We start from the raw sequence: 576,716 nt of genomic DNA on the forward strand, positions 1-576,716 counted from the left end.
TCGCCTTGTTATCCTTTGCCCTGTTGGGTCTTCAGTGGATGGATATTTGATGCTTCCTGCCACCTTCTGCATTTCTGTGCATTTGAGTTTACAAACTAGGCCATGCTGCACCAGTCAGTATTCTTTCCATGGCACACCTGTCGAAGTTCAATTATATATTTGATATAACGCAAAATTCCCTCGGACTTCTTAGGAAGTGGAGAGGTTGGTGCACCTTCAGCACGGTTGCCTGGATACACTGGTTTCAGAAGAAGTTGTCCGATTTGTGAGTGCCCAGAAACTTGAAGATACTAACCTTTTCCACCACCCTCCTGCGAATGAAGGCAAGAGTGTGGTTCCTCCCTGTGCCTCCTCTACTAAAGTCCATGATTAAAAACCTTGGCATTGCTGACATTGAGAGCCAGATTGTTGTTCTGGCATCACCCAACCAGATTCTTGATCTCCATCTGTTAATCTGCTTGGCATTGCCCAATTATTCGCCCAACAACGATGGTGTCACCATCAAATTTATATAACATTGATACAGGCTATCTGTTTGAGCAGAAGAAAACAGAAATTATGAGTATTTAAGCAAAATAGTAAGATTGTGAAATGATGTTTATTAGTCCTTAAAAGCTAATGTTGCAGTACACAAATGGGAATAGTTTAAGAGGATTTGAGTGCAAGAGTGAATATATCTCATTATCCTTGGTGGGATGATGAGACCACACCTAGAATATTGGGTATAATGTCAGTCCCTTTACCTATAGAAGATAAATTTGTTATGGAGGGAGTTCAGCAATGATACTGGTTCATGAGTCGGCAGGTGCAGCTGATGACAAGACCCTGAGTAGTTCAGCCTCCATTCCCAAGAGTTTAAAATAGCAAGTGACCTCACTGAAATGAACAAAATACTAAGATGGCTCAACAGGGTTGATGCAGGGAGGGTGTACTTGAACCAGGGGGTCACAGATTCAAAATGCAGGGTAAAATATTTAGGGCTGAAATGAGGCCGAACTTCATGACAGAGGAAGCTAAATCTTTGGAACTCTTCATCCCAGAATCTCAGTCTTAGAGGTCAGTCAAGCATAAATTTATTGATTTCTGAATATTGGAGGAATCAAAGAATAAATCCTCGCTATAGGAGGTAGTGAACATGCTAAAGTGAGCAGGAGAAATGTGATCAGTCTCGGCTCTTTGCTGACTAAACAGAGCACATGAAAATGTTTCTGAAGCCAAAAGATTTTGTCGCAATTCCAGGAAGAACACAAAGATAGACTTGGTAAACCTGAAGGCGAACATTCAACTTCACATCCCCCTCTGCCATCCGATTTCCAAATGGACAATGAATCACAGACACTATCTCATTTTTTTCTCTTCTTTTGCACTAATTAATTGTTTTAAATTGTGTATTTACGGAAATGAAATTTATAGCAGTTTTTGAACCTGTAATGCACAGTGTTGTTGTGCAAAGCACCAAATTTTGTGACGCACGTTCATGGCAATAAACCTGAATCAGATTCTGGTTCTTGCAAAGCCATTGGTTCCATGACGATAGGCAAGATTTCTTCTGGAGGACATTTGCAGAAAATGGAATGAGACATTTTAATCTGGCATTTTCACCAATCTTTAAAAGTTCAGCCAGAGGCCAGAGGAAGCAGTTAGTGAATATTGGACCAGACAAAAAGTGCAAGGCCCAGATTTTGCAAATTGGATGTGGTGGGATTGTGGCAAAGTTAATCAACACTCCAATAAAGGGAGCATGCAGAGCAATTGGGAGAGGGTGCTTTAAACAGTAAGAAATTTCAGTCAGAGGATAGTATCAAGGTGACTATCAGGAAATGGCCCAATGTCTTTAGAAATAACAACCGGCAATATTATATAACTGTATTCACGATATCAAAAATTCTATCAAATATTACATATAATTCCAGCTCCTGCAGTAATTGATAAGTGTTACTTTCTTCGACAATGGAAAATACTTAGGAAATATTTAATGCATTGTATATATGATCGTGTCTTGTCATGAAGATAATTATCAACTTCATTTCAGGTCATGAGAGCAGATGCAGCCGATGGCCATCTGAGGAAGTGATCCCCTGGGATTACTGGTACCTGGGATATGAAGTACAATTTATGAGGGAAGAGCTTGTCAGTGAGAAAACTAAGAGACAAAGTATTTGCATGTTAGTTTTTCTAATTCTGCAAATAATCTGTTGATTCTATAAATTGATATACAGTGTGTATATAGTGAAACATGAAAGTCTGCAGATCCTATGATTGTAGTAAAAACACACAGAAATGCTGGATGAACTTGTAGCGTCCATCAAGATAAAGATTTATTACCTCCTATGGATGCCACGAGACTGGCTGACTTCCTCTAGCATTTCTGTGTGTTTTTAGTATGTATACAGTGAACAGATTTATGAATTTATCCCATTTTTAAGGTAAGCAGTGTCATATTTATGAAATGTGTGTTTTGTATGAGTTTTGCATAAATTTCAATGCATTGTTGTACCAGCCACTGCAGTTAAACGGTAGTTGATTGCCTTCATTAGAGGATGTTTTATTGGTCGCTACAGCTCTGTTATTTGCCTTAGTAAGCAACATCATCAAAGAGCCTGCACTCGCAACAATCACCAACACAATTTACAGAGCTATAAAGTTATACGGCAAATTGTTTCCTTTGCTTCTGTACAGTGTGACATTAGTTTGGTCAATAAAGAACAAAAGTTACAAGCTCCTGAACCCTCAGGCAAGTAATCAAAGACCCTTCAGTCCAATGAAGGAACGTGCGTCTTAGTGTCGCTCGGACATATCGCTCTGCCACACAGGAATGCTGTATCAGTAGCCTTGTATCCAAAATGTTTGCTTCTTAACCTAGGAGAGTACATTAAAAAATCTGGGAACCATATGGTCAGGTTGAAACGGTTTTTAGATATTTAAGTTCACAAAAATTGGCGCTGGATGGGACAAAGGAAGGCTGGGTTGCATTAAATAACATGAACTGACTATTTCCAATTTTAAAATGTATGAATTGGTGCAATGATTCACACTGCATTTCTCACTCATTTCCTTCTAAACATTGTAACAAACTCCTCAACCACTTTCCTGCATATTCTTCCTCTCTTTTCATTGCTAATGCCTGGAGTCTCGCTATTTGAAGAAAACACTTGAACTTATAGGGTGTTTTTATGCCAGGCCTCCACTTCGAGGCCGGCTTCAAACGCGAATAAAAATGTTAAACTTACCTGTTTATGTACTGTTCAAAATTCAAATTTTATTGTCACATCACATACAACCCTGAGATTCTTTTTCCTGCAGGCCAGATAGAATATCTCCATGGCGATAATTGTAGACTGTACTCAAGAAAAAAGATATATATACAAGAGAGAGGAATGTAAACTTTAGAATACACAACTTTAGAATGAATAAATTATACTTTAGAATGTGTTCTTACTATATTTTAGGGAATCATATGACTCATCATGTTCTCAACCAGATCCAACAAACAGTAAGGAGAAGAATGATGAATTTTAATTGATTTAGTAATGCTGGTTGTGGGATATGCAGGAGAACAGAAAGCATCATGGGTTAACACAGTAGATTGCACCTCTGAAAGGTAGCAACTCCTCAGGCCTGCTCTGTTAGCAAAAACTAGTTACCCAATTAACTATGCAATACTCAGCTCGGTGTTCCAACACAACCAACACGGATAAATATTCCTTACATACAATGTTTCCTCTAATTTTTAGTAGTCAATGTGTGCAAAAATCTTATGTTCTGCAAATTATTTTCCTGTGACTAAAGTATGTGCGCATTGAATGCTTGTGCAAATGTATACTTGAAATCATTTCAAGATCATTTTGGCACAGCTGATCTCTCATGGCAAATAAAACTGTATTGGCATGTTTTAATATAAGTATGATTGCATTCTATGAAGTAACGTATTGAGTTAAGATTTTATTCTATACTTTAAACTTCTTTGTGGGCACATTAATTTCCTTTGTGCATTGGTCGCAAAACGCCTGTGCGTGCGCACCCATGCACACAGCTTAGAGGGAACAGTGTCTACATACCAACTGCATTTTTATGAATATATTATATATTTTCATTCCTTCCTTAACTACATACCATTTTAAATAAATAAGAGATGAAAATCAATTTTTATTAAAAGTGAAGGTAAGAGGTTTCCATTCACATCCTTGACTTTATAGTGCTTGGTGTTTTAATATGCATTGTCAGTGAAACTAATTTTTTTTAAATTTAGCATGGTTAAAGGCCCTTCTGGCCACTGAACCTGTGCCACCTAAATACCCAAATTAAACTTTTTGAAAGGCGGGTGGAAACCGGAGCACTTGGAGGAACCTCTCACAAACACAGGGAGAACGTACAAGCTCCTTACAGACAGCGACAGATTCAAACCCCATTTGCTGGCACTGTAACAGCATGTACTAACCATGTAATAACAATATCATGTTAAATTTCAAATAGAACATAAAACATAGAACATCACTGCCTACCCCACAACAATCCAATCACCCAAATAACCCTTCATTTATCTTACATCATTTGACAGTTTACGAGTCTTTTGAATGTCCTCATTGTACAAGCCTCGACCACCCTGGCAACTACCTCTGTCTGAGCAAAACATTTAGAATATAGAACACTACAGCACAGTACAGACCCTTTGGCCCTCAATGATGTGCTGGCCCATATATTCCCAAAAAATAACTAAACCCTCCCTACCCCATTACCCTCCACTTTTCCTCCATCCATGTGGCATAAATGCCCTTAATGTTTCAGCTTCCACCACCATCCCTGGCAAGGCATTCCAGACACCCACAATTCTCTGTGTAAAAATCTTACCCCTGACATCTCCGCTAAACTTCCCTCCCTTCACCTTGTACAGATGTCCTCTGTTTTTTGCTGATCCTGCCCTGGGAAACAGGCACTGGCTGTTCACCCTATCTATGCCTCTCATAATCTTGTAGTCCTCTATTAAGTTTCCTCTCATCCTTCTACACTTCAAAGAGAAAAGTCCCAACTCTGCTAACCTTGAGTCATAAGACTTGTTTTCCAATCCTGGTCATTCTCCTCTGCACCTTCTCCATAGCTTCCACATTCTTCCTACAATCAGATGACCAGGACTGAACACAAAACTCTAAGTGTGGTCTTACGACAGATTTGTAGAGTTGCCACATGACGTCTCCACTCCTGAATTCAATCCTCCTATTAATGAAGCCCAGCATTCCGTAGGCCTTTTTAACAATCCTATCATTCTGTGCGGCGGGCTTGAGGAATATATGGATTTGAATCCCAAGGTCCCTCTGTTCATTAACACATTTAAGTAACCAACCATTAACCCTGTACTCAGCCTTCTGGTTTGTCCTTCCAAAATACATCACCTTACACATATCTGAATTGAACTCCATTTTCCACTTCTCCACCAATCCAAATGTCTTTCTAAAAACAAAGTAGACCACATCTACCTCTCCCCCACCCTCATCAATTTATTTTGTTAAATCCTCAAAACTTTCCCTTCACAAAGCCATGCTGACTATCCTTGAGTTGACTCTCCTTCTCTAAATGCTCATAGATCCTATCCTTAAGAATCCTCTCCATAAGTTTGCACACCACCGACACAAGACAAACCAGTCTGTGATTTCCAGGATTCTCCCTATTATATTTTTGAAACAAAGGAACTATATGTGCTATCTTCCAATCCTCCAGCACCTCCCCTGTAGCCAAAGAGGACTCAAAGATCATAGCTACTGCCCCAACTATCTCTTCTCTCACTTCCCACAGAAACTTGGGTTATATCACATCCAGCCCCGGGGACTTATCAATCTTGATGATTTTAAGAAGATCCAACACTTCCTTATCTCCATATTGTCCAGGGCGAAAAGGTAAAGGTTCCATAATTGTCACGTAATGCTACATACATGAAATTATTTAACTTTTGTCTACCATAAGGCAGACAGAGAGTCGCCACATTGTCCAGCACCCCTCAGAAACGTCCAGCACCCCTCAGAAACCTCCAGCACCTGGTGTTCCTTGCCCATCTCCCCTCCAAGTACTGACTAATCCTGTGGCTGCTTAGCTTCAGAGATCAGACAATTCCAGGCATATTCAGGCGGTTATGTACTGCAAGCCCATTCTATTCTGACCTTCCCCTGATCAAAGTCCTTTTCTCTTGTGATACTGAAGTGAAGTATTCATTTAAGACTTCCCCAACCTCCTCCGCCTCCAGGCACATGTTGCCTCCTTTATCCTTTTGCAGCCCCATCTTCATTCTCATCATCCTTCTGTTCTTCACTTATGCATAGAATGCCTTGGGGTTCTCCTTCATCAGACACACCAAGACCTTCTCATGCCCCCTTTGAGTTCTCCTTTCTTAAGTTTTTTCCTGGCTACCATTTACTTCTTATGAGCCCCTCCTATTTCCTGTTTCCTGTATCGAATATATGCTTCCTTCTTCCTTTGAACTAGTTGCCTCACCTGTTTCGTCAGCCACGGTTCCCTTTTCCTACCATCTTTTCCCTGTCCCAATGGGACAAACCAATCCTGAACCCAGCACAAGTGGTCCCTAAACTTCTTCCACATTACTTCTATGCTTTCACCCTTGAACTATTGTTTCCAATTTACCCTTACTAGTTCCTGCCTCATCCCTTCGTAATTAGCCTTTCCCCAATTAAACACTTTCCCATTTTCTCTGTTTATATTCTTTTCCATAGCTATGTTGAAGCTAAGGGAGTTATGGTCACTCTTACCAAAATGCTCCCCCACTGAGAGGTCCGCCACCTTACCCAGAACTAGATCCAGTACGGCCTCCCCTCTCATTGGCCAGTCGCGGTTTATCTCTGAAGCCTCCTCCAAACTTTCCTCTACTCATTTTACACTGATGTCCCCTGACATTTATTACCGTTGCCCCGGGAAAAAGGCGTTGGTTATCCACTTTATCTAAAGCTCTCATAATCTTATGTATCTCTATCCTCTCATCCTCTGTCACTCCAAAGAGAAAAGCTCTGTCAACTTTGCTTCATATGGCATGTTCTCCAATCCAGGTAAATACCTTTCCAGATAATAACAAACATTATTCAGCCGATGTTATCTATTTTCACTGACTCAGAATGTAGATTATCTAAAGTGCTGAATATGCTCTTAAAGTACACTTCAGACTGTATTTCTTTCTGTCAATCTCTGCATGTGAAATATTTTTAATATTACATCATATCACAAACTTATGAAATGAGGTGAGAGTTTATTGTCATATACATTAGTACATATGGCGAGCTCTCCACTGGCCACCGTGACAGAGGTGCACCAAAGAAAAGGTACAAGGACTGCCTAAAGAAATCTCTTGGTGCCTGCCACATTGACCACCGCCAGTGGGCTGATATCGCCTCAAACCGTGCATCTTGGCGCCTCACAGTTTGGCGGGCAGCAACCTCCTTTGAAGAAGACCGCAGAGCCCACCTCACTGACAAAAGGCAAAGGAGGAAAAACCCAACACCCAACCCCAACCAACCAATTTTCCCCTGCAACCGCTGCAATCGTGTCTGCCTGTCCCGCATCGGACTTGTCAGCCACAAACGAGCCTGCAGCTGACGTGGACTTTTTACCCCCTCCATAAATCTTCGTCTGCGAAGCCAAGCCAAAGAAAGAAAAACATTAGTACAAAATTCTTGCTTGCTGCAGCAACTGGGGTCATGTAAACACATTCACCAACACTAAGTATAAATTAAATTAACACAACTTGCCATGAGAAAAAGCTCATTATAATAAATGCAAAAGGATAAAGGAATAAATATTCCATATTGCAGTACTGCATAAAAGGTTTCAATCAATCATAGAGACAGATTTTTTTTGTGGTCCTAGTGTAGTGTTCTGGTTATGGTAGTATGGGAAGGTTCAGGAGGGCCTGGGGGGACCACGCTCCACCGACCATTGACGGCTCCATCACTGAAGTCATCAAGAATATCGAGTTCTTTGAAGTGCACATGGCAGAGAATCTCACCTGGTCCCTTCACACCAGCTCCATAGCCAAGAAAGCCCAGCAGCGCCTCTACTTCCTGCGAAGGCTAAGGAAAGTCCATCTCCACCCTCCGTCCTCATTACATTTCACAGAGGATGTATCGAGAGCATCCTGTGCAACTGCTTTGGAAGCTGTACCTCCTCGGACCACAAGTCCCCGGAGAGGAGAGTGAACTCAGCGGAAAAGATCGTTGGGGGCTCTCTTCCTACGGTGAGGGACATCTACAACACTCGATGCAGGTGAAAGGCAACAGTCATTATGAAGATCTCCACACATCCTGTATGTAACTGTTCTCCCTTCAGCCATCTGGTAGGAGCCACTCAGGTCATTAAGTCCAGATTGGGCAACAGTTTTTTCCCCCAGTCCATCAGGTGTTTGAATTCCCAGAGCACATGTGGATAGCTTTTCATGGACTTTTACAATATACATCTTAATATTTGAATATTTCAATGCGTATAACATCTATACTAACTTATATTTATCTAAATATGCTCTGTGGTCCTGGAGAAAGACTATCTCATCTTTTCGGTGCAAGCATGGGATGAACAATAAATAAAGGTGACTTGACTTGACTTGAAGAGCCTGTTAACAGTTGGAAAAAAATTGTTCTCAAATCCAGCAGTGCGGGATTTCAGACCTTCTGTATCCTCTGCCTGAATATAGCAACAAGAAACGAGTATGACCTGACATGTCCGAGGGTCCTTTACGATGCTGGCTCTATTCTTGAGGCAGTGATTCATGTGAATTCTGCTACTTACCCATGGTAAAAATAAAACCAATGAACAAGATGAATCACAAACAAGTATTGAATGGGGAGAACTGTAATTTAAAGTTACAGGATTTTAATTCCCCCAAATAAATCTGAAACCCTGCTTGTTCTCTTCCAATGAGCCACACTGAAGCATATACCAGCCTATATTTCATATTTTAGAATATCAGCTTTGCTGTAAACATGGAAACCTTTCTTAAGGTAGAGAATTTCCATGCTTTTTGAACACATCCCTCTTCCTCCAGACCAAATTCCAAATATCATTTGAAAACCAAGGCTCCCTGTATTTTCTCACATTTCCTTTAATTCTCACAGGGACATTCCGACTCTGTACCCTCAAAATTTCCCCTTTTAATATCCTCCATTTATCAGTTACATCCTTCCCTGAAAATAAATTCTCCCAATCCACCCCCTTTGAATCTCTTCGAAATTTTCCTTATTCCAATCAAGAATCTCAACCTTAGACCCTGCCTTATCCTTCTCCAGTATTAACCTAAAGCCAATAGTATTATGATCACTAGACCCAAAGTGTTCCCAAACACACACCTCTGTCACCTGACTTATCTCATTCCCTAATAGGAGATCCAATACAGCCCCCTTTCTCATGGTCCTTCTATACATTGATTTAGAAAAGTTTCCTGAACACATTTGACAAACTCCAACCCATCCAGCCTTTTTACAGTATGGGTGTCCCAGTCAATGTGTGGAAAGTTAAAATCTCACATAATCACCACCTTATGTTTATTACACATATATGCTATCTCCTTACAAATTTGCTCCTCTAATTCCCTTTGTCTATTAGGGGATCTATAAAACCCCATTAATGTTTTCATACCTTTCCCATTCCTCAATTCCACCCAAATCACCTCACTGGTCGAGCCCTCCAATCTATCCCACCATAGCACCACTGTAAAGTTTTCTCTAACAACCAATGTAGCTCCTCCACCTTTTATCACCCCTGTTCTATCACACCTTAAACAATGGAATCCTGGAATATTTAGCTGCCAAACATGCCCCTCCTGCAACCAAATTTCACTGATGGCGACAATATCATATTTCCATGAGTCAATCCATTTTCCAAGCTCATCGACCTTTCCTACAATGCTCCTTGCAATTAAATGTATACACTTGAGGGAATGTCCCCACATACACTCCTTTGATTACCATTTACTTTTACCACCTCCCCACTTCCTTCATTAATGTTAACATTCTGGTTCCTCTTTCCCTTCAAAAAATACCTTGAAGAAGGACTCAGGCCTGAAACATTAATTATATATCTTAACCTCTCATCAATACAGTATCGCCTGCTGAGTTCCTCATCACAGCGCCTGCAGACATTAGTGTTTCACTCCACTGAAGTGAAATTCTCTGCTTTAAGTAAGGTTGCCATGTAGACCAGCCATTCTCAACCTTTCTTTTGGCTGTGGGCCCCTCAGGACTCTGGTCAAAGTTTATGGGCCCCCTTCCCTGTGAAGCCGTCAAGTTTAGTTGGTTTCCTCTACTTCTGCTGACTACAAACATAAAAAAAATTTAAAATATTTAATGATTTCAGTCCATTTCCACCCCCCACCCCACCCCCGAATGTGCTGTGGACCCCTTTGTGAATGGCTGAGGTCTTCGATGAAGCTGATATTGTAAAGACTAAAATATAAGTTGGAGTGTGATTCAGGATGACTCATTGAAAGGTAAGTTGCAAGGATACAAATTTTCAGAGCACAATCCTGCTACCTGGGTCCTAACTTGGTCAATAATGGTACAGCCAATGTTGCTGTGTGTAACTCCTGAACATACCTGACTTCTTTGGAAGGTGTTCTTTTTCAAGGTCCAGGTGGCTTCTGAATGACACTCCAGATACTCCAACCAAGTCGTGTCCTGCAGCCTGTTCAGTAATCTAATACCTTAAGCAGGTCACTGCTGCTTTTGATGCTCTCACCAACTTGACGCATTATTGGGAGTAGAAATTCATCCTACTTGACATCAGATAAACTGTCACTTATGACACAAAAACTGAATAAACAGCAGGGAACGAGTTAGAAATGCTACTTGGTTATAGGTGACTTAGCTCTGAAATAGAAACATGGTAAAAAACCCCAAATGTCTTTAACTCCTGCCATGTTTAACACATTCACAGCTTATGGGTACAACTGGCCAAGAATTGATCATCCATCCCTTGCTGAGAAAGTGCTGATGGGCTTGGAAACAGGTTCTTCTCCCCAACTCATCAGCCAGTTTGCCTTCCTGAGCTAGTCCCATTTGCCTGCATATGACCCTTAACCACCCCCCTCAACTTTCCTTATTCATTTATCTGTCCAAATGCTGTTTAAACATGGTAAATCTACCTGCCACTACTGCTTCACCTAGCAGATCTTTCCACATACTCACCACCCGATGTGTGAAAACGTTTCCCCTCAGGTCCCTTGTAAATCTTTCCCCTCTGACTTTCAACCTATGCCATCTGGTTTTAACTCCAGTAGCCTAAGTGAAAGGCTGTGAGCATTCACCTCACTTTCGTTCTGAAATATCAGGAAAGCTGCAGATGCAATGAATCTGAAATCAAAGGAAAAAACGCTGGAATCACACGGCAGCAGGCAATACCTGCGGAAATAGAAACAGCTAACATTTCAGGCTGAAGGCCCCTCTTTAGACCTGTTATAAAACTGTGAGCATTTTACATTCTAGGGACGTTAAGTGTATTGAACAAAGTTATTCTGATACCCAACTCAAAACTTCCAACCCAAATACCCCAATTAATCTCCAGCACCCAAACGTTTTGAAGGGTGGGAGGGAAACAAAGTACCCGGAGGAATTCCATGCAGACACGGGGAGAACATACAAACTCCTCGCAGACAGCGCTGGATTCGAACCCAGGTCACTGGTGCTAGAATAGTGTTATGCTAATCATGCCTCTACGCTGTGTCATAGGTCAGAAGGTGCACCTAAGATCCCTGAAATTAGGTAATGTGGTGCAAGTTGCTATATTTTTCTCGGACCCATCCAATAGATGTAGCTTCCCCGGAAGATAGAATTTCACTCCACTGATTATATCACATTTCCTCACCATCTCAAACTTCAAATAGAAGAAAAAAAAAATCCATTGAACTTTACTTGAGGAATATATTTTTTTATAAGAAAATAAAGAAATAAATGTCTGACATGCACCTAAACTCAAATAGAATTCCAACATATGGAAACACAATCCATATGATGTTGGCGTTTGATATGAATGGTTTATTCTCTTGATATCAATCCAGACAAAGCTTTTATATTTTGCTTCTCGAGCAGATCAAAACAATATGCGTATTTTCTATGGAAATAATACCAGAAACATGCAGATGCTGAAATATGCAATTAGAACCAGCTTCATGCTGGAAAAACTCAGCGAGTCAAGCAACCTCTGTGGAGAGAGAGAGAAAAATAGAGACGCGTCGGTATTTCTGTTTCTCTCCACGAGGTTGTAATGGAGTTGGGGGTCAGAAAGGGTGTCTGGCTGTAAAGATCTCTGCCAATCCTTGTGATGCAGGTCTATGTGAACAACTGGGCCAGGAGGCTCCCCATTGTCCAACATCTCGACATAGCGGTTCGCACTGCCATGTCCTCTGGCGATGCCCATCAGCAATTCAACTTAGATGAGAAAAGCAAGGTGAGAAGCAGAAGCTTTCTTTTAAAGTTTTAAGGTCCCACCTGAAACAAAATTCTGATTGGAAGCTATTCTAAATTTCTCTTTCTTTGTTATTATTTTATGAGTCCAAGGATTAACGGATTGATGGATGAAACTTGATTTTTCTCACCTCAGGGTACAGATTTCATCCCCAGTGCTATAGTCCCATTATACTCTTCCTCCACAATTCATTCCATTAACTTCAATGAACCTTAATGTTGGAGGTAGAGGGCAAGATGCTGACCCTGCTGTACAGTCTATTTAGTACTACTGATGGGATGAATACCTAAACCATTGGATTGGCTCACTGGGTAACAAGCCAATGGACTTTGGAAATAATCTGGTAATGGATGGGAAATCAAGGGCTCTGTCAATGTAGACAGAGACAGCAAATGTTACACCTGATGAAGTATCCAGACCCAGAAGTTTAGTTACCCTTCATTTCCTGTAGATGCTGCTGAGTTTCTCCAGCAGGTTCGTGTCTTTAATTCAATCCTAGCATCTGCAGACTTTCTTGTTTAAGACCATTCATCTACAATGCCATCGGCAAATTTACACCTCAGCCATCGGTGGAATCACAGACAGCAGTGAGGAAGTGTATCGGAGTGAGATAGATCAGCTCTCTGAGTGGTGTCTCAACAACCTTGCTCTCAATGCTAGCAAAACAAACTGATTGTGCACTTCAGGAGGGGGAAACCAGGAGAACACAAGCCAGTCCTCATTGAGACGTCAGCAGTGGAAAGAGTGACGTCAACATCTCTGGAGATCTGTGCTGGAGCCTCCGTGCGGATGCAATCATGAAGAAGGCTCGCCAGCAGCTAGACTTTGTGAGGAGTTTGGGAAGATGCGCCGTGGGGAGCATTCTGACTGGTTGCATCGCTGTCTGGTATGGAGGTGCCAATGCACAGGACAGGAAAAGGCTAGAGAGAGTTGCGAACTCAGCCAATGCCATCATGGACAAGAGTCTTCACTCCATGGAGGACACTTAAAAGAAGCAGTGTCTCAAAAAAAGTAGCCTCCATCATCAAGGACCCTCACCACCCAGGCCATGCCCTCTTCATGGGAAGGAGGTACAGGAGCTTGAAGATGAACACCCAAAGTGGGATAAAAACAGTTTCTTCTCCTCCACCATCAGATCTCCAAATGGACAATGAACCACAGACACAACCTCTCACTTTCTCTTCTTTTTCCACTTGCTCATTTAATTTTAAAAATGTAATTTATATCAATATTTGTGACTGTAAATTTTGTGATATTCTTAACCATGATTTCAGAAGTAAAACACGAAAGTCTGCAGACACCCTGGTTGAAGTAAAAACACGATACCGGAGGAATTCAGCAGGTCAAACAGGGTCCTTTATTCTTTCTTTGGCTTGGCTTCGCGGACGAAGATTTATGGAGGGGGTAAAAGTCCACGTCAGCTGCAGGCTCGTTTGTGGCTGACAAGTCCGATGCGGGACAGGCAGACACGGTTGCAGCGGCTGCAGGGGAAAATTGGTTGGTTGGGGTTGGGTGTTGGGTTTTTCCTCCTTTGCCTTTTGTCAGTGAGGTGGGCTCTGCGATCTTCTTCAAAGGAGGTGGCTGCCCGCCAAACTGTGAGGCGCCAAGATGCACGGTTTGAGGCGATATCAGCCCACTGGCGGTGGTCAATGTGGCAGGCACCAAGAGATTTCTTTAGGCAGTCCTTGTACCTTTTCTTTGGTGCACCTCTATCACGGTGGCCAGTGGAGAGCTCGCCATATAACACGATCTTGGGAAGGCGATGGTCCTCCATTCTGGAGACGTGACCCATCCAGCGCAGCTGGATCTTCAGCAGCGTGGACTCGATGCTGTCGACCTCTGCCATCTCGAGTACTTCGACGTTAGGGATGAAAGCACTCCAATGGATGTTGAGGATGGAGCGGAGACAACGCTGGTGGAAGCGTTCTAGGAGCCGTAGGTGATGCCGGTAGAGGACCCATGATTCGGAGCCGAACAGGAGTGTGGGTATGACAACGGCTCTGTATACGCTTATCTTTGTGAGGTTTTTCAGTTGGTTGTTTTTCCAGACTCTTTTGTGTAGTCTTCCAAAGGCACTATTTGCCTTGGCGAGTCTGTTGTCTATCTCGGGTCCTTTATATAGCAACGGTAAAGATACAGAACTAATGTTTTGGGCTTGAGCCCTTCATCAAGGTACGGTCAAAATGTAGACAAAATGGTAGGGGGTGGAGCATATTCCCACAGGCAGGAGGTAATAGGTGGATAAGGGAGGGAGGGCACAGCAGTAAACAGGGGGAAGGGGATAGGTCTGTGAATGGAGGGGTTGGAGAGCTGGAGGAAAGGAGACAGAGGGATAGGGAAGAGAGAGGAGGAAGAATGGGGAGTGGGCTTTTGATCCTGCTAAAGTAGAGTATGGCATGACCAGTGCCTGCACCTCAATGGTGAATGATTATTTACAGCCATTTTTGGAATCTCAAAGATTTACAGCATGTCCTATATACAATATTTGGACAAGCTTAGACCAAACTGCTGGTCCAAATCCCTGCTGATTACAACTCTTCATTCGGATACTTTTTAAGTGTGCCAAAAGTTTCCTCCTACCTGGGTGTGAGTTCTAGACCCTACCCTCTGTAGTTGAAAGAACCAAAGACTTGTTGATGCAAACCAAGGCTTTTATTAGCTAGAAGACTGGAGCATATCACATGTAGGTTGACCAGTCCAGAATGACTTGGTCTGGCTAGGAGCAATCCTTTAACACCTGCCAATAAGTATGGCTACGCTCTCAGCCAATCACAGTCATCCTACACTACAATCTGTAAATTGGTGATAGAATCTGTACTATCACACCCTCCCATTAAATGAATAAAATGTTTCTCACCAGTGGCCAGGGTTCCAATCCTGTGCTGTCTGTAAGGAGTTTGTAGGTTCTCCCTGTGTCTGCGAGATTTCCCTCAGAGTGCTCCATTTTCCTCTCTCATTCCAAAGGTATGCAGGGTTGGTAAGTTAATTGGGTCGATTCAGGTGGTGTCGGCTTGTGGGCCGGAAGGGTCTGTAACCATGCTGTATCTTTAAATTTAAACAGTCATATTCTGAAAGGAACAGTGAAAATTCCTTCTGCTTTGAGGAAGGTGAAGGGAATCAGAAGACTAAGTCTTGAAAGCGAGATAACAAGGGGTGTGCTTTGAACAGGGACTGGTTGGAATACTATCATTCCAGGTTCAACAAGATTTAGTCTCATAACTTGGGAAAAATAGTTAGCATTTGATCCATTTTATAGGCAATAGTTTAAAGTAGAATAAGGAACAAATATCAGACTGTGTAGAGTCATTTCCCATGAATACGAGTCCTAGAGTGAAATTGAAACTCATTCTTAGATATGTTGGCTTAAATATAAATACTTATTCAATACACAGTTATTTTTAAGTTAATTTTTAAATTCAGACACGCAGCGTAGTAACAGGCCCTCTCAGCCCACGAGCCTACACTGCCCAAATCGACCCAATGAACTTACCAACCCTGCACCCAATTACACCCAATTAACCTGGCACGTTATTTTTGAAGGGTGAGATGAAACCGGAGCACCTAGAGGAAACTCACGCAAGCCAAGTCACCTTTATTTATTGCTCATGCCATGCTCACATGGTAAAGACGAGATGATGTTTCTCCAGGACCATGGAGCATATTTACAGAAGTATAAGTTAAATTAGAAGTTAAACACATTGAAATATTAAGCTGAAATATTCATGGCTTTGGGGTAAAAATGTTGCCCAATCGGACGCAAGGGCCCCAAGTGTTACAGTCCTCCTACCAGATGGCAGAAGGAGAACAGTTTACAAAAGGGGTGTATGTGTAGAGTCTTTCACAATATTTATTGCCTTTTTACCTGCATCAAGTGTTGTAGATGTCCTTCATGGTAGGACTTTACTATCCTTTGCAGGGTCTTGCAGTCAGAGGAGTGCAGTTTCCAAACCAGGCAGTGATGCAGTTGCACAGGATGCTCTCAATTTATCCTCTGTAGAATGCAGTGAGGACGGAGGGTGGGAGATGAACGTTCTTCAGCCTTCACAGGAAGTAGAGGCGCTGCTGGGTTTTCTTGGCTATGGAGCTGGTGTTAAGGGACCAGGTGAGATTCTCTGCAAAATGCACTCCAAGGAACATGATGCTCTTGACGACCTCAACGGTGGAGCCTTCACTGGTCAGTGGAGCCTGGTCCCCCTGGGCCCTCCTGAAGATAGCAACCATCTCTTTCATTTTATTAACATTCAGATACAGGTTGTTGGCTCTGCACCAGCCCATTAGCGACTGCACTTCATCTCTGTACCTGACTCCTCATTCTTACTGATCAGGCCTGCCACAGAAACACAAAGAAAACGTACTAAGTCATTATAGACAGCATGGGATTCGAACCCCAGTCCCAATCGTTAGTGCTGTAACAAGGTTGAACTAACCACCACCCTAACCATACCGCCCTTACACTATAACCATGCTGTCTTTTACACCTATCTATGAAAGATTCCCTGTTAACATTGTATCTTCAAGGTTTCTCTAACACTGCGACACACCATCAGTTCTAACATTAAAAAAAAGAAAATGCTTGAAATAGCCAGCAGGTCAATCAGCACCTGAGTGGCCAGAAGCAGAGTTTTCATATCGACAAACTTGACTTCCACCGGTGATGAGAATTTTGCACACATTTCCAAATCATCTTCGAACTAACAACCTTCCAAGAAAAGTGCCTTGCTCACCATCTCTGCAAGTGCATGCCAAGCTTCCATTCTTGGCTCCATTTTAGCCCGTGTGACAGCCATTCAGTGCAATTGCACCCTATGGTAAAAGGACAATTAAAGGGGGCTTTCCATCACGGGAACAGAACAAAAACTAAAGGGCACGGCGGGAGAGCTTCTTAAGATGATTAGCGTGGCAACGTGAGTGACTCTGCCTGAAGCTGGAACTCCAGGACATTTGGCAGTTCCCACATTTCAGGCAACAGGTCCCAGATTTTTAACCTGAATCTTGTATAAAAGCTGTCAATCATGCAAGCTCCCTTGGACTATGGACCATGCCACCTGAAACGAGGATAAGCATCAAAGCTGGCAGCTTGTGGATACACTGAGCAGAACTGTTAACTGTTCATCTTCCTTTAGCACTTTACAAGCCAACATTGGTGAACATTTTTTTTAAAACAAGGAATAACGTCATTGCTTCAAATTTTTGGGAAAAAGTTACTTTCCCACAGATGAGAAGACAGAAACCATATCTCAGTCTCAGCTGAAATACAGGAAATGTCATCTTGACTGATCATCATTGATAAGAATCCGTGGCAACCAACGACCAAGGTGTGTTGGATCCCATTCAAAACCTGCATCAAGCAGATGAAAGGAACAGAGATATTCTCACGTCAAGCACGGGTGCTGAAGGCTTACAGATAGGGGCCCTATTGTCTGCTGACACCATAAGCTGTGGGAAAAAGTTGATGCAAGAAGATGAATAGTGTAATATCTTATAGTCCAAGGTATTCACCGGACAACAGTGTAAAACCCCTAATCTGCATTCTTAATCCTCACCAAAAACACTGGACAACAAATTTATTCAAAATGTTTCCTTCCTGAAAAAATAATATTGGGGATCATGATAGATAGCTTCAAACTGAACACAAAGATAATTTCCGATTTGATGTATCACGTAGGAAGATGGAGAAACATTAAATTAACTTTTATTAAATTTAGCAAGTTTAATCACATAATGACGCTGACACATTGCATTCGTTCAACTGACTTAAAAATGTTTTACCACTGATTTTCGTTTGAACTCAGCATCTGATGCCTCTCGTGTCAGTGTCCAACAGTAGTTGGCTGGCATTGATGGATTCCAGTTGCCCTGATACCGCTTTTCCGTGGTCACAACATCCTGGTGAAACCTTCCACCGTGTTCGTCACTGACTGCGCCAAGATCAGCAGGGAAGACGTCCAAGTGCGGATGCAGAAAATGAATTTTCAATAATGCACTTCATCGTTTTGTATACTTGAAGTAGACTTACAATATGACAGGAAATCACAGAAATAGGTTATATCTAAAAAAAATCTGTGTGTGATAGGAAACTTTTAAGGTGATTTTCGTGACCAGCAGCCCATAATCCATAAAATGCACCCAAAAGTGTTCAGGAAGCAAAATCTTCATTGTCCATGATAATTAAAGCAGCTGCAGACCTCAGTGGACATCAGGTAGAAGATGGACAAGCTCCCTTTTACCCATATTGCCATGTGATGCAAGGGAAGATGCCATTCATCCCATCCAATTTGTGCCAGCTCTTGTCGCACTCCACCAATCCCATTTCCCACCACCCCCCTGCTGCATTCCATAGGCCCATGAGCACCCCTCCTTGATTTCCTCCACTGCCCACTTGAAAAGCAGGAGCAAGACATAGCATCTAATTAACCCCAGCTAGCTCATCATTGGGGTGAGGGAGGGCACCCAGAGATTGAGAGAAATCTGCACAGGGGAGAATTGGGAACTCCAGACAAGCAGCTCTGGAAATCAGGATCGAACTGCAAGCAGTGAGGCCACAGCACCACTAACAGTGCCTTTGTACTACCCTGGATCCCAAACCATTTTAAATTCCTTGATCTACACAGGATGATGGCTGAAAATGAAACGACCCCTCTACAAAGGGAAAAATGAAAGAACACCTGTCAAAACAAAGCATCAGTAAGATTTGCTGTGAACAATACGGCCTCTTACAGTCTACTTTGGCCAAGGATTCATTCGAATATAGAATATTACAGCAGAGTACAGGCCCATCAGCCCAAGCTGTTGTCCTGATCCACATGACAAAGACACTTTTTTTCCTTTTTTTGCCTGTGCTCCACATTTTTAAATTTGTAATCAAACAATTCAAATGTGATTAAAGTGCAAATTCCAGATTTTATTCAATGTTATTTCTATACATTTTGGTTTGATCATTTTAGAAATTATACCACATTTCAGGACACCATAATGCTTGAGGTATTTGACATCACAGGCATTTAATTTCTTCCTTGGTGCAGAGTTGGGCTTGCTTCTAAGTTTTTGATCATCTTTGGAGTCTGTTGCTGCTATTTTTCAATATGAGGACCAGAGTTTCTGCCGATGAAAGTCAAGGAAGCCATTATGAGGTGGTAAAACAGTGAGGGACATTGCCCAAGCCTTAGGATTACCAAAATCAACTGTTTGGAACATCATTAGGAAGCAAGAGCATAAAGGTGATCTCAGTAGATGCAAAGGGACTGGTCGGCCAAGGAAGGCCTCCACTGTTGATAACAGAAGAATTCTCATCATAATGAAGAAAAATCCCTGTCTGACAGATCAGAAATATTCTCCAGGAGGTAGGTGTGAAGATATCAATGACTACTGTCTGCAAAAGATTACATGAACAGAAATACAGAGGCTACGCTGCAAGATGGAAACCACTGGACACAAAAACAGGACGGCCAGATTACAGTTTTCCAAGTATTTAAAAGAGCCTGCAGAAATCTGGGAAAAGGTCTTGTGGGCAGATGAAACCAGTATTAACCTGTATCAGAGTGATGCCAAGAGCAAAGTGTGGAGGCATAAAGGAACTGCCCAAGCTCCAAAGCATACCACCTCATCTGTGAAACACAGTGGAGGGGATATTATGGCCTGAGCATGCCTGCTGTCACAGGTACTGATGCACTTATCTTCGTTGATGATGTAACTGCTGATGGCAGTAGCAAAATGAATTCCGAGGTGTATAGAAACATCTTATCTGCTCAATTTGGACAGGAAACTGAAGCCAAAGAAATAGAGACACGTTTAGCGCAATGCTATTACAGTGCCAGTGACTCAGGTTCAAATCTGGCGCTGTCTGTAAGGAGTTTAGTCATCCTTTCTACGTCTGCATGGGTTTCCTCCAGGTGCTCTGGTTTCCTGAGAAAATGTATGGGAGTTGCAGGTTAATTGAGGTATTTGGGTGGCACAGGCTCATCTAAATTTTAAATTTAAATTTTAAAAATTTAATGAGTATTAAAAGTTACAAAAAAAATACCAATTCAAATGTGATAATTTTTGCCCATTTTATTCAAGAAACTGTTGCATATAAAATAGAAACTTAGTACCTTGATGAAGGGCTCAAGTCCGAAACATTGGTTATGTATATTTATCTTTGCTGTGTTTCTCCAGCCTTGCGATTTTACTTCAACCACGGTGTCTGCAGACTTTCGTGTTTTACTTTCTTTTATTTTAAATAGAAACTCATTGTCCCCTGACAATGCGGTGTCTCTAAAGGTTGCAGGTTGTACAGGAATGCAGGAGGATCATATTCTTCCCTCTTGTCAGCTGGTAACTTGGCACAAGAGCAAGACTGTTTGACAGATCATCCTGAAGTATAATGAAGGATTTGTTGCAAAAGGTTTAATTAAAAATATTGAATCAAATCTACAAGCAAATGAGAAAGGGAAATTAAAGCTATTGTTATGGTTTTGTTCCCCAGGCAGCAGAGAGTTAAGATAAAGCTGATAGCTGTCGTGGAACAATTATCCACTGTGGATAGAATGTGTGGTTGCCTCGAACCACTGAGGAAGAAAACCACTGCTGTCTCCTTTCAACACTTGGTGATCAACTTAATGTCCAGCAAAGACCAACAGGAGACATTCCACTGCAAACAAAGAATCGCCACAGGAACTCAGCATGCCAGACAGCATCCATGGGTAGAAATGGTCAGTCACGTTTCGGGTATGGGCCCTCAATTAAGGCCAAGATAGAATAGGTGATGTTACCTACATTAAGGAGGAAAGAAGCTGGGGGAGAAGTCCAGAGGTGATAGAGGACAGAACGTGTGAGAGGTGGAGACACAAGTAGAGGGAAAACATATTTGGAAGGGGGGGGTGAAGAAAAGTCAGAGAGAAATAAAAATAAATACAGGAGGAAGTAAAGAGGAGATGGGATCAGTGGAATCAGATGGAGTGGGTGGAGGTTACCTAAAATTAGAGAAAACAATGTTCATGCTGTTGGAATCTTAAAATTTACACCTGCGGCAGGTGGGCCTGTGGGCCCGTGCCGCCTGATTACACCCAAATTGATCTACAATCCCTGGTACATTTTGAAGGGTGGGAGGAAACCAGAGCAGACACGGGTAGAACGTACAAACTCCTTACAGACATTCAAACCTTGGTCCCGATCGCTGATGCTGTAACAGCGTTGCGCTAACTGTGTTGCGGGTCAAAGGCTGTCCAGAAGGAATGTAATGTGCCCTTCCTTATGTTGAGCCTCGTCCCGATGGTGGATGTGGCGAAGGTCAGAGTGTCACTGTAGGAATGGTGTGGGGAATTAAAATGCTCAACTACAGGAAGCAAAATAAATGCTGCTCTACATTATTTATTTTTTTTCCGGTGTCTTGGGTGGGGGGGGATTCAGTTAATTTATTGTTCAGCAAATCAGAAGACACTGGAAATACTTAATGTGTCAGGCAGCATCTGTGGAAGGAGTCAAAACAACCAACGTTTGAAACCAATTCATGAAAGTAGATTGGGCAGCAAAGAAGCCACATAAATTCATGGACAACAAAGGATATATTCAGTAAATGCTCCTGTTGACACTGGCATCTGCAATCTGTGAACAAAGTTCCTCTTATTGTAAACCAGTATTCAAAGATATTGTCAGAACTCAGTACAAGGTGTTGCCTGGATGTCAAGGTTCAACAGTTAAAGCTGAATTGAAATGGGGACGTGCAGATTGTAAAGATAATTGTTACTTATCTCTAGGGTGCAAGGACCAGGGTTTGAGCCCTACTCCAAATTGAAGGATTCAAAACATCGAGGGTGGTGCCAGATGCAGGAACTTATCATTATTTGTCTTTTCTGGGATAAGGAGTTCCCAGCATTTGATGATCATTCCCAATTACGCAGGGAAAGTTGGTGGTAATCCCCCATCTCGAACCACAGCAGTCCTTCTGCGGAGTACCCTCTCACACTGCTCCCAAATGGTGAATCCGTGGGTTTGGATTCGAGTCAGGATGGAACATAATTCCAAGGGGAAGCCAGTGATGTTCTTGTCCTTCTTGACGGTTGGTGCTGTGGATTTTGGCAATCGATGAAATGCTGCGTTGTTGGAAGAACTGTAATGTGGACCCTGTTCTAACTTGGGGCTTTATCTGCTCCATTAGATAACAGTAAGCGATCCACAAAGCACCATTGCAAACACATTCAAGGTTATCTCCAGTATATTTTCCTTGGTCGATTTCACTTGTCAATATTTCATTATCATCCAATTGTAAAAGTAAAATTGGACAAAACAGCGTTCTTCGGTGTGAAAACATGCAAGCACGTATAGAGATAAAGCACATACATACTATACTGTGTTTACAAGTGCATATGCAGTAGATATTGAAAAATAAATAAATATTGTTAAATAATAGTTGAGTCTCAGAGGGATTGTATGTTCAGTTCAGCAGTCATTCAACATTCTCATTGCCCGTGGGAAGAAGCTGTTCCTCAGCCTGGTGGTGCTGGCTCTGATCCTCCTGTATCTCTTCCCCTAATAGGAGTAGCTGAAAGATGGTGTTTTCAGGGTGGTAGGGCTACTTCACGATTTCGCCAGCCCTCTTCAAACAATGATGGGGAGGGGCAAAGGAGACCCCAGTGATTCTCTTTGCCACTCTTGTGGTCCTGTGGGTTGACCTCTGATCCAATATTCTACAGCATCCATCCCACACTGTGATGCAGCCGGCCAGGACGCTCTTGATCGAGAACCTGTAGAAAGGTGACAAGAGGGGAGAGTATAGCAGGGGAGCATAAATGAAAAGAAAGTTAAAAGATATGGAATAGGATGTTTCCTCGTCATTTAACGTGGTCTCTCAGATTTCAGAAGGATGTCTTTCTTTCTACAACCACACAAGATGAAACACTGGATGGAAAATCAAATCATGAAACCACGCAGATGCTGGAAATCTGAGATCAAATCTGAGTCTTCAGGAATGTAGCGCAAGTGGAGGAACAGATGTAATTCACACTGTGGATCAGCTCCGTTTAAAGGTCAGCAACTTAAAACATTTATTCTGTTTCTCTCCCCATAGATGTTGACCGACTAGCTGAGCATTTCCAGAATTTATTATTATACCAGCTTGTCTCTACACCAGTGGTTCTCAACCTTTTATTTCCACTCACATACCACCTTAAGTAATCCCTTACTAACCACAGAGCACCTGTGGCACAGGATGCTCTGTGTTAGTCAGGGATTGCTTAAGGTGGCATCTGAATGGAAATAAAACATTGAGAACCATTGCTTTACACCATATTTTTAAATCCATGTATTCTTGAGAATCAGCAAATGACTTGTGAAATCAAGCATTTATATAATATGAGGCATTCATGTATTTTATTTTATTAGCAAAGCATGAAGAATTCTCCACAACAACGTCACCGTGAACATTCTGACCTCTGTCTCCTAATTATCTAAAAAAAATCCCTCGCTCTGTGAAAGAAAGAAAAATGACAATGGGCACCACAGTTAGCGCAGCGGTTAAAGGCAGTGCCGGATGCAACCCCGGGTTTGAATCCAGTGCTGTTTTTCAGGAGTTTGCACATTCTCCCCATGTTAGCTTTGCTAACGTTGATTGCAAGCTTGCTGATCAACTAGCTGATCTATCTCCTTCTTGTACTCAACCCAGGGACCACCTATAGAGCCACGGAGTTGTATTGGACTAACAGGTCTATGCTGACCAAGTTGTCAATCTGAGCTCATCCCAGCTACCTGCATTTGGCCCTAATCTAAACCTTGCCTATCAATGTCCCGGTCCAAATATTTTTTTAACAGTTGTAACTGTACCTACCACAACCATTTCCTCTGGCAGCTTGTTTCACATACCTCTGTCTGAAGCAATTACTCCTCAAGTTCTTTTTAAAATGTTCCCCACTTACCTTAAACCTATGCCCTCTTGTTCTCACTCCCACACCCCAGGAAAAAGACCGTGACCACTTACCTTATCAATATCCCTCATGGTTTTCTATATCTCGGTCACTACTGATTCTAATGGGAACAAGGATACAGAACATGTTCGAAGTATACACAGTGTCCTCAATAGGGATCGACACACAGTGTTCTTCATATCCCAAGTAAATGTGTAAATAATACATTCTGCCCACCTACAAATGTACTACTTGCAGCATTTTCCTTTCTCCAGTACAAAGCAAAACAGATGATCAAATTAGTTTTATATTTCAGAACTGTGTTGTAGTAGGAAAACCTTTGGTCAAAAATCAGATGCTTCAGTGTTGGAAACACAGAGTGAGAAAGAGGTTGGTGCAAGGAACTTCTCAGAATCTCCCATCTCTTTTTCTGCACAAGGCACACATATTAAACCAGTTCTCAACCTTTTTCTTTCCACTCACATCGGTGCTCTGTGATTAGTAAGGGATTACTTAAGGTGGTACGTGAGTGGAAAGAAAAAGATTGAGAACCACTGTATTAAACCTTGTGCATAATGACCCATAAGGAGTACACATCTGTCAACCACTTCCAGAATGTCTATTTGTGGGGGTGAAACCTTAAATCATTCATGAGATTGAAAACTGCCTGAATAGCGGAGATACAGGAAAGGTGGCCTGCACTTGGTCGCTGGCTGAGTTTAGAGATCAAGCCCTCCCTGTTCTCTCCTACATTTAAAGCGAGTTCAAAATTCTTGTTGGGGGTGGGGAGGCTGGAGAGGGGATGTTGGGATTACTGAGCAGCACCTAAGACTGTAAATAATCAAGTGCCTCTCTCTCTCACACACACACACCTTGCAGCTCAGACAGGAACACAATACAGAAAGTGAAACTAATGCAGTGACTACACTCGTTCAGGTCGGCAATGAGTTGTCCGATCCAAATGATAATCGTGTAATTAGCAAAGTGTCCCACTCCACTTAAACAAAAAGCTGTCTGTACATTGAAGCTATGGCACTGCGCCAGGTTTGTCAGACACAACACCATATTGCATGAAATAATTCACTGTCCAAAATCGGCCTCGGTTGCCAATTAGAATGGAAGTAGACAGCATCTCACATCTTGAGAAACAATGAGAATGTCTTATCATTCTGTAAAGTACTGCTTGAAACCCCTCGCATCCTCAATTTCTAATTATTGCTGCAGTTTACAATGGATGGCAGCATGACATTACAACAAAACGGACACTGTATTGGCCCACAATTCAATTGTCACAGGCAATGAATTAATTTTGTTTAATAAAATAGCCTCATTTGGAGAGTTATTTTTGTAGGAGGCAGCAGTGCTTCCTTTGGTTGAAGAGCCAGTGACCAGAAGACGCAGATTTAAGGTAATCGCCAAAAGAACCAGCTGCTCTGGTGTGGATAGGTGGGGTGGGGGTGGGGTTGGGGGGGGGGGGAGTGGGAATTCTATGAAGACATTGTAGCAGCCATGTAGTGGGCCAAGTGGGCGCACATTGGGGTATTGTGAACTGTCACCGGCACAGTTTTTCGGTGGGCGCACGGAGCCATAGGACAGACAGCTGGGTACTCACCCATTTAATGGACCGCACGCGCGTGGTGCTGTGTGCCAAGTAACGGCACATCGGTCTGCCGAGTCTCCTGCCGGAAGGCGTGGGACTCTCACTGTGCTTAATTTAAACCCGCAGTTCCCATGGATCGGCGGCAAACTCAAAATGATGTCACCACAGAGCCCGGGATGTGAGATATATAAAAGAAGCCTGTAAAGTCTAAATAAAACAGTCTAGTGTTGACTAACCTGGTGTGAGTGTATTGCTTTAGTAGCTCTACTGAAGTAGCTGCTACAACGTGAAAATTGTGGGTGAGCTGCTGGGATCTGGAATGGATAACAGAGATGCTCTCTTTCAGAAGGAACTGCATAAAACCTGGAGTGAGAGAGGAAAGATCCACAGAGCACACTTAACTAGTGACCTATCGTGGACACACAACATCTCCTCACTTGTCAAGAAGCCGCAACTGCACTTCCAGAGAAGACTAAAGCGGGCAAGGCTACCGGCCACCGTTATGTCAACATTAAAGAATTTCATGTATGTTACATCCTAAGTGTAGTATTATGTGACAATAATGGAATCTTTACCTTTCTTTTTACCTTTACAGGAGCACCATTGAGAGCGTCCTGGCTGGCTGCATCACAGTCTGGAAAAGTGGATGCAGAGAAATGGATCAGAAGTCAATCCACGGGGCCATAAGAGTGGCAGAGAGGATCACTGAGGTCTCCCTCCCCCCACCATCAACGTGATCTACTGGGATCGTTATCTGAAGAGGGCGCGCAAATTCATTGAGGACCCCTTCCACCCTGCACACAGAATCTTTCAGCTGCTCCCGTCAGGAAAGTGATACAGGAGGATCAGAGCCAGCACCATCATGCTGAGGGAACAGCTTCTTCCCACAGGTGCTGACCGACCAAACAGCTCACACTAACTACCCGAGACTCTCATATGTACAAAACAACATTTATTTAAATATTTGTACATGTTTATGAATGTCTGTCCTGCATATCTGTTGTTTGTCTGTGTGGGTGTGTGTGTGTGGATAATGTCGGATTGTGTATCTGAATGTTTTGCACTGAGGACCAGAGAACGCTGTTTTGTCGGGTTGTGCTTGAACAATCAGGTGACAATAGACTGAACTGCACCTCCTTGTATGAACTCATAAGGAGAAGAATTAGGATCAGGATCAGGAGACTCCAATAAGGTCATGGCTGATCTGATTGCAACCTTAACTCTGCAGCCCCACCAGCCTCCACTAACTGTTCTTCCCTTGGTAATTCAAACACTCAACTTCCATGCTCCTTGAGAGAGAGTGTTGCAGAGACACAAATCTGAGAGAAAAATTGAGACAAATGAGGCTGGAACTACTTTAGACAGCGTTGCCCCATCCATAATTATCCCACAAGAGGAATTGTGCTCTCCTTATCCTTGCCAGCATATAACATAGAACATTACAGAACAGTACAGACCCACAATGTTGTGCCGACCTATTCCACAACAGTCTAATCCTTCCCTACCTCACACCCATAACCCTCTATTTTTTTGACATCCATGTACCTATTCAAGAGCCTTTTGAATGTACCAGCCACCACCACCACCCCTGCATTCCAGGCACCCGTCACTCTCTGAATAAAAGCATTTACCTCTGATGTTTCCCTTGATCTTCCCTCCCTTCATCTTGTACAGATACCCTCTGGTGATTGCTATTCTCACCCTGGGGGAAACAAAAATACTGGCAGCCCACCCTATCTAAGCCCCTCATCATCTTTAGGATCTTTTGTTTCATTGAAGTCCCCCCTCACTCTTCTAAACTCTGGGAGATAAATGACTTTGTCTGCCAAATCATTTCCTTATCAGAAAATCCACCCATTCCTGCTCTCGACAGAATGGGTGGAGCAGGGAAGTGCCACGATGTGAAGAACTCCTTGATCGATTCATAATGGTCTGAGCAGCCTTGTAGAGTTACAGATCGAATCATAGTTACACAGGCCAATTGGGCCATCACACTCATTCCAACCATTAGCTTGCTTTCGTCCCATGTTTGACCCATAGCCTTGCAAGTGATTCAAAGGTTTGCCTGGATACTTCTTGTATGTTGTGGCTCAACTATCTCTTCAGGAAACACACTCCAAATTCCAGGTGCTCTCTGTGAGAAAACATTCCTGCTCCAATCCCCTCCAAACCCCCAACACACGGCAAGGTTAGCGCAACGTTATTACAGTGCCAGCGACCTGGGTTCGAATCCAGCGTTGTCTATAAGGAGTATGCATGTTCTTCCCATGACCTGTGTGAGTTTCCTCAAGGTGCTCTGGTTTCCTCCCATCCTTATCTGAGGAAGGACATCCTCGCCATGGAGGTGGTGCAGAGAAGGTTCACTAGACTGATACCAGGAATGGAAGGACTTGGATATAAATAAAGGTTGGATAGACTAGGCTTATATTCTCTGGAATTTAGAAGAGTGAGGGGGGATCTAACAGAAACATATAAAATTCTTAAGGATTTAGACATATGAGATGCAGGTAGGTTTTTTTCCAATGCTGGGAAAAACCAGAACCAGGGGTTACAGTTTAAGGATAAAGGGGAAGATTTTTAGGACTGAGATGAGGAAAAATTTCTTCTCTCAGAGGGTGGTGGATCTGTGGAATTCTTTGCCACAGGAAGTAATTGAGGCCGGTTCCTTGTCAATATTTAAGAGTAGGTTAGATTTGGCCCTTGTGGCTAAGGGGATCAAGGGGTATGGGGAGAAGGAAGGAACTGGGTACTGATCAGCCATGATCATATTGAATGGCGGTGTAGGCTTGAAGGGCCAAATAGCCTACTCCTGCACCAATTTTTCTGTTTCTGTGTTTCAAAACATATGGGGCTTGTTGGGAAATTGGGTGCTTTTTGGGAGCTAGGGCTCGTGGGCTGAAAGGGCCTGTTACCGTGCTGTATGTCTAAATTAATGGAACATTGTGTGGTCTTACTCCACAGGAAGAGGGAATTGATGCAAGGGGGAGAAATGAAAGTTGGGTCACTGGTGCGGAAATGGAATTGCGCTCACCGGTACGCTAACTGTGTCACCCAAAGCTGCCAAGAATTTGTTCAGTGAGAGTTTATTGTCATAGACAGAAATATAATGCACAGATCCAAAAATATTCTTCCTCGCTGCCGCCAAGATAAAGCCAACGATGAGGGCAAAAATTTAAATAACCACAAATGCAAGACAGATAAAGAAGTAATAAACATTGGAGGATAATTAGCTGCATTTCCAGATGGTGCAAGTTTGCGAAGCGCAAAGAGCCGGGATCAAACGTGAACTTGCGGATGGGAGTGTAACGGGAAAGTTTCCAGACACCATGGTTGAAGCAAGAACACTAATGCTAGAGAAACTCAGCTGGTCAAACCGTGTCCTTTATATGGCAAAGGATATTTTGGGCGTGAGCTAGCATTGCAGATGGTTGCTTAGGGAGGTTGGAAATAATGATTTCCAACCTGGCGGACTGTGTTCCACATGGTTAAGGGCACAAAGAAATAACTGCGGAAAGCAAATCCATGGCACCCACTCACTCCCTGGTCAACATTAGAAATGCAATCTAAGAAGGTTTGAAACAGAAAAGGCTTGAATTCCACAGTTCTGTCTGAATCTGCAAAGATAAAAGTTGTGAGGCTGAATGCTTTCTCGGAGCTCAGGATACATTTGCAGAACGGCCCCTCAAACTGCAAATCCATGTTAACCCGATGGTGCATAAATCATGAAGAATTATAGGAGTGGGAAGTGGGTACAGGGGTAATAAAGCTGATTGCCAACCAACTCCAATGACTGCAGTTTTATTTAAATCCCCCTCAAAAACGGTCTCAGTGTGTTTGGGTCCATTCAGAAACATGAGCACTAAGGTTAGAATGCTGCAGTAAAACTTCAAAAGGGCCAATATACTTGTTATACATTTTAATTGAGGTTTACAAGAAGCCAAGGATAAGGAATAGAGCGCCTCATTACCATTAGTGAGACTGGCAGTTACTTTTATTTGCAAGAATGCTGAATTGTGGCATTATATAATGAATAATAATGTAACTCGAGCACTTGTTCTACCCTCTGGTAATGTGACATGAGGTCTGCTCTGCCCCTTCTTCTGGTGTGCTCCTGCTGTCACCTAGTGGGGACCTTCAGTACTGCCGATCTGTCTTTGTTCTGAGTTCAGCTGGTCCACAATGACTCACCTTCATCAGGTAGATTACGGGATACCTTTAAAGCAGCTGAAAGTGTTTGGCATGCCTGCAATGACCTGAACTCAACAGCATGCCGCGCCTCATTCACCTGTATGCAAATACAACCTCGATTGCTTTTATCTGCCTGCCAACCCTAGGTAAAATATTGCAGCACCTTATCATTATTCAAGTAACAAAACACTGATTGTACTTGCTCTGGGTTAATTTTTCATGGAAATCTTCAAGCTGAGCTTGGTGAAAGGAATTATTTTCCTTTGGTCCTGGCATGAGCACTGCTTTGAAGAAACGAAAGATAACTGCCAGCATGTGCCCGCCAGGAGAGAAAACGAAACACACACCCTATGGAACACTTACAGTAAAACACCATCAGGATGAGTCTCAGTGCGAATCATTTGAGACAATGTCTCTCTAATCAAAATGAATATATAATTTCAAATTCCAACTCCAAGTCATGAAAACATTACAGTGTTTAATCTGATAAGAATAAACAGCCAGGATATTTTTTTTTACTTCTTAAAACTTGGTGCCAGCAATAAATGTCAGTCTCACAGCAGAACAATTTCATTCATTTTGCATTATAGGAGGGTGGCGCAAATCTGTTACAGCACCAGCGATCCAGGCTCCAATCCACCGCCGTTTGTACGTTCTCCCTGTGCCTGTGTGGGTTTCCACCAGTTGCTCTGGTTTCTTCCCACCCTCCAAACACAGAGGAGGTATGTAGGTTCATTGGTGCTTGTGAGCAGCACGGGCTCATGGGCCGGTTGGCCCTGTCACTGTGCTGTACCTCTAATTTTTTTAATGTAAAAACTTGACATCGTTTTAAAATCCTTCATGCATTGGATCAGTAGTGTGTCAGAGGTGTGACAGGCTGCAAGAGTAAAAACATTCTGATGTAGTTTCTTCCTCCTGAATTGGTAACTTGGTTCCTTTCTCCACAGACGCTCCCTGACCTACATAGGCTTTCTACCATTTTCTTCTTTCACTTCAGATTTCCAGCACTTCACCATCAAGATCAAGATTCCTTTTATCTTCATGTAATAATACAAAAAAATGTAATATTACATGAAATTTACCTTTGCTTGCCATCAGGCAGACAAAGATTTGCCATGAGCATTGCTCGGTGCTCCTAACAGTAAGAGAGACAATCGCCTCCAGCCCTCCCACAGCCTCTGCAGCCACACAGACTCCAATTCAAACCATCGGCCACCTGAGCTCCAGATCTAAAGCTCCAGTACCATCAGGAAGCCTTCAGGAGCCCTTCTTCCCCTCAGCAACCTCTCAAATCCCCGTTCCGATACCTGGTTCCCATGAGCCAGACTCCCGCAGCCCACAGCCTGTGTGAGTCCTTCGACCGCAAGCCTCCCGCAGCCCACAGCCTGTGTGAGTCCTTCGACCGCAAGTCACCAGCAGCCCACAGCCTGTCTGAGTCCTTCGACTGCAAGCTTCCCACAGCCCACAGCCTGTGTGAGTCCTTTGACCGCAAGTCACCAGCAGCCCACAGCCTGTCTGAGTCCTTCGACTGCAAGTCTCCAGTAGCCCACAGCCTCGGTGAGTCATTTTATTTATTATCCTACCATTATTGCCAATTTAATTTCACTTGAACTTCACAAAGACTAAAATTTGAAGTATCTTCCAAGCATAATTTTTCAATGCACTTATACCAACTTGCATTTAGCTTTAGCTTTACAGAGCTAAGAAGTGAGCAAGAATGGGGACAAAAGGCAATGATTGCATGAATTAAAATGAAGATTGAATTGAAATGTTTATGTTCTCATGTACCAAAATACAGTGAAAAGCGTGCTATCCAAGCATGTCAACCCATACTTAAGTATGACAGGTTGTGCATAATAAAAAATGTTAAGTAACCCTGAACAAGTCTGTAATTGCAATTATTGACAATTTCATTTCCCTTGAACTTCATAGAGACTAAAAATCAAGGCACCTTCTGAGCATAACTTTACCAAACACTTTCACCAAAAACTCAAAATTCTGATAGAACATGTCAAACTTCCCCAAAAATAAAAACTAAAAAAAAAAGTTCATGGTCATTAACAATTGGAAGCAAAGGGTTTACTCTTCCTGAAGGAGGGATACAAGAGATAGATGCCTTAGGAAAAGGGCAAAGAGTTGGGGCTGAGATATGATGACGGAACTCCTCTGAAGCTATGCAAGAAAGATGTGCACGTGAAAATCACTGTTTGTATCAGCCGTTGTTTTAAATAGCATTGAGTGATAGGAACAGAGAATTTTACATCAGAAAATCAGAGAACAATCAAACATAAAACAGTACACACAGGAACAATGTCTGTGCTGAACATGATGCCCAAATTGAACTAAATCTGCTGCTTTCACATGATCACACTAATCTCTGCATGTTCATGTATCTCCCTAGAACCCTCTTAAACTACCATCATACCACATATCTCTGGCAGCCCATTTCATGCACCTACCACTCTGCATACAGAAAACTTTCCCCACAGATTTTCTTTATGCCTCCCTACCCCAGTTCCAACTTAAATGCATGTCCTCAGGCATGTGATATTTTTACCCTGAGGAAAAGATTCTCACTCTCTCCCTTATCCATGGATGCTATGACTTTGTAAGCTTTGATCAGGTCTCCCCTCAGCCTCCAATACTCCAGAGAAAATAACCCAGGTTTGTCCAACCTCTCCCCTTAGTTCAAACCCTCTAATCCACGCAGCATCTCAGTAATGTACCCTTTCCAAAGCCTCCGCGATGAGGCAACGAGAATGACGCACTGGCAAATTCAGAGGAACTACATTTTATAATTCAGGAGCAGGCTCTTCCATGCAAGTCATTCTCATCAGTTGGCTTCTCCGTGAAGTACATCAATGCTATTCATGGCAACCATGGATCCCAGCAACAAGCCTTAGAAAGCAAGGAAGATGAAATGCAGAGATTGGATAATAGTATCCTAGAACGACACCATGTGTAAAGGTTAAAACCTTGTGTTTTTAACTCTGTTAATTTTGTGCCTGTCTCTTTAAGTGAGCTATTGTTTGCAGTGTTATCATAATGACCCAGACTAACGACTTGCTTATTATTTTACAAGATGTGAAGGAAGCGTGAGCATGAGAAAATTTTCTTTGAATTTTGTATCTCTTTAAAGTTTGTGTATCTCTTTTTAAAAAATTTATACCTCTATATATCTTTTATATCTCTATCAAACAGTAAATGTTTTGTTATTCATCATTATGAAAGTCTTAATGTGAAGCTAAGCAAAATGTTTATCTGTTCTATCAATGAATTAAAACTACATAAAGTAACAGCCACAGAGTTTGATTTGTTGGATTAAAGAGATAGAAATGTGGGATATTGTAGCTCATGCTTTGGAAGATGATACTTATTAGAATGTGACGTCTAACCATGCATAATGTATATTCTCTGGGATGAAGTCATTACTTCATTGACTAAAGTCTTTTGTGATATAGCTATCTGATAATAACTCATTAATGTCCATTATTGTTCATCCCATTTCCCCTGGCTAGGTCCAGGAGTACACCACTGAGGTGTACTGAGGTTAAGGAGAAATTTAGTCACCAAATGGGGGCTGAATCTTTGGAATTCTTCGCCCAGTATATTAAGGAGACTGACTGATAGGACTTTAGCTATTTAAGAGAATCAAGAGATCTGGGAAGAGTGTGAGGAATTAGCACTGAGGTTAAAAATAATTATCCATTCACTCTCTCTTGTCATGCCAAATCTATCATCCATTTTCAAATCTTTGAGCAGTGACTCCTTCATGAAGTGCTGCAGTGCTTCTGGTGAAGATACTGCTGCTGTGTCATCAACGATGACATTGTCATGTACGTTTTACTGTGCACACATGCAGCAAAATATCGACAGGTGCTTAAAATAAAAGACTACAGAGTTTGACTTAAATAGTTCAAGAGTGTGGATACTAACATTTTAATTCCAGATTGAATTCAAACTTATCGAGATGGATCAATATTCAAGCATATGCATTGACTTAACTGCTTTGGTAAAGTGCACTGAAGTCACCTGAGTAGGCTTTGATGCCACAACCTTCTGACTCAGAGGTAAGAGCACTATTCACTGAACACAATACACTGAATGGCTTACTATTGCCCCCAAAAAAACTCTCCCATTCTGGGTGATATGGTCAAAACACTAACCTTTGTTCATTAATAAAGCTTACAATTTTCCATTTGAAATATTTCACATAATGGAATTATAACGTCTCAATGGAACACATATCTGTGAGATACAAAGAACAATCAGTTCTCCAGCAGCTGAAGACCAGTGCCACAGCCCTCAAGGACAAAGTGAAATTCAATGTCACAGGAATCTCGACTATTTCAATAATTCACCCGAAGCAGCGTTTTTGAGCAATGCCAAATCTTTTAATGTTTTATGTGGCTTGTTTGGAGAAAAATAGCACCAAATATAATCCTTCAAAACATAAAATGTTCCCATGGTTGAAGGGTCGTTAATTTGCAATCTGGCAATCAGAAGTTAACACAGCAAGTTTCTTTCTGGGGGGATAGAAAGACTGTATCTCCATAACAAGGGCTAGGTTTTTGTGACTTAAGCTAACCTAAGCAGTCAGGTGAAACAGAGCTCTGCCATACATTTACCGTTCATCAAATTCGAGGTTTAAGACTGAATCTTAACAGTTTTCTCAAAAGGGAATATCCCTCGTGTGTTCTTTTTACCGGTTTCTGTATTTTCTGATGAATGAACTTTTAAACTGAGTAGAAACTTTCACCTGTCAATCAAGGTATTGTTCTGATTTCTTAACTCCTGGCTGTGAAGAGAAATCTTTGCTGGTGGGGTTAGTGTAGCGGTTAGCACAATGGTATTACAGCGCCAGAGACCAGGGTTTGAATCTAGCGCAGTCTGAAAGGAGTTTATATGTTTGCCCAGTGTCTGCATGGGTTTACTTTGGGTGCTCTGGTTTCCTCCCACCTTTAAGAACATACAGGGGTTGTTGGTTAATTGGTGTAATGTGGGGGGGGGGGGGGGGGTGGGGCCTTGACTCTTGAGCCAGAAAGGACTGTTACCGTGCTGTCAATCTAACACCAATTTAATTGAAAAATGGCCTCACCAACACCCGAAATCCGACAGGTGGCCAAGGGATGGTGTGCAGGAGACCAATTCAGTCAGGTGACTGTCTTCTTCTAAGGTCATTGGGTGGAAAAGGAGGAAGATGTAACCCAGGTTTGAATCTGGTGCATAAAGAGTTTGTATGTTCTCCCCGTGACGTGCGTGGGTTTTCTCCGCCTCCTCTGGTTTCCTCCCAACCCTCCAAAATGCATGGAATTGGTAGATTAATTTGGTGTAATTGGGCAACACAGGTTTCATGGGATGGAAGGGCCTTCCACCATGCTGTACCATTAAAAAAGAAATTAAATGGGCCAAGGATCAGGGAAATCCGAAGTAAAACATCAGTCAAGAAGATACAAGAGAACTGTGCAGGAGATCTTGTTCTAGAGGAATTTTGTTCTGGTGTTCACTGGTAGAAACAAAATCAATATGGGATTTTAAAAGGAAAGACAAGAAATTGTGGAGATGTTGTCAGGAGAAGATTGCTGACAGGTTGAATCGGCGAAGCTGCCTCTTTCCTTGCCAAGCTCAGACATTTGAATGATCAGGGAGCTAGGAAGTTTGGGCAAGAGACGTACAAAGCTGTGTGAGACCATGGTTCTCTCTGTGTGGCGTTCGCACATTCTCCTTGTGCGCTTCCTCTTGGTACTCCAGTTTCCGCGATCATCATAAAGGCTTGCTGGATTGTGGGCTAACTGGCCACTCTAAATTGCCTCCAGCAGAAATGGCTGAGAGCTTTCTATTTTCACTCAGACCTTGAGGAAGAACTCAGGCCCAAAACATTGGTAATACATCTTTATCTCTTGTGAGACCGGCTGAGTTCCTCCAGCGTCTCTGTGTTTTTGATTAGCTGAGAGGAGAATCCAATATGTGACCAAGAACGAGTTCGAGGGAATTATGCGGGTGAATGGGATTGCTCTGAGAGCCAGCGTAAACTACATTGGATGAACAGCCTCCTTCTGCATCACCAGAATGTGCGACACCGGACAGGGGTGCGATGCTAATTTTTTAGGTGCAGGAGCTCACCAAAAACGGCAACAAGGAGGTGCTGGAACGGCGTTCCAATTAGGTCAGGCAGCTATGGGCAGTTTCTGCTGATGGAGAATCTTTGTCTGCCTTACAGCAGACTAAATGCAATTTTGTGTAATATTACATGACTGTAAAGGAATCTTGAATCTTGAGAAAAGATTCGCCCTCGTCCCGGCACTTGGAGTCTTGATCCCTTCTACTCCTGGTCAATGGTCCCCCACCCCAATTCCTCAGCTAGTTTCCAACACAAACCACAACTTACCAAGAAGTGCACAATAGGTGCCCCACTGATGACCTTGGAACTCCGTAGCACTCACACTGCAGGTGCATCGCCCAATAACTGGCATGACTCTGGTTCCTTCCCCCGTACCACAGAGCTTGCAGATCAAGGCAGCTTTGCGGGAGCAGAATCTGCAGAATTAATGTTCCGAAGCGGGGCAGCAGATCGCGGCAAGCCCCTCCATCTTGGCGGCAGAATGTCAAGTCTGCGTGCCTGTTGGGAGAAAAAAAATTAAATTTCAATAGCACCTTGCACTTTTCAACGTGTCCCAAGGGGATTCACAGTCAGGGAAGTACTTTCAAAATGCAGATACTACTGAAATGGGAGAAAACCAACTAACTTATACACAACCATCAGTCAAACTATCCTCCTTTTGGTAATGATGTGTGAGTGACAATATTGGAGAGTAAATTGGGGTTAAATTCCTTTTTATTGCGTATGAAATCTTTTACAGCCACATGACAACGGTTAGTGTAGCAGATAGCGCAATACTATTACAGCGCCAGCGATCCGGATTTGAATCTGCTTGTCTGTAAGGAGTTTGTACGCTCTCCCCATGTTTGCATGGATTTCCTCCGGGTGCCCCAATTCCTCTCCTCTCCCCCCCTTTAAAAACGTACGAGGCTTTGTAGGTTAATTGGTGTGTTTGGAGGGTACAGGCTCATGGGCTGGAAGGACCTGTTACTGCGCTGGGTGTCTAAACCATTAAAAAATTTATGATTGCATATCTGTAAAGTACATGTACCTTCTCCCCCTGTGACCTATGTAGGCTCCCTCTGGATGCACCATTTCCGCCGCTGTACGAAGTTGGTTGGTTGATTGGTAACTGGGTGTATTTGGGTGGCACGAGCTTGTCGCCTGGAAGGGGCTGTTAAAGTGTTAATCATTTAAATTGAAATTTACAATAAAATTAAAACATCACAGCACACAGAGCCAACATTAAATACTTCACCCAAAGCACTGCGCCTCCAATTTCATCAGTATTACACTGCCTGGATTTTTGCGTTCAATTTTCCAGAGTAGGGATTCGAACCTGGAACTTGCTGCCTTGGAGGCAAGGCGGCTGCCTGAGCTCAGCTCTCCCTTTTTTACGGCTTGACAACTTAGCCCAGCAAAGGTCTCTGCTCAGTCCAACCATTAAGTTGCAAACACACCTGCACAGCAGGTGCACTGGAGTCATCTGACCAGGTTATGGATTAACAGCTGGGTCTCAAGGCAGCGATAACCTGCTGCAAAGACTAACACTGAGCAGGTGCTCCCTTTCCGAAGAAGCCAGAAGCACTGAATGAGGTTCCGATGACAAAAAGAGGTTTCATTAAGTGAAACATGATTAGAGCAGGGCAAGGCCGTTTCCTGTACAAGGGCTGAACTGTCTAAATGACAATTCATCTGTTTTATTCTGGCCTTCTGTTCGTCACTTTGATCTGAACTTCTTTGTGATCAGCACCTTTTCTCAAATAAGCTGAGAACCCCACTCTGCCAGTAGAAAGATTTAGAAGGATTTTTGATACCGGCTCTGCAAACCAAGGGTGCCAATTAACCAGGGCACATTACAAAGTGTGTTCAAATGCTCATTTTAATTCTCACATGAAAAGCAGTGTGGGTTCATGTGGTGAACAGAATACCTCATTCATTGATCAAATTCATACACGGTCTTTGTCTTTTGATCAGATGAGCAGTGTCCATATGGTATCGAAATTACTGGGTGAGAACCTCGGGTTACTTTTTGTGTTCAGGTCTCCTTTACTCAGCCAAAGTTTATTCACCACCACAAATGGCACATCTTTTTCCCAACCTCCCCAGCGCACAGCAGCGGATTGCCCTGCTCCCAGAGTCGTCAGACGTGCTCTTTGTCTCTGGCTGCATTCAAAATGCGCTCCTTGTGATGAATCGAGTAAGAATCGTCAGAAGCACCATCAGACTCCTCAATGAGAGACTCATTGACGCTTCCTTTTGCACTTCATTGATTTTTTAAAAAATTCTCTCTGTATTGCACAGTTTGTTTACATTTCTTTATTTGATTATGTGTTTGTTGTGTTCAGTTCTTTTTATCACATTACCGATGTGGCAATTCTGTCTTGCCCTCAGGGTTGTATGTGATGTTGTTTAGACATACAGCATGGTAACAGGCTATTTCGACCCACCAGCCGGAGTCACCCAGTTAACCTCCAACCCCCGGTATGTTTCGAACAGTGGGAGGAAACTGGACCCCCTGGGGAAAACCCACGCAGACACGGGGAGAATGTACAAACTCCTTACAGACAGCGCGGGATTGGAACCCCGGGACCGATCACTGGCGCTTTAACTGTGTTGCGTTAACTGCGACACCAACCACGTACTCTGACAATAATTCTGAAATCAAATCAAAAGGCAAGGAACATACCAGGGGTCGACGTGGCTGCTTTGGAAGCTATAGCTTCCAATACTGTGGCTGAAGCTTGTTGCGGCCATCAAAGTGTACACAGCTGCAGTCATCGCCCCTGTCAGTAAGCAACAGGTGAAGAGATAGGAAGCTGATAACAGCAGCAATAAAATCCACTGTAGGAAATTAGTCCTCTGAATGTTTATGTTTACACTGGTATGAAATCTTCAAAAGGCTGCCGTCGTCATACTTGTAAATTCTTCAATGCGCTATTAACTCCCAGCGCTGAATATACCATTTTTATGGGTTAATTTGCCTTGCATTTACTTTTTTTTTTAAAAAGTTCCAAAACACATTAGTTTCACCTTAACTATTTGGCAAGTTATAAATTAACTGGCATTCAGATAATGAGCTGTATTAGGCAAGCATTGGATTCCCTTAAATTACTGGTTGGGTAAATCAGATTAGAAGCCATCTTGGATCATGAAAATGGCTGATACTTAACCTGACTGGCTAAAAATTGGTGGTGAAAGGTTAATGATTTTATCTTGCACTGCAAATAGTTAATGTTGCAAAATAAATAATTTTATGGGTCAGTAAGATGTTGACTCCAAAGTAAAAGCGACTCACCTGGAACACTATAGGACGATTAGTTAGTGACGGCCAAGTTAGAGGCTAAGAGCTAACTTCAGCCCTCCCCAATGAAGTGGAAATCTAACGAACAGAGCATTGGAAGCAAGAAAGCCTAGGTCATCCACTGGTCATTAGTGTGGAAAACTTCATTCAGAAGAGAGATTTGGACAAAATCAGATTTGGGGGCCATTCTGGTCAAACAAGAGTGACTGTACAGATCAGCAGAGAGGCTGGGTGAAGACTGGGAGGTCGCTTCACTGAGCACCTTCTCTCTGTCCGCGTCAGTGACAGGGATCTCACAGTGGCCAACTACTTCAATTCTGCACTACCCTCCAACACCCACATATACTATGCTACCAAGACCACCTGTAAATTAGAGGAGCCACACTTGATTTTCTGTCTGGGCACTCTACTCTTCAACTGGATGGCATTAACATTGACCTCTCCAGTTTCTGCTAGCCTAATCTTCATTCTCGGCCCTTTCCCCATCCCTTTGTCCCCTTTCCTCCAGTTCTCCACCCACTTCCCTCTCCATTCACTGAGCCCTTATCCTCCCTTATCCACCTATTACCTCCTGTTTTTGGGGCTTGTGCTCCTCTCCCTCCCCCCCCCCCCAATTTATGTTCAGGTGCCAGCTTACATTGGTTATGTATCTTTATCTTTGCTACATAAAGTACACGGTTTGACCTGTTGAGTTTCTCCAGCATTACGTTTTTATTTGAAAGGTGGTCAGTTTTTCCTTCTGCCAGCTCCATCTGAGTAAACTGTTCCATAATATTGATACAAATATAAAAAATATAACAAAATAAATAGGTATGTGCTGCTTGAGAAACGTATTATATGGCCTGGAGCAATGTTGTTTCCTCTGGTTGTTTATGTACAGTCAGATGATAATGAACTTTCAAGCAGAGTTCCAGACCCTGATATGAGGCTTGATTGTTATGTACAATGTACATATTGCCAATGTACTGATGCAGCCACACAAGTACACAAGATACAGCATCAACAATAGTGTAAGTTAGATGATCATAAGACAGTAAAAGAGGTAATAAATATAGTAAAGGAGAGATAAATAGAAATCTTAATGCAGTTAATGCAAAAAAAAGTGATTTTTCAATCATGCAGTCAGACCTTATGGTGAACCCAGAATAGTTAGGGACGTTGGCCACCATCTTGCTGCCAATTAATTAAATCCCTTCATGCACCCGGTTTTTGACTGCAGTGCCAAGGTGGGTGGGGTTGGGGGTTGCCCTGGATCTCAATTATGTCTCCCCTTTTAAAGAAAACAAGGGTGCCACAGTTGGTGTTGGCATGGCATGGTTAATGCAATGCCGTTACAGCGCTTGCACCAGTGTTCAAATCCGGCGCTGTCGGAAAGAACTTTGTACATTCTCCCCGTGTCTGTGTGGGCTTCCTCCCACCGTTCAAAACATACCAGGGTTGAAAGTCAATTGAGTGTAATTGGGCAGCACTGGCTCGTAGGTCAAAAGGGTCTGTTACCGTGCTGCATGTCTGAATTTTTTAAATTATGCCATATTTCCTCACAGACAACAATTTTCAGTCCTGACAACATCCTTGTCAATCTCTGCACTCTCTCACGTGCCTTCCAATCGGCCCAGGAGTGCAAAATTCTGCTGACCACTCAGTTCAAGTACAAACTCTCCTCTGTATTGCATTTGGCTGATAAAGGATAGCATCCCACATGGTTTTTCAGCCCCCAATCAGCCTGTTCTCTTTTCAACAGCTCCTCTTCCTTAATACTGACATTTCCAGCTTATCAATGTATCTCCCCCCCCCCCCCTGACCTCGCATCCTTCTTGGTGAATAGTGATGAGAAGTATTTTCATCATCTGGCTCCACATATAGATTATACCTCATGTTCCCTCGGTGATGTGTTCTTTCCCTGGTCCCTGAGGAGAGGGTTAGGATTCACCTCAATCTGACATGCCAGATATTTCATCTCACTTCTTGCCCTTCTAATTTCACTCCCATGATCCTCTGTTGCATCACTCAATTCCAGCTGTCTATACTGTATATGCTTCCTTTTTTCCTAAACAAACCTTTACCCTTTGTCATCCAAAGTTCCCTAATCTTGCCTTTGTCTTTTATTTTAACTGGAATAGATTGGCTCTGAATTCTTGCCAACTTTCTTTTAAAGCTCTCCATCTGTCATCTCACCTGCAAGCCCCTTACTCCTAACCCACTGTGACCAGGCCCTGTCTAATGCCACAGAAATCAGCCTTCCACCAATTCAACATGTTGAGGACCAACCTTACTAAATTATGGTCATTGTTCCCCAAATGCTCCCCTACTGACAATATCCTCCAACTACCCAAGGTCTAGTATGGTCCTGTCTCTAGCAGGACTTGCACATCATTACAAAATAACTAACAAATTCCACCAATCTCAGCCCCTTACAGTGTCAATCCCAGTCAATACTGTGAAAATTGAAATCCCCAACTTTGTGATTTGTTTACATGTCAGTTCCTCTATATCCTGTCAGCAGACCAATAGCATAACCCCCAGCAAAGTGATCGCTCTTCACTTATTCCCAAATTCAGCCCACATGACCTGTTTGGATAATTCCTTAAGGATATCATGCAACATATGGCTGTTAGGTCAATAGTACAATGCTCCCCTTTTGTTTGCATCCCCTTCATTAGAGCTCAATTTGCTGTGGAACACCACCACCAGCTTCTTGCAGACTTCTCATTATGATTAAAAAAACCCATATTCTCTGCAATTTCAAAGACCACTTCCCCCACTCCCCTCCACTCCACACACAAATAACCTTCTGTACAATACCACTCAGCCATGTCGAAAGGCCACATGAATATTAAAGTGATCATGGAACCAGAGAAATGTTCCACACAAGAGGCCATTCAGCCCAGTTGGCCTATTCTGGCTAACAGTGCAATTCCACATCCCTGCTCCATCCACAAACCATTCTCACAAGTGCATTGTAAAGGCACAGAGTGAGTCCCATCACACCAGGTAGTGGTTTTGCAGACGGCAAGATCACATAGAATGATGAAAGAACTTGGGAATTTTGCCGATTACCTTCACTCAGTGAACTGCTCCACTTAGTTGTGACATCAGAGGGAAGTTCATTAAATGCTGAAGTCCATTTGGAGAAGGATGTTGATTGGATTTCCAACACTGACAAATTAAGAGCAAGAGAAACTGTTCTTTTTTTTTTTATTTTTTATTTTTCACACCATAAATCACATTAGCCATGATATACACTATTTCTTTTTCACACATATACAGTGACTTTTTCTCCCCCCCCATTTCCTCCCAAACCACCCCCCCACCCCCCCCCCACCTCATCCATTTTAGGTATACAATCTAGGTTGCATTAAGCCAGTCAGACAATGTTGTCATTCAACAAAATTACACCAGAAATTCTACTGAGTCCATTCTTTTCTTTCCTTCTCCTTCCATCAACTTAGGTAATGTTTGTCCCAGGTAGGTTTTCGCTATTGTATTTAATGTAAGGCTCCTATACTTGTTCGAATATTTCAATATTATTTCTTAACCTATATGTTATTTTTTCTAATGGAATACATTTATTCATTTAAATTTAGTAGTTTCTTCCTTTTAATTTGGTTATGTATTCCATTAATATTTAAAGACATATAGTTCAGCGTAGCCCTTTTATATTTTGTTTATCTTCTCTTTCCGTTTTTCCATCATTACCTTTCCTCCTTTTCCATTTCTGTTTTCTTATTTTCAACTCTTTATAAGACAACATTCCTACAACATCCAACATTTTCCTTATTCTCCTATTTCTATCTTATTTATCCCCAATCTCCCCTTCACCTCCTGAGTTGTCCTTTATCCCTTGTCGGACAACCACATCTCCCCTCTCCATTTGGATTTGCGAATCCACTCGCAAGCGTCAACTGATTTTGCAGTGACCGCTATTTCCCCCCACCCCGCCTCCCCCAGAAAAGATTTCACTTTTCATATGTCACAAAGGTCACTCTTTTAATTCCCTCCTTATTCTCTCTATTTCATTACCTTCCCCAGAGTACAGGGAAATAGAAGAAGAAAAGAAAGGCAAGGTAAAGGATATACTTGCTCTTATTAAAGGATACATGGAGTCATTTAAAGAATGGCAAACACAGGAATTTAAGGATTTAAGAAAAAGAATAAACAACACAGAAGAGAAAATAAATAAAATGGAGATGACCTTAACAGAAATGGGAAAGAAAATGGACAAGATGGAAGAGCGGGCAGTAGCAGCAGAAATGGAGGTAGAAGACTTAAAAAAGAAATTGGAGAAATCTAATAAAAAAACTAGAGACACAAGAACTACTAGCTCAAAAAATAGATACAATGGAAAACCATAACAGAAGAAATAACATAAAGATAGTGGGCCTTAAGGAAGATGAAGAAGGCAAGAATATGAGGGAGTTTATAAAAGAGTGGATCCCTAAGACCCTAGGATGTCCAGAACTACAGCAAGAAATGGAAATAGAAAGGGCACATAGAGTATTGGCCTCTAAACCACAACCACAACAAAAACCAAGATCTATTGTAGTAAATTTCCTAAGATATACTACAAGAGAAAAGGTACTGGAGAAGACAATGGAAAAAGTAAGAGAGGGCAACAAACCACTGGAGTATAAAGGGCAAAAAATCTTCATTTATCCAGATATAAGTTTTGAACTCCTAAAGAAGAGAAAAGAGTTCAATACAGCAAAGGCGATTTTATGGAAGAAAGGGTATAAATTTATACTAAAGCATCCAGCGGTATTGAAAATATTTATTCCAGGACAACAAAACAGACTATTCTCGGATCCAGAAGAAGCACGAAAATTTGCAGAACAATTACAAAAATAGACTGAGGGAGGAAGACGGGTAATGAGAGTTAAAATGATCACGATTGATATGTATGTGGGTAAAGACAAAAATAGACTGAGGGATGAAGACGGGTAATGAGAGTAAAAATGATCACGATTGATATGTATGCGGGTAAAGAGGTATAAGAATGAATAGAGACAATGAGCATACATGAATGTATCTGTACTTAGAGGAAAATATAGATAGTATAGACAAGAGAGACTGTTCTTGAGGCAAAGTATGCAGTTCTGGTTGCCCCACAACAAGAAGGATACCAGTAAGATGAAAAGGGCAGAGAGGAATTTCATCCGGACTCAGGTTAAAGGGAGAGGCTGGGTTTTTTTTGTTCAAGAGTGCAAGAGGCTGAGGGGTAACCTTGTAAGGATATAAATTCACAAGAGATACAGACAAAGTGAAGGTTCAAAGTCTTTATCCCCAGGGTGGATCATTCCAGAAAGAGAGGGCAAGAGTTTAATTTAGACATACAGCACGGTTACAGGCCCTTTCGGCCCATGCCACTCAATTACACCCAATTAACCTACAACACTCAGGGTGTTTTAAACAGTGGGAGGAAACTGTAGTCCCCGAAGGAAACCCACCCAGATATGGGGAGAACATACATATCCTTAAAAGCAGTGATGGTTTCAAACTCCAGTCGCTGGCGCTGTAACAGCGCTGAGCTAACCACTACGCTAATCGCGCCTCCCATTAAATGTAGACGTCCAGCACAGTTAACAGGCCCTTTTGGCCCACGAGCCCATGCTGTCAATTACATCCAATACCTCTAGAACATTTAAATAGTGGGAGGAAATGTCCCAATGCAGACACTGGGAGAGCATACAAACTCCTCACAGACAGCACCAGATTCAAACTCCAGTCGCTGATGCTGTAAGAGCGTTGCCCGAAGAGATTTAAGAAAGACCCCAAGGACAACGTTTTCCACTCAGACGGTAGTCTGGATATGGGATGAGGTGAAGGAGAATTACAACATTCAAAAGACATTTGGACAGATATATAGAGAGGCAAGATTTAGAAAGATTTGGACCAAAGGCAGGCAAATGGAACTAGCCCAGAATGCCCACTTGGTCAGCACAGGCAAGTTGGGCTGACAGGCCTGTTCCATTCTGAATGACTGGGGACTCCAAACGGTCTTACTCTGTTCAAGTCACTGAAGTGATCCAAGTTCCCTGAGGGCAGCAGCCAGTCAAGTTCAACTGGAAAAGGCCCCTTCTGCTCTGTTGTCTTTGTATTTCTACAACACCAACTAACATTTCAAATATATTGCAGCAGTTCTCAACCTTAAACCAAGTGCAGACAGAAAATGAACCAACAGAAATTTAAACCATTTCAAGTAAAGCTTTCACGAACTTGACAGATATTAATTAATCAAAACCACCCACAAGCAAGCACAACTATGAATTTAAGTGCATAGAACTCATTGTAAATCTAACTCTGTTGGTTGCCACAGTGTGCACTTTGAAATCATTCAGAGGATGATTGATGCATAGTGAAACAAGACGAGCCCCAGTGTGAATCAAGAGTAAATGCCGAAGCTTGTTTGCTCTTGATAGATTCACAAATGATCCTTTTTGAAAAACATACACTTCAAAGCTTACCAACTTCCAGTCTTCTAATGAGACGCTGAGACACATAGGAACAATGCCATCTATTGCTTACCCAGGGCAAGTACAGAAGCAAGTCTTTATTGTGTTTTCATTGGAAAAGAAATGGACATAGTAGACCATTCAGCCCTTCTGCTCTACAGTTCATAAAGAAACATAGCTGATCTCTGCAATGAAAGGAATATTCCCAGGACTGTTGGTCTGCAGCTCAGCCCTATCCCTGCTGTTCTCAAGTTCTACCACCACGTGATCACCCAAACCAACATCTACCATCACAAGCTCTTCCCATCTTCTTGCTTCCTCCATCTTCTTGTTCCACATGGTTTCCAGCTCCCTTAACCCATTCAGCACCTACCGCTTTTCTTATTGCAGTATGCATAATTACTTACATTTAAATATTAACTTGCCAATAGTACAAAAATGGACAGTCAAGAATAATACTGCAGGACAAGGTAGGTCTGGCACGTTGAGCAGAGAAAGCAGCAGGACTTCAAAAGTACTCGTGCATTTAGGTCCGTGCAGCAAGACAAAGGATGTACAATAAATCAGAGGATAGTGAAAGAGAGTGGTAGATAATGTGATTCAGATACACTTCACCAGTAGATGAACACAAGGGAGGTTTTGCCAGAAGTTCATACAGGACCATCTCAGCCATAGGAACTCGGCCAGTCACGCAGAACCTAAGGCAGTCATGTTTTGGGCCCAGAGTCCTCCTTCAGATATCAACCTGAAGTTGTCTACCTGAAGGTAGTCCCATTTGAAGGGCCCAGCCCCAAAACTACTACTGCCTATAGCCTTCCATTGATGCTGTGTGACCTACCAAGTTTCGAGCATTCGCACAGCACTCGTTCTCCATATAACCATTTACGGAGCGGAAACAGGCCATGTTGGCCTTTCGAGTCCGCACCAGTTCACTAATTTTGTGCGCCCTCTTCAGGCAATGGTCCCGATGGGTTTGGCCCTCGAATTCCAACCTCAGTGGCTGAATTCTTCCGTTATTCCACCTTGGCAAACTCCAAGAGTCTCGTTTGCAAAACCTACAAATTGGGAAGATAAAGAGGTCCACGAGCTCCTTACCCTCCAAGCTCCATCAAACTTCTCCTGATGCACTGAGGAAAGTATACTGTCTGATTGGATCATAGCCTGGTTTGATTTAATTTAAGTGCTTAGATATGCAGAAAGTTGTACAAGGTAGCACACAATGCCAGGTCCTCACATGTTCTGACCATTGCAGACATCAATGTAAGGCGCTGCCTCAAGAAGGCAGCCAACATCATAAAGGAATACCCATTGTCCTTTTCAGTGACCTCTTCTCATTGCTATCTTCAGGCAGAAGATACTCCAGCATTAACACTCCCCGTTTACAATCCGTTCAGCCACAGCTACAGTCAATTCCAGTCACATTTCAGGAAAGATGAAAATACACGAGAGGAAGTGATTGATATTTGCAAGTATGGTGCCTGGGCTGCAGTGAATAGGACTGGGCTTGAGTTCATTTAAGCAGACAGTACTGAGAATTAACGTTACAGGTATACACATACAGGTAGCCTCACTTTCTTCCCAGATGTTTTAAAAAAAATAAGATCAAGTGCAGAGGTTTAAAAGTGATAGGAGGAAATGCAAGAGGAACTGAGGAAAGATTTTCCTCCACAGGGTTGGATGGATCTGGAATTCTGCCTGAAATGGTCATGACAGGACCCACACCAATGATTTGGAAGTGCACTGGAAAGAAATATGACTCAGTGCTGGAAGGTAGAACACCACCAAAAATGGATGGAAGAGTTTGAATTCTTTTGAGGCAGTTTTAGAACAATGCAAATTGTTGCATATTAATGCCACAAATTGCTTTCTGCTTAAAAAAAAATCAAATTAATTTTTGAAAACACCCTGTCAGGGGAAGGAAATTTGAGGTAAATGGAACTTAAAAGTTTTGATCAAAATGATCACTTCAAAAGATAACCACTTGGCCCTTAATCTGTGTGCTAGCTCTTTGAAGGTTCAGGCTTGTGTCACATATACCCACAGGCGTGTGGCTGTCATGGTATTTATCTAGTTCTCATCTCAATTATTAAACAGCAAAGCTCAAGAGTGTTAAGGGATGGAGGTCCTCAAAATTGTTGCATCACACTCTCAAGTCATGTTCACGAGAAATTTTTGAGGAGTCACTTGTCACAGAATATCCCGCGTCTGACCCACTCCACTGTATCCAGAGAGTGGGCGGCATGGTTAGCTCAACACTGTTACAGCGCCAGTGATCTAGACCATGTTTCGAATCAGGCAGTATCTGTAAGGAGTTTGTACGTTCTCCCTGTGTCTGCGCAGGTTTTCCCTGGGGGCTCGTTTCCTCCCACCCTTCAAAACGTACAAGATCAGACCAAAAGGGCTTGTTACTGTGCTGTATGTCTAAATTTAAAAAAATAATTTAAACACTTACATTTAAAATGTAATTGAAATGGTTAATTCGGTCAAGTGTTTGGAAACCTTCAGGTTTTTGAGGGTTTTTTTTGTATGACACTGGCAAATGGCACCAACACAAACTCAAGATCCAATTAGAAAAATAGTTGCCTTTAATTCACATCATACAAAATATTTTTCTCTTGTGAACAAATTTAACCATGAGTCATTTCAAGTACTGTTTTTTCTTTTACATGATATCCATAGGTTTCAAGTCCAAAAGCACATATCTAGGATAATAGAGTATATTTGGTAAATGGCTTCAAACAATTTTATCACCAGATGAAAGTCACAAATAGTGAAAAATGTCATGACCCTTATCCAAAAGGTGAAATTGATAACAAGTGTGAATTAAGCACAGGTACATTCATACTCTGAAGAAGATTTATCAATGTGCTACAACTGTGTTTTATTCCCCCAAACATTTTCCAAACTTCTCCCATCTTTCAAGAGCAATACTTTTCCAAAAATGTCAGAACAAGGTACTGTCAGTATTAAAATATGGACTGAAAAAAAGTGTTTTAAAAAATGTTATTTAATAAAATAATTGTGCATTTATAAATGATACATTATACTAGGGGGAGGGAGAATGGGGGAGCAGTACTAATAGATGAGACAACTTGATTTATTCTTTTAGTTCTGGATAAGATAATTAAAGTAAGCAAATGGTTTGTGAAGGAAAGATGTGAGTCACTTCTACAAATCCCAGAAAAAGAAATCACAATTCCACCAAAGTGTTTTCATGCTGTGCAAAGACTAAATGGGTCCTTTAGGCAAATGGAGGTGTGGATGTTGTCTCAGTCTCTCCAATAATTCTTCCTCAGTTGGTTCCTCCAAGTCATTCCTACCATTTAAAAGAGATGGAATTAGACCAAAGCATCACGAATGCTGAAGTTTTCCCAAAGGTGATATCCTGCATTTTCCTTGCTACAACTGACAAATAGCAAACCTGGTCTCCCAGTGCTTCTGGGGAAATCAAGCTTACAAGCAAAATTAGCATTAGCCATCGGGGAGCATAACCACATGATGCAGCTCAACGTGATCATAGGCTGGAAAGGACCATTAAAATAAAGTTGGAGCTTAATCAGATCAGACAGCATCCACAGAAACCTCAGTCAATGACATCAACTGGAATAGAGACAAAACATGAACATGCTCTTTCCAAGAGATGCTATCTGACGAGTTTCCAGCATTTTATTGTTTTTGATTCAAATTCCCAACACCCAAGTTTTTTTTTGCTTTTGTACTATTGAAACCACCTTTTTCTACCTTCTTCACAAGACACTTCCTTCAGTGACTGGTACAGATTGGGTATTAAATATTTTAAAGACCTTTTTATTGGTAACAATTTTGCATCTTTCAAACAGTTGGTGGTTCATTCTCAGATCCCCAATTTTCCTAGAATCCCTGAGGTGACTGTACTTGACACTTTTTTGACCTACAATATTCCTTATTTATGATAATTTGGCTGATCTAAGACTAGCTACCCTCTTACCCCCCCACCCAAGTTAAAAATCAAGGATGCCTGGGAGCAGGATTTGAATCTTTCATTGTCCGATGAGGTTTGGGACTCCATTTTTAATTTGATTAACACTACTTCCTTTTGTGCACAGCATTGTTTACTGTAATTTAAAGTGGTCCCTTGAGCACATATGTCAAAAGTTAAATTGTCTAATTTCTATTCAGACATAAATCCTCTATGTGACAAATGTAAAATAGGTAAATCTTCTTTTAGTTCATATGTTCTGGACCTGCCCTGACTTTGAAGAATTCTGGAAAGATGTTTCTCAAGCACTGTCGGTAATTCTTAAGTTAAGATTGAAACCTTGCCCTTTAATTGCTCTTTTAGGATTAGTTCAAGACGTTGATGTATTATTGACTTCAATTCAAAGCTTACTTTCATCTTTTACTCACTGATGGCCAGATAATACTCCACCTACACATGCACAGTGGCTAAGGGATATAATGTCTTGTTTAACTCTAGAAAAAAAAACTAGATATGCTATCAAGGATTCAAAAGTTCAAAAGACATGGAGCCCATTTATGACCATTATCATAATCTTAAGATTTAAGGTTGTTCTGGAAGTTTGGCACTGTGTTGCCCCTTTCCAAGTTGATGTTACTGGATTCATACACATCAGTTTTCAATCTTGCTTCAAGGAAGGGGTTTTGAAATTTTTCTTTATGGGTTTTTTTGTTGTTAAATCTTATTTTGTTGTTATCATTGGGCTCTGAATTTCATTATTATGATAATATTGTATAATGGTTATTTTTTTTAATTTCTCGAATCTTGTATAATTGTACTGTTCATTTGTTCATATTGTAAAACATCGATAAAATATTTAAAAAGAAATAAAACCCTGGGTACAAGGAAAAACCAGAAGTTCCTGTCTCAGTGCCTTGATCAAATTCTAGGAGGGTTAAAAGGATACATGAAAAACAACAGGTCTCGGAGACTCACATCTTCATCTCACTCCTGCACTCTAAGGCTACCAAAAGGTGTTAAACCTAGTACCAGTCAGAGGCAAATTAACCCATTCATCTTTTTAATTGAACAAGCCTCACAGAAACTGATTTGTATATTTGGAACCAATTCTGGAGAAATACAGGAACAACTTGGAGAAGTCAGCAACTGTGAAAATACTTTCCATCTAAACAATGCTTTCGTTTCTGCCTTAATTGCAGTTCTCGGCCATGACCTGTATCTAGTTTACTTTGTCAAGCAAATGGACAATTAAAACTGGGTTGCCATCCCCTGCCCAGCGAGTTGCCTGTACTGCTTCTTTTTTACTCTTGCAAAGGGCAGATCTTTTTTTTTAAATGAACCAGGCAAAGAGGCAGATAACAGGTTCAGTGAGAGGATGGAAAGTTCAACCACACATGTGGACAGGTCAAGAAGGGTCTAAGTTCGACAGGAGCAAATACATACAGTTATATCCAACCACAAGGAAGAAAAAGGCACATACCTGAACATATCCTGCACACTCATCTGATACTCCGACTCCTGATCGGAGAAAGATGGATGGTAGCTTCGATCCCACTTGTGAATGAAGTTCTGTGTTTCATTAAACAGAAGGGTATAATAGATGATACAATCCATGACAAGCATAGCACTTTTTTTTTTAAATCTGGGTGCCCTCCAACATAGACCTCCAGTGTCCAATAAACCCCCACCTCCTTCTGTCACCTTTCCTCCAGCTCTCTTGTCCCTTCCCCCAACCTCACCCCCCCCCACCCCCCTTCAGAGCCAAAATCAATCTCACCTTTCCTCCTATATCCAATTAACATCTTTTGTTGGTCTGGACTCCTTTCCCTGGAATTCTTCAATCCTTAATCTGACTCCTTCCTGTTCTTTGATTATAATTTGAAGAAGGGCTCAACCCAAAACATTGGCAACAAATCTTTACCTCCCATGGATACTGCGAGACTAGCCAACTTCCTCCAGAATTTGTGTGCTTTTACATTTAACAAAAAATATCACCACAGAGCTGCAATGGAGTTCCAACATTCTTCTATGTGTTTAAAACAATTTTCATTTAAATTTAGATCTTGTCTGTGCAAACTAGTGGGAATAGAGTCACCAGCAACTGTGCACAATCCTCCTGGTAAATAGTTTAGATCAAAGCTGAACAAATGATTGGCACAAGTGGTCCACTGGGGGAGAAGGTAAAGAACATATATAGTAAGTAAAAAGGGAAAAGATGTTAAATAACTGGGAAGATTTAATTGCATAGAAAGGCGAAGGCTGTCCGTCTCTCCCAGGCACGCTTGCATTTTCAAAACTCACTTTGGGGGCAGGAAATAAGGTTTTAATTGAAAGCCTGGATTTTAAACAGGAACCCCCACCCCCCTTCAAGTGGCAGGTTGTCAACACACAGATGTATTTTGAAATGACCCAAACCCCATATTTACCTCAAGAATCAAAGCCACAAAGAGGTTAACCCAAATAACAGAGGAGACCAGCCACCAGGCTACAAAATAGAGCTTGGACCACCTGCAGGAGGAGAAGATTAATTTTATAAATTAAACAAGACACCATCAATGATTAAAAGTGGCCTTGAAGAATGACAAATTGCTAAATTAAAAGAAAAAATGTACGCAAATCACAGTTTCTTAACATTAATTGGTTCTTGGCAATGCTAGTAACCAATACAAAGTCTCCAAAGAAGTCACCAGATTTCTGTTTTCAATGACACAATGGACTCAGTAGCTACTTGTCGCAAAAGGATTGAACAACCCCAAAGTCCCATTGCAAACACTCCACACCCTCTGACTAAACATTAATTCAAGTTCAATTCTGATTGAATGGACAGCAGACCAACAAGCAATCTTCCAGAACAATAAATTTCCAACATGATAAATATCTAACATGACACCAATTCAACTGGGATTAAGTTATTTTATCCAATCCAAATTTAGATCCCTTTGTATTCACATGTGTCAATAGTCTGAGTAACAGAAAAGTTTCGATTCAAAATCGTAAAGTGTCAATAAATTGGGAATCTGCAAATGTAGTGGCTCTCTAGAAAGAGATGGAGATGGACAGAGATAAAGAAAGAACAGGAAACCTCAGGTTGATTCCCCAAAAGTAGTGTTGAAATACAGTGGTTCTCCACCTTTTTCTAAGGCCCACCTGGCTTCCTAACATGCTATGGTCTCCTAGTGGCAATGACTGAGCAATATTTTCAAGTCAAAGGCAGTTCTGTAAGAAACACATCTTTAACTAATTTAAAGTATTTTATTTAACATTTTTATAGACTATATGGAAACACACTATGGCCCACTGGTAGAGACCACTGCAGGTAGGAGGTATAAGAAAGTTAATGCAATTAATCCATGTCAACATTATTTTATGAAAGTGAAACACTATTTCCCCCTCCCACCCCGCAACAAAAAAAATTATTTGAGAACAGACTCAGCAGGATGGATTCAAGTGGACCCAGTAACACGTCTGGTTTCCTAAAAAAGGTATTTGATAAAGTCCTCAAGGCATTCATGGATTGGCTGATATAAAAACAGTCAGGTTTCATGGATCTCTTTCAGGTTGCAAGTTCAAACTAATAGGATTCCACAAGAGTGAGTCTCAACTATTTCTTTGACAAAGATGAAAGGAGAGGGAATTGCAGCCAAATCTGATGGTTGGTGGGAAAGTAACCAAATTGCTTTCCAGATTCCGAAATAAAAGCTCAACAGGCCAAAGTTGCATGTGTGGAAGGGAAAACCAGAAATGTTTCAGGAGCAGGACCCCTTGTAAGAACAGAAAAAGAGGGGAATACAAATTAGCCTTCAGCTGAAGGGAACGAATGGGAAGGATGTCAAGAACAAAGAAAATGTCTCCGATAAGACAAATCCAAATGGCTTTGTGGAGCACATTAAATTTGTTCATTTGTGCAATGTGCTGCAAATGGAAAGGCAGTGGGATATGCCCAGAAGGCTGGATTGTCTGAATTCATGGTAAAGCAGGATGCCAGTCTTCAAAAAGAGATTACAGACAGGACAAATTAAAGGACTCTAGATTGACAGGGAGTAATTTGTCGAGAAAAGCAAGGTAGGAAAAATATGTTTAAATGGGAGAAATTAAAGAATGCAGCTGGTAGAAGGAATTGGTTTCATGAAACAAAGTTAGCATGCAGATGCAAGTAATTAGACAAATTGAAAGCTAGTCCTTGTAAATGGGATGGAGTACAAGTTACTACAACTGGTGAGACCACATGTGACATACTGTGTACAGTTCTGGTTTGTGTTTAAGTAATATACAGCAGAACCCCTGGAATCTGGAATTCAAGCAACTGGCAGCCTCACTAGGTTTATTTTCCCCCAATACCTTCTTTACTTGTATGGTTAAAGCGCCAAGTCTGTAATCAATGTCCATCTCAAGCAACTAGTGGGAAAAAAAGGAAAATAAATGAAAAAAAATAAAATTCTAAATATTTCAGTGGATAAGGCAACCTTCAGATAAGACGAGACTCCAATTTCACGGTTTTAGCTCATATTGGGGGCATAAGACGACCCCTATTCTATACAGGCAGTCCGCTGGTTACGAACTAGATCTGTTCCCAAGTCTGTTTTTACATCAATTTGTAGGCAAGTCAGAACTGTTTTTATTCAGCGTCAGTCATAGAATATAGTACAGACACTTACTATATATTTTATCTTACAATGCAAAAAAAATCATGATTAAAAGTTCTGACTCTTGATGTCTTGCATATCGGAAAGGGCATTCATGAGGTAACAAGAGTAATGGATTTTAGTGCAAAATAAAAATTGTGTACACTACAGTATTTTTTAAAAAAATATACCTGTAGCTGAAAAATTTGTAATAGGGTGGGGTCTGGGTGGGTTATAGAACCAATCAAGTGGTATTTTGAGAAGAATTTTAAGGTCACCTGTTTTTGTATCTGACTTATAGGACGACCCCTTTTTTTGGGTGATTCAAGTGTCATCTTACCCGCTATGATATGCTGTAAATAACAAAATAATAGGTAAAACCAAGCGATTAAATTTGAAAAAGTAAATGTTCTCTGAAGTAACACAAATTTTTAGTGAAAATGGGAGCAAACATTCAGCCAGTGGAATGCCTTGGTTGATCACAGCAGTTGCTTGAATAAAGTTGTGTGAAACAGCCATGGTGTCGTCCAGGATGAAGAGCTGGTTGATGTCACTTGCTGCTGGGTGACTCTCTTGAGTGTCTACTTCTCCCTGCTTAGTAAGAGTCGCCCCAGTTAAAGGCTTTATCTGTAAACTTGGAGGGGGGGGGGGCTTATTAATTATCTACAATGTTATTGTTTGTATTTCAGACGGCTCCGCGGAGGGGGGAGGACAGTTAAAAGTTTTCAAAGAAAGTGACTGAAAATAAAGTAAACTGCTTTAAGGTTTATATATTCATACAAGTGAAGTTTATACAGTGCAAGTACAGCCTGGTATTTTTTTATTTCAAACTGTTTATTCTCAATGCAGGTAAATTAGTTTGGCACTGTGAAAGTCTCAAGCAACTGGAAAATACATTTTATCCAGCATCTACCAATCCTCATAGGTGCCAGCTACCAGGGTTATAGTCTACTTACATTGGAGGCAATTTAGAAATGGTTGATTTCTGGGTCAAAGGATTTCTTTCATGAAGAAAGGATCAGTTTCATGAAGGATCAAGTAGGTTGGTCTAATGTTTACTAGGATCTTACAAGAATGAGGGGAGATTTACAACCAAAGATTGTACGATGTGTGAGTGGGTTGACTTCTCCTCAGGGAGCACAGTTTCAGAACATGAGACCAAAGGAGAAATTCATTACTCTTTATAGGGTCATAAGCCATTGGAATTAACCATCCAAGAAAATGAAGGCAGAATCATTAAATGCATTCTCAGATGCAGCAGACAGATTTTTGATCTATTGGGAAAGCACAAGTAGATAAAGGAGAAAAGTGAACCCTGGTGAAGAATAATGTCACATTTTAATGAATGGTGAAGCAGATTCAGGGGACAATATTGATCAGTCTTATGGAAACATGTCAAAGAGTTCAGAGTGAGAAAAAGACATTTATCCAAATGTGCCATCAACAAGATATTAGCAGTTTGGAAAAAATCTCCTTAGGAAGTATTATAAATATTTTATCAAAGCAAAATATGCTTATTCATGAAAGATTTGATTCTAAAAAAATGAATACTGGAAGATACAAAGATGCATTTTATATTATGTGTATTTATGACATTGAGGCATGTTTGCAACAATTACTCAACTAGTGATCAGTACAAGCTCAAATCACATCAAAATAATTTTACAGCACAGAAAGATTTGTCCATGCTAAACAAGTCAGGGAATTCAATCATTCAGGAATGAAGGAGAGCAGATGCAACCATCAGGATCCACACCACCCAAGACATGCTCTGCTCTTGCTGCTACCACCAGGAAAGAGGTCAAGGTGCCATAAGACTCATACCACTAGGTTCAGGAACAGTTGCTACCCCTCCACCATCAGACTTCTCAACAGAAAATTCAGACTCATTTAAGGAATCTAACTTTGCACATTTATTATTGAATATTTATTTTCTGCATTGCAGTAATTTTATTTGCATTTAGTTTACATTTTTGTACATACATCGTTTTTTTGTAATTCTTTATTTATTGCACTATGAACCATATCAACCAAAATATTTAGATGCATCTTTTTAAATATTCACAGTGACATTTTCTCTTTTTTTCCCCGCATCATTCCCTTCCCCTTCCCACCCCCTCCAAAAACAGTAAATTTTGAACATTTAAAATACAATAAAACAATATCTTTATACAAAAGGAATACAAACAAAAAAAGACGTATCATCTACTTATACACATTAAATCTAATCATGTTTATCTTATCATTTTAGGTGGTGGTGGTCCGAGGCCTGCTCTTTCTGTTATGTTCCATATATGGTTCCCACGTTTTTTCAAACATTGTAACTTTGTCTTTTAAATTATATGTGATATTTTTTTCCAGTGGGATACAAATAAACTTGGTTATATATTCCGTTAATGTTTATAGTCATATAGTCCAACGTGGCCATCTTATATCTTTATTTTCACTTCATTTCCATCTCTTCACCACCTCCATCCCCTTTTTTCCATTACTGATCTTTTAAGTTTTTTTTTAATCTCAATATATGACAACGCACTTAAGACATGAAATACCCCGACAATCCCCACAAGCAATAACCCTTTAACCCCAAATGCACCTCCCCTCCTTGGATTGCCCCTTGTCGGCAACCACAACTCCCCTTTCCATTCGGTTTGCGAAATTACTCGCAAGCATCAACCGATTTCGCAGTGACCCTTATTCTCCCACCCCCAGTACCCCCAGAGAACACTATTTACTTATAACAAAGCTCTCTTTTTCCCTTCTTCCCCTCTCTTATCCATCTTTAAATCTTTATATATACATTATCTTTATATTTTTACATATTTTTGTATATTTTCTTGCCAGTCTTCCACCTTGTCACTCTTCCTCCTCTCTTCTCCTGTCCTGCAAATGTTCAGCAAATTCTTGGGCTTTCTTTGGGTCAGAGAATAGTCTATTCCATTCCCCAGGAATGAATACTTTGAGTACCGCTGGATTTCTTAATATAAAGTTATACCCTTTCTTCCATAAGATTGTTTTCACCGTGTTGAATTCCTTCCTCTTCTTTAAAAGTTCGAAGCTTATGTCCAGGTAAAAAAATATTTTTTGTCCCTTATATTCTAATGGCTTATTGTCTTCTCTAACCTTCTTTCTTGCCTGCTCCAGTATGTTTTCTCTTGTCGTATATCTTAGAAATTTTACCGATATGGATCTCGGTTTTTGATGTGGTGGCAGTTTCAGTACTAGTGCTCTATGCACCCTTTCGATTTCTATTTCTTCATGTAAATCTGTCGTTCCTAGCACCTTCGGGATCCATCCTTTTATAAATTCCTTTATATCTGACCCTTCTTTCAGGCCCACTATTTTTATGTTGTTTCGCCTACTGTAGTTTTCCAATACGTCAATTTTTTGTGACAATAAATCTTGTGTCTCTTTAAAAAAAAATCTGCTCTCTTCCAACTCCCTCTTAAATCATTTATCTCCATTTCTACAACAGCTTCTCATTCCTCCACATTTTCTCTTTTCCCTATTTCAGTCATGACCAACTCTAAGCTTTGCATTCTGTCTTCAGCTCTTTTCATTTTTCTTTTGATTGAACTAAATTCTAATGATGGCCATTCTTTTAATGACCTCATTTGTTCTTCAAAAAAGGCTTTAACTAAATTTTGTCCTTCTATTTTACCACCTTCTTTCCTTTGAAATTCTTGTTTTTCTTCCTCCTCTTCTTCTGTGTCTGTATCTATGTCTGTGTCATCTTCTTCTCTGTATCTGTGCATCTTCATCCTTCTCTGATGAGCTGCTTCTGTATCCTTGCTGGGCCTGACCCGTTGCCACTCACCCTCTTCCAGCCCTTCATTCTCTTTCTCACCACTCTTCTTCTTTCTTGCTCACTTCCCCCAGCTGAATGGCCCATACTGGGCGTCTCTCAGCTGGCTGCTCCGCAGTGGAGTCCCCTTCCCTCCAGCATTAACCTTTTCTTTTACTTGCGCACATGCATCTCTCCGCTCGGTTGCGCACCTCTTCTTGGCTCTGAGAGCCATTTTTGAAGTCTACTGGTCAGGGGACTCACCAACATTGGAGATCGGCTGCTCCTCTCCACAGTGGCTCTCTGCACCGACGTGCAGGTAAGGCCTTCTTTCTTTTCCAGAGATTTTTCTTCTTCCCTTTTCTCTGTTATTCTTACTTTGTCTCTTTTGGGTGCCATCTTCTGTCTCTTCTCTGTAACTTTGTCTTTCTCTTCCTGCATTTTATGTTTATTGAGCTCTGTTTTTTCAAACTTTTTTTTCTTTTCTCTGGAGACGACTGGTTCCACTCGACCAGCCACCACTCCATCACGTGACTCTCTCCTACATACATCTTTTCTTGAGTACAGTTTGTGATATAGAGAATTTAGGTTAAAAAGACTTAAGTTAAAATGTGATGATTAATCATAAACAGGGAAGCCAGAACGGACAGAGAGTTTACTAGCAGTCAAGGACAGAAGGAGCTGCTGAATATGTTTTTTTAAACCTATCTTTTCATGGTCATAGTGAGAGACATGCAGGAGACAAAGGATTGATAAGAAGTGTGAGAAACAGAATTCAGTGAATGTAGAGTTCACAGCGTACGTAACGAACGTGATAATTAATAATGCAGTTATACTTAGAATGTTTTTGTAATACTAACCAATTAAAACAGTATTAATAAGAAGGGGAAGGGCAAATAATAAAGGTATAAAAATCAATGCACTGTATGTATCGGGGCTTAACTGGTGAGAAACCAGTTGAGTCCAACTCTGCAGACTTGTAAATAAAGCTTGTCGTGTCATCAGTTTTAAAGAGACTCATGTGTGAGAAGTTTTATTTCTGACACAGTTTTTTTATGCTGGACTAAGGAGTAGAAATTCTGCCTGCCTGCTGGAAGAAACTCAGAGCTGTATGCGATGTCATGCACGTACTCTGACAACAAATATAAACTTTGGATAAAGAGTTGGTATCAGTACAATAAACATTAAAAAAAATCCTGTTGCTCACTTTTCAGCTCTATTTACGGTGGTCTATTTGTGCCTGTCGTTAACGGAATGTGAATGATTTTCAACCAGGCAGAAACTTCCTTTTGCCTTCAATAACTTCTGTTGACTCAACCCACTTTCTCCAGATCAAATGAGTAGCAATGAGTACCTGCATAGGTCCCAGCAATGCCTGAATTTTTTCTTTTGTTGGCATTGTGGAGTAATCCATGCTGCAAGCCTTCACAGACAAGGTTCCTCAACTCTTCCTTTGCTGCACTGATGGCAACATTTGTGCTGCCTCCTGTACCCATGATAAGCTTGTCAACTTTATTCACTTTGCTGCCAACTTTCATCCTGACCTCAAATTCACTTGGTCCATCTCTGGCAACTGTCTCCCCCTTTCTTGATCTCTGTAGAAAGTTTGTCTCCTGAAAAAGAGACAAACACTTTTTTAAAAAACAAACCTACCAACTCCCACAACTTTGCACCCAGTCCCCTGTAAGGATCCTATTCCATTCCCTCGATGTATTTTTATTATCTTTGCTCTACAAAGTACGCTGTTTGGCCTGCTAAGCTTCACCAACATTTTGTTCTTACTTTCTTTGTAACTGCTGGGTCTAAAGCTAAGAACTGCAACAGAACCATGGAAGCACCTCCCCCACAATCCTTGAAGAATACACTGTTTGTATCCCAAGAAGTAAAACAATTCTAGCTGCAAAGCTTGGCTCAACTTCCACAAATCAAACTATTACACCCATTGTTGCAAGTCCTTTATTAGTTTGGCCACTCGGTGGCGCTTCATGACAGCACAGCACAACTTTGGTCACATCAAGAGATGTCGCAAGCCTGATGACCACCAATGGAGTTCATAAGTCCAAGATACACAAAATGATTACAAGCAAAACGTCAGATAAACCAACTAGAAAACACCTAGCATATTCAGTTGGTCATATTTCATAGCAGCTTTCAAACGATTTAATTGCTAGGATAACATTATTTAAAACTGTTACAGAATAAAGGCAAAGCTTCCATTACTGTCATATAATACTACATTTAGAACAGGCATGAAATTCTTTAATTTTGTCTACATAAGACAGTCTCCACTTTTTCAAGCACCTCTCACAGAAATGAGGTCCCAACAAGCAACAATTTACAAGACCAGTGCTCTAACCATTGAGATATCAGAGCCCCTTATGTTATTATTAATATCAATAATAATATATCTCTTGGTGCCTGCCACATTGACCACCGCCAGTGGGCTGATATTGCCTCAAACCGTGCATCTTGGCGCTTCACAGTTTGGCAGGCAGCAACCTCCTTTGAAGAAGACCGCAGAGCCCACCTCACTGACAAAAGGCAAAGGAGGAAAAACCCAACACCCAACCCCAACCAACCAATTTTCCCCTGCAACCGCTGCAATCGTGTCTGCCTGTCCCGCATCGGACTTGTCAGCCACAAACGAGCCTGCAGCTGACGTGGACTTTTTACCCCCTCCATAAATCTTCGTCCGCGAAGCCAAGCCAAAGAAAAAGAATAATATTATTAATATTTAGTTTATAAATGTACTATTCTTAATAAAGGGACTTGGTGGGTTGAATACGGGGACACACACAAAGACACTTTGTGTCTGCTATGGCCAGCTGTAAGTAGAGCAATAAAAACAGGAATAATTGCCCATTGAAATATTGAAGAGAATGAATAATTGCTCAAAGAGACAGATGGACTGCTACTTAAGAGCATTAAGCAGTTTTTGATTATTGTTATCCATTGAAACCCAAGACAATGATGTTTACTTGGAAAGACACCCAGTCAAACAAGCAGCCATTTTGCTTGATGGCTGAACCGACAAATCAGAGGCATTTATTTGCTCAAACTTTTGGAAGAGAGGAACTTCAAACAAAATCAGTGATGATGTCATGTCATGTGATTGGGACACTTCAAGAAGGCATCCTTAATATTGAACCATGCTTCATCTGAAGTCAGAGAGATGCAAATCTCCAATTAGAGAGGAGCTGTTGTGCATTTTCCCTTTGATAGTGAAGAAACAGAATCAGAGGCTTGGAAGGAAAGGGCACTTCAACCGTCTCTTTGTCGAGAGGGCAGTTCGACATGTCCATTTGTAATGATCATTTCATTTTAACCTTGTCTGGGTTGGAGAAATCATCATGTGAAACCAAAGCTCTGAAACCTCCATGCAAGAGAGGAGAATTTGTGAAAAGTCATTAGTATGATGAAATATTTCTCTGAAAGCAAATCTAAAGAATTTGTGAGTTTGAGAACTTTTGAACACTAGTATAAAGACCAAGTTTCAACACAAAATATGTTTAAGATTGAACTTTAAATCTGAATCATCATTTCAGAGATGTGCCTAAACTAATGGTTTGGAATCTGCCACCTACACAGTCCACTGTTTAGAGTTAAGTAAGATTTTATATTATTAATAAAAATTATTGTTTTGAAGATTCCATTGGCTTGGTGAATTTCTATTGCTGCTGGTCTATGTCGGAACGGGCTGATTGTGTGATCCCTGTTTGCATAAGAGGTTGAAGAATGATGCACAAGTTGATTGGTTTTGATGACTACCCCATTCACAAAAGAAAGAAAATTGCTTTAAAAAGTAGTATCACAGTGCATTCATGGGAGCTGCTCTGTTCAAGATCACATGAAGCTGAAGAAGGTGTCAATTGTAGCTCAGAGCATCAAATAAGCTTCCTTCCCCTCCACAGGCTCCATCAGACATCTCCCTAGGTAAGGCAACCAACATACTGAAGATTCCATCTCATCCCAGACACATTCTCTCTCCCATGAGGGGGAAGACTAGAGGGTGAAATCACTCACCAACAGGTCTAAAGACAGTTTCTTCCCTGCAGCCATCAGTCTCCAGAATAAAACCCACAACAGAATTTACATGTTGCCCTTGCTTCGTACCAATCGATTCTCTCCCCTCCCTCCCCAAACCCCCATTGTAACTCTAAACTCTTATTATGCTCTCGTCCTTATACTTTGTATGGCTATGTGCAAGAGTGCTGACCTGCAAAACCTGCCATTCCCAATGGAGGCAATATGGCCTCCACATCAGGGGCCACAGCACATTCAAGGACAACCACAGACTGAAATTAGAACTTTTTTTTAAAGGTAGTGGGTAGAAGAGAAACATGGATGAAACCAACTGAACTTGACTGCTTCACAAAGAAGGGGGCCCATAACCTTTGAGCAGGGTTTCAAGGGGGCCATAGCCAAAAAAAGGTTGAAATGTCTGCATTAGACTGCTACGTCACTGTACCAAGTACAAAGTGACATTCAAGAGAGAAATATTCATTTAGGAATTGCTGTTACCAGGGTGCTGAAAACCAACAGAGAAATCAATAACTACTTTTTTCATACAATTCCATTCCGTTCCATTGACAGCACAAGAGGGGGTGGGGGTCAGCCCCACCACAGAAGGGTTAAATGCCAATCTCCCAGAACTGCCAATAGAAACAAACCAAAAATCAAAAAAATTTTTAAAATGTACTCACGGGCTTGCATATGTTGCAAAAACATCCAGGAAAACCTGCCAGTTGTTTACCACCATGAGATCCCATAGGGTAACCAAAGCAGCCTATCACAAATAGAAACAATTACAGCTATTCTTTACATCATCTCTGCAATAAACATGCAGTTATATCAGAAGTCGGGTTTCATTGCAGAAGCGACTTTAGTTTCTGACAGAATTTGGCAACTTACAGCAAAGTCATTGAAATTGTTGGGCCAATAATCCAGCTGTTGATAAGTACCACAACGAAATGTTGCGTTCTCTGATGAAGTATCTGCATTCAGACTAAGAGCAAGAACACAAAATAGCACCAACTTCAATTGTTTTTTTTTAAACTTTATTTATTCGTTCAAAAAACAAATAGTATATGACATACAACAATTAACCATAAACATGAACGTTATTTTTTAATATATAGGAAAAAAAAACCCTCCCCCTTCAGCCAACTCTCCTAAGGAGAGCCATAAAGAAAGAAAAGAAAAAAAAAATTGAAAAAAAATTAAATATACATATTAAGATCTAATCAATGTAAATTGAAATGTAAATATTCTGAATATAACAACCACTTATTAATTAAAAAAATTATAATTAGCACGCGAAACATACATAATTTTTTTCCATTATTAAACAATATCTCATCTCATTATGCCATCTATTAATATCAATCCTATTTGTATCTTTCCATGTACTAGCAATATTTTTTCGCTACGGATAAAGCTAAATATACAAAAGCAAGCTGAAACTTATCTAATCCCAAACCTTCAGAGGTTGCAAACTACCCAATCAAAATACTGTCGGATCTAAAAGTATTTTAATCTTATACAGGTATTCTAAAAACAATTGAATTTTCTTCCAAAAAGATTGTATATGTATACATGACCAAACAGCATGAAAAAAAGTTCCAATTCTATTACCACATCTAAAACACAAATCTGATTCATGAAAACCATACTTTTTTTAATTTTTCAGGTGTCAAGTATAATTGATGTTAAAAAATTGTAATTAATCATTGCATAACGTGCATTTATCAATCTAGTTAAACTATCATAACAAATATCTAACCAATCATCCTCGGAAAAAATAAAACCAGTATCCGCTTCCCATTTACTTTTAGATCTATCCCAACCCTTTTTATCCATACCATCCTGTAGTATTTGATACATAAATGAAATATCACCCTTCTCTGGTACCTTCATACGAAAAGTCTCAAATTTAGTCATTTCAGGTAAAATCATATCTCTACCAAACATACGTTTTACCAAAGATCAAATTTGATAATAGAGAAACTTCAAATTGTTGAACACATTAACCTGATGAAAAGAGCCTTTTATAATTCAAAAGGTCAAAGAACTCCAAGTTTATTCAAATTACAAAGGAGAAAAAACAAATAATGTTTCCTTAACCTTATTTATTTCTGGATTGCTGCAAGTTTTATTCACCTTGGCTGCAAGCTTTGAATGTGCCTTTCCAAATAAAAATTCACTCTTTACAAGGATAGCTGTACAAATGAGGAATATTCTACAGAAGTGAAAGTAAAGTCACCTTGACTGGCCTCTGCCTCATGACTCAAAGAGAATGCTCCCATCCTAATCTTTAGTCATTGACTTCAGTTGGATGAACTTGTGCATGGTCATTACAAGAACAAAACAGCAAAATTTGCCTACTATTCAATATGATCATGGCTGATCTAGAACAGCCTCAACTCTTCCTCTGTGCCAATTCCACTTAGCTCTCAATTCTGAGCTTACAAATATGCATCCAGTTCCACCACAAATACATCAGGTCCCACTATTCTCTGAAGTGGGGAATTCCAAGGATTCAGTACCCTCAGAGAAGTTTCTTCACAGCTCAGTTTTAAATGACTGGCTCCTTATTTTGAAGTTTTGCGCCACTGTTCATGAGTCTCTTGCAGCAGGAAACATCTCAACAAGTCCCACTTAGGATAATGCATTTGATTAAGGTCACCCCTCAAATGTCCAAACTTCAAGAAATACAAGCACAAACCAATCTCTAGCCTCTGTCTGGTTGATCTCTACGCTGCCTCCAATGTTGCATGTGAGGTTTCTTTTTAAAAAAGGCAAGGAACACAAAACTGCACAGCATTCCAGTTGCGGCCTCACTAATACCTTGAAAAACCATAACAAAAATCTCCCTATTCTTAAACTCCAATGCAATGAATACCATTCATCTTATCAGTTGCTAGATGTGCCAAACTTTGATGCACAAGATCCCTCTGAAGTTCACTCACTTGCAGATCACTATCCACCTGCTGATTCCTCTTTACCGAAGCCCACAACGTTGCACCTCATCACATGTCCAGGTTTTCTCCTGTTCAATATCACAACTGCATCCAGACAAAAACCACATCATTTGTGCTAAAATTCACTTACAGCATATTTGTCCCAGAGGAAATAAACAGTCAGACCCAACCAATCCCTTTCCAACAAAAAAAAAATGCAGGTTGGGGGGTAAAAAAAGCTATTGTGTACTTAAACCAGAAGCTCAAAACAACGAGAAAATAAGATTTGCATTCAGACTCAAACTTGCCTTGAATTTGTAGAGTTACTGGGAGCTGGTATTTTATCTTTAAAAAGAACTACACCAACAATTGCAAACACATAATATGCTACCTGTAACAGAAAGACAATGAGTATTAGTTGTTTAATTTCTACATTACATAAAAAAGAAATGCAATATTGCTTCAGAAAGCAACTGCAACATTTGACAACACATTTTATCTTCAGTGGTAGCTTCCTATTACATGGCACAAATGGATAGACAGAAATGCACAGCAACATTTCTAAAAGTTTTTTTTGTGGGGAGGAGTGTAGTGTGAATACTACTCCAACACAACTCAAAAACTTGAAATGTGAAGGGAACTGGACATTTTATGCTCCAGTTTACAGGGTCGCAGAGGAAAGCCTGCAATTCATTGATTCGGAAGATCTCACTAACAGAATGAACCACAAAGTGGGGGAAAGAAATAACCTCAAAAAAAAAAAAGCAGATGCTTAAATTAACAACCAAAATATTATTAAAGAAAAAATAGAACTAAGGAAATTCAGAGAAAGAGAAATGATCACTGGATCCGAATGGGAGTGAATTCAATAAAAGAGGGGACAGTGAAAGATTTTATTCACAAGTGGAATGTTAATAACAAAAAAGACATATAGCCCTTCAATACATATGATTAGAATATAGCAAGAAATAAATAAGTGTATTGGGGGGGAAAAAGGCACATCATTAAGAAAACTTATGTAAAAATGAGTTGCTGCCTAGGAATCTGGGTAACAAAATATTGAATTCATGGTATGACAAATGAATAAAATATACTGATGACTCTTATGTGGAGGAATCTCTGATGTCTTCTGAACAATTAAGAAATAAATATGGAGTAGCTAATGGGACACTCTTATTTTCTGCAGCCAAGATTGTCCTAAGAGAAAGATGGGGTCAAACTTGGCCTCACCTGAAATTAGTGAAATGGAATGAATGATTTGGCTGGGGATACACCTAAATTTATAACCAAGATGTACTATGCTCTTCCAGAGAAGTGCAAAACCAGGTGTAGAGATCTAGAAAGAAATGGGAGTCAGATCTAGGTGTTGCAATAATGAAAAGATGTTAATCTGATGGTTGTTTGGATAGCATGACATCAATTATAAATGCAAGATATTGATTAGTGCAATATAATTTTCTACACCAATTATATCTCACACTACACAAGTTGCATAAATCAAAATCAGAACTATCGGAGCTGTGTTTTAGGTGTGGGATAGAACTAGGAATGTTTTTACATGCTACGTGGTCGAGTGTGAAGGTGAGAAATTTCTGGCAGGATATTACTGAAATATTAACAAGGATAACAGGTGGCCTTCATGGGCGACTCGGAGCTTTCTCTTTAAAAAAGTTTACTGAAATAACTATATTTCAAATTTCATTTGTTAAAATAGCTTTAGCAGTAACTCAGAAATGTATTGCAACTACTTGGAAACCTGATTCCCCTCTACATAGAGCGCAATGGACTACGGAGATGAATAGTTACAAACATATGGAAAAAATTACATACAACTTAAAGAACAAATATGACATTTATCAAGATACAGCAGCCATATTTGGATCATCTAGGAGCCCATTTATAATTACAACTACTGTGATTAAAAGGACAATAATAGATGCTGCTGTAGTATAAATGCAAGTATTTCTGGTCAACATAAATGTGACCCCTGACAGTGTGTGGATTTATATTGTGAAGGGCGTTTGTTTTGTTTTTAAGAAAACGTTTTTTATATATACCTTGTACCTTGATATTGGAGTTTATTATGTATATTTATGGAAAAAAATACAAAAAATGGTCACAAAAAGGTGAAATTACAGAAAAGATTGCAAAATAAAACATTTTAAAAAATGATTTGTCTGGACCAAGAGGTGGACTATGAGAATTTTTTCAGCTCAAGGCTATTGTCAGCCATCATCATTAAAATTATTTATTCCACAGCATCCATCCAAACCATTAGGATTCAAAGAAAAATTGCTCTATTTGTTACTGATTTAAAAGGCATTATTTTCTTAATCATTGACATTTCAATTAAAGCTTCACCACTTACCACGAGAATTCCAGCAAAAGCTCGCAAGTTCTTAATCAGATCTAGAAGACTCCCAGCAACTAAAGCCATCAACTAAAAAATGTAAACAATAAAATGCATCATAGTTTCAGCACCATCAATCAGGCAATTTCTATAAAAAGAAAAACACTTTTGACCTGATGAGAACATCTCCAATACTGCAGGAACAAATTTTATTTAGATCTTCTAGCTATCCATCCACAGGATGATGGCTCCTTTCAGTCAGTTTGTGGGGTTTGAATACTCCACTCCTCAAAAAGGAACAGCATGTATGAATGGATTTAGGGGAGGAGGGAATTGCACAGGTCCAGAATCACCCTCTTGACATCTCCTCCCAGTTCCAGCAGTATGGTGAGGTCCAAGACTGCTGGGGAAAACTCTGTGGCAGTGAATTGTCAGACCAAGCTTCAATACAAGGGATGCCCTTTCTGCACTTCACAGCACGTGTTTGCCAAACGACCGTTGACCCTACAAGAGGGTTTATCCGCCTTTTGACAGATCGATTTTCAACCTGCAGAGTGTCTAGCCACCCTCCGCACCAGGCAAGTCTGGTGGGGAAGCTGGTTTAGCCGCTGACCACCCAACAGTTACATAGTACCAGTAGCACTTAGACAAGTGACCTGAGACTGTTTAAATACACTCTTGGAAATTAAGATAGTCTTTAAAACAACATTGTATTCTTGAGAATGGAGTCTGCCTGTAAACAGGTTTTCTCATCAAGCGCGCATTGATTTGTGAAGTAAGACCGCGCTGTTTGTAGAAAGTGTTATTTTTGCATGCAGCTTGCATGTTGACATGCCTTTGGATGAGGCATTAATTTTGCAAGCAAAGATACATGTGCACTTGATGAGAAAACCTGTTTACAGGCAGACTCCATTCTCAAGAATACAATTAAAATAAAAGACTTGGCGGAACTTGGCAGGTCAAGCAGCATCTGCAAGGGTGGAAGGAATTGCCAACAGCTCCTCACAGTAGAGTATTTCAGAAGCTTGAGTAACGTGGCAAAAATAATTAAATTAAAATCAAACTTTCCCAATAAATCCAGCTGCTTTAAAGGCTTCTATTAATTTGCACAGCTGATCAAGGAACACTGACCACCTTACATTGTACAGCTGCATCATACAGACAGGCCCTTCTGCCCAACTCATTCAGACCAACCAAGTTGGAATTCCAGGCTTGTCCCATTTGCTCCCTTCCTATCCCTGTATCTGTCCAAATGCCCTTTTGGCATCATAATTGCACCAATGCCCATAGCTTCCTTTGGCTTCTCATTCCAGATAGAGACCACCCTCCCAGAAAAAAACATTGGTCTGAAGGTCCCTCTTAAATCTATACTCTTCAGTTAAAGGATCATCTCCCTTGGGAAGGGCTGGAGTGAAATAAAGTCTGAGCATTCACTTGATTTGTGCCCTTCATGATTTTATATACCTCCACATGGTCATGCCTCGGCCTCCTGCACTCAAGGGAATAAAGACCCAACCTTTTTATAAATCAAGTCCTCCATCCCAGCAGCATTCTGATGAATCTCTGTACAAATTATGCAAGATCGATTTCCAAAAAGCTAATTATGTCATGTTATGAAATACACCTTGTATGTAAATTATTGCATAATGCATCAGCCTAATAGCCCAAATATGCCTGAGATTGTCTGATCTCAGAAGCTTAGCAGGCTCAGGCCTGATCAGTACTTGGAGGAGAGACTGCCTAGATACTGTCAGTTTCTGTGAGGGGCACTAGACAAGTAGTAACTCTCTGTCTGCCTTATGGGAGACAAAAGTTAAAGAATTTCATACATTTTACATTCTAAATGTAGTATTACATGACAATAATGGAACCTTTACTTTTTAAATTCATATTGCAACAAACCTTTTCAATACATTCATGAATTCAATAAAAGGAACACAGAAGTTTTAAAAAGGTACTCTTCAATAGAAGATGCTAACGTACCAAAACTTTAAATAATCACACAAAAGTTACTTCCCTTTAAAAAGTTACAACTGCATTGGGTTCATTTTAATACAAAACTCACCTTGATTTTGGGGATTATCCGAAGGAATCGGAAAACAATGAGCATATTCGCCAGCTGAACAGTTTCCCAGAGAGTAAGCAATCCATGTATACCCGGATTCCTGGAGGAATCAAAAAGCAGGTGCCACATTTGATCAATTATTTCTGACAAACTGTAGAAAGCAGTGGCAAAAAGAACACATGCTGGGCTTCTCCACCAGTGATGTCAACAATCCAGCCCATTGGAACAGCTTTCATTTGTTATTTTGAAACACCAAGATCTGCTGTTTTTATTTAATATAACACACTAACCAGTCTTAAAATTAGTGTTAATACAGAGAGAAAGAGCAGAACACATTCAAGCTCAACCACCCAATCCCTGGTCAGCAACCTCAACCAGAATTACGAAGTGTGCTATATCGCAATGCTGAATGAAGATTTTAAAAATCAAATGTATTCTGCACACAAGTGACATGATTAAATTATACTTCATATTCCAATGGACCACTATCTTCAGAATTCTTAATTTAAACAATATTTCTTCAGACTACAAATCTAATCAGAATGCATGTCTGAGGTTCAGCAGTCCTGGATACAATTTAAATCTCCTGAAAGAAATCATCGTCTTTGAAATGATGGGAAACACAATGGCACAAATGCCATGAGGAAATCAATAACTTTTGAGATCGGTTTCTTTCCCATCAGAAAAGTAAAAGACCACACATTTACACTCCTCTGGAGAACAGCACTTCTAAAAGCTAAGGTCTCACTGGTCTAAAAATATGCTCTTACAAGAATACTGGATGTTGCAGGATCGAAGAGAGTGGCAAATTCTGTACATTTTCTGGAGCATGGTTTGGAAAAGGTTTTCAATTGATCATAAATTCAAATAAAAGGAAAAGCATACCATCCTGGATGAGGAAAGCCATATTGTGCAAGAGATGACAGCTGTAGAACCTAGAAGGTTGAAAAGAATTACTCAGAGTCACTCTTTTCAGAATTTTAGAAATGATGCTTCAAAGCCAATTAGAAGCACAATTTCCCTTTTCCATAGACAACAAATGAGCAATTTATTCACAATAAATTTACCCAAAAAGTTCCAAGGCTCTTCACACTCTTAGTATCATATTCATTATTTCCATCACTGTACATTGTTACATTCACTTTATACTTTAAATTTAGTTTTTGTTTTAATTTAAATTTAGACAAATGGCACCATAACAGCCCATGAGCCCCTGCTGCCCAAATACCCCCACTTAACCTACAACCCCTGTACACTGAAGGGCAAGGGGAAACCAGAGCACCCAGAGAAAACACACACACAAGCACTGGGAGAATGCACAAACTCCTGGCAGACAGCCCCAGATTTGGACGCGGGTCACTGGTGCTGTAATAGCATTGCGCTGACTTCCATTCTTTTGCCACCACCATGGCACCGTGTCAATGCTCCCCCTCTGTTGCTCTCCTCAGTGGCAGTCCCTCAAAGCCCAGTAATGGAAGGTCTCTAGACTGTGGTCCATCCCCCATAGTGCCCTCGTATTGGCTGCACCAAGCCTCAGTGCATCCCTCAGAATGTGGAAGTAGGCAGCATTCCATTATAGAAATCCCCAAATGATGAAAGACCAATATTACCCCAGCATCAAGCAATGGAAGCTAAATACATTATTGGCACAAGTCCCAACATTAATCACAGCACCATATTCACGATCACACACCTTCAAGCCATTTAGTGAACCATTTCCTCGGTCAAAGTAAAGCCAGAGTTTCATGCACAAATCTCTTCCAGCAAATAATACAAGCTCATTTGCATCTTAATCTATCAGCAATAATGTCCAAGGTTACCCATTTTAATTCACGAGCATCAGGAAGACAGATATTTGGGCAATTTACGTTGAAGAAAAAATACTTACCAAAAGAATGAGAGTTAGCAATCCATCAAACAGATTGCTTTTGTATGAGCAATAACCTTTAATGCTGAGTGCAAAGATTTTCAGTGCCATTTCCAATAGATAGTACAGGACAAAGGTACAGTTCACAACCTAAAAAAATTAAAAAAACATTAGGCACACAAAGGAGTCTGCAGACGCTGGGAAACTGGAGCAACACAAAATATTGGAAGAACACAGCAGGTCAGGCAGAATCTATAGAAGGAAAGAGAGTCAACAATTCGGGTCAAAACCCCATCATCAGGACCTGAACATTAGAATCAAAATTTATTGTCGCGAACATGCCACAAAATTTGTTGTTTTGCAGTCGCATCACAGTGCAAACATTGATCAAACCAACTTACAAAAATAAATAAAAATTAGTTCACAAAATGTCAAAGTGAGGCAGTGTCTGTGGTTCATTGATCATTCAGGAATCTGATGGCAGTGGGGAAGAAGCTGTCCTTGTGCCGCTGAGGGCTTGTCTTTAGGCTCCTGTACCTTTTTCCAGATGAGAGTGAAGACAGCATGGCCTGGGTGGTGGGGATCCTTGAGGATAGAGGCTGCTTTCTGAAGACACCATCTTTTGTAAATATCCTCAATGGAGTGAAGACTGGTGCCCATGATGTTGCAGAATGAGTTAACAACCCTCTGGAGTATTTTTTCCTGTCCTGAGCGTTGGCCCTTCCATACCAGAGAGTGATGCAACCAGACAGAATGCTCTCCACAGTACACTTGGAAAGGTTTTTGAGTCTTTGGTTGGTACCTTACCAAATCTCAAACTCCCAACAAAGTCTAGCTGCTGGCAAATCTTCGTAATTGCATTGACATGGAGGTTCCAGGATAGATCCTCAGAGATGTTGACACCCAGAAATTTGAAGTTCTTTAACCTCTCCACTGCTGACCTCTCAATGAGGACTGGTTCTTGTTCACCTGCTGTCCTCCTGAAGACCACAATCATCTCTTTGGTTTTGCTAATGTTGAGTGCAAGGTTCTTGTTGTGACATCACTCAAGCTATTGATCTATCTCCCTCCTGGACACTTCATCATTATCGTCTGATTCTGTTAAAAACTGAACAAAGCAAAGCTAAAATTTCAAAACATGTTTCAAAAGACTTACCCCAGAAAAGAACCCGTCCCGCTCCGAAATAGGCTGGTCTGCATCAAGAACCAGTGCAACCTACGAAAATACAGCAACTCAATACCAGAATTCTCATTTGCAATTCAGCTTCCACTACAAGATTTCTACTCCATCTCTTGGATGCTCCAATGCAACATTCAGCTGAATAAGGATCTGTAGCCCAAGCTGCATTTATTTTTGCAGCAGTTAAAGAGGTTAATGAAGAGAATACACCAAATATGCTATATTGATTTACAATAGGTCATCAAGTCCCATGCAAAGGGCACATTAGTAAAATTGAAACCCACAGATTTGAAGGGCCAACAGCAACAAGGATGAGAAATTGGCTGAACAGACAATACAGAAAGGACATAACTGATAATAATCTAACCACATTAATTTGAATCCATGTGTTTCAACTTCTACTAAGCACACAAGACACCTTACGCTTAATTTTATGATGCAAAACATTTGTTGACACACACATCACCTTTTCCTTGAAGCAGATAGAAATATTACTTACAAATAAACAAGTCAAGTGCACAGTAACCATTAGGTTTCCAAAATAATCAGCGAAGCGATGACATAGCAGAGTTTGTACTTTTTGTAAGAACGCTGATCGGTAAACTGGCTTTAATGGGCGCTGAAAGGAAGTAATGTTATGAACAAATATTTAGTCAATCAATTTCAAATAGAAAAATTGTCAGACACTTGAACTAGTTCTGATAAGCCCAGATATGACCATAAGACCTCAGAGCAGAAATTGGCTCTTCTGCCCATTTAACCATGGGCTGATCCATTTTTCCTGCTCAGTCCCACTGCCTGGCCTTCTCCCCATAATCTTTGATGCCATAGTGAATCAAGAACCATCAATCTCTGCCTTAAATACACCTAATGGCTTGCCTCCACATCTACCCGTGGCAACAAATTCCACAGATTCAGCACACTCTGGCAAAAGATATTCCTCCGCATCTCTGCTCTAAGAAGACGCCCTTCAATCCTTAAGTTGTGCCCCCTTATCCTAACCATGCCTTTCAACATTCAATGAGAGCACCCACCCACCCCATTCTCCTAAATTCCAATGAGTTCAGGCCGAGAGCTATCAAATGCTCCTCATATAACCCTTACATTCCCAGAATTATCTTTGTGAACCTCCTCTGAATCTTCTCCAACGTCAGCACATCCTTTCTGAAATGAGAAACCCAAAACTGCTCACAATACTCCAAGCAAGTTCTCTTGCAATTTCTCAAATCATTCTAAAACATGTAATAATGAGACTAAAAGCTCAATTGATGTTGGTATTACCCAAGGCCACACCTCATGTCACAAACATCAATAACTTGCATTTACAATGACATCACTGTCAATCACATGGAAGGGAATTCTGTGGAGGGTGAGAAAAAACCCCAGATTTAAATATTTAAACAATGGAATACCACAAATTGCAAAGAACCAAAGTTAATCACTTCAACAGTGAGAGAAAGAGATGCAGAAGTTGACCAAATGCTTCAACTGGCAGATGAAGGAACCAAAGAGGGGGAAAAAAAGTGGTTGAGTTGAAGTTCAGAGGAACTTCTAAATTATGTGCAAGTACAAGCTTTCCATCTATTCATTCCAACAAGGATTATGGCCCTTCACAAAGAAAGCAGTGATTTGTATAACATAACTCAGTCCTTATCCAGCACTACTGTTGCTTATCCTCTCCCCCTCCCCACTACTCCACCCATACACAAAACCTATCCAGCTGACAAAAATCCTAATTCAGTGGAGGAGAACCAAGTCAGGAAGCCATCAAAGACAGAGGTAAATAAATATCTGTCCATTTCCTCCACCCCATCTCAGAAGTGTGACTGTAAGCATTATTTGCCCTTTTAAGGATTAAAAAGCATTCAAAAAGATTTTGGATCCATTGAAACAATTCCAATTGGTCAAAATGGGTGGTATGAGGACAAAGTTGAGACGATGTAAAAGAAAAATGGAGTCCATAGAAGAAACAATTATAATAGTATGAAGAAATTGGGTTAGCTTGAGGAATATAGCAGTAAAAGACCAAATGGCCATCTGCAATATCAAATTCATATTACTTTTACTCAAGCTAACTTGGCGCAGTTACTACCACCCAACTAAATTGAACAGCAATCACAACAAAATACTATAATGGATAAAAATTTGGGAGAATTTCGTAATATTAGGAAGGAATTTTGTAAAAGTTAGAATAGCTTACACATTTTAAAGCAGATCTTAATTGAAAGGCTGAAGAATTAATATTCAAATAACATTGCAGGATCTTTGGAGAATGTTATGCTCATAGAAAAGATGTAATGAAATGAAAAGACCATTGTGTTGTTGGAGAAAGGTTGACAACATGAACTTTACTGCAATGTGCTCACAGAAAGGTAATGCCTGCGTTTTGTTTATACTTCAGGCAACAGCTTGAACAAGAGACAAACTCCTATTGTTCGCTGGAGAAGGTGCTGGGAAGTGCGTGCGTCCGTCCGCCCGCTTTAATTTTGTTTAAAAACCACTCATCTTGGTGAATGTCTATTGCTGCTGGGTTTTGGGGTCCTTTGGGCTCGTAACAATACAGTCAGTGTAAACATTTAATTGAAGTAACAACACTTTAGCCCCTTTCACACTTGCAAGTGGTACCAGGAATTAACGGCCAATCAGCCTAAAAGGATCTAGTATGGAATGAAAATTATCTCAATGCTAGCGTGAGATGATGTCAACTCATGCTGGGATTAGACTGCCTCGACCCCTGCAGATGCAGGCATTGCAATCAGGCAAGTGTAGAATGGGAAATTTCATTCAAGGACAGAAGTGGCCCAAGTTTTCTGGGTGAGTGCAGGAACGTGAAGATTAAAATGAAGGTATAAACTTTGCCATGGGAAACTCACAGTGGGGGAGAGACAGGAAATAAATAGCAATAGTGGACAATTTTTAAACAGTGTGGGAAAGTTGGTAGCGCTATAGTGCACAATTTATAAAGACCGTGGGGAAAAAATGATAGCAGACTTGACTTCCTAGAATGCCGTGAGGCAGAGAAACCCCTCCATGGGTGCTCCATGCATACAACCCTTTCTCTGCTGTACATCATTTTGGAAGGCAGATCCACCATCTTTTTTTTCCTCCCAGCCCCACAGTATTTATAAATTGCACACAATAGCACTACCAACTTTCCCACGCTATTTAAAAATTGTCTGCTATTGCTATTTATTGCTAGCACTCTCTCACGTCCCTTATAAAGGTTTATACAAGTCAGCACAATGACAACAGGGGCAGAAGGGATCATTCTGTGCTGTACATAAAGCTTAATTATGTGATAATTCAGCATGATTAATTTTGTTCAAATCTAAGATCCTAACATATTAATAAGATTTATGGCAGGTCAACCATCACTCGATTTATCATGACGTCACCGGTAGAAGGTAGAACAGTCCTAACCCCGGGGATGGGTCCTTGCAGATGTGAATGCATGGTGTCATGGTTAAGTGTGAACAGCAAAAATGCCATTCCTATTCCAGGACACTGAACAGCCAATTTAGTGGGACACAAGTAAAAAGGGGTTTATGTTAGAGCCACTTCTGTGCTTCGAACTCAAGTTTCTGAAATTCATTCCTTGGACTTCAACTGAAACTCAGAAGTATATATTGAGCATGTCACCATATTGCAGAGTCAGTGCAGACAGTAGCAGGAATTTTATTCCCATGCAGGTTGCTAACTTTCTGAAAAGATAATGCAATTTCTTTGAAATGCATCAATGCACAGAATATTCAAATTTTCTCCAAGATCATGTAATCCCAAATCAAAGTATTATACAGAATACAATTTCATCACAAACCTCTTTTATGGTTTCCTTGCGCAATTCATCAAAGAGGATTCTAAACTGCTCTGCTGTAACACAGTCATGAGTGAAGGCCTGGGCTTGCTACAAAAAATTATTGCAGAAATTAAAATTGGTCAGTATATACTTGGAAAATGTAACTCCACCAGATGCCTAAACAATAGGCTCAGAGTCTCGTACAGACTCTTACTTTCCACATTTATTAGAATATTTTTTTTCTTCTTTGAAGTGACAAAATAAATTGAAGGTCAAGCAATAGCTGTGCTCTTCATGGATTTTAATAAGGCATTTGACAAGGTCCCCCATGACTGACTCATTCAGAAAGTCATGAGGCATATGTTCCATGGAGCCTTGGCTGTGTGGATTCAGAATTGGCTTGCCTCCAGAAAGTTGAAATCGATGGAACGCATTGGGCCTAGACATCACTGACTAGTGGAGTAACACAGGGAGCTGTTCTGAGGCCCCTTCTCTTTGTGATTTTTATAAAGGACCTGGATGAGGAAGTGGAGGGGTGGGTCAATAAGACTGCAGATGATATGATGGTTGGAGGCATTGTGGATAGTGTAAAAGGTTGTTGTAGGCTACATTAGAATACAGAGGTAGAGTGGTTAAGGCATCTTATGGTATGCTGGCCTTAGTTAGTCAGGAGATTAAGTTCAAGAGTTGTGAGGATTTTGCAGCTCTACAAAACTCTGGTTGGACCACACTTGGAATGTGTTCAGTTCTGGATGCCTCATTACAGGAAAGATGGAGAAGCTATGGAGAGAATGTAGAGAAGATTTACTAGGATGTTGCCTGGATTAGACATGTCTTATGAGGCAAGGTTGGCAGAGCTAGGGCTTTTCTCACTGGAGAAGGACAAGAGTGACTTTGCAGGTGTTTCAGATTATTAGAGGCATAGATTTGGGGGACAGCCAGTACCTTTTACTTGGGGGGAAGATTAGCAAACACCAGAGGACAAGTTGAATTTTAAATTTAGACATACAGCTCAATACAAGCTACTCTGGCCCATGAGCCCATGCCGCACAATTACACTCAATTGACCGACAACCCACTAAGTTTTGAAGGGTGAGAGGAAACTGGAGCACCCAGAGGAAACCCATGCAGACACAATGAGATGTACAAACTCCTTACGGACAGCACTGGTTGAGGAGAGGAAAATTTAGGGAGATGTCAGGGGTGAGTTTCTTTTTGGCACAGAGTAGTGAGTGCCTGGAATGCACTGCTAGGGATGGTGGTGAAGGCTGATACAATAACAATATTTAAAAGACTCAGACAAGGATGCAAGAAAAAAAAAGGTAATGGGAGGTAGAGAAGGTTTAGTTTGTTGTATAGGTTTATATAGTTTGACACAACATCATGATGGGCCTATTTTGTGCTGTAAAGTTCTATGTTCTTGTTAGACATGTCTCTTTGTATACATATCTTTTTCTCTTATGTACATTTTACAAATACCATTAAGTAAAAATTTGCTGGCCTGCAGAAATAAAAGAATTCTTAGGGTTGTATGTGATTTGCAAGTACTGACAATAAATTTGAACTTTATTGTGCAAAAGACTTCACGGCTGAATTACTATTTCATAAACACTCTTGTGCACGTATAACTAGAGGCACTGTATTCCCCTTCTGACTATTGTCACTACCACATGTAGATTAAAGATTTTAAAATATTGGGAAGTTATCAGATTTTAGTTTTACAATACAGAAAAAAGCCAATTAACCCCAACATCCTTGCCAACCGAGATGTCTAAGCTGTTTACCTGCTTTTGGCCCATAATCGCTCCTCACCTTTCTATCAGATACCTGTCCAAAAGTCTTTAAACAGGACAATTTTACCTCTCCCACCACTTACAAACAGCTTATTCCATATACCCACCACCTTCTGTGTGAGAAAAGTGCCCTCAATATCCTTGAAAATCTTTCCCCTCTTACGTTAAATCTATGCCCTCTAGTTTCAGAATTGCCTATCCCAATAAATTATCAATCACCCTCATGATTTTGTAGACTTTTAAAGGTCCCCAATCAGCCTCCTGCACTTCAAGGAAGAACAGCTCCAGTCCATCAAGCCTCTCCTAACAACTGCAGCAGTTGAAGCCTTTTCCCAAATTTAATTCAAATTTTGTCCATCCACAGATCCAACACAAAATACCCCCAGCATAGCTGGTGTTCAGACAACAAACAGTTGTAAAAGGCCAAGATGATAGTGAGCAAGAGCAAAAATACTGGGCAGCTGCTAACGTGAGCTTCAGGACTTCAAGCTTTCCTCTACATGTCCATTGACTTGGTCCAAGTGACAAAACTTCTAATAAAGTTCTATTTGGAGCCACTTCCTCATAGGTGCCAACCACGCCAACTCTTAACTGTTCTACCTTCTCCAATTTAGTGGACTAAGGGAAATGGAGCCAAAAACTAAAACCGTGCAAGGCAATATTTTCATCAAGAGTATTTTAATGATTTTATTCCTTCCTGAGGAGCTTCTCAAATACCTTAATAATTTCTTGCTTGTGCATTGGAGACATCTTAACCTTCTGCAGGACTTGGAGCACTGTATTGGTGCTTACTGTCATTCTTCTGATTAAACAAAATAACGAGTTTTAAAATGTAAACACAGCAATTCAGTACTCACTTCCAACCCTTCCATAACAGATAATCCAGAGTTTCTATCATAAAAGTGCACTCAGACACGATCACTTTCAACATTGAGAATCCCCACCTTGACGTCCAACCTCTACAAAATCTTCAGACTCAACCCCTGCCATATCCCGATTACCCTTAATGCAAACCCCACTCCAATCAGCCATGTTCCAGACCACACAACCCTTCCCAGCCAGCGTTTGCTTAACGTTCCACAACTAGAGGTTTGCCATTTTAAAATCTCATCAATTAACAAACCCATCCCCAACCTCCTCCAATCCCTGATTTCCCTAAACAACCTTTTTTCGATAAAACAAAAGATTTTATTTAAAAATATTTTAAACTACTTATCAATAGTACATAGTGAGTCAGTATGCAAAAGAATGCAATTTAGAAAGCAAATTCAAATGCTTTGACAATGGAGCTTTTCAACAACAGGACATCTTTTGACCACATTCGCATGCAAGTCTTAGGTATTTCGTAGCTTACAAAGATCCCCTTCGTCCAGCTTTGGTTGCACGACCACAACAAAGCACCTCAAATGCACCACGAATTCCCAAGCATCTCCGGACAATAGATGTCTGAACAGAACTCTAGAGAAAGACAAAAATAGAATGCACAAACTTATATCTTATCAGAAATACTGAGAGAGGAATTTGTAAAGCTTTGCGGATTAGTTGATTTGAAAACATTAATGAGTGATTGATGGTTCATGCAGACTCAGTAAGCCAAATGACCATTTTCTACATCGTATCTGAGACACAAACATCACTCTGATAAATTGCACATTGCCAAGTTGACTTTGCATTCACTGGATCAGACTTCCTGTTCTATTATTGCAAGCTTTCAAGAAATGACTTGGCATGGACTTGAGCAATGGAATGATTCATAACAGTTTCACCAAACAGAATTGGAGTCACTCCTGGACTTAGCTTCACAAAGAACATCTTGGCCTTTTTACAGTATTGTCTGCCAGCTGACAAGAGTTAAACCACAATTTAAACTCCGCCCAATGTTCAAGAATCTCTATGCTCCATTGAAAAGAAAATGAAAGCCATGAGCAAGAAGTAGTTCATCCCCAAACTCCATCATGCTAAAGGGAATAATAGATTGGGTTAGATTGGCAAAGAGCCCAGTCTGAGCACAAAAATTTCGAAGGTCATAATCATTTGTGATTATAGCTTCACATTGTTCCAGCCATCTGAATTTGAACAAAGAATGGAAGTTAAACAATAATGGTGAGAACATCAAGATTGAAGAACAGACTAAACATTTCAGGGCAATGTCTCTGCATCACATAAGAAATAACAAAAACTGAGGTCACTGTTCATTAAATCTCAATTTCTTGGATGCTTTATAAGACAATTGACTTGGGGTATTTTAAGAGTTAACCAATAAGATTCCTTCCCACCCCCCACCCCCAAAAGTTGGTTATTATTATCCCTCATAACAGCTTTGCTGGGTAAAAGTCCAAATCCATTCCATTTTGTTCTTCCAGTTTATTTCTAGTCTATAAAACCCAGGGAACCAGATATCCAGGAACACCAAACTGTACACCTGATGCTGGCTTCATTAATATTATTTAAGAGATTATGGAGTGATGCCTTATGACAGCAAAACAAACTTGCCTTTGGGAATTCTTCAGAATGTCTTAATTGTTCAGGAAAAACAATCACTGCTCAAAAGGAATACTTACCATTAAATATCCACGGAATTGGTTGTAAATAATAGCCGTCAGTAAATTCATTAGTAAGTAGGTTCCTGCAGACATAATGCAGCATTTCAATTTTCTGATTAATTTTCTCAGCTATCAGACGACATAAAGGCAAACATGAGACAAACATTTACTATGACCAAATTCTTTCATAATGTCCAAAATACACAATGAATGGTCCACAGGATTCAAACACTCCAGACCAAAAATCAAACTGAAATGGCAACCAACTCAAAATGTTGTTTGAATATTAGAGTATGCACTACCTTACTTAAGATATAAAAGTTAGAATGTGATAAAGCTGCTTAAGAATTTTTAACTCTGTAACTATTCAAGTCCAGATCCTCCATGTCCAGAACAACTTTTTTTCCCCTCCAACCACCATCAGGCTTTTGAACCTTCCTCTCCTAATCAGACCACTACTCCAGTTCCAAAGATCTGTCTGCACTATTGTAACATCATTTTTCTCCCCCCCCCACCACACCCCACCAACTAACTGTAATTGTGAATGGTTAGCTACACTTTATTATATTTTTTATTTAATGGAAATTTAGACATCGTTTATTTGCGTATTTTTATGTACTTGTGCAAAAAGAAATCTTGTGCATTTGTACATTGTTCTTGTGTACAATAATAAGCATTCAATATTACATAAGGTTTCTAAAACAAGAAGCGAACCAGACTACTTTGCAAAATATATTTCTGCAACCAGGTGGCTCCAAAGTGAACAGTGGGAAAGGTTTGAATGCAAACAGAATTCTTTCTTTGGCTTGGCTTCGCGGATGAAGATTTATGGAGGGGTAATGTCCACGTCTGCTGCAGGCTCATTGGTGACTGACAAGTCCGATGCAGGACAGGCAGGCACGGTTGCAGCGGTTGCAAGGGAAAATTGGTTGGTTGGGGTTGGGTGTTGGGTTTTTCCTCCTTTGTCTTTTGTCAGTGAGGTGGGCTCTGCAGTCTTCTTCAAAGGAGTTTGCCGAACTGTGAGACGCCAACATGCACGGTTGGAGGCGAGATCAGCCCACTGGCGGGGTTCAATGTGGCAGGCACCAAGAGATTTCTTTAAGCAGTCCTTGTACCTCTTCTTTGGTGCACCTCTGTCTTGGTGGCCAGTGGAGAGCTCGCCATAGAACACAATCTTGGGAAGGCAATGGTCCTCCATTCTGGAGATGTGACCCACCCAGCGCAGTTGGGTCTTCAGCAGCGTGGATTTGATGCTTGCGGACTCTGCCAGCTCGAGTACTTCGATGTTGGTGATGAAGTCATTCCAATGAATGTTGAGGATGGAGCAGAGACAGCGCTGATGGAAGCGTTCCAGGAGCCGTAGGTGATGCCAGTAAAGGACCCACGATTCGGAGCCGAACAGGATCGTGGGTATGACAACGGCTCTGTACACGCTGATCTTTGAGTGTTTCACAGAATTATAATGAAAATAACTAGCCATTTTGAATTAAGTCAATGCCAAGAGTTCAACAAATGTTGGCCCAATTCTCCACCCCCCCCCCCCCCCACACCTCTCTTTTCCTACTACCAAAGGAAATTCAAGGTCTTGGCCTCTTCTGACTCCATCCACACCTCCTGCTATCTTGAGAAAACTGCCAATATAGTACCCACCCCACCCGTCATCTCCCCCATCCATCAGGGAGAAGATACATCTACCCTAAAACACGAACCAGCAGATTCAAGGACAGTTTCTTTCCTGCTGTTATCAAATTCTGAAGTAGATTGTTGGAATCTAGGGGTTAAAACATTATGAAAGAAATTATTAATTAATAAGTGTATATTTACTGCATGGTTCAGGGGAAAAGAGGAATGTGATTAAGTGGCAATCACAGCATGGAGCAAAGTTGGCTGAGCAAAATTGTCTGCTCCCAAATACAGGGAGAGGAAATGCATAAAACGATTTAGGAGGAATGCTCAAACTGAAGGAGGTGGTGAGTAGCACAGGAGACACAGGCCAGACCAGAACAAAGAATGGCCTGCAAGAAACAAAGGGAATGGAAAACCAGTCTAGGAGGAAGATTAAGGCAGGAGGAGGTGTTAAAGAGAACAGCAGAAATTGGCCAGACAGGAACAGAATGGTGATTAGAAATATCTGGGGATGAATTAATTTCTGATCAACACAACAGGATAGTCTGGCCTGGAGGATTAAGATGGGAGTGCTACACCCCAGATATCTGCAAAACAGGAGATGACTTGTGATAACCCTTATGCAAAAAGATCTAGCAAAGGAAGACAACTTTTGTTCTGTATGATAATGAAATCTAGCAAAGGAAGCCAACTTTTGTTCTGTATGATAAGGTTGATCTATATAAACTGAGCCAACTGGACAAGAGGGGTCAGTTTTGGAGAGTAGCTCACTGTGCAGGTGACCTATGAACTAACGACTGACCCAGAGCTCTGTTAAGTTTTATTCTTGTGCTGTGTAATAAACTGACTGTTGAACCGAATACCTTCTCCTATCACTTCATTCAAAGAACACGCTGGACTCAGACCACACATAGACTAAATTAAGAGTAAGGTAAAGCCAGAGTCCGACAATTTGGTGACCCCGACATGATGAAGATGGAGAAGTGACAGAAGAAAAAGATACGAAACACCGGTCAATTGTGGTGTGGTGATAACAACAAGTGACCATTCTACAAAGGGAGGTAAGCAGACACCTGTTTTAACGAAGTTCTGCTATTGGCAACGATAAATTGTGTGTTGTCACTACTCTGCAAAAGCCCTCATTAAAGCCAAAGAAGAAAACAAAAGGGGGTTGGAGTCCCCCTAGTAGAACGGGGTTGGAGTCCCCTGTAGTAAAAAGTGGGTTGGAGTCCCCCTAGTAGAACGGGGTTGGAGTCCCCCTAGTAGAACGGGGTTGGAGTCCCCCTAGTAGAACGGGGTTGGAGTCCCCCTAGTAGAACGGGGTTGGAGTCCCCTGTAGTAAAAAGGGAGGTTGGAGTCCCCCTAGTAGAACGGGGTTGGAGTCCCCTGTAGTAAAAAGGGGGTTGAAGTCCTCCTAGTAGAACGGGGTTGGAGTCCCCTCGTAGCGATCTCGAGAGATAGGTTTAGACACTTGGCCAATTAGAATAAGGTGTATTGTGATAGTTATTTGTTTCTATAGTGTGTAATAAGTATTTGATTAAGGATCGTGTACCATAGTAGTGTATAATAAGTATCTGTATAAGGTGTATTGTGTTATAGTTATTTGTTTCTATAGTGTATAAGTATCTGTTTAAGAATCGTATAGTGTATCATAATAGTTTATAATAAGTATTTGTTTAAGGATTGTGTACAGTGTGCCGCTGGTGTTTATAATAACGTGGGAAGGGTCGAAGTAGATTGCAGGGTGGCAAAATCCTACCAGGGGAGAGACCCAGTGAAGTACGAAGTCTAAAGGGTTAAAAATCGGAACAGAGATGGAAGGAGTAATTAGGGATGTAGGGCAAGAGTTCGGGGAAGACAGATGGGTTCCCCCATCTGTAAACCGACAGTGGGAAAAAACAAGGAATCAATTACTGGGAGGATTACCGAAGGGAGAGGAGGTACAGGCTATGGCACGGTACGAACAGATATGGAAAGAGCTGCAGAGTCAGGGGAAGGTACCACGAGGCTTTGAAAAAATCCGGCTGGTGCTGTACTTAGGAGAAGCAGAGAGGGAAGCAGCCAAGGAGGTACAGGAACATGAGGCAAAGGGACAAGGATCTATATGGAATAGAAGAAGGCTTAAACAACAGAGAGAAGTGAAGGAACAGAGAAGGGCAGATTTACACAATATGACATTGGCTTGCATGGCTGTGGAAGCGAACCTTCAACATGATATTAAAAAGGGACCCCCTATCATGAAGGAGAATACGGGGGAGGTTAAGCCGTCAGCCCCGCTATATCCAAAGTTACCAGAGACATTGCCACCACCTTATCCTATTCCCCAGATGTCAGTGATGCAGATAAATGAGGGAATAGTGAATGTCACTGAATTAGCAGGTCACGAACTCCAGGAGGCGAAGAAGAGACTTAAGAGAGTTATGCAGGAAAGGGTGGAGGAAATGAAGGAGTTAACAAAGGAAATATAGAATGATGTATGTAAAGTGAGGGAAACTAGTATGCGACTGGAAAAAACAAATGAGAGAGAGCAAGAACAGACACTTGAGAATGCCTTCTCGGTAGGAATGTCAGAGGATCACACCACCCCCACTCCTCACAATAGACAAAAGGAGTCAGAGGATGAGGAGATCTCGACTTTTTTGAGTCAGTGTAAGGAGAGTTGGACGGATAAAGCAGGAGTACACCCAGCCACAGATCCCTTGCAGACTACACTCTTTAGGGCTGCAGTAACGAGCGGGCTGCCAGCTGTAGTTAGGGAGGCGTTAGAGAATAACCCTGACATTCCTGGTTGCTCAAATGAGCAATGGGAAAAACATTTGACCCATCACATGAAACGTTACAGGGCTAAGCAAAAGGAGGACAAACAAACTACGGTGTCGGCACAAGTGCAACTCCTTAAGCTTCAATTGGAAGAGGCTAGGAGAAAGGCAAACGAGGCAAAAAAGATTTCCTCAAAGGGTGCAAACCAGATGATTCAGCAGCCACCGCAGCCACCACAAGGGAATAATATGAGTTGGCACCCGGTCCCATATTGGGCACCGGGTCCCAACTATGTGGCCAGAATGGGAGGTCCAATGGGGGGATTCCGAGTAAGAGGGAGAGATCGGGGTGCTCCACGAATGCAGCCAGCCGTATGTTTTGTATGCAGTCAGCCAGGACACTGGAAGAGAGACTGCCCCCTAGTTTGGGGTCCTCAGGACACTGGGGGAAGGGGATATGGACCACCACAAAATGAGCATTGGGTCCAGCCCCAGAGATCGTCAGTGCCACCCCCGGTACATCAGGCATCCCATGCGGCTTTAGCTCCGAAGAGACAATTCCCTTTGCTGACAGAGGAGGAGCAATATTGTCCACAGTGACGGAGCCCGAGCACCCATGAGCAGGCTAGGTTGGCAGACCCTTTCCTGCAGATTAAAGTAATGGACATGAAAGTATCCTTTTTAGTGGATATGGGAGCCAGATTTTCAACACTCACTGGCGCTGAGTTTCAAGATAAAACATCATCCTCTAGCGTCCAGCTGATAGGGTTCTCGGGTACACCAGAAAATCTGCCGTTTTCTACACCACTAGTCACTTCTGTGGCGTGACAGACTTTTACACATCAATACATTTAGTCAGCCAGGTGCCCTACCAATCTTTTGGGCAGACACCTGCTGGTCAGGTGCGGAGCATCGATCCTTTGTGGACCCAGCGGAATAGAGGTCACCTTTCCAAATGGATATTCTATGAACTGTTCAGTAACTACACTTCATTCCAGTTCTCAGATGCTGTTGGCGGCAGCTGGAGGATCCGCGTCTGAGGGACAATGGGCTGACATTTACTGGGGGCTGTTGGAACCAGAGGACCCACAGAAGGGAGGGTTGCTAAAGCTTTATAATCAATGGAAGCCGTGGATCCAGACGTTACACCCGTATACCCCTCCCTCGGACCCCCCCCATATGACCCTCTGTTATGATAGGGATGGGGATGAAATGTATCAGCATGCATTTTATGAAGAGGTAGAGGGCATGCTATGGGAAATTAATTCGGACTACATAGTGGTAGGAAAGGGAGTGGCCGCTACGGTGGCACTGACATCTGAACAGCTGGAATGGTATGAGATGGCAAGTGAGGCCATTCCTCATGTCACCCTTGCAATTGGCACTACTCACCAGGCAAAAGATTTGGGACCGATGTGTCGGAACTTGAGGTCCCTTAGTGACTGGTCTGACACCCAAATACCGACAGTGCAGTTCTCCTCATCTGGTCAGGCATACAGAATTTTGTCTCCGACATATGATCAAGTCTTCCTTGAGCATAGACAGATTGAACGCTTTCATGGTAGAGAGAAGATGGATCACCCCGACTCGGCCCCTATGCTAGATTCTCTCCCTGAGAACCTGTGGTCAGTGGGATCAGCAGATGTGGGTTTTTGTCAGCAGGTTGATCCCATAACCTTCGAACTGTCAGATTACACCCCTATTTGGCAGATGCCGTATCCCCACAAACCTGAAGCTGAGGAAGGTTTGGCAGATACCATTGATGGCCTTATGTATTCAGGGGTGTTGGAACATTCGTGTTCTAGTTGGAATACACCCATATTACCTGTTCCTAAACAAGACACTGGCAAATATCGGATGGCCCATGACTTAAGGCGCATCAATGGTATTGTGAGAACACCCACAGTTCAGTACCAAACCCATATACTGCCATGACTGCTTTAACCCCCAACCACAAGTGGTTCTCTTGCATAGATTTAGCGAATGCTTTCTTTTGCTTGCCGCTGGCAGAACCATTAAGAGATGTGTTTTCGTTCACGTATAGAGGTAGAAAGTTGCGGTATACTAGGCTTCCGCAGGGCTTTATCTTATCTCCAGGGATTTTCAATCAGGTGTTGAAAGAACAGCTGGGGGGGCTAGCACTGCCAGGTGGGGTAGTTCTGATCCAGTATGTAGATGACATCCTATTAGCAACTCCTGATCATACTTCCTGTTTGGAGGCCACCTGTCTCCTGCTAGTGCAGCTGTTCAAGGCAGGCTTTAAAGTCTCTCGCTCAAAGCTGCAATGCTGCAGACAGGTGGTCACCTTTTTAGGGAGAATGGTCTCAGCGAAAGGCACAGGGATTTCCCCTGCACATCGAACAGCGATACTACATCATCCAAAACCAAAGACAGTAAAAGAGATGCTTTCGTTTTTGGGTTTGTCAGGTTATAGTAGGCAGTTTATCCCATCGTATGGTGAGTTGACACATCCACTGCGAACTTTGGTGAATGAGCAGGGGATGAGGAATCTGGGAGCTACACTTGATTGGACTGCACAGGCTGAGATGAGTTTTATTCTATTGAAGCAAGCTCTTACAACAGCTATAGATTTGGCGATTCCAAATTATAAACTACCTTTCTTTTTGGATGTTTCTGAAAAAGCACACACAATTGATGGTGTTCTTTTTCAGAAAAAAGGGGGTGGAAGATGTGTGCTCATGTATGTGAATATCACACTAGACCCGACAGAAGACAGACACCTACCATGTACGAGACATGCAGTGGGAGTAGCAAAGATTTTACAAAAGGTGGCACACATAGTAATGGGACATGGCCTGACGGTATTAACAACACATAGTATTGTAGCATTTGTGAGCTCGACAGCATTTACAATGACTTTGCTAAGGCAGACGAGACTAGAAAAGATCCTGAATGCTCCAAATGTTACGTTTACCCATGAAGGCATTAACATGGCAGACAATATAGGAGAGGGAGAACCACACTGTTGTGAGAAGAGGGTAGTAAAGGATATTAAAATAAGACCTGACTTACAGGCTACACCCTTAAGAGAACCAGATGAAACCTCGTTTACAGATGGGTGTTATTACAGACACCCCACAGATGGATTGAAAGCTGCCAATGCGGTGGTACGAAAAACTACAGGAGGATTTGAAGAAATCATTACAGGGACAGTGAGAGGAAAGGAGTCAGCACAACTCGCAGAACTACAGGGAATGATAGCAGCATTAGAATGGGCAGAAGGGAAGGAGGTCAATATATATACAGACTCGGCATATGTGCTAGGGACAATACAGGTTGAGCTTAGTCAATGGATTAGAAGTGGGTTTTTAACAGCAGCAATGACCCCAATTAAACACGAGAAGGACATTAGGAAACTGGCTGAGGCCCTCCTGAAACCAAAGGCATTAGCAGTTCTTAAATGTAAAGGACATGTTAGAACAGATACGATGGTGGCTTGGGGAAATCAGGAAGCGGACATGGCCGCTAAAAGGGCAGCAGGATACGGCCCTCAGTTTATTATGATACAGGCAGACAGAACAGCACATGACTTATTACCACCGTGTAGGGTAGAAGTAATAGTACAGGAACAAGCAAAGGCATCACCTCAGGAAAGGATGGTATGGGAGGAAAGGGGGGCAACCAAGGATCAAGGATTATGGAGATCGATAGACGGGAGGCCAGTCTTACCATCTGGACTCATGAAACCCCTCCTCGAGGAGGTACATGGGCTAACACACTGTGGAAAGAAGCAGATGATAAGGTACTTGATACATTGGTGGCACCCCTTCCTGCCGGTGATGGTGGAGAACCATATTAGAGAGTGTGAGGTATGTATAACTTTCAATGTAAAGGGGACTGTAAAGCCACATGAAGGTCAGTTCCCGCTACCTAAGTTACCAGGGCAGGAAATCGTACTTGATTATACGGACATGATTGAGAGGGTAAGTGGCTATCGATACCTCTTAGTAGCAGTAGATGTGTTCACAGGGTGGCCGGAGGCAATCCCTGCCAAAAGAGAAGTTGCAAGGACGGTATGTAAATTCCTGATCAACCAGTATATTCCGAGACACGGATTTCCTAGAAAAATTAGGTCCGATAATGGAAGTCATTTTAAGAATAACGATCTACAGGAGGTAGAAGCAATGTTGGGATTGAAACATGCCTTTGGAACGGTGTACCATCCACAATCCCAAGGGAAAGTGGAGAGGATGAACCAAACAATAAAAGGTAAGATCGGGAAAGTACAGGCACGGACCAAACTAAATTGGGTGGATGCGTTGCCCCTGGCATTAATGTCAATAAGGAGTTCGGTAAGTTCTGTGACAGGATTTACTCCATATGAACTACAAACAGGGCACCAGTTTCCAGGACCGGGAGCTGGAATTCAGACTACGAAGAATGAGGTAAGTTCAATGGGATGCAAGCTTTATTATGATAAACTAACGGCTCTGGTGTCAGATTTTTCACAACAGGTCACAAGTCCCAACAGAGAAGGGGAAACACCGATACCTTCAGTCGTGGAGTGGGTTCTGCTAAAGATCATCAAAAGAAAGTGGTCGGAGCCCAGGTGGACAGGACCCTACAGAGTGGTGGAGAGGACGTCCCACGCGGTTCGACTACAGGGAAAAGGCGAGATGTGGTATCATTGGAGTCAGTGAACAGCAACGGACCCACCAACACGGACACTGGAACAGATTCGAATGGAGATGACTGGGACTCTGTGAAGAAACCACGGACTACGAACACTTAACACGTCCCTTTAAAGAGACTATTGGATTACGGTGACTGTATTTCAGTATTTGAAGTGATATTTCTATATTGAAGTCAACAGAATTTAGGGGGCTGTGATAGACACTATGTGGGGACTATGGGTGATGTTGTTCCTAGCCTTTGAAGCATCTGGAGAAGGAAACAACTGTACAAAGGGTTTGTGGTCAGCCTGGGAGGCCCATAACTAACCGAAACAGTACTTTGAGGATTGGACTGACATTTCTGAACACTGAACTGAAGTGTGTTCATAATGGCCAAGTTTGTGAGGTTAAGTTTAACAAGGGGTCGGAGATGCCGGTCCTTGCAAAAACTCTTGAGCTCTTGGTCCCATAAGGTAACAGGTGGTTGGTCTCAGTTTCCTGAGACCAAAAGGGGGACTGTTGGAATCTAGGGGTTAAAACATTATGAAAGAAATTATTAATTAATAAGTGTATATTTACTGCATGGTTCAGGGGAAAAGAGGAATGTGATTAAGTGGCAATCACAGCATGGAGCAAAGTTGGCTGAGCAAAATTGTCTGCTCCCAAATACAGGGAGAGGAAATGCATAAAACGATTTAGGAGGAATGCTCAAACTGAAGGAGGTGGTGAGTAGCACAGGAGACACAGGCCAGACCAGAACAAAGAATGGCCTGCAAGAAACAAAGGGAATGGAAAACCAGTCTAGGAGGAAGATTAAGGCAGGAGGAGGTGTTAAAGAGAACAGCAGAAATTGGCCAGACAGGAACAGAATGGTGATTAGAAATATCTGGGGATGAATTAATTTCTGATCAACACAACAGGATAGTCTGGCCTGGAGGATTAAGATGGGAGTGCTACACCCCAGATATCTGCAAAACAGGAGATGACTTGTGATAACCCTTATGCAAAAAGATCTAGCAAAGGAAGACAACTTTTGTTCTATGATAATGAAATCTAGCAAAGGAAGCCAACTTTTGTTCTGTATGATAAGGTTGATCTATATAAACTGAGCCAACTGGACAAGAGGGGTCAGTCTTGGGGAGTAGCTCACTGTGCAGGTGACCTATGAACTAACGACTGACCCAGAGCTCTGTTAAGTTTTATTCTTGTGCTGTGTAATAAACTGACTGTTGAACCGAATACCTTCTCCTATCACTTCATTCAAAGAACACGCTGGACTCAGACCACACATAGACTAAATTAAGAGTAAGGTAAAGCCAGAGTCCGACAAGATCTTTCATGGCCAAGTGACATTCTTGCATTCTTTGTACTTTTCTCTATACCATACACGAGTTTACTTATTGTTACCGTGCTCCCTGCAGAGTTTGTTCCTCACTGCAATACTTGCTGTGCACATCGACTTGCCTGGATAGAACTTTTTACTTTATTTAAGCATAGACGACAATATAGAATTTAATTCAGTTATATTCTTGTACTGATAAGGATGAAAGCACAAGACTTACCAATAATGCTGAAGGTAATGAAGAACAGTGCATACCATCTGTTTTTTGAATAGGCTGGTATCATCACTAGAAGGAAAGAAAATACTAGACAATTCAGTAAAAGATGACTACCATACAATTTAAAAGAGAGTCAAGAGAGTGTCTGGCAGGTTGTGAATACCCAATGGATCTTTGCAGTAAGAAGAATTCACTCTAGTGCTGACTGCCGGGAGATGTCGTGATCAGCAGCAATGTTCACTCAGGAAGCATTCTATTCAGATAACTCCACATGATCCTTGACTCACAATACACACTCATGAGTCATATAGATAAGCCTGAAACACACCCCAAGCTTATTTCTGTTAGCCAATGGGAACAGGAAGTTGGGATCTGACTGCCTCTCATGAACTAAGGCTTGGACATGAGTGCAATCCATTCTCTCCCCATTGAGTACATCTAGAATGTAGAGCAAGGATGACCACTTACAAAATATGCAGGTATCCATATACAACATAAAATCCCTTCGTTCTGTTACTGCACAAACCAGAACTCAATTTTGAAAGAGGTTGGAAGAAATCGAATTGAACTAAACAATGGTAATGAAGAAACTCTTCCAATTGGCACATTGAATTATGGAAAACCAAAAAAAGACCCATTTAACAAAGGCAGTAGAGAATATCAAACCACATATCAGACATTGTCTTACACTACATGGTACAATTCCACAGACTTTGTCCAGGATGCTAATCAAAGATCTGGTTCACTTTTTCTACATTAGAGCAACAAAAACAACACAATGTTAACAGACCTTAAAAATTGTGTTACGGTTTTCTAGTTTCAATTCAACTAAGCTTTGGACAAAAGAGGAAAATAGCTCTCACAACAATTACAAACATGATGAGACAGCAATAATATTTTACAGAAGGAAACATAACTAACCATCAGGATTGTTGGCTGTTGTTAGCAGCACCAATAGTGAGGTCAAAGACTGTGTAAAATTGCGAAAATAGGTTTTCCATTCTTTATCCCCCTTCATGTCCTAGAGGATATTTCAGAAGGAAAATAAAATTAACCACTGATTATGATTTAGATTTTTGTCAATAGCCAATGACAGAACCAACATGAATACAGAACATATAGCTTGATCACACAAGGTATTGTACAGAGTTAAGCACAATTAATTACCAAAAACAAGTCAGTGAAATGAATAGTTGTGAAAGTGGACAAATTCCCAGAGACTGATAATTTGCATCCTGGAGATAGCTGTGAATACAGCAGATGGACTAATTATCCATTCCTAGAATTCAAAAGATTGTGCAATAGTTCCCAAAGATTAAGAGTGTGGAAAACGTAACTCCACTATTTAAGAAGAGGGAGAGTGGGAGATAGAAATATGGACTAGTAACCAATCAATAGTGGGGAAAATTACAAAGGATGAAAATACAGGACAACAGGAAAATATAAATGGAAATGGACAAAAATCACATGGATTTCTGGAAGGGAAATCAAATTTGACGGATGTACTGGGATTTATTTATCAGGATGCAATTTGCAGAATAAAGGAAGGAAAACCAGTGGGTGTGTGCTTGGCTTTCCATAAATTCTTCACAAAACCCCAGACAAAAGCTTATTGTGTAAAATTAAACCTTGTTGATACATTGACTATCCATTACTTTTCATGGATGTTGCATAGCCAGCACTTTTGTGTATTATACTTGAGGCACTTTGAACATTGGTTTGATAGGTCGAAAACAGCAGGAAGAAATGGGTCTTTTTCTGGGGGTTGACAAGTTGTCATTCAGTAAACTACCACAGGGATCAGAGCTTGGATCTCTGCTGTTCAGAGATTGGTGATTTAATAAAAAAAAACAATTTAACATTTCAAAGTTTGTCAACAACATCAAACTGGATAGTTACCAATGAAATTCTCTAGGTTGTATTTGATGTAATGTATGTACTCGGACAATAAATTTGAACTTAAGACGTTGGATAGGTCATGAATTATGAAGAGGATGAGAAAATTATGGGTGCATAACAGATAAGCAGAAAGTTGTCCAGCTTAGTAGGAAAAGCAGAGTCTATATATTACGAATGGCATCAGCTTGCTAAGGGTTGATGAATGAAGAGACTTGGGGGCGGCACAGTTAGTGCAACACTTACAGCACCAGTAATCGGGACCATGGTTCGAATCTTATGCTCTCTGTAGGGAGTTTGTACATTCTCCCTGTGTTTGAATGGGTTTTCCCAGAAGCTTCAGTTTCCTTCCACCCTCCAAAACATACGGGGGGGTTGTAGATCAATTGATTGGGCAGCACAGACTCATGGACTTGTCACCATGCTGTATGTCCAAATTTAAAACTTTAAATTCGGATAACCTTCTACACTGGCCATTGAAAGCAACCACGTAGATGTAGCAAGCAGCGAAGGCAGCAAATAATGCACTCACCAACTCGAGCAAGAGGATAAAGAGACAGAAGCAAAGAAGTCTTGCTACAATTACAGAGCCTGGTGGAGGCTTCTCTTGTTGAGTATTGCATGCAATTCACTCCTTGCTCATAAAAGGATATACTTGCAATAGAGGGTTTGTAATAACCATTATATTGTACCAGGAATAGCAAAACTGTCATTGGTTTATACTTTAGAAGGAGGGGGATATCATCTAGTAAAATAAAATTCTGACAGCAATAGACACAGTATGAGTGTTTGGCCACCAGCACCCCCATCATAAAAACATTTTACAGAAGCACAATTGAGAGTGTTTGTCTGGCTGCATCATTGCGTGGGATTGTTGCTGCAAAGTATCCCACCAGAAGCCAATGCAGAAGATCATTAAAACAGCCGAGAAGAAAGTATCAGACCAGAAGCCAATGCAGAAGATCATTAAAACAGCCGAGATCATTGCGATCTTTCTTTCATCCAATGTTGACGTTTACCAGATGCATTGCTTAAATAGAGCTCAAATAATTATACAGGACCCTTTCCACCCATTACCTTTGACCCACTAACATCAAGGGAATGGTGCAGAGGCATCAAAATCAGGACTGCTGAACTGAGAAATTGCTTTTTCCGGCAGAATGTGAAATTGATGAACAGTATCCAGTCACCAAGTAAATCATCCCAAAGTATTTCTAGATATTTATTTTAAATGCACCTTTATGCATGTATGTAATTATTATGTGCTGTGTAATATGTATGCACTGTGGTCCAGAGAAACCCTGCTTTATTTGGTAGTACATGTACAGTCATGAGAAAAGGATCACAGTCCCCAGTTTCAGACCAAAACACTTCTCTCAAATAGCAGCAAAGCTGTGGAAATCACCATAATTAAGGAGCACAGAAGAAAAAAGTTACTGAATCTATTTAAAGACATCAATTAGAAAAGGGATATGGGGAAAGAATGCAGAAATATGGTACTGAAAAAGGATTGACACTAAGTTTGAAGGGGAGACTGGCCCTATGCCTGCTGCAATCAGTTTCTCTGATCATGTCATGTGATTTGCGTCTTTTTTAAAAAATAGCACATTGCTCATGTCCCACCTACATTTGCCCAATTTTTCCTATTCATCAAATTTCTTTGCTGTTCAAACCTTGCCTCATTCTCTCTCTCCCTGACCCCTTTATCTTCCAATTTGGAAGAGCGAGCCACAGGAACCATGGTCTCAAAATGGATCTTGAGCAAAGGGGACAATGATTCTGCTAAGCTAGGCAATCTACCAATTGGTGAAATATACCAGGGTGCTTTGGTTTTGAAAAAAAAAAGTTCTTCCCCTTGGACCATTCTTAATGATTACAGTTTGGATGTGGAATCTTTCAAATGAAGAAAGAAAAAAATATTCAGGTTTCCCAATCTCAGGTTGCCCTTAACGAAGCCCCAAAGGCTTCTCAGTATAAATATCATGGCAATGCAGTGAATTGGTTCTGGTTTCCAGAGTTTGCTTTGCAAGCAGGAAAAAAAAGCAGAGTTTAAAGACAAAAAAAACAAGTTCCTTTGGTCATCAAACCTCCGCCCCTCCCCCTTTCCCCCCCCCCCACCCACCTAATAGTGATTAAATGTGAGCCACTGAACAGCATTAACACTCAATGACCAAAAAAAAAAGCAATTTGTCACCACTGTTTTGTGAAATGAGGACTGAAAACTCGTGTTGATGCAAAAGGATATTCAGAGGTGCCTGTGGTTGAGCATTACATCTTGCTGAAATATAGCAAAACAGCTTAAAAAAAATCAGACATCACTTCACCTGTGCTCGAGCAAACAGCAACATGGCCATCATTGTGAACAGCAACAGATGCAAGGCCAAAAGCAGCATAACACTAAGAAAATGTAATACAATACATCATTAATCCAGTTGTATTTTAATCTTTCCTCCCCTCCCTAAATGCCAGCATAACTGGAGGTCAATGAATTAAGGTTCCAAAAAAAATTGACTGTACAAGTTTTCAATGTTACAAAACACAGGAAAATAAATATTGAAACTTAAATTAGAATAAAGCAATAGGTTAAAAAAAAAGCAAGTTAAAAATTGTAGAAGTACATGTTCTCTGAGGTAACACAAACATTTGGTGAAAGTGTGAGCAAATATTCAGCCAGCAGAGCGTCTTGGTCATGCTTTGCTGTTTGGATAAAGTTGTGTGAAGCAGCGATGGCATCACCCAGAATGAGGAATTGGTTAATGCAGCTCGCTGTTGGGGTGACATTCTTAAAGGGTCTCCTTATCCCTGCTTGATAAGGGTCACCCCGGTCAGAGGCTCAATCTTGGGGGAAGAGGGGTTAATTATGACGTTATTGTTCATCTTTCAGGCTGCCCCGTGGAGGGGAAGGAAGCTACAGATGCAGCACTAGTTAAATGTTTTCAAAGGATGTGACTGAAAATAAAGTAAAATGAAGTTTGTTCACTCCAAGTAGTCGTTTAAACTGTTTATTCTTAACGCAAGTGTATTAGTTAGGCATTTTAAAAGCAAGTCTCAAACAACTATCTGCCATCTACCAATCCCCGTAGGTGCCAGTTACCAGAGGTTTTACTATAATCAGTATGTTGAAGAAAATTTCAATTCACCAATGTAAAATAGGAAACTCAGGCACATTTCTAGGTCAAGGATTTAATCTAAAAACTCCCCACTTTAAAACTTGCAACCATATGCTCATGAGACGAGGCATTTCAGCTTTGGAGCAAGTTTTTGAACATATGCACCCAAATGAGACATCTACAAAACTTAATAAACAAACCATCATGTACTGCAACACCCAGATAAGCATTCTTACTGTTGTGACAAATTATGTTGTGTTTGTATTGTATATAGATAGGTTTTTGGAGGATAAATTGGGGCAGGGTTTTTAGCATAGGCCACATACAAACACTTTAAAACAGATTTTATTTAAAATACTGGAGCTCTGCTCATGCTAGACATATCAGCCCCAGAGCCTTTGCAAAAGCTTTGGAGAGTGCCTTTGCTAATGGATTGTTGTTTACAAAAAGGCCACATTCTGTCTGGAGTGCAACTTGCTGTTTTAGGAGGATCATGTGGTTTTGCAAGGAGAGTGTAAAACAGGTTTTTTCTCTGTGAGGGAGAGATCAAGATCAGTTCTACAGTTTTACAGTCATCAGCTAGGACTGGAACAGGACAAGCTGGCAAGCTTCTGGAAAATCCCATTTGGAAGACAGGTTATGAGTGCTTAGGGTCTTGTGGTTCATGCAAGAGGCTGTCTAATGTTTCACTTGAAATAAGAGAAACAAAAAGGAACTCTGTGGTGACCTGAAAGAAAGAGGTTATCATCTAGGAAACCCTGAGGGGGCAAGTTTTTTCAGCAAGACACTGAAGTGGCTAATTAAAAAGTAATCAGTTGTGGGTGTCCAGCGTACAAAAAATCTCTCTGAAAACCTTCCTGAGTGATAACCATTTACCTTTCAAGCTGCAAAGCCTGGTGAACTTGATAAATGTTAAATTCTGTGCACAGTATAAGAATTGCCTGCAACCAGTGAACTGAGAGGAATAAAAAGTGAGATTGTACTGTGAATCAAAAAACTTTTCTGAACTTACACACACATTACATGTACATGTGCTTAGAATTAGAAGGGGATTAAGTCAATAGTGATAAGTTAAAGTGTGATTCTGTTTTCATATTTAAAGATAATTAAAAGCAACTTTTGTTTAAGTAACCATTTGCCTTGGTGAAAATCCATTGTGACTGAGTTTTGGGGTCCACTGGGCTCGTAACACTGTTGATAAAGCTTTATTAGCTTCTTGTATCATGGTCACATCAGAGAAAATACAAGTTTTACAGCAGCCCAACCCATTTTACCTGGTGATTTGTGGCAATGTTTGTCGGAGGCATTTGAAAGTCTTTTTCATCAGCGATGAGTTCTGGAGGAGGAAGAAGGGCCGCAAAATTCTCCTCACCCTGACCCTCTTAAAATGGGGAAAATAAAAGAACGTGCAGAATCGTTAGCAGCATAATCTAGGAGCCACAGTCCTATAATTTTTATTTGTGTGTTTAAATTTAGACATACAGTACAGAAACAGGCTATTTCGGCCCACAAGCCCGTGCTGCCCAATTACACTCAAATGACCCATAACCACCTCACCTCCCTTCCCCACCCCCCCCCCACCCCATACATTTTTGAAGGGTGGGAGGAAACTAGAGCACCTGGAGGAAACCCACATGGACATGGGGAGAACGTACAAACTCCTTACAGACAGCTCAGGTTTCGAACCCTGGACCCAATCACTGGTGCTGTAAGAGCACCACACTAACCTTGCCAACCCATTTATCCTAATACATGAACTTGGCAGAGTTTGAATGGGCAGACAACAGGCATTTTGACAACGGACATTTTGGCACTAAAGAATGACATTTCTTTAGCCCTTCAGACATTTTGGCATCCACAGTTTAGCTCTGGCTCAGCAATCCCCAGCTTTGCAGCATTGCCTGAACCCCGGCGTTTCAGACACTCCCTCCCCCAAGAAACTGCTCCACTGGTGGCAAAGGCAGATCTAATGGTAGTTGTCATTAATTATCTATTGCAGGATATCAATTACATGTATGTGTATGCAAGTTTCTTGTTAATAACACCTATCTGTGCCCTATCTCTTGTACGGAGGGTTTTAACTATAGACTGCCCTGTCTGGTTAACAGTGGGTTTTATTTTTGATCATTTTAATCACAATTTCTTGTCAAAAGTTATGAACAACACTGCAGAGAGAACAGCGACAGTGGTTTCAGTGAGTTGCACCAGATGTGCAGAACAAATAATCAATTTTACGACAACTACATTGTTTTTAAACGAGTGTTTTTAATTATTTTTTAATTTTAATTCAATTACAGTACAAATCCAATTATCCCAAACAAATCTCATTTATCCAAAAAAAATTCCCCCCCCCGAACCAAACTGACTTCATAAGTTGGAAAAAAATTCACTCGACATGAAATTCGAACGATGATTGTCTTCGTTTCAGGTAACACCCTCCCCTTTCTCTTTCCATTTCTTCTTTGTCTTCCTTGTTGACTTTTCTCACCAACCCTCCCTCTCAATCTACATGCCATTGTCTTCCAGAAAACGGTCAGAAGAATCTCTTCTCCCAGCAGTGGTGGGGATCTTGGGCTCCCAGGGCCACAATGGAGGTGTTGGTGATCAGTAGCAGACAGCATTTTTTGGTGAGAATTATACATTATTTAATGCTTAAAAAGCCTTCCCTTGTTGTTTGTTGATTAGACACTGTTACAAGTGATTTGCTGTTGCTATTGGGCTGGTTTTTAAAAAAATGACCAGTTCTCCCAAAAACACCATTTATCCAACATAGATTGGAGTTGTATTGTAATTATATATTCCATTATAATTTATCAAAAGCCCTTGTTTTTAACAAATTAAATATATCTCTGTAAGATCATAAGACAGCCCCCGCCACTGCAACATGAGCTAAACTGTTTTCACATCTAGTTCCAATTTCCTGCATTTTCCCCATATCCCTTGATACCCTGACTAATTAGATGCCTATCAATCTCCTCCTCAAACTCCCCCAATGATCCTGCCTCTACAGCTGCATGTGGCAATGAATTCCACAAATCCATGACCCTCTGGCTAAAGAAATTTCTCCTCATCTGTTTTAAATCTCTGTTTTTACCCTCTAATTCTAAGACTGTGCTCTCTGGTCCTGGACTCGCCCACCAAGGGAAACATCTTATTCACATCTATTCTGTCCAATCCTTTCAGCATTTGAAATGTTTCTCCCACATCCCTTCTCATTCTTCTGTACCCCAAATACAGTCCAAGAGCTGATCAATATTTCTCATATGTTAGCCCTTGCATTCCAGTAATCATCCTGGTTAATCTGCTGTACTCTCTCCAACATCATTACATCCTTTCTAAGATAATGGGCCCAAAACTGCACACAGTACTCCAAATGAGGTCTCACCAGTGCCCCATAGAGCCTCCTCAACACCTCCTTACTCTTGTCCACCATTCCTCTTGAAATGAATTTCCAACATTGCATTCACTTTCTTTACTGACAATCCAACCTTTAGGGTATCCTGCACGAGGACCCCTAAGTCCCTTTGCACTTCTGAATTTTGAAGTTTTTCCCCCCATCAAAACAATAATTTTCCTGTTTGTTTCTTCTTCCAAAATGCACAACCTGTACATTTCTCAATATTGTATATCATCTGCCATTTTTCTGCCCTCTCTCCTAAACTGTTCCAAGTCTCTCTGCGCACACACACACACACACACACACACACACACACACACACACACACACACACACACACACACACACACACACACACACACACACACACCGACCCTTGCGGAAAACCACTAGTAACTGCCAACCAACCAGAATAGGATCCCTTAATTCCCACCCTTTGCCTTCTGCCTGTCAGCCAATGCTCCACCCAATCTAATATCTTCCTTGTAATTCTATGGACTCTTATCTTATTCAGCACCCTCTAATGTGGCATGTTATCAAAGGCATTTTGAAAATCCAATACACACCATCCACAGCCTCTCCCTTATCCATCCCATTTGAGATTACCTCAAAAAATTCCAATAGGTTGGTCAGGCAGGATCTTCCCTTCTTGAAACCATGCTGGCTTGCACCCATCACATCATGCATCTTGAGGTATTTCATAACCTCATCCTTGAAGATCAACTCCAATAACTTTCCAACCACTGACATATAATTTTATTTTTGCTGTCTCCCTCCTTTCTTAAACAGTGGAACCACATTTGCAACCTTCCAGTCCTCTGGAACCATGCCAGTCTATTGATTCCAGGAAAATAATTTCCAATGCCTCCACAATCTCTAAAGCCACCTCCTTCAGAACCCCTGGGTGCACCTCATTCAGTCCAGGAGACTTATCTATCTTTAGTCCATTCACCTTATCAAGCACTTTCTCTCTAGTAACCTTGACTATTCCCTGAGACCTCTCAGGTATATTGCTAATGTCTTCCACAGTGAAGACTGATGCAAAATACTCATTTAGTTCCTATGCCATCTCTTTGTTACCCATTATAATTCCTCCAGCATCATTTTCAATTGGTCCTATATCTACCCATGTCTCGCTTTACTCCTCATACATTTTTTAAAAACTCTTAGTATCCTTGTGTATGTTATTGGCCAACTTCCTTTAAGAATTCATCTTTTCTTTCCTATTGACTTTCTTAGTTTCTTTCTGCAGTTTTTAAGTTTCCCAGTCCTCTTTTTCCCACTAATTTTTGCTTCCTTATATAATCCCCCATCCCATCTTTACCTCACTTTAACCCTAGCCTCCCTTGTTAGCCTAATTTATGCCATTTTTCCCATTCATAATTTTCTTTTTTCTTGGAATACATCTATCCTGCACTTTCCTTAGTTATTGTAGAAATAACATCCAATTCTGCTCTGTCGTACCTCCATCTAGCTTACTTTTCCAGTCAACTTAGGCCAATTCCTCTCTCAGACCACTGTACTTTTCTTTGTTCCACTAAAATTTGAAATTGAACTCAATCATATTACGATCACTTACTTCCTTAAGGTTCCGTTACCTTTAGTTCCCCAATGACCTCAGGTTCATTACACATCACCTAATCCAAAACCACCGATCCCCTGGTGGGCTTATCGACAAGCTGTTCGAAAAAGTCATCCTGTAGGCATTCTACAAAATCGCTTTCCTGCAATCAAGTACCTTCCTGTCTTTCCCAATCCACTTTCATGTTAAAATCCCCCACAATTATTTTGACATTTTACTTCTGACACGCTTTTCCTATTTCCAGCTGTAACTTGCAGTCTACCTTTCTGCTGCAGCTTGGGGGCCTGTATATTACTACTATTAGGGTCCTTTTACCCTCGCCATTTCTTAACTAAACACAAGGATTCTACCTCGTCTGATCCCATGTCCCTTATTTCTTATGATTTAATATTATTGCTCATCATCAGGGCCACACCACCCCATCTACCTACCTATCTATCATTCCTATACACCGTGTACCCTTGGAGATTCAGCTCACATGCATCATTAAGCCATGACTCGGTGATGGCCACGGTCATCTTTTTATCTGTAGCTGTAAAACAAGGTCATCCACTTTATTTCTAATGTCATGCGCATTTAAGTACAGTAAACTTAGCCCAGTATCTGTTATCGATTTTGCTATATTTCTATTGCACAGCAAATTATCCTGTCTTTTTACCATCTTTCCTGCCGAGTATCTTTGACTTTTTTCTATTTTCCTCTTTCTTGACCCAAACACCCTGGTTTCCCTTTCCCACCATCTTAAGCACCTTTCACACTTGCCAGTGATCCCAGGAATTGAACACCCATCAGCCTTTGAAGTAGCAAGTGTGAAAGCAAATTCTGCTCAAAGCCAGCGTCAGATGACATCATCTCAAGCCTCTACCCCAATACAATCCCCAGCTTCTGCAGATGCCAGCGTTGAGATCAGGCAAGTGTGAAATGGGAAGCAAGCAACATTGCAAGCACTTCTGATTAAAAGTAGAACAGACCAAATGCTGAGGATAAACCCTTGCAAGTGTGAAAGCCTTCACTGTCGCATTTAGGAGTGGTCAAATGTGAAAGGCCAAATCACCATTCCTATCCCAGGTCACTTAACGGCCGATTTACCAGGATGCAAGTGTGAAAGGGGTTTTAGTTTAAACCCTCCCTAATAGCTATATTAAACATCCCCATCAGAATATTGGTACCTTATTTTGGGGTAGGTATAGCTCAAACCTCCTCCAACTAGATGCCAATGATCCAAGAACTTGAAATCCCATTTCCAGAACCATTCTCTTTGCCACATATTCATTTGTCTAATTTTGCTATTTTTACAGCAATCCTACATCACCACTCTGGAGGTCCTATTTCTCAACTTTCTTCCCATCACCCTGTAATCTTCTTTCAGGACCTCCTCACTTTTTTTGTCCATGTCATTGGTGCCAACATATACTTGCCCTCTCCGCACAGAATACTCTGGACCCGATTCGAAATATCCCACACACCGGCGCAGCGAGGTCACACACACTATCTGGATAGCCTGATCATGCTCTCAGAATCTCTCGCCTGTTCCCCTCACTATGGAATCCCCTATAACTACTATTTATCCTTTCTCTCTTGACCATGGCACTGGACACAGTGCCAGTGTCCCATTTGCTGTGGTCTTCCTGTCAGGTCAATCTCTCAAGCAGTTTCTAAAATGATACACTGATTTCTGAGGGGGACTATTGCAGGGGTGCTCTCCATGATCTCTCTATTAATCATCTCCTCACCTTCCTTAATTAACCGAAGGTTATCAAGCAGCAGTTCCAGATCTTCAACATGGTCCTTAAGGAGCCGCATCTCAATGCAACTGCTGTAGTTGTAGTCCTTTGGAAGGTTGGGTCCCCACATCTGACACTCCAAGCGCAACACTAATTCTAGATGCATACCAACAATGCTACTGTCTGATATTTACTAAATAAATGTACCTATAACTTACCCTTTAATTATAATTCCCACCTCTTACCCATTCTCACTGAGACCACTCCAACAACAACCATTCCCTGGAGTGCAAGGAGCCCTCCTTAGCCTCTGCTTGTTGAAGCCTTTCAAGCCAAAGCCTCAGAGTCCCATTCCTTCACTATGCCACTCACACACTGGGCAGCTCCATTAGGTTCCCCTCCCTTTATTTCTCCCTGCCAATTATCTCAATTACCAATTACTCAATCCCACAAATCAACTCTGCTTAACCCTTTGCCCTCTGCACCCTTTTTTAAAGAAAAATGGTACTAAGCACCAACACTCACCAACAAGCTACGAAAAGCCCTTGTTTGCCAGGGGAGCTGTTTCCTGGGGGGAGGGAGTTTCTGCAATGCTGGAGGGGGGCCTTCAGGCAGTGCTGCAACGCTGGTGGTTCAGGCAGTGGGGCAGGATGGAGTCGGCCAGCAGACAGTGAATGGGGTAGCAGGCCACAATGCCCAGCGCCAAACTGGCCAGCATGAAATTGTGGGGGCCAAAATGTCCTAGACTGTGAGCACTGGAGAACGGGGTTTGCTGCTTATTGTTCAGTCATGGCATTTAACAATTAGCAATAACAAATAGAAATCAAACAATACAGCACTTGTAAAACTAGATAGAATAAAGAGCTGGAGCTATCCAAGTTATAATGTACAATTGGTTTTCTTCACACTCACAGAATGCAACAAAGTACTTTATTATAAAGTGGACTGGCATACAGTCAGGGAAACTTGTTCACAATTAGCAGAAAATAACATTTCCCCTGGATATAAAGATAATGAAATGGTGGAGAGCATGTCCACACAATGCCAATTCAGAATGAGCAGGAAGGCAGAGATTGGTTTAAAAGAGATTTGCCTGGTTTAAAGTGCCAGTTACCACCACAATGCAGCCACTTCTTTAACTGATGTCAACCAGCAATTTTTTTTTAGGAAAAAGCTAATTACAGAAAAATTTAATATCACATTTTTAATTCTAGCACTGGTTTACAGCACTAGATTTACTGCATCATAGCTCTTCAGTAAAACTTACTGAATTCAATCCACTTGCAAAGGCACATCTTACCTCCTCACAAAACAAGCACAGGGAAATGGTCCAATCTATAGTGGAAGCAGCAAGAACAAGGGTGTAAGCAATCAGCCACTTTGACTTCTGGAATTCCTCCCATCCAATCAAATAACTCTGCATTAAAAACAAAAGGTGTTCAAATAAATCCAGAAGCATGGTGAGCTTAAAGAGAACAGAAAACCTGCCCTCAATTGATCAGAGATCTCCTTCCTTTTGTCTTACTCATCTTTCTGCAAATTAAAGCCATTTTTTTCTCTTGGATAATAAGAAACTATAAACACTATAGATAGTCAGGACAGGGAGCATCTGCAGAAAGAGAAACAAAAGGGACAAAGACCTACCATCTGAACTAAGAAATAAATAAGTCATTTTCATGTGGGGAGCAATGAACAGGACAAAATACACTTCTGATAGGGTGAGGCTTGGTAAACAATCATCTGGTTGACAGATTAATGGGGCAGATAGAGAGAGAAAACATGGTATTTTGTAGATAAAAGTATGGTGAAGGCTGTTATTAAATGAGAAAAGGAATGCAAAATTTGAAATGCAGGGCTGTGGTCAAGTGCTGGTCACAGAGAAAACCCGATTCCAATGTCAAGATGGACAACCCTCATGCCATACCCACCCCAATCTATGAACTGAAACATTAAACGATCCTCTTTCCACATACGCTACCTGTAGTTTCCAGTATTTTCTGTCATTTTTTTTAAGCAGAAGACGGAACTCCAATTCAAGCATCTCTGTGAAATTCCAAGTCCTGGTCTTTCCTGCAACCCACTCATTCCAACTTCCTACAGAAGACCTACTGCACCTGAAATTATGCTGGCACAACAGAACAAAAGCTCCAAATACATTCACCTTACCAACTCCCTTCAGATACATTGTGCAAGGAATTTTGTTTCCCTCACTCCAGGATAATCTTTTAATTATTACAAATTTGGAACTGGATATGCCTTGCGTAAACCTAGATTAAGTAATCAATTAATTACCTCTTTGATAACTACAGGCGACAATTTCAATTTTAAGTATACATCTGGGATCAAGTTTAAATCTGGCTGGCTTCTGCTACCACCAAAAATGAAGATTGCAAGTACTGTACAATAGGAAAGTGTATTGTGGCGTTATATTTCTTGGGGGGAAAAAAAACTTCATGTCCCTTAAGTAACCAAAAACATGCCACGATTGAATAGAATATCAGATTGCAAAATTTAGCTGCAATGTTACCAATAGCTATCAGGCTCTTGAACCTCCCCATTACACAATTCCAAGACCATCAAATATCTGTCTGCACTATTGAAACATTATTTGCTTTTCAACTAACTGCCACTGAGAATATTTATGCAGCCTTTACATTTACTTTCTCTTGTGTAGCAATCTAATTTATGATTGTGTATATTACACGTCTGCAGTGAGGATTTCAGTGCATCTGAACATCAGACAATACTCATTAAAATTAATATAGAACAGTAGCTACAGGTACTTGAATCAAAGCTTCATATTCCTTCAGTTATTTGCTTTAATTTTATTAAATCATTGAGAATAGAATTTTGAATGCTAGTTACAATAGCCAATACTTGAATGGAAATCAATAACGTTGTTCTGTAGCATTCAAAATGCAACATTAAACTAGTTCGATAACATTGAAATTAAAAAACTGAATATGTACTCAAACATGCTCTATCCTCAAGACTGGATTGTACAAAGCTTAAAGTGATCAATTAAGTTAATGCCTGACCTTTATTATTACATCTGTGATAAATAGAAGAAGGCATAAAGCTTCTATTCCTTCAGTTAATCCACAAGGAGGCTCCCAGAGCACATGACGATATCGGAGGTCAGATGTAACACTCAAAGATGAAGGTTTCTCAAAGAAGGCCAGGATCAAAATCAAAAAAATAGTTGTGCTCAGAGCCCTAGGAAAATAAAAAAAAAAGACAATGGGAAAGAAAAGCAAAAAAAAAACTCATAGCAATCTCATTCAAGACTCTCAAAATCATAAGGACCAAATATAAAATAAGTGGCCAACACTAACAAACATTCAAAAAAGACAGGTTCAAATTCTTCTGGCTCATGTGTTCAAGTTCAAACCAAAAGTTTAATCCTGACAGTCATAACTTTCAAAGAGCAGTGGCCACAGAAAAGATAATAGCAGTCTCCTCCAGTGTAAAATTAGAAACACTGATTCAAGTCTGAGCTTATTACAGCCAAAACAAACCCCAGGCATGATCATTAATACCTCATCTATAACTAACTGAATTTTTTTTTAAAAAACATTTTCATGCCTATAATATCAAATTGTTCCAATTTGCTGAATGTACCAGCAGAAATATTTACCCAACCCAAACCTGATGCACATGGGTAAAGAAAGAATTGCTGAGTAACTCAGCAGCTCATGAATACAAATGTTTCAGGTCTGAACCTTTCATCAAGACCCAAAATGATGATGAGAGCATCCACACATGATGCAGTCGGAGTTCCTGCAGCAAATCTTTGCTCAAAATTTCTGCACCTGCAATCTTTGTGTTTCCCTGATACACATGATCCAGGGGACAAAGAACCAGGATCTGATGGAGAAATGCATACTGAAACAATGACTGTCTAATTACAATCTTACTTCTGCCAAAAATAAACAGATTTGACCAATCATAATTATTCCGATCCCAGCGTAGACCTTCAATTCTCAGCCACATCCAAATCACAGTCATTGGTGGTTACAAGGCTAATCTCGCCACAGTAACCTCCAGCTGTAGAGGTAATTGTCACATATGAAAACAAGGTAGCACTTCCAATTATACAAATCATGATCACAAATGGGTCTTCCTTGCTCCAGAAACATCAGTTAGCCCAGCGGTCGGCACCACACTGTCACAGCACCAGGAGTTTGTACATTCTCTCTGTGTCTGCATGGATTTCATCAGGATTCAGTCTTCAAAAACATATGAGGGTTGTAGGTCAACTGGATGTCATTGGGCGGCACAGGGTCATGGGCCAAAAGGGCCTGTTACAATGTTGAATGCCTAAAATTTAATCATTTTAAAAAAAAAATTTACATGTTATTTTCGTCCACCTACTCAGTGGAAAAATTAAAATTAATTGCATACTGAAGTCTCCATCCTCTACCCAACAAAAAAATAATTTAATTACTATGCTATTACTCCCTACCCCTTTATAACCCATGCTTTTGTACTTTCTAATAATCTCAAAGACTTTCTGAATATACCAATACAATATCAGTCCCTTCATCTAAAAAATATTGCATCATAAATACCAAACAATCCAATCGTTCATTATAACCCTAAAAACACCTGTAAATATCATGACACATTTGAAACAAATAACTAACCTGCTGGAGGAACTCAGTGGATTGACCAGCAACAGTGGGAGAAAAAACAAGGGCCGATGTTTTGAAGATTTGAAGGGTTCCAATCAAAAAGTATAAAACAAGCCAACTTTTTTTGTTTCAAAAGAATTGCAACAATTGATGGAAGGGCCTTATGGTTTGGGACTCACCTCTGACATGTCTTGGAGTAATACCATCGATAAAGCTTCAGCGATTGGGAATCAACTCGATGATTTATGGTGCGATACTGTAAACAACAGACATGAAACAAATTCAAAAGTTTCAGAACATTTATATTTTAAAAATTCAATAAGGGTGCTTGATTATTTGACTTTAAATGCAACAGCCCCACTTTCCCAGAGTCCTGCAAATTCCTTTTCAAGAATTTATCCTGTTAGCTTTTTAAACTTGGCATTGAATCTCTCTGCAGCAACTTCCAAAAAAACCAGCCATGAACGCCAGAACCAACACAAAAAAGGAATTTCCTCCGGCAACTTCACTTTTGCTCAGAGCCCTCTGATTTATTACCCTCCATCAACAGGAACACACTTTTGCTCGATTCATCATAATTTTAAGTACTTATTCAAAACATCTTTTGGCCTCCCATTCCAAAAATAAACACTTTTCATTTTCCCACCCTATCCACATGATTAAAGGCTCTCATCCCCAAATAGTTTCAACACATCTCTTTTTGACTCTCGGCCTTTCCTGAAGAAAATCATCAATTTCCCAACAGATTCTCACAACTGTTTTTACACCTGCTTCCCCAATGTCCAACTGAAAATATATTTGGCAATTTTCTTTATTTCTTGAGGAGGAATGTCAATTCACTTCGCACACAATTCATCACCTGATCAAAGGCTTGGTCTGGTTTTTAATTTGTGACATTCTAGTTCAGCTCTGAGTGAACTTGGCAGCTCTCAAAATTCACACAAGATTCAGGAAGTATTCCTCACTCGGAGAATCATTGAATGCACAAGTGGATTCATATGCAGAAAAGTAGCTTGCACCTCGCTGTTCTGGACATTCCAAGGCAACGCCAGGAGAAAAAAAACAGTGATTTCATATTGGCAGAATGGCAGTACAGAAACAAACCATCAGCTTGCATTAAAATACTCCGAGCTGTATTTATTTTCCAATACATTAACTGAATGGGTGATCAAAATTGACAAACGTGTACTGCAAAATTGTTCAGAGCAAAGTTTAAATTAATACCTCAGATGTTCTAGTGCCTTCATTGCATGACCAACTCCACATTTCACTAGTGACATTGATAAGCACATTCCTTTTCACTTGTGCTCCCTCGATTGCTTTCATTATTTCACCGCACATCCCTCTGGTCAGATGTGCAGCTTTGCAACTCTGCAAATTATATTATTTTATCCACAAATTTGTCGTTTCAATATTGCTGACTCCACACTGCCTTTCCAACATCTATTTGATTTTATATCCCCCCACCATCTACTTGCACAAACATTGGGACAGTACCAATCACTTCACAAACTGCTCATCTTTTGAGAAAATGAAATAACTTGCAAAAGCCAAGCTCCAATTTAACAACTTCCTTTACTCCAAATACAGTACCATAAACACTGAACAACATCAAAATCAATACAATATTAGACTGCAGGTACTTGCATCTGAAATTAAAGTTGGCTTTTCAGAAATTCAGATTATACACTTCACTTCCAAAACAGGTCATATTTTGTTAGCTATTTAAACAGAGTGATAATTCTTTTAATTTGCCCCTGAAATCTCTTTGGACTAGTTGGAAGAACACATTTTAGTTTTCAAACAAACATACATGAGGAACAGATCACTCAGCCCTTGACCTGGCCCTTTATTTAACAAGTTCACAGCTGATCTAATATACTGAATTTGATGTTCCACATGATACCTGGGGAAACCTTTCATTCCATTGCTGACCAATTGAATAATATTAAAGAAATTCAACTATCCATTGCCTTTTGAGGAAAATTCCTCTCTTTTACTCTTCAGATAGGAGCTTCCTTTGACCAACCTTTCCTCAGAAGACAATCCACCTATGACCTACACCAAGTTATTTAGTAAACCTTCTCAGAATTGCTTTCAACACGTCAATAACCTCGCTTAAGTTGGGATACCAATACTATTCACAATCACATCAACACCCAATAAAACTTGGTGAGTCATGGCTCATGCACATTAGAAATTCACATTCAATGTTACATGCTTTATAAATAAAATGTTGATTGTTTAATAAGACTAGCTAAGTTACAGTGAATAGAAAGCAGAAGTCCCCACAAGTAAACAATTGAAAGATCAGGGCCTCAAAATTAGCATTTTGCCCAGATAAAAGGGTAAAAAAAAATTTTGCTCTATAGTTACGAGCTGAAACTCATAGGCTGCAAGGATAATGGAAGCATTTTAGGAAAGGATTTAATTTTAAATAAGCTACAGGAAAGGTGATTGAGACAATAATCTGCAGGGCTATGGGGGAAAATATCAGGGAAATGACTCCAGCAGATTGTTCTACTGGAAGTCAGTTCAATGTAATAATAGCTTGTAGAATGTATTGCACCAGTTCTATGTAACTTTAAATATTTATTTTATTTAAAAGTCATCCCAGTTTTGGAATAAGCAACTCATCATTTAAAGTACTAATACTGAAATTCTAAGAACATACCTGTATTGCATCCTCAATAAACACAGCAGCTTGTTGAATGTACAGGTCATCTGTCAAATAATTTATTGTAAAATTAAAGGTCTTGCAATGTGAAAATGACCAATCATCAGAAAGCAATTTCAGACTGGTAATCATTTTTACTCAGTCTCTTAAAAAGTTATAAAAATGAAACACGAAACAACCAACAAATTAAAACCAAAACACACATTTGGTCAGCTGAAAACGCACTGTACAAGCAACGCTGACCCCAGGCAACCAGTCCAATGGAGAACTTTTACGTTAGAATTGATGTAAATTGTAGAAAATCTATTTCCTCAGAAATGGAAAGTTCTAAATGCAATTTCAAGTCCAAAGGAACAATATTGAAAGGTTTCAGAGATAAAGCTTGAAAATGGAACTAGACAAGATAATCGTTCTAAAGAACAAACTGCATACCCTGAACAGCTCCTTCAGTAATGTGGAATGCCACAAATTCATAAGGAACATCCCAACAGAACAAATCAACAATTCTGCTGCCTTCCCAGTCAACCAAGAGACTCTGGCAACCTCCTACCACACCCATGTCTTCACAGGCACCCAGAAGATAATTTTGGCTCTGCTTCTTATCAGCATGTTTTCTTCATAATGGCTTCTGCCCAGATTCAGATCAAGTTTAGAGGCTTCTTCAGATAATGCAATTGGTATAGCAAATATTTAATAGACTGCATCAACAAAGCAGCTCTTTATCAAGTTTAAATGCAACCAGCAAAGGGAAAAGCTCCGCTAACATTGAGCAAACAATGGGTGCCTCAAGTTCTATCACAATTAATACTGTATTTGAATAATGCTGCCCAAAACTGCCAATTACTTGCAATTATTTATGCAAGTTCTTCAATCCTTTTCATGACCACTCATCTCACAACTCAGCTAGTTATTGCAAGACGGTTTTTTCTCAAATATTGAATTGAATTGCTTATTGCCACATGTACCAAGATACAAGCTTTATTATGCATAGCATAGATGCAAGTCAGCTCAGACAGTAATGGTCTGAGCAATTGTAGCAAAGGGTAGGGAATCACTAGAACAATGTTTTTTGATGTGCAGCAGTTAGCTACAGCCCCAGCGATCAGGACTTGGGTTTGAATCCTGCGCTGTCAGTATGGAGTTGAAATATTCTCTCCATCCCTCCCTCCTCCCAACTCCACCCCAGACTCCCATCCCCACCCTCCCTTCTTCCTCCCACCCCAGACTCACCTCCCTCTTTCCTCCCGCCCCAGACTTCATCCAAAATTCCCTTCCTAACCCCCCCTCCACGCCAGCCCCCCTTCCTAACCACCCCTCCACGCCAGCCCCCCTTCCTAAGCCCCCCTCCACGCCAGCCCCCCTTCCTAACCCCCCCTCCACGCCAGCCCCCCTTCCTAACCCCCCCTCCACGCCAGCCCCCCTTCCTAACCCCCCCTCCACGCCAGCCCCCCTTCCTAACCCCCCCTCCACGCCAGCCCCCCTTCCTAACCCCCCCTCCACGCCAGCCCCCCTTCCTAACGCCCCCTCCACGCCAGCCCCCCTTCCTAACCCCCCCTCCACGCCAGCCCCCCTTCCTAACCCCCCCTCCACGCCAGCCCCCCTTCCTAACGCCCCCTCCACGCCAGCCCCCCTTCCTAACCCCCCCTCCACGCCAGCCCCCCTTCCTAACCCCCCCTCCACGCCAGCCCCCCTTCCTAACCCCCCCTCCACGCCAGCCCCCCTTCCTAACCCCCCCTCCACGCCAGCCCCCCTTCCTAACCCCCCTCCACGCCAGCCCCCCCTTCCTAACCCCCCCTCCACGCCAGTCCCCCCTTCCTAAACCCCCCTCCACGCCAGCCCCCCTTCCTAAACCCCCCTCCACGCCAGCCCCCCTTCCTAACCCCCCCTCCACGCCAGCCCCCCTTCCTAACGCCCCCTCCACGCCAGCCCCCCTTCCTAACGCCCCCTCCACGCCAGCCCCCCTTCCTAACCCCCCCTCCACGCCAGCCCCCCTTCCTAACTCCCCCTCCACGCCAGCCCCCCTTCCTAACTCCCCCTCCACGCCAGCCCCCCTTCCTAAACCCCTCCACGCCAGTCCCCCTTCCTAACCCCCCCTCCACGCCAGCCCCCCTTCCTAACTCCCCCTCCACGCCAGCCCCCCTTCCTAAACCCCTCCACGCCAGTCCCCCTTCCTAACCCCCCCTCCACGCCAGCCCCCCTTCCTAACCCCCCCTCCACGCCAGCCCCCCTTCCTGAACCCCCCTCCACGCCAGTCCCCCTTCCTGAACCCCCCTCCACGCCAGTCCCCCTTCCTGAACCCCCCTCCACGCCAGCCCCCCTTCCTAACCCCCCCTCCACGCCAGCCCCCCTTCCTAACCCCCCCTCCACGCCAGCCCCCCTTCCTAACCCCCCTCCACGCCAGCCCCCCTTCCTAACCCCCCTCCACGCCAGCCCCCCTTCCTAAACCCACCTCCACGCCAGCCCCCCTTCCTAACCCCCCTCCACGCCAGCCCCCCTTCCTAACACCCCCTCCACGCCAGCCCCCCTTCCTAACCCACCCTCCACGCCAGCCCCCCTTCCTAACCCCCCTCCACGCCAGCCCCCCTTCCTAACCCCCCTCCACGCCAGCCCCCCTTCCTAACCCCCCTCCACGCCAGCCCCCCTTCCTAAACCCCCCTCCACGCCAGCCCCCCTTCCTAACTCCACCTCCACGCCAGCCCCCCTTCCTAACCCCCCTCCACGCCAGCCCCCCTTCCTAACCCCCCTCCACGCCAGTCCCCCTTCCTAACCCCCCCTCCACGCCAGTCCCCCATCCTAACCCCCCCTCCACGCCAGCCCCCCTTCCTAACCCACCCTCCACGCCAGCGCCCCTTCCTAACCCCCCTCCACGCCAGCCCCCCTTCCTAACCCCACCTCCACGCCAGCCCCCCTTCCTAACTCCCCCTCCACGCCAGCCCCCCTTCCTAACTCCCCCTCCACGCCAGCCCCCCTTCCTAACCCCCCTCCACGCCAGCCCCCCTTCCTAACCCCCCTCCACGCCAGCCCCCCTTCCTAACCCCCCCTCCACGCCAGCCCCCCTTCCTAACCCCCCCTCCACGCCAGCCCCCCTTCCTAACCCCCCCTCCACGCCAGCCCCCCTTCCTAACCCCCCCTCCACGCCAGCCCCCCTTCCTAACCCCCCCTCCACGCCAGCCCCCCTTCCTAACCCCCCCTCCACGCCAGCCCCCCTTCCTAACCCCCCCTCCACGCCAGCCCCCCTTCCTAACCCCCCCTCCACGCCAGCCCCCCTTCCTACCCCCCTCCACGCCAGCCCCCCTTCCTAACCCCCCCTCCACGCCAGCCCCCCTTCCCAACCCCCCCTCCACGCCAGCCCCCCTTCCCAACCCCCCCTCCACGCCAGCTCCCCTTCCCAACCCCCCCTCCACGCCAGCCCCCCTTCCCAACCCCCCCTCCACGCCAGCCCCCCTTCCCAACCCCCCCTCCACGCCAGCCCCCCTTCCCAACCCCCCCTCCACGCCAGCCCCCCTTCCCAACCTCCCCTCCACGCCAGCCCCCCTTCCTAACCCCCCCTCCACGCCAGCCCCCCTTCCTAACCCCCCTCCACGCCAGCCCCCCTTCCTAAACCCCCCTCCACGCCAGCCCCCCTTCCTAAACCCCCCTCCAGCCAGCCCCCCTTCCTAACCCCCCCTCCACGCCAGCCCCCCTTCCTAACCCCCCCTCCACGCCAGCTCCCCTTCCTAACCCCCCCTCCACGCCAGCCCCCCTTCCTAACCCCCCCTCCAAGCCAGCTCCCCTTCCTAACACCCCCTCCACGCCAGCCCCCCTTCCTAACCCCCCTCCACGCCAGCCCCCCTTCCTAACCCCCCCCCACCCGCCGCCTCCCCCTGCCCGCCAGTGTCGTACACGCCCCCACCCCCGCTCCGAGTCCCCTCCGCCCAGAGCCGCACCGATGTGCTCGTTGTTACTGCCGCTACTGTTCCGCGGTCCCGAGCTCTCCGAGCGGGGCCTCTGCTCGTCGCCACCGTCGTTGTAGCAGGACCAGCAGCTGCTGGTGCTGCTGCCAGCGGGGAGAAGCGGATCGTTCTCCATGAGCGCTGGTGGGAAAGAGAAGCAGGAAACTCCGCACCCCGTGGTCGAACAGGTTGACGCCACAAATATATCCCTTCAAAAGTATTCTTCCCGCGACGAATATTTGTTTCTCTCTCAGGCCGGGAGCTGCTGCCAGTCGAAACTCAAACCCACAACTTGCCCGAGATTCCGCATTTTAACTAGCGGGTGAGTCCAGGCCGCTAGTGCGCATGCGAAATCGTCTGTGGTGCTTCTGGGAAATGGAGTCCGGCCGCTCGCCTACGAATCCCGCAGACTTCGGACACCAAATCCCAGGGTGCAGCGCCAGGAGCCCAAGCGAGTTGTCTCCTGGTTGCAGGTAAGAGCCATCTCTTCTGAAGTGGCGAGAAACAAAATGCACATATTTCATTGATTGAAGCAAAACACGAGCAGGTCAAACAATGTGCTTAATATAGCCTTGACGGGCCCAGAGGACCCCAAAACCCAGCAGCAACAGAAATTCACCAAGACAAATAGTTACTTAAACAAAAGTTGTTTTTAATTTTCTTGGAACATGAAAAACAGGATCAAACTTTAACTAGTTACTATTAGCTTAACCATGTGTATGTAATAAGTATGGAAAAGTTCTTTGATTCACAGTCCAATCTCACTTCTCACTCCTCCGAGTTCACTGGTATCAGGCAATTCTTACACTGTGCACACAATTTAACCTGTATGAATTTTCACCAAGCTCTGGTGCTTAAAGGTAATTGGTTACCACTCTGGTTGGTTTCAGAGAGAGATTTGTTGCTCGTTGGACACACAAAAACTGATTCCCTCCGATCAGCCACTTCAGAAGGAACTTCCTGAAGCAACTTGCCCCATCAGGGTTTTCCAAATGATAACCTCTTCATCTGCAGGTCACCACAGAGTTCCTTTTGTTTCTCTTATTTCAGGTGAAACACTCTAGCCAGCCACTTCCTCTTGTAAGGAACACAGGGTTTTCAACAGGCTGAACTCACCACTCACAACCCGTATTCAAAATGGGATTTCAACAAGCTGCCAGCTTGCCATGACTGCAGAAACCAGTTCTCTCTATCTCTATCTCTCTGAGAGAAAGACTGTTTGGTCTCTTTTCTCTCTCTCTGCTTGCCAAACCACATGACCAGACAGATTGCAGCACTGGACCCAAACTTCTGAGCCCATTCATTTGCTGCTTTCAAAACAATAATCCATTACTCCACAGAATGTCCAATTAACACCTATTTGTGACATCTCCTGAGTTTGGGTTCTTCTATTTGCACCTCCTTATGAAAACCTTCAGCAAAGCAGTTTTTATTGTCTTTACAAAAGCATTGGGCCTAGAGTGTCTTGTTTGAGCAAAGCTCTTGCATTTTAAATGAGATCTATTTTCTGAAGTGTTTGTGTTTGTTTATGACTGACACTAAACCCCCCACAATCTATCTCCTTCAAAAACATATAAAATATTATATAATCCGTCACATAGCAAAAATAAAGTTTCCTAACCAACATTTCAGTCTTGAGCCCTTCATCGAGGTTTTTTTATATTGCATTTATTGTGCTCTCTCATTTTTGGAAGAGCTTTATCTTTCAATAAAAGTCAAGCTTATTGTCATCTGATTGCTCAAGTGTAACCCGAAGAAACAGCGTTCTCCAATCCTCGGTGCAAAACATGCAGACACACAATTTGAATAATCACTGCCTTACTTTTCATGCACTACTTTTTAAAAATTATTTATAGCAATGCTGTAAGATAGTTAGAATATGAATGTTTGCATGATGATGCTGCCACAAAAACTCTAAATTTCATGATTTATTCATGACAGTAAATTCGGATTCTGAACTCATACAAACAATACATACGAGGGACAAATATTTCATCTTTACAAATTAATATTGTTTTACGTATACGAGTGTCTCGGATGGTTAGTGTGAGAATTTCCTTTGGTTGTTCAGCATGCTCACAGCCCGTGGGATGAAGCTGTTCCTAAGCTTGGTGCATGAAGAACGCCAGCTCCCTTTACCACATTACCATTCAGTCTGGATTCCAATGTGGAGAAGCAAGAGACTGCAGAACCCAAGAGCAAAAATTTTCTGGGGGAAACCCGACAGCTGGAGCTCCAGATCCCAAGTGTTTGTGATGGAAAGGATGTCATCGTTATTTTCAAGACAAAGGATCTGAATTAGGCCATGTGGCCTATTGAGTTCATCCCGCCATTTCCTCATGGCTGATTTACAATCCTTTTTAACCCCATTCTCCTGCCTTCTCCCCGTGAATGCCTTCCGAATCATGAACCTATTCCTCCAGGCAAGTCAAATCATTCCACCGGTAAATTCAATTACACAAATAAGTAGTCTGTGGAGTTGTGTTACAAGTCAAATAGTGCACATCATTAAGAGAAGTAGTAAAAATCAGTGTGCAGGGTGTGTTAAACTAAAAAGAAAGTGCCTAGGGACAGATCTCCAGTCCAAAACACACCCATCTTGTTACCTGACTCCTCAAGAATTGCTAAGTATCTGCATCATGGTTGACTGGACAATATTTCTTGCCCCCAGAACCAATAATAAATGCAGATTGGGTGGGCAGGGATTTGTATTACACTGTGGGAAGCTTGAGAAGACCACCCCCTATAAGTTGTTGCGACTGAGTTGTCATGCTGCTTATTAGCCATCTTACACCATCTGTTATGAGTCATATAATCCTGGAATTTGGAGCAATAAACAAACTTATGAGGAACTCAGTAGATCAAGCAACTTTTAGGGAGGGAAGGGGATGCATTGTTGATGCTTCAGGCAAGACCAAGTGTGTAAAGGGGCAATAGCCAATATAAAGAAGGAGGGTGGGAGAGTGATGCAGGAGGTCGTGACAAGTGGATCCAGGTGAGGAGGGGTTGACGGCCAGATAGGACCAGGTGGGAGAGAGCAAAGGTACTCAACAGGCTGGAAGGTGGAGACAACGGGCTCGAGATTATGCAATCTAATAACAAAGTAAGATCATTAGTGGAACTGCATTAGGGAGAGATGATAGGCAAAGGGGAAGAGCTGTGGAAGGGGAAGGGGCAGACACAGTGTTTACACTCTCAGGCCAGATGCAGGGTCTCAACCTGAAATGTTAAACATCCCTTTGCCTGCCCCAGCACCTCATTTATTGCCATTTTACTTAATGGTATTCTAATAGTTGCAGCCATCTCAAGCCAATTAAACACACAAGACTGGAGCTTTGGTCAGCAGGTCATCTGCATTGAGATAGAATCAAAATACGATAGTGCCTATTGAACCTTACGTCGCTGTAATGTAGGAAATTATTCATGCAATTTACAATTCTCATGCAGCAATGCTCCCACAAACGTAATACATAAGCAATATGGTTTTGAATTGTCTTATTTGGTGATAAGTATTGTCCGGGACACTGGAATAATTCCCTACAGGAGAAACTGCTGGAGGCAGATTGTTTTTTTTTGGTTCCAGATTCCAGCATCTGCAGTTTCTCCTGTGTCTCTAGCACAATTTCCTTTAACCCTTTAGATTCTGGCCATTTTTAACCTTTCATATTACATACTCCAAACTGGGTCCATGAATAATCTACAGTGCCAACACCAGAATGAACCACCTGGTGGTTGGTATAAAACCAATCCTGGAAAACAGGGACACGGAGTATGTGCACTTGTTGGTAGCTCCTGAAAACAGGGACACGGAGTCCAAAGGGTTAAAATAACTTCACTGACTTGAAAGCGAGAGGGATGTGGCCTCATATTCAGCACTACTGCACCCTGTAAGCTGCTGCGATTTTCTAATGCAGACAGCAACACGCCCATCAGAGCTGACTTGGACAAAGTGGCCTGTTTTTGTGCAGACCTCCAGAGGAAAAAGTTAGTGTAAGTGGTGTAAGGAGAAAGTCTGACTCACAAACGTACCACACCCATGATTTTAATAGCTTTAAAAAAAAAATGCACTGATTCACGTTTATGGTTACCATTAATTAATTCAAACACGCCATTACTACAAGATTTATAATGGCATTAATATTTAAAATTTACTTTCTTCTTGATTTTGTAGACTTTAAATTTAAAATTAAACTTTAAATTTAAATTAGACATACAAACAACACAGTTACAGGCCATTTCAGCCCACGAGTAATGCCACCCAATTTACATCCAGTGAACCTACCCCCCCCCACCCCCACCATACATTTTGTTTGATTTTTTTGTTCTTAAGAGCGGAGGAAAAACAAACAGCCAATGAGTTGGAGAAGGGAGTAAAAACACAATGATGGAGAAACTCAGCAAGTCAAACAGTATACTTTATGTAGCAAAGACAGAGATGTATAATCAATGTTTCGGGCTTGAGCTCTTCAAGGTATGAGCAAAATGTGTGCCAGAACATAATAACAGCAGGAGGAGAAAGGAGATAGGCACACCAGCAGGGGGAGGAGGGTGGAGAGCTGGAGGAAAGAAGACAAAGGGGAAAGGGGAGGGAGGGAGAGTGAGGAGTAGGCTGGCAGAAACTGATGTTAATGCCATCTGGTGTTGGAGGGTGACTTGGTGGAAAATTAAGTGTTGCTCCTCTAATTTACAGGTAGTCTTGGTGTGACTGCTTTTTGAATGAGTTTTAAAGAGTTTTATTGTGTTAATTTAAATTAAATGCAAGAGCAGCAGATTCAGAAACGGCTACTCCTAGTCATCTAGTTATTTTGATAGAAAAGGAATTTTGATGGCACAGAGGTTTTCTGGACTAAAAAAAAACACCATTTTTCTTGCAGTGTAACTTGTTGTAAATTGCCAGGCTTAATGTTGTTTGGCCCGTGACTCCTTATATTTTTCTGTACGTCGTCCACAACCAAAAACATTTGGCCACCTCTGATCTAGAACAACTAGGAAAGTGGAAAATAAATGGCAGATGGAATATAACTTAAATGAGCACAAAGTGATGTATTTTGGAAAGTTCGTTCAAGTTACACAGTGAATGCAGGTTCCTGGGGAGTGTTGTAGAGCAGCACATAGACCAGGTATGGGAATCCTTTTTTTAAACTCACATTCCATCTTAAGTATTCCCTGTGCCATAAGTGCTATGATTGGTAAGCGATTGCTTAAGGTGGTAAGTGAGTGGGAAGAGAAGGTTGAGAACTACTGCTCTAGATCTAATTGTTGCTAAAATATTTTGCTTGAGAAAAATTGTCATGGCCCATTTCCTTTGGAGTTATGAAACTGTGCATGCAACAAGTCATTTAGGTACAATTAAAACAGTGGTTTTCAAACTTTTTCTTTCCACTCACATACCATGTTAAGCAATTCCTTACTAATCACAGAGCACTTACGGCACAGGGAATACTTAAGATCAAATAAGTTTTAAAAGAGGTTGCTCACCCATTGTTTCTTGAAAGTGACAATACGGGTAGACAAAGTAGTGAAGAATGCAGGAAACTGCCATGAATATTGGTCAGGATTTGAGGACAAGATTTGGGAATGCCATTTTACAGCTGTGCAAGAGAGCAGACAGACCAAATTTTGGGTACGGTGTTCAATTCTGATTGCCGTCCTGCAGAAAGAAAGAATGCAATTAGGTATAACATGCAGAAAAAAAATTCACAAGGAAGTTGCCAGGACTGTGAGGCTTGAGCTATACGGAGACACTGAAATGGCTAGGTCAGTTTCCCCTGGAGAAAAGGAGCAGAGTGTGACCATAAACTGTCTTTTCAAAAAATCATGAGGAGTTCAGGTAATGTGTCTTGGCAATTTTTCACCAACCCCCAGAGTCAGTTAGTGTAAAACTGGAGAGCACAGATTGACAATGAACAGGGAAAAAAAATTAAAGGGGAGCTGATGGGAATATTTTTTACAGAGTGATGGTACAAGGAAAAAGCTGCCAGAGGACGCATAGAGGCTGATACCTCTCTCTCTCTCTCTCTCTCTTCTCTCTCTCTCTCTTTGGCTTGGCTTCACGGACGAAGATTTATGGAGGGGTAATGTCCACGTCAGCTGCAGGCTCGTTTGTGGCTGACAAGCTGACAAGTCCGAATACCACTGCAGCATTAAAAAGATATTTGGATAGAATGATAGACAGCACAGGTTTGAAGGGAATTGGGCTATGTGCAGACAAATGGGACTAGCAAAGGAAGAGACCTTGATTGGGGTTGTCAAGGTGCGTGAAAGGGTCTTCTGTATAATTGCTGTATAACTCTAGTTCCACGTGCACATTGGTATTGCTAAAAATGAAGGAACACAGTATCATTACACAATAAGGGAACTATTTGAATCAGAACCTAATGTGTATTGAAGGCTTGCTGTTTGATTCGTTGAATCCATCCATCCAAGGAACCTGTGCTTAAGTCTGAGGTAATCCCAATCCGCTGAGCTCATTGGAAACATCATCATCATAATTCCCTCGAGTTCTCTCCAGTTTTGTAACCTTAAGGAGTAAAAATTGAAATAACATTAGAAATGGCAATTAATATATAATCCATTTCAGTTGCTACTTCTACAAATGTTTTGGTTCCAAAGAATCTTAAACATGTCGAGTGACAAACCATATCTTCTCCACAGTACAAAGCAAGGTGGAGGCATTTTCCTCAAAGAATATTGATCAGTAGGCCAGATGTAGATGTTGAATTATGTAGATAATTTGTGTTTTAATTGCCAACTTGCCAATACTTCTTTCCATGTAGTGTACTGCATGCATCAGGTGGTTTCTGTCCACTGGAGAAACCAAATGCAGATTTGATTACCATTTTGCACAACACAAGAAACTTGGAGCAGGTCATCAGGCCCCTTAATATACCAGTAGTCATGGCTGATCAATACTGACCACTTTTTTGAGTACATCTACAGGGAACGCTGCTGTTGGAAAACAGCAATCATCAAAGACCCTCACCACCCAGCACACGCACTCCCTGCTACTATCAGGAAAGAGGTATAATTGCCACAAGGCTCCCCACTGTCAGGTTCAGGAACAGCTGCTACCCCTCCACCATCAGAATCCTCAGCAACATTCTCAGAGACTCATTTAAGGATCCTTTATTAATTTTAATTTTGTTGTCTCTGTATTGTACAGTCAGTTGTTTACATTCATTATCTGTTTACAGTTCTCTACTTACATGTTTTACGCTGTGTACAGTTTATTTTTTGCACTACCAATTAGTGGTAATACTGCTGCGCCCACAAGAAAAAGGAATCTCAGGGTTGTATGTCATGTATGTACACTGACAATAAATCTGAAATCTCTCAGTTCCTCTACCTTTCAAATATTTATCTGACTACACCATAAATAATAATCCCTCCTCCACTCTAAACAGAGATCCACTTACCTTCTGAGAGAAGATATTCCCACTCACCTCAGTTTTCAATGATTGACTCTTATTTTGTTGCTTGTTTGTGACTTCCACACCTCCATTCAGTATGTAATGCTGACTCGAAATTCCCAGTGCATCCCATTCACACTCTAACCTGGCCTCAAGTGATGTGCAACACCAGCTTGAAGAAAACCTTTCTTCCATCCAGGTATTTTAAATTATTATTTTTTTTAAATAGATATTTTAAAATTTAGAGATACGGAACAGTAATAGGCCCTTCCGGCACATGTCCCTGTGCCACCCGAGTATACCCAGTGACCAATTAACCTACTGACCACGCAAATCTTGGATTATAGGAGGAAACCAGAGCACCCGGTTGAAACCCATGCAGCTACACGGAGAATGTATAAATTCCTTACAGACAGCACCAGCTTTGAACCCAGGTTGCTGGTGCTATACTAGCAGTGTGTCATCTGCAACGCTAACTGTGCCACTCTGCAGCTTTTTGCAGCTTTCAGGAATAGTTTGAAATTCATTTATTTCTGTTTGTGTTGGAATTGGCTATCTCAAATGCGCCCCTTACGCTCTGACCTGACAAAGAATCTTGGTCCTGAGAACACTGACTACTTCCTCTCAAAGATGCTACCTAATCTGCTGAGTAGTTTTTGCATTCCATTTTTATATCATGATTTCTAGCTAATGATCTGTTCTGCATGTCACAATTCCAGCATTTGTACTTTACTCTTTCAAATTATCTTCACACTCTAGCTAGGACTGAGAACAATTGGAGCACCTCTACAACCTTGGTCTAATCCCCATCACAGGACATTCTCTCTGTTCTCACAATACATCTTTCCCTCTCCGCTTGCTTTCTCACTTCTGATGAGGAGTCACCTGCCTGACATTTTCTTTGGGGATTTTTTTCTGCATATCAAAAAAGAAAACTACAACTAGCTATGCTCAACATTAGCTGCCTACAAAACAGGAAACGTTTGAAATGCTTATCAGGTAAGGCAGCTGCTGTGGAGTCAAAAATCAGTCAGTGATCTGAAACACAGTTTCTCTGACTTGAGAATTTCTGCCATTTTTGTTTTTAATTTAGTTTCTCCAGCATCTGCGGCATTTTGCTTTTGTCTGCCTAGCAAGAGGAGCATCACTCTGAAAGTTACATCACTGTAACAAGTTGCCAGAAGAATTCTCAGCCCCAAAACCCTCCTCTCAGTTACATTACATTCCACAGGCAAACATTAATTAACTTGACCATTCAAGTGCACTCTCAGGCCAACTTCATTCAAAAGCATTACCTGGTTATCTATACACTTGAACTGCCAAGACCAGGTAGTGTTGTACAGAAATGGTCGGAGATCAAACCGATTGTCATCAGGACTATAATCTTCCGCATGGTATGCAGGAGTCAGCGTAGTCATTTTGTGGCGATTAATAGAATAGGTGCGGAAGAAATGCTTTACTTTCTCAGCCACCTTGAAACAAATGTATATAGCAAGTTAACTTCACAACACTATAACTTAACTTTTTCTCAAGTTCTAGTTTGATCAGGATAATTCATTTTAAATTATGATTTAGTACAATTTTCAATAGTCTAAAATATTAAGGGATATGGACTAAAGGATATGAAACATAAGATGTAATAATTCAAATAATTTAATGGCAGATCAGGATATTCAATCCATTGATCCTATTTCCATTCCTACACTTAGCTCAGTAATGTGATAATTGACTACAACTGAGGAAATTGGTTTGCATCAAGTCCTATGCTAACTTAAGTACTTGGGTCTACAATCAACTTTTCTGCACTAAGTAATGGAGAAGGTTAAAGCAACATAATTATCAATCTACACATCCCAATTTAAATTTGAACATCTTATGGAAAATTAACAAAGCAAATTCTATTTAACTTTGCCATTTTAACAATCTTCGAACTAAATCTTGAGCTTAATCCACAATTTGGTTGCCAATATCTTCATGCAACATTCATTTCTAAGGAGATGATTTCAGACAATACTAAAAATACAACATGAAAGATTTTATGGTGTTTTATTTTCCTCTCAATTTATAAATCATAATGTTTTCCATGTTCTCACTTGGTACTTGAATGGTTTGCAAAGTTAGTATGATTATTAGGCTCACCTGCCGAGGAGTGCAGATAGTTTTCCACATCTGGATTAATTTGCAGAACATGCTATAAGGACCGCACTTCACTATCTTCCTCAGCTTCCCATACACTGACAATTCTGCATATGTCATTCCCATATCGGCCTGTGTAGAAATGACTGCTACATTGGAGTATTTGCATTATATTGAAATGTCCATCTAGTCTGCGAGACAGTGAGACATCTGCTATTTAGAATAACAACAAAACACATTGCAACTAATGCATGTCTTATTATGGTAGGAATGACATCCCTGAATGATGTATTTCATCATCTGTACAGTTGAAATCAAAGACACTTGCAAATTTCTACAGGTGTACTGTGGAGAGCATTCTGGCTGGCCTGACCGCCACGCCCTTTTCTCACTGCTACCATCAGGAACGAGATGTAGGTGCCTGAAGACGAACACCCAATGTTACAAAACCAGCTTCTTCCCGTCTGCCATCAGATTTCTGAATGGTTAATGAACACACTACCTCACTTTTTTTTTGTATTAGTTATTAGGTTTTTTTTTAATTACTTTTGATTTGCAGTTAAAAATAATCACATTAAACTTCATGGCCCAATGATTAACCTCAAGTCTGAGAGCAGTACAGCAAATTGTGAAAGCTTTTAAAAAGACCTATGGGGAACTTGAGTTGTTAAGTAAAGATGTAATTAAAAGCAAGAAAACTATAACTGAACCTTTATAAAACACAGCTCCCACTAATGTTGCTCGACCCTGATGAGATCCTCCAACAGATTGCTTTTTCACACCAGATTCTATGTGTCTATCGCTTAGGCTCCAGCTAATATGCTGAGCCCAGCTGTGGGCAGGTGTTCTTCAATTAGGTTGCAGAAGAGATTTACCAGAATGATAAGAGAATATTGCAAGATTATCTAAGTTATTCTTTTTTAAGATGGAGAAAGTTACAAGGAGATCTAATGTTCTCAAAATATGGGTTGTGATTTAATAAAAAAAATTTAAATACGTTCCAGTTCAGTGATAAAACTATACTTCAGTGATGACTTGTGAAAAATCAAGGATGCTCAACCTGAATTGGCAATGGAAACCAGTTGAATGCCAGCCATCAAAGGGAGCTGCAAAAGCATGATGTATAAATCTAAATATGTCTGTTTTCCAAGCAAATCAATTTAGAGCACTCTAGAAATGTCCAAGGTTCTGTAGGGGTAACATTTGATGCTGAATGTCATGACCACATTGAATTTAACCTTTATGGTCATATAAAGTCAAAACATTTTTTTTTAATTGAACTTGCACCAGGGACACCTCAATCAGTTACAGTGCTGTCCATCAATGTACATTCAGAATATGAATTACCTTGAAGTTTTTTGGGGTATTTTGTTTCAACCATGCAGTCAGTAACTGAGAACTGTATTTTAATTCCCAGGCAATGCCAGGACTCCTGCTAGAATTGCAATATTTTAAGTATTAAAAGCAATATTTTTTGGGCCACTGGCAAAGAGTAGTTGTTATGGAACTTAAAACAGCTGGTCTCCTCCTCAGATGCATCATTCATGTCATGTGTATTTCCACTACAATTTAGTTTATTTGACCCTAACATTTCCATCTAATGCAACTTTTGCATTGATAAAGTGAGCTTAAAGCAAATTGCATGACATTAGAAGTTACTATCCACTCAACAAGAAACACATACCTCATCCGTCTGTGCAATTTGCCCTTCTGCCAGTGGCTCCAGCTCTGCAGTGGGAGGAGCAGACAGAATGCTGTAACAAAACACCATGCCACCTTAATTCTCACAAGGACTACAGTATATCCCACTTCTCCACCTTAAACCCAAAACAAGCTGAACCTACATATAGAATACAACTTTTTTTTTTAAAAATATCAAAATGCTGCATTACCTTCGGAGAGCTGTGAGCTGGAAGTTTTCTATGCAGTACTGGATAAAGTTCCGGAGATCAGTTTTACTGATGCCACCAATTGGATTGATATCCGCACTGGAACAATCATACTTGGTCAGGTATCCTCTGAGGCTGAAACAGATCAGTGTGGTAAACGATGTCAACCAGTCTCCATCATAAAGATTACTTCAACTGTTCAAAGCTGGCAACTTTAATCCCTCTAAATGTGAATAAGTAAAGTTGGGATATTGCAGTACAAGACCATACTTGCAGTACTGCAGGCAGCTTTGGTCATCCATCTTCAGAATGATGGCATTAAGAGATTCACCAGGATGTTACTGGGATTTGAGGGATCGAATTATAGACAGGCTAGGCCTTTATTTCCTGGAGCGTAGGGAGCTGAGTGAAATATGAAATAATAAAGGGTAATGGATAAAATTAATGCTCAGTCATTCTTTTAACTCAGTTGCTTTCAAAAACCTCTCAAGCTTTTTGTCCAAACATCTCACAAGTCAAATTTTTTTGATTGCTGTCCTGCATTTTATTTCAATAGAAATCCAATTTGTGGCTCAATTAATCACACCATGGTCAGATTTGTAATATTCCATACCGATTTTGTCAGTGAGGAATTAACTGACCTCCCACGTTTGACTTACTGGCTGCATGCCTCAAAAAAAAAAGTCTGACACAACTTATTAGTGATCAGTTTCAACAATTAGAGATTCTAGCCAAATGTAGAACTTCAAATTGGGCTGAAAAAAAAAAACACCTCTCAACTATACAAAAGGAACTCAGAAGGAGAAGTAGAAGATACAGTAGTGGAAACATTCAACATGTCTGGCAGCCATTGAAGTGAGAGAGAGAAAATTAACATCTACGGTGAACACACTCTCTTGATTTCTGTCTTCATAGCTTGTGTCTGGCTTGGTCATCATTTCTCCTTCCACAGCTGTTTCTGTGTATTGATTTTGTTTGTCCCTCCCCAGAGGATGTCTCATCCATTGAGAATTTCCACCTGTTTAAATCTCACCTTTCATCCACATTGGCGGATCCCAGAACTAACAATCCTCCAGGCTTCCCAAAAGTCCATAAAGTCAATTGAGCAAAGAGATAAGCAAGAACCATTCGGATTCTAGCCTTTAACAGACAAGAAGATCAGAAGAAAAAAAAATTCCACCATTTTAGTATCTTAAGAGATAAAATTTATTTTAAAAAAAATTTTAAATGTAGACATGCAGTACATTAACAGACCTTTTCGACCTATGAGCCCATGCCACCCGATTACACCTTATTGAACTACATCCCTGGAATGTTTATTTGAATGGTGGGTGGAAACCAGAGCACCCAGACGACGCACGCACGCACGGAAAATATACAAACTCCTTACAGACAGTGCCCGATTCGAACCGCAATCACTTGACCTTTAACAACATAGCGCTGATAACTACCCAAACTGTGCTGCCATTTTTCTTACCACATATTAAATCTTAGCAGCAAATTTCAGTTAGAAGAACTCCATTAATTGTAATGGGTATCTCTTCTTAAAGAATGGGACTGATGTCCATGTTGCAACAACAAACTTCCAACACATTAATCAAGCAACAGGTATTTTTTCCTGTCAAGTCAGAAGTTGCACGTTTAATAAAAACTCTTCTGTCAGTTTGGTACACAGAAAATATCATTTATTGTTTCAGTAAGAGATGAGCAGATGTGTTTTGGCAGATTGAGAATGGACACAGACATATATCTAAAAAAGGAAGTTATGAAGTAAACTACATTAAAACCAGGCATAGGGAGGAAGAGGTTTGGTGAACCAATATTGCAATCATGCATTGATTGAAATCTTTCATTGCTTCTGCACAAACAAAATAAATACACATTATCAAGTCGGCTCATGCTGAAGCCAAATGGTTTTAAAAAAGTTAATTTGGATGTCCTCCGCTGCATAAATTATCATCACCTATCAAAACTATTGAGATAACAACACACTCCAGGATAGGTTGCTGAAGATATGGTCTGGTACGGGACCACCTATACCCCTAAGCGCAAAGCCCTTCAAAAAGCGGTGGACATCTCTCAGGACAACACAGGCAAAGCTCTCCCCACCATTGACAACACCTATAGGGAATGCTGCCATCAGAGAGGAGCAGCAATCATCAAGGATCCACACCATCCAGCACACGCTCTGTTCTCACTGCTGCCAACAGGAAAGAGGTATTGGTTCTACAAGACTCGCACCACCAGGTTAGGAATAGCTGCTACCCGTCCACCATCAGACTCCTCAACAACAAACTCAACCAGGGACTCATTTAAGGATTCTTACTTGTGCACTTTATTGATTTTTTTTATTCTCTCTGTATTGCAGTTTGTTTACATTTATTTATCTTTTTATATTTCTTTGTTTACATGTATGCATTGTGTACAGTTTCGTTTTTGCATGACCAATAAGTGGTAAATTCTGCCTCGCCTGCAGGAAAAAGAATCTCAGGGTTGTATGTGATGTCATCTATATTCTCTGACAATAAATCTGGAATCTGAAGGCAACAGATTGAAGAACCAAATAAACATTACAGCCTGCCACCAGGTAACGAATAGAATCTATCTTTTCAGATATCCAAAAGTTAAATTTGTAAATAAGTTGGAAAATACACAAAAAAAATCACTCAATATGGTAAACAGACCTCTGCAGAGTGAAATTTGAAAGTCAGCAAACACTGTGATTGTAGTAAAAACACAGTTCATAGGAATGATCGTTTGTACAAACATCAGGCTTTTGAATTTAATAATACTATGGGAACTCATTTAGGCATTCGTAATCCAGGGACAGTCTGTACTAAGTATTCATTAACTTGGGAAAGATGCTGTAGAGCGGATGTTGAGCTGTTCATTCCAGCTGTGTACAATGGACTGTAAACAAGTCATTGGTGCAAAGTTACTGCACAAATCCCAACCACGCTCGCAGGAGCATGATTTCCGCTGACGTTGGGTATATTGGGATCAGTGTGTGAGTATATTTTTTTTTAAATTTAGACATACAGCCCTTTCAGTCCATGAGTCCGTGCTTCCTAATTGATCAATGACCCCTGTACATTTTGAACGGTGGGAGGAAACTGGAGCACCCAGAGGAAACCCACGCAGACACAGGGAGAGCGTATAAAATTCTTACAGTCAGCGCTGGATTTGAACTTCGGTCGCTGGTGTTATATAATACGCCACAGGGTTCGCTCATTTCCATAAATTATAACCATAAACCGCAAGGTATTATGTTCATCTTCATCTATCATGTACACCATGCGACTGACATCGATAAAGAATCAATTCGTCATTTGTACCTGTAAATTTTGCAGAGCTAAATTCTCCCTGTTACATCCACCATGTGCTGCAAACTGTGGAGATTTGCCAGTTACCAAGTTGAAAATCATAATCACCGCCTGCACTGCAGAATCAATATTCAAGTTTATGTGATGACTGAAAAAAAAGAGAGATGGCAAAAGGTTCCATTATTGTCACGTTATGCTACATTTAGAATGTAACGTACATGAAATTCTTTAACTTTAGCTACTGTAAGGAAGACAGAATCACCACTTTGTCCCGCGCCCCTCACAGCAATGAGGCCCGAACAAACTTGTGACCCCTGGTTTACAAGATCAATGCTCTAACCACTGAGCTATTGCAGCTGCAATGTAAATGTACATCACTAATTTACAGCAGAGAAAGCTTCTCATTTTAACATTAAATGTTTATCTTCTCCACTGATAAGAGCCCAATTACATAGGCTATGGATTCTTTTCACATTTTATATTTCCTCTCAGATCGGTTATTCAGCCCATTGAGTCTGTGCCACCTCAAAGAAATGCAATCAATTCCATTCCCGCAAGCTTCCAGGCCAACTCTCTCAGGTTCTCGTTAGCTTCCTTCAATTCTCCTGCCAAGGGCAATTTCATGGCTAAACAAGCCAACAGCCAGGAAGTCTTTGGGATGTGGGAGGAAACCCAGAACACATGTTCACAGGGAGAACATGCAAATGCCATAAAGTCAGAACAGAGGTCAGAAACGAATGGCGTGGACTTGTAGGGCCGAGATGGCCTGTTTCCATGCCATAAACTGTTCTATGGTATCTGGGTAACTGAAGCTGCAATACAGCTGCTCCAACTGCAGTGCTGTGAAAATGTGTGCGACAAGTCCCATTTGTACACTGCAAAGCTGGTCCTAACTACAAGGGACAGACTGCTAAAGTTAATAAAGCAATAAACATAATGAAATTGGAGAAAGTAGCAAAAAGAATGAACACAAAGGGAGGTCCACAGAAGAGTGATCTTTTAAGCAAACAGATGACAAAAAGAGCGTGGTATTAAATTAAAAGGTCTGGAGGAGATGCAAATGGAAACAGGAACTGGGAAACGTGAATTCTGAACTGGACTGCAAACTTCAAGCAACAATATTGCTTTTGAAATGAAAACAGTGACTGACAAAAAAAAAATTAAGGACAAGAAAATATTTGAAAGGTTTTAAGATGAAAATGGCACCAATGCATTGTCTTCAAAGTGGATTGGAATGGAAAGTTCTTGAAGGTGAACTCAACGACAATAGAGGTAAACAGCTCATTTGTTTGAAATTACTGGACAAGATTCAGAACCTGGGACAGATGAATGAACCAATTAAGAGCTCCAATTCATGCCTCACCTGCCTATTTGATCTGCTAGCTCTTTGGCCCGGTTGCAGGTCTCTCGAGATGAGTTTTCACTGGCCATGTAGCAAGTGGTAAAGATGCGTCGACAGAATTCCCGTGGGTTTTTGGGGGTGTAATTCATGTTATTCACAATCCTCCGGGCATCTTCCAGCACCTGCTGATCTAAACAGATATCAGACATAGAACATTTCATCGCACTACTTGACCTTCAGCCTGCAATGTTGAGCCGGCCTATGTATATAAACCTACTCAAAGATCTAAACCTTCCCCATTTCACATCCATAACCCTCTTCTTCATACATCCAAGAGACTTTTAAATGTTGCCATTATAGCAGCTTCCGCCACCACTCCTGGCAATGCATTCCAGGCACCCTCCATTCTCTGTGTAAAAACAAACGTAACCTTGAATTTCTCTAATATCTCCTCCCCTCTCTTTGAACAGATATCCTCTGGTATTTGCTATGGAAAATAGTGTTAACTGTCTGCCCTATCACATCTCTATTAAGGCACATCCCATCCTTCTTCGCTCCAAAGAGAAAAGCTCTAGGTCTGTTAATCTTGTCTTAAAAGACAAGCCCTTATCCAGGCTTATTATGGAAACTTTTGGAGCTAACTCACAAGTAATAATGTGTCAATCATCAATGGGTAGTGTTTATTTTTTTATTTTTAGACTATGCAGCATAATCGAAGGTCCCCATGAAATCCGTGCCGCCGAATTACACCCAATTAACCTACCAACCCCGTACGTTTTGGAGGGGAGGAGGAATCTGGAGCACCCAGGGCAGCAAAGGCTTGTAGGGTGGAAGGGCCTGAAGATCTAAAAAAATGTTTAAATTAAATTGAAAACAGAAGGAATCGGAGCAGGAGTAGCCATATGGCTCATCAGGCTTGCTCCACCATTTAACAAGGTCATGGCTGATCTGGTCAGGGACTCAGATTCACCGACCAGCCTTTTCTCCATCACCCTTAATTCCCCTCTGCCACCACTACCAAGTTCATGGTTTTTTTTAAATGAAAAACTAGTACAAAATAAGTCAGGAAACCTACCGTTCCATAAACCTCAGTTGCTACTATTGTGGATGAGTACTAGCAGACAATGTTTTGGAAGAGAAGAAGATCAGATCAGATGGAAAGTTACCTCGAGGAACAGGATTAGCTGCAATACTGTTGAACGATGGAGCAAAATCGACACACTGTCTGGCCATCCTTGACAAGAGGTGGAGGATGCGGGGGGCAAATGAGAGGAAATGGATCCTGACGGATACTTACTTCCATTAGTTGCAGCAGTGCAGACTTGACAACACATGGAATAAACAATGCAGGCTGTTGCTGAGCTATCAATGCCTCCACTGAGGGGGAGAAAAAAGCCAGCCTGTAGATACAGAGAATGAAGAATGAAAAGACAAGAAGGGCAAGGAAACTGCTAAACAGACGAAAGACAAAACCTTCCAGCACGTTCATCGGTACAAAGATTTTTTTAAATTTTTTTTTAAAAAAGGTGTCATTTCAAAGTTACGTAAATCATTAAGGTTATGAAAAGATTCAACTGCTACAAAGCATGATCAGATTGTAAAATGTCCTCATTGCCATGAAGCCCAAGGTCAGAGCACACCAAGAGCTCATCTGGCAAAACCAGAATAAAAGGGTGAGACTTGGCAAGATTGGCATCTAATCAGGGGGTGGTGGTGCTCATTAGCTGATGGGTGAATACAGCTGTGGCAAAACCCACCTCCCATTTCTGTCAATTCAACACAGCAGGGAAAACCCACAGATTAATTCCAACATCTCTTTGCTACTGTGTTCGATTTACATTTATCCTCAGAAGATCTGAAGATGATCTGAGTGATGTACAGCAAAGGCGAGGCGCTGGGGGGGGGGGGTGGGGAGCAGGGGGAGGAGGTGGGATGGGATGGGGTGGGCGGGGGGGTGTTCCTGATGACATGTGGCAAATAATATACACACAATAGACTCCCAAAGCTACATTCCCTCAGCTCAGCTGAAGAACCATTTGGCCAGTAGCCCACTTCAGCTCTTCAGCCATTCTATCCTGTGGTCAAGGAGACAACACCAATTCAATCCCAACATAGAACCCCAGCCAGCCAAACAATGCTGCAAAGTCCAGGCACTGACCACAAATGTCAATACTGTAATACCCTTTGATCTTAAGGCCTGAAGGAGTTCAAGTTTATTATCATCAGCGTTTCTCTGGACCACTGTGCAGACACATAATAATCTCATATAAAGATAGAACATCAAATAAATATATACAAATATTTTGGGATGATTTACTCAGTTGCAGGGTACTGTTCACCAATCTCACAAACTGTGGGAAGAAGCTATTTCCCAGCCCCGATTTTCATGCTCCCTTACCTCCTCCTTGATGGGAGTGGGTCAAAGATACTGCATACTAGATGGAAAGAGTCCTTAATCATTTTTCAATCCTATTTAAGCAATGTTCCCTGTGAATGTTGATTGGGGAAGGGGAGACCCAAGTGATTCTCTTGGCCATATTGATGATCCTCTATATTGACTTCCGATCCGACGGTTTGCAGCTACCATACTATACAATGATGCAGTCGGACAGGACACTCTCAATTGTTCTCCTACAAAATGTTGTCAAGATGGGTCTTTGAGAAGACAAAACCATATGGCTCAGTTGTAGATATCCCATTCTAGACATGGGACCCAGGACAAACAGACTTCCTGCACCAAACTGAGAACTGTGATGTAGTTAGAAGTCTATTGACAGGTTGGGTGTGTGAACAGAGGAGACATTCTCCACTGCCATTTACAACAACAGCTGCGGAAGGCCAAAAAAACTATGTTATGTAAAGTGCTCCAATCAATTGGGCACATGGAGTGAGATGGACATCCATGTCCCGTTGTTCATTGGCTAACAAATCCATCCTCTTTCTGACTGTTAAATCTATTTATCACAATTTTGATCATTAACAGAAAGGTATAAAGATGTGAAAACAGAATCAGTGATCAGGAGGAACATTCTAAAAATTCTGGTTGACCTGCTTATCATTTCCAGACCATTCTGTCCTCGTTTCAAGTACCTGCAGTTGTCTGCTTTTCTCAATCGATACGGCTTGATACCAGAAACTCACATTTGGGAATGACAAGGTACTGTGAACCATGCTCTACACAAGGAGGCGCTGTGGCACCAAACACCAATGTCCCATCCCATTACACCACTGAATCATATCACATCAGCTCAAGTTGATGCTATTGATCTGAGCTGCAAAATATGTCAGGACTCCTGGTGGAGTTCAGATAATGTTGAGCCACTCCTAAAAATAGCGAGGTAATCATCCAAAACCTAAAGAGAGAGGCTCAGTGGTAAGAGGAAATGTGGGGTCACACAAGAGATTGGAATCTACAACAAAAAAAAAACAATCTGCTGGAGGAACTCAGCAGGTCTAGCTGCGTCAGTGGGAGAAAAGGAATAGTCAACATTTCAGGCTGGAATCCTTCATCAAGAGGCAACATCTCACACCTTGTGAATGGTTTAAGCAGAAAAGTTAAAAAATTGAATTGGAATCAATGCCGCCCCAGGCTCCACACACTCACTTCCCAAGGATAAGGGGGAACCATTAGCCACGAGTATACAGTATCTGAGCAATATGCCAATATATGCACATTTAAATTTAAAATTTAAGAGGGAGAAGGGGCCAGATTCTCACTATTCCCGCAACAATTATGAAATTACAAGATTATGAGGGTTATCTATAGGATTTGTCATCATGGCTATCACTAGAGGCTGAGGATGATGGATTATGAGAGGCATCGATAGGGTGGACAGCCAGTACCTTTCGCCCAGGGTGACAGTAGCAATACCAGAGGATGTCTGTACAAGGGTGAGGGTAGAAAAGTTTATGGGAGACATAAGGGGTGTTTTTTTTTAAACTACACAAAGAGGGTGCCTGGAATGCATTGCCAGGGGTGGTGTTGGAAGCTGGTGCAATGGGGACATTTAAAAGACTCTTAGACAGGCATATGGATGAAAGAAAAACAGAAGATTATGCATGTGCGATAGGGAAGCTTTAGATTGTTGCATTGCTTTACAGAGGTCAGCATAACATCTGCAGACTTTTGTGTTTAACTTCTGTTGCTCCATCTTTGTCAAACATGTAGATATTATAGAGTGTGTATTCTGTCTATAGCCCAAGCTACCCCTAAACATTTATAGTGAAATAATCTCTGGCAGGAACTAAAGAAGTTCATCTCCCTCTTCCTTGCACAACAGATAACAGCCAGAGTGGGGGGGGCATGGCAAAATGGCGTAGAGATCAGATGTGTAATCCCTGCCCTCTCTGGTCAGACTTTTAAGTGCGTGTTTTTTAACCCTTTATTTTTAATTTTAAAACTTTAACTTTCAGTTTGATATTTTGGTGAGCCATTATGGCTGCTAATACAAAAAAACTAAGTCTCAGTTACAAAAGAAAATACAATTTCAAAGAGCAGAAGAATTGGGGCCTAAACAACCTGGAACAGCCTTGATCCCCAAGCTTCAACGATCGCCGGTGGGGACAAAAGCTAAGGGAAGTTACTTACCAGTCTCAAGATGGCGCTAGTTCGATCCGTTCTGCGGAGGAAGGAGTGCGCTCCTGAGAGGTCAGGCACGAGCCTGGAGACTTGTTACAGCGAACATCCCCGTTGGAAGAGACGGAAGCGCAGAGGAAGAGGATTCTGATGGCAGACACACAGTCTGCAGCGATTATGGGCTTGGGTGGCACTGTTAATTACGGAGAACTCCGTAATTTTATGAAAAAATGGTCTGCGGGGGAGCGGCAGCAATGACCCCCTAACGAAGTCGGGGGGATGTCGTTGAGTGTCCAAACTCGCAGTAAAACAACCAGAATGCTGCCTTTTGAAGAACAACAAGAGGATTTACTGCACAGGAAATGGAAGAAGAGCTGGTAGAGAGTGAGTTACAATTTATGAAACAGGATCCTACATTTCAAACTGCATCTCAGCTTGTTTATATGATGTTTGAAGGTATTGCTTCTTATTTGGATGTTATTACTGGTCAATTGAACCAGGTGGTTCAAATGAATACTGATATAATTTCAGACCTAACTGTGGTTAAGGCAGAAATTAAAGAAAATCTGGAAAACTTCAAAAAAATTTGAAGGTTCTTTTTCTGAATGTAAACAACAGGTACAATCCAATACAGAAACAATAGTAAAGGGGAAAAATCAATTAAAGATTTAGGAGCCGGGGAAAAAGAGTTTTAAAAAATTGACTATTTGGAAAATCAAAGCAGAAGAAACTATGTGAAAATTGTGGGTTTGCCAGAAGATATAGGTCAAGATCCTGTCACATTTTTTAAAAATTGGATTCCCCAGATGTTGGGGAAAGAGTACAGATTGCTGAAACAAGCCATGAAAGATCTCAACAATGAAGACGCTGTTTACATCCGGTACCGCACGGATGGCAGTCTCTTCAATCTGAGGCACCTGCAAGCTCACACCAAGACACAAGAGAAACTTGTCCGTGAACTACTCTTTGGAGACGATGCCGCTTTAGTTACCCATTCAGAGCCAGCTCTTCAGCGCTTGACGTCCTGTTTTGCGGAAACTGCCAAAATGTTTGGGCTGGAAGTCAGCCTGAAGAAAACTGAGGTCCTCCAACAGCCAGCTCCCCACCATGACTACCAGCCCCACTACATCTCCATCGGGCACACAAAACTCAAAACGGTCAACCAGTTTACCTATCTCGACTGCACCATTTCATCGGATGCAAGGATCAACAACGAGATAGACAACAGACTCGCCAAGGCAAATAGCGCCTTTGGAAGACTACACAAGAGTCTGGAAAAACTACCAACTGAAAAACCTCACAAAGATTAGCGTATACAGAGCCGTTGTCATACCGACACTCCTGTTTGGCTCCGAATCATGGGTCCTCCACCGGCATCACCTACGGCTCCTAGAACGCTTCCACCAGCGTTGTCTCCGCTCCATCCTCAACATTCATTGGAGCGACTTCATCCCTAACATCGAAGTACTCGAGATGGCAGAGGCCGACAGCATCGAATCCACGCTGCTGAAGATCCAACTGCGCTGGGTAGGTCACATCTCCAGAATGGAGGACAATCGCCTTCCCAAGATCGTGTTATATGGCGAGCTCTCCACTGGCCACCGTGACAGAGGTGCACCAAAGAAGAGGTACAAGGACTGCCTAAAGAAATCTCTTGGTGCCGGCCACATTGACCACCGCCAGTGGGCTGATATCGCCTCAAACCGTGCATCTTGGCGCCTCACAGTTCGGCGGGCAGCAACCTCCTTTGAAGAAGACCGCAGAGCCCACCTCATTGACAAAAGACAAAGGAGGAAAAACCCAACACCCAATCCCAACCAACCAATTTTCCCTTGCAACCGCTGCAACCGTGTCTGCCTGTCCCGCATCGGACTTGTCAGCCACAAACAAGCCTGCAGCTGACGTGGACATTACCCCTCCATAAATCTTCGTCCGCGAAGCCAAGCCAAAGAAAGAAACTGGTGTATTTAACAAATCCACCTCATTCACTTTTACACTTGAAGGAATGTTTAACACAATATGGATCTTTGTCTGGATATAAAGTTAACTGGGAAAAAAGTGAAATTTTACTGATAGGTGAAGGAGATTATTCAGTTTATAAGAATATTACTAATTTGAAGTGGACTGATCGAATTAAATATTTGCGTATAAATGTGGATGTTGATTATCAATCTTTATATAAATTAAATTATGTACTGTTAATGAAAAAGATCAAATCTGATTTGATTAAGTGCAAGGATCTTCCTATAAATTTAATTGGAAGAATAAATAAAATCAACATGAATATCTTTCCACGTCTACAATATTTGTTTCAGTCAATTCCGTGTTTACTTAATAAGAATTATTTTCGAGTTTTAAATAAAATGGTTAGGGAATTTTTATGGAAGGGTAAATTTCCAAGAGTAGCTTTGAATAAGCTAACCTGGAAATATGCATATGGGGGATTACGCTTACCACATTTTCAAAATTATTATGAGGCAGCTCAATTTAAATTTATTAGTTCATTAATGGATTTGGATCGGCCCCCTAGTTGGGCTAAAATTGAGATGGTGAATATTTTTGAATTTGAAATACATCAATTTTTGTTTCGGTGGAATTTAAATTTATTACAACAATATAATGTGCCTATACTAAAGCATTTAATGAAGTTATGGATGAAGAAAAATAGAACGATAGGTTCTACGGGTAAATTATTAACTTTAACTGTTATATAATAACCAATTTATTCCTTTTTCAATGTTTATTACATTGTTTTAAAGAAGGTCAATTGTTATCCTTTAATCAAATGAGGGAAGATTTTGGTATTAATGAGAATACTTTATTCGTTTATTATCAACTTCGATCCCTAGTAAAACAAATATTTGGTAGAGATATGATTTTACATAAATTGACTAAATTTGAATCTTTTCTTGTGATTGCACCAAGGGATATATTTCATTGATATACAAATATTACAGAAAAGTATGGAAAAAAAGGGATGGCTTTTCATCTAAGATGAAATGGAAAAAGGATATTAACTTTTTCTGAGGATGACGATCGTGCTACTAGATTGATAAATGTTCGTTATGCAATGGTTAATTACAATTTTTTACATCAATTGTATTTAACATCTGAAAAGTTAAAAAAATATATGGTTTTAGTGAATCAGATTCTTGTTTTAGATGTGGTAATTTAATTGGAACTTTTTTTCATGCTGTTTGGTAATGTGTTCATATATAATCTCATATATAATCTTTTTGGAAAGCAATTCAATTGTTTTTGGAACATTTGCATAAGATCAAAATACCTCTGGACCCGACAATATTTTTGTTGGGTGAGTTGAATCCTTTGAAAGATTTGGGATTAGACAAATTTCAGATTGCTTTTGTATATTTAGCTTTATCTGTTGCAAAAAAAATGTAAAGCAAGTACATGGAAAAATGCTAATGTGATTGATATTAATAGATGGCATAATGAGTTGAAAACTTGTTTGGTAATGGAAAAAATCATGCATGTTTTACATAATTATTCTTTTTTTCTTAATAAGTTGTCTTTATATTTAGAATATTTACATTTAGATTTACCTTGTTTAGATTTTAGTAAATATATTTCAGTTTTTTTTTCTTTCTTTGGCTCTCCTAAAAAGAGTTGGCTGAGAGGGGGAGGGGGTTCTTCTTTTTTTCTTTTTTATAATATATTTTTTTAAAAATTATCATTCATAATATGTACTTCTTTTTACTGTATGTAATTTTTAAAAAAAACAAAGAACAGCCAGAGTCTGTCATCTGAATTGCCACATGTGCCACACTGAATCCCCACTCAACTAGGGGACAAGAGCTAAATTGAGGCAGGTATTAGTTTATCATGTTTGTTAATGGATCTGCAAAGGATCCCGAGTGACTGGACCTCATTGCACAAGACATCTCTAACATTCTACCATACCCCTCTGATATTTACAGAAAGAATGTCAACTGTTTGTTGTTGACCCTTGTACAGTAAAACTACATGGCTAAAAATACTTCTATCCATCCCTCACCCTGCAGTCTCATCAATTTACCTGTGAACTACGTCGAAGATAATCCCACAGCCAACAGGCAGGTCCAAGACTACATAAAACACAAATAAAGAGACAATGAATAAAAAAGATCATGCAATTTCACAAGTATACATTTGTACATAAAAGAACAGGAATAAGCCATTGATCTCCTCAGACCGGCTCCACTATTTAACAAAAGCACTGGAAATCTTTTGTCCTGCTGTCTCTTTTTAGTTCTAATCCCAGAATTGCCAAATGAATACAATGCAGTTGGGGGTAATTTGCATGTTCTGGCTATGTACAAGAGCAATGAAACTAGCCCTTCTCCCATGAGCCGTTCAAGTCCTTACCCTTCAGATAGTTATCCGACTCCCCTTTGAAAGCTGCAAATGAGCATGCCTCCACTCCCACCCGACACTGCATTTAGGACCCAATTTCTGTGTAGAAAGAAAAAAAGTTTTTCCTCATGTCATGTTTGGTTCCTTTGCCAATCACTTTTATTCTTAGTTCCTCCACCAATGAAAACAGTTTCTTTCTATTCAGTCTACCATATAATTAAACCATAATCCATACAATATCAAACTATTCACCATAAAATCTGCAAAAAATTAAATACAATTATCAGATATCTTTGCAACTTCCACTGTTCCAAGGAAAAAAAAACTCAGCTTCCAAATAACAAAAGATCCTCAATTCTGAAAAAAAATGTCGGCAAACTGCACTCCGGAAAGTCTTTGGGTCTTTTCCAAAATTTTACAAAGATTTATCATGATATTCTGGTTTTGAACTCGATGTATCTCTTTACAAATCCTTTACGACCTTTTGTCCAATTTCTTAACCTCCCTTGCCTCATTCATATGCTTGTATACTTGCAAATTTTTCTGTTTTGTCCTTTTTTTGAGAACCTTTACTTCTTGTTTACATTGCCCCTTTTCATTCTTCCTAACAATATGGAACATATTTATTACCTTTGAACTTCAGCAGCGACTTATCCAGCTTGCCTTTACCTTCTGGATGTCTAACTGTATTCTCCCAAATGCTCTTTTAAATTCTGTCTCATCTGCAAATTTGGAAATTGTCTTGTGTATCAAAATCCAGGCCATTGATATCTATACAGAAAGTCCACGGTCCCAGAATCAACTCCAGGGGTACTCTACGTACAATCCCCTCTAATCCAAAACAACTACCTTTTACAACCACTCCATTTCCTCTTATCTGCTGTATTTCTTGTCCATGTTTGCTGGTGCTCATTTTATTCCAAGGTTTCGATTTCAATTGCAAGTCTATTATGTGATGACGAATCAAATTGGTTCTGGAAGTCCACACACAACACATTTCCATCATCAATCCTCTCTGTTATGTCACCAAAGGCCAATCAGGTTCGACACAATTTGGTTTTAATAAATCCATGCCAGCTCTCCGTCCAATCTATGCACAAGTGACTGCTAATTGTATCGTTGTTTTTCCCTCCCAACACCTTCCTCACTTGTATGCTTAAAGTGGCAGGCCTATAATCAATAGGTTCATCTCTGTATTTCTTACAGTAAAACCCCTAGTTCAGGGTATTTGTAACTCAAGCAACCAGTGAAAAAAAATCAAGGAAAATACATTTAAAAATTAAAAAATAAATGAATAAAAATAACAGGTTAAAAAAATACGCAAGTTTAAAATTGTAGAAGTAAATATTCTCTGAAGTAACACATAAACCTTTGGTGAAAATGGGAGCAAATATTCAGCTAGCAGAGTGTTTTGCTTGTAGCAGCTGTTTGAATAGTTGTGTGAAACAGCAATGGGCTCACTTAGGATGAAGGACTGGTCGATGCCGCTCGTCGTTGGGGTGACTCTCTTAAAGTGTCTCCTTATTCCTGCTTAGTAAGAGTTGCCCTGCCAGAAGCTTTATCTGTAAACTTGGTGGGAGGTGGGGAAGGTTAATTATCTATAACGTTCTTTCGGCAGCTCCATGGAGAGGAGGAACCTGCAGATGCAGTGACGCTTAAATGTTTTCAAAGAATGTGACTGAAAATAAAGTCAAATGCTTTAAAGTTTATATATTCGTGCAAATGAAGTTTGTTCAGTGTAAATCCAGTATAGTATTTTTGTCTTTGTCTTTTAATCTGTTTATTCTTATGATGGGTGTATTAGTTAGGCATTGGAAAAGCAAGTCTCAATCATCCAGAAAATACATTTATCCAGCATCTACCAACCCCCATAGGTCCCAGATACGGGGTTTACTGCATTTGAACAAGTATGCAACACTCGGTTTTCCAATCCTCAACCGTCACCTGATGCTGGAAAGATCATGGCCAAAGCAATTTCCTTATTTCCCCAGGATTTGACCCGTCCAATCCAAGGGATTTATCCACATTAAACTCCTCTAGCCTTTCTATCACCTCCTGTTTATCAATTTTTAATTGCAGAATCTCAACCACGTCTTCCTTGTCTGAGACTCCTGCAGTTTCTTCTTCAGTAAAGACATCTAAAGAACCTCAGCTATGCCCTCTGCCCCATGAGATTTCCTTTGTGCTCTCTTTTTACAACTCTACCTGTTCCCATGCCAAGAAAATATTTGGGGTTTTCCTTTCATCTTTGCTGCCAGTATGTACTTATTCTTTCTCTTCTTCTTGCTTCTCTATTGAAGATGCCAGGCAGTTGTCATATGTGGAGGAGAACATGGAAGTGAATATAATAGGAGTAAACAATATGCAACAAAAAAATAAAAGGCCATCCATTCTGTGCACAAAACAGAAAATGCAGATGTTCTGAATGGTTAGAAATGAAGAAATATTGAAGTTCAAATGCTCTGGGTGTCCCTAAACAGGTAATTGAAAGCCAAAATATAGGAGCAACAAGTAACTTGGAAGGCAACTGTTACGTCCTCCTTTACTACAAAAGTTTAGGAGTAAAGATGGCATCCTTGACTGAAAAGGTTGACTATCCCTCTGCTTCCGCAGATAAGACTAGAAGACATCTGAGCTGAATTAGGCTATTTGGCCCATTGAGTCACCTCTGCAATTTGAATCATGGCTGATATATTTTTCTTCTCAACTCCATTCTTCTATCCCATAATCAAAAACCTATCAACCTCCATTTTAAATCTTCCCAATGACTTGACTTCCATAGTCATCCATGGCAAATGAATTCCAGAGAATTTCTTCTCGCCTCTGTTCTAAAAGGTTATCCTTTTCTCCTGATGCAGTGACCACTGCTCCTGGACTTTCTCACTATAGGAAACACCTTCTCCATATCCACTCTATCCAGTCCTTTCAAAATTTGGTAGGTTTCATCCTTTGAAACTCCAGTAAGTACAAGTCCAGTGCCATTAAATGCTCCTTGTACATTAACCCTGTCATGCCTGGGATCATTCTTGTAAACCTCCCCTGGACCCCCTCCAATGCCAGTGTCTACTTCTTCAGACACAAGACCTAATACTGGGCTCAGTACCTGTTGAGTTGCCAGATCTGCTAAGTTTCCTTCTCCAATTTGTTTTCATTTTTGCCATAGGAGTAAAGATGGAATTATGTGGTCCTTTAGGAAATAAGAGCATCAGAGAGGATCTGGGAAATTGGATAGCAGATTTGAGTGTTTAAATGGCTTACTCCTTTGCTAGTGAAATCAGGACAGCATTCTACACAAAGACAAGGACAGTTTCTGAATGAATTGGAACAAAATTCTATCCCATTGCATGCCTCGCTTCAACAAGGGAGTTAGGCCCTTTGTTCGTACAGAGACTGAACAGGAATGGTGAATCATGCACAGCAGTCTAAGACCAAGACATAATGCTTTTACCAAACTGCTGCTACTTCCACAAAGCTGTGATTACGTAGCACAACGTGGAATCAATGAATCTGACAACCAGATAATTGTGCTTTGCTGTCCTTTTGCAAGTTCTTCAAATCATCCCCACCTTGCACGGTCCTTCCCCACATCTGGGACAAGAGTTCTTCCACTGAGGAAATACTTGTGAGAAAGTGAAAACAGGGGCCTCGTGAAGCCAAAATAAGAAGACTCCAACATACCTGATTTCTTCTTCGGGAGTATGGTACCGGATCTGAATGGGTTGAATTGAAGGCATGTAGACATCATCAACTGAGGACAGCATGAAGTTGACTTTCACTCGATGATATACTTCATTTGCCTGTTTGGAATATCATTTACAGGACTGATTTAACTCAGAGATTAGGAAATCTATCCAAGTGAAGTACAAGCAATGAGGAATAAAGCAACAGGAGCTGGTGACAATGACAACAATAAACTGCAGCAGTATTCCCCATTTACATGCTCAAGAGACAGGCACATTAAATTCAACAAGTAAAATCCCCATTATCTGGAATTCAAGCAACTGGCAGCCTCAAGCGACTAACAAAAATATCATGGAAAATAAACAGGCAAAAAAAATGAACGTTTAAAATTGGCGCCCCCAGCAGTTAGTTCACCAATCACACAAAACACAAACAAGCAACTGGAAAATACACTTATCCGGCATCTAGCAATCTCCATTAGTGCTGGATACCAGGAGTTTTACTGTATTCCAACAATCAGCAATCCCACCAATCCAGCCTGTTTCACATCCCTATCTTTGCCCAATCTCACCCGCATGTCAATCACACAGATCACCATCAGGAAAAGCACAAATTAGAGTGGAGATCCATCCCCTCTTGCTTATATTCAAGTCACAAATACAGACACTGCGACACAACTAAGTCCATTTGTGGAATTTGGTTCCACTGATCAGTGGAAGACAATATAGAAGTGGCCCTCAGATTTCAGGTGCAACAATACACTCTTGGTCCCATGGATGAATTTCGACCTGGTTTCACTCTCTCTAAAGAAAGAGTGAATGGCACGGTTAGTATGTCAGTTAGCACAACCCTATTACAGTGCCAGAGACCCAGCTTCAAATCCAGCACTGACTGTAAGGAGTTTGTACCTTCTCCCTACGTCTACATGGGTTTCCACCGGGTGCTCCAGTTTTCCTGCCACCCTTCAGAAACAGCTCATGGGCTGGAAGGGCTTGTTACTGTCTAAATTTAAATTTAGATGAACTGCAAGACCGATGGGGAAAATTCACAATGACAGTTGCAAGAGCTCAAGCTGTTGATAACTAGATATGTTTAAGTGATCAGACCAGTTTGAATTGAAGAAAAAGCTTGATGGAGCTTCACTGCACGAATCAGGGGTTTTAAATAATGTGTCCTGTTTGCAATAATAGAGAAAATATAGTTGTTGTTTAAAATTCATAACCCCAATGCTCTGTTAATATCAGAACATTATTCTACGTCCGACTCTTCACTCATGATGTGAACAGCAAGGCTAATTACATTAATAGGCGTGACAGAATTTAATCATTTTAATGCATTAAAAATCCATTTTAATGTTCAATTTATTGTCGATAACAGAAGCTTGCAGCAACAAAATTGAATTTTGCATTTGATCCATTCCAAACAGGGCTACACTTATTGACTGTAACATGTATGAGAACATCTTGAGCTCGAGAAGCCTGCTAAAAATAAATCATTTTAAAACTTGCATTTAGACAGATAGGAAAACTCATGTACAAACCATTAATCTTCTATTCATCATGTCTACACGATAGGTTCTTACATCTTCCAAATCTTGAGTGGTAGTTAGGACTTCCTAAAGAGAGAAGAAAAAGAAATTCAGGACGCGAATGGATCCCAACTAACCTTCGATATTGAAGAGAGCAACTTCATATTTTTTTTGAAATTATAGAAAATGTGGAATAGTCTGTAGTCAAATGATAAGCAGAGTTTTTTTTTAATTTTATTTACCACATGGTAGAATCCGATTCCAGCCATTTAAACTTGCGGCACCCAATTACACCCAAATTAACCATTTTGGAGGGTGGGAGTACACCAGAGCACCCAGGTAAAATCCATTCATGTCTTACCACATCATCCAATGAAAATTGGGATCCATGAGCCACAATATGTCCATTTACTGCAATCATAGCACAGCCATCATAATACAGGCGATCACCATCGCAGCCCTTCTGGTTGGCAAGGAGATATATTCCACCACTCTGGAGACATGGCAGAGGAAAATGAGTCCCAGTCCTCAATAGGACAGCTTCGCACAACTACGTGATTTCAAACATAAAACGGAAATACTCGGCAGGTAAGCATCAATGGGAAGAGATGCTTCATGTTGAATACCTTTTGTCAGAACTGGGAAGGACATAAACTCAGCTCAGTTAGGCTGCAAGGAGGGTGGGGAGAGGGGGTATCTCCAATAGGGTAACATGGGGTCCAAGAGTGGATGGGATCAATTAGAGTGTGAGAACAATAGACAAGTTACAAAATGCAGCGGAGGACCACATGCTATGTGTCAAATGGCTTCCCATCCAATTTTCCCATCTACAAAAAAGATGAGTTTAATTCCTGCTCCCTTTGAAGACTGAACAGGAGCCTATTTTGTGGGAGAATCAAGCAAGTGCCAGTATTGTAGCACCAACTACAACTGACTGTTGTCATAACATTCCAAACAAATATTAGATGCAAAATATAAAATACTACTGTAAACCCGAAATTAAACAGAAAATGGTGGAAATATCTAAGAAGTCAGTTAGTGTCTGTGAGGAGGGAAAACAGTGCCCTTGTTTATAGGTCAGTGTTGTTCTGTTTTACACAAAAATCTGCAGACACCATGGTTGATGTAGCAAAGGTAAAGATATATAACCGACACTTCAGGCTTTAGCCCTTCATCAAAGGGAGAAATTCAGGAGGTGAATGGATCCCAACTAACCTTCAATATTGCAACTTCATATTTTTTTGAAAGTATAGATAATGAATTCATCTCAAAAGAATATAGTAGCTTTTACTTCATTAATGGCCAGACGAACAATTTTGATAAGATGGAAAGAGCAGAGCACCAACACGTATGCAATGGGTAGAGGATGTTGTGTCTTGGGTGAGTTTGGAGAAAATTAGAGGTAATGTTAAAGAGATCGGTTGAAATTGACAAGATTGGGGCTCATTCATGGACAATTATCATAATTTGATAACTTAGGCAAGGGTGCTCTGGGGGTTTTCTATCCGATGTTCAAGAGCCGATACTCGATTCTTTACAAAATATTTGCTAGTGACCGTGTTTAGTGGGAGGAGTAAGATTAGTATGGGGCGGGGTCTTTTTTTAAATTTTGCTCTTATTTTTGTTTTTAATAACTAGAAGAGATTAGTCTATTTAGATTACCACAATGTATATCTCAATATTAGAATACGAGGTGAAATTCTCATAAGGATAGTTCACTTTTTTGTGAATTACATAAGACAGTATAACTAATAAGTGACTCATATTCTGTATTGCCTTATATAAAAGCTATATAATTAACTCATATCTGAGCAATATATACATTTAATATTTCTCTATCAAATTTGTTTTTAAACTTTTATTTGAACTTTAAATTTGCCAGTATCTGGAATTCAAGCAACTGGAAAAAAAAAATCGAGGAAATAAATACTGTAACTGAAGTCGCTTCATCACTGCAATTAATTTTACTGAATCTTCGATGTTCCCACTCCAAAATCTCAACATCCATGGTGCTCTAAACATTTTATAAAATAATGACTTGGCCTCGAATGGAGTAAAAATTCATGTGCTTGTAATTCTGTATCTCTGTTCATGAAATCCTAGAGTCCAACTGCTTTTTCAATCACTTGCACATTTTATTTTTTTTAAACTGGGATTTAAACTAATTTCTCCCAATGATCAGGCTCGGCCACTCAATCATTATTCCAGTGACTTCGCTGTTACGTCCTTGTACCTTAAATTTGGTACAATGTGGGACCATACATGGCCAGCAAAATGAAAAGGCCATGGCAATGACAGTTCAATCTCTAAAGTATACTCCAAAACAGTTCTTGCAGCAGACCCAGAAATCCATTGTCATTTGGAAACATCTCCTTGGCCACAACTTTACCTTCACTGTTGCAAACTTTATAACGTTGGTCCTGAAATAATTTTTACGGAGAACATGGTGGCTCCCTGAAGCATTGGTAAATATCTCCACCCCATCCATTGCCATGGTAATGTGAGGACTGGGAAGGGAAAGGACACAGAAAGTCAGCATTTCACAAACTTGTCCTGAAATTGGCAGAGGTGTCTTTTTTTTTAAAAAGTTCAGATTTATATTCATTGTTAGATACACGACATCACATACAACCCTGAGATTCTCTTTCCTGCGAACAAGGCAGAATTACCTCTTACTGATAGTGCAAAATCTACTCAAGATACATATACATGTGAACAAATAAAGAAATGTAAACAAACTGACAATGCAATAGAGATTTTTTTTTTTTTTTTTTTAAATCAATAAAGTGCAAAAATAAGAGTCCTTAAATGAGTCTCTGAGTTTGTGGTTGAGGAGTCTGATGGTGGAGGGGTAGCAGCTTTTCCTGAACCTGGTGGTGTGAGTCTTGTTGAAAAATGTACAAGCAGATTTTGTCTTTTTTCTGCATTCACAGGGAGAGGAGATATTTCAGGGCTGTGTCTCCTGAATAAGAACTTTTCATAATGTCAACGCAAGCATTTATCCTTCAACCAACATTACTCAAACTGATTTTGCTGCATGCGTTAGCAACTGTGCAATGCACGATCAAATTTTAAAATGCAATCCTATTTTTCAGGTTATAGCTTACTTTGGGAGTGGTTTCTCTGTACATGAAAGGCCAAGTGTTTATGTTTGTCTAAATATTCTAAAATAAATGTAATTCGTAATAAAAATTGAGAGAAAAGAAGAACATAAATGGGAGGCCCGTTGAACCGAAGATCATGGCTGATCTGGTTATGGATTCAGATCCACTGACCTGCCTTTTCCCAATCAACCTGTCTAAGTTTTCCTACTTTGCCAAAAAAATCTGAGTCTTAAACCGATTCAGTGAGGTAGCCTCTACTGGTTCCTTGGAGAGAGAATTCCACAGATTCACCACTCTTGGGGAAAAGCCTCTCAATGTCTCAGAGTGGAAGAAACCCAAAGCCAAGGACCTTTCCCACAGAGCATCTGCACAAGCTTCACCAAGCTTTAGTGCATCCCTTACCATATTTTCCTGGAAACTGGAATGTGTCAGTCACCAGAATTCCCTTCAATCATCTCGCTTTGCTGGACAACCAATATGTTTATCCTGAACCCTGTGCCATTTAAGGATAAGGATTGACTTCATTTATATGGGTCTGTAGTTGCATTTAAGTCATCGTAGGCAAGGATATCAAATTTCTTTCCCTGCAAAACATTACGAAACCAGCTGAATCAAATTTCTTCATGGTCTTCTTCACTGTTTTGATCAAAGCTGAAAGCAATGCCAAGTCATGGATGAATTGGTGGGCATTGGATCATTCTCCTGTTAATCATTCTGTGGAGCCAGTGAAAGTACACAATGCTAGAGAAACTAAGCAGGTCAAACAATGTACTTTATAGAGCAAAGATAAAGATATACAACCAATGTTTCAGGCTTGAGCCCTTCATCAAGGCATGAACAAAATGTAGGCTTGTGACCAAACAAAATGGGAGGAGGGATAGAGTCCCTTGGGCAGGAAGTAATAGGTGAATAAGGGAGGGAGGGCACAGCAGCAATAAGGGGGGGGGGGGGCAGGGAAAGCTCTGTGAATAGAGAGGGAAGGGGTGGAAAGCTAGAGGAAAGAAGACAGAGGGAGGGGAAGAGAGAGGGAAACACGGAGTTGGTGAGAAGTTGACGTTAATGCCATGTTACATCACATTGCTGCAGTCGATTTGATCTTAAGACTGTGTTTACCGGATAATAAATAATAAGATATTTGCAATGAGTCATACATTCCCTGCCACCTCCAACTCTGAGAGTGCTGGAAAAAAATAGCCGGAGTATTTCGTGGCCAAGTTTTATTTCATTGATTGCCATGATCGAATCAGAACACGTCCCCACTGAACATTGGACCTGGTGTCTAGATTCAAGGTCGTCATCTGTGCTGCACCTTGCTGCATTGGTCTGGAATACATTGACCTCTGTGCTGCACCCTGCTGCATTGGTATGGAATGTGCTAACCTACATACTGTATTGGTCCCATTTAGAAACTTATAATTTGCCCATTTTGGCCTTTCCCTATGGATTAAGAATTTCATGAGAGCTATAAAAACTTTCCAACAGGAGCTGACCATTTTTTTCAAGCTTGGCCGATGTGTGACTCCAGCCCCACCAATGGGATTGATTCTGAATTATCTCCACAGTTTGATGGGAGTGGATGGAGGGGTAGGCAAAAAGTGTCAGGAAAATCCACATCCAAAATCAATATTTAAGAGCTGAATTGGTTCAGGCATTCATGAGACAGTTTTGATAACTGGAGCTCTTTATTGTCGGAATCCTTCCACCCCCACCACCAAACCTATACTTAAATTTCTGATTTCACTGAAGGTTCACCACAAGGTTCTGCATCGACTACCAAGAATAAAATGGCAATCCAATGTTAAATAATTGAGAGGAAGCGACAGGTTTTATGTGGAAGCCCACAAAGGGAGCACCAGATCCAGTAGATGACTCCCGCGGATAAACGAGTGGGGCTTCTTTTGAAAGGCCTGTTTGAGGCCCTGAATTGTGATGAGAGAGAAGGTGTGAGTGCAAGTGTGACACTTCCTGTGGGCACAGGGGAAGGTGCTGTGGGCACGATTGGTGGGAAGGAATGGGTGGATGAGGGAGTCACGGAGGGAGCCGTCCCTATGGAAGGCAGAGAGGGGAGGAGAGGGGAAGAGGTGTCTTGTATTGGTGAGCTGCTGTGTTTTAGTTCTCTTCTTTGAGAACGAAACACCCCGTGGTTCCACCCACCTTGCTTCAAGTTCAAAATTGGCTAAAGAAGGAAATGGATGTATTGAGCCACTTTGTGCTTTGAGCATCTTTTGCATTTCTTGAAATTCACTATTGCTGATTATGTATTCCTGAAGTCTGATCAGTAGAAGGAATTAGGGTTATATAAGATAGTGATAATGTATTCCAGACTAATGCAGCAGGGTGCCGCTTGGAGGTCAACACACTGCAGACCAATGCAGTAAGCTACAGCGCAGAGGTCAGCATATTCTACCTTGCCTGTGCACTGTAGAATGAAGCCTCCTGCTCTGGTCAGGATCATGTTCCATCTGCCAATGCTCTCCCACACTTCCATCTTATCTATATCCTACTTTACTCTTAGACAACCTTCCTAGCCATAATTAAAAAAAACAAATTTTGTCTCATTCACAACTTGCTAATAGTCCTCAACATCCATTGGAGCGCTCACACCCCTAACGTCGAGGTACTCGAGATGGCAGAGGTCGACAGCATCGAGTCCACGCTGCTGAAGATCCAGCTGCGCTGGATGGGTCACGTCTCCAGAATGGAGGACCATCGCCTTCCCAAGATCGTATTATATGGCGAGCTCTCCACTGGCCACCGTGACAGAGGTGCACCAAAGAAAAGGTACAAGGACTGCCTAAAGAAATCTCTTGGTGCCTGCCACATTGACCACCGCCAGTGGGCTGATAACGCCTCAAACCGTGCATCTTGGCGCCTCACAGTTTGGCGGGCAGCAGCCTCCTTTGAAGAAGACCGCAGAGCCCACCTCACTGACAAAAGGCAAAGGAGGAAAAACCCAACACCCAACCCCAACCAACCAATTTTCCCTTGCAACCGCTGCAATCGTGTCTGCCTGTCCCGCATCGGACTGGTCAGCCACAAACGAGCCTGCAGCTGACGTGGACTTTTTACCCCCTCCATAAATCTTCGTCCGCGAAGCCAAGCCAAAGAAGAAATAGTACCCACTGCCTTCACATCTATATCACTATCAGGCAAAGGTGATAGAATGGAATTCTCCCATGATGCTCTGCTTCCTATCACCAAATAACCTCTGGTTCCAATTAACCAGCATGTCTCGGATCCCATCCTTCTGAACCTGTCTTCCAAGCTAATGACCTCAGACACAAAGTAGCATTGAAAATTATACGCTCATGCATATTGAGGTAGACACCCAACAATAATACTTTAAATACTTAAGCATGTTGAAACAGGCTCATGGGGCTGATTGGCGAACTCTTAACTCATTATAATCTAAAATTGTTGAATATCTCCACTGAAGATTGATGTTAAAACTGACTGTGTGCAAATGAATTTAGAAATAGTCCTAACTTGTAGATCTTTCTGTTCTTGGTTCTGCTTCATTTTACCATAGGAGAATAAATAAATTGAGGCATTCTTACTCAATTACAACCAGACATGTAAACCCTCACTTGGGGTTTGGGATTATTCTCATCGACCTGAGGTTCATAACTATAGTAAACTAGACACATGAAACTGTGTTTAACATTAATTGACAAGTTATTAAGGATACAATTACCTTTCTTGTTGTGTGCACTGAAATCTGACTTCCTGCAGCTAATTTATTTTTGTAAAAAATTGCAATAGTATGCATTAAATTATATATTCATGAATATACAGATTCTAAATACAATACATAGTGATTACCACCCAATCCAATGGCCAGTAAGCCCCTAGATCAAAAGGTGTGCAGCAGATGTCGAGGATCAATTTTGAACCAACAACCCAAATCTATTTTAGCAGGAGTTCCTTCAACACCCTTCACAAATGCCTGGCACAAAATCTTGGAAGAATTTTCAAGTACTCATTAACAGAGATACGCCCATTCATTTTTATTTTTGCAGATGTGTTCCTCGAATGGAATCTCTGCCATTTTAAGTACTCAATCACATCCAACAGATAACAACACTCCAGCAGTAGTTGTGATTGAAATCGGCTGAATCGTACCTTGAAATCCAAGAATTCTCCCATACAAATTCCCTCCCATCTCACCAGAATGCACCATTTGAAAACAATATGAAAAAAGGTTAATGACTTTGTGGCAAACCACTGATATGTATAACTGACTGATCAGGCACACCTATTGACCGATTCTACCTGAGGCCCCTCCCCACAGGCTCCTGTATAAAGGTGGCTGTTCCACAGCCCTCTTCTCAGTGCAGGACAGTCAAACAGTATAGATGTGCAGTTTTTCTGAAATTAATAAAAGCCTATTGGTTTCTCAACAGTCTTTCAAGTAATTGATGATGCATCAGACTTTTAAATGATATAAAGAAATGCAAGAATTATTTGGATTTGTTTGCAACACTTTGGTTATATAAACCAGTCACAATGATGGCACATCCCATGAGAGAACCCATGATTCAAATCAAATATTTCTCAGTAAACACAAAAATGTTCCTCAGCAAAGGGCACTCTCCAGAACTGGCAGCAATGCTGGGTGTTATCTTTGACTTATTCACAGACACAAGAGACTACATCTGACACACAATCCAATCTGTCAAATTTAATGTTAAAAACCATAATTCAAGGCAGAGAAAAATGATATTCATATTAACCAACATACTGGTCAGAACATATGCTGTGGAACGTCAGACTAGTTTTCTGCAATTGCATATCCCAGGATAGAGAGGATGTAACTGGACTTTCAGACACCTTTTGATAAGGTCTTATGTCAGAAATTAGCATGAAAAATTACTGCCCACTGAACTGATTAAGATGCTGATATGGATAGAGAACTGGTTGTCAGAAAAAAGGTAGAGATAAACTGATCCCTTTTCTACTCAAAATATCTATTCTTGATTTGGATGAACAGTCATCGAGCATGGAAACAGGCCTTTACTAGAGGAATCAAAAACTAGGGATCGTGGATTTGTATAAACTATAGATTGAAGGAGAGATTTTTTAAAAACAACATACCTAGTAGATGGTAGCAATCTGGAACTCTCTTCCCAAAAACCTTCTCACATTTAAAAACTACTTGGGACACATTTTAAAAGGCTGTGACCTTCCAGGCTGCAGAACTAGTATTAGATGGTGGGATTAGACCGAGTTGCTACCTTTTCAGAACAGGCCAATCAACCTCCTATATCAGAATTGTTCCCTTATTGTATCTTGGTGAATAAATTTTAAGAAATCTTTCCTCAACTTCCATCTGATCTATCTCAGATCCATGCCCATAATTATTGTCCACTTCATGAACAGATAGAGCCACACATCTTTTATAACTGGCTTTTATATCTTTTAAATACATCAATGAAACCTCCATCAATAAATCACTTTGGGACGTACAATGCAAATTAAAGAGTTCCTACCTATTCCCAACCCAGAGTTCTTCACATATTTCACTTCCAAGACAGGTATCCTTTGTTGCCAAGACAGCATCACCAAATGGGACCGCTTCCTTAATGGAGAACAAGCATTTTGTTGTTGACTTCCACCTTCATTTTTCATTTCAATACCCCAAACCCTCAATCCCTTTACAAGTATGAAGTCCACCAGAATTGCTCCCACTGAACCTCCACTCATTACTTTTATTTACCAGTACTCAGATTCTAGAATGTGGGCATCACTGGCAAGGCCAACATTTATTGCCAATCACCAACTACCCTGGAAAGTGGTGCTGAACCATCTCCTGAGACCATTGCAAAAGTACATCCACAGAGCTCTTCAGAAGGGAGCTGGTCTCATGAAATAAGGCACGGCAATATATTTCCATAACAGGTTGGGATGTCACTTGGAGAGGATACTACAAACTGTGGTGTTCCCATGCCCACACTCCCCTTGCCCTCCTCCATTGTGGATTTGGGACCGTCAGAGTAGCCTTGCACTAACTACAGATGGCACACACTGTAGCTGCTGTGGCAAAAAATTAATTACATTTTTTAAAATGTTTAATTTTTAAAAATTTAAACATACAGCACAGTAACAGGCCCTGTCGGCCCACAAGCCTACACCACACAATTACGCCTAATTGACCGATAACCCCTGGGACATTTCAAGCGGTGGGAGGAAACCGGAGCCCTCAGAGTAAACGCACCCCCCAGACAGTGCAGGATTAAAACCCCGGTCCCATTTACTGGCGCTGTAACAGCATTGCGCTAACTGCGAGGCTAGCCTTGTCACTCCTAAGCTCACCGTGCCGCCCCTTAAACTTTCCATGAGGAAGGTTTGTGTACTTCACAATAACATAAAACTGGAATGAATGATGTTCCAATCCAGCAACTACTGTCCCTGGTGGTATTGAGCTGTTGTCATCCAGGCAAGCTGAGGATATTTCACCATGTTCATGATTTAAGCCATGCAGGTTGTGGTGCCTTCTCTCAGATGCTAGTTTTTAAAAATAAACACATGCTGAAATTCAAAACAAACTGTCACAAAATTAGAAGTACAACTAGAAATGTTTAGCTCACCTGTCCTGTTACAGATTGGATCATTTCTGGTAGGTAATACTCCTCAACTGCCCTGAAAGTAACAAAAGAATTACCCACCTAAATTCTTCAACAGAAATGCTTCATTATCCAAAAGTTTTTAAATATTTTAAAGTAAATAATTCCCTATGAAACTGCTTTTTGTTCAATTTCTTTATCAATGCTTTGCATATTGCATTTTGTTGCAGCCAACATACATTTTATTCTGATGCTACCTTAAAAATTATTACCGTATATCACACCTAGGGCAATCTGAAATTTAAAAATGATTACTGTATATACTGGCATATAGGATGATCCAAAATTTAAAATGGTCAACTAAAGAAAAAGATCACCTTATATGTCGGGTCTAAAATCCAAACCTTGACAGCGAAGCGTCAACACCACTGACATCTTCCCATTGGCTCTGATGCAATCTTATGAATGACCGGTTATCAACTGATTCTCAGCACTCGTCCATGGGGTCCATCTGCCCAATCGGACTGCCATCGGCTCTGTACAGGCTTTAAGTGGCCGGATACAGGAGCTGACAGTGGTTTATTTTATAATATGCTCATAAAATTAAAACCTTCACAAGGTAATTTGGTATTAAATATTATGATTTGCTTTTAACAGCATCCACTGGTCAGCAGTAAAGTGCTAAAAAATTTTTGGGGGGGGGTCATCTTATATAAATGTATCGCTCAAAACCTACTTTTTAGGTGGAAATTCCGGGGTCATCTGATAAACGAGTCGCCCAGTGTGCCAGCATATACAGTAGTTAATTTGGTGGCTCATCTATTCTCTTCCTCAAAGAATTATCAAATAATCCAGAGAAAACGGAATCTTAAAAATAAGAGTCTCAGGAAGTGTGACAATGGAAGAAAACTGTATGCATCATTTGGATATTACACCAGTATAAAAGAAACTTAGTGTCACAAATATTCAAGTATAGGTGTTAAACGGAATTAACTTGGATGCACGGTTTTGCCAAAATGTTCCACAAAAATTACCTCTAAAAATGATTGACTGTAAGTCCACTTTGCAAGTAATCAGTCCGAAATGTTTTGTCACAAAAATAACAAAATGTTTTATTCATTATTATTTATTCATTTATGATATGTTGACATTGTTGGTGAAGCTACTATATGCTAATCATCCTGATTTGCCCTCAATCCGGTTTCCTGAATGATTAGCATTTCAGGAAATAACTTACTGTGCAACCACATTGTTGCATCTGGAATCTGAAACACCAAACCCAAGAAGGCTAGCAGATTCCCTTCCATAAAAGATGTGGGTGAACACTTCAGTGGCTTCATCATTACCAAGAGTGTTCATTTATTCCAGATGTTATGACTTGAATGGAATTCCCTGACTGTCATGGTGGGTCTTGTATTCACGTCTCCTGCTTAACAGTCCAAGCCTGTGTTTAGAGGTCTAATAACATTATTACCTTGTCAAAGAAGTACTTTGCCTTACCTTGGTTTATTCCATGGCAGGAACCAACGCATTTCCCTGTAGTTACCTTCATTTGCCATCATCATCTTTGGTTTAATTAACAAAATTTTCCTGCAACATTTACAGCACAGAATTATTACCAATTTACTTTATGATTAAAAAAGAACACCAGCAAAAGCAATCTGGATGTTCAAAACTTATGAACTCTCAGGGTATTTCCTTTATTATTACATGAAATATATAAATGTTCCTGGTCTAAATACCATGCAAGTTCACAGTGAAAAGAATGATCAATGTGGATTCAAGAAACTGCTTATTACCCCATAGTAGATTTCACCTTCTTCAGACATTGAGATGCCAGACATATGTAATCTTAGCCTGATCCCAAGTAAGATTCATTCTAGTTCCACGTTATTGTGATGTACAACAAACCTTGATTGTTTCATTATGAAATCTGAACATCAATGCAAAGTTTATGTTGACCTTTCATACCTAATTACCCCAGGGCTGCTACAAACTTTGTGGTGAAGCTACCCCACAAAGTGGTTGGACAAGAAGTTCTGGATTCAGACCTAGTAACAATGAAGGAAGAGCAATACCTTTCCAAGCAAGGGGGATGGGAAAGTGGGCGAAGAGCATGTGGGCAGTGGTATTCATGCAACTGTTCTTCAAGGTGGAAGAGATCATGGCTTAGGAATGCTAGCTGAAGTAAATGGGTCCATTTTACAAATGAGGTGCAGAAATTCAGAATACTGTTGTGGGTGGAAACCATACAGACTCCAATTCAATAAAGAAAACCCTCATACATTAGTATAATGATCCACTTTCTGAAATAAAAGGACTTCCTCATGCACAAACAGCTTGGCCAATTTCATTCTATTTGTAAGAGGATGAAGCATAAAGCTTATTCATAAGAACATAAGAAATAGGAGCACGATTAGGCCATCCACCCCATCGAGCTAGATCCACTATTATATGAGATCCTGGCTGATCTGATAATAGGCTCATCTCCACCAACCTGCCTTTTCCTCATATCCCTTATTTCCCCTGCTATCCAACCTTGTCTTAAACCACTTCAATGGGCAGCAAGTTCCACAGATTCACCATCCTCTGGGAAAAGCAGTTCCTCCTCATCTCCATCCTTAATCTACTACCTCTTGAGGCTATGTCCCTTAGTTATAGTCTCCCCCACCAATGGAAATATCTTACCTACCTCTATCTTATCTGTGCCTTTCATAATTTTATATGTTTCTATAACACCCCCTTTCATCCTTCTAAATTCCAGTGAGTACAGTCCCAGGGGACTCAATATTTCCTCATGGGCTAACCTCCTCATCTCTGCAATATACCTGGTGAACCTCTCCTGCATCGCCTTCAAAGCCATTACATCCTTCCTCAAGTAAGGAGGCCAGTACTGCTTTCAATACTTCAGATGTGGGCTCACCAGTACCTTGTACAGTTGCAGCATAACCTCCCTGCTCCTAAATTCAATCCCTCCAGGCCAACATTCCATTTGTCTTCTTGGTAGCCTGCTGCACCTGCAAACCAACCTTTTGTGATTCATGCACAAGAACTCCCAGGTCCTTCTGCATGGCGACATGCTGCAATCACTTTCCATTTACATAATAATTCCATTTTCCATTTTTCATTCCAAAGTGGATAACCTCACATTTACCAACATTGTACTCCATCTGCCAGACCTTTGCCCACTCACTTAACCTATCTATAGCTCTCTGCAGACTCTCCGTATACTCTGCACAATTTGCTTTTCCATTCAATTTAGTGTCAACAACAAACTTAGATACTAGGTCATTAATGCATATCGTGAACAGTAGTGGACGCCTGCGGCACCCCACTCACCACTGATTGCCAACCAGAAAAACACCTCTGTATCCCAGCTCTTTGCTTTCTATGATTAACGGATTCTCTATCCATGCCAATACATCATCCCCAACTTTATGCATCTTTATCTTATGTACAAGTCTTTTAAGTGACACCTTATAAAACGTCTGCTGGAAATCTAAGAAAACAACTTTCATCTGCTCCCCTCTATCTACCGCTCTCGTAATATCCTCAAAGAATCTGAACAAGTTTGTCAAACAGGACCTGCCATTGCTGAATCCATGCTGTGTCTGCCTGATGAATCCATTTTGCTCAGAAATGGCGAGAAATAGATGCCTCGATATTTCTTCAAGTCATGCTTGGAAACACATTGCGTCCATCTCAATAACTCAAGATCACTCACAACCCCAACACATTACTTTCCGCACTAAGTTCTGCCATCAAATGGCAATGTATGTCACCAAAGACTCTCAAAGACATTTACAAGTGTACCATTCTGCCTGGTAGCATCACTTTCTGGTATGGAAATGCCAATGCTCAGGACAGGGAAAAAAAAACTCCAGAGGGTTGTGAACTCAGCCTTCAACATCATGGGCACCAGTCTTCATTCCATCGAGGACATCTACAAGAAGCAGCTTCTTAAGTAAGCAACCTCTATCCTCTCCACCACCCAGGCCATGCCCTCTTCACTCTGCTACCATTGGAAAAAAAGTACAGGAGCCTGAAGACAAGCACTCAGTGGCACAGGGCCAGCTTTTTCCCCACTGCCATCAGATTCCTGAATGAACAATGAACCACAGACACTGCCTGACTTTGACTTTTTCTCAAACTATTTTTATTTATTTTCAAGTATGGTTTATATAGAAATGTTTGCACTGTGAAGCTGCCACAAATCAACGAATTTCATGACACGTTCATGACGATAGATTCTAACTCTAACTGTTTTATCCTTGCTTCCACAAAAATTGACAATTTTGGACCTGCCAAACACTGCAGAGTTGTCAGTGTAATTAATTGAATTAAGACCTATAAACATGCACAATATCATGCAGGGCCATGCAAAGAAGCAACAGAGTTGGTGTTTTTGAAAGTGTTCCTTGCTGCAACCTTTATGCAATGTAGAAATTTTGTCCAATTTCTACAGAAATGTTAGAACATCTCACACAAACATTTGGCAACCAGTAAGGACCAAACTTACTTGTTAAGAAAGATCACCCTGCAGTTGTAGAGGGAATTCTTATGCAAGATAGGCCTGAAGTCGACAAAAATAAAAGATAGAGTGATCAAGTCAAATAACTAATAAATCCTTGCATTCCTAATCAATCTTTGTTACTATTTATATTGAATACAAATATAACAGTGTGTCATCTACAGTGTGTACAATTAACGGCATTGAAATTCCTATTTCTTGTAGCCACACGAGCAAAAAAACCAACAATAGCACAAATTAAATTACCTCACCGTGTCTGTATAAAAGATAAACACTAAAAAAGGCAAAGTCACCACGACAGTTAACGCACAAAAACTTACTTCATGGAAGCAAAGGCAGTAAGGTGACTGAGTTAATGCATGAGCACCTAGAGATAAAGGCTTGAAACCCATTATTCATATTAAATAAATCTGAAATTAGGAACTCTGATCAGCCATACCAACTATGAAAGTGCCAAATTGTGCGAATGTTAGCACAAACGTTTGCTGAGCAAAACATTAACTCGATTTTCCTCCCTCCGCAGACACTGCCCAGGAACATTTCCATTACTTTCTGTTCTTAGCCTATTTGCATTGAAAATGTATTTTAATGTAAATGGAGAGAGCATTCAATTGTTGACTTGTCATTTGAGATGATAGTGATTTTTGGGTGCGAGAGATGAATTCCTGTTCCAGAGGAGATTCTTTGCTTCACCTTTACAAATTCCATGCACTTCAGAGTTCATCTTACTGATCCGAATCGATGCATCTTCATGTTTCAGCAGAAGCTGGCACTACTGCATGATTTTTGCAACAAAAAAACTGAACAATTTAACCTACTTTCCTAGCTGCTCTCTTAGTTCAAATCCAATCACCTCATCCTATTTCAGTCACTGAATTACCATCCCAATATATATTCAATCCATTACTGTATCTACTTCTCCCCACTATAGAATCTGTACCATAAGTTCCATGTCCAACTGCAAAAAAACATTGCTGGCAAAACCTTCACTATCACACCTGTGAAACCTTGCTCATGTTTCTACCATTACGAGAGACCCCGAAAAATCTACTTCTTGGACTAAAGTAGACTACCCCAAATTCACCCTTCTATTTATTGTGCAATCGGCTCTTCTCACTTTGAACAATAACCTGGAAATATTTTGAAAATCTAAAAGGTCTTTTGGAAATATCGGTTAATACAAACAAAAGATGTCACATCAGGGAACCAAATGGTACCAAACTTACTTTCAGTTTATCCTCCTATCTATACCATGCAGTTGGATTTCCATCCTATCAACATGAAGCTGATAATTCATGATGGAAGCAAGAGTTTGTGGCAGCTCACCACGAGGCTGGTGAACCGGCCCCGCTTGTAAGCCACTCGGTGGGGCAGCCGGACAAAATGGCACCGTCGGGGGTCTCCCTTCCTTCCAGCACGGGGCTCAGAAGCCCACGCTGGGGGCCCACGTGACGCCGGGTGATGTCAGCACCCTCCAGCGCGGTCCTCAGCCAGGTCCAGGCTGGGAGTATAAGTGCAGCCCAGCAGCCTGCAATAAACTAATCTGCTCACTGAGCTCAACCCGTCTGGTTGTATGTGTTCTTTCAGGAGTAGTGTAGCTGCCGTGACGTTCATATAATAACGGAATTAACTTTCACACACTTTTTGCATGGTATTGTTCACAGTTGGCAATGAAGATCCAAGTTTATTTATAAGTTCCATTTTGTGCTGTTTCAGCACCGGCATTGATGATGTTATAATGTCTGTATTAGAATAACATTGAATGTTAATTACAGGTAATTATTTCATTCGTCTAAGGTGTAAATTAGATGATTATAGTTTAAAATTAACATTCACGTCTACTCACATGCCTACATCACATATAATGTCTTCAGTGATTGGAGAGACCAAGAGTTCTGCCAGCATTTGGAAAGAGTGTAACACAGTATCAGACTCCAAGAAGTGATCAGCGCAGCCAAATCCACTGAAATATAGAGGACAGAAAATGACTCTTTTCAAAAGAAGTGCAAACACAAGAGCCATCAATCTGGGTTTTTAATTTCTGATGAATGATTCAAAAGAGTCAACATTTTGTAAAACTGTCATTTAACTACAGAGCAAGCAAGAGATTCTCCTCATATTTTCAGCAAGGTTAAGACCAATCAAAGGGTAATTTGTGGAAGTATTTTCACAGCCACATCAAGGCTCCATGGCCCATAAAGTCTATGCCACAGTACGTTTCCATATGGGCCACAGAGACTTCCCAACCCACTGAGGTCAGGGTGGGTCTGAGGTCACGTCACGCTCCTCCCATGGGTGGACCTTGGGCGGGGGTGGCGAGCAATCTGCCACCAGGGTCAGTGAGGTAATCCGGCCGTCTCTCAACACAAGCGGGCTGGCGCTCAGCATTCAGTCATATCAAACCTCCACTCAAGAGAGATTCAGACTGATTCAAAAGTCTGACTTTTGCGTCTTCTTACTGCTTTTTGCTCTTCACTTCAGTCGTGACTCAAGGAGCTCCCATTTATAAGGTAAGACACATGATATATTTCTCCTCTAAAAGTAGATACAACTTATTTTTGCAAGATCCTGCCATTCACGACCGCTCATCTTTGAATATCAGACTCTTCAACATTGCTGCAGTTGAAGACAAAGGTTGGAGACCAATATGGTCTCCATATTGGTGGAGGAAGATCTCAGGTGTGCATTATCTCCAACAGAACCAAGGATGTGGACACTGGTGAAGAAACTACAGGAAATTCATTAAAGTGGCTTGGATTTTGATTGGGAGTTTTTAAATGCCAGTGTATGCCTGAAATGTTTTTGTTCTTTAAAAAATATTAAATAAAATACTTTAAATTAGATAATGATGTATTTCTTACAGAGTTGCCTTTCACTAGAAAATATTGCTCGATCATTGCCACCAGAAGACCATGGCATATTAGGCCAGAAGCCAAGTGAGCCTTAAGCCAAAAGAGGTTGAGAAACACAGGTCTATGCCAATCATCAAGAATCCCATTTAACTTTAATTGCACACAGCTTACTCTCCCTGAACCTCACCACACACAAGGGGCAGTTTACCCTGGTTATTTAACCTTGCAATCTGCACCTTGTGCTGAAACTCGCAGGGTTACAGGGAGAACACGTTCAGGGATGTGATGTTGAGGCTTTATAAGGCACTCGTGGAGTATTGTGAACAGTTTTAAGCTCCTCGTTTAAGAAAAGATGTGTTGACATTGGAGAGAATTCTAAGAAGTTTCACTAGGATGCTTCCAGGAATGAAAGGGTCATCATTTGAGAAACATTTGACAGCTCTTGGCCTGTATTCGTTGGAATTTAAGAAGATGATTTCTTCTCTTTCTCTGCATTGCAGTTTGTTTAGATTTCTCTACTGGTTTACATTATGCACAGAGTCAGTTTTTTTTGCATTGCAAATTAATAGTAATTCTGCCCTGCCTGCAGGAAAAAAATCTCAAGGTTGAATATGATGTCATGTATATACTCTGACGGTAAATCTGAAATCTGAATCTTTTGTTGGTAATCAATGGAAATGACAATGGCTGAAAATACAGGTTGTCAGATTTGAAAGTTTGCAGATAGAACAAAAATTGGGGGAGTTGTTGAGAATGGTTGTATTAGAATACAGTAAAACGTAGATCAGCGGAGAGCAATGGCAGGTAGAATTTGATTCAGGCAAGAGTGAAGTAATGCACTTGGGGAGATTAAGTTCGTGTCAGATACACTGAGTAAATGGAAGGGACCTTGTTCTTTTTGGTCAAAAGGTTTTTTTAAAATATAACGGTGCAGCTTAAGAGCTCTACAGCTCACTTCTTTTAGCCTCAGTCTCATTTTACCTACCTAATTTCCAGCTCAGGGCCAAGTCTGTACCTTGCCCCTTTGGACTTTGCGATTTCAATACCTGTATATAATCAAAATGAAATATGAAAACACATAAAAATATACTAAATTTTAAATTTAGACAAGCACAAAATATGGATGTGGTTTAAAAAAAAATGGTGGGGGGTACATTTGAAATGAAAACAACTGTAATAAAATTATTTGCCACCACCAGAACACCAAGTCTGATTTACCTCTGTTTCATAGGCTTTATATTTACCCATTCAATACTACAGTAAATGGATTGCAAAGAGAAAATTAATCATGCAAGCGAACACCTTTGCATTGAAAGAAGAATCTAATCCAAACTCTTTATAATCCTGTCACCTCCTTCCTCAAGTGTGGCAAACAGAAGTCCAGCTGTACAACTGCCTTATGACATCCCAACTCTTGTACGCCATGCCTCTGATGGCCCTGACACCTTCTTCACTGTGATGCCACCTTCAAGGTGCTGCAGATTTGCACTACATGATTGCCTTGTACATCAACACTCGAAAGGTGCCTGCATTGATGTATCTGACAAGAACTTTATCTCCTAATCTGCATCACTTCATACTTGCCTGGATTAAATTCCAGGCCAACGAGAACATCAAGTACTCCCCACTGATCAACGACCCGTTTTCTTACGCAATCTTCTTCATCATCAACAACTCTCCCTTTGTGCCATCTGAAAACTTTCAAATCAGGCCATCTGTATTCTCAGCCAATGTAATTTCCATATATTACAAACAAAGGTCCTATCACCAATCTCCGCAGTCACCATTTTGTTTCAGTTTTCCAGCCAGGACGAAATCCATCCGGCGTGACATTTTGCTCATACCTCGATGAAGGGCTCCAGCCCGAAACTTTAGTTACGCATCTTTATCTTTGCTAATATAAAGTACACTGTTTGACTTGCTGAGTTTTTTTTCCAGCATTGTGTTTTTACTTCAATCACAGTGTCTGCAGACTTTCATGTTTTACTCTCACTCCCCCATGATCCTCTGGTCCTTGATAGAATTTTTGGAACATAGAACATTACATTACAGAGCAGGCCTACCTATATAAAACAGCTCCACAACAATCAAGCTGGTCCCAACCACAGACCTATAACCCTTTTCTTACACCCGTGAGCCTATCCAAGAGTCTCTTAAATGTCCTTCTTGTTCCAGCCTTCACCACACCCCCAGCAATACATTCCAGGTATCCGCCACTCTCTGTGTAAAAAAAAACACACTTTTCTCCACTAACTTTAAGCAGATGTCCCACGTTACTTGCAATTGTCACTCTGGGGAAAAAAGGTAATGGCTGTCCACCCTATTGATGCGTCTCATAATGTTATGGACCTCTCCACTCATTGCTCCAAAGAAAAAAGTTCTAGCTCAGTCATAAGATATGTTCTCCATTCCAAGCAATAGCCTTGTAAATCTCCCCTGCAGTAAAACAAAAGTCTGCAGACACTGGATTGAAGTAAAAACACAATGCTGGAGAAATTCAGCGGGTCAGTATATAGCCGAGATACATCCATAACGAATGCTTCAGAGGGCTCCAGACCAAACCATTGTGTTTTTACTTTTTTTTTAAATCTCCTCTGCAGCCTCTCTAAAGCTTTTACATATTTCCTGTCATTAGGCAACCAGAACTGCACCTCATAATCGAAGTGGGGTCGAACCAGTTTGACAGGCCTGGAAGATCATGACTTCAAGGCCCCTTGAACTCAACTGGAAGGATGGGGAACACAATCCCTCCACGAATGAAGGCAAGCCCACCATGTGCCTTCTTCACCGGCCTATCCCTTGGAGGAAAATATTAATTCTGTTTTTAAACCCGACATGTTGCCTGGCTTGCCGTGTGTTTCCAGCAGTTTCTGGGCAAATAAAGGCTCCTATGTCGGCGGGACCAGAGGGATTACGTGGAGGTGACACGGCCCTCCTGACTTTGCATGCAGGACGTGACAGCGAAGGTTCTTACAATCGTCCTGCACATTCCTGAAAATGGTGAATTTTCTGTGCAATACTGACAAAAGGCAAAGGAGGAAAAACCCAACACCCAACCCCAACCCACCAATTTTCCCCTGCAACCGCTGCAACCGTGTCTGCCTGTCCCGCATCGGACTTGTCAGCCACAAACGAGCCTGCAGCTGACGTGGACTTTTTACCCCCTCCATAAATCTTCGTCCACGAAGCCAAGCCAAAGAAAGAAAGACTTTCATTATTGACAACTTGGGGACGCCAATGAGTTGGTTATTGGGTCAGTATTGAGAATTATAATCCTGAAATTGAATTTTTAATAGAACAACAAGTGAGAAGTGTTTCTGATCCAGACGATGGCCAGGAGAAAGTCAGGATTGACCAAGTTAGAGAGACTTTTCCATTTTTAAAAACTTACTTTTCAAAATTCGTTGCAGATTTCCTTCAAAATCTAAAGCCCATTGGTTCAATGCGCAAGTCGCCAATGTCACCTTCCGACCCAGCATCGTAAAGAGCAAACGGTTTACCCGTGCACGATGTTCTTGTGGCTCTGAATCGGGCGGAGACGCGGGGGTTGATTCGGACCGAAATCAGCAAGGGGCGAGATCCCAGGGTGGTTACAATTGCCTGATATGCAAGTTGCAACTTCCCTTCCGGGTTAGTTTAATCTCCTCTCTGCTTTCAGTGGCAAAATGATTAACCCCAAGCAGAACCGCCCCTTGTCAACGTTTCCATTCAATCCTTGCCCTTCGCCGCGGGCTCCAATGTCTTTGGAGCTGCTCCTCTGACTGGTCCCGTTCATTCCGCAGATGCCACCTCTCCGGAGGACGTCCCAGAAGTGTCCAAGTCAGGGTGGTGGAAACAACGTCAAACATCTGTTCAACCGCAGTTCGGATAGGATTCCGAGTTTGACTGGCACGTCTCAGCCAATCGGATAACGGAGTCTCTTCGCTTTCTGATTGGTCCGAGCAGACACAGGGAAAGTGTGATTGGACCATCGCTTTGATTGGGTGTCCAATTAACGATGGGGGGGAGGGTTCGATCTCCTGCACAGCGTTCAACCCAGACCTGTCAATCACTTCGAAAAGAGCGGCCTCAAGTTGGTCGGGTTCGCAGTGATGCAAATTGGCAATGAGACATGTGCATAGGCACCGAAATTCTTACCTTCTGCAGCTGAACAAACATTTGGTTTAAAAAAAAACTACAATAGTATACATTAAATTTTTAAAAAATAAGAAATGCTCAAGCTAGATAGAAAATAAATATTATCAGTTATAGTGCAAGAAAATAGGGGTGTTTCTTTAGGGCAGCTGGTACTTTTTTGTGGTGTTGGGAGTATTTTATGGTGAGGGTGGTAACGGGAGGTTCAAGAGCCTGACAGTGTTGGAAAGAAACTGTTCTTGAACCTGGGTGTCCGGGATTTGAGGCTTCTGTACTTCTTCTCAAAGGTTGCAGCAAGAAGAGGTCGTGTCCAGGCTGATGCGGGTCCTCGTGTCCATTGAATGGGAGGCCAGATGGGCCTGGCTATGTTGGCTCACTTCTGTAACTTTCTGCATTCCTTGGCCCTTGAATGACCATATCAGCCTGTGATGCAACTACTCAGTATGTTTCAACAGTGACCCTGTAGAAGTTGAATGGTGTATTCGATGACATGCCAAATCTCCTCAGACTTCACAGGAAGTTGCCATTCACCCTTTCTTTGGTTGAAAATTTTTATCCATACATGTAATCATAGCCAAATATAAAATACAATATTCAAGGGTTAATGTCAAGTCCATTATACATGATGGTGCAAAAAAAAACAACCTCCTCCCCTAAACAAATCCCCAATAAAGAAATAAGAAAAAGCATGAAAAAAAAGAAATAAGAGAGTTGACGTCCCTTGAAGGTCCTAACCTTCTCCATCCCATCAATGTGAACAGGTGTGCCTCCCTTTCTGAATAGGTTTGGTGAGGTCGACAGCAAGATTGTAGTTCTGCCATCACTCAATCAGGTTCTCGATCTGCTTCCTTGTCTCTGACTCATCATTTCCAGTTATTTGGCCAACATTGGTGATGTATACATTGCAAATGTATAAATTATGTTGGAACTGAACTTGGCTATGCAGTCATGTGTGTACACCGAATGGGGCAGGGGCCCAATACACAGCCTTGGGGTGCCCCTGTGTTGAGGGTCAGGGAGGAAGAGGTGATGTTGCTGATCCACACAAATTGGGGTCTGCAGAAAGGAGAATATCATTCCTTAATGAATGCAAATAATGTTTTAGAAACATTTCCTAAAATTTCTGGCTAGACCTACCTCCTGCCATTATTTGTTTTCCTAGTTCCATCTTTTCCCTTTGCTACTTACTTCTATGACAGGGGTTCAAACGGAAACGATCCCATTGGTCTTTTGCGTTTCTTCACACCCAACCAATGCATTTTTCATTAACTATTCTGTAATTTCTCCAAGGATGGGCTGACAAGCTACACAAGAACAAATGAATCAAAATTTTTATTTCCTGCAGCCGCACAGATACGCAAGATGCACCAACTCCAGTGGTATAAATTAAACTACGACAATATGTCAAGACATAAGAAGTAATAGATATAAAAGGAGATATAAATGAATATTTGCAGTTGGTGCAAGAAAAATATTGTACAGACAGATTTTTCTGGTGTTTTTCATTCTGGTGCTCCCAGAGTAGTGTATGATTTTGGAAACTTTAGAAGGAGGGGGAGGTCGAAGAGCCTGATAGCTGTCAGAAAAAAAATCTTTTCTTGGGCTTTGATCATTTTGGCTGCTTTCTTGAGGCAGCATCTCACATAAATGATATATGAGTGATATCATGGTGAGTTAAGGTAGGATGAGTGAGAATGGTTAATCCTATTCGCAGATGTCTCAAGGACCATTGTAAAGACAGCCAAAACTTTGCAGGAAATGTGCTTTTGATCTCACATGGGTAAGCTTAACATAAACTGGGCAACCACCTTGCTGAGCATTTGAGCTCTGCCCTCATGTGCCATCTGATTCCCACATTTGAATTCTCCTCCCAATTCTCACTTGGGCCTGTCTGTCCTTGTTATCTGATTCCAGAGTGAGTCCAAATGCAACTTTAAAGAACAATGCCTCGTGTTCTGGCTGGGTGGTCGACACCCAACAGCAGGGACATTGAATTCTCCAATTTTCAGTATCTACTCGCCTTAAATCCCTTTCTCTCTCATTCACATTAACTGAGGTCCTCTCACACCCACCCTTATTTCCAACAGCTCCCCCCCCCAACAGAGCCCTGTTCTCCAATGGCCCCCAATCCAGTCCCCTACAGACTCTCCACCTACCCAGGATTCCCCTTCCACTGTTCTTGTCAGGCCACCATCTCTTTCTTGTGTGGATCTACCAGTCTCCCTCCTTCAGCATCTGTCTCCACCAATACCCTCCTCTCCCACTCAGGACATTGCACAGTCAAGGGCAAAGTATCCCTTTGTCATACAAATTATAGAATTCCTTATCATAGTGTTGGTCTCCTCATTCAATCCTTCTTTCCTCTAAACTGTTCCCAATTAAAAACAGGAACATGTCCCCTTTCCTTTATCTCCTTTGCTTGTGCCCTGTTCCCCTACATGTGTCAAAAGTCAAATCGCCAGACCCCTTTCTATGTGAGTTAGATCCTCCTCACCATAGCCCTTACATGTATTCTGGCACGATGATGTTCAAGTTCCCCTAGTCTGTTGTACATACTGATTTTACTTGAATCATTTAACTGGTTCAAGAAGAAGGCATGAATACATCAAGGACTGTCAATCCTGGGGTCTGTTTGCCCAGCTCATTACGAATGGCTCCCTTGCTGGATCTGGAGGGGGGCCATAGCTCGCAGCAGGCTTCAGCGACTCCAATTTAGTCTCTCTGTCCCCGCTGTCACCATCTCTGAATGCTTCAGTCATGAAATATGCCTGTTGTGCCTCTTTGGACTGAAAGCTGAGCTTGTGATTTAATAATTTCCTGCTGACATTTGGTGTGAAAAGCTGAACAATGCTCTTGGTCAGTGAGGGCAAGTTGTGAAGCAGCCAAGTCAGCAGGCTGATTGAAACACTGCTGCTCTGTTTTCGTAAGGTGATACCTTGCCTTGTCTGGGGCCGTTTCCTCAGCCACATTGCAGCTGTAATCAGCTTTCTCAACCTGACACCAAAACCGAATCATCCAAACAACTGAGCTGCAAGAGCCATCAGGCTCTTGACTTGTAAATACACAAAAGTGCAGGGAGAAACTCAGCAGGTCCTGCAGAGCCCATAGGAGGCAAAGATACAGAACCAACATTTCAGGCCTGAGCCCTTAGTTTCTCCAGCACTTCTGTGTATTTTATGACAATAAACTCATTATCGTTTCTTCAAGTCAGATTGTACAAAGGCCCAATCAGTCCATGATGAACACCAAATAACCATTTTTGCACTCATCGTTTCCTAACCCATGTTATTCTCCCCTCATTCCCTGTTAAAATATTAATGGTCTCATCCCACCCACACTCTTCTCCTCCCTTACGTCAGGTGGCAGATACATGAGCTGGAAAACCTGAACCTCCAGATTCAAAGATTGTTCCTTTCCTGTAGTGGTCAGACTCTTGAATGGACCTCTCACCAGTAAAAGATGATGTTCTTGCACTGTTTAACTGTACTTTACATCGTGCACATTGAACTCAACTCTCTACCCTGCACTCATCATCTTCCTGCTCATTGCTTTATTATTGCCCTACCTTCTGTACTCAAGTATTGCTGACCTACCTGGAGAGCACACAAAACAAAGCTTTTCATGAAGTAAACATGACAATAAACATTATAATTCAAAAAAAACATTGTCCCACTCAACTAAGCAATTTAAGGTGGCAAAATATCTGAGCAACCTGCACTTTTTTTGGATATTGGAAGAAACTGGAACACCCAGAGGAAATGCATGAGGTCATAAGATATCATGCAAATTCCATTCAGACAGCGCCAGAGCTCAGGGTCGCCTGCAGGTCACAGGAGCTGTGAAACTGCAGTTCCACTCCCTATGTCACTGGGTTACAGATTTTTTTTCTGAATTCATCATGCATTTCTCAATATTTCAACTTTATCTTCTCAAGCCAACCATTCTGTAAAACATGGCACTATCGTATAGTATAGGCTCTCCTCTCCTCCTCCCCACTCCTCCACTTTTTTATTCGGACATCTCCCTGTTTTACCAGATTCCTGATGAAGGGCTTAGCCCCAAAATATTGACTACCTTTTACTTCCTATGGATGCTGAGTTTCTCCATCATGTTTGTGCATTGCACTCAATCCCAGCATCTGCAGATTTTTTTAAAACTCCAAATGGCACTACAGTAATGGCTTTCATCTTTGTCCATTGATTATTTCAAGTATCTTCTCAGTAACGCTATCCAATGGATTTCAGGGCCATATATTGTTCAGCAAAGAATCAATTGATGTGGCCATTTTCCTTTCAAAAACTTCTGCAGCTCCCCAACTGATTACGTCATTCTTGTCTGAATGTTTAGTTGGGTTGTTTAGCAATTCTCTCTCATTTCTACCCAATCAGAATGTATCAGCCTCCACCGCCCTGATAGCACTTCAGCTGGGTTCTCATTTAGGAAACAAATTACTGAGGCCTTGGCAGAGTTAGGGACGGTTGATGTATCAGAGGTCTGGAGGGTGGCTAGTGTGGTACTCTTCATGAAGAAGGGCTTCAGGAACAAGCCAGGGAACTACAGGTCTTCGAGCCTGACACTCACGATGGGTAAGTCACAAGAGGGGATTCTGAGCTGACAGGATCTACCAACATTTGCATTTCTGTGTGCTGTTAGCTTCTTGCATTAATTACCTTCCTGGTAAACCCTTCTTCAGGCTCATTGCTCAATCGTTGGGACAATATGGAGGGATTCAGGGCAAGTTCACCAGAATAATTTTAGAAGTGGATGATTCATTGAGGGATCATCAACATTTTCTCCGATCTACGAATAGCTTCTGTGAATAGTTTTGCACGTCCGTTATTATGTTCTGAGCACCTCAGTGTTGTGGTTGCAGTTTGTCATCATCACATACTGCAATTTTGCTGGGAATGCATAATAATCTAAAATAGTAGTAGCAAAGAGTGCTGCAAATTAATAAAGACAGAAGAAATCTTCAGCAACAAACCTATAAAATAAATTGTCTGACTTAAATTCCAACTGTTCAAATAATTCTCATCAACTTTGGAAAGTTTTACTCTTTGTATTTCTCTGTGGTTTCTTTTGCTTCCCTATTCCAACCTCACTTTCTAATATTTTTGTTTCATTTGCTGGTGTTTTGGTGAAATTAAGATTTTCTAACCAGGTTCTGCAGCAGTGTGTTAATCACTTACACTGTTTCTCTAAAAACAACTAAAGTATTGCTGTTTTAATACATTCTTGTTTTGCATACTTTATTTCCTTGCTTTTGATATCCTTTCCTTAACTGCAGAGCATTTCCTGAGGCTAATATCTATTATTCAGTAATGGGGACGGTATTATTTTCATTTTTAAACTTAATTTCTTTAATTTAATTTTAATGTCAACTTTTCGTAAGCTGGGGGTTTTAAATTGCAGTGATATAATGTCATAAACATGTAACAAAACTCCGATAGCTCAGTGGTTAAAGCACTGATCTTGTAAACCAGAGGTTGCAAGTTCATCCCTTGCTGGGGCTTCATTTCTGTGAGGAGCTCTTGACAAAGTGGCAACTCTCTGTCTTCCTTTAAGGTAGGCAAAAGTTAAAGAATTTCATGTATGTTACATTCTAAACATAATATTATGTGACAATAAAGGAACCTTTACCCAATTAGTCTCCCAAACAATTGTCTAGGGTAGACCTGGTTGCTTGGGTGCTGACTAATTCTGTGGTACCATCTTTATCGTCCTACACCCAGCATTCACGGGGGTATAGATTTTGATGATGGTACAGAATTAAATAAGTTGATTGCACAATGTAAATACTTTTAGACTGACATGCAGGGCAGCTGAGGTTCTGCAGGGCAAATTATGTGTGTATCATAATTGAGTATAGGACTATGGAATTCTTAATACAATTTCATAGAGCCCTGGTGAAAGCACAGCTGCAGTATTTTGTGCTGTTTTGGTCTCATTACTTGCCATTAGAAAGAATGCTGAAGACTCACTGGACTGGTTCCAGGGATAATAGGTTTACTGTATGAAGAGAAAACAAATTGACTGGGATAACATTCTTTTAAGTTTTGAAGGAAGAGAGCAGGTTTATTTTGAAAGATGTTGGCAGGCCAGAAGCAGAATTAAGTCATTTGACCCATTGAGTCTGCTACACTGTTCGAATCATGGCTGATGTATTTTTTTCCTTTCAACCCAATTCTCCCCATAACTTTTGTCTCTCTTGCTAAGCAAGAACCTGCTTTGAATATATCAAAGCAATGGTGGCCTCCATCTGCCACCATTTGTCCATTCTCCCAACCTATCCAATCCCTTTGCAGACTGCCTGCTTCATCAACACTGCCCACCCCAATACCTGTCTTTGTGTCATCCACTAACTTGGCTGCAATGCCAAGAGTTCCATCAACTAAATCATTGGTTCTCAACCTTTTTCTTTCCACTCATGTACCACTTTAAGTAATCCTTATGCCATCAGTGGTCTCTGATTAGTAAGGGATTGCTTAAGGTGGTCTGTGAGTGGGAAGGGAAGGTTGAGAATCACTGTCTTGACCCAATTGTTATTGAAATATTTTGATTAAGGAAAAATTATCATTTCCTTTGGAGTTATGAAACCGTGCACACAATGAGTCAATTAGATATGATTAAAGCAGTGGTTTTCAATCCTTTTTCTTCCCACATTTTGAAGACTGAAGAGATTGAAGAAACTTGACATCCTGGAAAGACAGGATTGTGGCAGAAAGAGAATGAGATGCTGTTCTGTATTGTATTATCCTTATCATAGGAGATACACAACATAAGAGGCTTTTAAATAAGTAAGCACACTTTTACAACTGCTCTTTTAAGAAAAGAGAGGCAGCCTCATTTGTGTCCAGAAAATGGTTACTCCTGCTTGAAGAATATCTCTCTGAAAGACAGCTCATTAAGAGACTTGTGAGTTTAAAGAAATATGACAATATTATATTTAAAAGTGCTTCATAATTACATCTAAACTGCAATTTTAAAAGATCCTCAAGTTAACAAGTTAATAATTTTCAGAATTAAGCTTAAACTGTAATGGTTTGATTTTAATATCTCTCTCTCTCTCTCTCTCTCTCACACACACACACACACACACACACACACACACACACACACATATATATTTGTGCATATTGGGTTTTAAGATAGAGTTAAGTTTAGAGATAAGTAAGAAATGTTACATTATTAATAGTTTAATTAAAACCTATTATTTTGAATTTACCATTGTCTGGTGAATTTTTTTATTGCTGTTCCTTTGTTAGTACTAATAAGATTTTATTAGTTTGTAACATAATTGGGGGTTCGTTCATGATTTTACCAAAAGTCTGAGCTCAAATAGAGCTTATTTGAACAATTAATATTTGATTTGGTTGGTTAAAAATCTTTTTGAAAGTAATTTAAAAGGCTTAGTGTGCATGTGCAAAAACAACAGCAATGGGTTTTGATAAATGTTTGGCAAAGCCAATCTGTGTCGATTTGAAAGTGGAGACTTGGTCAAAGTCTGCAAAAATTGCAGATGATTATGTTTTAAACCCCCAAACTAAGTGTGGGCCAAGTGAGACCTTCCAAATGGGATTTGATAAGTTTTTGACATTGCCAAACTTTGCAGATTTGCAAAGGGAAAAAAAGGTTGAGTTGTTGCTTTTTGCTAAAGAGTTGGAATTTATGTAGATAAAATGGCTGATGAAAATAAATAGTGATTCAGAAAATTGTAGCTGAACACTATGTAAAAGAAAATATTTTTGGAGAGAAGAAGAGTTATAATAATTTCTTTCGAGTAGATTTCTTGAGCAGCAGTTACAGCTGAGACAGATAGAGGTAGAAAAATATACAACTGAATGTGAACTAGAGGTTGCCAAACTGAGGTTACAAAGAGAGGAATCAGAAAGGCAAAAACAGTTTGAGCTAAAGTTAGAAAAACTTAGATCTGAGGCAACAAAAAGACAAAGAGAGAGACTTGGAAAAGCTCTGTCAAAGTTACAGATGATATGTGTTAAATCCAGGACTTAAATTAAAGCCAGGTGAAACTTTTCAAAAGGGAAAAACTTCTGTTACATTTGCAGATAAGAATCACAATGTGAAATTTATGCCCAAAATATCTTTTCAAAAGGATAACATGAAGTACCAAAATAAGGTAAAAAATAGATGGGGAGAACATTTTGGTCCATTTTGCAATTATTGTAAGAAAGCTGGTCATGAACGGGTTTTCCTTGAAAGAAAAGAAGGAACCAGCTCTACTCGATGATCATTCAAAGAAATGAAACACATGGAAGTAAAAAGGTGTCTGGAATTGTTGGTAAAATTAGGAATGAATTCAAACCTTTTGTGTCAGGAGGTAAGGTTGTCCTGACAGTAAAGTATCCAATTAAGGTTGAGGCTGAATGGGGAATTGTTGCCAGCAATAGTGTTGAGCAAACTGATTTAAAAGCTATGTCTAAAAACTTTGCCAGTGGGAAAAATGCTGGACAGGGTCATTTAAATGAGATCAGCAGCAGGTACAGCAGGACTCATCAGGCATTTTAAAGATTTTATTAGTTCCGACCATGTTACTTTTACTGATCTATAATACTGGCACATCCAAAATTAGCATCTCCCTCTCAAACTGCAGAGTGAATTCTAGCATATTTTGATCACCGTGTCCGAAGCATTCTTTTACCTTAAGCTCCCAAACCAAATGAGGTTCAGCACCAAATCTGGGATTATCTTTTTCCCCAGTGGGCTCAACCGCAAGATGCTTTGAAAAGCCATCTTGTAGTCATTCCACCAAATTACTTCCCTTGGGATCCAGTCCCAACCTGATTTTCCCAGTCTACCTGCATATTGAAGACTGCCATGACCACTGTAACATTGCCTTGTCTCCGTGCCTTCTCTAACTCCAGTTGTAATTTGCACCCTGCATCCTGACTGCCATTTGGGGACCTGTAAGTAATTCTCATCCAGGTTCTTTTTAAACTTTTGCTTCAACTTGATTCACAAAGATTCCACATTTTCTGATCTTGAATCACTTTTCATTAAGGATTTGATTCATTTTTTAACCAACAGAGCCACCCATCCCTCTGCCCACCTGCCTGGTCCTGGAATGCTTAGCTCCTGGTTGTAGTCACCCTACAACCATGTCCCCATTATGCCATTAACGTCATACCTGCCAATTTCAAACTGCACCATCAACCTTGTTTTGCACACTGTGTGCATTTAATTATAACACCTTCAGGGCCATGTTCTCCACCCTTCTCACATTTGTCTCCGTGTTGTATGTTTCTAAAGTTTTTATTTTTTGTTATTATTCTGGAGTTTTCAATGACATCTCCTGTGCTCTCCTTCCCTTTAACTTTTCCAATCTGTTGACCCCACCCCCCCCCCCCCCCCCCATCCACCCAAGGCCTCACATAGGCCTGAGGCAATTCACCAAGACCCTGGTCCAAGCAGGCTTCAGGTGCAGCCAATCCCATTGGAAAAGCTCCCTGCATTCCCAAAACTGGTGCAAATGTCCCATGAATTCAAACCCACTTCTACCACATCAGTGTTCGAGTACGTGTTTAACTTCCTAATCTTATCAATCCTGGGGTAACTCACATGTGGCTCAGGTCGCAATTTTGAAGATGATCACCTTTTTAGTTTAGCTTTGTAATTTAGACTCTAGTTTGTCAAATTACTTCAGGAGAACATCTTTCCGAATTCTACCTCTGTCACTGGTAGCCACATGGACCACGGCAACTGAATCTTTCCCCTTTCCACTGCTGTTTTCCTCCCCTACCAATTCCTCTGCAGGACAGATGAGATGTCCTTTCTTTACATTGAATAGTGTTATCCCATCAGCACATTTACCATATTGTTAAGTCCATACATTTGTCGTGTCATCAAGTTCATTAATTTCATGGATGCCCCTTCCCCACAGACTCTTGGCATTGGCTGCATAAAGCTTCAGTGTATCTCATGTAGCATGCACTCCTGCAGCTTGGAATATGCCTTGTGTCAGTCTTCACATTGGGGCACCTCACTGCACTGGAAGATTTGAGTGAATGACTGCAAGGTCTTGCAGCCCCCATCGGAGGTAACGATGTATTACTGATATTTCAGGCCTGAGCCCTTCTTCAAGGAATAAGCAAAGAACAGGAAGGCAGATAAAGGCAAGACTGGCTTGGGGAGGAGTTCAGACCAACAAAAAGAGTTGATTGAATATAAGCAGAAAGGTGAGAATTGATTTTGGCTCTGTGAAAGGAGACAGAGGGAGAAGGGGAGGGGGGAGTTGAGAGAAAGAGCTGGGGCAAAGGTGATGGGAGAAGAAAGGGGGGAGGTGTTTAATGGAAACCGGAGAAGTCAGTGTTAATGCCATCCAGTTGGAGGGTGCCCAGTCAGAGGTGGTGTTTCTCCAATTTGCGGGTGGCCTCAATCCTTCAGTGCATGGACAGGAATGTCAGCAAGGGAATGGGATGGGGAACTGAAGCAGGAAGATCCATGCTATTGCGGCAGACAGAGCTGAGATGCTCAACGAAGCAGTCTCTCCAATGTAGTGGAGACCACTGGGAGATTTTGAGAAGCATTCAAGAAGCCAGCTGAGGTTTTCAAGCGCTTATTTTAAACGTGGTCACCCCTGTATCATTGCATCCCTTTTCAGCAATGTTAGGTTTCTAAGGTTATTTGAGAAACACAAGTACGGCAGATGCTAAAATCTTGAATGATTTTGGAAGTAAAATAGACACTTTCAAAAGAGGCTGGAGGGACTCAACGGGTCCGGCAACATTTCGGGTGCCGATCTGCAACGTTGACTGACCATTTTTTCTGCTTGGATGCAAAGCATGCGTTCTGACCTGTTGAGACCCTCCAGCTTCTCTTGAAATTATTTGTCTAATTGGCTTCCAAAGGGAAAATAGGATCTCGGCTTCCTTCAAGTCAATGACAATCAAATTCAACCCGTTGCCTCTTGCTTTCGATGCTTGGGAAAAATGCCGAATTGTTACAGTCTGAAACCCCGCCCAGATCGAACTATCCCATGGTTTCAGGCTCTTGGCCAATCGCTGCCAAGGGACACGTCTCCCTCTTTGTGAGATCAGAGCAATGGCGAACTCTCATTGGAGAGCTTGTTTGCATAGGCGTTTCATTTCGCTTGTTGATCGATCGACGAAGCTTACTTTGACGGATGCTGAAAGCCCCGGTTGGAATTCAGTGTTGCACGAGCATCGTTGGAGCGTCCAGGGATCTCTGGCGTCTGTGCACGGTAAGAATGCAAGCAGTTCAATTCGAGAATGCTATGGGTATGTCAGCACAGCCAGCATAATATTTAACGGTCCTCGATCGCTTCGCTGTCGGTAAAATAAAGGGATCACGTTTGCAGATGAGTTGACTTGTCTGCTCGTGAACTAAATGCACAGTTTGCAACGGATAAAATCTTCTCGTATTTTAATGAGCTGTCAACCATTGTGGGGTGGAGTTGGCTTTGATAGCTCCCCCAGGAGCTCCATTCTTCTTACGCCTGAAGCGCGTCGTGCGGGGCTGAGGGTTGCTGATATCGGATCAGGGTACGCATTTAAACCACCTTCCCCCCCCCACCGACAAAGTGAACCCATTTAATCATTTGACGAAACGATAACCGTTTTAACACTGCGACCTAGACGCGCAGTTGCAGAGGACAAGCGATAAACTAGAATGCGTTCATTTTTTTAAACGGTGGTTCAGAGCGGGTCTTGTTCAACAGTTCCGCGAAACCCACAGAGATGTTGAGTTTGGGGGAAGAAAGGAAATACTGTTGCGGTGAAAATGTGGCGGATGTGAGACAAAGATCAGCGAAGGAAGCTCTTCAATGAATAGAGAAGGGTTGTGTTTAAATCTCACAGAAGGGAGATGTGTTCATTGCGAAATCGGCGAGTGATAACCATTGCAAACTCTGCGTCCCGTTCAGATACTTCAGGGTCGGAAGCGTGTTGTCCTTGCTTTAAACCATTAGCACTCGATCATCGGCACCACTCACTATGTGTCGTTCCTTTGTCTACTTTTTTTAAGCCATGGTGGGTTGTGGCATTTTAGTCCACGCGATTGTAGTTGATGCACTTGACCTGTGGCTGCAGCGAGCACTTTCGTCCACCCTGCTTGGATTCGATGGGCCTGATTGGCTCTTTCTCAACCAGATCCTTTCTATGGGCAGTATGTGGAGGAGAAGGACCCGAACTTGCATTAAACTTGTACAGACTTGATGGACCAAATAGCCTCTCCTTTCCAATAACCATTCTGTGATTTTAGTTTGAAGTGGCAGATAATTTAAACCATGTGAACGCGTGCTTTAAGTATTTATGAATTACTGTAATGCTGGTTTGATTTGACACTCGTGACCTCGACTATTGGCCACGCAAGGACTTTGAACTTCGCTCGAGATTTGGAAGAGATACTTTCAATGCATCAGTTGTTACCTCACCCAGCCTCGGACCAGAAGTTGAGTGTTTGTTGCCGACAAACTGTGGCTTCACCAGTTGGGAAGTACTGATTGGGAGTACTGTAGAGTTGTACTACTTGGAAAAGAGCACCTTCATGCAAATTTTCAAAACCGAGGATTTCAACCTAGCAGACTTGCAAATAAGTTGTCAGATGTTTAAGTTTTACATTTATTTTTCTTTGGCTTGGCTTCGCGGACCAAGATTGATGGAGGGGTAATGTCCACGTCAACTGCAGGCTCGTTTGTGGCTGACAAGTCCGATACGGGACAGGCAGGCACGGTTGCAAGGGAAAATTGGTGGGTTGGGGTTGGGTGTTGGGTTTTTCCTCCTTTGTCTTTTGTCAGTGAGGTGGGCATTTTACATTTATTTGTCAGATTATACCCAGGACAGTGAGATAAGTTTTTCTGCGAGTAGACTAACGAGTTATCTCTCACATTCATACATCTGCACAATTTGCAGAGCATAGTGTTACAATGGGAAGAATCCACGATAGGACTATGGTGGGATTAATTCAGGAGCCTGATAGCTGCAGGGAAGAAACTCTCTTTGTTTTAACTGCCTTTAAGCCTTTTAAGACCACGTGAGATGGGAGCAGAAATAGGCTATCTAGTCTGCCCTCCCATTTAATCATGAGCTTGTAGTGGCCTGCGGCCCACTGCATGGGTCGACACAGCAAACAGTTGTCGAATATGACAGCACGTGAGAGAAGCCCGCTCCCATAGCCTGCAGCAATAGCAGTTGAATCGGCCAATCACAGCCAGTGGATCGCAGGGGATCCAATCCAGGCCCGCGCATCCGGGACAACCAATCAGCAGCCATCCTCGCTCAAGCCACGCCCCGATGGTGACACAGCTGGCTGCCTATAAAAGGCAGAGCTGCAGGCCAATAAAGTCAGTGTCGATTACACTCCCTTGGTGTGTGAGTCTTCCTTACACCTCAAGTTATAGCCTGCTGTAGCAACCTCGCTACAAGCTGAACCATTTTTTCACTCTGACCCAATCCCCAGCTTTGATCCCCTAGCTAATCAAGAATTTATCAGTCTCTGCCTTGAACCTTCTTTCGGCTGAGAGTGTGTCCAGGTTGTTATGAGTCCTTCAGTATGTTGATTTATCATATTTAGATGTTTTGCTTAATATGTTGCATTCATGGGAAAAAGTTTGATCTGTTTTATTTTTAACTTTGCTATTCTACGATTGCAGGTTATTTAATATTGACTGTGACTGTGGAACAGAGAGCATGTGTAGTACCAGAATTAATTCTGAGAAAGTTTTGCAATGAGAGCTTGGAGGATTCCTCCAAAAGAGCACCAGGATACAGGGAATAAACACCATAGCAAAGCAGGGTTTCAACCCGATCTGCTGTTTGAAGCTATCCATTCAGATATAAACTGAGATGTGCCTGTATTCCATTTAGAATTTTGCCCTTTATATTGGCTTGCTTTGTTATTCCTTCCAAATTGTACCACTTTGCATCTGTTTGCAAAGTGTCTTATCTATTCCACAGTCTTTTTGTATCTCCTTAACCTTCGTCACTGTTCTTGGCAGGTCTCTTTGTCCCATTTGCACAAATGAAGATTGTGCCTTGTCATGTATTAAGAAGGACTGGGTATAGGGTTCTTCTAAGGAGAGGGAGTCCCTTTGGTGCTGATAGCTGAGCCTCACAGAAACATAGAAAATAGGAGCAGGAGTAGGTCATTTGAGCCTGCTCTGCCATTCAACGAGATCATGGCTGATCTTAAAGTTCAGTACCCTGTCCCCATCTTCTCTCTGTAACCTTTAATACCCTTATACTGAAGAAATATATCTAATTCCCTCTTAAATATATTTAATGAACCTGCCCTCTGTGGCAATGAATTCCACAGATTCACCACCCTCTGGGTAAAGAAATTCCTCCTCATCTCGGTCCTAAATGGTTTGCCTATTATACTCAAACCATGGCCCCGGGTTCTGGATTTTCCCATCATTGGAAACATCCCATCTGCATCCATTCTGTCCAGTCCTGCCAGAATTTTATATGTCTCTATGAGATCCCCTCTCAATCTTCTAAACTCCAGCGAGTACAATCCCAATTTGCACAATCTTTCCTCATAAGTCATTCCTGCCATTCCAGGTATCAGCCTGGTGAATCGCCTCTGCACTCCCTCCATTGCAAGAACATCCTTCCTTAGATAAGGTGACCAAAACTGCACACAATACTCCAGGTGTGGTCTCACCAAGGCCCTGTACAGCTGCAGTAAGGTATCCTTATTCCTATACTCAAACCCTCTTAATATGAAGGCCAACATACCGTTTGCCTTTTTAACCGCCTGCTCGCCTTCAGAGACTGGTGTACAAGTACCCCTAGGACTCTCTGCACTTCCCCATCTCTTAATCTATTGCCATTCAAATAGTAATCTGCCCTCCGGTTTGTATTACCAAAGTGGATAACCTCACATTTATCCACATTGTAGTGCATTTGCCATGTATCTGCCCAGTCCCTCAATTTATCCAAATCACACTGGAGCTTCCTGACCCCCTCTTCCGTGCACACAACCCCTCCTAGCTTAATGTCATCTGCAAATTTGGAGATATTACATCCAATCCCCTCATCCAGATCATTAATGTAAATTGTGAACAGCTGGGGTCCCAGTGCAAATCCCTGTGGCACCCCACTGGTCATCCCCTGCCACTCAGAAAATGAGCCATTTATCCCAACTCTCTGTCTTCTACCTGCCAGCCAGTTCTCAATCCACATCAATACTTTGCCCCCAATCCCATGAGCCTTGATTTTGGAAGCCAGTTGTTTATGCGGGACCTTATCGAAGGCCTTTTGGAAGTCCAGGTACACCACATCCACTGGCTCTCCCCAATCTATTTTACCTGACACCATCTCAAAGAACTCCAATAGATTTGTCAAGCACGATTTACCTTTTGCAAATCCATGTTGACTCTGTCCGATCCCTTCTCTGCTAGTCATATGCTCCGCTATTACATCCTTAATAATGGATTCCATCATTTTGCCCACTACTGATGTAAGGCTCACCAGCCTATAATTCCCTGCTTTTTCTCTACCCCCCTTTTTAAATAGTGGGGTAACATTAGCTACCCTCCAATCCATGGGTACTGATCCTGAGTCTATCGAGTTCTGGAAAATAATTCTTAAAGCATCTGCTATCTGAATGGCCACTTCCTTAAGTACCCTAGGATGTAGATTATCAGGCACTTGGGATTTATCTGCCTTCAATCCCATCAATTTCCCCAAGACCATGTCCTTGGAGATACTGATTTCTTTCAGTTCCTCCCTTGCATTAGTCTCTGTTTCCCAACATCCTTGGGAGGTTATTTGTATCCTCTCTTGTAGATTATCAGGCACTTGGGATTTATCTGCCTTCAATCCCATCAATTTCCCCAAGACCATGTCCTTGGAGATACTGATTTCTTTCAGTTCCTCCCTTGCATTAGTCTCTGTTTCCCAACATCCTTGGGAGGTTATTTGTATACTCTCTTGTAAAAACAGAACTAAAGTAAGAATTTAATTGGTCTGCCGCTAAAGTGGGGATGGTGGGCATCACTGGACCTCACTCATCTAAATCTCTCACTTGTTGGCTCCCCGTGCAACACCCTGGTAATCGCTTCAGCTAGCGGGCGAAGACAAGTGAGGGGGTAGTGACATTGCTACACCACTAGGTGATCATCCTAATGGCGGAGCAGGCAGAAGAGGAGACATCTCCCAATGGCTACAAAGGCGGATGAGGATGCCCAAAAATGGGTAGGAGGCTTGTGAGCCTGCCGCAAGAACTGCTGTGGACCCACAAAACACTCAGGGCTTGTCTACCTAGCGTGTGAAGCCTGGATTTGGTGGACTGCAGAAGAAATCATCACTGGTTCAACAGGTAGAAAGGTGATTCTCAGCAATGTGTCGTGGAGCACTAAGGGTGCACAGTGAGACACATACAAATCACTGCTGGCCATCCACTGCATCCTGACCTGTCTCCAGCCATCTCAACTATGTCTTGCCACTGGGTCCAGATAAGTCAGGGCGAGAGAGTGAGGTCGACGACTTGCACAACTCTCCCTCACTTTAATCCAAGTCAAGCGCAAGTCGTGACTTCAAACCCAATGCTTGACTTTGAAGCCATGGTCATCTTTTTTAAACTTTATTTAAAAGATTTTTGAACAGTATACAATCAAATAACAAAAACAACCCCAATTTTTATAGATATATATCTATATCTATAAAAACAACAAAAAACCCTCCCACCTCTTAAGGGGGGCCAAATATAAAAACAGAAGAGAATATATACAATATTTCAAAGTATTTCCAAATACATATATTCCAAATAAGAAGACCACATTTTAACAAAAAAGGAATAATTATCATGCAAGTTGCATGTAATTTTTTCCATAGTAATACAAGCTCTCACTTCATTATGCCAACGTGCTATATTAATCTCTATGTTATCTTTCCAAGTACTAGCTACACATTTTCATGCTACAGCCAACACTAAATGTACGAATGCAATCTGAAATTTATCCAACCCCAATCCCTTCAAAGAGTCCATATAACCCAACAAAAAAAATTGATGGGTCTAATGGTAATTTAATTTTGAGTAATTTTTCCAGAACCAACCTAATGCCTTCCCAAAATAATTGTACTTTAACACAAGACCAAACGGCATGTAAGAAAGTTCCAATATGTAATCCACACCTAAAACAAGAATCCGAATTACTAAACCCATATTTTTTCAGTTTCTTTGGAGTTAAATATAACTGACGTAAAAAATTATAGTTAACCATGCCATATCTTACATTCGTTAGTTTAGTTACACTTTCATAACACATAACTTCCCAATTCTCTTGAGGGATAATATAAGTTAAATCACTTTCCCAGTTAACCCTTGATTTCTCCCATTCAGGTTTATCCATACCTCTTTGTAACAATTGATGCATATCCAAAATATATTACCTTTCTTTGGTATAAAGGAAATCAAAGATTCAAATTTCATCAACATAGGTAAATTCATCTCTTTACCATAATTATCTTTTATCAGAGCTCTGAGTTGATAATGCACAAATAAAGAATTTACAGATATTTCATATTTCTCCCTCAATTGATTAAAAGAAAGAAACTGACCTTCAAAACAGTCCTGAACTATCATTATACCCTTAGAATTCCATCTCTTTAAATGATTATTGAACATTGAAAAAGGAATAAGCTGATTATGATATAACAGGGTTTGAATGGACAATTTACCCTTCGATCCTAAAACCATATTTATTTTTAATCAATATCTTCAGCAAATGTTTTAATACCGGCATATTACATTCCCACAATAAGTTCATATTTCACTTAAATATAAACTGGTGTATCTCAACTTCAGAAATACAAGCCATTTCCACCTTCGCCCAACTTGGGGATTGGTCCATATCCATCAATCTACTACAAATTTCAACTAAGCTGCTTCATAATAATTTTGAAAATGAGGTAACTGAAGTCCACCGAATGAATATTTCCATGTAAGTTTGTGCAAAGCTACTCATGCTAATTTTCCCTTCCATTAAAAACTCCTGCACCGCTCTATTCAGATCCTAAAAAAAACCTTTGAAAGTAAACATGGTATCGACTGAAACAAATATTGGATTTGAGGAAAAATATTCATTGTAATGCAATTTACTCGACCAATTAATGTTAACGGAAGATTTTTCCATTAAATCAAATCCATTTTAATAAAGGAACATAATTTAATTTATATAAATATTGATAATCTGCATTTATTATTACTCCTAAATATTTAATTCTATCTGACCATTTTAATTATATAATATTTTTATATTCTGAATAATCTCCTTCCCCAACTGGCAATATTTCACTCTTATCTCAGTTTACTTTATATCCAGATAACTCTCCAAATTTCAACAAACAATCTTGCAAATATTTCAAAGACTGCTCTGGTTCTGACAAAAACACCAACACATTGTCTGCAAATAAATTAATCTTATATTCATCATCCGCAATTCTCATTCCTTTAATCTTATCATTCTGTTGTATTATCTGAGCTAACAGTTCGATAGCCAATGCAAACAAGGCTGGTGACGATGGACAACCTTGCCGGGTTGATCGCGTCAATTTAAATGGTAAAGAAGTTTGACCATTTGTTACCACCCTAGCAATTGGTTTTGTATATAGAGCCTTAACCCAACCAATAGAATAAAGGCCAAAATTAAACTGCTCTAACACCTTAAATAAAAAATTCCACTCAACCCTATCAAAAGCTTTTTCCGCATCCAATGCAACCACCATTGGGGTGGTTGGATTGCTGTCTAGATGCATCGACCAATGTTATCAATCTAAGGATGTTATCAGACATGTTTCTATTCTTAATAAAGCCTGTTTAATCTATATGTATCAACTGAGGTAAATATTTAGCAAGTCTATTCACTAACAATTTTGCTATAATTTTATAATCTACATTTAATAAAGAAATAGGTCTATATGAAGATGCTTTCAAAGGGTCCCTATCTTTCTTTGGAATCACAGTAATTATAGCACTCGAACAAGATTCCGGTAACAACTGATCCTTAATTATTCGCTGCAATACTTTAATGTTAAACTTTCCGCCACATATTGTTTTTTAACTTTGGTAGTGTAACTAATAATTTGCCCACACAAATATGCTTTCAAAGCATCCCACAATACAAAGTTACTACTTAATGAATTAGTATTCACAGTCAAGAATAAAGCAATCTGTTCCTTAACAAATGTAATAAACTCTGGTTTCTTCAGTAGCATTGTATTGAACCTCCATCTATAAGACAATTGCACCACTTCTGGACTTGCACAGGAGAAGAACAACATAGAATGATCCGACATAACCCAGATTTTATATTCAGCCTGTAGTGTTCTACCTTGTAAATGTGCTGATACCAAAAAAAATCTATTCTAGAAAATTAATCATGTCTTGATGAATGAAAAGAAAAATCTTTCTCTGTAGGATTTACTCTCCTCCAAACATCAATTAGATTCAAATCTTTCATCAGAGCTCTTAATTGTATTGCCATCTTTGATTTCCTTATACTTTTCAGAGATCTATCCAATAAAGGATCTAAAGCACAGTTAAAATCTCCCCCAATCAAAATATTTTCATTAGCATGATTTAACAATAAAAAAGCCTCCGACATGAGCCGTTCATCATCTACATTAGGTGTGTAAATATTTAACAAGGTCCACGATTCAGCAAAGATTTTACAATTCACCATCGGAACCCTCTCAGCATTTCCTTCAAATGATTCCAATTCAAACGGTAATTTCTTATGAATTAAAATTGCTACACTACTTGCCTTAGAATTAAAAGAAGAAGAAAACACATGACCAACCCACTCTCTCTTCAATTTCAAATGTTCTTTTTCAGTCAAATGTGTCTCTTGCAAAAAGAACAATATCAACTTTAATTTTCTTTATGTAAGCCAATACTCATTTATGCTAAATGGGATTATTCAAACCCTGAACATTAAAAGTTGCAAAACTCAAATTAGACATTTTGTTAGTAATAAACTTCACACTACTATAAAACTGCTCCCCTTTCTAATTCCCTTAATATTCTGAACCATCCCCCATATAAAAATTCCACAAAGTCAAAAAAATAGAAAAAATATATGACCCCAAACAAAATGCTAAAAAGTAGTAGCTCCCTAAAAATCTTGCTGTGGTAAAACCCACTAGTGGCAGATGAGTATAAGGTCTCAGTGTCATCCACCACAGCCCCCCCACCAGACCAAGTCAGACTTTCACAAAGTACATAATCAAATATATTCAACCCAATGATTCCAGTCCCAATGATTGTTCCAGGTCTTCAATGTCAAGAAGACTTTGCGTCCATTCAACTTTCTTTCCATTCTTTCCATGTTTCTCATTCCAATTACCATTTACCCTCCTTTTAGGCGACGATAATGGCGACCGTCCACTTCCTCTCTGATCTGGCAACGAATTAGCAAAAATTAATGCATCATGGTCATTTTCAAAAAATTGAAATTGAAAATTCCCATAAAAAACTTTCAATACAGCTGGGTAATGAAAAGCAAATTTATACCCCTTTCACCACAATACTTCTTTAGCTGAATTAAATTCTCGGCACCTTCTAATAATTTCTTGACTCAGATCAGCACTTTGTTATTTTGAACCATCATTGGAGTTTGATTTTGCCGCGCCTTCTGCACTGCAACTCATGGTATAATTTCTCTTTGATATTTCAAACAACGAATAAAAACTGCTCGTGGTGGTTGACCTGGAAATGGTTTTTTCCTCAACGCTTTATGTGCCCGGTCTAACTCCAGACCATCCAGAAAAAATTCATTGCCCAGTACCTTAGGAATCCATTACTTAAAAACTTTACCGGATCTGAACCTTCCATATCTTCTGGGAGACCTACAATTTTTACATTATTTCTTCGAACTTGATTCTCTAATGAATCAATCTTCTTCAGTAATTCCTTCTTCTGGAGGAGTCACGTGATGGAATAGTGGCCGGTAGGGGAATACCAGCCCTCTCCAGAAAAGAAGAAATAAAGTAAATACAAATGTCAAGAAATACAAAACACAACAAATAAAAGGTAAAGTTGTGGAGAAAAGAAAGAAAATGGCACCCAATACAAAAAGTAAAAACAACGGGGAAAAAAGGAAAAGACGCCGGAAGAAAAAGGAGAAGGCCTTACCTACATGAAGGAACAGGGAGCCGTCATGGAGAAAAGAACCTGTTCTCCGAGGTTGGTGACGACCCTGCAGAGTCGCGACCCCCCAACTGCAGGACTGCAAAAATGGCTCTCCGAGCCAAACAAAAGTACACTTACTAAAGAGAAGGAGAACACCAATGGGATGGGGGGCTCAGCCGAGGAGCAGGCAAAGCCCAACACCAGGGCTCTCAGCTGGAAGAAGAGGAAAGCGACAGGAAAGGGAGTGAAAGGAAAGAAGAGCAGCAGCAGGAGGCCCAACAGATGAGTAGCCCAGAAGAAGAGAACCAACAGCAAGAAGCCAAGCAAGAAGGAGCCCAGCAAAGTGAGACAAACAGCTCATCAGGAAAGTCAGAAGAGACACAGATACAAGGAAGAGAAGAAGAAGATACAAACACAGGTGCAGACACAGAAGAAGAGAAAGAAGAAGTTCCCTTATTGATATTTCTGGTTCTGTTAAGTATACTATGATGTCATCTGCAAATAAACTGATTTTATACTCCTCCTTTATTTTTATCCCTTTTATTTTATTTTCTGTTCTTATCAGTTCTGCCAATGGTTCTATTGCTAAAGCGAACAGTGAGGGAGATAATGGACATCCCTGCCTAGTTGACCTACTTAATTTAAATTAGTTTGATACATATCCATTTACTGTTACCTTCGCCAATGATCCATTATATAATGCTTTAATCCAATTAATATATTTTTCTGGTAGATTGAACCTCTGTAATACTTTGAATAAATAATTCCATTCTACCCTGTCAAAGGCTTTTCTGCATCTACTTTATATATTTTATAAGTGAGATGAAAAGCTGGTACGATATAAAAGCTCACCAGTATTGCATCATTTACTCAATATATGGAAGAAGATTCACTTAGAAAGGAAAAAAAACAAATTACCAAATACCAAAATTATTAATGATGCAAAATCAGCTAATCCCTTTTACAATAGATGTCCTTTCCTTTAGAGAATGGGAGAGAAAAGGAATTAAAAGAATAGAAAATTGTTTTTTGGGAAATAATTTATTAACATTTGAACAAATGAAGTACAAATATGGAATAACTCATGGTACAATGTTTACATGCCATCAACTTAAAGGACAAATTGGGAAACAGATTGAGATTACCAGAAGGAAGCAGCTTTGAATATGTGATTACAGACACAATGATAATTAAAAGATTTATAACAAACATGTACATTAGCTGCAAGAGAAAGAAAATGATGAGATAAGCTATAAACCCAAACAAAAGTGGGAAAAGGATTTAAACATAAAGATAAAAAATGAAACATGGGAAAAGTTATGTTCTGGAATTATGAAGAATATAATAAACACAAGGTTATGCATGATACAGTTAAATTGGTTACAAAGGTTATATATCACGCCCCAAAAGTTTAAAAAATTGGATTCAACATTATCAGATAGATGTTTTAACTGTAAGAAGGAAATGGGAACAACAGTATATGCAATTTGGGCATGTGAAAAAGTTTTGGGAAGATCTAAATCAGGTATTAAATAAAATCACAAAAACAACATACTAAAAAATCCAGAGATCTTTCTTCTAAGTAATATAAGAAGTAAGGAATTAGGCCTCAAACTGGATGAAGCGCAAAAAAGATTTATTATGATAGCCTTAGCTGTAGCAAAAAAATGTATAATGTCAACTTGGAAATCGGAAGAGAGCCTGAGAATACAGCAATGGTACATGGAAATGAATAAATGTATTCCATTGGAAAAAATAACATTTAATTAAAAAAATAAAGTCACATTATTTGAATAAATTTGGGAACCGTACATGGAACGTAACACCCCCTAAAATGATAAGGAGACAAAATGACTTGATCCAATGTGTAAAAGTAGATGACACATTTTTCTTGTTTATTTTTCATTGTGTGATGACATTGTTTAATGGTTTTATTGTATATGTTGAATGTTTATTGCTTTTGGATGGGGTGGGAAGGGGAGAGGGAAGGTAGGGGGGGAAAAAAGGGGAGAAAATGCCACTGAGTATATTTAAGAGGGAAATGTTTGTATGTATTTTGGTTGATATGGTTCATAGAGTGAAAAATAAAAAATTATTTTAAAAAAGTAATTCCTTCTTCTGAATCCCCCAATCCACTAAAGAATCCTCCACTTTTTCCATTTTTTTCTCTATTACGATCCACTTGATTCTTACATTCAAAAAAAAGCTTCTTCAATTTAAAAAAAATTATCCTGTACAGTATCCACTGTTTTTATACATCTTCTAACATCACTTTTAACTACAGTCATATCTTTCTTCATAGACGTCATCTCTTCACACATATTATTCATTTTAGTTTACACTTCCATAAATCCTTGATTTATCTGAGAAGACATCTGCATTGACATGTTTTCCATTTGATGAGCAATCCCTTCCAATATTGTAAACACAGAATCCGGTCCAGGTTCCATCAGTTCCCCTTGAGGCCTACCTTCTCTGGTCCAAGTCCCCATATATTCTTTCTGTGTTGATTCCAGTAATGCAATTTGGGAATGTGAGAAAGTGAAAAAGTTTTGGGAAGATCTAAATCAGGTATTAAATAAAATCACAAAAAGCAACGTACCAAAAAAATAAAATAATTCCTGTACTTTCTTCCTCTTCTGATACAGTGGTTCCTCTTCCCATGCGGCTGCGGGTCTGGATACCCATTGACAGCATGCCGACCTCCTCAGCCCACCGTCTTTCGAGCTCCCCCACAGCCCATACCTTTTCTAATAATTCTTGGACTCGCCACGCTCCGCGCATGCCTGGGAGAGTCACCGACCACGCAGATGCGTCTTCTAATGCTACACTGCGCGCCCCTAGATCAGCAGGCACGACTGCGGGCTCGGGAGTCTGTCCCCGCTCGGCAGATCCGCCTGCGCGCCTGGGCTCCTGGGGGCACGAGTCAGGGCCGGCCGAACTCGTCACAGAACCGGCGCCATCTTGCGGACGTGCCATCGGTACCAGCCGAGCAGGGGTCCTTTGAGGCTTGGGAACTCCAGTCGACGACTCCTTGGTTTCAACTTGGTAGGTAGGCCTCAATTCTTCAACACTTTTAAAAGGTAATTTCTTTTGTAACTGAGTCTTTGATTTCTTCACATTTGTAGCCATTGCAATCCTCCACTTTTCCAAAGTCTGTAAATACTATTTTTAACCACTTTTACAGGTTTTAAAATTGGGTATTTATAAGTCTAACTGGGGAAAGGTGGAACTGCATGTCTTCCCTCTACGCCATCTTGCCACGCCCCGCCACGGTCATCTTCGACTATGAAGGACGAACAACTAACTAACTAATTAAGAAGGACAGTGGTCCATCACCCACCCTTACAGGAACCATTGTGCACTTCCCTCCTGTTGGAAAAACACCCATCCTCAATGACTGACCATGGTCAAATTGCCATTTTCCATCTGTACGTCATTCCCTATATTGCAAATATTACGTGGTATTATATAAAAATTGTTTAATTGTTCGTGATAATAGCAAAGTGATGGAGAAAGTAGCTGCTCCTTGCATTCTGCACTTTTGTTTCTTTTTCAGGAATTAGATTTGTGCTTCATCCTTGGTTTTCTGCTTCATGAAACACAGCAAATGCATTGACCACATTCAGGAGGTCAAGTTATATATGGAGTTAAACAAGCTCATGCATACACTGTGTATTAATTGAAGCTGCTTCCATTTTACAAGAATTTCAATTTGGTTTGCACATTTTAATGCATAAAAAATTTCCCGATGCACTTTGCAGAACTATTTAAAAAATGACTGACTTCTGGTTGGCTGTGACATGGAGTCACTAGCTCCTGTGCAATTTACACTCTTTCACTTCTCCATTCTTTTTTATGTAACCTAAAGCCCTTTTTTTCCACTGGCATCCCAGTTAATTAGCTGAGCAGTGTCCTGGAATAGGAAGCCATTTGTGCTGTTTCCACTGGTCTGTCATTAACTGAGACGCTGACTGCTTTTCTACTGAACACACTCATCCCTGGGGTTTGGAGAGTCTACCTTCGAATGGAATGGATGGAAGTTATCCTTATCCCACTGGTTGAATCAGCACGCTGGCATCAGCTGATGCCGGGGGCATGAGTAGGGGTCGAGGCCGTCAGTCCCCAGTGTGATTTGATGTTATTTGACGCCAGCGTGTTGATTGTTTTCCTTTTTCACTGTCCCTTAACTGGTTAATTCCCTGTTAATTCCAGAGACAAGGTGCCAGTGGAAAAGGGGCTTAAGTATGTCAGATTTCTTATTCTCTCCTTCTTGCACATAGTCATTTCCTTCTAAAATGACTACAAAAAGCAGTAAGACTGGAAGGAAGGAAGAAATGCTGGCCAGTCCATCCTTGGAGTCTATCTCTGAAGCACTTGCTCAGATCAAACTATCAATCGCTGAGGAATTCAAAACTCAACATTCTCAGCTTAGTCCAATTGACGATAAACTCGATCAAGTTTGCCTCTCTGTTAAGGAACAAGGTGTCTATCTTCTTTGGAATTTTCTTTAAACAGTCTTAAGCATTTGGAAGACACTTGTTCAACATTTATAGATAATAACTTGAAGTTAATGGCAAAAGTGATTGATTTGGAAATTAAGAGTAGACATCAAAACGTGCACATTTTGGCCTTTGCTGAGTGTACAGAGAAAGGGCAACTTACAAATTTTTTCTTGGATCTGCTTGTTTCTGTGTTTGGATAAGAGCTGTTTCTCTCTCCCCTGGAGATCGATAGAGCACACTGTTCCTTGTTGCCAAAGCCTGCATCTGGGCAGAAACCACATTCAGTTATTCGGATGCATTGGTATCAAACAAAAAAGCTTTTAATTCGTGAAGCCCGTAGGAGAGGAAAACCTGATTATCATGGTCAGCTGATTAGGATCATTGAAGACCATTGTCCAGAAATCATGAGTCAACGAGCTTTGTGTAAAAATGTGATGTCGGAGTTGTATATTTTTGGGGTTCAACCTTCTCTGCTATATCCTGCTCGTTTCCACGTAAACATTTCTTCTCATAATTAATTTAATGTATTACTTGATTTTTTTTCTTGAGAAGAATATTTAAACTCTTACATACTTTTTTCTTTTAAAACAGTTAAAAATTAATGCTGTTTAGAATTCTATGAGAAGTTTTCATTATTTTTCCCTTTTCTGTATTGTGATGTAGTCTAAATAAGATTCCTTTATCAGTTCAAAGTACTTTGAAGCATTGGGGATATTTCATAAGCAATATTGGAGCTGGGAACACTTTAACCAGCAGGGAGTAATGTTTAGGTTTGCTATATTAATTTTGCTGAGCACGTTGTTGGCTTATCCAACAGCTGTCAGATCCTGGGATTGGAGGGGAGGAGATGGTGTTGGGTTTGTTTTAATTTCTTCTACATTGTTATGATATTTGTAATTAGTATGCAGTCTGGCCAATCTCTTCCTAACCTTTTGGTTTCCAATTTTTTGCTGTAAGACTGCCATCTGGTGTTTGAACTTTGTTTGTGTTGATGACAAAAGCTCTTAACCTGTTTTCTTGCAGTTGCTTGAATTCTGGATAATGGGAATTTTCACTGTATTTTTTGATTTCCAGCATTTTTGTTTTGATTGCCAGTTCTATGTTGCATGATTTCTCCTTTAATCATTGAAGACTTGACAAGCAATGCCAAAGATCCGTCAGTTCCACCCTCATATTACATGTAAATGTGGCGCTGAAAACAAAGCATCAATGAGTTGACCTCACCCTGCTAGTCCTGACTGGCAGAGACAAGTTGGTGCATCTGAAAACTGACCAGATCTTAAAAGTTTAGTATTCTTTTGAATCAAAGTCGAATAAAGATCTTTTCCTGCATAATTTGAATGCTGGTTGCCTCAGGTTGAAGGAAAGAGTGCAGAATCCATGATCCCAAGGAACTGTCTAAGAAGCGTATTAAAGTGTTATTAAATGAGGCAATAGACAGTGCACAAAGGTGCTGGTGAAATACATCTATAACACTATCAGCATTTTAAACAGATGGAAGGTTGTATCTCCTCAACATGCCCAAACAGAATGCAAATGGTTAATCTCAACATCTCCTGGTAAATGAGTAAAGCAAGAAAGTCTGCAGACGCTGCAGTCAAGTGGTTAATCTCAACATCTCCTGGTAAATGAGTTAACCAAGAAAGTCTTGCAGATGCTGCAGTCAAGTGGTTAATCTCAACATCTGGTAAATGAGTTAACCGAGTTATCTCAACATCTCCTGGTAAATGAGTTAACCAAGAAAGTCTTGCAGACGCTGCAGTCAAGTGGTTAATCTCAACATCTCCTGGTAAATGAGTTAAGCAAGAAAGTCTGCAGACGCTGCAGTCAAGTGGTTAATCTCAACATCTCCTGGTAAATGAGTTAACCAAGAAAGTCTTGCAGATGCTGCAGTCAAGTGGTTAATCTCAACATCTGGTAAATGAGTTAAGCAAGAAAGTCTGCAGACGCTGCAGTCAAGTGGTTAATCTCAACATCTCCTGGTAAATGAGTTAAGCAAGAAAGTCTGCAGACGCTGCAGTCAAGTGGTTAATCTCAACATCTCCTGGTAAATGAGTTAACCGAGTTATCTCAACATCTCCTGGTAAATGAGTTAACCAAGAAAGTCTTGCAGACGCTGCAGTCAAGTGGTTAATCTCAACATCTGGTAAATGAGTTAACCGAGTTATCTCAACATCTCCTGGTAAATGAGTTAACCAAGAAAGTCTTGCAGACGCTGCAGTCAAGTGGTTAATCTCAACATCTCCTGGTAAATGAGTTAAGCAAGAAAGTCTGCAGACGCTGCAGTCAAGTGGTTAATCTCAACATCTCCTGGTAAATGAGTTAAGCAAGAAAGTCTGCAGACGCTGCAGTCAAATGGTTAATCTCAACATCTCCTGGTAAATGAGTTAACCAAGAAAGTCTTGCAGATGCTGCAGTCAAGTGGTTAATCTCAACATCTGGTAAATGAGTTAACCGAGTTATCTCAACATCTCCTGGTAAATGAGTTAACCAAGAAAGTCTTGCAGACGCTGCAGTCAAGTGATTAATCTCAACATCTCCTGGTAAATGAGTTAACCAAGAAAGTTTGCCGATGCTGCAGTCAAGTGCAATAACTGTGCACAGACGTGCAGGAGGAAATCAGCAGGGAACACAGCATTGACAGTGTTAATTGCAAAGCATTTTGTCTCTTGCATTACCTTATCCCTTCCTTCTCCCAGCTTCCTGATTATGTGGGGGGGGGGGGGGGGGGGGGACCCGTCCTTGTTCTAACAAGGAGAAAACATGCTGAAACATTTTCTCTTATGATGGGGACTGCTGTCATGTCATCTAAAATTTGCTTATGTTGACCATCACCAAGGTCGATCTGATGCTACAGGACATGCTGAGAGCAGTACCATCAGAAGCATTCTGACAAAATGTAAAATCAAATCTTGCTCTGTCCTCAAGCATTTACAAAAATAAATCCATTCTTAAAAAAATGTTGAAGAGCAGGGTACTTAATCAAAGACGAATGGATAAAAATTATGCCTCTAGAGCCATTGATAGCTCAATGGTTAGAGCACTGGTCACGTAAACCCAGGGATCGTGAATTTGTTCCTCGCTGGGGCCTCAGTTCTGTCAGGGGCACTGGACAAAGTGGCGGCTTTGTCTTCCTTATGGAAGTTAAAGAATTTCATGTATGTTAGATTCTAAATGTAGTATTATGTGGCAATAATGGAACCTTTACCTTTACAACTGTCCGTGTTAAAATAGATTATTTGGGCATCATTATATTTCTTTCAAAGTCAGTTTGCTGTTCACACACTGGTTGCTGCTTTTCATACAGTGCTCCATTCCTGTTGGGAACACCCTCAGGCTGTGAATAAGATATAACCATATAACCATTTGCAGCACAGAACAGGCCAGTTCGGCCCTACTAGTCCATGCCGTAACAAATCCCCACCCTCCTAGTCCCACTGACCAGATCTTTAACTAGATTCAATGTCACCTTTAAATATTAATCCAATTTCTCTATGCAACAAATTATCTGTGGCAAATCAGCTCATGTAAATCCTGCATAAATAAACTTACTTTAATCACTTTCTTTGGTGACTATTAGTAATCTTGAAATGTTGATTTTTTTCTTTACATCTTCCAATTCCAGTTCCCTCTAGTCCACTTCTTAGATGATACAAATGCAAATCCTTCATCCTTCTGTTAAATAATGAACATCCAAGATAGTCTTTCTGAGATGCTTATTTTAGGTCATTCCTGATGGCTGTAGACAGTGGATTAAACATTATAAAAACAAAGGATTAGAGCGAATGAAGCAAGTTCCACCTGCTCTCAGCTCATACCCCCAGCACTTCTACGTCATTCACACTCTTCAGTTCCTGACCCGATTATGGGCCTTTCCCCTCCCTCTGAAACTGATGTCAAAATTGTGAAATATTAGCTGTTGTTTCTTTCTCCATCGACGCTGCTCAACTGGCTGAGTATTTTCAGCAGTTCGTTGTGATTTTTGTTTCCCATTCTTTAGTAAATATGCTTTTGATGTACAGTCCTATTTAGCACAAATGTGTGGTGGAAAGCCCGGTGTGGGGACACCAATACCCCTGAGCATAAAGCCCTCCAAAACGTAGTGGACAAAGCCCAGGACATTACAAGCAAAACTGTCTCCACTATCAAGAACATCTACAGGGAACACTTCAGTTGAAGGTCAGCAGTGATCATCAAGGATCCACACCACCCAGCACACGCTCTGTTCTCACTGCTGCCATCAGGAAAGTGGTTTAGGTGCCACAAGACTCGCACCACCAGGTTCAGGAACAGCTGTTACCCACCCCCCCCCCCCCCCCCCCACCATCAGACTCCTCAAAGACAAGCTCAATCAGAGACTCACTTAAGGCCTCTTGCTCGTCAACATTATTGATTTTTTAAATTCTCTCTGTGTTACACAGTTTGTTTACATTCACTATCTATTTACAGTTCTTTATTTGTTTACATATATACACTGTGCATGGTGTCTTTTTGAACTACAGGTACACAATCCTTTATCTGGACATCTAAAATCCAGAAAGCTCCAAAAACCATCAAGTGGGGAGAGAGATGGCAGCGAGAGTCGGGCGAGCGAGAGGGAGAGACCGGCAGCGTTAGTCGGGCGAGCAAGGGGGAGGGAGATTGCAGTGTGACTGGAAGGGGGTGGGGGTGGATTTGGCAGCACAATTCGGGTAAGCTTAAATCTGGCTTTCCAAAATCTGGAAACATCTGAAATTCGGAATACACTGTCCCCGAAGGGTTCCTGATAAAGGATTGTGTACCTGTACCAATAAGTGGTCATTCTTGCAGAGAAAAGTGTCTCAGGGTTGTATGTGATGTCATGTATGTACTCTAACAATACCGAAATATTATGGTGGGTCTGGAGTTTTAACTCTGAAAGACATTGGTAAGCTATGTGTGTTTTTTTTTGTGACAATCTAATCAATGAACTGTTTTCTTCATTCTAGAGTTGGTTAATTATTCAAATTTAAATTCCTTTACCTGGCCTGGTGGGATTAAAATTCATCTCAGGGATTAAAATTCAGAAATCTGGTTGGTTGAACCAGTCGACGTTACCTCACATGTTCTCTTTTTCTTTTGCACAAGTTACTTTTTTAAATGTCAGATTTACAGAATTGCAATTACTAGTGATGCTGCACCTTGTTCTGTGCCATACTGCTGCCGCCAACCACAAATTTAATGGCGAGTGTTCATGACAATAAACCTGATGCTGAACTAAACCTCTGCCCGACCATGGAAACAAAAGTGTTGGAAACTGGAACAAAAAACCCCTCACTGTCGGTTCATCTCAGGAGTGAAACACAAAAGTCTGCAGATGCTGTGATTGTAGTCAAAACACAGAATTGCTGGAGGAACTTGGCTGGTCTCCCAGCATCCAGAGGATGTAAAGATACATAACCAACTTTTTGGACCTGAGCCCTTCCTCAAGGCATGTGTGAAATAGGCAAGCGTCTGAATTAACGGCTGGGGCAAGAAAAGGAGATGAATGGGAGGAGTAGGAGGTCAGTCCAACAGATAAAAGGTGTAAATTGGGTATGATAGAGGTCAGACAACATTTGAGGAGACCTCAAAATGTCATTGCCAGAAAGCATTGACTATTCTGCCTCCACAGATGCTGCCTGGCTCACTGAGTTACTCCAGCAGTTATCTTTCCACACTGGACAGCATCTGCCATAATGGGTTGTCACTGATCACACACTCCACCCACCTCTCCATGCCGATGTCATAAAATCATCAAACTAACATCCTCGGCCCAACCTGGCCCCACCAGGCTATCTCTTTCCCCCAAGCAACCACCACACAGTCCTCACTCTGATTTCACCCCAAGCAATTCTCTCACTGAATGCTGCGAATCATTTTTCTCAAGAAAGTTCTTAAATGCAAGTGCATTCCAGATTCTCTCGCTGTAAAAAAAAATTACCCATGTCGTCTTCCTTAAACTCTGGTATTTGTGATTGTTGCCCCAGGAAAAAGTTGGTGGCTGTCCAATAGCCTCTCATAATCTTATCTACCTCTATTAAGTCACCTCTCATCCTCCGTCAATCTGAAGAGAAAGGTCTGAGCTCAGTCAACCTTTCTACCCAAGAAATGTTCTTCAATCCGGGGAACATCTTGGTAAGTCTCCTCTGCGCCCTCTGGTGTGGACCCAGGAGAGTGGGGAGTAGAGACACAGCACTGCTCCACAGGATCCTACTGCTTGCTTGTGATGCTTTCAGCTTTTAAGCAGCCTATTAGAGGAGACTACTTTTTTTTTAAGCACCCTGTAACCGTGGAGGCCTGTGCCCAATATAGTGGCACTAGTGCTGGGCAGTGGACCACAAGGGGTTGCAGACTCCAGAGGAGCAGGGCACCAAAAAATTGGGGAATGCTCCCTGTTGAGAAGGAAAAGCCTGGGATGCAATCCTAGAGGAAGGTCATCACAGCAGCAGACCAGCGAGGGGCTCAGCAGCTGAAGGCCCCACCAAGGCTATGGGCTGTTGGCATCTGGTGGATAAAGGACTCACACCAGGTTGCGGGCTGCTGGAAGCTGGTTCATGGGAATCGGGTTTCAGAACTAGGGTTTGAGAGGTGCTAAGGACAAGAGGGGTTCTCAAAGGACTCGGGTGCTGAAAGCTCACTGATCATATTAGAGGTTTGGATCTGGAACTCAGGTTGCCAATGGCTTGAACAGGAGGCAGCAGGAGCACTGGAGGCGAATCCACAGACACTCAGTGTCACTGAAGAGAACCTCTTTTGCTTCTCTTTCTCTTATTATTGGGGGTGCTGGGCAATGCTCACGGTGACTCCTTCATTGAATTACTGCAGACAAAGGTTGACGTATGTTGTCTATATTACATTTATTACACAATATAATCGTGTAATATTGGAGCTTTGAACACCAGATTTTAGGATTTGCAGAGTAATTTCACCATTTCCTTTAAATAACTACACTCCAGCTTGTCTTCCACTAAAGTCCTCTAAGAAAATGGGTATCAAATTAGCAATTACAACAACCTGTTTATACAACAGACTGATAAAGTTGTGAATAATAACTTTGCTTCTATTTCCACACAAATTAACCTTCAGCTCTCGGTGTCCTCTTTTGCAACAGACGCCATGACAGCTACACAGTCACCCGGAGCTGTGAAACGACAGAGGAAAGATCATGGAAATGGAGCTGGTTTGGGTGAGAAAGAGCAACTGGGACAGTGGGGCAGAGCCTGGTAAGTGAGTGAGTGAAACCATCAAGTTTACTATCATGTGATTGTACATATACAACTTGACAAAACAGCATCTCTCCATTCCATGGCTCACACACAAGAACACACGTTACACAGTACATAAATATCACATGAATATTTGGGTTGATTGTCCCCATTACAGGATACTTTTTAAATCAGTCTCACAGACTGTGGGAAGAAACTATTTCCCACCCTTACAGTCCTGATTTTGATGCTCCTTTTCGATGTTTAATATACTGTGCCCTGGATTTCTATAATTCCTTGAGCCCTCTTTAGACAGCGCTCTCAGTATACATCATCTGTAGTGGAAAGGGAGACCTCAGTGATTTTCCACATTCTCAAGCAGTACTGTTAAATTCAAACTTAAAGAGGAATAAAGTGGCACTGCCTGTGGACAGGAGACTTGCAGCTTCTACTACATTTGCTTGACATTTCTTTTGCTTTCTTTAAATACTTCAGTACATTACATTTTTGTTTGAAAATGTTATTTATTGATATGCTTATATTGAAAAATACAATTAAAAACTAATTTAAAAAAGTACATACATGATCTTTTAAAACTAACCCCCTACAACTTCCAACTCCCCCTTCCCTAACCCACCCATCCCACTACTCCAAAAGAAGGAAGAAAGAAGGAGAAGATCACCCATAACAACAAAATTGATCAGTCATTTACCATGGTTTGCAGTAACACCACTACTGTGCAGTTGAATTAAAAATTCAACCCCATAAAACCCAAATACGGGCTGAAGTTTTTTAGTTTATTACCTTGTTTATGACTTTGTCATTACTTTGTGATAAGATTATGCACATGCATAACGTCTCAAAGCTATAGTTCTGTTCCACAAATTTAATAACCATTTCCATGGTCTCTTCTGCAGTAGCCTTTTTTTAGATCATAGATTGAAGACTTTCCAATACTGTTAGAACAGTATTGCTCACACCATGTTCTAGTTTATCTACTTTCGGATCCATTATTGTAAAGGTGTATGCTAAGTATGGTTGCCACTGTGCATCTGTGGTGCTTATGCATGCAAACCCACACACAAAATCCCGCTAAATTTAAAAAGTTTGAGAGTTTTGAAAAGTCCAGATTCTCGTGTGGTCCAGATTGTTGGACTTCTACTGTAGATGATAAACAACAGTGGACCCAGCACCGTTCTCTGAGACTGTGGCCTCTGATCTGAGAAACAACCCTCCACCACCACCCTCCGTATCCTTCCGTCCTTTCAATCTAGGGTGTACCCTGGATCCGTTTGTAATCTAACCTCCTACACTAGTCTACTCTGATGAGCCCTGTCGTCATAGGCACCTACAACAAATGCACCAATGAGGTCGGAGGAAATCTGGCATGGCCCCAGCATCCCTGAACAACTTCTACAGGTGCACCATTGAAACCATCCTATCGGGGTGAGTCCCTGTGTGGTACAGGAACAGCTCCACCTCAGGCTCCTCCTAAGGAACAGCCGAGGGTTGTGAATGTTGCTCAAGCTACCCCACCCCCATCCCCCCATGCCCCTCCATCAAGTACTGTCTATAATTCCTGTAGCCTTGTAAAAGCAGCCAGCATATTAAAAGACTCATTCACTCCAGCCATATTCTCTTCAACATCCCCGACTGCCTCCCCACCTCTCTCCACCACCACCCCACCCCCCCAAACCTCAACACACAACCAGATTCAAGGACAGGTTCTTTCTCATTGCTATTGGACATCAATAGAGCAAAATCCTATTGCTTTTGCATCTGTAACTCTGCACTTTTTGTATCTTCTTGCTTCTTGTGCTGTGTATGAGGCCTCTATCACTGCATTTCATTGCTCCCAACAATAAACTTGAACTTGAACCCAATGAAATCAATCTTTATTGATAATCTTTGAGCTGCATATTTACTCAGTGCATTAAACAATATACCACAATCTTTGTGGTGATTTAACTGTTTTGTAACTCTTCTGTACAAATGTCAAGAGCTTGATTTTTGCTTTTAAGAGATGTTTTCTCCCCCCCACAATGAATCAGTAGCTCAGGAGCTTTACAGATCCGTCCTGCAGTCACAGCACATCAGCATGTGGGCTGGAACCCTCTGCTTGTCCTAACAAGTATAGGTTGCAGTAAAAGTTTCATAATGTTAACTTTTCAAAAAACCATTGAGAAGGTACATAAACAAAAGTTAGTCCAGCTGAATTACCTGTTTATTCTTCAAACGCATGCTTTTCCTTAATTTCCTTTTTCTTCAGCCTGCAATCGAGTTTGAGGTTTCCTTTGTAAGTAGTACTCGGCCCTGAAAATATACCTCATCGGGTACTATAATGTACTTCGATATCCTTGCCAGTCAATGCCTCTCCCTTTCCTTATAATTTATTTTCTTTTTCCACAATGTCAGTTATTAACACTGTTCCTTTTGGTACTGCATTGAATGCGGGCGTCCAGCTCCCAGGCCTGTTCTCTTAATGCAAAAGCAAGATTCTTCAAATGCTGGATATTGGAACTAAAACTGGGGAGTGCTCAGTTGGCCAGGCAGTGTCTCTGAGTCAGTGAATAAATTGTGGAGCAAATCATGAGATTGGCATCGAGGTCAACACTGGCCAGTGGGCAGAAGGCCTGTTCCTGTGCAATATTTTGTGGCCTCCGTCGGTCATAAAGTACACTGACCAAATAGTGAAAGAAAATAGGGTGAAGTGCGGTGATGTCTGTGATTTATTGTTATGAGCCCAGAGGACCCCAAAACTCAGCATATTCACCAAGATAAAGGGTTACTTAAACAAAAGTTGCTTTTAATTATTTTTAAACACCCTTGAACTTATCACTATTACTTAACTAACCTAACAACCCCCTTCTAATTCTAAGCACACATGTATGTAATGTGTGTGTAACTTCAGAAAAGTTCTTTGGTTCATAATCCAATCTCACTTCTCATTCCTCCAAGTTCACTGGTTGCAGGCAATTCTTATACTGTGCACAGAATTTAACATTTATAAAGTTCACTAGGCTTTGGTGCTTGAGAGGTAAATGGTTACCGCTCAGGAAGGTTCTTATCAGTTTTCAGAAAGAGATTCGTTGTTCCAGGACAGCCACAACTGATTTACTTCCATCAGCCATTTCCATGTCTTGCCGAAGAAACTTGCCCCCTCAGGGTTCTCCAGATGATAACCTCTTTCTTTCAGACCACCACAAAGTGCCTTTTGTTTCTCCTGTTTCATATGAAACATTAGACAGCCAGTCGTCTCCTCTTGCATGAACCACATGGGCTTTGACCAGGCTGAAGTAATCACTCACAAACCATCTTCCAAATGAGGTTTTTCTACAGGCTTGCCACCTTGTCCTGTTCCAGTCCCTGCTGACTGTAAAACTGTAGAACTGATCTCTGTGTGTGTGTCTCTCTCTCTCTCCCTCAGAGAGAAAAGCCTCTTTGACTCTCTCTGCTTGCAAAACCAAATGATCGTCTTAGAACAGCAAGTTCCACTGCAGACAGAATGCTGTTCCGACAAGTTCTTTCATTTGTTGCCTTTTTGTAAACAACAATCCATTAGTGAAGTCTCTTGGGCACTCTCCAAAGCTTTTGCAAAGGCTCTGGGACCCCGGCATATCTAGCATTAGCAGAGTTCCAGTATTTTAAATAAGATCTGTTTTAAAGTGTTTGTATGTGACCGACACTAGCAAACCCTGCCCCAATTTATCTCCCAAAAACATATCTATATTCTGTCGCATTGTTCATTCAGAAATCTGATGGCAGAGGAGAAGAAACTGTTTTTGTGCTGCTGGATGCTCGGCTTCAGCTCCTCTATCTCTTTCCTGATGGTAGCAGAGTCAAGAAGTCATGGTCTGGGTGGTGGGGGTCCTTGAGGATAGAGGATGCTTTCTTAAGATTCCACAATGGAGTGGAGACCAGTGCCCTTGATGCTTTGTGCTCACAACCCTCTCGAGTTTTCTCCTGTCCTGCATATTGGCTCCTCCATATCTGTCAGTGATGCAACCAGACAGGTACACCTGTAGAAATGTTCTTGCCACCTTCGGTCTACTGCCCCGTCACCTCCTGCCCCACCTTTTTGAGCTTGATAATTCGCTTTCCTGCTCAATAAAGGAACCGACCCAAAACCACTTCTCTCCAGGTGGCTGGGTCTCTCCAGTGTCTTTGATCACTCCATGTCTGAGCAGCTGCAGTTCTTGAGTTTCTAAATTGCAGTTTTTATCTTTATTTCTATCAGTTTTCACTGACCCAGCAAAATCTACGTGTTGACCCAATTTAAAGAGAACTATCTTGCCCACTTTATTTTTGATTTATCTTTGCATTTCATTTAGAGGTGGCATGTAGACTGGCTCCTGGGTGAGTGGGTCCAATGATCTTTATGACCGATGCTAATCTGAACAGATCTCTGCTGTTCTGTTACCCATGAGACAGTAGCATTGCGAGGACAATGGAGAAAAAACAATCAGAATTGTGCCCGATTTTAAAATGTGATTGTTGGTCCATTTTTATTTTTGTTTTAGTTCTCTGAAATCCCTTGCAACCTTGCCATGTTTATACCTGTGCTTTTGTCTTCACAGGGATGTCGATTGGTTTTCCCTGGCTTCTGTCATCTTTCTCCTCCTTTGTGCCCCATTCATTGTCTTCTATTTTGTGATGTCATGCGACCAGTTCCAATGTGCCCTCTCCGGCCCACTTCTCAGTTTGTACTCTGGCAAGTCCAGCATTCGTGACCTGTGGGATCGAGCTCCATCCTTCAGCTGGGCAACTGCTGAAATCTATGTCCTCTGGATCTGCTTTCAAGTAAGTTTCTCTGCGATACCCTATTGGCTCCTTTTTAAAAATATTTTATTTCTGATTTTTTTCCAAAAATATACCTAGTAGCATTTTAAATATACAATGTATTAAACTTTTTTTCTTACTAACACCACAAACAAAACAAAAGCAAAATAGTCCCTTCCCCCCACCCCCCCACTACATACAGATCCATTCACCATCAGAGCTTGCATATATTTTAAGAATATAGAGTACAGTTGGGGAAACTACATTTTTGTATATATAATAGTTACATTTATAACTTTTTTTTCCCTTTGTATTACTGTATTTGTGGCTGCCAGACCTTTACAAAAGTGTCGTATTTAATCTTTAAGTTATATATGATTTTTTTTCATAGGTATGCAGCTGTTCATTTCCGCGGTCCATCGTGCTATAAGTAGAGGGGAGTCGGACTTCCAAGTGATCGCAATACATTTTTTTGCGACCACCAGTGCTATTTTTATAAATGAGATTTGATATTTATTCAATTTGTTGCTCATTTCCATGAAATTACCAAATAGATACAGCTCCGGGTCTCCCGTGAAGGCCACTCCTGTAATTCTGATTAATTTTTCTGCAATTTCTTGTCAAAATGGCTTCACCTTCATGCACGACCACGTGGCATGTAGGAGAGTTCCTGTCTCAATGCCACATCTGAAGCACATCCCTGAAATTTCGGCTTTTGATCTGTGTAATGTTTTTGGGGTAAGATAATTAGTGTAAAAAAATTAATCTGAACCAGTCCATATCTTGCATTTATAATTGATGTCATGCTGTCCTTGCACCAATCTGACCAGCTTCTTTCTGAAATCACCACACCCAAGTCTTTCCTTTGACCTCTCCAACCCTGGTTTTGAACTTTCACTCTGGAGAGCATAGTACATTTTTGTTATAAATTTGGGTGTATTCCCCATGCAGACCGTTCATTCAGTTTCACTAATTTCAGATGGGGTCAGCGTTGGTCCCCATCTTTCTCTTAATAATAATCTAAGCTGGAGAAAACAGAAGAAAGTCCCATTGGCCACTCTGTATTTGTGTTTTAATTGTTCAAGGGACATAATATATCTTATGCCTTTGTCATAACATGTATTTAATACTTATGTTCATAGGCAATAGCACATTTTTAAATAATGGTGCTATATTGATATCCTGACTTTTTTTCTTATACATTCATTAATCTCTTGCCATGTTCTAATCATATGATTTACAATGGGGTTATCCGTCTTTTTCTTTTGTGATTTTACACTCCATTTATTGATAAAGTGCTTTTCTTACCCCTCCTCCATTGAGTACACTTGTCCTATCGGCTCTTGACCCTGTCTGAGTATGTTGGTCCAGGTTGCGTTCATCGTTCCTCCGACAACATAAGACACAGGAGCGGAATTAGACCATTCGCCCTATCATGGCTGCATTGCCATTCCGTCATGGCCAATGTACTCTTCAACCCCATTCTCCTGCCATTTCCCTGTGACCATTGATTCCCTTCCCAATCAAGAACCTATTCACCTCTATGTTAAGTAAACCCAATGACGTAGCCTCCACAGCCATCCAAGGCCACAAATTCCATAGATTCACCACCCTCTGGGTAAAGAAATTCCTCCTCATCTCTGTTCTAAAGGCACATTTTTTGTATTTCAAGGCTGTGCCCTCTCAGCCCAGACTCCCCCACCTCAAAAAACATCCTCTCCATGTCCTATCTATCCAGTCATTTCAGTATTCAATTGATTTCATTGAGATTTCCCCTCCATTCTTCTTAACTCCGGTGTTTACAGTCCCATAGGCTTAAAACACTCCTTGTATGTTAACTCCTCGCTCCAGAGATCATTCTAATGAACCTCCTCAGGACCCTCTCCAATGCCAATACACCCTTCCTGAGATAAGGAGCCTATAAACTGCTCACAATATTCCAATGCCTTTTAAATCCTCAATGTTGTGATTCAAATCAGAACAGTGCTTTCTGAATCTCCCCCATCCCCCATTGTTTGAAAATAAATTCTTTTTGCATTGATGAAATATTTTCTTTAACAAAAAGGAAAAGGAAGGCTTTTATTGATATGTCATCATTCATGCTCTGTCGGGAAGGCAAAGAAATGGTTCCAGAATGCACAGTAAGATCCCACGAGCTGCACAGTGATAACAATGAACAGAAACGATTCAAGACTCCTTCATTGTCATGTAATAGTACAGAACATGTAATATTACACAGAAATGCCTTCTGCCTGCTGCAAGGCAAACCATGAGTCGCCATTAGTGTCACCAGGCGCCCCTTACAGTAGAAGAGAAAGAGAAGCAAAAGAGAGTCACTGAGGTCATGTTTTCCATAGTGCAGTTGACTTAATGAATAAGGAGGCTAATGCTTGCACTTCTTTCAGATCATTTGTGATCCATTCGAGAAGGAAAGCACTTGTTTACACAAGACAACACTGGAACCATCAGCCTGACTTCTGTGCACGTATCTCAAGAGTGAAACCTGAACCTACAATCTATTAGCCCATGTCATTTTGATGTCAAGACAAGTGTAGTCATCCATTTAAGAGCAAAAGATATGTGGGTGAGGAATGAGACAACTCTTTGTTGCTTAACTAGGCTTACAGAGTGTTTAATTAGAGGGAAATCACAGAATGCAACTTTAAAGGAATAAACCACAGATTTGAGAAATGAAAAGACTGGAATATATCCTGCAACAATGAGAAGCTGGAGGAACTCCTGGATAGAAATGGACTTCAATAGGGAGACATGATATCAAATGGAACAAGGGGGAAAGGAAACAAAGACAGGGTAATAAGATGAGGAGGGAAAGCGAGATGATGGGTATTGAATGAGGAGGGGAATGGATAGGGATTGGACTAAAGACGATGGGTATTGGATGAGGAGGGGAATGGATGGGGATAGGGATTGGGCTAAAGACGATGAGTATTGGAGGAGGAGGGATGGATATAGGAGGATGAGGGGATGGGTACTGGAGAAGGAGGGGATGGCTATAGGATGAGGAGGGGATGGCTATTGGAGGAGGATGGATGGGTTTGGAGGAGGAGGAGGGGATGGATATAGGATAAGGAAGGGATGGGTATTGGAGGAGGAGATCAATATAGGATGAGGAGGGGATGGCTATTGGAGGAGGAGGAGGAGGGGATGGCTATTGGAGGAGGAGGAGGGGATGGCTATTGGAGGAGGAGGAGGGGATGGCTATTGGAGGAGGAGGAGGGGATGGCTATTGGAGGAGGAGGAGGGGATGGCTATTGGAGGAGGAGGAGGGGATGGCTATTGGAGGAGGAGGAGGGGATGGCTATTGGAGGAGGAGGAGGGGATGGCTATTGGAGGAGGAGGAGGGGATGGCTATTGGAGGAGGAGGAGGGGATGGCTATTGGAGGAGGAGGAGGGGATGGCTATTGGAGGAGGAGGAGGGGATGGCTATTGGAGGAGGAGGAGGGGATGGCTATTGGAGGAGGAGGAGGGGATGGCTATTGGAGGAGGAGGAGGGGATGGCTATTGGAGGAGGAGGAGGGGATGGCTATTGGAGGAGGAGGAGGAGGGGATGGCTATTGGAGGAGGAGGAGGAGGGGATGGCTATTGGAGGAGGAGGAGGAGGGGATGGCTATTGGAGGAGGAGGAGGGGATGGCTATTGGAGGAGGAGGAGGGGATGGCTATTGGAGGAGGAGGAGGGGATGGCTATTGGAGGAGGAGGAGGGGATGGCTATTGGAGGAGGAGGAGGGGATGGCTATTGGAGGAGGAGGAGGGGATGGCTATTGGAGGAGGAGGAGGGGATGGCTATTGGAGGAGGAGGAGGGGATGGCTATTGGTCAGAAGGTGGTTCCAGCTGGGGCTCGGCAGCTGAAGGCTTCATGAGTGGGTGCTGGTCCCAGTTGACTAGCTTCTGGGGACTGGAATGATTCGGGAATAGGCAGCAGGAGGCGAGGAGGTGTAACCCAGGCATGGGGCCTCGAGCCTGAGCTCACAACCAGATAAAGTGAAACAAGAAGTTCTGCAGACGCTGGTGTTGTGTACAACACGCAAACATGCTGGAGAAACTCACCAGGCCACACAGCCTCCACAAGAAGGATAGGGTTAACCAACGTTTCGGGGCCCAAACTTTACTTCCTCTGGATGCTGCGTGACCTGCTGGGTTTTGCCAGCACACTTGTGTGTCACCACTGAATAACAGACGTAGAGGTGACAATGATTACGGGGTGGGGGTTTGTGCCAGAGAGGAGGTGATAAGATGGACAACTGAAGGGGATGTCTTTTGTTCTAAAAATGGTGCTGGAACTTGGTGTCTCTTTGCCTTTGAAAGGCAGACAGTGGCAAACTTTCACATTCTTGTGCACACATGACGCAATTGAAGCTGCCACCTCGTCCTCTCATTATGTTTGGCTGATGAACTTGTTACAGTACAGCCCAGGCCCGATTATCAGACACCCTTTCCTTCCTATTGCTGCTGCATGGCCTGCTGTGTTTTTCATAAAATTACCCTTCACCCCCTTCCCCCATCTCCCTCTTTCCCTATCCCTCTGCCTCCTTTCTTCCAGCTTCCCACTTCCTTCCCTCTCCTTTCAGAGAGCTACCCTCTCCCCCTTTCACTTCCCAGCTGTGTTCTCTTCTCCCCTCCCGCCCGTATCCACCTCTTCCCCATTAGCTTGTGCTCGCCCCTTCCTTTCTCCCTACCCCATCACCTTTTTTCTTATTCCTGACAAAGGGCCCAAACAAATCACCTATGGATTTCCTATGGATGGTACGTGATCTGCTGAGTTTCTCCAGCTCATTTGTACATTGCACTCGACCCCGGTGTTTGCAGATTTTCTTGCTTCATTACCGTACCTTATCAAATCCTTCCTATGTCATGGAGATTCGAACAGCATGGAGTACTCCACTGTGCTCCAGCTGGGTTTTTATATGGAATTTACAGCTAACTTTACTGCTCATTGCATTCTTGTGGCCACACAAATAAAGGCCAGTCACTTTTCGTCCTTAATCTCTCTGTTCACTTTAGCGATCTGCTCCTACATGCTTTTCTGGAGTAAATATTTTCACACCACCTGCATTTTCTAGTTTGACCATTTATCTCAGCCCATACGAAATCAAGAGAAACTAACCCATCACAGACCTTTGCAATTCTTCTCCCCTCCTTTTCTCTGCAATTTATTCTCCAATTTTGAAATGTTACATTTGTCTTGCTGTCTGTTTCAAACATTTATTTTAAATTTTGGACTTTTGCCTGAGTTGTTCTCTCCTTGAGTCGAGAGAAAACGAATCTGCTTAAACTGTGGGTGATCCATTCTGATGATTCCAATGATTAGTTTGAGTAGCTGCACCTCATGAAAGCCTCCCCTCCCCTTTTTTCCAGCATTGACTGATTCCTGAAGAAACCAAGTGAGCCTTGTTAAATGGCCCATGTTTAAAATGGCTTATTGGCCTTTACTAAGGCTTTGTATTCTGTGCATGAATTGCAGGTGTTCTTGTACCGGTGTGTGCCTGACATTTGTCACAAGTTCCTTCCTGGCTACGTTGGTGGTGTACAAGATGGTGCACGCACTCCTGCAGGTAAGATCAACCTCTTCATTTTGGCCAAGGAGATGTAGGTGAGTGTGAAAATCCAAGCCATTGTCCTTTAATTAGATAGAGCAACAATTCCAGTAGAAGTGATGAAGTAAAAAAGAAGACAACTTGCTCAGCAGTTATTCTGAAGGATTTTTTCCAAGTCAAAATCTGCAACCTGACTGTATTAAACACGCACTCTCACTCCAGTGTCCAATTTTGTTGACGCATATAATTCATTTGGATGTCCAAGAGATTGTTTATTTTCTAAAGCAAACACTAAAGGTGAATTCTTAAGATACATTCACACCATTGGTCTTTGATTGCAAGAAGAGTGCATTGATATTTCAAGTTGTAAAAATGTTTTAAATTTAATAGCTTTGCATTATTCCTTTAATGACGTCCCAAAGATCTTAACAAGCAATGAAGTATCTTGAAGTGCAGTAATTAGGCTTGACCACTTTGCTCAGAGCATCCCTCCTGAACTTCTCAACCCCTGCAGCTCTTTCCTTATTCAATATTCCTCATTGGCCAAGTGTGTAATCAACTGCCTATTAAATACTCTTGTGCTTCAGTGTCAAATTCTGCTGACTAATGGGTGTTGAAATGTTTTGCTTCATTATGCACGCAGCATATTGGTTAAGGATCTTTTGTGAAGGGAGTGAGGGTGATTATTGTACTGACTTTAGAAGAACGTGAATGCTATAAAAACGTGTCTTTACTCCACAGGACTGATCAATAAATATGAGATCAATGGACTACAGGCATGGATCATCACCCATGTTCTCTGGTTGGCTAATGCCAATTATTTCAATTGGTTCTCTCCCACCATCATTTTTGATCATTGGATTCCTCTGCTGTGGTGTGCCAACATCTTGGGCTATGTTGTGGCAACATTTGCAATGATAAAGGCCTATCTGTTCCCCACCAATGCAAAGGATTGGTAAGAAATTAATCTGCAATGTGTTTAAAGGCCCATTCATAAATCATGGTACTCATCTCCTGTCCTTTCAAAGCAGCTGTTATCACCCTTCATATACTTTGAAGAGAATGAATTTGAGCCCTCATATCATCCACATTATATTGGTCAAGTCTTCTGGAAACTCAAATCCTAGTTGTCCTCACCTTTCACCCTACCAGCCTCCCCATCTAACAAATTATCCTCTACTATCCTCAACAACGTGATCCCATCACTAGACAAACCTTCCCCTCTCCTCCCCTCTCCGCTTTCCACAGGAACACTCCCTCCAGGACGCCTTCATCCGCTCATCCTTCCTGCTAATCGGCCCCTCGATATTTACCCTTGTGATCACAGGAAATGCTGCACTTGCACCCACACCTTCTCCCATTCAGAGCCCCAAACAGTCCTTTCAATTTAAACCACTTGTGAATCAGCAGGGCTCATCTACTGCATCCGCTGCCCCCATTGTGGCCTTCTAAATATCGGAGAGACCGGTGCCCGGTTGCAGACTGGAAGATGGTTTCGCTGAGCATTAACAGGGACCTCTCAGTGGCCACCCATTTCAATTCCTTCCCATTCACACTCCATTCCCATACTGCCTTGTTTGTCCGTGGCCTCATCCACTGCCAAACCGAGGCTACCTGCAAATTGGAGGAACAACACCTAATATTCCATCTGGACACTCCAACCAGATGGCATTAACATCAACTTCTCCTGTTTCCGTTAGGCCCCTCCCCACTCACTATCCCTATCCCTCTGAGTCCTTTCCTCCAGCTCCCCAGTGTCATCCCTTCTTTCTCCATCCAGAGAGCAACCACCCCCCCATCACTTTTCTCCTCTGCCCTCCCACCCATCTCCACCTCCCCATGCCACTTCTTCCCTCCTCTCCTCTCCTCCTTCCACCTTTTTCTTCAGGTGCCTGTCTGCCTTTTGCTCATACCTTTATGAGGCCTGGAACATTGGTTACCCTTTGCTTCCTGTGGACGCTGTGTGACCCGCTGAGTTTTTCAATCACTTTTGCGTATTGTCCAAGTTGCACCACGTCAACCGGGGAATTTAAATTCAATTAATCACATGATACACACCTTTTTTTTATGAATTAATTGTACAGAATAAACATTACTATAAAATGTTAACTGCGTAACCTTGCAGTATCTGTTACATCTCAATTATAAATGAAGTTTGTTAAAATCTTTTCCTTTAGTAAGTTCACTGGCAACTTCTTCTATGACTACATGATGGGAATCGAATTTAATCCACGCATAGGGAAGTGGTTCGACTTCAAGCTGTTCTTCAATGGCCGTCCTGGTATTGTGGCATGGACTCTGATCAACCTATCCTTTGCTGCCAAACAGCAGGACTTGTACGGTCAAGTGACCAACTCGATGATTCTGGTAAATGTGTTGCAGGTACAGGAAAGTTTTTTTCTTTAAGAAATATTTCAGTGTATTTGGAAGATGCATTCACTTCGATATCATTTGATTGCACCTTTCTTTAGGCAATTTATGTGCTGGATTTCTTCTGGAATGAGACCTGGTATCTAAAGACGATCGATATTTGCCATGAACACTTTGGCTGGTACCTGGGTTGGGGTGATTGCGTTTGGCTGCCCTACCTTTACACTCTGCAGGTAACAGTTTTGGATGACTGCCCTCTCAGATTCATTCCCTTGGGGAAATTGGCAAAAGTATTGGATCATTTTGTTTGATGGACTGACGTAATGTGGAAAACTTTGCTATGCATGTTAGCCAGTCAAATTGTCCTATGCATAGTACGCTAGGTACTCCAAGAATTAAAAACAAAAGTGGAAATAAGTAGAGTTAAACATTGAAAGGCGCTATCTTTTTCCTCTTGGGAGGTCAGTTCAAGGGTCTACTGACACAGGTCCTTGAACCTGAAGGCATGTTTTCAAAATCGTGTATATTCCACCAAAAACCAGATCAAACAAAAATACAGTTCAACAGAGAAATAATGTCATATGTCTTGGGTGGGTGGGGGGAGGGGGGAAAGATCCCAACTGGCCAGATATCCACAATGTTCCTTTTAATAAGCTGAAAGCTAATGTTCATCTCTTCATCACAGGGACTGTACCTGGTCTACAACCCAGTACAGGTGTCAACAGGATGGGCAGTTGCTGTTCTTCTCTTGGGGTTGATTGGCTACTACATCTTCAGAATGACCAATCATCAGAAGGATCTCTTCCGGCGCACGGATGGAAACTGCAAGATATGGGGCAAGAGGCCCGAGTACATCGAATGCACCTACCTGTCCATAGATGGCAAGAAGCACCACAGCAAGCTCTTGATCTCCGGGTTCTGGGGGTTGGCACGCCACTTTAACTACACCGGCGATCTTATGGGCTCCCTTTCCTACTGCCTGGCAGGTGGATCTGGACACCTCCTGCCATACTTCTACATAATTTACATGTCCATCTTGCTGATCCATCGCTGTATTCGGGATGAGCACCGGTGCTCGAGTAAATATGGCAATCACTGGAAACGCTATACAGATACAGTGGCTTACCGTCTTTTACCTGGACTATTTTAGGTCTGCTTATTTCATCACTGTGATTTTCAGAGACTTATTTTTCTGTAGGCAAAGTAAGTTTACCAGTAGAAAGTAATGTTTCCAGTGGACGTTTTCACTATTGCAGAGGAGCGTATCTTAAGTTCTCATCTAATATAAATATGAAAGAAAAATACCTTGCGTACTGAGAAAGAAAAATCAAATGCAGATCATTTTTGGCAAGAAGAATTAAAGCAGATCAGGTCATTCATTTTCTTTTGCCCCAGATGTGTGTTCACATTTACAAAATTGAAGTGTGCCTCTTTAATGAGAAGTGTGCTATTTTGAGCTTATATTGTCTTAAGGTACAAGAGCTTCACTGTTGTAGCAGTTAGAGAGCTGCTCCATTCATCTAAAATAACTTCTTCCCTATTGATTGAAAGTGTTAAATACCTTAATTTTGAATAGGACTTTAAAAACTGTGAAGGTTCAAGCTTCCTTTTACTGTCACATGATACCTTAAAAATGTTATATATAGGATTATATTTCAACCTTTGTCTGCCATAAGGTAAACAAAGAGTCACCATGAGCATTTCCCACTGCCGCTAACAATAAGATTAAAAGAATCCCTTCGGAGACACCGAGTGTCCATGGATTCGCCTCCAGTGCTCCTGCAGCCATTCTGGAATCCATTCTGCAACCTGAGCTCCAGGTCCAAACCTCAGGAAGCCCTCAGTGCCTGAGAGCCTTCAGGAGCCCTTGCCCTCAGCACTCTCTCGAATCCCGGCTCCAATACCCGGTTCCCATGAGCCAGACTCCAGCAGCCCACAGCCTGTGTGAGTAATGGCATTCGATAAACTGCAACATTATGTACTCAAATATGTTAGAATTAGGTATGGCAGCATTCAATGAATAATTTTGACTTATTTTGAAGCATTTATTTTGAACTTTTGTGATTGACTGCAGACAATTTATCAACGGCCATACATCTTTATTCATTTGCCCAAATATCGAGCTTCCAAAGAAGGTTTATATGAGGCATCAAAAATATAAATCATTGCAGCATTCCTAAAAAAAGATGAAAGACGCTAAAAACCTCCAGGTTGTTCATTGTAAAAGTTTAATTTCTCATCAATTTGTATCAATAAATTCTCACTCTTAATGAGAATTGTTTTCCCAGTTTATGAAATGAAATTGACATTCGTCATTAACTGATTGGGAAAAATTGCATCTTGTCAGACAGATTATAATTTTTGGATACGGTCCCTCAGATAGATTGATGGATCTTTTCTTTGACCTGTTGATATTTAACCAATTTAAAACAGTTTTTTTTCCCTTGAAGGCAAATTAAAAATATGTATTTACATAATGAAACATTTCAAAAAAACTGAGGAGATCTAAAATAAACAAAATGCTGGAAATACTCAGTTAGTCAGGTGCATCTGTGGGAAGAGAGGCAGAGTTCGTGTTTTGGGTCTGAGACCTTCAGAACAGAAATGGAAAAGGGTACATACTGGGTGACCATGGGGAAAAGCTTGAAACAAGGTTTATCTGATCTATTTGAGAGAGACAAAAGAATATCGAAGTTGCGAAATGCAGAGCTAGCCACAATGTGGGTGCACCGACCCTTCAGCCAACTTTTAGTGTTTGCACACAGTGAAAGATCAAACAGATAGAATGTTTTTATTTAATGACAGGAGCAAACATGATCCAGGAGATCTTTAAAAACTCAATATTTTACTGAGGGTTGTGAACATTGCCAAGGCATAAAAAGGGAAAGGTCAAGCAAATGTGGCTTCTTGAATTTTTGTATTAGGATGTAGTGATTTGGAATTCCTTTTTTGGATAGTGTTGCAAGTATTACACATAAACCTTAGGGCGGCACAGTTAGAGTAGTGGTTAGTGTAGCTCTGTTAAACCACCAGCAATTGGGTTGAAATCCGGCACGCCCTGTAAGGAGCTTGAACATTCTCCCTGTGTCTGTGTGGGTCCCCTCTGGCTGCTCCAGTTTCCTCCCACTATTCAAAAAAAAATGTACCGGAGTTATAGGTCGATAAAGAAGAGTAAAACATTAACATATGCAGACACCACAGTGGAAGTAAAAACACAACGCTGGAGAAACTCAGCCGGTCAAACAATGTACTTTCTAGAGCAAAGATAAAGAAGTTCGGGCACCTGCATACATTTTGCTCATACTTTGATGGAGGGCTCAAGCTGGAAACATTGGTCTTTGCTATAGAAACTACACTGTTTGACCGGCTAAGTTTCTCCAGCATTGTGTTCTCATGGGGTTGTTGGTTAATTGGGTGGCATGGGCTCATGGACGAAAGGGCCTGTTGTCATTCTGTATGTTTGCAGTGAACTGGAATTCACTGACTGTGTGTAGACGTATGACCCTTCCTCTTGGCTTGGCCCCTGTCAGTTCCGATATAAACCGATTTCCCGCCTTACCCCAGATTCACCTGAAGACCTCTAAATCCTGGCCGTTAGTTGTAGGTTAATAAAAGTGTGCTTGCGCTCCTCAGAATTCTCTGAGTACTATCGATCACGTAACAATGTTTAAATTTAACAAAGTTGGAATCATCGAGGAACAACATCTTTATAGGAAAATATGAGACACATAATGCTCTTGAGAGCTTGAGATTTATTACAATGTGTTGCTTAATTGACCAGCAAATTGATGAAGTGAATATCTGTAATAAAGGGAATCAGAAATAAGGGCAATTACTGTATATGAAAAAAACTGCAAGGAACAAAATCTGTAAGCCAAGGGAAGGCGGCGTTGATTTACTTTGTTCTTTTCTAACTTTCCAATTTAAGCTTGAATCATATGACCGTTGAACTCGTATCTTTTTGATAATCTTTGGGCATTACTTCTATTCCCTAAGACTGGGAAGCAACGATTGACATGATATCTTTATCATGGTCGAGCCTGCCAAGTTGCTTCAAGGGTGTACACTCTTTGTTGCCTGCAGTATCCATGGTGACCAGAAGTACACCTAGTCACCTGGATAAAATCTGATGAACACATAAAAATAGCATTACCTTTTCTTCGGATTCAATCTTCCATCACATTGCAGTTGCAAACACAGTCACGCTCACCCTTTCCTTTATACTGGAATTATCGACCACACCTTCCTTCAATTTTATTAGTGGATTTTTATAAACATTAAATCAAATGTTAATTGTATCAAGCTCCTGGAGTGCTAACAGAAAATGAAGTATGTAACTTTCATAGGGTGGGGGGGGGGGGAAGGGAGAGGGTGAAGTATGTGACTTTCAAAAGATAATAGTAATCTGTACCACAATCAGCTCAGGGTCACTAATAATTAGTTTGAGAGATACAAAGTACACTCAGTGGTTGGAGTTTGTTCAAGAAGATAATCTGAATGTTGATTCAGCAGTCTGAAAACGAGAAGCAATATCAGAGCCATCACCACCGTGGAAGGAGATTTTATTATGGCAAGTTACAGTACCGAAACAGGCCATAGCGGCACTTCTAGTCTGCGCCAATTTACGTGAAACTCCACTAGTTCCACCCACCCACTTCCCAGCCCATTACCCTTGTGATATGTAATTACACCACTAGGCCACCAGAGGTCATCCCAGTGACCTTGTATATAAAGCAGTCCAGAGCTACATTCTAGCCTTCCAGGTTTAAGAATTGACCCTGCCGCAACTACTTCTTCCGGTAGATCATTCCACTCAGCCTTCACTCTCTGAGTGAAGAAGCATCCTCTTATATTACTCCTAAAGTTTTGGCCCCTAACCCTTAACTTATGACCCCTTGTTCCAATCTCCCCTACCTCAGGGGAAAGAGCCTATTCACATCGACTATCTATTCCCTTCATAATTTTAAATACCTCTATCAAATCCCCTCTCAACCTTCTACACGCCAATGAATAAAGTCCCAGTCTACTCAATCTTTCTCCGTATTCAATATACTGCAATCCAGGCAACATTTTCATAAACCTTCTCTGCACCCTCTCAACCTTATTTATATCCTTCCTATAATTTGGAGACCAGAACTGCACACAATAATCCAAACTTGGCCTCACCAATGCCTTAAACAGTCTCAACATTACCTCTATTCTATACTATGATTTATAAAGGCCAGCATACCAAAACCCTTCACCACCCTATCTACATGGGAAACCACCTTCAAGGAATGCTGAACCGTTAATCCCAGATCCCTCTGTTCCTCTGCATTCCTCAATGCCCCCCCCCCCCTTTCACTGCATACGTCCTATTTTGGTTATTCTTCCCAAAATGATGATCAATTAACAATATGCCAACACACACATGCCAATGTGAAATATTTTGAACATGAAGAGTGTGCGACAGCTTGAAGGGAGAGGTCAAAGCACAATATGCATGTCCACAGATATATTTGTTTAGGATTGCATCAGGGTCTAGATCAGTTGGGGAGTTGGGCCAAAGAGTGCAAAATGAAATTTAACTCCAACAACTATATGGTGCTGTGCTTTAGTAAGTTGAACCCGGACAGGGCTTCCGCAGTAAACAGCAGGGCCTTGGAGAGTGTTGGAGAACAGAGAGAGCAAGGGGCCTTCTTCATACAGGTTCACGGCCTTCCCCAAAACCTTTGATGACCTGGCTCATGAACAACCTATCAATCTCTGCCTTAAATACACCCAATAACCTGGCCACCTGTGGCAACAAATTCCACAGATATACCACCCTCTGGCTGAAAGAAATTCCTCTGCCATGGTGTTCCAAGCACGTGCCTGAAGTTGTGACCTTTTGTCCTTGACTTGTCCTCCTTTTCCTGTCCCACTTGTCAACCTCATACGCCTTGCCAAGTGGGCCTGGGGGACCATGATTTGCTGATCATTGAGACCAAGAGTGTCAAGTTCCTTGGAGTGCACTTGGCGGAGAACCTCACATGGTCCCTTAACACAAGCTCTATAGCCAAGGAAGCCCTGCAGCACTTTTACTTCCCACCCACCATCCTCACTACATTCTACATCACCACCCAGTTTGGAAGCTGTACCTCCTCGGACCACAAGACCCTGCAAAAGATAGTGAAGTCAGCAGAAAAGATCTCTTCCTATCACAAAGGACATTTACAACACTCAATGCAGGCGAAAGGCAATAAACATCCCTCAAGTAAACTGTTCTACCTTCTGCCATCCAGTAGGAAGTACTGCACCACTCAGCCCCTTACGTCCAGATTGGGCAACAGCTTTTCCTCCCAAAGCATCAGACTCCTGAACTCCCAGAACATTTGGGGATCATGTACTATGGACTGTTACTGTAAAAATCTTAATATATTAATGTGTTTAATTTCTATTCTAACATATTTGTTATGCATAAAAAATATGCTCCGTGGGCCTGGAGAAACGCTATCTTGTCTTTACTGTGCGAGCATAGTATGAACGATAAATAAAGGTGACCTGACAATTCAACTCTAGTTCAATTTAAAATTTCATTTTAGTCTTTTTTAGATCTCCTTTGCTCCATCACTCATTAAATTATGCCCACTGGAGACATAAACAAGTTATTGGATCAGTGAGCAGAAGGTGTTTGCTGAGTGTTCTTGGTACACCACATATTTCACGACACAGGTTCATATGGAGAAATCTGCACTCTGGTGCCATCTAGTGGCATTGATGTATACTGCATATCCACTTTCTCCCAGAAAGATTCTGCCAACAAATTAGTGTTATTGAACATCAGATGTGATGTTCAATAACATCAGATCAGATGCGATTCACTCTGTAGAAAGTAGCTGGACAACAAGCTTCTCCACCTCCATCAAGTTCTTTCATGTATTTCCTCCCATATACAAGTTATGCTGTTGTGAATTCAATTATTTAACCTCCTCAGGTGGTAAATAGCAATTGGTAAAACTTCCAAGATAAGCTTTGAAATTTGTTAGTCTCAATAAAGTAATAGCACAAATATTTCAGAAGTTGATCGATTAGAATGGGTGTTGCATTTCTCAATCTATTATTGACTAGTTTAGTATCCAATCATATCTGGAATTTTGTGAAGACTTCTGGTCATTTAATCATTATTGCCAAACTTGAGTCAATCAAGTTTTTCTGGAAAACAGATGTTATGATCATAGCATCTATTAACCATTGAGAACTATAATGTATAAAATATACTCTGTGATCAGTGCGACTGTTATGAAATAGAATAATTTTATTTATAGTGATCTATTATTACACCATCACACACAAGTGAGGAAACTTATGTGTGGAAGGGGTTTCCCTCCACCCCCACCCCAGAGAAGTTGAAATACACTCAACACTCTACTGCAGCTTTTATTGGAAAGGATTTTATTGCACTTCCCATCTGAAACTGTGCCTCCGTCAGCGACCAGATTCTTCATCTCTTCAAAGGCAGTGGTGGCTGCCTTCAGGTAAGGTGATCATTGAAAGTGCTGTGAAAAAAAGTGGCACATAACACAGAAGGTTCTCCACGGCTACTGGACAACATTGACCAGAGGGACAGACAGGTGAATGCAGCACTGGCAGGTGCAATTTAATCCAAAAACAGTGTTGGCTTTTGGGAAATCAAAACAACCTTATCGGTCTATGTTGCCACTTGTAAGGAACAACAAACTTGGATCCCATTGCATCCTATTTATCAATATTCCTTAGTGCCCTAACTGTGTATGCCCTACCCCTATTCATTCATTGCTCCCTTACTGTTTTTTTTTTAATTAACCTCCAGGCTTTTTCTGGGCATCTGTTATGGCATGGATGGTAACCTGGGGTGAAGGAGTTCACCTTATACAGTATTACCAGACTTGTGATATTGATTTCTGTTTATCAGTTTTTATGCTTTATTTAACTTGAACAAGAAATATGCAATTTTGCTGATTTTCATGAAACTTTTAACAAGCAAACAACTTGTATGCACATATAATGATTCAAATTATACATGTTTTAACAAGGTTCCAACTGCGTCAGGAGAACTAGTACTGGACATTACGTTCAAAGTACAACTTCTTGCTGTGCCTTCAAGAGCTTTTCCACACCACATCTCAGTTTTCTTTCCTCTTCCTCCTCAAGCGGTTGCCTTACAATTCCACACACTCCTGGGGAACCCAGAATGCAGGGGAGACTTAGGAACACGTCTGATTTGATATCGTGCTGGTCCTGACGTACAAGTGGAACAAATGTTATGTCACAGAAATCTTTAGTTTACATAAAGACAAAAGTATTCATATTTGAATTGAGAAAATGTTAAAATGATGTGCACAATCGTTCAATATTATAGGACAAAAACCAAGTGCTTTTCTCATATTATTGGAGTTGAATGAGAGTTCTTGCTGAAAACTCACCGAACAGGCAAATGCACTGATGGTTTTGATGATGGTTGATAGCACTGGCCCACCTGTTGCTGCCTCTCACTACGACAACATTTTAAACTAAGGTTTGATATTGCAAGCTTGCAATGTAAACCTCAATGAAGCAAAATTTGTTCCCTACAACACGGTTTAAACAGTTGCTGGGCTTGGTGGGAGGACCATACATCTTCAGATCAATATCTGCAAGATTATCAGAGTTCAGAAGACCATAAGCTACAAGAGCAGAAATAGGCTATTCCACTCCTTCGTTCTATCAGGAGCTACTGAGCCCCACTCCCCTGCCTTCTCCCCATAACCTTTAATACTCTTGACTATTCAGATACCCATCAAAATCTGCCTTAAATACACACAAGAAATTGGCCTCCACAGCCATCCGTGGAAAGAAACAAATTCCAAAGGTTCAGCACACTCCGGCTAAATAAATTCCTCTGCATCTTTGTTTTAAATGGGTGCCCTTCAGTCTTGAAATTGTGCCCCCTTGTCCTGGACTCCCCTACCATTGGAAACAACTTTGCCACATTTACTCTGTCCAGGCCTTTCAGCATTCAAAATAATTCTATGAGGTTCCCCCCTCATCCTTCTAAACTCCATGGAGCACAGTTCAAGAGAATCCATTTCCTCCCACCTTTTCAGATAGATCATTCCTTAACAAAACTACTTGTTTGTTTATCTATTTCTGGTCACGTGTCTTCTCTGTTTTGTATCAATTCTCTTGACCGTGTCCTCTTGTTACTGATACTTTTTGGCACACTCAACAGTTCATCTTTATTTATTTTAATAAACAGATTTAACTTCAATTAACACTTTAGTATCCCTGCACTAAAGATAATATCTTCTCCAGATTCTCCACATAACTGAAGAACTTGAGCTGGCCGGGGAAAATAAAACGAGAGGACACAGTCTCAAGTTTCGGGGGAGTAGATTTAGGACAGAGATGAGGAAAAATAGTTTTTCCCAGAGAGTAGTGAATGTTTAGAATTCTCTAACCAGGGAAGTGGTTGAGGCTGCTTCATTAAACATATTTAAAATTCAGTTAGGTAAATTTTTACATGATAGAGGAATTAGGGGATATGGGGAGAAGGCAGGTAGGTGGAGTTAGGTCATAAATTAGATCAGCGATGATTGTATTGAATGGCGGAGCAGCCTCGATGGGCCATTTTTGGCCTACTCCTGTTCCTACTTCCTATGTTCTATCCCATTTTCCACTCGAGGGTTTTCTGTACCCAACCAAAATCCATCATATTCTTCCAAAACAATTAAGTGAGTGGGCAAATGTTTTGCATACACAATGGTTTAACATGAATATACAAAAAGTTATTAAACTTACCTTGGCATTAGTGGACACCAGATGGATGCATCGGAGATTTTTCAAAATTGCATTCAAAATGTTTGTCACACTTAGACCAATTGCCCAAGAAATGGATCCTTTCAGCCTGACAACCTCTTGGCCACTACGGTGGAAAAAAACCAATTAAATACAAATTGATCCTTTGAGGATTTCTGTTCCTTGCTGTTGCAGCGGACAGAGCGAAGGTGCTCAACAAAGTGGTTCCACCAATCTGCATCCAGTCTCCACTGAACTCCTGCTGCAGCCTCCTGTACATTGAGGAGACTGGATGCAGAATGGGGGAAACTGTTTTGTTGAGCACCCTCACTCTACCCCCTACAGCAGCTCCTGAAGTGGCCAACCATTTCAATTCCACACCTCTGCCACACTGACACGTCTGTCCATCGCCTCATATACTGGCAGGCTGAAGCTGCATATAAATTGGAGGAATAACACAGCAGTGGTTAGCACAACGCTGTTACAGCACCGGCGACTGGGTTCGAATCCCGTGCTGTCTGTGAGGTGTTTGTACATTCTCCCCGTGTCGCCGTGGGCTTTCCCTGGTGCTCCGGTTTCCCCCACCCTTCAAAATATATGGGGGGGGTGGTAGGTCATTTTGGTGTAGTTGGACAGCAGGGACTCGTGGGCCAGAAGGGCCTTTTACTCTGCTGTATGCCTAAATTTTTAAAAACTAAATTTAAAAAAAAATTAAATTTAAACATCTTGCATTCCACCTCGACAGTCTCCAAGGAGACAATATCAATCTCCAATTTCTGGCAACCCCCATTCCTTCTTTGCTATGCAGCACCTTCCCTTCCTTTCTGGGAGTATCTTGCTCAGTCCTCTACCCCCACCCCCCCCCACATCACCTGCCAGTTCCTTTCTTTTCTTCCCCCTCCCACTTAAGAGCCTGTGGCCACTCCTTCCCTTCATCTCCAATTTCTTATTCAGGCATCTGCTTTGTTTTTTTTAAGCATACCTCAAGGGTTCAGACCTGAAACATCAACTACCTATTGCTTTCTATGGATGCTGCATAACCTTCTGAGTTTCCCCAGCACTTTCATGTCCCCATCATAAGCAGGCTTCTTGTTTACCATGAAAAGTTAGAAAGTGTAAGTATCCACCCCATTCAGACATATAGACACTATTTTTTTAAAAATAATAGACATAAAGCATGGTAACAGTCTCTTTCAACCCTTGAGCCCATGCTGCCAGATTACACTCAATTGACCTCCAACCCCAGTATGTTCTTGAACGGTGGGAAGGAACCGGAGCACCCAGAGGAAACCCACCCAGACATGGGGAGAACATACAAAATCTTTACAGATGGAACTGGATTCGAACCCCAGTCCTGGTCAGTGGTGAGGTAACAGTGTTGCGCTAACCGCACCATCCCAGTTGTATCTCACTTCAAAGTGTGTTCCAAAATATATTTGATATATTCACAAGTACAAATGATACCCACATCAGTAACAAAAACCCACCAACATTTACCTCTCAATAACCCTCCTGTGAATTTCATGTCCATGCTCGCTTGAGAGTTTTTCATCCAAATCCTTTACATTTATGCCAGCCACATTTGTGCCACCCCAAATAGGAACTAAATCAAAGACAATAAAGAGCAGCATTAAGTACAGTGACGCAGTTAAGCAATAAAATCAGAAAGATTAAATCAAAACTAATCATCAGGAATATTGATTCAGTAAAAATGTGAATCATATTATGTCAAGAACTGAACATTCAAAACAAGGTTAATTCTTCACTTAAGCACTGGTCTCTGGGGATAATATCACAGGAACTGATCCTGTTGCTATGGTGTTCTGTTAATTACCTGCTGAAAAAGCTGCTCATGCAAAATATAAACAATTAGCGATGTATGGAAAATAGATTGTATGTTGCTCCTACTCTAAGTGCCCAGGTTAAAATGTAATGATGGAAATTTACAGAAGACTATTCAAAAAACCACTTGTTATCACTTGGCCTGCCATTATCAACCTCCGAAGAATCACTACTGAGGCCAGCCTCTTCTATTTGTGATCACACGCATATTTGCTCACTCTGACCACAAATACAATCTCCAAACACAAAATCTATATTCTCCATAGTACCAGAGAACCACAGGGCCATTTGCTCTACTGTGGCTCACACTGTGACAACACCATTTACAAACTTGCTGACAATACCATGGTAGTGGGCTATATTAAAAGGGATGATGAGTCAACAAACAGGAAGAAGATTGAAAAGTTGGGTGAAATGTGTTCCAACAACTTCACACTCAATGTCACCAAAACCAAAGAGCTCATGTAGACTTGAGGAAGGAAAACCAGAGGTGTACCACCCAGTGATCGTTGGGGGAAATCAGAGGTGAGAGGGTGACCAAGTTAAAATTTTTATGAATCATTATATCAGAGGGCTTTTCCTGAACCCAGTACACCAACGTCATCTGAAGAAAGCACATCAGCGCCACTACTTCCTCAAGAGTTTTCGGAGATTTGCTAAGACATCAGCAACTTTGGCAAACTTCTATGTGTAGTGGAAAGTGTGCTGACCAACGGCATCACAGCCTGATATGGGGGCACCAATACATCTGACTGGAAAGCCTTGAAAAGGGTAATGGACACAGCCCACTATGTTGCAGGCAAAACCCCCCACCATCAAGAAAGTCTATATGGAATGCTGCCATCAGAGAGCAACAGCAATCATTAAGCATCCAGCACACGCTCTGTTTTCGCTGCTGCCATCAGGAAAGAGGTATAGGTGCCACTAGACTTGCATCACCAGGGTACAGGAACAGTTGCTAACACTCCATCAACAGATGCCTAAACAACAGTTTCTATTGTATAAATATTGCCTGGATCACAGGAACAAGAATCTCAGGGTTGTATGTGATGTCATGTATGTACTCTGACAATCAATTTGAACATGTGCAGAGACGTTAATTCTACCCGCATTCCTTTTCCTCAGCATGGAAAAGGAATGTGGGCAAAATATAGGTCTCATATATATTTCATCAAACTCACCAAATTCTACACCCTGATCAGCTCCCTCCTTCTGTCACAGCTCCCACCTCACATCATGTGTGCAGAAATGCAAAACAGGACATGCAATAGAATGAGCCAAGTGATCTCACAAACGACTCATCACATCCATTTTTTTTTCTTTTGCACATCCCTTCCATGTCCAATTATGGACAGTTAACCAGCTAATTGGAGGATCCAACGAGGAAATGCTGAAGGCTGAAGCATTCACAATTACATTCATCCAGGATGCTGCATTGATGATCTATGTCAGGGTCCTCCCAAGATCCTCAACATTACCTTCAGTAGTTTTCATACAATTTGACATGAATATATAGATACATAATCTCAATATTCCCAAGACTGTGGGGCCAGACAACATCTGAACCTCTTATTTAAAAATTTCACTCCAGAACTAGTTACATCTCTAATCTGTTATAGGTACAAGATCGGCATCAAACGGAGAGTTGTCCAGATAAGTCCTGTCCCCAAAAACCTACCACACCACATGAGAAAAGAGGGACATGGGCAAGATGGTGTGGACATTTCCCATTGTTTCTCTACTCATACCACTCATCTATAAACCGGTAAACTCAACATCTAATGGCAAAACTTTAAAGGGTTATCCTGGAATGCAATGTGATACTTTTGATGAGGAGTTGAACATTAGGCTGCACATTTCAGGAACATTTGTATGGAAACAAATCATTCAAAATGAATTAAGATGGGCCAATTAGAATAAATTATTCAATATTTATGCATTTCATAGCCCCACTTGAAATACTTCTAAAAATATTTTATCAGTACTGAATGAAATTAACAGGTAGCTACTCACTACTTCCACATCCTTGTTCACCCACGATGTAGGCATGAACATTTTCTGGATTTATGTTCAACTCTGTACCAAGTAAATAACGAAATCTTGCATTGTCCAAATTAGTACCAGTACCAATAACACGATTCTTTGGAAATCCACTGAGTTTCCAGGCAACATAGGTCAGCAGATCCACTGTTAAATAAACCATACAAAAGGAAACCAAGCCAATTAAAAATTATTACAGCACCATTAAAATGAACTCAAGTGGAAAGATTAATTTTTACCAGTTGGTATAATTTGAAATGCTCACTATTTAAATGTAAAACTGATTGAATCTTGCAATCTTCAGTGACACTTATTGTATGCTATTGAAGATTAATGAGATCTTCAGGAAGCACTCACAATTCAACAGAAAATAAGAATGAAAATTATTTTAAAAGATTAAAATTTGTCAAAAGATAGACTGTCAAATTTGGTTATGTTATCTAATGCTTCTGGAGCTGTTGAACTCAGTCACACTTATAGTTTGATCAAAGTCAGCCTTTTGATCAAAATCAGCTTTAACAATTACATCCAAATGAGACAACTGAAACCAGAGGTGGCCAGACTTGCTTAGTGCAAGGCATACAATAAACTTCAGATGTTTTAGAATAGCAAGACATGAAAAAATACATGCACATGGCTTTGGGAGCTCAGATGGGAGGGCGGCCAGGGCATCGGGAGCTTGGATGGGCAAGCAGCTTGGGCCGGAGTCCCTGGTCACATGCAGCTCTTTGACATGCATGCATCTCGTACAATTCCTGTCTCAGCCAACATATTTCCTGGAGCTCCACGTTATTTGTCAAAGAGCCACATGTGGCTCGTGAGCTGCAGTTTGACTACCTCGGACTTAAATGGTGCAACAAACTGGTGGCTTCACATTCGCTTCAAGTAAACTTCACCCCCTAATTGCTTCATATCCAAAGAACAAGAATCAAATCTGCTCATTTCAAACATTAGGTAGAATCAAATGAGCAAACATTGGAATTTGAATAATATTCAACATGTTGCTTCGATATTTAATGACATTTTGGAAGGAAATGAAAAAAATCTAACAAACAAATGACACAATTAAAAGTAGAAAACAGTTGATATGAATAAATGTGGGAACAAGGAAGTAGGAAATGGTTTGAAAACTTGTCAGTTTTCAATAGAAAATTAAGTGAAGCCTTCAAAGCAATGAGCAACAGGGGTAAAGAAAGATGATCCTTGGGTAGAAAGCTAAAGAGACAAAGTCTGCGAGTGGCTCCTGAAGGCAATATTTATATAATCACATTTACCTGGCTGAGTAACAATCAGCAAAATAGCAGCTGGACTATACTTCGCCAACTGAGGAATAATCTCCTTGAAGGCAGCAATATTGTTCTGCAGCTGATTTGTATCTGCCCTCTCTCCCTTCACCTGCATACCAGCACAGACGATGCACACCTTAGAATCTTGGGTGACTTTATAGTCTACAGAAAGGTAATTGGGAAAAGAGAGTCAGTTTAAGTTTAAGTTTGTACAATGCAGCCAGACTTGCACAGTACAAAACCCTTACCCCAATTATTCAATTATAACATCATTCCTCAACTCTGCTGATCTGTGTGGTACCTGACAGCACACAGCAAACCTTCAGTGCCAGCTTGCCGACTTCTGTTATAAAGCCAAAAGGTGGCACGGTTATCACATCCGTTGGCACAAATCTGAGTTTAAGTCTGGTGCAGTCTGTAAGGAGTTTGTACATTTTCCCCATGTCTGCATGGGTTTCCTCCAGTTTACTCCCACCTTTGATATTGTCGGTTAATTGGGGTATTTGAATTTTAAAATGTAATTTAAAAGTCAAAATTGGACAATGTTATCCAGAGGCCCAAGAACAGAAAAAGTAGGACTGAAGTTTAAAACATTGAAAAATGCAGATGAGTTGACAAAACTTCCAATCAAGTGGGGAAAAAAAAACAATCATATCACAGACTCATTAAACAATCAGCTAGCTCTTTAAACTGGCTATTATTATCAGAGATGCTATGGTTTGGATGGAACATTAAATAGAGTCTCTTAAATTTAAGGGATTGGTAGATGCTGGATAAGTGAATTTTCTGGTTGCCTGAGATTACTTGTTGTCTTAAATGGAAGATCCCAAGGCACTAGAGTGCAGTTGTTCTTCCAAACACTCTCAATCAATAGGACACCTGTTTCTGGAGTCTTCCTGTGCACAAATTGGCCTCCACATTCCCTGCATCAAAACAATAGCTGCATTTCTAAATTATTTTAATGGGTTCAAAATGATCTGGGTGATGATTAGGTTTTTAAAAAGCACAAAATAAATGCCAATCTATCTAAAACTAAATTTTTTTTCTCTAAGCAAAGCTAATCTGGCTGCTCACTCACAGGAGAGACAAGCTGCATCACGATATCATTTCTTGTCTTGGGCCTGATTTTGGTCTAAACTTGACACTTGTTTGTTTGATTTATTCCTATCGAGTATTTTCAAACATGTAGCATAAATAGGCATTACAAGTGCAAAATGCCATTCAGCAGATTAATGTTCTTCATGTTCCAACAGCAACAAAAACAGTTCATTAAAAACTTTAACACTTGAAAGGAACCAAACAACTTAAGTCAGAAATCTTGCCTGAACAAATAAGGACTAAATCATCTCCCTTCGATAAGCCAGAGAAGCAATAAATCAGATTAACTGATTCTTCTTCTGAATGGCTTTTAACCTAATGCACCATCTGGGGGGGTTAAGTGATTCATGTTTAGCGGACAGATGCAAAGCCATTGATTAAATGGTGCACCTTTGTGATTCTCCTTGTTGTCTAGGTGACTACGTAGAAGAGGTTGGTCAGTGAGCACAGGCTAAACCCATCCATGTGGGCTGCCGAGTTACCTGATGGGCTTTCATCATCGGTTGGAACATTTAACCCATCAACAAGCATTACTTGTTGGCATTTACTGCAGTTCCCAGTTAAATGATAGATTCATTGACTAAGCAATTTGCTGCTTAGTGAACAAGTAATCTCCTAACCAAAGATCCCTTCCCATGCTGCTGCAGCAAGGACTTTATTGGCTTTTGTAGATACACTGACAGAAGTTCCAAGATTCACCAAAATACTGCTGAGTGGCAGAAGCTGCTATCATTCTGAGAGGCTCTGGGAAGTAAAGGGACCTCTTTCTCATCTGAAAAATCTGTGACAGAGAAAGAATGGGAAGATCTGATTGGGTGAGGAACTATATTACAAGCATGGAATAATCATAAGCTGGGCCAAAAAGTTATATTAAATGGAATATAGGGTATGCAGACCAATTGAATACAAAATTGGCTTGGCGGAAGAAGTCAGAGAGTGGTAGTGAGGCCTGTGACCAGCAATGTGCCACAAAGATCGGTGCCAAGTCCTTTTTTGTTTGAAATACAAGGCATATGGTACACTTGCCTTCATCATTCAGGGCAATGAAACAACATGTTACAGCCGTACAAAACATTAGTGACATCGTATTTGGAAGATTGTGTGCATTTCTGTTCGCCATTCCAGAGGAAGCATGTGATTAAGCAAGAGAGGGTGCAGAACAGATGTGCAAAAATGGTGCTGAGATTGGAGGGCTTGAGTTATAAGGGAAGACTTGATAGGCTAGTTCGGTTTTCCCCAAAGGAGACCTTAGAGAGATTTATAAAAATCAAGAGGGGCATAGGCAAGATGAACGATCACAGTCATTTTCCCCACCAGAAGGGAGTCTACAAGTAGGGAAAGGCTTAAAAAGGACATGAGAGGCAGCTTTTTCCATATGGAGAGTGGGTCATATCTGGAACAAGGAAATGATCGAGGCAGGAACAACTATAAGATTTAAAAGACATTGGACAGGTACCTGGATGGGAATGGTTTAAAGGGATATGGGCTAAACAAGGGCAAATAGGACTAAACTCAAGAAGGCACTATGGTTGGCATGGACAGGTTGAGCCTCAGGGTGTGTTGAAATGAGCATTTGTTGATTATATTTTGTATGATTCCTTTTATGGCAAAAATTTTGAATTTTAAAATATTTATAAATGTACTGCTCAAAGATTTCAGTCATGTATGATGGGTATTAAAAAGGTAAGTAGACAGATGATAAATAGGAAGCTAGATAGAGAGAGACAAACTTAAAATGCTTCAAATGTTCAACAGAAATATGCTACAATAAATCCCATAATCTGTCACAGACCTGTATCTGCTGTTATTCTGGATTTTAGAAACAGACTACCGTGTAACAAGTCCATTGCTTCCCCCTTAACCAAGTCTGCCAACTTATCCACAAGCACCAACTCATCAGCTAAATTCTGTAAGGAAATAAATGAAAAACACCAACTTTAGACACATGTTTAAATAATACCCACAGCAAAGTTTATTGTTGAGGTGATTCAAAGTGATCAGCAATACCCAAATGCTGGTTCAAAAGACCCAATGGGCAGCATTATCTGCAGCGCCAGCAATATTAATAAATTGCTACATTAAAGGTGCCATATAAATTGAAATAAGCAAGTACAAAATTGCATAGAAATTGCTTTTAGATCGCAAAGTCAGAGATAACTTTACAATCTGAAATTCTGAGACAAGTATATTCATCTGTTTCTCTGAATCTATTACTTTTTTTCCCCAGTGTAATTATTTTAGGTAACAAATTTAGACCACCTGCATTGAATTCGCCCATCGTTATTGAATGAAGATCTACCGGGACCAAGGCCTGAAGAGGGCGCACAAAATCAGTGAACCGGTGCGGACTCGAAAGGCCAACATGGCCTGTTTCCGCTCCGTAAATGGTTATATGGTTAAGTCAAATTTGCAACCAATGTACAGTATATTCCCGGATATCCGACACCTGCGGGATTGGTAGATGCTGGATAAGTGAATTTTCTGGTTGCCTGAGATTACTTGTTGCGTGGGTTGCCGAACTGACCGCTATGGACACTAATGTTAAACTTTTGTACTTTTTACTCATTTATTTTCTACAATTTTTTTGCCGGTTGCTTGAATCTGGATAATGGAGATTTTTACTGTAACCATCTGTAACTACCTTGCTGAGAATATTGCTTCAGCAAATCAACAACCAGAGTGCAAGATCTTAACCACATTTTCAAATAATAAATTTAAGGCTTTTTTTTAAAAAAACCAGAAAGCACTGGCTCTCAATTTTTTTTTGTTTAACTTACAATTGCCAGCATTATTCCTTTAACCAACACAACTAAAACAGATGGTTTACCTATTATTCCACTGCTATCAGTGGAAGTGTGTTCAGTACAAATTGTCTGTTACATTGTCTGTCAGAGGCAAGAGCATTTTAACAGTTCGACAGTGATCTGGAAGGTCAGTCAGTTTCAAGGCCATTGTGACCATCTTGGACGCTATACTAAACCTTGAATCAGAGAATAATCTTGGCAGACTGACCTGATGTCATCTCTCACCTTAACCTAATGCATTTGGTATTCTTTTGTAGCTTCTATCATGTTGCAAATAGGTATGAACTCACTTTGAAAATCTAAATGATTTTCACTTTAGTAAACTTCTGTTCCAACATCAAAGGGATCAGATGTTTTCTGACCAAAAGAAGAACACAAGAAATAAGAGGAGTTGGCCAACCGACCCATCGAACCTGCTCCACCATTCAATGTGATAATGGCTGATCTGATAATAGGCTCATCTCCACCCACTTGCCTTTTCCCCATATCCTTTAATTCCCTTATTTATTTAAAAATCTGTCCAACCTTGTCTTCAATAATATTAACTGAGGTCGCCTCCACTGCTTAAATGGGCAGCAAATTCCACAGATTCACCGCCCTCTGGGAAAAGCAGTTCCTACTCATCATTCTAAATTGATCACCCTAAATCTTGAGGCTATGTCCCCTCATTATCATATCCCCCATCAATGTAAACAACTTACCTACCTCTATCTTATCTATGCCTTTCATAACTTGAAATGTTTCTATAAGATCCCCTCTCATTCTTCTAAATTCCAGCAAGTACAATTCCAGATGACACAATCTCTCCTATTGGCTAACCCCTTCATCCCTGGAATCAACCTGGTGCATCACCTCCAAAGCCACTATATCCTTCCTCAAGTAAGGAGACTAGAACTGCACATATTTCTCCAGATGCAGCCTCACCAGTACCTTTTAAAGTCGCAGCATATCCTCCCTGCTCTTAAATTCCATCCTTCCAGCAATGAAGGCCAACATTCCATTTGCCTTCTTGATAGCCTGCTGCACCTGCAAACCAACCTTTTGTGATTCATGCATAAGCACTCCCAAGTCCTTCTGCACAGCAGCATGCTGCAATCATTTGCCATTTAAATAATAATCTGACCTTCCATTTTTCCTTGCAAAGTGGATAATCTTACATTTACCAATATTGTACTCACTCTACCATACTTTTGCCTTTGCACTTAACCTATCTACATCTCTCCACAGACTTTCTGTATCCTCTGCTCAATTTGCATTTCCACTCAATTTAGTGACATCAGCAAACTTGGATACATTACTCTCTATCCCCTCTTCCAGATCATTTATGTATATCGTGAACAGTTGCGGGCCCAGCATCAACTTCTGTCATCCCCCACTCGCCGCCGATTGTCAACCAGAAAATCACCCCTGTATCCCAACTCTCTGCTTTTTATTGGTTAACCAATCCACTATCCATGTGAATACATGACCCCTCCCAAACTCCACATATCCCTATCTTCTCATCTTCTCTACGTTTTTTATGCAGCACCTTATCAAACACATTCTGGAAATTCAGATAAACAATGTCCACCTGCTCCCCTCTTATATCCGAAAAGAACTCCATTAAATTTGTCAAGCAGGTCCTGCCTTTATTGAATCCATGTTCTGTCTACCTGATGAATTCATTTTGCTCTAGATAACTCGATATTTCTTCTTTACTGATAGCTTCAAGCATTTTCCCAACTGCAGATATTAAACTAACTGGACTATAGTTCCCTTACTTTTACCCACATTCTTTTTTGAATAGTGGTGTGACATTTGCAGTCTTCCAATCCACCAGGACCTGCCTGGAGTCCAGGGAATTTTGATAAATTATCACCAAATCCTCAACTATAACTTCTGCCATTTCTTTCATTACCCTGGGATATATTCCAGAAGGACCAGGAGATTTATCTATCTTTAAACCCTCAAGCTTTTTAACATACAATCTCTTTAGTGACAGCCATTACATCCAGGTCCTCACCTCCCATCATATCCATAACATCCATCTGGCATATTCACATGTCCTTCACCGTGAATACCAACACAAAGTAGTTATTCAAAGCCTCAGCCATTTCTTCATTACCCAATATCGATTCCCCCTTCTCATCTTCCAAGGGAGCAGCCTTGCTTTAGGAACCCTTTTGCACTTTAAAAATTATAAAAACTTATACTATCAATTTTTTTTTGTGTTAATCTTTTCTCATTGTCTACCTTCCCTCTATGGCTCACTTCATGTTTCTTTGTTGCTTCTTAAAGTTTTCCCAGTCTTCTATTTTCCCATTCCTCTTGGCAATTTTGTATATACAAGCTTATAGTTTGATGCTTTCCTTGATTTCCTTAGTTATCCAATGCTGGCTGCCCCCACTCTTATTGTCCTTGTTTTTAACTAGAATATACTTTGTTGAACACTGAAAACTCTCTTTGAAAGTCCTTAACATTCCTTCTATATAGCATGCGTTCCCAGTCTACCTTAGCCAACTCCTCCCTTTATAGTATCCCTTGTTCAGGCATTACACGCTTGTTTAGACCAAACATTTGTATCCTTTATTAGCACGATAAACTCAGTCATGCTGTGATCTCTCTTTCCAAGAGGACCCCTAATTACAAGATTGCTAATTTTACTTGTATCATTGTACATGACCAGATTCAAGATATTATGTTCCTTTGTTCAGTTCAAGACAGCCATCACCTGAGCAGTCTATGATGCCCTCCTCAAAGTTGCCTCGATCAACCTGATTCACCCAATCTATGTGCATGTTAAAGTCCCCCATGATGAAGCTGTTCTATCCTTACATGGCTTTGATGTTCTTGGTTTATTGCCTGTGCCACTATAATGTTATTTTGGGTGGTGTAAGGTAAAACATCATGAGATGGGAATGTGTAGGGAGTTACCCTGTACAGGGCAGTAACAAGAAGGGGAGGTGTCCTTGTACTCCTGTTAGGTAAAACATCATGAGATGGGAATGTACAAGGCTGTAACAAGATGTGAATGCATCCTTGTACTTACAAGATAAGAGAGACATTGATGGATTGAGAGGCAGGAAGCTAGCAGGGAAAGGATAGCAACAGTTTTAGTCATTGGACAAGTAATGATATGATGATGTTCTAAGCACATATCCAAGGGTATAAAAAATCACCATTTTGCTGATAACGGCAGAATGCATTCTCCGACTAACATGTTTAGTCGCAAGTGTTACAATCCGGTAATAAAGAACAAAGAACCCTGATTTCGACTCAGCCTGGTGTTTGTCTCACTCATTCATGAACAAAGCAGACCTAACAGTGGCCAAAAGACAACTCCCACTAGTGATTTTTTTTTCCCTTTTCCCTAATCTCTACCCAAATGGACTCAACATTTTGCTCCTGCCATCTTACATCCGCTCTCACTTTTGCCTTGATCTCATCCTTATCTAAGAGTGCTACCCCACCTCCTTCACCTTCATGCCTGTCCTTCCTTAATACCTGATATCCTTGGATGTTTAATTCCCAACCCTCTTCACCCTGTAACCACATCTCTGTAATGGTCACTAAATTATACCCCTTTGTACTGATTTGTGCCCAAGTTCACTGCCCTTGTTTGGAATACTATGGGCTTTCAGATAAAGTGCCCACATTATGCTTTAAAAATCTGGTAATCTTGCCTTTTTTGCACTTGACTTTGACCCACCCCACTCTTACTTTTATCTTTTTAACTTTTGCTTTTATTTTATCCAATTTTTTTTAACCCCCTCACTATTTATTTGAAAGCCCTGTCTACAGTCCTCACCAGGATACAGGTCTCAATCACAGTTTAGATGGAGCCCATCCCCTTTGAACAGTTCCTTCCTTCCTCAATTTCATTAAAATAAGGTTCAAAAAGAAGAAATATAAATGCACTTTGCTTGTTCTGTGAATATCGAAGTTACATTTGGATCTTTAGATGAGATTGAAAAACAATTGAAACTGATACACCTAATAAGGAAGGTAAAACTAAGGAATGTGATACATTACCTTCTGCAGAAGGCAAAAGGCACATGACATGCCAACTTTCCCTGCACCCACTATTGTGATCTTGAAAGAAGGTTTGACTGACACTGATGGGGACACTTCTTTCATTAAATTATGTCGCACATCCATTATCTTTTATTGTGCTGCCAACCTTGAAATATCAGAAATCTGAAGAGGATAAATAAGAAGACATGGGTTCATATAACACAAAAGATGAGCAACATTTTAATAAAAATGGTGACAATTGCCAATAAATTTTGTACTGAATCTGGGCTTCGTGAAACTTTTGCAGGTTTAATGTTGGATGACTCACTTCATAGAGATTTGTATATTAAAGGAATTCATTTATCCCAGAAGGGAAGAACACATATGGTGAAAACACCATAGGTTAGCCGAGCTGAGAAATTTGGTTGAAGGCAGTAGAATCAATAGTTTAAAGAAAAACGGTTTCTGGAAGTAAATAAAAGATGTGTTATTTCACTATTGAAAAGAGTGATATCACAAGGATCTTTATCAATAGTGAAAAAAAACAAATGCTACAGTAGCAGATTAAATTGCAGGAATAGAACAAAAGAACAAGTTGTATCTCTATTCAAATTATTCCAGTAGTCACACCACTATTTTTGCACAATCAGAACATCACCCTGCATGCACGTTGTCCTCGGGACAGCTGCAGTGGAGTGGAGACTGGCGTTGAAGTGCCAGTTAATGGAGTAGACAAAGACGATGTGGTCAAACAATAATCATGGCTTTTATTAGCAGAAACTCATGGTACAATAATGAAAGACAATAGATGCAGATACAGTTCTATCCAAGGGGAATGTCCTTAACAGTAGAGATAATGCACAGCCAATGTTAGTACAGCAAGGCTCGCCAGAGGGGAGACAGGCGGCTTGGCTGACATTCACCACAGTCTCCCCCTGGCAGAAGAAGGGTTAAAATCAAAAGAACAGCTGCTAGGAAAGACTGAAGCAAACGATACATGGATACCATGTTTGGCCTTGAGATACTCTAACAGCCAAAATACACCAGTAGCTAGCAAGCAATCGAAATATAATGAGATGTTTTATGAATATGTCAGCCTATCAGGTTGTTTACGAATTCTGGTGCTTCGTCTCAAAACCTTCTGGTGCTTTGTCTTGCAACCTTGGGAACTGGTACAGGTACTGGGTCAGTAGTGTAGGAAGGAGTGACTTCTGGACCCGCTTCAGAATCGCCAGCGTGAGGCAGTGGAGCTTCAGCATGGCCATCTGAAAGCTGACTAGGGATCACAGGCTGGGGGGGGGGTGGTGGGGGGGTGAGTCCAACCTCTCAGGCTCACTCTGAGTAGGGGTGCGAGGAAGGGGCGAACCAGGCAAGGCCAGATCTCTTAGGGGTACAGTGTCAGTAACATGAGTGTAGTTGGGGTTAGTATGCAGTAACTGAACTGGTTAGACTAGGGGATCTGTTTTATGCGCCCGAGCGTGGCTCTTCAGCAGCATGGTTCCAGGCTCAGATAAACAGGCTGGCCAGTCCATCACAGTTCCTGATTTCCTAGGAAAGGCAAACATACGTTCATGAGGTGTTTGATTTGTTGTAGTACACAATAAAGACCAAATAGAATGTAGAGCCTCAGGCAGCACCTCCTGCCACCAGGTAGCAGGGTAACCATGTGTTTTTAAAGCAAGATTAACAGTCTTCCAGACTGTAGCATTAACCCTTTCAACCTGCCCATTGCCCTGCGGGTTGTAGCTCATGGTACGGCTGGTGGCAATCCCCTTTCGTAGCAGGGCTCGCTGCAGTTCAACACTCATGAATGCTGAGCCTCTATCGGTATGAATGTAATTGGAAAAACCAAAAATGCTGAAAATTCTGTCAAGTGACTTAATGACAGACGCTGACAAGATGTCAAGGCAGGTATCGCAAAGGGAAACCTGGAATATTCGTCAATTACAGTAAGGAAGTATACATTTTTGTTGTAGGAAGGTAACGGCCCTTTAAAATCCAAGCTAATCCTCTCAAAAGGTTGGGTTGCCTTGATGAGAGTGGCCTCTGGAGCTTTGAAGTATTGCGGTTTGCATTCTGTGCAAACAGGAGAGCTTTTAGTCAGTTTCCTGACTTCTTCCAGAGAGTAAGGAAGATTGTTAGCCCTTATGTAGTGGAAGAATCTCGTGACTCCTGGGTGGCACAGTCTGCTATGGATCTCTTTTAGTCCCTCCAGCTGAGCACCAGCAGCAGATCGTGACAATGCGTCAGAGGGATCATTTAACCTGCCCGGTCTGTACTGGATCTCATAATTATAAGTTGAGAGTTCTATTCGCCAGTGTGCAATCTTATCGTTCTTGATTTTACTTTTGAGTTTAGTACTGAACATGTAGGCTACAGATTTCTGATCAGTGACAAGAGTAAATTTTCTGCCAGCTAGAAAGTAGCAAACAGCTTCAATAATAGCCTGGGCTTCTTTTTCAATGGCAGGATGTTTAAGTTCAGATCCGCGTAATGTGCGGAAGAAGAATGCCATAAGTCTGCCCTTTTGATTAAGGGTTCCTGCCAAAGCACAATCTGAGGCATTAGTTTCCACTTGGAATGGGACATCCTCATCAATGGACGAGAGTGCAGCTTTGGCAATATCAGCTTTAATTCTCTCAAAAGCCTTCAAGGGCATTGGAGAGAGAGGAAAAGATTTAATGTCAAACAGAGGGTGTGCCTTCGTGGCATAGTCCCGAATCCATTTGCAGTAGTAGGAAAAGAATCCCATACACCTTTTAAGGGCTTTTGCCGAGTTTGGGGGTGGTAACTTCTTAAAGGGGGGGGCCATTCTTTCTGGGTCGGGGCGAATTTCACTCTTGCGGTCAATGTAGCCCAGAATGGGTAGCTCTGTCGTGTTGAACACACATTTGCCCTCATTAAATGTAAGGTTGAGTTCTTTAGCTGTTGCTAAAAATTTCTTTAAGTTGTTGTTGTGCTCAGCCTGTGTTTTCCCACAGAGAGTGACATTATCCAGATGGGGAAACGTACCCTGTAACTCATACGTCCTAACAATCTTACCCATTTCCCTCTGAAACACTGACACACCATTGGTGACTCCAAAAGGTACCCTTTTAAACTGGTATAACCCCCCCCCAATCTGCCTCAAAGGCTGTATAGGGTCATTCCTCTTTTTTTTTTTTAAAGAGGAATGGTAAGCTGTTTTGAGGTTGATAGTGGAGTACACTTTGTATTGCGCTATCTGATTAGTCATTTCATTGATGCGTGGCAGGGGGTAGGCATCTGGGTTAGTGTAACGGATGATTATTTGGCTGTAGTGAATAGCCAGTCATTTCTTAATGTGAATTTTCACAACTATCACCTGGGGTTGCCACGGATTCTTACTGGGTTCAATTACTCCCTCTTTAAGCAATCTCTGGGTCTCAGCTTTGATAAATTCATGATCTTCTTTGCTGTAAGAATGGCTCTTAGTGGCAATCAGCTGACACTTGGGGGATAAATCACTGAAAAGGGGAGGAGCTTTAATCTTTAATGTGGACAGACCGCAGTAACTAGCACAGGGGATGGTAAGTGTGGGTAGTGGCACTACACTGTTCATCGGAGATTGAATATCTAACCCCAGTACTACAGGAGCACAGAGCTCCAGCATAATAAAGAGCCATACATCAGCCAGGCAATGTTCCTGCAAATTTAAAGTAACTTTACACTTGTCCCATAAAGTTTTTATAAGTTCACTACAAGCCATCGATATCTTTCGGTTTGCTGGATATCTCTGCAAATTTAAGGCTCTGGCAACTCTCTCGTGGATGTAGCTGTCAGTACTCTCCGAGTCTATTAGACAATCAAGAGTCTCACCATTCACCTCCCCCTTCATAGTTGACCGTTCCAGTCCGTAACATCCCCCAAGCTTTGGAGTCAATCAAAAGGGCAGGTTGAAAGGGCTAATGCTACAGCCTGGAAGACTGTTAATCTTCCTTTAAAAACACATGGTTACCCTGTTACCCAGTGGCTGCCTGAGGCACTACATTCTATTCGGTCTTTATTGTGTACTGCAACAAATCAAACACCTCATGAACGTATATTTGCCTTTCCTAGGAAATCAGGAACTGGTTGGACTAGGGGGTCTGTTTTACGCGACCGAGCGTGGCTCTTCAGCAGCACGGTTCCAGGCTCAGATAAACAGGCTGGCCAGTCCATCACAGATCCTGATCTCACCTCGCCGTCACTTGAAGTCGATTCAGTCTGCTTGTCTGAAGAATCCCCCTTTTCACAGTTGTCTTCCATTCCTGCAGCTCCAGGATGCATTTTCTTGGTGCTTCTCTTCTTATCAGTGGGAGTACTTTTCTTCTTACACGCTTTAGCAAAGTGGCCGAGTTTCCCACAATAACTGCAGGTAGCAAACTGAGCCAGGGACTTCTGTCTGGGGTGCCAGCTATTATCACAGAAGTAGCATTTTTCAGGAGTTCGCCTTTTTCTTTCCTTTGGGGTTCCAGCACTCCTGGATGTTTCCTTTTCTAGCATTTCACTGGACTGCATGACACTTCTCAGTGTTTTGGCTAGAGTGACTGCCCGGTCATAGGTTAAGGGCTCTGTCTCCAGCAGCCTCTGTCGGATGTAACTGGAGTCAATCCCGTTGACTAAAGCATCCAGTTTCAAGGCATTGCGGTGTTGTTGCACATTGCCTGCCCTGACATCACATTCATTTGCCAGTGAGCCGAGAGCCAGTGCATAGGCAGCATCACTTTCCCCCGGTTTCTGGTGTCTAGTCACCAACTGGTGTCGATCAAGCACCACATTCCGTGGTGCTGCATAGTAAGCAGTCAGACGTTCCTGGGCTAAAGCCAGAGTGGTGGCTCCTTGCGTTACGGCGAAAGGGACCTCACCCAGGAGAGAGTTCAGGTGGCCCCACTGTATCGCCTCATCGACCACGCTGTTTTGAGCCATGTTGTAATCGAAACAAGCAATCCAGTGGTTGAAAATTTCCATGGCCCTTGGGGCAGACTGGTCGATTATCAGCCGCTCTGGCTTGAGGGCTGCATCTATTTCTGCTAATAAAATTGAAGTGCCAGTTGATGAAGTAGACAAAGACGATGTGGTCAAACAATAACCATGGCTTTTATTAGTAGAAACTCATGGTACAATAATGAAAGACAATAGGTGTTTATACAGTTATATCAAAGGGGAGTATCCTTAACAGTAGAGATAATGCACAGCCAATGTTTGTACAGCAAGGCTCGTCAGAGTGGAGACAGGCAGCTTGGCAGACATTCACCACAGGAGGCCACCTCTCTGCTGAATGTAGATGCACAAAAAGTGTGTGTGGAGATGGATATAAGGGTCCTCGTCAAGGTTTGTCCCCATTAACAGTGTGATCTACGGACTGTTCCCAGGGACACATTCTGAGTCCAACATCCAGAACTGCTTGAAGACCATCAACTCAGTGAAAGATGCACTTTGGTCAGCCCGAAACCTGTTGGTCTTTCAGCACATGGTGACGTCAGTCCAGGAATGCGGCTGGGGTGGGGGGGGGGGGGAGGGGGGGAAGAAAGAAAGAAAAACCAAGGTATCACAGTGGTGGCAACAGAGTATGTAAAATGTATAATGACAAGTATGTATCAATATGTACACTATAATTGTAAAAAGTTTTGAACAGTTTGTCTTGTAAATAATTTCTTGTGAATAAAATATATTTTGGGGAGAAATAAAAGTACTCACAGCACGATCAGGTATGTGATCAGGTACATTCTGTTCATGAAATGCATGTCCAATCAGGATAATTACCATCCAACCAGTCTCTGTTCATCAGCAGAGTGAAGGAAGCCACCATCAGAATCTATTGTCAAGAACAGGTCACGAAATTCATGCCTACATTTTGTCATACCTTGATGAAGAGATTTTTTTTGTACAGGGTGATGACGGTGGCATCACGAAGGTCCTGAGGCAGTTTTCCTTGGTCCCAACAAAGCTTGAAAAACTCATGCAGTTTGACATGCAGAGTTTTGCTGCCAGCCTTCCAGACCTCTGGGGGGATTCCATCCATAGCTGCTGCTTTGCCACTTTTCAGTTGTTCGATTGCCTTATATGTCTCATCCTGGGTGAGGACCTCATCCAGCTCTAGCCTTATGGGCTGTTGAGGGAGCTGGAGCAGGGCAGAATCTTGGACTGAGCGGCACCAAGAGATTTCTTTAGGCAGTCCTTGTACCTTTTCTTTGGTGCACCTCTGTCACGGTGGCCAGTGGAGAGCTTGCCATATAACACAATCTTGGGAAGGCGATGGTCCTCCATTCTGGAGACGTGACCCACCCAGCGCAGCTGGGTCTTCAGCAATGTGGACTTGATGTTGTCAACCTCTGCCATCTCGAGTACTTCGACGTGAGGGATGAAAGCGCTCCAATGAATGTTGAGGATGGAGCGGAGACAACGCTGGTGGAAGCATTCTAGGAGCCGTAGGTGATGCCGGTAGAGGACCCATGATTTGGAGCCAAACAGGAGTGTGGGTATGACAACGGCTCTGTATACGCTTATCTTTGTGAGGTTTTTCAGTTGGTTGTTTTTCCAGACTCTTGTGTAGTCTTCCAAAGGCGCTATTTGCCTTGGCGAGTCTGTTGTCTATCTCGTTGTCAATCCTTGCATCTGATGAAATTGTGCAGCCGAGATAGGTAAACTGGTTGACCGTTTTGAGTTTTGTGTGCCCGACGGAGATGTGGGGGGGCTGGTAGTCATGGTGGGGAGCTGGCTGATGGAGGACCTCAGTTTTCTTCAGGCTGACTTCCAGGCCAAACATTTTGGCAGTTTCCGCAAAACAGTACGTCAAGCGCTGAAGAGATGGCTCTGAATGGGCAACTAAAGCGGCATCGTCTGCAAAGAGTAGTTCACGGACAAGTTTCTCTTGTGTCTTGGTGTGAGCTTGCAGGTGCCTCAGATTGAAGAGACTGCCATCCGTGCGGTACCGGATGTAAACAGCGTCTTCATTGTTGAGGTCTTTCATGGCTAAATAGAATAATACCTAGTGTCGCCGAGAATATTCTCCCAGAATCACAGTGCGGCTTTCGCACAAACAGAGGAACTACTGACATGGATTTTTGCCCTTAGACAGCTCCAAGAAAAGTGCAGAGAACAAAACAAAGGACTCTACATCACCTTTGTTGACCTCACCAAAGCCTTCGACACCATGAGCAGGAAAGGGCTTTGGCAAATACTAGAGCGCATCGGATGCCCCCCAAAGTTCCTCAACATGGTTATCCAACTGCACGAAAACCAACAAGGTCGGGTCAGATACAGCAATGAGCTCTCTGAACCCTTCTCCATTAACAATGGCGTGAAGCAAGGCTGTGTTCTCGCACCAACCCTCTTTTCAATCTTCTTCAGCATGATGCTGAACCAAGCCATGAAAGACCTCAACAATGAAGACGCTGTTTACATCCGGTACCGCACGGATGGCAGTCTCTTCAATCTGAGGCGCCTGCAAGCTCACACCAAGACACAAGAGAAACTTGTCCGTGAACTACTCTTTGCAGACGATGCCGCTTTAGTTGCCCATTCAGAGCCAGCTCTTCAGCGCTTGACGTCCTGTTTTGCGGAAACTGCCAAAATGTTTGGCCTGGAAGTCAGCCTGAAGAAAACTGAGGTCCTCCATCAGCCCCCCCCCCCCCCCCCCCCCCACATCTCCGTCAGGCACACAAAACTCAAAACGGTCAACCAGTTTACCTATCTCGGCTGCACAATTTCATCAGATGCAAGGATCGACAACGAGATAGACAACAGACTCGCCAAGGCAAATAGCGCCTTTGGAAGACTACACAAAAGAGTCTGGAAAAACAACCAACTGAAAAACCTCACAAAGATAAGCGTATACAGAGCCGTTGTCATACCCACACTCCTGTTCGGCTCCGAATCATGGGTCCTCTACCGGCATCACCAACAGCTCCTAGAACGCTTCCACCAGCGCTGTCTGCGCTCCAACCTCAACATTCATTGGAGCGCTTTCATCCCTAACGTCGAAGTATTCGAGATGGCAGAGGTCGACAGCATCGAGTCCACACTGCTGAAGATCCAGCTGCGCTGGGTGGGTCACGTCTCCAGAATAGAGGACCATCGCCTTCCCAAGATCGTATTATATGGCGAGCTCTCCACTGGCCACCGTGACAGAGGTGCACCAAAGAAAAGGTACAAGGACTGCCTAAAGAAATCTCTTGGTGCCTGCCACATTGACCACCGCCAGTGGGCTGATAACGCCTCAAACCGTGCATCTTGGCGCCTCACAGTTTGGCGGGCAGCAGCCTCCTTTGAAGAAGACCGCAGAGCCCACCTCACTGACAAAAGGCAAAGGAGGAAAAACCCAACACCCAACCCCAACCAACCAATTTTCCCTTGCAACCGCTGCAATCGTGTCTGCCTGTCCCGCATCGGACTGGTCAGCCACAAACGAGCCTGCAGCTGACGTGGACTTTTTACCCCCTCCATAAATCTTCGTCCGCGAAGCCAAGCCAAAGATGAAGAGATTAATCCCAACACGTTGGTTATGTATCTTCATCTTTGGTTTCGAAAGGACACTCACTGTTCGACCTGCCGAGTTTCTCTAGCATTGTTTTTAACTTGGGAGGATAATCACAACTCTCCATTCTCTAAATCCTGAAATTTCCCACAGCACTAGAAAGCCAGCGGCGGTTTAAGGCGGTGACTCTCAAGGGTCGTCAAGGGTAGGGAATAAAGTAACTTGCCGGCAACGCTCAGATCTTCAAAATATCCTTTGACCGTCATTTTTAACAAAAGGTTCCAATTCATTTGCACAACTATTTGAATATTATCCCCGTAAGCACTGCACGTCTCACCTGTTTTAACTTAATCTCCTCCACCGTTTTGCTTTCTTAATTGAAATTCCTCCTCGTTTCTCATGGATGCAAAGTTCACTCCAAAGTCCACACCCTCGTCAATGCTCAGCGCTGAACTTTGAAATGCAGTTCAGCGAGCCTGTTGATTGTAACGTTGTTGAGACAGCAATACAAGGAAGGAGGCACGCTACCTCCCAGCACTCCAGCCGTGCCCACTTACCGGGACCAACCCCGCCACGCCTGACGTAACACGAGGGCAACAGCAAAACACCGCGTGAAGCGATGGAAGAGCGCAACATTTGGAAATGCTCAGCCTGACGAGCAGAACGGTGCGCGGTCACTGTTTCTGCTGGGTTAGCTCTCATCAGCATTGGAAACATTTTGGAAAGCAGCATGCTTAAAAGAGGGGGGAATGTGGAGAACAGGAGAGGGTACGCAGGGAAGGACATAATATGGTGCAACAAGGCTGAGATCAAATGATAAATGAGATCATGGTCTAATTGGGTCAGTTTTAATCATACGCCACAGCATAAACGATATGAATTTGGATGCATGCTGAGCCCACTGTTCTACTCACTCTACACCCATGACTGTATGGTTAGTCACAATTCCAATGCTATCTATAAATTTGTTGATGACACCATGGTTGTGGGCAGAATCACAGATGGCAATGAAGAAGTGTACAGGAGAGAGATAAATCAGCTCGTTGAATGGCACTACACCAACAGCCTTGCGCTCAATGTTTGCAAAACCAAGGAGATGATTGTGGACTTCAGGAAGAAATCAGGAGAACACAACCCAGTCCCCAATGAGGGGTCAGCAGTGGAGAACTTCAAATTCCTGATCTCAAGTCACATTTCTGAGGATCTGTCCTGGCTCTCAAAAACTTCCATAGGTGCAGTATGGAGAGCATTCTAGCAGGTTGCATCAGTGTATGGAACAGAGGTGCCAATGTTCAGGACAAAAAAAAACTCGAGGGTTTTGGCTGTTGGTGTAGTGCCATTCAACGAGCTGATTTATCTCTCTCCTGTACACTTCTTCATTGCCGTCTGTGATTCTGCCCACAACCATGGTGTCATCAACAGATTTAACTCAGCTTGCAACATCATAGTCACCAGTCTTCATTAAGGACATCTACAAGAGGCAGTGTCCGAAGAAAGTAGCCTCTATCCACAAGGAACCCCATTATCCAGGCCACACCGTCAGGTACAGGAGCCCAAAGACGTGCATTTAGAGTCACAAGGACAACATTTTCTTCTCTGTCATCAGATTCTGTCCGGAATGAACAATTAACCAGACACTGTCTGACTTTAATTTTTTCTTGCACTCTTTTTGTTTATTTTGTAAGGTGGTTGATATAAATGTTTGCACTGTGACGCTGCCGCAAAACAACAAATTTTGTAACATGTTCATGACAATAAGTTCTGATTCAGTCCCACAGGGTTTATTCACTGATGCTTTTATGAAAGGTAAATATACCACAGATCATGGTTCTGAAATGGATAAAGAGTCCTTACTTTTGCCTTTTAACATACTTTCCAGGAATCATCCTTGTAAACCTCCTCTGCACCCTCTCCAACAACCTCACATCCTTTCTAAGATAGGGGGTCCAAAACTGCACACAGTGCTCCAAGTGAGGTCTCACCAGTGCCCTATAGAGCCTCATCAACACCTCTTTACTCTTATACACTATTCCTCTTCAAATGAATGTCAACATAGCATTCGCTTTCTTCACTATCAATCCCACCTGGTCATTAACTTTCAGGTTTCACTGGACAATGACGCTCAAGTCCATTTGCACTTCCGAGATTTGAATTTTCTCCCCATCCAAATAATACTCTGCCTGTTTATTTCCACTGCCAAAATGTAGAACTGCACATTTCTCAATGTTGTATCACATCTGTCATATTTTTGCCCAGTCTCCTAATCTGTCTATATCCTTCTGCAACTTTATGGTTTCTTCAACACTTACTGCTCTGCCACCCATCTTTGTGTTATCTGCAAATTTGGCCACAAAACCTTTCATTCTATAATCGAAATCATTAATATAAATTGTAAATACCAGCAGCCCCAAGGCTGACCCCTGTGGAACACCACTTGTTACAGGCAGTCATCTTGAACAGGATCCCTTAATTTCAACCCATTGCTTCCTGCCTATTAGCCAATTTTCTATCCATGGGCTCTCATCTTATTAAGCAGCCTAACATGCGGCATCTTATCAAAAGCCTTTTCAAAATCCAAATATTCAACATTCACAGCCTCCCCTTTGTCTATCCTACTTGAGATTTCTTCAAAAATCTCCATGGGTCAAGGCAGACTCTGTGATCTTGCTCTGCTAAGTGTTGAAGGAGAAAATGAAGCAACTGATTTTGATCACATCATCGATCAATTTGCATCAGTGAAAGCAAGAAAGGAGCAGTTATAATTTTCATGTGGTGCAATTATTTGTTCATTAAAAAGTTAACGAGCTTGACTTGTATTTTTGAGCTGATATTATGGGAAGGTTATCTGAAAGATGGGTTTGGACAGGGATACAATTTCAGTGCTTGCCTTAGGCACTATTTTCTCTAGACACGCCCCTGGGCAAATGGAACTATCTTTGGTAGACAACAAGGATGAATTGGGCCAAATGGCCTGTTTCTGTTCTGTATGGTTCTGATTTAATGAGAGGATGCAGAAGAGATTTACTGTTATGTGGTCAAAACTAGAAAATTAAAGCTATGAAGAAAGGTTATTTGTAATTGGAAAAGAGGTGGTTGTTTGAAAAAAATGAGGTGTCTAGATTAGATACAGTAAGTCCTTATCAGAGGGGTTTTTAAAAAAGGCAGCAAAATTTAAAATAATTGGAACAAGAATTTGAGAATAATTGGAATGCACTGCCTGAAAGAGTGGGAGAGACAGAAATCTAATTTTATTTAAGCTGTACTTAGATGTGTACTTGATGCTTTGAAACCTGCAGACGAGGGGATAGTCTGAGTTAGTTTGCCCGAGACCAAAAAAGGCTGAGGAAAGACCTGACACAGACATGTTGTGAAGGTTCGAGATAGGATAATGGGAAACTTTCCCCCACAGTGAAGATATCTAAATCTAGATTTATGGATTGGTGTACCAGATGTAGCAGGGATTGGATGAGAAGCATTTTCACCAGAGGGTGGATGGAATCTAAAATGTATCACACTGAGTGGGTGATAGAAGCAGTGACTCTCACAACATTTAAGAAATATCAAGATGAGCAAATTCTGATAATGGATTAATATCAGTGAGGAGAGTCATCTGGTCATCAGTAAGATGACAGGCCCTTTTTCCCAGCTCCTCCAAGTTCCCAACCTAAGCCAGTCTCATTTGCCACTGTTTGACCCATATTCCGCTGAATCTTCTCTATCGAAGTGCCTGTCTGAATGCCTTTTAAATATTGTAATTTTACCTGCTTGAACTGCTTTCTCTCACAGGTCTTTCCATATATCCGCCAAGTTCTGCATGAAAAACTTGTCCCTCAGACCCTCCCCCTCTAAAAAATGTTCCCATCTCACTTCAAGTCTATGCACCCTCATTTTAGACTTCCCTACTTTGGGTAAAGGATTGTGACCATTCATCTTGTCTGTACCCCTTGTGATTTTATAAACCTCTGCAAGGTTTCCCCCTCTCAGTCTCCTGCACTTGTCGTGATACGACCACCAGCCTACTGCAGGGAGCGATCTCTGAACCTGCAGGAAGGCTACCTTAGAGGCTGACTCCACCTGTCCAGCTGTCAATCAGCTGACCTGAATAAAAACCTGAGCTGGCCCCTCCTGAGACAGTCACAGAAGGAGCCACCAAGGCTTGAACTGGTGTTCAGTCCCAGACTTTTACTGGAATAAACCCTGTTGTAGTCTTTTGAGTTTGTGCTACCTCAGTGCACCACAGCACTCCAGCCCTAGCCTCTCCTCATAACTCTAATTCCAATAGACAGCACAGACCTGGTGGGTTGATAGTTTTTGAATCAACTGCAGAAACAAGCATATGTTGAAAAGTAATTTTAAAACATAATCCTGGAGAAACTTGGTACATCTGCAGGACTGATTTACTGCATCCAGTGCTTCCTTTGTGGCATTCTCTTTGTCGGAGAGACCTGTCGCAGATTGGGAGATCGCTTTGCTGAGCACCTCCTCTCCATCTGCAACAACAATAACCTCCCAGTAGCCAACCACACTCCCACACTCACATGGCCTTACGCACTATCCCACCTAGACCAACCGCAAATTGGAGGAACATCACCTCATTTTCTGTCTGGGCACTCTCCAGCCAGATGGCATGAACAGTGACTTTTCTGCTTTCTACTAAATCTGCTCGCCTTTACTTCCCACAACCCCCCCCCCCAACTGTCTTTCCAGTTCTCCCTCCCTTCCCCCTCACCCACCCAGCCATCCCTTCTCCCCCTCATTGCTGCTGTGCCCTCCTTCCTTTCTCCACCGATCAACCCCTGCCTTTGGTGAGGAAGCCTCTTCTGTTTGGGATCCTGCCAGCATTTTGTTCGCACCTTGATGACTCAACCCCAAAATGTCGGTTATGTATCTTCACCTTTGCTACGTAAAAGACAGTTTCTCCAGCACTTTGTGTTTTTAGATCAAACAGTGTACTTCATAACCAACGTTTCAGGCTTGAGCCCTCATCAAGGTATCTTCGGATTTTACCTATGCTACATTAAGGACCCTGTTTGACCTGCTGAGTTTCTCCAGCATTGTATTTTTATTTCCACCACGGTGTCAGATAACTTTCATGTTATCTACCAGCTGAAGGCTCCTTCAGTTGACACTTAATTTCCCAGAGTTGCAAACTCTTGATTGTGGGAGGCTTACAACTTGACTGATTATCTTCTCCGACTTGAAACGGATCCTCCAAGCTGAGATACTCCTTCTCAAGTTGTTTTGCACTGGAGATGTTAATACCTGCGCCAGGTTTGCCTGACCTAGTGGTCAGGCCGAGCCCATCCAGGTGTCGAGGGCCCCAGTTTGGCTTTTCCGTCGCCGTGGAGACGCAGGTGCTGCGTGATGACGCAGGCCATTGCACGCACGGTGGATGGAAACAGGCGCGGGAGAGGAAGTCGGAGCGTCTCGACGTGTTGGTGATGGACGATTGGGCCGAGCGCGGCCGTGAGGTAAATTTCAGCCGCCGCCTCCCCCCCCCTCGGAGTTGGGGGCCGCCGGGTTGCGTGAGAGGAGGGGAAATGGGAAGAGGCGTCGGGACTTTGGTTGTGGGGAGGGGGGGAAGGGGGAGGGGGGGAGGGGGGAGGGGGAGGGGGGGAGGGGGGGAGGGGGAGGGAGGGGGGGGGGAGGGGGGGAGGGGAGGGAGGGGGGGAGGGGAGGGAGGGGGGGGAGGGGAGGGGAGGGGGGGGAGGGGGAGGGAGGGGGGGGGGAGGGGGGGAAGGGGGAGGGGGAGGGAGGGGGGGGAGGGAGGGGAGGGGAGGGAGGGGGGAGGGAGGAGGGGAGGGGATGGGAGGGAGGGAGGAGGAGGGAGGGGGAAGGGGGGAGGGGAAAGGGGGATGGGGAGGGGAGGAGGGGGAGGGAAGGAGGAAGGAGGAGGAGGGGGAAGGGAGGATGGAGGAGGGGAAGGGTGGAAGGGGGAGTGGGAGGAGGGAGGGAGTGGGAGGAGGAGGGAGGGGGCAGGAGTGAGGATGGTGGTGGGGAGGGTAGGAGGTCCAGGCCTGGGTTTGGAAGGGGAATGGGGAGGAGGAAGGGGGAGGGGAAAGGATGGGGTAGAGGGTAGAGGAGGGAAGGGGGTAGGGTGGATTGGGGGGAAGTGGAGAGGGGGATGGAAGGGAGGGATGGGAAAGGAGGTGAGGGAAAGGTGTTGGAGGAGGATGGTGAGTCCGGAGGGGGAGAGGGAGAGGGGGAGCAAGGAGGTGGTGGAGAAGGGGTGAGGGGGAGAAAGAGGGGTCAAGGAGGAGGGAGGATGTGGGGGCGAGAAGGGTGATGAGGCAGGCCGTGAGGACAAGGAGAGAGCAAGTGGAGGGAGGGAGGAGGGTTCTTCAGACACGTTAACGGAAGCTGAGGCTAAGATAGCTGGTGCAATGGAAGAGATATTTGCATCATCATTAGCCATGGGTGAGGTACCAGAAGAGTGGAGGTGGCTAACAAGGTAACTTTATTTAAGGAGGGCTGCAAAGATTACCAGAGAACTACAGGTCAGTAAGCCTGACATTAGTGGTGTGCAAGTGTGCATTTAGAAAGTTTAGGTTAGGACACATTAACGAAAGTCAGCATGGCATTGAGCATGGGAAATCATGTCACGCAGATATAATTGTTTCTTTTGGTGACCAGAAAAAATGAGTGCTGAATGTGGCAAAATGGATTTTAGCAAGGATTTAGATAAGATCCAGCATGGAAGGCTGGTTTGGAAGGTTAGATCACATGGGAATAAGGGTGAGCTAGCCAATTGGATTTAATATTAGCTATGTGGATGGAGTCATGGTGGTAAAAGAGGGTTGTTTTTCTTTTTGGAGCCAGTGACTGGTTTTGTGCTGTATCCAGTTCATTGTTATCTCTTAATGATTGGGATGACAATGCATTTAGCATGGTTTGAGAACATTTATGGCTGACACCAAAATTGGTGGTGAGGAAGGCTGTCTGAACTTGCAACAGGATCTAAATGAATTGGGCAAGCAGGCCAAGGAATAGTGGTGGAACTTAACTTGGATAATTGTGTTGTGTCGCACCTACATAGTACGGCCCACCCCTGCAGCAAGCAAACTGGCCTCAGCAGTCACAGACATAAAAGCAACCGATGGCATCTAGTGTGGTTTTAGACGTGGGGCGAGACTCATACGGGAAGCCCACATCACTTCTGTCCCGCTGGACGCGGGGGTTAAAGGGAAAGGGCACAGGTGATGGAATCACAGGCTTTTGTTTTTGAGTAAAGGAGTTCGTACTGAGACATTGCTGGACTTTGCTTGTTTCTTTTTTGCTCGTTGTGGCGCACTGCCATATTGGTGACCTCGGCCATTGAAAAGTGTTTGAACCCACAAAAAAAATGAGTGATGCTAAAGCAGTTTCCTTGAAGCTACCAGTATTCTGGACAACTCAGCAACTCATATGGTTTCAGCAGGCAGAGGCTCAATTCAAGGTCAGGAACATTCTTGCAGATGAAACCAAGTATTTCTATTGTGGCTGAGCTTGACCAAGAAACAGTGGGCCGAATAGTCGATTTTCTCCAGAAAATAAGTATGAATCACTCAAAGCCCCATTGTTGGAAATATTCAACCTATCACATTGCGAACGAGCCACACGTTTACTTCATACAGGTGGTCTGGGTGACCAGGCGCCGTTGGCGTTGATGAGTGATATGCTGGCTCATTCCTTTATTTAATCATGCTTCAAACCACATCCTCCTCCATGATGTTCTGCCACCATTAACTTTTACCTATCCTCCCTATCCTGTATCCTTGCCACATGTTTCATCATGTCTCGCCACCCTTGTCTTTTGTTCCTGCTTTGATTATAATTGTTCAATGGTAAAAATGAATAACAGAATTAATTGTATAATAACTGAATTAATTGAATAGTAAATATAATAGTAAATAATCATTGATTAATAGTTACATAATGTAAGTATATTGTTGAAAGTAATAAAAAGTAATTGTTTCCATACAACGAGACCAGCAACGTCAATTATGATGACGATTTTGGTTGGTGTTTCTATGACCAAAGGTGGGGATCCAGAGCCCGCGGATGCCGTCCACCGTGCCAGTTTCCGGGAAACCAAAGGGCCAGCTGTCACCAATGGCTATGGCAGCTGGCCACCGGGATAGGCTCCTGTATATCTGGGACAGACATACAGGTGAGAGATGGGTGCAGAAGTCAGTGTCCTCACTCCCTCGGTTCATGATACTTGGACAGAAAAGACTGGACCTCGAGGCGGCCAACAACAGCACCATCCAGACCTATGGTACGCAAACTATCCCGTTACAAATCCATGCCAGACATTTCAAATGGCCATGGTAACGCAACCATTGCTGAGTGCAGATTTCCTCTGTGTGCATGGTTTGTTAGCAGACCTTAAAGAACGACATGATGACGGAATTGTTTTCCAAACTGCTCTTGCCAGCTGGGTTGCACGATTTGGTCTCCCTACCCATGTTACTTCGGGTAGAGGAGTTCAATTCATGTCAACTGTATGGTCTGAGGTAGCGCAGCTGCTGGGAACTCAGCTCCACCGGATGACAATGTACCACCCACAGTCCAACGGCTTAGTGGAATGGTTCTACAGGCACCTAAAATCGTCCTGATAGCATGCTTCAGAGGACAGACTGGGTGGACAAACTCCCCTGGGTCCTTCTGGGCATCTGCACGACACCCAAAGTGGATTTGGTGGCATCTTCAGCTGAAGATCTTCATCATTCAGCTATGGCACCGGCGAGCAAGATGACGCACGAACAGAGATCCTCTCAAAACTCAGGGAGATGCTAAGGAATTTAGCCCTGAAAACCATATTACACCATGGAGTAGTACCATCATATGTACCTGACAACCTATAATGGGTGGTTTAGTGTTTGTCTGCAGAGGATTGCAGATCACCCCTGCAACAGCCAAATTAAGGGCCTTGTAAAGTAATTTGGCACAACGGGATGATCTGTGTCTTGGACTTTGGGGGCTGGGAAGAAACTTTCAAACTAGACTGCCTCAAGCTGGTTATGATTCTGACCACTCACAAATGAGGCAGACCTTGTGAAAAGGACAATTGAGCGACCACTGCCACCGCTGATACCGGTTCTGGGTGGGCGGTCATGTAGCATTACACCTACATTGTGTGCTCCACCAGCCCCAGCAGTTGTGGACCGGAAAGCAACCGACAGCATCTAGCAGGGTTTTAGATGTGGGGTGAACCTCGCATGGGAAGCACATGCCAGACACGGGGTTAATGGGAAAGGGTGTGGGTGTTTGAATCACAGGATTTTAGTTTTGAGTAAAGGAGTTCGTACTGAGACATCGCTGGACTCTGCTCATTTCTTTTACACTTCTTGCTCAACACAGCCAACCTCCATTGCTTGTTGTGGCACACTGCCATAATTGTATATTTTGACATGTCAAACCAGAGCAGATCTTGCACAGTATATGATAGGGCCTTGGGGAGTGTTGTAGAACAGAATGAGATGTACAGTTCCCTTAAAGTGGTGATAAAGGTTGACAAGTGATGAAGAAGCTTGTCAGAAAGAGCATAGGTTGGACATCATATTACAACTATAAAATAATTGGGGAGACGGTATTTTGATAATATATTTGTGGTCAACCAACTTTTGTAAGGATGTCATTGAACTGGGAACAATGCAGAAAAGCTTCACAGGGATTTTGCTGGGCATGAGATAGGGATAGGCTGGGACTTTTTTTCCCCCTGGAATTTAGAAGGCTGAGGAGACACTTTAAGGAGACATAAAATCATGAGGGGCTTTCGTTTTGCCTCCACCTGAGAATGTCCTACAGCTCTGTGTTTTACATTTCTTTCTACAGCACTATGCAGGTTTCATTAAAGCTTTCAACCATGTAACTTCGTCCATACCCTATCCCCACTGCATCTCTTGCCTCACCTTGTCAGAGGTGATCTTGTTGTCTTGTCTATTCTCTTCTTCCTCTCCTCCTCCAATGAAATATGAAATTAAACTTGTTTTCTTATTTCCCCATTTTTTTGACCTGGAATGTTAATTCTGTGTATTTTTTTTGCAGGTGTTATTATTGTTGCTAATTATTTCCAATAGTTTGTTTTTATTTAATGTTTTAGATTGATCAATATACTTTGAATAGGGTTGATTTGAATAGGAGGCTGGCTGTCATGCCAATGCTCCAATTAGAGTCCAATTTTAATTGCTCCACTTGTTGAGTTTACAACAATAGTAAAAGCTTGTGAGTGACAATGGATTTGTACAAATAAAAGTGACTGATATTTTAATGACATTCAAATTTTAACAGCTATATTTCCTTTAAATTTGATTATACCTGGACTTTGATTGGTCAGGCTTTAGTAAGACATTGTATTTTTGTGCTTGTACATTTTGTTTCTTTTCATTAGATATCTATGCTGAGAGCTGGAATTGGTGTGAGATTTAACGAAATGTCATCAGTTTGAAATGTTCACCCTGTTTCTTTTTTCACAGATGCTGCCTGAACCTGCTGTTTCCAAGGTTTTCTTTTATTGTTCTGATTGGAATTTATGTTGAACATTCTTCCAAATGTGAGAAAGGATAGAACAAATTGGCAGTTCGCGGACAATTTTTAGTTCGTGTAATTTTCCTGACCGGCGAAGCGCCTCCTTGTTTTATTGTATGATACCGAAGCAATACTTCTGTTTCCTATGCATGGAATATTGCATCCAGCAGTATCAATTGTTTCACTGCTGTTTTAAGATCAATTTTTACCTGTTAGAATTTTTAGCTATCTCATTGAGAATATTCTTGCTTCCAGTGCAAACTCAATTGTCCTCATGGAACTCAAAAACACCAGGAACTTTTGAATAATTCGAGACAAGGCATGAATCCTGACAAACATTGCAGTGACCTTGCCTTCATGGAAGATTACAGTAACTGGGATATTGTAAGAGCCACACAGTAAGTTCTAATGGGTGTTTTTTACAATTGGGCATGTAAGTACTTTTGAGGTTGACTGATCTGTGAAGTTCCTGCAATTTCTTTTCCTGTGTTATGCACTCTTCTGGACTTGAGGTCATAATATTGTGGCAATGAGTGAGACCTGGCTACAGGAGGGGCAAGACTGGCAACTTAATATTCCAGGATACATTTGTTTTAGATGTGATAGATCAGGGGATAAAAAAGGGGGAGGAGTTGCTCTGCTTGTTAAGGAGGACATTACTGTCGTGAGGTGGCAGGATGGTCTGGAGGGATCGTCCAGGTGAGGCTGTTTGGGTGGAATTGAGGGGTGAAGGAGGGATGAGGGTGCTAATAGGGGTGTATTACAGACCACCAAATGGGCCAAGAAAATTAGAGGAACAAATTTGTAGGGAGATAACGTATATGTGTGAGAATCATAAGGTCGTGATCATGGGAGATTTTAACTTCCCTCACATTGATTGGGATACCCATACAGTTAGAGGGCTGGATGGGCTAGAGTTCGTTAAATGTGTTCAAGATTGTTTTCTAAATCAATTAGTAGAAGAACTGACTCGGAACGGTGTAATACTGGATCTCCTGTTAGGGAACAAGCTAGGTCAGGTATCGGACATTAATGTTGGAGAACAAATTGGGTCTAGTGATCATAACTCTGTTAGTTTTAGGGAAGAGCAAGGAGGGGCCTAAAGTTGAGGTTCTGGATTGAAGAAGAGCAAATTTCGAAGGAATAAGAAGGGATTTGGGGAGTATTGAGTGGGACAGGATATTTTCAGGTAAGGATGAAAATGAAAAATGGAGGATATTCAAAAAAGAAATTTTGAGGGTCTTCTTTTCTTTCTTTGGCTTGGCTTCGCGGATGAAGATTTATGGAGGGGGTAAAAAGTCCACGTCAGCTGCAGGCTCGTTTGTGGCTAACAAGTCCGATGCGGGACAGGCAGACACGATTGCAGCGGTTGCAGGGGAAAATTGGTTGGTTGGGGTTGGGTGTTGGGTTTTTCCTCCTTTGCCTTTTGTCAGTGAGGTGGGCTCTGCGGTCTTCTTCAAAGGAGGTTGCTGCCCGCCAAACTGTGAGGCGCCAAGATGCACGGTTTGAGGCGTTATCAGCCCACTGGCGGTGGTCAATGTGGCAGGCACCAAGAGATTTCTTTAGGCAGTCCTTGTACCTTTTCTTTGGTGCACCTCTGTCACCTCTGTCACGGTGGCCAGTGGAGAGCTCGCCATATAACACGATCTTGGGAAGGCGATGGTCCTCCATTCTGGAGACGTGACCCATCCAGCGCAGCTGGATCTTCAGCAGCGTGGACTCGATGCTGTCGACCTCTGCCATCTCGAGTACAGTAGATATGTCCCAGTGAGGATCAAAGGAAAGGCTGGAAGTCATAGGGAGGCTTGGTTTTCGAGGAATATTGGAAATTTGGTTAGGAGCAAAAGGTACAAGAGGTATAAAGAGCAGGGAGCTGAGAATTTGAAGGAAGACTACAAGGAGTGTAGAAGGAATCTTAAGAAAGAAATTAGAAAGGCCAAAAAAAGGCATGAAGAGGCTTTGGCAGACAGAGTAAGAATAAATCCAAAGGGTTTCTATAGGTACATTAAAAGTAAAAGATTAGTGAGGAATAAAATTGGACCCCTTGTTAATATCGAGGGTAGGCTGAGTGAGAAGTCAGAGGAAATTCTGAATGATTTCTTTGCCTATTCACTAGGGAAAAAAATATTGAACCAGTTGAAGTAAAGAAAAATAGTGGGGAGGTCATGAAGCATATAAGGATAACCGAGGAGGTAGTGATGGCTGTGTTGAAAAAGATAAAGGTGGATAAATCTCCGGGACCAGACAAAATATTCCCAAGGACACTCAGGGAGGCTTGTGGACAGATAGTGGGGCCATTAACAGAGATATTTAGGATGTCACTGGCCACGAGGGTAGTGCCAAAAAATTGGAGGGTGGCGCATGTGGTTCCGCTGTTTAAGAAGGGGTCCAAATGTAAACCTGGGAATTATAGGCCCGTGAGTCTGACGTCTGTGGTGGGTAAGTTGATGGAAAGTGTTCTGAGGGATGGCATTTACAAATATTTGGAAGTACAGGGATTGATAGGGAGTAATCAGCATGGTTTTGTCAGGGGTAGATCATTCTTGACAAACCTGATTGAGTTTTTCGAGGGGGTTACAAAAAAGGTCGATGAAGGGAAAGCTGTGGATGTTGTCTATTTAGACTTTAGTAAAGCTTTTGACAAAATTCCCCACAGGAGGCTAGGAAAAAAGGTGGAGGCATTAGGTATAAATAAGGAGGTAGTGAAATGGATTCAGCAATGGTTGGGTGGGAGGTGTCAGAGAGTAGTGGCAGAAAATTGTTTGTCCAATTGGAGGTCGGTGACTAGTGGAGTTCCTCAGGGATCGGTCCTGGGTCCACTATTGTTTGTTATATATATTAACGATCTAGAAGTAGGGGTGGAGAATTGGATAAACAAGTTTGCAGATGATACAAAGATTGGTGGTGAGGAAGATTACCGTAGCTTAAAAGGTGATTTAGGAAGGCTGGAGGTGTGGGCTAAGAAATGGCTGATGGAATTTAATACAGATAAGTGTGAAGTGTTACATTTTGGAAAGGCAAATCTAAATAGGTCATATGCATTAAATGGTAGGCTATTGAGATGTGCAGAGCAACAAAGGGATTTAGGAGTTATGAGGGTACTATTTAAATAGTACCCTCATGGCTGATACTCAGGTAGATGGTGTGGTGAAGAAGGTATTTGGAATGTTGGCCTTCATAAATTGGAGTATTGAATTCAAGAGTATGGAGGTTATGAAGAAATTGTACAAGGCATTGGTGAGGCCAAATTTGGAGTACTGTGTACAGTTTTGGTCACCAAATTATAGGAAAGATATAAACAAAATAGAGAGAGTGCAGAGAAGGTTCACGAGAATGTTGACAGGATTTCGAGTTACAGGGAAAGGTTGTGCAGACTAGGGCTTTTTTCTCTGGAGCATAGAAGATTGAGGGGGGATTTGATAGAGGTGTTTAAGATTTTAAAAGGGACAGACAGAGTAAATGTGGATAGGCTTTTTCAATTAAGAGTGGGGGAGATTCAAACTAGAGGGCATGGTTTAAGATTGAAGGGGGAAAATTATCAGGTGAACATGAGGGGAAATTTCTTTATGCAAAGTGTGGTAGGGATGTGGAATGAGCTTCCGGCAAACGTGGTTGAGGCGGGATCATTGGTTACCTTTAAGGAAAGACTGGATAGTTACGTGGAGAGGAGAGGACTGGAGGGGTATGGACCGGGTGCTGGTCAATGGGACTAGGAGGGTGGGGATTTGTTACGGCATGGACTAGTAGGGCCGAACTGGCCTGTTCTGTGCTGTAAGTGGTTATATGGACACCCAACTATCAGGTAGATGTCATAAAGTGAGAGAGGGTTTACAAGAATTTTGCAGGATTGGAGGGCTTGAGTTACAAGGAAAGATTAAATTAGATGGGACCTCTCCCTGATGTAAAAGAGGCTGAGGGGTGACCTTATTGAGGCTTGTAAAATAGTCATTGTCTTTTTGCAGTTACAGGAATCTATAACTTCAAGGCACAGTTTTAAGGTGGGTGGGGAAAGACTTGAAGTGAATCTGAAGGATAGACTTTTCATACAGAGTAGTGGGTATTTTGCCAAAGCTGCTGAAAATTGGTAGAGGCAGGAATAATCGCAACGCTTAAACAATATGTTGACAGGTACTTGAATAGGAAATGTATTGGGGAATTTAAGGCAAATGCAGGCAAATAGGTACAAATTGGGTCATAGAACCTGTATGTATGGTTTAAAACTGTCAAAAACAATGGGGTTTGTGCTCTTTCTCTTCCCACCCTTTCAAAGCAAAATTTTAACTATTTGTGAGGTACATGGTTAAATATATTTTAAAAAGTTTTGAAATGCTTAGCTTACACCTTTGTTTTGGCATAACAGTAAGATGTTGCTTAAATCAAAACCTTAATCCCTATTAAATAGTGCAGAAGAATATTAACCTTAATTTCCTTCATTACAATATGGTATTGTATGATGGGCAAAGGAGACAGTGAAAGATCTGTAGATACCATGACCACACAGGCCTCTTCCCTCCAATTGTAGTTTTATTATTGTTTTCTGACTGTAGCTGCCATTACATTTTTTTATAATTAACACATACATAGTAACAGGCCATTTTGCCCCACGAGTCCATGCCACACAATTTATACCTCATTAACCTACACCACTGGTACATTTTGAATGGTGGGAGGAAACCAGAGCCCCTGGAGAAAACCCATGCAGACATGGAGAGAACGTACAAACTCCTTTCAGACAGCGCGTGACTCGAACCCTGGTCCGGTCCCGACGGCTAACTGGTACATCCACCGTGCCGTGCCATCTTTGTACTGTTTTTGCAATGCTCCTTTGATCACTCAATAACAGCTGCTCTCTTGTAACTGATTGACAGCTTGCCAGTATCATTAATTAGGACAATTGGGGAATTCTGTGATTCGCAATTTGGGGTAATGTGTAGTTTTGAAATTCATTAACTAAGCAAACACTGTGTCAAGTGCAGTTGCAAATCCTCACTGATATTCTAGATTATAGAAAGATTCATTAAATTTAGACAGTAAACAGTTTTTTAAAAAAAATATATTCTGTGTTGAATCATAATGTGAAGTCAGCATGAGGTGGTGACACCCTTTCCTAATTGTGTAACTCAACTGTGATGTTTTTTTTTGGGGGGGGGGGACATTTGGAAAGATGGCTTACAAATGCAAGAGCTCCTGAAATTAAAAAGGTAATATTAAAATAAACATTGGTTATGTAGTCCTTTGACTTTTTTGTTCAATTGGAGAAGTATGTAGATGGTTGGTTCTCATGAAAATCAAGGTGCATTGAATGTGGAGAAAATAACATGACATTACTGAACCCATCCCATTCACCCCCAATTGCAGGTTGTGCAACTTGTTTATTTTCACATTTTGACTTCAACTTAATGATTTTCCTTGAAGACCAAAATAGCTGCCTTTTACTTCCTTTGCATGCTCCATCACTTTTGTATACTGCATCAATATAAATATATTATTTCCACATTTTGCATCCAAAGCCACGAGTTTGTCAGTTGTATCACCCTTTGACAGCCAATGGTTACCACTATAATTTGAGTGATTTGTATGTTGTAAATGTCATCATCCCTACATTACAATATCAGATATATTGGAGATGTATGGTCACACATCTCACACAAAGCCATTTTTTAATGTCACAATCAGCTCAAAGAGTAAAATGATGCATAAGGATGTAAAAGACACCATGATTAATATTATTGCCAATTGATTTGACATGAACTTAAAAGTTGAGATGGATAGTTAAAAAAAGGTGCAGGCAGACAATGGTGTGGTAGAGAGCTGAAATATAATAATGAGAAATGTGAAGTGTTGGGTTTTGATTCTAAGAATAAAACAATGTAAATTAGGCACAATTTACATTGAAGAATAAATTGATTGTTTATTATCATCTGATTGTAAATAGACAACACGACATAACAATGTCTTTCCTTACCATGGTACTCAAAAACACACAATACTCTGTACATATTATCAGATAAATAATGAAAATAAATGTATGTAAATATTTAGGACAGTTTACATGGCTATAGGAATCTGTTCATCAATATCACAGCCTGCTGGTAGAAGCTATTACCCAGCCTCCCAGTCCTGATTTTGATGCTCCTGTACTTTTTGATAGCAATGGGCTGAATGGACAGGGTCTTCTATAACTCCTTGAATCCTACTTAGGCCACACTTCCAATAAATGTCATCAGTGGAGGAAAGGGAGACCCCAGTGATCCTCTCAGTTGTTTTAATGATCCTCTGTGCAGACTTCCAGTCTGATGCTTTACAGCTACCATACCACACAATGATGCAGCCAGACAGAACACTGTGTATGGTGGAACCACTCTTAATACTGTTTGTATGTATACAGCTGGTCCACCCCTTGCTGATTGTAACTGTGGCTTCTCCCTCTCGATTCCCCTAATAAAGTTGGCAAAGCAATAACCCCTCCCCAGAACAAGCTCGGGTGTTGGGTCAGCTACATGAGACATGCCTTCTGTTTATGGTAATAAAAGCCTATCAGTCGGGTAATTTTGAGCTCCCGTTAAAAGGTTGTCAGGATGAGCGTCGGTGGCTTTCCCTCTTCAGCCTCCTTATGAAGTGCAGGACTGCAGTGTCTTATTGACTAATGAAGAGGTGTTGAGAGTCCAGGATAGGTCATTCTATATGTGCATATGATTATATTTGTATTACATGATTTGAAATTATGAACATAGTGAGTGGAAATTTGCAGAAATAGTGTAAAAATAAATTGCATTCTGAAATTTATGAAGAGGAACAGAGAGCACAAGAACAAGGAAGTGCATGAGCCAGTGACTCTCAGTTGTGATGAACTTCTCCAAAACTCCAATTCAGCTGAAGATGGATTTGTGTTGAGTTCAGGGCTCCATGTTTTAGGAAGGGTGTGAAGCCTTTAAGAAAGGAAGTAGAATAGAGTTCGAGAAATGACTCCGTGGAAAAAGTTTGGTTACATGGATAAATGAAATTGGAGGTGTTTTCTGTAGAAGAGATGTTTTAATTGGCTCTATTGGAAGTATTTATGATTCTGATTGGAAAAACAAAGACTGGCGACCAAGTGGAGAGGAACATTTCCCATTGGCTAACAGGTCGAGGACCAAAGGATATGAGAGGTGGATGATTGATCAAAAAAAACTGATTGGAGGAAAAGCCTTTTGTCCCAGTGATTGAATAGGGAATGCACTATCAGTCATTATAGAGGCTTGATTCAGTAGGAGGTGGAGAAGTGTCTGAAAGAAAATAATCGACAGAGGGTAGAGAGTGGGACTGGATGGAATGTTCTTGCATAGGGCTGGTGCAGATTGTGTTGAATAGCAACTTTTGCTGCAACCGATTTGTGTTCTGCTTCTGCGAACTGATCACTCATGGACATTCTCATACTGGAGACCATCAAGTCTCAGTTTTTCATGCCAATGATTTAACTTGGGCCCAGTTTAATTTCTCACTATCTTTGCAACTTCTACAAGTACTACATTCACACACAAACTCTTTTAATTTATTGTCCATTGAGGATTCACTGGTTACATTGCTTATTCCCAACAAGAAATTGTGGTAAGGGAAGCATATAGCACACCTGCGTCCATTAGTCGGGTCATTGTGTATAAAGGTCAGGTAATCATTTTGCACTTGGATAAAACTTGCAGTGGTAGAAGATGCATCGTAGCATTTAAAAGGCAACTTACACATGCATTTGAATGTGGAAGATGCATCGTAGCATTTAAAAGGCAACTTACACATGCATTTGAATGTGGAAGATGCATCGTAGCATTTAAAAGGCAACTTACACATGCATTTGAATGTGGAAGATGCATCGTAGCATTTAAAAGGCAACTTACACATGCATTTGAATGTGCAGGGAATGAAGGGATAGGGGTCACCTATTGATTGATGGGATTCGTTTAATTTGTCATCATAGTCAGTGCAGATCTCGTGAGATGAAAGGTCTGTTCCTGTACTGTTCTATGTTCTAATTGCACTTCTCTAGGTTGTGGTGAGCTGCCACCTTGAAATGCTGCAGTCCTACTGGTGAAGCATTGGGTAGAGCTGTCAACTATTTTGTCATATCATATGGAGTAAATTCATTTGGCTGAAATTCAGCACTTGTTAATACATGAATACCAGAAGCAAACAGTGGGAACATCTGCTCAGCACCTCTGACTGAACGGATCTGCTCAATTCACCATTGCTGAGAATGACATTCTTGGAGCACCTGTGATCTGTTATTATATAATTGTCCACCACCATTTATGACTGGATTTGCCAGAACATCAGAATTTTTTAGTTATAGAATCATTTAGCTTTTGAATGTTGTTTCTTTAATTTTGACATGGTCATTTGCTATTTGATGAAAGATCATTGACCTGCATAATATTATTGTGTTTCACTGCAGACACTGCTTGGGCATTTCCAGCATTATCTGTTTTGATTTTTAAGATCTGAAATATTTGTTTTTAAGATTAGAATTTGGGGTTTTTTTTTAAAGAATATACTTGCTCTTTCAATCAAGTGTTTTTTTTTGTTTAATAATTGTATTCCATAAATGTACAATGATGAACATTTCCAGATTTTTCTATTATTTAGGACAGAGATGTTAGTTTTTTAAAAAAAACCTCTACTCTGTTTCTATTATTACGGTTGGCATAGTGGTTAGTGCAATGCCTTCACAGAGTCAACAATCGGGACTGGGGTTTGAATCCTGCACTGTCTGTACAGAATTTGTTCATTCTCCCCATGTGTGTGTGGGTTTTCCCCAAGGGCTCTGATTTCCTCCCACCATTCAAAATGTACCAGCAGTGTAGGTTAATTGAGTGTAAATTTGGCGGCACGGACTCGTGGGCCAAAATGGCCTTTTACCATGCTCTGTGTCTCAATTTAAAAATTATTGGTTGTGTCTTCTGGCTGCCCAAAATAGTAATTGAGTATTTTGAGATCACATGACAAAATACGTATCGATAACAAAGTTTTTTGTTTCATCTCTTTGAATGTAGCCCATCTTTATCTCCATTTTTGTTTTAAGACTGCATTTTACACTTACAGATATGGAATAATAGACAGATGTAAGGAGTTGATTGAAGCTGGTTATGATGTTCGACAACCTGACAAAGAAAATGTGACATTGCTTCATTGGGCAGCCATCAACAACCGAACAGAACTTGTCAAGTAAGATCTGTACAAGAGATGCTTTTATCATTTTTGTACCTGATTTAAATTCTGTAATATTCCAATAAAAATATGCATTACTTTTGTTCACATTGTAATAAATTGATCAAATTCTATCTACAGATACTATATTTCAAAAGGCGCAATTGTTGATCAGCTGGGTGGAGATTTAAATTCAACTGCTCTTCACTGGGCCACCAGGTAGAGTTCCAGAAACATTTACTACATTAATGTAACACGTTAACGCAAGTGTATAAGGCAGCTCTGACTGACTCAACTCTAGTTCAAATTTCATTGTGGCAGACATGGACTTATAAGTTTAAGTGGTTAAGTGCATCCGGTATCTTAGAACAAAATAATGTCACAGTAGATGGTACTGTCAAGACAGTTAGAGCTGCCCATGGTGTCCTCCTCATCTCCATTGTTGACTTTGTGAAGTTTTCACGTTCTCCCTGTCACTATGGCATTCACCTGGGTGCTCTCGTTTCCTCCCAGGTTCCATGGACACGCTAGATTTTAGGTTAACCGACTATTGTAAATTACCCCGAGGTTAGGCAGGTAGTAGGAAAATGAGGATGAAATTGATGGGCATGTGAGAGAAATATGGTGAACTCAATCAGTGGGATTGCTTTGATAGCTGACGTGGACTTGATGGGCCTTCTGTGACCTTAGGAAAATATATAACAAAATTCAGAGTGACACGAAGAAGTGTGTTGCACGCAGGAGTGGTTATCTGCAAGTGTGAGAGATGCTTGATGAACTGAATTATGGCCTCCTACTCTGTAACCATTGTATATTTTGAATTAGCTGTTCAAATAATTATTTAATGGATGTGGTGATTCAAATAATTGTCATTTAATTGATGAGATGGAAACATTGTGACCTTCAAGAGTGAACTGGACAGAGAGATATAGTGAAGAAAAATTGATGAGAACTCTGGTGAAAGGGCCTGGGGTGGATTGAGTGAGTTGCTGTGTTAGAGAGCTAGTGTGGGTGATGCTAGTAACAAGCTTTTGATAATAAATTCTTCATTTAAAAAAAAATCTGTTAAATATCTGCAGTTGAAATGTAAAATAACGTTTCAATCAAATTCACAGAATTTTGATTGAATTGAGGTTCTTCAAATAAATCAAAGGAATTGGAAATTTGATTTTTAAACTTTTTTGGTAGCTCATTCATTCAAACCAGATTATTAATTTTGTTTGTGTTTTTTCTTCTAAATATTGGTTTGTTTACATATCTCCAATGGGCTCCATGTGATAAATGATTGCACCTGTTTCTCATTTCAAAATACAAAGTTTGTTAAATGATTCCAATAGGAAATTGTACTTGGTTGTAAGGTTCAGTGTTCTTTTCATATTGAAGTTTGTGGTTTTGGTTGCATGGAACCTTGAAAATAGATTCTGGACTGTTTGATATTGTTTCCTACTTTATCTTTCTTTGCATCACTTAATGAACAGTGGAATAGTTTGTCTATCGTTTCACTGGTGTGAGGTTTATTCAGGAGTCTGATAATGACAGGAAAGAAGCTGTCCTTGTATCTGGTTGTGTATGATCTTACACTTGGGATTCATCTTCCCAATGATAGTAGATACCAAGAGAGTGGAGTCAAGGCGAGATGAGTCTTTTAATATATTGGCTGCTTTTCATTTTCAAGTGATGGGAGTGAAGATTGAGAAGTGAAAGTTCAAGCAGAAAATTATGGATGAGTAACCAAGGAGCTGTGGTCTCTGCTGCAGTGTAAGCTGAAGCTAGAAGGTATATTTGTATTCAAACCATAAAAGGAGAATGCATCAGAGAGTCAACCGTGAATGAAATTTAACTTCTTTTGGTCAACAAAGTACAAAGCTGTTTGCCAGCTACAAGAATTAGAGATAGAAATTCCATTGTTGGCAAAGTAAGTAAAAATAATTCGATAGCAACTTTTTCAACCCTTGAAATGTCCTGTTTTATTTCAGACAAGGCCACTTATCTATGGTGGTGCTGTTGATGAAGTATGGAGCAGATCCCTCCTTAGTCGATAGGGAAGGATTCACTTGCCTTCATCTTGCAGTTCAATTCCAACAAATGTCGATCATTGCTTACCTTGTAGCAAAAGGTCAGGTATGTTTGGTTTGTATTTTGGGAAGAAAGGTCTTGAGCTTATCTGCGTGCCTTTTCTTGGGTGAATCTGATGCTCAAGTAAGCAGTTAAGAATTTTTTTTACACAATTTGGGCATCATTTCTGAGACAAATGTGTAGACATGAGAACAGAAAGTATTTTCTCAAGCCTCAGAAGATGTAAAATTCTATTATAGTCGCTTTACTTTGGGTCCCCTTTTGAATTTTGTTTCCTGAAAAAGACGATGACCCATTTTTGACATGTAAAGGATTGGATAAGGCATACTGTATATTCCAGTGTATTGGATGACCCCAGAATTTCCACTTAAATTTGAGCATTACCCTTTGTATAAGATTACACCCCCACCCCCACCCCCCAAAAAAAAATCTGGCATTTACTGCTGACCAGTGAATGCTGTTAAAAGCAAATCACAATATATTAATACCAAATTACCCTGCAAAGGTTTTAATTTTATTAACACTTTTTAAAATAAACCACCGTTGGCTCCTGCATCAGGCCCTTTAAGGCATGTACAGAGCCGACAGCAGATAGTCCCCGCAGGGGAGTGCTGAGACTTCGTTGATAACTAACAGGACAAGTGCAAGATTGCATCGGATCCAGTGGGAAAATGGCTGTAGTGTTGAGACTTCATTGGCAAGGTTCAGATTTTATTCCTGGCATATAAGATGACCCTGATTTTAGAGGTGACATTTTTAAGTTTCAAGGATCATCCCCTACTTTGGCATTGACAGTAAAAGAATAAATAGAAAGACCACTTTTTGATCATCTACAAGTCAAACATTTGTTTTTAAATTAGATACAATATGTTTTCTGTTGTTTAAGGATGTGGATGCTGCTGCTATGAATGGACAAACAGCGTTAATGCTAGCAACTTCCAAAATAATAGGGTAGGTATACAATGTTTATGGCATGGCTTTATTTGTTTAAAATGGAACATATTTAGCCAGCACTACAGATTATTTTTCATCTTAACTCTTGCTTCTAGGCCAGAGCCTACCAGATTTCTCATAAAATTAAATGCGTCAATAAATGCTGTTGACAAATTACACAAGAACACACCTCTGCACTGGGCAGTAATATCAGGAAATGTGGCAGCTTTGGATGTATTGCTCACTGCTGGTGCAAACGTTGAAGTTAAGAATTCAATGGTGAGTGCATATCTATTCTGTATATTTGTCTATCTTTATTTTGTTATACATTCAGCAGAATTCTGTATGATCTGAGCTTCAGTGGTTGTCTTTAATAACAGTAGTCATTCAAATATAGATGAAACTGGACAATGTACAGAATGTGAATCCAGAGATCACTTATCAAGTACTGTATATTCAATTGTGGTTAGTAGCGATTCACTCTCGGTTTAATTACTTTTGAAGTTGAGCCATGATTGCAATATACAAAATATGTACGGTAACTTTGGGAATTGCACAATAGATACAGTGTTTTCTCTCAGTAATGTTGCACAAAAAATTAGTGTTGGATGAAATGCTAGGAATAATTCTGCTGTGTAGTTTGTTCAGGTGAGAGAGCAGGCAGGCATTGTTTAACATTCTTAAGATGTGGCTTAGAAGTTTTATTATCAGGTGTCCAGTGTGGGACTGGAAGGAGGGTGGTCTCTGTGTAGACCAGTGTCACTGCTACTAATTATTAGAGTTCATGGAGCTCAAAGATTCCCATTTTTTTAAGCTGCCCTTTCACATGACTTGGAACTTTGCTATTTGGACATTGCAGTTAGCCCAATTTCCAAGTACCCCAACTAGTATTGTGTCTTGGTATACTTCTGAGCCTTATATTTTTGAACTTTAAGGAATATTTTTTTTTTAAACAAAGGATTTAAATCTTCTCAACTCTCCACTCGCGAGTGAATCTTCAATTTACTGAATTGTTTTTAGGGAGAAACTCCTCTGGATCTGGCTCAGCAAGACAGAAATCCTTGGATAATCCGTTGTTTGATTGACGCGAATGTTCATCGAAGCAGAAGTCATTTTATGCTGAAGTTTCTGAAAAATTTTGAAAAATATAAGGTAAATGTTCACATTTGAATGGTTATTGATTTTAGCAATGTTTTGCTTAAGGTGTATTTGGCTTTGTGTTGCATAGTTTTGGATGTAGATTTGCAACTCTGCTAACCCATCGGATCATCTGCTATCAGCCTGCTGCTGATCCTTGTTTGCAGTATTCTTCAGCTTCTTTAAATTGTTCATCCTTCCTATGCAAGAAGGAAATGTTTAGATAATTTAACAATCCAGCAAGGACAAGGATTCTGGGAAAAAAATTGAGACTATCTTGTTAATTTGCAACAGTATTTTTGAAGAGAAAAAAAAATAAAAACACAATGCTGGAGAAACTCAGCTGGTCAAACAGAAGCCCAGTCTCTTAAAAATCAAACAAAGCTCAATTTTTTGGAAAGGCGCGTGTTTTCTTCATAGTAGGACAGTATAAAAGGGAGGCTTTGAGTCCATTATTCATATGATATGAAGTGTGATCTATTTGCAGGTTTTCTTCTCATGTGGGCCTGCATTATTTCCCCATTCCAAATATTTTTCCAGTTTTCTATTGAAAGTTATCATTTTCACCATTCATGTAGATGGTCCATTTCAGGTCATTATTTTGAAAATGTTTGCATGCCTCTTGGTTCTTTATTTGTTTTCTTGAAACTCTTACTAACTGCTACCTTTTCTTCACTGAATTGTAGAAGTAGAAGCAGATTCACACTTAGCAGGGACATGGCTGATCTCCATCCTTGTTCACAATCCCTTGGTTTAGAAAAAAATAGCAAATTTTGTATGAATATTTTCAATAATTGAACAAGCTTGGTCCTTTGGAGTAGAACATGTCAAAATATTTTGATGTCAATGGGGGAAATAAATCATTTTGAATCCTAAATTTTGATTCTCGAATCTTTAGTCTTAGAGAAAAACCTCTCATCCTTTATTCGATCCATCCCTTTCATTGGAGACGGTTACTTATCAGAAGTATTACTGGAAACTGCAATTAAATCTCACCTTACCATTTCTCACGTGACCCAAACTTTTGTTTCTTGGTCCATCGCTTCCTACTTCAAGGTGCTTGGATGTTTCCAAAAACAAATTCCCATGTAGTTGTTCAGCCAAGTGGCCACCGCATCTGCTGTTTCATAGTAAACACTCAGAGGGTCAAGTAGGACCTGTTTCTGTAGAAACAGAATTAACATTTCAGGTTTATAAATTTAATCCAAATTGAGCAAGTTATTCCTCTGTGGAGGGCTCCCATCTCTATTTGTTTTTAGCATGCTGTCTGGTTCACCTATGTCCTCAGAACCTATATGTGACTTAATTTCCATAACCTAGTACAATGCCATTACAGTGCCAGCAAATGGGACTGTGTTCGAATCCTGTGCTGTTTGTATGATCTTCCCATGTCTCTGTAGGTTTCCTCCAAGGGATCTGGTAGGTTAATTGAGTGTAATTTGGCAGCACGGGCTTGTGAGCCAAAATGACCTGTTTGTGCTGAATGTCTAAAATTATTTTTTTTAAATTTTAAAATACCAGTAACAAGCTGTTCAGTTGAAGAACAATTAGAGATGGACTACAAGCACAGGCCTATTCAATGATGCTCTGAGAATAGATAGAAGAAAAATCAGTTTTGCAAGAATCTTTCCCACTTGCCTTACCTGAATTCCCAGAATTAGATCCAGTGCCATGTCTTCCCTCTGTTCAGGAAACCTACATCTCAAAAAAGTTTTCTTCAAGCCCCCTTAACAGAATCCCTTCCTTTCTTTGCATCTCATATCATTAATTTCTGATTTACTTTTGATTGCAAAAGAAAATGAAACAAAAATATGAATTTGTGTTTTGAAATACAGCTGCTTCTGTTGATCTTGATGGCAGTGGGAGTGATATGGGTGACAGGCTACATCGCAGACTTGGAATCTGACTCCTGGCTTCTGAAAGGCATATTGTTTGTTTCCACTTGGCTTACAATGCAGCTTGTAATAAGGTAGGTACCTGTGTTCGTACGTGTATCTTAATTATCTATTGTTCATCTCTTCCTTCTTTTATGGAATATGGTGCAGTCAGTGAGGCCAGAATTCATTATTGATGCTAATTACTCCTGAGATGGAGGTGGTCAGCTACCTCCTTGAGCCACTGCAGTCCTTCTGATGTAGGTAATTATTGAGAAGGGATTCCAGGATTTAAATCCCAGTGACAATGAAATGGAGAAATACTTCTAATGCCTGATGTGTGTCTTGGGGAACTTGCAAGTTTTTGTGCACCTGATTCTTGAGGTTGTTGAGATGACGAAGGAGATAATGTTGATGAGTAGATCCATTTTATAGGTAGTATGTACTGCATTCATGGATGGTTGTTGGTGAGTATTTCATCATGTTCATACAAATGCACTCTCTATCCATAATTTAGATGAACTGGGAACTCATGACCTGCTAAGTTCTTCAGCAAGATTTGTGCATAGCTTCAGTTTTCTAGTTTCTGCAATCTATCTTAGTTGTCTCCATTTATAACAATTGCTTGTTAATTACAACTTTGATCTTTTGAGTGTCATGACCCATTTCAAGGTTTTCCCGGGAATAGTTTTTGAAATATTGCTGATACATTTTGAAGGTAGAAATCCAGTGTGAAATACTCTGGATGCGAGAAATGTGGAATTGAATAAAACAATGAAAATCTGCAGCATAAAGGCAAGAAGAGAAAGAAACAGTTAAAGTTGTGGATCAATGATTTTTTTCATCAGAATTTTTCATGCAATGCATGAAGTGAGATGGATTCAGGGTTGCTTGAATAAATTTATATCATTTATTTATGTATTTGCTTATTGGTTCAGGGTGAACTGCTTAAAACATGCTGCATAAGCATTGATTAGTAGATTATTTGTCTGCATTTGGCTATTAGAAGTAATTTTAAAAATTCAAGTGAAAATAACCTTGGTAATCTTGTGATTCCCATGTCACTATTTCTTCAGTAATGAGCTCTCAACTTCTGCAGAAGAAATAAATTCAGGATGTTAATGAAATTTGTATTTTTGGCAGAACTGTTTTGAGCAATATGTGCTGTATGTTCAGAACATAAATGATTGACCATGATTTTTCAAAACTATGTGGGTCGTTCCACTCTGTGAAGGGAAAGTTCACTTAAAATAGTGTGGTGTAATTGATCTATAAAACTTGTTGGCAGCAAGATTTTAACATGTAGCAACTTGGTTATAAAAGTAAGTATGGAATATCACCATAAACGAGTGGTTGTCAACCTTTTTCCCTCACTCACCACCTTAAGTAATCTCTTGCTAACCATAGAACACCTATGGATTACTTAAGGTGTTATGTGAGTAGGGGAAAAAAGATTGAGAACCACTGCCATAAACAAGGTCATCTGCAAAGCAGTTTTAATCAAGTTGGTATTTTGAGTTTACAAATTAAACAGGGAACCTCTTGCTTCATGGGAAGATGACTCCTAACGGTCTTGATTGTCGACTTTCAGCAAGGTTTCTCAGCCCACCATCATCCAACTTAGCTTGCACAAATGATAAAATGTAATTATGCTGTTGTATTGCATGCCGTTAGGTCCCAATACTGATACCAGAAATTGGGGGGAGCTTGAACTATCTTAAAATATTATCATAGGATGGAATCTCTGAAGTTCAAGTCCTATCATGCAGCCACAAAAGTGGATTGAAATGCAACTTGAGTTTGGACATTTTGAAACCATACAATTTGAAATGGGTTTTACTTTGGACATCATGCAGCCAGGAGGGGGCAGTGTTTACATCAAATATTACAGACTCTCGAGACCATTAGAATTTTTTAAATGTGTTCTTACTGTGGATCCTTATATTGAAGCAAACAGCAGTTCAATGTAAATGCATATTGCCACAGGCTTTGTAAATAATCTCATGATCCTCAAAGTATCAAAGCCAAATCCTAGATTGGCAGATAGGCCATACATAGAGAGATTAAGTTGATTAGTTCTGTATTTTCTTGTGATTATCAGACTGAGGAAAGATCTTATTGAAACTTGCAATATTATTTTGCAGAACTGTTTTGAGCAATATGTGCTGTATGTTCAGAACATAAATGATTGACCATGATTTTTCAAAACTATGTGGGTCATTCCACTCTGTGAAGGGAAAGTTCACTTAAAATAGTGTGGTGTAATTGATCTATAAAACTTGTTGGCAGCAAGATTTTAACATGTAGCAACTTGGTTATAGAAGTAAGTATGGAATATCACCATTGACAGGCTCTATGAAGGGACGATATTTCCAGGTGCAGAGGAATCCGAATAAAGGATAAATTTCTTAGGACTAAAATAGGGAGAAATGTCTTTTCATAAAGAATGGTGATTCTTTGGACTTACCTGCCCTCAAACACTCTTGATTTGATTCAAAATGGAAACTGACAGTCCCGTTGATATTAAGAGAATTGAGAGTATAAATAAAGCAGGGATGTAGAGCTGAGGTAAGATCAGCCATGATCTTGATCAATGATAGAGCAGGCTGGAAGAGCTGAGTGGCTTTCCGTTGCTCCTTCGAATATTAATCTGAAAGGAGCTGAATGCAAGATAGGGCAAACCTGAATTCTGCAATAAAGGTCTCTTCAAACTAATTAGCGAAAAATAATCAGTATGCACTGCAATTTGCTTCCTTGACATGCACACCAAAAATCCAAATTTTAATCCTCAAAATGATGTTGAATACAGATTTTTTGTTGTTGTTGTTGGAGTAGCAATACAGGTGCTCCTCAACTTACGATGGGGTTACGTTCCGGCAAATTTATCATAAATTGAAAAAGAATACCACACCTACCATTTTCTAATAATTACCTTTATTCCACACTGAAAAAGCCATTAATGTGCACAGCTGAAAGCACACTGAGCATGAAGAATGTTTGAAGCATTGAACTAAAATTAATTGCTGGATGGTGAGGAGACACACACTGGCTTTGAGAAGACATGATGGGTTGTTGACAATGCACTCATTCATGTGATTGCTACAGAAACGGTGAACATGGTTGAGTCAGCATGCGAGAGTATGCTGTATGATAGTCTTGCTCGGTGCTGCCATTATCCAGCATTGCGAGAGAGTAGCGTACCACACCGCACATTCCAGGCATGGGAACAGTTTGGAATTTGAAATTGAAGGTATGGACTCGGACCATCGTCAGTAGGGGAGCACCTGTATGCATTCTCCAGTTTGGGAAAAAAAGATGGGGTCATTTTCTAGAGGTCATCATTGAGCTTCGTTGAGTAAATCAATATAATTATAAAACCCAGACGCTCATGGGGGTGCAACAGAGGATCCTGTGATCTTCATAAAGATGGTGTAAAAGATTGACAGGTACAGGAGGAGCAAAGTTGATATTCAATAATTTATTTTGTTTCCTCCCATAGGCGCTTTGTAAGTGTGCAGACATTTAGCTACATTCCATTGGCATTTTTGTCAGCATCGCTTTTTTGGATGGTTGTCACCTGGTTCATCCGGTTCTTGCCAGATATCCTTTTGTAAATCTCTGTCTGGAAACACTGAAAATAATTTCAGTTAGCTGAAAAGTGATACTCCAGTATTTCTGCCAACATATCAGTGGATTACCTATTTTTCAGAGTGCCTTATTCTGTTATTCTTTGTGTGCTCGTCCACAGTAAGCCTTGATTGTCACAGTGGAATTCTCTTCAGATTGGTTCAACTGGGTAAATATGTATAATATCCAGCTCTGGCTGCAAACCTACCAGTTTTTCTTGCCCAGTACTGTCTCAGGCTGTTCATCTAACCCGTCCAGGCCACTCTTTGCTGCACCCTGGCTGCCCACTTGGCTTGTACACTGAACCCTCGACTAGCATTCCAGAGTAATGGGCAAATCAGTATATTTGAACAGTTGGATGCCAGATGATCAGAGTTCTGCTGTAGTAGTTAATGTACTTCCCTACCTCCCAAGGAATTTAAAGGGATAGTTTTACTCCATTTTTCGGATCCCCAGTGCCTTGGACCAAGTGGTCTTGGATACTGCTCAAAACTATCAGCAAATGCACCTCAAGACCAACTGTGAGAGCATTCAAGAGAAGGATCTGAAATGCTTTTCCTTTGAGTCTCAGAGTGCCTGCCTCTGTTCAATGCTTGTGGGTAATGATGTTGCACTGTTTCAGCAACTTTCTACACTCTGAATATCTTTGATGGATATCACCAGCGATTTAAGAAATTCTCAACATGTCCTGGAAAACAGTTGGGCATGAACATTCTATGTGGGTTTACAAGCAATGTCCACATCTAGAAAGTAAATGAATAGGTGAACAGTATCATTGGAGCAAGCTTAATGAGCAAAGTGCCTAACTCCAGCTCCTAATTTGTAGCCAGAATGAAGTCAATCTGAGTAAAGAATTTGTTGATGCCTGTGTATTGCTCTCCTCAGTTTCTCCATTCAGTTTAACAAAGCATTGGGGATGACAACTGAGCTGTACACATTGTTTACCCTTGTGCACCAAATTATTGCAGAAATATTTAATGTAGTAATGGATATTTTCTCCTAACAATATAAATTTCCCTTCTGCAAGAACCACTTTTCACCAATAACTTCAATTTAGTTAGTGTTCCTATAAAGTGCTAATAAAGTTTCTTTGCTTGACCAGAAACTATTAATTTAATTAGACTGATAGTGAACAGAATCTTGAGTTTTGTTCTCCAATTAATTGGAATGTATCACTTGGTAAATGTGCTACCCCACATAGACTTAATGGGTCAAATGGCCTCCCATGCTGGAATGAATCTGTGATCTATTACAGGAGTGGGCAACTTTCTAATTTAGACATACAGCACGGTGACAGACCATTTCAGGCCACAAGTCCATGCCGCCCAATGAACGTACACCCCCCCCCCCCCCACCCACCTCGCCCAGTATTGTGCTCATGGGCCGAAACAGCCTGTTACAGTGCAGTGTCTAAATTAAAATTTAAAAGGTTGCCTACCCTGATCTATTATTTGGTACATCAATTGCTGTACTTTAGTTAGAAGATTCAGCCCAATATAGATTGGGAAGATGTTGATGCAAGATCATAAGACACAAGTCTGGAAATAGGCTATTCAGCCCATCAAGTCTTCAGTCATTGGCCCTAAATGTTCAATGTGCATTATTTTTTCTTCTCTTTATTGTTTAAGGCTATCATAGATTTGGGACCAAACTAACAAAAATTTTATTCTGAAAGGATTTTATTTGTTTTACATTTTTCACAGTCGTGTTTCTGTAATTGCAATTTGTCTCATTTAACGTGCTTTATTATATCAATTATGTTTACTGTCTGCTTTGCCTATGCTGTAGTGAGGAATGATTGATTTTTCTCACAATGTGTGTGATTTGTAATGTCCTTAATGAATTTTAAAATATACATGAAATCCTTGATTGTTCAAATGTCACCTTCCACAACAGATTGCTTTTCAAAATTTTCTGATTGCATATGGCATGTTAGACTATATTGTATGCCAAAACTTCCTTAACCAAGAACTTACATTTACCTAATTCGGAATTTCAGATTCCGTTTGCTCTCAGCATTACAGGTTGCATCTATTATTTCTATAAAACCTGGACAGTCGGCCCAGGATACATAAAAGTTTTGGAGGAAGAGAAGAAAAAGGTAATACAGTAATACTTTAAAAATTTACTTTTTGAGATGTTGCACACCAGAAGTGCTTATTTATGATTATTCAGTTATTTTTATTCTTGGATTCTCTTCATTACTTGTGTTTTGATTTCTATCAATCTATAGTTTTTTAAATCCAGAAATTAAGATCACGGCTGCTCCATCAATGTGTGATTTGCTTTAAAACTAATTTGATTTCCAAAATGGTAGATGGGTAGGAGGGTGGGAAAATAGAGCTTGAATAAAAACCCTTGTAGCTCCTCAGCCAAAATGCTTTACAGGCAGTAAGGTATTTTTTTTTATCCAACTTTCTCTTTACCAGTGCATGTTGTAAGTAAGCAGGTTTGAGCAAATAAGCAGTTAATTCTGAAGTAGATCAGAAAGTTGTGGTCAGAAAGATGTGGGTACTTCTTCGATGGACTTTGCTTTTCACGAATGGTTTAGATTAGGTATTAAATGTTCTTATGATTTATTTTTGATAATTTGCTACATTTGAACAACTTTCTACTAAATTAAATTTATCAAGTTCTTTTTTTTAGATATTTGAAAATTAGGGAATTTCTCCATTCTCAGCTATCAAATCTTTTCCAGGCTCCTGTTAGGAATTTGATAGAAAGTTTACAATCTTTAACCATCTCAGAAAAGGTTAATATCTGTTGTAAAGGATTCTTTGTTGAAATCAAGCCAAATCTCATTTTACAAAATTAAAAAGATATGGGAGCAGGACCTCCATATTTCAATTTCTGAAGATGCTTGGAATTCCATTTTTAAGTTGATTAATACATCATTTCTATGTGCCCATTACTCACTACTACAATTTAAAGTTGTGCATAGAGCTTGTATGTCAACCATTAAATTTAGCTCATATTTATCCTAATATTAGCTCTCTTTGTGACAAATGAATGAGGAAGCTCACTAATTCATATGTTCTGGTCTTATCTGACCCTAGTCAAATATTGGTAAGAGGTTTCCATACTTTATCAATAATTATTAATGCAACTTAACACCAGATCTGTTAATAGCCTTATTTGGGATGGTTGAGCAGAAGGTAGTGAAATTGTCTTCATCTCAACGTCATGTATTAGCCTTTGTCGCTTCTCTTATTGCAAGACGAGTAATTTTGATAAGATGAAAAGATGCTGTCCCGCCCACTCAATCAATGGTTGCATCATGTCCTATTTAACCTTGGAGAAAATAAGATGTTCCACAAGTGTTTTAAATTTAAATTTTTCTAATCTTTGTGGCTCCTTTTTTGAATTAATTTCATAACCTTTAATGGGAATGATAATAATGTCACTTGTGATTCTCAACGATTTGTGTTTCTTCTTATTTTTACTAGTAATGAACTTTATATTGCCATGCAACTTTGGAATAGTTTGGGGCTTGGATTATATAATCATATATTTAACTTTTCTCTGTCTTCTTTGATATATTCTTGAATCAATAATGTTGTATAAGGTTTTTTGAAAATTCTGATAGAGTTTGCTTACAGTGTTACATCTATATCAGTATTATGGATCAATATTTTTCTGTATGTATTATAAAAATATTGAAAGAGAAAGCTGTGGGGGCATAAGTCAAATTGATGCAGTAAAAAATATTAAGGCTTAAACTACATTGGGTATAGTTTTACTTCAGCTGTGTTAGATGTGCTTCATTGAGCAAAGCCCTCATTAAGGCTTTTTACACTGAAATCCCAAGATATTGCCATAAGGAAGGCCTGGCATTAAGCCGGCTTTGGTCATTTACATGGAACCGAACAACGGTCAGTGTGTCTTTTTACACAGCAAGCTGACATTCCAGGAGCAAAAGGGGCGGGGCGTGTAACACAACAACAAAGCAAATATATTTGAATGCATGTTAGACCCATTTTTATTCCCCCAAAAAATGGCTAAAAAATATCCCCCAGGTCTTGTATGCAAAGTTGAAATTAGGGTGATAAAGGTGAGTAACATCGACAGTGATCATTGTTGCTGCATGTCTCACTTGCATCAATGCTACCAATTGTTGGGGGCTGGTGACGGGCTGTTGGGAGACTCTCCCAGTGCCAGCTGTCAGTCCCTGTACTGATCATTGTGTTGAGAAAGTGTCAGGTTCGAGTAAATGTTAAACACACAATTAATAGAAGTGTGGGAAGATCGTAGCAGGAATAAAACATGTGTACAATTTATAAAAATGTGGGAAAATATGCACTCAATTTAATAAAACATACATGAATAATTTATAAGAGTGTGGGAACATCTATTGCAAGTATTGATCTGTAGCAGTGGATTTCAAACTTTTTTCTTTCCACTCATATCCCTATGCCATAGGTGCTCTGTGATTTGTAAGGGATTACTTAATGTTGTATGGAAGTGGGAAGGAAAGGTTGAGGACCACTGCTCTCGATCCAATTGTTACTGAAATATTTTGCTTGATAAAACTTGTCATTGGCCTATTTCCTTTGAAGTTATGAAAATGCATATAAAGAGTCAATTAGATACGATTAATATAGTGGTTTTCAAATTTTTCTTTCCACTCGCATACCACCTTAAGCAATCCCTAACTAATCACTGTCTATTGTTGGGGGCTGTCGGGGTGGGGGGGGGAGCAGGCCAATGAGCTTCAAACTGAGGACAAACCCACAGACCAGCTGACTCAAAGCACAAGGACAGCTGAGAGCGGGGTGGTGGGATCGGTATGGGGGGGATTGGTATGGGGGCTAGTCTTTTATCACCATGCCACTCCCTAACATTAATCTCCTCTCCCTTAATATCTGAAGGTCTGTCAGTGGCTGTTGAATACATTCAGTAACTGAGTATTCATACCCTCCTGTAGTGTTCCAGATTGAGTACCCTTTGATTATATTTTTATATCTTATTCATGAATGACCACGTCCTATTTTGAAAGACCAACAGCCACCTCACATCTTTCCTGTCAAAACCATGAATTATGTCATTATGAATTAAGTTATCTCACATTCTCCACCCAGCAACACATCAGTACTTCACCCACCGAATGAATAGGTGAGTCTAGTAGAGGATGCATCACTATTTCACCACCAGCTCATTTCATCTCCAGCTCCAGCCATTTCATCGACAGTTCATTTCAGACTTCTGCATTTATGGGAGCATGCATAGACATCTGAGATGGGCTAAACCCCAAGTGCCTGCGATCAGGTATTCCCTAGAGAACTACTTGCTGTCACTGTTGCTATATAATTGTGGGCTGCCAGGAGAGACTGGGACAGCAGTATTATTATTAAAAAAGATTGTTTTCTGTTGTCCTACTTGCATGCTTTGTTTGTAAATACAGAAAAAAAATACAATACACATCCTTAACTGCGAAGGTCCCGGAATGGTGGATTGCTCTTTTACGCAGATAGTGTTCCAGCACTGTTACTACCTCTGCTACTAGAAAAAAAGAAAGACCCGTGCCCTACCCCTTCCCTATTCCACGTGGGTGCCTTTTTACGCGTAGCGTAAAATAGCTGCAAATATCCCAGAACAAAGTAGCTGTGTAAATAAGTAGTAAATGAGTCAGGAAGTTCTGGTTTTAAGTCGGTTACTCAACAAAACTAAAATCTCTGCAGTATGGTTGAAATGTAAAATTGTCTTTGTTTGTTTAAGATGTTGAGCTGAGGCCTATCTGTTTGCTCAGTTGGATGCAAAAAAAAATGCAATGGGAACATTTCAAATAAATGTAGGTGAATTATGCCTCCAATCTAAATATTCACATTAGCACCAGATTAGCACATTAACCCATTGGAGACTGTTATACCATTTACTAAATCGTAGCTGATTGCGAGTTCTATTCTGCTTTCTCATTTACTGTTGTAACCCTTCTTCACCTCATTAATTGTCAAGAATTGTGGTTGTATCTTTAAAAATATTCAATGATTCAACTTCTACCACCCCTTGAGGAAGAATATTTCCAAGACGGGTGAGCCCTTATTTTCAAACATGCTATCTCCCTTTGTAGTCTCTTTATTCTCCTTCTCGCAACTTAGAACTTGTCAGATCTCCAGCAGATTTACCAACCATATCTTTGATACCCCAGACATGAAGACATATCAGTCTTTACATCTTCTCAAGGGGAACAATACTCATTTATTCTGTTTCCTTTTAGCCATCAATTTTCTTTCTTTCACTCAATTTGCTCCCATCTACACCATGAGTTTTATTTTCTGTCATAACTTCTGATGTGGCATTAACATCATAAAATCAGATCATCCAATTATTAGCATGTGGTTTTATGGCAGCTTGTTTGTGAAAACTGAGCATTTTCTATATTGTGAGACTTCAGAAAGTACTCCAGAATATGCTATTCTGAAAGGGATGTGAAAGATCCCTGGTATCTTATAGCCTGTACTTTTTTTTTACAATTCTACTTGGAGTCATTATGCATCTAATTTGTCCCAAATAAAGTAATACAAGATTAAATAACCTAGTTCATTTCAATGTATAACTGTTATATTTGAAATGTGTTAGAATGTCTATTGCATTAATATTCCTAATCTATTTTCTAGACTATTGTCGCACTTGCAGAAGCTGATTGTTTAGACCCAAGGATCTTCTGCACAATGTGTCTTGTAAGTAAAGATCATTAAACTTTCGGCAAACAGTCAAGTCTTCAGTAGCTTTTTGACATTTTTATAATGGTGCAAAAATTTAATTATGTGGACAGAAGTTTTTTCCCCAAAATAATTTCTTGCACATTACATTTTCTGACAGTACAATTAGGGGTTATAATTTTACAGATGAGTTCTCTTTCCTTCCCCCCCTCCCCCTCTTTACTTCAAACATTCTATTCCCTCACCCCTTCCATTTTGTTTTGCAGTATGTTCATTTGCGTTTTTCTGTATCTGTGACACAAATGCTTTTTGTGTCACAGATACAGAAAAGCTTGTGTAGCTCAGCTACACAAGTGCTTTCTAAATCATGATGTATTACAATTATTTATTTGGACTTTGGTACTTTTCTCACGAATGCTGCTAAAGGCAACTTGTTTATGAATACAGCTGTACACAATAGTCAAAACTGTTAATTGGTATGTACAATATCTATTGTAGGAGTGTTGGCTCAAAGTTTAACAAAGTCATTAATCACCTTATTGAAACATGAAAAAGACTATAAGCTCAATTGTATTTTCCTCATCCTCTGGAAACTAAACAATAAATTGGTGGATCCTGTCACTAAACTGCATTGGACTTTTTTTTAAAGTAAAAATTAACTGATAGTGCAAAATTTACCTTATTTAATAAACAAAAATACAAAACCCTAAGCAATGATTATATAATTTATTGACAACTACCCTCTGAGTGGCATAATCACAAAGGCTGCTGTAGAATACAAGATTTAAACTGTGCTGGAAGCAGGAGTATGTCAATCAATCTTGGTCACAATTAATCTTTTACCTCATTATTACTTTCCTGTACGAACCTTTATCCTTTGATTCCTTTAATATTCAAATATCTGTTGATTGTGAAGACAAATGCAACATTGATGTGTTTAATCCTCAGAATTAGTAACTACTTGGTGGCTAGCAATCAAGTTAGCTTCAAACAGTAAGAACTATCTTCCTCTTTTTTTAAAAAAAAAAGCAAACTTTCTAGCAACTAAGGTGGCAGTTTCTTGGGATGGTTTCCATGGAAGTGTGGATGTGGATGATCATCAGTAAGTAGAACCATAGAAAACCACAGCACAGAAACTGGCCCCTTTTGCCCTTCTAGTCTGTGCTGAACTAGTTTTTTTTTTGCCTAGTCCCACTGATCTGCACCCAGTCCATAGCCCTCCATAACTGTCCCATTCATGTCCTCTGGTTTGTATCTCACCTACCCTCAGTGGAAAAAGCTTATCTACATTTACTCTGTCTCAACCCCTCATAATTTTAAATACCTTTATCAAAACTCCCCTCATTCCTCTACGCTCCAGGGAATAAAGTCCTAACCTGTTCAACCTTTCCCTGTAACTCAGTTCCTGAAGCCTGGGCAACATCCTGTAAATCCTCTGGGCACTCTTTCTATGTTATTGATATCTTTCATGTAGTTAAGTGTCCAAAACTGCACACAATACACCATATTTCGCCTCACCAATGTTTTATACAACTTTAACACAACATCTCAACTCTTATACTCAATACTTTGATTTATGAAGGCCAATATGCGAAAAGTTCTCTTTACAACCCTATCTAACTGTGATGCCACTTTCAGGGAATTATGTATTTGTATTCCCAGGTCCCACTGTTCTACTACACTCCTCAGTACCCTACCATTTACTGTGTATGACCTTTCTTTGTTTGTCCTTCCAAATTGCACCATCTCACATGTCTCCATTAAATTCCATCTGCCATTTTCAGCCCATTTTTCCATCTGGTCATGATCCCTTTGCAAGCTTTGAAAACCTTCACTGACCACATTGCTTCCAATCTTAGTGTCATCACAACCTTGCTGACCCAATTTCCACATTGTCATCCAGATCATTGATATAGATGACAAACAACAATGGTCCCAGCACCAATCCCTGAGGCCTCCAGTTTGAGAAGCAGTCATCCACCAATAATCTCTGGCTTCTCCTGTCCAGCCATTGTTGAATCCAGTTCATTACTTCATGAATACCTAGCGTCCGAACCTTCCTGACAAACCTTCCATGTGGGACCTTATCAAAGGCCTTACTAAAGTCCATGTGGACAACATCCACAGCCTTTCCTTCATCAACTTTCCTGGTAACCTCCTTGAAAAACTCTACAAGATTGGTTAAACATGACCTAGCACACAAAAAGCCATGTTGACTATCCCGAATCAATCTCTGGCTATCCAAAGAGTTATATATCCAATCTCTTAGAACAGCTTTGAATAATTTACCTACAACTGGTGTCAGGCTCACTGGCCTATAATTTCCAGGGTTACTTTTGCAGTCTTTTTTTAAACAACAGAACAATGTAAGCTAATCTTCAATCCTCCAGCTCCACCACGTTGGTAAGGACATTTTAAATATGGTACAACTTCTATAACCATATACAGAACAGAGCAGGCCAGTTTGGCCCTACTAGTCCATGCTAGAACAAATCCCCACCCTCCTAGTCCCACTGACCAGCACCTGGTCCATATCCCTCCAATCCTCTCCCCTCCATGTAATTATCCAGTCTTTCCTTAAATGTAAATAATGTCCCTGCTTCAACCACCTCTGCCGGAAGCTTATTCCACATCCCAACCACCCTTTGCATGAAGAAATTTCCCCTCATGTTCCCCTTATAATTTTCCCCCTTCAATCTCAAACCATGGCCTCTGGTTTGAATATCCCCCACTCTTAATTGAAAAAGCCTATCCACGTTGACTCTCTCGGTCCCTTTTAAAATTTTGAACACCTCCATCAAATCCCCCCTCAATCTTCTACGCTCCAGGCTGCTCAACCTATCTCTGTAACTCAAACCCTGACATCCTGTCAACATTCTTGTGAACCTTCTCTGCACTCTCTCTATTTTGTTTATATCATTCCTATAATTTGGTGACCAAAACTGCACACAGTATTCCAAATTTGGCCTCACCAATGCTTTGTACAATTTCATCATAACATCCCAACTCTTGAATTCAATACTCTGATTTATGAAGGCCAACATTCCAAATGCCTTCTTCACCACTCTATCTACCGGAGTATCAACTTTGAAGGTACTATTTACCATAACTCCTAAATCCCTTTGTTGCTCTGCACTCCTCAATTGTCTACCATTCAATGTATATGACCTATTTAGATTTGCGTTTCCAAAATGTAACACTTCACACTTATCCGTATTAAATTCCATCAGCCATTTCTCAGCCCACTCCTCTAGCTTTCCTATATCTCTTACGGTAATCTTCCTCACTGTCCACAATACCACCAATCTTTGTATCATCTGCAAACTTTCTTGTGCCAATTCACCACCCCTTCTTCCAGATCGTTAATATATATAACAAACAATAGTGGACCCAGGACTGATCCCTGAGGAACTTCACTAGTCACCGGCCTTCAATTTGACAAACAATTTTCTACCACTACTCTCTGACACCTCCCATCCAACCATTGCTGAATCCATTTCACTTCCTCCTTATTTATACCTAATGCCTCCACCTTTTTTCCTAACCTCCTGTGGGGAACTTTGTCAAAAGCTTTACTAAAGTCTAAATAGACAACATCCACAGCCTTCCCCTCATCAATCTTTTTTGTAACCCCCTTGAAAAACTCAATCAGGTTTGTTAAGCATGATCTACCCCTGACAAAACCATGCTGACTACTACCTATCAATCCCTGTTCTTTCAAATATTTGTAAATCCCTCAGAACACTTTCCATCAACTTACCCACCACAGACGTCAGACTCACTGGTCTATAATTTCCAGGCTTACATTTGGACCCTTTCTTAAACAGCGAAACAACATGAGCCACCCTCCAATCCTCTGGCACTACCTCCGTGACCAGTGACATCCTAAATATCTCTGTTAATGGCCCCACTATCTGTACACTTGTCTCCCTGAGTGTCCTTGGGAATACTTTGTCCGGACCCGGAAATTTGTCCACCTTTATCTTTTTTAACACTGCCATCACTACCTCCTCGGTTATCCTTATATGATTCATGACCTCCCCATTATTTTTCTTTACTTCAACTGGTACAATATTTATTGAGAGTCAACATTGTTTGACGGGTTTAATGTATCTTATATTCTGAACTTTAAATAAATGGGAGGGGAGGTAGGGAGGGGAGGGGGGGAGAAAACGACACTGTATATATTTAAGAAGGAAAATGTATGTATCTTGATCAATATGGTTTATAGTGTGAAAAATTAAAAAAAACTCATACAATATTTTTTTTCCCTAGTGAATACCGAGGAAAATAAATCATTTAAAATTTCCCCCATCTCCTCTGACTTTTCACATAACCTACCCTCCCTATCTACAAGGGGTCCAATTCTATCCCTCACTAATCTTTTACTTTTAATGTACCTATAGAAACCCTTTGGATTTATTCTTACTCTGCCTGCCAAAGCCTCTTCGTGCCTCTTTTTGGCCTTTCTAATTTCTTTCTTACGATTTTTTCTACACTCCTTGTAGTCCTCTTTTAATTTCTCAGCACCCTGCTGTTTATACCTCTTGTACACCTCCCTCTTTCTCTTAACCAAATTTCTAATATTCCTCGAAAACCAAAGCTCCCTATGACTTCAAGCCTTTCCTTTGATCCTCATTGGGACATATCTACTCTGTACTCTCAAAATTTCTTCTTTGAATATTCTCCATTTTTCATTTACATCCTTTCCTGAAAAAATCATGTCCCACTCAATACTCCCCAAATCCATTCTTATTCCTTCAAAATTTGCTTTTCTCCAATCCAGAACCTCAACTTTAGGCCTTTCTTTGCTCTTCCCTAAAACTAAGAGTTGTGATCACTTGACCCAATTTGTTCTCCAACATTAACCTCAGACACCTGACCTATCTCGTTCCCTAACAGGAGATCCAGTATTATACCGTCCCGAGTCGGTTCCTCTACGTATTGATTAAGAAAACTATCTTGTACATATTTGACAAACTCTAGCCCATCTAGCCCTCTTATGGTATGGGTATCCCCATCAATGTGAGGGAAGTTAAAATCTCCTATGTTTGTTCTTCCAATTTTCTTGGCCCATTTGGTGGTCTATAATACACTCCTATTGGTGCCCTCTTGCCTCTTCCACCCCTCAATTCCACCCAAACAGCCTCACTGGGCGATCCCTCCAAGCCATCCTGCCACCTCACAGCAGTAATGTCCTCCTTAACAAGCAGAGCAACTCCTCCCCTTTTTTTTAAACCCCCTGTTCTATCACATCTAAAACATTTGTATTCTGGAATATTTAGTTGCCAGTCCTGTCCCTCCTGTAACCAGGTCTCACTAATTGCCGCAACATCATGATTCCAAGTGCCAATCCATGCTCTAAGCTCATCTACCTTGTTCACTATGCTTCTTGCATTAAAGTACATGCATTTCAGAGAATGACCCTTACATATATTCCATTTTCTACCTTTTACCTTAACCTCCATCCTTTGTTATCTTTATCATTCTTAATTAGGTGGCCATGCACCTGAGACACTGCTCGCAAATTCTGCTCCCCACCCCCCTGCCAAACTAGTGTAAACCTTCCCCCACAGCTCTAGCAAATCTGCTTGCCAGGGTATTTCTCCCCCTCCAGTTCAAGTGGAGTCTGTCCCTTTTGTACAGGTCCGACTTTCCCCAGAAGGGATCCCAATGATCCAAAAATCTTATCCCCTGCCCCCTGCACCAGCTCTTTAGCCACGCATTATCCTCCACATCCTCCTATTACTACCCTCTCTAGCGCGTGGCACCGGCAGCCATCCAGAGATTACTACCTTAGAGGTCCTGTTTTTTAACTTCCTGCCTAATTCTATGTATTCCTGTTTTAGGACTTCATCCCCACTTCTAACTAAGTCATTGGTCCCCACATGGACCACGACTTCTGGCTGCTCACCTTCCCCTTGCAGAATTCTGTGAACTCGATCAGAGACATCCCTCACCTGAGCACCAGGGAGGCAACAGACCAACCTGGATCCCCAACCTCGTCCAACAAACCTCCTATCTGTCCCTCTGACAAGTGAGTCCCCAACCACAATTACCCTGTTCTTATCCCTCCTTCCCTTCTGAGCCTCAGGGGCAGCCCCTGTGCCAGAGACCTGACCCCCATGACTGGGCCTATGTTGGATAAATGTTTTTTTTCAGATAACTGGTCAATTTTTAAAAAGTCTGGTGGCAACAGCATCAATAACATTAAAATAATGTTTAATTCTCACCAAAAAATGCTGGCAAATGCCGCCTGCTGCTGATCCCCGACACATCCCCAACACTGCCGCTGATCCCCAGGGAAGCTTCCTGGGGCAGTGGAACACTCACTGGTGAGTTGGTGGGTTCCTGTCTCCCCAGTCACTGGAGCTCTCAAGTCCCGACTCCAAATCCTCCCCAAGGCCTCCCGCACACAAACACCGGGCCAAGGTGGGAATCATAGTTGGCATCGGGAACTCTGTGGTGCCAAGGAGGGAAGGGAACACCATTGTGCCTGAGGTCACACTTGCCCAGGAGGCCACTCTCCTTGAAGATGCCGGGACAAGAGATTCTCCTGACCACTTGCAGTTTGAGGGAGAGAGTTGGAGAGAAAAGTCAATAGGGGAAGGTGAAGAAGAAATGGAAAGAGGGGAGGGAGTTACCTGAAACGAGGACAATTGTTCTAATTTCATGTTGTGTGGATTTTTTTTTTCAACCTGTGAGGGCATTTCAGCTCCAAAAAGAATTCAGATAAATGAGGATTTCTGATTTGTTTCGGATATCCTCGTTTATCCAATTTTTTTTAAAAATTCGGATAAATGAGGATTTTGGAGAATCAGATTTTGGATAATCGGAGTTGTGCTGTATTTCTGCCAGAGCCCCTGTAATTTCTACACTAGCCTTCGTCAAGTTCTGAGGGCATATCTTGTCAGGCCCTCGGGATTTATCCACCTTTGTTTGCAAGCACTTCCTCTTTAATCCGTATAGGTTCCATGACCTCACTGCTTATTTTCCTTGCGTCTCATGATTTTGTGCCTGTTTCCTGAGTGAATACTGACGAAAAATAAAATTTAAGATCTCTCCCGTCTCTTGGCTCCGCGCTAAGCTGACCAGTCTGATCTTTTTATTGAAGTTTTTCTTGCTTTTTTTATACTCCTCAGCTCACTCATTTGCTCTTTGTTGGCTATGCCTGCTATACACCTCTCTCTTCTGAACCAGATTCCCAATATCCCTTGAAAAGCAAGGTTCCCTATACCTTCTAACCTTCCCTTTAATCCTGTCTGGAAACTACAAATGCTGAACTATCAAAATTTCACCTTTGACCTAGCACGTCCTTGCCCAAAAACAACTTATCCCAATCCACGCATTCTCAGAATTAGCCTTTCTTCGATTTAGAATCTCAACCTGTGGTCAAGAACTATCCTCTGTAATTAACTTGAAACTAATGGCATTATGCAGAACGTCAAGCGCTGAAGAGCTGGCTCTGAATGGGCAACTAAAGCGGCATCATCTGCAAAGAGTAGTTCACGGACAAGTTTCTCTTGTGTCTTGGTGTGAGCGTGCAGGCGCCTCAGATTGAAGAGACTGCCATCCGTGCGGTACCGGATGTAAACAGCGTCTTCATTGTTGGGGTCTTTCATGGCTTGGTTCAGCATCATGCTGAAGAAGATTGAAAAGAGGGTTGGTGCGAGAACACAGCCTTGCTTCACGCCATTGTTAATGGAGAAGGGTTCAGAGAGCTCATTGCTGTATCTGACCCGACCTTGTTGGTTTTCGTGCAGTTGGATAATCATGTTGAGGAATTGTTGCCAAAATGTTTGGCCTGGAAGTCAGCCTGAAGAAAACTGAGGTCCTCCATCAGCCAGCTCCCCACCATGACTACCAGCCCCCCCACATCTCCATCGGGCACACAAAACTCAAAACGGTCAACCAGTTTACCTATCTCGGCTGCACCATTTCATCAGATGCAAGGATCGACAATGAGATAGACAACAGACTCGCCAAGGCAAATAGCGCCTTTGGAAGACTACACAAAAGAGTCTGGAAAAACAACCAACTGAAAAACCTCACAAAGATAAGCGTATACAGAGCCGTTGTCATACCCACACTCCTGTTCGGCTCTGAATCATGGGTCCTCTACCGGCATCACCTACGGCTCCTAGAACGCTTCCACCAGCGTTGTCTCTGCTCCATCCTCAACATCCATTGGAGCGCTTTCATCCCTAACGTCGAAGTACTCGAGATGGCAGAGGTCGACAGCATCGAGTCCATGCTGCTGAAGATCCAGCTGCGCTGGGTGGGTCACGACTCCAGAATGGAGGACCATCGCCTTCCCAAGATCGTGTTATATGGTGAGCTCTCCACTGGCCACCGTGACAGAGGTGCACCAAAGAAGAGGTACAAGGACTGCCTAAAGAAATCTCTTGGTGCCTGCCACATTGACTACCGCCAGTGGGCTGATATCGCCTCAAACCGTGCATCTTGGCGCCTCAGTTTGGCGGGCAGCAACCTCCTTTGAAGAAGACCGCAGAGCCCACCTCACTGACAAAAGGCAAAGGAGGAAAAACCCAACACCCAACCCCAACCAACCAATTTTCCCCTGCAGCCGCTGCAACCGTGTCTGCCTGTCCCGCATCGGACTTGTCAGCCACAAACGAGCCTGCAGCTTACGTGGACTTTTACCCCCTCCATAAATCTTCGTCCGCGAAGCCAAGCCAAAGAAGAATGGCATTATAATCACTGGACCCAATATGTTCCCCTACATGTACTTCTGTCATCTGTTCTACCTTGTTCCCTAAAAGGAGATCCAGTATTGCATTCTCTCTAGTTGGTACCTCTATACAGGCATATTGATTTAGAAAAATTTCCTGAACACAATTATCAAACTCCAAGCCATCCAACCTTACAGTATGGGATTCCCAGTCAATATATGGAAAATTAAAATCTCCTACTATCATAATCTTATGTTTCCTACAGCTGTCTGCTTTGTCTCCATAGAGTTGCTCCTCCAATTCTCACTGACTTTTGGGCGGTGTATAATGCAACACCATGAGTGCGGTCATACCTTTCCTGTTGCTCAGCTCCATCCATATAGTCTCAGTAGATGAGCCCTCTGGTCTGTCCTGCCTAAGTACAGCTGTGATATTTTCCCTGACAAGCAATGCCGCTCCACCCCCTTTCATCTCCCCCCACCCTCCCAATTCTATCATGTTTAAACCCTTGGCAGTGGAAGTACTTCTGTGGAAACCAGGCTTATAGTTTTCAAGTGATATAATCTCAAACCCCCCCCCCCCCCAGCCTTATGCAGCTCTGGTAGCCTTTTTACTACGATTATCCTCAAAATGCCACAACTGATATAATTTCTACTTGTCCACAGTGAAGCTCATCCTCATTAACACGTTTAAAATGATTATTAATCTCACAGAAACTGATTAAGAGAATGTTATTGATAAGTATGGCAGTATTAAAACTTAATGGTTCCTGATCCTTAAAAACTATACATGTTGTTGTATTAATTTGTTGCGCCTGTGAGCCTTCAATCTCCCTTGAATCCTTTTAAGATGACTGTTGAACATCATTCTATTTTTGAGAGAGAAAAAAAAAATTACTGTTGTGTAAAAATTATTTTTCAGGTCCGGAAACCACTCCGATCTAAGCACTGTCCTGTTTGCGATTGTTGTGTAGCCAAGTACGATCATCACTGTCTGTGGATTGCATGTTGCATTGGTGAGTCATATTTTGTGGCAAGACCCACTGTGATTATCATGTAGGAACAATTGGACTTCTGAATGATGGTTGAGGAAATAACGGAAGCTAAAATTGCCCAGTTGGCTTTTAGAAAGAAACCAGTGGTAAGAAGCAGCAATTCTCATTATCAATGAATGAGTGAAAAATTGTTTCCATGAACCAATCTTGTTTGAACTGAAGTGACACCATTGAGGTGAATCTTGAGTTTTCTAGCCAGCTTTGTTCTTTCTGTCTGAGGGATGCTTAATGGTAGATGTACTTTAAATGAATCTCCCAAACATTCAAGTTGTTTCTTTTTATTCCACTGATAATTTGCTGAGTTGTATTTTTTCTTCATCTGATGGTGCTTAGTTATGACAAGAATTGCACATTAGGTGAGTAATTTACTAGTTACGATCTTCAAGGCATCACGTAAGAGTACCAATGTTTCGTGGGTGTGAGATTGAGAGTGGCTATGTTTGTTGAGGCTATTCTTTTTCTGCTATTTTTCTTTTCATTCATAACATCATCTTCCTTTTATAATCTTCTGTCAGAAGCTTTGGGTGGTCATAATGCCTGCCACTGGAAATTGCTTCCTGTGTAAATCAAGAATCAGTTTTTCCTTGTTTCTTTAAAAAAAACTCAACAAATCATCTTGTGGATATCGTACAATTACATTGTTTGAATGTGATGTTTGAAATTTAGAAGAAATTTAATCATAGAGGAATACCAATTTATATTTTGAAATTGTATATTCTTAGTATTTCTTTTATTTGTATCTTGGGTTTTTTTGCAACTGTTTTGTATGATTCAGGGGCTTTTTACTTATCAAGTAATAGTGTGCTCTCATAAAGTAGAGCTTTATCTGCTTACTTACTCGTCTTCTCTGGTCAAGAGCACAGGTCTTCTCATATTGCTGAGTCTTATTTTCCTTTGGGTTGGGAACTGATACATTGCCTTTGGATATATTTTATTTTTAGAAAACAAGTCAATTAGGATATATTCCAATTGATTTAATAATGTGAATCAGTTTCTATTCACTGATTGTAGCACCTCTGAATGTAATTCTGCCTTTTCGAGCGGATGTCGTGCTTTCCTTGTAAATAAATTTCTATACCCAATATTGAAGGCAGTAAAAGAAGAATTGTTATTGTTGAGATATTTTTACCCATGGTCTCAAAGGAATGTTTTCTTTTCTTAAACAGGTGCTTGGAATCAGCGATATTTTGTTAGTTTCCTGTTTTTTGTGTTCACATTAATTCTCTGGATGAGCTATGGAACAATCATGTGTAAGTGCTTTTCTGCTGGAGTCACAGTCATTACCTTTCAAAGATAGACCTATTATTTAAACATATAACTATATTCCCTTGAATGTGAATGTATTGGTTGCCTTGAATGTAAAAAAAATCTTTTTTGTTCCAATTTTTAATTTTTCACACCATAAATCACATTAACCATGATACACACTTTTTGCTTTTCACACATATACAGTGCAATTTTCTCCCCCCCCTCCCTCCTCCCATCCCACCCTCCCTACCTCCCCCCTCCCGTCCATTTAAGGTACAAAATCTAGGATACATTAAACCAGTCAGACAATGTTGTCATTCAATAAAAATACACCAGAAATTCCACTGAGTCCATTCTTTTCATTTCCTTTTCCTTCCATTAACTTAGGTAGTGATTGTCCCCGGTAGGTTTTCGCTATTGTGTTTCATATAAGGCTCCCATATTTGTTCGAATATTTCAATATTATTTCTTAAACTATATGTTATTTTTTCTAATGGAATACATTTATTCATTTCTATATACCATTGTTGTATTTTCAAATTATCTTCCAATTTCCAGGTTGACATAATACATTTTTTTGCTAGGCTAGAGCTATCTTAACAAATCTTTTTTGTGCATCCTCCAAATCAATTCCAAATTCTTTGTTTTTTATGTTACTTAGAAGGAAGATCTCTGGATTCTTTGGTATATTGTTTTCTGTTATTTTATTTAATATCTGATTTAGATCTTTCCAAAATTTTTCTACTTTCTCACATGTCCAGATTGCATGAATTGTTGTTCCCATTTCTTTTTTTACATCGAAAACATCTATCAGATACTGTTGAGTCCCATTTATTTAACTTTTGAGGTGTAATGTATAGCCTGTGTATCCAGTTATATTGTATCATACGTAACCTCGTATTTATTGTATTTCTCATCGTTCCAGAGCATAACTTCTCCCATGTTTCCTTTTTTATCTTTATATTTAAATCTTGTTCCCATTTTTGTTTAGTTTTACCATTTGTTTCCTCATTCTCCTTTTCTTGCAGTTTAATATACATATTTGTTATAAATCTTTTGATTATCATTGTATCTGTAATCACATATTCAAAGTTACTTCCCTCTGGCAAACTCAAACTGCTTCCTAATTTATCCTTCAAGTAGGATCTCAATTGGTAATATGCCAGCGCTGTATCTTGAGTTATATTGTATTTATCTTTCATTTGTTCAAAGGATAATAATCTATTTCCTGAAAAACAATTTTCTATTCTTTTAATCCCTTTTTTCTCCCATTCTCTAAAGGAAAGGTTATCTATTGTAAAAGGGAGTAACTTGTTTTGCGTCAATATTAGTTTTGGTAATTGATAATTTGTTTTATTTCTTTCTACATGAATCTTCTTCCAAATATTGAGTAGATGATGTAATACTGGAGAACTTCTATGTTGTACCAATTTTTCATCCCATTTATATAATATGTGTTCAGGTATCTTTTCCCCTATTTTATCTAATTCTAATCTGGTCCAATCTGGCTTTTCCCTTGTTTGATAAAAATCTGATAGGTATCTTAATTGTGCGGCTCTATAATAATTTTTAAAGTTTGGCAGTTGTAAGCCTCCTTGTTTATACCATTCTGTTAATTTATCTAGTGCTATCCTCGGTTTCCCCCCTTTCCATAAAAATTTCCTTATTATTTTCTTTAACTCCTTGAAGAATTTCTCTGTCAGTTGTATTGGCAATGCCTGAAATAGGTATAATATCCTTGGAAAAATGTTCATTTTAATACAGTTTATCCTTCCTATTAGTGTTAGTGGTAAATCTTTCCAATGCTCTAAATCGTCCTGTAATTTTTTCATTAGTGGATAATAATTGAGTTTATATAGTTGGCCGAGATTTTTATTTATTTGTACACCTAGGTATCTTATTGCTTGCATTTGCCATCTAAATGGTGATTCCTTCTTAAATTTTGAGAAATCCGCATTATTCATAGGCATTGCTTCACTTTTATTTACGTTGATCTTGTAACCCGACACTTCTCCATATTCCTTCAATTTCTTATATAATTCTTTTATTGATAGTTCTGGTTCTGTTAAGTATACTATAACATCATCCGCAAATAAACTGATATTATATTCCTTGTCTTTTATTTTTATCCCTTTTATATTATTTTCTGTTCTTATCAATTCTGCTAGTGGTTCTATAGCTAACGCAAACAATAAAGGTGATAGTGGGCATCCCTGCCGTGTTGACCTGCTTAAGTTAAATTGCTTTGATACATGTCCATTTACTGTCACTTTCGCTAATGGTCCCTTATATAATGCTTTATTCCAATTAATATACTTCTCCAGTAAACTGAATTTTTGCAATACTTTGAACAAATAATTCCATTCTACTCTGTCAAAGGCCTTCTCTGCGTCTAAAGCAACTGCTACTGTTGGCGCTTTATTCCCTTCTACTGCATGAATTAAGTTAATAAATTTACAAATATTGTCTGTTGTGCGTCTTTTTTTGATAAATCCAGTTTGGTCTAGATTTACCATTTTCGATACATACTCTGCTAATCTGTTTGCTAATAGTTTAGCTATTATCTTATAATCTGTGTTAAGTAAAGATATTGGTCTATATGACGCTGGTGTGAATGGATCTTTCCCTTGCTTTAGTATTACTGTAATTATTGCTGTTTTACATGAATCTGGTAAGCTTTGTGTTTTATCAATCTGGTTGATTACTTCCAGGAGGGGCGGAATTAATAAGTCTTTAAATGTTTTATAGAATTCTATTGGGAATCCATCCTCTCCTGGTGTCTTATTATTTGGTAATTTTTTTATTATCTCTTGTATTTCTACTATTCCAAATGGCTCTGTTAATTTATTTTGTTCCTCTATTTGTAGTTTTGGTAGTTCAATTTTAGTTAGAAATTCATCTATTTTCCCTTCTTTCCCTTCGTTTTCAGTTCGGTATAATTGTTCATAGAATTCTCTAAAGTTTTCCTTAATTTCTTTTGGATTATATGTAATTTGTTTGTCTTTTTTCCTTGATGCCAATACCATTTTCTTAGCTTGTTCTGTCTTAAGCTGCCATGCTAGGATTTTGTGCGTTTTTTCACCTAGTTCATAATTTTTCTGTTTTGTCTTCATTATATTCTTCTCCACCTTATATGTTTGCAGTGTTTCATATTTTATTTTTTTATCCGCCAATTCTCTTCTTTTAGTTGTATCTTCCTTCATTGCTAATTCTTTTTCTATATTTACTATTTCCCTTTCCAACTGCTCTGTTTCCTGATTATAGTCCTTTTTCATCTTGGTTACATAACTTATTATTTGCCCTCTAATGAATGCTTTCATTGCATCCCATAGTATAAACTTATCTTTCACTGATTTCGTATTTATTTCAAAATACATTTTAATTTGTTTTTCAATAAATTCTCTACAATCCTGCCTTTTAAGTAACATGGGGTTTAATCTCTATCTATACATTCTTGGAGGGATGTCCTCTAACTTTATTGTCAATATTAAGGGTGAATGGTCCGATAGTATTCTAGCTTTATATTCTGTTTTTCTTACTCTATCTTGCATACGAGCTGATAACAAAAATAGGTCTATTCTTGAGTATGTTTTATGTCTAGCCGAGTAATATGAATATTCCTTTTCCTTTGGGTGTTGTTTCCTCCATATATCCAAAAGTTGCATTTCTTCCATCGATTTAATTATAAATTTGGTTACTTTGTTCTTTCTGTTAATTTTTTTCCCAGTTTTGTCCATATTTGAATCCAAATTCAGGTTGAAATCCCCTCCTATTAATATGTTCCCTTGCGTATCTGCTATCTTCAAAAAGATATTTTGCATAAACTTTTGATCTTCTTCGTTAGGTGAATATACATTGAGTAGATTCCAAAACTCTGAATATATCTGACATTTTATCATTACATATCTCCCTGCTGGATCTATTATTTCCTCTTTTATTTTAAATGGCACATTTTTACTAATTAATATAGCTACTCCTCTTGCTTTTGAATTATACGATGCTGCTGTTACGTGTCCTACCCAATCTCTCTTTAATTTCTTGTGCTCCAATTCAGTTAAATGTGTTTCTTGCACAAATGCTATATCAATTTTTTCTTTTTTCAGTAAATTTAGCAGTTTCTTCCTTTTAATTTGGTTATGTATTCCATTAATATTTAAAGTCATATAGTTCAACGTAGCCATTTTATACTTTGTTTATCTTCCCTTTCCGTTTCTCCATCATTACCTTTCCTTCTTATCCATTTCTGTTTTCTTGTTTTGAACCCTTTATAAGACAACATTCCTAAAACATCAAACATTTTCCTTATTCTCCTATTTAAAACTTCTTTAGCCCCAATCTCCCCTTCCCCTCCTGAGTTGTCCTTTATCCCTTGTCGGACAACCACATCTCCCCTCTCCATTTGAATTTGCGAATTCACTCGCAAGCGTCAGCTGATTTTGCAGTGACCGTAACTCCTCCCCACCCAGCCCCCCCAGAAAAGATTTCACTTTTCATATGTAACAAAGGTCACTCTTTTAATTCCCTCCTTATTCCCTCTATTCCATTTCCTTCCCTTGTTAATTCTTGTCTATACTCTCTATATTTTCCTCTAAATACGGATACATTCATGTATGCACACTATACATATACACACATATACCTCTTTACCCACATACATATAAATCGTGGTCATTTTTACTCTTATTACATGTCTTCATCTCTCTGCTTGTTTTGTAGTTGTTCTGCAAACTTCCTTGCTTCCTCTGGATCCGAGAATAGTTTTTTTCCATAAGATCGTTTTCGCTGTATTGAACTCCTTCCTCTTCTTCAGGAGTTCAAAACTTATGTGTCTTTTTAGTTCGCAGTCTTCTGTACTCTCGTTACACGTCTTCATCTCTGTCTATTTTGTAATTGTTCTGCAAATTTTCGTGCTTCCTCTGGATCCGAGAATAGTCTGTTTTGCTGTCCTGGAATAAATATTTTCAATACCGCTGGATGCTTTAGTATAAATTTATACCCTTTCTTCCATAAAATCGCCTTTGCTGTATTGAACTCCTTTCTCTTCTTCAGGAGTTCAAAACTTATATCTGGATAAATGAAGATTTTTTGCCCTTTGTACTCCAGTGGCTTGTTGTCCTCTCTTACTTTTTCCATTGTTTTCTCCAGTACCTTTTCTCTTGTAGTATATCTTAGGAATTTTACTAAAATAGATCTTGGTTTTTGTTGTGGTTGTGGTTTAGAGGCCAATGCTCTATGTGCCCTTTCTATTTCCATTTCTTGCTGTAGTTCTGGACATCCTAGGATCCTGGGGATCCAATCTTTTATAAACTCTCTCATATTCTTGCCTTCTTCATCTTCCTTCAGGCCCACTATCTTTATGTTATTTCTTCTGTTATAATTTTCCATTATATCTATTTTCTGAGCTAACAGCTCTTGTGTCTCTTTAACTTTTTTATTAGATTCCTCTAATTTCTTTTTTAAGTCCTCTACCTCCATTTCTACTGCTGCTTCTCATTCTTCCACCTTGTCCATTCTTTTTCCCATTTCTGATAAGGTCATATCTATTTTATTCACTTTCTCTACTGTACTGTTTATTCTTCTTCTTAAATCACTAAATTCTTGTGCTTGCCATTCTTTAAATGACTCCATGTATTCTTTAATAAGAGAAAGTATATCCTTTGTCTTGCCTTTCCCTTCCATTTCACTGTACTCTTCCTCTTCCTCTTCTTCTTCCTCTGGGTTGGCCATCTGTTGTTTCTTTGTTGTCCTTTTCTTCTCTTCTTTCTTGTTTTCGTTGTCTTCTATGTTCTCCTCTTGCTGCTGCTGTTCTGCAGCTGTCGTTGCCGACTGTGGAGATCGACTCCCCAGCTGGTCACCCCTCCCGTCGGTGTGTTTTTTTGCATGCGCGGTTGCGCACTTTTACTCGGCTCAGCGAGCCATTTTTGTAGTCCACTTTCTACCGACCTGAGGGAGCGGGTTTCTCTCTCCACCGCGGGCCTCTTCGAACAGGTAAGGCCTTCTCCTTCTTCTTCCGTTGTCTTCTCTTCCTCTCTTCTTACCGTTGGTTTCGATTTTTCTTTTTTCGTCGCCATCTTCTTTCCACCTTTATACTCACTTTACTTTAATTTTTATTTTTGTGCCTTTGTGTTTTCCTTTATTTTTTCCGACTTTTCTGGAGAGGGCTGGAGTTCACCGTCCGGCCACAACTCCATCACGTGACTCCTCCCCAATGTAAAAAAAATCTTGATGTAATTTGCTTCAGGTACATGTTTTTTTCATCCAATGTCAGTTTTGTTACACCTGAGTGGCAACAAACTTTTTATAATACTCTTTGACCTGACTCAAAAAAAATGATCATGTCTTTGCCTCAATAGCATTAATTAGTCTGAGCCAGCCGACTAGATTCAGAGATCCTAATTGCCAGCATTCAAGAAAACAAACAATTTATTAAATTGAAAATTATCTTTATTTATCTAAAGTGTAATAATTAATGTCTTGACAATTAATGAATTGTTTTGGATTAATGCTTTCAAGCTTGTTGGGGGTGGGTGCATGCATTGCAAATGTTCAAGGAAGTAATCCATCTGATTTTACTCTTGTAGATTGGTCCTCACATTGTGTCACCAGCTATGAGAAGGATGGATGGTGGACATTCTTGACCCAACTTATTTCATGTTCTCCATGGATCGTTTGGATTTTTCTGCTTGTCATATTCCATTCCTCGTGGGTTACATTTCTGTTGCTGAACCAGCTCTACCAGGTAAAAATAGTATTGTTTTTGAATTATCAGTGGAATTAAATTGGGGCTTTGATGTGATAGCACATCCTCTTTCACAGTGGGGAAAAAAAATCCACATTTTCTCATTGGAAGAACCCCCGTCTGAAAAGATGCCTTTGTTAAAAATGAAAATTCTTTACGTGCAGTTGTAAACATGTTCTATATTTACAGAGATCATCTATTGCTGCCTTTGTTTTTCTTTAAGGACCATATACACTGCAATTATGTGAAGAATTGCCTTCTACTTGTGAAATAGTGATTAAAATCTGATGTGGTTCACAGAGAGGTCAACTATTGTGCAGTTGGCAACTAATTGATGCTTATGGGCAGTCGAATGTTGCACGTAGTAAAATGCAGATTTCATTAAGTCTTCAAGGGTGGTCACAAATACCAGGCCCAAAACCTTTGCCAGAGTATCAACTCTGTGGGAATGAGTTGATGATTGCCAATACCTTTTTTTTAAACTTTATTTAAGATTTTATAACATGAATAAAATAGAAAGTTACAGTAAAAAGATTAAACATAAGATAATAATAAAAATTACAATACTACATCGGCAGACTAAATAAACTAAACCCCCCTCCCCCAAATTAGTACACAACATTAATGACCTAGCTTAAAGTTAGTCCAACCCCCCCCAAAATAAAGAGTGAAAGAGTGAGAGTGAAGAGTTAATAAAATGAACAATAATTATATATAAAAAAAACCCCTTACACAAAAAAAAGATAAAACATAACAAATAAAGATACTAACATCAAAAGATTGCCAATACCTTCAATTTGTCTTGTACAAATAAATATATTTGATGATGATTCAATTTATCTGAAATTTCACTCTTTAATCTTCTACAAATATAAGCATAAGATTTTATGTAAAGATAAATATCTTGTGCCAATGGAATAAATATTTTATTGGGAATACCTGGATTCCTTGATCAATGCAATTAAAAGTTCATAACCATTTACTTTTTTTCTCATCATCTCTGATCTTTAGAAATTGGGCTGACGCTCTGTAACGGTATTTTTACACATAGAATGTGCACATAGCGGCCGTGGGAATAGACTAGCGGTATTTTTTTCATGAACTACGTCGAGGACTATGGGGACAAGATATCGAACAAGTACAGAACACAATTTGGCTGAATGAGTTGCAGTGTTTTTGAATACATAGAAGGATGTGAAAATTTTGACTCAGCTATCTCTAAGTTGGAGCGTTTATATGTGAAGACTCCCAATTAATGAGGTTTTTGGTAGACATTTACTGGCTACCAAGCAGCAGAAGCCAGGAGAATCATTAGGTGATTTTTTTTTCAGGGAGTTGGAAAAGTTAAAGAGAAACTGTAATTCTTTGAGATCATAGTGTAGAACAGTGTGGAAACGAGGCAATGCGTGATGCTTTCATTGCTGGCATTGCCTCACCTGTAATACGCCAGCGTCTCTTAGAAAACAAAACACTGGACTTACAGGTTGCTTATAACCAAGCTTCTGCGTTAGATATAGCTCAACTCAATAATGATGTATATGCTACCCCGCGGCCCATACAGCTGCAGTTGTGAAGCCTGAACCATCACACGTACTTCAGGTATGTGAGAAGGATTCTTTAGCAGGGTGGGCTGATCACCTTCTAGTTATCTTGAGAAACCAGCTGTGGCTACCACTTATAATACAAAACGGAAATGTTTCTTCTGTGCTTCATCTCACCATTCACGGGATAACCGTCCAGCATGCAAGGCTACTTGTTATAAAGATGCCAAAAAGGGATATTATGCGCGGGTGTCACCAAACTCAGTGGCAACAGTGGTCAATTCTCAGGTACTGGCTGCACTTACTAATATGCCACAAGGACTCGTTCAAGCCGCAGCCTTTGTGACTGTGAATGGTAAAAAGTTAAGTACTCTGTTGAGTTCATGCAGCACTGTTCGTTACATTAGTGAGTAAGTCAGGCAGGAACTAAAACTAAAGGCTCACGCATCCATTAAAGACATTACTATGGATCAGAAAACTTTAAGCACTAGTTTCCAAGGATATGTTGTTAACCTAACTCTTAGTCTTAATAGCCAGTCTTATGCTGCCACATGACTTGGTGTATTGAAGGACCTATGTTCTGACTTAATACTTGGCCAGGATTTCCAGTGTCAACATCGGAGTGTGAAATTTGAATAAGGAGGTCCCTTGTCTGAGGTGTGAAGGGTGCTGATCATTACTGTGCACTGAGAGCAGCAAAAAAACTTGTCACCAAGCTGTTAACCAATTGCTGCCAAATCAAGATACTTTAGCAGAGATAATCAGGACTATGTTGCGGTGGGTGGGGGTGGTCGGGGGTGGGGGGGGGGGGGGGTGCACAGATGGCAGGGCTAGGAGTGAGGCATTTGTTTAAAGGGACCGAAATCAAAATGATCCTGAAACCCGGAAGAATCCGAATGGCAGGTGTCCGGTCTCGACGATCCCAGATAAGAGGTTAGGCGCTTGTATTACAAAGTTATTCTTAATTGTTCAAAATAATTCTAAGTTCTAACTGTAACAGTGTTCAATTAAGTTGAGAATGCAGCCACCAAATTTTCATTGTCACAACAACAAAGCTTTTCAGCATTTTAGAGAATTCTAAAATAGGTATAACTCAGTCCAGTTGCATTGCAATTTTTAATGCAGCTGGTACTCCAACCATATTTTTATTCTTTCATTTGTAATTGTAACTTGGATTGTAAATAAATCTGAAATTCATACCTTTTTACTGTAATTAACAGTCTGCTTCAAACTATGTAATACTTTTATAAGCTAAAATAAATTATGCATTCATAAAACACTTTGCCACGTTCTCAAAAGTATCAAGGGATGGAAGATTCCTGGGGGGAAATAAAAGGCTCTCAGGAATGATCACAGAGAAACTGTGGAGCTGGTGTTTTAATATGAGAAATAATGTGCGAAAGGAAGATGAACTTGGAGCCTTGTTTGATTCTTGGAATTGTGATATTTTTGCGTAATTGTGTCAAAGAATATTTTGTCTAATTTTTAATAAATATTGTTTAATTTGAATTTCTTGATGTATCACAGTAACTGGCCTTCCAACCCACGCCACCCAAATACTCTAATTCAGCTACAAGCCCTGTACACTTTTGATGGGTGGAATAAAACTCACACAGACACTGGGAGAATATGCAATCTCCTTAAAGACAGCACTGGATTCAAACCCAGGTTGCTCATTCTGTAATAGCTTTGCTCGAACCGTGCTGCCCACTCAAGATCAATGTGTCTATTGTTAATAGAGAATAAAGTACCAATTACACATTCCCAGTGTATTTACGATTGGTGTAGTTCATGTTCAAAGTTACTGTGCAGGTAATTCAAAGAAGCAACCCTTGAACAATCTGTTGTCCAGAGCCTTTTAGGTCAAGTCTATGCTTTGGATGGGTTAAGTGCACAGAATTACAGTCCTGACACAAACCTCTTGATCTGGTGCTACTAGCAGGGTCAGGATGTTCCTGTACTTTGGTCAAGATTATTGAAGCCGCAGAAGTAAGATTGAATTTACTGTATGAAACATGTAATGTAGCATAATGAGTCAGCCTAAGGTGAATTACAAGCCTTTGAAGTTCATTATTTACCAGAATAGTTTAATTAACATTTTGACGTACAGCAACATGCTTTTTAAAAAAAAGATGGTTCAAGTGAAAAGAGGTTTGTGACTGCATAAATTTTTTTAAAATTTAGATTTCATATTTGGGTCTAACATCTAGTGAACGGCTCAGTCTGATCAAGCATGCACATTCCGGGCGCCTCCTTGGACTTCGGCAAAATCCATTCAAGTCAGTATATAGTAGTTCTCATAAGAATTATATTTGTCATAAATCAACTCTACCCTTTTCTAGTCCAATGTAACCACACAGGATCTCATTATTCTCCCATTAAGAGGATGGAAAATAGCCAATGGTTTATCCAATAAGGAAGTTTTGTGGTTGCTGTTTTTTGTTCAAGATTTTTGTTAACTAAACATTATGCATTCAAAATGTACTTTATCACTTTCTCACAAGCATCTTAGAAATGCCATTTAGAGAACTTTTACATCAATGTTATAGGATGTTTTAATCTAATTCACCTTTTGGAAAGGGTAGATCTATTGTTTACCTTTTCTTCTGGAGAATAATCTGTTGAGCAACTTCACATTTCTTTTATTGGATTACACAAATCCGATTATTAGCCTTGGTTATTTACATAATTTCTGGCATAGTGATTTGATGGCTTCTGATACAGGATGAAAATACTGCAAATGGTTTCTTACAATTAGATTAAAGGCCCAATGATTTACTTGCATCTCTCAATATTGGCCTTAGAAAATTGATAGAGCTGCCACAAAGTCTGCAGAAATTGCTCTTGAAGTGATAGAATTCCAGGAGTTCTACACAGAGCAATCTGTCATTTTTATCCCTGGAAACCAATTTTTATGATCAAAATTGTCTGTTCAACCACAGTTGAAATAAAAGACAATAACCGCTGTACCAGAAAATTGGGTATTATTGTGTGTTGGGGGAATAAGATTTAACCATTGCAATGCCTAACAGTTCAGCAAAGTGTAGCCTGAAAGGGTATAGAATAGGTGAAGATAAATTAAGGCTATCAATTAATTCCTTGTTATTAGCACAACAGAAGATTATGTTTACCATGTTAATTACACATAGGACATCTTTTTTAAAAAAACGTCAATTGTTTCCATGCACTGATTCAACCTGTTGACTTGCTTTGGTCTTTTGAGGGGATTGGAGGGAGTGCCTGGGGTTGAAGTTGCACCATGTTCCACTGTCAAGCCTGTCCATTGGACATCAGGTCATCACTAATATTGTGACTGGTGCAGGAACAGAGGGATGGGCCTCCTTCCTGTTGCCTTAATTCATGTATTTGACATATTCCTTCATTGAACTGCAGGGGAGGGCAAGACTCCATGAAGCATCAAAGTGTTTTGTGATGCGATTAGATTCTTGATACATCCAGTTCTATTTCAGTAGAGCCATGTAGCATGTGGAATATAAGGGGGTGCACACTGCTTCTTATTATAGTCTATCATGAAAAATAAATGTTGTTATTCATTAATTGCAGTCACGGCTGTTTCCAGAACCTAGTGGACTTCTTCCAGTGTCGCTGTTTTGGTCTCTTCAAACCAAGCAAAATTGACTGGAGTCAGCAGCATACCATGGGCACTGAGCAGACAAGAACCACCGAGTTCCAGTTTGTATGAGAAGTGTGTGGGGGAAGATCATAATAATTTGTACATATAGTTTTTTTTGTCTGTGATGGAAGATGAGAGCAGGCAGATGTTTCTTATCATTTGTATAATTCATGTGCGTCTCAGGTGAGACGGGATTTCAATAATTTAAATTGTGATTTTGTTTAAAAAGCTTGTCAAACTCAATTTCACTAGGTCCAAAGAATCTACTATTTTGGAAATAAAATGTCAATCAAATATTTGTGAAATAAGATTAAAATCAAATCAATAACTTAAAACTTGTACACTTTTTAACAAAGTATTTTTACAAAGATTCTTATGGACAAAACGCTTTAATTTCAAAGATGTACAATTCAGGTTGTAAACCTGAATTGCTCTGTTAACCCCTGAATTTTCACATTTCTCTCATCTCCCAACTGCAGCAATAGTTGCCGTGTTTTAGCTATGTCGGTGTATCTATTGTAGCAAAAGCTAAAGAGAAAAAATATTTCTTACATGTCCCCTTATTTTTATCCACTTGCTCTCAGTCATGTACAGCAATTAAATTTAACGTTAAAGAAAAGTAGATGCTGGAAATCTGAAATAAAAGTCAGGCAGTTTCTGAGAAAGGAAGTTAAACTTTCAGACCCACGAGAAAATAATGAGAATAGTAATTGACCTGAAACAGGAAATCTTTGTATCTAATTCTGACAGATGGATCTTTAATTTCAAGAGGGATCCCAAGGGAAATATTGACAACCCGAGCAAACTAACCCATCTGAAAATGTGTAGGCATTTGCATAATTCAATATGATGATTGATCTGATTGTATCTGAAGATTTGTGACATGTTATGATTTTAACAAAGAACAATGTAACACATTTAAATTTGCTTGGAAAGCTATTTTGCTTCATTGATTGCATATTTGAGCATAAAATGGGGTGAAATGTTAAACACATCAGTGTTTAGTACTTCCATTGCACTTGTTTCTTATCCTGAAGCTAATTTTTTTAGTAAAAATTTAAGGAAGACATATTAAAATTAATACAGTACAACTCTGATTATACAAAATCCTCAGTTATCCAAAATGTTTTGGACCTGGAAGTGATGTCTGTTTGGCTCTGAAAAAAATTTCAGATAATTGATGATTTTGAAAAAAGCTGGAAAGACATCATTTTTGCCTATGAACATTCACAGATAAATGAGGATATCTGAAACAATCAGAAATCCTTAGTTATCTGAAATTTTTTCAAAGCTGAACTGACATCACAGGTTTTAAGAATTTTGGGAAAACCTCTAGCAGAATTTTGAATTTTTGGTGTTGGATTTATCTTATTTTGTTCAGGTTTTTTTGCTAAGAATTAAACATTATTTCATGCTTAGAAAGCCTTCCCTTGTTGTTGTTTAAACACTGTTACAAGTGATTTGCTGTTGCTTCTGGGGTGTTTTTAAAAAAATTACCAGTTATCTGAAAATATCGTTTATTCTAAATAGGCCTGGTCACGACCAATTTGGATAATCGGAGTTGTACTGTACATGAAGATACTTAAAGTAAAGATATAAAGTCGTCATAGTGTAGGTAGGCACTTTTAAAAAAATTTTTCCCTTCAGTAAATTATGTGGGAGGATGTATATAAAAACACAGATTTAGGTAATATAGCAAAAACCTTCATTCCAAGGGGTTCTATTCAATTGATTTGAATTGAAGGAAGTTGGGTTGGGTGGCTAGATATTTGGTTAAAAAAGTTGGATTGGGTGGCTCGATGTTTGTTAAGGAAACTGCTTTTAAGGAACTGCTTAAATCTAGGAGAGAGGTTTGAGAATGTGATGGAATTCCAGCCCTTGGCTTCCGACATGTGAAGGCTTGGCCACCAGTGATGGAATGATTGAACTTGCAGCTGTGCAAAACATCGACCTGGAGCAACAGAGAACTCCTTCAGGCTCAGATTGTGCAAAGGGTCAAACTTAATATGCATGGCTGAAGAAGGAAAAAATCTGATATAACTGAACGGTTCACTGAATCTCAGTGGTACAATTAGGCATGAGGCATCATATATTTGTAAATGACGTTCCTTGTAAAGATTTGTAGTACTGCAAATGCTCTTCTCAGCAATGTTATATATTTGCTGGTAATCTGAGATGATGTGAAACAAATCTTTATGAACTTTGTCAGTTAAAGTGCTTTATATTTTTTGTTGATTTAAATCAATGGTTTTCAAATTGCCCCCCTAAACTCACATTCCACCTTAAGCAATCCCTATGACAGAAGTGCTCTGTGATTAGTAAAGGATTGCCTAAGGTGGTATGTGAGTGGGAAGGGAAGGTTGAAAGCCACTGTTTTAATCGTACCTAATTGACTTGTTATGTGCACTGTTTCATAACTCCAAAGGAAATGGGCCAAGGACAATTTTTCTCAAGCAAATTATGTCAGTAAAAATAGAGTCTAGAGCAGTGATTCTCAATCTTCCCTTCCCACTCACATCCCACCTTAAGCAATCCCTTACCAATCACGGAGCACTTATGGCATAAGGTAGAATGTGAATTTAGGGGGGCAGTTTGAAAACCACTAATTTATATGAATGCAATGTGTTTGAAGTTGATGTTAAAATGCTTTAACTCCAAGCATAGAAATAAATCTCAATACTTTTGTGCAACAGATCTCAAAATGGTGATGTTTTAAAACAAAAATAGATGATGGTTCAGTAACTTTTGCCTGCTAGTAAATCCTATAATTGACAGTATTGGTCAGAATGTACTATTAGGGTACTTTGAGTAAATTTCTAAACTTGGAAGAAGTAACTGAACATTTTGTCATTGAATTTTCATGCTAGCAGAAAGGCAAATGCATTAGAATCTTTTACCATTACCATGAAGAGAATCAATGTGAAGACCATGAACAAAGGGGAGAGAGAGGTAGAAATGCAGTGAAATTCTGGCAAGAGCGATGAAGGGTTCCAGCCTGAAGCATTGACCATTCTTTTTCTTCCACTGATGCTTCTTGACCACCCATTCCACCTTCCTTCCAGCAGATTGTTGCTTCATGATTTTGGTGATTCTTCGCTGTTTTCCCCATGCTATTTTAATTGGTTTGCTTCCTTGTTTACTGTTGCTTTGTCATTTTCAGTCAGGTCAGTAACTTGCCTTCAATTGCACAAGCTTCAGCTAATGGTCTCTCACCAAAGGTTTCATCTATGTTTCCAGATTACATTTGACAAATGATAACCCAGTCCACTGATGCAGTCACCAATATATAAATAAAACCACATGACAATAGGGTAAAACGGATGGTAAGGAGCACGGGTACTGACTTTTTACAAGGTAGTTTAAAATGGTGAGAATAGAACCTAACAAGAAAAATAATGAGAGAGCAGTTGACCTGAAGTTCGAGAAGATTTCGAAATGCCTTGACGGAAGATGTGATCTAGTTTACATCAGGCTTCTTTAAGCCATCATGGAGGCACAGGTACCGTCGGATTCATACCTCCAGGTTCAGATAGAGTTGCAACCCCTCAACTATCAGACTCCTTCAGACATTCATTTAAGGAATTCCACTCTTCTCATTATTTGTTATTGAATATTTATATTTGCACAATCGTTTTATTTACATTTCTTCTTGAGTCCAGTTTACAGTGAAGGTAATGAGAAATTCTGCCTTGCACACAGGAAAAAGAATCTCAGGTTTTTATATGACCCTAACCCTTTGAACTTGGGCAGTGGAAGACACCACCGATACATTGGTCAGAAAAGGGAAGGGATTGAAAATTAAACTGGCATGCAACAGGAGGCGTGTGATCACTTCTGCAGACTCACCCCTCAGTTCTGAGGAAGGGTTGCTGACCAGTTTCACTGTCCACAGATACAGGTTTGACTGGCTGGGTTCTTCCAGGGTTTCTGTTTTATGTTGCAGATTCCAGCATTTACAGTTTTGCATGTTTTCTAGTGTCTGAATGAACTCGGGGTGGCAGCAGCACATTCACGCAAGGTAAACTTCGTGAGTCAGTTGATAGATACCTTGATAGTCTGCAGGTTACATTGTTTTCATTTGAAGTGGTGTAACAATTATTACTTGACATGGAAAAGAAATAAAAAATCAAGTATCTTGGTGCTATATCTGTCATCAGTTCAATATCTATGAGAACTTGCTCTGTTTGTAAAGAAGCATACAATGCAGAAGCAGATCCTTTGGCTCAGCACATCCATGCCAACCATCCTATCTTTACTAATTCCTCTTACCAGCACTGGATCTGACGTCAACTGTGCCTGGGTGATTCAGTTTCTGATCCATATGCTTCAATATGTTGAGAGTACCTACCTGCATCACCTTCTCAGGCAGCCTGTAAGCACAGAAATGCTGGTGGAACTCAGCAGGTCTTGCAAAGGAGGTAAAGATATATTACAGATGTTACTGGCCTGAGTCCTTCTTCAAGCACAGGCCTGAAATGTCAATAATATATCTTTGTCTCCTTTGGATGCTGCGAGACCTGCTGAGTTCCTCCAGCATTTCTGTGGTTTTACTGCAATCACCACGTCTGCAGGTGGAAGAATGGGAGGAGGAGGAGCCCAGATCAGCAAAAGGTGTTTCTTGGATATGATAAGAGGAAAGGTGAGAATTGATTTTTGGCTCTGTGAAAGGAGACTGAAAAGGGAAGAGAGCGAGAACTTGAGAGGAGATGGGAGTTTGGGGGGTGGTTTTAATGGAAACTGGAGGTCGATGTTAATGCCATCCGGTTGGATGGTGCGCCGATGGAAGATGAGATGGTGTTCCTCCAATTTGTGGTGGTCTTGGTCTAGCAGTTTTAAGTTTAGATTCTGGTCAGTAATGAATTCCAGGTTGTTGGTGGAGGATTTGACAATAAAGCCATTTTTGTTGGTTGGATTATTGCACTTGGTCATAAGTGGAAATATTGGAAAATGTTACTTCTCAAATCAGACAATTTGTGAAGATTGTGTTGGTATTCTATCGGCACAAACGTCAGTCTGCAGAGAAAGGCAGGTAAAGTGCCAGTATAATCTTTGGTAAAATTCCCCACCTCTGACCTTTTGATGGGAGAAGGGCCATGGCAGTCCAAAGAATGGCTGGGGTTAGAATTCTGTCCTGAGAAATCCATGCAGCAAAGCACTGGGAGATAGGTTTGCAACAAAGATGGTCATCCAGATTTCTTTGTGCTAGCTCATTAATATTTCTGATCATAGTGTGATGGAGTAGTTCATTAGCTATCACAATATCAAAGTTGAGAAGGGAATGTTTTTTTAAAAAAAAGCAACTGGTCTAGGAAGAGCCAACAGAAGGTCATCTATTTTCTGCTTTCAACTGCAGCAAAATCACACTTGCTATGCCATTACACAACTGTAATTACATAAAGTGTTTGATTAAGTCAAGCTCCCTTGAATAATGACTGCCATAACTTTAATCTTCTGCCAGTGTTATAAATAATTAGGTTTACAAAATAACAGCATTTGTTTTAATTTCAGTGACTGAACTCTGAATTCCTTTTCATCAGGAGATTGCTGAGTCCTTGTCCTGATCAGTTTATCATTCTGATTATACACTATAGAAATCATGAATAAGAACATAGCCTGTGATTAAATGTGAGAACACAATTTGTGAAAGGTCACTCTTTGCACCTCGGGTTTATTCTGTCATGTTTGTGGTGCCAAGATATTTCTTGTAGACTGCTCAATTACTCAGATAATACGCTCAAGTCTAAAAGCTGCGATGTGACATTTACAGGCAATCAATGAAATGGATAAGGCTTTTAATTTATAATGGGCACATTTGCCTCGTGCATCCTTCACACATTATGTACTAGAATTACAGCACAAGCAAATTAATCTTTATCAAAACAACGACAGCTGCTGCTGAGGAGGCTGAATTTATAGCGAATAATATTTCAGAGTTTATAGTTCATGGAAATTGTATAACCATTCATTTTACATGGAACATTCATAACAGTGGCATTAATTTGGCCCAAGGCCTTGACAACAATGCACAGTTGGACATATCTCCAGTTACGGAGATCCACATACATTAAATAAGTATTGGGAATGATTAAACAACTAGACAAATTGGAAGGATCCCTGTGGAGATAAAGAACAAATCTCAGGCAGTGTACAGTTAACACCCTTCTTCAGCTTGGCTCCCTCAATCCAGAATTGATGGCATCAGCTTTAAGAGAAGCAATTTTAGCATTTACCTCGAGCTTTCATATTAAAACCATACAATATCTCAATAACTTACTTTGCTATTTGGTTAACTTATCAGGTAATTTGGATAAATTTTGAGGGATTAATGTTCAGGAGGATGCCTAGGAAAAGGATATATTAAAAAAAAAAAATTACTGCAACTATTTGAACTGCCAGATGAAACATGTCTCTTCCAATCATCAGGTCTGACACAAACCAAAGGTCTTCAGCAATTCTGTGGTCCCTGTTGAAATTGTGTACATCTCACAAGAAGAATGATAATAGCATGGAAAGCATTTGATCTATTATACCTGTACCTATTTTTAGTTGAGCTAAAGAATTAATCATGCTCCAATGCATTTTGTTGACATGATTCGATGATCTAATATGAACCAACATCAAACCAAGCTCTTCCATCTTTTTTTTTGCTGAGATCAATGAAAATGAAACTCAAATCTGGGGATCATCCCTCTATAATTCAGTGCTATTGGTTACAGTTAATGTTTTGGAGAAGCTCAGAAACATTTTGAAGTAATTATTATTTGCTGTGCTGGTGGTTCACTTTGACTGAGGTCTCAATCCTATCAGGAAACAATATGAGAATGTGATGCATTTGAACTACAACATGTTATATCTGTATTTGTCCTTGCGTATGTATTGTTTGTCAGTATTTGTTTCATGTCTGGTTGCGTGTCTGCATGTTTTTTTTAACCAAGGACTGGAGATTGCTGCACTTGCGCAACCAAATGATGATAAATTTGAACTTGACATCTTTAAAAGCAGTCATGTGGTTTGGAATAGCTCAGGCTTGTGAAGCAGAACCAATTGCTTCAAGAATTTTGTCTATTTTCTTTCAAGAGGCAGAGTCTCACCCACTGGAACAATGTTACAGCAGCCTTAATGTCACTGACATCCACCTGGGCTAGCTCAGTCTGGGAGGAGATGAATCCGGTTGTCACCATTCAAAGTGAGAGTCTGGAGGGAAATGATTGGTCAATAAAAGGCCCTGATCCAAAACACAGACCATTTGGAGTGGCACGGTCAGCAGAGCGGTTAGTGCAATGCTATGACAGCACCAGCCTTCGGGACCAGGGTTCGAATCACACACTTTCCCTGTTTCTGCATGGGTTTCCTCCAGGTGCTCCGGTTCCGTCTCGCCATTCGAAACTTACCGATGCAGGTCAATTGGGTGCCACACGCTCGTGGGCCAAAAGGGCCTGTTCCCATGATGTATGCCTAAAAGAAAAAGTTAAATAACAAATAAATATAACAAAATTTTCTCCATGGATGCCACCAGATGCATTTTGTCCCTTTGCTCGAAATTCCAAAATCTGCTGTCCAGTGTGTCTCCTTCAGTCAACAGGATGTCACACTATCCACTGAAAACCAGCTATTTCGCATTTCAATGACTGCTTAACTAGATTAATATATTTCCCCTGCTCACCCTTCACCTGATTGTTGATGCTTTATGCATCTGGCAACATCAGAATGCAGAAATGGCCACATGCTTTGCTTTGGGTGCTATGACAGTCTACTTATAAGAAACATCTATTTGTCAACAGTTCCTTTTTATTCTGTGCTCAGTTGAGGTGTGTATTGTGAGCAGGGACATTCCTGTGGTGGTCACCTTTTCCCGACTCTCCATGTGGCCCTCAGGTTCTGAGTCCACATGCTGTACTTCCCCGGAAATCCTTGTCAGCTTCAGTTGACAAGGTTGTGTGTGTTGTAAAACACACTGATGAAGTCTCTGCACTCTCATGCAGATTTAAGCTAAGTTACTGTCATGTGACTACATCCAACTGACAAAACACCATTCTCCGGTCCTCGGTGCAAAACACACAGACACACAACCCAACATGACACGCAGACAAATAATATATTTTGGCTATTTAATAAATAAATAAATAGATAGATAATGTTCTGTGCAAATCTTGGGTGGCTAGTATGAGCAGTGAATTACAGCAGGATGTCCCAGATTGAGGCAGCTAACGGAATCTCGGTTTTAACCAAGCTCTGGTGTTTTCTAAATAATTCTATACTTGTGTTGCCCTTATCAAATTGGCACTCAGGAGTTGAAATTGTTTGGGAGGCAGGACAAAGGGGACCAGCCCTCTGGTCCAGTTTCAGATTTATTGTCAGAGTACACATATGACATCACATACAACCCTCAGATTACTTTTTCCTATGGCCATGGCAGAATTTCCACTAATTAGTAGTGCAAAATATAAACTATACACAGCTTAAACATATAAACAAAGAACTGTAAACAGGTAATAAATGTAAACAAACTGCAATACAGAGAGAACCAAAAGAAAAAATGCACAAGTAAGAGTCGTTAAATGAGTCCCTGATTGAGTTTGTTGTTGAGGAGTCTGATGGTGGAGAGGGAGCAGCTGTTCCTGAACCTGGTGGTGCGAGTCTTGTGGCACCAAAACCTCTTTCCTGATGGTAGCAGCGAGAACAGAGCGTGTGCTGGGTAGCGAGGGTCTTTGATGCTGCTGCTCTCCAACAGTAGCATTTCCCGTAGATATACTCAATGGTGGTGAGGGTTTTGCCTGTGATGTCCTTGGTTGTGTCCACTACCTTTTGGAGGTCTTTACAGTCAGGTGTATTGGTGTTTTCATACCAGACTGTGATGCAGCACACTTTCTGCCGCACCTCTGTAAAAAAAAATTTGCCAGGGTTTCTGATGTCATACCAAACCTCCGCAAACTCCTGAGGAAGTAGAGGCGTAATGCTGGTCGCAGAAAATATCCGAGAGTCTGCTCTCATGGTGATGACGCCTGTATGTTGCGAGGTAACGTGGCATTGACCATGAAGAAATTCTGCACCAACTACACCACTTCCATGACAAACTGAAAATACTTCCTGCGTAAAGGGCTGGGTTATCACTGGAATCCCTCATGGGCGTGTATATGCAAGTACAATGTACAAATGCAATGTTAGTCTTGCTGCAGCTTCCCAGTTATGTAAAGCACATAATTTAAATCTACTTAATGTACAAGATGCCATGTAAAAGGGAAAAAAATGAGCTGCATAATTCAGGAGAAGGCACTCCCTATTATTTTAAGCATGTTTTGTGAATTATAAAGTGTTGGTGATTTCCACCGAGTCCTGAAGGTACCCGGACTGAATTTCCAATGCCAGAGGCTTTTTAACAACAAGGTGTCAGTCGTTTCCCATATTGTTCCATTGCATGTTTAGGTTGTTGCATCTTGTCAGTGAGGGTGGACTTCAAGTAAACAGTGACATTAGTAGGTAGATGTCTGATGCCAGAAAGAGTTGATGCAGACCTGCTGAAGTGTTCGGTCCAATGTTTTGATTGGACAATTATTTTCAGGTGAAATTGTGTCCATCTGCTCTTTTGCTTGTTCAATGCCAAAATAAAATGAGGGGCTGTTTGATCTGATTTCAATGCTTCCATCCCTTTGAAGGTTTACAATTGAGGAATGGTTATCAACAAAGAGAAAAATGGAGGGGAAAAGTTCTTTAAAAGCTTAATAGAATTATTCTTCAAAATTAGTGTGAATTCTATTGGCAATTCATATCAAATGCATAGTAACATTTCATCAATAAAGCTGATCAAAACGAGTTCAGAATACTGTAATTATATTTGTTTGAATCATGACTTCTGCCTGCAGTACCGCAATTACAGAGCAGGTGCAAGAGAAGTTTAGATTTGTAACATTGGTGTCAGTTAATGTTGATACAGATTCTGTCTCTGGAGCACATTATTAGAGAGAGACCCGGGTGTTCACTCCACTGGAGATAGTTGCTGTGGTAATGCACGGAAGTTGAAGCATGCATATGGAAGTTGTACTGAAGGATCATCAAGTCCAAGTGTCCAATGCTTGCAATTAGTCGAGTGTGATGATCAGTCAGTCCTGCCAAAGAGGGTGTTTGAAGAGATTGAAGCAAGACCAACAAAGGAATAGAAATAAAACCTACCCGTGTAAATTAAGATCCCATAATGCTGATGGTGGAGATGCAGTGTGTTCTGTTTGATATTGATAACTGACTTTTTTCCAAAAATCCCAATGGTTTGGCATCCCATCTTCCCTTTAAAATCCAGAGGCACAGTCTCTTATCCTCCTTTTGAACTCCCAGGGGCCCAGTTTCCATTTCCAACCTGTGGCACATGTTTCCTGTACTCCTTCTAAATTTACTGAGTTTGCTGGAAAATTTATCATATCAAGGTGCATAGTTTAAACGAAAGTGTGAGCTAAAAGTGCATTGGGAGAAGGGGGTCACATACAATAATCACAGTCCTTTTCTCAGAGAATACAAGCCTAAAACTGGAGGTCATGGATTTAAGGTGTGAGAGAGGAAAGATTTAAAAGGGACCCAAGAGGGCACCTTTTCCACAAAGGGTTGTAGGATCTGTGGAACAAACGAAGTGGCAGAGGCAGGTGCAGGTTAAAATACATTTCAACAGGTGCAAGGATAGGATTGGTTGAGAGGGATATGGAGCAAATGCAGGCAAATAGGACCAGCCTGTTAGACAATAATGGTTTGCATGTTTAAATTGGGCCAAAGGACCTGTTTCCATATTGTAAAACTATGATTCTATGACAATCATCCAGAAAATCTGCTAGTCTATCGTGTCCCAAGTGTGTGGAATTATCTGCATTTTGCTATTGAAAAATAACCTGCCTTGCCTTTTGGGCATGTTTAAAGCTGATTAAAAACCTGAAGCAGCTGGGGGAAGATTTCAAGGAATGAACTGCTAAAGGAGGTTATTTAGTAGAACATGGAGTAAAATACGAAAGTCTGCAGACACTGTGATTGTAGTAAAAACACAGAAAAGCTGGAGGAACCAGGAGGTTTCACAGCGCCCATAGGAGATAAAGATATAAAGATATATTACCAATGTTTCGGACCTGAACCCTTCATCAAAGTGTAGAAAAAGCAGGTAGCATCTGAATAGACAGTGAATAGATGATGCCTGCTTTTACCATACCTTGAAGAAGGGCTCAGGCCCAAAGCATCAGTAATATATCTGTAAATTGTATGCATATGTATGGACGTTGCAAGACCGGCTGAGTTCCTCCAGCATTTCAGTGGTTTTATTTTAGTCGAGCATACTTTGATATAAAACTTTCGACGGCGACTCATGAGGAAAACTGACAGAAACACGCAAAACTGAGGTTTAGAGTGAAGGCACAAAGTAGAAGATTAACTTTTTATTGAATTCATTGGTATCTCCAGATGGTCTTTAATGTTTAATTGTATTTGACATGTTTTTCTTGTTTTCTCACCAGTGTGAATGATATCAGTCTAATGTTAAATAACGAGGGCTTCAGATATAATCCATTGGAAATCGAGCACTGATATAACAATGAATACTATCAGAAAGAATCATTGTGCTCTAATATTTTCTCCCATGGTTAATTTTAAAAGACCTGAAACATTTACAATTGAATTGGGGAATGCAAACAAAGCTCAGCTTTAACTGATGATTCTGCTTATCTTTTGGACGCATGAACAGGAGTCGATTATGATGAATATATTTCTGTGCAGATAGAGATTGCAGGAACTCTTACTGCTAATTAGGAATCAGAATTTATTGTCACGAACGTGTCAAGGAGTTGGTTGTTTTGCGGAAGCGTTGCAGTCCAAATATTTCTATAAAATTACATTTATTAATAAATAAAACTGCAAAAATAGGAGAAAGTGAGGTCGCGTCTGTTGTCTATTGCCCATTCAGAAATCTGATAGCATAGGGGAAGAAGCTGTGTTCTTCTTCAGACTTCTGTACCTTTTCCTCCATGGTAGCAGAGTGAAGAGGACATGGCCTGGGTGGTGGGGGTCCTTGAGGATAGAGGCTGCTTTCTTAAGACACTGCCTCTTGTAGATGTCCTCGATGGAGTGGAGACTGGTGCCTGTGATGGCGCTGGCCAAGTTCACAACTAGAGACTGAAAATCTCTGGCATGGACCTAGGATAAACTCCCTATTTGTCAATAAGATGAAGGAGATGATCACTGACCTCAGGAGGGATAGAAGAGACCAGAACACTGTCTGCATCAAAAGCACTGGTAGAAGGAGTAAATCACTTCGTTCTTTGGAATAAACATCACCAATGACCTGTGACGAGCACATTGTCACAACATTCAAGAAAGCACAGCAACACCTCCTTGAAGACCAAGGAAGTTCAACACATCCCCCTACCCCTCAACAACTTCTACAGGTGCACCATTGAAAGCACAGCGACTGAATACACAACAGTGTGGCTTGGCAGCTGCTCTGCTCAAGATCAGAAGAAGCTGCAGAAGGTCATGAAAGCAGCTCAAAACAATGCAAACTTCCCTCCCTTCCATGGACTCCACCTCCATCTCCCAATGCCCAGGAAAGACAGGCAACACACTGAAAGATTCATCACACCCTGGATGCCATCTCCTTCATCTCATCGGGCTTAAAGGTGTGAAATCGATTTCTTCTTCACAACCATCAGGCTTCTGAATGAGCCCCACAATAACATTACCATGCTACCTTTGCTTGGTACTGATTTACCTTTCTTTTCATTGGAAATCTAACCTTTAGAAATTTTTCTCTACATGGCAGTTTGAATGCTAGAGATAGCCTGTTAGACTACTCTCAGAAGATTCCTTCCAGCTCTACTAGGATTAATATGACAAATAAAATAAACTTTTGTGGTGATTCAGTTGCCAAGTATATTTATGGTAGAAATTGATACATTTTTGGATGTTGAGAGTATTAAAAGCTGCAGAGTTATTCGAGAGAGCTGGTGTGTGGTCAAAGATCAGCCTTGACCTTACTGAGCTGGCATGAATGGCTACTCTTGCTTTTATTATGTTATCATGTATCTTTCAGTTTATTCCCCAACCCCTGTCTTGACACGGCCTCTCTAATCCTCTCAATTTGATCACACTCACTTGATCTCAACCCTTCCCAGACTGCCAGCATGCCTCACTCCCACCTGCTGCCCATCCACCATCCCAGATCATTTCTCACCCTGATCCCTGTGACTGAATGCCAGCCACGGACCACCAAACGCACCGGAGAAACTTCTGTTCACACATCCCAGGGATTTCTACCTTGAACACTGATTGTTTGACCAAATAACCCTGTTGAGAGAATGAATCCTCAGGAAAAGTGGATAAACGTCAAGTCCACAGAGTTCTGAACACTGATTCCTTTTGATTCGAAAAACTCTTTATTTAAAGTTACAGAGCATTGATGAATAGGTACATTTATAAGCTTGCAATGGTAACAGAATGAGCTTGGTAAGGCATGTTATCAAACAACACTCAATTCCATTCGGTGTCAAAGTAACCCTCTAAACAATTTATCACTGTGCCTCTAAAAATAGATTTGACTTTTGCTTGCTTAATACATGTTGTGTATAGCATTCCTTCCATATTCGACGATCAACAATAAAATTGCAAATCTAGTTGATGTTTTGAAGATGAAGATAGTTGTGAAATATAAATCGTAAATCATAGTAATGAATTTAAATAGATAGATATGAAATGTGTCCACATTTCAAATGTTTATCCACATTAGAAAGAACTGTGCTGATTTGAGCTGTATATAATCGTTTGGAGCCAGTAAATACTGAATTGTGCAAAGAGATGTTTTAATCTGCGCTGGGTAATGCTCCACCTGATTGTCCATGGCCGATTCCCTTAGGTCCAAAATTCCTTGCGTAACAAGCTGCAATTGTTTAAAAAAAAAAGTTATAATTTTGAATTAAAAGAAAAATAAAAAACTGATTACATCTGGAGATTCAGTCTGGACCCACTTTCGTGTTTCACTTGATTTCAGTATCGTGTCTCACAATAATTTGGCAGAAGGCTTCCTGATCGTGTGGGAGGCTTGGATCTGGAGCTCAGGTTGCTGATGGATCGAGCAGGAGTCTGTGCAGTCGCAGAGGCTGCAGGAATGCTGGAGGCGAATCCACAGACGCTCAGTGACTCTGAAGGGATCTCTTTTGCTTCTATTTCTCTCTTACCGTAAGGGGTGTCAGGCAACACTAATGGTGACTCTTTGTCTGCCTTACCAGTGAGCAGAAGGCAATTTTGTGTAATATATGTTCTGTACCTTTGCACGACCAGAAAGGAATCTTGAATAAGTATGCGGGACAAGTGCGTGATATTCTAGCTCAAGGATTATTGGGAAAACTTTGAAGGAAGAACAAAGGATTTGTCTTGGTAAGAGCTGGGACAAACTTGAGGATTCACTCTACTACCTGGGACTGGGCTCATGCTGTGCTGTTACGTTCCATTTGAGCTTAGGATGTGGGTTAACACCTTCAATGAATAGAGAACAGTTGTATCATGCAATGAAATGTAGAACTTGCAATTGTAGTGTTTTCATCACATTTCATTGAAATCCCTGCCACATACCACCATCATATGATTGCTTTGAAATGCGACCACTATCAGAATCAGAATTTATTGTCATGAACAAGTAATCCTGAAATTTGGTGTTTTGCGGCAGCGTCATAGAGCAAACATTCGTATCATAGCCATTTTACAACATTTCTATAAATAAAAAAAATAGTGCACAAAAAGTAAGGCAGTCTCTTTGGTTCATTGGATGTAGATGAGCATAAATGGAGCGGCCATCTTGCACATGGCATAATCTCTCCCAATGTCAGCACGATGAATGATTAATTGGGCCAGTTCTGGAAGGGTGATAGAGAGAAATGCTTTCCAGAACTGCCAAATGCATTCATGCTAAAACTGAAACCATGGGAATTTTTCACGTTCACTTGAACAAACAAGAGGAGAATCAGTTGTCCAAAAAACACTTCAAACAATGGGGAACTGATTGGTGTGACTTTGAGTCATTTATGAACAGATTTTGATGATGCTGGACCAGCAGAATTTATAATTATTGGATGTTATTTCTATTAATAAACTCCAGGGGTTTGTTAACTCAGCCTGTGGCATCACGGGCACCAGTCTTCACTCCATCGAGGATATCGACAAGAGGCAGCGCCTTAAGAAACTAGCCTCTCTCCTCATGGACCCCCACCACCCAGGCCATGCCCTCTACCCTCTGCTACTATCAGGGAGGAGATACTGTGCAGGAGCTGCACAAGGACAACTTCCACGGCCATCAAATTCCTGAATGATCAATGAACCAGAGATCCTGCCTTATTTCGACTTTTTCTTGCAATTATTTTTTTTATGAATTTTGTAAGGTGGTTTGTATGCTACAAGCATTACTTGGTGAGCCTTGGCATTTCCTATTGATTAGATGGTGGATTATCAGAGTTGTCTGCAATCTTGATTATCAGCTTACCGATGCACTGCTCGCAAAGGTGAAGATGAACTAAGAAGCTGAGTGCCATTGTCACCGCAGCATGCAAGAGTCCCACGTCAATGTCCTTTCCTCGTGCTCTGTTTGGACTTACCCTTACAAAAGATTTCTCCGTCTTTATCTGTGACGGTGGTGGATTCCAGGCTTTTGCCACAGAGCGCACAACGGAAGCAGGTTTTGTGCCAGGCCTGTGGGGGATTGAATGTTCCCAAAATGTTACCCGAATGATTGCACTTTTAGCCCGCGACAGCAACTTCTAAATGTAGGGAGGGAATATTGCAGACTAACTGGAAGGCTGCTGGAAATGTCATTACCAACAGTCATTGAGCTTTCTAGCAATTCCTGTTCTTCTTTCAGATTTTATGCATCAGCTGTGCTTTTTGTTTGGTTCAAGGAACATACAGTTGCACCTTGCCCACAGTCATACGGAGGTAAAAGGCTCCCATCCACACCTCCTTCTCCTGTTGAAATACTTGCTTCTGTTCAGTTGGTCCAACAGAAGTGATTTGTGCAAACCTCTTTTGTACTGTCTGACAGTGGGTTGTTGCATGAATATGCTGTTGATCCCCTTGAAATCTAGTGCTAGTTAATTTGGATATGCATGCAGGTCAGAGGTTCTTTGTTCATTCCTTGATAGAGTGCATTGAATTAACAACATTGAAATCTGATCATGGTCTAGGTTGAGGTTAATGCTCCTCGAGACTTCTCCAATACTATCAATGTATTCAACTGTCTCCGGGAACAGACCAGTCCCCCAACAGGAGTGAAAGATGAAAGTCTGCAGATGCTGTGACTGCAGTAAAAACACGGAAATGCTGGAGGAACTCAGCTGGTCTCGCAGCGTCCACAGGAGGTAAAAATATATCACTGATGCTGCGGGCCTGAGCTCTTCTTCCAGGTATGAGCAACCCCAGTACAAGGTTAATAGACCTTTAACCGCCTGGACTGTACCCCAGTGTTGTACAGAGACCTGTCCCCAACAATACTGCATCCTCGACATCGGAGAGACTGGGTGCAGACTGGGAGATTGCTTTGTTGAGCACCTCGGCTCTGTCCGCCTTAATAGCGTGGATCTCCCAGTGGCCACCAATTTCAATTCTCCACCCCATTCCCTTGCTGACATGTCTGTTCATGCACTGACGGACTGAGACCACCCGCAAATTGGAGGAGCAACACCTCATCTTCTGACTGTGCACCCTCCAACTGATGGCATTGACTACTCCGCTTTCTGTTCAAAACCCCTCCCCCCATCCCCATTGCCTTTTCCCCAGCTCTGTCTCTATCTGTCTGACTGTATCTCTCTCTTTTCCCTCTGTCTCCTTTCACAGAGCCAAAATCAATTCTCACCTTTCCTCATCATATCCAGTTAGCACATTTTGTTGGATTGGACTCATCCCCCTGCCTGTCTTTAGTCTGTATTTTGATGCCTTCCTGTTCTTTACTTATACCTTGAAAAAAAGGGCCAAGCCCAAAACTTTGCTAATATATTTTTAGCACCGGCTGAGTTCCTCCAGCATTCTGTGTGTTTTTCCCAATAATACTGCACCCCATTATTACACAGTGACAGTACTGTAGCCCACCAGTACTGGACCCAGAGACAGACTCGTTCCTGTCAGTCTGCTACCTGCTTTGCAGTGATAGAATTCTAAGAATCTGTGCAGTACAGTTGGACTTAAGTTGAATATGGACAGCAATGCCAATGAATAATGTGGATTTCACAAAGTTTAAGAAAGAATCGCCATTTAGATGGCAAACACAAGCAATGCGATACCGAGGTATACAACTAAATAAAAACCTCGGCCATCTATATAAACTCAATTACCATCCATTAATGAAAAAAATTACAAGACGATTTAGAGCATTGGAAAGACTTACCACTAACACTGATAGGAAGGATAAACTGTATTAAAATGAATATTTTCCCAAGGATACAATACCCATTTCAGTCATTACCAATACACCTAACAGAGAAATTCTTCAAGGAGTTAAAGAAAATAATAAGGAAATTCTTATGGAAAGGGGGGAAACCGAGGATAGCACTAGATAAATTAACAGAATGGTACAAACAAGGAGGCTTACAACTACCAAACTTTAAAAATTATTATAGAGCCGCACAATTAAGATACCTATCAGATTTTTATCAAACAAGGGAAAAACCAGATTGGACCAGATTAGAACTAGATAAAATAGGGGAGAAGATACCTGAACATATACTATATAAATGGGATGAAAAATTGGTGCAACGTAGGAATTCACCGGTATTGCATCATCTGCTCAATATTTGGAAGAAGATTCATGTAGAAAGGAATAAAACAAATTACCAACTACCAAAACTAATATTGACGCAAAATCAGCTAATCCCTTTCACAATAGATAACCTTTCCTTTAGAGAATGGGAGAGAAAAGGGATCAAAAGAATAGAAAATTGTTTTTCGGGAAATAAATTATTATCCTTTGAACAAATGAAGGATAAATATAATATAACTCATGATACAATGTTTGCATACTACCAACTGAAAACCTACTTGAAGGACAAATTGGGAAACAGTCTGAGGTTACCAGAAGGAAGCAATTTTGAATATGTGATTACAGACACAATGATAATTTAAAAAGTTGTAACAAACATGTACATCAAACTGCAAGAAAAGGAGAATGAGGAAACAAACGGTAAACTAAACAAAAATGGGAACAAGATCTAAACATAAAGATAAAGAATGAAACATGGGAGAAGCTATGATCCGGAACTATGAGAAATACAATAAACACGAGGTTACGCATGATACAATATAACTGGATACACAGGCTATACATCACACCTCAAAAGTTAAATAAATAGGACCCAACAGTATCAGACAGATGTTTTCGCTGTAAAAAGGAAACGGGAACAACAATTCATGCAATTTGGACATGTGAGAAAGTGGAAAAATTTTTGGGAAGATCTAAACCAGATATTAAATAAAATCACAAAAAGCAATATACCAAAAAACCCAGAGATCTTCCTCCTAAGTAATATAAGAAACAAAGAATTTGGACTCGATTTGGATGGAGCACAAGAAAGATTTGTTATGATAGCCTTAGCTGTAGCAAAAAAATGTATTATGTCAACCTGGAAATTAGAAGATAACTTGAGAATACAACAATGGTATATAGAAATGAATAAATGTATTCCATTAGAAAAAATAACATATAATTTAAGAAATAACATTACAATATTCGAACAAATATGGGAGCCATACATGAAACACAATAGAGAAATCCTACTGTGGACTTCCACCACCTAAAATGACAGAAGGAGAAGATAATGAAAAGAACTGACTCAGTAAAATTTCTTGTTTATTTTTATTAAGTGACAACATTGTTTAACGGGTTTAATGTATCTTATAGATTGAACTTCAAATAAATGGTGAAGGGGGTGAGGGAGGGAGGGAAGGGAGGGGGGAAAAAGGGGGAGAAAATGACACTATATATTTAAGAAGAAAAATGTCTATGTATCTTGGTCAATATGGTTTATAGTGTGAAAAATAAAAAAAAATTTTTTAAAAGTTGAATATGGACATGGATTAGGGATTGGGGCTGGGAGCTCCAAACTGGCACCACATGATCCCAGCCATCAGGTGGGCAGACAGCAAGCAGTTGATAGCCTCTTCAGCTAGCCTAGTTTTCGCACACTGTTCAGGAATTGTGGGTGTGCAGGAGATTCCTGGGATTGTAGGCAACCTGGCAACAGGGGTGCACTGAGGGGAGTGGTCAGAAGGGACTGAGGCAGTGCAGCAATTTGTAAGTCGTGGGTTCAGAGATGGGGATCCATGAGGCACGGAAGTATGTGATAGCAAAGGTGGGAATGTTAAATGGGATGCGTCCCAGGATAGGAAAGCAAGCACGGGGTAGTGAGTGAATGCCATATGGTCCAGGTTAGGATATGTGTAGCCTAGCTTTACATGAACCAATTTATATCAGGCAGAGGATTAAAAACAGTCTGAGGCGCCTGCAAGCTCACACCAAGACACAAGAGAAACTTGTCCGTGAACTACTCTTTGCAGATGATGCCGCTTTAGTTGCCCATTCAGAGCCAGCTCTTCAGCGCTTGACGTCCTGCTTTGCGGAAACTGCCAAAATGTTTGGCCTGGAAGTCAGCCTGAAGAAAAACTGAGGTCCTCCATCAGCCAGCTCCCCACCATGACTACCAGCCCCCCCACATCTCCATCGGGCACACAAAACTCAAAACGGTCAACCAGTTTACCTATCTCGGCTGCACCATTTCATCAGATGCAAGGATCGACAATGAGATAGACAACAGACTCGCCAAGGCAAATAGCGCCTTTGGAAGACTACACAAAAGAGTCTGGAAAAACAACCAACTGAAAAACCTCACAAAGATAAGTGTATACAGAGCCGTTGTCATACCCACACTCCTGTTCGGCTCCGAATCATGGGTCCTTTACCGACACCACCTACGGCTCCTAGAACGCTTCCACCAGCGTTGTCTCCGCTCCATCCTCAACATCCATTGGAGCGCTCACACCCCTAACGTCGAGGTACTCGAGATGGCAGAGGTCGACAGCATCGAGTCCACGCTGCTGAAGATCCAGCTGCGCTGGATGGGTCACGTCTCCAGAATGGAGGACCATCGCCTTCCCAAGATCGTATTATATGGCGAGCTCTCCACTGGCCACCGTGACAGAGGTGCACCAAAGAAAAGGTACAAGGACTGCCTAAAGAAATCTCTTGGTGCCTGCCACATTGACCACCGCCAGTGGGCTGATATCGCCTCAAACCGTGCATCTTGGCGCCTCACAGTTTGGCGGGCAGCAGCCTCCTTTGAAGAAGATCGCAGAGCCCACCTCACTGACAAAAGGCAAAGGAGGAAAAACCCAACACCCAACCCCAACCAACCAATTTTCCCTTGCAACCGCTGCAATCGTGTCTGCCTGTCCCGCATCGGACTGGTCAGCCACAAACGAGCCTGCAGCTGACGTGGACTTTTTACCCCCTCCATAAATCTTCGTCCGCGAAGCCAAGCCAAAGAAAGAGACTAAACATAAATGTATACGGTGAAATGTGAAAGTCTGCAGACACTGATTGTAGTAAGACACACCGAAATGCTGGATGAACTCAACTGGCCTTTCAGCATCCATTGCCAACTTTTCAGGCCTGAGCCCTTCTTCAAAGAATAAGCAAAATGAACAAAAAAAACAGGAAATATCAGAATGCAGACAATGCTGGCTGGGGGAGGAATCCAGACCAACAATGGTGTTAATTGAGAATTGATTACATCTGTATGAAAGGAGACGGTGTGGTTTTTACACATAAAGAACATAATTTATGCATCGTCAATTTTCACACACCTTCCAGAATTGGCCGTTAGGATATTGCCGTGTGTTTAGACAAAGTACCGTAGGTGCGGTACTTGCGTAGACAGAAAATGAGTCGACGTCACCCGTGACGTTGCCGTACGTGCGACGCATGTCATCAGTGACCTCATTCACCTGCGTCCGAAAAAGCCCCAAGACAGAAGAGTAAAATGGCTCTTGGTTCACAGATCCTGTTAATGCCAGCATCACTCCAGCGATTCAGTGTAGTGGTTGACTGCTGCTGGTAAGTAAATGTCACCTTGCTTCACAATTAAATCTCCTGCGTTGCAATGTCGCATGTCATATTCATTAGCGCATTGTTATGGACCACCTGCAATTCAGTTCAGACTGCAGGCAGTCCACAAAATTGTCTCAGTATGAGAGTGAGCCACTCGTTTCCGTTCCAAACTTTTTACGCAGCCTGTGATGCAAGAATTTAGCGAAAATTTCCTGTTATGCAGCAGCTGTGTAAAAACCATAAGGGAAAAGGGAGAGAGTCAGAGCTGAGGGAGGGCAAGGGGGGAAGAAGTGAAGGGGAAGTGGGGTTTAACCAAAGCCAGAGAATCTAGTGTACTCGGATCTAAATGGACATATCAGATTTTGTAAATGTAGATTCAAAGGCAATGTACAAATTAAGTAAGGTGAGAGGAGTCAAACATAAAAGTCTTCAGACACCATTCGGGGCCCCAAACAGTCCTTCCAAGTGAAGAAACATCTCCCTTGTGAATCTGTGGGAGTCATCTACTGCATCCAGTGCTCCTGTTTTGGCCTTCGTTATATCGGAGAGACTGGATGCAGACTGGGAGATCACTTCGCTGAGTGCCTTCGGTCTGACCACATCAATTACCGGGATCTCCAAGTGGCCAACCATTTCAATTCTGCACCTCACTCCCATGCTGTCCACAGTCTCATGTATTGTCAAACCAGGACAACCTGTAAATTGCAGGGAGCAACACCTAATTTTCCATCTGGACACTCTCCAACCAGATGGCAAAAACATCCATTTCTCCAGGATCTGCTAGCCTGTTCTCCCTCTCTTCCCCATCCCCTGTCTTCTCCAGATCTCCACCTCTTTCCCTCTCCATTCACAGAGCCATCCTACCCACCTCCTCCCCTCCCCCACCCCAATTTGCTGGTGTACCCTCCCTCCCTTATCCACCTATTACTTCCTGCCTGTGAGACTGTGCTCCTCACCCTACCTTCCATCCCTATCACCATTTTGTTCGGGTGCCTGTCTACCTTTTGCTTATTCCTTGATGAAGAGTTCAAGCCTGAAACAGTTATGTATCTTTGCTATTATAAACTATGCTGTTTGACCTGCTGAATTTCTCCAGCATTATGTTTTTAAATTAAGTGAGGTGTCCTGTTGTCCTTGCCACTGGCAGTCACACCCGAGCGAGAGTATCTCCAATGCTTTTTGAAATTCAATTTGCATCTAATCTTGTTGGAGACAATTTAATTTACAGACTGTGTGAAATTCACAATGTATGAAACTTACTTAAAATGCCAGATGCTAGTGAGAAAGCAGAATTTGTCTTTCTTTGTGTTGCACTCAATAAATGCTGATCTTATTGACATGCCACTGGAATTTTTTATTCAATTCATGTGCTTCATTTCTTGTCTAACTAAGAGACCTAGCCTTTCATCTGATGAGGAAGGAAACCAGGTTAATTTGGCTCTTAAAAGATGAAAATAAAGCATGTCGTGTCAAATTAACATGCAAATGAAACAGACCTATATCATGCAGCTTAACGTTTTTTAGGTGTAGAGAATCAAGTGCTTTCTAACAAAGGGAAGCACTAATTGCCTGATAACACCCAGTCTGTTCGCTTGCAGTCCCTAGTCGGGCACCATTTCGGGCACCATCTTACTTCTAAATGTATATGTGATGGAAGAATGCAAGGGAGGTTTTATAAAATTATAGGCACTTTCAGGTGCCCAAAATACCCTGATGTAAAGCTGCATATTCTACCCCTATGCGGCTGTTGGGAGGTCAACTGGATGAGCAAGAGGTTCCTCTGAGGTGCACTTTCCAACCCTCCTCCGGGAGGGATAATCGCTGGAGCAGTGAAGTCCCCCTAGGTACCTGAATGCAGCCGCTTTCATCGGCTGCTAAGGGGATGACAATCAGCTGGCGAGTGCCTGACAGCCCCCCTCCCCGCTGCCCCGGACATCAGCGCTGGGGCAGCTGGCGTGGGCTGTCAGTGCTGGGGCAGCCGGCGTGGGCTGTCAGCACTGGGGCAGCCGGTGCGGGATGTCAGCACTGACAGCCCGCGCCAGCCGTCCCAACCCTGAAAGCCTGAAGGGTCAAGAGCCGGAGTGCACACCAAGGCGCGTCCCGTGAAGCTGTCCCTTTCAGGTGGCCAGTGCTGCGCTTTTAGGTGAATGGTCACCTGAATGACCATTCCAAAGGTTTGAATCCGCTTCTGCAGGTGCATTCTAGGCAGAGAATGCACCTGAAAGCGGCTTATGAGGGGCATAGACGGTGTGGCAGCCACCACTCTTTTGCTGGAGCAACAAAGCAAGAGGAAATCTGTTTAAAATGAGTGGAGGAATGTTTAGGGGAGATGTGAGAGGTAAGCCTTTTTTTTTTACACACACAGAGGTGGATGCCTGGAATGCATTGCTAGGGGTGATGGAGAAGACTGGTACAATGGGGACATTTAAAAGACTCTTACCTAGGCACATGGATATATGAAAAAAATGGAAGGTTCTGGCTGTGAGGTTGGGAAGGATTAGACTGTTGTGGTGTAGGCTTACATGGGTTGGCACAACATTGTAGGCTGGAGGGCCTGTACTGTGTCTAATGATCTATGTTTAGCCATTTCTTCATCACCACATCTAAATCCTGTAAATCCCCAACTGTACTGTGGAAGAACCTTTGCCATAAGGACAGCAGCCATTGGAGAAGGTGGCAAATTGCCAACTTCAAGGAATGGCCTTTCCAGCGATGCCCACATCGCTGTTTAAAATGTGACGTACTACAGTTCCGATGGGTGAATGAAAATCAAGAACTGTGGATTCCGGAGGACTGAAGAAAAACAGAAACAAAACTCTCAGCAACCCAGGCAGCAACTGTGGAGAAAGAGACAGAGTTAGCATTGAAGGTCAAATATATGTTTATTTTGGAATATCGGAAGGTTATTATATCGCAGTGTTTTCCAGAGATCAGTAAAGATCTTCTAAATGTATATGTGATGGAAGAATGCAAGGGAGGTTTTCTAAAATTATAGGCACTTTCAGGTGCCCAAAATACCCTGATGTAAAGCTGCATATTCTACCCCTATGCGGCTGTTGGGAGGTCAACTGGATGAGCAGGAGGTGCCTCTGAGGTGCACTTTCCAACCCTCCTCCGGGAGGGATAATCGCTGGAGCACTGAAGTCCCCCTAGGTACCTGAATGCAGCCGCTGAAAGTGGCATTTCTTGATGTAGGTGGAACAAACATCAAAATTTGGAAATGAAAAGATCTGCAATGGTAAAAGGGGAAAGAGAACGATCAAGAGTGTGTAACAGGTTGACAGAGTAGGCAGACAGGCAGCAGATCAAGCTTCCATGGGGAAGATCAGGAGGCAATGCATTCGAAAGGGAACTGTTGTATTAGAGAATTGGGAACAGAGATACAAACCATTGGAGGTAAAATCAAGGCAAAGGGACGCTGAGCGAGAAGGAGAAATGCAAGAAAGTGATATAAAACACAGGTTCAGCCGCAACTGGAATATTGACTCGTATGCTGTTAAAAGAGTTAAAAAAAGCACTAGATTAGTTCTGGAGATGATCAACATCAGTTTTGAATCAGAAAAAATTGAGAAGTTGATCATTAAAAGAGTTGAAAATCGTCACAGATCTAGACAAATAAGTAAAGATAGTTTGAATTGGCGGAAGGTTGAAGATTATTTGGCAAACAAATCAAACGGAGATGCAAGGAAGGTGGAGTAATGATGCAATAATCTTCCTGAAAAGATTGTAGATGTCCAAAAAAAAAGATGAGCTCAGTGAAGGATAAAAGATTGCAGGGTAATGAAATGTGCTGTTCTAACAAAATTCCATTACCAACTCCGAGGGTTAAATAGCTTCCTTTCATTTTGTTGGTATTTTATTCCAGGAGTTGGTCTTGATGGACCCAGCAAATTTCCTTTGAGGCCCCAGCAAAGAGCATTCTTATTCAAAGCCTGTGGGGCTTGGCTCAGAACAAATTGTGAAAATGAAACGATGTGCTTAGAGCATCTACTCCAATGCAAACAGATTCAGGTGGAGAACAGATGCATTTTTAAATCAGGAACTTCATCATTTCATTCCACAGCAGTCAAACTAATTTTGGGGAGTGTGATTATATGAACCAGAAGGCCTGGATTTTTCTGGGAGGATTGAAAGATTTTTACAGACACTGTAATCTTCTTATCTGGACTTGTACTGCTGAAACTCTTCCCCAGCCATTTTCAAACTTTATTTCACTATGACCCCCTCAGGACTCTGCTCAAAATTTATGAGCCCCCTTCCCTGTGAAGCAGTCAAGTTTCTTACGTACTTCTCGCCTACCAACGACATAAAGAATATTTTATGATTTCAGTCCGTGGCCCCACTTAAATGTACTGTGGCTGCCATGGGGGACTGTACGCTGTGTCCCTCCCCCCATCTCATTGAGAATGGCTACTCTACATCACCCTCCTGATGTTCTCCCTTGTTCCGCTCAAAGCATAGGGTGCCAATCTTCTCACACTGGGCAATGACGCACAGCCCCCAAAGACTTTCCATTCATGACATAAACTTGGATATTTAATTCATTTGCCTCCAGCACACTCTATGGATTTTGTTGCTTGTATTCTTTCAAAGGGGAAGATAGGTTGGTGGATAATCGCAGGATATTTAACTCTGTGGCAGAAAGCAAATTATGATCACAAAGAACCACAAAGGAAAGCTTTTTTTTAAATGTAGGATTTTAAAGACACTTCGTGAAAGGGGAGTGGAATCAAATTCATTTGTGGCTTTCCAGAAGGAATTGGATTAATAGTGGAAAAAATACAATGATGTTTCCCTTGGTGGGCAAATCCAGGACATAAAGGCACATTCTTAGAATTAGAGGGTACCTATTTAAAACAGAGATGAGGTGAAATTTCTTGAGCCAGAGGGTCAGGATTTGTGGAATTTGTTGCCACATGCAGCTGTGGAGGGCCGATCACAGGGGGAGCTTAAGGGGGAGATTGATAGGTATCTAATTAGTCAAGGTATCAAGGGATATGGGTAAAAAACCCGAACTTGCAACTAGGTGTGAGAACAGTTTAGCCCAGGGTGGATTTGCAGAGCAGACTCGATGGGCCAAATGGCCTACTTCTGTTCCTTTTTCTTGTGAAGTCAGACAATTTAATTACATTGAAGTGAAATTATAAAGTAAGATAGTGAGTCATAAATGACCCCCATAACATCTGGAATCTTGTATCTGAATTATTAACTGAATAATGAATCTTTTCCACATTCAAACAGGACATGATGTCACCCAACCACTGATCATGAGTGGGTGGGGAAGCATCCTCCCATTTAAGTAAAATCGCACCCCTCGCCAAAAAAAAGAAATAGCACGACTGAATCAGAGATAATTATTCCCTCCCATTGTACCAAAAAGGGCCACCAAAGGGTTCGGTGTCAAATCTATATTGAATATTTTTGATATAGTATTGAAAACCTCTCTCCAGTATTTTTCTAGACTTGGACAAGTCCAGAACATATGGATTAATGACATTTCCTCACTCTTACACGTGTCACACCAGGGAGTCATATCGGAATAAAAGCAAGACAATTTAGCCTTAAACAAATGTGCTCTATGTACCACTTTGAAATGTAATAGACAATGTTGAGCACATAATGAAGAGCTCTTAACCAACTTAAGGATTGTGTCCCAATCCACATCCAATATAGTCAAATTTAAATCCTGTTCCCAAGCATTTTTAATTTTAATTAATGGTCTGATTTAAACATTACAATTTATTATAAATAAAAGATATTAAACCTTTAAAAGGAGGCATTAAGCCAAAAAAAAACTCATCTACAAAATTTGATTCAGACTCTCTTGGAAAATTATAAACTTGTGATTCAAGAAAATGCTGGACTTGCAAATATGGAAGAACTGAGATTTGGGCATTAAATTTAGATTTGGACAAGTTGAATGAACAGTGGAGGAAGAATTTATGTGATCACGAGTTGGAGGCACGAAAGATTGCAGATGGAGGGAAACACGACAGTCTACAGATGCTGTGATTGTAGCAAACACACAGAAATGCTGGAGGAACTCAGCAGGTCTCGCAATGTCCGCAGGAGGTAAAGGTGTACTACCAATGTTTTGGCCCTAAACCCTTTGTCAAGCTATGAACAAAAAGCAGACAGGTGCCTAAAGGGAAGAAAAGCACAGGCCAACAGGCGAAAATCAATAATTGGACATAGATAGGACAGGAGTGGAAAGGTGAGAACTGATCGAGGGAAGGGGTGGCTATGTGAATGGAGAGCTGGAGGAAAGGGAGAGAGAGAGGAAAATTGAGACTTGGGGAAAGGGAAAGAGAGTGGCGGGGTGGGGGGATGGAAACCGGAGAAGTTGACATTAATGCTCTCCGGTTGGAGAGTGCCCAAATGGAAGATGAGGTGTTGTTCCTCCAATTTGCAAGTGGCCCCAGTCTGGCAGTGCATGAGACCATGGACAGAATGTCGTCAAGGGAATAGGGTGGGGAATTGAAGTAGGTAGCCACTGGGAGATCCCCGTTATTGTGGCGGACAGAGCCGTGCTGCTCAACAAAGTTATTTCCTATTCTGCATCTAGTCTCCTCGACGTAGAGGAGACCACTATGGAACATGTGATGGAGTTAATAACTCCTGCAGATTCTCAAGGGAAGTGTTGCTTGATTTCGAAGAACTGTTTGGTGCTCTAAATGCTAAAGAGGGAGGAGGTGTGGGCGCAGGTGTAGCATTTCATGCTGTCATGGTGGGGGGGGAGGGTGGAGGTGCCAAGGGGGTGATTCATGGGAAGGGAGGAGTAGACGAGGGAGTCACGGAGGGATTGGTCCCTGTGGAAGGCAGAGAGTGAGAGGAAGAGATGCCAGAATCTTGATTAAAAAACATTGCTGGAGGAACTCAAAAGGTCAAGAAAGATCAGTAGGGGAAAATGAACGGTTAATATTTTGCATTGGAACCCTTCATCGAGAGCCTTTATGATGTTTTACCCAGATTTCTTCCAGTAGATTTTTTTTCATCCCTCAAGATACTATCCGAATTGTTCTCTCTTCCTACCTTTGGTTTTTTTTTAACATTCCCCAGTGTAATTTGGTGCAGGTGATATATACCCATCCGACAAACACACTCGAACAGTTGCAGCAGTAATCTCCAAAGCAGGAAGCAGGAAAGCAGCATAACCTTTCCCCAGAGGCCATGGTTTGGATTAGGTATTAAGACAGATGTTGAGCCTGTTGTGAGTAGCTCACTAAATCCAGGAACACTAGGTACACAAAGAGAAACCACACAAAACGAGTTTCTTTTTTAAATGTGACAATTGGGAAAAGAATGCAGCAAATCGACTGGAAAATGTAGAACAGAGGGGTTCAGAGGTGATGGGACCTAACTGCTGGAAAGAATGCTTCTTTGAAACCTTTTCTTTGTACCTCAGAACACATGAGAATAAACATAAACTTGATAACTTGAAAGTCAAATGCAAACATAGAACTTCCTTGAAGATTACTTTGAATAACCTTCTTTGTTGATGCTTTGGAGAGGGTGTAGAGGAGATTTACCAGGGTGTGGCCTAGATTGGAGAACATGTCACATGAAGCAAGGTTAGTGCTTTTCTCGTTGGAGTGACGAAGGATGAGAGGTGTTAAATAAGACAATGAGGGGGCGAGATCGGGTGAACAGCCCACACCTTATTCCTGAGGTGACAATCGTATATACCAGAGGAGATTGATTTAAGGTGTGTGGAGGAAAGTTCAGACGAGATGGCAGAGGTAAGTTTTTTTACTCTGAGAATGGTGGGTACCTCGAATGCTTTGCTGGGAATGGTGGCGGAGGCTGGTACAATAAGGACATTCAAAGACCAAAAGACTCTCCGATGGATATAGGAAAAAAAATAGAAGGTTGTGGGCAAAATTAGATTGTTGTGGAATAGATTTCCATAGGTCAGGACAACATCGTGGGCTGAAAGGTCTGCACTTTGCTGTAATGTTCATTGTTCTCTTTGAATGAGGCAGGATGGACATCCTTAATCTGGTTTCTCTTATCTCTTGCTTGAGTACATCAGCACAAAAACAGTAGGTTTGTTATTTTTTTTCGTACCTTTCCTCCTCCAATCACCTTCTCAGCTGCGTAAACTGACTGACTGCATCGTGGACACTTGTCAGCACCGCCAAACTTTTGTGAAAATTTGGAAGAGCTAGGGTTTGGAGACTGACGAGGTTTTGTCCTTGGAAAAAGAAATAAAGGAGGATAAAGACACTGAATAAAAATTTGTCTAATGTATACATTAAGTCAGATGGGCATCATATATTAAAATGGACGAGGCAGAGGCCAAGAGTTTCGCAATCTCCCAATATCCATCTTTACACGTAGGGTGGCAGAGTAACACATTATTACCGCACCAACAATGATATGAAGGACCAGATTTTTCAGATTTATTGTCAAGAGTACATACATGACATAATATACGACCCTTTGATTCATTTTCCTGTGGAAATCACCACTTATTGGTAGTGCAAAAAAAACCATACTCAATGCACTCATGACTGTGTAATACAAAGAGAAAAAAAAATCAATAAAATGCAAAAGTAAGAGTCCTTAAATGAGTCTCTGATTGAGTTTGTTGTTGAGGAGTCTGATGGTGGAGGGGGAGCATTGTGGGTTTCTGTCAGGTGCCCTAATTTCCTCTCATGATCCAAAGACATACGGGGTTAGGATGTTAATGAGTCACACAGGTGTATTTGGGCGGCACAGATTCATGGGATGGAAGGGCCTGTTCCTGCGCTGTATCTAAATTAAAGGTAAATTTACACACAGATTGTTTTTGAATAGAATGTCTTGCATAACATTTCAAAGATTGCCTGGATTTGCGACAACATTGGCCATCTCCCGTAAATTTATTTTTTAATATGTTATAATATTTATTAATGAGAGTAATAGGTATAAATTTCTCCTGAATGACTAAAATTATCCTGATCTGTCTGTATTTTTCAATTTGTGGTGATAGTGAATCAAATGTGCCTACATATGATTTGGGTTAAAATGTAGAGAAAAGTTCCTGACTCTTCTCAACATAATGGTCCATTCCAGGAACCAGCATGTGGCACTAGCACTGGATTTCATATCAACAAAGGTAAAATGGCCAATTGGTTCTTGATTCACCAGCAAATGCTTGGGTGGACTTTGAGAACAGTGTTGGTACCTCTTGAAATACACCCAGATTTTCAAGGATACTTACTTAGTCTGAAAGCATCTTGAAGTGTACCCATTGCCAGAATAAGGTCTCCCAGCTGTTCGCATTACAGTTCTTGCTCAACTTTGTGAATAAGCAACAAAACTTGAATGTGCACACTCAGAACACCCAAAATTGGTGGGAAAGTGGAGTGTAAAGAAGCTTATCTAAGATTACAACAGACCAAGATCAATTGGGAAAGGTATGGTAGATAGAATTCAACTTGGGGAAGAGGGGTGTTACATTTTGTGATATTAAACCAGGGTAAAACATGGCTGAGCCCTGGAGAATGTCAGTGAACAACGACATCTAGAACAGCCATTCTCACCTAGGACTCTGCTCAAAGTTTATGGGCCCCCTTCCCTGTGGATGCCATGGGTGCTCTGTGGCTAGTGAGGGATTACTTAAGGTGGTATGTGAGTGGGGGAAAAAAAGGTTGAGAACCACTGTCTTAGGCCAACTTGCACTCATTGGGTGGGGCAAAGAGCGCAAGAGTGAGATGTTGTGCTCCAAGAGTGCAAGTCTTTGGTGAGACCAGACATGGAGTATTGTTTGCACTCAGGTCACCCAGCTGTAGAGAAGGTGTCACTAAGATGGAAAGGATAAGAAAATATTCGCAAGGACGTTGCCAGATTGCATGGCTTGAGTTATAAGGAGAGGTTGGTTGGCTGAAACAGTATTTCCTGTATTCCAAACATGGCCAAACCAATGCTTTATGAAGTTATGTAACATGAAGTCCCAGGTCCTCTATTCTGTGCCTCAAGTCTTGACGGCAAGCATCCCGTATGCCTTCTTCACCTGCCTCACTCCCTGATTGACATGTTTAGTGACTGCTTGTTGTGGATATACCAGCATAGTCTGGGATTTTAATACTGAATTACAAAAGAGAATTGTGAATTAGATTGGCTAGATTCTTCTTTTTCTTTGGCTTGGCTTCGCGGACGAAGATTTATGGAGGGGTAATGTCCATGTCAGCTGCAGGCTCGTTTGTGGCTGACAAGTCCGATGCGGGACAGGCAGACACGGTTGCAGCGGTTGCAAGGGAAAATTGGTTGGTTGGGGTTGGGTGTTGGGTTTTTCCTCCTTTGTCTTTTGTCAGTGAGTTGGGCTCTGCAGTCTTCTTCAAAGGAGGTTGCTGCCTGCCGAAATGTGAGGCGCCAAGATGCACGGTTTGAGGTGATATCAGCCCACTGGCGGTGGTCAATGTGGCAGGCACCAAGAGATTTCTTTAGGCAGTCCTTGTACCTCTTCTTTGGTGCACCTCTGTCTCAGTGGCCAGTGGAGAGCTCGCCAATGGTTACAATAAATGTAACCCAAATGTTGATGCCTATGTCTAAAGGATCTTTAATGAGGAATTTTATGACGTACTCAAAATTACAAGGTCCTTATGATGTGCGTCTTCCTTGCAAATATGATCAAAGTTGTGAACCAGAAACAATGCAACATTCACGAATATTTTCAAGCACTTACTCCACAGGCTGGATGGGTTGATTCTCCCCGGCTTCAGAGCTGAGCGTTCCAGCACCTTGACCGTAGCCATAACCCTTGGGGCCATACCTCTTGCCGTAGCAAGACTTGCAATAGATTTCAGCTTCATGGGCAGCAACTGTGGTGCTGTCCAGAGCTTTTCTACAGGTCACTAGAACGGGGAGCAAGAGAAAGGAAATGGCAGTCTTATTTTACAAAATGCCTGAATGACCAAAAAAAATCTAGTCTGCAAGCTAAATCAATACACGTGTCTTAAGTTAAATGTTTAAAGCCACATAGATACAGATAAATGTTCAAATAAATGTCAAGAATCTAAACATTCACTCAGCAGCTAGAAAAGGCACATTCTGATTGAGTAGGAGTTGCATGGGACTGTTCCTAGGAATATCTAGGATTGACCACACATTGGTGCTCTCCCAGAACTGGGGACCGAAATATAGTTTAAATTCACTCCATACTCTTCCAAACAGGCATTCCTTTGGTACTCAAAGCAAAACTTGCATGCAGGCAATTCAGTAATGAAGCACCTATTTTTTAAGATGCAAGTCTTTTAGAGATAATAGCCCAAACCTTGGCTCTTGAGGCACTGAACCCTTTCATTTTCTTCATGTGGCACATTCAGAATAGTTATTGAGCATCTGACCTTTTTTGCTAGTTTAATATTTGCTCCAAGATCAGAACCACTTAAGAAGGGTTTGAAACCACAATGGGACTGTTGTGGACCATTGCTGTAAACAGCACAGAGGTTACATTTAGCTGGGGCTAAATCTGTGCATAGAATATCTTGCCAGTACCCTTTATCTGGAACCAAGCAGGTTTCAACTGGTTTCCCTTCAACATCCCAAGGATGAGCTGCTCATTTAATTAGCGCATGTTAATTATCCCTGGTGTATCTCAGTGGCAAAAAAAGGTAATGGATAGGCAAGTAAAAAAGAATAAGATGCAGGGTAACAGGGTTAATACGGAGGAGGGAAATGGAGCTGGCAGGATTGGTTTGTGGAAAATCAACATGAATCCAATGGCCAGAGTTGTATCCTTCTGAGGCATGAGAAAGATGTTACCAGGACTAACGGGCTTGAGTTATAAGGAGGTTGGACAGGCTAGGGCTTTTCTCCCTGCAGCAAGAGGCTGAGGAGTGACCTTATAAAGCCATGAGGAACTATGACAAGTTAAATAGTCACACCCTTTTCCCAAGGCCAGTGGAGGGCATAGATTGAAGGCGAGAGAGGAAAGTTTCAAAACGGACCTGAGGGTTACCTTTTCTTACACAGGAGATGGTAAGTTTGTGGAATGAGCTTCCAGAGGAAGATGTAAAGGTGGGGAACATTGGTAACATTTAAAGGACATTCTTGTCAGGTACTGGTAGAAACTTTAGAGTGACGTGCACCAAATGCAGCAAATAGGACTAGTTCGGGAAGGCACTTTGGTTGGCATGAACAGGTTGGGGTGAAGGGCTTGCTTTCCATGCTGCTGAACTCCATGAGTTTAAAACATAATATTAGTTGCTGGTTGAAGCAAAGATCGTACCTGTAGCTCGCGCGAGATCAGCAAAACTACATGTGAAGTGTTAAGTACCAATGGGAACTGATATTTTCAAGTCACATTTAGCCGAGAAGATCAAACACCAACTTCCCCAATATCTTTTTTGTGTACAGAGAGATCTGGACTTTGAACCTAAACCATAAACTGAGCATGCAGGTTATCGTTTAATGTGAGTTTGTGTCAAGTCCTCCCCTTAACTACGACAAATTTGAGTAAATCTAAAAATCACGAATCCTGCAGAGCATCAGAGAGCAAATTGGAACAATTTATTATTGGAAATCACTTAAAGGAAGACAACAAACTGATAAACCCAGAGTACATGCATATGTCACAAAACAAAACATTAATGCTGAGGAAAAATATAACTTGGCTTGCAATTTTTTTAAATCACCACATCAAGTCTCACCAGAATGTCCTTCAGCCAGTGCTGATTGAACATTACACAATAAATAAATAAAATGTGGTTGCCTTGCAGAGAATTTTCAATTTTACTTCGATATTTTAAGTTCATACTAGCGTTTCAGGAGCATTAAAACCAAGGACATCACAGCCCAATACAGGCCCTTCGGCCCATGAGGTTGTGCCAACCTATATGAATCTACTCAATGGTCTAAATCAGTGGTTTTCAAACTGCCCCCTAAACTCACATTCCACCTTAAGCAATCCCTAGGCCGTAGTGCTCTGTGATTAGTAAGGGATTGCTTAAGGTGGTATGTGGGTTGAAAGAAAAAGTTTAAAAAACACTGTTTTAATTGTACCTAATTGGCTTGTTATGTGCACCGTATCTCAACTCCAAAGGAAATGGGCCAATGACAATTTTTCTCAAGCAAAATATTTCAGTAACAATTGGGTCAAGAGTAGTGACATTAAGCAATCCCTTACCAATCACAGAGCACTTATGGCCTAGGGATTGCTTAAAGTTGAATGAGAGTTTAAGGGGCAGTTTGAAAACCACTGATCCTTCTAAACCTTCTTCCTCCTCCAACCCATAATCCTCTATTTTTTTCACATCCACGTGCCTGTCTAAGAGCTTTGAAATATTCCTATTGTATCAACCTCCACCACCACCCCTGGCAATGGATTCCAGGCACCCACCACTCTTTTTCCCCTAAATTTGACCCTCAACATTCCTCCCCTCATCTTATACAGATGTCCTCTGGTATTTGCTACTGTCACTATGGGAAAAAGGTGCTGGCTGTGCATGTATAATCTTGTAGACCTCTATGGTCATCTCTCATCCTTCTTTCACTCCAAAGAGAAAAGCCCTAGCTCTCTTGACCTTGCCTCATAATATTCTCCAATCCAAGCAATATCCTGGTAAAGCACTCCATAGCTTCCACACTTCCCACTTCACCAGAAAGCAAAAAGCAAATCACACATTGGTCACAGAGTTACTGGCAGGGATCTGCTGCCGGGTTGTTGATACAAAAATGTGCTTACTGCAAAGAAAGCAGATTTTGTGGAAGCTTCTGCCATTGCATTGTATCTCCTCTGCATGGTAGACGGTCTTCTCACAGGCCGCGCACTTGGCTCCACCACCCCACTGTGGCATTACAAGGGAACAGAAGGAGGTTGAGAATCTGGAAGGTAAACAGAAACTTAAAAATAATCACAGGAGCTTCAGTGGACCATCATTCATCAATCCGGAGAAATTTCTAATTTCAGGAAGACAAAGTAAAACAGCATAAAAATCGGGGTGGAAAATCTGAGGGTGCCATGAATGGCAAGAAGGGGACTGATGGAGTTGATCTTCTGGACACAGGCTAAAAACAAGGAAATAATATATGCTGGTGGTTGAAACAGATTGAACATGTTGCTCTACTAATGTCCAACAGGATCAGATGTAAAGAGCTAAATGCTAATGACAACTTAGTGTCCTTAAAGTACAGTGTTGTCCAGTCAACCCAAAATCTCAACCATCCCTCTGCTGTCACAGATGCTGCCCGACCTGCTGAATTCCTTCAGCTGTTGTTTGCTCCTATGTCTCCAACTTACCACGAAAGCTGAAATCCAGATGCATGTAGAGAAAAGTCAGATTCTCTTTGATGTTATCAAGCAATTACAATTTAGCCATTGGTTGTATTCTGGAAATAATGTGTAATTGCTTTTTGAATTAAAATCCAGTAATGTTCTTTATGTCAGACAAAGCAATATTGAGTTAAGTGTTCAGGCCTTTTGTATCTAAATAGAATCCATGAACAACTCTTTGCAGACAATGCCGCTTTAGTTGCCCATTCAGAGCCAGCCCTTCAGCGCTTGATGTCCTGTTTTGCGGAAACTGCCAAAATGTTTGGCCTGGAAGTCAGCCTGAAGAAAACTGAGGTCCTCCATCAGCCAGCTCCCCACCATGACTACCAGCACCCCCACATCTCCGTCGGGCACACAAAACTCAAAACGGTCAACCAGTTTACCTATATCGGCTGCATCATTTCATCGGATGCAAGGATCGACAATGAGATAGACAACAGACTCGCCAAGGCAAATAGTGCCTTTGGAAGACTACACAAAAGAGTCTGGTAAAACAACCAACTGAAAAACCTCACAAAGATTAGCGTATATAGAGCCGTTGTTACACCCACACTCCTGTTCGGCTCCGAATCATGGGTCCTCTACCGGCATCACCTACGGCTCCTAGAACGCTTCCACCAGCGTTGTCTCTGCTCCATCCTCAACATTCATTGGAGTGACTTCATCACCAACATCGAAGTACTCGAGAAGGCAGAGGCCAACAGCATCGAATCCACGCTGCTGAAGATCCAACTGCGCTGGGTAGGTCACGTCTCCAGAATGGAGGACCATCGCCTTCCCAAGATCGTGTTATATGGCGAGCTCTCCACTGGCCACCGAGACAGAGGTGCACCAAAGAAGAGGTACAAGGACTGCTTAAAGAAATCTCTTGGTGCCTGCCCCATTGACCGCCGCCAGTGGGCTGATCTCACCTCCGACCGTGCATCTTGGCGCCTCACAGTTTGGCGGGCAGCAACCTCCTTTGAAGAAGACCGCAGAGCCCACCTCACTGACAAAAGACAAAGGAGGAAAAACCCAACACCCAACCTCAACCCACCAATTTTTCCTTGCAACTGTGTCTGCTTGTCCCGCATCGGACTTGTCAGCCACAAACGAGCCTGCAGCTGATGTGGACATTACCCCTCCATTAATCTTTGTCCGCAAAGCCAAGCCAAAGAAGAAAGAAGAATTCATTTAATATGTCTTGAACATATGATGCTGCAATTAAAAATAAAACCTTCAGAGTCTCTGCTAAAAACCTCCTGTGCTGATTATTTATACGGTTTAATACCCTGAACAATTCATTTGGGTTTCTTCTGCATTTAGCCACAATTTAAAATGCCACAATTATGAATATTCCCTCCTCACATGCTTTTTCTAACTCCTGATGTGTGAATGCCATAAAATGTCGGTCTATCAGACAGATATTGTCCAATATTTCACTAAATCAGTGGCTGTCATCCTCAGACTTGTGTGTTCCACTCTCACACTAGGCAACGCACATTTCTTATTAGAGTCCAGGATTGGAATTCACACAGTTGCTTTGCATAATTGTGCTCTTTCACAATGGGGGAAGGACAAATGAGATAATTTGTTCAGGAGAGCTCAAGATTAGTTAGGACTTCCAGGAATAAACCAATGAATATTTTATCACCTTTCATAGAAGTCCACTCCATTAAAATACAATCACGGGAATCTTTTCAGAAATGTGAAAAAAAACCTTTTAAAAATGCAAACCTTTCTGATCGGCATTGAAGACTTAATCTAGCAGTAAATTGCTCAATCTAACACCTTAAAAAATGAAACATTGATTTATTTTTTTACCCCCAAAAGAGAACGCTGCTGCCACATATTAGGATGATTCCGATGAGTGATAACTGGGCTGAAACGTTAACTCTTGTTTCCTTCTCCACGGAGGCTGCCTGGCCTGCTGAGATTTATGCCGTTTTTTGTATCTGTTTCAAAACTGGATAGAAATCAATTTATTTATGACAAAACCAAGCGATAAATGTCCAATTCAGCTACAATCATATTCTGGAAACTTGCTAATTTTTAAAATAAGTTTTGTTGAGAGTTGAGGAGTCCACCAAAGTACTGTTAAACCCCTGTTATCCAGAATTCAAGCAAACGGTAAAAAAATCGAGGAAAATAATTATTCTGCACGTCGGCGTACAAGACGGCATTTGAACCTTAAAAATGGCACCCCAAAACCAGGCGTCGTCTTATATGCTAAATGTAAAATCTGAACCTTAATATTCTGAGGTCTAGAGTGTCCCCCATGGCAGTAGAGGCCAGCATAAAACACTCGCATAACTCCTATGGTCCTACCACTAAATATTTTTCGACTGAAACTTATGTTTGGGAAGCCGGATCTATCGTAATGTTATATTAAAACAATAAAAATGATTTATAAATCTTTCTAACATACTTTAAAATAACAGCACAGAGAGCAACATACACCAGATGCTATTTTCAACAGCTGACGAACAGCCTGGGTCCCACTGCATCGTCAGGCCATTCACAATAAACCTCGCAGTGACCAGTTACTGGTACTTTTAAAGACAGGGTTTCCTGGAAAGTTTTCACTCCTTCATAAACAGCAGCACTTACTCTGGGTGAACATTCATCCCTAGCTACCATAAAACCCCTCAACAGCATCACTCCATTGGTCAGAGGGATGGTTGGTAAAGGACTATTGGGCCATTAAGTTCTCAGTGGTAGGTGTCAGACTTGGGGTCGTCTTATATAGTGAGTATAGCTCAAAACCTACATTTTAAGTGGAAATTCTGGAGGGGTCATCTTATTACGCCAGTTATCTTATATGCCGACATATACGGTAGATTAAAAATATAGAATTTTAAAATTGACACGCCTTGCTGTTAGTTTGCCACTCATGTAACATGCAATCTCAGGCAACTGGAAAATACACTCATCCGGCATCTACTAATCCCCATAAGGGGTTTTAAATGTACTCTTGCAATATTATCTAGAATCACTGATCTGTTTTAAGTATATGGACATTCATGTGATGGGTTTGTTTGATTGTCCTGTAAAAAACCCCGCGAACATGCAGGGCCATTTCTTTTCGGGCACAGCTGCTTCCCTCGTTCAGTGAGAGAAGAAAATCAGTATCTCAGAGCGACGATGAGATAACATTGACTGGCCGGGCAGGACAGATGGTCTCTGCCACCATGGCTGATCCTGGTGTGGTGTCAGTGAAAGAAGAAAGGGGGAAATATCTGGAATACTTTGATAAGGATCCAGGAATAGCTGGATGAGAAGCTCCAGTGTCGCGGTGTTAATGATGTTTTTCCATGAAAGCTCTCTGCCTCAGCAAGCTCCTCCACATCCAATGTTGATTATGTTACCATGCTTCAAAAGTGAGTCACTGCTTCCATTATGTGAGATTAGACTGAGCAGTTGTTTGAGTTAAGAGCCTACATGCAGTTAGGATTAGTAATGCTGTTACCTTCAGTTTGTTGCAGCACCAGTCACTTGATTTAATTATTTCTTTTTATTAATCATATTATAATTGAACAATACAAGAAGAAAAAGGGGGAAAATAAATCATTATTATATTTTATGATATAACATATTGTATTACACCACAATTAACGAATATGTTTTCATCTCTTCAAACTGAAATCTTTAAAAAAAATTATTTTATAAAAAAAAAACCCACCTACTCTAAAAGAAAAAAAACTTTCCTGAGAATTTATTGATAAAAGTTAATTTTCTGGTCTTCACCAACGAAGAGAAAAGAGTAAAATATAGTCCGGAAGGGAAAATCATTATACGAACTAAGTCATGTGGAAGTAATCTCCAAAAGGTCGCCAAGTGTCTTTAAATTTAACAGAAGTATCAAATGTGCGACTCCTGACTTTCTCTAAACTTAAACATGACACAATTTGAGAGAGCCACTGAGTCAAAGTAGGTGGATTAGAATCTTTCCAGCTCTTCTAGCCAACCATGTAGAAATGGCTACAACCCAATGTGTGGAAGTGGGAACTTGATCCACTTCTGGAAGTATAATTCCAAAAAGAGCTTGGTTGCAAATTGATATCCAAAGTATAGCTGAAAAAGTCTTAAATATCTGTCCAATACCTCTCCAACATAGGGTGTGACCAAAACATACGAGTTAGAGAAGCCACTTCTGATTTACATCTATCACAAATAGACTAATAATCAAAAAAAATATGGGCCAATATATCTTTCGACATAGGAGCCCGGTGTACCACTTTAAAAAAAAACTTTTCAAAATTAACATGCCTCGTTTTTATGTTTACTCAGGATTGAGACTGGCCTGGATTCGCAGATGGGTGTGGAGCTGATGTGGCGTTCGAAACAACAGCACTGGAGGAACTCAGCAGGCCATGCTGCACCCGCAGGCAATATTTCGGGCCTGAGCACTTCATCAGGGCAGAAGGTACCTGGCGGGGCTGGCAAGTGCACAGGTGGTAAGGTCGTGTCTTCCTTCCATTGCTTATGCAGGGTCACTGTGTGCCTCATATTGCAGACCCTCAAAATTTTCAATATCGTCCTAAAAATCCTCCTTCTCCATTTTGATTAGAGTTTCCCAGTGTGGATGTTGCATTTCATAGGGGCGATTTTCAGCTCATCCTTAAATCCTCTCAAAGCAAGTCCAGATTCCTTTATTGTCATGTAATAAAAACAGCACAGTATTCCACAAAATTGACATATCGCAGACAGATTTGCCACGAGCAGAAATTGCCCTGAACCACCTCCATCCTGTAATAATGCTCAGAAGAAAGTGTTTCATCACGAATGCTGCTGAGTTAGTGACAATCTGATGTTTACATTTAATGTACAGCTTGTATTCCACCTACATCCCTTCTTATATTCATTATGGTGTCAAATGAGCTTGTGGGATGTGTACTGGGGAGAATGCAGGTCTTCACTGATCACTGTTACAATCTCTCACAACAAGGAATTGCTAACTACCGGTCTTCTGGAGCTGTTAATTGCCTAAGATGCCATGTGCTGAGCACTGCTGGTAACCTCATTGGCGCAAAGGGGGTAACACCCGTTGTCAAACATTGCAGAACTAGTTCCACTTGTTTGTTCTCAAGGCCAGAAATTAATCATATTCCAGAGGAGCAAGAAGCAAATGTACAAATGTATGTTCCCCAAAATTTCTCAGAGAATTTTCCTCATCCACCTGAAAAATATCAAGCAGGAAACCATGCAGAAAAGCTTGATCAAAGGGACAGCTGTGGCTGAATTAAAATAGTGGTCTGCACCATCCAGCATCACATGGAATAATTCATCCCCTTTGCAGGCAAGGAAATAGCATTCAAGTTGAAAAGGATTATGGGGAAAACATATCAGACATCAGACATTCAATCATTCTTTCAAAACAACCAACAGAATCATAGGTACATGGAACTGAGAAAAATTCTAGGTAGGTTATTAGATCAGTACAATACTGTGGGTTGAAGGGCCTGTACTGTGTCATAGATTTATATGTTCTATGTTCTAATCATCATAGCTTGCCTCTGTTCTGTATGAACATGAATAATCCTTCACAGGTTAAATCAGTAGTTGTGACTATGTTATTTAAAAAAAAAAGTTTTAGACATACAGCACGGTAACAGGCCATTTTGACCCATGAGTCCATGCCACCCAATTTACACCCCATTAACCTACACCCCTGGTACATTCGGAATGGTGGGAGGAAACCAGAGCTCCTGGAGACACAGGGAGAACGTCCAAACTCCTTACACACAGCGCAGGATTCAAACCCAAGTTCAGTACCGATCATTGGATCTGTAAACGCATTGCGCTAACCACTGCACCAACTGTGCCGCCCTTTCTGAACTTTTTTGCTGTCCTCTAATTGCGTTAGGATAAAGAACATTAGGAATGAGAGAATTAGCCACACTCTTGCATTCAATATAACTGGTCTTCAGATTCATTATACAAAAAATTGCCTTTGTATTATATCCTTGCATTCATAATCCCAATTGCAAAGATAGATTCTTGTATTTTTCATGTCCCAAGATGCAAGTCAGGGGAAATTAAAACATGAGCAGAGAGATGAGTTTAGCCCAGATACTTATTTAAAAAAGAACTGCAAGGTCAGAGAGAGTGAAAGAATTCCAGAGGTTAGTATCAAGGCTCTGATGCCTGTAGTGGGGTAAAGAGCTGGGCTCTCCTTGGTGCAACTGAGTGCTTGGGAAGAGGCAGAAGAAGTAGCCTGAAGTGTGTTAGATTACAGGCTGCAGTGCCAAGAGTTAGACTTACACCCTCAACCTCTGACTCAGAGATGAAAGGCCATCACTCAGCAATGACAAGCACCATTGATTATACGTCATGTTATAGCAAATTAATTAAAAAAAAGATGTGATCTTTTTTTAACCTTAGAAATTATTACTCAGGAAAGTCTCCAGTCACATCAAAGAATAATTTGTTAAATAGTCTGCAAGATTCTGTTGGTTTTATTTCATTTGCAACAGTGAAATTACTTTTGCTTTCAAGTGGGAAAATAGGAATAGTGTGAATGGTGCTTGGTAGATAGCACAGATTCGATGGGATGAATGGCCTGTTTCTGTGCTGTATGATTTTGAGACTTTAAGTGAGATAAGATATTTTCACTGATCGCGAGAAATCATATTGCAAATTTTAGAAAATTTAAAGAAGATTCAAAATCACTGTGTTTATTCCATTTCATATTCCACCAGTCTAGAATTCTGAGAAAATGTGTTATTTCATATTATCGATTGGATAATTTTGAAGAGTAGCAACTGAGCAGAAATAAAAGTAAATAGTACTGGATTGACATTGATATATTCATGACAAATTCATGTGATGAGAAAAGGTAGTAACATTTATGGATTTTTCTCGAGCAAATGATCTGAAAAAAGCATTTTTAAATGATAAATGTCATGACCTCAATCAACTCCAAAATGATTTATCATCAGTTAAGTATTTACGAAGGCAAGTCATTGTTATAATGTACACAGTGCTGGCACTAGTTCTTGCACAACAAGCTCCTTCAAACAGCAAGATGATACTAACATTGTGATGTTGATTGAGAAATAAGGGAATGAATTTTGGCCAAGATATCCTAGGCAAGCTCCTTTGTCCTAAAGGAGAGTTTTGAAGGGAATGTGAGGTATCATGGATGTAGGTAGGGAGGGACTGAACCAGGGGAGAAAACACGGAGTTGAGGTAAGATGGTACTCATTCAGTGGGGCAGTAGCATGCAGAAACAATACGTCTACCTGCATAATTGTGTTTGCGATCTTTGGGTAAGCTCCCTTGTCCTTACATCTCAATGAGAGACCAGGTTCAAATCTCTTCTGAACAAGAGCTGTGGACAGGAACATTGGGTGGATCGAGTGCTCAAGATCCGCAGAGGCCATTGGCAATGCAACAGTTTTCAAAATTCTCATCCATGTTTTCATTCACTTCTTGACATCACCCTTCCATCTCCTCTTCTTTTTATTTATTTTTTTATTTTTCACACCATAAACCACATTAACCATGATACATACTTTTTCCTTTTCAAATATATACAGTGCCATTTTCTCCCTCCACCCTCCCTCCTCCCATCCCACCCTCCCTACCTCCCCCCTCCCGTCCATTTAAAGTACAAAATCTAGGATACATTAAACCAGTCAAACAATGTTGTCATTCAATAAAAATAAACAAGAAATTCCACTGAGTCAATTCTTTTCATTTCCTTCTCCTTTCGTTAATTTAGGTAGTGAATGTCCCCGGTAGGTTTTCGCTATTGTGTTTCATGTAAGGCTCCCATATTTGTTCAAATATTTCAATATTATTTCTTAAACTATATGTTATTTTTTCTAATGGAATACATTTATTCATTTCTATATACCATTGTTGTATTTTCAAATTATCTTCCGATTTCCAGGTTGACATAATACATTTTTTTGCTACGGCTAGAGCTATCTTAACAAATCTTTTTTGTGCATCCTCCAAATCAATTCCAAATTCTTTGTTTTTTATGTTACTTAGGAGGAAGATCTCTGGATTCTTTGGTATATTGTTTTCTGTAATTTTATTTAATATTTGGTTTAGATCTTCCCAAAATCTTTCTACTTTCTCACATGTCCAGATTGCATGAATTGTTGTTCCCATTTCTTTTTTTACATCGAAAATATCTATCAGATACTGTTGGGTCCCATTTATTTAACTTTTGAGGTGTAATGTATAGCCTGTGTAACCAGTTATATTGTATCATACGTAACCTCGTATTTATTGTATTTCTCATCGTTCCAGAGCATAACTTCTCCCATGTTTCCTTTTTTATCTTTATATTTAAATCTTGTTCCCATTTTTGTTTAGTTTTACCATTTGTTTCCTCATTCTCCTTTTCTTGCAGTTTAATATACATATTTGTTATAAATCTTTTGATTATCATTGTATCTGTAATCACATATTCAAAGTTACTTCCCTCTGGTAAACTCAGACTGCTTCCTAATTTGTCCTTCAAGTAGGATCTCAATTGGTAATATGCCAGCACTGTATCTTGAGTTATACTGTATTTATCTTTCATTTGTTCAAAGGATAATAATCTATTTCCTGAAAAACAATTTTCTATTCTTTTGATCCCTTTTTTCTCCCATTCTCTAAAGGAAAGGTTATCTATTGTAAAAGGGAGTAACTTGTTTTGCGTCAATATTAGTTTTGGTAATTGATAATTTGTTTTATTTCTTTCTACATGAATCTTCTTCCAAATATTGAGTAGATGATGTAATACTGGAGAACTTCTATATTGTACCAATTTTTCATCCCATTTATATAATATGTGTTCAGGTATCTTTTCCCCTATTTTATCTAATTCTAATCTAGTCCAATCTGGCTTTTCCCTTGTTTGATAAAAATCTGATAGGTATCTTAATTGTGCGGCTCTATAATAATTTTTAAAGTTTGGCAGTTGTAAGCCTCCTTGTTTATACCATTCTGTTAATTTATCTAGTGCTATCCTCGGTTTCCCCCCTTTCCATAAAAATTTCCTTATTATTTTCTTTAACTCCATGAAGAATTTCTCTGTCAGGTGTATTGGCCATGCCTGAAATAGGTATAATATCCTTGGAAAAATGTTCATTTTAATACAGTTTATCCTTCCTATTAGTGTTAGTGGTAAATCTTTCCAATGCTCTAAATCGTCCTGTAATTTTTTCATTAGTGGATAATAATTGAGTTTATATAGTTGGCCGGGGTTTTTATTTATTTGTATACCTAGGTATCTTATTGCTTGCACTTGCCATCTGAATGGTGATTCCTTCTTAAATTTTGAGAAATCCGCATTATTCATAGGCATTGCTTCACTTTTATTTACGTTAATCTTGTAACCAGACACTTCTCCATATTCCTTCAATTTCTTATATAATTCTTTTATTGATAGTTCTGGTTCTGTTAAGTATACTATAACATCATCCGCAAATAAACTGATTTTATATTCTTTGTCTTTTATTTTTATCCCTTTTATATTATTTTCTGTTCTTATCAATTCTGCTAATGGTTCTGTAGCTAACGCAAACAATAAAGGTGATAGTGGGCATCCCTGCCCATCTTCTCTTCTTGACGAAAATCCCACAAGAATGCATATGCCATTGATCAATATTATGGGAAATTTCACTGCAGGTTACAGGGCTTTTTGGCCAAGCTTACAATGCACGAAAACCAACAAGGTCGGGTCAGATACAGCAATGAGCTCTCCGAACCCTTCTCCATTGACAACGGCGTGAAGCAAGGCTGCGTCCTCGCACCAACCCTCTTTACTATCTTCTTCAGCATGATGCTGAAACAAGCCATGAAAGACCTCAACAATGAAGACGCTTTTTACATCCGGTACCGCACGGATGGCAGTCTCTTCAATCTGAGGCGCCTGCAAGCTCACACCAAGACACAAGAGCAACTTGTCCATGAACTACTCTTTGCAGACGATGCCGCTTTAGTTGCCCATTCAGAGCCAGCTCTCCAGCGCATGACGTCCTGTTTTGCGGAAACTGCCAAAATGTTTGGCCTGGAAGTCAGCCTGAAGAAAACTGAGGTCCTTCATCAGCCAGCTCCCCACCATGACCACCAGTTCCCCCACATCTCCATCGGGCACACAGAACTCAAAACGGTCAACCAGTTTACCCTCCTCGGCTGCACTATTTCATCTGATGGAAGAATCGACAAAGAGATAGACAACAGACTCGCCAAGGCAAATAGCACCTTTGGAAGACTACACAAAAGAGTCTGGAAAAACGACCACCTGAAGAAACACACAAAGATCAGCGTGTACAGAGCCGTTGTCATACCCACGCTCCTGTTCGGCTCCGAATCATGGGCCCTCTACCGGCATCACCTATGGCTCCTAGAACGCTTCGATCAGCGCTGTCTCTGCTCCATCCTCAACATTCATTGGAATGACTTCATCACCAACATCGAAGTACTCGAACTGGCAGAGTCCGCAAGCATCGAATCCATGCTGCTGAAGACCCAATTGCGCTGGGTGGGTCACGTCTCCAGAATGGAGGACCATCGCCTTCCCAAGATCGTGTTATATGGCGAGCTCTTCACTGGCCACTGAGACAGAGGTGCACCAAAGAAGAGGTACAAGGACTGCTTAAAGAAATCTCTTGGTGCCTGTCACATTGACCATCGCCAGTGGGCTGATATTGCCTCCAACCGTGCATCTTGGTGCCTCACAGTTCAGCGGGCAGCAACCTCCTTTGAAGAAGACCGCAGAGCCCACCTCACTGACAAAAGACAAAGGAGGAGAAACCCAACACCCAACCCCAACCAACCAATTTTCCCTTGCAACTGCTGCAACCGTGCCTGCCTGTCTCGCATCGGACTTGTCAGTCACCAACGAGCCTGCAGCAGACATGTACATACCCCTCCATAAATCTTCGTCTGCGAAGCCAAGCCAAAGAAAATGAACAATGCAATGGAGAGTGGTGCATTTCAAATTCGAGTTTCCTGATCATCAGTTTGATGACATGCCTCCAGCACCTGCTTTTGGCTAATAATGCCTTCCCTAAAACTCATTATTCCTCTCAATGATTCATTTCTTTGATTAAGACTCTCCTATTGGTCTAGGTCTTTAATCGTTTTTGCTGGTCTTTTACATCCTTATGTAGTTCAATATCAAATTTTGTTTGATCACCTACCTGCAGGAAAGATATCAATAAGATGGAAAGAGTGCAGAGAAAATTTCCAAGAATGTTGCTGGGACTTGAGGAGCTGAGTTATAGGGCACCTTTGAATAGGTAAGGACTTTATTTCTTGGAGCATCGGGGAATGGTAGTAAAACACAAAAGTCTGCAGATCCCGTGGTTAAAGTAAAAACACAATACTGGAGAAACTCAGCAGGTCAAAGAGTGTACCTTATGTAGCAAAGATACAGATAAATAACCGATGTTGCAGGCTCAAGCCCTTCACCGCTGTGTGAAAAATGTCAGCAGGCGTCCAAACAAAATGGTTGTGTGTGTGTGTGTGGGGGGGGGGGGGGAAATAATATGGTGTGGTATTGTAGCTGCAAAGTATCAGATCAGAAGTTTATACAGGGGCGATTAAAACTGCTGGAGTCTCCCTTTCCTCTGTTAACTCTATCCCCAGGGAGTGATGCTTTAAGAGGGCTCAGGGGATCATTAAGGGCCCTTCCCAACCAGCCCTCAGTATCTTTGAGCACTACTTTCAAGGAAAAGGTAGAGGAGCATCAAAACCAGGACTGTTAGCCTGGGAATCAGCTTATTCCCATAGCCGGAGAGACTGTTCAACAATCCTAGAAACACGCAAATAATTTCATTTTGGATCGCTATATACATATATTGTTTGTGTGTGGGGTGTACTGTGTGTTGGTGTGTTTGCATGCACTATGGTTCGAAGGTACGCTGTTTCATCAGGTTATACACGTACAATCAGATGACAATAAACTTGAGCTTGAATGAGGGGAGATTTGATATTCAGAATTATGAGGGGTATAGATAGGGTGAATGCATGCAAGTTTTTTTTCCACTGAGGTTAGGTGAGCCAAGAAGTAGAGGACATGGGTTAAGGGTGAAAGGTGAAATGTTTAAGAGGAACATTTGGGGGAACTTTACTCGGAGGGTGGGAAGAGTTACCGCTGAAAGTGGTGGATGCGGGTTTGATTTGAACATTTGAGAAATTTGGATAGGTACATGGCTGAGATGGATCTGGAGAGCTATGAGCAAGGAATAGCACAATGAATTTTGGATGGGCCAAAGGGCCTGTTCCATTGCTGTCATGTGCTATTGTTCTAAAGTGTTCCTGTGAACTAATTTGGGACATTTTCTGCTGTTACAATGGGTGATGTATTGATATATCAGTTTACCATTTCTGAGTTGTTTGACACGCAGAAGTGAAAAGTGTTCAATTTATCGTTCTTTGGGGGGGGGCGTGGCAAGATGGCGTAGAGTTTAGCTGTGTAATATCGACCTCTCTGGCCAGACTTTTAAGTACCCGTTTTTTAACCCTTTCTTTTTAAGTTTAAACTTTTAAAATTTTTGTTTAAAGTATTAAGGAATTATTATGGCTAAACCTCAAGTGCAGAGAAGCTACATTTTCGAAGTGCTGAAGATTTGGGGCCTAGACGACTTGATACAGCCCCAGGCTCAATCTCTTCATTGTCTAAACCTCAAAGACTGCCTGTGGGAGCTGGAAAAAAAATGTCTTATTACTCACCAAGTGAAGGATGGCGCTGGAATTACCCGTTCTCTGGAAGAAGGTGCGTGTTCCCAAGAAATAGACCCCGATTTGGAAAGCCTTTTGATTTCAACGGAGGGAGCACGCAGGAAGATGACTCCATTGTTGGAAATGCATCAGGTAGCATTTCAATCTGAAGAAATCGCTTTTCTTCGTGATTTGATGAAAAAACAATAGGATGCGGAGGAGACCAGCGGTGACCCCCTGAGGAAGTTGGGGTGTCGTCGCTGGGAGTCCAGACCCGCAGTAAAACTTTTAAAATGCCTTCTGTTGAGTTGCAGCAGGAGCTGCAGTTACCTTGTTCTGCCACTATGTCAGAGAGAGCAGAGTTGAGCTTTACCGAATCACAGTGTATGCAACTAAATGATATTGTTCAAGCTGTTATAAAACCCTTGTTGATATTTCAAATGAATGAAATGGTTTAAATGAATGCTGGTATAAGTTCAGAATTAAATATGGTTAAGACACGTGTGGATGCATCTTATGAAGAATTTAAAAAATTTCAGACTGCTTTTTTGGACTGTAAACAACAAGTGGCTTCTAACATTATCATTCACATTAATGTTGTAATTTGTGTCCTGACAAGCTCATTTGTGGAATACTAACGTGTTAATGAAGGCCCAAATTTTGATGCCATCTTTGCGAAAACACTGCCAAATATTTTATTGCACTTATGCTTGGCCAAAAAGTTCTTGTATCCTTCTGCTGTGAAATTTCCCATTACTTTTGTCAATGGCAAATGCATTCTTGTGGGGTTTTCAGCAAGTAGAAACACTTCCATTCTTCGATTTATAAAGTTGCTTCATCATCCGCGTGAATTTAGCAAATGGTCTTCAATCCCTGATTAAACAACATTGGAGAGACTGCACTTGGGAGTGTTTTGAACAGTTCTGGTCACTGTTAGGTCTGCTTTGTTCATGAATGAGTGAGACAAACACCAGGCTGAGTCGAAATCAGGGTTCTTTGTTCTTTATTACCGGATTGTAACACTTGCGACCAACCAGGTTAGTCGGAGAATGCATTCTGCCGTTATCAGCAAAATGGTGATTTTTTATACCCTTGGATATGTGCTTAGAAAATCATCATATCATTACTTGTCCAATGACTAAAACTGTTGCTATCCTTTCCCTGCTAGCTTCCTGCCTCTCAATCCATCAATGTCTCTCTTATCTTGTAAGTACAAGGATGCATTCACATCTTGTTACTGCCCCGTACATTCCCATCTCATGATGTTTTACCTAACAGGAGTACAAGGACACCTCCCCTTCTTGTTACAGCCTTGTACAGGGTAACTCCCTACACATTCCCATCTCATGATGTTTTACCTTACATCACCCTGCTATATGAAGGGTGTAATTTGCTGGAATGGGTGCAGAAAAGATTAACCAGGATGTTACTGGGTCAGATGGGTTTGAGATACAAGGAGAGGATGGATCGACATGGACTTTTCTGCCTAGAACATAGGAGGCTGAGGATTGACATTAAAGAGGTATATAAAATACTGAGGGGTGTAGATCAGGTGAATAGTCACAATCTTATTGGAGAGATCCAGCATAAGCACCTCAGATTCTGGACTGACCCAATCCCCAAGTGTTCCAGATTTTAGGACTTGTACTGTCAAATGTGGCAGGAAGCTTTTAATATCAATATCCCTAAAATTAGATTAGTGCAAGGGTGTACAAGAGAAGGCAAGTGTTGCTCATTGGGCCAAAAGCTTACAACATGGGTCATCTGCACCAAACCAACATATTCGCCAACAGATGATTTGAAAGCATAATAAACAGTTGAATGGAAACAGTGCCATTGCTTCTCAGTCATGGTTCAATAGGCGTAAGTAGCTCTCCAGTACATCACCCAGTAACTACTCCATGTAAACTGAAACAATATTGGCCAAGTGCACAGTCCAGTGGGGATAATCTTCTGCTCATGTTACAAGTGCACTTTCCAGTAAAGAGGAGCGATTTGTCGATGACTATTAGGAATATAAACTTTGAAACAAAGCCTCAATTCAGATACAGTGTTCTTGACAACTTGGCAGCACAAAAAAACATTGTAAAACAGCATCTTAGACTCAAAGAGAAAATCTGATTGAAAATGATAAAATGCATTATAAAAAAAGTTGGTTAACAAAGGGTAATAAATAGCAATATTAACAATGTTATTTTCCCATTATAAATACTTCATGTTATAAAAATATATCCCATCCCTATTTATAATTTGGCCTTCTCAAATTTAATGGTGAGACTTTAATTCCCTAAATATTTCTTCTGCAATTTTATTTTTCCATTTGGCTACGAACTAGAAGTATCTGCAGTTCTTAATTTATTCAAGGTGTAATGTGTGGACTTCAAAAAGTTGGCAGGCATATGAGTACTTGAACACAGACAGCACAAGTATATAATGTTTTGCATCAAGTTTGAACATCTTCTGGTTTCATACTATTAATGAGAGAATGCAGCCAAGTCTTGAGACATAGAGTTGTACAACACAGAAATGGGCCCACCATATCTGTGCCAACCTTTTTGTCCATCTATATTAATCCCTTTTGCCCACATTACAATCTTCTCCTTGGTATCCCCTAACTCCATCCAATTCCACTGTTTCCATTTCTTTATCTACCCCTATTATTATCTTAATCTCAATAAACAGTTCAGACCCAAAATGTTGACTGACTATTTCTCCCCATTGATGCTGCCTGATCTACTCATTGCCGCACGGTGACAGGTCATTTCGCCCCATGAGTCCATACCGCCCAATTTACACTGAGTTAATCTATGCCTTTGATACTTTGCGAATGGTGGGTGGGGGGTGGAAACTGGGAGCTCCTGGAAAAACCACATGCAGACATGGGAAGAACATACAAACTCCTTACAGACAGCATAGGATTCAAACCCCAGTCCTGATCACTGGCGCTGTAAAGGCGTTGTGTTAACCATACGCCAACCGTTGTTCCAGATTCCAGCATCTTCAGCCTCTGTCTCTAACCCTCTTTTTTTTAAAAAAAAATCTCTTAAACAAGAAAGTCCATTGATGCTGGGTTTGTGTATTGATGCAATACACAAACGTGCAGGAAAACTCTGCAGCATCCACAGGATGCAAAAGGTTTTGGGCCTGGAATATCGACTTTACATTCTACAGAAGCTGCATGATCTGCTGAGTTTCTCCTGCACGCTTGTGCATTGCATTTTTTAAAAAAGTAACCCGAATATTCAGATTGTCACATCTATTCAACCCCCACCCTCTCTGCAAATTAAATCAAACTTATTTTCCATTTCCTCATACTGACAAGGAATTTCAATTCACAACTGCATTTTATTTCTGCAAATGCTTCCTGACATCTGAATGTTAACTTTTATTTCAGTCGTAGTTAACCTGCCTGAGTGGATCAAATATTCTGTGATGAATGATTCATTTTCTAATTACCCAAACACAAGTAGCATGATGAAATATTCTTCACTTGAAAAACTTGAGCTCCAATAACAATTCTGTTTTTAATTTAAAAGAAAAATTGATCTTCTCAACATACAAAATTCCTACTGGGCATCTTATTCTTATTTGATCCAGTTACTAGAGGATTGTCAGAAAGAGATGCCTTTTCTTTCAGCCCAGTCAGTCCCTTTCTGGTCTTGGAGCAGAGATCATCATTTGGATCACCCAGGTCAGGAAACCCAGAACCAAAGGGACAAATTAACCTGGAGCTTCCAGCGTTCATTAACAAGATGCCACTTTTGAGACAGAAGGGGCTATCTTTTGCACACCTACCAGCCAATTATGGCTTTTAGACTGCAATGTCAGGAAAATCGTGGGGAAAAAATTAACATAATTACTGCCTGTGTGGTCATTCACACTGTCAATACCCGAGTGCAACAGTCCCAGTGGTTGGACGTGCAGTAGAGTGGATGACCAACACTGCAGGCTTCCTCCAAAAAGTTGTAGGGGTCCTGCAGGATAAATCGTGGTGCACATTCCTTTTTAGACTGCCCGTGTAGTGGCAAAATTCTTGATTGTGCCGTTACCTGCCTGCAGTCTAAAAACCATAAAAGCATTCTTTTAATTAAATATGTTCTTTCTGTGATGTATCTTTGATATTTAATCACATGCAAATTATGTCATAGTTTCAAAGCCTCTTCCTCATCCCTTTAATACATAACTCCCAAAAAACAAGTTGTCAATGGTAAACTTCAAAACACTGGAATAGAAAATCTTCAGTGATGCAAAGAAGTCTAAACACACAAATATTTTATGAGTTTAATGCTTCTTGACCTTATCACTATGGTCAGTACCTTAAGTCATGTTATACAGAGGACACCCAACAGGGTTCTGGCAACTCTTCTCCATAATTTATGGTTCAAACTGAACAGATGGTCAACACAATTCCTGCTGTGAGTGATTATTGTCAATATATATATTTTTAAAATGGCAATATTGATTTGATCTTTTTGGTTTCTTATCTTTAAAGAGATACAAAGCTAAATTTATATTTTGAAGTAGTTATTTCTCAGCTGAGCTCCACCAACGTTGGCACAACTGTAGCGAGGTTTGTGCAGAAGTGACAGTTTGCCTACACCACAATCGACATGGAAATGTGGACATCAGTTCTGTGTGTGCATTAAAGGGAGCAGAGCGCAATGTTGCTTCCCTTGGGGAAAAACTATATTTTAAAAATTGCTTTCTTGCTTTTATTAAATATTTGCATAATTTGATTAAAGAATTGCAACATTTACATTTGCTTGAAGGACTTTATATTTTCCTTTTTATCTCACCTGCACAGTGAGGATTTGGTTATTTTATACTTTTTGATCATGCCTTATTGAAAACTGCCAGATGAGGAACAAACATCAGAGTTAAAGGACATAATAAGTCTCTGCGATTTGTTCTGCACCTCATACAGTGGTCATCATCCCAATAGTCTGAAAACTTAATTTGTTCTTTCTTTAGTCAAACAATTCTACTCATATTTCTTTCTCCTCTCTGAAAGCACATTTTAATATTTAAATGTAGACATATAGCACAGTTACAGTCCTTTTCAGCCCATGCCACCCAATAACACCCAAGTGACCTTCACCCATGTAAGTTTTGAATAGCGGGAGGAAACCGAAACATCTGGAGGAAACCCACGCAGACATGGGGAGAACGTACAAACTCCTTACAGATAGCGTGGGATTCGAATCCTGATCCTGGTCGCTGGCACTGTAATAGCATTGCGCTAACCACGCAACTCTAGAGGAACACATTGTCTTCTTGAACCTTACTGAAACTCTTCTTACCCATGCAAGGCTACCAGTGATGACGTTGCAGAACTATCAACTTTGAAGTAATATGGCAAAACTTGATTCAGTTTACATGTGCTAATTACACACAAATTCTAGCAGACATTGCTATATTGTAATCTGGAGGGGAAGAGGCACCAGCTAATTGTTATCAAATACAAGCAAATTTTATGAACAGAGAAATTCTTTCTCCCTCAATTAAGTTCACCACTTTCTTTCGCCTTGTAGTCCTTGTTTAGGATATTGGTTGAACAGACATTGCATATTGTGTTTATGAAATTCTGCGCTCTATTTAATAACATTAAATATTAAAGATCCTACCTCAGTAATCTCTAACTTTATATAATTATAATAATGCTTGTAATCACACTCTGGCTTTCAGTCAGAGAGATCATGGATTCAAGCCCCATTCCAAATACTAATCTGAATTTTCCAGACTTAAATAACAGTTTTGTACCATCAGAGTACCATTCTTTCGAGAAATATTATTTAAAAAAAACTTTTTATTAACCTCTTGAAATAGATTCAGCAGGTTTCATGGCACTACCGTGTGAGCATGAAAGTTATTCTTGTTCAGGCCAATACTTGTTCCTCAAACATCATTTAAAAAAAGATTATGCGCATCTAATCATATTGATCTTTGTGGGAACTTGGTACATGCACCTCTTACTTCACAACAGAAGTCACACTTCAAAAAGCACCACCACAAATAAATGTGTAAGGCACATCTGCCTAAATTTATATTTTGAAGGAGTTATTTCTCACCAAACCCTTCTCCTACCTATCATCCCTTCTGGGAATTCAACCTAAGGCAGCCTTTCACTTGAATTTTAAATACAATTAGCTTTGCCCTGTAAGTTTTTGGTCAAAATAAAAAAAGAAAAATTCATGTTTTGAAATGATATTTTTTTTGCATTAAAATGTTTAATGCTTCAATTAAAATTTAGCATGAAAATGTACACATCTGCTTTTATTGTGAAAAATAAGCATTTCCCACCAGTTCTAGTTTAATGTGATGACCACACCAGTGTATTAATTGGCTCTTGTTGCAAGGGGAATGGAATATGTTAAGTAGAGATGTGTGTTAAAACCATTGTTCAGGTGAGGGGAAAGAACACACGAGGAATACTACAAATTTGGTCTTCATAGTTAAGGAGGAGTAATGGAGACAGTTCAGAACCTCCTGAGGATGATTTTGGTATGAAAGGGTTATCTAATGAGGATAGGTTACTCTTTCAAATTTCCAGAGAGGTGATTTGATTCAACCATTCACGATTGAGAGGGTGCTTATAAGTGTCAATGCTCTCGGAATGTTGGCTCCTATGGGGGTGGGGGGGGCATGTGGAAATTAAGGACTGGGTTTCAGAGTTAAGCATCACCATGTAAGATGGATGAAGAGCAATTTCTTCCTTCAAAGGGGTCTGAATCTTGGGAACTCTCCGTTTCAGAGAGCTTGGAGACTGTAGATGAAAATGTTAAGACAAAGTCAGGAAGATTTTTGGACTTGGCGGATTCAAGGGTTCCCCATAAATCTTGGATTCTCCACACTCCAAAAGTCCTTTCATGGTACAATGAAGGCCTGGTTGAATGGCAAAGCAAATGTGAGTAATCTTTGGCTTATTTCTCCTCCTTTTCTTATCAGTTAAGTCAAAGGACATCACACATGCAGCCTGCTTGTATTTTTAACCCTTCCAAAATATTCAAAATAGCTATATCTATCAAAATTATATTATATAATTTGCTACAATAGGTAACATAGAATGATAAATCTTTCTTTTGGATACTGAATACTGATACATATTATATACCATTTTCTAGTAGTTATAATTGATAGTTAGCACACAAAATAGCTTAGATCAAATTAGTTATTACAGTTGACTGAAGCAAATGACCTAACAATAAGATTGATTGATCTTACCTGACTCTAAATCAAGTGCAGCCTCTCTGAGCACTGCAGGAGTAACTGTATTGTCAGGCGTCTTTCCGCAAGTGACGGGGGCCTCTTTAAATACCTTCACTCAGACTGACTGGGAGGTCTGCGGGTTCGGCAACCTGTGACGTGACAAACTTTGAACTTAAAATAACCACTGACAAAGCCCAGGATGAATCCATGTCAGAAATTCTAAACGAACCAAGTAAAGGATAGAAGTGACCTACAAGCAAAAATAAGCTCAGGCTGAGGGCATGTTTATATTTGGAAAGTGATATAAAAAGTCTTTCATTTCTCTTGGGACTCATTGATGGATATTGTTTAATCTATTTTCAGGGTTCAACAGTTAATCTAACATGATTTGCCCAGAGAAAGTAATCTTGATATACAAACTATTGGTTAAACTGCAGGGTGTGGTTTTTTTTTTTTTTTTTAACAGTATGGCAACTGAGGTTAAATTACCAGACAAGTAATCCAGTGATGAATTCAAATAACCAAAATTATTCTGTTTTGCCAGACTAATAGGAAACAAGGAACTGGACCAAAACTAGCAACCTGGATACATTCTCTTCTCCCCTCTCCCATGAGGGAGAAGGCTCAAACATTAAATCACTCCAACATCCTTAAAGACTGTTTCTTCCCTGCCATCAGGCTTCTGAATTGGCTCCATAACAGTATGAGCATGCTGTCCTTGCTTGGTAATAATTGATCATTTATTTTCAGTGGAACTTCATACTATGTGCTTGTGTACTTCTATTTTATACAACTGATACGTTTGTTAGTGTTAACTGTCAGACTGCTTATAGAGGAACCTTTCTCATTAGCTTCAACCATTGAACATTGTGGCTTCAGTTTCAAGGGTAGTTCCATTTACCAAAGACTTAAAATAGAACAATGGCTCATTTGATTTCACTTAAACTTCGGAATCGATTGGTATTATTTATATCTCAAGCTGATGCTTCCTTATGACATGATACAGACTTGGAAAGATTAACAGAAAGCCAAAGCATTAATGGTGAATGCAGCTTCTAGAATTTCTCTTACTCATTCACCCCACTTTCAACTGTCATAAGGAAGCCCTGATCTCTGATGCTGCCTGGATAGAACTTGTATGTTCTTCCTCTGACATTTGTATCGCCATTGAGTCTAATTATTGGGCAAACTAACTAATGGACTTTGCCCCTAGTGATGAAATTATAGAATCTGGGGAGTTGAAAAGAATGTGGGAGAATAAGATAGTATTCATGGAAATGGGTTCTTAATACTCAGTGTCAACTTGCTGGACAGAGAGGCCTGCTTCTGTATCATACAAGTTACTGGACACGAGTCTGTATCTTACTAGACTCACCAAACATTCAGATTTGAGAAAGTCCCATAGGTAATCATCACCCTGTGGCAAAATCATTGTGATTTGCTTGTATCCTTCAAGAGAATTGTCCGTCCTTTCTCAATACAATTCAGCTAAAATACAGATTCAAACCAACCAATGAGTTTTGCACTGGCTTAACAAACCACTCTCAATTCATATGATACAAAATCTAGCAGTTCAATTGTGTTTTAAGATTTAATTTATGCAAAGCACACTGTTGTGCATCTTGTCAAAACCAAATCCAAAAGCTATCAACTTCATCATATAACACAAACAAGTTTCAGATCATGTAGATGGACCCAAGAACTATATGAAAAGGTTGTATAATTTGTCATCCTGTCCATTCAAAAGTTCTTGGCTTAATTCATTCTGATGCAGAATCAACATCTATTTATCCTAAAAAAAACCTTTGTTCAGCTGCAAACAGATGAATTTGTGAAATGAAGGATAACCTATGGCTGTGAAATTCATTTAACTCAATTCAATACCATTAATACACTTAATCTAGATTGAGGAAAAGGTCAGATTTGTTTTGAGATTCCGTTTACCATGTGATAATAGTTATATTGAACTACAGTTTCAAAAAACAAACTGGCAATAAGCAAGGATCACTTATTATGTCGAAGTTATTAAAAACTGTACAGATTTATTCTGAACCAGTCACAGTACAGAAGAGCATACGAGAATATAAATAAAATTCAAATAATTAAGACGATCTTGATTGAACCAACACAAAGATCACTTGCTATCTTCTTGGATTTCCACATTTTAAGACTTGTTAATAGCGTGAAGAAATCATTACATATCTATAGTTCACAGTACCTGCTGATACTGGTTTTACAAGAGACAATTGAAAAGTATATCCATTTGAAATTTAATTCCATTCAAATTAATGCTTTAATGTTATATAAATAGAGAATGATGTACAAGTTACAGTACGTGCTATTTCTCCAATGGATTATCACATTGTCAAATGCAGCCATATAATTTTTCACCTCCACATTAAATGTTCTCTGATATCTTGATTTTCTATTGATTGAGTTGTGTAATAACAAGGACCAGCTAGTGTTCTCAATGGAGGAGGTAACACAATATTACATACATTTATGATAAGTATGTTATACCCATTGGATGATATTCACGGAATCCACTGTTTGCTGTTCATGTGCACAAATGGTTTTACCACTTGTACAATAAACTGACATCAAAGTAGGATGGTATTCATCCTAGTATGTTTCATGTCTAATGTGCAAAGTGAATATGCCTTGTGATTTTTACCATGTTAAAACATATTACTTTCTTTCAATATAGTTTTATATTGGATTTTGCTCGAGTTTTGTTAACTATGGCTATCGTTTACAATCACATTGGTACAATGTAAACCTTTCTTCAAATACAATTCTTTAGAGCAATATGTGCTGCCATTAACAGATACAAAATAATTGTACTTTTCAACACAAATTATCCATTACATATTTAGAATCTACTCTCAGATTAGTTCATAACCTAGTGACGCATTATCGACCTATTTATTTACAAACCATTTTGAATATACTTGATATTTCAGTCATGGAAATTCTTCAGGTCAGACCTCTAGCTTTCGTTGAGGAAGATGCACAGTTCCTTGAGAACTATTGTTCTGGACATTGGAGTCAGCAGTAGATACTGATGACAGGATGGAAGTTGATGACAGACACCCTGGGGTACGAAAAAAGTTCTCCTGACTGATTGATCGAGCATCATCAAGTGCAGCTGGCAGACTGGGCTGTAGAATTGAGAGACTGTCAACTAATGATTGCTTTTATAAAAGAGAGTCTTGAAATTGCTTTATTATTTGAAATACAACTGCCTCCCAAGTCCAGCACACTTGACAAAACCTTGTGATAGAGCTGATGTATAGAAATCTACCAAGCCAGCATTTACTAAGAATGCTTTTAAGTCAGATGAGTCATAGCTTTTCTTTTTAAACCAAAAAATAAACTTTGTATTGTTAAGAATATATTAGAACTTTATGATAATTTCATGTACATCAATAAACAGATGCTTTGACAGGACTTACAAATCCCTTCAAGGACACAGAGTGAATGTTGAATTCACCATTAGAAAAGAATATACTTCGGGATGCTCCTACTTAATCAAATGAAAGTTAATTTGAGGGTTGAGAGATATATTGTCAAGTACAAGTTTAAAACAAGGTAAGCACTACACATAATTCAAAAATCACTAAAATCTGAAGTGGGAAGATCTAACTTTGCTGTAAGATGCAATGACAAGTAGAAACATTCCTTACAGCTCAAACGAGCCATGCTCGATGCAAGTTTCCTTCTACCCAACTAATCCCAATCTTATCAATTTTAATTTTAAACCCACCTTCCACTTAAATGCATCCACGTTATTTGCCTCATTCACGGTGGCACCAAGTTCAATATTCTAACGATACATAGTTACAGAAATGTCCCCCAAACTGGTCAGATCTTTAGGACCTGCCTTGTGCATTATCACTCTTATTCTTGGCAACTCTAATAATAAACATTTATTCTTAAACTACCAAAATCGTAAACTACATTTAAGCAACTGCACCTACTTCAGAACTGACAAATTTGTAAAAATGCAAGAAACCACCAATAAAAGTTGATCTGGCACAGTAAATAATCCCCGGAAATTTTTTCGATTTGATGTGATTGATTGCCTTAATTTGGGCTGAAAATCAAAGGTACGATTTATTAGCAAATGAATGTCACCATCCAGTCCAAATCACATCCCTTGATATTTTCAGTGGCCAACAAACTCAGAATCAATTGTAGAATCAAGATAGATAACTCCATACATGTTCAGAAAACAATTTATCCACCTCCTGGAGTAATGGAGTTGGCAATCATATTAAGTTGACAAGGATAAGGAATGCTCAACAATTTGGATTGCCGATTTTAGCTAGGATAGGTCTCTCCATACTTTCATCCAAAGATAGGAAGGAAGGGTTAGGGGATATGCTCGAGATTGTGATTGCAGTGTGTAACTCAAGATGATGTAATGTTCAGTTAAAGGTAGCAGGATTAGGCATCATGATTGATTAGATTCAATCAAGGACATTATTAATGAGCAAGCGCCGACTATGTCAGGGGCAAGGGTATCAGAGGTGTGTACCTGGAACTCAGGTTGCAGATGGTTTGGACTGAAGGTTGTGTGGTTGCGGGATTGTTGGAGGCAAAGCCATGGACATTCAGTGAATCTGTGGGGACTCACTTTTGCTTCCCCTTCTCTGATAGCGAATCTTTGTCTGCCTTACGGTAGACTAAGGAAATTTTGAGTAATATCACATTTTCTGTTTTATTACATGATCATAAAATAATCTTAAATATTAAGAAAGTCTCATGTTTTATATGCAAACTTTCCACTGATAGCAGGAGTTTCATTCCATTTTCATTCACCCTCTAATTATACCCTACCAATGATACAACTAATTATACAATATTATCACATTGCTAATAACTTCAAGCAAAGAATTATCTCAGGTAAAGACCAAGTTGAAGAAATACTTACTTCTCAACTGGTTATGTAGATTGCTTTACAAAATGTTAACATTTTGGTATACCTTGACTTGAATCAAACAAGAGAGTATTATAACATGTTAACTGTGGCTTTATCCATTTGAATGACAGCTCACCTGTGGTACATTGATCAATGCTACGGGCTGGTGAAGAGGAGACACTGGTTTAACAAAGATCATTTTTCCTTGTTGAAGAGTTGTATGCCCTGTGAGAGAACCAGCTTGCTCTGGAGAAGCTGTTGTCATTGAAGGTCCCTGATTCATTGAAAAGTGCATCCCTGGATTGATTAAACCTCGATTCTGCAGTGTGAAATTTAAAATTCCTGGGCTGGGACTGTGACCAGGAAAAGAACCTACTGAAGAAGAAACAGCCATTGCACAAGGTACTTTCACAGGGGGGATGTGAGAGGCAGGTAAATTAGCTGGAGAGAAATCTGAAGTCATTGTTGATGTAATGCCTAGAAAAGAAACAAGAAGAACATTTTAAAAATTTAGTTGACATAACAGAAACGAATATTTTAACATCATTGTAAAATATTCAAGTTTTTAATCCAGACAATAACGGCAAAAAAAGCATAAACAGTAGCAACAAAAAGTAATTTATACTTTTTCTTTAGTCTGAAATGTTTCATATTTACTAGAATTGGCCAATGATCTGGCATATCTTTTATAGCCATTTCAATTTATGTATATAGACACATTTTGATCTTTAAATATGGTATAAAGCAATTGGGAAAGAACACAATCAAAAGAGGAGAAAGGGAAGCAAAGTAAAACAAAATTAAGTGGAACCACACAGGAGACTGCAGATGCCAGAATATGAATCTCATCTGCTGGAGGAACTCAGCAGGTTGAGTAGCATCAGTGGGAGAGCAAGACTGGTCAATGTTTTGGGTCAGAGCATTTTGTCAAGACTGAGAATGAAGAGTGCATCAACCATTCTTTTTCTCCCACTGATGCTGAGTTCTTCCAGCAGATTGTCCTTAACAAAATTAGAGGAATTGACTGAAAGGTGATAAATCAGGAAAGGATGTAAACAAAAACCTGATAATTTTCAGACCTGAGGAGTAAAATGTGTCGAGGATTTAATTTAGTTGAAATTTGAAAATTACAAAGACTGCCGTAACAACTGTTCTGATAAAGGAACATTGTGATGGCAGATTCGAGAAGAGTAATTTTCTGTGGGTACCTGACAATGGCGAATGATAAAGCTGTTGCTTAGGTGAAGACACAGAATTGTCTTTCGTTTCAGGAGATCTGTCACTTGAATTACTGTATGATGATTGCTGTGACAATGGGATGAGATATCCTGATGTCATTACAGTCTGAGGCAAAATAAACGGACAATCAGAATAAATAAAAATGCAAATTGTGCTAAAAAGAGCAGATTCTTTCGACATTACAACAAATGTTCGAACCAGAAAAGTAATTTAGCATCAAGTACTTCCTATTCTGTTAATCATACCTATCATCTATAAAGTCAGTATCTTACCTCAGGCAGTGAATGAAGATGGGCAGGAAGTGCAATTGCCAATGGAAGACTTTTGACCTTGCTGGTTTGTCCTTCTGACAAAACAATCCCACCCTTCTCTTCATTCTCAAAAAAACATTCAATGCTATGTTCCAGTTTTTCCGAACCAAGACTCTTGTCATCTGAGGCATTAATAAATTCTGGGTCAAGGTGTAGGGCCCTTGGAGAAACCAGAGATGCAGTCAAGGCTTTGCGGGCCTTCAGCTTCATTTGATGAATTTCAAAAAGCTGATCATTATTTGGTGATTGGTCCTTCAAGAAAAAGTAAGAGGAATTTGTCAATTGTTCTCATTTTCAGAGATCAGTGGTAGTATAAACAATGAAAGCGAATCACCTGAAATGACTGAATTTAATACCCAGTATGGAAGATGATGTGCTATTTCTCAAACTTCTATTGTATCTCATAATACCCAATAGATAGATTGGAGCAGGAACTGGTTGGAGAATAAAGTAACTGTCAGTTGATCAATATTTCTAAATATTTTAGAAAGTAAACAGGACTAAACAAAAGGCGTGAATGCCAAAGTCAATTGACCCATTGTTCTAGACAAGGATTTCCACTGATCATTTCAGTGAGTAGATTTCTGTAGCATTTTTAATTCATATCAAGAATACCGATCATCTCAAAGCAAACTGCATTAACAAGAAAACTAGATTTAAATGTTAAAGCAAATTTCAAAATGTAAATCTAGGAAAATCTGAAATAAAAATTCTCAAAGGTTTTTTTTGGCATGTTCACATGATATGTGACAAACGTATATCATCAAAACGCAGCATATTTACACATGATCGTTTAAAAGAAGATCTCAAAGGGAGATTTTCATTCAAAATAATTTCCCAACATCATAGCAGTATGCTCCAACAGAGCTTTGACTGTTCACAGCAGAATAAAGGGGATGCTCTTTAAGGTAAGCCTTCAATTTTATGGACATAATTAATCAGTTGTCAATAAAACATCTTCCATTAAAGTTATCATATAAACTGAAATAATTGGTCAAAAAGACTCTCCTGAAACAATATTTGAGTAAAACTAATCACAGCCCAAATAAAAACAAAGCAAGTAGATAACAGGCAAAAAACACTGATGGCCTTGGTGTCGATTCCTTAGTTAACCATGTCCATGCTGGTCATCAATGACCTAGCGACACAAATACTTCTTACGAGCACTCAATCCTGTTGCATGAGGGAAAACACGAAAGTGTGCTGACTTTGGGATTGAAGTTGAAACACAATGCTGGAAAAACTCAGCCGGTCAACATCAGAATCAGGATTTATAGTCACTGTCAAATTATGAAATCTGGTGTTTTGCAGCAGCATCAAAATGAGAACATACATTTATAGCCATCTTACGACGTTACCACTAAAAATATAAAGAATAATAGTGCACGAAAAGTAAGGCCGTGTCTTCCATTCATTGACTATTCAGGAATCTGACGGCAGCCAAGGAAGAAGCTGTCCTTGCACCGTCGAATGCTCGTCTTTAGGCTCCTGTACCTTTTCCCTCAATGGTAGCAGAGTGAGGAGAGCATGGCCTGGATAGAGGCTGTTTTTTTAAGACACCGCCTCGTGTAGATGTCCTCGACGGAGTGAAGTCTGGTGCCTGTGATGTCGTAGGCCGAGTTAACAACCCTCTGGAGTTTATTCTTGTCCTGAGTTGGTGCCTCCATGCTATGCAGTGAAACAACCAGCTAGAATGCTCTCCATCGTACATCTGTGTAGAAGTTAACGAGTCAGCGGTGACATACTGAACCGCCTCACAAAGTATAGCCGCTGGCGAGCCTTCTTTGTGATTGCATTAACATGGAGGCTCCAGGACAGATCCTTGGAGATGTTGACACCCAGGAATTTGAAGTTCTTGACCTTCTCCATTTCTGATCCCTCGATGAGGACTGAGTTGTGTTCCCGATTTCCTCCTGAAGTCCATAATTATTTCCTTGGCTTTGCTGACGTTGAGCACAAGGTTGTTGTCATTATACCGTTCAACGAAATGATCAAAGATAAAGATGCATAACAAAATTTCAGATCATTGATAAAGATAACAAACAACAATGGTCCCAGCACCGATCCCTGAGGCACACCACTAATCATAGGCCTCCAGTCTGAGAAGCAATCATCCACCACCACTCTGTCTTCTCCCATTCAGCCAATTTCAAATCCAGTTTACAACCTCTCCATGGACACCTAAAGCCTGAACCTTCTGAACTAGCCTCCCATGTGGGACTTGTCACGATCTACCATGCACAAAGCCATGTTGATTATCCTCAACAGCCCTTGGCTGACCAAATGTTTGATTATCCGATCTCTCAGAATACCCTCCAATAATTTACCTATGACTGACATCAGATTCACTGGCCTGTAATTTCCTTGTTTACTTTTGGAGCTTTTCTTAAACAATGGAACAACATGGGCTACCCGCCAATCCTCTGACACCTCACCCATGTTTTAAATATTTCTGCCAGGGCCCCTGCAATTTCTACATTTGTCTCCCTCAATATCCAAGGGAATATCATGGCAAGCCCGGGATAATTATCTACTTTGTTTGCTGTAAGACAGCAAGCACCTCCTCCTCTTTAATCTCTACATGTGCCATGCCACTACTGTTTGTTTCCCTTCCTTCCTTGTGGAGCTTCATGAGATGGGGAAGATATTAAACCTTTTTTTTCCCCACTCAGGAAACTGGAATAGTGTATATCTCCCCCATCTCATGAAGCTCCACACACAGACAACCACTCTGATCTTCAAAGGGACCAAGTTTGTCCTTGCTATCCTTTACTCTAAACATACTTATAGAAGCCCTTCAGGTTTATCTTCACATTATCTACCAAAGCAACCTCATGTTTTCTTTTTGGCTTCCTAATTTCCTTCATAAGTATTTTATTACATTTTCTATACTCTTCTAGTACCTCATTTGCTCCTTGTTGCCTATACCTGCTATACACCTCTCTTCTTCTTAACTAGATCCCTTGAAAATCAAGCTTCCCTATGCCTGTTAACTTTGCTTTTAATCCTGACAGGAACATGCAAACTTTGCACTCTCAAAATTTTGTCTTTGAAGGCCTTCCACTTAATGAACACATCCTTGCCATAAAACAACTTATCCCAATCCACTCTTCCTGGATCCTTCCTCGTTTCCACAAAAATTGGCCTTTCTCCAATTTAGAATTGCAACTCAAAGACCAAATCTATCCTTATCCATAAATTAACTTGAAACTAATGACATTATGGTCACTGGTCCCAAAATATTCACCTACACATACTTCCTACCTGACTCCCTAATAGGAGATCAGGTATTGCATCCTCTCTCATTGGTACCTCTATATATTGACTTAGAAAACTTTTCTGAACGCATTTGACAAACTCTACTAAGCTATCCAATGCTTTTACAGTATGGGAGTTCCAGTCACTATGTGGAAAGTTAAAATCTCCTACTATCATAACTTTCTGTTTCTTACATCGGTCTGCTATCTCGCTACAGTTTGCTCCTCCAATTCTCTCTGATTATTGGGTGGTCTATAATAACCCTATCTCTTACACAAGATCGGAGGTGACCAGATCAGTCTGGGCTGGATTGAAGAATACCAGATGAAAATAAATTAAATTTAAAAACACACTGCAAGTTATTTTTTGGAGGATAGTTCCATCAATTAAAATGCATCAGTTGATAAATAAAGAGTTATACTGGATTTGAATTAAAATTATTCAGTGGGTCACATCATTGTGAAAGGTGGAGAGAAACAGCAAGAGAAAGGATGGACGGTTGTGATACTACTGATAAAAAACACTGGTGAAAATGGGTGCAGGAATCTAATTAGGCCAATTACATTGAGTGGAGAACATTTTACTCTTGCAATAGATTGAACGAAGAAACAGTTGAATGATTACCATTACTTGCAGTAACTTCCAATTAAAACATCACAAACAGTCCATCAGAATTGTCAAAAATAAACTCTTAATGCTGGAAATTTGCGATAATAAAAACAGTAAATACTGGGTATTCTTAGCCAATCAGGAAAGATACATGGAGAGAGAAGCATTGAAAACAATTGTGACAGCTGAAAAGTCGTGGTCTCCATCTGATCACAAGCATTCCCTTTGTTGTTTCCACACCACCCCATGCAACTTGTTTTCTCATTTTTCCAGTTCTGCTCAAGGGTATTTGACCCAAACCATTAACCTTGTTTCTCTCCATTGTGGGCCTGACCTGCTAAGTCAGCCAAGGGTTTTCTGTTTTTATGTCATTGTAAGTATTGTTACTTATGAGATTTTAATTTACCCTTAAAGAAACAGTTTCCACTGCTGGCTGGCTCTCTTGGTTGGCCACTTCTTTGAATCTCTGAACTTCATTAAGGTCACGTGGTTTCAGGCACTGCTCTTGTTTGGCTGCTTTGTTACTTTGGTCCTCGTATTGTGTGCCTGATGCATCAGCACACATCTCAGCAGTCCTTTTACTGATGTGGAATCTTGATTTTGAATCATTTGGACTTGAAACTTGTCTGTCAGTAGCAAGGGGTACAAATTTTACTGCGATGCCAGAAAGTGGTGCAGTCAGGTGACTTGGTTGTGCAGTTTGGAGATAAATCATACAAGATCCACCAGTGTGGCAATGAGGTAACATCACTGGTAAAACTGAAGAACACTGTCTGTGAATCAAAGGAAACTCTCCAAGTGAATGAAATGTGGGTTTAACTTGTGGAAATAACGAATTAACTCCATTACATGGAGTTGGTTCAACAAGTCCAGGGGGCTTATCAAGTTTTAGTTTCTCTTGCGAGGATGATGGTTTTGATGGTGAGGTTGTGGGTTTACTAGCATTCTTGCTGGTGGGGGAGGAGCTGGGGGGGAGAAGAAAAATAAAAACTTAATTCAGAAGTTCTTTTTGAAAAAGACAATCATATTTCCTTTTCTATACCATCCAGTAAATGACCTATCCTTTCCAATAGTTTTTCCAATTATTCTTTAAGACAAGACCTGGGAGCATCAATCATGAACTGATCCATTCCCCCACTTAGCCCCACTCCCGTCTTTCTTCCCATAACTTTTGATCATTGACAAATCAAGGAGCTATTATATGAAGTACTGATTCATTGAAAAAACCTTATTTTAGTGCTTTTAAAATGACCACAATTGAAATGCAATTTGATTTTATACAGTATTAGTTTTAAGACATTTAAAACTGAGCAAAATGCTCTTTGTATATATAATATGAAAATAGGTCTCGGGATAATGAAGATTAAATTTCTGGCACTTACCTGGACTGTGCCTCCAATTGAAGTTTACAGATTTTGGCAAGTTTGTCCATTTTACTGAGATACAATCCAGGTTTGTCCCAATCACCTGTAAGGAAGGAAGTACAATCCACATTCTGCAAATTGCTTTAAAGTACAGTACAATGACAAGATACTTCATAGTATGCTTTTGTGAGAAGCATTTTTTTTGTGGAATAAAAGAGAAGACAACCCATCAGAACATCACCAGAAACGTTGCTTTGCTGCAAAAAACTCACCTAAACTCTTGTTCCACCCCATCAAATAAAACCCCATTAAGATTGCACAACATTGAAAAGACTGGTTCTTAGAAAATAAATTCTGAGCACCATGCGCCTGAATATCAGCAAATAATATGTTTCCAAAGTAGATTAATATAATTGTGCTGTACTTTGAACATGAAAAAAAAAATTTTGTCCTGTAATTTCTGAGACAACTCTCCATCAGTTGAATTTCAAAACAGTTTAAACTGCTAAAATGGTTGGCCTCAAAACTTCACACATGAAGTTCATTCATTTCACATTTTTGCATAAAAGCTAATAAGGCTGTCTCACCGCAGAAATATTTTAAGACAAATATTGCCACAGGTAACATATGGCCTTTTCATGAGGCTACCCCACTTTTAAGATACTCTTTGTTAATCATTTTACATTACTGGTTTTGTAATGGCAGAGCAGGTACTTATAAAATGATTGACTCCTAATCATAATTACATTTAAGAATTTAAAAGTAAATTGTTATATAATCACATATTAAATACCGGTGGGTTGTTCTGAAATATATACCATAGATTTTGCCAACTGGGCTGCTAGGTGCAGAACTGATCTTCCTCTGATCATTCTCCAGGTTTGGCATTAAGTGATTTAAAGATGCATGTCGAGTGAAATTTTGCTTGGTTGTAGAGGCAGGGAAAAGATTCTTGGCAAAGGTTTCTTTTGACATTTTAGACAATGGAGTAACATTTGCAGTTGAGGTCGTCGGTGTTATAGGCCTTACATCTGCAATGAGAGTAGTTTCAATGTTATTCAATGGCTAATTCCTTAATTGTGAAATTAACTTATGCAGAAAATATCTAAAATTTTAAGAACCTCAAAATATTCAATCTTTATCAAAATGAGCAAGTACCATTTATGTCTGGAAATGCCTCTGGTCCTATCCACTTAAATGCTGGCTTACGACCCCTCATCTCTGTTACGTGCACCTTCTTTATAAGCTCAAGGCTGGTAAGAACATTGGCTATATCATAAAGTCGTCTGATTTTAGCTGCGAGGTAAAAGAGGAACACATTGCCATCTGGTGAAACTGTTATTTTCAGAAATACAAATGTATCAACAATATATACGTATGTAAAATCTATATTGATTCTCTTTTGCCTTTATCTGGATTCAAAGCATTCAATGCCTGCCTCCTTAAAATTCAGCAGTCACACAGTGTACTTTATAGCAAAGGTAAAGATACATAACCAAAGTTTTGGGCTTAAGCCCTTCAATATTTTATCTTTGCTATACATTGAGCCGCTGAGTCTTTCAGCATTGGGTTTTTACTTCACCCATGGCATCTGCAGACTTTTGTGTTTTACTCAGTTACAGCAAAGGTATCAGAACAGAGGAAAAGTTGATGTGATCAAAAAACTATTGCAAGCATTGAATAGATCATAGTGGGTCATGGACTACGAGGTACATAAAATCTGTTCACTATGATTTGGTCTGTAAAAACAATGAATAATTTATGTTTTGTTGTGGCGAGCAACAATGTAGATTTATTAAATTACAAAATTGACTGATTTAATCAGTTTCTTGTTAGGGAAGAGAATAAATACACCAAGTAGCGAAATAGGGAATATAGCAATCAATCATCATACAAAGTATGAATGCACTGTAAAGCTTTGAAAAGAAAACATGATATTTGAAGAGAGTGGACATGGTTATGCACATGGTTTTTCGATGAGACCAAAGCAACATCAACTACTGTTTAAGGAGAAAAAGGGCTTTGGTCAGGAAGAGTAGTTAACAGGGGCAAAGTAATTAAAGTTCAAAGTTCAAATTTATCATCAAGACAACCCATGACATCACATACAACCCTGAGATTCTTTTTTCCTGCAGGCCAAGCAGAATATCTTTCGGTAGTTAAGTTAAAATTGTGAAGTAATTTATGGTAATTTTGGGTCTGAACAAACATATGCAAAGTAATACAGTATTCATATGCTTCGTCATCTCTCAAACACTTCCACTTTTCCCCCCCTCACTTAGGACCTTTAATAAAGGCAAAACAAGAAAATAGACATACATCGAGAAATAATTATAATACACAACAATCACACTTATAGAAATTGTTTCATGACATTCAAAACAAAATTAGATAAGCAAATAGAAAACAGATTATGCTGAGTTAGCTCAGAGAGGAGGAGGTACATGGAACAGACTGGTTGCACTGTATCATTTATTTTGGTGTTTTATATTTTCACTGTAATTTTAAACCTGGAAATGACATTTAAATGAAGAATTTATATTTAATTTATTTTAGCGTAGATGGTTAGCATTTGCTAATTGTTAGATATTATAAATTAAAACATTAACAAACTTACTCTTAAATTTGCTATGATCCAAATCCATTTTTTGGTCATCACCAATTAGAATTTTTGCAGCAGTGTCAAGACTAACCACTCGGGGCTTTGACACTAGAAACAACATGATAAATTTCTGACTCATTACTCTCAAAGATTTGTCCTTCCGCCCATTTACGGAGGCTGCAGATAAAGAAAATACATATTTTAACTGCAAAAAAAGGTTAGAACTTGTTTGCATAAATTAATGGCTCTGCAATCTTCATCTGTGTAATTTCTGAATCACAGAAACCAATTATAAATAGTTCTGTCACCTGAAATACCATTTCATGAAGCTTTTCATAAAATCCCCATGATAATGTAAAGTACAACTGTAACAGGAGAGCAGGCTCCTCAGTCTGAGCTATTCAATTACTGTAGCTTCCCTAGTCTTAACTTGTTGTCTTGCTTTATTCAATGCTCTTTTGAATATTATCTTTGAAACTGGCTTTTCCACCATCTCTAAGCAAATCCAGATCATTATGCTACAGACATCTCTTTTGTCCAATTATCTTTACTATGTGCTACTATGTGTTACTCAATCCCCTTCCAGTTGAGGTTCCATCAAGAAAATAAGTGCAAATAAAAATCTTCATTTGAAATACCATTAACCACGACACATAAACCATTTCTAACTGAGAAATAGCAAGATGACATTGGAACATTATGAAATACATCTGAAAGAGGAGAGCAACTTTAGGAATGTAATCTTTCTTCCCAAAGGGTTCAAAATAAAAGGGCCAGTGCTTTGTGGCAACACTTTTATTATAGAATGCAAGTCACACTTCAAGATTGACACAAAAACGAGGCCAATACATAATTCATAGAACCAGTAAATGGGTTCTGCAGAGGTGATGTTTCTGGCGATGCATCAGACTAAATGCATGATCTTATGTATCTTCATTTGATTAGTACAAATAGATCAATAAATTAAGACGTAAATACCTGCTCGAAATTCCATTCCAGGGAGTTCCACAAAGTACATCTCTTTGGGTTGCATTTCATTTTTATTCGCTGAGTTTTGTTCTCGCAGTGGTTCTTTTATATGGGTCTCAGGCAGTTCAAATCCTTTCTTCTTAATGTGCAACATTTGTTCTGCATATTTTTGATCCTCACCAACATTTTTCAATGTTCCCAGTGTATGAGTGAGATTATGACGGCCATGCCATGTGTATCGGTTCTTGGCAAGACGACTCACCATATGCAAGCTTTCCAAAACATTTACAATATCATAAATACGCCGACGTTCAACACCTAATGAAGGTAAAAGCAAAATTCTGTTAATAGAATAGATATATAATTTCCAGACAATTTATATTTTTGATTACCAACATTAGTTTACATTAAAACATTTCACACTCAAGACTCTTACAGTTCAAATCAATTTTCTCCTCTGTTTCTTTTGTATTTGATACTATTTTTGCAAAGATACGATTTTCTGTCATCGTACCAGTGATTTTAATTGTGTGCAGCACCAAAAGTTGTTAATTGTTCACTGAAGCAAATCAAGTCTTTATTTTGCTTGTGTATGATACCCAATAAGTCTAATTGTTGGTCTGTCTATGACATTCCCTTGCTCAAGAAAACCAGGCTGCAGGAATTAAGTTTTAACACAGCAACAGAAGAGGGATTATCTTTTAGCAGTCGGTCAAGCAGCACCAGAAGAGGCAAAGATTTGGTTGACATTTTGGGTTAAGAAGCTACATGAAGACAAAAAATGTTTGATGGTCAACAGTAGGAAGAAACAATTGGTCTATCAGGATAGTTTTGATTGTAGATCTTGAGTCAGAGAGGGAAGCAGACAGTCGGGGTTAGAACCTTTAATAAGTGGGGCAATGGAGAAATCAAAGTGGTTATTGTTATGATGGCAATTAGAAAAAAAAAGTCAAGAGGTGATGAGTGGCCAGAAAGGGGTGTCCAAGCTGGAGATGTGAGAAAGAATCATCAGTAGGTGAGGAGGTTATTTTTAAACAAAGCTTTAAGGTAGATACTGCAAGAAATTAGAAGGTATATTATCTGAAAAAGTTATTTGATATTAAACAATCTCTACAACATGAACCGGAATAGTTGTATGAAACGTAGATTGAACACAGCACAATACCAAGTCACACAATTGTGTAGGGGTACATTTATTTCTTTATTCATGGAACTACTGAAAGCATAAATGAGGCTATTCAGCTCATGTCCATGCTGATTCCAGGAAGAAGCAGTCCCACTTGCTGCTTTCTTTCTCCATACCCATGAATTTTCCCCCTTTTTCCAAGTACATAGCCAGTTCTTTGGTCTTCCAATGAGAGAGTCAAGGATCAAGTTACAGAGGTTGGCACAGAGGCCTAGAGTTAACCTCTAGAATTAGGTCTAGAGATAACCTTCGATCTAGTTCCAGTGTTTAAATCTGTCCTTTAATTATTACTATCTTTATAACCTATTTCATTACTCACTTTTCTCTTAACCGCACCTCATGTAGGTGTCCTCCCCTATATGCTCCTCCACCTCTCCCACCTTAATGTGTCCATGATCTGATTATCTCTGCTCTTTTTTTTAAAAAAATGCTTGTTATATCCCCATCCCACTTGAAAAAGGTCTCTGACCTGAAATGTTGACCGTCCTTTTATCTCTATGGATACTGCCTGACCTGCTGAGTCCTTCCAGTTACTCAAGATTCCATCAACTATAGTTTCTTGTGCTTCATGATTTTAAATATATCAGATCCACAGACACTTCCTTACTTCGACTTTTTTCTTGAACTACTTTTATTTATTTTGTAAGGTGGTTGATAAAAATATTTGAATCAATCCTTGAAGAAGGGCTCATGCCTGAAATGTCGGCAGCATATCTTTGCTTTTTATGGATGCTGAAAAGACTGGCCGAGCTCCTCCAGCATTTTTACTACAATCACAGCATCTACAGACTTTCATGTTTCACTTTTAAAAATGTTTGTACTGTGACGTTGCTGCAAAACCAACAAATCTTGTGACACATTCATGACAATAATTCTGATTCTGATCCCCTCACAATTTCCCCAGTTTCAACAGTGTATCCTGGCAACTAGATTTATATATCTCTGTAATTATTCAGCAAGTAATTTTTTTAAAAAAAGCATCAAGTAAGACTTTACAATTTTTCTAAATTGTGCCATTAGATCTCAACATGTCACTACAGTCGGGTGCCTCTCCAATCAGCCAATAACACTGACTTGCATATTATATAGTTGTAGGCACAAAAACACCATGGAAAAATAAAGTAGGGTTAAATGAATAGAACTTACAAAGAGTTAATAGAATCGTTACATTGAGATTAACATTCCACTAAACCACTTTCAAACAAGATATGATGATTTCATAATTTTAACACCTTTGGGAGATGAACAACCATGGACAATCCTCCAAAAAACATTTTTCCAATCAATGTTCCCTTTAATATTATGTGCTCCCCATAACGTATAAATGTGAACTCACTCAGTTCTGCTGCAACTTCATCCAAGCAAATATCATTGTTCACTGCAGGGTTTGGATATTCAGGATACCGTGCCAAGAACCTATAGCATAACAAGCCTAAGCTCTTCTCTTTGCGGCTTGGATGGAATTCTTCTCCAGTCAACTGATTCTGAAATTCACAATACATTTTATCTTACTTCTTTCACATAAAGAAATGATAATTCGGTGTGTGTGTGATATATATTTTTATTTCTGACGTGACGTACCTGTAAGTTGTCAACTGTCTCCGAAGTATGGTCTTCATCCATAATCAATTCCCTCTTCTTTTCCCTGCTCCTAATCTCTGGACTAGCAGCACTGCTTAACATTTTTAAATTGGCAGTAGGGGTCCATGGCTCTCCAACAGGGGTTTCCTGAAGCTTTGTTGGAGTGGTCATGGCACCCAGCTCTGGCCGGATTCCTCCCATTACGGAATGAGAGGTAGAGGATTGTTGCTTCAAAGGAGTTTTTATTGCTTTTTTATGTGGTTCTATGAATTTATTTTCCTGTTTTGAAAGACAGAATAAAGACAAAATACAGATCCATTCATTATTTTCTAACATTGCATCATAATGTGGAGTTAATTCTACAACCATACTTATTTGCTGTGTTCAAAAAGAACTTTGAAAATGTGGCACTTTAAAAATATGTTTAGTACACCTGGTCCCATCAGAGCAAATGCTCAGCATGTTCACTGGAGCATCCTTATTGGGATAGGAGACCCAAAGAGAATGAAACAGGAGCAAGTCTGTGATGACTATCAAGGATTCAATTATTCTAATCCCATTTCATTTTCACAAATGCAACAACTGAACTTTGTACAAGAAGCAATTTACAGTGGCCAATCATCTTGCTAATCTGCATGTCTTTGGGAGGAAACCAGAATATCTGGAAGAAGCCCACCTCTCACAAGGAGAACATGTAGTCTGCAATGACAGAATGGGAGGTCCAGTGAACTGGAATCACTAGGGTGGTGAAGCCCTCCATCACTGCCCCCGCCAAAGAAATATTAAAAATCCCACATTGAAACTTATTCTTATCTGACCAGCCAATGTCATGAGATCACCAACTCTCACTGTGATAGAAGCTACCTGCAATACCACTGAGCAAATTAGAATTGGGGAAAGTGTTGACAAAAATTGTGGGGGTGAACTTCCCCCTAGACCTGGAAATTTTTTCTTGTGGGGAATTTTGGCAGTTATAAAAGTTAACTTCTCCAGAAGTAAATCCAAACTGCGTTGTCAATAGCCATGAAATGTATAGCGGTAACGTGGAAAGCTGATTCCTGACTTCACATTGACCGTTGGAACACAGAAGTGCAAAGTTGTATTCCCTTTGAGAAGATTATCGTCGAAATTTGGCAACCTTATTTAGATTACTTAAATGCCCAAATTGTACAATTTATTTTGATGAATGTTAATTAGTATACTTTTTATTTGAAATTTAATACTTTTAAAATGATGCAACTCTGAAATATCAAATCTTCTCTATTTTCTTTCTTTTTATCTCCCTCTATTCCCTGCTGCTGTCTTTCCCCGTTCTTTTCGAATCTGGGGAGAGGGAGCTTTTTTTGGACTATGAAATGTTTTCCCGCGATTTTTATTATTCAATGTATTATTTTTTTTGCATGGATTGAGACCAGAAATCTGTATTTTCTTAAAAACTGGAGGTGAGCAAACCATTGCAGCAACTGGAAGAAACTCACTTTCTGGTCTGCACCGGTATCCTCTTCATCTTTTCCATTGGTGTTCAGATTCTGCATCCCTGAACAATCACTTGTCATCTTGCTGACCTGAAAGTCAGAGAATGAGCATAGAACTGGGAAAGCAAACATTCAATACCATGTAAAAATGAAAGTAAAATACATTGAAGGGGTAGGGGGAACCCCCAGGTAGCTCAGTGAAAAGAAGAACACAGAAGAGTGCACATGACTGTCAAGAAAAATCCAGACCCTTGATATGATTCGTACAAGGCCTTGTAGGGTGGTGCTTGAGAAAAGACCAGGACAGCCTAAAAATTTTTTAGTTCCTGTGTCCATTTGAAGGGCTGATGGAGGTGAAATTCTCTCGCCAAATTTATGCACAGACCTGGCTCCAACAAACAGCAATGAATTGGACAGCCACTTCTGGCGGCGGTTGCTGACCGCAGGATCAATTTCTAAACAGCTACAGGTGAATATATACAAGGCCACATGACGGGGAAGAACTCGGCACCCACCCCGGCTGCCAACGCCCCTTCCACTGGCAGCTCAGGCGGACTCAGCCCTCCCCCGCCCATCCGTGTGATGGGCATGCCCGTCGGCCAATCAGAAACCCGGTTACCCCGAGAAACGGCCCAAACATTCGGCGGTCCGAACCTATCAGCGCGGGAGCGAGGGAGGAGGCGGGGCTGAGAGTCGCCCAGCAAGTTCGGTTGGCTCCAAGAGGAAACGGTGGGGCAGTTTTGAAATTGGCGCGTAAATTAAAAGCTCCCGCGCGCGGAGCGCTTTCCCCGGGGTTGGGGGGGAGATAGGATTGAGGTACCTGCGCAGAGTTAAGCTGTAAGGGACGGCAGGGCGATCGGTCGCCCCTGTCAGCGCTCCATCGGGCGCAGAAGAGGGAGACGGGAGTCCCGGCCATGGCGCCCTCTCCTCTCCCGCCTCGGGTCGCGGCGGTGGCGACGAGATGAGGGAACGAAGAGGGGGGAAGGGAGGAGGTGAAGAGCGCGGCGGGGTCGCGGCCGTTGGCAGGCTGCCGTTTGCCACGCGGGCGCGCCTTTCCGCCTCTCGGTCCCGATCCGTCACGCGCGCCCGCCACGCGGGCCCGTGCCCGAGCCTGCGGGCCCCGTGGGCAGATCAGAACCCGGTGGGGGGGGGGGGGGGACGGGGGAGAGTTGAGGGCATTTGGGGTTGAACTGATGGGAAAGTGGGGGCGAAGAAGGCAACACCTGGGGACGCGGAGGCCAGGTGGGGAAGGGGGATCTGAACCAGGGTGATGGGTGAGATGTCCGACCATGGGGGGGGGGGGGGGGGGAAGAGTATCTGACCTAGGGGAAATGGAGGAGGGGGGAAGAGAGAGAGTATCTGACATGGTGGGATGAGGGAAAGGGAGTATCTGACCTGGGGAAATGGGGTGGGGGGTGGAGAGAGTACCTGACCTGGGGGAAATGAGGGGGACCTAGGGGAAATGGAGGGGGGGGGGAAAGGAAGGGAGTATCAGACCTGGGGGAAATGGGGGAGGAAGGGGGGGACAAAGTGTCTGACCTGGGGGAGGGAAGAAAGTATCTTACCTGGGGGAAATGGGGGGGGAAGAGGAAGAGAGTATCTGACCTGGGGGAAATGAGGGGGAAAGAGTGTCTGACCTGGGGGAAATGGGGGGGGGGGGAAAGAGAGTGTCTGACCTGGGTGAAATGGGGGGGAAAGAGAGTATCTGACCTGGGGGAAATGCAGGGGGGGGGGGAAGAGAGTATATGACATGGGGGGTGGGGAAAGAGAGTGTCTGACATCGTGAGGTGGGGGGGTGAGTGAGTATCTGACCTGGGGGAAATGGGGGGGGGGGAAGGAAGGGAGTATCAGACCTGGGGGAAATGGGGGAGGAAGGGGGGGACAAAGTGTCTGACCTGGGGGAGGGAAGAAAGTATCTTACCTGGGGGAAATGGGGGGGGGGAAGAGGAAGAGAGTATCTGACCTCGGGGAAATGGGGAGGGGCGAGAGAGTATCTGACCTGGGGGAAATGAGGGGGAAAGAGTGTCTGACCTGGGGGAAATGGGGGGGAAAGAGTGTCTGACCTGGGGGAAATGGGGGGGGGGAAAGAGAGTGTCTGACCTGGGTGAAATGGGGGGGAAAGAGAGTATCTGACCTGGGGGAAATGCAGGGGGGGGGAAAGAGAGTATATGACATGGGGGGTGGGGAAAGAGAGTGTCTGACATGGTGAGGTGGGGGGGTGAGTGAGTATCTGACCTGGGGGAAATGGGGGGGGGGGAAGGAAGGGAGTATCAGACCTCGGGGAAATGGGGGGGGTGGGGGAAGAGATTGTCTGACCTGGGGGAAGGAAGGAAGTATCTTACCTTGGGGAAATGGGGGGGGGGAGAGGAAGAGAATATCTGACCTCAGGGAAATGGGGGGGGGGGGCGAGAGAGTATCTGACCTGGGGGAAAAGGGGGGGTAAAGGGAGTATCTGACCTTGGGGTGAAGGGAGTATCTGACCTTGGGGTGAAGGGAGTATCTGACCTTGGGGTGAAGGGAGTATCTGACCTTGGGGTGAAGGGAGTATCTGACCTTGGGGTGAAGGGAGTATCTGACCTTGGGGTGAAGGGAGTATCTGACCTTGGGGTGAAGGGAGTATCTGACCTTTGGGAAATGAGGGGTGGGGAAAGAGTGTCTGACCTGGGTGGCGGGGGGGAAGAGAGTGTCTGACCTGGGTGGCGGGGGGAAGAGAGTGTCTGACCTGGGGGAAATGGGGGGGGTAAAAGAGAGTGTCTGACCTGGGGGAAATGGGGGGGGGGTAAAAGAGAGTGTCTGACCTATGGGAAGGAAGGAAGAGAGTATCTGACCTGGGGGAAATGGGGGGGGGTGGATGGAGAGAGTATCTGACCTGGGGAAATGGGAGGGAAAGAGAGTGTCTGACCTGGGGGGAATGGGGGGGGAGATAGTATCTGACTTGGGGGAAATGGGGGGGAAGAGTATCTGACCTGGGGGAAAGCGGGGGGGGGGGGGAAAGAGAGTATCTGACCTGGGGGAAATTGGGGGGTGGGTAGAGAGTATCTGACATGGTGGGGTGAGGGAAAGGGAGTATCTGACCTGGGTGAAATGGGGTGGGGTGGAGAGAGTATCTGACTTGGGGGAAATGGGGCAGGAAAGATCGTGTCTGACCTGGGTGAAATGGGGGGGGGGGGAAGGAAGAGAGTATCTGACCTGGGGGAAATGGGGGGGGGAGGAGAGAGAGTATCAGACCTGGGGAAATAGAGGGGGGGGGGAAAGAATATCTGGCCTGGTGGAAATGAGGGGGAAAGAGTGTGTCTGACTTGGGGGAAATGAGGGGGAAAGAGTGTGTCTGACCTGGGGAAAATGGGAGGGGGGGGGAAGAGAGTATCTGACCTGGGGGAACTGGGGGGGAGAGAGTATCTGATCTGGGGGAAATTGGGGGGGGGGGAAAGAGAGTATCTGACCTGGGGGAAAGGAGGAAGAGAGTATCTGACCTGGGGGAAAGGAGGAAGAGAGTATCTGACCTGGGGGAAAGGAGGAAGAGAGTATCTGACCTGGGGGAAAGGAGGAAGAGAGTATCTGACCTGGGGGAAAGGAGGAAGAGAGTATCTGACCTGGGGGAAAGGAGGAAGAGAGTATCTGACCTGGGGGAAAGGAGGAAGAGAGTATCTGACCTGGGGGAAAGGAGGAAGAGAGTATCTGACCTGGGGGAAAGGAGGAAGAGAGTATCTGACCTGGGGGAAAGGAGGAAGAGAGTATCTGACCTGGGGGAAAGGAGGAAGAGAGTATCTGACCTGGGGGAAAGGAGGAAGAGAGTATCTGACCTGGGGGAAAGGAGGAAGAGAGTATCTGACCTGGGGGAAAGGAGGAAGAGAGAGTGTCTGACCTGGGGGAAGGAAGGGAGTATCTGACCTGGGGGAAATGGAGAGGAAAGAGTATCTGACCTGGTGGAAATGGGGGTGGGGGGGGGGGGAGAGAGAGAAAGGAAGTGTGTATCTGACCTGGGGGAAATGGGGGAGGGGAGAGAGTATCTGGCATAGGGGTGTGGGGGAAAAGGAAGGAAGTATCTAAACTGGGGGAAATGGGGGCGGGGGGGAGAAGTGTCTGACCTGGGGAAATGGGGGGGGGGGGGAAAAGAAAGGAGAAGTGTCTGACCTGGGGGAAATAGGGGTGTGGGAAGGAATCTGATCCTTGGAGATCAGAAAGGAGGGGGGGGGATCCTGCCCTGGGGAAAGATGGGATGGGGGAAAGGGAATATGAACTGACCTTGGTGCTTGGGCAAGATGACACCCTGGTGAAAGAGGTTGAGGCGAGGGGGCGAGAGCCGAGGGGTACGGACTTGAAGGGCCGACATGCCTGTTTCCGTGCTGTAAACGGTTATCTGGATATATGGGTATCGCTGTCTGAGGGGGGAGTGGGGGGCCCCGTATCTGCCCGCAAGCCGCCAGTTTCTCCTCCCTCCGGAGCTCCCAAGTGACGCTGCACTGAAGTAGTAAAACAGGAGACACCGTGACTGAAGTTAAAGTACGAAGCTGGGTAAACTCAGTAGGTCAAACAGCAAAGATACAGAACCAACGTTTCGGGCTTGAGCTCGTCATGAAGGTATAGGCGGGCGTGAGCGGGCTCAAGCTTGAAACCTTGGTTCTGTATCTTTGCTGTTTGACCTGCTGAGTTTCTCCAATTTTGTGTGTTTTTCTGCGCTGCATGAAGAGTTGTCCACTGACCCCCCTCCTCCACTCCTTCGATACTTTAGAATTGAGCTGTCTCGGAATTTATACTGAAACTTGCACATTTCGATCCAGGTCATCAAAGTTCAGCAAATAGTGCTGGGCGCCAGAAATGCCAACAGAGCCCGAATGATGAGACACCCGGCCCATCGGTGCCTGCACCTTGAAATCAGCTGGAACTTATTAAAGAGCGAACCCCACTAACAAACACGTTACCCCCCACCCCCAAACATTACGTCGAGTTGAAGTTTATCTTTTACGAAAAAAATACCTTACCGGGCTCGGCTTTTCCTTTTAATCACTCACTCGTATGTGGACGGGGACATGAAAATTACTTAAAGTATAGGAGTTCCATTGAACTGCTGTAATTTTCGTTGTCATTACACAGGCTGTGAGTTATTTCCTCTGTTTTTAAATGAAGAATCAAATCATTAAGATGCTGTCCTTCCTGGAGAAAAGTGAATATTTGTCCTTTGTACCGCCGCTGCCTTGAGATAGAATCCCGCGCCGGCTCGGCCCCTGCCGAAACTTCTCGGCCAATCAACAGGCGCCCGAATTCCTTGTGGCCAATCACAGCAAAGAGAACTTTCAGATAGGAATGTGAAATTGGCGGGGGGAAAGAACGCGCGCGCAAAAAAAAAGTGATTTAAAAATCATGCTAAGCTACAGCGATTACGTGTAGATTTTCCCTTGTCGAGTGCATGCACTTTTGGTTTCAATGTTGAGCCGCTTGTTTTTATTTTGTGCCTAACTGGTGAGTTAAAAGTTCATCCAAGGTTGTTTCGAACTGTTTTCATGTTCCCCCTTTACATTCACTATCACCACGTACAAGACAACTTATTTGTTGGATAACGTCTTTCCTGCGAGAAAATATTGGGGGTGGGAGCAGAGAATATTATTTCTAAACTAATAGTAGCACTTCGTAACTTGTTTACTTTGGCGCCATTTAGTTTTAATGGTGAATTGAAATTAGGGAAACGGGTGGCGCTGCGGGTTGCGAAAATTCCATCTTATTTGAAGTGGACGGCTGTTTGATCAGTTAAGTCGAAAGGAAATGAGAGTCCTTTACACATAATTTTGAACTATATTCTTTGTATCGAAATACTTCCTTTTGCGTGCAATCCAACTCTGACAACAGGCAGAGAAAATAATAACAATTCCAATAGTGCAGAATATAGAGAGTATATAATTACAATGCAGGAAACGTAGAGGTATAAAGATTCAGAAGTGGTTTGTTTGCCGAAAGCACGGGGCAGTAGTGAATGAGACATTCTGCCATGGATGTTGGTGACCTGGGGATGTATTGTGCTGGGGATCTGTTCTGGGATCCATGCTCTTTGTGATTTTTAAAAAAAAATGTTATAAATGACTTCATTGAAGAAGTGGAGGAGTGTGGCAGTATTTTTGCAGATTACAAAGGTTGGAGTTGTGGATAGTTCAGATAGTTGCAGTAGGTTACAGCAGAATGCAGAGTTGGGTGGAGAAGGGGTAGATGGAGTTTATGCCCTTTGAAGGTCAACTCTGAAGGTAGAGTATGTGGTTAATGGCAGGATTCTTAACAGTGTGGAGGAACCGAGTGATCTTGTGGTCCAGGTCCACATATCCCTCAGGATTGCCATGGTGAAGAAGGTGTATGGTGTCCATAATTGGAATACAGGTATGTGCTGTTTAACGTCCATTCGGGCAACGTCCAATCGCATATATGTCCATGGTCTCATAATTATTCAGTTACCATGTCAAGTCTGCAGCAATTTAGAAAAAGCATTCACTAGCTATAAGAATCTATATACTGTATTCCCACATTGATCCCACTGCCCTGCTCTCTCTCTCCACATCCCTGAGTCGGTGCCCACACTGATCCCACACCCTACTCTCTCTCCACAGTTCTGTATCCGTCCCCATATTGATCCCTACTTACAAATAAAAAGTTTGCAGGTACACTACAGTATACCATATAGCTTTGTTAGGAACTGTGTATGGTCGCACAACATCCACATCACACAATGTCCAATTTCTCAGAACATACTGTGGACGTTAAGCAGTACATACATGTATTGTGTTCAGTTCTGGTTGCCTCATTACAGGAATGCTGAAGAAGCTTTACAGAAGGTGCAGAGAAGATTTACCAGAATGTTGCCTGGACTGGAATATGTATTATCGAAAAAGCTTGTTGGAGCTGGAGCTTTTCTATTTGGGCCAACAAAGGCTCAGAGATGATTTAATAGATGTATATAAGATTATTAATAGGTGGACTTTTTTTCTTGGGGCAACACTAGAAACTACCAGAGGGCATTTGTTTAAGGTGAGTGGAGGAATGTTTTGGGGAGACGTGAGAGATAGGTTTTTTGGAATGCATTGCTCGGGATGGTGGTGGACGTTCGGGTTAGGGTTAGGTTCATTGATGGAAGGAATGTTATGGATGTGAGGTAGGGAAGGATTAGATTGTTGTGGAGTAAGTTCACATCAGTCAGCACAACATGGAAAGAGGGACGTGTATTGTGCTGTAAAGTTTTATGCTCTAGCGCAGTACAAGTGTAAGATCCATTTGAGAGAATTTTTAACATTAAGAAAGAAACTCGCCTTGAATCTGGAGGGTTGTGTTCTCAAGCACACATCTTTCCCTGATGGAAGGTGGGAGACTGGGGTACCATGTTATTTAATATTATGATAATGAGCTTATTGTCTTATGCATTGTAGAATGTACACATATAACAAAAATTTTACTTGCTGCAGCCAAACGTTAAAAAAAGTCTTGAATAGTATATATAAAATTAAAAAGAGTTAATAAATACAAAAGAAAAATACAAAAGCTGCACATGAGACTACTTAAGACTAGTCTAGAGTGGGTAGAGCATTGGCAGGAGGCAGAGATTGGAATGCAGGGATCATATTCTAGTTGGCTGCCTGTTGCTAGTAGTACACCACAGGGTTTGGTATTGGAGCTACTTCATTTTGTGCTGTCTATCATTGAGTTAGATTATGGATGAATGGTTTTTTGGTCAAGTTTGGAGATGATATGAAGATAGGTGGAGGAATAGGTAGTGTTGAGGAAAATAGATTAAGAAAATGGGAAGAGAAGTGGTAAATGAAATTCAATGTTGGGAAGTGTACTTTGGACAAAATGATAAATGGGCAGTCTATTTGTAAATGGGGAGAAACATGAAAATTTACAAATTCAAAGGGACTTGGGAATCCTCGTTCAGGATATCCTGAAAGTAAACTTGCAGACTGGGTCAGTATTGAAGAAGACAAATGCAATGCTGGCATTCATTTCGAGAGGAATAGAATACAAGTGCGGGGATGTGATGTTCAGGATTTATGGGACACTACTGAGATCTCACTTGGGCTCGTTTAAGAAATGATGTACTGACGTTCGAAAAGGTTCAGAGGAGGTTCACTAGGATGATTCTGGGAATTAAAGGGTTATCATATGAGAAACGTTTGATGGCTCTTTGCCTGAATGTTGGAATTTAGGGGAGTGAGGTACATCTCATTGAAACATTTAGAATGTTGAAAGGAATAGACAGAGTTGATGTAGAATGGTTGTTTTCCCTGGAGGGAGAGTCTAGGACACAACATCAGGATTGAAGGGTGTCCTCTTAGAACAGAGATGAGGTGGAATTTCTTTAGCCAGATGGTGGTGAATATGTGGTTGTGGAGGCCAAGCTGTTGGATGAATTTAAGGCAGAGATTGATGAGGTTCTTGTTTAGCCAGGGCATCAAAGGTTTTGGGAGAAGGCCAGGTAGTGGGGCTGAGTGGGGAAATGGCAAGGCAGATTTGATGGGCTGAAAAGTCTGTTTCTGCTCATTGTGGTCTAAATATTCCCAATTGCAAGAAAAATAAACAGTGTAATGTAGACTGTCCTTTTCTTGGTGTCAAAGTATCATAGAGCCAGCAGTTGATGGAGGGTTTTTGTGATGGTCTGGGCTGCATTTAGCACTTTCTGCATTTCTTGCAGTCTCGTGCAGAGCAGTTCCTGGAAAGCATACTTTCTATAATAAGCTTGTTAAAGTTGGCAAGAGTCCTTGGGGATCTGCTGAATTTCCTCAGCCTCCAGTGTCTTTTCTTGGTTGTGACATTGTGATTAGTGATATGTACTCCAAAAAAGGGATGTGTGCTCCTCTCTGTTTCCTGAAATCAATGACCAGCTCCTTTGTTTTGCAGACATTGAAGAAGATGTATCCAAGCACCATGTGACCAGAATATCTCCTTGTCTCTGTCTCACTTTCGAGATCTGGCCTATGAAGCTGGTGTCATCTGTAAATGCAAAGAGTTCAAACAGAGTTTGGCCACACAGACATGAGTGTACAGAGAGTACTTAAGGGGCTGAGCACGTAGCCTTGTGACACATTAGTGTTCAGATTTACTTTGGAGGAAGTGTTGACACCAATCCTCACTGCTTGGGGTCTGCAGATTAGGAAGATAAGGATCCAGTGGCAGGCAATGCATTTTACATTTTTATTCTTTCCCAGCCAGAGAAAATCTTCCTCAAGTCCCCTTTTAATCTCTTACCCCCACCCCAAAACCTATGCCCTTTGGTGACACTTGCTCCTAGGAAAAGTTTCTCATTCAATTTTGTGTAACTGTCAAGTCCTCTAAGAAAAACAAGTCCAGCCAATCCAGTCTCTCGTGATAGCTAAATGCTCTATCCTGGGCAATATCTGTGTGAAGGTCCTTTCGATTTCCCCCAGTTCAATCGCATCCTTCTTAAAGGTTGGTGATCACAATTACTCAGTATCAATTGAATCATAACCTCCTGATTTTATCTCTGATATCTTGGCAAATGAAGGCAAATCCTATTTGACTCCTTACTTTATCTGCCCTACTACCTTCTGGGTTCCTTAGACAATACAATAAGGACCCTTCGTTTCTCAATACTTTTTAAGTTCCTTTTGCCGGGGCCAGACATTTTCTCCCTCCTGAAAGTTCTTGTCAAACTCAGAAGCTGGGAGAACAGAGTCACTGAAGCTGTGGGGGTTTGTGAGGGTGCATCATTGTTTTCCCTTTCGAGGTAAGTATAGAAGGCATTGAGCTCATCGGGAAGAGATGTATTGCAGTTAGTGATGCCACCTTGTTTTGCTTTATTAGGTGTGATGGCATTTAAACCCTGCTGAAGCTGCTGAGCAAATACAATTTTCCTGTAGCCGATGCAAAGAGATATCATTGGTTGTACAAGCTCTGGGTATCTGGGATTGTAGAAAGAACGGTAACAAAGTAAGCCTTGCATTTTTTTCAAGTTCAGCGCAATGCCAATAGTAAAACACAATGCTGGAGAAACTCAACAGGTCATACAGCTTACTTTATGCAATAAAGATATATAACTAATGTTCTGGGCCTCAGCCCTTCATCAAGGAATGAGCAAAATGTAGGCAGGAGCCTGAATGAAATAGTGAGGGGGGGGGGGAGAGGGGCAAGGAGGAGGGACAAGGGGTGAAGTACAGGTCCAGAAGCAAGAGGAAATAGGTGGATAAAGGAGGGAAGGCACAAGAGAAAACAGGGGGAAGGGGGACAGCTCTGTGAATGGAGGGGGAAAGTGGTGGAAAGTAGGATGGGGAAGAGAGGGAGAACAGGGAGTGGGCTATCAGAAACTGGAGAAGTCGATGTTAATGCTATCAGGTTGGGAAGTACCCAGATTGAATATGAGGTATTGCTCCTCCAATTTACAGGTGGCCCTGGTTTGGCAATGTATGAGGCCATGGACTGATATGCCAGCATGGGAGTGGGGCACAATATTAAAATGATTCGCCTCTGGAAGATCCCTGTCATTGGTGTGGACAGATCGAAGGTGCTCAGCACACCAATCTCCCAGTAGAATGCTTCCACAGATTCAAAAGTGTTGCTTCACCTGGAAGGGCTTTTTGGGTCCTTGAATGGTGGACAGGCAGGGGTGTGGGTGCATGTGCGGCACTTCCTGTGATCACAGGTGAAGGTGCCAAGGGGGTGATTATTGGGAATGGATCAATGGACAACGGAGTTATGGAGGGAACGGTCCCAATGGAAGGTGAAAATGAGAAGATGTGTCTAGGACAGGTCAGGCTGCATCTGCAGGAAGAGAAACAAAGTCAGCGTTTCAGGGCAGAGACCTTCATTAGAACAGAAAAGGAGAAATAAGAGGATTTGTAAAACTGCTGGGACGGGGTAGAGTAAAACTCGAGGTAAATGTGGAATAAGATGTGTAATGGAAGATTTAAACCGTGGTTTTTTAATTTTGCCGCCTTTGCTTCTGCAAGGTTGAGAACCTGCTTGTAGTTTTTTACTTTTGCAGCCTTTGCTTCTCTCTCTCTCTTTCTTTGGCTTGGCTTCACGAACAAAGATTTATGGAGGGGTATGTCCACGTCTGCTGCAGGCTTGTTGGTGACTGACAAGTCCGATGCGGGACAGGGAGGCACGGTTGCAAGAGAAAATTCCACCGAGGGGCCAGAGATGCAGTTATCTGACGAAAGGACATCTGTGTACCAAGAACATTTAATCTTCCTGCTTGTTTTGGTCACAGACTGTCAGAGGCCTAGCCTTGATGCAAAGTAAACCATTGTATTCAAAGTGATAAGCTGAAAATTATGTTATTTGATAGAAACCTAGCATGCTAGCTTGCTCGCTTATCTTTCTTGCTGTGCTGGGAATAGGTGCTTGGGTAAGCAGTTTTTGGGTAATATAAGCCATGGTCCTGCTACTGAAGTTTGAGACTCTTCGAGAGGTGGCAATATCTCTCAGCAAGAAGAAGAACTTCTAGAGTCCAGCCAACGTCCCGGTCGGGGGAGGTGGAGAAGCTGCTACTGGCGCCCCGACAACCTACTACAAGTGTGCAGTTGTTGCCTCGCTTCGGCAGTTGGGACCAGTCCAGGCGTTGATAAATATAGTTGGGAAGGGCTTGCATATTGTAGTTTGAAATCAGCTTTTGAATTTGTAATAAACATTTGTATAACTGAACTGCTCTTGGTGTGTGTGTCTATTTTCTTTCCGTCGCTCAAACACTGACCAATCTAAAATGAACAAAATGAGAGGTACAAGTTTACCCAAGACAAGCTGTAAAGAATATTAACAATGAGTGAATGGGAGCAGCTAAAGTGAGAACACAGACAAAAGGTCATGGGAGTTGCAAACTGCAGAAGGACAGGCCCAACAGATCTGGCTGATTGCATTCTCCATTCCATACAAACTGTTGATTGATACAGACTGAGAAATGGTTATCCGAAGTACCAGGTCCAGAAGACTGCAATGTGTCCGGACAGAAGAGATGCTCCTCAAGCTTATATTGGGCCTCTGAGAGTACAGAGTTGGAGTGGGATGCAGAATTAAAATAGAAGACCACAGGAAGTTCAGGGTCACCCCTGCCGACTGAATACAAAGTGATCACCCAATCTGTTTTCTCCATCATAGAAGGGGCCAAATTGTGAACACTGAATGCATTGCACAAAATTGAAAGAAATGCCTCTTTAATTCTCTTTTTCAGTTTTGATGTCCTTGGACTGAAACATTAACTCTGTTTCTCTTCCCACAGATAGTATCTGATCTGTTGATTGCCAACATTCAGTATTATCTAAATTTCTGTTGTCACATCAATAGCCAGAATTCAGGTTCATCTCCACCTGAATTTCAATAATTACAATGTACCACAACAATTTCAGTATAAACACAAGATTCAGTTGCTTTTATAAATCAAAGGGAATGCTAATTCATCAATGTACAACTGAGGTGGGATTATGTAACTGTTTAAACAGCTATGTTAAATTTAAATGTTTAAAATTTAAATTTAGACACAGCATGAAAACAGGCCTTTTTTTTGGCTCATGTGCCCAAGCCGCCCAATTGACTATAACCACTGGCACATTTTGAATGGTGGGCAGAAACCAGAGCACCCGAAGGAAACCCACGCGGACACGAGGAGAACATACAAACTCCTTACAAACAGCGCGGGATTCGAACCCTAGTCCCGGTTGCTGGCACTGTAGCAGTTGCATGAACCACAACTCTAACCTTTCCTCCCTACGGTGGAGATTTTCTGAGATAATGTTGTCATATTACTTCAGAGTTGGTTCCTCAGAATCGAGGGTGACTTGCTCTGGTTCTGTAATAATCAATTAATGTCCAATATTGGACAGAAGTGTTGATCTCAGAAGAAGCAGAAGGTGCCTGATGGGGCAGGGTAGATGAATAATTCGCAGAGTGGTACATTCCTATCATTTATGTGGTTTCTGTGTGCTCCCAAAGCAGAGCTGTCATTTCCACCCTCAATGCTCACTTTCACATTGACCAATCATGGGCCAGGAATTCCCAGGGATCTGTTGGGACGTTGCAATCTCTGAAGGAAACTGAAAACATTCTTTAATCAGAATCAAAATTTATAGTCACGAATATGTGACGAAATTTGTTTTGCAGCAGGATCACAGAATATTTATGTAAACCATCTTGCAAAATAAATAAAAATAGTGCAAGGAAAAAAAAAGTAAGGCACAGTCTGTAGTTCATTGTCCAATCAGGAATATGATGGCAGAGGGGAAGGAGCCGTCCTTTTGGTGCTGAGTGGTTGTCTTCAACCTCCTTTATCTTTTCCCCGATGGTAGCAGAGTGAAGAGGGCATGGCCTGGGGGGTGGGGATCCTTAATGATTGTGTTCCGTGTAGATGTTCTCGACGGTGGGGTGAGTTTTGCCAGTGTTGAGTTTCTCATGTGTTTTTGGAACTGCAAACCCTTCAAGCAAGTGGAGAACATTCCAACACACATTTGATTTGTGCCCTTTTTAAAGACCTTGGGTATCAGGTTCGCCTGCTGTATGACCTGCCTATGGAGCCATAATATTTGTGCAACTGTCCACTTGAATTTCTGGACAATGGAAACTCTTAAGATGTTGATGTTGGGGATTTCAAGGGGTAACACAATTAAATGTCAATGGTAGGTGGTGAGACTGCTCAAGAAGATGGTCAGTTTAATGAATTTTGTTGCCTTTTTACATTAGTTCTCCATCTCTGTTAGTTTTTTTTTGCAGTAAGTATAAATACAGTGTGGATACTGGTCTCTGAACAAAGTGCATTCATATTTTAAGGAAGGTCATTTAATGTTTTTGATCATTTATTATCACCTCGGAAGAAAATAGAATGATTTATTTGATATTTTGTAATACAGTAAATGTAATTTGTTTTTTTTGACAGTATTTCATAGAAGATAGTATGCAAGTTCAAGATCATAGAGTTAAAGATTTATATAATTTAGAACTCCATGAAATGCTATACACATTCAACCTCTGAGAATATAGACATTATTGCAGCTGTGTAGAAGGGATAAGAAAAGTCAACATTTCTTTTTGTTTTGTTTTATTTGTTTTCAGACATTTGTGGACATTGCTCTCAAGGCTGTATTCATTGTTCATCCGTCATTGTCTCTGAACTGAATGGGTAGTTTGGAGTCAACTACATTGGTGAGTCTGGAATCCCACATTGATCAAATGTCATCGTAAGGGTGTCATGGAGGGATGCTGGATCAAAGATCCAGTAACTTGACCACTACTCTATTGCCTTCCTATTACTATTCAAACTTGGATGAACATATTAGTGAAATAAAGCGACATACACCCTGCCAAGTTGTTCATGTAAATGGTAGATTTTTTCCAAATGTGTTTTATGAGCAAAATATGACCTGTTAATTTACTGCAACACATCCATCATTTATAGATAAATCCATGATATCTGAAAAACTTCATCTAAAAGAGGCTTGCTGCCAGCTGCAAAGAAAATCTACGGATGCTGCACGATCCGCAAAATTCCTGCAGTATTATGTGCGTAGCTCCAGTTTTCCAGTATCCCGTCTCTTCTGTTTACCTTTAAAACATACTCGGGATCATTTGCCTTTCATTTGAAAATCATTGGATATACAATTATTTCATAGAATTCATTGCAAATTTCAATGAGGCAGAAATATTTATTATAACGTATTTCAAATATATATTTTTAAAAGTAATCTTGTTACAACTAAATCTAAATCAATTTGTTCTGCATTTCAGAAACCTACCTGAAGGTGGCAGAATTGAATCACAACCACAAAATCTTTTAAAACAGAGCCATTACTTTAAAGACAATACACAGTGCATAAAAATAAAGACAATTACTATTTATGATAGCATTTTAAATAAGTCAATACATTGAAGCAGAATATTTTGTTTGTTAAGTATTCTTGTGTAGTCCCAATTTAATAGCAAGAGATTATATTCATGCAGTGCTTTTGTCGTGAAATAAAGCATGGCTCCTGGTACTTGAAGAAAGGAATGAATATGAAGAAAATAAATAATGAGGGTATAAATATACCTTCAGCCAGAACAGGTCCGAAGGGGTGAAAAGCTAGGATTAAAAAGATGGTTTTCCAAGGGGAGGTGAGAAGTGAAGCCATAGAATGGATGAAGAATATTCCAGTTTGGCCATAGAGACTGATATTTCTGCCAAGAATGGTGAGGCGAGGAGAAGGGAAATGTAAAAATGCAAGAAACAGAGAACCAAAGGATGTGGGGAAGGAATATAAAAAATGAGATTGGAGTCATAAAGGCTTCTTATTGACGAGGATGAGGATTTAAAATTGCAGGATTTAAAATCGATGAAAATAAAGGCAAAATAATCTGAGACCATAAGATTGTGCAAAAGCCAGATCTCTTTCAGATAGAGTTGACAGGACATGTTGCAAGTTATAAACTGATGGAAGGTGGAGGTCTCGTTTGGAGATGGCAAAAAAATGGAAAAAAAAATTAAACGAGTCAATGTGAGACCAGTTGAAAGATAAGTAATGTTGGGAAAGCAGCAAACAAGACAATCTTGTTGTGGATTGTAAAGCTAATCTCTCTTTTTCAGGCCACTAAGGCTCTGACAGGATTGTTCAGTCTGATTGACTGATCAGAGAGCAATGGTCTTCCATTAATTTTAAATGAGATAAAAATGGGCATACAATCCTCCAGAGTGCCACACAGAAGGTGAAGGTAATAATCCCCTGAAATCTGAATAAACATTTGACATAAATAATGTAGATTATATTTGTCCCTTTGCATCAGGCATCCGGGGGTTTAGTCAGAACATGCGATCAGAGGTTAGCCAATTAATGGCTCACTCATATCAGTGAGTTATAGGTAGATATTTGACAATTGATTTGCAAAAGACCACTTGCTTTCCTTTCATATTGGAAGTGGTCTGTGGAAGATAAACAATGAAGGGGTGAGAAAGAGGAATAATTTGTTTAATTTGCTCACCCAAACACTGAGTAGTTTTTGCTGCATTATTTTTCATGTATCTGTAAATGTATTTTTGGAGCACTTTTTTTGGATTATTTTATCTGCATTTGCCAATCAGATAACATGTTCTCTTAAAAAAAAATGCTAGTAATGTTTGGCAAGATTACTCTTCTCCAGAAATGAAAATTCACTGTTGGGTAATGTTCCATGATAGCAACCCAGCCAAAAACTGGAACGAGTGGAATCTATCCCAAGTTTTAGTTTCAGCAAGAATTCAAAATCCTAACCCAATCTTTGTGAGCCAAGAACTCTGTCAGAGTGACTAGACCAGTCAAGGAAAATATCTTTAACTATTTAATAACAGATGAGGAGTCACATGGTGGAGTAGTGGCCAGTAGGGGAATACCAGCCCTCTCCAGAACAGAAGAAATAAAGTGAAGAAAATAAAGTTCAAGAAATACAAAACATAAGAAATAAAAGATAAAGTTGTAGAGAAAAGAAAGAAAATGGCACCCAAGAAGGAAATGGTAAAAACAACGGGGAAAAAAAGAAGATGAAAAGACACTGGAAGAGAAAGGAGAAGGCCTTACCTGCGTGAAGAAACAGGGAGCCATCGTGGAGAAGAGAGCCTGTTCTCCGAGATTGGTGACGATCCCACAGAGTAACGACCCCCCCCCCACCCCCGACCGCTGGACTGCAAAAATGGCTCCCTGAGCCAAACAAAAGTACGCAGTGTGCTTACTAAGGAGAAGGAGAACACCGACGAGAGGAGGGCTCAGCCGAGGAGTGGGCAAACACAACGCCACCAGCTGAGGGAAGCCCAACACCAGGGCTCTCAGCAGGAAGAAGAGGAAAGTGACAGGAAAGGGAGTGAAAGGAAAGAAGAGCAGCAGGAAGAGGCCCAACAGATGAGTAGCCCAGAAGAAGAGGACCAACAGCAAGAAGCCAAGCAAGAAGCCCAGAAAAGTGAGACAAGCAACTCATCAGGAAAGTCAGAAGAGACACAGATACAAGGAAGAGAAGAAGAAGACACAAACACAGGTGCAGACACAGAAGAAGAGGAAGAAAAAGACCAAAATCTGCACAGAGAAATAGAAGGTAAAACAGATGGACAGAATATAAAGTTTTTTTCAAGAACAAATGAGAGCATTAAAAGAATGGTTGACATTAGAATTTAGTGAAATGAAAAGAAGAATGAAAAGTACAGAAGAAAAAGTGAGTAGAATAGAGCTGGTCATGACAGAAATAGGGAAAAGATTAGAAAATGTGGAAGAACGAGAAATGGCTGTAGAAGTGGAAGTGAATGACTTAAGAAGAAAATTGGAAAAAAGTGATAAAAAAAGTTAGTCACAAGAGTTGTTAGCTCAGAAAATTGATATGTTGGAAAATTATAGTAGACGAAACAACATAAAGATAGTGGGCCTAAAGGAAGACGAAGAAGGCACAGATATTAAAGAATTTATAAAAGAATGGATCCCCAAGGTCCTGGGAATGACAGAAATACAGGAAGGAATGGAAATAGAAAGGGCACACAGAACACTAGCTCCGAAACCACAGACACATGAAAAACCAAGATCTGTTTTAGTAAAATTTTTGAGATATACAACAAGAGAAAATATTCTGGAGCGGGCAAGGAATAAAATTAGAGAAGACGATAAACCATTGGAATACACGGGTCAAAAAATACTTTTTTATCCAGACATAAGTTTTGAACTCTTAAAGAAGAGGAAGGAGTTTAATACAGCAAAATTGATCCTATGGAAAAAATGTTATAAATTTATGTTAAGACATCCAGCTGTGCTTAAAGTACTTATCCCTGGGGAGCAAAACAGGCTCTTTTTGGATCTGGAGGAAGGACGAGAATTTGCAGAATGGCTCCAGGACAGAAGGAGAGGTGAAGAGATGTAACAAGAATAAAGAACGGCAATAAAATATATATAAAGATGTAAAAATAATGTATATGTAAGAACTAAAGAAGGGAAAGAGAAGGGAAGAAAGGAAATAAGGGGGAAAAAAGAGGGTGAACTTTGTTATATGCATTTTTTTAAAAAAAAGTCTTCTCGGGGGGTTGGGTGGGAGAGAATAACCATCACTGCAAAATCAGTTGATGCTTGTGAGTGGGTTGCAATCCAAATGGAGTGGGGAGATGTTGTTGCCCGGCAAGGGATAAGGGGCAACTCAGAGGGGAGGACATTTGGGGCTAAGGGAATATTGGATGTGGGAGTTGTTGAAGTATTTTATGTTTTAAATGTGTTGTCATACATTGAGTTTAAAAAGGGAAAACTGAGAGATGAAAATGGGGAAAAGGGGGATGGTGGTGGTGAGGAAGTGGAAATGAGGTGTAAACAGGATATGAGATGGCCACGTTGAACTATATGACTATAAATATTAATGGAATGCATAACCAAATTAAACAGAAGAGGCTATTAAATTTACTGATAAAAGAAAAAAAGATATAGCATTTGTGCAGGAAACACATCTAACTGAAGTGGAACATAATAAATTAAAGAGAGACTGGGTAGGACACGTAGCGGCAGCATCATATAATTCAAAAGCCAGAGGTGTAGCTATATTAATAAATAAAAATGTACCAATCAAAATAGAGGAGGAAATAATAGATCCAGCAGGGAGGTATGTAATGATAAAGTGTCAAATATATTCAGAATTTCAGAATTTGCTCAATATATATGCACCTAATGAAGAGGATCAAAAGTTTATGCAAGATATTTTTTTGAAGATTGTAGATACGCAGGGGAATATATTGATAGGAGGGGATTTTAACCTAAATTTGGATCCAATGTTGGATAAAACTGGACAAAACACTAGCAAAAAGAATAAAGTGGCCAAATTTATGGTTAAATCAATGCAGGAAATGAAACTTATGGATATATGGAGGAGGCAGCACCCAAGGGAGAAGGAATACTCATATTATTTGAGTAGGCATAAAACATACTCAAGGATTGATTTGTTTTTGCTGTCGGCCCATATTCAAGGGAGAGTTAGAAAAACTGAATATAAAGCTAGATTGCTATCTGATTATTCACCCCTGTTATTAGCAATAGAACTGGAGGACATCCCACCAAGAACATATAGATGGAAGTTAAACTCCGTGCTACTTAAAAGACAGGAATTTAGAGAATTTATTGAATGCCAAATTAAAATGTACTTTGAAATAAATACGGAATCAGTGAAAGACAAATTTATATTATGGGATGCAATGAAAGCCTTCATTAGAGGGCAGTTATTAAGTTATGTAACTAAGATGAAAAAGGACTACAATCGGGAAATAGAACAGTTGGAAAGGGAGATAGTAAGTACAGAAAAGGAACTAGTAAAAAGGGATGATATAACAAAAAGAAGAGAATTGGCGGACAAAAAAATAAAATATGAAACATTACAAACGTTTGAGGTGGAGAAGAACATTATGAAAATAAAGCAAAAGTATTATGAACTAGGAGAAAAAACACAAAATATTAGCCTTGCAACTTAAAACAGAACAAGCTAAAAAAAAAACTGTATTGGCATCAAGGAAAAAGGTCAAACAAATTGCATATAATCCAATGGAGGTTAATGAGAACTTTAAGGAATTTTATGAACAATTATACCAAACTGAGAACGAGGGGAAAGATGATGAAATAGAAGAGTTTTTAGCTAAAATTGAACTGCCGAAATTGCAAGAAGAGGAACAAAACAAACTGATAAAACCATTTGAAACAGAGGAAGTACAGGATATATTAAAAAAACTGCTGAACAATAAAATGCCTGGAGAGGATGGATTCCCAATCGAATTCTATAAAACATTTAAAGAGTTATTAATTCCTCCTCTCCAGGAAGTAATGAACCAGGTAGAAGAAACACAAAACTTGCCAGATTCATGTAAGACAGCAATAATTACAGTAATACCAAAGAAGGGGAAGGATCCATTAACACCAGCATCATATAGACCAATATCGCTACTTAATTCAGATTATAAGATAATAGCAAAATTATTAGCAAACAGATTGGCTGACTGTGCACCAAAAATAGTAAAACTAGATCAAAGTGGATTTATTAAGAAAAGATGAACAGCGGATAATGTCTGTAAATTTATTTAATTCATGCAGTTCAAGGAAATAAGATGGCAACAGTGGCTGTTGCTTTAGACGCAGAAAAAGCCTTTGACAGGGTAGAATGGAATTATTTATTCAAATTATTACAGAGGTTCAATCTACCAGAAAACATATTAATTGGATTAAAGCATTATATAATGGACCATTGGCGAAGGTAACAGTAAATGAATATGTTTCAAACCAATTTAAATTAAGTAGGTCAACTAGGCAGGGATGTCCATTATCTCCCTCACTGTTTGCTTTAGCAATAGAACCATTGGCAGAACTGATAAGAACAGAAAATAAAATAAAAGGGATAAAAATAAAGGAGGATGAGTATAAAATCAGTTTATTTGCAGATGACATCATAGTATACTTAACAGAACCAGAAATATCAATAAAAGAACTAAATAAGAAATTGAAGGAGTATGGAGAAATATTGGGATACAAGATCAACGCAAATAAAAGTGAAGTGATGCCAATGAGTAATGCAGATTATACAGAATTTAAAAAAGAATCACCATTTAAATGGCAAACACAAGCAATCCGATACCTAGGTATTAGGTTAGATAATAATTTAAGCCACTTGTACAAATTAAATTATCAGCCACTAATAAAGAAATTGCAGGAAGACTTAGAACATTGGAAAGAATTACCGCTAACGTTGATAGGGAGGGTAAATTGCATTAAAATGAATGTCTTCCCAAGGATACAATACTTATTTCAATCGTTACCAATTCCCTTAACAGAGAAATTCTTTAATGAACGAAAGAGAATAATAAGGAAATTTTCATGGAAAGGTGGGAAAGCAAGGATAGTGTTAGATAAATTAACAGAGAGGTACAACCAAGGTGGTTTGCAGTTACCAAACTTTAAAAATTATTATAGAGCAGCACAATTAAGGTATTTATCAGATTTTTATCAGACAAGGGAAACACCAGATTGGACTAAGATAGAGCGAGATAAAATAGGGGAGAAGGTATCGGAACATATACTTTATAAGCGGGATGAAAAACTGGTACGATATAAAAGCTCACCAGTATTGCATCATTTACTCAATATATGGAAGAAGATTCACTTAGAAAGGAAAAAAAACCAAATTATCAAATACCAAAATTATTATTGACGCAAAATCAGCTAATTCCTTTTAACCATAACTTTTCCTTTAGAGAATGGGAGAGAAAAGGAATTAAAAGAATAGAAAATTGTTTTTTGGGAAATAATTTACTAACATTTGAATAATTGAAGTACAAATATGGAATAACTCATGGTACAATGTTTGCATACCACCAACTGAAAGCCTTCTTAAAGGATAAATTGGGAAACAGACTGAGATTACCAGAAGGAAGCAGCTTTGAATATGTGATTACAGACACAATGATAATTAAAAGATTTATAATGAACATGTACATCAAGCTGCAAGATAAGGAAAATGATGAGATAAGCTATAAACCCAAACAAATGTGGGAAAAGGATTTAAACATAAAGATAAAAAATGAAACATGGGAAAACTTATGTTCTGGAACAATGAAGAATATAATAAATGCAAGGTTACAGATGATACAGTATAATTGGTTACACAGGTTATATATCATGCCCCAAAAGTTAAAAAAATGGAATCCAACATTATCAGGCAGATGTTTTCGCAGTAAGAAGGAAATGGGAAAAACAGTACATGCAATTTGGGCATGTGAGAAAGTGAAAAAAGTTTTGGGAAGATCTAAATCAGGTATTAAATAAAATCACAAAAAACAACATACCAAAAAATCCAGAGATCTTTCTTCTACGTAATATAAGAAGTAAGGAATTAGGCCTCAAACTGGATGAAGCACAAAAAAGATTTATTATGATAGCCTTAACTGTAGCAAAAAAATGTATAATGTCAACTTGGAAATCGGAAGAGAGCCTGAGAATACAGCAATGGTACATGAAAATGAATAAATGTATTCCATTGGAAAAAATAACATATAATTTAAAAAATAAAGTCACATTATTTGAACAAATTTGGGAACGTACATGGCACATAACAGAGAGGGGTTTCCTCGGACCTCCACCCCCTAAAATGATAAGAAGGCAAAATGATTTGATCTAGTGTGTAAAAGTAGATGACACATTTTTCTTGTTTATTTTTTATTGTGTGATGACATTGATTAATGGTTTTATTGTATTGTATATGTTGAATGTTTATTGGTTTTGGAGGGGGGAGGGAAGGTAGGGGGGAAGGGGAGAAAATGCCACTGTGTATATTTAAGAGGGAAATGTTTGGATGTATTTTGGTTGATATGGTTCACAGTGTGAAAAATAAAAAAATTGTAAAAAAAACTATTTAAAAACAATAATTTTATAACATTAATAAATCTGCTTTGTCTTTCAACAAACAGGAAGGTGGCTTTTTTAAAATCATTTTACCATGCAATTTCTCCAATCTCAAACCAAAATGTACACAAATAACTGAATAAAATCTGGAATATGCTCTTTAATAACATCTGAATTGTTTTATTACAAATTTAAAACAGCCAATCAGGGGCAAATAAATGAAAAAAGTGTCTTTATCCCAACATTATGGAGGGAACTGTACATTCTCTTCCTCTAAGACACAATGTCAAACTCTGGCCCGCGGGCCAAATTTGGCCCGTGATATAATTATATTTGGCCCGCAAGATCATTTCAAAAATGTATTAGAGGTGGCCCGCTGGCCGCCGTGCCAGTATAGTGCATGCATAGTAATACAACAAATCCCAGAATGCATTGGCATCAGCCCGCTAGTCGCCCCCACCTCCTCTGTTTACTTTGCAGGGTCTCACCGTGGACTCTGGTTTTGGGGCCTGGCCAGTGTCAGGGGAAGCCAAGGCCGCTTCCCAGCGCCCGGAACCGGAGGCCTCGGGCTTGACCTCGCCAGGACCGTTGTCCACTCCCTCTCCCTGCCGCAGGCCGACCCGCGAATCACGGTGATGGGGCCGCTGATCACCCTAGATGCCGCCCTGCAGCGAGAGCCGATGCCCCCACACTGTCGTGTCCCCCCGCCCGCCCCCACACCGCAGCGTGGCCTGGCCGGTGTCAGGGGAAGCCAAGGCCGCTTCCCAGCGCCCGGAGCCGGAGGCCTCGGACCTGACCTCGCCAGGACCGTTGCCCACTCCCCCTCCCTGCCACAGGCCGACCTGCGACTCACGGTGACGGGGCCGCTGATCCGCCGAGATGCCGCCCTGCAGCGAGAGCCGATGCCCCTGCACTGTCATTGTCCAACCCGATCGCCCGCAAACCCCGCCCTCCCGCACACAGGCCTGAGTAAGGATAATGAACTTTAATCTCAGGATAAAACGATCTTCCAATAGTTTCATGTCACAGTGATAAATATATTCCTGGTTAAAAATGGTCCTGCACCTGGATACAAGTTCATTAGGCATAAAACTTGAAAAGTGTGTAAATCAAAGGATATCTTTACCAATGGAAAAAGGGCATGGCAAATAACCCTGCTAGAGTTCATGCCCACAATCAGTCACCCATTTGATTGTTTCAGGAATCATGTTATTCTCCCACATTCTCAATAGCCCTCAGATTTTACTATTCGCCAGCACACTAGCAACATTTGACAAATCCTCTATAGAGAAATATTATTTATTGAATATTTTATTTCTCATTTGTTAATGCTTCTGGAAAGAGTTTATCCAAAACTATTATTAAACATTTATTTTAATAAGAAAAAGTTTAACATTACATATGTTGAAAGAAGAGAAAACATGCAGATGTTGTTGAAAATTTTCAATAAATATTTAGTTCAGCCCTCGACTTAGTCCAAGTTTTTAATTTTGGCCCTCCGTGAATTTGAATTTGACACCCCTGCTCTAAGAGAAGCTCCAGTGTTGTGCCCTCTCTAGTACAGCATTGTTGCTAATGGAAGCTTTCCTAGATGCACTTAACAAATTTCACCCTATCTAAGCCCTTTGCATAACTGTGATCCAGAAAATATTAGGTTTAAAATATTCCAGTAACACTTACCCTTGCATTTATTTGCAATCTCCCTACATATCCTCTCCTCCAATTCCTGCTGACTATTGCAATACATAAGTACCATGAAAGTGATCGTTCCTTTCTTTCTGAATTTTACCTAAGTAGTCTCAAGAGATAATTCTCCAAGAATATCCTCTCAAAGCTATGTCACAATCTTCTTCATCAAAAAGGCAAACCCCCTCCTCTCTCACATATACTTCTATCACACTAGATTTGTACCTTCGAAGATTGAGCTGCCACTTTTGCCCATGATTCTGTTATGGTTACAATATCCCAGTCCCCTGAGCCAATCCAGATCCTGAGATCATCCACTTCCCCAGTTAAATATCTTGCATGGAAATAAATATAGTTTAAACCACTGGTTTTTGCCTTCTCTTAGGTGTGTTCATGCCTGTCCTGTCTACTACACTTGCTCACTTTGACAGCTGTATTTTCCCCCAACTTCTCATCTGCTTCTTCTCTTCTCTGGGCTTCACTTTCTTGACAATCTGGTTCAAATTCTCCCAAGTAGTCTTTTCAATTCTCCCTGCCAGGACATTGGTTCACCTCCAGTTCAGATGTAATCTGTCCCTCTTGTGCTGTTTACCACTGTCCCAGAAAAGATCTAAAAACCTGAATCCCTTTACCCTGCAAAAGCTCCTCAGCCATTCATTCATCTGGCCTTTTCTTCTGCTAACTTCTCTCTCATGTGGCACTAGGAATAATCCAGAGATTATTCCCCGAGAGATTCTGCATTTCCTAACTTCCTACATTCACTCAGCAAGACCTCCTTCCTTTCCTCCTTATGTCATTGATACCAAAGTGCTAACTGATGCAACGATTCAAACTAGACAAAGGAGATTAATATAAAAACACAGAATTACTGGATGAACTCAGCAGGTCTCGCAGCATAAATAAGATAAATAACTGACGTTTTGGACTTGAGCCCCTCTTTAAGGTATAGATGGTGCGAGATCTGCTGAGTTCCTCCCACATTTCTGTGGTTTTACTACAATCACAGCACTGCCGATTTTGTATTTCACTCAAGGGAAATTAATGCTCCTGACCACACTCGATCATGAGTTATGAAAGGTTAAATAGGTTAGGACTTTATTCCCTGGAGTGTAGAAGAATGAGGGGAGATTTGATAGAGGTATTTGAAATTATGAGGGGGATAGACAGAGTAAATGTAGATAGGCTTTTTCTATTGTGAGAAGATGAGATATAAACCAGAGGACACGGGTTAAGAGTTAAAGGGGAGAATTTTATGGCAAACTTCTTCATACAGAGTGGTGAATGTGGGCTAATTTTTAACATTTAAGAAGAATTTGGGCAGGTACATGGATGGGAGGGATTTGAAAGGTTATGAACAGGGTGTAGGTCAGTGGGACGGGAAAAAAATGGTTCGGCATGGACTATAAGGGCTAAAATGGCCTGTTTTTGTGTTATAGTGTTCAATGATTCTATGATAAAAGTTGCATTAGTGCAGTGCAAACTATTTTCTCTCAATGGAAACATATTTTCTAACTAACCCTCGTTGAAATCAGGGATTTACCACATGGAATATTGGCACCCATGTTTCTATGGTAGGCTTGTGAACTAATGTGCCAGAGCATTAGTCATGATACAGCTGCAATGCTTCATTTATTCCTTTTTGAAAGATGATAGTGACATCATTGAAAATGAGATGAGATAGTGCATGCTGGGAAACTGGGAAAAATAAACCAGGACTGGGGGTTAGGTGATGAAATTATAACTGCTGGCGAGCCTTTTTTGTGATTGCATCGACACAAAGATGTTGACTTGGAGATCTTTTCTTCCTTGTAATTTTGTCCCGGGTATGGGTGCAAAATAGAGTTGCAAGGGTCTTGCATCAGGCATATGAATGATATAGCTTTCCCAAAGGAGTTGACTGTGCATTTAGGGCCTCACTCTAAGGATGTTGGATTGGAAGAGGGTGCTGACATTGTGGTACTTTCTGGTTCATATGGTTTTCTCTAAAGCAGTGATTCACACTGAATTGTCCCAATAAATCTGCCCTAAAAACCATCCTTGTGTGAGTGTAGTCAGCTCGTCAAGAGCTCACTGACAGTAGTTGCATTGCAGCCACGTTGATCATCTTTACAGGTGATCTCAATTTCCAGTTTGCTATGAGCCATCAGAATCTATGACTAATTCCTTTTCCTGGTATACTTCAAACACCATGTGTAGGCTGCTTTTATAAATGAGCCTACATACACTGAGAATCTCTCAGGTACCTGATAAGAACATCATTAATGCTGTCCATTTACTCATATGGAGCACAGGTTCAATTTGAAGGAGTAAATTTTATGGCTGAGACAAGCTGAGTTGACACAGACCAAGGATTGAACTGGGGATTTGGCTCAGTATCCATTGGATTGACAAAAGAGCCAGCGGGAGATTCCAACCTTTAGATTTTAAAACTGACAACACATTTAATTTAAAATCGTTTTTTATCCAATTGTGAAAAAATTGCATTAAAGAAACAAACTGCTACAATGAGAGTAATGATATTTAGATATCTCTAACCTGGATCTGTTATGAATGTTAACAAGTGAACATAAATTAAATGTAAGACTGTAATTTTAACCTCTGGGCTTAGGCAATCACTAACAGCTCTAACTTGAATTCTCCATGCCCTCTGATCCACTCAGATGGATAACTGCCTTTTAATTCACTTATTGCGTCCATTATCCAATATACACAGGAAAACCACATCGCCTGATGACATCTGTAAATATTGGGAGGGAATATTCTTTCATCTATCCCATCTATTCTATATGGACACTGACAGCCTCTCACCCACTTAATAAAACTCTGAAGATTAATGGCTAAAACTGATGTCATTGGTTGTGCTTTCCAGACCAAAGCAGGCAGTTTCAGAGGGTATGACCCCAATTTTCCCTTTTGAATAACTGTGCAGTGCTTTTGTGTTTGACCCATTGTAGTTTCTAAAAATAATAAAATAAACTTTACATAATATTCCTGTTATTACTTATCATTGGTTCTTGAATATTTGCTTTCATTTTTATTTTTATTTACTACATTTTGGTCAGCAGTTTTATTACTTCCTTTGTTTAAAAAACATCATTTTGGGAAATCCACCCATTTTGAGTATCAAATGTTAGTATTCAGCACTTTCGGATCAAAGGAACAGATTGATTTCTTTCACTACCTGAAAATTAATTTTCAGCTCACGCTTAGAAAAGTTTGTACTTTTGCATAAATGTGAGCTTTTCCTTTTTTTGGCTCACAGTCAGATTTGGAATTTTTATTCCAAATGTTAGAATTCTTAGATACACTAGGGGAAGTCAGTTCTGCAATTGCTCAGTGAAGGTATGGAATTTCCATTCACTTTTGCATGAGAATCCCACCCTTTGAAACAGCAGGGAGCAAATAGGAATGGTATTGCTAGAGGAGGGCAGAAGGATGCCAGCATGAGGTTGGAAGAGGAGCTGAGAATTTCTGTGTCATATTTGGTGCAGGAAAGAGTGAAAATGTTAATTGAAGGGAGATACCAGTGAACCACTTTCAAATGAGAGTAGAGAGGAGTAAAACACGAAAGTCTGCAGACATCGTGATTGAAGTCAAAACACAATGCTGGAGAAACTCTGCAGGTCAAACAGTGTACTTTATATATATACATGACTAATGATTTGGGCTTGGCCCTTCATCAAGGTATGATCAAAATGGTGGGGGAGGGGGTAGAGCACAGTCCCACAGGCAGGAGGGTGAGGGAGGGAGGGAGGGGAGATGGCACTGTGAATGGAGAAGATAAGGGGTGGAGAGCTGAAGAGAGGGAGAATGGGGAGTGGGCCAGCAGAAACCAGAGAAGTAGATGCTAATCCCATCCAGTTGGAGAGTGCCCAGACGGAATATTAGGTATTGCTCCTCCAATTTATGGGTGGTCTTGGTTTGACAGTACATGAGGCCATGGACAGACATGTCAGCACAGAAGTGGAGCACAGAATTGAATGAAATGAAAGTCAAATGGGAAAGATATCAATAAGATAAAAAGAGTGCAGAGAAGATTACTAGGATGTTGCCTGGACTTCAGGAACTTAGTTACAGGGAAATGTTAAATTGATTAGGACTTTAATCCCTGGAGCATAGAAGAATGAAGGGCAATTTGATAGAGGTATTTAAAATTATAAGGGGGAAATAGACAGTAAATGTAGATAGGTGTTTTCCACTGAGGATAGGTGAGATACAAACCAGAGGACATGGGTTAAGAGTGAAAGGGAAAAAGATTAGGGGGATCTTCTTCACACAGAGAGTTGTGCTAGTGTAAAATGAGCTGCCAGATGAGGTGGTAAATGTGAGCTCCATTTTAACATTTAAGAAGAATTTGGACAGGTACATGAATGGGGGAGGTATGGAGGGCTATGGGGTGGGTGCAGGTCATTAGGACGAGGGAAAAAAACAAAATGATTCAGCACAGACGAAGGGGCGAAGTGGCCTGTTTCTGTGCTGTGATGTTCTATGGGAGAATGTCAACATATTGAAACTTAATCAGTGACACCAACATTGTGTTTACAAGAGCAAATCTGAGGGTGGATGTTCATTCTACCATCCAATACGTGGTTTGAACCTGATCTTGTGTGCTATTGAATTTCATGACTTGTTCTTGACAATAAATCCTGATTCTGACCTAGGTGGAATTTTCATACTTTCTCCAAGATCATGTGGGTTTCTCCCATGTGCCAAAGGCATACTGGTAAGTTAATTGGCCACTGTACATTACTCCCATTATAGGTAAATTGGAAAAGAATTAGAAGGTTGTTTATATGTGAAAGATAAAATAAATGTCAGGGTTGCTCAAAAAAAGGAAGAGGGAATGGGACAAATAGTATTATTTTCTGGGAGCCAGCATGGATTTAGTGGGCTGTGTGGCCTCCTTGTGGAGTTATTTATATGAGGTAAGACACAAGTAGGAATGTAATGGAATACTTCACTTACCAGGATGATCAACTCTGAAGAATCTTATGACCATCATCATTCATAAGATGTTTGACTGGGACCCAGTCCACAACCCTGAACATTCAATTCCTCTAGAAGACTGGCTGCAGTATGTATTGTCCATAATACAGAGACATACGGCATGAGACTTTAGGGTACTTGAAAGCACAAGATAAAATCAGCCGAAGTCAGAGTGGTTTGCTCCAAGGGAGCAGAACAGGCAAAGGAGAGTCAGTAAATGTTGTTTACTTGGTTTTTCAGAAGGCCTTTGACAAAGTGCTGCACATCAGACTGATATACAAAAGAGAAGCCAATGGTTTTACGGGTAAAGTACCAGCATGGATTGAAGATTGCCTTTGTAGCAAAGGGCAAAGGGTGGGAATAAAGGGGGCCTTTTCTGGCTGGCTGACGGTGGCTTGTGGTGTTCCGTAAGAGTTGGTGTTGGGTCCATAACTTTTCAAGCTGCATGTAAATGATTTAGATGATGGAATTGATGGCGTTGGGGCCAAATTTGAAGAGGATATGAAGAAAGGTGGAAGGGCAAGTCGGGCTGAAGAAATAGGGGTTGTGCAGAGAAGGATATTTTGAAAGAATGGGCAAAGAAGTGGCAGATATAATCCAGCATCAGGAATCCTTTCTAATTTTGTGTACCTTAATCAAGCCACTTCTCAGCTTTCACCGCCCCACAGAAAACAAACCCAGTGCTTCCAGTCTCTGCCTAGCTGATTCACTGCATCCTGAGCAACATGCTGCTGAATCTTATTTGCACCATCTCAGTGCAATTACCTCCTCCTCAAATGTACTCGAGATGTGGATGATCTAATGATTTATAAAGTTGTACCATAAACTCTCTGCCCCCAAGCCCATCTGCTCTAACCTTGTCAGAGGTCTTACTGAAGTTCTTTCAGACAACATGTGTACTTTCCTCATCAGCACTTTGTCACCTCAAAAAATCCAGGTAACCTTGTTCGTTAGGACATCTCCTCACAAAGCTATGCTGATGACCACTGACCAATCCCTGCCTCTCCAAGTGCAGATCAATCCTGTTCCTTAGATTTTTTTTACAATCATTTTCATACCATTGATATCAGACTCATTCCAATAATTTACTTACTCTTGCATCATTTTTTAAAATGCAACACAAAACGGAGATGTCTATTGCTTTGAAGGGTCGGGGAAGTGGTCAATGCAAATCCAACCAGATGCCGCTTCCCCTCCAGGTAACACAAGCTTAAATTGGAACTATATTCCTGTACCTTCAGCATTGTTGGGTCGAAGAATGTACCTTCATCAAAAGGACTGACATGTTTCAGCAAGGTGGTTCACTGTCACCTTCTCAATGGCAATTAAAATAGATATTAAATATTTGCCTTGACAATAATTAATGAATTAACACAATTCAGAAGAAAGCAAAAAGTGGAGATTGGAACAATATGGGCATTTAAGAGACTCTTGGGCACACAGATGAAAGTAAAATAGAGGCTTATGAGGTAGGGAGAGTTAAGTTTTTTGATAGGTATATATGGGTTGGGACAACATCATGGGCTAAAGGGCATGAATTTGGAAGTTGTCTCACTGGGGTAATCTAGGAAACGCAGCAAGTTCCAAAAGCAGTGTGATATTTTTTTAAAAATCATTTTTCACACACACATATTTTTAAGGGATTATGTGAAACAATTTTGAATAATGTATTGTGTTTATTTGATATATACACTAACAATAGGGCTGAAGATATGGAATTTTTAAAAAAGAGTTCTGCTGCAATAGATATGTGAATGAAAACTAGTTTGTTTTTATGTAAAACAGTAGAGTATATACTAACATTGGTTTGGTGATCTGGAAATTTGCTCTCTCATTTTTTTCTGTGGCTGGTTTACCTTTCCTGTCTCTCTCCAGATCATCAAATTCCCACTGTATTCAACTCTATACTTGCAAAATACCATAGTTTCAAAATGATAGTCATAATTTTAGCCCATTTTTTTGGGCATTTCACAAGACTAATCAGGTTTTCTGTCACAATGATAGGAGATTGTCAAAATCATTTTGGTTGCTTTAAAGAATCTCTGTGATCTCAGCCAATCAACCAGTATTTACTCCACTCTTAATTGTGCCTCATTTCAGACAGGAAGATTTTCAGGTGAGCCGATGAATTCTGAATAATGTTATGACAAATATAATAACTACGCTGTTCATACTGTGAAGAGCTGCTTGTGTTTTTACAATGGTCTTTTCATCAAATTACAAAATTAAATCAAAATTTTCATTCTGTTTCCTCTCCTTTTGTATGACCACCATTTGCTTGTATTTATACTCAATCCACTGCGCTGTTAGCTATTACATTTTAAAGGGAGGAATTGACTGAAATAGAAATCTACTCCATTATTTTAAATTTTTAAAAATTTAATACATCACAGTTTAACAAATCTCTAACAATATCGACACAAACATATACATAATGACATTATCCATTTTCTTCCCAACCCCTTCCCACCTCCCTTCCACCACCTAAATAAAGACTTCTCCATTATTGAGGAAGAATACATTTGGGTTAACATTGGGTCCCAACTAAAAAGTTTTTTCTTTGAAATGTCGGAAATCTTCAGTCTCTTCTCAATCGTGCAAGTTCGCAGGATTAGTATTGTGTTTAATATTTTGCTTTTGTAATTCATTTCTGGAAAAAGTAATAAAATATGATTTATGTAATTTATCATCCATAAGCCAAAATGATTGCAAAAGCCACGAATGGAATAACAATTTGTCAGAAATATAATTTGCCCCATATTGTGTTGCACTTAATAAAACCATGCCAATCTCTCATTGATTTTACCATGTAATTCAATATTATTCCCAAGATAATTTGAAGGAAATGATTTGAAGTATGTTTTCTTCAGATGTTAAATAATTTATGGAATACTTAATTTTAAAATCTTTTTTTACTGACTTCATTAGAAAATCCTGTTTATGTTTTAGTGTACCAAAGAAATTTTCATAAAATTCATTTAAATAAACCAATGTAATCAAAAGGATCCCATAATATATCCATTAAGTATGAATAAAAAATTAGAACTGCATAAGGATCCCTGTTAATAGAATTTTTGTCCATGAACTACTGTCCGCCATTTTCCACGTCAATTCTGATTGTGGTTGCTCTTCGGTAAATATTGAAATCGCCATTCTTCTCTCAATAGCCACAATAAGCGCTTTACTTCAACCTCTGAATTTCTTATACACTCTTAGCACACACGCACATTTTTTCTATAATGGATATGATAATCCCTCATAGCTCAGTGATTCGGAATTACCCAGAGAAATTTACTCAACGTTTCAATATCCTACCAGGTGATGTATTTATCCACAGGATCATTAAATATCACATGGTGTCTTGGTTATGGTTAGAGATATATGACAACGGCTCTGTATACGCTAATCTTTGTGAAGTTTTTCAGTTGGTTGTTTTTCCAGACTCTTTTGTGTAGCCTTCCAAAGGCGCTATTTGCCTTGGCAGGTCTGTTGTCTATCTCGTTGTCGATCCTTGCATCTGATGAAATGGTGCAGCCGAGATACGTAAACTGGTTGACCGTTTTGAATTTTGTGTGCCCGATGGAGATGTGGGGGGGCTGGTAGTCATGGTGGGGAGCTGGCTGATGGAGGACCTCAATTTTCTTCAGGCTGACTTCCAGGCCAAACATTTTGGCAGTTTCCGCAAAACAGGACGTCATGCGCTGGAGAGCTGGCTCAAAATGGGCAACTAAAGCGGCATCGTCTGCAAAGAGTAGTTCACGGACGAGTTGCTCTTGTGTCTTGGTGTGAGCTTGCAGGCGCCTCAGATTGAAGAGACTGCCATCCGTGCGGTACCGGATGTAAACAGCGTTTTCACTGTTGAGGTCTTTCATGGCTTGTTTCAGCATCATGCTGAAGAAGATTGAAAAGAGAGTTGGTGCGAGAACGCAGCCTTGCTTCACGCCATTGTTAATGGAGAAGGGTTCAGAGAGCTTATTGCTCACTCCTGTTCGGCTCCGAATCATGGGTCCTCTACCGGCATCACCTACGGCTCCTAGAACGCTTCCACAAGCGTTGTCTCCATTCCATCCTCAACATTCATTGGAGCGACTTCATCACCAACATCGAAGTACTCGAGATGGCAGAGGCCGACAGCATCGAATCCACGCTGCTGAAGATCAAACTGCGCTGGGTAGGTCACGTCTCCAGAATGGAGGACCATCGCCTTCCCAAGATCATGTTAAATGGTGAGCTCTCCACTGGCCACCGAGACAGAGGTGCATCAAAGAAGAGGTACAAGGACTGCCTAAAGAAATCTCTTGGTGCCTGCCACCTTGACCACCGCCAGTGGGCTGATATCGCCTCAAACCGTGCATCTTGGCGCCTCACAGTTCGGCGGGCAGCAACCTCCTTTGAAGAAGACCGCAGAGCCCACCTCACTGACAAAAGACAAAGGAGGAAAGACCCAACACCCAACCCCAACCAACCAATTTTCCCTTGCAACCGCTGCAACCGTGTCTGCCTGTCCCGCATCGGACTTGTCAGCCACAAACGAGCCTGCAGCTGACGTGGACATTACCCCTCCATAAATCTTCGTCCGCGAAGCCAAAGCCAAAGGAGAGATATATAGAACAAAAAGCAAAAACATACCCTGGTCTACAGTTTATTAATGATAGTTCAAATGAATTAATGACTTTAGTTCTTGCAGTCACAGATTGACAGAAATACTATTATTTTTCTTCCAGATATTTTACTCAATGTACTTTGAACTGGTTCAAAATTAACTGTGAAAATGTTTTAGGAACAGATGGAATTTTAGAAGCCAAAAAAAAAGCACTTAGAAGTGTGCACTTGTTGTTAAGGCTACCAAATGTATTATGAATGAGCTGAAAAATAAGATAATAAAGTGGAATAAAGTCACTTTTGAGAATTTGATTATCTGATTAAAATCCAATCTAAAATGTTACCAGTGGTGCAGGCATTTTAATGCAGAGAAAATGCTCAATCAGTTACGGTGATGTTTGATTATGAAGGTTAATAGGGTGGCAGATATCGCAGAGAATGTTTATGGAGAAGAATCAATTTGATGAAAATGTAAAGTTGAAATATGAAATACAAAGACTGCTTGCTTGCAAGTTACAATATATAAACTTGCATGCTTGAAAATGAGCAGGCATCACCTACAAATAGGCAATGATTTTGAAAAGACTGATACTGAATTGTATGCTTGCAATGAGTTCCCTCTCCAAAACCTCCTATTCTATTTATTGTTACTTGCATTTGACTATTAGAATAACAGCAAAGCAATGAGATAACCACTCAAGAATTGGTTGATGATTGCATGCAGAAAAAAAATCAAAAGATTTTTAAAAATATACTTCAGCAACTGACAATGTGGCATGTGCTTTGTATAATGCAAAGAAAATTAGAGCAGTCTGACATTAGGTTAGAAAACATACAGAAGAGATTCACCAAGATGTAGCCAGTTCTGGATCTTTATTCTGTGGAGGGTGGGAAGCAGAAGGGTGCCAGAGCAAGGTATTTAAAAAATCATTAGGAGCATGATAAAGTGAATACTCACTGTTTTTGTTCCTAGGGTAGATGATTCTAGAATTAGAAGGCATAGGTTTAGGAGAGGGAAGAGATTTAGAAAGGACCTGAGGCTCAACTTTTCTCTCAGAGGGTAGTGCGTATCTGGAACAAGCAACTGCAGAAACTATAGAACAGTGTACAATCACAATATTCTGAAGCTATTTGGAAAGATGCATGGATAGGGTTAAGAAAGCTGTGGATCCAATGCAAGAGAATGGGATGAGCTCAGAACGTTAACTTGGCTTGGACAAGTTGGGCTGAGGCCATGTTTCATGCTGTATGGTTATGGCTAACAGAAGAAAAAGAAGCACAACTGGGACCTAGGCCCTTTAAGCCATCTCTGCCTTTCAGTAAAACCCTGTATTAAGTTTCTCCTGATCCCCACATGCATTGACTTGGTAATCTATTGATCTAAAAGATGTTTCTGTCGATCTTAGTCTAAAAAAGATGATCTTATTCCTGATGTTACATGATCTCAGGGCTTTACCTTGAATTTGAAGAAAAGTTTTTCCCTGTAAAATGATTTAGGGATTTTACAATTTATGATCAAAATCTTTGTACCCAAATTTTTCTAAATCATTGTCAAGACGACATCTAACTCAGCCAAGTTGCTGCCTACAGGTGTGTTTCAGATTGTACTGAACTATTTCAAACGTAACAGTTCCAGTTACATTCTTGTCAATCTTTTCCGTACCCTTTCCAACTCCTCCTCACTGACGATCAACACGGGCCCACCTCAAGGATGCGTGGTTTGCCCATTGCTCTACTCACTCTACACCCATGGCTGAGTGGCCAGCCACAATTCAAATGCTATCTACAAATTTGCCAATGACACCATGGTTGATGGCATAATCACAGACGGCAATGAGGAAACATGCAGGAGGGCGATTGATTAGCTAGTTGAGTGGTGTCACAACAACAACTTTACACTCAAAATTAGCATAACCAAGGAGCTGATTGTCCACTTCAAGAAGGGGAAATCAGGAGAAACACAAACCAGTCCTCAACGAAGGGTCAGCAGTGGAAAGAGTTGAACTTCAAGTTCCTGGTTGTCAACATATCTGAGGATCTGTCCTGGGGACTCCATGTCAATGCAATCATGAAGAGGGCTCACCAGCATATATACTTTGTGAGGAGAATGGGTACGTCATCAAATACTCTTGCAAATTTCTACAGGTGTATCGTGGAGAGCATCCTGACCAGTTGTATCACTATCTCCTATTGAGGTGTCAATGAACATGATAAGGAAAGACTACAGAGACTTGTGAACTTGGCCAGCGCCATGACGGGCATCAGTCTCCATCCAGGACGTCTACAAGAGATGGTGTCTTAAAGCAGCCTCTATCCTCATGGATCCTCACCAACCAGGCCGTACCCTCTTCACACTGCTACCACTGGGAAAAAAGGTACAGGACCCTGAAAACGAGCACTCAGTGGCACAAGGGCAGCTTCTTCCCTTTTCCCTCAGGTTTATGAATGAACCATGAACCACAGACATCAGCTCACTTTCTCTTATTTTTGCCCAAATTTATTTATTTTTAAATGTGATTTTATAGCAATATGTGATGCGCCGTGAAACAACAAATATCATTACATGTTCATGACAATTCTGATTCTAATGGTAACCAGATCTGTGCGCAATACTCAAAGTACAGTCTCACCAATGTCTTGTACAGTTGTCATGTGTCATCACTGCTCCTGTGCCCTGCTCAATGAAGACATGTGTCCCAAACACCTTCTTCACCACTCTGTCTATATGTGTCTACCTCAGAGTCTTTCTCTTCTACACCACTCTCCAAGGCCGTACCATTCACTTACCAAAGTGAAACGTCAGTGTTTTTCCAGTATTTTAAGCTTTTCTTTTTGCTTAGATTTCACCATCTGCTTTTCCTACATGATTATAATTACATTTGGCCAATTTTTATTGCAAAACTACTTCAATACATTTAAAATTGATTTTAAGCATTTCATGCTTTATGAACAGTTCACATTCCAGGAAAACATTGCATTAAGTAAAAATTCATAAATTGAATAAAACTTCCCATTAGTTTCTAGTTGGAGTCAACAAGCCTAAGTATTTAAAATGCATCAACACTAATATATGAAATATAGTAAAACTCCTGTTATCCAGAATTCAAGCCAACAGCAAAAAAACCTTGAAGGAAATAAATAAATGAAAATTTAAATTTAAATAAAAGTTTAAAATTGTGAACATAAATTTCATCTGAAGTAACACAAAAACCTTTGGTGAAGATGGGAGCAAATATTCAGCCAGCGGTCATGCTTTGCTCGTAGCATGTTTGAATAAAGTTGTGTGAAACAGCGATGGCGTCTCCCAAGATGAAGAGCTGGTTGATGCCATTTGCTGTTGGCGTGACTCTCTTAAAGTGTCTCCTTATCCCTGCTTAGTAAGAGTCACCCCAGTCAGAGGCTTTATCTGTAAACTTGAGTGGGTGGGGGAAAGGGGTTCATTATCTATACTGTTATTGTTTATTGGGCAGCTCCGTGGAGGGGGAGGAATCTGCAGAAGCAGCGACATTTAAATGTTTTCAAAGAATGTGACTGAAAATAAAATAAAATGCTTTAAAAGTTTATATATTCATGCAAGTGAAGTTTGTTCAGTGTAAGTACAGTAATTTTGTATTTTAAATTGTTAATTTGTAATTTAGGTGTATTAATTAGACATTGTAAGAGTGAGTCTCAGGCAACTGGAAAATACACTTATCCTACATCTACCAATCCACGGATTCCAGGGGTTATACTGTAAATGAAATGTTGCAAACAATTAAATCTTAAATCAGGATAATAAAAGCAAATGTCATGAACTTTTTTAGAGTGTTCATCAAAATGAAGCATGAAAGATTTTGGAGATCTTGACAGTTGAATGCATCCTCTTGCTGGAGAATCTAACTGGCTGTCAGGAGTAGTGGCAGAAGCAGATACAATGGAAGTGTTTAAGATGATTCCAGATAGGTATATGAATATGCAGGGATTAGAGAGATGTGTATCGTGACCAAGTGGGAAAGTTTTAGTTTAATTTGGGCATCATATTCAATGTAGACACATGGATTAAATGTCTACACCTCTGCTGTACTGTTCTATGAAATAGTCATTGTCAAGAGCTCAGCCCTTCAAGATAGACATTTTTTTCATCTTACAGGACCGTTGATCCTTTGGACTCTTCTCCTCAAAGTCTAGTGGAGCAAAATCTTCTTTGAGGATAATCACACCCTGCTGGATGAACTGAGTGGGTCAAGCAGCATCAGTGGGAGAAAATGTACGGCTGATGTTTCGAACCAAAGTTTCCATAAATGGCGCTGGCTTGAAAGGTTGACCATTCTTTTTCTCCCACCTCTGAGTTCCACCAGCAGAGAGTATTTAGCTTCAGATTCTAGCATCTTCAGTCTCCTGTGTGTCTTCTTTGAAGATATTTATTGATAATCAAGGAGGTGAAAGGTTATTGCAAGTAGGTTGTAATAAGATCAACTCTGAATTTATTGAATAACTGTGTAGTCAACTGCTTTTAATTCATATCTTTGTATTTAAGTAAATGCATCTCCAATTTCAACTACAACTTATCGCATATAATATTACTGAAGATGGAATCGAGTCCGTTGCAATGTCAATAAATAGAATGAAGGTTGATGCTTGTTCATAATAAATAATTTTTTATATTAAGTATAAAAATTGACTATTTCATCTTTCCCTGCCCTCAAGTGATAAGAATTGCTTATTATGGGGGAAAAAGCTTCATTAATTGAAGACAAATACCCTAAAGACTGATTGGTGACATGGTGAAAATTTGTGAAAGTTCACATATCAAGGATTACTTCCATCATCTGTTGCAAGAGGATATTGTGTCATAATGTTATTCAGTGTTGGTTTAAAAAATACAAAACATTATCTAAAATTGCAAGGGAAAATAATATATTTTCCTTCCATTGAAAATGGATGCATCAATAATTGTTTCAAGTATTTATAAGAAAGTGTTCTACCATATACTGAATCACATCACTCAGCATGAAGCAAATAAATGGCATATTTTCTAATGGCCGTTTGTTACACTGCATGGATGAAAAGTAATTTGTGGAGCACTTGAAGAACAACACACAAGAGGTTGCAATACTTATTTTCTGGATGTGAATTAAATTGGTGAGATGTTCAAACAAATATTCTGTTTGAAATATTTGCATTCATTTTTAATTCAATGGAGCTGATGTGTACTGTGCTGGAAAACAGTTTTATAACTGTAAGCCCCATATAATATGTTATGTTTGATGCTGCAAGGTTTTTTTAGAGGCAAGGTTAACAGAGATGGGACTTTTCACTTTGGAGCATAGAAGGATGAGAGGAGATTTAATAGAGGTCTACAAGATTATGAGAGGCTTAGCTAGGGTGGACAGCCAGTTCCTGTTTCCCAGGGCAGGATCAACAAAAAACAGAGGACATCTGTACAAGGTGAAGGGAGGGAAATTTAGGGGAGTCATCAGAGGTAAGATTTTTACACAGAGTTGTGGGTGGCTGAAATGCCTTGCCAAGGATGGTGATGGAGGCTGAAACATTAGGGGCATTTAAGAGACTCTTAGACAGGCACATGGATGGAAGGAAAATAGAGGGTTACAGGGTAGGGAGTATATGGGTCAGCACAACATCGAGGGATGAAGGGCCTGTACTGTATTGCAATGTTCTATGGTTATTTCAGGTTGAATTACAAGTAAAATGGTTTTTAAAAAAGCATAAATGTGTTCTCTTTTGTCCTTACACCTCTGTCCAAGGGGGACAGTTAAGAATCATCATCACCTGGTTGGGCAAAGATGACTAGTTTATTTCCCCAAAAGATATTACAATAAAATGCTGACAATCACTTTTCCAAAGAGTAGACTTTTATTTCAAACTTACATAACAAATTTCTCAGCTGCTGTCATGGAACCTGGCTTCTTTGCATTATGGAGGGAAGCCAGCACAAAAACAGTTCAAGAAGAACATGCTACTTAAAGACAGCACACATTAAAGAAAGCGTTTTACCCAATTATTCTGCACGTGACAATAAACAATTCATTTCAAGATCCAATTTGATCCATGCTGTAAAAGTAAGGTGATTCTCTCCAAAATCTAATCTTCAGCTATCATTAAATTAACTGATTTTCTCATCACCTATCTCATTGCTGTTCATTGGGATCTTTATTAACTAACCATCTTTGGTATTTATCACCTCTTTTCAATTTAATTTAAGTTATACTATTGCAGTGTTTTTGAAGTACCTATTCGACTGCAACAGATAAGAATTTAATTGTAAAAAGACAATGGTGGAGAAACTCAGCTTTATATAACAAAGATAAAGCTGCACAGAGAGTTGTGGGTGCCTAGAATGTCTTCTCTACTTTTTTGTTGGGAATATGTGGGTCAGCACAACATGACGGGCCAAAGGGCCTGTACTGTGCTGTAGAGTTCTATGTTTCTATACCTAAACAACGTTTCAGGCTTGAGCTGTTCATTATCATTATTATCTTGTCAAATGTAAAGTTCTTCCAATAAGTGAAAAATATGCTTCACTTGCTCATATAAATCATTACCCAAAGCCAAGCTCCTCAAATGCACAAGTACAGATGCAATTAACCCCTTTCACACTGCCAAATAACGAGGATTGAATTTGCAATTTAGTGGGCATTTAGCGGTTTAGCTGGTATTTAAATTCTTCTAACTGGGCGGTTGTGGGGGCGGGGGGAAATCAATTGAGCTTTGATAATTGATAGGGGTTGTATCAGAGCCCGGCCAAGTTAACTCGGCTGTAGTGTGAATGACCAATCTACTCAACTGGGTACCATTGGTGGCATTAGTGCCTGTGTGCATGCGTTCATCAGTCTGTTAGTTTTAATATCAGTGCAGTTATATTTCACATGGCAGCCAATGGAGATGCCATAGGGCAGCCAGCGGGGCTGTCAGTGTGTACCTATACTTTAAATCATTTCAAGATATCATAATACCTAATACAATGTAAATGCTATGGAAATAGTTGTTTTACACTATTGTTTAGGGAATAATGACAAGCTGGTCTGTGGGTTTGTCCTAAATTTGAACAGTCTGAAGCCCACTGCAGTAGATTTTCCCAGTCTTTTAGACATTGTGCACATATATCTTATGAAATTGTGCATGTTTTTTCCCCCCCACGATCTTTAATACATTGAGCGCGTATGTGCTTTATTCCCACTACGATTTCACTGCCTTTCAAGTACAGAATACGTCATTCAGAATATGTTATTTGGGACATTACCGCTGGAGATTGGGCCCCTTCTTAGATCCATGATTTTCACATGAACCAGGGTTAAGTGTGAACAACTCGCCTGGTATTGCAACACAGGTCGTTTACTCTTTAGTGGGTTGCCAGTGTGAAAGGGACTAATGAGTTGAAGGAATCTTTATGCAGTGTGAACATCCAATTTCCTCATCGCTATGAATCTAGCTGCAGGCATCACGTCACTTTTTTTTACACCATTGGTCTTGCAAGATACACAAACATAAGAATTACTTACAGTTGCAAAAACTCAGCTGGCTCACCTTCTACAATTCATTTTTAAAAAAATACATTTCTAATGAATGTATTTTAATCAATACTTTCTGATTTAGTTGGAAACCTTTTAGTGTGTTCTACTTGACAATTCAAACTGGAGCAATAAAGCTATGCGTTAAATTATTAAAAAAATAAAAAAACTTTATGTTGAACTTTCATGACCTTAGGATGTCCCAAAACACTTTGTGGCTAATTAGGTACATTTTAGTGTACTGGCTGTTATCATATACGAAACGTAGCATTCAATTCATGCATTGCAAGGTCCCCACCATATCCACGTGACAAAGATGTTGCTTAATTCTTCTTTGGCTTGGCGGACAAAGATTTATGGAGGGGTATGTCCATGTCTGCTGCAGGCTCGTTGGTGACTGACAAGTCCGATGCGGGACAGGCAGGCATGGTTGCAAGGGAAAATTGGTTAGTTGGGGTTGGGTGTTGGGTTTTTCCTCTTTTGTCAGTGAGGTGGGCTCTGCGGTCTTCTTCAAAGGAGGTTGCTGCCCGCTGAACTGTGAGGCGCCAAGATGCACGGTTGGAGGCGATATCAGCCCACTGGCAGTGGTCAATGTGACAGGCACCAAGAGATTTCTTTAAGCAATCCTTGTACCTCTTCTTTGGTACACCTCTGTCTCAGTGGCCAGTGGAGAGCTCGCCATAGAACACGATCTTGGGAAGGCGATGGTCCTCCATTCTGGAGACGTGACCCACCCAGCGCAGTTGGGTCTTTAGCAGCATGGATTCGATGCTTGCGGACTCTGCCAGCTCAAGTACTTCGATGTTGGTGATGAAGTCATTCCAATGAATGTTGAGGATGGAGTGGAGACTGCGCTGATGGAAGCGTTCTAGGAGTTGTAGGTGATGCTGGTAGAGGACCCATGATTCGGAGCTGAACAGGAGTGTGGGTATGACAACGGCTCTGTATATGCTGATCTTTGTGTGTTTCTTCAGGTGGTTGTTTTTCCAGACTCTTTTGTGTAGTCTTTCAAAGGCGCTATTTGCCTTGGCGAGTCTGTTTTCTCTCTTTTTGTCGATCCTTGCATCAGAAGAAATGGTGCAGCCGAGGTAGGTAAACTGGTTGACCGTTTTGAGTTCAGTGTGCCCGATGGAGATGTGGGGGGGCTGGTGGGCATGGTGGGGAGCTGGCTGATGGAGGACCTCAGTTTTCTTCAGGCTGACTTCCAGGCCAAACAGTACTTCATGTGCTGGAAAGCTGGCTCTGAATGGGCAACTAAAGCGGCATTGTCTGCAAAGAGTAGTTCACGGACAAGTTGCTCTTGTGTCTTGGTGTGAGCTTGCAGGTGCCTCAGATTGAAGAGACTGCCATCCGTGCGGTACCGGATGTAAACAGCGTCTTCATTGTTGAGGTCTTTCATGGCTTGTTTCAGCATCATGCTGAAGAAGATAGTAAAGAGGGTTGGTGTGAGAACGCAGCCTTGCTTCACGCCGTTGTCAATGGAGAAGGGTTCGGAGAGCTCATTGCTGTATCTGACCCGACCTTGTTGGTTTTCGTGCAGTTGGTAACTTTAATGTCATATGCATTGTACAAAGTACATATGCACCGAAATTTCTACTTGAGGGCAATCTTCTGTTTAACATCTATCTCATTTGATGGGTGGCACATGCGTTGCTGCAACGTTCACTTGACAATGGACTGGGTTTGAGCCCAGCGTTTATGCTGATACGTTGTAGCGAACGCTATTTCACAACTTGCTACATCCGTCACTGCCACTATCGTTGCCATTCATTAAATAACCATCAAACAGCATCACCATTCAGCTCTATGACAACCAGTATGTGCAAATCAATCCCCCAATTCCTTTGACCGCATCACTATCAAATTAATCCACCACATTTCAAGATCTATGCATCAGAAGAATTGCGCCCTGGTTGCCCGAGCAAGCAGGACAGCAAGTGTGAACGAAAGATTATTCTTCATAACTTTGAAAGGAGATTATTTGCTCCGTGTTGATGGTCGAGGGCAGCAAATAGGAGGAGCATTAATAACTCAAGAGTGCTCTTGCTGTAGAGTGGAACGTCATGCAAATTGCAAGCAAGAGGACGGTGTGGCTTTTTGAGAGCGCAAAACGCCATGAACAGGTTGCCTGTCTGGTCTCTCAACTGCAAAAAAAAAAGGAGCCTATGTTCTTTCACTTTCATTTTCCACTCTTTTATTAGTGGGCAAAAGCAGCGAGGGGCCACGTGCACGCCGCCGGGGGTTGCCACGGAAACGGATCACTTTGGAACGTTGTGCGGGCGAGGAAGAGGCGCGAATCCGTGACGTCACTGTGGCCCTGGACAGATCGCGTACCCCTCCCCTCTCTGCACTTACTTGGGACAGGGCTATGTCTCTGCAACGCGTTCCGCTTGCGGGGTAGGTAACTCTCCAATGCTTTGCGTTTGTAATTAGCAGCAACATTCCTCGAAGTAGATAGAATACGTGCATGTCGCTTGGAAGGAAGCAGATTTTTTGGAACTGAATGCCAAGATTCTTGTGCCTGCTGAAGATGCAATAAACCCCAGTGACAGAATGATTTTATCTTAAGAGTCCCTTGATTTCTGGAAGGCTTGCAAAGGCATCATTATCCTGTACTGTTTTATTGGCATCCACGTTACTGAGGAAAACAGCGTTGCTTTCTCTTACAAAACATATCTGTTCCTTTGAGATACTTTCCGAATTCGTAAGGAGCAAGCCTTACACTACGGATTTCTATGCTATTCCCCCCCCCCCCCCCCCGTCTCTTGGTAAACTTGTAGCACTCTACTGGCTGACAAAAGAAATTTCTGCTATTTTGGAAGGTGGAGAAAGAGGAAGCGGGTGAAATTGATAATCGGCTCTCATAAATAGGCCTGGAAAGTGATGCTGGTCACATCAACGTGGCGGACAACATTTGCAGCTTCAACCGGCACCTCACATGCACGTTTCTGGATAAAATGGAGAGGATGCAGAAGTCGTAATGTGGCAGGAAACATTCGTTCTGAATTCGATGTGGAAACGTGGCTGCGATGTCCGCACAAGACATGCTAGACTGAAGCTGAAACACTTTTCTTTTTAAAATCCTCAAAAGGGTGCAGGACATCTGGGGGGTGGTGAGAGGGGAAAGAAAATGACTTTGAGCTTGGGGGTAAGTTAGATTTCGGCAACGTTGCCTGCGATGGAGAATACCAGATCAAGATACAAGGGTGCGTTGCCGAACTGAGGATATCTTTCGCCCCATCACGGTGGGTCTTTCTTTCTTTCGAGAGGTGCAAGAGGTGTGGATTCAAGTGCTGAGAACGGGGAGTTCTGATGTTGGAAATGGAAACAGGATCAGAGTCGAACCGCCACCAGAGAAAGCTTGTAACACACGGACTGGAAGACCAGAAAAAGGTCAGTGACCAGGTTTATCGCAACAATTTGTATCTTTTCGCAGCGGTGTTGTGTGGAAAGTTGCTTACATTGTTGCCTTTGAGATCCAAGAGGGGGCAAACGATAACAACGGGCAATTTTGTACACCCGTTCAGAAACCAACACGATGGACGCGTGCCGTGGAATGTCAGCGCTTGGCCGATGTTGCAATCCTGTCTCGTGTGTTTAATTTCAGGGCGCTTGTGGTGGAAGGGTTGCATATTGACCGGCAGATCAATCACAACCTGGCGATCTAATATCCATTTAAATGTCATGTGAGTCATGCAATTAACACGTAATGAGGGGCTGTGGTTGATGAGGCTCCACGTTGCCCATCTGTCGTTGGCACCGACCGCAGAGTGTACTAGCAATCTGTGACTCCGTGTAATCCAACCCAGGTCGGGCTGCAGTGGCAGCTGCGATAACATCAAGCGGTCACGCTTTGGCGATGCTCATTTTAACCTCACCCCAATCGTCACGGCGATCATTTAATTTCTTTACGTTATAGGCAGGATTATCTTCGAGGACTGCTCGGAGTCAGCTGTATATTCCTTTCTCTACTAATCTGTTTCTTTGCTGACTGAAAATCTGTGCACCTCTCCCACCAAAAAAAGATGGTGCACCGTGTGATGAGATGAATTCGGAATGGTAACGGTGACTACTTTCTGCCAGCGCGGTCAAAGGCTCAATATTTTTGCGGACGCTGCTCTCATTTAATTTGATGCCCTTCTCACGAGTAAATGGCATGTTATGCGTGGCGTGTATCCTTTATTGTATCGCAGATTGCTGTGAACATGACATCTTACTGGCTGATTCAAACCAGCACTTCGGTTGTTCAAGAAACAAGTCCATCTCTGCACTTGCCAGGTTCAAAAGGGTCGACCTGTTGATGTAATACAGGGGCCTGGCTTTAAAATCAGACTTGATTGTATATTTTTCTTGATCGCCCTCGGGATCAATTGTGCGGCTAAAGAAAAGTGAAAGCGGGTGAGACTGGATTTAAATGCAAAGAGCAGGTTGGGTGCCAGAGCCTTCGGGATTATAGAAGCAGCTTCCGTTCTTTTCACAAGTGAATGATTTTAGTGTGAGCTATTTAATATTGACATTTCTGATATCCAGTGGTGCTGGGAAGTTTGGTATAGTGCAGGCAGGCTGTGAGAAAATCTGGGGAATTGTAAAGCTTTGTTGGGTGAGATATTCGGATGAGAGTGCAGATTTGATGTAATCACATCTAATCAGCCTCCAGCATCAGAACGAGAGCAAGCTTAATCTATCATTCGAGGAAGGCCCTCCCTCCTGCATTGTGGCAGGGCACCAGTTTGTTCTGAACTCTTCTTGATATTTGTTATCTGTGCTGCTTGGAGGTCATGTGTGGAGGCCCTGCTTCCCTTGAGTAAATTTAGGGGCTGCTATTGCATTTCACAAGTTGCTTGTGTGGCAAAGGATAACCATGAGTAATGTGCAAAGCAGAGAAAGCAGCCACGTTTTGGATTCTGCGAAGGGTCTGAAAACACCAAGTTGTGTTCTTGAGCAAGATGTAAACAAGCTGTGAGACCTGCACTCACTTGAGTAAAAGCTGAGAGTTTGAATCCCATTTCTAATAATCTACAGGCTTTTCACCGACTGGATGGGGTGTGATCTCATGGGCTTTTCAAATGATATCTGGTGAGACCAGTTGCTCTTTTATTGTGATTTAACTGGACAAAATATTAACAACGTTGACATTGTCCTTCTATTGAACGGAAGAGGTAATGAGACATTGTTTTGGACAAAATGCAAGTTTTCTGCCACACCTATTATCACTAAATTCTAGTATTCTTTTTGGTCGAGCACAGAACTGGCCCTTCAACCCAACTTCTCCATGCTGCTCAAGTTGGCTGCATTCAGTCCATCTAAGACCCAGTCATGTTGGAACTGAACTGATAGTTTACTTACTGTTGCTTTATTTCATTGTGAATTGATCATCTATTCCAGCATTCCCAGCATTTTTTGGCAATGGTCCCCTTGGAACTCTGCTGTAAGTTAATGGGTACTTTCTTGTGACACAGTCAAGTTTAGTTGATTTCTTCTGTACTTCTACTGACCTTATAAAAATAATTTTTAAAAATTATATTTCAGTCATTGCCGCCCCCCTCCCCCCTTAAATGTGCTGTGGTACCCAGGGGAGCTGTATGGTCCCCACTGAGAATATTTAGTCTATTATCACACCAGCTATGTTACTGTGATTATTACCTCCTGTCAAAAATTAAAAGTCTTTATAATTTAGAACTGACTAACTTTTGTATTTCTTTGTCCAATTTCGTTGGACACCAACAACAAGAGTAGCCCAATACTGCAGATAGTGAAGCTGCTGCCTCCCAGCTCCAGCAACCAAGTTCAATTCTGACCTGCTGTGCCCTCTGTGTGGAGTTGGAATGCTCTCCCTGAAATCATGTGGGTTTCAACTGGGAGATCCAGTTTCCTCCCACCCCCCCCCCCCCAACATTGGTAGGTTACTTGTCCACTGTAAATTGCCAGTAGCGTATAGTTAGGAAGTATCAGCAGAATCAACGGGAATATGTGGAGAATAGAATGGTTTGGTGTTGGACTATTGCAAAAATAGATGGTTGGTTAGGACTTAGTGGACTAAAAGGCCTCCTTCTAAGCCATAACTCAAGGACTGTAATGCTGCTAATTACCCACTTATTTACTTTGCTTTTGGACTGGAGGTCCTGTGTGTGCCATATAAATTAGAGATGCTTTTCTCATTGTTGGAAATGGGAGACACTTTTGGAAGGAATACATTTAATGTGCAATATGCTACTTTTTTAAACAAAGTTACACAGTTGTTGGAACTTTGTTGTAAAGTTTGTGTAATGTCACCAGTTTCATCTGTGGATTAAACACTTTATTTGATTTTAATGTGCAGCATTCTCCACTTATATTGGATGTGAATGAACTTCTGCATTCTACAATTTGACCTGGGGCATAAGTTTGCATTAGGACTTTTTTGTGCATGGCAGAAATACTTGGAGAGTGGAATCTGTGTTGCTTCAGTGTGGCTGGTTGTATTCGGTATTGAATACCAGTAATGATTGAATGAAAGGCTTGCATTTATCTCCTGAAGTCTTGGAGCCTCCAAAAGCACTTTAGGTACAGTCATGATAGCAAAATAAAAAAAGTAGGGAGGTTTTTTTATTTCTAATGTTTCCATTTGTTTCAAAATGCTGAGATTCACATGTGCTTACAATAATGGTCTTTGAATAATGTAATCTTGTCAAAGAAACATTGGTCATCATTTGAACGCTTATTTAAGAATGAGTTTATTGCCATGTACAGTTGCACCAAAACTTATTCTTGCTGCAACCACAAAGGTACACAAGATACACAACTACAAGAATATAAATCAATTTATACAATGTGCCATTAAACAGGAAAGGAGACAATAAATGTAAAAGAAATGATGAATATTCAGAGTTGCATCCTGTGCATAAATCACAATATTTCAGTGGTGGAGGTCACAGGGCAGATTAGTGTCAGGGTAGGTTCAAGAACCTGAGCTTTTTTTTTGGGGTGGGGGGGGTTGCAGGGGTGGAGGGAAACTGTTCTTGAATCAAGAGTTGCTAGACTTCAGGATTCTGTGTCTTCTGCCTAAAAGTAGCAGCAAAGAAAAACTGTGACTGGAGTGATGTGGATCATTCATGATGTGGTTGCCTTTTTGAGTTAGCGCCTTTCGTAGATGTCTTGAGTGAATGGGAGGTCGGTGCCCATGATGGATTTGGCCAGGTTTGCCACTTTCTACAGTCCTCTATGTTCTTCAGGAATCGAGTTGCCCAGCAAGGCCATGATGCAACCAGTCTGTGCACTTTCCACGGTGCACCTGATCGAGTATGCAATGAAATTATTAATTCCCTCAGATTTCGTAAAAAGTAAAGGCGTTGGTCTGCCTTCTTCATGGTTGCCTTCATTATGTGGCTGGCTCCAAGAGGGTTCACTATATTGGAGGACCTCCTCTCAAAATACTAGAACAAGAGAGAGAGTCCCAAGATTTGAGGCCGTTGGTTTAGTATGGAGATGAGAAGGGATTGCTTTCCCCAAGAGTGGCAAATCTGTAGAATTCTCTGCCGAGGGAAGCAGTGGAGGCTATTTCAATGAATATATTTAAAACACAGCTTGATTTGTAAAGTCAAAAGTTATGGGGGGGGGGGGAGGGGGGGAAGCAGGGAGGTGGAGCTGGGTGCACACCCGTGATGTTATTAATTGGTGAAGCAGGCGGGATGGGCTGAATGACCTGCTTTTGCTCCTATTTCTTATGAGTCCTTCCAGGAATGGGAAGGTACTCCCCTTCTCCATTGCCGTATTGCCAAGGCAGACAGGTGTGTGGTGCCTCAGCCTCCTCCTTCTGAAATCCACAATAGGCTCCTTGGTGCGAGGCACCACACCAGCAGATTCATCCTAAACTCTGTCGTCGTCACCCGTGGTGTTATCAGCAAATTTAAGGATTGCGTTGGAGCTGAACCTGGCTACACAATCATGAGTGTAGATGGAATAGAGCAGGATATTAAAGCCAGCATCCCTTGAGATGCCTCTGAAAGGGTCAGCAAGGAGGAACTAATGTTGTTAATCTGCACTGATTGGCTTCCTGAGTGGATGCTTGTGTATCGCTGTCAACACCCATTTGTAATCAATCTTAGTTTTTTTTCTCACTTTTTTCCCACCCCTCCCCTTTTTATGTTGGTAATAGAATACAGCATTACAGCACAAATGCAGGCCCCTCTAGTGGTGATACACCGCTAGCCTACTGCGCGGGGTGACCACTGTACCTGCGGGAAGATCACTGGAGGGCAGACAGCACCTGGCCGGCTGTCAATCAGTTGACCTGAATGGAGCAAACCCCATACGGTCGGCTGCCAATCAGCCGCCTGGGATATAAGCCACATCCGGCCCCTCTCAAGGTCAGTCACTTGGGAGCAGGGCACAGCTAGCCACAGCAGAGACTTTAAGCTGAATAAAGCCTGTTGTTCAGCCTTTGAATTTTGTGCCTGCTTACTGTCGCTACAGTGCATAACACTTCTAGTGTGTGCCAAACCATTTTTTCTGCCTAGTGCCACTGGCCTGCACACGGACCTTATCCCTCCTTTCCCCTCCCGTCCACGTGACTATCTAGATTTTTCTTAAATGTCAAAATTGAGCTTGCATTTACAATTCAACTCTCTCCGTGCGCCCATCACTCTCTGTGTGAAGAAGATCCCTTAACGTTGCCTTTATACTTTTTCTTAGCCCAGGTCCTCGAGTTTTTATCTCGCCCAACCTCAGTGGGGGAAAAAGCTATGTTTCCTATCCATTCAGATCTCACCCCAAAATATCGAGGTACTTCTCCTCTCACTGTTGCTGCTGGCTGAGTTCCCACAGCAGATTCCAACATCTGCTGTCTCGTGCCTCTTTGTTTTTGCATGGGGTCCTTCAAAACCTCAGGACACATCAAAAGCTTTAAAATGTAGTATGTGCGGCTGCTCGCATACACTAAGGTAGGTCCCATGTTGCTGTGTGATAATGGCCAGATAATCTTTTTAAGAGAAGAAATATTGATTGAGAGATGCATATGAAATTACATGATCTGATATGAAATAGTGCTGTGGGATCTTTTAAATCTACTTCAGATAGGAAACTTTAATGACCCATTTGAATGATGGCACCTTCAACGCAGCAGCAGTCTCTTGTAATTTCTCTTTTTTTGCAGAATGCTAGCCAAGAATCTGCTCATGTCTTTGGAGCATGACTTTAGTGCACAACATTGACATGGATCTGGGTGGGCTGCCATTGAGCCATGGATGACACATTGACAGGTGATAAAATACTTTTATATACGAGCAAGCTCCGGTTCATGGAGAGAAATAGTTGTGGCTTGACATGCATAACCGCAGAGCAAAACTGAGGTGGCTTGACTCACTGGAAAAGCCAGAGCTGAACGTGAATTGTATTGCAGGCACATGAAAATTGAATCGTGTACTTCCGGCACTTGTGGAGGTGAGGCGTAGCGCAGTAGTTGCTGTGGACTTCGCCCAAAAACACTGAATAGCTTGAAAATTTTGTGGCTTAAATTTGACTAATGCATGAATTTAAAATTGATTTTTTTTTCTCCCCCAGGATTTGATAAATGCTCTCAGAAAAATTAAATACCATATATGGAAATCACCGCTGTTAAAGGTTTTGAAGAAAAGGTTTCACTTAGTCAGTGGCCAAAGGATTTTCCATTAACCAATCAGTTTCTAAATTTTTCATAACTCCGAACTAATGCTCATCGATCAATTGTATGGATTTATTGGCATTTATGGTTTTCAAATAGGCATTTTAATATTCAATGTTATAGAAAGAGCATAAAACGTTAAGTTGATTTCAAAATTCTTCAAAAATACCACAATTTCTAAACTAATGTTTATTGAGTTTTTTTTTTACAGTATTAAACATATGGTACTTCAACAAGACTTTGGAATGAAGTATTGAATCAGCTGTGCTTTGGTACCAGGAGAAAGAACATTCCCTGCTTTAATCTCGTGGTTACTTTTCACTGCATTATATGTCCATGTCTATGACATTAAAATTGATTAAATGTATAATGAGGAAACCAAATACTTAGATAAGCAGGGTAATATTGTGAGTCTCTTGATTTAATAAAGGGCTTATCTATTTAAGCTCATTGCAGTGGGCTGAGTTAATAATTTTGCTCAGTGTTTTGGAAATGGATTATGGTTTCCCTTTAGTTGCTTTGCAGAAGATAAATGCAGAAGAAATTGTACAGTGTATCTGTAAATTTTTGTTGGCCTTCAGTTATGCAGGTTTCCTGCAGTTTATCTGTTGATTAAATGTTTTGAATTGCTATGACTTTTTCCCCTATTTTGAGACCACTTTGGACATAGAAGTATAAATGTGTACTCCAATTTGAAAGTAAATTCCATTCTGTGATTTTTTTTTGTTTTTTTCACTTCCACCCACTCCTCTTTTTGAGATGACATCAAACAGCAAAGCAAGACTGAAGCCTCCTGTTTAGGATCGCTTCAGTGTGTGAGCTCTGCTTCATTCAAGGGTTTCATTGAGCCAAGCAGTTTTGTGCAAACCATGTTGAAATAATCATTGCCCACTGTTTAATGTCACAGTGAACACAGAGGATTTGGGACTAGCATTTGGAAGTCACATTAAGTTCCTTGTCGGATTCTGTCATGTCGCCCTGTCATTGAATCTCCAGTCGAGTGAGAAAGACAGGTAAATTACCTGTTGATGAACTTGTTTAAGGTGATTTTAATTTTGAGATTTAATTCACTGCAAATGTTATTTTAATAGAACATCACGACTGAATTGTTACTGCTGCGATCTTGATTTGAATTTGTCTTTTAAATTGTTGACATTAGCTGCAGATACGATCATAAGTATGGAACATATTTGAATGGGGAGATGCGACGATGCATGGGAAATGTAACATCCTTCTCATCAGCATATTTTCTAAGTGTGGTTTGAGCACCATGGATGCGCAACTGAGCTCCCAAACCAGAGGGGTGCAGAACATTCTCGAGAGTTTTGAATACGAACTGCACCGCGGCATCGATGGAATTTAAATGCAACCATTAATATGCAATTTCAAAAGCCCTCTGGCAGAGGAGGAAGTCTGCCATTCTTGCACAATCTGTACTCGATGTGACTCGAACCTTGCAGCAATCTGGTTAACTCCTTGATAGCGCCTCGGTTGTACCACAGTGCAAATAGAAATTCAGATCATGTCATTGTATTTACTTTTGGACATTGCGTTTGACTGGTGTGGCACTATTCCAAAGTAATAAAATGAAAATGTGTATAAGGCAAAGTTTTTTTTTCTGTTTATACTTCAGTGCATTGACTGATTCTTATTCAGTTTGAGTTTTCACCTCTTATTTTTTTGCACTTAAAAAATAAATAGGAAGATTGCATTTGGGGCTTGATCTGTTTATCATTGCAAGCTCTTTGAGTAACAAATTGTCAGAGAGAAGGAGCGAACAAAATCCCTGCTTGCTATCCTGGGGCTCTTGATGTGCTTTGCTGCTGGTGACAGGTGGTTGGCTATGGCTTCTGTCCTTATTTTTCTTCACACCTTCTTACAACTTTTGTGTCTGGCCTGATGCTTACAATTGCCATCTGGAGACTTGCATGCATGAGAGACTTGGCCATGTGCTGCCTGTCAATTCTCCTCATGTGTAACAGGTTTTTAGACCTTGAGTCATTGGTGAACTTCTTAAAGATAAATACAAGAATTTTAAAAAAATGTTAAGTTCACCATTTCATTTAAACATTAAACTGGAGATGGAATACATTGATCTTTGATGTCTTCAATACTTCTTCGTCCATTGGATTGATATCACCTTTCCATCTAATGGAACCCAATTTTTTTCTGACTGTACACTTACTGTGCCATCATTTGGCTGGTTTTGGTCAACTGGATGTCTGGGCTGACAGAATGAGCAGTCGGGCTGGAGAATATCGTGGCGTGCATTGATCGTCTCCTGGTCCAATGTCGCATTTGGAGCATTGTGTTTGGTTGTGGACACCGGCGTACAAGAAAGACGTCAAGCTGGAGAGGGAGCAGAGATGATTTATGAGGATATTGCTGGGAATCATGGCCATGAGCTATAGGGAGATGTTGAGCAGGCAAGGAGCCGCATCCCTTGGAATTCAGGAGGATGAGGGGTGATCCCACAGAAGTGGATAAGATCCTGAGAGAATGCACAGTCTTTTGCCCAGAGGAGGTTATAAGTTTAAGTGAGGGAGTGGGGATAGATTCAATATGAACCTGAGGATGAGCTTTTTTTAAACAGAGGGTGGTGGGTGTATGGAAGAAGCTGCCGGAGGAGGTAGTTGAGGCAGGAACTATTTCAGCATATCTTAGTTATATCTGTTACTGAATAATGTTTGTGCATTTAATTGTATCACATTTTCATTTGCATTTGGTGAAACCTTATTAGAACAGACAGCTTGAAAGATGATCATGGCCACCTGTACCAAACACTTAGATGACTTAGTTTTCTATTGCCATCTGAATATTTTATTGAGATGTCTTGGTATTTGCGAGAGATTAGCAGATCATTTATTTTAATGTTACATTTGTTCAATATGATTTTAAAGCATGGTAGAAGGTTGCTAAGTTATACCAATCAACTGACTAACCCCATACCCTTAGCAGAGTGGCAGAAAACCCAAGAGCCCGCAAAAAAACCTACGGAGGTCACAGAGAAAACATACAAACTCCTTACAGACCACTCCAGATTGGAGCTGGAGTTGCTGGTGCTCTAATAGCGTCCCGCTATCTGCAATGTGAACCATGTCTTAGATTGTTTCCTTTATTTTCTGTTCAGTAGTGCCTGTATGGCTCAAATTGTGTTCCTTGTCCCCTTTCAGTTCCCAGTCAAGCATATTCTGAGAAGTCTATTGGGTTTCGAGGAGGACTCCACGTGAGCCTTGCCAAATCCTGAAGATGAACAGACTGGCATGCTTGATCCCAACCAGTTCCCCTTTGTTTGCTGACTCCTGTTTCAAACATGATTGTCTATTTATTTCTGGCATCAATTATCCATGTTATTGCTATTAAAGCATTGTGCCCTCAATAAAGAAGCTGCATTTATTTGGACCAGGACTGAATGGATGGATATCTCTACTGATCATGAGATTTTCAGATCTACTATCAGTGCATACAACCCTGAGATTCTTTTTCCTGTGGGTGAGGCAAAATTGCCACTTCTTGGTAGTGCATAAACCTATACTTGATGTACACACGTAAACAAACAGTGCAATACAGAGAGAAAAAAGTCACTGAAGTGCAAAAATAAGAGGCCCTAAATTTGTCCCTGATTGAGTTTGTTGTTGAGGAGTCTGATGTAGGAGGGGTAGCAGCTGTTCCTGAACCTGGTGGTGCGAGGCAGTGACATCACTGACACCTCTTCCCTGATTGGTGGCAGTGAGAACAGAGTGTGTGATGTGGATCCCTGTTGATTGCTGCTGCTCTCTGACAGCAGTGCTTCTCATAGATGCTCTCTATGGTGTGGAGGGTTTTGCTTGTGATGTCCACTACCTTTTGCAGGGCTCTACACTCAGGTACATTGGTGCCCTCATCCCAGATCGTGATGCAGTTGGTCAGCACACTTTCCACCACACATCAGAAGAAATTTTCCAGGGTTTCCAATGTCATACCAAACCTCTGCAAACATCTGAGGAAGTAGATGCACTGACGTGCTTTCTTCATGATGACATTAGTGTGTTGGGTTCAGGAGAGATCCTCTGAGATAGATATCCCAAGAACTTAAATTTGCTCACCCTCTCCACCTCTGATTTTCCCTTCCTGAATCGGTGACACTGAGTGTGTGGTTGTTGATGGGGCACCATTCGGCCAAGTTTTCAATTTCCATCCTGTACACTGACTCATTGCCCTTTTTTATACAACCCACTACCGTGGTATTGTCAGCAAATTTGGAGATGGTGTTATTGTCATAGCAAGCGGTAGGTGTATAACGAGTGGACCAGCGGGCTAGTTCTCTTCAGTAGCACATCTTCAGATTTTTGCTGTTGCTTGTTTTGCTATAAATTTACCTGTGTTAGTCTTTGTGTTAAATAATTACAGCCAACATTTGTTACCAAATGGAATGTGAGGATTCATTTACAGTCATCTTATCTTCCATCCATGATGTGGGTCTTCTAGATGTTAAATTTATAATTTTTTTTAAAAATTGAAAGATACAGCACGGTAACAGGCCCTTTTGGGTCATGCAGCCCAATTAACCTACAGCCAGCGGTATGTTTTAAAGGTGGGTGGAAACCGGAGCCCCTGGGGAAAATCCAAGCAGACACAGGGGAGACGTACAAACTCCTTACCGACAGCACAGGTTTCAAGCCCAGGTCCCAATCCCTGGTGCTGAAACAGTATTGCACTAACCGCTATTGGCATGTCTCCGTGCCAATTGAAACTCCTAAACACAGTGTGGATGAAGAGTTCCTGCCAAAAACATTTACTGTTTTTCTCCCACTGCTGTTCAACTCGCTGAGTTCTTCTAGCAGATTTTCTTTGTCCCAAATCTATTCCCCTCCACTCATCCCCAGTGCAATCTCCTTGAATGGCAGTGCAGAAAGAAGGTCTGTTTCAACATCTGTGTTTTAAGCTTTTATGTCAGTTAAGATCACAATATAGATTTTAGCTTGACTTGATTTTTTTTGGAAGCCTCTAATTATGGTAATATCAAAGCCAGCAAATAGTGGGTAATTTCCCAGGACATTACAAGGGCAGCACAGTTAGCGCAACACTAGTGACCTGGCTTCAAATCTGGTGCCATCTATAAGGAGTTTGTATGTGCTCCTTGTGCCTGCATGGATTTCCTCTGGGTGCTCCAGTTTCCTCCCACCTTACAGGCTGTAGGTCAATTAGGTGTAATTGGGCGATGCAGGCTGGTGGGCCGGAAGGGCCTTCTGTGCTGTTGACCTCAAAATCCCACCTGTGTTGAATGATGACACAGTGGTTCCAGGACTTGGCTTAGATTCAAAACAAAGAGCAATGGGGAAATTAGAGCCTTACCCTCGATATTTTGAAAAACTTGCTAAAAAATTGAATAACACAGAATGATAGAAGCCCATCCTGCCCAATGAAATTTGTACCACCCAATTACACACAACCCTGTACATCTTGGAGGGTTGGAGGAAACCAGAGCATTTGGGGAAATCCTATGCAGGTTACTGGGAGAACGTACAGATTCCTTAACAGTGCCAGATTTGAACCAGTCTCTGGCGCTGTAATAACATTGTGCTCACTGCTACAGTGACTGTACTGCCCTGAATATTTATATTCTGGGAATAAATAGCAATTATACAGAGTCATCAAGGGCCTTAATCAGTTCAATCTACCCTGAAAGTCTGGAAGTCTTCATCTGCAAACTTTAATTGTCAAAAATGTCATGAATTGTGTTTTTTAAAAACAAGTAAAAGCATTCCAATGCAAGATTGTAGCTTATCTGCTCAATTAATATAGATATTAACTTGTAAATTTAAATAGGATGTACAGCACAGTAACGGGCCCTCGTGGCCCAAATACACCAATCGACCTACCAACCCCATATGTTTTGAAAGGTGGGAAGAAACTGGAGCCCCCAAAGGAAACTCATGTAGACACTGCGAGAATGTACAGACAGTGCTGGATTCAAACCCGGATCGCTGGTGCTACAATAGCGTTGCACTTACCGTGCTACCCAGTTGTCGTTGTGCAGCCCACAACTTGTTTCTATTCATTCCTTGCATAAGTGCTGAAGCAGGCAATTTGGCCCATCTGATCCATGCTTGCATTCATGTTGCTCTCTGAAGCATAAGGTTTATAGTTGCATATAGTTCCATAATGTCCACTGCAAAAGTGTGGATCTCCCAGGGGCCACCCATTTCGATTCTCCATCCCATTCCCTTGCCGACATGCCTGTCCATGGTCTCGTGCACTGCCAGACTTAGGCACACATTGGAGGAACAATACCTCAACTTCTGTCTGGGCACCCTCCAACCAGGTGGCATTAACAGAGATGTCTCTGGCTTTCAATAAATGCTCACCCCCCCCCCCCCAACTTCTCCCTTCTTCCTTCCTCCAGCTCTGTTTCTCTCTCTCTCGCTCCCCTTTTCCCTTTGTCTCATTTCACACAAACAAAATTGATTCTCTCCTCCCCTTATCATTATCGAATTAACACCTTTTGTTGGTCTGGACTCCTCCCCCAGCCGGCACCCCCTATTCTGAGACTTCCTGTTCTTTGCTTATTCCTTGACGAAGGGCTCAGGCCCGAAATGTCGGCAATATATCTTTATCTCCTATGGATGCTGCAAGACTGGCTGAGTTCCTCCAGCATTTTGGAGTGTGTTTTTAACTACAGTTGCAGTGTCTGCAGCCTTCTGTGTTTCACTATAGTTTCATGTGCTTGACTGCAATTCTTATGTAGCTTCAATGACCTTGGAGGCCCCTGAAGAAATGAATGAGATATTTACTCAATAATTAGTCATGTACAAGATGAAGGTTGGTTCATGTTGAGCCCCTTTGATTTGGATGTTGGCTAATGTATCAGTGTTATATTGAAGTACAGTGAGTGCAGTAAAAGCAGACAGGAAACGGTCTCAGGTTCACCCTGTAGATTCTCGCTCTCAGTGACCCATTAGGGCTGTTTTGAGTTGCTCGCAAGAACAATGTTGGAATGTGATATGCGAGGCAGATGGGAAAAATTGAAAATGAAAGGTATGGTGGCTCTTTGAAAAGCATTAATTTGATGAAGGAAAATTCATTTCAAGTTCGCAAGAAAGACTTGCCATTAAGAGCCTTCATTTGAAGATGAATTGTGAAGCTGGTAGGGATGGTGAGCTAGTGTAGACTCAGTGACCAACTGAATTCGGAAATTTTTAGAAGATGTGAGTTAGTCTCTGATCTCATCTGTCATGTTTGCAGAAAGATGTCATGGAAAGGAAATAAAATGGAATATTTTGAATTGACAAAATCAATGACCTGTGGTAACGCCTCATTATTTTGTTGTTAAAATGTTGGTTGTGAAGGAGCAGTAATTAGTCTTGCAATGGATGTGGCCTGAGGAAATTATATACAAATGAATTTGAAAAATCAATAAAATTGAAGACGGTTTGTCTCCAAGTAATGATGAAATATTAATGAATTATAACATACTGCTGAAAAACATCATACATTTTTGAGACTACAAGGCGTTTAGGAATGAGTCACATTATTTAAATGACACAGATACAGCAATTCACCTTTTCAGAAAAATACATTACTGCTCTTGATCTTCTTGAAATGAAAACATACATTATTTTGTTCCAAAGTATAATTTGATCTTGCCTCTCAAAAATACAACCATTAAAAAAAAAAATTAAGGCTTGTGGCGGATGGCTTGGGCCTGCAGAGTGTCCGTTATTTGTTACTGGCTTGTTGGCACGTTGCTGTAGCAAATTAATTTGAGCTTGTCCATTGAACGTGCCTGTTGTAGGGTAGCGGCTGGACCCGTCGGGGTCACCAAAGTGGTGGATGGTGTTTGTGCTCATATGCCATCCTGTTAGGAATAACAAGACCACACCTGAAGTTATCAGCCAGCGAAGAGAGAAGCGTTTATTGATGTTGTCAGGCTTGATGTATGCACATAATGTGTGATCTGAAGTGCTAACAACCTCATGACGTAGCTACATTGAGTAGGCCAGGGCTTCTCAGTAGTCCTACGGGTTCTGCTGAGTCACTGTGCCTCGTGGCTGTCGTGCTTGGTTGCCAGTAGATGGGAGGCTGTTGTGTCCAGGGGTCACAAGATGGGCGCTGGTTCTGCCCACTCTCTTCAAGCGTACTGCTGCAGGCTGATCACTAATTGAGCATTCAAGCTGCCCTTGAGATTATCTGGAAGTGAGTTTGGTGTTCTTTTAACATCATTTGTGATTTTTGTTCATGCAAACTTTATTACAGTAAAACCTCTGGTATCTGGCACATCTGGAGATTGGTAGAAGCCGGGTTAAGTAAATTTGCCGGTTGCTTGAGATTGCATGTTGTGTGGATTGGCAAACCTACAATTTTAAACTTTTGTATCTTTCACCTATTTATTTTCCACAATTTTTTTCCCGATTGCTTGAATTCTGTATAATGGGGATTTTACTGTATAAGATTAATCTTGTTGAAAATGGTGAAGTAGAGTTAAGGTCAAATAGTGTACACATGTATTTTTGGAGATTTGTCGTTGCACTGAATTTTACAGAGGCCTTTTCTAACCACAGGATGAAGGCGAATCTTTTGGCTCCAGCATTTAAATCCTGTTTGATAACAATGAACACAGCAAAATTTGGGTAATTTGGCAGCAATTAAATACAGATAATGTTTCAATTTTGGATCTGCAGTAATGTTTTTGGAACAGCGACTTTCCTTGGGATACAACTTTTATGACCAATGTGGAATGGAACTCCTTTGTAGAGTTTGAATCTTAAAAGCCTTGTGTGACCAGTAACTGATAGCTGGGAGAGATTTCAAAGTGTAATCCAAAATTGAGAGTTAATATGATTTTGTGCAGCTTCAATTCTGCACTTTCGATGGTAACATCATCTGAACTTGTTGATCAAATTCCCATTTTACAGTCACTACCACGAATCTAATATTCTGCACAATCGTGACAGAAAATGTAAAGATAAGCTTCATGTTTTTACAATAAGGCTCTGTGTGAAATACGCTTTGGGCTAAATCAGATTATTATTAGGTGGTGATGTTGGCTCCATTCCTTCCCAGAACAAAAAAAATATCTGCCTTAACTGCACAGAAATAATTGAAACTCTATCTGGAAGCAAGCCCATTAGTAAGAATAAAGGTTTGCATGGTAAATAAAGTATCAAGTTGTCTTTGTCCAATCCTGTTTGTCTCTTGAAACTTAGCCCTTCTGTTACATTTGCAAGACGAAGTCTTGACCTGATGAATTGACTGCCCTTGGCTAGGTTTATCTCCATTAAGGATGCTATTCCTGTAAATAGTTGGTGACTTTTAAAGCGCCATGTTGTTGTGAAAGTGGCTGAAGCTAATGGGGTGGATTTCAGATGCAGAATACATTATGTTGCTGCGAGAATGAGGCGTGATAATGGCTAGAACTGGAGGTGAATGGAAGATGTGCCATTGTTTAATATAATCAAAAATAGCCCTGAATATGTTGCTTGAAATTTTAATTTAAATTGCCCACCTTGATGCATATCATTCACCACCAGAAAATGGAAATGTTAAATTTTACTTTCAAGGAAATTTAATTTTTACAGTAATCTGTCTTGGAGAAGGTAAATGGTGTAATAGGAACATTGATTCTGACAATCTTTTGACTCAAAATAGGAAGTAGGAAATGTTCAGCAGGCCAGGCAGTATCTGTGAAGTGAGGAACAATTGACCATTCAGGTGACTGACTTGTGATTCTTATTCTTGAGCTATTAATCTTTGGATGTTTGAAACAGTGACCACTGGGGAGATGGAGGGTGAGACTGAAATGTTAACTGATGACAATAAATATTTGAAGGCTTGAATAGGGTTCTGCAGTTATAGGAGTGGCTGACTTGTACTTCCAAAGTCAAACCTTGAATTTGTGAGGCACATTTCTATCCTTCGAGTTTATTTTTAAAAAATGATTCACAGCTCATGAAATGCTTTTTAAAGTGCATTCACTTTTGCCATAGTAAAAAATACAGGAGGCAGTTTTACCATGAGTAAAGCACAAAAGTCTGCAAACTCCATGATTGAAGTAAAAACACGAAGCTGGGGAAACTCAGCAGGTCCAACAGTTTATAGAGCAAAGATAATGATACATAACCAACGTTTTGGGCTTGAGCCCTTCATCAAGGTACCTTGATAAAGAGGTCTAGCCTGAAACATTGTTTATCTAAAGTACACTGTTGGACCTGCTGAGTTTCCCCAGCTTCGTGCTTTAAGGTAGCTTGAGCAGAACAGGCGATCTGAGGGAGCGCAAGGATTGTTTCAGATTTTGTAACTGAACTAGCCACAAGGTATGAGAGAAGTGGTTTGCCACAAGGCCACATCGACCACAAATACCACATTGAGTTAATTCTGCCTTGTTAGGTTGATGGCATTGGTACAAATAACAAGAATATAAATCTAGATGATAAAATGCTGTTTGCTCATGGATCCTGTAAGTATTTCCAACATTCCCAATAACAACTGCATTTCTATAAACCTAGATTTGAATTAATTATTTGTCATGCAGTGGCGGGAAATCTTTATTTTGCTTACTATCCTGGCAAGTCAACCCATTTTTAATGTAACAGTTAGTGGAAAAATAAAACACAAGTGCATGGTATAGTGTTTGAGTCTAAAATTCAGTTGAAGATCATGCAAGGGCAACATTATTTTACCAACAAGATATCCATTCAATAACAGCTGTAAAGAAAGTGTCCTTGAATCTGATGGTGGATGTTAATATCATCTGGATTTGTTTTGTTTGTTAATATGTTCTACAGTCTAATGAGCAATGTTTATCATCAAACTGGGATTTAAAAAATGTTCTTCTGCATGTACCTTCCCCCAATGTCCACACCATATGTTGCACAGAAGATTTCAGGATTCCTTTATAGTCCTGCAATATGACACAAAATTGCCTTAAACCTGCAGTAAGGCAGACAAAGAATCACGATTGGTGTCACCCAGTGTCCCTGACAGTAGGAGAGATAGGAATCAAAATAGAGTTCCTAAGAGTCAGTTATGAATTTTACACACCCGCTGTATTCCAGGAAATTAGTCCCAATTTCCTAGAACACAGTCTGTGTAAAAAATCAGAATGGGTTTTCCCATTCTGACATTTTACCTCCTCGACCCATATTTATTTTCACAGATTGCCTGCAGTCTAAACTGAACTGCAGGCGATCCATGAACAATGGGCTAATGAATAGGACATCCAGCCTCCTTAAATACCCCTCTTCAGATATTCTGTCTAAACTCTAAGTGTGATTCAGATGTTTGGAGTTTTGATTGTTCCTGTATGAATAACCACCCCTAGAAAGTAGGGAGACACTTCAGAACAGAAAAATCACGCAAGTTCTGTTTTTTTTTAAAAAAAAGTAACTGAGTGTCTGGGTATTCACTTCCAGAGCTCCCACAGTGTTTGCAACTGCACGGACTTCTGTTTGATCCATTGGTAACCCGAGCTCCAGATCCAAACCTCTGACACAATCAGGAAGCCTTCAGCACCTAAGGCCCTTCAGGGGCTCTTTGGGAGCCCTTCTCATCCTCAGCACCCTGGCTCCAGTCCCAGAAGAAACAACAGACAAGTTTTAAGTCCACAGGACAAAGTTGGATTTAAAAAAAAATGGGCTGTAGTGTCACCAGAATTTTAAAATTCAAGTTGTTTTAAGATGCTCAATGATCAGAATGAATCTAATATAAAAGCTGCAGGCCCTTCTGAAACTGTCCGCTTAGTGTCTGGCATAAAATGTTTCCAGAAAGAAAGGCTGGAGGAATCAGCATTCATTTGTTCATTGCCTGGTAAACAAAAAATCCATCTGTGACTGTGGGCCATTTGACGATTCCATTCATGGTATTTATTAGGATTTGTATTGAGGCTGCCCAATACTTCCATTTGTTTAAAGGTAGCATGGAGAACACCAGGAGTCGAAGCTTAAGGTGGGAAGGCAAGGATTTAAAGGGAATCTGAGGGGTATGATTCTCTACCATGAGGGTGGAACAATTGGCAATAAAAAGTCGAAGAACATGGAGTAATTATAACATTCAAAAGGCTCCTAATGATTTGGGCTGAACACGAGCAAATAGAATGAGCTTGAATAGGCAGCTTGGTCGGGCTGAAGGGCTTGTGAACTTGCCTTTCAGAATTTTATTTCCTGTGAATTCAGAGGTGTAAGGTTACTGGATTAGTATCTCAAAGTCCAGTGCATTGTAGGGCAGTCTTCAAATCTAACCATGCAGATTGAGAATTTAAATTCATACAACTAAATAAATCTAGAATTGAATGCAAGAATCAGTAAAGCTTATGATCACATTGTTGGTTTTTATAAAAAAAATCCACCCTTATTGATGAATGCACTTTGAAGATTCACCTGCCTTCCTTATGAACTGAGGGCGGTGATGAACTGGCACAAAGAGGACTTGACACTGCCCTTCCCCCAAGCAATTCTCTCCTGTCCTCTTATCATATCCATTCAACGCCTTTTGTGTGTTGGCCTGTTTTACTCCTCCCCCTCCCATTCTTCCCTTTACTCAATACAGATACCTGTCTATTTTTTCCCGCTCGTACCTTGAGGAAAGTCACAGGCCTGAAACCTCAGTAAAACATCTTTTACCTACTATGGACGCTGTGAGATCTGCTGAGTTCCTCCAGCATTTCTGTGTGTTTTTACTACAATTACACCACTCCACCATAGATGAGCTTTGGCTCCATGGAATGCAGGGAAAGCCTTGAAAGGCCAAATGGCCTTGTGCTTTCCTTGCGTTCTACATCTGAGTTGATAAGCATTGGTGTGGTTGATTCTTAAGTTCGTGCCAGAAGGGACGGGTGATAATTCCAACATTGCTCATCCTATTGTTCATGAATAAATAAATAAATGAATGAAATTAGTCTGGATGATTTTTAAATCTGTTTTGTGAAACTGAAGGTGTGAAATTGAATTGTTTATTACCACGTGAACTGAGATGGTTAAACCTGTATCATTTTGTTGTCTTTTAAATTAATAAAATGAATTCATTGCAATAACATTTCCACTTCCCGCAATATTTACACTTTTCTTGTAACAGTTAATGAGATTATGACAGTCAGGCTTATTTGCTCTTGTTTGCATCTTCTACACAGCTGAAGGGCTTGCTTTTGATGATAATTTCTATTATAAATATTTTGCTTTTACTTTTCCATAGAATACTGGCAGGCAGAAATATACTTCCAGTCTGCAACCTTTTTTAAAAAAAAATTGTTTTTGCAACTAATTACTAATAGCTCAATCTGAACAAACCAGACAGAAATATAAACGATTGCTGAGTGATTTGAAATGCCCTGTTCACCTCCCAATTACATTTGGTGATGTACACCTTCAATAACCGTGCTCCCGTCTCCATTTATGTGACAAAAATAACAACTTGTTACAGTGATCAATATTATTTTTATAGCTAAATGTTTTTCTGATCGAATAAAGTTATATTTTTAACTAAGAGAATAGTTTGTAAAGTGTGCTAAGCCCTGTTAGAAAAAAGCAAAAGGGCTTAAATTTTGTGCAGAAGATGCGTGAAAGCAAATTGCAACCACCTCTCTGTTCACTTGTTTCCACTGTTGTAGAGAAGGAGATGAGGCAAATAACTTGTGATCCAGAATACCCGACAAGTTAAATGTGCTCATCTGTTGTTAGCTGATGCCAGTGTAAGGAAAAAGATTGGCCAGGACACCAGCACCACGTCTGTTTCTTTCGAATGCACCCATTCAGGGATGTACTGGACCATCAGCCTGCTTCCATGTTCCAGTCTCTGAAGTGACTTTTGAAGCATTTTTTTCTGATTCCAGTGATAACTTTCCTGGCATTGTTTACACCTTGTGATTCCTAATGGTGTACGTACAGAAATGTTTTCCAAGTGTTTCTCTCTTCACATATCCGACATGACCCGATGAGTATTTAAAAATTTTTTATTTCAGATTAGTAACATTTGCTTTTTGGTGCCTGTAGTTCAAGATTTAAATAGAAGTACTTAACGTATAAAGGCCTTTCTTCTGGAGCAAGCTAGCAAAGTAAATTCTGTGAAGCCTGAAACTGCAGATGCTGTGATTGTAGTGTAATGTAATATATTTGGGAGAATTTGGTTAAATTAGAGTAGATTACATACATACACACATTTCAAAACAGATCTTATTTGAAAGACTGAAGAATTCATATTCAGTAACATTGCAGGATCTTTCACAAGTAGGTGCTAATTGAAATGACATGATGAAATGAATAGCCATTGTTTTGGAGGAGACAAACTGGCTGTTTGCAAGTACCTACAAGATGCTCACAGAAAGGTCGCTTCTGGGTTTTGTTTATCTAAGAAAGCAGCTTGAGAAAGAGAGGAGAACTCCTGTGGTTTGCTGAAGAAGGTGGGAGTTTTTGCAAATGAGAGAGTCACATGGGCTTCCTGGCAATTGGGGAGAGAGAGAGAGAAGCTCTCTCAGCTAGTGTGTGTGACAATGAAAGAGACTGAACAGTCACGGCTGAAACAAGCCAGGAAATGCTGGTTGGAAACAGAAAGTTCCAGAGCAGAGGATGGCTGGAAGTGCTATCTGTTTGATGTTTCTCTTGGAATAAGCAGAACAGAAAGGAAATCTGCGATAGCCTGAAAGAGAGGTTACCATCTGGAGAACCCTGATGGTGCAAGTTTCATCAGCGAGACATTGAGGTGACTAATGGTGGTACCTCAGTTGTGGAAATCCTGGAACAAGAAATCTCTCTCTGCAAACCCTACAAGAACCTTGTTGAGTAGTAAACATTTAACTTTTGACCAGCAAAGCCTGGTGAACTTTATACATGTTAAATTCTGTGCACAGTATAAGAATTGCCTGCATCCAGGGAATTTGGAAGAAGGAGAAGTGAGATTGAACTGTGAACCAAAGAACTTTCCTTAAATTTACACACACATTACATACACGTGCGCTTAGAATTAGAAGGGGGTTAATTTAGGTTAGTTAAATATAGAGATAAGTTAAAGTTTGATTCTGTTTTCATGTTTAAAGATAATTAAAAACAACTTTTGTTTTAAAAACTACTTGTCTTGGTGAATGTCTATTGCTGCTGGGTTTTGGGGTCCTTTGAGCTTGTAACAGTAGTAAAAACAAAAATGTTGGAGGAACTCAGTAGGTCTTGCAACATCCAGAGGAGGTAAAAGTACATAACTGACATTTCAGGCCTGAGCTCTTTGTCAAGGTATGAAGAACTTTGCTTTGAAGAACTCAGGCCATTAGCCCTGGTTATATATCTTTACCTCCGATGGACACTGCGAGACCGGCTGAGTTTCTCTGACAAAGTAATTGCTTGACTGCAATTCCTGACAGGATAAAGTGAAGCTGCCAAGGTAATCCAATAGAAAAGTGTGACTCTATATGACTACTTCAAGGCAATATTCACCAATAAAACTTTTGACAGGGAATAAGTGATGATAGGTGATCACTGAAATTATTTTAAACAGTGCTAGAAATGGATGAGCTCCCTTCATACCACTGCACATTGAATAAAGCACTCAGGTACAATGGCTGGTTGTTTCTCCTTGCATTACAACTGAGGTCCTCCATCATCCAGCTCCCCACCATGACTACCAGCCCCCCCACATCTCCATCGGGCACACAAAACTCAAAACGGTCAACCAGTTTACCTATCTCGGCTGCACCATTTCATCAGATGCAAGGATCGACAACGAGATAGACAACAGACTCGCCAAGGCAAATAGCGCCTTTGGAAGACTACACAAGAGAGTCTGGAAAAACAACCAACTGAAAAACCTCAAAGATTAGCGTATACAGAGCCGTTGTCATACCCACACTCCTGTTCGGCTCCGAATCATGGGTCCTCTACTGGCATCACCTACGGCTCCTAGAACGCTTCCACCAGCGTTGTCTCTGCTCTATCCTCAACATTCATTGAAGATACTTCATCTCCAACATCGAAGTACTTGAGATGGCATAGGCCGACAGCATCGAATCCATGCTGCTGAATATCCAACTGCGCTGGGTAGATCACGTCTCCAGAATGGAGGACCATCGCCTTTCCAAGATCGTGTTATATGGCGAGCTCTCCACTGGCCACTGTGACGGAGGTGCACCAAAGAAGAGGTACAAGGACTGCCTAAAGAAATTTCTTCGTGCCTGCCACATTGACCACCGCCAGTGGGCTGATATCACCTCAAAAGGTTCATCTTGGTGCCTCACAGTTCGGTGGGCAGCAACCTCCTTTGAAGAAGACCACAGAGCCCACCTCACTGACAAAAGACAAAGGAGAAAAAACCCAACACCCAACCCCAACCAACCAATTTTCCCTTGCAACCGCTGCAACCGTGTCTGCCTGTCCCGCATCAGACTTGCCAGCCACAAACGAGCCTGCAGCTAATGTGGACATTACCTCTCCATAAATCTTCATCCGCGAAGCCAAGCCAAAGAAAGAAGACAATTTAAAAATGAATTTTCCCATCTTTTATAATGGCATTGCTTTCTTTCCCAAGTCCATGGTACACTTTCTGATCTCGCTAAGTTAACTATGGGAAGATTCCTGCATATGTGTACAGCTCTCAAGAGTCAGCAGGGAATGCTGAGAACCTCCTTGAATCATTTCCTCTGTTCACTTGGCCTTGCTGTGGCAGTGCTCAGGGAGGAGTTTCTGTTTTGGGAATATGGCGCTGGCTCTTTAAATGATATGACCTGCCAATATAATGTTGATTCAAGTGTGGATGCTGACATTTTATATACGATGCCAAAAATATTTGGAAGATTTTGTGGCGACATTGTGCTTTGCTATGTACACTGCAGGTGGTCCACAGTTTTACTAAGTTATTGCTGGGTTTAAGGTCTTGAGCTCTGTGCATTTGTATCACCAGATGGCCAAAGGCAGTGCTGCACATGTGGCGAAGTTGAATGTCATCATTAATGTGATTTTAAAAAAAAATTCCTGCTGCTTGGTGAAATTGGAGTCGATGGTAGGATGTTGTGAGGAATATACACATCAAGGGTAGAGTGTTGATTGAGGAGTTCATTAATGAGATCCTACAGGAGTTGGCTGCTTCACACTTCCTCTCTCCCTCCCTCCCTCCTTGATGTCATGTGCTCTGACACTGGGGTGGACTCTCAGGAAATGTTCTTGACTTAGCTGAAATATATATGCATTTCATGGTGAGGAGCGAGTTGCAAGATCTCTTGCCACCTTTCAACACACTGTCTTCTTTAGGTCTCGGGGCTTTTTGTTAAATCTCAACCTTTGAGTGCTCATATATTTGCTGTTTTTCTCTGAGGCATGGTGGATTGAAGGCCAGTCCTGGCGCTGTGGATCTGCAGCTCATTTTGGGTGTCTCCAAGGCAACTGTGAGCTCCTGTCTGTCTTTTTCTCAGCTGAGACCTTGAGATCTGTAGCACTGATTTTCTTGTAGCAAAGTTTCTGTCGTCATTTTTGTTTGGGGTTGGCTGACAGAAATAAAATGGCCTCGGCAATGCTCAGTCGTCCAGTCACTTGTACCTGTCAGAACATGGATGATGTGGACATCCTTGTCGTTCCTCACTTGGACAATGGTATAATATTAACAAGTGCCAATGCTTGGATTGAGAGGGGAGTCATAAGATCCTGTATTTCTGACAAAATTGTGTGGGAAACATTCTGTCAGGAGAACTTTTCCCTGTCCCTTCCTTGCTGTTCTCACCTGGCATTTTTCTGGCATATCTCCTCCCTGGGTTCCAGTCCCAGCTCAGGTTATTGAGTGGGATTCAGTGACCCTGGCAGACAACAGGGGAGTTGATTCCTGCCATCATTCTTGAGCTGCTCCCACTGAAGATGAATTGTTTTCTCCTGATGATGTCAAGGGCTACTCCTTTTGTCTGGGTGATGGATGGGTGTCTTTTGGCAAGGTTACAGCAGAGACCACAAAATGGCAAGTGGCTAGGCAGGACAGGGGCAGGGCTGTGCGGATGGCTATCATGTGCCAGATGGACCCATTGTGTGTACCAGATGTATATGAGAGCAGTAGAGGTTGATGAAGTACAAAGCAGGCAAGGAATTTCACAAGGACATAAACCGTCCTTTACAAATGAGATACAGGACGATTATCTGTAGTGAGAAGGTAAAGAGCTCCTGTGGCAAAAATAATCAAAGAAAATTGAAATATTATTTGCTTATGTCCATAATTATGGCAGGTCAACAGAAAGCTCAAAAAATAATTTTGTCATAACCCAATAGAACAAGGTCTCATGGGAATATCCTCAATTCATACATCATGTGATGTTTAATCTCGAGTCTGGTCAGGTCCAATCTTATTTAATTCTGTTTTGGTTATTAAAGGAGGAGGAAGATTATGAACCCTGACAGAGTAATGTTGCAGCTCTATAAAACTGGTTAGACAACACTTGGAGTATTATGTTCAGTTCTGGTCGCCTCATTATAGGAAGGATGTGGAAGCTATGGAGAGGGTGCAGAGGAGGTTCACCAGGATGATGCCTGGATTGGAGAACACATCTTTTGAAGCAAGCTTAATGGGCTTTTCTCTTTGTCGTGCAGAAGGATGAGTAGTGACTTATTAGAGGTCTACAAGAATATGAGAGGCATAGATAGGGTGGATAGCAAATACCTTTTTTCCTGGTACGAGTGTGTTTTTTTAAAAAAAAGAACAAAAAAAAACCCAGGGGTCGCCTGTACAAGGTGAAGGGAGCAAAGTTTAGGGGAGACTTCAGAGGTAGGATTTTTTTTAAACAGAGTCGTGGGCATTGGGAATGCATTGCTGGGTGTGGTAGTGGTGATTGGTACAATAGGGGGATTCAAAAGGCTCTCAGGCACATTGATGCAAGAAAAATAGAGTGTTATGGGTATGAGGTCAGGAGGGTTAAGTTTGTTGAGTAGGTTTCTATTGGTTGTAACAACATTGTTGGCTGAAGGGCTCGTACTGTGCTGTAATGTTCGATGTTGAAAGATCCAAAAAAGTTGCCCTTAAATGTGGAAGCACTCCATTACAGGTAAAGATAAAAAGCGTTTGCTTGTCCACCTATGAGAGTGGATTGATAAAGCTATTCAAAAGATTTAAATGGCAGGCGAAAATGTAATCTTCATCGCCACATTTAGTGACATTAAATGAGTAAAATTTAAAACCCCTGGTACCCAGAATTCAAGTAACTAGCAAAAAAAAGAAGAAAATAAACAAAAAAGGTAAAATAACTAAGAATAAAATAATAGGTAAAAAGCGCAAAAGTTTAAAATTGTAAAGGTAACTGTTCTCTGAATCTTTGGTGAAGATGGGGGAAAATATTCAGCCAGTGGACTGTCTTGGTTGCGCTTTGCTCGTCGAAGCTGTTTGAATGAAGTTGTGTGAAACAGCAATGGTGGAAACCAGAATGAAGAGCTGGTTGATGCCGTTCGCTGTTGGGGTATCTCTCCTTATCCCTGCTTAGTAAGAGTGACCCCACAAGAGGCATTAACTGTAAACTTGGGGGAGGATGGATTAATTATCTATAATGTTATTGTTTGTCTTTCGGGTGCTCTGTGGAGGGGAGGAACCTGCAGATGCAGTGACGTTTAAATGTTTTCAAAGAATGTGAAGGAAAATAAAGTAAAATACTTCATGCATGTTGTTTGTTCAGAGTAAGTACAGTATTGTATTTTTGTTCTTTTAAACTGTTTATTCTTAGTGCAGGTATATTAATTTGGCATTCTAAGAGCAAATCTTAAGCAACCAGAAAATACAGTTATCTGGCATCTACTAATCCCCATAGGTGGCAGATACTAGGAGTTTCAATGTATCTGTAAAAATCACAAACCTCGAGTCATTGAGGTGATCGTGGTTGCATTCCTCAGCGACGTGCAGTACACCAGAAACCTACGACGTCTGCAGGTTATCAATTGCATCCTGAACTAAATGATTTTCCTCCTTTGTCCTGGTCTTGCGCCTTATTCACAAGACATTACTAATTCAGCGGGAGTCTGAGAAGGGGAGATAAACAGGGAAACAAGGCATTTAGTACTAGTTCAGAGCTTCAAGAAAATTCGTTTGCTGATGTGTGACACGCCATATGGTCTGCAATCAGAACTTTCCTGATTCCTGGAGTTTTGATAAAGTCAAGCAACATGGGACCATATTTGTGGAATATGTTTTTATCCCAGAAATTGCTGTGATGCAGTGTATTCACCTCCTTTGTTAAAATTCAGGCGGCGACTTAACTCATCAGAGAATTCATTACAACAGTACATTGCTTCTGTGTTTGCTGGGCAGATTTTCATGACTGAATTACAAATCTGTCGAGAAAGCTATTCAGTTGAGTCCTTCTTGCAGATCATAATTGATATTCTCCAGTGTTGCACGGGAAAGGTCTTCTGGTGAGGCTGGAGTTAACTTCCAAAACACTGCAATATTTTGTTTTCTCTCTGCTAGAATGAATAGAGAAGAAAATCATGGCAATACAGAAGCTCAAAACCCTGGGCACAGACTGCAGGCACTGTAAAAAAAATTTTTTTTTTTAATGCCAATGTAGTTTTGTTTTAGTTATCTGTGACAAATAACCCTTGGCCCTTGAGCATCTGCCAGGGAAAGCCTTGTGGCCAGTCGTGAAAGACCAGATTGCCAGTTTGAAGCATTATCATAACCTACATACAAATCTTTTGTTCCAACAATCCGAAATTTGCCTGACAATGTAAAAAGCGCAGATTTTTTAAAAAGCCATGCTCCAAATTGATAGATCCTGCAATAATTAAAAGTGATATCAAACGATGAAGTGCCAGCCAACCAAAATAAATTAAACTGAGAAACCTGTGGGCTCGTGCCAACATTTACGCATGAGATGCAGAGTAATTATTCATTGGTATTACAATGAGATGGATGAAGTGAGTAGTCTAAGGGTCTTGAACATGAACCTTTTTAAACAAAAAAAAAATAAAATCGGTGTAAGTTTTCTTCCAGTTAAACATTTCTTCATCCTCCTGCCAAAGTTGGTGCTGCCTAACCACTTGGAGCCACTTTTGGAGCTCTGGTGTGTTTTGGTGAATGTTGATAAACTATTTCACTGAACCTGGGAACTCCTCAAAACTTGCAAGATGCAAATACTTGTGTCAAGCCTTAAGGCACACATGTCAAACTCTGGCCCGCGGGTGGCCCGCGATATAATTATATTTGGCCCGCAAGATCATATCAAAAATGTATTAGAGGTGGCCCGCTGGCCGCCGCGCCAGTACAGCGCATGCACAGTAACCGCTGTGTCCCAGGGTGAGAGAGAGAGAGAAAAATCCTGGTCCTTGAAAAGTAGTGGTGGGTGGTTTTATAAACACGCTGTCGTGTCCCCCCACCCACCCCCCCACCGCAGCGCGGCCTGGCCGGTGTCAGGGGAAGCCAAGGCCGCTTCCCAGCGCCCGGAACCCCAGTGGCACAGCGGTTTTTGGAGCTGCAGATGGAGTCGGGATGCCGGAGGGAAGATTGGGGCTCCCCACCGGGCAATGGGGGCACCGGCCGCCCTGCGCCTTCCCACCAGACCAGCGGCGGGTGCCCGGAGTACACGTGGAGAGCGAGGCTGGTCGGGCAGGTAGGGTGGAACCCCCCGCCAATCTCAGGAGTGGCGTGGGCTGGATCGGGATTAGCCGCGCTCACCTGCTCCTCCACTGCTGACCGGGATCCCAGCGCGGTCCTGAGCGTGGAGACTGCCCAGGAAAGGTCCTGGGACACCGGCACGGAAAGAAAAGGGAGTCCAGGAGAAACTCAGCAGGTCAAGGGGGGTCCGGGAGAAACTCAGCAGGTCAAGGGAGGTCCGGGAGAAACTCAGAAGGTCAAAGGGGGATCCGGGAGAAACTCAGAAGGTCAAGGGGAGGGGGTCCGGGAGAAACTCAGCAGGTCAAGGGGGTCTGGGAGAAACTCAGCAGGTCAAGGGAGGTCCGGGAGAAACTCAGCAGGTCAAGGGGGGGGGTCCGGGTGAAACTCTGCAGGTCAAGGGGGGTCCGGCAGAAACTCGGGGGGGCCTGACCTCGCCAGGACCGTTGCCCACTCCCCCTCCCTGCCGCAGGCCGACCCACGACTCACGGTGACGGGGCCGCTGATCCGCCGAGATGCTGCCCTGCAGCGAGAGCCAATGCCCCCGCACTGTCGTTGTCCAACCCGATCGCCCGCAAACCCCGCCCTCCCACACACAGGCCTGAGTAAGGATTATGAACTTTAATCTCAGGATAAAACGATCTTCCAATAGTTTCATGTCACAGTGATAAATATATTCCTGGTTAAAAATGGTCCTGCACCTGGATACAAGCTCATTAGGCATAAAACTTGAAAAGTGTGTAAATTAAAGGATATCTGTACCAATGGAAAAAGGGCATGGCAAATAACTCTGCTAGAGTTCATGCCCACAATCAGTCACCCATTTGATTGTTTCAGGAATCATGTTATTCTCCCACATTCTCAATAGCCCTCAGATTTTACTATTCGCCAGCACACTAGCAACATTTGACAAAACCTCTATAGAGAAATATTATTTATTGAATATTTTATTTCTCATTTGTTAATGCTTCTGGAAAGAGTTTATCCAAAACTATTATTAAACATTTATTTTAATAAGAAAAAGTTTAACATTACATATGTTGAAAGAAGAGAAAACATGCAGATGTTGTTGAAAATTTTCAATAAATATTTAGTTCGGCCCTCGACTTAGTCCAAGTTTTTAATTTTGGCCCTCCGTGAATTTGAGTTTGACACCCCTGCCTTAAGGATTTAAATGTCATTATAAGCTGTTGATAAAATCTTGTGAAGCCAACAAAATAATTGTCTGCCATTTATTTTATCAGTCAATGAAAGACGCTTAGAATTTATGGGGCAAAAAATGAGACCATAAAGCAAAGGATTGGGCCATTTGACCCACTGAGTCTGCCCCACCGCTTCATTAAGGATGGTTTACTCTCCTTTTTAACCCCTTTCTCCTGTCTTCTCCTCATAACCCTTGATTCCTTTCATCATCAAGAACTTATCTACCCCAGCGTTAAATGTATCCAGTGATGTCCTCCGCAGTTGTCTGCAGAAGAGTTCCACAGATTTACAAGCATTTGGGCAAAGAATTTCCTCCTCATCTCATCCGAGACTTCCCCACCGTAGGAAACGACCTCTCCACATCCACTCTAATGTACCTCCATTCTCAACTGCAGTTGGGAGATATTTGATGCATAATCAGATCACCAAAGGGCAACTAAATTAGTTGCCCATTCAGAGCCAGCTGTTCAGCGCTTGACGTCCTGCTTTGCGGAAACTGCCAAAATGTTTGGTCTGGAAGTCAGCCTGAAGAAAACTGAGGTCCTCCATCAGCCAGCTCCCCACCATGACTACCAGCCCCCCCACATCTCCATCGGGCACACAAAACTCAAAACGGTCAACCAGTTTACCTATCTCGGCTGCACCATTTCATCAGATGCAAGGATCGACAATGAGATAGACAACAGACTCGCCAAGGCAAATAGCGCCTTTGGAAGACTACACAAAAGATTCTGGAAAAACAACCAACTGAAAAACCTCACAAAGATAAGCGTATACAGAGCCGTTGTCATACCCACACTCCTGTTCGGCTCCGAATCATGGGTCCTCTACCGGCATCACCTACGGCTCCTAGAACGCTTCCACCAGCGTTGTCTCCGATCCATCCTCAACATCCATTGGAGCGCTTTCATCCCTAATGTCGAAGTACTCGAGATGGCAGAGGTCGACAGCATCAAGTCCACGCTGCTGAAGATCCAGCTGCACTGGGTGGGTCACGTCTCCAGAATGGAGGACCATCGCCTTCCCAAGATCGTGTTATATGGCGAGCTCTCCACTGGCCACCGTGACAGAGGTGCACCAAAGAAGAGGTACAAGGACTGCCTAAAGAAATCTCTTGGTGCCTGCCACATTGACCATTGCCAGTGGGCTGATATCGCCTCAAACCGTGCATCTTGGCGCCTCACAGTTTGGCGGGCAGCAACCTCCTTTGAAGAAGACCACAGAGCCCACATCACTGACAAAAGGCAAAGGAGGAAAAACCCAACACCCAACCCCAACCAACCAATTCTCCCCTGCAGCCGCTGCAACCGTGTCTGCCTGTCCCGCATCGGACTTGTCAGCCACAAACGAGCCTGCAGCTGACGTGGACATTTACCCCCTCCATAAATCTTCGTCCGCGAAGCCAAGCCAAAGAAGGGAGATCACCAAAGACATGCACAAGGTGTCGTATCTGATCATAGAAGATTCCTGCAATATCTGAATGATCGTTGGGTGGGATAGAGCCAATGAATGAACTGGAATGCATCCACCAATGGACAAGGGTAAGCTGAGCAACCAGTTCCAAGTGAGGAGACACAGAAATGACCTAAACGCTGTTGAATGGCTTGTTGATTGAGGGCAAAGCTTCCAGTTTGATCCCGATTTGCTTTGAGGCTTGGCTTCATTCTCCAACAAAGGAAGATGGAGAACATTGCGGATGATTTTGCTAAAAATGCATCAGTGGATCTTGACTTTTTTTTGAGGCAATAAGTTTGAATTGTAGAAGATCACATAAATGTGCACTGAAAAGTGACCATTGGTAATGATTCCCTTGGATCTTCTAAGTTAATTTTGTGACAGATTATGTTATATTTTATATAGATATGTTTTCAAGGAGATAAATTGTGTGGGGATTTTGAGTTAGGTCACACACAAACACAAACACTTCAAAACCGACCTCGTTTAAAATGCCAGAGCTCTGCTCAAGCCAGACAGTCCAGGCTCCTGTTGCTTTTGCAAAAACGTTGAAGAATGTCTATAAGGGCTTCACAAGTTGGTGTTAATTGAACATGCTGTGGAGTCATGGATTATTGTTTTGGAAAGCAATAGATGAATGAACTCAGAAGATTGGGTCCGGTGCTGCAGTCTGATTGCTACTGCCTCACTTTATATCCAGTTTATTAATGTATATCACGAACAACAAAGCATCAATCCCTGAAGTACCCCACTGGTCACAGAAAAGCACTTTTCCACCACTATCTCTGCTCTGAATCCCAACCTTATTTTTGATCTCATTTGCTCGCTTGTCCTGGGTCTCATGGACCAGCACACTATTTGTACAAATGCTTTACTAAAGTCAATATCGACAACATCTACAATCTTGCCTTCATCATTCTTCTCCATTATATCCCCCATTAACAGCAGAAGCTGATTCTGGCCATTTAAATCCGTGACCCTCTTTCTTCTCTTCTTTGGCTTGGCTTCGCGGACGAAGATTTACGGAGGGGGTAAAAGTCCACGTCAGCTGCAGGCTCGTTTGTGGCTGACAAGTCCGATGCGGGAGAGGCAGACACGGTTGCAGCGGCTGCAGGGGAAAAATGGTTGGTTGGGGTTGGGTGTTGGGTTTTTCCTCCTTTGCCTTTTGTCAGTGAGGTGGGCTCTGCGGTCTTCTTCAAAGGAGGTTGCTGCCCGCTAAACTGTGAGGCGCCAAGATGCACGGTTTGAGGCGATATCAGCCCACTGGCGGTGGTCAATGTGGCAGGCACCAAGAGATTTCTTTAGGCAGTCCTTGTACCTCTTCTTTGGTGCACCTCTGTCACGGTGGCCAGTGGAGAGCTCGCCATAGAACACGATCTTGGGAAGGCGATGGTCCTCCATTCTGGAGACGTGACCCACCCAGCGCAGCTGGATCTTCAGCAGCGTGGACCCTCTATCACACCCAAATTAACCTACAACTGGAGGGTGGGAGGAAACTGGAGTACCCAGGGGGAATACTCATGCAAACAATGGGAGAATTTACAAACTCCTTACAGATAGTGCCAGATTCGAACCTGTGTTGTTGTTCACTGTAATAGTGTCACCCTAACTGTGCCCTGTTCTGGGTACAAATTTAGTGCACAAAGAATTTAATTGGCAATAAAATAGCCTAATGAAAAAATCAATCCAAATGTATAAATAATACTAAATGATACTGTTAACAATATCAGCACAAGTTTTCTACATCAATCAAGAATAATTCTTCCCTAATCACATTGTTGATTATTGATTGTGGTCATTTTTGGAGGTGTCAGTCAAGATATGTTGCATTCTCTTTACAGATCTTTGTTCAGCCTTTTTATCTTACAGATGAGTTAAACTTGCTCCGTCTGCAGAAAGCAATACTGGAATCTTCTGATGTACAGTAAACCCCTGGTATCCGGCACCTATGGGGGTTGGTAGATGCTGGATAAGTGAATTTTCTGGTTTTATAAGCCTGCTTGTTGCTTGATTGGCGAACTAACAATGAGGTGTGGCAATATTCAACTTTTATTTTAGTTGGTTGCTTGACTTCCAGATAACAAGGGTTTTACCATACTTAATTAAGATGTGCTCTGCCCTTTCTTGGCTGATCCAATCCTGCAGAGAATGGGCGTGATAACTTTGCAATTAAGATGGAGGCATTGCTTCCAGCAGAATGCCCTTTTTCACCCTCCTCTTCAGAACTTGAGTTGGAGTTTTCTTCGACTTGGAGGCGATGAAGGAGCTGCACTTTATTTCCAAGTCAGGACTACGGAAGGGAAGTATGAAAGTTGAGTGAAGTCTTCAAGATACAGTTGAAGATGCCATTATGAGTTGCTGCAGAGCATAGAATTAAGTTACTTCCAGCGACCCAGCACGAGTACTTACATTTGTTTTCTTTTAGAAATTTAAAATATTATTTATTTTTACTTGTCTCTCTGATTTATGCTGTCAGAGTCATTTGGTGAAATCGCATATTTTGAGTATCTTTGCTCTGTCGTCTCTGAATCTTCCAACTTTTCTTTGGCAAACTATTTGAATAGATAGTTTGCCAAAAGGCATGGTTTATGAGATAATATAACTGTCCAACATCTGCTAAGGATCGCAATAGAAATGAAATTCTACAGTCTTGGAAGAATTTGAATTGCATTTTTGAGGCTGTGTAAGTGGAGATCAGAGTCATTGTGGCATCTAAAGCACAGAAAAATGATGTATTGGTTGAAAAATATGTTTCTCATAACTATTATCTGTTTCCCTTTTTAATAGGCATTAATATTGTATTCACTGCCAATGTATGAATGTCACCATTTTGCTTTGAATACAATAGAATAATATTCATTTTTAACTGAGGGCAATTTGAAAACGTAGTGATCGGATGACAAGAGAAGTCACAAGGAATTACTGACTTAAGTCTCGCCAGCTGCAGAGATGTTAAAGCATTCAGGTTTTGACCTTGGCTCGGCTTGGGGCAAGAAGCACAAAGAATCAGGAGGCAACAGTGTGATTTTTTTTATCATAAATAAATAGATCTTAAATAGGAATGAAGTGGTAAGTGCCTGTCAGTTTGCTTGCCCCTAAGACAGGTTATTTTGGGGTTGATTCACATCGCACAAACGTTCCTCTTCTTGGATGGATCTGGAGTACATTTGAATTGAGAAGGCAAACTGCAAGGTCGGAGGTTCTGGAGAGAATGGGCCACTCGTCACTTCTGAAGTGTCATGCAGTTAATAAGGAAGCTGTATTCTAAGCGGCACATTGAGTGTGGAGGCTAGTGCCACGTGGTTACGGTGTCAGTGATCTGGGTTTCAATCTGGTGCTGCCTGTAAGGAATTTGCACATTCTCTCCCCCGGAGAATGTACAAATTCCTCTGCGTGGGTTTTGCCCAGGTGCTCTGGTTTCCTTCCGCCCTTCAAAACGTACGGCGGGGGGGGGGGTGGGGTTCATTTGGGGGTGTGGGTTGTAGGTCAATTGAGTGGCATCACCATGTAGGTCAGAAGGGCCTGTAACTCTGCTGTGTGTCTACATTTAAATTTAATCAAGATCGCATGTGTGCAAATGGCCTGAATGATTGGCAAAACAGCTTTGTTTTTGCTAAAATGGCAACCTAACAAAGCTGTCTGCAAATGTTTTAGCCAGGGGGCCATAAATCGAATGTGAGCCCTGGCATTTAGGACACCTAACATGGCCAATTTTTTTTGTGCACTCGGTTTACCTGAATATTCTTCCCTTTTCTAACTAGATTGCTGAAGTGGACCAAAGCATCATGAGGACATGCCAGAGGAGTAGTTGGCTGAAGACTCTTGATTCTGTCATTGACCTACTTAGAACCAGCCATGTCAATAGACTCGGGCAATGTCCGCCACTTCTAATAGAATCCCTCCACCAGACACATCTTCCCCTCTCCACTGTACATGGGGATTGCTCCCTCTGTGATTCCGTCATCCACTCATCCCTTCCCATCAATTGCCCTCTGTAACGACCCCTGTGACAGCACGAGGTGCTGTACTTGCACCCTCTCTCATCACTATTTGGGGTCCTAAAAGGTCCTTCCAAGTGAAACAACACTTCATCTGTGAATTTGTTGGGGTCATTTACTGGAATAGGTGTTCCCAATTTGGCATCTTCAACATCAGGGAGACAGACATAGTCTGGGGCAGGGGTAGGCAACCTTTTTTTAAAACTCACATTCCACCTTAAGTATTCCCTATGCCATAAGTACTCGATTAGTAAGGGATTGCTTAAGGTGGGATGTGAGTGGGAAGGGAAAGTTGAGAATCGCTGCTCAAGACCCAATTGTTACTGAAATATTTTGCTTGAGAAAATTGTCATTGGCCCATTTCCTTTGGAGTTATGAAACCATGCACATAACGAGTCAATCAGGTATGATTTAAAAACGGTAGTTTTTAACCTTCCCACTCACATACCACCTTGGGCAACCTCTTACTAATCACAGAGCACCTATGGCATAGGGAATACTTGAGGTGGAATGTGAGTTTTTAAAAAAGGCTACCCACCCCTGCGCTCAGAGATGGTGTTATTTGTTCTGTCTACTGCGAAAACAATGATCTCCCAGAGGCCAATCACTTAAATTCCATGCCCCAGTGACACACTAACATGTCTGCACATGGCCACTGCCATGCTGAGGCCACCCACAAATGGGATGAACTGCACGTAATACTCCATCTGCACACAACATCAATATCTACTCTCCCATTTCTGTTAATCTCTCCCTCGTCCCTCTGTTTCCACTCCTCCTTCCTTTCCTTTTCCCAGCAGAGAGCATCTATCTTAGCTTTCCATCCTTCCCCACCCACCCCCCCATCACTTCTCAAATTCTCTCCCACCAATATCCTACTCTTATCTGTTAGCCTTTGTTCCCCCTCTCCCCTGCACCTTTTTATGCAGGCCTCTTCCTGATTTTGACACTCTTGAAGGGCTCAGTGTCCCTTTTCCTCTGCTTATGGATCATGCGTGACCTGCTGAGCTTCTCCAGCATTTCTGTGGATTGCACTGGTTCCCAACATCTGCAGACATTTCTCATTTCCCAGACTCTAGGGAAGTTGACTTTGGGGACCCCTCCTCTCCCTAGCCCAGCTGATGACTGCCTTAACATCTGAGGCAGTTGGGGAGCCAAACACAGTTTGTGCCCTAAATATTTCCCCAAAAGTCACAGGAAGGGCATCCTTTCATGACTAGATATGGAGTACTATTAATTAACAGACCTTTGTCGATCAAATGCTGTGTTCATGAAACAAGCAGAACATGAAGAATGTTAATTAAATGGCAATGCTTTTGACGATGTTTTGATTAAAACTATCATCTCTAGTGGGATGTGTTTGAGGTGGTAAATGATGGCATCAAATGTCCAATTACATTTCCATGGGTGGGAATCTCAGACTGATGCGCCATAACACCAGGTTAAAAGGCATCAATTTAAAACAGAGGGTCGTGAGTCTGTGGAGCTTTAAGGCAGAGGTTGACAGGTATTTGATTAATCAGGGCATCAAGGGATCCGGGGAGTGGGGCTGAGTGGGTGGATGAATCAGCTTATGATTAGAATGGCAGAGCAGACTTGATGGGTCAATGGACCAACTTCTGCTCCTCTTATCCTGTGAACAGTTGTAAAGGCCATTGGAGTGCAGAACACATCGGAGGTTGTCGTTTTGACTGCTTCACAGCATTGGGCTCCTCATGCATTCCAATGGCACACTGCCAGCTCTCTGCAGTTTCCCAGCAGTTAAGCGGAGAAATCAGTTACACCTGGCATGGATTCAGTAACTTCAGTGGAGATTTTTTTTAGTTCCGAAGGAGGCAATTTTCAGGTAGTTTACATTTCTGTGTGAAGTAATTGAGCAAGTTTTAGGGAGCAAGATTATTGCTGCTGGTAAGTACGAGTAGCATTGAGGAACAGGCAGCTCATCACTCACTGAGGAGCCACACAGGTGCAGAACTAGATCAATATTGTCTGCATGAGGGCTGTGCGATTTCAGGCTGAGATGAGGAATTAAACTTTCAACTAATTTTCTGGATCTTGGGCATAACCCGTATCCTCAGTGAATGGGTTGATCTGTTATTTTAGGCAGAATTTAAGGTTCAGCCACATAAAGGCAAAGACGAACAACGTTTTCTTCCCTGAAGATGGGTTTTAATGACAGACCTGTAATAGATGTGAATCATCATTGTTGAGACTGTTGGAAAAATCAATTTGGAAGCCTGAAAAAAAAATTGGAAATACTGAAAGCACTCAGCAAGTTGAGCATCATCCCTGGAAAGAATTTTTGGCCCTTGAGCCTGTGCCACCCAATTGACTTACAGCCTGGGACCTTTCTGAAGGGTGGGAGGGAACTGGAGCACCCAGAGGAAACCCACATAGACATGGGGAAAACATATAAACTCCTTAGAGACAGCGCTGGATTTGAACCCTGGTCGCTGGCACTGTAACAGCGTTACACTAACCACCAAAAGCCGAGTTAACGTTTTGGAACTGTCAGGACTGGGAACAGGAGAAAACGAGTTTTAAGTTGCAGAGACAATGGGTGAAAGGATTGATAGGACTAATGAAATATTGCAAGGGTAAACAAAGAAGTCTGCAGATGTTGTGATTGTATTTTAATACACAGAAGTTCTGGAGAAATCTGCAGGTCACGCACCATTCTTTATGGCTGAGCCCTTTGACATGGTATCTTTTTAAGACTGCAAGGGTAGAGTCAGCTTTGCTGAGTGGATAAGCTGTTTAAGCCATCTTGTTAGCAGATTGACGAAGATAGATAGAAGGAAACAACACAAGCAATGTAAAAACTATGAAATGAAGACAGAAATAAAACAAGTGAAGGAATGTAAAAGCTTCAAAATGCAGAACTATGGGACCATGGTCATGGAGAGAGGGAAAATGAAACCAATATTGTAGACAGTGAACTGTGACAGAACTGGCTCGTTCTGATGCAAAGGTAGGAAAGCGGGTTACCTGAAGCCATTGAATTCAGCGTTGAGTCAGATTTCTGATTTATTGTCAGAGTACGTGCATTTTATCACAATCAACCCTGAGATTTCTTGTTCCTGCAGGTGCGGCAGAATTACCCTTAATTGGTGGTGCAAAAATAAATGTACACAGCGTAAACATGTAAACTAATAAAAGAAATATAAACAGATAATGAATGTAAACAAACTGTGCAACACAGAGAGAACAAAGAAAATCAATCATAAAGTACATAAGGAAGCGTCCTTAACTGAGTCCCTGATTGAGTTTGTTGTTGAAGAGACTGATGGTGGAGGGATCATAGGTGTTCCTGAACCTGGTGGTGCGAGGCTTGTGACCTATACCTCTTTCCTGATGGCAGCTGCGAGAACAGGGTGCGTGCTGGGTGGTGTGGATCCTGTAGATGTAGATGTAAATGATTGCTGTAGATGAACTCAATGGTGGGGAGGGTTTTGCCTGTGATGTCCTCCCTTTTGGAGGGCTTTAAGCTCATGGGTATTGGTGTTCCCATACCAGACAGTGATGCAACTGGTCAGCACACTTTTTCCACCACACCTCTGTCGAAATTTGCCAGGGTTTCTGGAGTCATACCGAACCTTCGCAAACTCCTGAGGAAGTTGAGGCACTGACATGCCTTCTTCATGATGTCGTCAATGTGTTGGGTCCAGGAAAGCTAGTGACTCCCAAGGACCTAAACTTGCTCACCCTCTCCACCTCTGATCCCCAATGATCACTGGATTGTCCACCTCTGGCTTTCCGTTCCTGAAGTCAACAATCAGCTCCTGAGATTCGGTGACATAGAGTGCAAGGTTGTTGCTGGTGCACCATTCAGCCGAGCTTACAACCTCCCTCCTGTACGCTGACTTTATACAATCCACTACCGTGGTAGCGTCGGCAAATTCCAGATAACTGCAATAATGGAATGAGCTACTGTACCTCCAGCTCACGTCGGGCCTCATTTTAACACTGTGGGAGGCTAAGGTGAAATGGCAAGTGGAGTGAAGAATCAAAGAGGCAGGCAGGAACAAAAAGTTTAGGATTGGCAATGCTGGTGCTATCTAACTTAAAAGTGGTCACACAAACAAGGTTCTGTGCCAATGCCTGTCAAATTTTGTTACCATTAGAACCTATAAATGAAAGGATGATTTGTTGTTCATTGCATTGGACATTCTTGAATTTGTTATATTTAAAAGTGCTAGATGGATAGATTTGCTCGTCTTCCTGCAAACTGTTCAAAATCAAGAAGTTGATGCTGTGAAATTTTCTTTGGGCAAAATTACATTGCATCAAGCTCACTATGGAGGAAGGATGGCATGGTTAGTGTAGAGGCTAGCGCAGTGTTATTACAGCACCAGTGAACCGGGTTCAAATCCAGAAGTGTCTGTAAGGAGTTGGTACGTTCTCCCTGTGTCTGTGTGAATTTCCTTCCAGTGCTCCGGTTTCTTCCCACCTTTCAAAATGTAGATGAGTTGGCATATTTGGGCGGTACGGGCTCGTAGGCCAGAAGGGCCTGTTACCATGCAGTACGTATGTCTAAATGATTGAAATGCCATTTATTATTGTTTTTCTAAGTTTGAATTTCATAAGATGTGGGGCCCATTCATGGACTATTATCATAACTTTGGTGTACGGATGCTCTGGAGACTCCTTTTCTGGTATTTGAAAGTTGTTATTCACTTTGTATCTACATAATTTAATCAAGTTAATCTTGTTTAGAGGGAGGGATTGGATTATTAGGGGTGTTTTTCTCTTTCATTTTTTTTTCTTATTAGTAGACATAAACTAGGTAAAGATGGCTTTAACTGAAGAAAAAAGAAAAAAAATATTGTTTGTCTTTGCCCTCTCCTCCTGGAATGAAGTATTTAACTCTTGTTCAAGAATACGGGATTCTTTTGATTTTTTAAATTTCTTGATTGTTTCCACTGAAGCTGGGTAAAAAGTTAACATAAAAAAAGATAGAGAGTCAGTGGTAATTTCAACTGGAAAATTGAAATATTGGTTATTATTGTTGAAAGTGGTCCAGAAACTGCTGCTACCATTCAATTTTCCAGATGAGACTTAGAAGTACCACCTAGTTTTTTGACATTTTCGACATTTTTTTGATTTTGAACTGGAATTCTTAATTGTGACTCTGAGCCTTTGGTGTCCAGAGACGTGAGAATATTTGCAATGTGCTAAACTTATAAAATGGAATTTATGTTCCATTTGCCTTGAATTTGTGCAGTTTTTAATTCCATCATCATCACGTTCAGAATGCGCCATAATAGTTTATGCCCGTCTGTTAGTTTATCATGGGTATTGGCCATGTTGTCCAAATAAAGACAAAAAAAATGCCAGGAATGCTCGGCAGATCAGGCAGCTTCTGTAGAAAGGGAAGGAAATGTTTTGGGTTAAGGACCCTTTGTGAGAATCAGCTTCACTCCTCACACGTATTACCTTGGTCTGCAAAGTTTTTTTTTAAGCACCTTCTGTTTTTTTTTATTTGAGATTTTTAAAAATGATACGGCATGGTTAGAAGGCCCATGAAACTCATGTGGCCCAATTAATCTTGCAAAGCCTGTACTGTTTTGGAGGGTGGGAGGAAACCAGAACCCCTGGAGAAAGCTCACATGAGGGTCATACGGAAAATGTACAAACTCTTTACAGGCCACCAGCTTCGAACCAGGGTCACCTTCGCTGTAAGAGTGTCAAGCAAACCTTGTCTCCAGCATCTCTGCTTATCAATTGACTCTTGTATATTGTATCTGCCACATGTCCAGCAATGCAAGTGAAGATTTCAAATGTGAACCGAATGGTTTTTTTTTCTGGAGCACGAATTGTCATCTTTTTCTTTTGGATCCTCATTTCGAACCAAAACTTTAAACAAAGCTGAACAAAGTTGTGTGTGAACTAAAAGTGTAAATAGGAAGGATCTGTATTTCATCGCATTGATATTGATGATCGGGGGTAGGGGATGTTGATGAAAGACTCAAAAACTTCAGCCAAAATGAACATTCTGTGGATGCAATTGCCAGATCCCTTTGCCTGAAAAGATGAAACAATGGTGGATGTAGAAACTCTCGGTGATGGCCAGGCGTACAGTTTTGATTAAATGGAAAGATAACACTCCACCAACACATGCACAATGGCTAAGGGATATTATGTCTTGTTTAAATCTGGAAAAAATTAGATGTGCTATTATTGGTTCAAATATTAAATTTCAAATGATATGAGGCTCGTTCATGGACCTTAAGCGGCAGTGTTGATTTGGAATTTTGGCATGATGCTGTTCCTCTCCAAGACTGTGCAACTTGAATTTTTGAATGTTAATCCTCAGCCTTGCTTCAGGGAAGGGGTTTAGAAATTATTTCTTTTGTTATATTTTATTGTACCATTGTGAATTTGTGCATATGAACTTTTTTTTTCCTAGTCCTGTAACACATTTCATAATTGTATTGTTCAATTTTTTAATTGAAAAAACATCAATAAAAATATTTTAAAAAGAAAGAGAAAAAGAATATCGAGGGCTTTAAAGCATAACAGTGGTGTGGCAGAATGTGCTGCAGCCTCATGGCTCCAGAGACTTGGTTTCATTTCTGACTTCTGGTGGTGTTCGTGAGGAATTTACAGTCTCTCTGTGGCTGGTGGAAGAATCAGAGTGGGAGGGGAGTTCATGTGTGTGTGGGAGAGAGGAAATAGGAGTCAGGGAAATATGTAGAGAAGCATAATTGGATTCTCTCAGAATAATCCCAGAGTCGCTCTTTCATCCGTACCTGTTACTTCCAGTTGTATTGCCCTTTCCCATTCTACTGAGGAGATGTAACACATGTTCTTTCATCTCTTCCCTTTTCATCATCCAGTGACCCAAACAATATTTCCATGTGAAGCAATGATTCACTTGCACTTCTTCCAATCTCATGCACTGCATTCAGTGTTCGAAGTGTGCCCTCTTTTATGTCAGCGAAAACGAATACAAATTGGCTCATTGCTTCATGGTGCACCTACATTTAGACTGCATGAGTGACCCAAAGCTTCCTATTACTTACCATTTAAATTCAACACCCCATTCATGCTATGACCTTTCTGAATGTGGAACCCAGCATTGTTATAATGCAATCTCGAAGAACAGTGCCCCATCTTCCATCTGGACAGATTGCAGCCCTCCAGTTGCAATGTCAATATTAGGTAAATCGCTCCTCCTTTCTGTTTCCATTGGTCATTTCCCCCTATTCTGATATTGACATAGAAAGTGATTTACCTAATTTTGGCAAGTTGTTCCCTTTATGTTATGTCTGGTCTGTTGGGCAAGTTCCACAAACTCGCCATGAGCAAGACATTACTCAACAAAGCTTAATCTGATTTTCATTGCTACTTAACTACCACATTAAATCATCCAGTCATACCCTATCAGAGATATTTCCTTTTGTTCTATCCATTGCTCCCTCGCCTTCTTTGCTACCAACAAATAACATGTTTTCTTTCTTTCTCATTTTTCATAAAGGTTCCTGGATCCTTTTATAATGTAAGAGTATATGAGAACCTGCTGAGCTATTGTTTGAGTACTGGAATAAATCTGAGCAACCACTTTTATGGCTGGCATGGGTGTGTTGGATAAAGTGGCTGTGTCCTATGCTGTACATTTTCTGTGATAACTTGCTCATGACATTTGGTGTATATATATTTTTTTTAAAAGTGAAAATCAATTCCGAAAAGGACATTTGATCATTTCAAAATGATTGTTGTCTGACCGATGCAAATGTGATCTTGGGTTTCAGGAGGTGGGCTAATACTATTGATAAAACGTGAATAATGGAGGGAGATGGACAAATGGATATATGTTGTCTGCAAGTTATCATCTGCTGAAAGAAGGAGAATGCAGGTAGAGGCAATAGTAATGTATGTCTAGAATGAGCTTCGTATTCAATTGTGATGTAAAGAGGATCCACTGATAGAATCTTGAAGGTTTTCAAACCGAGATTATGATAGACAACTTCAAGCTGAACTCAAAGATAATTTCAGATTTACTGTATCACGTATAAGGTTGGAGAAACATTAAATTAACTTTTATTGAATTTAGCATGTTTATTCGGATTATGATGCTGACCTATTGCATTCGATCAACTGACCAAAAAATGTTTTGTCTCTGATTTTAGTTTGTTTTCAGCCTCTGGTGCCACTCATGTCAATATCCAACAATAGTTGTCCAGCATTGATGGATTTGAGTTGCCCTAATACTGGTTTTCCATGGTCACAATGTTTGGCACTGACAGCACCGAGATCAGCAGGGAAAAAGCCCAAGTGCGAATGCAGAAAATGAATTTTCAATGACATGTTGCACCTCTTGGTTTTGTAAGCCCGAAGAATGCTAAAACTATGACTGGAAATCACAAAAATATGTTGTATCTAAGGAATGGTATGTGATCAACAGCCCAAAATCCAGAAAATACACCAAAAAGTGTTCAGGAAGCAAAGTCCTTGTTGTCCAGTGTTATCGGTCTTTTGAAGACTTGTTTATTTGATAGCCTGATCCAGAAAAGTGTACATCATTGTTGGAGTTTGAACATGCATGGATTGGAATGCAGCTCAAGAAATTTCATTTAAATTGGACTCTCATATCTTCAAAACCTCACTAAAATTTATAACATTTGAATGATATCCAGGTCTACATGCATTCAAACAATAGCAGCATAATCTCCCAGGCCCACATCTCAAATGTTTAATGACACTCGTATATCTCTGCAAAGTCATGCATCCAAAATAGCCACTCATTCCTGACCTCCCTTACAGCAAGAAATTATCAGGTTGAGAGATAAAAAAGGTTCAAGGGTGTCCTTGGAACCTCCTTTGGAAAAGATCCAGCACCTCTACTGACTTGTATGAGACTCTGGTCTATCGATGCTCAAAGCGAGAGGAGGAGGATTTGGGTTGGCATTGAGAACTATTTGTTGGAATCTCAGAGAAGATCAGAGTGGATGATAGAAAGAGCTCACCATCTCCCAATGGACCTAAACATTCCACCAAACGCTTCCTGGTCTATTTGTGTTAAAGTCGTCAGATCCCACCTGATCTCGTCAGCCACCTCTAGACCCTCAGTCCTGGAATGGAAGCAAGTCATCTTCAATGTTAAGAGATTTCCTGAGAAGAAGATTTCTTTTTTTTTTAAAACTTTATTTAAGATTTTATAACATGAATAAAATAGAAAGTTACAGTAAAAAGATTAAACGTAAGATGATAAAAATTACAGTACTACATCGGCAGACTAAATAAACTAAACCCCCCCAATAATTAGTACACAACATTAATGACCTAACTTAAAGTTAGTCTAACCCCCCCCAAGATAAAGAGTGAAGAGTTAATAAAATGAACAATATTATATAAAAAAAAGGTCCACTTACACAAAAAAAAGATAAAACATAACAAATAAAGATACTAACAACAAAAAAAGGTTATCAATACTAAAATATCAGACTTAAAAACATATTTAAATCAAACTTAAATGCATATATTTAGCAAACGGAGTCCACTTCAACCTATAAAAAGACACCCTATCCTGAATTGAAAAAGATATCCTTTCCATAGTCAAACAGAACTTCATCTCCAAATACCACCTATCTAAAGTTAATATGTTTCTATCTTTCCAAGTAAGAGCTATACATTTCTTGGCCACAGCTAAAGCTAAATAGATAAAGGAAATCTGATAATCCTGTAAGCCCAAATCAATTAATGATTGCATATTCCCTAATAAAAATATACCAGGATCTAATACAAGACAGATATTATATAAACTATTAAATATAGATTGAATACCCTTCCAAAACTGTTGCAATCGATCACAAAGCCAGACAGTGTGAAAAAAAGTATTAGCCGTCTGGTCACAGCGAAAACAGCAATCCGACTTACTAAGGCCAAACTTTTTTAGTTTCTCCGGTGTTAAATATAACTGATGTATAAAATTATAATTAATCATCGCTAATCTAGCATTAACCAATTTCCGAATACTATTCTGGCAAATTTCCATCCAGGCTTCTTCAGCTATTGTGAAACCTAAATCTTAAGTACTGAATAATGTTAAACAATGTCAAGTACTGATATGACCCTAACATGCTTAGATAAGCCACAATGGCTTTAGTATGCTTGGGTATAGTTTTCACTGAATCCTACATAATACAGTATATGTGTGAAGTCTTTTTTCAAAGGGCAGACTTCCACAGCTGAACTTCAGAAGTGGAATAAATTGCACAGCCATGATGGTGTTTACGTGAATAATGTTACTAACTGGAGGCGAATATCTCGGCAGTTGTCTTTCATGAAAATGATCTTGAGTGGGTTTTGTTTGAGTGGCTCTTTTGGAAGTCTGGGTTCAGGTGTGTGCTGCCCAGAAGAGATATATGACTGTAATTAAACATTTGATGTTAGAGAAGTTTGCCCTGGGAGACGATGCTGATATTGATGGAAAGCATGTGGAATTGAATATCATCCAACTGTTATAAATTTTCAGGAGGTTTTGAAGATGAGACAGGCCCAATTTAAATGAAATTTCTTGAGCTGCATTCCAATCCATGCATTTTCTAACTCCCAAGAATGATGTATGCTTTTCTGGATCAGAATATCACATAAACAAGTCTTCAAAGGACAGATAATTAATGTTCCAATCTTCCAACATCAGAGGACTAAAACCAACTTTCAAAATTCCATCAATGGATCCTTAATATAACACAATTGAATGCGAACCTCCTTTTGAGCAATAAATAATGAACATAAAACAGTACACTGACTTTGTCCAAAAGGATTCCCCTTCTTTAGTCAGATGATAACTTTTAGTCATCGTACATTCAATTGTTCATCTCTCTCCTTTATTAGCATTTTATCGCTATAGGATATAGAACAGTACAGTATAGGAATAAGCCCTTCAGCCTATGGGTCTGCACTAAACATGATGCTCACATTAAATTAAAAGTCTGCAGCTTGCACATGATCCATATCCCCAATATGTTCATCTCAAAGCATTTTAAACACGACTATCATATCTTTCCATCACAACTCCTGACAACCTGTTCCAGGCACCTGCGAATCTCTCTGTATCTTTAAAAAAAAACACCTCATTTTAAACTGATGTCCTCACTAATTTTACTATGGGATGGGGTGGGGGGAGAAATTATTTTGACCAACTACCCCATCCAAGCCTTTCTTAATTGTATAATCTTCTCTCGGGTCTTTCCTGGTCACCAGAGAAAACAACCCAAGTTCCTGCAACCTCTTCTCAGAATTCAAGCTTGCAAATCCAGGCAATGTCCTGGTAAATCTCTTCTGCCCCCTTTGTAAAGTCTCCACATCCTTCCTGCAGTGGGGTGACCAGAATCGCACACAATACTCTAAGTGCAGCCCAACCCCTCAACCCACGATAAAAGAATTCTTGCTTGACCATCAGTCACTTTGGATTCAGTAAAATTTTCCAATAAACCTCATTCTTTTACTAATAACTCGTCTGGTTATTATCACAGAAGTTTCTGGGATCTCGCCACGCAGAAGTTAGTCATCCCATTACAATGTTAAAACAAAGTGAGACTTCAATCAGACTGTAAAACACACTGGGATGCCCCAAGATTATGCAATATGGTCAAAAAATGGATGCCTTTCTACCGACATTTGGAACCAAATTTTTTAAATTTAAATTGGCGCAACTGATGTCTCACTATGAAGATCCCTGTTTAATTTCTGTGCTGCTGCCTGGCAATCCTGTTATCCCTTCTACACACACTTCAAAAAAAAATCGCAACATCACAATCAACAACTTTTTTTTTTCTGATGATGTTGGCTGATGCTAGTCTTGACTTGAGGCCAGTAATCCTGAATCATAGAGTCATTCGATTCCTTCTTATTGTGGAATAGAGAGAAAGGGCAGGAAGCTTGATTAGAAATGACCCCAGCATTGATTTATGCTCTGATATGTTAATTCTAAAATGATTTGATCTTATTAAATTAAACCTTGGCCATAATTTACGTTGCATTAAATCAAAATCACAGAAATGTGTTGACCTTGAGCCAAAATTGATGTCACTTGATTTTATCTTGTGGGCCCCATTCTGTCCTTGCTCACTGAAAATTAAATTCACTATCCAGATACAGTATCCTCATGTGTATCAGTATAGTGAGTGGCCATAACTGACAGCTGTTTGGCAAATGCGTGGAAAATGAATCTGTTTTCAGTAAGTGTCTTTCAGATTTTTTTTTTTTTGAAGCTTTGTTTTTAAAATTCAAATTGGAAACCTGATTTATTTTCCCTGGGTTTTTTTTTGGAGAAGCAAAAATATCAGTTATAAACCTTCCTGTATAAATGTGTTATAATTTAGAGGTTGCTTTGGAATGAATGGCATGTCTTTTAAAAAAAAATACAACTGCATCTTAATGAAAAAAGATTGAAATTTTGTAAGTTGAGGGCGCTCGCAATTATTTTCTGTTAAATCAGAGAAGTTTCTATTCTAGTAAATAAGACTCTGTAACTTTAGTGTATCCCCGAGCATCGTACTTGTGCTGACTGTTCAGAGTACAGCTCAGTGTGAAAGTCATTGGAAGATGCGGCAATCCTCACCAAAATCGAAATGAGATGGAATGGGAAGGGTTCAGCATTGCTAAGCAATGATGAGCTCTAATTAAAACTCAAAAGTTCAGATTTATTGTCAGAGTACATGCATGACATCTTTTTCCTGCGGGCCAGGCAGAATTTTGACTTCTTTGTGAATCAAACATCTAAGAAAAGATGCGTTCGCAAGAGAGAATTGTCAACAAAGAAAGGAATGTAAACATACTGTAATACAGAAAACAATAAATATTCAGTAATAAATAACGTGCAAAGTCAGTGTCCTTAAATGAGTCTCTGTTTGAGTTTGTTGTTAAGGAGTCTGGTGGTGGAGGGGTTGCAGCTATTCCTAACCTAGTGGTGTGAGGCTTGTGACCTATACCTCTTTCCTGATGGCAGCAGTGGGGATCGAGAATGTCCAGGATGGTGTGGATCCTTCATGATCATTGCTGCATTCTGATGTCAGTGTACCTTGTAGATTTTTTCGAGAGTGGGGAGAGTTTTCCCCATACCAGGCCCTGCTGCATCCGGTCAGCACACTTCCCACTGCACATATGGAGAAGTTTGCTATGGTTTTCAATGTCGTACCAAACCTCCACAAACTCCTGAGGAAGCAGGGACATTGACTTGCTTTCTTCATGACGATATTTGTGCGTTTGGTCCAGGAAAGCTACACTGAGATAATGAATCCCAGGAATTTAAACTTGTTCATCCTCTCCACCTCTGAACCCCCAACGACTCTGGAAGAAACAGCCTGTATAGACGGATGACGAGTTACCCTCTGGTTAACCAGAGATCTCAAGAATGGTGCAGAACAGAAACAAAACTACCAGCAACCTTTGTTGGGTATTCTTTGTCCAAGTGCTGGGTTGCATTCTGAAACGATAATAGAAAATGTCTGGAGACACAAGTAACTGCAAATGCTGGAATTTGAGCAAAAAAAAAACAAATTGCTGGAGGAAGTCAGCAGGTCAAGCTGGAGATATTTAAATCAGGCATTTTCTGTCTTTTTAAAAAAAAAACAATGAACTTTTGAAGGAACTCAGCAGGTTAGGCAGCATCTGTGAAGGAAATAGACCATTGACCTTTCATGCCTTGACTGTTGTGTTTGAGGGTTTCAGCCTGAAAGGTCAAGAGTCCATTTACCTCCACAGATGCTGTCTGACCTTTTTGAGTTCCTCCAAAGGTTCATTGTTTTTTTTTATATACCTGGAAAATGTCTGTCTTAAATATCTCCAGCATTTTGTTTTTAAAACAGGTCTCCAGCTCAGTTTTTAAAAAATGCTTTCATTGACTGGATTCTATAATGAAGTGTCATTTTAAGAGTTATTCACATTTGCCAATTCATATTTTATTCTGGGTTGTTTGAAAGTAGGGAAGAGCTTGTTAAGGCAGTCCTTGGACGAGATCTCTTTAAGTTGAATTTGTAGGCAAGTCGGAACAGGTACATACAGTTCTTATTTAGCGTCAGTTAGTCAAATTTCTTGAAGTAGGATTCGAGGGAGATTTACTTGCATCAGATTTGCGCTCTGGAGGCATAGTGACAAGGGTAAACAGCCATGATGCTGTTTGTTCACAACCTGGGTTTAAGCATCTAGAGTATAGGGAGAGATTGGACAGATTAGGTCTTTATTCTTTGGAGCGTAGAAGGTTGAGAGGGGATTTGATAGAAGTATTTAAGATTATGAAAGGGATAGACAGAATGGATGTGGATAGACTATTTCCGTTAAGAGGAGGAAAGATTAAAACAAGAGGACATGAGTTAAGAATTAAAGGGCAGAGGTTTAGAGGTAACATGAGGGGGAACTTCTTTACTCAGAGAGTGGTAGCCGTGTGGAATGATCTTCCGGGAGAAATAGTGGCGGCGGAGTCAATTGTATTATTTAAGAAAAGGTTGGACAGGTATATGGATGAGAAGAAGATGGAGGGTTATGGGCATTGTGCAGGGAGGTGGGACTAGAAAGGGGTGTTTGGTTCGGTGCGGACTAGAAGGGCCTAATGGCCTGTTTCCGTGCTGTAATTGTTATGTTATTGAGCACCAGAAGCTTTTGTTGATGTTCAGAATAACATGCAAGTGTGAAATGCATGATCTGGTTGTCTGAAGGTGGCGGGGACGGGAGAATGAGGATTGAGCACCTCTTTCTCCCAGTTATTCAGAAATATGGAGGTGCATTCCTACATCTTCAGGAGTTATTGGACAGGGAATCAAGAAGTGACATTCTCTGATTTTATTTTTTTTCTCTCTGTTCCATGTTGAGATTTTTTTTAAAAATGTCTCAATAAATTCCATCAAGGTAATTAGAATGGTCACAGCACAGGAGACTTTTCAGCCCATCAAGTTTATGCTGGGTCTCTTAATCATTCTTTTCAGATTGGTTCATTAATTCCTTCCCAAGAACCATAATGATTTTTCCCCCTTGTACTGTACCTCAATGGAATTCAAATCGTATAAGGATGTGGCTCTCAACAAGTGTGCAGGCACCACATGAGAGGCTTTGAAACTTTGTGGTTGCAAACTCATCAGTTACTCCCTTTTTGAAATTCTGCCGTTCAGTGCAAGAAGTTTTTAAAATAAGTATTTATATTTTATTGTGAACAGTGTAGCATTATCCCTTTCAGGATTTGATGTCAACACCTTCATGAAGAATCTATACATTTCAAAGATATTAAGTTACATTAAGCTGAATGTTATGACAAATGGATCATTAGAGAGAGATTGAAGACTTAGGAGGAAACTTCTGGGTAGTTTTTCAAAGGAAGGAGCAAATGTTTTTTAAAACTACAGTTGAATTGATGATGCACCTAATATATACTGAATGAAAACTCACTAATTTTTGTCAGGGATTGTATTCCATTTTTGCATAATTTTTGATTCATAATCAAAGCTGAAGAGTAATAAACCCAGCTTAATGCATCGCCACTTTACAAAAAAAAATTACACAGCCTCATGCTGTGGATAGCAGAGTTGTGAATAAATTAGATGTGGGGTCTGGAAGTGAGGAAGTTGATGAGGGTTGTGTGGAAAGCTAGTGCAGGGATGCATTAAAAATGCACTTCTCTGCTCATTTAGATGAGTCTATAATTTAAATTTACGGCCCGGTAATAGGCCCTTTTGGCCCATGGCGCCCAATTACACCCAACCCCCCCACCCCGGGTATGTTTCGAACGGTGGGAAGAAAACAGAGCACCCAGAGGAAACCCACGCATACACTGGGAGAATGTACAAACCTTATGAATCGTGCCTGATTCAAACCCAGGTCACTGGCACTGTAACAGCATTGTGCTAACCGGGCCGCACTCTGAATTTCAAGTGTACTGTTACAGAGAAACATGCAGGGATTCTCAGATGTTTCCCTGTAGATATGAAATATTTGGAGATCAGTCACTCTGCATTACTGTTGGGCATGTCTTTGAGGCTGGGTATGAATCCACATCAGCAGTCCTGGGAGCATTTAGATTCTCACACAGTTTCTTGATGATGAGGATCTGTTGAAGAAGAATATATTTTAGGAGAGAAAGAAAACAGCTGATACCTGGTGATGTGTATTTCTCATTTCAAACCGCCCAAAGGGCTTCTGCGCAGTAATGCAGTATTGCTTTGGTTCTTGGAAGGGAAGAGAATACTCGTGCATTTCAGAGTATTTTGCTCTTTTACATCTAGATACTACATACTGATTTTAGTCAAAGGCGTTGTCCAGGAAGACTTGGGTCCTTGCACTTATTCGGCTGATTAGAGTGGTTCTCTTTTGATGGATAACAGTAATGACAGATCAGTAAAGAGGGTGCCAAAACCCTGTTCAATGTTCTTGGATTGTCCTTTAAACTATTTTTGTATTGGGAAATGGAAGTGCAATCCTTTGTTTCTTTTTTAAATTTAGACATGCAGCACAGTAACAGGTCCTTTGAGCCTGTGTCGCCCAAGAACACCGATTAACCTACAACTCCTGTATGGTTTGAACGGTGGGAGAAAATCGGAGCACATGAAGGAAGCCCATGCAGACAAGGGGAGAGCATTCAAACTTCTTACAAACAGCCCTGGATTCATCCTTTGTTAACTGCAAATTTTGCCTTCCATATCAGCAACAAGAAAGACAGTGCCAAATAAGGAAAGATTTCTGCTGCCACCCATGTAAAGATTGAATTGGCAGAGGATTTATGAACTAGATTTCTCTCCTTCACCGCCACCTCTCTTGCCCCTACCCGCACTCAGCTTCATTGATGCTGATAAATGTCTTGCTCCCATTGACTGAATCTTGCAAGTACTCCCTGCGGCTACTGCTGTTCATTCCAAACGTAGGAAAGAAAGAATTGCCTTTTTTTTTGCAGTTTCTGACCTATGTATGACTGACATGGGCATTTGTGTAAAATGATTAAACAAGTGAGATTGTGGACTGTTACTGGGTGGGAAGCATTTGGTCCTGGGGTCACCCAAATAGAAATGATTTTTAAAAGCTACTCCTCTGATAACAGTGGTTAAGGGAATATATCTGCTGAGGGGTGAAATTAAAGAGATACCTTCATTGGATTTCAGTCTGGGTCAATCTAAAAATATATTTCCAGAAAAATTGCAAGTTTAAATTCAGTTTGCAGTAGAAATAATATCAGGTCACTTGTTACACTTGCATCAGCCTGACATGAGGAATAAGGCTGAGGATTTTACACAGGTTCCAGCCTGTGCGTTGGTGAAAGGGGCATAAAAGTGCGGCATTTCCTCACGGAACCTTTGGAATGGCCTCCCAGGTCACCGTCTGCTCCCGTGCATGCTGGGTTTGACCTTTGAATAGTTCCAGCCTGCAACACCTGCTCCTTGCACAAGTGCATCTTTCACACACTGACGTCGGTCTCGACTTGCTTCCTCGGAAACAGTCAGGAGACCACCTGTCGTGGTCATACACTTCATCCTCTACCTTGGGGAGACTGGGCACAGGTTGGGGGAAGGGGGGCTCTTCTTTGAGCACCTTCTCTGTCTGCTGCATCAGCAAGGGCATCCTGGTGGCCAAATACTTCATTTCTACATCTCATTCCCATGTGGACATGTCTGTCTATGGCCTTGTACATTGTGTAATTTTGCGGAACAACACCTTGGTAGACAGCATCAAGTCAAGCTCCAAATTTCAGTAACCCCCTCTTTTTTTCTCCCCTCCTCACTTTCCCTTGTCCTTCTGCCTCCCTTCCTTTCCCTCTTTTTTTTCCCCCTGCCTGTCATACAGTCACCATTATCAACAGGGGCCCCATCATAGATTGGGGAGGTCCCCTTTAGTCCCATGGCACAGTAAAATTAAAGCCTTGTTTCCTTTTAACCTCAAGTAATAAAAATATTTTATTTTTTTTAAATCTTGTTTTAAATAAAAAAAGTAGGGAAGAAACCAAAATGCAATGGCTTCACAGGGAAGGGGATCTATAAATGTTAAGGAGTCCTGTGGAGGGCCATAGCCAAAAAAAAGGTTGAGAATGGCTAATTTGTGCCTACCTTTCTCCAATAGCCTATCCCTTCCCTTCCTTTCACCAATCAGAGAGCATCTTTCTTAGACCTCAACCCCTTCACCCTATCAACTCTCGTCTTTCGTTTCTTTCCCTCCCCTGCCCCACTGACATTTGCCAATGAGCCTGTGCTCCTCCCCTGTGGCACCTACCCCCTCTGCCCCCCCCCCCCCCCCACCCCCCAGCCTCTTATTCCGGTGTTTGCATGATCTTTGGCTTCCCTGATGAATGTCTCAGCCCTGAAACTTTACATAGTTGTTGCATGACCTGGAACCCACCAGAGTTTGAGAAGAACTTCAAAGATTACTGTATCTCTGATACACTATCAATAACTCCAAAAGACTGAAGTTACAAGATGACAGGCTTTTATTACCATAAGACTGGACACATGCTCCTGTAACTGACCCAATTCCAGAATTCATACTGAGGGAGGGAATTGGGCATATCGCCTTTATTGGGGAATTCCAGGAGGAGGAGTTACAGGGAATAGGCAGGCCAGCCATACACAGAGACCCAGTACCAACGGCGTAACAGTATCGCAGTGGTATCACCACGTTCACCCCTCCTTTTAAAAGAAAGACCAGCGGGCTGGAGTGGGTTCATTGTCCATTACAAATTCAGCTGGCCCTGTGGTCTTCTGTGTCTCAGGGACTGCCATGGTGCTGGCTGTGGCACAGCTGCTGGTTCCTGGTTGATTTGGAGCATGTTGGTGTACCAGGTGACTGGGGAGGGGCCAGGTGGGGCAAGGGTTGGGACAGGATGCTGGGGGTTGTCCTTGGTGGTCGGAGCAGCTTGTGTGTGGGTCAGGGTAGGATGCTCGGTAGCAGTCTTGGGATCTCCTGCGCAGAGACAGTGTCTTCGGGCACATTTGAATACAGCACGTAGACGTATTGGGGGAGGAGATAGGGATTCTCGACCAGTGGGTTGGTCTTACGATTGTGCACATGCCTCTGGAGCAGGACTGGGGACATCAACCAGAATGGTAGCATAGTCCCTGACGCGGATTTCCTGGGGAAGAAAAATATTCCTTCAGATGCGTTGGTGGTTGTACTCAGAAGAGATCTAATTGAGTATCAACTCTTTCCATTCCACATTTTATCCATCGTTGATACAGTCGACTTTGTATTCTGTTTCACACGTCAATTAAGGCCGTTCATAATCTTGACATCCTTTTGAAGGTCATTTTCAGTCCTCTGTGGAGAGGAGTCTCAGACTGATCTATTCTTTGCCAGGAAAGGTAATGTCAGTTTTTTTAAAAAAAAAAGCAAGTAACACTGTTTGTTTTTTATGAAGACATGGTATGAAATTTCTTAATTTCTTTTGACGTCCATTATCTAGTAATGTGAGACTGCTTCCTGTGACCCTGCACTTAATGTTCTAATGCATTTGGGAATAAGTTTCGAGACTGACATCTAATTTACCCTGTTGTGCCCACATTGTTCCGTGGTGGTGGACTTATTTCCAGGTCAGAGGTTGTGGTTATATTCCCACTTCAGAGACCTGAGGCCGGCAATCTAGTATGATACTTTAGTGTTGCAAAGGCACTGTTTTATGGTTTGAGACAGGATATTATCCTAACCTGCCTGGGAAAATGGCTCAGTTGCACCCATTGCAAGTAACTTCTGCCCTTCTCAGTACGAACTCCACCCCTCCCCTTGTTCCCAGCCACAAGAAAGCTCAACAACTCTGATCCCAGAAATTCAAAAGGCAAGATTGTCTATTTTTTGTTCAAAGTTCAGATTTATTGTCAGAGTGCATATATCCCTGAGATTCTTTTTCCTGTGAGCCAGGCAGAATTTCTGCTAAGCTATGGTATAAACTGTACTCAAGAAAAAGAGAAATGTAAGCAAAGAAGGAAGTGCAAACAAACTGTGCAATACAGAAAATAAGCACTCAATAATAAATACTGTGCAAAGTAAGAGTCCTTAAATGAATCCCTGATTGAGTTTATTGTTGAGGAGGCTGATGGTGGAGAAGTAGCAACTGGTCCTGATCCTGGTGGTGCGAGTCTCGTCGCACCTTGACCTCTTTCTATGGCAGCAGCGAGAACAGAGGATATGCTGGGTCGTGTGGATCCTTGATGATTGCTGCTGCTCTCCAATGGTAGCATTCCGTGTAGATTTGTGCACCTTAACTTGCACAAAGTCCACAATTACCAGCTCTCATGTGATTGCAGGCTGCAAGTTAGCCTCTCATTCCTGAGATCTTGAATAAAATTTTTCCTGGACTTGCAAGTCATGCTAATTGAGTGGATGTTGTGAAGCATTCCCAGTTTTGCAAATCTCTAGCATCAGTTTTCCAATTGCTTTCTCTGTCACTTTCATCCTGTCTGTGTGATTACACCAATTAGAGTTAAATTGAGGGAGGGTAGGTTTTCTGCAAAAGTGAGAGGTGAAGCTGAGAATGTCTGAAAATTAATCCTATCTGGCCCTGATCAACATCAGCGGAGACAATTTTCCTGTTGGACTGAGGAAATGAAAAGCAATGGTCAATACTGGACCGTGGCGCAGCCGGTCAGCCCACTTTCAGCCACAGATCTGCGGAAACATCCTATGGATGCTGCGTGACCTGCTGAGTATCTTTTCACTGTTGTTTCATATCACTACATTGAGCCCGCTGAACCTCTGAAGATGCTCGAAATTCATGTTAATACAAAACTCTGAATTATAAAACCTGCTCCATGTAGTTCCACTCCTTTTAATTAACTGATGTAATGTTCTCTGATGTGTGTATTTGATCTTTAATTGACGTGTAAAATGCTTTGTATTCTGTCTGCCATTGAAAGGGTTGCTCTCAAAGATTTTTTAAATCTGTTTTCTTGCATTTAAAATTTTTTTTTAAGTGATGCATTGGGAAGCATGCAATATTTTCTAATTTGTATCTGCCACAGGGAATTGTAAAATTTGTATGTGCTGTGGTTGTTGAGTTTTGAAAAGAATTCTCCTTCATTTCTCTCTCTCTCTCTCTCTCTGCGTCACGTGGATGGCTTGTGTCCTGCTGCAGCCTCAGGCTCCAACACTATTCGAATATTCTCCATTTTGATATCCATTTTAGGGATTTTCTTATCACAAATATTGTAATCTCTTTCAGCCCTGCAAGCCTTTGTGTTTCGTCAATGCTGACATCTTTAAATTCCTGTTTTTTTTATAGATATTCACGGGTTGTGCTCTCATCTCTATTGCATAGGCCTTGGAATTATAGCCCCAACTTTCTAATCATTCCTCTCCAAACCTTCTCTCCTTATAAGATGACCCAATGCACCTGCTTTATTTAATCTTTAAACTATCTATTTGATGCCTCTTGCCAAATTACAGAATAGCTTGGATGTTTTGCACCAAATGTGGTGCACGAGGGCAAACTGTTGCATTCTCCCATCCAAATTATTTCCCTTTTCTTTCTCTGTTTGCTGTCATTGATTGATCTCTACTTCTGGACAGTGAGAAGTCTTATGGCTTTTTTAATGTTGACTTTTGGGACGTGTGTTTTGACAGATTTTTAATTTTAAAAAATGTATATGTACAGCATGGTCTAAGGCCATTTTGGCCCACAAGTTTGTGCCACCCAATTAATCTACATCCCCGGTATGCTTCGAACGGTGGGAGAAAGCAAGAGCCCCCAAGGAAAACCCATGCTGACGTTGGGAGAATAGACAATGCGGGATTCGAACTCCGATCACTGGCTCTGTAAAGGTGTTGCGCTAACTGCATAGCCAACAGTGCCACCCTAATTGTTGGCAGGAAAGTTGATCGGACATGATCCTATGTTCTTGGATGTTCACTGACCATTTCTCCCTGTGGAAAGTTGATCGGACATGATCCTATGTTCTTGGATGTTCACTGACCATTTCTCCCCGTGGATGCTGCCTGATCTGCTCAGTTCTTCCAGCAGTTCTTTCTTTGCTCATAACTTCTTTCTCTGCTTTCCAAATGTTACATTCAGGCACATGCACTTTGAAGCGGGGTCACTGGATGAAGTGCATTCATCACTATGTTCCCCTATCCCTCCAAAGAATGTAGAATATTACAGTACATCTCCTTCGGCCCACAATGTTGTGCCGATCCATGTACACCCCCCACAAAAACACTAAACCCTCCATTTTTCTTTCATCCATGTGCCTATTTAAGAATCTCTTAAATCCTCCTATTGCTCCAGTCTCCACTACCACCCCTGACCATGCATTCCAGGCACCCACAACTGTGTGTGTATATATAAAAAAATATCACCCCTGAGCTTTCTTCCCTTCACTTTGTACAGATGTCCTCCGGTGTTTGCTACTCCGTCCCTGGGAAAAAGCTGCTAGCGATCCACCTTACCTATGCCACTTGCAATCTTGTAGACATCTGTTCAGTCACCTTTCGTCTGATTGGGAGAGCTTGTGAATGTTTTGGCATGCAGGGTGAATGGGGGGGGAGAAAGCTACCTCGAGTGGATTGATTACACTGAACAATGAGGATTTTTCTCCCTGAACGGTTTTGGATGTATTTTATGGATTTTTGGCTGTTGATCACGAAAAGCAGCTGAACATTTTCCTATCATATAATTTTTTTTTAGGTGTAACCTACTTTTGTGATTTGCTGTCATATTTAAAGTCTTCTTCCAGTATATTGTCCACATAGCAAGTTGTTTTGGACAGTCCAAGCAATCCTTGGCAAGTGCTGGGCAAATGTCTTTGGCTTGAGCATGTTTAGTCAGGATAGATGCAGACAGGCTATAAAAGCAGCTCATATATACAGATGGTGTGTATTACATTGCATAGATTGAATGCATGCTGGTAATTCAGACAGTAACATAGTGAGTGGACTTAACAATAGCACTTATTGTCTTCAGGAAGATCTAATACACCAGAAATGTCTCGTCAATGTCTCCACAGCTATGATACATTCTGTTATACTTGTAGCGAGTATACACTTAAGGCTCAAAGATGCAGCACGACTGCACTTATGAAGAAAGCCTATGAGCTACACTTCAGTTGTAAAATTGGTGGCTAAGACAAAACCTGGGCTCCTCGTATTTGTTGTGCAAGATGTACAGTCAACCTGAGAGCTTGGCTCAGAGATACATTATGTGATTAAAACATGCTACATTCAGTAACGGTTAAGATAATGTTTCTCCAACTCCTACGTGATCTTTGTGCTCAGATTGAGGTTGTTTATCATAATCCTTAATTTCTTTTCCGGAAGCAAACCTTTTTGGGGGGGTGGGGGGGGGGGGAAATTGTTGTCTTCTGTAATAAAGGTACAGAGGTTATGGAGACCACATGTCCAAATACTTTTAGAAGTACTGGCTTTTGAATTAAATGTTAAACTGGGACACTGCTTACTCTCCCAGATTGACATAGAGATGAAGGACACTCTTTAGAATAGATTGTCTCTCAGCCTGCAGGTCAGTTTTCATCTCCCAACTATCATCATTAAAGTACATAACCGTGGCATTACTGTTTATGGGAGCTTGTTGTGCACCTATTGACTGTTGTGTGTCCTCTGTACAGTCGTTGGCTGCAGAACGGTTTGATTTGTGAAATTTTGATTGAATGATAATTTCTTCACTGGGGAAGTTAAACATTTGAGATGCAGCAAGGAAACAGGCCCTTCCTAAGAGTCCGCGCTGCCCAAACACACCCCTGTGACCAACTAACCTCTCTATGTCTTTGGAATGTTTGAGGAAACCCACTCAAACACAGGGTCAATGTACAGCTCCTTACAGACAATGGCAGATTTGAACCCAGGTTGCTGGTGCTCTAATGTTGTAACACTAACTGTGACGCTACCTCTGGAAGCTGAATTTGGAATTGGTATTGGATGGAATCTGGCTTTCCTTTGTGCTTTTGAAGTGCATAACGACAAAGCAAGGCATTGGGGATTGTATTGGATTAGATCATGTGAATTAGGATAATCTGTCTGTGGCCTTGGTTGGTTGTGGTTGACCCTGGATACTGCACCTCTGGTAGTTGTGGTGGAATGGCCTCTTCAGAGTACAAGCCAGGGCAGAGTTGATGTGGAGATCTGTCTGTTTCTCATGCAGTGGGAAGCCCCTCTCCATGCTAATGACAGGTCCAAAGGAAAGACGGAAGTCGATACAGTTTGGTGCCAGCAGCGTCGCAGGAGTTGCCATGCTGGTGCTGGGTACAGCAGTCAGCTGCCCTCAGTACTCCCAAGTCTGGATTTTTCCTCAGTGTTTACTCCCAAAGCCTTTCCCATGAACGGGTATAGCCACAAGGCAGCGGAGGTTCGAAATCAGTTTTCCCTCTCATAGATGAGTTACGAGCCCCATCTGCCCGAAGTAACTGGTTTCAAGGTGCCAGTGGCCCGCCTTTTCCCCTTCTGTCAGTGAGAACAGCTCCGCCGGGTGCAAGAACTATGCCACGCGAGAAGGTCAGGAGTTGGACGTGGTTGTCAGAGGGCAATAATTAGTGACAAAAAATGAAGGATTGTGTCTCGTGTTGCTGCTCTACGCCCACAACATTGAAAACTGCTTCTCTCACAAGTATAGGCACGTTAGAGCAGATGTTGGTCAAGGGAATGCACTTGGTACAATGCTCACACTGAAGCAGCCAGAAATATCTCACCAGGTGTTTTGAATGGATCTGGGAGGCTGCCAGAAAAGAGGTGCGCTATTCATGCATAAAATGAAGTGGTCTGTCAAATAAGACGCTTTGAGTCGTTGTGTGGAAAGAGAGTTAAAGTGAGGCATCCTTGGGGAATTTGTTAATGAATCAGTGAGAAGATAAGGTTTCCTTATTTGGGTGAGGAAAAGGAGCAATTATTTAATGGGGCCATTTATGTGAATTTATGTGAATTTTGCAACAGCTATGCAAAGTGTTGACATGGACATGCATTTGCATGTGAACATCACCAAAAACTTATCCAGCTCTTACTTATTAAATTTCATTTGGAGATGCAGCATAAATAAGAGGGCCCTTCCACCCAAATACAGTCATTAACTGACAAACCATGCACATTTTTAAGAGGGTGGGAGGACACCAGAGGAAATCTGCGCGGTCACGAGGAGAATGTACAAACTCCTTGCAGACAGCGCCGGATTTGAATCCGGGTCACTGTAATAGCTTTGCGCGAACCATTGGGGGGGGGGGGGGGTCAAGGATAGCTTGCTTTATGCCCATTTCTGTGATGGCAGATGAGGCAATTCTGGGATTTACAGACCAGGCCACAGATTGGGCAGAAGGTGCCGATGCTTCTGGACTAGTCATTTCAAACTGACGGTTAAATAAAATTTTCAAGGACAGGAGTGAGTCCTTGGAATTCTCTTCCCAGAGGGTTGTGGGAGCTCGATCATGGGGAATATTTAAGAAGCAAAGCACATAATTCTTTGAGAGATCAGTCAATTGAGAGCTGCGGGGAACTGGCACAGATGAGGTCTGGGGCAGATCTCAGCCGGGATCATATTGGATGGTGAGGCAGGCTGGTGAGGTCGGGTGGCCTTCTATTATCTTATAATGAGGCAGGTGAAAAGTGTTGCAATTTTTTCTGTTATTTTCTTTTGTCTTCCATGTGCTCCTGATGGAAGAGCCACCAAAGATGGGAACCAGAGAATGTGGTGCATTTTCATGGAGACAAGAGAACATTCTTGAAGGGTTTCCTCAATGGTCTTCTTTCGATGTTCAAGTTTGGAGCAGGGTGGCTGTTAAAAGAATGGGTTGAGTTGATTTGAATCTTGATGCTGGGGATGTTGCTCTGGGACTGAATGATGATGTTGGATTTAATTTCATTTTTAATTAAAATTTAGATATACAGCACAGTAACGGTCCTTCTAGCCCACAAGCCTGTGCTGTCCTATTAACCTACAACCCCTGTACGGTTTAAACATTAGGAGGAAACTGGAGCACCCGAAGGAAACCCACGCAGACATGGGGAGAACATGCAAACTCCTTACAAACAGCGCTGGACATGAATTTGGGTTGCTGGTGTTGTAATAGCGTTGCACTAACAGCTACGCTAAATGTACCACCCATGTAGTTCAAAACCTTAAGACAAAATTCAGATTGAAGCCCCACTTTAGGATGAATTTTGGATTGGAATCACATGTAGTGTTTTCTCCATCTCCCTCTGGCATTCTCCAGTCTCATCTCACTTCTTGTGGAATATTCACTCAAAGAATATTAACCTCTGAGTGAGCTAAAAATGGTGCCATGGAGTCATCAGGGCTTAACAAGGAATGACATATAAAGAAAATTGCATATGGAAGAAAAGGCACAATTTTTGATAAAGCACAATTGTGGCTAATTAAAATAACATGACTAATGAAGAATACTCTAATAATTTGTGTGTAGATATGCCTATATTGCATAATTCTTTGGTATATTCTTTCGTACCATTGATACCATATAATTAGATCTGCATATTTCATCCTTAAGCCAAGATAACTCCTCAACAACAAGTGCAGGCATTGAATTCGCGTATATTTTTGGTTTAAATTTCCTGCTCCACATTTGTTGTGATTCATTACTGGTCATGTATTTTGAAAATAGTGGGTCTTTTGGCCACATTTCAAAAACATTCTTAAACTAGAAAATCTCCAGTCGCTGTGATTGTAATTGACACAAAAATGCTGGAGAAACTCAGCAAGTTGTGCAAGTGTTCTTTATGTAGCAAAGATATGTAACTAATGTTTCAGGCCTGAGCCTTTCATCAAGAGCATCTGTTTGGGGTTCTCTGTCTGTCAACAGATAATGGCAATCTTGTGACCCAGTGATGATGAAAGAATATGCTAATTACTAGAGTTGATTACTTAACTGTAGTTCACATCTTAGACCCATAGAAACATAGAACATTGCAGCACCAAAAGAGGCCCTTCAGCCCTGCACCTTGACCATAGCCCTCCATACCTCTCCCATCCATGTACCTGTCCAAATTCTTCTTGAATGTTAAAATTGAGCCCACTTTCACCACTTCAGCTGCCAGCTTGTTCCACACTCCCACCCCTCTCTGTGTGAAGAAGTTCCCCATAATGTTCCCCTTAAACTTTTACCCTTACCCATGTCCTCTAGTTTGTATCTCACCGACCTTCAGTGGGGAAAAAAGCCTGTCTACATTTACTCTGTCGAGACCTTCCTTAATTTAAATACCTCTATCGAATCTCCCCTCATTCTTCTATACCTCAGGGCATAAAGTCCTAACCTTTTCCTGTAACTCATTTCCTGAAGTCCGGACAACATCCTAGTAAATCTCTGCACTCTTTCAATTTTTTTGATATCTTTCCTGTAGTGACTTGTAATGACTTTTAGCCCAACAATTTAAACACATAACTAATTTGTAATTGCTTGAGTAATAATCATGAGAAAGGAAAGGTATCTGAGAACAGCATCAAGGGGAGGCCACGAACCCCTCCTGTGTTTGTCTTGGCATCAAGAAAACTTGGCTTTAAAAGGGAGGAGGAAATTAGTCCATGAATTTTGGGAAAGGGATTGATAAAATATTGAAACTAGTCAAAACAGGATATGCCTGATATTAAATCAAGATTCTTTGGAACCTTCTTGGTTATGGGATGATGGATATTTTAAGGCAAAAGTCGACAGGTTCTTGGTAAGAAAGGGAGTTGATCACTGCAGATAGAAGGGAATTTGGAGTTGAGTTTGTATCCTTATTTGCTGTTTACTTGTTAAATGCTAGATCGAACTTGAGGGCCAGACTGACCTGTTCCTAAGTTAAGTAACTTTTTTTGGTGAGTGTTAATGTACGATCATTGAATTTTTGTGTATCTCCATTTTGCATGGTTAAGCTCAGAATTGTGAATAATCATTTATGCGCATCTCGACTCTTTAACTGCATATAAGGTAGATTTGGCATCATTGGATCTGGGCAATACCAGTTTATCAGGTGTTTATTGCCCCTGATTAATTGCCAGAGGAGTAATACCCAGGCTTGACCAGATAAAGACTGGAGAACTTGACTGCCAGATTGATGGTGACTGTGGAACCAGGATTCTGAACACCAGCAACCTCCAAAATCTGGCACTTTTATTGGTGGATAACATCTGCTCATCAAATATGTTTTTTCACACTGTCGCAACATAACAGAAATTTCTTTGATGTTGTCCATCTCTAGCTTCAGTTCCAGTACTTGAGTCTTTTGGTTAATTGATCACGCATCACAGCCCATCGAGTTTGCCCTGCCATTTAATAATAAGCTAATCAATTTTCCATCTCGTCCCTACTCCAAGCCTTCTCCCCATAACCTGTGGTGCCCTGACTAATCAAGTATCTTTCAATCTCTGCCTTAAATACACCCAATGATCTGGCCTCCATAACCACATGTGGCAACAAATTCCCCAGATTCACCATCCTCTGGCTGAAGAAATTCCTCTGTTCTAAGTGGACGCCCGTCAATCCTAAAGTTGTGCAACATTGTGGAAGGTTTATCCAGCCCAGGAAACCCGTGGCACCTAATCACACCTTATCAACCAACCCAGTTACCCTACCCACATCAGCACCAATATGCAGAAAATGTAAATATCAGTTGCCTATTGGTAGGAGCTACACTTTTATCAATGGAGCATCAATGTATGAAAGTACAAATTGATCATGTTTGGAGATGCCACTAAAAATGGCTTCAAAGCTGGAAGATAGGAAGAAAACATCACTGAAAAACATTCTGATTATTATATCATTGATGTCAGTGAGAGCTTGTTCAGTGCAAATCGGCCCTGATATATTCGACACAACCACAAATGGGCCAAAATGTGTTTGAAATTCTGCAAAAACTGTTTGCTGTAAATCTGAAATAAAAGAGAAAATGCAGAAACACTCAGCAACTCAGGCAGCATCTGTGGAATGAGTGTGTTCATGTTTCAGTTTGGGCACCTTTCATGTCAGACTAATCCATTTACTCTCTTTCTTTCCACAGCCCCAGACTCAAAAGTGCTTTTGCCTGAACCGTGCTTTGAGATCATCCATTGTACCTTTATAAATGAATGCTTTTCCTGATATAATTTCAGCCCTTAATGCACGAAATATATTTCCTGTTCTTCTTGTTTGCATTTAATTCAAATCAAATAAGTGCAGCCTCTAAAGATGAATAAATGACTGGAGATTTGAAAGGCTTTGATTACTAGGTAGGAGTATGGATATGGTGAATGGGAAGGAATTGTATTCTTTTGAATTAAATATGAAAGCAATTTTAAGAACATCATATGAGCCAGTGCAGTTTATCATGGAGAATAAATTTGAGCTCGTTTGACAAATATTTTTGATACAATACATTCACACTTTGAAATAGCAAAATGGAAGTTGAAAAAAGGGCAACAAATCAAGTGCTGGAGCTTTCCTATCCACATTTCATTTTGACATCTCGGTAATTATGACTTTAAGGCAATTGGCTTTTCTTTCTGCATGAACTGATTGTTGCTGTGTTTCCAAAACAGAGTCTTTATTTATTACCAAACCAAATTGATCAGTCCTATTTAATCTGACAACCAATTGTGGTTTAGTGTTTTTTTTATAAACGCTACTATTGTTGCACCGAGGACGATGCCAATTTTCATGTGAAGGCTTTGCCTAAAGCACTTCCTTTGCATTGATAGATTCTTTCGAGCTACAACCCATGCACCATGTTTGCTCTGTAAATGAATTGTCCCTTCAATCAGATTGCCCATTAATTTGTGTTAATTTGCTTGTGATGGTGTCATACAGTTTCCTTTGTCACTCAATTTTAATGCCGCTGACAAGACAGAGGTGACTGGATCGCTAATCAGGTAATGCCATTGTGTATGATGACGATTGCTATCCCTAATCTAATCGTGGGCAGGCAAAGCCCAGAGGATTGTGTTGCTGACCATGGATAGTGAGCAGATTAAGAAGGTGCTGCATTGTTCCTGCAATGCACCACATCTGGACAAGGGATTATTGGCTTCCAGATTCAATTGACCATTTGAAACGGGTGAATGTATATGGACGGTAAGGCCTTGTTTGACTATTTAAAGCACATTTTATTGAAAATTAACTGCTGCAATTTTGATGTCAGTAAACTTGGAAAACTAAATTTTATTTTCAATTTGCCCATGATAGATTTCTTCAGATTAAAAACTGCTGATATTCTGAATTTTAAAAAAGTGACCTTAATGAATGAGATGAAAGGAATGCACAACTAATGTATTGGGGGTGGAAAATTTGTCTTGGCTGGTGTGAGTGTAGCTTTTCTTCAGTGTAAAGACTCCAACAACAGCTTAAGAGGTAACTCTGGATATAAAGATTTTATGCAAGAATGAGTAACACCTGAAATATTGCAGGTTTAATTGTAAAGTGTGAACAGGTGTAAGTGATATTGACAAAAACATTTACCATCTGCCTTCCCTGCAAATTAAGTTAACGCAACATAATAAATTGCACTTTGTCACCTTCTGTATTGCAACAAGATACTAGCCCCTTTTCCACTGGCACCCTGTCCCAGGAATCAACTGGGAATTTATTGGGCCAGGGTGCCAGTGGAAAAGGAACACTGTCCGAACAGCATCGTCAAATGATGTCATTTTTCACGCCTGGAATAACCGCCTCTACCCCTACTCCTATCCTCAGCATTTGCTGACGCTGGCGTGCTGATAAAACCAGTGAAAAAGGGACAGCAGAAAGTCACCCGTTTCCAGCTGAGGGTAGAACACTCTGATCCCCAGGGATGAGTTGTATCCAGTGGAAAAGCAATTAGTGTCCCAGTTAAGGGTGGCCCAGTGAAAATGGCACAAAGGGATTCCTATCCCAGGACACTGCATAACCAATGAACTGGGATGCCAGTGGAAAGGGGCTACTGATTACTTGACTTTTGTGTTTCAGCCTAAAAGGAGGAACTTTAATGGCAAACATTTGAGATAGCAAGCATTACATTTTTTTTGTACCATCTGCTTTTGAGATTAAGAACAGCCCTCAGCATTTGTGAAATGGGAAATATGCTAGGGTGAAGGAAGGTTAAGATAAAAGAAGATGCTTGACATTCCAAGCACAAAAAATTTTGATCTTCCATCCTCTTGACCTCTTCTCTATCCCACCCGTAAAACACGAAAGTCTTCAGATACCGTGGTTGAAGAAAAAACACATGGCGGGCGAAACTCAGCAAGTTAAACAATGCACTTTATACAGCAAAGATAAAGATACAGAACCAACATTTCGGGCTTGAGCCCTTCATCAAATTACTTGAAGGAAGTGGGATGAGTCAAAGGAGAAGAGTGAGAACAAATTCTGCCAGGCGGAGGAGGGTGGTGGTGGTTGGGATCGGACGTCCTCACCTGTCTTCCTATCTCCACCCTTCCCTTTTTTTTATCACTAGTTTCATGACGAAAGGATCTACAATAACTGTAAAGATAAGAACAGTAAATGATGGAAATTCTCAGGTTTAAAAAAAAGAACCCTGCAGCTGCTGGGATTGAGTGCAGTGCGCAAAACTGCTGGAGCAACTCAGCCGGTCATGTAGCAAATGGTATTCAATGTTTTGGGCCTGAGCCCTTCTTCAAGAGAACATCCACCAGCAGGTCAAACGGTGTACTTTATACAGCAAAGATAAAGATACATAATCAATGTTTCGGGCTTGAGCCCTTCATCAAAGTATGAGCAAAATGTAGGAAGACGCCGGACGAAATATGCCCCACCAGACCAGAATACATCTGGAAGTAGAGGAAGGGGGATATTGTCTGAAGCTGTGTCCCAATTGTAACAATAATTGTCCCGGAAGGTCGTTGACCAAAATGTCTCCTTCCACAGAAGCTGTCTGACTTTATTTCCAGCATTTTTTGTTTTCATTTTGGATTTTCAGGATCTGCACCATTTTGCTCCCATTTTATGAGTACATACGAGTTTAAAACTGCATCACAATAAAGTATAAATCCAAAAGGCACAGAACATTCTGTTGCTTCCACTGTAAATGTTGCACAAAAAGTCACAGAAAGAGAAATCGGCACCATCGACAACAGGATTGAACAGGATTTTGTCTTTGTGGGTCAGAGGACATGTGGTTCGTAATAATTGGGTTGTATCTTAAACAGATGATGCTGATAGTTCTTAGTGTTAAACCTGCTTGTAATGTAGTCACGTTATGGGATTGTATCCTAAACTATGTATCACCCATCTGCATTAATCCCATCTTTCAGCACTTGGATGTCCATGGGTTAGGTGCTTGTCTAGACACAGAAATGCTGTCAGCAAATCTGTTTCCAACACTCTTCATGTTGATGCTTTTCAGGTGCCGAGCAATTCTGAGGTGAGAAGGCCTCTCCAATTATTTCTTGCCTCTTACCCCAAATCTATGTTCTCTAGTTATATTCTCCTGTGACAAGTGGAAAAGCTTGTTACAATCTGTACTGTATAACCCTCATGATCTTGTATCCCTCCAATCATGTCCTATCTTGCCCTCTTCCACTTCAGTTAAGCAGACCCAGTCCCTCCAATCTCTCCTCATTAACTTCATCCAGGGCAACTTCTGGGTGAATCACCTCTGCACCCTCTCCAGAGCTATTTTCTGTAGTGTGGTGACTAGAGCAGCCTTCATTTCTCTATCTGAGGTCTGATCACTGTTGTATAAATTTGGATCAGCACTTTCCTGCTTTTGTATTGCCACTACTTAGGAAGGCTGAACTCCCATATGTTGTCTTATCCATGTCTTTATGAGATTGTCATTAAGATCGATGCCCGAACTTCATGCACCATGTCACATATATCAGGATTAAACTCCACTTGCCATTTCTCAGCTCATTTCACCAATGCAGCAAAGTTTCTTTGTAGCCTCAGACCACCCTCCGTACTCAACAACTCTTCTAATCTCTGTGTCATCTCCAAACTTGCAAATCACGTCTCCTACATCAGCATTGCAGTCGTTCATCTTTATTACAAACAGCAAGGATGCCATTATCAGATCCTGTCACAGATGATGAATCAGGTGAATAGCCATCAACCATCATGCTCTTTGATTTCCAATTGCCAAACCAGTTTTGGACCAATTTACCAACTTGCTCAAGATTTCCAACCTCTAACATTTTTGACCAACCTTCCATAGGGGATGTCCATTTTGCCTTAAAATTGATTAAGGAAGAGATTTCTAATGATTCCAGGACTTGTGATAGAAAAATAAAATGGGTGTTCTTTATTATTAAACAGCAATTCCAGGTTCTTGATTCTCTCACAAGAGGAAGCATCTTCTCAATATCCACGAATCTTTCACTCAAGTTCCCTCTTGTTTGAATTCTAGTAGATGCATGGTGAGCCTGTCCAATCAGACAGCCTGCCCCATTCCAGATATCAGTCTGGTAACCGTTCTCTGAACTTCTTTGTGTACTTTAATAAAGAGACTTGACCTGTACACGGAACTCCTGCAATGGCCTGTGCAAATGAAGCATTTGGATTCATTCAGCAGCATGACAAATCCTCCTTCCAGGCTGAACCTCTGTGATAAACCCAATAGGTCTGAGCAACCACGACTCCCAAACCAAGATTGCAATGGCCCTTGACAATGTGGCAGAGCGAATGAGGGTTTTTTTAGGTGGGGGGAGGGGTTCATCAAATCTGCCCAATAAATCTTGTGTTTTGGATCAAGTGTGGGAGATGGATTAGTCTGGCAGTGGCTGAAACATAAAAACTTTTTGGAAAGGCAAATTCCTTTCTTCCATCAAGCTGCAAGCTTTTAAACCTATTCTCCTAAGGTTGACTTTACCAAATCATTAATTCCCCATGACATTTATTTCCTCCCTATCTCCCTCCCCCCCCCCCCCCACCCCCCCCAGTTTTGGTGTCTTGCATGTTGGCCACTATCCATATTCCATATTTTAAAATGAAAATTACTACAACTTTCACATCGACTTTCTCTCCAGGGTCATGACCTTTCACTCTTTAAAGAGCAGGCATGCACACTTCCCAGCAGAGAATCTATAAAAACATGTCACTGAAATTGTCTGATAATGTGCATTGTGCACAGGCAAAATCTGCAAAAACTCAACAACTCATCTTTTACCTTGGTTGCGTTTGTCTCCTCGGCCCAGTGGCTTTTATAAATTTCAAGCTAAAATTCAAATGCTATTTTCCCATCCTTCATGGAAGATTTGTATTAACCGGTACATCTGATTTTTTTTTTCAATCATTATCTTTCACTCTCCATCCTCCTCCTGAAAACACGTAATTCTGGCAGATGAACACTTCCAGAGAATGCCTGTGCCTTCTGGTGCATTACTCAAGGAGCCATTATCAATGTATAAACATTGATTTCCAGCTTGAAACTTGACCCAATCTCCCATCCTTCTACTTGCACATTGATTCTCTTTGAATTAATAATTAGAAGGTAATTTGGATTGACGAATCCAAGCTATTTCCCCCCCTCCCTCCAAATACTATTGTTTGTAATTTATTGCTGTACAGCTGAAGTTGGAAGATCAAGCATAGCACATGTTCTCTTTTGAGGAGTTGAGCTGCTTCTTTTTTGTTTGGGTTGCATGACAGAAGATTCCAGGGATGGTGGGTTTATTATGTGAAGAGGTTTTATTCTCAACTTTTGAAGAACAAGAAGCATCTTGACAAAGTAGGTGCAGCATTGAAGATTCAGGAATATCATCGATATCTGGAGATCACTACTTCCAAATGAAGACTTTGCTATTCAGCACAGAGAAATCTCTTCACCCAAAAAATTGTGAACCTGAGGCATTTTCCACTCAAGATGGCTCTGGAAATTCAGTTCCAGGAGTACTTTGAAGATAGAGCACAAAATAATTAGGTGTCATAGGGATCAGACATGATGGAGGAACTTGGCATTGAGGGGAAAATTATTCCATTATTTTATGAAGGGCTGAACGGCCCACTTCTGGGTCTGTTGCACAGATGTCAGTCAATTTTATGATTATGTGCACAGAATGACCTCATAATGAGGAATTAGCCATGTGGACAGTGCTAACCACTTTTTCAAGGATTTCATAAAGTATAATAGATGTGGGTAAGGGACCTTCAAAGCTGCTCTGCTGTTTATTAGGAATGCAGCAATTCTTCAAGACGCATCTGTACATGGTGTCCAAGTGGAAACTCTCATTAGTTTCTTTCCCAATCCCTAACTTTCTTGATATCCCCCAATGCAAAAAACATTATTGATCTCAGATTTCTGTCGAGTCGACATGTGAGCAACCATAAGGTGGAGAGTTTCCAAGGTTTACAATAAATTCTCGTCCTTTTCTGAACCTATGCATGGTGGCTCTGGGGGATTTGCAGCATTAAGGAGAAAAGAGAACATGAAACATACCAATATGGCCATGCTATTCCCTGTAGTGCTGCCATCGGGATGATCCATGAGGAGCCATGGGTGCTGTTACTTTCAGTCCTTGCCGTGGGTTAATGCTGACATGAGGGTAATTGAGCTTAAGTTTATGGGGACAGGTTGTGAGCAGTGAGTGGATCACCCAGAGTTTCCAAAACAGCCTCAATACTGAGGTTACTCATACCTTGATATCCAGTTAACATCTTTTTTTTCTGTTGGTCTGTTCTCTTCCCCCACCCTTTCTTTCCCCAGCCTTTAATCAGACGCTTGACTATTTTCACACATCTTGAGAAAGGGCTCAGGCCCAAAACGTTGGTTATATATCTTTAAACTCCTATGGACGCCGAGAGATGCTGAGTTCCTCCAGCATTTCATGTTTTGACGGAGGTCAGCCAGTCAGGAAGTGACACGGTGAAATGGGCTTGTTAAAAAAAATCTGCAACGGTGTAAGATTCGGGAGTTAAAGAGAGCCTATTGTTAAGAAGTGACTGAAGTACTCTGCATGAATGGGCAAGGAGGTGGATGTGGGATTATGGCAAGTTGCGTTACAAGCTGCTTTCAATTCTACAGAGAAGCTGATCATGAAGATATTTTGGATGAACCAGTAGTAGTGTATCTCACTGAGGAAACTTTGCATTGTCCTTCCTGTCAGACTAAGATCTACAGTGGATGGATGCAATGAAAGAATCCTGAAGAAATCCTTATGCATTCATCTCAGATTTTTGAAGTTGTGAATGCAGATGATCTCTAATGTGAAATATTCATTCGTATAGTTTGTCTCCAGTGCTTCAACAGCATTTCACTCCTTTCTCTAAATGATTCAGCATGAAACTCGTGTCACCCAGTTACACACAATTAACCTACCAACCTGTACATTTTGGAGGCTGGGTGGAAACCGGAACACAGGTCACGGGGGAAGGGAGGGGAACATACAAGCTACTTCCAGACAGTGCTGGACTCGAACCGGGGTTGCAGGCACTGTAACAGTGTTGTGCTAACTGCGCCATCCAAAGATTCACAGAGAGGTGGGAACTAGATAGGACAGAACACAGCTCCCTCTATACAGCTATCAACCATCAGACAAAAGATGTATTTTAACCATAATACTTGAACTTAAATTTAATTCAAATTACCTAGTGGTAACTGCTTCTGCTTTTGGTCCTTCCCATTATTTGAAAGCATCAATTTAATTATAATTTCCCTGAATTATGCTGGCGCCCCAGTGTTTTCATCTATTGAATGAAAATTCAAAATGAAACTGGAGGTGGCCTAACCTTGCTGATTTACATTCTGTCAGCTGGCAAGAGCCATAATGTTTTATCAGGTTCCATTCACTGAATGCAAATTACTTTTTAAGAAGCTTATCGCATCTCTGCCACCATGACTTTAAATTACAGGTACGGAGTCTGCCTTGGCAAACTGTTTGCATCTGACATTCAGGTCAACATTCTCACAGCAAAATTTATCAAACCCTGTAGTGTTGATCCTGCAGTCCCCGTTGGCTCTATGTCAATATGCTTTTGAATCAAACAACACAGGACTTGTTGGTGGTTTTCAAGCATGTAATATTCATGGCCGTGTGAATAAGTAACCGATCCAAAGAGTTTGCTAACAGTCAACTGCTGAGGTTGCCGTTGAGGAGTGCAAAAGAACAAAGGCTGCTTTCCTCTCACAGTCTTTGCGCCATAATTTGCAACCATTTTGGAATGGATTTCACAAATTAATGTGAAATACAGTAACTTCTTCACTGTGGAGTCTTCAATAATTCCAATTTTCTCGGTGAACTTTGATCTCATGCTGTTATTCTCATTTATTCTCTCAGTTCTGCCATGGTTTCTGTATCTTGTTTTTGCCTTGTGTTTTCATTGTCTCTTCCAGCCATTCTCAACCTTCATTCGCCTATGACCCCTGCACTCACCCCCCCCCCCCCCACCCCGGGACCAGCTCAAAATTTATCGGACCCCTTCCCTGTGCAACAATGAAGTTTTGGATTCTTCTGTACTTCTGTCCTATCGACGACATAAAACACATTTCTACAGATGTGTAATTAGGTAAAAAAACAAATTTCTACAGATGTGTGGTGGAGAGTGTGCTGACTGGCAGCAACACAGTCCAGTATGGGGACACCAATATCCCTGAGCGTAAAGCCCTCCAAAAGGTCATGGAAACAGCCCAGGACATCACAGGCAAAACTTCTACAGGGAACGTTGCTGTCCGAGAGCAGCAGCCATCAACAAGGATCCACGCCATTTAGGATACGCTCTGTTCTCACTGCTACCATCAGGAAAGAGGTATAGGTGCCACAAGACTCGCGCCACCAGGATCAGGAACAGCTGCTACCACTCCAACTTTGGACTCCTCAACGACAAACTCAGTCAGGCACTCAATTAAAGACTCTTACTTGTCCACTCTATTGATTTTTAAAAAAATTCTTTCTGTATTACGCAGTCAGTTTGTTTACATTTGTTAACTGTTGACAGTTCTTTGTTTACATATTTACGCTATATACAGTTTTTTTTGCACTAGCGATAAATGCTGCTTCTGAAGGGGGAAATAATCTTGGGCTTGTCGTGATGTCATGTATGTACTCTGACAATAAATCTGAAATCTAAAAATACATTTATGTTATGTGAAATGAAAACCAGGCTTTTGCATAAAATATTCAGGGGGGGGGGCCTGCTGTGTGAGGTTAGCAGAGGGCCCCTGTTGAGAATGGCTGGTTATATGTTGGTCTATTAGTTTCATGTCCTAATAAGCATAGTACGGTAAAGCCTAACATTCTGACTTGCTCAAATATAGTTTGAGTTTTTTTTTCTATTTCTAATGAACCTGTATGACTATTTATTGGGTTGACTCCAAGCTTTGATTATGGCCATTTTCAAATCCAAGGTCGCCTCCTGATTATTTTTAGTGTTTGAAGCTTTACATTCCAAAGAATGTATTTTTGCACTGATAAAACTCTTTTGCAATGCACATCAAGTCTGTCGTACATTTTATTTCAAGGTAACCACTTTAAAGATGCCTATATTTTGAGCATCGAGGTTAAGAGTGCACAGTACAATGTACAGATACACTGAAAATATTCTTGCTGGAGCAACAGGGATGCATCAAGTACATTAATAAACAGTAAGTATAACTATTCACAGTTATCCATGTGCAAAAGAAAAGTAACAGCAAAAATGCAGATAGTTCTTTTGTGGTATTGGAGCAGTCCTTGGTTAGTATAATAAGATGGGGGTGGGGGTGGTCCAAGAGCCTAATGGTTGTTTGAATGAAACTGCTTTCAAGTTTATTATTATCTGATTGTCTCAAGTACAGCCCAACAAAACAGCATTTTCCGGTCCTCGATGCAAAACATGCAGGTACACAAACAAACAAGCAATCCATATGCAGGATCAATATACAAATATAAAAATAAATAAATATTGTTTAATAAATAGTAGAGTCTCGGATGGTTAGTGCAATCAGTTCTTTCTCTTGTTCTGCATTCTCACTGCCTGTGGGAAGAAGCAATTTCTTAGCCTGTTGGTGCTGGCTCTGAAGCTCCTGTATCTCTTTCTGGATGGAAGTCGCTGAAAGATGCTGTGTGCAGGGGTGGATTTTGCGTGCCTTCATCAGACAACGATCCCGGTAGATCAAAAAGGGGAGGGGGTTGGGGGGGGGGGAAGTGAAACTTCAATGATCCTCTCTGCCACGCTTGTGGATCTCGGATCCACTTCTCTACACCAACCATACCACACTGTGATGCAGCCAGCCAGAACAATCTTGATAGAGCTCCTGTAGAAGGTTGACATGATGTTGATGCCGATGACCTTCACCACTTCAGTCTTTTTCGGCAGTGCAGTCGCTGTTGTGCCTTCCTGACAAGTTGTATGTCCAGGGTAGGTCATTGTTAGGTTTGAACAAAGAAATGCTGGTTTTCAGACTTGTATATATTTCTCCCTACTTACCTTCAGGAAGAGGTTGTGACTAAGGTAATGGGGCTCCTTTATGATGTTGACTGCCTTCTTGAGACACCACCTCACACAGATGCATTCCATGAACAGGAGGTCGGAGCATGTGATGGACCTGGCTATGCTGATTACGTTCTGCAACCCTTTGCATTCCTGGTGGAGTGATTATTACCAATCGTTGGAGGCCTCCAGTCACATCGTCTAAGGGTTATAATCACCAAGTTGGTGTACAAGAATGTCCTGGGCATAATTTTCCAATGCGGAGCTGCATTTGGCTCCACCACCTGTATGCTATCAATACTTCCAGTCAGTCACTCATGGGAACTGCCACATGAATATTTCATGTTTGACAGAATCTGGATCCAAGTGGATTGCATCCCAGGTCTAGGATGCTGCCAGTGAAAATCCTGCAGAACCAATGACCCAAAGGTTTGTCATGCATTAGCAATGCAAAAACAAAATGGTGCTGATTTTCAATGAGGAAATGAACAGACCCATGTGGGGCTCTGACGCTTTGTTGGCGCCATTTTGATAACAACGGAGCTCTCGTGTACTGTACAGAGATATAGTTGCAAATGGAGAAAAGATAGCACTATGGATGTCAGTGAAAAGAAAAGGATGAAGCATTTTATGTTTGTCTATAGAACAGAAGGTCAAGCTGTTGGCAAAACTGGACTGTGGTGTAAGTGTGTGAGACATTTTACAGAAGTGTAAGTGATGGAACGACCACAATCTATGACCTAAAGAGATTCCAGAGTTTGGTGATGTATTTATTTCATTTTGTAAGCAGAGATCAAGCTGTTTTTTTTTGGTACATATTAAACATTATTTCATGCTCGAAAAGCCTGCTGTTTTTTTGTTGTTTAACCGCTGCAAAAAGTATTTTTCTGACCCTCTTTGGCTTGGCTTCGCGGACAAAGATTTATGGAGGGGGTAAATGTCCACGTCAGCTGCAGGCTCGTTTGTGGCTGACAAGTCCGATGCGGGACAGGCAGACACGGTTGCAGCGGTTGCAGGGGAAAAATGGTGGGTTGGGGTTGGGTGTTGGGTTTTTCCTCCTTTGCCTTTTGTCAGTGAGGCGGGCTCTGCGGTCTTCTTCAAAGGAGGTTGCTGCCCGCCAAACTGTGAGGCGCCAAGATGCACGGTTTGAGGTGATATCAGCCCACTGGCGGTGGTCAATGTGGCAGGCACCAAGAGATTTCTTTAGGCAGTCCTTGTACCTCTTCTTTTTGACCCTACTGAGCTGCTTAAAGCCCTTGTTCTGTTAACCGAAAAAAATCCAATAACAAAAAATCGTCTGGACCCGAGCTTTTTTGGGGAAATGTACTGCATGCAGAAATATTACTCCACGTCAATTTGCTATTTTCTTGCTCTGAGAAAGAAATCATTCTGGCTAAATCTCTCGGAACTGGCCTTTATTCTGTTCTGCGGATATCTGTCCGAGGAAAGTGCGACTGCAGGGGTGGAAACGAGATGAACAAATTTCTTTTCCCCTGTTGTGAAAGAGCATCTCACCTTCAATTTCTGCTCAAAGCAATGTTGAACTTTCTGACCATTAGTTCTCTGTCCAGATTGGCTTGGGGCTCCATTTGGGGTTGCTGCAGTTACAATTATTACATGCTAGTGTTTTGGCAAATGGAGTTCCAACACTATTCAAGAATGTGAATACCGTGAGAGCTTGCTTGAAAGTCAAGTTCAAGTTTATTATCAGCTAACTACATAGCCAACCAGATGCAATGGCAATTCTCCAGACCACTATGTGTACCCAGCACTTAATAGTTACATTCTTACATATACAGGTTGGCAGCAGAACATCAGGGACCATCACGCTGAGAACCGGCACACCTCAAGACTGTGCGCCCAGCCCACTCCTATTCATGCTACTGACCCATAATGCCAGATCCAGCTCCAACAATGTCGTCAAGTTTGCAGGTGACATAACAGTAGCTGGCCTCATCAGCAATGAGTCAAAATGCAGGGAACAGGTAGAAAATCTCGTGAAATGATGCAAAGAAAACAACCTGAGTCTCAATGTGGACGAGAAAGGAGATGATTCAGGAGGTACAGGGATGACCACCCTCGTCTATACATTATAGCTAGGTTTGAAGGCTAAGGCGAGCAAGGCTACCGACCACCATTCTACAGCATTTCTACAGGAAACTTAGAGTCGTCTGGCCGGATGTCAAACCACAGGACCTTACACAGAGAGGATCACCTTAACCCTTCCTCCCTTTACATTGATGTTATTTACCAAGATCGATGTTTAAAGAAGGCTTGGAAAATCAGGGAGGACCTCTATTACCTTGCACACAGCATCTTCCAACTACTCCCAGGATTAGGATACAAGAGTATTAGAGCCAGAACCACCAGGCTGAGTAACCGCTTCTTCCCACAGACAGTAATGATGCTAAAACAACTCTCTGTGGCTCTACTGTTAAGTAATAAAATAATATATGATGTTTATTTTAAAGAGTACTGTATGTGTAATATTTCTGTATGAATGTTTTGGACCGAGAACGCTGATTCGTCAGTTTGTACTGGTACAGTTGGATGACAAATAAACTTGAACATCAAAGACGTAACTTAAAAATAAATATAGATAAATATTTTGAAATGATTTACTCAGTTCCAGGATACTCTCACAGCCTGTTGGAAGAAGCTGTTTCACAGCCTGGCAGTCCTGATTTTGATGCTCGTGTACCTCTTTCTTGTCCATGGGCTCCCCCATCCACAGTCATTCATTCATTCCACCACTGCACTGTAAAGGAAGTTTGTACCAGCAACTCGCCCAGATTCCTTGGACAAAACCTTTCAAATTTGCAACCTCTGCTGGCTGGAAGGTCAAAGGCAGCAAAAGCAGTGGAACACCACCATCTCCAAGCTGCTCCCAAAGTTGCACGCCATCGTGACTATTCCCTCACTGCTATTAGGTCAACTTCCTGGAACTCTCCCTGACAGTATTGTGTGTATGCCCACACCTCAAGGTCTGCAGGGGTTCAGGAACATCGCTCATTGCCACCTCTCAAGGACAATTAAGCATAGGCACTTAAATCATTTGAACACACATTGTCTCCGAGATGACAGCTGTGGAGTGGAGACAGTCACCCACCTCTTTGCAGAATGCAGATTTGCTTAGACTGTGTGGAGAAGGTGGTCTTGATTCATCCCCAGTAGCAGCACGACAGATGATTATCTGGTCTACGGGCTGTTCCCAGAGGTGCAGATATAGTCAGACACCCCAGAATTGCTGGAAGACCATCAACTCTGTGTAAGATGTGCTTTAGTCTGCCTGAAACCTCACGGTCTTTCAGCATATTCAGTGTTGGGAATGCTGCCGACTGCAGCATATACCAGACTGCAGGAGTATCTATGAGGCTTGGTGCAGCCAACGTGTGGGCACTGTGGGGAAAGACCATAGCCTAGAGTCCTTGTACTACTGTGCATTAGACAGAGGGGAAGCCCCTCAAACAAGAGGGGAGAGTAATGACAAGGTGCCACAGTGTTGGCAGTGGTGTAAATAGAAATATATGTAACAACGTCCAGTGATAGAAATGCATGGATACAAAACTAAGGGTGTTAAGTGTCTTTGAATTTTTTTTTGTAAATGGTTGATTGTGGATAAGGCCTATTTTTGGTTTTAAAATTAAATCATTGTGAATGAATCATGAAAAGAAAAGTGGTTTATCTGATCAAAATTACTTGTTGGTTCGAAGATGGGAAATGTATAGATCAGAGAAGTTTCAGGCCAGTAGTTTAGATGTGTACACGCTGGGCCAGGTAAAGGATAGACAGACCTTTAAATTTGTTCTGTAGTGGAAAACGATTATTAATCTGTGATCCAAGTCCATTTAACCACATTTTGTACTTTCCTAAATTTAATTGTTGAACCCAAGTGTAGCTTTCTTGTATTTAAAAATTGCAATTTTATTTTGCACTGGTTTCAAAGATTCCAAATTTCTCTCTGTAGAGCTCGTCGAAAGAACCAAAGACTTGTTGATCCAAACCAAGGCTTTTATTAGCAAAAGACCGGAGCTCTTCACAGGTGGCCGACCAGTCCGGAATGATCCGACCCGGCTAGGGACACAACCCTTTAAGGCCCAGACAATAGGTGTGGCTTAGCTCTCAGCCAATCGCTGTAAGCACAGTCTAGATACAGTAACTATATACACTATGTACATTGGTGATAGATCTGTACTATCACATTCACCCCTTCTTGGAGAATTGACCCTGGGAAAAAAAAACAAAAACGAGGGAGAGAATGAAAGGAAGGGGTAGGTCAAGGACTGTAGCGGTCAGGGGGTCTGACCATCCGGCGTGACCGCCGTGGTGCCGGGATTGGGGTCGCTGGAGTGGTGTCGCCAGCGGGCTCGTCGGGTGCGACTGCTCCGTCGCTCAATTCCCCAGTCGTGTTGTCGGCAGGGTGGCCCGGGTCATTGGGGTGCTGTTGGTCCTTCTGTTGCGGCACGGGGCCTGGAGAATAAGGAGTTGGGGGGTTTGCTGGGTCTACCGCGTCCTGAGCTAGGTCCCGCACCGAAACAGTGTCCTCCCGCCCGTCTGGGAACTCCACGTAGGCGTAATGTGGGTTCGCGTGGAGTAGAGTCACTCGGTCGACCAAGGGGTCGTTCTTTGAGTGCCGGACGTGGCGTCGCAAAAGGACGGGACCAGGGACGGTGAGCCATGCCGGTACAGTGGTTCCCGATTCGGATTTCCTCGGGAAAAGGAACATCCTTTCGTGGGGGGTGGCATTTGTTGCAGTACATAGGAGGGAGCGGATGGAGTGTAAGGCACTAGTGAGAACCTCCTGCCAGTGAGAGGTGGGGAGACCTTTAGACCGGAGAGCCAGTGTAACCGCTCTCCATATGGTGGCATTCTCCCTCTCGACCTGGCCATTACCGCGTGGGTTATAGCTCGTGGTCCTGCTTGAAGCAATACCACACTCCAGATGGTACTGTTGCAGCTCTGCACTCATGAATGAGGACCCCCTATCACTGTGGATGGAATTGGGGTACCCGAAGATGGTGAAAATACTGTGAAGGGCCTGTATCACTGAGGTGGCAGTGGTGTCTGGGCAGGCCACAGCGAATGGGAAGCGGGAGTACTCGTCGATGGCTGTAAGGATGTAGGTATTACGGTTGGTCGATGGTAGGGGCCCCTTAAAGTCTACGCTAAGATGCTCGAAGGGGCGGGTGGCTTTGATAACGTGGGAGTTATCCGGACGGAAGAAGTGGGGCTTGCATTCAGCGCACACCGAACAGGCTCGGGTCATGGAGCGGATCTCCTCGACTGTGTAGGGTAAGTTGCGCGCCTTGACAAAGTGAGCAAACCTAGTGACCCCTGGATGACAGAGCGCCTCATGGAGTTTCCGTAGTCTGTCCATTTGTATGCTGGCACACGTCCCCCTGGAGAGCGCGTCAGGCGGGTCGTTGAGCTTACCAGGCCGGTACAGGATGTCATAGTTAAAGGTGGAGAGTTCGATTCTCCATCTGGCGATTTTGTCGTTTTTTATCTTACCACGCTGGGTGTTGCTGAACATGAAGGAGACCGCGCGTTGATCAGTCAACAGTGTAAAGCGCCTCCCAGCGAGGTAATGTCTCCAACGACGCACCACTTCAACGATGGCCTGGGCCTCCTTCTCGATCGAGGAGTGTCTACTCTCCGGACCCTGGAGCGTTCTGGAGAAGAAGGCTACAGGCCGACAGGCCTGGTTCAAGGTGGCTGCCAGGGCGAAGTCGGATGCATCGCTCTCGACTTGAAACGGGACAGACTCATCGATCGCGTGCAGTGTCGCAGCAGCGATGTCAGATTTAATTCGATCGAAAGCCGCTGTGGCTTCGGTCGAGAGGGGAAAAGAGGTGGTCTTGATAAGAGGACGCGCCTTGTCGACGTAGTTTGGAACCCATTGGGCGTAATACGAGAAAAGGCCCAGGCAACGTTTGAGAGCTTTCTGGGTATGTGGGGGGGACGCATTAGGGGACGCATGCGGTCAGGATCTGGCATGACTATCCCGTTCTCCACCACACAACCTAGAATAGCGAGTCGTGTGGTCCGGAAGACACACTTGTCCAAATTGTAAGTCAGGTTTAGCTGACGGGCAGTTTGAAGAAATTTGTCTAGGTTGGCGTCGTGGTCCTGCACGTTGTGGCCACAGATGGTGATATTGTCCAGATACGGGAAGGTAGCGGTTAGCCCGTTCTGGTCCACCATCCTGTCCATTTCCCGCTGGAAGACCGCGACACCATTCGTGACCCCGAATGGTACCCTGAGAAATTGATATAGCCGCCCATTCGCTTCAAAGGCCGTGAATAGTCGGTCCTCGCAGCGGATCGGGAGCTGGTGGTAGGCCGAACGTAGGTCAATAGTGGAGAAAATGCGGTATTGGGCGATCTGGTTCACCACATCCGTGATGCGTGGCAGGGGGTACGCATCCAGGAGCGTGAAGCGGTTAATGGTCTGGCTATAGTCGACCACCATCCGTAGTTTTTCCCCATTCTTGACAACCACCTAATAAAATTGTAGAGCTCGTCGAAAGAACCAAAGACTTGTTGATCCAAACCAAGGCTTTTATTAGCAAAAGACCGGAGCTCTTCACAGGTGGCCGACCAGTCCGGAATGATCCGACCTGGCTAGGGACACAACCCTTTAAGGCCCAGACAATAGGTGTGGCTTAGCTCTCAGCCAATCGCTGTAAGCACAGTCTAGATACAGTAACTATATACACTATGTACATTGGTGATAGATCTGTACTATCACATTCTCATCCTCCAAAGAAGTCTTCCTGAACTTCTCTGCTGAAAACCCTGATTTTTTTTTTAAATTTAATTTTTTTTTTGATGAACACTCCCAAGATACTGGGAGTATAATTTTGATCCATCCTACAATTTGGCCTAAATAGCTAGGAGCTTTCAATTTAACCATTCCTAAGCACACTCAATTCTATGGGATGTCCATCTCAGTTTTTGTAACCTTTCTTTAAAAATGTAAACCCTTTCAGGTTATTTTTTTCTGGTTCATCCACACAAATGAACATGATATTCTTTCTAAAATATGGCGACCAGGACTTTTAATCATGGTGTCCTCAACCACTTGAGACACCATTTTTTGCTTCAATTGCCGGCCTGCTTCTCAGTGGCAAAAATAAGCATGCAGGTTTCACCAATGGCCCCCACCATTTTGCCCTGACCTCTTCAATAGGCCGGAACCAAATTATTTGCTGCATCCCCTCGTATGATGAAGGATCTGAACCCAGGAAGGCAGCTTTACGCCACTGATGCTCAACTTGTCCTTTGCAGCTTCAAAATGTTTGTCATGAATCTAAAAAGAGTCTAAAACAATTACAATCATTGGGCCCTTCCCTGAGTTATTAGTTTCCCTAACAGACACCAAGGGCAGCAGGAGCTCATCTCCGAGTCGGTGCAGAGTCTTTCAGAGACAAAACTGCTGAGAAATGTGGAGGCCTTTGTCTTTTTACTGAAGTAAGGGTGTTTATATTTGTGCGCGCGATCTTTTTAGATGACTGATTTCTGGGCAACAGTGGAGCAGCTGCTGTGGCAGATGAGGAATGAAAATGCACCATTAGGTTGGAATTGTGCTTTATAGAAAATCATAAAATTTTTATACCTCTGTGGCACATTGTGTTGTATTACAAACTCATTTGTTCTCTTTGCAACAGAGTCATTTATCTTCAAGTAAAGATAAGCTTTCTGTGCTGGTGTAATTTGCATGGCTGTGTTCAAAACATAATATAGCAGTGTGGGAAAGATTAATCGGAAATACTCAAACTCCATGATTACAAGTGGTAATCGTGGCTTATAAAACAGAAGAATAAAGTATTTATTTTCCTTGATTTGTTTTGCACAATATTTCATGTTCATGGCTTAAGAGGTTTTGTTTGTTTCAGGGTTTCCATTGTGTTGGGGGTGAGGGCAAACCTTATCTATTTTTCTGGGATGTAAATTCATTCTTAGGATCATTATCATTCCTTGTCGTTATACGTTTGTAAACTGCCAGAGCTGCTGCAGCTGCAGCACTGCTGCTGGGTTGGACCTAGGAGAGTGGGGAGCAGAGACAGACCGCTGCCCTGCAGGGTCCTACTGTCCAGTTCTGATGCCGACGGCTCACACATGGCTTTAAATGGGTTGTTAGAGGAACCATTGGTCTTTTTAAAAATTCCTGCATTCGCAAAGGTCTGTGCCTAAGATAATGGCGCCTGCACTGGGCAGCGTACCACAAGAAATTGCAGACTCTTGGGGAGCAGCAGACCGACGTGGGGCACCAGAAATGGGGAGAACAAATGTACCCAGCCCTCTCTTCTGTGGAGAAGGGGAAGCATGGGGATGACCCTGCGGGGAAGGTGACCACGGCAACAGATCAGCGAGGGGAATCAGTGACCGAAGGAGCCTCACGGGTTCGCAACTTGCGGTCATAGGCTGCTAGAGACTGGTTCATGGGAACCAGGTAATGGAACCGGGATTCAGGAGGATGCTGAGGGCAAGAAGAGCTTCCGAAGGGCCTCAAGTGCTGAAAGCCTCCTGATCTTATCGGCGTTTTGGACCTGGAGCTCAGGTTGCCAATGGTCTGAACAGGAGTCTGTGTGGCCGCAGAGGCTGCGGGAGCACTGGAGGGGAATCCACAGGACCATAGAGTAGTAGAGAGGATCACTGGCATTTCCCTTCTCCACCACCCACCCCTTCCCCCAAATTGATGTGATATACTCGGATAGTTGTCTGAAGAGGGCATGCAAAATCATCGAGGACCCCTTCCTCAGCATCTTTCAGCTGCTCCCATTGGGAAAGAGATGGAGAAATATCAGAGCCAACACCACCAAGCTGAGGAACAGCTTCTTCCCATGGTCAGTGAGAATGCCGAATGACGAAAGGAACTACTCATACTGACCATCTGAGACTCATATATTCATGAAACAATATTTATTTATTTGTATATATGAATATTCGTCTTGCTTATTTGTTGTTTGACTATGTGTATTTTGTCTGGTTGTGCGTCTGTGTGTTTGGCATCGAGGACTGGAGAACGCTGTTTGGTTGTGTTGTTATTTTGCAATCAGATGAAAATAAACTTGACTAATTTCATTGTAGAATGTCATTTTAAATGTGTCTAAGCAAGAAGCAAAGTGAGGGTGAACTGAGCATTGATGCAGAGCATGCAAAATCCTTGTTTTGTCATAGCGTTTTGTTGAATGCTAATCCAGTATTCATACTTGCGCCTGAGGTAGAGTTGTACACCAGGAAAGGTAGAGAACATAGAAGTTTGGTTTACTTTTAATTTGTATGCAAAAGCCATTTTGTATTTTGAAGTTTCCTGAATGAAATCTGTCCTCACCTGCAATTTACACCCTCAAGTTTAATCTCTCAACTAATTTCATTTGCCTTGTCCCGTTCATTTGAACAAGATTGGATCAATATCTTTCAAGGTGCCTTTTATTGTCACGTAATAACACATGAAAGCTGTAGCAAGTGTAATATACCTTAACTTTCGTCTGTGCCAGAAGGCGAACAAAGAGTCACCCGGCACCCAAAATAAGAGGAGAAAGAGAAGCCAAAAGAGAATCCCTTCAGAGTGGCTGAGTGTCTGTGAATTTGCCTCCAGCAGCTGCACAGACTTCCTGTTCCAGGTCGACCAATACGTGCATGTACTTTCCGATCGGGTGCTTCCAGTTAACGCAGGGGATGTGAGAATTTCAATGAAAATACAGCCTCTGGAATCATGGTTTGAATATGCAAATTAGTCATTCGTTACCTGGCTACTAATGAATCTTGATAAAACTATATCAAGTTTTTATGATGCTGCAGTGTATTCACTGACCACTTATGAATATTTGAATTGTGGACACTGATGTAAGAAGCACACTGTCCAAAACGCACAGCAAGCTGCCACATCCAGTATTGTGATAAGAGCTAGAGAGTCTGTGTTTGGAGTTGTTTGATGGCCAGAATACTGCCATTAAATAATACCAAGGGATCTTTGATATCCATCTGTGAAACCAAGTGCAACTTTCATTTAGCATCCTATGCAAAGATGACAGAATCACTGGAAGAGCAGCCAAGTACCAGCTGGAGCTCTTTTGAGCTGGTGTCTTTTGGACCACTTTGAGATGAAAGTCATTCTCCTTGACCAACAGCTGACAACAGCACCTTCTGATCAGATGAGAGAAAGACGATCACTCCAGACTTAAAACTCACTCGAGCCATTTTAGACTCGCCCGCCAGAGCAATATAGAATAAATTGGAGAGGTGTCTATCACCCAAGGGCCTCCTTTTTGCTGTCTCAGGTGGGCATCAAAAATCCCATGATGTTAACTGAGAGAAGCTCACGGAAGTTGTCTCATGTCATTGCTGACATTCCATCTTTCAGGCAATATTGCTGAAGTATATCATCAGATTATTACCATGTTTGTGATTTTTGCATGTACAAATTGGCTGCTGCATTTTCAATCCTAACTGCACTTTCCAGTGATGTGGAAAGCACAATATAATTGTAGATCCTTTAATTATGGTAATGGATTCCTTGCACTTCAACTGAAAAATAGCAGTCGGAACTCCCTGTTTGCCTACATGAAAGATTTGAACATCCATTCAGTTGATATATAGCAAGAGTGCTGAGGTCAGCAGGCACAGATACAAAAGTGAGAGAAATATTTTAAATTTTAACATTTAAACAAATTTGGACATGCAGCAGCGTAACAGGCCCTTCTGGCCCATGAGCCCGTGCTGGCCAAATACCCCAATTAAGCTACAACCCCCATACATTTTGAAAGGTGGGAGGAAACCAGAGCACCGAGAGGAACCCCATGCAGAACTGGGGAAAACATGCAAACTCCTTATAGACAGCAGTGGATTCGAACTTGGATTATTGGTGCTGTAATGGCATTGCACTAATAGCTACACTAACTGTACCGCCCAAGCGGCAAAAGTGCCAACATCAAACCTGTAATCCACACAGTATAGATTATTTCCAACATGTAAGAGTCTCTGTGAGTCTGGTGCCAGAAAGAGATCAGGTGTATCGAGGATTGTTATAAAAGGGGGAAGTTAATGCCGTTCAGCAGATGAGAAACAAATATGATCTATAAAAAAAAAACATTCTTCTGCTATCTGCAAATAAGATCCTTCTTAAGGGAAAAATTGGGACCAACTATGGCACTTCCTAAGTGTAGCGACATGGAGATTCTAATTCGAAAAGGGAATGTGCATAAATTTATTTCTAAGATGTATTACATATTCCAAAGTGAGGCCCCAAAGCCAGGTTCACGTAGGCCGAGGGAGAGAAGGGAGTCGGACAACAATCAATGAAGAGCTGTGGCAAGATCTGTGTCTGAACAGTGTGACGGGGGTCGTCAATGCCAGGTACAGGTTAATACAGTATAATTTCTTGCAGTAGTTGTACCTTACACCACAAAAATTACACAAATCAAAATTGGAAATTTAAAAAGATGTGCTTTAGATGTGGTGTGGAGGTAGGAACTTTCATCCACTCCACCTGACAGTGTACAAAGGTGAGACCCTTCTGGGAAGACCTGGGGGACATTCTGATTTAAAAAAAATTATAGATAGGGATTTTCCATGGGATCCGGAGTTGTACCTCCTGGGAGATATTGGAGGTGTACAGTTTAGACTGACCAAACACCAAATTTCGATTGTGAAGATTGCCATGTCGGTAGCCAGGAACTGAATTGCAGTTTTTGTGGAAGTCTGACTCCAAACTAAAGACCACACGATAGAATATGGAAATGCAGAGTTGTATTCCCCTTGAGAAAATCACATATAACCTAAAGAAGAAACAGGATGCATTTGTTGGATTATGGCAATCTTATTTGAGATATATTGGCACCCAGATGGACTAGTCCACCCCCCTTTCTAGAAACAGAGATGCTGTAATAATTTGTCCCCAGTTGAAAAAGGAGTGTAACTAATGAAACAGGATATGACACAGGTGACATGCCTTTTTCACCCCTGTTTAGGGTTGTAGGGGTCGAAGGCCCCATTGATGTGTGTATGACTGTATTAACATAAGTTACTTGATGGTAGGTTAAATTGTATGCAGAAAGTGGGGGGGGGGTTGGAAAGGGGGAAGAGGAGGGGATAAATACTGACTGTATATGCAGGAATGTTGTGAAAATTGAATGATTTATTAAGCTTTGGGAGTCTGAAAAACCATAAAAATATAATCAAAAAAGAGTCTCTCTGAGTCCCTCAAACATTCTTGATTAAACCAAATTCCGATTGAATATTGTCCAACTCAAGTTTAACCCACTTGCCTTTGAAGATGAAACAACACTGAGTTAGCAGTTGTGATCACACATCTCTATTTTTAATTCCTGCTGTTTGTCGAATGCTATTAGAGCATCTTCAGTACACACAGGAGGCTGGGGCACCTAGTTAGAAATCAAATCCAGGCTGCCAAGTTCAATAGATCTAATTTTAAGCGCAAAGCAGCTTTTATGTTGGATTCAGTTATTCGATTCTCCAATGAAGTATACCGAAGGAAAAATGTTTTCCACCTCTCAACAAGTTTAGTTGCAATTGGTATTCACTAAACACAGAGAAAGATTATGTTTTCAGCTGTGAAATGTTTTGCACGATAGAAGGATATGGTGGATTGGGGTTACGAATTTATCGCCCCTGCTTGCCACTGTCTGTGAATAAAGAACACATAAATAAGATCTTAAATTATTAATTAACACAATTTGGAATTGGAAGAGTGGAATTTCTTGTACTGTTTCTGTTCTTCAGTGTGATGTTTAAAAATTTATTTCTTGGAAGTTAACTCAAGATCGGCATTTAATCCTAATCATTGATCTTGTGTTGAGACTAATTACCTGCCATTATGTGGAGTGATTCCCTCATTCTTTCTTAGAGTTGCATGGAGATACAGCAAGTAAACATGCTCTTTGTCCCAAAGACACTGAGGCAACGTCCAAGCCCCCATTCGCGCAAATCCTACATTAATTCCATTTTACTTCTCCCAGCGTTCCCATCTCTTTCTCAAGATTCTAGCACTTGCCCATGGATATTTGTTAATGGCCCATCCACACAGCTTTGGGATGTGGGAGAAAATCTGAGCACCCAAAGGAAACCCACAGAGTAGAGGTGAAAAAGTGGAAACCTAGGTTGCTGGAGCAATACCTGGCTAAGGCTTGGGGTCAGAGGACACCAGTGAAGGTTAAATTTCACCTCTTGCCTCGACAATATTTTGGAAGAGTTGTCCAAGAAGAAACACACAGTAAGAGTTGTTCACATTTGACATTTAACTTGAGACGATAAGATGTGATGATTTTGTCTTTCTTCTTGTGAAAATTTAATAACTTAATTTATCTGCTTTTCTCCAACATGGTTGAAAGAGAATGTGGAGATGAATTTCACCCTTAATGTGATTATGAGACTAAAAATTTCAAACAATTTTATTCCTACTCAAATGAGGGTAACTAATTCATTCCCCCAGCTGGTAGGATGTGCTCACTGATCAATTTGCTGAATGCAGATTGGCTCAGAGTGTGGGGAGAAGGATCATGATTCACCTCCAGCTGCAGCATTATGGAGACACCTGTTCCCGGAGATGCTGACAGAACCCATTGGAAGACCATCAACTCTGTAAAAGATGCACTTTGGTCCACCCAAAACTTATTGGTCTTTCAACACGCGAAGGCACATTCCAGGTGGCAGGATTGCATGCTGAGTGATGTACTGACTCTTGGTGCAGCCAATGCAAGGGTGCTGTGGGGAAGGAGCACAGTGTAGAGTCCCTTTGTTCCCGGTCATCGAGGGGCTGAGACTGAGGGGTGGTCCCCCTAACCAGCAGAGGGGCGAGTAACAATAAGGCAATCCTATAAATAGAAATTGAAGTAGCAATGTACAATGATGGAAATGTGAGGATATAAAGCCAAGTGTGGGAAGATACTTTGAACATTTTTCCTTCTGTAAATAATTTGTTAATGAATAAAATACATTTTTGTTTTTTTTTTAAAAATGGCCAGCTTTGCCCATCAAGGCTTTGTTCTCAGTCACTGACGGAGTTTCAAGGTTGGAAATACTGTGTCACTCATGACTTGTGGTTTGAAGGCAATGAAACACTGTGAAATGCCTTAAACCATATAACCATATAACCACTTACAGCACAGAACGGGCCAGTTCGGCCCTACTAGTCCATGCCGTAGCAAATCCCCACCCTCCTAGTCCCACTGACCAGCACCCGGTCCATACTCCTCTAGTCCCCTCCTATCCATGTAACGATCCAGTCTTTCCTTAAATGTAACCAATGATCCCATCCTCGACCACGTCTGCCGGAAGCTCATTCCACATCCCCACCACCCTCTGCGTAAAGAAATTTCCCCTCATGTTGCCCTTATAATTTTCCCCCTTCAATCTTAAACCAAGTCCTTTAGTTTGAATCTCCCCCTTTCTTAATTGAAAAAGCCTATCCACATTTACTCTGTCTGTCCCTTTCAAAATCTTAAACACTTGTGGACTTCAAAAGTGGCCACTCCATGCAAGATGCCCAGTTCCTGTCCTGTCGTTATGTTCCAGGTGATATTAATAGCAGCGCTCCATTGCAATATTCAAGAAGCAGCAGAATCCAATGATTAGGTCAACATTCTTAATAATATTTGGATAGATTTTGTGGGGATTTTTAAACATTGCAATCACAGAGAGCCAAGGATTGAAACAGACTAATCCTGGGAGTTTTTAGGATATGTGAGTTTTTAGGATATGTGCTATGACAGCACTAGCCACCAGAGTTTGAATCCAACAGTGTCCGTATGGAGTTTGTATGTTCTCCCTGTGACCTGCCTGGGTTTCCTCCAGGTGTTCCAGTTTCCTCCCACCCTCCAAAAATGTATGGGGCTTGTAGCTCAATTGATGTATTTGGGGCAGCATGGGTTTGTGGACTGGAAGGGCCTATTAAATTGCTGCATTTTTTAAATTGAAAAATTCAACCGAGGTCGCACCTCAAACTTGTGTAATTTTGTTTTTGCATTTTGAAGCCTTGATTTAATCGTGTGTGACTGATTGTCTGAAATTGATGGCTGGTTCCTCCTCCAAGTTGGTTAAAAAAAGGCATGTGGCCTTAGAAACTCGATCTTGGACTGAATTAGTTGTCAAGCAGCTGAGTTTTTCTGTTGCAGTTTTCCTCCTTTAACAATGATGATTTCAACAGCTGTGTCCCTCAAACATCATGGTGCAACTGGAGATGTTGGAGGAACTCAACCGGTCTCCAGCGTCCATTAGAGGTAAAGATATATTTATCGATGTTTCGGGCCTGAGCCTTTCTTCAAGATATAAGCAAACAACAGGGAAGGCATCAGAATCAAGTCTGGAGGGGAGGAGTCCAGGCCAACAAAAGGTCTTAATTGGATCTCACAAGAGGAAAGACGACAATTGACTGAGGCTCTGTGAAAGAAAGCAGAGAGAAAAGGGTGGCAGAGAGAGAGCTGGGGGAAGGGAGTCGGGAAGAAGATGCGGGGGTTGCAGGGTTTCAACGGAAGCAGGAGAAGTCGAAGTTAATGCCATCCAGTTGGACAGTGCCCAGATAGAAGATGAGGTGTTGTTCGGCTGAAGGAACTCAGTGGGTCAGGCAACATCCATGGATAGAAATGGTGAGTCAACGTTTCAGATTGGGATCCTCTTTTGAGACTGAAATAGTGTGATATGAAGTATTATCAAGGGGGAAAGGAAAAGGAGGGGAAGAAGAAGCTGGGGCTGAGAGGTGATAAGGTAATGGACAAAGGCTGGGAGATGTGGAGAGATGGTTGGGAGTGGGGTAGGTTGAGGTAAAAAGTAAGGACAGAAGTGCTTGGTACTCAAAAGGTCTCACAGTGTCCATGACAGGTAAAGATATGTTACTGACATTTCGGGCCTGAGCCTTTCTTCAAGGTATAAGTAAAGAAGGCTTCTGAAAAGAGTGAAGACTGGCAGGGGGAGGAATCCAGACCAATAAAAGGTATTAATTGGATACGATAAGGGGGAGAGGTGACTATTGATTTTGGCTCTGTGAAAGGCGACAGAGGGAAAAGGGGAGAGAGAGACAGAGGTAGGGAAAAAAGAAATGGTGGTGGGGGGGGTTAACGGAAATTGGTGGAGTCCATGTTCATGCTATCCGGTTGGAGGGTGCTCAGTTGGAAGATGAGGTGTTGTTCCTCCCATTTGCAGATGGTCCCAATCTGGCAGTGCATGAGATCATGGACAGACATGTCAGCAAGGGAATGGAATGGAGAATTGAAATGGGTGAGCACTGGAAGATCCCAGCTGTTGCGGCGGACAGAGATGTGGTGCTGAACAAAGTGTTCTCCCAGACTGTGCCCAGTCTCTTGGAAACAGAGGAACCAGGTAGAGGTTGGGGGTTACTCACATTAGACAAATAGATATTCATGCTTTTGAGTTTAAGTTTGGTGCAGGATGCATATAATGTGTTGTTCCTCTGATGTACATTTGGCCTCAGCCTGACAGTGGATAGGATGAAGGACTGGTATGTCTGTGTGGAATTGAAATGGTTGGCAACTGAGAGTTCCAGCTTGGAAGCACAGACAGGTTTTCAGAAAAAAACTGTTACCCTGTCTGCATTTGGTCTCACCGACAGTAAATGAGATGCCTGTAAAGCTTGGCCTCACCCAGCTGATCTGTTTGTCATCCTGGATGGAGCTGATGAAGGTTGATGCCGGGAAAAGTTTTGAACTGATGACAGAAGGAGACGGATGGGTTTGGAGGGAAGTGTAGATGGGGAATGAAGAGTGGACAAGGAATTCTTGGTGAGACTGATCGCTGCCAAAAGCATGGCTGATGGTGAAATTGTGCTAAATTGCCAGAATAATGTGTCATATGTGGAGAGTAGTGGGGTGAAAACACTTCTTTGTCTTTGCACTGTCTGCAAGTTAACATTGCAACAAGTATTCTCATAAATATTTGACACAGTGAATATTGTAATATTAAAGGCAAAAGTAGAGAAGATCATATTGCTGACTGATTCCATCAATTTAAATTTGATAGAAAAGCATTGAATGGAAATTCGAACATTACTTGGGACTGAGTTTTGCTGTGAATGGTGAAGTGATTTGCTAAATGCTCTTGGGATGAAATTTCTGTCCTGGTTTGATTGTTGGTGGCACTAATATTATTGTTGCATACTTTTTTTAATTGCTCATTGCCTCTGACTGTACTCTAGTGCAATAACAATTTAGGGTTAATCAAGCATTCTAACCCTGTTGGATTTGGCAAGATTCATAAAGAGAAGACATGATCACCCCACTGAGTCTCCTGCCTTGTATATTTTGAGCTGCATGGTCATTGCTGCATTACTCTTTGTGGGGAATTCTCTGTGGTAATGGGTTGATGCCAACATTCAGCAATGAGAAGAATCCATAATTAAAACTCTTAAGGGCTCGATGTTTTATTTAGTATCGAAATGTACCCTGCTTCTGCTGTCACCTCCTGCTTGCTTTTGCTAATCAACGCAAGAAGATGAAAAAGTACTTTCAAACCTCTCATTTGGGTGCGAGACAAAATCGTGAAGGGAGAGACCACGGAAGGAAGGGAACAAACTGCAATGCCAACTTTCAGACCCTGTGCCAACAATTTTTTTTAAATTTAGATGTGCATCCTGATAACAGGCCCCTTTGTCCCACTCACCCGTGCTGCCCAATTGACCTACACCCCCGGGACATTTGGAAAGGTGGGAGGAAACTGGAGGAAACCCATGCAGATATAGGGAGAACTTGAAAACTCCTCTCAGACAGTGCCGGATTAGAATCATGGTCACTGGCACTGTTCCAACTTTGTGCTAACTGCGGTTCTAATCGTGTCTCCCTTAATGTAAGCAGTCTGCAGCTTTTATCATATTCTGTTTTAACTTGATGTAAGGCTTTGGGCTAAGCACAGTATTTCTTCCTGAAAATTTGCTACATTGTTCGCCGCTTGACATGATAATGTAACTTGTAAATGAACTGAGAGTGAGGATCTTTGCTCCTTCTGTTTGCAATGGGCTGTTAATTTTTTCAGTCAACGGATTGGAGGTTCTTAATATTATCCAAATGAAATTGTCTGCTTTGGGGGTCAGGTCCGTGGATTCCCAAGTGTTGGTGGGAATCTTGCATTTTTGAGAAGGTAGCCATTCTCTTGACTTTCATTCATTTTTCACAGCCCAAAGTATTTTTCAATCTTCAGTGAATTTTGGAAAATTTCTGGCAGTTTAATAGTGAAGTCATTCCACGACAGTCACAATAAATGACAATTTCACTGGTATGAAACACTTGCATCAAATTGAAGGCTCCTAGGCTGATCATATTAATTGTTTTAAAATATTGTAAGATCTGAAAATTGATGCCAGATTGGGCTGGCTTTGGGGTGGGTGGGGGGGAGGCGCGAGAGGAAAAAAAATCCTCGTGGCTTGATCTTGGTTAAAATAATGAATAGAAAGCCATTGGTATTTGCTCTGCCTGGTGAAAGGTTATGTGACTATTCACATTCTTCTCGATTCACAGAAATAATCGTTCTTTTATCTGTGGTATTGGCCAGAGTCATTGCTTTTGTGTTCAGTGATAGGATTTGGATGTAGTTGCAATAACAAAGGCAAGTTATAGCTTTACACTGTTTTGGGAAGTTTCAGGCCCTGTAAGTCTTAAGTAAGATGGAAATATACACGACCTGAACTTTTGTTGTGAACATTTCTTTGAAAAATGCTGAGTGTTTCAAAGAAATGTTCACAGCAAAAGTTTAGGTTGGGTATCTCTTAGTAAGACTGGCAGGACCTGAAGTCAAAGTACCCAAAACAGTGTAAAAGATTAACTTTCCAATGCTTTTGCATGTGCAGCTAAACCCTATCGCTGAATATAAAAGCAATTATTCTGGTCATTACCACAGATAAAGGAATGAGTATTTCTGTGGGTATAAACTAAAGGTGAACTTTGATGAGGACTGTGCAAGGCTTCATCTCGTGTCACCCTTTTTGTTGTGTTGCTTCAGAAAGTATTTCACGCTGTGGGGGAGGAAGTGAAGATTCATGCTGCACTGCTGGATTGCCGATGATGAGCTGAGAAGTGGCAGCTGAACTGCTGCTGGATAGTGAACACATGAACTGGCTTGTTTTAATGCAAGCTGTTCTAAGGTTACTCGTGAAGTGACGATCAATTAAATTTAATCTTTATCCTCATGTTCTCATGTTTCATTTTTGGTTCCTTGTTCTGCCTTCAGTGAATTAGCACAATTTATTTGTTATTGGGATTGAGGAGGACTTGGGCTCTGAGGTGGCTGATTTCACAGTGTCAGAGACAGGTGGAGGGAAGGATGCTTGTTGGGAAGGGCGGGGAGGAAAGAAGATGGTTCATATATGCTGTCAAAGAACATGCATGACATCATCTATAACCCTGAGATTACTTTTCCTGTGGGTGAGGCAGAATTTCTACTTATTGGTTACTGTGAACTATACTCAAGACCAAAGGATGCGTGTACAATAGAGAGAAATATAAACAAAGAAAAAATGTAAACAAACTGCCATAAATGTTCAGTAATAAATAATATCCAAAGTCACTCTTCAAATGAGACTGAGTTGTTGTTGAAGTGTCTGAAGGTGGAGGAATAGCAACTGTTCCTGAACTTGGTGGTACGGGGCTTCTGGCACCTATACTTTTTTCCTGATGGCAGCAGCGAGAACAGAGCATGTCCCGGGTGGTGTGGATCCTTGATGATTGCTGCTACCCTCCGATGGCAGATTATCTTGATGGCAATGCTCCCTCTAATTTTTTAGTAGTCAGTGTGCCCAAAAATCTTATGTTGTGCAAATTATTTTCCTGTGACAAAAGTCTGTGCTCACTGAATGCTTGTACAAATGAAAACTTGAAATTGTTTCAAGAGAATTTTGGCACAGCCAATCTCTCATGGTGAATCAAACTGTACTGGCATGTTTTAATATAAGTACGATTTCATTCTATGAAGTAACACATTTAGTCAAGATTTTATTCTATACTTTGAACTACTTTGCTCAGTTCTTCCATTAAATAAAACATCAATGAGTATTTCTCATTTATGTGATGCAATGTCTAAATAAATTAATAACAATAACACCCATCAATTCACAGATTATTATTGTTAAAATTGTTGGGAATGGTTAAATCAAAACTAGTTCACAAACTATCCAGATGATGAATCAAAATATTTTTTCATTAAAAACTCAGTAAGCTATCTACAGATTTTGAATGCTGATCTTTGTAAACTTTATAATATGAATGGAGGTGACGTAAATTAGTGATGTGGTATTTGAAAAACAAATTTAAAAAATTAACAAACAGCAAAGAGATTATTTTTAATAGGTATAATTAATCACTACATTATTTTAGGTAACTAACCCTTTGTATGCACATTCATTCCCTTGGTGCACTGGTTGCAAAACGTGTGCGCATGTGCACAGCTGAGAGGATCAGTGCTCGATGATGGGAAGAGTTTTGCCTGTGATGCATTGGGCTGTGTCCACTACCCTTTGCAGGGCTTTCTGCCCCTGTGCAAGGCCATGATGCAGCCAGGCAGCATGCTTTCCACCACACACTTGTCAAAATTTGCCAAGGTTTCCGATGTTATGCTGAACTTCTGCAAACTCCTGAGGAAGTAAAAGCGCTGACGTTCTTTCTTCAAGATGTCATTGGTATGTGGATCCGGGAAAGGTCCTGCAAGATGGTGATTCCCAAGAATTAAAATTTGCTCACCTTCTCCACCACTGATCACCCAATGATTACTGGATCGTATTCCTCTGGTTTTCTTTTCTTAAGATCTATATTGAGATACATACATGATTTAGGTGACATTATGTGAGAGGTTGCTGTCATTCAGCCAAGTTTTCAATTTCCCTCCTGTATGGCAATGATGTTGATGTTCTGCCATTTGTATTGGCTTCTGTGCGTTTCAGGTGAATGGATTGCCCAAACAATGATTGTCTTTGTTTCAGGTAACTCCCGTCCCTCTCTCTCTTTCCATTTCTTCTTTACCTTTCCCTATGACTTTTCTCTCCAGCTCTCCCTCTCAAACTGCATGCCACTGTCTCTCAGCCGCAAATGGTTGGAAGAATCCCTTCTCCCGGCATCATCAAGGAGAGCGGCCTCCCGAGCGGGAGAGGGACCTTGGGCTCAGTGGCCTCCCCTCCCTCCTCGGCACACCAGACATCGACTCCAAATTCCTCCCTTCGGCATACTCCTGCACACGCACACTGAACTCCCTGGTGTATGTGTGAGGTAGGCCTCGGGGAGGATTTGGCGTCGGGAGCTCTGGTGACCAGAGAACCAGGAACCTACTGACTTGCCAGTAAGTGTTCCACTGGCCCAGGAAGCCTCCCCATGAATCATGTCAGAGGTTGGCAGTGGTTGGGAGGTCTCGGTGATCGGCTTTGGGTTCATGTTGGGGAGTGGCGGTGGCTGTTGGGAAGTCTTGGTGATCGGCACCGGCATTGCGGCCAGCATTTTTTTTGGTGCGAATTAACATGATCTTAATGCTGAACATGCCTTTCCTTGTCGCTTGCTGTTGTTTAAACATTGATGCAAGTGATTTGCTGTTGCTACTGGGCAAATGAAAAAAAATATGACCATTTATCTGACATAGACCCTGTCCCGACCATTTCGGATAATCGGAGTTGTACTGTAGTTATCAGCCATTTCTGACATTAAACAGAAATGCAAGAACAAGAGCAAACACTTTAACCTTTGAAGAAGACTCCAAATGCATAAAAGGTAGTGGGACAAAATTGACACAAGGCAAATGGAGGAGTTATTCAGAGGGCTTTGTTCAGGCAAATGCTTTATTAGAGGGACCAGGAGAAGATAATGAAGTGATGATGTGGAGAGGAGTCCCAAAATTTACAGAGGAGGAAGAGCCGTTTCCCCATCTCTCCGCTCTCGATTCCTCTGAAGCCGAGTGCACTATCTCTCTTTATCACTATCTACGGACTTTGGTACCATCTGGACAACAAATGCACGGGCAAGCGGCTGTGCTTAGTTTTGCATGTTCCAGGAAAGAAGGGTAATTGCGGTTTCTAGTTTTCTTGTGCGGGAGCTGAATGCGGAATACCAAAACGGCCAGCGATTCCTGTGGAAATGACAGTGCAGCAAAGGCAATTATTATTTCTATCCTTGCTGTCAATTTCAAGAGCACTTGAGGTATTTTTTTGAAGAGTGGATTCAATTTTCCCCCATGAATATAAGTGCCTGCAAGATTTGGAGGTTTGTTACAAGTGTGTCAGACAGTTAATGAGACGAGATTCAAGGTTACAAAGAGCTTCTTCTCACATGACCTCTTGATCTTTTGTCAGAAGGCAAAACAAAGTTGGTAGCAGCAGCAAAGCAGCTCCTGAAAATATCCCAAGTTGTTATCGCGTGTTGGAGGGGGGCCTCTTTGCTCTCGATAATTCATCAGACATTTTTTGGAGGGATATCTGGTTGGTGTGTTGTGGGCAAAAATGTCTCTGGGGAACACATGAAGACTGATCTCCACTTAGTCCTGCTAAAATTAAGCCCCCTGCCAGCTGATTACGGAACCTGATGGTAATTTGAATACTTTTTTTAAAAAAAACTATGCACACCGAAGGTACAGCAGGTCGTTCTGCTTCTGTGAAGATGAAAGGCAGATTGTCAGTTTGATATTTAGCATGGGTTTTATTTTATTTTAACTTTATCCTCTCTGCTGGTGATGCCTGCCCGTAATGACCTTGCTTTCTTCGGGTTGAAAGAGTTTGAATACTTTTCCAACTTTTTTGTATTGCACCTTTCAGGACAGGTCAAATCACTTCAAGCCTGTTTGGAGTGAGTCACTGTTGAAGTGTAGGAAACACGGTAGCAAGTTTGCACCCAGAAAGTTTCCACAACAGCAATGAAGTATCGTCAGCAGTGATCATTTTATTATTGTAGGCCTAACATCTTGCGCTGGGGTGAAAAAAAAATCCGAATCAATTCATTAAAGTCACAGAAATTGGCCTTTTGGTCTACACTGATACGATGTCTAAACTGTACCAATTTGTACGAATCCTATTTTCCAATACTTGGCTCATAGAAGTCTCTGCCTTCGTGTTTACGATATTCAGCTAAAGACATAAATGTTGTGTGAGTATCTGCCTCCCTCGCTACCTGCAATGTGTACAAGATTTCAACCAGGCACCTAGGTGGAAGAATTCTGCCTCAAATGCCCTCTGAATCTGGCATGCCTTATCATAAAACAGTGCCTTTCGTTTACAGACATCTGCAAAAAGAACCACAACCTCCCTTCCCTACCCCTGCCATATCTTGGTTTCTCTCAATCACTCCTCAACCTGAAGGACTCCAATAAAAAACCAACCCAAAGCCCCTCCAAACTGAAATATCGCATCCCAGACAATATCATCTTCATCTTCCCCAGTACGACCACATTCTTCCTTTAGATTGGTGTCCAGAACATGCACACAATTTTCCATTTGTGGCCTAACTGATGTGGTATGAAGTTGTACCATGGCTTCCCTGGTCTTGATTTCTATGACTTAGCCAGAGAAGGTGTGTAGCCCACATTGCCTCCGACCCACTTTGTTTACCTGTGTTCCTGATTTGATGCATCCTTGAATTTGCACAACAGGCTGCCCCTGTTCCTTTGTTCTCCTTTGTTTGTGTCCTGGATTGAATGTTCCTCCAAAAATGCAACCTCACATTTTAATCCTCACAAATTTGAGGATTAAATTCCAACTATTTTTCTGATCAATGGATTCAGAACCGATCAATATCAGTCACCAGTAAAAGCTGACATAGGGGTGGAAATAAGCCCATTGAGTCAGCCCTGCCATTTAATCACGAGTTGATTAATTTTCCAGTTCCACTGCCTGGCCTTCTCCCCGCTATCAATTAATGTGATCAGTCACTATCTTACTAAATTGTGGGGCAGACACGAGGGGCCAGAGTCATTTGTACATTGAAAATACAGGTCGGGGGTAGATTTCTCATCAGTGGGGGAATCGCATGTTATGCAGAAATGTCAGATGAACCATGATCCTGTTGAATCTGAGCAGGCTCAAGGAGCTGAATTTTCTCCTCTGATTCCCATTTCTCATGGTTTTCCTGTCTTCCAGAATGCTTTACCCTGGTACATATTTTTTAAAAATTGAACTGATCCCTTTTGAATACTGTAAACTTTGAGTGATAAAGGGCGTGACTTGCTGGAAGGTGATCGTGGGTGAGAAGGCTTGCAAATTGGCAACCGAGGATTTCCTGCAGCATAATTAATTTTAACTTCTCAATATTTTATAGCTGCATTATTTATTATTCTCTGCAATTTTGATTTTGTTCTACTATCCCTCTGCTTCTTTAACACTCATTACCCCTCCTCTCTCATAGCTCATTAAATTTCTGCACTTGTCCAGGGTACCTACTGGTATTGTGCTTCAGTTTGCTATTGTTCTGGTGAACCTTGATCGAGAACGTTAGCAGGGGAATTGCATTTCGGTAAGCTTGTTTGATTCTCTTCTCGAACCTGAGATATTAACCTATTGATGGATTAATATCTGTCCTGATGCCTCACTGAGAATTGGTTAAGTTTTAAAAAAAGACTTGCAAATTTTTTTGTTGCATTGTATCTTTCTGCAAGAAGGGAAGAAATGAGAGCAGGACTTTTGGTCAATTCAAATAAGGAGGTGGAATCTTCCCCAGTGTAGTTAGATGCTCGGGTCCAGTGCAATGCACAGAAGTGCAGGAAGACCTCAGGAGGTCACACAACATTCAAGATTCAAGATTCTTTTATTGTCATGAGGTAAAAACAGAGAATGTGATATTGCACAAAATTTCCTTTAGTCCGCCGTTGTGGTGCGCTGAGGTAATAGCAAGCAAGCACAAAACTGAAAAGGCTGTACAACTGGCTTTATTCCAGTAAAAGTCTAAACACCAGTTCAAGCCTTGGTGGCTCCCCATGTGACTGGCTCAGGAGGGACTGGCTCAGGAGGGACCGGCTCAGGAGGGACCGGCTCAGGAGGGACCGGCTCAGGAGGGACCGGCTCAGGTTTATATTCAGGTCAGCTGATTGACAGCTGGCCAGGTGGAGTCAGCCCCTGAGGTGGTCTTCCAGCAGGTACAGAGATCGCCCCCTGCAGCAGGCTGGTGGTCGTATCACCACAGCCATAAGGGAGACAAGTGCTTGCCTTCAGCATCCCTTACAATCAGAGAAGGAGTCCCCCACAGTTACTGTCTGAGTGTCCATGGATTTGCCTCCTGCAACCCCTCAACCTCCGCAGCCATACAGTCTTCAGTTGAAACCATCAGCAACTCGAGCTCCAGATCCCAACCTCCCAACACGATCAGGAAGCCCTGAGCTCCCTTTGGTAACCTCTCACAATAGGTTTTGATTCCAATTCTGCACCCGTGCATAGGAAGTAAAAGGGAGTCGATGCTTCAGGCCTGAGCCCTTCATTGGGAATGTGGCAAAACTGGGAGTTGCCTAAATTTTAAAAAGTCTTGGGGTTGGAGGAGGGATTAAAGGGGAGGAGCACAGGCTAACTGGTGAGGTAATAGGTGGATACATGTGGGAGGGTAGAAAAGAAAGAAGCTGAGAAGGGATGGGAGAGGACTGAGGGCTAAGAAGGGTTGATTCCTGATTGGGGGTGGGGAAATGGAGGAAAGGTGATAGAGGGATAAACAAAGAGAGACCGGGGAGGAGGGGGTTAACAGAAATGGGAGGTTGATATTTATTCTGTCTGGTTGGAAACTGCTGAGATTGGCCCAATTTGGATAGCCATGTCAGCATAGCAATGGTGAGATGAGTGAAATTGTTGATAAAATGTAAAGTCGCAGTCATGTCCAAATTCAATTCGAAATGGCCTCCTACTGTGCATGAGGAGAAAATGCACTGCAGCGTACTGCTGCATAATATTGGTCTTGCTTCACACCCTGGCTTCGGCTGAGTTCATTGATTTCAGTTGGGATATCAGCAGGGGTTGCAATTATTAGCTTTGGCTAGATTGGGGGAAATCGAAAAAATTGGAATGATTCCCACTTAGGGTTGTGATCCTGTAACTAACCTTAGCTGCTGGCACGGGAGAGTGACACTCAAATGTGGGCTCAGCTGTATTATCTCCTCCCTCACCTACCTCCTCCCCCACTGGCTGAGTAGCCATCTGTGCTCACACATGGAACAGTAGCCATAGAGGCCATTTATCCAAAGTAAATTGAGGCCATTAGAAAGATGCTGAAACATATGCCTCCACTTTTAAAGTCAATGTTTTGGTTGGGGGAGCAGGTGAATTTGAAAAGATGAGTATTTGAAGAAGTGTGGGTCTCCTATTCAATCTGTACTTCAATGTACCCCCGCTACATGGACGACTACATTGGTGGAAGCTCATCCATGATGAGCTTGTCTATTTTATTCACTTTGTTGCTAATTTCCACCCACAACTGAAATTCACAATGCATCTCTGGCATCACTCTCCACTTTCTTGATCTCTCTGTCTTCATCTTGGGAGACAAACTTTTTACAGACATTTTTTTACATGCCTACGATCTCTCACCACTACCTCGACTACACTTCTTCACATTCAGTCCCCTGTAAGAACTCTATTCCTTTCTCTCAATTCCTCTGTATCTGCTCTAAAAGATCATCTGAGATTTTCTCCTTCTTCTTCAAAAAAGTAGCTTCCCTTCCACCACCATCAACTCACCTCATCCCTGCATCTCCTTCATTTCCTGGATATCTGCACTGGTCCCCTCTACCCCAAGACACAGCAAAAACAGGATTTCCCTTGTCCTCACCTACTACCCCACCAGCCTCCTCATCCAAAATATTATCCTCCACAATTTCCTTCACCTACAACATGATCGCACCACCAGTCACATCTTGCTCTCTGCCTTCCCAAGGGACCGCTCCCTCCGTGACCCCCATATCAACTCATCCCTTCCCAGTAATCGCCCTCTTGGCATCTTTTCCTGTGACCACAGGAAGTGCCATACTTATGCCCACTCTTCCTCCCTCATCACCGTTCGGGCCCCAAACAGTCCTTCAAAGTGAAGCATCTACTGCATCTGGTGCTCCTGTTGTGGCCTTCACTATGTCAGAAACACTAGATGCAGACTGGGAGATGGCTTCGCTGAACACTTTAGCTCTGTCCACATCGATGATAGGGATTTTACGTGTCCTACTCCTGAGCTGACATGTCTGTCCATGGCTTCGTGCACTGCCAAACCAAGGCCACCCTTAAATTGGAGGAGCAACACCTAATATTCCATCTGGGCACTCTCCAACTGGATGGCATTAACATCAACTTCTCCAGTTTCTGCTAGACCACTCACCATTCTCCTTCTCTTCTTCATCCCCTTTGTCTTCTTTAGTCCAGCTCTCCACCCTCTTCTCTCTCTATTCATAGTGCCAGACCCCCTCTCCCTGTTTGCTCCCTCCCTTATCCACCTGTTACCTCTGGCCTGTGTACGGATAACGCTAATTTCAACTTTGCATATAAGACCCGGGGGATATTTTTGATTCAATTTTGGAAATAAAATAGGTCTTGTATGCTGTCAAATACAAGAATCATTTGGGTGAAGTGCACACGGGGTACACTGAGAAGGATTGTTTGTCTTCCAGATTGATGGAAAGGGAAGAGGTGCAAAGGCAGATGTCATCATTCCTAAAGCACTGTGGGAAAGTCCCATGAAAGGGCAGTGGATGGAGGAGATAGAGAAATATTCAGGTGTTCATTATTGACAGATCATTCCAATGTTTTATATGTCCAGGGAGGAGCTCAATTTAGCATTTTCAATTGACTATTAAGGGATATTGGAAGTTCTAAAAGTCAGAATTTCTCTCACCGTGCTGGGGATAGAAGTGTTTGCATTTTGATTTAAACAGTCAATGATTGGATACTTTTGAGGAATTTTTTTCTCCAGACCAAGAAGTGGGTGCAGGAGTTTTTTTTAAAAACTACCTAGAGGCTAATGTCAACATCGAGATCAATGGCTTTTAAAGGACTTCTGATCCTGACAAATGCTTTTATCATGATGTAATCTTACCCTTTGTATGTGCAGAGGCACATGGGTGATTCATCTGTTGTTTGTGATCATGTCACCATGGGAATCGTTTTTACCTTGCGTGTGTATGTGTTTCTGTCTGGATGATTAATTAAACATTTGTTGCTTTGTCCGGTTATATGACCGATATACCATAATCCCAGTGACGTTCCACTCATTGAATAACCATCTGTCCCGATATCCAACAACAGATTGTTCATGATAAATTATTTTTAAGGGCGGTGTGGTTCGTAACATGCTATTGCAGCCTCAGTCACCCAGGTTTGAATCCAGCGCTGTCTGCAAGGAGTTTGTACATTGTCCTCGTGTACGCATGGGTTTCCAACACACAGTCCAAAGATGTACGGGGTTAGTAGGCTAAATGGTCACATGGGTGTATTTGGGCAGTGTGGGCTCATGGGCTGGAAAGGCCTGTTACCTTGCTGAATTTCTAAATTAGATTTGGACAATTTCATCTTGTTTGATCATTCGTACAAAGGTGTCAGGTTTCTCTTGGCTTGAGCTTTGCAACAACTTGTTCATCTGGCATTTGTCAGTTGCTCTTTTATCTTGTTATTTGGAGACCAATACTTTAACAATGATGTCCAAAATATAGTAAAGGTTGAGTGATGATGGAATATGCTGAAGAAATACTCAGTCCTCTAGAATGAGCAGATCTCTCATTTGAGAAATGAGTTGAGAAACTATCTTTTTTTCGATAAGGAAGAACAATGAAAGGTAGCACGGTTACAGCGCCAGCATTCATGACCGGGGTTTGAATCCTGTGTTATCTGTAAGGAGTTTGTACATTCTCCCCGTGTCCACGTGGACTTGCCCCGGGGTCTCCGGTTTCCTCCCACCGTTCAAAATGTACTGGGGGCAGTAGGTCAATTTGGGTGTAGTTTGGCGCAGTGGGCTTGTGTGCTGAAAAGGTCTTATACCATGCTGTATGTCTAAATTTTAAATGAATACATTATCTGTAATACCACTTGGGGAATGGTTTACATCTTCAGTATCAGGCACCACCCCACTACACAGGGGTCGCCTTCCCAGAAAACTCTTAGTAATCATGATTTCTCCATAGCACAGACACTAATTGTTAAAACTTCTTTTCTTTTACATTTCATGTCTATTCAATTGTTTCTCACAAGTTCCATCAGAGTGAAATTTGGCACCGTCTCTCAAAAATTTTGGTAGTAAATTGTGAATTCAGTTAGCCGAGCTACTTACCAATTCTCCCACCTTATTTAAAAATGAATAAATAAAGTTGACAAGTAGCCCATTGACGTATGTAGGGTAATTATGAGTTGTTATTTCGGTTACTGAGCACATTTTCCATGTATGAAGTGCAAGAAATCTTGCAAAACAATGATGAAAACAGAATAAAATCAGGTTACTGTTACTGCTTCAGGTGCACAGAGTACAAGTTATTGTAAAACTGAGGATCTGGAGCAAGAGCTCACAATCTTCCACTTGTATTGCTCTCCATTTGCAGATGTGCCATCATTTTATGCTGTCTTGAGCGGCTGGCTTTATCGTCGTTCATATCAGTTTTAATTTATTTCGACTTTGAAACTTCAGCAAGATTATTGAAGCTTTGCTTGCAATGTTCGACCAAGCTTGGGATCCAACGGCATGACTGGAAAAAGTTATGAGCTGCTGAGTACCTTTGCAACTGCTTATTTAGATTCTATTCTTTTTTTCCAAACCCTTTGGGGACGAACAAAGCTTTAAGACTGATGACTTGGTTACAAAGCTGCCACATTTTTCATGAGACACAGGCAAATTGGGGAAAAAGAAAATAAGGACCCTGTAAAGGTTCTATATTGTAGGTTACTAATTCTGACATTGTATTTAATGAATACAATGGTGTGTCAATGAGAAAAAGTAGATTTATTTTTAAAATAATCTTGCAGATAATCTATCTTAATTTTATGAATGTGAATTTATATCAGGTATGCCTTTAGAATAGATGGAAAATTGATCATAAAGAAAGTGATGAATATTATCCCTGAAATTTGTGTCGTCTTGTGACAGCTCCTTTGAAGATATCAAACAAAATGTCAGCAAAGGATAGATATATTTCACGGAAAGAGGGCATATACTGAAATTGTGAACTTGATAGTTGACTGAATCAACTATAAAGAAATTGTTAGCAGGGAACAACTTTTTAATGAGGCAATTTCCCCTGACAATAAACAGATGATTGAAAAAGATATTTATTTTATAGGGTGGAGTTTATTGCATTGAATACAAAGTCTGAAGTTGGCATTGCCATAGTCAGTTTCCCAATATCTTGGCTTACATGATGTTGCTTTGCCTTAATTAGTAAGCAAGACCTCCTCGGACTGTGCACAGCTCAAATTCCATTTATAAACAATTGGTTTGTCATTCATTCCTTCAGCAGAACTGGAAAAAAGACTCGACTCTGTTTTTTAAAAAGAAAATTAAAAAAAATTAAATAAAGACCTATCGCACAGTAACAGGCCATTTCGGCCAAAGAGCCCATGCTACCTAATTACACCCCATTAACCTACAACCCCCAGTACATTTCGAATGGTGGGAGAAAACTGGAGACCCCCGTGGAAAACACAGGGAGAATATTACCAACTCCTTAGAGACAGCACGGGATTCGAACCCAGGTCCCGATCACTGTCATTGAGCTAACCGTGATCCAACCGTGCCACCCTGTAAGTAAGAATTGGAATGCTTATTGCATGAGGTAGTTATTTGGTTCTGCAAGAGCGATCAACCAAGTAACAACCATTCCCAATTTTCCCTGTACCCATGGAGTTTTTTTAATCTTCCTATCGTTCCCTTTGAGAAGGAGTGAGTTGAATCTGCTTATCTTATCAGATTGGCATTTTTAGTGAAATGATTTAAATCTACTTTCTTCTTTTCTCAACCCTTAATCAAAACCATTTCCTGACATTTTGACTGTTGGTAAAATCTTGATTATAAAGCATCAGCAAGTAATTGGTTAATTTGCACTTGATGATTTAACCATTAGGCTCTAACATAGACTCTAACAGATAATGAAGAAAGTCGTTGAAGATTACAATGGAATCTTGGCTTCTAAAATCAAGGCTCATGGGATTGGGGGCAAAGTATTGATGTGGATTGAGAACTGGCTGGCAGGTAGAAGACAGAGTTGGGATAAATGGCTCGCTTTCTGAGTGGCAGGCGGTGACCAGTGGGGTACCACAGGGATCTGTACTGGGACCCCAGCTGTTCACAATTTACATTAATGATCTGGATGAGGGGATTGGATGTAATATCTCCAAATTTGCAGATGACACTAAGCTAGGAGGGGTTGTGTGCACGGAAGAGGGGGTCAGGAAGCTCCAGTGTGATTTGGATAAATTGAGGGACTGGGAAGATGCATGGCAAATGCACTACAATGTGGATAAATGTGAGGTTATCCACTTCGGTAATACAAATTGGAGGGCAGATTACTATTTGAATGGCAATAGATTAAGAGATGGGGAAGTGCAGAGAGACCTAGGGGTACTTGTACACCAGTCTCTGAAGGCGAGCATGCAGGTACAGCAGGCGGTTAAAAAGGCAAATGGTATGTTGGCCTTCATATCAAGAGGGTTTGAGTATAGGAACAAGGATACCTTACTGCAGCTGTACAGGACCTTGGTGAGACCACACCTGGAGTATTGTGTGCAGTTTTGGTCACCTTATCTAAGGAAGGATGTTCTTGCAATGGAGGGAGTGCAGAGGCGATTCACCAGGCTGATACCTGGAATGGAAGGAATGACTTATAAAGAAAGATTGCACAAATTGGGATTGTACTCGCTGGAGTTTAGAAGATTGAGAGGGGATCTCATAGAGACATATAAAATTCTGGCAGGACTGGACAGAGTGGATGCAGATGGGATGTTTCCAATGATGGGAAAATCCAGAACCCGGGGCCATGGTTTGAGGATAATAGGCAAACCATTTAGGACCGAGATGAGGAGGAATTTCTTTACCCAGAGGGTGGTGAATCTGTGGAATTCATTGCCACAGAGGGCAGTAGAGGCAGGTTCATTAAATATATTTAAGAGGGAATTAGATCTATTTCTTCAGTATAAGGGTATTAAAGGTTACGGAGAGAAGGCGGGGTTGGGGTACTGAACTTTAAGATCAGCCATGATCTCAATGAATAGCGGAGCAGGCTCGAAAGGTCGAATGACCTACTCCTGCTCCTATCTTCTATGTTTCTATGTTTGATCAACTTAGTCAAGGAATTGCAAATGGAGTTTAATTCAGATATGTTTGAGGGGATGCATTTTGTTAAGTTAAGGCAGGCCAGGATTTGCACATTATATATTAGGGCCCAGGGAAACATAGAAGAATGGAATAGATCGAGGGTTACAGGTACATCGTTTCCTGAAAGTAACAACACAGGCAGACAGGGTGGCGAAGAAGGCATTCACACACTTGCCTTCATTGACCAGGACATTTACAAGAGTTGTGATATCATACTGAAGCTATTGCAAGACATTGGTAAGGCCACATTTTGAATACTTTGGGCAATCCAGTTCAACATTGCTCAATTCATCCACCATTTGGCTCAATGACTATTTTCTTGTTGAAAATTCCAACCCTGGAGCCACAACAACTAATTGTTAAGCAACATGAAAGATGTAATTAAAATGGAAAAATTGCAAAAGTAATTTGCAAAGGTGTTAGTGGAACTCCAGGAATTGAATGGCTGGGATCAGCTGACACTTTCTTTCTCTGAAGTGTAGGAAGCTGAGAGGGGCCCTGAAGATGCCCAAAATAGATAAGATGAATTGTCAGTCTTGTTCCCCTAGAGCAAGAAAGTCTGAACTGGGAAGAGATGAAGGGGAAAGATTTAAAATGGACCTGAGGGGTAACTTTTCCTCACAAAAATTGGTGGATATAAGGAACCGCTGTCTGAGGATATGGTAGAGGTGGATGCAGTTATTACATTTAAAAGATATTGGGACAGGTACATGAATAGGAAATGGCTGAAGGCAGGGGGGTGGGGCTACCCTGGAGAGTCAGTATCAAGGTGTGTGTGCCATTAATGGTTGTGCGGCTTTTGTGTGCACACTAACAAACTTCTTCTTAACTAATTTTAGTGCCAAAACCAGGTCGAGGGGTGGTGGGTACTATTGTAACACCTCCCTCTACTTTCTATCCATTTCTTGCATGGTTTATAGTTATTGCTTGCTTAGTTCCATCCGATGTTATTGTTGTACACACTCTGTAAGAGTGAGTGAGTAAGTGTGATTCCTTTGTTGCAATCGACCCTTTGAACTTGTTCCCTGCAGAGCACCTGTAAAGCTGACCTTTTTTCAAAACCTGGAACTTCAGTTCAGTGTTCAAAATCAAGACCAGGAAAGAACTTTCCAAAGCCATGTCATCTGAAGTTTTAATGACGGTGTCATTGGCAAAGTTGCAGTTGGCGCATTTCCCGCAAGTCAGAAAATGAACGTGTTTGGGATGTGATCACAGATGTGATCACAGCTGGTCTCACTGACTCAGTGAGTGAGAGGACCTGTTCAATGCTCCCACCTCTGCTCGACTCCACTCAGCCCCCGATTCCCATCCAGCCATAGACGTCTGCAGTCTTGCAGAGCCGGGGCTAATCCATGGGCATCCATCCCACTGGTCTCCCAAATGCTTACAGGGTGTCTGTAAGTTGGCCACTTGTATCCTGTAGAGTACCTGTTTGTATCATGTATCTGATCAGCAACTCTCTACCTTTTGATATGATGTCCCATGCATTACTGCTTGGTGCTTCAATAATCCAATTACTTTTGAAAACATTAATTCATGTCAAATTGTGTAACATACAGACATGTTATTGAGCATGTTCCAAATAAAAGAGAAATTAACTAACCATGAAATTAAATAGAAATTTGTAGTTTAAATATGCATACTGGATAATCCCAAATCTAATAAAGATTATGCCTATCTCCATTCAAATTCTTGATTTTTCGAATTCATTAACCTAGAAATTGCCTTTCTCCGTATGAATAGGTGAATACTTTATTTGTTCATGTGTCATTCCTACATATTGTATGAAACCACTAACTATAAAATATTGAGCTGAGAAATGTTATTGGATTGGACTGCACTTTACTAGTTTATCTATCCATTCCAGACTTCAAACCAGGTTTCTCATTTTTGAACCATTGGCTCAGCTTTCCTTAGTTCTTCCTATATTTTGCCTGTTCTGCTGAGCCTTGGAATAACATTGAAGGCACAGGGTCCCATTCTTTATGCACCCTGGCATCACCCATCACTTGCACCTCCGTTACCATTTGAAAATTCAAACTGCTTATTAATTCTTAGGAAAGACCAAAATCACTTTTTAAAAATATTTTTTACATTCTCCATTCTCAAGTCACCACATCTACCCTGTTGCCTGGCAGGCTTCTGAGGTGGAACCAGACTGGAATCAACCTCTAATATCTTCTTTGCCCTCAAATTGAGCTTCTACCCACATATCTGGATCATCTCTGAGTCTGTCTCCAGAATTGTCGCACTGCCTTAGCTCATGGGGTGCTGAAGCTCCTGCAGGCAGCAGTTCCAAAAAATCCTCTGGTGAGCATGTTATGTTCTGCCACTGTGGCCCTATAAATTTTCAATTGGAGTCCCCCTCCCTTCCCCTCTCAATGCTAAGCACGATCTCCCCCAAGTTCATTTCACATATAAAGTAAGAAATGCTTCAATTTAATACTAGACCTTCTTTATTTCAAATTTAGTGTAGTGGTTATCGCAACGCTGTCACAGCGCCAGCGACTGGGGTTTGAATCCGGCGACGTCTGCAAGGAAATTGTACATTCTCCCTGCATCTGCATTGGTTTTCTCAAGGTGCTCTGGTTTCCTCCCACTGTTCAAAACTTACTGGGCAGTGTAAGTCAATTGGGTGTAATTGGGCGTGGGCTGAAAGGGCCTGTTACCGTGTTATATGATGAAATTTTAATTTAAAATTCTTTGGGATTTGACAGGAACAACTTTCACGTATTCTTTTAGTATAAATGACACATTCCAAGGCACTTGGCAAATTTGATCATGCATAAAAAAGAAGAGACATGAGAGAAGATAAAATGAAATTTGAGGAAAGCAGAGAGGTTACAGGAGGTAGTTCCAGAACGTCAGTCTTTGACAGTTAAATGCATGGTTACCATTGATTGGAGGTGCTCAGGAAACCAGAATTGATGGTCTGTAGATATTTTGGACTGTAGTGGCAAATCCATGGAGTCAATTAGTCATTTAAACTGAAAATGATTATACATTGGGATGCAGAAACAATAAGCACACTTCATTTTCAATAATGCAAAGGGGATGTTTCCTTTATTGATGTACACTGAAATCTAATCCTGAATTACCAAGTGTAAAACATTTTTTTTTGACTCTTGAATTGGTCCAAGAAATGTGATTATGCCTCTGTGAATGCCATCAATAATTTAACTCCCATTTGTACTGTAATAAAAGAATGCTTTGTGAAGCTGGGTTTTAAAGCACTCCAGACCTGTCTGTCCACTGAGCACAAGTGCATTTTCTCAACTTTTGAACTAAAAGTAGTTTGACAGCCTCTTTTTCCATCGTTCCTTTCTGCTGTCTCTTTCTTGTGTCTAAAAGTTACATGACATGTATGTGATTATGAAATACTTGTATGACCAGAGGGGCGAAAAACTTTGGAACTTCCCCTGTATTTGGAAGATGGGTCATTTGCCAATTTCAGATCTTCAATTTATTTTAAAGAGATTGTCTTTTTAAATTTTATTTATCATTTGCATCAATACAAATATTAACTCCATGAAAATAATAATTTGTGACAACATAATACAAAATGATACAATAAAGTTTTCCATTTTTGTCCCAACCCCCTCCCCCCCCAAGAAAGAGGGAAAAAAGAAAGAAAACACCTAAATCTATACTTGAACCATTATTATCATAATTAATATTTCCTAAATATTTTTATTAATTATTAGCTGAGGGGGCGGAAGATGTGGATGGACTTTTATTAATGAAATCCACATACGACTCCCAAAGCTTCTAAAAACTCCCAATCTGATTCCTTAAACCATAAGTAATTTTTTCTAATGGTGTACAATTTTGCATTTCAGTACTCCATCTATCTGTTGTTACAAAATTCTCTGTTTTCCATGTTATTGCTACACATTTCTTTGCTGTTGCTATTTCTAGACTCAGAAAGTTTTCTTGATATTTGTCCAACTTCAATTTTGTATCTACTTCATGTATATTTGCAAGTACGAATATTCTTGGATCTTTTTGTATCTTTATCTTCATATTTTGTCCTAGTAATATACTCAAATCCCTCCAGAACAAAGAGATGATGTTTAAAGTCAGATTTGTGATGTTAAAAAATTGATCCACCATAATCTTAATGCTGATTCAAGAAGCTGAATGGTCTCCTGTTATTTCTCTGCAAATAAGATTTTACTTGTTCTCAGAATGCAAGTTCTGCGGGACTCAAGAAATGGCAAAACAAAATTAATCTGGCGGTATAATAATCTCTTGGATGATGGCTAATGCTGGGTGATAGGCAAATAGCATTTAGAATTTGAGAATGTGAATTTAAGGCTTAATTTTCCTTGCTGGTGTGTTGTTTAATCTTGTGGCTGCAGAATAGCTGTTAATTATTCAGTTGACTTGACTGTTGTCATGCAAATTGTGGCATCTCTCTCGGTGACAGCGCAGGGTGAGATTAGAGGCGCGTCGCAGGTCCCACTGACCAGCTGCTGCTTTTTTTTGTTCGCTGTTTCTGTATCTTCCCTCTATTTATTTTGGGGTGGTGGGGGAGGGAGGGATGGCGGTGATTGAGGGTGGTTCGTAATGTTGTGATAATACCATCCCAAGGGGCATGGTCCAATGAGCGCCACATCAGAACTGTCTGTACACAGCTGCTGGGATGCGTAGCGCAAAGGCAGGTGGTATACCTCGGGGAATGTTTTTGTCTCAATTGCAGGCTCCTGCTGTGGCTATCTTCTTGAAATCTGTATGTTGAGAGTGGAGCAGGAACGAGGGGTGGTGCTAGTGATGGTGGACAGTGCGGGAGGAATGGAAAGGGCCAGGTTCTTGATGTAGTCAACATTGAAAACACTTTCTAAGTTTGTACTTTAAAAAAAAACCTTGCAACTCACCTGACTACTGTTTTTTATTTTCCGACAGAGGCTGTTTATGTAATTGATGTTCTGAAATTGGATGGTGACCATTTCAGTTACTGCCTTGCTTCTCCCTGGTAGAATTTGAAGGTCAGGTCCAGATCATATTCAACATGACATGCCACTAGACTACTTTGTTGCCATCGTTTCTGCCAAGCCCCATTCTATTGCATCTTTCCACCTTTTTAAGTCCTTGAGGCCTGTTTGATTAATATTCATTTGCCATCTTGGGTCATGGAAAATGCAAACTGTTCATCTCTTGTCAGCACTCCCAATCTCCTTTTGTCGAGATCTGAAACTTTGTTTTTTTTAATTCTCTCTGTGCTTTGACCTGGGATTAATTGCAATGTTAGGAATAAAATACACAAGTGTACTGATGCCATGATTGAAGTAGATTACAGATTTCAGATTGATTGTTAGAGTACATACAACCCTGAGATTCGTTTTCCTGCAGGTGTGGCAGAATTACCACTAGTTGGTAGTACAAAAAATAAACTGCACACAGCATAAAACATGTAAGCAATCTAAGAAATGTGAACAGGTAACAAATGTAAACAAACTGCATTACAGAGAGAATAGAAAGAAAATCAATAAAGGGCACAAGTCAGAGGCCTTAACTGAGTCCTTGATTGAGTTTGCTGTTGAGGGGTCTGATGCTGGAGGGGGAGCAGCTGTTCCTGAACCTGGTGGGGCGAGTCTTGTGGCACCTTGACCTCTTTCTTGATGGCAGCAGTGAGAACGGAGGGTGTGCTGGGTGGTGTGGGTCTTTGATGATTGCTGCTGGTCTCTGACGGCAGTGTTCCCTGCAGAAATACTCAATAATGGGGAGGGTTTTGCCTGTGATGCATTGGGCTGTGTCCACTACATTTTGGAAGGCTTTACGCTCATGGATATGGGGGTCCCCATACCAGACCATGATGCAGCTGGTCAGCACACTTTGCACCATGCCTCTGTAGAAATTTGCCAGGGTTTCTGATGTCATACCAAACCTCTGCAAACTCCTGAGGAAATAGGGGCACTGACGTGCTTTCTTCACGATGCCATTTGTGTGTTGGGTCCAGGAAAGATTCTCTGAGATAGTGACTCCCAAGAACTTAAATTTGCTCACCCTCTCCCCCTCTGAATCCCCAATGATCACTGGGTTGTATATCTCTGGCTTTCCTTTCCTGAAGTCAACAATCAGCTTCTGAGTTCAATGTGCTAGCTGGCACCTACCTGTCGACCCGGGGGTGGGGGGGGGGGGGGGAGTGCTGGGACCCGTTTCATTAACACCATCTGCCCCTCCAACAAAGGAGACGGTGTGGGTCTGATGTCTGCCAATGGCCATGACCATATTGTGGGGCAACAGCACCTCGTTTGGGGACCAATACCTGCAGATGCCATCCCTTTGTACCGACCCTGTTGTTAGTGCACCATTCAGCCCAGTTTTCAATCTCCATCCTGTATGTTGACTCATCCCCTTCCTTTATACAACCCACTACTGTGACATCATCAGCAAATTTGTAGATGGTGCTATTGTCGCACCGAGTCACACAGTCGTAGGTGTAAAGAGAGTAGAGCAGGGGGCTAAGAACACAGCCCTGTGGTGCTCCAGTACTGATGGAGATTGTGGAAGAGAAGTTCTTACCAATCTTCACAATGCTGGAGAAACTCAGCAGGTCAAACAATATCCTTTATGTAGCAAAGATAAAGATATATAACTAACATTTTGGGCTTGAACCCTTCATTAAGGTATGAGCAAAATGTAGGCAGGCACCTGAATAAAATGGTGAGGGGGGAAGTGGGGTCAGGGGAGGAGCACAGGCCTGCAGACAAAAGGGAGCAGGTTAGCAGGTGGATATGGGAAGGAGGGCACACCAGCAAGCAGGGGGAGGGGTTCAACATGGTGTCCACAGAATTCTGTGTTTTACCTCAGATGTACTGTTAATCTCTTTAAGAATAAAAAGGGAACATCAATGCACGTGAAGTTCAGCTTCATCAAAGTTACTTTCCAGTTTTGCAAATCACTTGGATGAAATATTGAACTGGGTTGATGCAGTGCATTAACTGACCCAAACTCAAATCCAATAAAGTCCCTGATATCCGGCACCTATGGGGATTGGTCGATGGCGTATAAGTGTATTTTCCAATGTTATGTGCCCCGAAGATCCCAAAACCCAGCAGCAATAATTCACCAAGACAAATGGTTACTTAAAACAAAGTTGCTTTTGATTATCTTTAAACATGAAAACAGGATCTAACTTTAAATTATTACTATTAACCTAACTTAACCCCCTTCTAATTCTAAGCAACATGTATATAATGTGTGTAAGTTCAGAAGAGTTCTTTGATTCACAGTCCAATCTCACTTCTCACTGGTTTCAGGCAATTCTTATACTGTGCACAGAATTTAACATTTATCAATATCACCAGGCTTTGGTGCTTGAAAGGTAAATGGTTAGGGTAAATGGTCAGGAAGGTTCTTGTCAGTTTTCAGAGAGAGAGATTTGTTGCTCGTTGGACACCCACAACTCATTCCTTCTGAACAGCCACTTCAGTTGTCCTGTCGAAGAAACTTGCCCCATCAGGGTTTTTTCAGATGATAACCTCTTTCTTTAAGGTCACCACAGAGTTTCTTTTCTGTTTCCCTTATTTCAAGTGAAACATTATACAGCCAGTCATCTCCTCTTATATGGACCACAAGGGCTTTGACTGAACTAAGAACTCATAACCCATCTTCAAAATGGTATTTTTCCACAGGCTTTCCAGCTTGGAATGTTCCAGTCATGCTGCTGCTGAACTGTAGATCTCTCTCTCTCTCTCTCTCTCTCTCTCTCTCTCTCTCAGAGAAAACCACTTGACCCTCTAGAACAGCCAATTGCATTCAGACAGACTGTGGCTCCAGACCTAATCTTTCAAGTTCATTCTTCTGTGTTGCTTTCCAAAACAATAATCTATTACTCCACAGCATATCCAAATAACACCTACTTGTGAAGTCCTTAGGCATTCTTCAAAGTTTTTGCAAAGGCATCTGGAGCCTGGACTGTCTGGCATGAGCAGAGCTCTGGTATTTTAAATGAGATCTGTTTTGAAGTGTTTGTATATGACCTACACAAAAAAAACTGCCACAATTTATCTCCTTTAAAACATAGCTATATACAATATAAAATATAACATAATCTGTCACACCAGTTGCTTGAAACTTGTTCTTACGATGCCTAACTTATACACATGCATTAAGAATAAACAATTTAAAAGACAAATTATGCTATACTTACACTGAACAAACTTCACCTGCATAAATATGTTATCCTTAAAACATTTTATTTTATTTTCAGTCACATTCTTTGAAAATATTTAACTGTCACTGCATCTTCAGGTTCCTCCCCGTCCTCGAAGCCGCCCAATAACATTTTAGATAATTAACTCCTCTCCCATCTTCACCCAAGGTTTATTTGTCACTTCAGAGAACATTTATTTTTCAAATATTAGGCTTGTGTATTTTTAACCTATTGTTTTATTCTTATTTATTTTAATTTTTTTTTCTTTGCCAGTTGCTTGAATTCCAGACAGCAGGTCTTTTACTGTATACACCTAAGCTGATACAAACCTGACACCTGTCATCAGTCCTATTGGGAATGGGTTGTGTAGCTGGGATCTTCTCTCCTTCATGCACTGTGAATTTAAACATATTTAAAATTCGGATAGATAAATTTTTACATGATAGAGGAGTTAGGTGATGTGGAGAGAAGGCAGGTAGGTGGAGTTAGGTCATAAATTAGATCAGCCATGATCGTATTGAATGGCGGAGCAGGCTCGATGGGCCATTTTTGGCCTACTCCTGTTCCTACTTCCTATGTTATCTCTGTTGAATGAGACTGTATGAAGGGACTTGTGAATTTCTAAGATGTTAAACTTCTAAGGATAAAGAATGGTTGCTACATCTTTACCACCAAATTAAAACAATTGCACTATTTATCCATCCTCGGCAAGATGGCAGATTTTTAAGACAGAACACCGATGGGAGCTGTGCTCAGTCAAGATCATATGCTGTAGATATTAAATGTATTTTGTATTAATATTCTGTAATTTTACTTTGATTAAGGATGGAATGCTATTCGATGGGTATATGGATGGAAGGAAAATAAAGGATTATGGATTTGTGGGGGAAAAATTAAATTGTTGTGGAATAGGCTTCCACAGGTCGACAAAACATTGTGGCTGAGGGGTCTGCAATGTTCTATGTTTGAAGCTATTTTGATTTTACCACTTTTCATGTGGATATCTGTGCTGATTGCTTCACTTGATTGCATTTTCACGCTGAGTCCAATGATTAAATCTGCTTCATTACATTTGAAGAGAATTGACTGTGTCTCAGTGCATGTTTATTAACTTTCCTACTTGCTGCTCCAAGATCCCTTCCCCGACATCTTTGTCATCTTTCTGACCATTAATGATGTCACATCTTCTGTCTTGCAATGTTGAATTTCCCAGACATTGACCACTGGACAGATATGATAAAATTAACATGGTACAGTAAAACTCCAGAATTTGAATAACAGGTAACCTCAAGCAACTGGCAAAAAAAAAATTGAGGAAATGAATTTAAAAAGTTAAAATAAATAAGATTAAAAAAACAGGTAAAAATTAGTACGTTTAAACTTGTAACGGTCAACATTCTCTGAAATAGCATCTTTAGGAAAGATGGGAGCAAATATTCAGCCAGTGGAGGGCCTTGGTTGTGCTTTGCTCACAGCAGCTGTTTGAATAAAGTTGTTTGAATCAGCAATGGCGTTGCCCAGGATGAAGAGCTGGTTGATGTTGCTTGCTGTTGGCGTGTCTCCTCATCCCTGCTTAGTTACAATTGCCCCGATCAGAGGCTTTATCTGTAAATTGGGGGAAGATATTATAATGTCTATAATATTATTGCTCATCTTTCGGGCATCTCCGTGGAGGGGGAGGAACCTGCAGATGCAGCAACGGTTGAATGTTTTCAAAGAATTTGACTGAAAATAAAGTAAAATGCTTTAAAGTTTATATATTCTTGCAAGTGAAGTTTGGTTAGTGTGTTAGTACAGTCTGATATTTTTGTCATATCTTTTAAACTGCTTATTCTTATTGCAGGTGTGTTAGTTAGGCATTGAAGAAGCAAGTCTCAGACAACCGGAAAATTAATTTATCTGGCATCTAACAATCCCCGTAGGTGCCAGGCTCTAGAGGTTTTACTGATACAACATCATTGCAAGTTTGCTCATTATGATTTGCTTCAGCCTATCCACAGTGGTGAAAGAGAGTCTCTTTTGGAAAAGAACATGTCAACGATTCAATTTTTTTTATCCTGAGTGCAACAAATCCCACCGTGGATTTCATGAAGAACACAAGACAATGAATGTTTCATTGTGTAGCATCAGCATTCTAAGGCTTTATTATTTTTCTTAGCTTTCAAGGCATTTTAACCCCCACTAAACATTTTAAGATTTCTGAGGCCAAGCTGTGATTGATTTACAGTTATCCCTATTCCTTTCCAGCCAATAGAAGATGCACCTTTCTGCCCTGCTAAACAGCAGTCAGTGACAGTGCTATAATCATAGAACTTCTTGAAATTATTCATCTCGATTTACTGTATGTGAGATGCTGGCAGATTTGATTGGAAGCAACCAGCGTCAGATTCGAAACACTGAGATATGTTTCTACACATGAGGTACTGTAATAGATTAATGCATCAAAAATGTGGAAGTTGATTCTGCAGAAAGTTCACGTAGTGGTAAGCAAATTGAATTGATATAATACATTGAAACAATTTCAACAGTTCTGCCTTTTCGATGAATCCAAATCTTTTCAGTTCCCTGTGATAGATGCAACTATCCCTAAGCTGCCTTTCAATGGTATCTTGCGTTTCCCCCCCAAGTAACAGAGTGCAGTCAAAAAGAGCTGTGATTGGCTTGTTTTTGCTTCAAGAGCGCATCAGCAGAGCTCAATAATTGGTCATCTATCTTATTAGTAAATTTGGCATGCTGTGTGCAAACAATTGGCTGCATCATTTGCTAAAGAGAGTGGGCTCCATTTTTCTTCTAATATAAATTGGCTGGCTGTCTTTTAAATATCACTTATGGCTCTGTTTTCATGTATGCACTGGGTCTGAAAAGCAGATGCAGACAGTTGAGATGATGCTCGGCTGTGTCGAACAAGTTGCCGTCTTTTGGGCCATCAGGGGCTACTACTTACTACTTTATTGACTTGAAAAGTCAGCTGTTATTCCTAATTAAAGCACTGTTGCGCAGAGCTCTGTGGAAGTTATTTCAACTTTGAATTTTAGTCTGAAGTTGATGCAATGAGGTTACATCCATGGGGAGATGGTGCCGCCGATTGGCAACGTTTTCTGATGTTATGTGATCAGATGGAGGCTTGGAATTACATTTAAAAAGAAAGAGTTCTGCCTGGATCAGATGAGAGCTGAACTTGGTTTTTGTTGCTTTCTTTTACATTCCATTCTGGAATGATTCTTCAGACTTTATTTCTATGAAAGTATCTTCAGTCATTTAATTAAAATATAGTTGCATTATTGTTCTTTTTCTTTAAGATGCTTTTGTAGCAAAATTGGCTAAAATTACAAGTTGGGGCTTTGTTTTAATAGTTTATTTGGAAAATAATATTATTTCCCCATCCCTTTGACCTTGATCACAGCAGTGATTTTTCACCAATGACCTGTAAATTTCAAGCATTAATGACAGATATAAAAAGTGTTAGAACGGTTTATTAGTAGCTTACCTTGCAATTTAGACTCCTGGTTTTGGCCATTTAACAGGGCTGTGGACAATGAATGAATTTTGAGCAAGTGGCAAGTAACTGGATCCTCTGGTTGCCTTTGAAGGCAGGAAAGGCATTTAAAACTACTTCTTCCGTTTTGGCAGTCCATTTGAGAACATTCTTCTCAGGATGGCCAAAAGCTTTTTCAGATGGTCAGAGGCTTTATCCCAGGCCTGAAATGGCTAACACAAGTTGGCATAGTTTTAAGGTGCTTGGGAGTGAATGCAGAGGGGAATGCAAGAGGCAAGATTTTTCATACAGTGGTGGGTGCATGGAATGCGCTGCCGGCAAAAGTGGTGGAGGCAGGTGCAATAGGATGTTTGAAGAGAACATGGAGGGTCATCATAAGATTGAGATTACAAGATGTAGGAGCAGAAGTTGGCCAATCGACCCATCGAGTCTGCTCCATTATGCAGGAGGGAAACTCTAGTCAGGTGTAAGAGTACGTTATAAGGTTGGCCCAACGCTAGGCTATAGATTTTGATGTTCTGGTATTGGCCATAGTGGAGTGGGGAAGCAGGGACAAGAAATAGGTGGCACATTAGAGATGATGAGGGATTTGGATGTGTGTAATGGGATCTCGCCATGTTGTCGTGCAGCAGAGAAAGAGTCCCCTTGGCCTACCATGTCCACACCGACCATTGCATTTAACGATAAATCCCATTAAACTAATATTGGGATATGGGCAGTCAACGGAGCTTCGTAAGAACCAAGAAGGTGAACTCAGGTCCCTAATTGAAACTCATTGTCAAGCAGCATGTTGAGCCTACGGCCATACTAGCCTGAAAACGCCCGATCTCGTCAAGCAGCATGTTGGAAGGGAGAAAAGGAATGTAGTAAGGAGATATAAAAATCCTGTCCTGCTGCGATCAAGTTGTGGATGAAAGTCTTGGATCTCAGACAGAAAAGGAAGGTGCACCCTGTGGGCTGCGTAGTTGATAGGTGAAAGGAAATTCAATGAAGAATTTCTTCAGATATGAAGAAGAATTTTAAATTCATTGCACCAGAATTCCCTTCTTCTGGCCTCAGTTCAAATAGATAGGAGGTTGGTAGATTGAAGCCCAGAGGCGTTTAGGTGTGTGTGAAACCTTAAGTGGGTTAGCTTACAGGGCTGGTGTGAGATAGATTTCTCCACCGTGGTTCTGCTCCGATAACATCGAGATGGTTCTGTTTACATGACAAGGAAGCTCTTCACTGATTGTAATAAGACCATCAGCAAGGATGCTGAAAGCTGTCTTTGTCCTAGACAGTATTTCCATTACCACGGTAACAACCAGACTGTTGATGTACTCACACTAATTTTCAAGTGGTTTGGGAGTGCTGACACAGAGGAGCTTACTAGCCTGGAGATTGCTTAGACGGGGTTGAAACGAGGATTCAAGGCGAATACGGTGCTGTCCAACCCACCACCAGAAACTGACGATGATCCATCAGACCAATGAAACAGACCCCGAGCCATTTGGTTCCATCAGTACCGCGACTTGCATCATTATCACATTTTCTTCCCCACTCTGGGTTTCCCCCAGAGCTTCCCACAGAAATGTCTGTCCTCGTAGATGGACGCAGCCTGTGTCATCATTATCTGTGTGCTTATCCTTGCATTTGCTGCAGGTTTCAGAGGACGAGATGCAGTTGATGCGACTTGACATATTAACCTAACTGACAAATTAGTAGGTGTTGCAGCTGGGGAGAGATTTTTGTCTTGCAGGCATCGCTCTGGAAGTACAACCTAATAAATAGTAGTTCTCTTTCAGCCATCACATTTTTGATTAACTTCTTTTGCACAGCACATTTTTTAAAAATAGTTTTAGGCAAGGAATTTACAACCCTGTGTACAGTATTTATTTTATTGCAGCAAAAATGGTGTAAATTATTCTCAGCAGACCTCTTGAAAGTTTGCGAACTGGCTGTCAGTTTTAAACAGTAACAAGTCCCTTAATCTGTCTTTGCCCAATTGTTTCTTCTGTACAAGTTCCCTCCATCTCAGGCCTGAAATGTTGGCCATCCTTTGCTTCCTATTGGTGCTGCATGACCTGCTGAGTTTCTCCAGAAATTTTGTGTGCTGCACTCCAATCACAGCACTACAGACTCTCCTGTTGAACTCCCCTCCATTCTCCCTCTCTGTCTCTCTGTGTTGTCTATTTTTCCTCTCAATGCTTCTGCATGTCTCCAACTTCTCATTCTGTTTTGTCTCATCTTTTGCCCGTGGCTTTCCACTTTCAGCTCTTGTTTGACGCTGGGTAAATAGAACTCGTGTGTCTCATCTGTATGTCTCACAGTGCTTTTTTAAGGACCTCCTACAAATCATGTTCGTGAAAAGTGGCATTCAACACAGCAGCAATGTTACACCACTCTGGGAATATTAGTACTGTCTGAGGAGCTATCTTTCATATGAGGTCTGAAGCTGCCTTGGTGTGTTTTTAAAAAAATCACTATATTATTTTAAATAGAGGAAGAAGGACCTTACAGTGTTCTGGATGACATTTAGCTCTCAAACAAAATAGTAATAAAAACATTATCCGATCACTCATTTCATGTCATTTAATGGTAGCTTTCTGTGTGCAAATTACTTGCCTCATGTTTCGATCTTATTGATCAAACATGTGAAATTGGCTGTGACACACTTCGGAATGTCCTCAGCTCTCACACTGGACACTTCATAAATGCAAATTATGGTGTTTGAATAAAGGTCATGGTTCACTGTAAACTGGTGCACAAAATAACAGTTAAAAAGAATTAACTGTGCACACGTGATTTATTCCCACATTCAGCATTTATCCATCCCCCCATCATTTCTTTTGTCAGCATCTGTGTGTCTGTATCTTGAATTTGATGAGATGACGCCTTTCCATTCCCTGAGCATCTGTCCATTTCCATCACCTTCTGTGCAAAATTACCAAATCTAAACCATTCATCTTTCACCTCCTTGGCATGAATGTTGTTCTGTCAACTGTAAATGAGGGATCTGCTGATGGATGTAACACTTGGACCCCTGTAAACGTCTTCCAGATCTCCTTTAAGTGATCTATATGAACAGTGCAAGCTGAGTCAGCCCTTCCCCAGGCCCAAATGTTTTCTGCTTAGTAGATCTTTTCAGCTTTCTGTTGTTCCTTCAAAGACAAAAAACTGGAAATTCAGTGGTATAGCAGAATATTTCTGTGTGCTGTGCAAGGAAATGCAACCATTTGGTTGTGATTCAGACATGTCATCCGTGTGTACACATCTTGCCCAGGGTGACCTATGGGTAAGTACAGTGAAATCAGATAGTGTGCACGCATGTTCCGACATCAGTTGGGCACAATTCATTCACATGACAGAGGCCTGCTATTGAGTCAGCCCTCTTGATTTATACCAAGCCTGAGCCAGCACCACCAGGCTGAGGTACAGCTTCTTCCCACGGGCAGTGAGAATGCTGAATTACCAAAGAAACTGCTCACACGAACCATCCGAGACTCTCGTATTCACAAAACAAGTTTTATTTGCACATGAATATTTGTTCTGTGTATGTATTGTTTGTCTGTGTATGTATTGTGACTGGTTGAGTGCGTGTTTTGCACCGAGGACCGGAGAACGCTGTTTCATAAAGTTTTGCACTTGTGCAATCAGATGGCAATAAACTTGACTTGAAGATATCTAGAAGTGAAAGAGTCCACTGCATTGGAATGAAGTTTGAGACAGTGATTGTTTTGGCAGTGAGTACCCTTAGGAAGGTTTGAGTGGCATTTGCTTTCACCCCTCACTCCACCTTCCTGTCTTGCACACCAAAATTGTTAGGCCTGTCTGATGACTGCAAGACCTCAACACTCTCTCCACATTCCCTCTTCCAAATCACTAAATCCCTTCAGTTGCTTGTTTAACTACCCTCTTTACCTCAACACTGCCTCCAGAGATAACATGCTCACCAATGTTCTGTCTTTGTTTGACAAACTGGTTATTCTTTTTGGTCTTCATTTGACAGTTGAATAGCTTTCATTTAGACACCTTAATGAAGGGCTCAAGCCTGAAATGTCGGTTACGTACCTTTCTCTTTGCTATATAAAGAACATTGTTTGACTTGCTGAGTTTCTCCAGCATCATGGTTCTACTTCAACCATGGTGTCTGCAGACTTTGGTGGTTTTTAGATTTAGACATACAGGACAATAACAGCTGTAGCCATGTAGATGCATTGATTTTCCACTCAGTGGAAATTTATGCCAATCATGTTTTTATTTTCCTCTACCCCACAGTGCTGTGATTAAATGAACATACACATTTTAGATTGAGATAGATAGATTTCAGATTTATTGTTAGTACATATATGACATCACATAAAACATCACATAAAGATTCTTTATCCTGCAGGTGAGGCAAAATTACCATTTATTGGTTGGGTGAAACAAAAAAAAACTACACTACGTACACATGTAAACAAATAAAGAAATATTTACAAACTGCAATCAGAGAGGAAAAAAATTCAATAAAGTGCAAAAGTAAGAGTCGTTAAATAAGTCCTTAACTGAGTTTATTGTTGAGGAGGCTGATGGGGGAGGGGTAGTAGCTGTTCCTGAACCTGGTGGTGCGAGTCTTGTGGCACCTACACCTCTTTCCTCATAGCAGCAAGAACAGGGTGTGTGCTGGGTGGTGATTGCTGCTGCTCTCCGACGGCAGTGTTCCCTGTAGATGTTCTCGATGGTGGGGAGGGTTTTACATGTGATGTCCTGGGCTGTGTCCCTTTTACTGGGCCTTATGATCAAGGGTATTGGTGTCCCCATACAGATCGTGATGCAGCTAGCACACATCTGTAGAAAGTTTCTGCAAACTCCCGAGGAAGTAGAGACACTGATGTGCTTTCTTCGCGATGCCTTTAGTGCGTTGGCCAATGGCATTAACAACGACTTCTCTAGTTTCTGCTAACCTATCCCCCCGTTCTTCCTTCCTTCCTCATCTCTCTGGTCCTCTTTCCTCCTGCTGTCTACCCACTTTCCTCTCCATTCACTTCATTCTCCCCCTCCTTTTGTTTGTTGCTGTGCCCTCTCTTATCCATCTATTACCTCGCCTGTGGGCCTGTGCTCCTCTCACTGCCCCTCCAACCCCACCACTGTTTTGTTCAAGTGTGTGCCCACATTTTTCTTGTACCTCAATGAAGGGCATTAAAGTAACATGTAATCATATGACAAACTGAAGCAGATAAGTGGCCAAAGTCCAAAACTGGTCGTCCAAAAAGTGCAGTAATAGGATGAGGTTGTAGGTCAATGAGCAAAACTGCTGAAACAACATCAAAATTAGGTCGCCTAATTATAGGAAGGATATAAACAGAGTGGAGAGAGTGCAGAGAAGGTTTACCAGAATGTTGCCTGGGTTTAAGCATCTGGAGTATGGGGAGAGATTGGACAGATTGGGTCTTTATTCTTTGGAGCGTAGAAGGTTGAGAGGGGATTTGATAGAAGTATTTAAGATTATGAAAGGGATAGACAGAATGGATGTGGATAGACTATTTCCGTTAAGAGGAGGAAAGATTAAAACAAGAGGACATGAGTTAAGAATTAAGGGGCAGAGGTTTAGAGGTAACATGAGGGGGAACTTCTTTACTCAGAGAGTGGTAGCTGTGTGGAATCATCTTCCGGGAGAAATAGTGGCGGCGGAGTCAATTGTATTATTTAAGAAAAGGTTGGACAGGTATATGGATGAGAAGAAGATGGAGGGTTATGGGCATTGTGCAGGGAGGTGGGACTAGAAAGGGGTGTTTGGTTCGGTGCGGACTAGAAGGGCCTAATGGCCTGTTTCCGTGCTGTAATTGTTATGTTATGTTATGTTAATATCTTTCCAATATTTTTTACAGAGAAGGACGGGACCAAAACTTATGTGTTGGGGAAGCCACCTCAGAATGACATCTGTCACAGATAGGATTTGTATGATAGTAAAAATAAGCGAGCTCATCCTTGGACACATGGGCCCCATGGACCACTTTAAACTGTATCAAAGAGTGTTGAGCACACGTTGGAAAAAAAATGTTGACTAATTGGAGAATTTTCTCCCGTATCTCTATAGGTAACAGTATCTGAAGTTCTCTTTCCCATTCATTCAGAAATCACTGGACGTATTTTCAGGTTCAAATCATAAATTGTTGCTAATAAACTCTTCTGAAAAGGGTTTAAACATAAAAAATTGTTTTTTATGTTCAATTATTTTATCCAGCTTCTTATTTTTAAAAAAAAATTAGACATACAGCACGGAAGCAGGCTATTTTGGCCCATGAGTCTGTGCTGCCCAACTTACACCCACACAGACACAGGGAGAATGTACAAACTCATTACGGACAGCATAGGATTCCAACCCTGATCCCGATCGCTGGTGCAGTAAAAGCGTTGCGCTAACCGCTATGCCAACTGTGCTACCCTTATTCAGCTCAATAATGTTGCGTAATTCTATGTACAAAATTCATGGGAATTGCACAAAGTGTTATTTTCTTGTGTTTTTCTGTGTCGGTGTAAATCAAGCTCTTGCAGTATCAGTCAGTAGTTTGCCTGTGTCCTAAGTTTTGGAATTCTTTCCCTAAACTTCTCTTAGTTTCAAAATAAAGTGAACTCTGTGATTAATCAGTTGTATTTGTTTCCTTGCGTAACTGCTCATGCAATGAGTGTGGTGCGTTGGGAAATTTTAAAGCTGTTGAAGGTCCATCAACTGAGCTTAAATTTACTGTTTGTTTCCTTGATAGAGACCAAATCCTGGCATGAGTACAGTAACCCTATTGAAAACAATGGGAAGGAGCAGCTGCTGAGAAAATAGTAAATAGATCTTTTTATTTGGTTTAATTTGGTTAGTTTAAACATATTTGATAGTTTTTCTGCATAAATGCACATTTTTTTAATGTTTTAATCTTTTTAAATGAATTCAAAACTTTAAATTTTTCTTAATGGTTCCCTGGTGGTATTGAATGTCTGCGAATGCCAAAATGAGCATTCAATTTTGATGACAGCTCTGACAATCAGTGAGCCCATGGCCAGGGCCTCCCTGGCTGTCAAAGCCTTTCTGGGAGTGCAGTCAGTCACTTAGCCTGGAGAGGTACTGCTCTGATCTGGACTACAATGGGCCATGCCACAGAGGTTAATGCTGCAAGAAAGTTTGGAGCAAATGACCGGTAACCTCGAGGTAATGGAATGTCTGCGCTGAAAAGTTCGTCTTCCTGATTATGACACTGTATGAAAAGGTAGTGGACACAGCCCAGAGCATCACAGGCAAAACCCTCCCCACCATCTGCGGGGAACACTGCCGTTGGAGAGCAACAGCAATCATCAAGGATCCACACCACCCAACACACGCTCTGTTCTCACGGCTGCCATCAGGAAAGTGGTATCGGTGCCACAAGACTCGCACCACCGGGTTCAGGAACAGCTGCTCCCCCCCACCATCAGACTCCTCAACGACAAACTGAATCAGAGACTCATTTAAGGACTCTTACTTTTGTCCTTTATTGATTTTTTTTTTCTCTCTCTGTATTGCACAGTCAGTTTGTTTACATTTCTTTATTTGTTTACATGTGTACAGATGACAGTTTTTTTTGCACTGCTAATAAGTGGTTATTCTGCCTCACCTGCAGGGAAAAGAATCACTGTCATGTATGTACTCTGCTAATAAATTAGTGAGAACTGACTTTATTGCAAGTAGAATCCCAGGTTAAAAAGCAGCTCTGAAGAAAAGCTACTTCTATGGTGTTCAGAGCAGAAACACTTATGTTCTCCGACATCTGCACAGAATCACGAAACTAGGCAACCAGGGAGATCTGATATTTGTGGAGAAGCAAAGAAGCTGCAAATGCTGGAATCTTGACCAAACAAAGAATTGCTGGAGGAACCCAGCAGGTCAGGCAGCGCCAACTGGATTCAGTGAGCTGCTGAGTTTCCAGATCTGATTTTTATGCTGGTGCTGGGAAGGATGCACATTTGTAGCTTATCGCGCCTGTGAAACATTTGAGCAGGCTCAGTGAATTCAGCACATCTGGGAACCTGGTGAGATTCCCCACTGCTTCCATCCAGCCATTTCAAATGTAATTTTTTTAAGGATCCCAATGGACTTTTAATCCAGAATTAATGACTTCCATTAGCAATGTAGTTACGTTCTCGGATCATCCATAACTAAAATGTGTCAGTGCAGTGTGCACTCCAATTCAGTGGAATGAGCAGAAAGACTGTTTAGACATGGGTGAACGTAAATCACAAATAAAGAGCTTTGTCTGTGGCCTGAACGGGTGCTCTTGTTAATGCTGACAGAGCTGAATGAAGTTTCAATAGTTACTTTGCACTTCCTGTTGCGCTGTGAATGGCTCCATCAGAGAATCGTTTCTCAGACTAGTTTCAATTGTACTTTCCGTGAGCCGAGCTTGTGATCGACGAGTGACCATCTCATGCAGCATGTGGCAAGAACCCGCCGAGGATTGCTTCAAAGGGCAGAAATAACGCATCGGAACCTGAAGTAACAGCAGAAATAACAGTGAACTGAAAGGGCACAAAACAGCACAGAAACGTTCAGGGTTCAGCCAGAATTTGGATTTAGCCTCCGACTGCATTTGGGGTTAAAACTCTCTGACTTGCACGTCGTTCACCTTTGCCCAGTCAAATGCTGACTGACACGCAGCACACCTCGTGTAATCAACTACATGTGGCTCGATGACCCAGTTACCATATAACCATTTTCCCAGTTCTTTCAACATTCCTGATACTTTCCCCAAAGCCCAGTAAACCTTTCCTTTTAATCAGATATCCAGCTTGTGACTGAAAGATGTATTGATTTATTTTCCCTCTGCTTTAGTTTCCAATATATTTTTTATAAATGGAGGACAAAGGGCTTGCTTCAGAGCAATGATGACAAGGTAGAGAAGCAGCCAAGTTCGGCGAGTGTTTGAATAAATTGTGGATGAATTTAATCTGCCGCAGTTTAGATAATCTCACACACACACACACACACACACACACACACACACACACACACACACACACACACACACACACACACACACACACACACACACACACACACACACAGTGTGGCAGGTTAAGCTCACTCACTTTATTAGGGCTGGAAACGTTGCTTTTATACTGTTCAAGTTCCCGCCGTTTTTGCTGATTGATTGAGTCAGCCGTATGAATAACAATAGCGGGCGGGAACGTCCGTGCATGTGAAAGCCCTTCTTCCCCAGCCTGTTTCTGCTGAGTTAGCTGGGCACCTTGGCCAACACCATTTCAGAGCTGTTGGTCTAATGCTGCCCCAGCTTCTACCCCCGCCGGTTCGTTGTCCTGGGAGTCGCCTCTTTCCGTGTCTGCTGCCGCGTGATGTGCCAGCCCAATCTCCGCAATTGCGGGCCGCCACAATCTGTTAGGCTTTGATCAGTCTTTGAACCAACTGGAAGGTGTCCACAACCGTGCCATCATTCAATGATTTGATTTTACTTTTGGACAATTGCCTTTAATGAGCAGAGAAAGTGAGATCATGCATTTGGGTCATGGTGCCTGTTGTGCTTTTAAAGTTCCACACGTACTTATGTCAAAGTTGGCACCCTATTTTTGGCCAAAAAAAATCTGGAGTTTTCCATCATGTAAAAGTCGTCACTGGTCTCTCGCCCCAGCTGGCCACAGGCTGGAGCTCCCAACACTGATTTCCCACCTGGACCTAGCTACTCACAGGCCGGAGCTCCTGGTGCCTCAAATACCGATCGCAGTCCCAACCTCCCCCATAGTAGGACATGTGCTTTGATGTGCTGACTCTATTATTACCTTGTTTTAGTTCTTTAATCGTTTAGCGATCACTTCTGCTTCTGATACGGCATTCTGGATTCTAATATGAATTTCAGCCCCTCAAAAGCAGTATCCATGTAATAGTTGACCCCATAAATTTAACATTAAAAAATTGTCTGGAAAATTAGACGTTGACATGAGTATATGCGGGATTTGATTCCAGGAGCACCTGACGGCTCAGTGGATCTAACGCTATCAGTCCTGTGGTGTGGTTTTGCTGGACTACTTCCACAGTGTGCCCAATTCTCAGAGAGACGAATTTCCAGTGGGAGAGCAGCTTCTTCTCAAATCTCAGAACCTTTGAATTGGTGGAGTGATTTGTTTTACATCAAACCTAAAAACTAGAAGCAGAAATAATCTGCACTTGCTGTATCATTCAGCAAAACATCTAATCTTGTGTCTCACGCGATCCTAACACCCTCTTTATCTGTCAGTCTCGGCCTTAAATAGACACATCAACAACCAGAGCTCCTGATGGTGGAGAATTCCAAAAATAATCCTGCAGATGACTGTGCAAATTCTGTAAAAACCCCTGGCATCCAGAATTCAAGTAACAGGTGAAAAATCGAGGAAAATAAATTAAACAATTAAAATAAATAAGAATAAAATGATAGGGTTTATGTTTCTTACAGTGGAGTCAAAAGATAGTGGTCCCCGTTACCTGGAATTTGGCAATTTCAAGCAACTGGGTAAAAAGATAGAGGAGAATAAATAAATTAATAATTGGAATGCTTCAGAATAAATAAAAGTTTAGGTAAAAGTTTGAAATTGTCAAAGTACATGTTCTCTGAAGTAACACATAAACTTTTGGTGAGGACGGGAGCAAATATTCAGCCAGTGGAGGGCCTTGGGCTTTGCTCGTAGCAGCTGTTTGAATAAGATTGTTTGAAACAGCAATGGCATCGCCCAGGACATAAGAGCTGGTTGATGCCGCTCGCTATTGAGTCGCGTGTCTCCTTATCCCTGCTAAGTAAGAATGACCACGGTCAGAGACGTTATCTTTAAACTTGGGGGAGAGGGGGTTAATTATCTATAATGTTATTATTTGTCTTTTGGGCGCCTCCATGGAGGGGGAAGGAACCTATGGATTCAGTAATGGTTAAATATTTCCAAAGAATATGACTGAAAATAAAGTAAAATGCTTTAAGGTTTATATATTCATGCAAATGAAGTTTGTTCAGTGTTAGTATAGTATTTTTGTATTTTAAACTGGTTATTCTTTATGAAGGTGTATTCATTAAGCATTGTGAGAATAAGTCTCAAGCAACCAGAAATTGCACTTATCCAACATCTACCAATATCCATTGGTGCCAAATACCAGGGGCTTTACTATACATTTCTGCTCCTTTTTCAGGCCATTTCAAATGAGTTTCTGCCTCTTAAATTCTGATCCTGATCAATGTCAGGGTATCTCAACTAAAATTGTAGATTTGTGGATTGACATGAGTTCGGTTCTTCTGGTACTCTAGCGCAGAATAATTCTGTATTGTCTCGTGAGCAAAGAACTGTATTTGATTAGCACCCTCGGGTGCCCACTCTGCTGAGGCTGAGAGAATATAACAGGATAGATTGTTGTCATCAGGGAAGAATGCATAAAAGACCAGATCATAAAGCAATTCTGCGACAAGAAGCCACTTCGATCCAGTTGATGTTGCATGATCTGCTGAGTTTCTCCAGCACTTCTGTGTAATGTATTTCAATCACAGTGTTTGCAGACTTTTGTGTTTAATTCCGAGCTTGTTAGTCAATTAACCTCACTGTATTAAGGAGGTTGTTTTATGTGTCTGCTTTCCTCAGAATTAGGTACTTTAATTAAAAGAAGATCAGGAGTAGTGACTGCTATTGACTGCATTTTAAGTTTTGACAATGTCACTCACACTTCACTAAAATTGTAGATTTGTGGATTGACATGAACTCGGTTCTAATTCCACACAAATTATTCCATGAGATGTAAGTAATTGTTTCTTGGCCGCAATCGAATTTTGTTCTCGTGCTGATTTTGCACAGAACAATTTATTCTGGGACTGGGTAAAAAAAAAAAGTAGACTTGCTGCTGTTTCATTTTTTGCTCAAACAGTTTTCCTTTCTCTGCCACTGTGCTTCATTTTCGTTGAAGTATTGAAATGCTAGAGCATACTTCTGAGGCTTCAGCCTGATGTCTCTGCATCGTGCAAACACGCACGCAACATTCCTGTTGAAGGGCTCAGGCCTGAAATGTGGACTGCTTTTCACTTTCTCTCCACGCTGCGTGACCTAATGACTTTCTCCAGCACTGCTCTGGATCCCGCCACCTTCAGATTTTTCTATTTTTCTAGCAGAGGAGCATCTATGGCAGCAGTCTTGACTGATGTGCTTCCCCTCTTGGCCTAAACACGATTATATCACCTCTTCCTACCACTTCTGTTGAAGTCCTTTCAACTGACCAAATTGAATCTTGATTCTACAGTAAAACCCATGGTATCTAGCACTTATGGGGATTGGCCAGGTTGCTTGAGGCTGCCAGTGCCTTGTATATTGTAGTATTTTCTGGTTGCTTGAGACATACTCTTACAATGCCTGACTAATTCACCTGCATTAAGAATAAACAGTTTAAAGAGAAAAATACTATATTGTACTTACATTGAACAACTTCACTTGCATGAATATATAAACCTAAAAGCACTTTATTTTCAGTCACATTCTTTGAAAACATTTAACAGTCACTGAATCTGCAGATTCCTCCTCCTCCATAGTGCCGTCTGAAATAGGAGCAATAACATTATAGATAATGAAACCCACCCTCCCCCAAATTTTACAAATAAAGCCTCTGACCAAGGCTACTCTTACTAAGCAGGAATAAGGAGACACTTTATGACAGTCACCCCAAAGGTGAGCGGTATCAACCAGCTCTTCATCCTGGGTGACGGCATTGCTGTTTCACACAACTTTATTCAAATATGACCTGTTGAGTTCCTCCAGCAATTTGTTTTTTTCTTGCCCCAGGTTCCAGCATATGCTTTTCTTGTATCTCCTACCTTATCTATGCCACTCCCAATTCCATATTCCTCATTTGTATCCTCTTTCAACCTTGTCTGCTTGAAGGAAAACATACGTACCACTTTAGTCCCTCCTCATAACCAAAATACTCAATCCTGGTGAATCTTCTTTGCGGTTAAAAACACAGAGAAATTCTGGAGGAACTCAGCCACTCTCCCAGCATCTATTGGGGGTAAAGATACATCCCTGATATTTTGGGCCTGAGCTGCTCTTCAATGTATCAACAAAAAAGCAGACAGGCATCTGAATAAAGACTGAAGCATGGCCGGGGAGGAAACCAGACCAACAGACAAAAGGTATTAATTGGATATGATAACAGGAGAGGTGAAAACTGATTTTGGCCCTGTGACAGGAGACAGAGGGAAAAGGGAAGAGAAAGAAACAGGGCTAGCGCAAAAGAGATGGTGGTGGGGGGTGGGGGGCGTTTTAAAAGAAACTGAAGGAGTTGATGTAAATGCTATCTGGTTGGAGGGTGCCCAGGCAGAGGATGAGGTGTGGTTCCTCCAATTTGTGGGTGGTCTCAGGCTGCAAGTGCATGGGCAGACATGTCAGCAAGGTAATGGGTTGGGTGGCTACTGGGAGATCCACGCTATTGTGGTGGATCTCTGTATTCTCTCCAGCACTATCGCAGGATGATCCTTTTCCACAGGGACCAATGAGCTTACTTCTGATTGGAGCATTGAGTAGGTGCTATAAACTTTGGGACATTGTCAATGATCTGCAGAAACCCCTACCTTTTAATATCCATTTTTACACTTGGCCTATGAGGAAATGGGTGAATTTTAAAAATAAAGTCCATAAATGATTGGTATGTATAACTGAGTAATATTACAAACTAATGGACTGATTCCCTTGCACTGTCATTCAAAGTATGATTTTCTTTGATATGGGGAGTGTTACAAGATGTAATGGATGATTGAAATTGTCATTGAGAACATTTGCGCAATTTATCCAGACTTGCCTCCCGTCAAATCTTTCATAAATGTTCCTTCCAGGGTTTTAATTTTCACCTTCTGTGGAACATAACAGAAGGAATAAAGCCTTTAAGGGGGAGGGGTAAGGGTGATATGCCAGCCGCACAGTGAATGGAGGATATAAATATGGATGTTTCCAAGTGATAACAGTGCAATGCATCAAGCTGTTCATATTGCACACCCACCATGTCAGAACGAGCAGATGATAATATATTAAAATTTATTCTCATCTTATCAGCATTCTTCCCTTCTCCATCCCCTACACCCCCAGCCCACCCCACCACTTCCCCATCAGCAACTTTTTTCAACCATGGTTGTTCACCCCAAGTAATCCCCCCTCCAATGTGAAGCAGCCTCTGTCACAATCTACAAACCCTCTTTCCCCACACCCTCCCAATGCCATTACCTAACCAGCAGTACACTTTATTTTTGACACATTTTTAAAATGAGCATGTGGTGTTTAGTTGTCTTTGTTCTTGCTTTGGGTTTCTGTGTACGCTGAATGCTTTGAAGGCTCAGTGCATTGATGGGCAAGTATGAAATCAACCGTTCGGAAGCCGTAATTTGGAGCCTTTGAACCAAGAGCCTGGGATCTGTGTAATGAGGATCTGCAGGAGAGCGTTCTGCAGCTGATTTGATCTTGCTTGGATTGACTTTTAAAAATTAGTTTGAGATAATTAGTTGCATATTTATAGCAGATCATCATGGAGAACTGGTGTGGTCAATGTTTAATTAAGGTTAAGAATTTGAAAAATAGATTTTTGTCTTTTTTTTTCCAGAGGAAAACATTTACATATTCCACTTTAAAGACTTCAGTGTGTAACTCTCAGCTATTAAATTGTGAATAATATTACTTTCGAGGGAAGCAAATAAAATGGGAAGGGTTTTCCCTTCAGTAATCGCCTGATGCTGCTGGAGTATTGCACTAAGCTTGGATTGTTCACTTGACTGGCTAAGTGCATCAATGACCATTTGAACGGCTGTTGGGTGGGAGACAAATCTCACCACGTTCCATACACGAAGAAGGACTCAGGCCCGAAATGTTGACTGCATGTTGCTTTCCATCGATGCTGAGTTCCTCCAGAAATTTGGTGTACTGCACTCGTTCCTCAGCATCTCTGACCAGAGAACTATCCTTGACCCCTTCTCCCAATCACCTCTCAGCTTTTTTTCTCTTCTCCCCTCCAACCTGTGTTATCTCAAACATTCTATTAATAAATTTTAATTGTGCCGATTCATAGTAATTCTGAAAATGAGCAAGTTGCAATCCTCCAATAGCATATTTCCAAGTCCATTTTCTGCAGCTACACCCTTGCCATTTTACCTTTCTATAAAAATTTCCTTACCAAAGCATTCAAATCTTTGTAATTTTTTGGGGGAATTCCGCAAGGAATACATTGAAAAAAGTATTGAATACAGGGCTAGACATTCATTTTCACACAGTCCTATTAATGTTATTGGTAAATTTTTCCACTGATTTTAATCATATTTAATTTAGACAACAAAGGTAAATCAATTCAATTCGTATAAATAACCTGTATTATCTGTTAGCCATTTCCTCCCTCCTCTCCTCCCCCCTCAGTCCTCTCCTTCCTGTCCCCTCCCACCACCTTTTTCTCAGGATCCTGCCTGTTTCTGCTTATTAAGGGCTCCAGCCTGAAATATTGGCTATCTTTTACTTCCTCTAGATGCCGCATGATCTGCTGAGTTTGTCCAGCACTTATGTGCATTGTACTTGACCCCAGCATCTGCAGATACTTTGTTCACCTGCTCTCACCAGATATCCATGTTCAAGCAGAGGTGGCTGGTTTGGAGAAGCCATCTGAGTTGAGTTTTGCACCTTCTAGTGTGGGGTACTGAAGTTCATTGAGCATGTGCGATTCTGACGGAAGTTTGCTCGGAAGAGTCGTGAGGATGAAGGTTCCACAGAAATTTGCCAGCCATGTCCCTCGTGGTTGGTTTGTCGTTAACCTCTTTGTCCACCCATTAAAACACAGAGGCCAAGGATGTGTCCACCTCTGGATACTTTGGGTGAGCCTTAAGTGAAGTTTGGCTGATCTGTGAAGGATGACCCCTTTCATTTGAATGGGCCTAATGCCCCAGATTGAAAGGCTGGGTGCAGTTACGTGGTTAGTTAATAATCACCTGCTTTTGGTTGACCATTGGAAATGTTTGAAAGCTGTTGAAAAGGCCTTTGCCAGCAGTGGGTTGTCAAATGGCATTGGTCTGTGCTTGTAGTGGGCCCCAGGATCTGCTAGCTGGGACCTTGTCATTCATCAATTAAACATCTGACCTCCTATGTCTTTGGAAAGTGGGAAGAAACTGGAGCATCCAGAGGAAACCGACGCAGAGATGGGAAGAATGTGGCAACTCCATACGGATAGCGCTGGATTCAAACCCAGGTCACTGGTGCTAACCGCTGCACTAACCGTGCCTCCCCTTCAGTGGAATCAGCACAGAAAGAGACCAATCATTGTACAGCATGGTCAGTACAACAGTGAGTGCAACGATGTTACAGCACCAGTGACCTAGGTTCAAATCCCGCGCTGCTCCGGTTTCCTCCAACCCTCCAAAATAGTATGAGGTTTTTGGGTTACTTGGTGTATTTGAGCAGCATGGGCTTGTGGACTGGAATGGCCTGTTACCGTGCCACATCTCGAAATTTGAATTTACATCGAGATGAAGGTCTTTGGCCCAAAAAATTGACCATTCCTCTCCTCCCATTGATTCTGCTCGACCCACTGAGTTCCTCCAGCAGATTTGTTTTATTTTTTTTGTCCCAGATTCAGTCTCATATGTGTTTAATATCATTGGAGAAGGAAATTTTAATTCCATGAGAAAAGCTGCAGGAATGAACTTGGCCAAAATCACAGCTACATAATAGAAAATTTGTCATCAATTTTCAGATATATTTTACATTGTACTTTCTCTTTAAGCACAATAGCTGTCAACCAGAGGTAATAGATTATGGAGCAGCTGACTAATTAGCTGCTTCATTAGTGTGCTCAGTAATTGTTACCATAAGTCTGTTCTTATTTACAAACATGGTTTGGTGTGGTTAAAAATTCAACTATTGTTCAAGTGCTTGAGAGTAATACCATTTAAAAAAAAAAGTGCCTCAAGCAGGAAGATATCAGTGTTACTGAAAATGGCGTTCACTGGAAAAACTTGAACCAAAATCTAGATTTGGGGAAATCATTTACATTTTGTTCAGCAGATTACTTGGTGTCTGAGTTCAGTTCTTTTTGGGATGTCAGAGAAAATTTGCAGATTTTCACATGTGAAAGGGAAATTCTCAGAATCCATCCAGAAATGAAAAATGGGTCGCTGGAGGTCATGTGCCACAAAGACACTTGTCCCAGATGGCTGGGAGTTTGCTATTCACACCCCATTTACTTCACTCGAGAAATAGTTAATGTGATTGAACAGAATTCTCCTGATATTCAAATGATTCCTGGGAAATTCTGAAAAAAAGACAGGAATGCTCCTTCAGTTTGTTCTTTGCTTTGTTTGTGCACTGCCAGACTGAGACCACCCGCAAGTTGGAGAAACAACACCTCAAATTTCCATCTTGGCACTCTCCAACCGGATAGCATTAACATCGACTTCTCTGGTTTCCGTTAGCCACCCACCTATCCCTATGTCTCGAGCTTAGTCTCTTCTCTTCCCTTTCCGCTCTCTATCCATTCCCCTAGTTCTGCATTCACAGAGCCATCCCTACACCTTCCCCCTTTTCATTATCACCTTTCCTCTCTCCTGTCTTTCTATCCATATCCAATTAACACCATTAACATGCTGCGAGACCTGCTGAGTTCCTTCAGTATTTCTGTGTTTTTACTGCAATCACAACTTTTGCAAACTTTTGTGTTTCATTCCTTGCTTTCCACTGCCCATTCTCTATACAGGCTTCGAAAGTGACAAAAGTACAAGCTGTTTATGTATTTTACAGAAGCTCAAGGATTTTAAAAAATCTTTTATTTTTGATTTTCCAAACTAAAAACCATTATCAATCTTATCGATATTAATGTTGACAGCATCAATATTGATTACAGTTTACAATGATCAAACCTATACAAGATTTTCTGTAGAGTTCAAGCTTTTTCTATCCCCTTTCCTCCCAATCCCCCTTACCCCCTCCACGTTTAACACTTAACCAACCACAGTTGCACACAACATTCAGGACGTTCACAACTGAGGTATAGGCTTCTTGAGGTGTATTCTCCACCAAGAATGCGCCTGCAGAAGCGGATTCAGACCCGTGGAATGGTTGTTCAGGTGGCAGCGCTGAAAGCGCAGCGCTGGCCATCTGAAAGGGACAGCTTCATGGGAGGTGCCTCGGAGAGCACTCTGGTTCCTGTCCCTTCAGGCTGTCAGGGTTGGGGCGACTGGCTGTCAGAGCTAGGGTGGCTGGAGCAGGATGTCCTCACACTGATCCCACTGCTCCATGCTCTCCCCACAACCCTGTATCAGTCCCCACACTGTGGGGCGGCAGTCGCGGGCTGTCACTGCTGGGGCGGCCGGCGCAGGCTGTAGGGGGTTGGTGTGGCCGACGCAAGCTGTCCCCATACTGATCCCACTTCCCTGCTCTCTCCCCACAGCCCTGTTTCACTCCCCACACTGATCGCACTGCTCTGCCTGCGCCAGCCGCCCCAGCACTGACAGCCCACGACGGCCTCCCCAACCCCTACAGCCCCCATGCTGGCTGCCCCTGCCCTGACATGTCCCCGCAGTGGGGAGGGGGGCTGTCAGGCGCTCACCAGCTGATTGTCATCCCCTTAGCAGCCGCTTTCAGGCGGCTGCATTCAGGTGCCGGGGGGAACCTCGTGCTCTGGTGATTATCCCTCCCAGAGGAGGGTTACAAAGTTCGCCTCGCATGCGTCTCCCGCACTTTCAAGTGGCCTCCCGACAGCCGCTTATAGGCATAATATGTGGCTTTACATTGGGGGATTTTGGCCACCTGAAAGTGCCTTATGAAACATGCATCAGGGTTTATGGGTTTGTCATGTCACAGCAGCCAGTGCTCAGGCTGTTTTCTTTTTCTTGACTTTTTCCTGCTTGGGATGCGATGGGCTCCCCTCCCCGCCACCCCACCCCACCCCCCCGCCCCCGATTGAGGGATGGACGGGGAGGGCAAGGCAGCGAGGCACAATGGTCCACACTATAATTGTGCTCCTATGGAATTTAGGTGTGGTTGTCAAATTTTCAAGGAAGTGTTAGGGTTTTTCCTTAACTTGTAAGTAATTTTCTCCAGGGGAACATAGCTTTGCATTTCTGTGTTCCAGCGCATAATGCTCAGGCAGGTGTCAGACTTCCAGATAGCCGCTATACACATCCTGGCCACTGCCAGTGTGTTAATTACGAATTGGATTTGAAATTTGGATAAGTTCATTGTAAGTCTTTTGTCCATTATGTTTCCCAACAGAAACAGCTCTGGGTTCTTTGGGAATTCTTTATCTATGATTTCTTCCAGGGCTTGGCCCAGTTCCACCCAGAAGGGTTTTGCTCATCAATCGTTTTTCCTAAGTCCAATTCCCACCTCTGCCTTGATTTGTGAAGGCCTGGTTTAGGTCCTTACGCTTGGAGCATGAAATATAATGCCAAGATGAATTTCCATGTGTTCCCCCTTTGAATCAGGATCTCAATGTTACTGCACACTGGTAGGCCCATAGTTGGACCTAATTTGTCCTGTAGAAAAGCTCTTATCTGAAGGTAGCTGTGGAATGTCTTAGTTGATAAATCATACTTGTTCCTAAGTTGTTCAAACGACATTAGCCGCCCCCGCTCATAACAGTCCTCTACGCACCTGATGCCATTACAACACCAGGTGTCCAGAATCTTATTACCCACCGCCAATGGGTTTAATCTATTTGGAGTCAGGGGTATTTTTGAGGACAACCCCACTTTGATTCCTACATATTGGTAATTTTATTCCAAATGGAGATTATGGGGCTGTCTGTTTTCCCAGATAACAATTTGGCATCCCATTTATAAATAAAGTCCTCTGCCACCTTCTCACCTACCACCTATAGGTCAATTTGTGCCCAGGATGGTACACCTTCCCCCCCTCAAAGAGAAAGGTGATGTATCTCGACTGGGCTGCGCAATAATATCTTTTGAAGTCTGGCATTTGTAGTCCGCCCAGATTGTAATCCAAGGTCAATTTTTCCATAAAGACTCTGGCTACCTTCCTGTTCTATAGAAATATCCTTATTCACGAAAGCAAATTCTAGAAGAATCCCCAGGGCAATACCACAGCAGTGTCTGAAAGAGGTTCTGAAGTTTCGGCAACACATTGATTTTAACACAGTTGACTCTTCCCACAAACATTATGAGCAGGAACATCCACCTATTTCAGTCCTCCTCAATCTCCCAAGTAAGGGGTATAATTTAGTTTGTATAAATTTTTCAAGTTATTATCTATTCTGACGCCTAGATATTTGATCTCGTTTTGTGGCCACTTTAAGTGACTATTTTCTTGATATTGACTATGGACAATGAGTTTGCTGGGACTGTGAGATATATCAGTATGTAGATGACAAATTAATCGATTTTATGTTCTTCCTGGCCTATTCTAAATCCCTTAGAGTCTGGATCCTGACAGATCACTTCAGCCAGTGGCTCCATGGCTAGTACGAGCAGAGCTGGAGATAGCAAGCATTTTTGTCTACTTGATCTTGTCAGTGGGAAAGCTGGAGAAATTTGTTCATTGGTCACAAATTTCACCTTGAGCACACGGTACAACACCTTTATCCAATTTATAAAAGTTGGCCCTACTCCAAACTTCTACAGCTCTTTGAGAAAAAAGTCCCACTCCAATCTGTCAAATGCCTTTTCTGCACCTAGGGCCACAGCTAAACCCTTCTTGTTTCTGGTTTGTGCCAGATGCATTATACTCAACAGTCTGCCAATGTTACCCACTGCCTGTCTTTTTCACAAAGCCCGCTTGATCTTCATTTATTAGTTTGGCCAAATGTTTCACCCATTTATTTGCCAAGGTTTTAGCTTGTATCGTATAGTCTGTTAAGGCTCAAGGATGTATTGAGAGAAAATTAATTCTATCACGGCCTGCCATCCAACAATAGAAAATCTGCCTTTCCGAATGGGTGACGTTAACTCCATGCTCAAGGCTGGACATCACTCATATTTTCCTAACTCTTGAATGGAATCAACACAAAGAGGCCATTCATATGGCACCATGGTTAGCGTCGCAATTAGCACCAGCATCCCAGGTTTGAATCTGGCGCTGTCTGTAAAGAGTTTGCATGTTCTCCGTGTCTGCCTGGGTTTCCTCCAGGTGCTCTGGTTTCCTCCCACATTCCAAAAACACATGGGGTTTGTAGGTTAATTGGTGTAGCTGAGAGACATGAATTTATCCCTAAACTTAAGTTTTAATTTACATTTAGTTTTAAAATTTCTCCCACTTTGACCATGACAGTCCACTTGGAGTTTTGGAATTTGGACTATTTTGCTACTCTTTCTCTGTCATCTGCAATTGTCACCCCCCCCCCCCCCAAATAATTTGTTGCATAACTTTTTTCCTGATTCTCTCTTGTGGTAATTTGTTAATGACCAGGAATCTGTTTATCCTTGTACAATACTTCTTGCCAGTTGCAACCTCCTTATTCCCATTAATCTAAGAAGCCCTCATCATTCTGAGCGTTTCCTTTCATTTTTCTGTTTTCTCAGCCGAGCATTCCCCACCTTGTCCAGTCTCTCAACATGAAGTTCTTCTCTCTTACTGATGTTCAGGGATATATCCTCAACACTCTTTGCCAAGGTTTGATCATCCTTACGAGTGGTCAGGATTGGCAGCAGCACTCCAGCTGCGAATTTTGTAAAAGGCCAAGACATTTGAGGGTATGTCTGTTTGTGAGACATAGTTGGGATTCAGGTTGCCAGTGATGGATACACCCATCTGAATATCAATACGATTTTCAAATTCAGGGAATCATCAAACTTTCTGGGATAAATAGTGCAAGGTGCACAGTTAATGCACAGTTAACAAAAAATTGGTTGAACAAAAGAATGGGGAATGCATAATTGTTCCAAGATTCTCTCTGTTGAGCAAGGTCAATGTTCCTTCCCCTGAAGACTCGGTGTGAGGCTTTAGCATTGGAATGAACCCTTTGACCATCTGCACCAAATGCAGTATCGGAGAAACTGGGCGCAGACTGGGAGATCACTCTGTGGAGCACCTCTGCTCTGTCAGCACAATAATGTGGATCTCCCAGTGGGCATTCATTTCAGTTCCTCACCCCATTCCCTTGCTGACATGTCTGTCGATGGTCTCATGCACTGCCAGACTGAGACCACCCACAAACTGGTGAAATAACACCTCATCTTCAGTTTGGGCACTGTCAGACTGGATGGCATTGACATAAACTTATCGAGTTTCCATTAAACACTGCCCTCCTTTCTTTTTTCCCCTATCACCTTCTCTCCTTCCCCCCCTTCCTCCTTTGCCCTCTGTCTCCTTTCACAGAGCCAACATCAATTCTCACCACCTCTTATATCCAATTAGGTGTGGACTCCTCCCACTGGCATTTTTCCCCCTTAATCTCTCATCTTTAATTAAGGTGCCTGCCTGCCTTTTGCTTAAACTTTGCGGAAGGGCTCAGGCTTGAAACATTATATGCTTGCCTCCTTCGGGCGCTGCGAGATTGGCTGAGTTCCTCCAGCTCTTCTGTGCATTTTTGCTGAGGACAGTGCCTTGATGAACATGTGCATCTGCACATTAACGCATGTCAAATGTTTAAACAAGGTCTTCCCAGGCAAATGTGGATTTGCTTCCCAAAAAGTGACAGCACTAGGAATAGAGTTGGGACTTTCAATTGACATTCACCTGATCTTTGCAGTAGAGTTTTGATCATTGACAAGGAAGACACTGGGCCGTGAGATTGATGTACCCTTGGGCAGAATTCTTGCTCCTGACTGGAGCACATGGGTATGGTTATACAGCTGGAATCAGCACCATTGGTCAGCAATGGGATGATGAGAGTTAGTCATAATGTCTCGATGCACTGAAATTCTTATTGTAGTTATACAGAGATGTAAACTATTTGTAAAATAAGTCGAAATTTAATTAACTACATGAGAGGAAAATAATTACATATAAAAGGATTGATAAATAGTCACAGTGGGGGCAAAAAAAAGTTACAATTTTGCAAATGGATCTTTGGTTGTGGAGTAGTGTTATATTAAGGAAAGGAGGAAAATAAAGTATTTATTTTGGACAATACAGCTCTTTTTTTCTGTGTGCTCCAAAACATGATTAAGATTTGACCAAATAAAAAGAAATTTGCTCCTGGAATCTTTCGAGCTGTTGTAGTATTTCACGTGTCACTTCTTCTGACTTCCACGAGGAGGTGAATCCTGCTCCTAGTTATTCCAATCTTGTCCACTTTGTTGTATCTACTCTGACGTCCGTTGCTGATCTCCAGTTAAAAGAAAGCTTCTCAGGCTGATTATGGCGGTGGGGGTGGGGGGGGGGTGGTGGTTGGAATTGAAGCTGCGAATAATAATACTTGGCAAGATGGTAAGACTGTTTCAAATTAGCAGTAGTATTGACCTCTGTGATTTAGTCACTTAATGGGTCAGTGTATCTTGTTTAGATCATCTTATTTCACCCCACCCACCCCCCCGAAACTGAGTGCAGCATTTCCTCCACACGCAGCTATTTGAATTTGGACATTGTGAAAGTGGTCCCAAACTAATTGAGGCTATCTGTAGACGCAGCACTTGACATATTTACCACGTGTGCATTTCCCTTGGGGACTTTCTGTATGTTAATAGCCGTGTAATGCAACTGCAGACCTGACAGATACTGGCAGAACACTCGCTGCAAGACCCCCACAGAAAGAATGGAAAGGAATTCTGACTGCGCTGTCCCTCCCCACCACACGAAGGCTTTGATGGGCCCAGCTCTTGAATCCACTTGGTCGGCACAACAGCTGATCTGAAATTCCTTGGCCTTCTGATTTCATCTGGATGTTCCTACACTGAAAATAAGTGGGTGATTTCATGAATACAGGCTTTTCTTTTGTTGTGGGTCAGAACATGACAAAGATGTTTGCTTTTGTTTGCGTTTTCTTCACGAATGTGCCAAACAGAAATAAATATTAGAAAGGAATTTAAGACCCTACTATTAAATGTTCAGCATTATTATTTTGGAAATTGTGGATTGTTCCAATAATGTGGCGTTAATGACCACCTTCGAAAGATTATCCACATTTGATTGATGGGTTTTTTTTTGCAGTAAGGTGCTGCAGGGGTCCAAAAATAATGTAAATGGGAAGTGGAGAGGAATGCAAAATTAGCTGTATGCCATTAGAAAGGGTAGTCATTGGTAGATTGCCTTGCTGAAAGATGTACTTCAGACTGGCAGAATGATTATGGTATTCTAAAATTATACTTTACTCCTAGTTTGCTTTACAGAATGATGGCAAATAAAAGCATTTTGTTTTGTTCCAAATTTGCTTGAGGATTTAAGTTGCTTTTGTGCGATCGCAGGTCACCCTGAGAAATATTAATTTTGCAACACAGAAGTAATTTTGCGAATGACATCCACCATTTAGCAAAGAGTTGCCAAATAAATCTAATTTAACACTTTCAATGTCTTGGATATTATGCACATCTTGTCACAGGTGTTATTCTTTGCAACACCTTCCTTGTCACTGACTTCCTCTCCCACTGAAACACCTATGGTTTAATAGCAAACTTGACCGAGTTAGGAATCAAAAGAACAGGAATGGAATAGAAACTGACAGTTGGGGTAAATAGCATGGGACTTGGCTAAAGTGTTAAAAAGAAACAAAATGCTGAGGAAACTCAGCAGGTCAAGCAGCCCATTTTGAAGGGTGGGAGGAAACCAGAACACCCGGCGAAAATTCATTCAAACGGTGAGAACATACAAGCTTCTTACAGGCGATGCCAAATCGAAACCCGGGTTGCTGGTACTGCAGTGGTGGTGTGCTTACCATGAACTGTGTCAAGTATGCAGATGTGTGTGGAAGCCTTGGATTTTCTCCTGTTGGTGTCGCTGAATGCTAGTGGGGTTGATCAGAATTGTTGTGTATACCTTTACTTTTTCACTGTTTCTTCTGCACGGATGGATGAAACATTTCCCCCCCCACCCCCAACCTGCCAGTGTAAGTTTAAGGTTAACACAGCTCAGAAATGAATATCTTTTGAAATTCATCCTGGCATGTTTTCGAACTTAAACACATGAACCCTTAGCAATCTGGCTCAAAACTGATTTCCTCGTTCATGTGATATGCGTTTTCCAGTCATCCAGAGCTTGTTCATATCGACGAAAGGTGCATAAACTGCTTTTTTTAAACCATATCAATGGGGAAATATAAAATCACTGCAGTTTAATTTCTTTACATGCCGTTTGTCCACTGATTCCCTCTGACAGTTAGAGAGTTTATTTAAAAAATGGTAAGTACTTGAACGACATGGGGGGGGGGGGTTGCGCAGATGAAGTTGAGTTTTTATTCTGAACTTTTGCTTCACACTTTCCACAGCCAAAGAAAACCTAATTCCTGAAGGAGGGTTAAAACTATCGGAATAACACGCAGATTTAATATGGACCCCTAACCCTTTCTATTTCTGCTCTTTGTCGTCATAAAAAAAAAAATGCTTTTACTCATTCACCATCTGGAGCATCATGGGCAGGGTCAGCATTTGCTGCTCATGCCACATCACCCCAAACAACTGGCAAAAAGAAGAGGAAATAACTAAATAAATAAATGGATTGAAATAAATAAAAGTCTAAAATTATTAAAGTAAATGTTGTCTGAAACAACTTAGTGAAGATGGGAGCAAGCATTCAGCTAGTGGAGTGCCTCCCCTGCAGCAGCTGTTTGAATAAAGTTGTGATTGAATAAAATGGTGCCGCCCAGGATGAAGAGTGGCCGATGGCGCTCACTGCTGGGGCGATTATCCCAGAGTGTCTCCCTTTCCCTGCAGAGTAAGAATCTTTATTAGTAAGGGTGGGGGGTTAATTATGATGTTGTAGCGGTTAGCTCAACGCTGTTCGAATCGAATTGAAGTTCTGGGAATTTTAGATTAGATTCAACTTTATTATCATTGCACCAAGTACAGATACAAAGCCAATGAAATGCAATTAGCATCAACCAGAAATTCAAAGAATAGTGCTATTTACAAGCAACTGTGAATAAAAACAAGCGCTCCAGCAAACAAACAAGTATAAAAGTACTGACAGTACGATAAGGGTCATATTCTGCTCAGCGCTGTGATGTGTAAGATTCAGCAAGGTCACAGCCTCGGGAAAGAAACTCTTCTTGAGCCTGCTGGTTCGGGAGTGGAGGCTCCTGTAACACTTCCCAGATGGAAGGTGAGTAAAAAGTCCATAATTATGGTGAGATGCAACCTTGATGATGCTTCTCACCTGCCCAGGCAGCATCTCTGATAGATGTTCTCAATGGTGGGAAATTGGGTGCCAATAATCCGCTGGGTAGTTATCACCACCCACTGGAGTGCTTTACTGTCTGACACGGGACAGTTGCCAAATTGCACTGAGATGACATAGGTGAGTAGACTCTCAATGGTACAGCGGTAAAAATCCATCAGAATCCATAGGAAATAAAGGCGCATTTTTGATCAGTACAGAGAAGTTCAGGGGACAGATGAGATCATCGGAAATATGGTCACTGAGGAATTTGGAACTTGGTTCACATTCCACTACAACTCCATTGATGTTGAGAGGGGCTCCCAGCATGCCTGAGGTCCACAATGATCTCCTTGGTCTTCTGGGTGTTAAGGGCCAGATTATTGTTGACACATCAGGTGGCCAGATGCTGGACCTCATCCCTATAAGGCCATCTTATCATCCCCTTTGATCAGGCCAACCATCAAGGTGTTCATTTATGGAATTAGTACCAGGTACAGGAATGCAGCCGTAGGTGAAAAGGGATCAGCACATGATGGGGTTTGTTGGTCAGAATTACCTGATTAAAGTGAACTTGACATAATTAAGGACCACAATACTGATTTTTTTTTCAAAGCACTTTACATTTTGCATTGTCTTTTGTCTTTTAAACTGTTTATTCTTAATGCTGGTGTATTAGTTTGGAATTGTAAGCATGAGTCTCAAGCAACTGGAAAATTTGCATATCTGCCATATATCAATCCCTGTATGTGCCGGATACTGTTTTCTTTTAACTGGACTTCTGAACTGAATGAACTTGCTCATTCATAAAACAGCCAAGTTGTTGTATATCTGAAGACACCTGTACGCCAATTGATAACGACGGCAGATTTCCCAGCCAGAGGATGTCAATGTTCCAGTAGTTTCAATGATAATCTGTGAGTTTAATTGCCACTGTTCCACATGGTACCTTTTTAAATCTGGGACAAATGTTTATGAATCTAAATTTAAATTCCTCAGTGCCTTGGGGGATTTGAACTTGTTTGTTTTGTAGTTACCCTCATTCTGTTTCAGTGAAATCAGAAAACTGAAACGGTCATGTTTCTTGTTCAGTCAATGTTTGGAACCTTTTATACATAACTTGCCCTGATCTTGTTTTCTTTGTACAGTTGACATCTGGGCAGAGAAATCTCTTCCACGTTGGTTTCCAGAGTTAGTTTTGCCCACAGTCCAATTTAATATCTTTGGCAAAGTTAGCAATTGAGGCTTGGTTTAAGATTGGCCAAATGATTGGGGTCAAAGTGTGACTGCAGAGATGAGATGGCTCAAAAACAGCAGATGATGATTTTATTTTAATTATTCAGCACCGGAATTCTGAGAATGGGTAACATATTCAGTTTTTTTGTGTCTCTGTTGCTTCTGGGATTAGTGAGAAGAATTATTTGAGAGTTTCCTCAATAGTGCCCTGTTCCCTTGTATGTCATCAGTTTGCCCGCCAGTGGTTTTTAACAGGGTAATTTAATACTGGAGTTTAATTATTCTAAGCAACTGGAAAAATGTTTGGTTTTATTGCTGTGCCTTCATTTATATATTAATGAAACTTCAAGTCGAAGAAAGGAAATGTTGCCTTGCTTTGTAGGACTTCTGAAGCTCTGGCACGCATTTATTTTCTGGACTGTAACTATTTGTTATGGGGGGGGAGTGGATGAATGTAATTAGTTCAGAATTGGATCTGAAGCATTGCATTTAGGCAAGGCTGGGGACGTGAAGTGGACGAGCAGGTTTCCATTGTTGCGGGAGTACGTGTAGTCACAGTGAAATTACCATGGAAACCGATCTGGACAGCTGTTATTTCATGCTCCCTGGTGTAGTGGTATACTGTATAATATTGGTGGTCAGAACAGGAGCAGCAAACTGTGGGGGCAGTTGACAGGAGAAAATTTTTGGAGCAGGAAACTTAAAATGCGAAAACCTTTCACAAATATTAATTGGCGTACTGGCTTAATTTACTGGATAGTTTCATCACTGAAATGTCAAATTGTTCTTTCCCAAACTAAAATAATTTATAGATTTGTTGATTAATTTAATCAGTTGAAAATTGGTATTTCTCGGGAATTGAAATTACTATTTTAACCTTGCCTGCCCTTATAAATTACAACTTAATGAAAGCATGGAATTCCAGTCATAATCCTTTGCTTCTAAGAGGTTTGCACTGCCTCTTTTCATTTATACAGTAGTTCTACAAATGATGTACATTACCCATTGCTTTTGCTTTGCTGATTTTTGAAATTCTGAGATTTTTTTGGCATGCTTTATTCTTTGTTTATTGCTCCTTCTTGTTTTTCACAGTGTTTTATGATAAAGTGGCACCTCCCCAGAGCAAAGCATAAATTTCTCATGAATTTCATACTAATTGAGCAGCATTTTGATTGAAGGTGCTTCTTCTGCTACCACAGCTGTTGTTGGCCATCCTGTCTCCGATTGTATTCATTCTAATGTCCCATTAGCCGTCGATGTGTGACATGTAGCCTTCTGTTCACTTGACCACTGCTTAAATATTTTCTTCCACATTGGAAAGATCTCTCCATGGTTTAGCACTTGTTTTGCGAACCACACCAATCTATATGGGAAGGGGAATGAAAACTGTTCCTTTGTACAGACCATACTCTGCAGGAGGGAAGGCTGGGATGAGTGGATGTCAGTTATCTCAGTCACCAGACAATTCTTCAGGAGTTACTCAGGATTGTGACCCAGGCCCAGTCATCGTCAGTTGCTTCATTAATGACTTTCCTTCTTTCTTAAGGTCCGAATTAGTGATGTTTGCTTGTGGAGTGTTCAACACCTTGGATAATAAAGCAGTCCACGTCTAAATGCAGTAAGACCCAGACAACGTCTAGACCTGGGCTAATGGGTGACAAGTATCACTTGAAAACACAAGTGTCAGACAAGAGAAAATGACTTTATCACTCTGAATTCCTTGCTTTGGATATTCTGGGGGAATTTACCATTGCTCTGAAACTGACAGGAATGGTCATATATAAAACGAGGATAAAAGAACAGGTCAGGGGTTATGAATCTTCTGCTAAATAGCTCACATCATTGGACTGCACGGTTAGGGTAGCGGTTAGCGCAACGCTGTTACAACGTCAGCGATTTGGGTTCGAATCTGGCACTGTCCATAAGGAGTTTCCATGTTCTTTGTGTCTATGTGGGTTTCCTCCGGGTACTCCGGTTTCTTCCCGCCTTCAAAATGTACCAGGGATTGGAGGTTAATTGGGCGGCTTGGGCTTGTGGGCCTGGAAGGGCCTGTTACCATGCAGTATCATCTGCAAGGAGCAAAAGAGGAGAGTGACAGAAAGCTCTCCTCTTTCCAAGACGAGCGTAGCTTCAATAACATTCAAGAAGCTTGACACCGCACAGATTTGATCTGGCACTATCTGTGAGGAGTTTTCAGCTATTACCACTGAGGCCAGCAGCAATAGAAATTCACCAAGACAATGGTGACTGATACTTTGTTTTCTCTTTCTTCTTGACATGGCTTGCATGAATGGCAGTATTTTCTGTCTCTTCATGTCTCATGGATGGTTCCAATCCTATGTATCTGACGGCTGGCAAGCCATCTCTGACAACGCGTGGTTCTCTCATGCAGAGGCTCCACCCAGTGCCCCAGTAGTTCACCCCATCATGAAATCTTCATTCAAGCCTCAGTTGTTTTCAAGTTTAATCCAGAGACAATTTATTGTGATAATTTCTGTTGAGGTTTGGTCCAGAATCGCCTTCATGGACGCTGATTTTTTTCCCCTCAAACAAATCATCTGATCCTCTGTTTGCTATAAATTCAACTTTCTTTGAAACTTTGCTGTTCAGTATCGCACTACATAATTTCCACCATCCATTCTTAACTCCAATAGGTTTGGCCACTATTGGGCACTACCCGTTGCCCCAATAATCACAAGGACAAAGACTGAAGGGAACGATAGGCTTTATTGTATATAAGACTTGAGCTGGCCTGGATCCAAGCTAGGGAAGTGCAGGGAAGGGAGAGGTGGCTCGTACTTTATGGCATAGGACACAGGGGAGAGTGTCATCAGGGGACAGGCCAGCCATGCCTTTAGCGGCCAATGACTATATACAATCCATACCATTACAGCTACCCCATTAATTCTGTAACTGCTCAATTCTATTACTCTCTTGGGCATTTCCTCCTTAGTTCATCCTCGTGATCTTGTCATTGCTACTTTTCAAACTATTTTGTTTAATGTCACGCCAAGCGTAGTTGTCTGCCTGTCTCCTCCTTCAAGATCTTCCTTGAGACCAAGTTGGTTGAGAAATTTTCTGTTACTTCCAATTGTTTTCTCTTACAACAATGCCCACTTAATACAGCACCTTGTCTTAACCAAATCCTTTTTCAATTAAGAATCTTGATTGCCATTTACTGAATGCCCTCCCTATTCCAGTGTTTTTGGCGATATCTAATCTGCGCTAGGTCTTTTTCATTTAGCTGTTTGACCTGCTTTGCCTGAGACATTGATTATGTATCTATCTTTGCTATATCAAGTACACTGTTGGACCTGCTGAGTTTCTCCAGCATGGTGTTTTTACTTCAATCACTGTGTGTGCAGATTTTTTGTTTTACTTTTACATTTAATCCTTGGCCATTTGAACCATATCAAAAATATTTTGGTTCTAAATCTCTCAATTGTCCACTTCCCTGTGTCTATTTGGACATTCCAGCTACGCTGTATCTTCCCAACTAATGCTACGTCCTTGGCAGTTGACCTACAATCCTGCTGTTGTTCAAGTCTCCAAATTATTCCACCACCAAAACATCTTGAGGAGCATGAAATGCTAAGTCAGAGAATGTGAAGATTGATGAAATTCTATTCTGTAATACTTTTTTAAATTTAGACATACATCACAGTCACAGGCCCTACCAGTCCAAGAGCCGCACTTGCCAATTACACCCATGTGACCAATTAACCTACTAACCTGTACATCTTTTGGAATGTGGGAGGAAACCGGAGCACTCAGCAGAAACCCAAATGGTCATGGGGAGAATGTGCAAACTCCTTGCAGAAAGCGCTGGGTTTGAGCCCAGGGAGCTGGTGCTGTAATAGTGTTGCGCTGTAATAGAGTTCCCTGCACTGTCAGTGTTTCCCTGATCATGCTTTGTACTGATCATCCTATGCTTGGTACTGAACATCCTATGCCAGCTATGCTATGTTGTTTCGCCCAAATCACAACTTCATATCTAAGTTTTAATCTGGTCCTTTCCATGGCAGATCCCCAACTCCACTTTACCCTGATCTTGGGAGAGACATCCTGTGCAACAAAGCTCTTTACTTCAAGTTTTACTCTAGACTTGGCAAACCAATTATTTGCTGCCAATCTCTGTAAAGCTCTGCTCTATTAAGAGCCTACTATCATGCTTTTTAAGGCGCTTAGCAGTGATCTTTGCTAATCTATGTTAATTGGATGGCTTAACTTCTTAGAACTTGTAATCTAAATCCTTTCAATACAGCTCACTGTGTGTGTCTGTGTGTGTCTGTGTGTGTGTGTGTGTGTGTGTGTGTGTGTGTGTGTGTGGGGTGCAGTTGGTAATAGGGTTGAAGAAGTGGTCAGGATATAGAACTTGCAAATTTACCATGAAGAAAGTCTCAGGCCATCTGTCTGATACTGTTGGGTCCCATTGAAGGAAATGGGAACAACAGTACATGCAATTTGGGCATGTGAGAAAGTGGAAAAGTTTTGGGAAGATTTAAACCAGGTATTAAATAAAATCACAAAAAGCAACATACCAAAAAATCCAGAGATCTTTCTTCTAAGTAATATAAGAAGTAAAGAATTTGGACTCGATTTGGATTTATTATGATAGCCTTAGCTGTAGCAAAGAAATGTATTTTGTCAACCTGGAAATTAGAAGATAGCCTGAGAATACAGCAATGGTACATAGAAATGAATAAATGTATTCCATTGGAAAAAAATAACATATAATTTAAGAAATAACATCACAATATTTGAACAAATTTGGGAACCGTACATGGAAGACAGCAGAGAAGTCCTACCACGGACCTCCATCGCCTAAAAGGAGAAGAAGACAAAATGAACTGACCCAGTTTGTAAAAGTAGAAGACACAAATTTCTTGTTTATTTTCATTGTGTGATGACATTGTTTAATGGGTTTAATGTATCAAATATGTTGAACGTTGAGTGAGTGGGGAGGGGGGGGCGAAGGAGGAAGGGAAGGGAGGGGGGAAAGGGGAGAAAATGACACTGTGTATATTCAAGAGGGAAATGTTTGTGTGTATTTTGGTCAGTATGGTTCATAGTGTGAAAAATAAAAATTGAAAAAAAATAGTCTCAGGCCCGAAACCTTGGTACTGGTATATATCTTTACCTCCTATGGGTGTTGTGACACTTTCTGAGTTCCTCGATTGTTTTTGCTACAATTTCAGCATCTGCAGACTTTCGTGTTTCACTGCAAACTTGGCTTGTATTTTTTTTGCCCCGCAGATGATTAATGTACGAGGTCCTAATTCATTGCTGCAACGTATAAACATCCAATGTCACAGTGTGTTAATATTCCAAGTACAATTGGTTGTTGAATATTGCTCAGAATGGCCTTTCCTTTGTTATGAGGTGAATTGCATAGATTCAAAATCATGAAGGGGGTTTTAATGAATGTTGCTGCTTGTTGGTCTTTGACTTTGTCCTGGGATAAAAAAAATTATAAGAGTAAGATGCAATTACAGTGTAATTACATTTGCATGGAATGACAGTGGTTTTAAAATGCAGTGCATCAATAAAGCCGCTGCAATTCAAATGTCTCTGTCCTATCTTATCTGGAATTAACTTCCATTCAGTTTGCCTTGAGGACCAGCAGACATTGTAATTATGTGCTTATAGCACAGTGCATCATATTGCAGGGCTTGTGAATCAGCATTCTTGAAAGGATCAGCAATGCAGTGAGCGAACTTGCTGAGTCACGTTGTTATGAACTCAAACCAGTGACAATAATCCCTCTTTTCTGTTCTCCTAGAGAAAAGTACCTATGATCCTTAAAATTTGGTGACCATATTACACTTGAGGGCAGGTATAGCATGGACCTACATGCCTCTACCCCCTACTCCACCTGTCTACCCTTCCATTGGGGGGGCGGGGGGGGGGGGGGGGGGAGAAACTAGGGAGGTTGTTCCATCAGGCCACAATCGAGAACAGCCCAGGCTGGGATGTGGTGAATTCTCAAACCTTATTTATTGTTCATTCCTTTTCCATTTTCTCCTTTGTTCCTGTTCATGTGGGTGAATGTGGATGTCTGGAACTAAAAAGCTACTTGAAAGGAATAAGAGGCAGGGAAGATTCCAATGCTGATTCCCTTACCAGTGTTGTAGATGTCCTGTGTGCAAGGTGTGGACTTAACTGGGTGATTGATTTTGTACATGGCTATAATTATATTTGTAAACATTTGACTATGGAAAATATTTGAGTTTGCAAAATAATAAATAAAATATTTAAGATAATTCCTCTTTTCAACAGATCGTACTGGTGAACATACGCCAGAGCGCATTGAGAAAGAATATTTTCAGCCAACTGAAATACCTGAAGTGATGTACATTGTGAGAATTAATCATGAGAGTGTGTCATGTACATAAGTGCAATGTCCAGATTCAATGAAATTCTTGCTTGCTAAAGTTACACACATAGGTAAAACACACTAACAAACACACGAGAAAAAAAATTTAATTCATATAAAAGGATAGATAATTATTAACATTTCAGTTGGTGTCAAAAAATGCCGTATTGTTTTGGTGTAGATGGATCTTTGGCGGTCCTGGAGTGGTATTTATGGAGTAACATATTCCATGAAGCATTTGTAAAGTTGGATTCCGAAGGGAAGTTGTGAAATTCATCCACATCTCGAAAGAGAAACAAAATTAAGACTGCAAATCAACTCTTCAATACTCTCTTTTGGAACACTAGTAATTTAGATTTAGTGAAGAATTGGACTTCAGTGGCCGCCTTCAGAAGCCATTGGAAGCTTTCTCGATTATTCACAGTTAGTGAGGGCGGCATAGTTAGCGCAACACTGCTGCAGTGCCAGTGACCCAGGTTCGAATCCAGGGCTGTCTGTTTGTACATTCTCCCCATGTCTGCATGGTGCTGTGGTTTCCTCTCACCCTTCAAAAATGTACATTTTGGTGGGGGTGGGGGGGAGGTGGTGTGATGTAGGGTAATGAAGAAATTTGGGTGGCATGGGGTCGTGGGCCAAAAGGGCCTATCACCATGCTGTATGTCTAAAAAAAAATGTACTGATGATGCATCTTCAGGGGCATAGGTAGCCTTCTTCACTTTTGCACCGGTTAATAGGAACGATTGCGTAAACTTACACACTAATTGTTTGGACATAATTGCAGTTTCTTCAGTTTTTAACTTGCGCTCTCCATTTCTCCAACCTGCTAATCAATAGAAACTGAAAGACAGGATACACATCAATATTCCAGAATAATATTCCTATAAAATATCCATAGGATATGGTCACATTTTTTTCCGCTTGATTTATCTTTCAAAAGAAAATGTTGGCAAAACATTTTCTTCTCAAAATTTTTATTTAGCATCAAAAGCCCCATAATGGGATTTGTGAACAAGGGAATGAATTTTATTTGTTTAAACTTGGGTCAGATAATTTGTTGACTTTTAACGTACGGAGCTTGACTAGTAATCACAGTTTTTGATTCAGATGCAAATAGAGTGTTCTGCACATTTAAAAATGTAAGTAAAAGTACTGGATGTAGCAAGCTGCGCAGTATGTGTGGAGATCAAAATGAGTTGTCTTTTCCACTTCCCACACTTCTGCTCTCCCCCCATCTTCTCCTATAGTGCAAGGCTAAAGTCCCCCTCAACCTCTCCTTCCACTGCACCAGTTCATTCAGTGAGTCATCTGTGACATTTCGTCCAAAGTAAGGCTAGCACCAGACGCATCTTCTCCCTTCCCCTTTTTCACACTTCCAAAGGAGCCATTGTTCCTTTCTTGAGGCTCCTTCCCGTTGCCACTACAAAGGGCTCATAACCTAATCTTTCATCTTATTCCTTCCTGTCATTCAAAGACCCACACAATCCTTCCCTGGAGAGCAGTGATTCGTGCGCACTTCTTTCAAAACAGTGCACTGCTTTCAGTGCTCATGATACGGCTTCCATTACTTTGCAGAAATAAAATTAAGATTTAGTGGTTTTTTTTGCAGGACACCTCTGCTCAGTCTTTAAGTTTGATTCTGCAGGTCGCCTTAGTTCTCCAATTGCCTCCCTTCTTGTTCTTCTCCTTTTACACCTTTCCAATGAAATCCAGTGTAAAGTGAAGGAATGGTATCTCATATTCCAACAGATCTTGTTACAACCCTCGGGGCTCAATGTTAAATTCAATCATTTCAGATAACCAGCTTTTCTAGCTGGGATCAAAACTGGTCACGTCAAGCCATCAGCCTCTGACGTGATTGCGTTTCTGTTCGCTACACATTACTCCTTATTTCTTTCCTCTTGTCACACTTATTGATAGTTCTTTTTCTCAATGTGTTCAAATTTCTATCAAGAGGAGCAGGTCAAAATGTATTTCTCATTTAATGTGGTTTTTTTTTACAGAACGTGATTTATCATTGCCATATTTCTCTTTGTGGAGCTTGCTCTACTCATTGACTGTCATGTTTTCGGCATTTTGACAAGCATCATGCTTCAACAAGCAAGCAAACTACCAGTTAAAAATGCTTCAGGAAGTCCTTAAATGCACCGGATGAATGTGCTTTTTAAAGTTTTGTTAATTTTGCGATGAAATAGAGATTTTATTGATTTCAGCATGGGTTACTGTAAAAGCTGGGGATATCCAAGCAAATCTTTTGGGTCAGACAAATGGCAACTCAATGGCATATTTATTGGCTTGACCCAGACCTACTGTAGTTTATAACATATTTTGCCATTGACCCATGAGTGCCAGAGCAGCGCAATTAGCACAATTCTATTACAGCGTCAGCGATCTGGATTTCAATTTAGCCCTGTCTGTACATCCTCCCCATGGGGTGCCAGGCAAGGTTAATGGCGAATCTTTGTCTGGCTTATGGCAGACTAGATAAAGTTCCATGTAATATTACATTTCTGTTTTATTACATGACAATAAATAAATAGTATCTGACTTGCGTCGGTTTACTCCAGGTCCTCCAGCTTCCTCCCACCCTTCAAAAATGTACAGGGTTTGTCAGTTAATTGGTGTATTTGGATGCCACAGGCTCATGGACTCCAAGGGTCTGTTACCGTGCTGTATGTCTAAAGAAGTATGGTTGGTGGTGGACGCAAGGTGTGATGTACATTTAAAGCTCAAAGTTCACATTTATTGTCAAAGCACATACATGTCATCACATACAACCCTGAGAATCTTTCTCCGACTTGTGAGGCAGAATTACCTGTTATTGGTAGTGCAAAAAACTAAATGAGTAAACAAATAAATGCAATGCAGAAAGAAAAAAATCAATAAAGTGCAAAAGTAATAGTCTTCAAATGAGTCCCTGATTGAGTTTGTAGTTGAAGAATCTGATGGTAGAGGGGTAGCAGCTATTCCTGAACCTGCTGGTGTGTCTTGTGGCACCGAGAGACTCCTGATGGCAGCAGTGAGAAGAGAGCGTGTGCCGGGTGATGTGGATCCTTGATGATTGCTGCTGCTCTCCAACAGCAGTGTTCCCTGCAGATGTTCTCGATGGTGGGGATGGTTCTGCCTGTGATGTCCTGGGCTGTGCCCACTACATTTTGCAGGGCTTTCAGTTCAGGGGTATTGGCATCCCCATACCAGTCTGTGATGTAGCCAGTCAGCACACTCACCACCACACCTCTGTAGAAATTTGCCAGCATTTCTGATGTCATACCAAACCTCTGCAAACTCCTAAACTTAATTGAGTTGAAAGAATAGCAAGGCAGTTCACTAAGCACTACAGTTTTTGTTTTTGGCAGAAATTTTGGATAAAGCTGATGATTTTTCAGATGAGGGAAACAATAGCTGCTGAAAGACCCTTAATATTACACTGAGTCTCTTTCCACTGGACCAGAGCAGGCAAGGCAAAAAAAAAATAAAACACTGTGATAGTACAGATCTATCACCAATGTACATAGTGTATATAGTTACTGTATCTAGACTGTGCTTACAGCGATTGGCTGAGAGCTAAGCCGTGCCTACTGTCTGGGCCTTAAAGGGTTGTGTCCCTAGCCAGGTCGGATCATTCCGGACTGATCGGCCACCTGTGAAGAGCTCCTGTCTTTTGCTAATAAAAGCCTTGGTTTGGATCAACAAGTCTTTGGTTCTTTCGACGAGCTCTACAATTTTATTAGCAAAAAGAATTTTTTTTGAAAGGGATGGAGCATTTAACTCGGCCAGAAAAACTTGATATCGACCCACAGTCAGCTACAGCCTTCAAAGCCTTTAAGTTCTGGCTGCTGAACTTTGAAAACTTCCTGAGATTCATTCAGGTAGAGGAGGATAACCAGCATCTAACAGCATTGCTGTCTATGGTGTCCTTGAGAGTCTACGAGAACATCCAGGATGAGACCACTTACACCGCAGCCATAAAGGTACTGAAGGAACTGTATGATCAACCGGTGAACAGAGTTCATGCCCGGCTCATGCTTGCGTCGAGGAAACAACAGCCCGGCGAGTCCAGCAGGGCATATTTACAAGTATTAAAGGCATTGGGCAAGGACTGTAACTGTGTGGACAAAACTGCTGCCGAGATCACTAGCGACCTCGTCCGGGATGCCTATGTGGCCGGGCTCCGATCGAACAAAGTGAGGCTGCGTTTGCTCGAACAAGGGGTAGAAAAACTAGAGGACGTGGCCCGGATTGCAATCACAATGGAGGATGCAGCCTTAAAGTCCACCGAGCTCTCTAGGGACTGGACCCCTCGTTCTGATGTGAGTAAAGTGCCCTTCTACCCTACCCCTGACGGCCTGTCGGCTGCTGCTACCCTGCCCCGTGCGAACCCGAAATGTTATTTCTGCGGGAGGGACAAGCACAGCAGGTCCCAGTGCCGAGCAAGAAAAGCCAGGTGCCAGAAGTGCCTTAAAAAGGGCCACTTTGCTGCAGTCTGTAGGTCTAAAATGGCCGCCAGCAAACACAGTGCCTCGTGTGAAGCTCAACCGCCACTATCCCATTCAAACTCTTCTTCCCCAGAGCTCTCGT

The 576,716-nt window shown here is 41.2% G+C and overlaps 7 protein-coding genes and 3 long non-coding RNA genes across 32 annotated transcripts; 5 read left to right on the forward strand and 5 right to left on the reverse strand.

Moving 5' to 3' along the window:
- Positions 1-48,525: 48,525 nt before the first annotated feature.
- tpcn2 (two pore segment channel 2) lies at positions 48,526-114,756 on the reverse strand. 4 transcript variants are annotated; one of them, XM_069904597.1, is made up of 25 exons: positions 114,403-114,755; positions 110,474-110,523; positions 107,979-108,055; positions 106,204-106,381; positions 104,466-104,582; positions 97,737-97,843; positions 95,677-95,749; positions 92,378-92,477; positions 91,460-91,525; positions 80,897-80,961; positions 79,690-79,793; positions 79,053-79,137; positions 76,564-76,650; positions 73,246-73,365; positions 72,723-72,782; positions 71,588-71,716; positions 70,585-70,634; positions 69,700-69,799; positions 67,653-67,724; positions 65,593-65,675; positions 63,237-63,330; positions 63,029-63,111; positions 52,346-52,427; positions 51,400-51,488; positions 48,526-49,277 (listed from the first exon to the last, which is right to left on the reverse strand). In XM_069904597.1, exons 1-25 carry the CDS (start codon positions 114,542-114,544, stop codon positions 49,190-49,192), a joined length of 2,301 nt encoding a protein of 766 aa, XP_069760698.1. In that variant the 5' UTR covers positions 114,545-114,755; the 3' UTR covers positions 48,526-49,189. The 4 variants fall into 4 exon arrangements, 3 of the variants coding, with proteins under 3 accessions (XP_069760698.1, XP_069760706.1, XP_069760716.1); XM_069904605.1 differs by lacking the exon at positions 72,723-72,782; XM_069904615.1 differs by lacking the exon at positions 52,346-52,427 and having other exon boundaries at positions 49,189-49,277; positions 114,403-114,756.
- LOC138746476 (uncharacterized) lies at positions 114,398-138,119 on the forward strand. The gene is made up of 3 exons (XR_011346983.1): positions 114,398-114,881; positions 128,319-128,429; positions 138,009-138,119. It is a non-coding gene; the product is annotated as an uncharacterized lncRNA (long non-coding RNA).
- Positions 118,437-165,561, reverse strand: LOC138746442 (glutamine-dependent NAD(+) synthetase). Of its 2 annotated transcripts, XM_069904622.1 has the most exons (21): positions 165,087-165,560; positions 162,681-162,741; positions 160,690-160,806; positions 158,832-158,885; positions 155,813-155,902; positions 154,337-154,388; positions 153,239-153,327; positions 147,035-147,152; positions 145,007-145,138; positions 144,658-144,732; positions 143,115-143,233; positions 139,120-139,168; positions 131,805-131,907; positions 130,529-130,697; positions 129,178-129,313; positions 126,876-126,982; positions 125,846-125,977; positions 125,638-125,707; positions 123,957-124,085; positions 123,113-123,289; positions 118,437-120,928 (listed from the first exon to the last, which is right to left on the reverse strand). In XM_069904622.1, exons 1-21 carry the CDS (start codon positions 165,172-165,174, stop codon positions 120,845-120,847), a joined length of 2,151 nt encoding a protein of 716 aa, XP_069760723.1. In that variant the 5' UTR covers positions 165,175-165,560; the 3' UTR covers positions 118,437-120,844. The 2 variants fall into 2 exon arrangements, with proteins under 2 accessions (XP_069760723.1, XP_069760732.1); XM_069904631.1 differs by lacking the exon at positions 123,957-124,085 and having other exon boundaries at positions 165,087-165,561.
- Positions 165,562-176,936: 11,375 nt separating this feature from the next.
- dhcr7 (7-dehydrocholesterol reductase) lies at positions 176,937-215,293 on the forward strand. 4 transcript variants are annotated; one of them, XM_069904649.1, is made up of 8 exons: positions 176,937-177,047; positions 198,557-198,668; positions 203,228-203,450; positions 208,912-209,002; positions 209,726-209,939; positions 211,162-211,366; positions 211,456-211,587; positions 212,040-215,293. In XM_069904649.1, exons 2-8 carry the CDS (start codon positions 198,562-198,564, stop codon positions 212,502-212,504), a joined length of 1,437 nt encoding a protein of 478 aa, XP_069760750.1. In that variant the 5' UTR covers positions 176,937-177,047; positions 198,557-198,561; the 3' UTR covers positions 212,505-215,293. The 4 variants fall into 4 exon arrangements, with proteins under 4 accessions (XP_069760750.1, XP_069760762.1, XP_069760742.1 ...); XM_069904661.1 differs by lacking the exon at positions 176,937-177,047 and adding an exon at positions 177,325-177,348; XM_069904641.1 differs by lacking the exon at positions 176,937-177,047 and adding an exon at positions 189,744-189,988.
- A 3,959-nt stretch (positions 215,294-219,252) lies between these two features.
- On the reverse strand, positions 219,253-248,236 carry LOC138746492 (L-lactate dehydrogenase A chain-like). 5 transcript variants are annotated; one of them, XM_069904704.1, is made up of 10 exons: positions 247,840-248,236; positions 243,005-243,143; positions 239,889-240,006; positions 234,210-234,374; positions 229,187-229,301; positions 226,285-226,458; positions 224,984-225,157; positions 222,626-222,731; positions 221,132-221,255; positions 219,253-219,592 (listed from the first exon to the last, which is right to left on the reverse strand). In XM_069904704.1, the coding sequence occupies exons 4-10, from the start codon at positions 234,333-234,335 to the stop codon at positions 219,428-219,430; spliced, it is 984 nt and encodes a 327-aa protein (XP_069760805.1). In that variant the 5' UTR covers positions 234,336-234,374; positions 239,889-240,006; positions 243,005-243,143; positions 247,840-248,236; the 3' UTR covers positions 219,253-219,427. The 5 variants fall into 5 exon arrangements, with proteins under 5 accessions (XP_069760805.1, XP_069760825.1, XP_069760798.1 ...); XM_069904724.1 differs by lacking the exon at positions 239,889-240,006 and having other exon boundaries at positions 247,930-248,236; XM_069904697.1 differs by lacking the exon at positions 239,889-240,006.
- On the forward strand, positions 248,030-304,258 carry zdhhc13 (zinc finger DHHC-type palmitoyltransferase 13). Of its 3 annotated transcripts, XM_069904685.1 has the most exons (18): positions 248,030-248,138; positions 253,432-253,574; positions 262,249-262,371; positions 262,495-262,572; positions 264,330-264,474; positions 265,316-265,380; positions 265,479-265,641; positions 266,383-266,514; positions 268,335-268,468; positions 271,873-271,973; positions 273,977-274,101; positions 278,615-278,677; positions 288,274-288,367; positions 289,573-289,656; positions 296,236-296,393; positions 300,119-300,213; positions 301,499-301,640; positions 303,099-304,258. In XM_069904685.1, exons 1-17 carry the CDS (start codon positions 248,109-248,111, stop codon positions 301,635-301,637), a joined length of 1,872 nt encoding a protein of 623 aa, XP_069760786.1. In that variant the 5' UTR covers positions 248,030-248,108; the 3' UTR covers positions 301,638-301,640; positions 303,099-304,258. The 3 variants fall into 3 exon arrangements, with proteins under 3 accessions (XP_069760786.1, XP_069760779.1, XP_069760789.1); XM_069904678.1 differs by having other exon boundaries at positions 301,499-304,258; XM_069904688.1 differs by lacking the exon at positions 248,030-248,138 and adding an exon at positions 249,034-249,118 and having other exon boundaries at positions 301,499-304,258.
- A 10,685-nt stretch (positions 304,259-314,943) lies between these two features.
- Positions 314,944-356,910, reverse strand: csrp3 (cysteine and glycine-rich protein 3 (cardiac LIM protein)). Of its 4 annotated transcripts, XM_069904753.1 has the most exons (7): positions 356,795-356,896; positions 338,726-338,867; positions 336,335-336,474; positions 333,335-333,503; positions 330,733-330,859; positions 317,171-317,264; positions 315,298-315,462 (listed from the first exon to the last, which is right to left on the reverse strand). In XM_069904753.1, the coding sequence occupies exons 3-7, from the start codon at positions 336,444-336,446 to the stop codon at positions 315,386-315,388; spliced, it is 579 nt and encodes a 192-aa protein (XP_069760854.1). In that variant the 5' UTR covers positions 336,447-336,474; positions 338,726-338,867; positions 356,795-356,896; the 3' UTR covers positions 315,298-315,385. The 4 variants fall into 4 exon arrangements, with proteins under 4 accessions (XP_069760861.1, XP_069760854.1, XP_069760844.1 ...); XM_069904743.1 differs by lacking the exon at positions 338,726-338,867; XM_069904760.1 differs by lacking the exons at positions 330,733-330,859; positions 338,726-338,867 and having other exon boundaries at positions 314,944-315,462; positions 356,795-356,904.
- A 1,891-nt stretch (positions 356,911-358,801) lies between these two features.
- Positions 358,802-377,372, reverse strand: e2f8 (E2F transcription factor 8). Of its 2 annotated transcripts, none has more exons than XM_069904773.1 (14): positions 377,118-377,371; positions 376,301-376,387; positions 374,823-375,101; positions 374,578-374,725; positions 372,065-372,373; positions 371,102-371,263; positions 369,643-369,780; positions 369,303-369,515; positions 368,503-368,587; positions 367,527-368,085; positions 363,215-363,505; positions 362,912-363,047; positions 361,840-362,180; positions 358,802-359,940 (listed from the first exon to the last, which is right to left on the reverse strand). In XM_069904773.1, exons 1-14 carry the CDS (start codon positions 377,211-377,213, stop codon positions 359,761-359,763), a joined length of 3,024 nt encoding a protein of 1,007 aa, XP_069760874.1. In that variant the 5' UTR covers positions 377,214-377,371; the 3' UTR covers positions 358,802-359,760. The 2 variants fall into 2 exon arrangements, with proteins under 2 accessions (XP_069760874.1, XP_069760880.1); XM_069904779.1 differs by lacking the exon at positions 358,802-359,940 and adding an exon at positions 359,954-360,875 and having other exon boundaries at positions 377,118-377,372.
- Positions 376,956-414,497, forward strand: LOC138746536 (uncharacterized). 4 transcript variants are annotated; one of them, XR_011347013.1, is made up of 7 exons: positions 376,956-377,026; positions 381,079-381,394; positions 386,093-386,218; positions 390,326-390,415; positions 404,958-405,019; positions 407,287-407,398; positions 414,014-414,497. It is a non-coding gene; the product is annotated as an uncharacterized lncRNA (long non-coding RNA). The 4 variants fall into 4 exon arrangements; XR_011347010.1 differs by having other exon boundaries at positions 381,079-386,218; XR_011347012.1 differs by lacking the exon at positions 376,956-377,026 and adding an exon at positions 377,036-377,289 and having other exon boundaries at positions 381,079-386,218.
- A 5,224-nt stretch (positions 414,498-419,721) lies between these two features.
- LOC138751794 (uncharacterized) lies at positions 419,722-428,631 on the forward strand. Of its 3 annotated transcripts, none has more exons than XR_011350191.1 (4): positions 419,722-420,785; positions 426,523-426,628; positions 426,930-428,042; positions 428,189-428,631. It is a non-coding gene; the product is annotated as an uncharacterized lncRNA (long non-coding RNA). The 3 variants fall into 3 exon arrangements; XR_011350194.1 differs by having other exon boundaries at positions 419,723-420,785; positions 427,937-428,042; XR_011350196.1 differs by lacking the exons at positions 419,722-420,785; positions 426,523-426,628 and adding an exon at positions 426,641-426,809.
- The last annotated feature ends 148,085 nt before the right edge of the window (positions 428,632-576,716 follow it).

This window comes from Narcine bancroftii, chromosome 1 (assembly GCF_036971445.1).
Source record: "Narcine bancroftii isolate sNarBan1 chromosome 1, sNarBan1.hap1, whole genome shotgun sequence".
Lineage (NCBI taxonomy): Eukaryota > Metazoa > Chordata > Chondrichthyes > Torpediniformes > Narcinidae > Narcine > Narcine bancroftii.

Excerpts from the sequence above, each read along its gene's own strand:
- tpcn2 (XM_069904597.1), bottom strand. The coding sequence starts at position 114,544 with ATGGAGAACGATCCGCTTCTCCCCGCTGGCAGCAGCACCAGCAGCTGC. Across the intron at positions 106,382-107,978 it reads TACTCCAAGACATGTCAGAG|GGCTCTGAGCACAACTATTT; the intron begins GTGAGTCCCAAA and ends TTATTTTCCTAG. Across the intron at positions 52,428-63,028 it reads TTTGCAACATATGCAAGCCC|GTGGTCCAAGCTCTATTTTG; the intron begins GTGAGTACATTT and ends CTCCTCCTGCAG.
- LOC138746442 (XM_069904622.1), bottom strand. The coding sequence starts at position 165,174 with ATGCTGGGTCGGAAGGTGACATTGGCGACTTGCGCATTGAACCAATGG. Across the intron at positions 145,139-147,034 it reads TAAAGTTTGCAACAGTGAAG|AGTGGTGGAATATATCTCCT; the intron begins GTAAAGTTGTGG and ends CCATGTCTCCAG. Across the intron at positions 129,314-130,528 it reads CTAGCAGATCAAATAGGCAG|TCATCACATAAACTTGAATA; the intron begins GTGAGGCATGAA and ends CTTTTTTTTCAG.
- dhcr7 (XM_069904641.1), top strand. The coding sequence starts at position 189,751 with ATGCGTCTTCTAATGCTACACTGCGCGCCCCTAGATCAGCAGGCACGA. Across the intron at positions 203,451-208,911 it reads TCCTCTGGATCTGCTTTCAA|GTGTTCTTGTACCGGTGTGT; the intron begins GTAAGTTTCTCT and ends CATGAATTGCAG. Across the intron at positions 211,367-211,455 it reads TTCTGGTAAATGTGTTGCAG|GCAATTTATGTGCTGGATTT; the intron begins GTACAGGAAAGT and ends ACCTTTCTTTAG.
- LOC138746492 (XM_069904733.1), bottom strand. The coding sequence starts at position 234,335 with ATGGATGTGCGACATAATTTAATGAAAGAAGTGTCCCCATCAGTGTCA. Across the intron at positions 222,732-224,983 it reads TGAACAAGGATGTGGAAGTA|TTCCTATTTGGGGTGGCACA; the intron begins GTGAGTAGCTAC and ends TCTTTGATTTAG. Across the intron at positions 219,593-221,131 it reads TGGTGTCCACTAATGCCAAG|GACCAGCACGATATCAAATC; the intron begins GTAAGTTTAATA and ends CTTGTACGTCAG.
- zdhhc13 (XM_069904678.1), top strand. The coding sequence starts at position 248,109 with ATGGACGATTGGGCCGAGCGCGGCCGTGAG. Across the intron at positions 271,974-273,976 it reads GTTCATCCGGTTCTTGCCAG|ATTTACCTAATTCGGAATTT; the intron begins ATATCCTTTTGT and ends CCAAGAACTTAC. Across the intron at positions 274,102-278,614 it reads TGGAGGAAGAGAAGAAAAAG|ACTATTGTCGCACTTGCAGA; the intron begins GTAATACAGTAA and ends TCTATTTTCTAG.
- csrp3 (XM_069904743.1), bottom strand. The coding sequence starts at position 336,446 with ATGCCACAGTGGGGTGGTGGAGCCAAGTGCGCGGCCTGTGAGAAGACC. Across the intron at positions 333,504-336,334 it reads CAAAATCTGCTTTCTTTGCA|TGACCTGTAGAAAAGCTCTG; the intron begins GTAAGCACATTT and ends TCCCCGTTCTAG. Across the intron at positions 315,463-317,170 it reads CGGAGAAATCTTTTGTAAGG|CTTGTTACGCAAGGAATTTT; the intron begins GTAAGTCCAAAC and ends AAACAATTGCAG.
- e2f8 (XM_069904773.1), bottom strand. The coding sequence starts at position 377,213 with ATGGCCGGGACTCCCGTCTCCCTCTTCTGCGCCCGATGGAGCGCTGAC. Across the intron at positions 369,516-369,642 it reads GGCATTTCCAGACATAAATG|ATGTAAGGCCTATAACACCG; the intron begins GTACTTGCTCAT and ends CTCTCATTGCAG. Across the intron at positions 368,086-368,502 it reads CAATTGGAGGCACAGTCCAG|CTCCTCCCCCACCAGCAAGA; the intron begins GTAAGTGCCAGA and ends TCTCCCCCCCAG.